At 42.8% G+C, this 576,716-nt stretch overlaps 1 protein-coding gene across 4 annotated transcripts; it reads left to right on the top strand.

Annotated features, from left to right (window-relative positions):
• The first annotated feature begins 110,118 nt into the window (after window positions 1–110,118).
• ZNF385A (zinc finger protein 385A) lies at window positions 110,119–426,792 on the top strand. 4 transcript variants are annotated; one of them, XM_073613634.1, is made up of 8 exons: window positions 110,119–110,774; window positions 267,731–267,873; window positions 324,319–324,429; window positions 381,464–381,626; window positions 414,522–414,800; window positions 417,162–417,340; window positions 420,945–421,040; window positions 423,082–426,792. In XM_073613634.1, the coding sequence occupies exons 1-8, from the start codon at window positions 110,765–110,767 to the stop codon at window positions 423,310–423,312; spliced, it is 1,212 nt and encodes a 403-aa protein (XP_073469735.1). In that variant the 5' UTR covers window positions 110,119–110,764; the 3' UTR covers window positions 423,313–426,792. The 4 variants fall into 4 exon arrangements, with proteins under 4 accessions (XP_073469735.1, XP_073469734.1, XP_073469733.1 ...); XM_073613633.1 differs by lacking the exon at window positions 110,119–110,774 and adding an exon at window positions 191,097–191,227; XM_073613632.1 differs by lacking the exon at window positions 110,119–110,774 and adding an exon at window positions 255,321–255,422.
• Window positions 426,793–576,716: the final 149,924 nt, after the last annotated feature.

The raw sequence follows: 576,716 nt of genomic DNA, 5'->3' as shown, positions 1-576,716 counted from the left end.
TTGCAGTGTTCATATCTAGTCAGTTGTTTACCTATGCTGAAGGATTGCTAACAATGTATGTCTTTTTTACTCCCAGGTCAGTTTATTCCAAAAAACCTCCAAAGAATTCACTAATAATTTTACCTGCCTGTTTTTGAAAAGATTTGAAAAGCATATACTGTGTGACCTTGCTACATGGCTGTTTTCCTATCACTATTTTGTGTCTCCAATGCTAAAAAACAGCCTCGAACCACCATTACTGGTAGCTTTTTTCTGAACAAAAAAATGAATATTGTTTACTGGTACCCAGTGCACTCCTCTATTCAATCAAAACAAATGAAAACACTTCAGAAAACCTCTTAAATTAGTCAGCAAATAGACAATGTTCATGAAAAAGCAATAGTTGCAATAAAAAAGTTAAAAAGGCCATTACTCCATGCCTACTACACCATGTGATGTTCACAGCTCTAAAGAATAACTACACCTCCTTTTCTTCTTTTCTGTGGTAATGGTAATCATTATGCAGCGCTACCCCTGAAGGGGGCGCTGTAGATTTAACAGGTTCTTTCCCAAAACCGTGCAGAGGCAGCCAGTCACATAGCAACAGTCCATTCACTCCTGCTCAGTATAACCAGAATCTAAGGGGTGTCTTTTTGGCATTTGTTGCTGAAGAAACTTGGAACAGGAGGAGAACAATGGGGAATGGGATACTTCAAAACACTTGAGCACAATTCTGCAGAGCACACTTCTCTCTCAGTAACAGCAGCACAGTCTAAAGCAGTCCTTAGATCACTCAATTTTCTTTCCTTCCACCTTTTGCTTTTCCTTCTGTCTGCGGAGAGGCACAGGGAGCTTTCCTGGCCAGCAGAATACAATGATTACTGCCAATGGCTATAGCCACTGGCAGTAATGGCATGTAGAAAAATCCAACAGGCTGGTTGTATCCAAGTCAATTGATGGATCAACTTGGGTACAATCAGTCTGCTCATACATGGATCGAATGTCGGCCGGTCCCTGTTGAACTGGCTCAATTTCGATCCTTGTATGGCTGGCTGAATTCTCACAGCTGGGGCCCATGAGGTAGTTTTTACCTCAAGTAGCTGCAGACTGTAACAGTCTGAATCATTACGGCTGGGGACCACAAGGTAGTTTGTGGCACAGGTAGTGGAAGACTGTAAAAGTCTGTATATTCACAGCTGGGGACCATGAATTAAATTACAGCACAAAATAGAGGCTCTGCTCACAAAATCCTGGAACAGGATCAGTCTATAGATGCAGCACTTTGGAGAGTAGTGCAGCATCCAGTCCAGAAGTGCCCTGGAGCAAACAGCCCCCTGAAGCTCACTGATCCATTCCCCCACAGGGGAAGACAAGTCTGCACAGACTCCAGCCTATTTACCACCTCTCTGACCACCTACTGGGCACACATCCCCAGGGAATATCCAAAGCATGGTAAAAATTCCGACTGGGCATTTGAATTTTCCACCCTATGCTATGGAATGTTTTATACAAAGGCAGGGGGAAACAATCAAATCCACAGCTTGTGGAACCATACACAGACCCAGACAATCAATCTCAGCTTCTCTGATTACAGAGCAGGTCAAATTAAATTTGCTAAGCATCTTATACTAGGAGGGTGCTACAATTATATAAACTATGGCTGAGTTGCATGACTCAGGAAGCACTATTCAATTGCTCCCTGTGCTGCCACAACAGTCTTTTTAAAATATTATTAGTAATTATTAGTAATTAATTTAAAAATATTAATGTTTTGAGCTTTTGGTATGTTCACATGTTTTCCCATCCTGTTTGCTTTTTGGTCTCAGTTATGAAGGTCCCTAGTTAGACACTCCTAGCCTCCCCGTGCACACTAGTTAGTTTTAATTTTAACCCCCATTGTGTTTAAATGTCCCTCTAGTGAGTCACAAAGCTATGATCCTAAAATGTTTTTTTTTTTTTATCTGAAAGAATTGCTCACCACTTGTAACCTGCCAGGCTGGATTAAACTACATTTAATTTCACTTTGAGTCTTCTTAGTGAGATGAAGCTACCTATGGATCTAGTTGAGTTAGAAAGTTGCCATGCTATTTGCATAGACTGGATCTCAGGAGTAGGGATGAGCTTTGAGTTTGAGTCGAACTCATATTCGACTGGAACATCGGCTGTTCGCCAGTTCGCCGAACAGCGAACAATTTGGGGTGTTCGCGGCAAACTCGAAAGCCGCGGAACACCCTTTAAAAATCGTAACGGGTGACCCCGCCCCCCTCTGACATCACAGGGAATGCCACAGGGAAGTCCCCGTCAAGTCCCCGTGCGTCAGAGGGGGGCGGGGTCACCGGGTGGCCCCACCCTCCGTTATTTAAGAACCGTCAGAAGATGAGAAGCGTCACACAGCGGGAGCCTCCTATCATGGATGCGGAGTGGCCCGAGGGAAAGAAGAAGCCGCGGAGGAAGATGCCGGACGAGAACACCGGAGGAAGAACCAGAAGAACCAGAAGAAGAAGAAGATGGAGGAAGAAACCGAAGGAAGATATAAGAAAGAAGATAGAAGATATAAGAAAGAAGAAGCATTTAAATAAAGGAATTGTCAAAAACTGTCTCTTGTCATTTTTAACATTTTTGACACTTTTTTTGTGAAATGGTAGGGGTACTTTTGTACCCCCTTACCATTTCACACAGGGGGGGGCGGGATCTGGGGGTCCCCTTGTTAAAGGGGGCTTCCAGATTCCGATAAGCCCCCCGCCCGCAGACCCCCACAACCACCGGGCAAGGGTTGTGGGGATGAGACCCTTGTCCCCATCAACATGGGGACAAGGTGCTTTGGGGGCTACCCCAAAGCACCCTCCCAATGTTGAGCGCATGTGGCCTGGTACGGTTCAGGAGGGAGGGGAGCTCTTTCGTCCCCCCCTCTTTTCCTGCGGCCTGCCAGGTTGCGTGCTTGGATAAGGGTCTGGTATGGATTTTTGGGGGGACCCCCACACCATTTTTTTTTTAATTTTGGTTCGGGGTTCCCCTGTGGGGAATTCCCATGCCGTTTTTATCAATGAACTTTTATGTGTATTGTCGGACCGGCAATTCATTAATAGCCGCGAGTAGTTTTAAATGACTTTTTTTCCTTTGAAATGTCATTTTGCTGTCAGACTGTTCTAAACACGGGAAACATGCGCCCCTTTACAGGCATACTATAGACACCCCCCAGGTATGAAATTTAAACAAATATTACACTTTTATTGTTTCACTTTAAGCATTATTAAAATCACTGCTCCCGAAAAAACTGCAGTTTTTAAAACTTTTTTTTGCATTGATCCATTTCCCCTGGGGCAGGACCCAGGTCCCCAAACACTTTTTATGACAATAACTTGCATATAAGGCTTTAAAATGAGCACTTTTGATTATTCATGTTCGTGTCCCATAGACTTTAACGGTGTTCGTGTGTTCTAACAAATTTTTTGCCTGTTCGCATGTTCTGGTGCGAACCGAAAAGGGGGCTGTTCGGCTCATCCCTACTCAGGAGGTATATCTTTTGCATAAAGAAACATTTGCAATAGATCACTATGAATGATACTAATGCCCTGTACACACGGTCGGACTTTGTTCGGACATTCCGACAACAAAATCCTAGGATTTTTTCCGACGGATGTTGGCTCAAACTTGTCTTGCATACACACGGTCACACAAAGTTGTCGGAAAATCCGATCATTCTGAACGCAGTGACATAAAACACGTACGTCGGGACTATAAACGGGGCAGTGGCCAATAGCTTTCATCTCTTTATTTATTCTGAGCATGCGTGGCACTTTGTCTGTCGGATTTGTGAACACACGATCGGAATTTCCGACAACGGATTTTGTTGTCGGAAAATTTTATAGCTTGCTCTCAAACTTTGTGTGTCGGAAAATCCGATGGAAAATGTATGATGGAGCCTACAAACGGTCGGAATTTCCGACAACAAGGTCCTATCACACATTTTCCATCGGAAAATCCGACCGTGTGTACGGGGCATAACAGATGCTCCTTTGCAAGTGGTTATAGTTAGGTGAATATTTACTAGTATTGGTCCAACCCTCACTGGTTTCCAACAGTCCTACCTCCTGTCAGTATATAATAGTCCTTGTTGTGTTTTATAAGGATGAAAACTAATTTGTGCGCATACTTACTTAGACACCACTGGTATTTCTTAGGCATACTAATGTCCCTCAGACCTCAAACACCACTCCAATTTATTACCGAAGTTTGCTTAGAAGTACAGAAATAGTGCATCTTTAGTTGCTGCTAAGAATTCTTAATTAAGAACTTCAGGCTAAAAGCGAATTGCACATTTCTAACAGTATATATGTGTTATGTTTTCTCCTATGCTGGTGGACAGGGAATGTGGCGGACTAGTGTAGCTTCACTTCTAGCAGTTCCCCTAAGGCAAGCGGGCATGAGGGTATTTTGTTGCCCCCAGGACTTATTACATGATACCCTATTCTCTGGCCAACTAACATAAAGAGGAAGAGCAAAAAGTAAAGAAGAAATGTATCTGTGTAACTGCCGGAGATAACACATATCTGCAGAGGATGGAGAAAATGAAGGCACCACAACAGGTGCATAGTCAATGGCAAGGTGTTAGCAGCTCATGGAGGTGATTCCAGCAGATAGGGGCTGATGGGTAGTAACAACATCGACTGAAGGCAAGAGGCAATGATAAGGCTAGGTAAACGGGCAAAGGACCTGTCCAGGTGGTTGGCCATGCTTCGCCAGAGTAACAGGCAAAGGGATACGTTCAGGTATTAAGCAAAGGTATAGTCAGTACAAAGTGCAAGGGGTCAGTCCAGGTGGCAGGCAAAGCATAGTCAGTAGATGGGTTGGTCCTGGGGCAGGAAAAGGCATAAATGGTACATAAACAGTGGTCAAAACGGGCGGCTAGCGAAGCAGTCAGGACAAATCACAAATCAAGTCAAGAAGCACCGAGAATCCAACAGGCAATCGTTTAAAGTCTGTGGAGAAACCTATCACAAGCCCAGGGTCATTGAGAGGTTTAAAACAGGTGCCTGTAGGGCAAGGTGCAGTGCAAAGCAAGGAGGAGGAGTGAGGGTTTCAGGCCAGGTTGCCAGAAAAACAAGATGCCGAGCAGCACAGAGCATGATAACCTGAAACATGGTTGACAGCAGGGTTGTCCCGGGAAGCAGGTTGGTCAGTGTGGGCAGCAGTGTGGCTAAAAAGTAGGCCGTTCAACGTGGGTACAAGAGGTAACAGGACACTGGCAGATGTAAGACGCAAGGCACCAGACTGGACAACCAGCATGGGTGACAGAGGGAGACATTACAATATGTCTATGAGTGCCCCCATAACAAACGGCTTGCGATGGGAGCACTCAGAAGTCAGGAGGAGCCAGGAGCGCTGGTGGGGGACCCCAGAAGAAGAAGATCAGGGCTCCTCTGTGCAAAACCATTACACAGAGCCTGTAAGTAAAACAAGTGTGTTATTTTAAAATGTTTGTTTTTGCAATTGCTTTAAATAACAAGACTTCACACGTGCACCAAATATTCTGCCTAAGATTTTCAGGGTATTTTCTGTGCATTTGCCATTTGGTGGGGGTTTGTTAAATTCCCCATACATCAGCCAATTTTACTGAACATCAATAGTATTTGCCTATTTGGAAAATATGAAAACATGTATATAAAACTAAATAAAATATACCAAAAGCCATGAAAGCCTGTTTTTGTTGCATTCAGTACTGCATTAGTGTGTTCAGGTCATTAATACACAGGCCTCCCCTAAGACACATTTCACACTATCAATGCAAAGAATGTACAGCTACATCACCAACTCAATCCAGATCATAGACTAGAAGCCAACCACATATAATACTTTAGAGTAGACAAACTTGAGATACTTAGAATCCCCTGTTATTTGAATGCATCTAATGAGCCCGACCGGACCCTCCTCAGCCTCGTTAATGGCATCTCTCAACACTTCATGGAGATTGGTTTTAATTGCATAGATCAGTGGTGGAATGAGAGCTATAAGGGACTTATCCCATGTTGGTATCATGTATAACAATAGCATATTTAGATGTGCTTTAAATGATGGTATGTGACTTCCTGATGTTTGCTGGCTCAGTAAATGGGATGTGTTGACAAGCATTAGTTCTGGCTCATTTTCCCAAACATCCGCTATTTGTAATGATAGGCCTGTGCACAAAGCGGGAAGTGATATCATAGAAGTCAGCAATCTGAACTCCATAGAGAAGACCCAAACGACTTTTTTTGCATGCTGTCTGTATCTTATATTGCAGTTCAATATATACATTATTATAGAAAGCCTGTCAGGACAACGTATTTACAACCAAAGCTGCTATCCAGCACTGATACTCATCTATTACTAACTCATAGGAACAGTTCTAGTTTCAGGGCAGGCACATCACTGTCCATAACCTTGCACAGGTGGGCTCTGCACTGGAACCAGCACCACCTCTCTCTATTGGACACTAAAGGTGTCTGGCAGGCTGTCAATCTCTTAAGCTCTTATTGGTATTTGCACAATAGAATACACCCTGTTTTGGCATTTGAGCTAAGAAAGAAATTATACTGCATATAGGCACCTGAAATGCCTGCTGGTCTGAACACTAATGCCGCGTACACACGATTGGATTTTCCGATGGGAAATGTTGTATGTGAGCTTGTTGGCGGTAAGACCGACCGTGTGTATGCTCCATCGGACACTTTTCAAGCTTTCTGCCAACAAATGTTGGCTAGCAGGTTCTCAAATTTTCCGCCAACAATTGTAGCGTTCGTAATGGAGATATCACGTACGTCTTGTATGTCACTATGTTCGTAATTGTTGGCCAACATTTGTGTGACCATGTGTATGCAAGACAAGTTGGAGCCAACATCCTTCGAACAAAAGTCCACGGTTTTGTTGTCGGAAAGTCCGATTGTGTATACGGGGCATTAGACTGGCCATACACGGAACAAATTTCTTTCCTGCAACCACGGGTTGCAGGAAAGAAATTTGCTTGATTCCCCCATCAACACAGACAGTGTTGTTGCAGGAATCACTCCTGTTGGGCCATTGTCTTCTCTCAGCAGGGTGGCGGGGAAGGGTAGGAAAAGCTGACCCTGCCGGGAGAAAACAGTGATTAATGCTAGTGGCTATAGCAGACGCTAGTGATAATCGTAGGTGTAGCATGGCCCCCTTGGGGACTGCTTGGATTTACCTGCTCATCTGCATCACCATGACCCTGTGAACATTCCAACCCAACTGACACTCTGTGTTCAGACATCCTTGCAACACCTTTGAGTAATAAGACAGCACTCAATATGTTTATACTCTGTTAACGTTTAATGGAATGCTTCAGATACATTCTGTCATTGCTACTTAAAGGGCCCTTATACCATCCTTCTTTAGCTTCATCTCTCATTAGGAAAAAGGTTGAACAGGCTGGCCTGGGTTTCTCTTTCTAGGAGTATTGTCAGAATCTATGCTTAGCTGTACAAGAGGGGTAATGGTTCAACTGAGCTTTGGATAACAGCACCAGCTTAGTAGAATGATTCCCCCAGTAAAACAGTTAAGACAGTTGGCAACAACAGGATACTATATATACATATGTACAATGGAATATCACTTGAACATAACCTGAAAGGATAAGCAAAATTAAGCAAAGATTCTGACAATACTTCTAGAAAGAGAAACCCAGGCCAGCCTGTTCATCCTTTTTCCTAATGAGAGATGAAGCTAAACAAGGATGGTATAAGGGCCCTTTAAGTAGCAATGGCAGAATGTCCCCATTGCAGATCTGATGGTCTTTGCCGGCAGTCAGAGCTCATTAACTGTATCCAATAAGGCGTAGTAACAGGGTGGTAGTATAACTTGTGCTTTCTACAGCTAAACATGCCTATGTACAGTGTTCGAATAGAAGTGCAGTGAAGTGTTCCCAAAGTAAAGCTGTCTGTACACAGTGTTCCAGTAAAACAATCAATGAAAGACTTGCAAAGGTGGGCAATTGCCCGCTCACCAATGACCAGGCCGATTAAGCGCCTTCCAGACAGCGACCCCCGAATAGATATCCTGACTGCGGACCCGCTTGTGATGATCACCTGAATCCGGGACATGAAGCGTGGGTTGCTATATGTTCAAGTTTGTGCTGGTCAAATGTCCTATGAACAGCAGGCAGCGCTGAACACCTTCTCAGTCGGGCAGGAATGTTGTACACCCGCGTGGTAGGCCGCGATCTCACTTTCCCTGCACGGAGGGATCCATCACACACGAGGCCTGGTAAGTAGAGAGTCTGGGGTGGGTCTCTGGTTTCTTTTAAAGACCTTCCCAGCAATCTCCCTGATGGTATCCCTGGGATATGTAGTCCTGGCGTATAGCCATGCAGGGGAATAGCCATCTGGTGGAACTACTAATCCCACAATCCCTTTGGTTGGGCTCACAAATATGATGTCAGTTTAGTAACACCGGGCACCAGAGGGATAATATATTATACAGATAGGGCAGGGAATAACTGTTCGTTGCAATTGTAGTCCATATTGCTACATCGTTAACACCTGGTATACCTAAGTTTATTGATTGATCAACTTGGTACATTCAGTCTGCCCATACATGGTTCGAATCTTGGCTGGTTCCAGCTGAACCATGTATGGCCTAAGGCAGGCCATAAATTATGCAATTTTTGGAAGGAAAATTGCTCGATTCCCCCATCAGCACAGTCAGCGTTGATGGGGGAATCTCTCCCACAGCGCTATTGTGTTCTGCCAGCAGGGAGCCTTCAGCCTACCCTGCTGGCAGAACACAACGATTAGTGTTGCCAGCTATAGCCAGGGGCACTAATCATTCGGAAAACACCGGACAAGCTGGTTGTACACATGTCAATCGATAGAGGGACTTGTGTACAACCTGTGTAACAATACATGGATAGAACTTCGGTCAGTCCCTGCTGAACCAGCCAAATATTAATCTAGGTATGGCCAGCTTTAATAAACATTCACTGAAGGAGGCACTTCCAGGCACCTGCAAGCAAGGTCAGCTTTGTCTCAGAGCACCCAGAAAGCCATATGCTGGCCATACATGTATAGATTTCTATCCCAGGCCTTACAGAAAGCTGCCCATAAATGTCTAGAATTTTGAACAGAAATTCTCGGGCAAAGAAGGTTTTAAGAAAGTTTGTTATTTTTTCTAACCATTATTGGGTCAAATTGACATTCATTTTCGACCAAAGTGACAAGAAAATTCGAAGGAGCAGGTTGCAAATTTTTTTTAAAACGAATGAATTTCTAACAGTGTAAATGGTTTTGATTTGGTAAAGTCCATTCATTCCAAAATCAAATGTTAAAAGCAAACAAAATCTTTCAAACGACAAGCAAGTGTTCTGAGAAGTTTCATACACATTCTTCTAATGCCGCGTACACACGATTGGAATTTCCATCAGAAAAAACTTGTGTAGCGCTGATAGATTTGCGATCTACCATATGTTAGTTAAATTTAGTAATTTGTTCGTTAGGAAGGTTAAATTTGCCTCTGTTCCAGCTTGGCTGACGTTGTGTGTGTTTCCATACTGATCGGTGGGTGACGCTGTTATCACTGGTCAGTGTTGGAAAGGCAACGTGTCGAAGCGTATGGATGCTCTTCTGTCCCGGAGACAACTCAGTGGAGGTGGTCCTCCGGGTTGCATTCTGGGCAAGGTTATTTATGGGACGGACGCCATATTGGGGGTTCGTTTTACAGCCACCTGCTGGCCCTCCTGGCCGACAGGTATGCGTTAGAAAGCAATCTCGTGGTCCTCCGTTCCGGAGGCCCACGCCGCTGCGGCGCAGGGGTGGACCCAGAAGCTTGTCTGGGGTTTACCACAGCAGCCGAAGAATGGTCCTGAGCTGTCTATCCAGAGTGAAGAAGCTGGACAACCGAGGAGATCCCAGGGGAGGACCCGTCATGGAAGGATCATGCAGCGTGCTGGTCTGGAGAGGGGCCTGGTGACTCGGTTGGAGGACGTATCCTAAAAGTAACTATACAGCATAGTGTTGCCGGGTTGGTTTAAAGGTTCAAGCACTGTGACTGACATTCATTGCAGAAAGACCAATACATCCTGTGGCAGAGGATCATACAGGTTGATCCCAAACAAGTCTGTGGCAGAGTCTTTTGTTCATGCTACGTTCTGGCTGCTAGGCAAGTGAAAGAGGCCTATCCAGGCGAGCAAAGAGTGTGTTCCACGAGGGGAGCGCATTCTATTGTAATATCCACATTCTACCAGGACATTTGTCAAGAATCTTACAAGAAGATATTCGAGTTTCTTCTGCAGTTTCCCTTCTGCCTCTTTCCTGCTACTTCCTTAGTAAATTGTTTAATAAAGCATTGAAAACGTATTCAAGTGTTGGTGCGTGTATCGTCCAGAGGTAAACTCAACGGAACCCTAGACCCGGTGCCAGTGAAACAGAGGGAAGGAGAGTGAAGGTAACAAGCCCGCTTAAACCAGCAGCTCCACCGAGAGTTATTACTACACTTGGATGGTTTTTCCGACGGAATTCCGCTCAAGCTTGCCTTGCATACACACGGTCACACAAACGTTCTCTGAACTTTCGATCGTCAAGAACGCGGTGACATACAACACTACGACGAGCCGAGAAAATTAAGTTCAATGCTTCCGAGCATGCGTCAAATTGTTTCCGAGCATGCGTGAGTTTTTGCACGTCGGAATTGCATACACACGAACGCATTTTCGGATAGGAACTTTTTCCGACCGAAAAAATTGAGAACCTGCTCTCAATCTTTTGCTGGCGGGAATTCCACCAGCAAAAGTCCGATGGAGCATACACACAGCCCCTTTTTCTAACCAAAAGCTCTCATCAGTCTTTTACTGGCTGAATTTCCGATCATGTGTACGCGGCATAAGACTTCTCCTAAGAATTTTCTTTTGAAGTTCTATCCATCTATAGCCAGCTTAACAGATTTCTTCATTCTCAATAACAGCGCTGATGGACCAATGCCCCCTGCAGCTTTTGTATTCTGACAGCCAGTGCCGCTGGGTGTTGGAATACCAAAAGTCCTTGCATCTGATTTAATGCAGGCTCTGTTTAGCCCAGACCTAAAAGGCCTGGTATGAATTCAGGGTGGGTGGGTGGCTGAGTGGGTGTTCACACTGTTTTTTTTTTCTTTTACACAATTCCTGCTGTTTGTTTACATTCACCTACCAGTCGGGAATCCCCAGCTGACAAAGGAAAGTGCCTGGCAGGGTGATTCATTGGTTGTTGGTGCCAGCTCCCTAACAACCAGGAAGAAGCTGTCACATTTAGCAGTGGTAATAATACCACTGCTAAATGCTTTGTTGGTCGAACACCTGTTTGTTTGGACATTTGCAAAAGACTCTCAAATGCCTGCACACAATGCAGAAGTCTCACTCATTCTCCAATGCTGGTCAAATGTTCTTAGCCTAATAACTCTTATGGTCGAATGTTCTTAAAGTGATTGTAAAGGCAGAAGGTTTTTTTTTATCTTAATGCATTTCAAACTACGGCCCTCCAGTTGTTCAGGAACTACAATTCCCATCATGCCTAGTCATTTCTGTGAATGTCTGAGTTTTACAATGCCTCATGGGATGTGTAGTTCCGCAACAGGTGGAGGGCCGTAGTTTGAGGATCCCTGCATTAAGATAAAAAGCCTTTCTTAGTGCACCATCCCCCTTCAGCCCCTCTAATACCTGAGCCCCATCGTGATTCAGCGATTTTGTAGGAGTGCCTGGAACTCCCTTTCTCATTGGCTGAGACAGCAGTGCGGTACCATTGGCCATTGTCAATCAATGTCAGTCAGCCAATGAGGAGAGAAAAGGGGCTTGGCGGGCCACGGCTCTGTGTCTGAATGGACACAGGGAGCTGTAACTTGGCTTGGGTGCCCCAATAGCAAGCTGCTTGCTGTGGGGGGCACTCAACAGGAGGGAGGGGCCAGGAGAGCCAAATAATAGGAGGATCGAGGCTGCTCTGTGCAAATCCACTGCACAGGGCAGGTAAGTATAACATGTATGTTATTTTTAACAAAAAAAGATGAGACTTTAGTATCACTTTAAGCAATTTTTTCGCTTGGGATCAAATATTTATCTCTTGTTACATTAATCTGGCAAAAGGCTACAAGAAAACTATTGGACAAACATTATGGGAATTATTTATTATGCTTGCATTAATGTTGAGACATTCGTAAAGTGTATTTTTTATAAATTGGCCCCATAGTGATTTATAATCATTTTAGGTATCAGCGAACAAGTGATTCATCAATGATTAAAATATTAAATGAAGCAGCACACGATATTGTTCTGCACTTTGCGATCGACTGAAAATATTGATTGAAAGTACAATCTAATAGTTATAAATGAAAACAAGCTATTAAAAATGCTCATTTAATCAATCTGAATTAGGAATGGAGCTTACAACAGCTTACTAAATCCAGGGAATGGAGGGTTTTAGATTTAAGATCTTTATTTAGTATGATCAGTTTATTTCCATTGAATGGTCATATGATAGATACTTGTGCGATCACCATAAGCCTAAAAAGACTGAGAAAAAGTATACATAGAAAGAATTGCAGCATTTTTTTACTTTCCTGATTGGATACTTTTTCCAGGTCAGTTACTCCAAAAGTAATCAAACCAATGGATAGGCAAATCAGTCAAGCAGCTAGCATATTGAGATAGCCTGGCTTCACGCCTTTCTCCTGCCAGGCTTAATTTAATAGGGATTTTGGTGCAAAAGGATTATGTATTTTTTACAGATGGCTGCTAGAGGGCACCAGTAGTCCTTTACTATGCATCGAGGAACGTACAGGTAGTAAATGTGGTTTGCTTGTGTAATTTGTTCTCTTTTTATACACTATTGTTAATACTTATAATAACAGCAATATAATAATAATAGTGCATTTTGCATCTACAGTCACTGCTAAAACAAAAAGGGGAATAGAGGAAATGCAGAACATCAACATTTTCCTGATGTCAACAATGATTGTGACGTTGTTATCAATGAACCTTAACACAAATAAACTGATCAGCAAGTTTCATCACTGCAATAAAACATATCAGTGGTACAGTGTTCAGTCCATTACACCAGCATGAGGTTCAAAGAAATATATATTTTAGAACAATGGCTGCCAGTCCAAGAAACAGAAAGTCTGATCTGATCATCCCTGGAAATTCTACAAGTGCTCAAATGTAACCTGGCATTTTAGATGTTCTGAGAAGAGTAATTTCACAATGATAATTGGGGATAAGTTCAGGGGCACCGATGATGCAATGTAAGAGGAAAAAGGACCGTGGAGTGAAAATTCAAACTATGCAACATTTCTGCCCCATTGTAAACATATTTTGTATACTGGTAACATGGCAGGTTAGTTCTCAACATGGGGCTCTCAGTGCTTAAAGTGTTACTAAACCCAGCACCCTGCATTCACTTTATCTGGTCTCCCACAGTATATAGAACATGGAAATGCAATTATTTTAGTCAATATAAACTGCTAAATACCTTTTCTCATCAGCAATACTGTAAATAGCAGTCTTGTGACTTCTATCAGTGTCTGGTTAAAGCTTGTAGGTAGAGTTTTCATTCTCCTCTGATTGTCCTATGAGACTGTAGGACCCTTGACCCTCTGTCTGGACAGTGCTGATTGGCCATGTGCTGATCTCTATGCACCCACCCAAAAAAATAAAAACTCTCTAGCAATACATACAAAACTAAGCATGTGCAGAGTGCCCCCAAGGCTCTGTTCTATCAGGAGATGGATTTAGGACAGTGGAAGAAGGAGATGATTAGAAAAGACAGAATCAAACAGCCTTTTTACACAATGTTGTGGGTTTAGTAACACTTTAAAGTAAAAATAACAAAAGATTTGCTAACCTACCCGAATTCATAACTTAATCCCTAACACAATATCACCCTTGAGGCCATATTCTCACTTTATTCGAAGCCTGCAAATGCAAACATCTTATAGTTTTGGATAGGGTGTGAAAGGGTTAGAAAGGTGTTAGAATATTATTCCAAATTCATAATTCGGCACTTATAGGTGTTATATTATATTCATGGCAAGCTTGCAAAACATATTTGGTTTTATGATTAATCATGATAAATAGAGTATGTGTGAATGACCTTGATCAATAGATTTGACATGATTCTTCTTCTAAAGCTGAGCATTGCTGGATTTTTCTGGTGTAGCCAATTTGAGTATGACATTTAAGGTATCTTGGGGTAGAATGTCATGAGAAGACGAAAATAGACACGTGTCCACATAGCTAAAGGAATATACATTGTGGATTATATCCTGTTAAGTTAAGTTAGTTTGTAGTTCCAGTCATATTAATAAGTACTAGTATATAGTTACTTAATGTAAAGTTGATAATATGTGTTCATATTATATAGATGTTTGGTTATATGACATTACATGATCAGCATATTACTTCAAATATGGAGTGTTACATGTGGGCTTGTCAATCATATGCCATATATGACTATGAGTGCATACTGAAGCTAGCAGAAATGAATATGTGCCATACAAGGTTCTAAGTTGGTGTGAGGTTATGACGTTCACACGTTCACATGTAACATATAAAGCCAATGCTTCCATATTGAAGGACACACAGACACAGACAGACACACACACACACTCACAGTCATTAGATGACATTGACATGTATACAAGACTTTGATAAGTTGGGACAGCTGAATTCTGCCAGAGGTCTAAGAACGTCATTTCCTGTTTCTTCTTTAACGACACACAAGACAGCATGGAGACAGGAGGGCAGCATCCATGAAGCATACATGCTTTCATAAGCTTATACAGCTTTATAACTTTTTATTCTATTTCATATATTTTTACCTACATTGAACTGAACTATTATATTTTTTACATTGTATTTATGATGCCAATTGTGTGACAATAAACTCACACTTTGTTTTAAGTCAATTTGGCTATCAATGCTATTTCATCCGGAAGCGCCTCTGAGATACAAGAATATTAGATATTAATAATATTCTTCATTTTGGCGAGCCAGACAACTGCCGTCATTTCTCAATTTTTACGGAAATCTCGATCCTTGCTGAGGGGGGAGAGATAAGCGCAGTTTTGCGAATATTCAAGTCTCGAGAAAAAGACGGTTCAGAACCTATCAACCAAGAGGCGTTTGTGTTGCATCAGATGTGGACAACAGTCCAGCAACAGACGGTTGAAGACGAGAAATTCTTCAAAATACGGTGAGTAAAAGTTATGGAATTTATTGATGAAATAGCTAGAGACAGCAAGCTAGAGTTTAAAGATGTGTCTTTATATCCAAATGACAGTCACTTGTGGAGATATATGTACAATGAATGCTTAAATGCCAATACACAGATTGATAAATCCAGGTTCACTGTACATAAATTACGTAAAAAGATAGCTAATATCTTAAGCTTAGTGAGAATATTTAACAAAATGATTATTAATGTTGATTTACCTGCTAAAAATGTGTGTGCATTACAGCAGACAGAATGTAACACTGTACAGAACACAGGGAAACATGAAAATTTGTCTCCAGATTCTCTTAATTGTCCAAACTGTGAGATTTTTTGTAATTATATAGAGAATCTTGAGGAGCAAATTGACTCCAAAACAAATCTTTTGGAAAAACTTCAGAATGACAGTAGATTGACACAGATTGCTGTAATAACTACAGATGACAAAAAGACTGAATCTAAATGTAAGCAACAATCCTCTTATATTCCGGAAAGTTCGGATATGGAGAATGTTGATGCTACTGATGAAAAAGAAATGAAACATAAAAACTTATTATGTAGAACTGCAAAAATAAAGTTACAAATACATGACCAACTTATGAAAGTTTTAAAAGATTTTCCTATTTATGACACTGAGGCAACTGTATTTTCCAATTGGGATTTATTTGAAATGTTTGCGGATCGTTTTAATCTGTCAAATGATCAACGCAATTACATATTTCAGTTGTGGGTTCCTGTTAATTTCGCTAAACGAATTAACACACCTGTTATTGATGACGAAGGTCAGGAAAAACAAAATGACGCGACAGATAGACTGCGACAATTATTACTATGTATGACCGGTGAGCAAATACCGACCATAGAAATGTTAGATCTTTTACAGACTACTGCAGAAGAAAATCCAATTGACTTTAGAATTAAATTTTGCAAAGTTTATCAAATGATATTTGGAGTAGATGATGACAATGACCCAGGTTTAAAAATAGCTTTCATAAAAAAATTTAAATACCTTGACCCAACTTCAGTAGCTATAGCACAGGAACGTCAAAATTTAAATGATATAGTAAGTTTTATTGATAAAATTAGGAGACAATTGAATCAAAGCAATCTCACACATGAGATAGCTATAATTCAATGTGACAAAAATAGTCAGGCTGCGGACATGTCAGAAACGACAGGTCTTAGCAGGAATGACAAGGACAGGTGCAGACAAGTGAGGCAAGGAGAGCCTATCACGTGTCTTTACTGTCATAGATCTGGCCATATGAGAAAACATTGCTGTAAATTTAAGAGAGACTCACAAATAAAAACTAAAGATATAGAGAATGAAAAATCAGCTTTTGTAAAACCTGTTTTTTCATGTCAAGATAACATTTTGACTGAATTGCCTTATGCCACTGAAGTCAAACAGATCAGTAATTTGACTGTTATCAGCAGTTCAGACAACGCTGTCACTGAAAGAGAGGGTTTATTGCCATTGCCAAAAATAGAATCACATCGGGATTCAATTTCTCTGCCATTACAATATGTAGCACCAATTATTTTGGATGAGAATGGTAGGCCATATATACAATGTTTGCTGAATGGTAAAAATATTAATTGTCTCATTGACAGTGGATCTGAGATTAGCCTTACCAAAGAAAACATACCTGTGAAACCAAATTCTCCTATGTGTAATATAGTGGGTTTTAATAATACAGGCAATTCCACTGCTAGACAGGTATCTAATGTAACATTTGAAGTACCTGGAATAGTGAAAACTAACATTAACATTTGGGTATGTCCCAAAGCAGAGAATATACTTGGCATTGATGTAATCAATGAACAAAAATGGGTGATTGATTTGGCTAATAAAAGTATTTGGAAAGATCCATCTAGGCCCAAATCAGTGCTTATTGATCCCTCTGTATACAGTAAAGTTGGTTCCATTACCAATATGTCTACAGAACAAAAATGGCCTGATGTTGATGGTAATTGTGCTTTAAAGGAAGTGGTACAACGTTTTCCAAGTTTGTGGTCAAAGTTCAAAAATGACATTGGAACTTTGAAAAATACTGAATTGAATATTGAGGGAAAAGATCCAGAACCTCTTAATCAGTATGAGTTACCACTAGAATCAATTGGTCCACTTTCTGCCATTATTCAAGAGTTTGTACAACTTGGAATAGTAAAGAAAGCTAAATCAGTGGTAAATAACTGTATTTGGCCTATAAAAAATACTGATAATTCATATTCTTTATCAGTTGACTTAAGGACATTGAATAAACATATCACAAATAACCCAGTTCTTCCTGATAAATCTAACTTAAAGTTAAATTTGAATGCTGAGGACAAAGTGTTCTCTGTATTAAAAATTATGAATAGCCATTTTTCCCTTTCTTTAGCGAATAGCAGCCAGTACAAATTCGCATTCACATTCAGAAAAGAGACTTATACATTCACTCGATTAATACCTGGCCTAGGTATTGGTGATGGTATAGTTCATGAAACTATAGCAAAAATACTTTCAAAATTTTCTAGGCCAGAATGCATTTCTCAGCATGTGGATACGATTTTGCTGAGTACTCAGAATATCGATGAACATATGGCTCTTTTGTCTGAGTTGTTTATGATGTTACAAGCTGAAGGTTTAAAATTAAACACGACAAAAGTTCAGCTGATGAAAAGTCAAGTGAAATACCTTCACATGCAAATTAGTCAAGGAAAGAGACAACTGTTGCAAGAAACAGTTAGAGATATCACTGCAATCCCAACTCCAACAACTCATAAGGCATTGCGTCAATTTTTGCATAAAATAAATCATTGCAAAGAGTTTTTACACTGTTTCGCAGAAAAAGTTAATCCACTATATAATCTTTTGAGAAATAAAGGTAATATAGTTGACCAATGGGGTCCAAATGAGAAAAATGCTTTTGAAATGTTGAAAAAAGATTTGCAGAATGCTCCAACATTAAGTACAATAGAGGTTTGTTCTGAAGCATCTTTTGTTTTGAAAACTCATGTATCTGAGAATGCCATCTCAGTAACGTTGTCTCAATTACAAGAAGGTAAGGAGAAAATAATTGCCTATTTCTCCAGAGTTTTATCATTTTTGGAAAAAACTTTTGAGTCAGGTGTAAAGCAACTGCTAAGTGTTTACTATGCAATTAAAGCTACAGAGAGCATAGTGAAATCAAAAAAAATCATTGTACAGACACCTGACTGCTCACTAAAAGGTATTTTTGAGGAAGATAGTTTTAAAGAATGTCGTAAAACATATCCTCTATGGTTCAGAGCTTTATCATCCAAACACATTCAGATAGATGTAAAAGGAAGACATCTTCAGGAATGTACACCAGCACATGTTTATACAGCTGTATCTGAGGAGTCTTTATCTCAGGTTTCCAGCATAAGAACAGAGAAGGACATAGAGCCAGTACTTGTTACTACAGAACAGTCTAACACTAGAATAAGAGCTTCAACACAGAATACAGTTACGCACATTTCTAATCTTTTAGAGATGAGAACAAAGGCATAGTCCATTGTCATCTCTGGGTGGTACAAAACTTTTATTTTGTTTGTGAAAACAGAGATTTGTATCATGACCAAAGGAGGTGTTGCGTCCTATCATACCTAAACTTCACAGTACATATGATTTATAGTTTAGGTTATCTTAGACAGGATAAGGACAGTACATTGTCATACAGAAGTTCTCTTTGAAGGAAAATATAGGATAGTGTTATTTTACATATAGTTTAACAAATTCACAAAGTTATTGTCTCATAATGTTTTAACATTTGTTGGAAAAAAGTTACAAGAATTTAATGAAAATATTTTATGCCTGATTAATGATACTGCATTTCTTTTACAGAAATGGCATCTAAAATCACATAAATATGGAAGATAACAAGCTCATATGAAGAGCAAAGAGAATATCAGGAAAATTCAAAGTTAAAGAAGGAACCCTCTAGGGAAGAATATTGGACAAAAGATTTATACTTTAGATTTATGACTGTTTTATCTTATTCAACAAGAATTTTCTAATCTAACAGAACTTGAAGAAGAAACTTTAAAGACATTTCATGAAGAAAAAAATTAATCAGAAGAAACTTTATCTACTATAGATAAACAATTTGGGACTCAAACATTTGTACATATACATTTTTTGATAATCCGATTATTCTGATATTAATGTTCATATTAAGTTAGGATTATCATTATTATTTTTATTTAGTTTTCCTTATTCATATATTGAATATTTTTAGGTAACAACTGCACACTCATTCTAGTTTATAGAACATCTTTTGTTCATAACTTAAGAAACATATCACTCTTAATAGAACTATGAAAAGTTATGACAAGTTTTAGAGTGTAAAGTATATTTCCAAAGAGCTAAAATATTATTTGAGCACAAATATGGAAATATATTATTGCATAATTTATTTATTTTAATAATAATAATAATAATAATAATTATTATTGTTATAATTATTAATAATAGCAATTATAGATATGAGTCATCATTATGTTATACATTTTTAAATTCTATATCATTATTTTAAGATTTTGAATAGATAGATATAAGAGAAGTTAAAGTAAAAAGAAAAGTGATTAGAAGGAGAGTTATTTCTAGCTGCTTCAGTTCTGAGGAATATTGTGTTCAATCATTTGATACAAGGATGTGTAAATGTGACACGAATGATGTTTCGAATGTATTAGAATATTTTGATATGATTAATCATAATTCAGGGGGGATTGTTAGAATATTATTCCAAATTCATAATTCGGCACTTATAGGTGTTATATTATATTCATGGCAAGCTTGCAAAACATATTTGGTTTTATGATTAATCATGATAAATAGAGTATGTGTGAATGACCTTGATCAATAGATTTGACATGATTCTTCTTCTAAAGCTGAGCATTGCTGGATTTTTCTGGTGTAGCCAATTTGAGTATGACATTTAAGGTATCTTGGGGTAGAATGTCATGAGAAGACGAAAATAGACACGTGTCCACATAGCTAAAGGAATATACATTGTGGATTATATCCTGTTAAGTTAAGTTAGTTTGTAGTTCCAGTCATATTAATAAGTACTAGTATATAGTTACTTAATGTAAAGTTGATAATATGTGTTCATATTATATAGATGTTTGGTTATATGACATTACATGATCAGCATATTACTTCAAATATGGAGTGTTACATGTGGGCTTGTCAATCATATGCCATATATGACTATGAGTGCATACTGAAGCTAGCAGAAATGAATATGTGCCATACAAGGTTCTAAGTTGGTGTGAGGTTATGACGTTCACACGTTCACATATAACATATAAAGCCAATGCTTCCATATTGAAGGACACACAGACACAGACAGACACACACACACACTCACAGTCATTAGATGACATTGACATGTATACAAGACTTTGATAAGTTGGGACAGCTGAATTCTGCCAGAGGTCTAAGAACGTCATTTCCTGTTTCTTCTTTAACGACACACAAGACAGCATGGAGACAGGAGGGCAGCATCCATGAAGCATACATGCTTTCATAAGCTTATACAGCTTTATAACTTTTTATTCTATTTCATATATTTTTACCTACATTGAACTGAACTATTATATTTTTTACATTGTATTTATGATGCCAATTGTGTGACAATAAACTCACACTTTGTTTTAAGTCAATTTGGCTATCAATGCTATTTCATCCGGAAGCGCCTCTGAGATACAAGAATATTAGATATTAATAATATTCTTCAAAAGGCTATTTTTGGTGACTGATGGGGAGGTTTACCCTTTATTTTTGTCTTAGTGGCTATTGTCAAAGGTACTAAAGTGAGGGAAAATCCAAAATATCACTGGACCAGGAGGGAAAATCATCTAATGCAGTGGTTCTCAACTCCTGTCCTCAGGACCCACCAACAGGCCAGATTTTAAGTATTACCTTGGGGAGATGTAGACTAGAATACTGCAATCACTGAGCAGCAAATGATATCACCTGTGATGTATTTCTGTTATCTTGCAAACCTGGTCTGTTAGTGGGTCCTGAGGACAGGAGTTGAGAACCACTGATCTAATGGGATTGGGAACACCTGTTCTGGTGATAAATGTCTAAAGCCGCATACACACGAGCAGAATGTCGGACAGAAAAAGTCAGACGGAAGCTTTTCATCGTATATTGCGATTGTGTGTGTGCCTCATTGGACTTTTTTTTTCAAAAATTCTGACAGACCTAGAAATGAAACATGTTCTAAATATTTCCGATGGAACCAATTCCTATCTGGAAAACCGCTCGTCTGTATGCTGTTCCAACGGACCAAAAACGACGCATGCTCTGAAGCAAGTACAAGACGGAAGCTATTGGATACTGGCTATTGCACTTCCTTTTTCTAGTCCCGTCGTATGTACTGTACGTTATCTCGTTCTGGACATTCAGACTTTGGTTTGACCGTGTGTAGGCAAGACCGCTTGAATGGAGTTCCATCGGAGTTCCGTCGGAGAAACCTTCGGAGTTTATTCCGACGGCAAAACCGGTCGTGTGTACGCGGCATTAGAGAGGATTTCCAACACTTTGCATAGATCTACTCCCAAGTTATGTTGGTTCTAACAGACAGATAGCAAAAGTAAATCTCCCTGGTGGGATATAGAAGGCAAAAAAAAAAAAATTCTAAGGGTTTCAATCCGACATGCCAAAACCTGTGTTTATGTACCTGGGAGGCACCCAGGACTGACAGGTGTATAGATCAATGACAGGCTGTGGCTGCACATGTTATCACCTCACATCCAAGAGTTTGCATGTATACACTGAGAGATAAGTGGTCCTGGACGCACACCTGGGGCACCTGTTTAAATGCAGCCTATAAATGGATCTTAACATAAAAAAAAGTTATATAATGCAGATTACAAGTCCTGTGGTGGCTGCACTACTTTTTTGCAGACTTTTTTTTTCTTTATATAAACCCGGCAATTATGCCAGTAAAACACTTTTTTTTGTCCCAGGGTGACAACATTCATGTATCTTTGGAGGAGCAGCGTTGTCACTTCTCTTATGAATAAGCTTTACCCCTCTCCATTACATAGAGAGTAGGTGCTCTGTTGTTCAGAGAAGTTAGCGGGTTCAGCAGACAACGTTGCTTGGCGTATCCATTTAGTACACAAGTACTTGATACTGAAATTCTGTCAAAATCAACAGGTAGCTGCAGAAAATGTACTTAGCCTAAAAAAAGAAAACTAGTTTAGCTACCACATGTAATGACTGATAAATAGTAATACAGTAAAACTTTAGTTTGAGAGTAACTTGGTTTGAGAGCGTTTTGCAAGGCACGCAAAATGTTTAAATAAATTTTGACTTCATATACAGTATCTTACAAAAGTGAGTACACCCCTCACATTTTTGTAAATATTTTATTATATCTTTTCATGTGACAACACTGAAGAAATGACACTTTGCTACGATGTAAAGTAGTGAGTGTACAGCTTGTATAACAGTGTAAATTTGCTGTCCCCTCAAAATAACTCAACATACAGCCATTAATGTCTAAACCGCTGGCAACAAAAGTGAGTACACCCCTAAGTGAAAATGTCCAAATTGGTTTCAAAGTGTCAATATTTTGTGTGGTCACCATTATTTTCCAGCACTGCCTTAACCCTCTTAGATATGGAGTTCACCAGAGCTTCACAGGTTGCCACTGGAGTCCTCTTCCACTTCTCCATGATGACATCACGGAGCTGGTGGATGTTAGAGACCTTGCGCTCCTCCACCTTTCGTTTGAGGATGGCCCACAGATGCTCAATAGGGTTTAGGTCTGGAGACAGGCTTGGCCAGTTCATCATCTTTACCCTCAGCTTCTTTAGCAAGGCAGTGGTCGTCTTGGAGGTGTGTTTGGGGTCATTATCATGTTGGAATATTGCCCTACGGCCCAGTATCTGAAGGGAGGTGATCATGCTCTGCTTCAGTATGTCACAGTAAATGTTGGCATTCATGGTTCCCTCAATGAACTGTAGCTCCCCAGTGTCGGCAGCACTCATGCAGCCCCTGACCATGACACTCCTACCACCATGCATGACTGTAGGCAAGACACACTTGTCTTTGTACTTCTCATCTGGTTGTTGCCACACACGCTTGACACCAACTGAACCAAATACATTTATTGTGGTCTCATCAGACCACAGGACATGGTTCCAGTACTCCATGTTCTTAGTCTGCTTGTCTTCAGCAAACTGTTTGCGGGCTTTCTTGTGAATCATCTTTAGAAGAGGCTTCCTTCTGGGACAACAGCCATGCAGACCAATTTAATGCAGTGTGCGGCATATGGTCTGAGCACTGACAGGCTGACCCCCCACCCCTTCAACTTCTGCAGCAATGCGGGCAGCACTCATACATCTATTTCCCAAAGACAACCTCTGGATACGACGCTGAGCATGTGCACTCAACTTCTTTGATCGACCATGGCGAGGCCTGTTCTGAGTAGAACCTGTCCTGTTAAATCACAACTCAGAGAGTTCTTTGCCATGAGGTGCCATGTTGAACTTCCAGTGACCAGTATGAGAGAGTGAGAGCAATAACACAAAATGTAACACACCTGCTCCATATTCACACCTGAGACCTTGTAACACTAACGATAACATCGGGAGGGAAAATGGCTAATTGGGCCCAATTTGGACATTTTCACTTAGGGGTGTACTCACTTTTGTTGCCAGAGGTTCAGACATTAATGGCTGTGCGTTGAGTTATTTTGAGGGGACAGAAAATGTACACTGTTATACAAGCTGTACACTCACTACTTTCCATTGTAGCAAAGTGTCATTCCTTCAGTGTTGTCACATAAAAAAGATATAATAAAATATTTACAAAAATGTGAGGGGTGTACTCACTTTTGTGAAATACTGTGCAAGCAATGTCTTGATATACAAGTAGCGTGATGTCAAAACTGAGTATAAAGAGGAGAGAGGCGCCTCTAATGCCACGTACACACGAGCGGACTTGCCAATGGGCTAAACTCCGTCAGCATTTCCGACAGAAAGATTTGGAACATATGAGTCCGTCGGAAATGCCGACAGAGAAAGTCCGATGGCAATATGGTTATATTTAATGAAGGTACAACAATTAGCAAAATATTGCTACACTTAGAAGCGCCTCTCTTCTCTTTTATACTCTGTAGCACCTGCCGGATTTTGCTTCTAATTCCCTTGTGGAGGCTTCCATTTGTGGATGGACGTTTTATGGTTACACAACCTGGTCACATTGCTATAATCTTTTTATATGGATTATAAACTGAAGGACCTATGAAAAAATGGTTGTGAAATGAATCATTTGAGTTTCCATTATTTCTTATGGGAAAATTCACTTTGATATACAAGTGCTTTGGATTACAAGCATGTTTCTGGAACGAATTATGCTCGCAATCCAAGGTTTTACTGTTTATTACATTTTCGATCTTGGGTTTAGATATCCTTTAAACATGGATTCAGTGATTGCTTAAAAAATTCCTAAACACTCTCCCTTCCTCTGGAACTCCCTACACCAATCTGTTTGGCTCCCTTTATTTTGTAAAGTGCTGTGCAAACCATTGGCACTAAATAAACTTTGTATAATAATAATAATAGTAATAATAATAAATATCAGATTTTTAATTGGGTTATAAGCTGTGTAAATGGACCTGTAAATAGCCAGTTAACAAAAAAATCTGTCTGGCTCTGATTATTTTGTAAAGTACTGTGCAGAGGGTTGGCACTATATAGATCCTGTATAATAAACCAAAAAAGAGAGCGGCACTCACGGGTCTCGAAAGGTGAACGCACAATGGCGATTTAATCCGACTAGGCACAAGCTCCTCCTCCTCAGGGTCCTGTGTAATAATGGTAATAATAATAATTAATAATCAAATCTTTATTGGAGGTATAACTTGTAAAAATGGACTTGTAAATGGCAAGCTGTTGGCACTATATCAATTCTGTATAATAATAATAACATTAATGATAATAATAATCATAATAATAATGATGATAATAAATAAAAATAATCAGATCTTTAATTGGGTTATAAGCTATAAAAACTGGACCTGTAAATGGCCAGTTAACAAAAAAAGTAATTTATAATTTGGAAACGTGCCATTTCCTCATGCCACCATCTGTATAATGCATTTTAATAGACAAAGACAATGCTGTATGTGTAAATCCATGGCAGGACTTTTAATTAGTTACCAGTGTGTTCTCTGTCAGTACTATATATATATATATATATATATATATATATATATATATATATATATATATAAATATACCCCCGACAGAAGGAAGATACAAACATGTAGGGGTGGTGTGCAGACATGCCTTATGATAACATCACAACACAATCCTGGTGTTCACAAAATATATTCATAATCCAGATGTATAAATAATTGATACTGTTCTTCAAAAGAGCTTAGACACTCTTACCTGTGGAATATGGCTGGATGACTATTTAAAAAAAAGATCTTAAAATCTCCTTTAATGTTTGTGTCTCAGTTCTGTCCGCTATATCATACATATTTAAACACACCAAGCCATTGTAAATAAAATAACATTGTCCCTGCTCTATGAATGTGCACAGAGTTCTTACTGTCTCAATTCTTGATTCAGCACAGATAAATGTGGATTCTATCAGGTCTCCTCACTCTGGTGACCTTCCACATCATCCAAAACTGTAAAAACCCATTCTGTGAATGAAGAAATCACATCTCATGGCTTCCAGAAAAAAGCTCCAGGATAATCTATTTATAGCTAAACTGCACTAAATAGCAAAATCTCTCTGCAGTTTATGAGAAACAACATTTTTTGGGGGTTTTGCATAAGTCACTGGGGTACAGAAAATTATAAAACATGCAGTATGTCTCTGTAGCCATTCCTCTTCCTCTGCAAAGATGTCTCAGTAAAGAAAAAATAGATAAAATAAGATAAATAAGTCAAATGGATGAAATAAGGCATCCCTTGGTTCCCTACCAATAAATCTCCTCTTCAACCACTAGATGGCGCTATGCATATAGTAAAAGATCAGCAACACTAATAAGAAAACACCACCTGATAGAGATACAGGGGAGTCAGAACATATATAACACCAATCCTTCATGTTCCCAGACAGCAGCCATAACTCATATACCAATAATTACCTGTTCTGTTTGTTGGACTTGACAGGGGAGCCTATTTGCATATTGAAAGCTTGGGAAGATCTCAGCACAATTTTTTTCCTACTTTCACTATATTTGCATGTAATTACAGCATGATCATGCAAATGTTGATTGCATTTGGTATAATCTGGAGTTTTGTGTAATAGTGTCAAAATACAATTCTGCCTTCACTATTTTTTTTTCGCACAGAGTTCCACCTGCTGGTTGGAAGTAGTAAATATTGCATAATTACATAGTTGGTAAGGTTGAATACAGACATAGTCCCTCCAGTTCAACCTGTGTGGGTGTGGATGTGTGTGTGTGTTTATGTCAATACCTTTTCCCATATCCCTGTATATTGTGTTTGCTAAGATGCCCATCTAAGATTTTTTTTGAAACTATTGCCACTTCCCTCTGACACCACTGATTGTGGAAGAAAGTTCCACAACCTTACTGCTTTGCTCAGCGGGAATAGACCCGCTGGTCCCCACTGAGCAGGCAGATGACAGGTCCGTTTCCGCTCACTGTGCTGAGATGGATATGTCAGAGTCCCGCTCTCCTCTAGGGGGAGATTGGTTGAAAAAGGACCGCCTGTCCATTTTCATCTGATCTGATCCGATTCGCCAGACGGGAGGAAAATAGGGCCACCATCCGTCTGGATTTCACAGACAGGATCGGACCGGATAGCAGCGGGTGTCAGCGGACATGTCACCGCTGACATCCGCCGCTCCATAGGGGAGACTGGAGGGTCCGATCAGGTCTGCCTGAAAAACTGATAGGCGGACCTTATCAGAAAGCCCGTGTAAAAGGGGCCTTAAGTGAGTAGTATTCATTAAGTAAGTAAATTATTAAGTAAAGTATTCATTAGACATGGATGCATCCGAATAAACGAAAGACTCTTTGATGAATGCGTACAAAAACAAATTGTCAGAAAGAACGAACATACAAAAGAACAAAAATCCGAAAGAACAAGAAACAATTCAACCTACGAGTTTAACGAATCTATTACATTCGGATAATTTCATTTTTTCGTATTCTTTTATTTCTGACTATTCGTTATCGCTGAATATAAAGAAATAATGAATGCATTCGTATTTCTTTTGGATTTATTCGGATTCATTTGATTTCTGGATGGGCAGTGTTAGTGTATTTTCTCTGGCGAATGAGCTTATGCCTTATTCCCTTTTGTGTTCTTCTGCATCAGACTGCATTCCAGGGAAATTCACTCCTGTAAGAGTTATCATGGGAAAAAGGAGTCTCCGCTGAAGCTTTATCACCAATCACCAATCCTTGTTTCCACAGCAACCCAACATTTTCCAAATCCAATTGTCACTGGGACAGAAAGTGAGGTGAAATCTTCGGAACAGGGGCACAGACAGCAAAACAAATGTTACAGGGGTGTTAACCCTTCCCTATGCTATCCAAAAATCTCCAGTGTAGCTCCAGCCAAAAAATAATTTTTTTGGCTGGAGCTACACTTAAAAAATGTACTTGTTCCGACTTACAAACAAATTCAATTTAAGAACAACCCTACAAACCCTATCTTGTTTGTAACCCGTGGACTGCCTGTAATCCGAAGTAACGAATGCTGATCATAACGAATGATCCGATAAACGGAAAAAAAAAAACTGAATGCAACGAAAACAAAATGGGGGGTGGGGGGTGTTAGAACCTCTATCAGGTTTTTTTTTGTTGTCTGTGTCCCTTTTGGGGTGGTCTTACCCACCCCAAATATAAGAAGGAATCCAAAATGTAATGCCCCGTACACACGGTCGGACATTGATCGAACATTCCGACAACAAAATCCATGGATTTTTTCCAACGTATGTTGGCTCAAACTTGTCTTGCATACACACGGTCACACAAAGTTGTCGGAAAATCCGATCATTCTGAACGTGGTGACGTAAAACACGTACGTTGGGACTATAAACGGAGCAGTAGCCAATAGCTTTAGTCTCTTAATTTATTATGAGCATGCGTGGCACTTTGTGCTTCGGATTTGTATACATACGATCGGAATTTCCGACAACGGATTTTGTTGTCGGAAAATTTTATAGCCTGCTCTCAAACTTTGTGTGTCGGAAATTCCGATGGAAAATGTGTGATGGAGCCTACACACGGTCGGAATTTCCGACAACAAGGTCCTATCACACATTTTCCAATCCGAAAATCCGACCGTGTGTACGGGGCATTAGAGTTGTCACTGTAACTGGAGTTGAGGAAGAATGTTCTAGTAAGGACAATTGCTCTGCTGACAGCTGTCAAGGGTGAAATGTTCCTGTGTCTCTAGAGGAAGTTCAAGTAAATCCCCCCAGTGGGGACATCAACTGCAACAAAAACTTGATGGAGGTTCTAACTCTGTCCAATATGCAATATAAAACAATTAGATCTGGAGTTACGCTAAAACAACCATAATAAATATGAACCCCAAACCATTATCATTTCTTGTTAGGGGCTGTATCCCTTTTGCCTTTGCACTAATTATATATATTTACAATTTTTACCATTTATAAATTAAAAGTAAAATACTAGTTTGACAATGACATGACCTCAACATACTGAACACAAGCGATGTTCTGTGATCTGCAATATGGAAATAGAATACAGATCTGTAAAGGTTGTAATGATTTTGGAATTGGAAATTAATTTATCCAATCACCATTGAGTTAACATATTATTTAGTAGATATTTTAATACATGTAAGGAGAAGCAGTGATATAAATCCATTAGGAAGGTCAGTGTGCTGGGAGTGAAGGAGCTTGAGACTAGGATCTGTCCTCTGCATGTGTCTTACCAGCTGGCGACTGTGGTTAGTAACAGGGATCCGGCACTCTTCTACTGTTACCTTCTTTCTCTTCTTTACATCCATTAAAGTCGGTACTGGTGCTGCTGACAATGGGGCAGGACAGCAAATTAGTAGAGAAGCTATTGAACACAACACTGACTCCTGTGAATTATTAATGACCTCAGTAGCTTAATGAGTAAGAGGAGATGCTGGGTAGCAAAATGATAGCCCAACAAGGTCATAGTACCCAATGTGAAGTCCTGCACTACCTCATCTTTCTGAGATATGTATTAATATAGGAACTAGCTCCCTCCACGGTTCCCAGGCTCACAGCACATCCTTAACATCCAATGGCGGAAGACTTTATTCTAACCTGAATTGTTAATATAATCCTGCAAATACAGTATCTACTTTCTGTTATATTAGGCAAAATAGATTGGACTAATATGAAGGATTAAGAGATAGACAGATATACTGTATAGATAACTATAAATTAGCTAGATAGTAAATGTGATGAGCTAGCTAATAAATAGGAAGATATTAGAGCAGGAGGAAGGAAGGAAGGAACAAAGGGTCCATTTGGAGGTATCAGAATCCTTTATATCTGTTGTAACAGACTAACAAGCGAGCAAATAAAGACAAGAGAGCAAGTCAAAGAAAAAAGTAAGTTGTTAGTATAAAGAATAACGTATAATGATATGAACTGTCATAATAGTTTGAAATTTCAAGATGGAATTATCTATTTAACTAGTCTTTAATATATGTTTATTACATTTCCATTATATCTCCATCTTAGCTATATCTATTAGAGATTAAAGCAATCTGTCACCCAGAAGATAGTTCTAAATTCTGCAGCTTTTTGGTTTTGCTCTCAATGTTAGTTCTTCTGCTGATTTCAGCCACAAGTTCAGCTGTTTTCAGAACTTCACTCTGTAAATCAACATTGACTATTTGTAATCCTTATGCTGCTAGCATTATTTAAATAGATAGGAAAGAATATCATCATATTTATTTGTTTTAATTTATTTTTTACATTTCTTTAGTTACTTCCTGGTGTCCATGCCTAATCATCACGAGAGAAGGAGGGGTTTTCTCAGCTAAGAACCCCCCCCCCCCGCCTCGATGCCTGGGTTCAGGGCAGATGGATTCCAGGAAGTAAATGTTATGTGATCTTGGTACCCAAGGATTGAACCAGTTAAAAAGAAAAATTGAACAATTATAGACATAGTTAAAAACAGTTGGTATAAAGGTACATACACTGTGCACATAGTACCATACACGGTAATGAAAACAAGTAATGGACACATAGGTCCTAATACAAGAAAACTTGGATGTATATCCTGACGGAGTCCTCTACATGTTTTGCGGTATCCACCGCTTCCCTTGGTACTTAGTGGTATCCACCCGATAAGGGGACTACCCCTTATCGGGTGCCTCTCTTGGTACTGCGTGGCGCCTCCAGAGCCGTCTTTGGTAAGCTACTTATAATTCTATAGATTCTCAAAGATTAATCTACTATGTATTGTTACCTAATTGTCCGTTACACTCAAACTACAAAATTTTGAAATTTGTAAACCAGTTCAATTATGAAACTTTATTCACTCTAATGTTTTTAGATGTTTTTGACTGACCCCTCCTGAAGAAGCAGTGGATACAGCGAAACATGTATAGGGGATGAGAAGGGGGAAATAAAGAGTTTCAGCAGAAATTCTTGTATTTTTCTTTGTGTTATTTCTGGTACAGGATATACTAATAGGCTTAATCATGTACCAAAAATTGAAATTCTAGAACATGCCAAAACTGCTAATTTTCCACTGAACAGTGACAAAACAAAATAAATGAGGATTGTAAGGGGAATTTCTATAAAAGCTCAGTCTACTCTAAAAAAATTTGATCTTGATTTATATAAGACAAATGTGGGTGCACTAAAGTATTTTAATCTACATGGTAAGTACTAGAAAAATTTGTACATTTCAAAAACTCACAATAACGCTATTGTCGACAATAACTATTGTCAATGTTTTATACATGGAGCACAGGAAATTGTGTATCACCTAAGCAGATTTTTACAATGTATTAAATAGGAATTGCACATGACTCAGGTATTTTAATAAATTCCATGGTTTGTACCGAGAAGTGCCCAATATTGCAGATATTTCCATACCCATTCTCTGAGCTTTGAAGCAATGCAAGGCTTTTGCTTTGTGTTCTGCTTTGTGTAGATGTCCTTGCTTCTTGAATGATCTTCTAAAGGAAAATAACTTGTATCAGAAAAATATCCAGTTGGTTAACAACTGTGTTAGACCCCTTTCACACTGAGACAGTTTTTAAGTGTTTTAGCGCTAGAAATAGCGCCTGTAAAGCGCCTGAAAACTGCCTCCCATTCCCTGCAATGGGTGCTTTCACACTCGGGTGGTGCGCTTGCGGGACGTTCAAAAAAGTCCTGCAAGCAGCACCTTTGGGGAGGGCTAGGAGCGCTGTATACAGAGCTCCTAAAATGCCCCTGCCCATTGCAATGAATGGGCAGCGCTTCCGAAGTGCCTGAAAAGCGCTTCCAAAGCGCTGCAACACTGGAGTTTTTCTTTGGGGTTAAAAGCGCCCTGCTAACTGCTGAAAAGCGGCACAGCGGTAAAGTGTCACTGAAACGAGCGGCGCTTTACCGCAAATGTGCCCGTAGCCCCAGTATGAAAGGGGTTTTATAAGAAACAAATAGTGTAGCTACTTCCTCAGCACATACAGTAGACCTTTATATCAACGGAACAAAAGTTTCTGTGAAACTCTCACATAGTCTATAGGTCAGCTACTGTAGAAGTGCTTCACTTAAGGTAACCCCTATACCTTTGCTCCAACTGTGCATACATGCATATTCTTCCCCACTCTATATAAACAAAGACCATAACTCCCTCTTCTGGCATGCTTTGCTTAATCCTGATCTGCAATAAAAAAATACAGGTTACTTGTTTGAGTGGCCACATTCTTTCCTGGTGATATGGATATTTCCTTTTGACCATCTATTGGCGTGGTTCTCACAGAGTCCTGAAGACTCTAGCAGTGGTGTGATGATGTCATTACACACGACAATGCAAGGTTGGTTGCAGGCCGAACTACAGAGGTAAATTACCAGTCCCCACTTGCAGTAGAAGCGCTATGGAGGGTTGCATGATGGTAGATTCAGGTGAATAAAAGAAAGTTTATTTGAGAGTTTTTTTAATTGTGAATGGGTGGGAGTAGAGTTGTCAGAAGGGATTTGGTGGGGAAGGAAACTACGTTTGGCCACTCGACTAAAAAAGAATTACAGTGGTTAGCACTTCTGCCTAGCAGAACTAGGGTCATTGGTTTGAAACCCAATCACAGCACTACCTGCACAGAATTTGCATGTTCTTCCTGTGCCTACGTGGGTTTCCGTCAACACTCCAAAGACATACTGGTAGGTTAATTGTCTCCTGTCTAAATTGGCCCTAGTATAGTATATGTATGAATGTGAGTTAGGAGCCTTAGATTGTAAGCTCCTTGAGGGCAGGGACTGTGTATGTACAATGTACAGTATCTCACAAAAGTGAGTACACCCCTCACATTTTTGAAAATATTTTATTATATCTTTTCATGTGACAACACTGAAGAAATTACACTTTGCTACAATGTAAAGTAGTGAGTGTACAGCTTGTATAACAGTGTAAATTTGCTGTCCCCTCAAAATAACTCAACACACAGCCATTATTGTCTAAACTGCTGGCAACAAAAGTGAGTACACCCCTAAGTGTAAATGTCCAAATTTGGCCCAATTAGCCATTTTCCCTCCCCCGGTGTCATGTGACTCGTTAGTGTTACAAGGTCTTAGGTGTGAATGGGGAGTAGGTGTGTTAAATTTGGTGTTATCGCTCTAACTCTCTCATATTGGTCACTGAAAGTTCAACATGGCACCTCATGGCAAAGAACTCTCCAAAGATCTGAAAAAAGAATTATTGCTCTACATGAAGATGACCTAGGCTAAAAGAAGATTGCCAAAACCCTGAAACTGAGCTGCAGCAAAGTGACCAAGACCATACAGCGGTTTAACAGGACAGGTTGCACTCAAAACAGTCCTCCCCGCGGTCCACCAAAGAAGTTGTGTGCACGTGCTCAGCGTCATGTTCAGAGGTTGTCTTTGGGAAATAGATGTATGAGTGCTGCCAGCATTGCTGCAGAGGTTGAAGGGGTGGGGGGTCAGCCTGTCAGTGCTCAGACCATATGCCGCACACTGCATCAAATTGTTGTGCATGCTGTCGTCCCAGAAGGACGCCCCTTCTAAAGATGATGAACAAGAAAGATAGCAAGCACTTTGCTGAATACAAGCAGACTAAGGACATGGATTACTGGAACTATGTCCTGTGGTCTTATGAGACCAAGATAAACGTATTAAGTTCAGATGGTGTCAAGCATGTGTGGCGGCAACCAGGTGAGGAGTACAAAGACAAATGTGTCTTGCCTACAGTCAAGCATGGTGGTGGGAGCTTCATGGTCACTGGGGAGCTACAGTTCATTGAGAGAACCATGAATGCCAACATGTACTGTGACATACTGAAGCAGGGCATGATCCCCTCCCTTCGGAGATTGGGCCGCAGGGCAGTATTCCAACATGATAACGACCCCAAACACACCTTCAAGACTACCACTGCCTTGCTAAAGAAGCTGAGGTTAAAGGTGATGGACTGGCCAAGCATGTCTCCAGACCTAAACCCTATTGAGCATATGTGGGGCATCCTCAAAGGGAAGGTGGGGGAGCACAAGGTTTCTAACATCCACCAGCTTCGTGATGTCATCATGGAGGAGTGGAGGAGGACTCCAGTGGCAACCTGTGAAGCTCTGGTGAACTCCATGCCCATGAGGGTTAAGGCAGTCCTGGAAAATAATGGTGGCCACACAAAATATTGACACTTTGGGCCCAATTTTGACATTTTCACTTAGAGGTGTACTCACATTTGCTGCCAGCAATTTAGACATTAATGGCTGTGTGTTGAGTTCTTTTGAGGGGACAGCAAATTTACACTGTTATACCAGCTGTACACTCACTACTTTACATTGTAGCAAAGTGTCATTTCTTCAGTGTTGTCACATGAAAAGATATAATAAAATATTTTCAAAAATGTGAGGGGTGTACTCACGTTTGTGAGATACTGTATATATGTAAAGCACTGTGTAAATTGACAGCACCAAATAAGTACCTGTAATGATAATAGGGCTATTGATGTGTGCTATTAGGCCTACATTTTTTGTTTGCCTTGTCTATAAGTAACATGAATATATGTGAACTATATTGTGTAAAATATACAGTATACTTACATTTGGAGAATGGTACCCTCATACCTGTAAAATACAGGTTTTATTTGCATAGCAATGGTATTTCTGGTGTCAAATGGAATGCTACGATTGCAAGCAAAAGTAAAATAGTACTTTGCTATGATTGCAAGTAAAAGTAAAATACATTTGGGTATTAGAATATGTGGATCATGGTCATCAGCCATTAGTTGATAACAATGCAGTTACATGGCTGTAATAACATGCATTTCTCAAAGAATAAATATTTATTTAAACAAGAAAAAAGGAAAGCCACTAACTACACTGTCAATCAGTCTGACATGATGCAAATCTATATGGGGCTGACAGATCTCTTGAAAACATTCAGCCTTCTGTTAAGGGCTAGCTCCTATACTGGCCCACATCAGATCAGTGGACAGCAGCTGTCTCTCTAAACAGATCCTAATTAATAGTAGTCTTTTGCTTTTCAAATGTTAAAAGAGTTCTGTTTTACAATCACATTAAAGCGGAGTTCCGCCTAAAAAGATAAAAATAAAAGTCAGCAGCTATAAATACTGCAGCTGCTGACTTTTAAGTTAAGGACACTTACCTGTCCAGGGCACCTGCGATGTCCTCACCCAAAGCTGACCCATCCCTCAGCTCCGGGTGGAGGTGCTGGCAACGCTAGTAAGGGAAGCTTCACAGCCTGGTTCCATACTGCGCATGCATGAGTCGCGCTGAGCGTTCTGAGTGGTCCTTGCTGTCTTCTGGGACCTGTGTGTCTCCCAGAAGACAGCGGGGGGGGGGGGGGGGGACAGAGAAGGGTACTGTGGTGATCTTTCACCAGAAGTGGGAGCAAATACCTGTATTAGACAGGTATCTGCTCCCCCCTGAAAGGTGCTAAATGTGACACCGGAGGGGGGGGGGAGGAATCTGGACAGCGGAAGTTCCGTTTTTGGGTGGAACTCCGCTTTAATGTGTTGTCAAATGTAAGTTACAAGATGAAAGGTCCACTAAAAGTGTGACAGACCTAGCCGGGAGAGAGACTTTTGGAGGGGACTGTATGCTAGCCTCTTGCCGATCGATCGGGGGCCCTTGCATTTGGGGGAACGGTGCTATTTGTGAGCTGTATGCCTGGGGACCCTTGAGGTGGTATTACTGTGGATTCGAGACACCAGTTGCAGAGGCAGGGGATTTGATAGACTTTTCTGCTGAGGAGGAACAACCTGGTGAGCCTCCAGCAGAAGAGGAGCTGTTATTAGGGCCAAACTTCACTATGCTCTGCCCAGCACCAACAGAAGTATCTGTGAAGTTACAAGGAACTTCCCCAGCTGAAGCGCTGGCAACTGGACAGAGGGTCCAAGATCTCTGCCCTACACCTGCGGTGGTTCCGGAGGCTCAGGGTGAGAAGGAGGTGGTCACTTCCCAGCAGCAGATCAGGATACAGGGGGAGAAGGGAGAGGAGGTGTTCGTCGTCCCTCCCCAACAGTTAGCCGGAGCAGATGGTGTGGGGTTTCCAGCAGAAGGGCTGGCAACAGGGCCGAGTACTGCTGGACTCTGCCCTCAACTAACAGAGGATGGATGTCCTGTGAAGGTGGATGGGACTTCAGTCTCCACCTGTATACCCCAGGGATGCTGGGCAGTCGGCCCAGATCCCCAACAGCATGACGGAGTGAGCCCAGACACCGTGTCTTCTCTCCAGCGTCAGAAAGGACTCCAGGGAGAAGGGCCAGTCCAGGCCTCTCCCCAGCAGCAGATATGTTCTCTGAGAGAGGCAGAGGTTGGCTGGGTGAGTAATACTTTGTTTGGAACAATTTGTTTGGGGTACTGTGTGGGTACAGGCATTAGAGGACTGGAACTACTGACTAACTTCGGAGTCAACCCGTCTGGGGTCTCCTCCTGTGTTAGTCTCCTGCCGAAAGGGGAGAAATGTGACAGACCTAGCCGGGAGAGAGACTTTTGGAGGGGACTGTATGCTAGCCTCTTGCCGATCGATCGGGGGCCCTTGCATTTGGGGGAACGGTGCTCTTTGTGAGCTGTATGCCTGGGGACCCTTGAGGTGGTATTACTGTGGATTCGGGTCCTGGTCCCCCAGGACACACAGACTCTGGGGACACTGGATTTGCCATATTGGAATAGTGGCTGATTCATAATGCTGGGACAGATACTGTTAGGAGATGCTGATGTAAATTCTGCTAAAATGTGTATTGTAAATTAGTCTCTAGTATGGGATCTAAGAGCCATTAGATCCCCATTTTTGTTTGTGTTAATTAACTCTGCTATTGTGTGAAGAAGAGTCTATGTTGATTGTGATAATGTTGATTGGATTTTCTGAACTACAAGATGGCCAGTCTGGCCTAAAGGTCATGTCTGAGTCATCTAGGCTGTCTAAAGGGATTAGTTATTTAGCTCGTGTTAATTAGGTTAATTAGGTTACAGCTGTATTGTTAGAGTATTATGAGCAGGAGGTCTGCACCTCCACTTTTAGTGTATAAAAGCCTGTATTTTGCAATAAAGAGAGATTCCTGGTTGAACTTACATACAGCCTGCCTGGTGTTTGTTCTGAGCTATCACAACTGGGTTGGAACGCACATAGCTGTGGTTCTAATCCCGGACCATTGGATGACCGAACCATCAGACATTGCAATCTGATTCAATAGCTGCAGAGGAGTGGAGAGAGGAGAGAGTGGAACCGAGCGAGCAAGGGGCTCGTTACAAAAAGAAACTGCACTTGCACCAAACCTCTGGCATCAGTGTTGGATACACTTTGTAAGCTTTCTAAAAATGTCTCATTCTTGTAAAATGCAAAGGATTCTAATGAACTGCACCTCAGCTATTTAAAGTGAATAAGAAAGTAAACTGCCATCTGGTTTTAAATACAAGCACCCAGAGGTGAAGAGGTGCACCTAGCTTTAGCGTCTTGCAGAGCATCCTGTAAACCCTGAAATGTAGGGTGCTCTAAATACACTTATACAGTATATTGGCCCACCTACCCACTTACACATTCCATGCACCACTGTTGGAAATGAGGTAGTCTATGACATTGAAATACCAACAATCGTGTTCTAAAACATGAGTGCTCAACATGTGGCCCTCCAGCTGTTGCAGAACTACAAGTCCCATGAGGCATTGCAAGGCTGACAGTTACAAGCATGACTTTAAAAGGCAGAGGCATGATGGGACTTGTAGTTCCGCAGCAGCTGGAGGGTCACAGGTTGAGCACTCATGATTTTGAACCTGATTGTTGGTATTTTAATGTGATAGACTACCTCATTTCCAACAGTGGTGCATTGAATGTGTGAGTGTGTAGGCCACAGGTTGAGCACCCATGTTCTAAATCAACAGCTTCTGAAATCAAATCATTATTTGCTTAGTAGAGCACCTCGAGGTTCACTTGTTTTCAGTTTGAAAAATGACCTTGCTCTTGATGACTTTATTTAACTCCTGATGACTGTTTATATTTTCTTCAATTTTTATAGCCAGCACAATGTACCCCATCAATACAGTGGCCCACTCACTTACACATTTCAGGCCCCAATGTTGGAACGTGAGGCAGCCTATCACATTAAAGGACCAACAGCTAGGCACCAAATCACCAGCTTCTTAAACCAGGTCTTTACTTGTTTAATAGAGCACTCTGATTTTTCATTGCTTCTGGGTGGCTATTGGATAATTAACTTTCTCTTGATGACTTTATTTAACACTTGATAACAGTTGACATTTTCTTTAGCCTTAGAACTGATACAGGTTATCTACTCCTCCTTTCAGTGATGGATCTGTATTTCATTTCAATATGTTTATTAATTTTGTCATAAAAAGACAAGAAGTCATGGGTATCAAAAGATGTCTACAAAACAGATGTGTAAAAGACTAACAAGTAATAAGCGAAACAAAAGTTAAAATATACAGTGTGGTGCAGGGCTGCTGTTAGAAACCACGAGGCCCCATACAGCCAACCTGACAGCCCCCCCCCCCAAATAAACACAGTTTACTATGCTTCAGTTATGAATGAACACAATGATCAGTACCGATCACTCATTGTGTTCACTCAGGAAAGGAAGGAATGGTAAATGTGACATATTTAGCGCACCCATTTCCTCACTCTCCGTCCTGAAGGATCCTATTGTGTTTTTGCAGCTGCCAGTGGGAAGAAGAGGAGGGAAGCTGGAAGCACTGCGGGATGGGGGTGGGTCAAAAAGGGGGGCCTGGGCAGCAGGGGGAAATGTATGGTGCACAGGGAGGGTGATTGTTGTAGTGGGGGGGCATTACTGTAACTGATCCTCTGTATGGCTCTCTCTCCAGCTGCTGAAAGCTGGGAGGAGGGAAGAGTGATGAAGCCAGCTTTCAGCTGCTGCAGAGAGAGCGATACAGTGGATCGGTTCCAGTAATGCTTATCCCCCCCGATGTCGATCACCCTTCCTGTGCACATCCGATTCACCCAGCTGCCTGGGCCCCGTACTGGAGGACCAGTGGTACCCCCTTATCAACGGCCCTGGTGTGGTGCCATCATTTGCCTGCTATTATAAATCGGAAATAGGAAGTGGAAACAATAGTATGATCCAAGCAAAGGGAAATTGCACCTGGTAACGTGGCATCCATACTAATTCCAAAGAACAGGTTAATAAGGAGAAGTAAAAACAAAGAAACAAAGAGGAGAAAGGAAAGAGGGACAGATGGGGGGTTAGAATGGGGGGGGGGTTGGGGGGAAATATTACGTTAGAAATATGCCATGATCATGTAGATTCTTCATAAAACAGTCAAGCTGTGGTGTACCTGTTTTTATAAGGCCACACACCGAGCACAAAAACAAGAAAAGTTCAGCGCACGTACAACACAGGTGTAAATGCTAATGAACAAAGGTGCGTTCATGTTCAGACAATGACCATGTTTTGTAAACAATGGCTATCATCCTCAGTGTATATGTGGCAATAAAGTGCCCTATGGTATGAGATAAAGGGGAAAGCAGGCAAATGATTCTTGATCGGTGATACATTGATATATTATGATACTTCCCCCCCAAAACAGCTCGATGATCACCTTGTCTATAAACACTTTAAGAAATCATTATATAATTGGCTCTTTACGCAAAGTATACCCTATGTTTTCCCGCACAAAGAACCTTGAAATTTAATTACCTCTATTCATCGGTTGTGCCATACATTGAGCAGCACTCCATGCTGCTCTGAAGGTATTTGGGCAGCAGGGACCTACAAAGAGTGCTGCACCTGAAGATAAGAGGAATGCTAGATTACACTTTCTGCAGGGCAGCTACCTATAGATAAAAGAACTGAAAATGTTTTCTTTTATAAAAACAAAGGAGTTTTATGAAAGGGACTCCTGAGATTTGACCTCTGACCTGCTGGTGCTGGGAAGAGAAGCTGAAGTGCTGCCCAGGGAGATGTTTCTTTTGGTAGAAATTATTGATTACTTGTTAAATCTGTTCTGAGAATAAATTGAGGTTTTGGCACAATAGCTCGTAGTCCGCTCTGCAGCATTTCACATATTAATTATGATATTAAATGCACAACTTGGCAGAGATAGGTGGGAATGGCAGGCTGTACTGTTTGCAAGGTACTTTTTTACTTTTATAGTCTACAAAAAAATCACCTAAATTGTAGAGATCTTCAGTAGTTTAGTGTTAGCTCATGCATGGCTAGCCATTATTCTGCAATTAACACTTTACCCCCAGCTGTTTGTTTGTTGATATTCAGCGTAGTGTACGTTTACCTTATTTAAATCTTATTGTCATCTTTTTTATCGTACACCTATGTTCATAAATAAACCTTACTAAAATGTAGATATTTTTTTAATATTTTTATAGTATTTGATTATTGTCACAGACCATGTGTGAGGCTGAGGTGCTGAGAGTACTCTACTTGCGGCTAAGTGCAGCACACCTCTGATGAGCTGATTACCGGAAGGTAGCTGGAACAGGCAGAATGCACTGTAGGACAGGTTTGTTTGGGTGGTACCAGGCAAACTTAGCAGTAGAGCAGACCGGAAACAGAACCAGGAGCCAGGCCAAGGGTCATACATGGTGGATCAGTCAATAACAGGTTCAGGTAGCAGAACTGGAACATGCTGGGGTCATATACGGTTAGACTGGTAGTAGCGGAGTCAGTGAGTCAAGCCGGCGTCAAACACAGAGCAGAGAGGAGCAGAGTCAGAAGTATAAGCCAGAGGTCAAACCAGGAGATCATGATAAGCAGGTCAAGGCAAGCCGTGTCGGTAGCAGGAGGTCAAGAATAAGGATACACAGGAGCACAGGGGACTCAGGGAAGCTGACGATAATCCAGCAATCTAGAGGTTTCAGCAGCAGGTTTATTTAGGCCACTGAGCACCAGTATGTGTCACATCGTGCCTGTTGGCACCATCGCGCATCTGCTTGTGCCACTGCGCACGGAAGTTCGCCAGATGCGGCCATGATAGGTGCTAGTAACAGTGCCAGTTCTTTGGCCATTTCCCTAACAATTGTTTTGTGGCCATCCAAGCTTTCTTATAACACAAGGAACAATGATCAAAGTGTACCTTGTAGCAACCAATTAATAATTACTTTTCATTGTATGAAAAGTCATTTACATGTATATGTAAAATGAGTGCAACCATAGATGGCAGATGTTTCCCCTTTTTCCTCTTAATCACAAGACGTTCTCCTATGTTCCTTTTAAAGACTTGCTTAGTTGACATTCCTTCTGGCTCCAGATCCTGCTTGCTGTTCTACTACGCTCATCACTGGCTCCCTGGCATTTTGGCTTGTATGAATCTCCCTTCCGGTTCCTGAACTCTGACTATGTTTTGATTACGTTTACTCTGTTTACCTTTTTTTAATTATCATTAAACCGGTGTAATTTAACTGTACTTCTGTCTCAGTCTGATTTATGGTTTCTGACAGCATCCGGACGATTGTCTTTTGTGTCATTTTCTCTGTTTTTGTCCACAGAGCATGCTTGTCATGCAGTGCATAAGTGGTTTTTAGGTGTACCCAGCCTGGGTGTTTTGCACTTTATTGGTTTTAATTGGTATGTTTTTGACCTAAATAAACAAACATTTCTTTGTAAAAGCTGTCCACACTTTTCTGTCATTATATTAGTCTACTAGGATCCTTACTTTAAGGAACATTTTTTTCTCTAAGAAACTACTTTGCATCCTATATTTTTCTGTGAAGAAGTCCATTTTATTACTATGTAAGGGATCGCAGTCCCCAACGAAACCCCTTTGGTTGAAATTAATCAACAACTCCTTACTATTGTATAAACTTACATTTGAGACTCGGAAAAGAACTAAAACATTTAATACAATTTGGGGCAGATGGTTAGCTAGCCGTTTGACCCTCACCACAGTTTAAATATGCTAGCCATATTATTCTTTGGCCGTGCTAACCACCCTATTGATTTCAATTACTATTTCCCTGATTCAAAACTCTGTTACCTATACAGTTCCTTGTAACTATATATTTAATAACCACAAGAGACATGTGTGATGATAATCGATTATTATTGTTTACTGTTTATTGCTTGGGGTTTGTCTTTAAAATCAATAAACATATCTTTAGAAAAAAGAGGTGAAATCATATGAAGCTTGTATTTTCTACTTTTCTGTAACTTTATTCTGGTTCTAGCATTCTGGTAGGAGATTTTTCATTACTTCCCATGTAGACAAGTGCTTAGCTACATGCTGACATTGTTGGGGGGCAAATAGAATGCTCCCTTGGTTGTAAAGCCAGAGAGACAGTTTTTTAAACTTTTTCCAGCTTTTAGCCCCCTGCAACATGGCTTAAAATCAGTAATGTCAGGTTTAAGACTAGCACTCACATGATATATTTGCATTAAACTTGCCATGCATCAGTAAAATTTTGTTTCAATGCTGGTACAAAAATTAAAAAAAAAAAATTTTCAGAGCATTTGATAGTTCCATTATGGACTCTGTATTGCATTACAATAAACATGATTTTTCTCTAACTAAAACTATATTCATGGTTCGATTTTTGTTTAATTGAGAAAACTAGGAAATTAACTGAATGTTCCAAACAAATGTTTTTTTAAAGAAATGGTCCAGGTGCGTGACCTTAGGCTCGACATTTTATTAAGCAAGTTCTGGTTAATTGCTTATAAGATTATAAGTTTTTTTTTTAATACATCATACTATATCAACAAAAGATATCAGCAAAAATGAGGTGCGTTGTATGGATTTTTGGCAGGTGTTGTAAGAACATTCCAGTGCATAGTAATTTGCTGCCCAATAACACAACACAATATTGCACAAGCTCCAGTCCAAGGTCACTCATCAGCCTTGCAGTAGAGGCCATTCTGAAAACAATTGATTCTGTGTATGCAGGCAAAAGCATATCAGATGACATAGCGATAATAAAATATGGCTCATGATATATAAAAATAAGGTTCTCAGGGTACTACTGTTCTTAACTGATAATCACTGTTTAATGTATACCAGATCTAAGAACTGTGTGGATAACTGGAAATTTTGGCATTGGCCATATACCACTTAAGGTAAAAACATCCAGTCTCCAACTGGGTTTAATCAGTGTTCAGTTTGTGACACTATCACCTCCCCTTGAAATCAGCATATAGCATTCAGATCAGCATGGTGCAATGGAGTATGAACACAATGCGGCTCTGTACATCCCTGCTTATCTGAGATGGGTGTCTTGGCAGGTGATGAACTCAGCATTTCACATCAGTGTGAACATAGATATAGATCAATTCTAAATAGCTAGAAGCGCAACCCGTTCAGCATTGATTTATTAGTGTTTGTGTACATTGTCATAAATCGCATGAGTTTAAAGTGGAACTCCAGCTTTTTATTACTTTGTGTATCCCCACTGAGGAGGTTTACCTTCATTTCCTTTTTTGCTCACCAAGAGAGCAAGTAAGGGAAACCCCTCTCAGTGGGAACACATACAGTAGAGCATACTCTAAAACTAAGAAACATTGGGGGTTGATTTACTTAAGGCAAATAGACTGTGCACTTTGGAAGTGCAGTTGCACTCAGCAAGGGCATTTGCTCTAGAGCTGAGTAAATAAGGGGAAACTCTAATGACTTACATCGTCCAATTATGTGCAAGCAAAAATGCTATTTTTTTTACTTGAATATGATTGAGTATTCTTTGTAAAGTGAAGCTTCACTGTATTTACTAAGCTCTGGACCAAATGATCTGTTTGCCTTTAGTAAATCAACCCCATAGTTCCAACTGGTGCTCTTCCTTAAAGTGAACTTATGATGGGTATATGCAGGGCAAAGAAGCAACTTGTACATACCTTCTTTGTTTTACTACAGCTCCAGTCACCCCTAGAGGTGAAAAGAAAGTGAGACCCGGAGGAGAAAATGGATGGAGGGGCTGCATGACTATGGGAGGAACAGGGTCAGGGAACGGTCAGCTAGGTCAGTGTTGTGGGTTGGGGAGGAGACCTTACCTGATTGGAGAGAGTTGTTGAAAGGGGCAGGGTCCAGAGGGGTGGGCCTTGCAGAGGGGTGTTTTCTTTAGCATTCCAAGGAGTCAGGAGAAGTGGCAACTTCGGTCGCCCCCCCCTGCAGGTAGATAGAGAAAATTAGTGATTTAGAAGCCTAGTTGGCACAGGTCAGGGTTGCAGCGGTGGATCGGGGCCCACAGTGGCTGCAGCAGCAGCTATCAGACGTGCTGGGGGGTCGGGAGTGGCTCCCTGACCTGCCTCTTCTCCGCCGGGCCGGAAATGGGCTAGGAAGATTCGCCCACCTGAGCGCCTCAGTCCATCCCCTGTTCCCCCGGTCCAGCGTCCACATAGGAGCCCCTGTCATAGGGACCCTCCAGGGCCTGCTACTGGGCTTCCTGCTTCCAGTCCCGGCAGGGGCCCTGGGAGGAATCTTTGTCACTGGCGGGACCTGAAGGGGGAGGAGGCATCCTGCTCTTACTCTCCCTCCTCCCTCTCTCATCAGATGCCGGAGCTTGCGGCTGCCCCCCCCGCTGAGGTGCCAAGGGGGGGGTGGCTCGGTGTGAGGGATGCTATGGAACATGCAGTGGGGGGTGTCTCACGGCCCCTCAGCTGCTCCCAGTGGGAGGTCTGCCTTAGATGTGTGGGACCACACTGAGAGAGTTCCGCTGTCTTCCCCTGCCCGTCCCCGCCACAGGGATCCGGAGCAGTTGGCTCGCTCTGTGGATGCAGCATAGAGAGGAGCTTGGCAAGGCCATAGCTCAGCCATGAGCAGCAAGAGGGTTGGGGCGCCCTCTGCTTGTTCCCAAGCGCCGCTGCACCCTGTTCCTCACAGTGGAGGTCGGCCAGTGACTCGGGTTGGGGGACCCGCCCCTTTAAAGAGACAGCACCTCCCTGCAGCGGCTGGGGGTTCTAAGGTACCGGGAGGAGGCGCCCTGCTTTGGCAGGCAGCAGCCTGGTAAGTCACTTTCTTTATCTATGTTTAATGTCAGGGTGGGGCGGTTAGTTCAGGGGTTTCACAGGGTTTTTTTTCGGAGGTGCCAGGACAGTTGGGGGTTTAGGAGCCCACAGAATTGCGGCTTGTTTTGGGATATAATGTCGGGGCCCCGGGCGCCGCACCAGGTTTGGCCACATTTTTTGCAGGTTTTCGAGAGTTATTGACCCATTGTGACCCGGCTGGGTCTTCTTCCCCATCCCAGGGGCCCACGGGGGCATGGGCCCCTGCTGCTTCTCCATCGGGTAGTGTGGGCTTAGTGGTTCCAACTCCGCCTCTCTTAGCGTGGTCGATTTCTGTGGGAGGGTCATCCACGGTTGAGCCTGATTTGCAGGGCTGCAGGGAGGCGGCCCCCGGGACTGGGGCGGTCGTGTCCTCCGTTGCCAGCGTGACGTCTCACAAGGCAAAGCAGTCCACTGAGAATAGGGTAAGGTTGGTGGACACAGCGAAGTGCGAGATTTACGTGTGCTTTGAGGGCTCGCTGGGGGTCCATCTTAAGCAGGATGTCAGGAAAAAGAAGGGAATATGTTGAAATATTCTCCCTTTTGTCATTGGAGAAATTTAATATAGATAGAGGTTAGGCAGACGAAAGCAAGAAAGAGGAGAAGGAGAAGCGTCGCTGGCAGCTTATCCCCTGCACCTTTTCTAATTGGATTCAGGCGTTTGCCATCTTGGCCAGCGTAATTGCCAAAAAAGCACCGGAGAATTGCTCCCCGCTTTTTTGTTATCTTGATGCCATTGTAGAAGTGTATAGAGTTTACGGGGGTACTGCTTGGCCGTGATACGACAAGCAGTTCCGCCAGCGCAAGGCCTTGCGGCCTGGCTTGCGATGGGATCATAAGGACATTGGGCTTTGGATGAAGCTCATGGCTCAGGTGAGGGCTCCGGGTCAGCACTTTCTTGGGGGACCAGCGGTTTGGGTGTTGCTGGACAGTCGGCCACCCATAAAAGAGGAGTTTGTTGGCAGTTCAATGAGGGGTCATGACATTTTGGCACGGCCTGTCGTTTCCGCCATGAGTGCTCCGGTTGCGGGGGCTTACGCCAAATGTTTTAAGAAAGGGAAGTCCCAACCTGGGCAGTCTGCTTCAAAAAGGGAGGACACCAGTAAGCCTTCCTGAGATGGTGACGTATCTAGGTAGATATCCACGGAGGGAGGCGGCGAGTTTCATGGCTGATGGTTTTGCACATGGTTTTCGTATTCCGTGTTCTGGGCTGGTGGCCCCATCTCCACAGCCTCAAAATCTGAAATCAACAATTTCCCCAGGTTGTTTCTGACAAGTTGGATAAAGCGGTGGAACTTGGGAGAATGGCTGGACCATTTGACCATCCGCCCATTCCGTCTTTGCATGTGTCTCCCTTGGGGGTTGTCCCCAAAAAGGAACCCAACTGTTTTCGGTTAATACAACATTTGTCATATCTGAAGGGTGCTTCAGTGAATGATGCCATTTCTCCAGACCTGGCTTCGGTGTCTTATACCTGCTTTGATGGGTGCAACGTTATCGCCAGGGTTCGTTGTTAGTGAAGACAGATATCGAATCTACCTTCCACCCGCTGCCGGTTCATCCAGAGAGCCAACATTTGCTGGGTTGTTTTTTCTTGACCGCTGTCTCCCGATGGGCTGTTCCATTTCCTGCGCATATTTTGAGGTCTTTAGCACCTTCATGGAATAAGTGGTACGGGAGGAGACGCAGTTGAGATCAGTGCTACACTATCTTGATGATTACCTTTGCATTGGCCCCCCGGATTCCTCAGTTTGTACTGTTACACACTTTGGAATCTATTGTGACATGGTTCAGGATTCCTCTGGCACCTGAAAAAACAGAAGGTCCTGCCACGGTCATACAATTCTTGGGTATTGTCATTGACACGCGTCTCATGGAATGTCGCTTGCCAATTGACATACTGGAACATCTGCGTCGGAGGGTTGCCGAGGTCAAGGCGGCAAAGATTAGGCTTAAACAATTGCAGTCTTTATTGGGTAAGCTTTATTTTGCCTGCTGCATCACGCCTATGGGACTCATCTTTAGTCATCGTCTCTGGGCAGCCACTTCATTAGTACTACTGCCGCATCACTTCATCCGGCTCTCGCGTGAGCTTAAGGCCAATCTGGGGGTTTGAGGTGAGTTTCTGGCATCCTATAATGGCAGGTCTTTATGGATGGCTTCGGTCGTGTCTACTTCCAAACTTGACCTTTACACTGATGCTACGGGCAGTTCTGGGTTTGGGGCTTTTTGTCAGGGGGCCTGGTGCCCTGTGGCATGGCCCAAGGAATGGCGAGTGGCTGGGTCCTTGCGTAACTTAGTGTTATTGGAGCTGTTTCCGATTTTGGTAGCCGTCGATATCTGGGGCTCTAAGTTTCAGGATTGTCGAATTTGTTTTCATTGCGACAATATGGGGGTGGTGGAGGTTGTGTCCAGTCTGTCTGCTTCTTCGCCACCAGTGGTGCTCTTACTGCGTCACCTTGTCTTGCGGTGTTTAAGTTTGAATTGTTTTGTGCAAACTGTTCATGTCCCAGGTGTTCTGAATTCCATTGCCGATTCCTTGTCTCGTTTTCAGTGGGAGAGGTTCTGAAGGCTGGCATCGGAGGCGGAGCAGCGGGGGGGTTCCTTGTCCCGAGCGACTGTGGAGACTGGCGTTGGAGTAGCAAGGGAGTTGTTATGTTGTTCTGTGAGTGTGAGAACCTGGGCTGCATATTCGTCAGTTTGGGGTAAGTGGTCCGCATTGGTAAGTTCGGTGAGGGGTTGTTTTTCCACTCAGGATCGCTTGGCTTTGCTGTTTTATTTCATTGGGACGGAATTTACCCGGGGCACATTAGTTTCAAAAATGGCCGCTTTAGCTTTTCTCTTCTGGATGCGTGACCTGAGTGATGTGACCAAAGACTTTAAGGTGCAATAGGCTATGAAGAGATTTCAATGAGATTTCGATGCGGGCGGGTGCAGCCAGATACCAGGCACCCGGTCTCGTTTGATTTGCGTCGGGATCTGGTGGAGAAGTTGCCGGGTGTTTTGCACCTCTGCAAAACCTGTTTACTGTGGCTTTTGCGCTGGCTTTTTTTGGGGCGTTGTAAATTGGGTAGTTGGTAAGCAAGAACAGGTGTGGTGTGGGTGGGCTACAAATCTCGGATGTGACAGTGGCTGGATTCATACTGGGAAATCAAAAACTGACCAGTTGGGAAAGGGGGTTACTGTGTCATGGTTTCAGGTGCTGCTGCACTCGGTTTGCCCAGTTTCTTCAGTTCAACGGTTTCTTGAGATGAGGGGGTTCGCACCTTGTTCTTTTTTGCTGCACAAGGATTGATCGTCCTTGTTGCGTTTTCAGTTTTTGTCTGTTTTCTGCTGTTGTTTGGCTGGGGCGGGCAGAGAGGTTTCCCAGTTCAACACTCATTCCTTTCATGTGGGGGCCACTACGGAGGCAGCCAGATGGGGTTTGGGCTCTCAGGTTGTGAGACCTATAGGGAAGTAGGAGTCAGATCATTTCAAAATTTATGTTCGCCCTTATTTGCTTTAAAGTTACATTGAGTGTTTTCGTGTGGTTCTGTTTTCTTTTTCTTTTCTCTTTCAGATCTTCCTCCTGGTCTGGTCTGGATCTTGGGGGATTCATATGTTTTTTTGTGGGCTGTGAGGGCTGACGCTCGGCCCTAGTGGAGGCAACTTGGCATTCCATAGAGTGAAGCTATTCTTAAATGACTGGGGATTCAGAGCTTGATGTGGGGCCTGGTTCTCCCCGAATTTCACTACTATTCTAGAGTTGACACGCCCCCAGATGTCTTAGTGCTGCAGGTTGGGGGTAATGATTTGGGGATTCGGGCCTCCAGGGACCTGGTGAGGGATGTCAAATTTGACATTTTGTGCTTGATGCGTGATTTTCCCGGATGCATCATTGCATGGTCAGATATAATGGCTAGAAAGGTTTGGTGTTTTGCTCGCTCCGCTGGTCGCCTAAACAAGGCAAGAATTAAGTTGAGCAGGGAGGTTGGCAGGTTTGTGGCCCTGCTCAGGGGCATAATGGTTCAACACTGGGACCTAGAGGATCAGTCTGTCTGCTATTGGAGGGACGATGGTGTTCACCTGAATGCGGTGGCACCGACATCTGGTCTTTGGGCCTTCAGAAGGGGTTGTTGAGGGCGCTGCAGGGGTCGAGGGATTCGCTTGAATGAGGTTTCAAGCTCATGTGGCGGGTCAAAGGGTCTTTGGGGTTCAGTGAGGAATTACATGGTTACAGGATTAGTGGGTCCAATCTAAGGTATGGCGCTTCCACTTGGTTAGCGGTGGTTCTCCCAGGAGCTAGGTCCCTTGGGAGAAGGGAATATGAAAGTATATGTGATGTCAGAACATTTTCGAGCTGGTGGGGGCGCGGCTGAGGACATGGACCATTCCAGTTAAAATTGTGCCTTAAAGACACTCAAAGACCTCTTGTTGTTGGGCATTACATTGTTGAATTTGCACTTACTGGTATGTTTTACGTGATGTTATTTTATTCTTTGGTAATACAAATTTGACTGCTGTGGCCATATAAAACCCATGTCACTCAGTCCGTGTCTTTATTTTAATTGTAAGGACCCAGGTTGACGAATCCTTTAGTTAAGTCCTGTGTAAGTCTCCTTAGTCAAAGCTTCATAGGGCTGAATATTCTCCCCTCCCCCATGTGGCAGCACTGGTAGCTGAGTGGTCCATTGCCAAGTAACAATGCTGTCAATTGGGAAGAAAGAGCGAGTCACATGCTCTCCTATATCGGCAAAGCACAGGTTTACCTGTTGGGGCACTCTGGAAAGAAACTAAACACAAATGCTGGCCTTGAGAACTGCCTGCTATTTGGTACAGCAAACAGCTTAAAGTGGGAGTAAACTCCCATCTATGACTTGTATCTATAGATAAGCCTATAATAAGGCTTACCTATGTACTGTAAATATCTCCTAAACTTGCACCATTTAGGAGATATTTACTGTATATGCAGCCGATGACATCACCAGCGCATGCGCTCTGAAGGAACAGCCACCCGGGCCATTCCTTCAGAGTCCTGTGTCATAAATGGCGGCTCCCCCGCACATGCGCGGGAGCGATGTTTTCGCGGCTTCGGTCAGTCACGCAGCCCCAGTCTGCGTACCCAGAAGGAAGGCCGAGTAAAGATGGAAGCGGCCTCCAGCGGTGCTAGCGCATCACTGAAATGCTTAGTTTTCAGGTAAGTTTCACATGCGATGCATACTAGTACATTATGACATTTCAGGTCAGAAAGAAAAAAAAATCACCCAGCGGTTTACCGCTTTAAAGTTGAACTCCAGGTATGATCTTAAACACATACTTACAATGGTTCAGCTTGGCACAATGTATTTATATCTCATACCTGAGGAGTCAATCTGGAAGTTGACACAGTCACTGTAGAAGTCAGCACTACTACATTAATAGCAGCAATCTCCTGGGTCCTGCTTGGGTTCTGCGTGAGTGGCTTTCCCTCTGCACACTGACTACCAGGAGTTGCTCACTTGGGGCCACTGTCATTCATATTTTTTCAATGAATACAAGGCGTTCTCCAGTTGAAAGAGGTGGAGATCGTGACATCAACACCCCACCGTAACCTCATCCAATCAGAGAAAGCCTTGTAATTAATTGAAAAAGGAATTCTGTGAATGACAATGGTGCCAAGCGAGTGACCCCCGGTGATCAGTATGAGGTGGGGCAGCTGCTTGGCACAGCACCCCCAGAAGATTGTGTCAATCACTGTAGTAGTGCTCTCTACTATACTGATTGTCATCCTTTACAGTGATTTCCCAGTCTGGACCAACGTAAGTTTGCAATTTAGATCATATCTGCAGTTCAGTTTTAAGCTGTCTGTTGCACCAGGTAGCAGGCAACTCTTAGCTTAGGTTCACATTATTGCTGTGTGGGAAACACATGTTCTGTGTGTGTTTCCCATGCCGCATTCCAATCGTGCTGCCCTTGCGATCCGCTGCGGGCATCAATACAAGTTAACGACACCCCAAACGCCACATCAGATTGCATTGTACAAAACGACCATGTGATCTGATTGCGGTGTGGCTCCAAAAACGGCGCATGCACGTCTTGGGTGCGATGCGGTGCGATCTGAGGCCATTCAAAATGCATGGGTTCAAATCACACCGCACTGAATTGCAGGTGAATTGCAGAGGAATGTGGTGCAGTTCCTGTTCAATTCACAGGCAGTTCATAGTGTGAATTGAGGCTCGGGGCTAGCATGCATGTTGAGTTTCTTTCCAGAGTGCCCCCACAGCCCTTAAGTAAACTTGTGCTTTGCCCATATGGGGGAGCACATGACTCACTGCCCTTTTTTTCACACTTGGCAAAATTGTTGCTTGGCAATTGGCATACCAAAGATTATGCGTAGAATTCAGCTTTAAATGCTGCCACAGGTACACTTTGAATTGGATTTTTTTCCTGTTTTGTAGCTTTAATTCCCACGCACTAAATAGTCACAGCTAAAACTTTTGTTGTGCTTGTAATGATATATTATATACATTTACTTGTTATGCAGTATCAACGTTCAAGCTGCAGATCCTAGCAGAGATTTTGAATAAACTGAGCTAGCGGTTAAATGGAACTTAATAGCTAACATCTATCAGGACGTCATGAATGACCCCCTCAGGTGACTGTTCTTACAATGATGCAGGCTAAATGAACATTCTTGCACCAGTTGTATTATCAAACCTCCTAATCCATCCAAACTTCTTCCTGTCATCATAAGCCTCCAGGGCTTATCTAATAGAAGATAACATAATGGGTGTACGGCATACCTTCTCACTGCTGCGACAATCTACTGCAATAGAGAAACAATGAATCCACAGGGGCTGTGACACCAGATTATAGTTGTTTGATAAGCAAATTAAGGACCTAGACATCAACTCACTTATATGTATGGGAGTTTAACTATATTTGTGATCTTATTTAATGATACATTGATCATGAAAAGATTCAGCTTACGTGCTTAGAGCCCATGCAAAGTATTGCATTGCAGCAACGCACATTATTTGCATAAGTGTATTCTGAATGAATGGCACCCCAATGCACCTTGCACCATGAGTAGCGATGCAGCTTGCTGCACTGCCAGAAATGGTAAATATACCCTTTTAAAGTGTTCTGGTGCGTTAGGCAGGCCATTTAAATGAACGGGCTGCCTTGGCATTACATATGTCAACACATAGCATTAAGCACGTCAATATGAATGCGATAATGTACCTCAAAAGTGTGAATGGGCCTTTAGAGTGCTTCGATTTGAGTGCTTCGAGAATTTTTTTTTTAAAACCCCAAAATAAAAATGGCATGTATTGCAGCATATCAGTCTTTACATGTGGAGGGTTTCTTAGTTTTCTTTCTCTTTTTCCTTTATTTTCACCTGGTGATCTTGCCAGCAACACACTTCCTACCTATGTATCTATGGAAGAGCAGCATCATCACCCAGGGTGCTCTACTGATTTGGACTACAAGCATCTTCCTCACGTTATCTCCATTACATGGGTTGTAGTTTATAGACAGTAGCTTGGAAGGAAGATAACGTTGTTTGAAATTTCTATTCAATTCACAGGATGCTACAAGAATACTGCATTTATAGTAAAGGCAGTTCTAGTTTGTTTATTTAGGTCATAAACTGGAATGGGATGGGAAATGGGAAGGCATTGGATGCCCAAAACTGTAGAACTTGAACAAACTCTTCAAGGACTTGTTAAAGTCTCTGGCTGCTAAGTACTAACTTCAAAGGTGCTGCCCACCTGTGGGATTGATGGCACAGCTAAAATAGCAACAAAGAATTCCAAATGAAGAATGCAAACGCTGATCCTTGCAGGCATGATAAAGCACCTGGCTGTTTCTGTCCCAAGCTAGAGATGTAGGGTATTAGAAAAAAAAGGGGGAAGAGAAAGTGGACCAAGGGACCGGATAGGATTCTTCAAAAAGGAACAAACTGGAAATAGCAAGAAATAAATAGTAATATTTATTGAAAACAATTCCACCAAAATATCATTCAAAAAAAGTAAGAAAAATACCTCCACCACATAATTATAAAATGGCCACAACAAACAAACAATTATTCATTCAACCCTTACGTGGTGGAGGTATACCAGCTGGTAATTAAATGAACCCCTAAAAGGAATTTCCCTCGTATATATAGAAGCAAAATGCTAGTTGATCATTACTAAGGAAATCTTTATGCTTTACAGCAATCTTCAGTTGGAGACACTAGTACTGTACTGTACTAGTACAGACAGTCCTAGATGGATAGGGGATGAAAACCACAGGCGGGGGGGGGGGGGGGGGGCTGGGCTTGCAATGTAATTCAGAGACTGCGACTTGTGCAGGCACTAAACTGTCCCTTGGTCATAGACAAGCAAAATATTGCACCTTGCTGTCATCTCTATACAGGCTTGGCGTAGGATGACGTGGAAGTTACTTCTCTCAGTCCCTTTTTGGTGAATCCTGACATTCAAGGATCTGCTGTACACCGGACGAATCTGGTCTGTCAGGATGGGTCCAGCTAAGCCTTCTCTCTTCCACCCTTTCTCTCCTTCTCCTGTGCTTCCTTCTGCCCAGGGGCAGAGCTCCTCAGCACAGGGGTCCCCTCCAGACAACTGGACCTTGGACTATGCACCCAGACTGCCAGGCTGTGGACTTTTTATGGAACCGCTCCCCCACCTACTGAGCCTTGCCTCCTTAGGGATTGGTGGGAACTTCATAAATATTCAGTCTGCAGTCTCTGTTCTTCCGCCTGTAAGTTTCAAAACTATCCAATACGTTTTAAAAGCCGGGGGGGGTAATAGAGCCACAGCCTTGAAACACTGCCCAGGTAAAAACAAATTAACCCCATACACCTCAGCCTACAGAGGAGCCAACTAAATTTGCCTCACCTAACTAGGAGGGTGCTACACATTTTTGTTCTTAGATGGGCAAAACACAGGTTTAATTTAAAGTGGAATAGTGGAAATCTTTGGACAATCATATAATTACATATTTCCATCAAGCAATACATGAGTTTTTAAGCAAACCTTTACTGATCTCTGTAGCTGCAGGCACTGTCGAGCGATGTATTTAACCATTTCCCGCAGAAACACTTTGATTTTTTAGCAGCTCAGCTCATTCTGCTTCCTCCTCTCAGCAGAGACTTGGCTCCTCGAATGTGTGTAAGCAGGAGGTTTAGGAAGCTACTACTATCCCTGAACAGCTATGGTGCTGCTCTGTCAGGCTAGCAGTGCTGAGGAGTGATGCCATGATCCTGTGATTGCTAAATCACTTCCTTCCTTACTATTGGTAGTAAACAAAGCAGAGGCATGACCACTGCTTATTACTAATGCTAGAGGGAACTCAGCATAGGACTAATATGACCTCTGCCATGGACTCTGGTTGCCATCTTGTGAGAGCATGAGTCTATATTTGACAGAGTTTTCTCAAGATTTTAGCTGCCATAAATAGCAAGATCTGAGTCACCAAGGGGCCATGACAATGGGGAAGTGTCAGATAGGGACATGACCCTGTTGATGAGGGAGAGATAGGACTCAACTGCTGCCTTATGCCTTAGTCAAAACAGTGGAGGCCAGATTGCCATGTACTTATAGAAAAGTGTGTGATCAGGTCAGTGTCCTGGATATTTCTTGTCATATCCTCTCTCTCTAGTTCCCTGGCTACAGGTTTGTAGAGATTTTTAAACTATCTATTCCTTTTGTAAATTTCTCATGTTTAATTATTTTTACTTTAGTTCATAATTGGTGTTTTGATTTAAGAATGGATAGTATGAAGAGCTATTTTTATCAATTATGAATGTAAAAATACATAAGTCTACATGATGGGACCAGTATAGAGTACTTATATATGTAAATATATTATGAAAGTGCTAGGCCCTGCCACAAGGTAAGTATAAAAAAATGCACACATGATTCACATAAAGGCAGAGTGCTAGGCTCCAGATCACTATTTTTTATTAGAGAAGACTGGCTTGTCAGTATTCTCCTGATTGGGGCCTAGAGCTTGAAGGTTTCAAAGTGTCTTGGGTGGGACGGAGCCTTCAGTTCTGTTTGGGTGATGCTATAGTATAGCAGGCCATGTGAATGCACAGGAGTGCATATTCTTTATAAGCCGGGAGCTGGCCATAGCTTGGATACTTTGTGTGAAGATAGGCTGAGGTTCTCCATCTAAGAGACTGCAGTCCATGTTGGGAGGATTCCTTGTCCATCGGACTGAGAGAGTTGAGGAAGCTATGTGAGTCTGGGTGACAAAGAGAGGGTCTGGGAGATTGAAAAGGGTGGGACAACTAGGCCTTGGGACTGAGGGAATCTAAGTCTCAGAGGAGTGAGAGAGCCCAAGTTGTCAGGAGAACCCCCTATCTAGAGGCCAGGCGTGGGCCAGTGCAGCGCAGTGCAGCAACTAAAAGTTGAGTGAGCCTGAAGAGCCCATGGTCTGGGAAACCAGAGATAAGAGCAGGCTTGCAAAAGAGCTAGGTGGCTTGGCATTTTTGCATAATCTGTGGGATGCTTAAGACTTGTACTGTTCATGTTACCGTACTGTCCTAAGAGGTTGTATATTTGGTTATTTGGATAAAGAACTGTTACTACCAGAGCCTGTCCATATTTTTTTGTGAGTCTATGTCTTCTTTGTAAAGCCGACAGTGGACTACAAGTATCTGCATTGCAGACCTACCTTTGCATTTTTACACCATTGCTGTGTTCCTCTAGTGTTCGGGGTGAGTAACTGACATCATTTCCCGCCCTGTGCCAAGTGAAGAGCATTGTAGGAACTGTAGTGTCCTAAACAGACATTCTGGGGCTATAGAACTATTCCTGGACCACATTTCCTATCAGGCCAACTGCTACCCAAGAAAGAATTCTGGGAAAGACTATAAAAGGGCCAGCAACCCGGCCCACGCTTTTTTCTTCCCGGGTGCCATGAGGTCAACACATCCCTGCTGCTGTGCGAGAGGACTATGGCCTACCACTCGGCCCAAGAAGTGACTCCAGCCCGGCCCAGGCAGGTCCACTGCTGCTTTCTTCTCAAGGGACATCACCGCAGAGTCGCTGTATGAGCCGGATCAGACTACGTACAGTTCCTGCAGTCAGTCAGTCATCTCCGATCATTCATTAAGGGGACCACTAGTCTGGAACCGCTCTTCAGGTGGATCCTATGCTGTTCTTCAGTTGGATGAGAGGGCTTCTGCCTAGTAAATACACACCCTGCCCTAATACATCACATACAAACACTGTATACCGACATCTTATTCCTGGAATTACTTTAATACATTGCATACGAACTCTATATACAGACATCTTACCCCATTGGAATCACTTTAAAGATTACTGCTCGTCAGATTGAGTTGTTCTTATCTGCCTACACATTACTTGCTATGTTCAGGATACCGTTAGCTTGAGCTCTAACTGCCGGAAAAGACAATTGCAGGCCTTGCACTCTGGACATTGTTGTTTACTACTATTTAAAGGGACCCACCCCCTGATACTTATTAAACTTGGTTTCCCATTAGGACTTAAGGTGAAATAGGCCAGCCTGGGATTGCCTATTAGTGGTATCATAAAAATACAGTAATTACTAGTCCACTTCAGTACTATTCCTGAATTTGATTGCTGTCAGTTTTTATGTAAACTGTTATTCTGCAACTGAGATTTCCAGCTGTAATTAAATTGCTTTCAAGGATCTCTTCACCTGAGCCTTGGCTGTTCAACCAGGACTCAGCTGACCTAAATCCTTTTATTTAACTCTCTTTCTGAACCAATAAAATCAGAGAGTCACTTATTCACAGTGTGTTGGTGTGTCATTTAACTGTGTAACCAAAATGTCTGAACCCAGAGTGTCAGGTGGGCTGGAAGGTTTGCAGGGCCATGGAGGCACAGATGAACAGGTAACTCAAAGCAACCCCCAAGGGGGCAGTGCTACATTTGCAATTACCACACACCACATGTGAACGCAAAGATGAACTACAGTGGGGACGGAAAGTATTCAGACCCCCTTAAATTTTTCACTCTTTGTTATGGGCGGCACAGTGATGTGGTGGTAGCACTCTCGCCTAGCAGTAAGAAGGGTCGCTGGTTCGAATCCCAACCACGACACTACCTGCCTGGAGTTTGCATGTTCTCCCTGTGCCTGCGTGGGTTTCCTCCGGGTACTCCGGTTTCCTCCCACACTCCAAAGACATGCTGGTAGGTTAATTGGATCCTGTCTAAATTGTCCCTAGTATGTATGAATGTGAGTTAGGGACCTTAGATTGTAAGCTCCTTGAGGGTAGGGACTGATGTGAATGTACAATGTATATGTAAAGCGCTGCGTTAATTGACGGCGCTATATAAGTACCTGAAATAAAATAAATAAAATAAAATAAATATTGCAGCCATTTGCTAAAATCATTTAAGTTCATTTTTTTCCTCATTAATGTACACACAGCACCCCATATTGACTGAAAAACACAGAATTGTTGACATTTTTTCACATTTATTAAAAAAGAAAAACTAAAATATCACATGGTCCTAAGTATTCAGACCCTTTGCTCAGTATTTAGTAGAAGCACTCCTTTGATCTAATACAGCCATGAGTCTTTTTGGGAAAGATGCAACAAGTTTTTCACACCTGGATTTGGGGATCCTCTGCCATTCCTCCTTGTAGATCCTCTCCAGTTCTGTCAGGTTGGATGGTAAACGTTGGTGGACAGCCATTTTTAGATCTCTCCAGAGATGCTCAATTGGGTTTAAGTCAGGGCTCTGGCTGGGCCATTCAAGAACAGTCACAGAGTTGTTGTGAAGCCACTCCTTCGTTATTTTAGCTGTGTGCTTAGGGTCATTGTCTTGTTGGAAGGTAAACCTTCGGCCCAGTCTGAGGTCCTGAGCACTCTGGAGAAGGTTTTCATCCAGGATATTCCTGTACTTGGCCGCATTCATCTTTCCCTCGATTGCAACCAGTCATCCTGTCCCTGCAGCTGAAAAACACCCCAACAGCATGATGCTGCCACCACCATGTTTCACTGTTAGGACTGTATTGGACAGGTGATGAGCAGAGCCTGGTTTTCTCCACACATACCGCTTAGAATTAAGGCCAAAAAGTTCTATCTTGGTCTCATCAGACCAGAGAATCTTATTTCTCACCATCTTGGAGTCCTTCGGGTGTTTATTAGCAAACTCCATGCAGGCGTTCATGTGTCTTGCACTGAGGAGAGGCTTCCGTCGGGCCACTCTGCCATAAAGCCCCGACTGGTGGAGGGCTGCAGTGATGGTTGACTTTCTACAACTTTCTCCCATCTGACAACTGCATCTCTGGAGCTCAGCCACAGTGATCTTTGGGTTCTTCTTTACCTCTCCCACCAAGGCTCTTCTCCCCCGATAGCTCAGTTTGGCCGGACGGCCAGCTCTAGGAAGGGTTCTAGTCGTCCCAAACGTTTTCCATTTAAGGATTGTGGAGGCCACTGTGCTCTTAGGAACCTTAAGTGCAGCAGAAATTTTTTTGTAACCTTGGCCAGATCTGTGCCTTGCCACAATTTTGTCTCTGAGCTCTTCAGGCAGTTCCTTTGACCTCATGATTCTCATTTGCTCTGACATGCATTGTGAGCTGTAAGGTCTTATATAGACAGATGTGTGGCTTTCCTAAGCAAGGCCAATCAGTATAATCAACACAGCTGGACTCAAATGAAGTTGTAGAACCATCTCAAGGATGATCAGAAGAAATGGACAGCACCTGAGTTAAATATATGAGTGTCACAGCAAAGGGTCTGAATACTTAGGACCATGTGCTATTTCAGTTTTTCTTTTTTAATAAATCTGCAAAAATGTCAACAATTCTGTGTTTTTCTGTCAATATGGGGTGCTGTGTGTACATTAATGAGGAAAAAAATTAACTTAAATGATTTTAGCAAATGGCTGCAATATAACAAAGAGTGAAAAATTTAAGGGGGTCTGAATACTTTCGGTCCCACTGTATGATTGGTTGCTGGGCTGTGCCGCCCCTGAGGTTAGTTGAGGTGGCTGTCTTAGTTGGCACTCATAAAGGCATTGTGGGGGATGACACTGAGTGCGGTACTGAGTGCTCATTGGTACTGAGTGTAGCTCAGTAACGCTGAACCTAGTAATACCAGAGGCTCAGTGTTACTGCTGTACCTGTCACACAGCCATTTGCAGTGAATCAGCCTCCTCAGTGAGGTAGCGTCTTTTAGGGATACTTTTACACTGAGGCGTTTTTTAGGTGTTAGCAGCCGAAAAGCGCAGCTAAAACGACGGTTTACCACTAACGGACCCACCGCCCCAGTGTGAAAGTATCCTAAAAATGCAGGTTCAGCATCAATGAGTACTGTACTGCTAGTCACTGCACCTGCCCATGTGACAGGTGCGATGACCGGGCAGGAAAACTCTGCTCAGTGATGCTGAGCCTGCACTTTTAATACAGTAGGCTCAGCATCACTGAGTTGCCTACCTTTGTGTGTGTGTTTGCAGTGCTACCCCCCCAGTAGGCCATCTTTGCCACGGAATGGCAAAAATGGCCGCCTTTGGCAGCATCTGCCCCCAAAACAGCCTTAATTGACTGCCAAAAGGTCAGTTCATACCACAATTCCACATGCAGTTTATTTTGCTCATAATAGGCTGAACAGAGAACTATTTAAGATAGCAAAATAAATAATAAAATATTGAAAATGGGTGAAATGTACATATCATGCAGTCTAGTGCTCTTTGTTGTAGATGAAAGGTTTTCTTAATTTTCCTCAGATGTAGCTACTCTGTGTAAGTGCACTTTAAAGATTTCTGCAAGTCTATGATGATTTCAGATTATAAAGCCTGTGTTTGCTCAGTGTATCACAGCAGGTAGTTTGAAAGAAAACATTACTGGTGTGAGTAATTGCAGTGAGTGATGCAGCTGACCGCAGTGAATGCAAAGTAACACCCAGTACTGGTCTAATTGTAATATTTGAGGTAACTCAAGGATATATGCTCAGCTGCGCATAATAGAAGAAGTACAGTATGCTGTAAATAATACGGTAATATTAATAATTTGAACATCAGTACTGTGTTCGTACTATATTTATATATTGTAAGTATAATATAGCTGTAACTATGTTTTATATATAGTAAGTATGCTAGTATACTATCCATAAGGTAAAGTGTGCGCTCTGTTTCAGGCAGGAACTGTAGGTAGAGGGGAAGGTGTCAGCACTGTAACCAACCATTTTATGGAAGATGAATGGATCATTCTCAATGGTCGAGAAGGATCTGGGTGTTCTAGTTATAGGGTATTGCTGGGGGCATGGCCTGGCAGGAGCCTAGACTGAGGTTGTCATTTTACCACTGAAAATACACATGGATGTGCGGCATCTGGGATTTCCTCCTTTCTCTAGTTGTAGGGTAGGCGGGTGGTACCTCCTCCATGTTTCCCTCCTTGTTGGGCGGAAGTTGGAGTGTTGGTTACATAGGAGGCCTTCCCCAGAGTGTTTTTTTTTGTTGGCTATGTTAGACCATTAGTTCAGGTGACTCTCCTCCACATGAACAGATGACTGAACTTTAGGTAACTCTCTCAATGTGAATATGCACTACTTCTGTCACTGTTGCATTTAGGAGGGACATACAGAGCTGATGCTCTCTCCACCTGTCCAGCATATCTCCGCTACCTCACTTTCAGTAATAGAATAGGGTCCCACCGTGCTCCTAGCGTGTACTCCATGCTTGCACTTCCTTAACTCCTCCTCTCTCAAACCTGTGCACAGGCTTAAGACCTCTGTGGTGCTGATCTGCTCCCGTTGCTCCCACTGCTGACAACAATACCTACTGCAGGGGCTGTCCCACCTGCCACATGTACGCACTGTACGACAGGCTGTTTTTAGAGACTTCCATTACTCTTTGTAACCTCTTGCTGTTTTCTGTACCGCATTAACTCTTGTACTGCTGTCTTCATACGCCAATGTGTTTCAACTGACCCAACTGTAAACTATATGTGCTGGTTACTTGCATTACACGTCTTTAGTAACTTCAGACCAGGCAAGGACAAAGTTTCAAAAGCTTTACTTACAAGAGAAGTATAGACTTATAAAAAAAAAAAAAAAAACATTTATACTCACCTAGGTGGATGCAGCATCGGTCCAATACTGCATCTGTCCCCCCGCTGGCTCTGAAGTGAGAACTGAGCGATCAAACACTGCCGATCACAAAGTTTGTGTGTGACTCTGCTCAGGGAAAGTACAAGTAGATGAACTTTAAAATGAACTGGTGCCCCTACAAATATAGTATCACTCATTTTTTTCATTTAACTATTTGATACCCAAGGGCAAGTTTTTTACACTAAAGGTAATTACACTGATCTAGAGGTGCACCCCACAGAGGGTGTAACACAGCAACACATTTCTATTATAGGTGTCACATTTTTTATCATCTTGCTTACTGGACATTTATTGGTCTAAATCATCTCCATTCTTAAAGGCAATTACCTTTTTTGGTGCCACACCTTGCAGAGGTTGTAACACACCAACAATAGCAAACCAAAAATTAAGCCATTAAATATTTGTCTATAGGGAATTTTTCCCTTAAAGTTATATCCATTTCAGTGCTACACTCTGCAGAGGGTGCAACACAAAAGCACTACCTTAATAGGTTCAAAAGGTATTCAGCATCTTTCATATATATATAAGTGTTTTCTAATTGGAACAGCGCCACACCTACACTCGTTTCAAACACTGCTGATCGCTCAGTTCTCTCCCTCCACTCTGAGCAGATAGCTGTGAATGTCATTCACCGAAAAGGTGGGCTTTGGAGTGGGCAGGAGGGGCTGGCTCAGGCTCCCAGCAGATTGCTGAGAGGCTGAACTAGGTGCTGATCCAGGCATCTGGGTGGATCCTGGCCGACAGTGGACTTTAGCCCGCTGTGGGCTAAAAACGGGTCACAGGAGTGCAGAATGAACCACACTCCTGTGACCTACAGAAGAAGTATAGCCAAAATAGCTTTGGCTATACTTCTTTAATTATCTTTAATTATCTAAGCATGACAATCAAACAAAGGCAACGGTCTTTCCCTAAACTAATCCCTAACTCAGGCTTTATAGCTGCCCCAGTGTACCTGCACAGGAAGAGTCCATAATGGCAGATCTCCAGAGCTGATATCTTCAGGTGGACTATAAATCCCACTGGTCCCTTACATTGTAGAAGGGTCTTTATCCGTAGGTGTTCCAGATTCAGCTTCTCGATCTCTTGATCAGACACCTTTCCTTTTTTATAATGCACAGTACTAGAGAATCGACCCAAGAAATCCCACTAAGAAAGACCCAGGAAACATGTTAACGCTTACCCTCCCAGCTGGGGCAGCATTAAACTAACCTGCTTACATGGTAGATCATGGACTTAAAGTGATTATAGAGGCATTTAAAAAAAAAAACAAACGTGTTATACTTACCTGCTCTGTGCAATGGTTTTGCACAGAGCAGGCCCTACTCTTCTGAGGTCTCCCACCAGTGCTCCTGGCTCCTCCTAACTCCTGAGTGCCCCCCTAGCAAGCTGCTTGCTTTGACACACATTTACACACAGAGAGGGTCTGGGCCCCACACCCTGCTCTTTATTTACTGGCTGTATTTGACAACAGCAGCCAATGGCTGCCTCTGCTGCCTCTCTGTCCAATGCACTTGTTTACTCCTTACTTCTCTTACCATGTGACCAGGTTGTGAGTCATCGTAACCCGGGTTTAGTTCCAATTGCTACTGAAAACTATCTGCTAGGGAGGGAGCCAGAACATCGACCCCCTTGCTACCATAGGAACTGCCACCTTTACCACGTACCATGCCTAATGGCTGGTTGTTTTGTGTCTTGAACTAGTGCTTGGTTACCCATAGCAACAACACTGCTTCTCCTACTTGACTTGCCAAGTAGACCTTTTGTAGCAGCTGAGCTTCAGACCCCACATGTGCTTTACAGACCCTGGTTCTTTTGATATGCCAGAACCAACATGCACCCCTTTTAATAACTTCAGACCAGGCTCAGAACAGTTAATGCAACTTTATTGAAAAGCTTCTTAGTATAATCCAATATGAACATTAATATCATCATGTCCCTAACTACCTCTATCTGGCTGCCCAGGCGTACCTCAGAAAGGTAGTAGTTCATCTTGCCGTTTTCCAGGTCTTAGGTGTTCTCTTGAACCCTGGTGCCTTTGACTGACTGTAAGACGCAGCAGTCCAAAGCAGCTACAGCATGTCATTTTCAATGTGGTCCATCTGAACTGGCGAGAGGACTCTGAACCCAGCCTTTTCCCATGTTTATATCACTTGCTTTTAAACTTTAGCAATTACTGTCTATTATGTTTATATTTTTCCTATATTCTTATTTTTTTGCTATCCTGATTGTCCAGCCTTGCATCCTAGTCCTTATACCAGGGCCATTTCCACATATGTGATCCCTGTGAGCACTTTCCTTTACTGCAGTTGCATTACCATCTCTCTCTCTTCCCCTCATTCCCATGGAGTTTGTCTTGGACTAGGGACACTACATCATTTGTCTCTGGGATGTATATCCCCCATACGGGGTTCATCCTATGCCGCGTACACACGAGCGGACTTTCTGGCATACTTGGTCCGGCGGACCAGAGTCCGCTGGACAATACGATCGTGTGTAGGCTTCGGCAGACTTTTTTTCCCCAAAAGTCCGCCGGACTTAGATTTGAAACATGTTTTAAAGCTTTCCGTCGGACTCAGTTCCTGACGGAAAGTCCGTTCGTCTGTATGCTGGTCCGACAGAAAGCCCACTCGTCTGTATGCTAGTCCGACGGACCAGATACGACGCAAGGGCAGGGTATTGCATCTCGCACTCGCTGCAATAGGAAAAACAAATGTTCCTATTGCGGTGAGCGCGGGGCATACCAGGCCCTTAGGTCTGGTATGGATTTTAAAGGGAACCCCCTAAGAGGGCCCCCAGATCCCGGCCCCCCACCCTATGTGAATGAGTATGGGGTACATGGTACCCATTTACCTAGGGAAAAAGTGTCAATAATAAAACACACTACACAGGTTTTTAAAATAATTAATTAGACAGCTCCGGGGGGGTCTTCCTCCGGCTTCTCCCGGCGTCCAGTTGCTTCTTCTCTGCTCTCTCTGGCCTCTTCTCCCGGTGTTCCAGTTCTTCTGCCGGCTCCTCCGCTGTCTTCATGCCGCTCTTTTGCCAGCGGAGGCCCGGACTTCTGGCTTCTTGTCTTCTTGGCTTCTTCCCTCTTCTCTTCTTCCGATGTTGACACGACGGTCTCTCCGGCTGGACTGCTCTCTGAGCGCTCCGCTGTGACTTATATAGGCGGAGACCCCGCCCCCTTATGCCGTCACAGTCCCTGGACATGCTGGGACTGTGACGTTTTAGGGGGCGTGGTCAACATCACCCGTGACCACGCCCCCTAAAACATCACAGTCCCAGCATGCCCAGGGACTGTGACGGCATAAGGGGGCGAGGTCTCCGCCTATATAAGTCGCAGCGGAGCGCTCAGAGAGCAGTCCAGCCGGAGAGACCGCCGTGTCAACATCGGAAGAAGAGACGAGGGAAGAAGCCAAGAAGACAAGAAGCCAGAAGTCCGGGCCTCCGCTGGCAAAAGAGCGGCATGAAGACAGCGGAGGAGTAGGCAGAAGAACTGGAACACCGGGAGAAGAGGCCAGAGAGAGCAGAGAAGAACCAACCGGACGCCGGGAGAAGAGGAACCGGAGGGACCCCCGAAGCCAGAAGAAGACCCCCGAAGCCGGAGGAAGACCCCTGAAGCCGGAGGAAGACCCCCCCCGGAGCTGTCTAATAAATTATTTTAAAAACCTGTGTAGTGTGTTTTATTATTGACACTTTTTCCCTAGGTAAATGGGTAGGGGTACCATGTACCCCATACTCATTCACATAGGGTGGGGGGCCGGGATCTGGGGGCCCTCTTATTATAGGGGGCTCCCGGATTCCGATAAGCCCCCCCGCCCGCAGACCCCGACAACCAACGGCCAGGATTGTCGGGAAGAGGCCCTTGTCCTCATCAACATGGGGACAAGGTGCTTTGGGGGAGGGGGTGCCCCCCTCCCCCAAAGCACCCACCCCCCCATGTTGAGGGCATGCGGCCTGGTAAGGTTCAGGAGGGGGGGGGCGCTCGCTCGTCCCCACCCCCTTTCCTGACTGGCCGGGCTGCATGCTCGGATCGGGGTCTGGTATGGATTTTAGTGGGGACCCCACGCCGTTTTTTCAGCGTAGGGGGTTCCCTTTATAATCCATACCAGGCTTAAGGGCCTGGTATGTCCCACGATGGGGCTCGCAAGGTGTGAATCTCGCCGATAAAAGCGGCGAGATTGACTTCCTTTTCTAGTCCCGTCGTACCCGAGTCACGTCCTAAATGAACGGACTTGTCCGTGTGTGGGCAAGTCCGTTCATTCTGAAAGTCCGCCCTAACTCCGGCGAAAGTTCGTTGGAAAGACGGGCGGACTTAGCCTGCCCGAAAGTCTGGTCGTGTGTAGGCAAGTCCGTCCGTTCAGGTAGTCCGCCGGAAAGTCCGGCGGAAAGACCGTCGGACCAAGATCTTCGCAATGGAACACAGATGGCGAAAAAAAACACTCCCTATAGTTCTACTTTAACTTTCAAATACAGAAAGACATCTTCACAATAAGAGCTGGAAACAAGTGGAATAGACTCTCTCAATAACTAGTTCTGACCAGCTCAGTAGATTGTTTTAAAAAAGGGTTGGATGTATTCCTAAATGAAAAAAATATAACTGGATATTAAAATGTATAGGTAATAACATCAGGGATTGTTGATTCAGGGAATATCCAATTGCCTTTGGGCAGAATATTTATACCACCACTGGAGCAAATTAGACCATCCTTTATTCTGGTGGCCTGCTTGCCTTCCTCTGGATCAACTGTGATTATAGGATTCTGTATTTGGAGGATTTCTATTTATTTGTTTTTCTATTGGTTGAACTAGATGGACTTGTGTCTTTTTTCAACCTGACTAAAGCAGGGTATACAGTACATGCAATGAAATTTGTCTGGTTTAGCAGGAACCAGCCAAACTTTGATGTGCATGTTCCCATCTCTGTTCTGTCAAACGGTCCTGCTGGAAAACCAGCATTCGATCACCGCATGTAGCCAGTAGCTGCAGCGCTGATCAGTGTATTCTAATGGAGGAGGAGTCCCCACTGTCAAAACACAATAATGCAGGAAGGGAGTTTCCTACATCCACATTACTGGATTTTACAGTTTTTACAGTTTTTTTTCATTCAGCCAACTGGTTGAACAAAAAAAAAAATATGTATACCCTACTTAACTATGTAATTATTCTGTTGATAGTGCGGAGTGCCTGCTGGTTTCCACAGACACTGTGGGGTTGATTTACTAAAGGCAAATAGACTATGCACTTTGCAAAGTGCATTTGCACTCTTAAGAGCAGTTGCTCCAGAGCTTATCAACCACTTCTCATCCCGCCCATAGTCATATGACGTCCGCAGAGGAGATCTCCCATCCCGGACGGACATCATATGACGTCCTCCACTTCCCACTGGCATAGGGGCTGCGCGCGCGAGCATGCCGCGTCACCAAGGAGCCGATGCGCATGCTCGGCGGCCACGATGTCCGGCACCTGCGACCGCTCGTGACAGAGCAGGAACGTGGATCTGTGTGTGTAAACTCTATGCAGATCATGTCCTGGCTGGAAATCAAACCAAGAACCCCCATGCTCCGTGCTGCTTAAATGTTTTTATAAATAATATTTCTCATTTTTATCTGCACAGGTGCTCTTATACAGCAACATAATATAGTAATAATTATGTAAATTGGCATAAGCAATAGCAAATAGGATAAGTAAAGTTACAAAAGAAAGTACTCCGGATAGAAAACAATCACAGTTCTATATCGCATTATGAAAGGCAGAACTAATGAAAGCAAGGTACAAGACTAGACAAGACTATTAATCATATAAAAGTTATCAAGGTTTATGCAATGTCAACCAAATGGCCCTTGTCTGACTTATTCCTTGCAAATCCCTTTTTGCCTCATTGCTTGGTTGTAGGGTCGTCCTGCTTTGTAGCTCCCTCAGCAGTGAAGGGATTAATAATACTGCAGTGGTAGGGTCACCTTGACTCATACAGAACAGCAAAACCACAGTCTCCAGTGAAGAAATACTGCAGATTTAACCCCTGCATTATACTAATATTCAATTAGGCAACCAAATATAGAATCTGCTTCCCTGAGCGGATCTTCAGCATAACACGTTCACACAAACCCTTTAGATGAAAGCATGATGATAGATATATATTTTTTTAATATTATTGACCCATTAGTAACAGTTATTTAAAATGCCAGAGAGAATTTTTAATTTCCACATTTTATAAATGGAGCAAAAAACAATTTGAGGGGTTGCTTGTAGCAACCAATTATTCTTTTGTTCCTGAAACTTTACTGGAAAATGACACTTTATACCTGGCTGTACACATCTGGAATTCTCTCACTTCTCACTTTCCCTATAAATACACAGTATTTATTTATTGTGGTACCGAACCAAAACATTTATTATATTGCAGCTTACCGGTATTTAAATATGATGGCTGCATTTGTTTTCTTTTTTTAGGCTCTCTTGCCTTTATTTTCATTTGGTGATCCAGTCAGTAAGTCTGTTACAACAGAACAAGCTGTTCTGTAGATTTAGCAGTTACAGGATTGAGACAAACCACTTACTACTGATGGAGTTGCTTACAATGACCAGTTTTTATTTATTTATTTATTTATGTACAACCTTTATCCTAAAAGGGGAAAAAATTGCTGTAACTGCTTAGAATGGGCATGTATACAGGCTGCAGTGGGAATCTCCACCTTCCTGAAATCTCAGCTTTACAGAAACTGTGTAGTTTATCACTGACCATGGTATACAGATCAGCCAAAAAGGTATATAGTGGCAATATTTTAATGTAAAAAGAAGATTTATAAGCTGTGTGTGTGTGTGTGGGGGGGGGGGGGGGCACAGATGGACCAGATTCTGAGTACACCAGTTGTAGTACATCCACCCCAAATTGTGTTACTGGCCAGATCACCAGGTGAAAACAGAGGGGGAAAAAAAAACGAAAAAAAGGAAACTAATGCAGCCACCACATCTAGAGATTAGTAAGCTGCAATATATTACATTTTTGGTTATTGGTTTAATACTGCTTTAAAGTATTGGAAACCTTTAATGATATACATTACATTTAGGTGTGCAGGCTTTTTTAGTGTGTATATCTGTTGTGGAATTTTGTTTTACCACACAGGAACAGAAGATAAATGCCAGGGTCTGAATACGTGAATGTGTACCTCTAGTGTCTTCACCTTAATAAGCTTCCTTCCACCTGCACTTTATAGCAAGTGGTCTGGGGCAGTGATCATTCATCAATGCGTGGTAGATATTTCAATGTTCTTGGAAAATGGAATACTCTCTAACAAAGCCTATCTGCCCAGTTTGGGATCACTGGCTTGTCTTCTAATGTAGGCAAAGATGGATAAAGCTCAGAACATACAGCAGCTGGCTGTGGCCTCATGTGTGATGTAGTTTAGCTGGAAGATACCCACTGCTAACTCAGGAAAAGCATCTGTTATGATCACAAGGTCTTGAAAGATTTACGTTCCATACTGTAAGAACAATGTTCAACTCTTTTTTCTGCCATTTTAATTTACACTGAAAGTATAATTCTTTTGATTGCTTTTTGAACATCTTACACCATGTAACAATATACAAATTCCCATAAGATCAGGCAAGGTAGGTCTGTCACAAACATGGGCAAGTCAAACTGAGCACAGGTTGAGAAACTGCAAACCTAGGTTTTATCTTCCATATGACAAGGTCGTCTGCAAAACTGGCCTTACATCACTACAATTGTGTTCAAAAGATTGTACGGAAATTCAGAAACATTTTTCCTCTAAGCACTTGATCTTGTTGTTATTGAGTCAACTAATTTCATTTAAAAGCCCTTAAAATGTGTCCAGATCTGCTACTTGAATGGCCCAGGCCTATTGAATTGGTTTCTTTTGTGTCTAGAACAGGTACAATTTTTCCCAGGCCAAAACTACATTCACAGTTAGAATTTCATTCATTGAAAAAAAACATTTCCATCATGTTTCTTTGAATTTTATTGGCACTATAGTCAAAAACTGTCTTGGCTTTGACCATTAGAAAATTAAATGAATGTTCCAAATATGAAAATTTTCTAACAAAATTTTACTGGTATGGCCAGCTTAGCTCCAGAGATATAGGCTTGTGGCAAGGCCACCTCACACTTGCACACGTTTGGGGGTACCTCTCTTCTTCTCTTGTGTGCGGTCTCATCAATGCCCAGGACAAGGCGGGGCCACATTCATGTGAAAGTCAACACTATGATGGAACCCCAGCTTAGAGATGAGCTTTATACCATGCGCAGTAATTTCACATACAGAGTTCCTCTGTGAAGTATTCTGTCCCATGCCACTGCACACCTTAGCTTGATGTACAGTATTTCACAAAAGTGAGTATACTCCTCACATTTTTGGAATTTTTTTTATATCTTTTCATGAGACAACACTGAAGAAATGACACTTTGCTACAATGTAAAGGAGTGAGTGTACAGCTTGTATAACAGTGTAAATTTGCTGTCCCCTCAAAATAACTCAACACACAGCCATTAATGTCTAAACCGCTGGTGGCAACAAAAGTGAGTACATCCCTAAGTGAAAATGTCCAAATTGGGCACAAAGTATCAATATTTTGCGTGGCCACCATTATTTTCCAGAACTGCCTTAACCCCCTTGGGCATGGAGTTCACCAGAGATTCACAGGTTGCCACTGGAGTCCTCTTCCACTCCTTCATGACGACATAGCGGAGCTGGTGGATGTTAGATGTCTTGCACTCTTCCAGCTTCCATTTGAGGATAACCATATAAGGTTATCTTGGTCTCATCAGACCACAGGACATGGTTCCAGTAATCCAGGTCCTTAGTCTGCTTGTCTTCAGCAAACTGTTTGCAGGCTTTCTTGTGCATCATCTTTAGAAGAGGCTTCCTTCTGGGATGACAGCCATGCAGACCAATTTGATGCAGTGCGCGGCGTATGGTCTGAACACTGACAGGCTGTCCCCCCCACCCCTTCAACCTCTGCAGCAATGCTGGCAGCACTCATGCATCTATTTCTCAAAGACAACCTCTGGATATGACGCTGAACACGTGCACTTAACTTCTTTGGTTGACCATCGCGAGGCCTGTTCTGAGTGGAACCTGTCCTGTTAAACCGCTGTATGGTCTTGGCCACAGTGCTGCAGCTCAGTTTCAGGGTCTTGGCAATCTTTCTATAGCCTAGGCCATCTTTATGTAGAGCAACGATTCTTTTTTTCAGAACCTCAGAGAATTCTTTGCCATTAGGTGCCATGTTGAACTTCCAGTGACCAGTATGAGAGAGTGAGGACGATAACACCAAATTTAACACACCTGCTCCCCATTCACACCTGAGACCTTGTAACAGTAACGAGTTACATGACACCCAGGAGGGAAAATGGCTAATTGGGCCCAATTTGGACATTTTCACTTAGGGGTGTACTAACTTTTGTTGCCAGTGGTTTAAACATTAATGGCTGTGTTTTGAGTTATTTTGAGGGGACAGCAAATTTACACTGTTATACAAGCTGTACACTCACTACTTTTCATTGTAGCAAAGTGTCATTTCTTCAGTGTTGTCACATGAAAAGATATAATAAAATATTTTCAAAAATGTGAGGGGTGTACTCACTTTTGTGAGATACTGTATATTGCATTTAGGAGAGACACTGCTGAGCCTTTGCTCTCTCCACCAGTCCAGCGTACCTCTGCCACCTCACTCCCAGTGACAGAATAGTTTCCCCTATGCACCTAGTGTGGACCTCATGTGTGCACTTACTTAACTCTTTCTGTTCTCCTGTACCATGTGGCTAGGTATATGGGGTCTCTGTACCGTGGGTTTGTTCCCAGTTACTCTGGGGGAACCGACTGCTAGGGAGGGAGACAGAACACCGACCCCGTCGCTACCTGTGGACTTGTCACCTATGCCAGGTACTACACTTTATGGCTGCAGTTCACTTCCCAACAGTTCTTGGTAACCCGTGGCATCTACTCTCCCATTCCAATGTTCCTGCCAAGTTAACCTTTTGTAGTAGCCTTGCTTTCGTACTCCATGTGTGCTTTACAGGTCCTGTTCCTTCCATATTCCCTTTACCACCATACACCCCTTTGAATGACTTCAGATTAGGCTTGCAACAGTTAACAAAGCTTTACTGAAACACTTGGGAACACCACAATGTAAAGTGCAACATAGTCCTCCTGATGAACTTGGGGGTGGCAGACGAAGGCTCCTCCAGACTACATACTTCTAGATGATACGGACCCTCCTGCTTTCCATGTGGTCCTGCTCTGATGCTCCTTGAGCCCATTTTATAAATAGACTGGGAAGGAAGACAGGACCCAAAAAGCCTGGGAAACTGACAATCTAGAACTTAAGCTTCCCTAATCTGGGCAGTCTAAGCTTTCTTGCTAACATAAAACATTCCCTTTTTAGGCACCTGCCTACAGGCAGCTGAGATAATAGTCCTATCTCAGTTTTTCCTGTAAAATTAGAGCTTGTCCACAATCTTTAGGAAGGTTTGTGCCAAATAACCTTCAGGCCCCTCTTACACTTGTGGCGAGGATGCAGTAAAACCACACAGTTGAGCAGTTCTACCAACCCCCAATCACTCTCCCTTGAGCTGCAAAGGCAGTGGACGGGGAGTACACATTCCATGGCCATGATGGATTTGCATTGCAAATTGCTTTGGCAAAAATTATCTCCATATTGGAGGAGAGTACAACCCATGCAAAAGAACAACTGCCTACAATATCTGTAGTTGCTGTGAGATGGTGTGTGTTTTTAGGGGTTAAAACCGGCAGTGAGGAGGTAAAATAACACCTCCTGACCGCCTGTCAAATGCTGTCTGAAAAGCAATCCAGTGCTGATAACTCTTTAGATGGCACTGCTAGAGTAAATGAGCTCTTACAACTACATATTTCTGTGTATCTTCTCAACATTCTGGTGTGATGTTCACTAAGGTAACTATTCTATTCAAATACTCAGTTTTAAATGCCCAGCTTTGTGACAGGTTTACCTAAACAACTTGGTAAAGCGTGGTTAAAATTTTTTTCAAGTTTCTTTCATTTTATTGTTCTAAGATTCAGCATTGCTGTGTGTCTTGGTATTATCAATAGTTTTTAGTGAATTGACGTTACATCCTCAGACAACAAAATGGCTGACTCCTCAATGCATAGAAACAGGTACATTTTTAATGTAAATGATTTACACAGCCAGCATTATTCTTTTGGATGCACATTAGCATTATATGAAACTAAATGAATTACTGTATTAAATGTGGCAACAGCTTAGCATTCAAAACACGTGCACTTTTTTTTCCAGAGTTACTTGGATACAGTTATCAAGAATGAGTCATTTTGCCAGGCAGCACCTAAAAAGTAATCTGTTTCTGTCATTATCAAATTACTTGTACCACGCCTAAGATGTTTTTGTGTTTGACTCACAAAGTTCTTATTACGGGAAAGATAGCAGAATTTTATCTTCCTATATCCACCCTAGATGACCCAAGGTGGCATGGACGCATGAATACTCCTCTTTTCATTTTAGTCTTTAAAAGAACCAGTCACCAATGTAGAATTTTGTATAGAATCCCAACAAATAATGCAATCATTTTTATGCCTACATGCCTATAATTATTGTTACAGCTGTGTGGCATCTGCCGTTGGGTTCTCATTCTAAAGAGGTAAAGTCCATTGTAAAGAGGTTGTTAGGTATGCGCAGGATGCTGCAATAGGCTGAGGAGGTGACCAAGGCATAGGCCAGCACATGCTACGAGTGCTGGATCCTTTGAGTGTTGTGGAGGTTTGTGAGTTGATGCTCTGTATGACTTAGGCAGGGCTTTTTATCTCAGAGAAGAGATACAGAAACTCCCCCTTTCTGAGTAACCCCTTGTTTACACTCACTACCCACCTCCAAGCACCGTTCCTTGGTTCCACCCCATACCCACCTCCCAGTACTGCCTCTTTTAGAGAATACAGAATCAAGTAACATTTGTGGTTCTAAGTAATTTGTATAAAATTTGTTAACGATAATAAGAAAAGCAGTAAAATAGATCCCCTGCAGCCAGCAACAATGGACCCCCACTTCCCCAGCAACAGTAGATCCCCCAGCAACAATGGACCACCCACAACAAAATACCCATCCAGCTACAATAGACTCCTGGCAGCAAAAACAAATCTACTGGAAACCAGCACCAATAGACCCCTTTCTCAACAGTAGAACTCTTCCGGCAACAACTGACCTCCTGACAACAATAGATTTCCCACCAGCAACAATACCTCTCCGCGAAAAAAGATCCCCTCCAGCAACAATAGATCTCCCGGCAGCCAGAATCAATTGACCCTGCAGCACACCCAGCACCCATTCATCCATTACATACATTCAGTGTCGGAGGTGCGTTTCCCTCACGTTCCCGCTGAAAAAAAAAGCCCTGGTCTTAGGTATTAAGAGATACAGCTTAAGTAAGTTTAGGTTTATCCCTTGTGTAACCTGTGGCAGTCCTCAATTGCTGTTATTAATGTTATCCTGCATTTAGTAATGTTTTATTGCATAGTATTGTCTATAAAGACAATTATGCCTAAGTAGTAGACTTGTCTGACCTGCCCTCCTCTGGTTAGAAATGCTCTTTACAGTATATCCGTCTTTTGCTACACCTGAACAATTGTCTTTAGAAATGTCTTCCTTAGAGCTGCAAATCAACCTGTTAAGGTGTCTTGATTGGGTACAGATGTTGCCACATGCAGGACCTGTACCCACCGAGACCTCGTAGACATTTCTTTCTTTGTTTAAGAACTATATTTTTCCCATTCTAATTTCTTATATATTCATGGATCTGCAATTTCCTCTTATTCTTGTGTTATGTGAGTAGGAATTTGGAAAACAATGCTGGATTTCATCTCTGCACTAGGTGTTCAGGCTGCTGTAGGCAGTATTGTTCATGGCTGGCATTTGTGTATTCATCCAACACTTGCAAACTGGAGATATAGGTCTCCACTTTGGGAGAATAAGTATTAGGTAATGACACTACAAGTCTGGCACCGATCTCCACTTTAAGAACTTTCCAACCCCTCTCCACCTTGGGAACACATGTCTTGTAAAGAGTCTTATTTGTTAAGAGTTAACTGTGCTACATGGCTAGCGAGAACTGTTAAATTAGTTGTAAAGGCTGAAGGTTTTTTTTATCCTAATGCATTCTATGCATTAAGGCAGTGGTCTCAAAACTGCGGCCAGGGGGCTGGAAGTGGCCCTTTGCCTATTTTTATCAGGCCCTTGGGGCACTTTTCCTCCCTCTGATAAAAGGCACTATTCTCTCCACTGACACCAACAGTGGGGCATAATTTCTGCCACAGACACCAACAATGGGTCATTATTCCTCCCACCGACACCAATAATAGGGCACTATTCTTTCCACTAACAGCAATGATGGGGCACTATTCCTCCAACTGACACCAACATTGGGGCACTATCCCTCCTCTAATACCAAAGATGGGGCATTGTTTACTCCCACTGACACCATTACATTCATTGTCCCCACTGGCCACAGTCCAGCCCCCCTAAAGCCTGAAGGACAGTAAACCGGCCCTTTGTTTAGAAAGTTTGGAAACCTCTGCATTAAAGTAAAAAAACCTTCTACCTGAGCCCACACTCGATCCAGCAATGTGCACAAGTGCACACCAATGAGGAGTGAGTGCACATGTCTCCCTCCTCATTGGCTCAGACACAGCAGCGGGAGCCATTGGCACTGCTGTCAATCACAGTCAGTGAGGAGGGAGTGGGGAGCAGACCTGAGCTGCGCTCTGTGTATCTATGGACACACAGAGTGGGCCTCGGTAGCGAACACGCATGAGTGTCCCCAGATCAATTGGCTTGGGGGAGGAGCCAGGAGCGTCGGGGGGGATGGGAAGTGCAAATTTTAGTTTTTCCGCATAAAACTGAAGCTTGCCCATACTGCCACCTTCCCTTCCAAGATTCCCTTATAGTCATTGAGGAAACTTATCACATTAAATGACCGATAGCAAAGCATGGAAGGTAGGAGATGGCAGGGCCAAGCTTGACTTTTACAGGAAAGCTGGTATATAAATTCAGTCGCCGATCCATCCATCTACTGATGGTTTTGACATACATTGCCAGTTAGGTAACCTCTGTTTTTTATGTTTTCATTATAGGCTTTGTTTAAGTCTGTGACCGGTTTATTTTAAACAATTTTCATGAGCATTTCTCTTTAATGTATTGTTCCTTCTTGAGAATACTGATTGTGGATATAAATATAGTAAATTTTATTTTTCTGCTATATGACAAGGCGATGACAAAATAAGTATTATAGAAAATTCAGAAGCAGTAATCTGCAATATTATCATATAGAAGTGAAAAATGCCAAACACATTGTCTACCAATGTTGTAGTGTATGAAAAATAAACATTCCCTCCTTCTGCAGTCATAGAACAAACAGGCCTTATCAACAATCTGCTTTGAGATCCAAGTTCTCCAGACAAAGGCCTTGGAAACTCATTTTCCAGATTCCATTCACAGCATACTACAGCTTGGCTCTTTAATCATTTTCACTACAATAAATGCAAGTAGAACACATATGAATATGAAATAATGTAATTCAATTGAAATGCAGGGATTTATGATCATATGGAGTGATGATCAGGGCCATATTTAAGTTTGACTTTTTAAGCTGGCCATACACATTACAATCCAGTTGTATAATAATATCTGTTCTTTAATGGTTTACCTAAACCATACATTCATTTTTATCAAAAGAGGTGGGCTTTCACACTACATTGATGCTAATAGATCTAAAGGAGACCCCACTGTGTCACCAACTAACAAACAAGACAGATGCTAGTAAGTTCCATGAACAAGACCCTCCTATTCCTTCTGTATTGAACTGTATTGTAATTGTACTGTCCCCCCTCTACATTGTAAAGCCCTGCGCAAACTGTTGGCTCTGTATAAAACCTGTATAATAATACTAATAGAATGGTGTAAGTTCTCAGACAGACTAGAGCAAACAAACAGAACAATAACTGACAATAGCAGAGATAAAAGGATGATGATCAGAGTACAAACACAGCTCCAACAATATGCAGGGCATTGACAGTCAGACATACCTGAATCCAGTTTCTTTTTGTTAAGTAGACAAGCTAACCCGAATCAGGCCCAAGCTCAATGTCTAGCAGTCTACATAAGCACTTTTGATTAGGGCAGGTGTGCGCTGCAGAAAACTGAGCTGCATTGCTGAGCAATGGCCAGCAGATAGCAAGAGTTTCAGCCTGATCTTCACAGAGATTGTGCTGTCAGATTGCAATTTGTTTTTGACTGCTTTAGATTTAAAAACAGTTCTATAATGTGAATGAATTTACAGTAGAGTGAATGGGTTTTACAGGTGGGCCCTGACAGTACATACATAGTTGTTAGCAAAGGGGAGATTGGCAAAAGAAGACTGCAACATCTCTAATTAGCTTTAGACCATATACAATCTGCCTTTCCATGTACCATAAAACATTGTGCTGGCTGACTTTCCAACTCATTCTTGCAAATGAGAGTACATATACATATAAAGGAAAGGAGAAACAGCATTAATTTCATGCTTGAGGTTAAAGATGTTTAGATAAATTTGTTGAGATGATGAAGCAAAAATCCAGCTTCGCTCCAGGAGTTTTGACATCTTACATCGATATAACTACTTAGATATGCTGTATAAGTCCTGCTCTAGTTACCCTACTTATGCGTAGAAAGTTCTAAGCTTCTGAGTTCAAGCTTATACTTAGAAGTTTATAGAAATGGAAACAATTGCAGAGCACATTCGGGGGGCTGCCAGAAAAAGATTTTCACCAGTGGCAGGGTGATTTATGCAGTAATATGTTCAGATCCATCAGACTAAATGAAAAAAAAAATGGGCTCTTTATGTTGCAGTACTTCAGCAAGGTTGCTAACTGCATTCCCTGATATAAAGCTACTGGAAGTAGTATGTACAAATCTGTACATAAATTACAGTAAAGAAAATAGGAAGCATATAAAATGCAAAAGTCTAATAGGCATGGTATCCGGAGTTTTTCATTATTTTAGACCTCTCATGCTGATTTTTGCTCATTTGCTCTTGAAGGAAGTGAGGGGGATTCTCACCAACAAACACATGCAGCAATAAAAATCAGACCTTTTTTTTAACCCTTCCCAGAAAAACCTGGCTTCAAATGCAGCTTAAAAAATCCCTGTAATCTTAAACTCTGTATACACGTACCACAATCTGGCCGGTACAGCAGGAACTGGCTGACTTTCAGTACATGTGTGCCACTGTCTGTTCAACAGAGGCCGATCTAATATTTGGCTTCTGTTGAACGGGCTTGCTAGAAAAACAGTGTTCGATTAGTGTATTCTGGGGGAGGGGGGGTGTCCCTGTCAGATGTTAGGGCGGCTCTGTGCGAACTCTGATGTAAGGGGGGCTCTGTGTGGACTCTGATTTAAGGGGGGCTCAGTGCTGACTCTGATGTAAGGTAAGGTCATGTAATGTACAGTGTGCAGGGGTCAGGATTGTGTAATGTACAGAGTGCAGAGATCAGGAGTATGTAATGTACAGGGTTCAGAAGTATGTAATGTATTGGGGTCAGGAGTATGTAATGTATAGGATTCAGGGGTCAGGAGTATGTAATGTACAGGGTGCATGGGTCAGGAGTATGTAATGTACAGGGTTCAGGGGTCAGAAATATGTAATGTATAGGGTTCAGGGGTTAGAAGTATGTAATTTACAGGGTGTAGGGGTCAGAAGTATGTAATGTACAGGGTGTAGGGGTCAGGAGTATGTAATGTACAGCGTGCAGTGGTCAGGGGTATGTAATGTACAGGGTGCAGGGGTCAAGACTATGTAGTGTACAGGGTTCAGGGGTCAGGAGTATGTAATGTACAGGGTGCAGGGGTCAGGAGGTGGGTCATGGACAGGGCCTGACAGGGGGCCCTTGCTTTTTTTGGTCCAGGGGCCCTGAGCATTGTCAGTTCGCCCCTGCTTGTGTTGATGTGGGATCTGTCAGGTTTTTTTGTTCAATCTGCAGATCCCGTATACCCAGCTTTAGATTTGTGTTTGAACTTTTATTTATCAAATGCAAGTTTTAGGCCTCATTTGCACAGGGCATATCAATGCATACCCTGTGTGAGGGCCGTGTTTACCTGTGTCTGTACAACCGCTGTGTCCCAATTGACATCAATGAGACTGCTTACCTGGGGAAGCACGGAACAACTGTATATCCCTGTGCAGATAAACATGGCCATTGCACGAGATATGCCTTGATACGTCCCGTGTGAACGAGGCCTTATACTTAATGTCGTTAAAGGTTTCCAGCTTCAGTCCTCAAGGGCTGCATTCTGGCTAGGATACTTAAAATGGGTGCGGATCCAAGGCCTCAAGGACTCAAGTTGGTGAACACTGATAAGGAGGACAACAAACAGTAACAGGTTGGAATTGCAATTAGACGATATCCATGTGCAGACAAGTTATTTTTTTTAAGAAACTCATTTCAATTTTAGTTATTAATGACAGTATTTATTCCAGAGGAAGTTTAATTCCCAGCCGAATCAATTAATTCTGCCTCCCCTAAAAAAGAGCACAAATGTTACTTTTAAGGTTTAACATGAACATACAGCTGAACCCACTAGTAACAGGTCATATTCTTGCTTGGCATTGCTAGTTTCTTATCAGACCCTTTGTGCCCTTGGAAAGTATTGCCTTCTAGCTGTTTTTCTGAAACAGTGAAAAATAATCAGATAAACTAACTTAAAGCTGAAATACAGGCAGATATACAAGTCATGAATTAAACTATAACTACAGGGCAAAACTTTTTTTCTTTGGATAGAGTGGGGATGGATTAGAACACCTGTCAGGTTTTTATTGCTGTCTTTCTATAGAAGTCAATCTGCACATTTTTTCAATGTTAGTGAAAATACTAGAGAAAATGAATACGTATGACAGCCAAGCAAGTAGCATTCTCTGGCCCAGATTAGAAAAGCAGACTCATATTTCACTAGTTTACTAGTTAAAGCTGAAGTCCAGGAATGGTCTGTACTGCATAATTACATTGGTTCAACTTGGTTCAGTATGCATATCTCCTGCTTGATGGACCGCTGGTGAAGTTGAAAATCACTGTAGTAGTCAGCACTACTACAGTGATAGCCATGAACTTCCAGGTGCTGCTTGGGTTCTGTTCGAGCTTCTTCCCCTCTGCACTGTGGATACAGTGGATTATTTGCTCAGTATCTCTGCCATTTATAGAATGCCTTGTATTTTCTTGCAATCAATCAAAGGTGTTCTCTGACTGGAAGAGGTGTGGAGGAAGGATGGTGATATCATGATCCCAATAAATGTGCACCACAGCAGAGCCTGACTGGCTGCTAATTCTGGAGCTCCTTCTCCCAGTCTGAGTGCCACTTTACAGGGTATTATAGGAGGCTGAAACCAAGATAAAATAAGGCACTTGCACCAGCGCGATTTCAAATATTTTTAATGAATTAATAAATGCATTAATTGATGTTAATTTGTGTTTTATTCCTGCCTAAATTTAAGTTTTAAGAACACATGCTGTAAAAACAAATTCAATTTAAATGTTCAATTTAAAGATGTTTTTAATATGAATCTATTACACATAAAACGGCTACCATTTCCAACTTTATTAGTGTCTGTTCTACACATTGTAACATATCATAAAATATGTCATTTTTATTTATTACATCATAAAGCATAAATGCATTAAACACATAGTGGCATGTTTTTTTGTACATCATTATACATACAGTATCTTGATGAAATAATACAATAAACCCAGAAATGACCCAGAAGGGATTATGTATATACAACTTTGTGCTTGATATGTCTATATATATTTCCCAAAACCGTATACACAAGGTGTTTTGAAAAATGTCTTCCTTAGGGGTGAGGGTGTACAATTTCTATAACAAAATCATAACATCTTTACCACATATTCATGTAAATTCATATAAACAAAAGAAAGTGACCAGTCGCATGAACTAAATATCAATGGCATGCTTCCATCCCGGGTTCATATATACAAGAAAAAAAGAGAGGGGCAAGTGGGACTTTAAATGAAGCATGTCAATTGAAAGTATAATAATGAATACATGTGAGTAGGTAAAATGATTGGATTTAATTAATAGTCAAGTCCATGATTTTGATGCATACAGTACCAATAAAGTAGTATAAATACAGACATAATCGCATAAATTGATATAAACGCATATTTAGCAGTAACAATATCGAAGAAACTCAGTAGTGTAAACAAATCAATGGACATACATATATGCAATTCATAACAGAAGTACATGAATTAAAATCGCCAATCAAAATCACAAAATCGCATGAAATGAGAAAACTCAATAAAAAATTGATAAATGTCAGGGATATGATTTAGGCTTGATAGGGCATCCTTAGTTTGCGAACCCGACGCGTTTCTTGGCTTCTTGCCAGTCATCAGGGGTGGGATGCATAATTTAAAAAAATAGCCCAAAAGTCAAAAGGGGTCAATTGACATGCTTCATTTAAAGTCCCACTTGCCCCTCTCTTTTTTTCTTGTATATATTCATGTAAATTCATTCATGTTTTACATACATGATCCCTTCTGGGTCATTTCTGTGTATACTTTATTATTGAATCAAGATGTGTGAAATGATGTATAAAGACATGTCAGCCATTATGTGTGTAACTCTACCCCAAAGTTGCTGCTTGGTAATTTGGGTTCTCTGTTCTGCACCTTGACTCCAAGAACAACCTCAGCCCCTCTGACACACCTGGTTGAATGAAAGTTACTGCAAGGAATTAAAAGAACATGAGTATAGATACCTTGAACGTGGCAGTAAATTAATTCCAGGAAATAGACCCTGGACCGTTTAGTAGTAAGTGAGCTCATTGTATTGGTATGGGTTAGAATAAATGGTGGTTTAAGCATAAATGAACACAGAAGGTGGGTTCAGAGACAGTCTGCTAGACCAGGGATCTCCAAATTCCGGCCTTCCAGCTGTTGCCAAACCACACGTTCCATGAGGCATTGAAAAAGGCATGATGGGAATTGTAGTTCCTGAACAACTGGAAGGCCATCGTTTGGAGACCCCTGCGCTAGACAGTCGAATCACTAGTTCAAGGTAACCTAGAAGGTAACCGGCTAGTGTTGGGGCCCAGTTGGTTCATATGAGAATAGCCACAGTCAAGATTGCAGGCAGCAATAAGGCTACTAGCTAGCTGTATGGTCGTTGCCTAAAGGGCTCAGTCTCTTTATCCAGCAGCAGATAGTAATTTCCCATGGAAAGAGCAAGCTGTGTTCTGTACAGCCTGAGAAAATGCAGCTCTTTTTCATCCTTCTGGCAATCTCCCTTTGGGAAATGCAGTTCCATGGTCAATAGAAGTCCACAGTCCCTTCCTGAATTTCATTTCCCACATTCCACTGTGGCCTGTATAGAACTCTATGGTATGCCTTGACTTCCCGCCTCCCCCTGCTGGCAGGAGGCAGACAGTAAGATGTATCGGCATATCAGTTCAGTGATAGTGTAAAGAGCTGCAAACTATCATAATTTATTCATCATAGCCATGCACCTTGCTACATGTAGTTTTAACCACTTGCCAACCAGCCACAATAAATATACTGCAGCAGGCCTGCTCTATTGCGCAAAACGACATACCTGTCCGCCGCAATGTACAGTCCCGCAAAAAATCGCAGATTGCTGCCATTATCAGTAAAAACATCCATAGTCCATAAATCTATCCCCTATTTTGTAGACGCTATAACTTTTGTGCAAACCAATCAATATACGCTTATTGCGTATTTTTTTTACCAAAAATATGTAGAAGAATACATATTGGCCTAAGCTGATGAATACATTTTTATATATATATTTTTTTGGATATGTATTATCGCAGAAAGTAATATAAAAATAAAAATATTGTTTTTTTTGTTCAAAATTGTCGGTCTTTTTTTGTTTATAACGCAAAAAATAAAACCCGCAGAGGTGATCAAGTACCACCAAAAGAAAGCTCTATTTGTTGGAAAAAAGGACATTAATTTTGTTTGGGTACACCGTCGCACAACCACACAATTGTCAGTTAAAGCTACGCAGTGCCATATCGCAAAAAATGGCCTGGTCATTAAGGGGGTAAATCTTTCCAGGGCTGAAGTGGTTAATGTATTTATGTTTTGTGATGTATTAAATAAAAATTACATATTTTATATGTTACAATGTATACGATAGCTACCTATAACGTTCCATTAGAAATGGTAGCAATTTTGTGTGTATTATAGTGGTTGGTGGAATATGTTTGGCTGTCCTTGGTACATTTTGCATTACATAAATATAAATAGTAATCACAAATAAACTGTATATGAGATAGCATAGTCAGAAGGACTGGTATTTTCTCTGCACAAGAGACAGTAATAAAACTGAAGTAATTAAAGTCACCCTCTCCTCAGCAAGAAATAGACAGTGACAGCAAATAGTGAAGTTCACTGGGTAAAACAGCTAGCGTAAAAAACAACGTAGACATCTCATTCTCCAGTTCTCTACCACTATCAAACTTGTGTAGATTTTTATTTTTAGGATTGCTGCTTTGTGTTGTTATGTTCTATACCAAAAATAAATTAAACATTTTTTAATATTTTTAAATATTTTTTTATATTTTATACTTGGAGCTGTAGGAATACAATCAGACTCATTCTTCTCTAAATCTTAGTTTTATTGGAAAATTATTGTACAAATAAACAAATATACATACATTAATGGCATAGTCATACCATCAAACATCTTACAGATACATTATACAGACTAACATAACAAACCCACCCCCCTCCCCCCCAAAAGAAAGACCAAAAAAGGGGGGAAATTATGGCAACACATAGACATCATATTTTGAAAACTTATTAGGTTGCATTAAGATTCTACTCAAGTTCCCATAAATCATCTTAATTTCCTGGTGATTCCCTAAAAGTCCTCCAGGAAGCTCATACCTGACGGCATTTTTAATATGTATCCAATTCATGTGCTAAAAGAGTCTCTATCCTCTCAATATAATCCATTTTCTTTATCCATTCCTTCACTGATGGGGATTGTATTGATTGCCAATGTCGCAGAATAACCAATCTCGCCCCTGTCAACCAGTGTCTGAGCAGACCCTTTTTAATATTTTTATAGGGGCCTGGTAGAATGCATAAAAAGGTAATTTGAGGTGTATTGGGGACTAGCTCCCCTGTAACTGTAGTGTGCATGATCCTGTCCCAAAAATTATGAATTTGGGGGCATTCCCACCATATGTGTATCAGTGAGCCCTTGGCAGAATGACACCGCCAACATATGTCAGATGCATCTGGGTATATACGCTGCAGGGATGTTGGGCATCGGTACCAACGAGAAACAAGCTTATAGCTTGTCTCTTGGGCTTTAGTTACCAATGACAAGCAATGTTTGAGGGTAAATGACTTCTCCCACTCTTCTGCTCCAATTTGAACATTAAGATCGCATGCCCATTTATTTTTGTAAATTCTGGGGCCTCAGGGTGTTTTTTTGCAATACGAATCTTATATATTGCTGATAGAACATGTTTTGGTTTAGTACTTTGTAACAAAATGGACTTAAACATATCTAGAGCTCTATTAAAAAGTTGGTTTAAGGGAGTAGAGGACAAGAATGACAATACTTGCTGATATTCCAACCATTACATAAATGAGGGCTGTTTTGTAGGATGTGGGTGGAAGTTTACCCTGACAAAGAATCTGGCTCACTCTGCGGTGAGACTCCTTATTCCACATAAGAAAATGTATCAGATCTACCGCAGGTTGAGGTAGTTGAGGATTACCAAATAGGGGTGTCATAGGTCCTACTTGTGAAGAAAGCCCTAGCCGCGAAATCATTTTATACCAGATGTTCAATAAATGAGACGTAAGAAAAGGTAGAGAAGGGGACATGTCTTGATGAGTACCACAGAAAGATAAGTTTAACCAAGGAAGTGCCTGGGGATCAAACTGATTCAACCCCTGTTCTTTTGATACCCATTGTTTGGTATCAGAATGGTGGAACCAGTTCACTAATCTAGTCAGGACTGCCGCAACATAGTAGTGATATAGATCCGGTACACCCACTCCTCCTTTCGTTTTAGGTAATGTTGATGTTTTCCTATTTAATCTAGATCTCTTGTGCCCCAATATAAACTTTGTAAAAGCATTTTGTAGAATAGAGAGAAAAGATCTAGGAATAGGAACAGGAATAGTTTGAAAAAGATACAGAAAGCGGGGTATTATGTTCATTTTCAATATGTTAATCCTCCCAAACCATGAATATAGATTAGAATCATATTTTTTAAGATCTTGGAGAGCATGTTGCATAAGAGGGATGTCATTTGTCAAACATAGATGGGTCAGATCTGAAGGAATATTAATTCCTAAATATTTTAGTGTAGAAGAGCAGAATCAAAACGAAAAATTATTCTTCAGCATCGTCGCTTCGTGGGGTGAAAGTGACACATTAAGAATTTCCGATTTTGATACATTTACCTTGAAATTACTCAAGGCTCCAAAACGCTGAAATTCGGGTAGAATAGAAGGCATAGAGATATTGTCACACTTACACGTACCTGACTGACGAACCCGGTATAGCAGGGGAGGCCTCCCGTACGTATCTGGTTCCCGGCCCCTGGTAGTGTAAACAGAAGGCACAGGAGCGCAGAGTGGTAAGAGAGCCTGGCGGGTGACTTGCGGAGGTAAGGCCCAGGATCCTGATGCGTATGGTCTGGAAGTCCTAGAAAGTAAGGGACTAAGCAGCTGGTGCAGAGCAGGAGCAGAAAGGGTAGGTCCGGTCTCAGGCAGAGTTGGCAGCAGACGGTCAGCAAGGTAGAGAGGAACAGGCAGGCTCAGAGTCTGGGTCACAGGCAGGGTTGGCAACAGGCGTGCAACGTGGTACAGAGGAGCAGGCAGAGACGTAGTCAAGGGAAGCCGTGGTCAGGTGCAGGCGGATAACAAGAGAAGTCCAGGACAAGCCGGGGTCACTAGGAGATCAGACAGGCAAACAGGAAGTGGACAGGAAACAGGAAGTCAGGCACTGGGAGCTGCAGATCGGACAGCACTAAGCAGAAGGTTCCAGCACATTAAATAGGGCGGTTGGCGCCAAGCGCCGTGCGCGCGCGCGCGTCGACGCGCCCAGGTGCAAACCGGCGCACACCGGAGCGCCCAATAGCCGATCTTCTTGGAGAGCTTCTCTGACAGTGCCCCCTCCTAAAGGGCAGCCTCCGGATGCCCATCTGGGCCAGTCTATCAGCGTGAGCAATCCAGAAGTCTCTTAAAAGTTCCTTAGTGTGCAGATTGCTTTCTGGTTCCCAGGAGTTATCTTCTGGTCCATACCCCCTCCATTTGATCAAATATTGGACTTGATCATGTCTCTTCCTGCAGTCCAGGATTGCTTCCACTTCAAATTCTGTCTCGTTATCCACAATTACAGGTTCAGGTGGGCCGGTATTACCACCCGAAAAGGAATTAGGGACAGCGGGTTTCAGCAAGGATACGTGGAAGACCGGATGAACTCTTAATGTATTGGGTAGATCCAGTTCATAGGTCACGTCATTAATTTTCCTTTTGATTGGAAAGGGACCCATGAATTTGGGACCCAACTTCTTTGAGGGACAGGCCAACTTTAAGTTGAGGGTGGACAGCCAAACCTGGTTGCCAGGTTCCAGAATGAGTTCTCCGCGCTTCTTCCTATCGAACATCCTTTTATTATATTCTTGGGATTTAGCCATGGTTTCGCGTAGGAATTTATTATTGGTGACGAAGAAATCCATTATTTTAGCAGCCGCAGGAATAGAGCACTCAGGTAAGGATTCAGGCAGGAATGACGGATGAAAACCATAATTGGCGAAGAATGGTGTCTGTTTAATAGCTGAGTGCACAGAGTTGTTGTATGAGAACTCAGCAATAGGCAGAAGAGGGACCTAATCGTTCTGTGAGAAGGTGGAAAAGCATCGGAAGTATTGCTCCAGGGTTTGGTTAGTCCTCTCTGTCTGCCTGTTTGTCTGGGGGTGATAGGCGGATGAGAACGCCAACTTAATTTCAAGTGACCCACAGAGAGCCTTCCAGAACCTGGAAGTGAACTGCACACCTCTATCGGAGACTATACTTGCTGGTACTCCATGTAATCTTACGATTTCTCTGACAAAAATTTTCACAGTTTCCACGGCAGAAGGTGTACCTTTCATGGGTAAAAAATGAGCCATCTTAGACAGCCTATCCACAATGACAAAAATGGTGGAAAAACCCTCTGCCAGAGGGAGTTCCACGATGAAGTCCATCGCAATCATCTTCCAGGGTCTTTCTGGAACGGGTAAAGGTTTTAGTAGACCCCAGGCCTTTGTCCGACTATTTTTGCTCCGAGCACAGGTGGTGCAGGATTCCACATAACTCTTACAATCCTTTACCAGTTGGGGCCACCAAAATGTACGTTGTACCAACTCTGTCGTCTTCAGTATGCCAAAATGCCCAGCTAACTTATGATCATGGCAGAGTTCCAGTACTGCAACTCTTAGATTCTCTGGGACCAAGATCTTGTCTTTGAACCGGAACAACCCATTTTGCAAGCATACGTCGACTCCCATAGGTGGGGACAGATTCCTGGAGACCTGTTTAATTTGGGATATGATATCCCCCTGTAGCAACAGAAAATTTCCAGCAGGAAGGATGGTGTCAGAAGGTAAAGGTTCCTCGGAATCCTGGAACATGCGGGATAATGCGTCCGACTTGGTGTTCTTGGAGCCAGGTCTGTACGTGATGTGAAACTGGAACCTAGAGAAGAACAAGCCCACCTTGCCTGCCGAGGTCTCAGTCTCTTGGCTGTTCTCAAGTACTCGAGATTCTTGTGGTCAGTATAGACCAAAATGGGATGTGCAGCACCCTCTAAGAGATAACGCCACTCTTCCAATGCGGCCTTAATAGCTAGAAGCTCTCTGTCTCCAACATCGTAGTTCCTTTCGGCAGTGGAGAGTTTCAGAGAAAAAAAAGCTACTGGATAAAGCAGGGACTTGTCACCTTGCCGCTGAGAGAGTACTGCCCCCACAGCAACTTCTGAAGCGTCCACTTCAAGGACGAAAGGTAAGGCAGGGTTTGGATGTTTCAGGATGGAGGCGGAGGTAAACAACTTTTTAAGTTTGTCAAAGGCAGATTGCGCCTCGGTGGACCAACAAAAACGGTTCCCTTGCTTGGTTAGTTCAGTAATTGGTGTAATAATTGCAGAGAAGCCTTTAATGAATTTGCGATAAAAGTTGGCGAAGCCAATGAAGCGTTGGACCCCTTTTTTATCGGAGGGAGCGGGCCAGTCGAGGATAGCTGCCACTTTTTGCGGATCCATCTTAATGCCGTCACTAGCAATGATTAGGCCGAGGAACTGGATACATTGGCGTTTAAATTCGCACTTTTCTAATTTGGCATAAAGTTCATGCTGCCTCAGCCGGGTTAGAACATTTCGGACATGCCTGCGATGTTCGATGACTGAGGAGGAGAAAATCAAGATGTCATCTAGATATACTATAACGTATAAGTCCAGGAGGTCACGGAAAATGTCGTTAATGAAGTGCTGAAACGTTTTCAGGGGCGTTGCACAGACCAAAGGGCATAACAAGATATTCAAAGTGCCCGAACCGGGTACGGAAGGCAGTTTTCCACTCATCTCCCTCTCTGATGCGGATTAGGTTATAGGCCCCACGGAGATCGAGTTTAGTGAAGATTGTTGCTGAACCTAGTCTTTGGAAGAGTTTGGGTACCAGAGGTAAGGGGTAGCAATTCTTGATGGTTATTTTGTTTAACTCTCTATAGTCGATATAAGGCCGAAGGGAGTGGTCCTTCTTCTCCACGAAGAAAATGCCGGCCCCGGCCAGTGACGTGGATGGACGGATGAATCCTCTCTTTAAGTTCTCATCATTATATGTCTTGAGAGTAGCCAGCTCCTGCTCGGTTAACGGGAAAATTCGTCCAAACGGAACTTCAGACCCAGGCAAAAGTTCTATCAGGCAATCATAAGGTCTGTGAGGAGGAAGGGTTTCCGCCCCCTTTTTACTGAAGACGTCAAGAAAATCCCGATACAGAGTGGGAATCGCTTGCTGCGATTCGGTGTCCACGTCCAGACACATGAGTTAAGAGGCATCTGTAGGGGTACTGGGCAAACAGTGTTGATGACAATAGCGGGAGCAGAACTTAATTTCTCCGGAAGCCCAATCAATACTAGGGTTATGGGCTTGTAGCCACGGCATTCCCAAAATAATCGGAAAAAGTGGAGAAGAAATCGCATCAAAACTAAGGAATTCTGGATGGTAAGTATCCATAATGGCCAATAGAGGAATAGTCTCCTGGGTGACGGGACCCGAGCTGAGGGTGGAGCCGTCAGCGAGATGGACCGCAAGTCCCTGTGATTTTGCTTGGAGAGGAAAGCGGTGGTTAGCGGAAAAGGTTAGGTCTATAAAGCAGCTACAAGCTCCGGAGTCAATTATGACCGAGACTGTAAGATCCTGTCCTGGAAGCTGTAGAACAATGGGAAGAGCAAGATGATTAGCAGGATTACATATGACAGGAGCACACTTAGTAGAGGCTGAAAGAGACTTACGTGTCTTGTTAGGGCAAGATCTCACGTAGTGGCCTGACTCCCCACAGTACATGCATAGGTTGTTGACCCGTCGACGCTGTCGCTCTTCAGGTGTGAGGGATGGTCAGAGAAGGCCAAGCTGCATTGGCTCAGGGGCATTAAGCACCAGAGTAGGCGGTACACGAAGGCTTGGGCCGACAGAGCTGGTGGCACTAGGGAACTTTGGGAGGACCCAGGTAGGACGGAACTGACTGGTGGTTCTTTCGGATCAGCGCTCTCTGAGGCGCCGGTCTATCTGAATGGACAGGTTGATGAGGTCCTCCAACGTCTGTGGTAATCCAATGCGCGCCAACTCGTTCTTAAGCGGATCGGAAAGACCCATGCGAAATTGGTAACGCAGGGCCGCGTTGTTCCAATCCGTGTCTGAACTCCAACGCCTGAATTCCAGGATGTAATCTTCGGCGGGTCTACGCCCTTGTTGTAGGGCGTGCAAGACGGACTCAGCAGTGGCTTTCAACTGGGGGTCCTCATACAATTGGGACATGGCAGCAAAGAATGCATCCAGGTTGTTTAGGGATGCTGATTTTTGTTCCAGGAGACGGTGGGCCCAGGTCTGTGGTTCGCCAGACAGGAGAGAAATTACAAAGCCCACCTTCGTTGCTTCCAAGGAGAAGGTTCGTGATAGCAGAGCAAAGTATAGTTCGCAGGCATTACGGAAGGATCGATACTTGCTACGTTCACCGGAAAATCTGTCGGGTGTAGGTACCCTTGGCTCAGGAGGAAGCATGACCACAGAGGGAGGAGATGAGAGTCTGGAAGCAGCAGCAGCTAAAGGGTTAGCAGGTGAGTAGAGCACCTGGACTCTCTCTTGCAGCCTAGTGTAGCCTTCCTGAAGGCTCTTTACAGCTTGAGTGAGACCCGCCAGGTGTCTATATAGCTCCTCCATGGGAGAGGATCCCTGCTCGGGCTCGGACATGGCTGTCCGATACTGTCAGACTTACACGTACCTGACTGACGAACCCGGTATAGCAGGGGAGGCCTCCCGTACGTATCTGGTTCCCGGCCCCTGGTAGTGTAAACAGAAGGCACAGGAGCGCAGAGTGGTAAGGGAGCCTGGCGGGTGACTTGCGGAGGTAAGGCCCAGGATCCTGATACTCAGGCCCAGGTCCTAGAAAGTAAGGGACAATGCAGCTGGTGCAGAGCAGGAGCAGAAAGGGCAGGTCCGGTCTCAGGCAGAGTGGCAGCAGACGGTCAGCAAGGTAGAGAGGAACAGGCAGGCTCGGAGTCCGGGTCACAGGCAGGGTTGGCAGCAGGCGGGCAACGTGGTACAGAGGAGCAGGCAGAAACGTAGTCAAGGGAAACCGTGGTCAGGTGCAGGCGGATAACAAGAGAAGTCCAGGACAAGTCGGGGTCATTAGGAGATCAGACAGGCAAACAGGAAGTGGACAGGAAACAGGAAGTCAGGCACTGGGAGCTGCAGATCGGACATCACTGAGCAGAAGGTTCCAGCACATTAAATAGGGCGGTTGGCGCCAAGCGCCATGCGCACGCCCGCGCCGATGCGCCCAGGCACGAACCGGCGCACACCGGAGCGCCCAATAGCCGATCTTCTTGGAGAGCTTCTCTGACAGATATGTGGATTGGTAACATAGAGTAACAGATCATCAGCAAACAAGGCAAATTTTCTTTCCTGTTGATCGATCCTTATGCCAATGATAGAGGGATTCTGTCTAATTGCTATTGCTAAATGCTCCATTACTAGAACATAAAGCAAAGGAGATAGAGGGCATCCCTGGCAAGTACCATTTTGTATAGGGAAACTTGTAGTCAATGATCCATTGATCCTTATTCAGACTCATTCTTAAAGCGGACCTTCAGTAATTTTTTCATCTTTCCATCTATTAAATTTTTTGCCCTTGTTGTTTTAACTTTGGATAGTATAACATTTTTTTCTGCCAGTAAATACCTTATACAGCCCACTTCCTGTTTCTTGTCTGGTCATTAGCCTAGGCTTATGACATCATGCGCATCTCTCTCTCACTCTTGTGAGAGTTTGCCAGGAAGGGAAGGGGGATGAGTTATAAGAGGGCCAATGAGAGCTACAGAGCTGGAGGTGTGCCTCTGTGTGTCTGTGTAAATTCAGGAAGAGAGTAGAGGCAGCATCAGCTGCCCACAGCTAACCACTTATGGACTGCCTGCCGCAGTTTTACATCGCTACTTTGAAGAGGAATATCGTTGTTATGGCAGCAGCTAGCTGTCATAACCCCAGTATCCTCTTCTTCAGTGGGCGGTCCGCTTCAAGATAAAAGTGGTCTCTGCGGCGGATACACCGCAAGATCACTTTTATCGGCGACAGGAGAGGGGCGCTCCGGTGCCCTCCACCGCTTACCAGATCCTTCGGTAGCGGCGGAGGCGATCGGGTCCGCTCTTCTGGCTTGGTATGGAGATGAGTGAGGGGAAGATGGCCCCCACCCATCTCCATATCATTGCAGGGCAGAAGCGACGTCAAAACGCCGCTTCCGCCCATAGCTTTTAAAGGGCCATTTTTTTTTTGGAATTTTTTTAAATGACATTTTTTTTTTAATTGCATTTTAGTGTAAATATGAGATCTGAGGTCTTTTTGACCCCAGATCTCATATTTAAGAGGTCCTGTAATGCTTTTTTTCTATTACAAGGGACGTTTACATACCTTGTAATAGGAATAAAAGTGACACAATTTTATTTTTTTAAAGAACAGTGTAAAAATAAAAAAAAAAAAGGTAAAATAAATAAGAATTTTTTTTTTTTTTTTTTAAATATGCCTCGTCCCCGCCGAGCTTGCGTGCAGAAGCGAATGCATACGTGAGTAGCTCCCGCATATGAAAACGGTGTTCAAACCACACATGTGAGGTATCGCAGCGATCGGTAGAGCGAGAGCGATAATTACAGCCCTAGACCTCCTCTATAACTTAAAACATGCAAAATTTTACTCAGCGTAACATTATCTTTCACAATATCAAAAAAATTTGGGCTACCTTTACTGTTGTCTTATTTTTTAATTAAAAAAAGTGCACTTGTAAGACCGCTGTGCAAATACGGTGTGACAGAAAGTATTGCAGCGACTGCCATTTTATTCTATAGGTTGTTAGAAAAAATATATATAATGTTTGGGGGTTCTAAGTAATTTTCTAGCAAAAAAAAAACTGTTTTTACGTTGTAAACAACAAATCTCAGAAAGAGGCTCGGTCCTTAAGTGGTTAAAATGGTTGCAGCCAGACTCAGTGGAGGGAGATTTCTGCAGCATATTTGACAAGTACAGAATCACAGTATATATAAAATAATATGCAAAGTGGTTGGAGGGAAGCTTCAGAATGGCAAAGCTGTTTTTATTACAAATTATGTGAGCAGACTGCAGTTCCTCTTTAAACTATATAACTTAAAACATTTGTACAAGCTAGGCCCCGAAACTTGCAATGGTGATTGCTGTAATCTGGCCAAAGCAATGAGGGCAAGTTGGTAGTGACAAATGAAAGATAGAAGTGACAGTGATGGAAGACTGTAACAGCAACTGCATGGAGAAGGTGACCTGGATTGGGCATACAGTGTTCAGACCCACCAGGGAACAGAGCAAATATAGTAGAAATAGAGACACATATGGGGCAATGACTAGAAAAAAAGGCACAGGACACAGAGGCCAAGAGCTGACGATTTCCAGAAATACAACTGGAGCAACCGAGGTCCAAGAACAGTGAAGGTTTCCTACACCAAACAATCCGGAATGGTACACTTCATAGGGACTTCTTCAGTGGTTGTCAATCCAGGTTTAGCTGACATAATTCTGTAGCAGTAGGATGAAGTAATGAGAAATATGGCGGCTGACTTTAATAAATTCGGTAAATGACTGGCTGTTAGGCTGATCTACTGGCTTTAAATTGTATGTATAGACAAAGCATATTTTCAGATTTGGATAGATTTTTGCTCTCTATGTACCACTGGTCAAAAGAAAAAAAAATCCTTCTTGTCCTGTCCAAATGATGCAAAAGAAAGTTAAAGGTAATCTCCCAAAGTGAGGAGAAATTCCTTCTAAAGCTAGCCATACAATAATACATGGGTACAATATTTCGGAGTGCATTGGATGACTTCACGAATGTCATTCAAAAGTACTTCAAAAATTTGTTTGCTTTTAAAATTCGATTTTTAAGTGAATGGACTTTTCTGAATGAAAACCACTTACATTGTTAGGAATTTGTTTGTTTGAGAAAAAAATGTCCACCCTTCTCCTTTACATTTTTTCATCACTGTGGTGGAAAATGAATGTTTGACCCCCATTAACACTTAGAAAATGGAACAAATGTCCATAAACAAAGATTTCAAGCAAACATTTTTATAGTCCCAGTTCACATCCATGCGCCTTCAAAGTGACGCGACTTTGACAGCTGACATCCTTCGTAACTTCACTGCGGCTTGCTTGCGACTTTATTAACAGAAGTCAATGCAAGTTGTGATGAAGTTGCCCCAAAGTGCTGTAGGCACCTTTTTCTAAGTCACTGCTACTTGAGTCTCACTGATTAGAACGGTTCCATTGCCATTAATGGGATGCGACTTGTCATGCGACTTGACAAATCGCAGCAGTGTGAACTGGTAGTGTAAAGCCAACTTCAAACAATTGTCACCAGTATAGGTGTCCCCACCTCCCCTTGCTCTAGGAACAGCTTTGAAATGTTGGATTCCCCCTCATTTTCTTTCTCGGTGACAATGGTCACCAGTACAAATAGTGGCATGGCCCTTCCCAGCCAGGCAGCTAGCATTTTTAGAAGAGGTCAGCAATGACACCCTTTATGTTTCTTCAATTGAATTTCTCTTTGCAGCTCCTATGAAGACAGCTACTTGTGAATTAGTAAAGTAATTCGTTGTGATGTAGACTCATTCCAGTAGTTATATTACTCTCAGGCATGCAAACACAACAGAAGCCATTCTGATCATATTTGGAAATCAGTCCGGAGCAATAAACAACAATTGGCGAAATCTGCAGTATTGCTAAAGTCTATGTCCTAATCAACTACTGACTGAAATACCTTATAACTGAAATTTATGGTCACAGATCACTGGGAAATAGATGAAATAAAAACACTTCTCTGGTAAGTGGTAACTGATATCCCACCACAAGTATCATTTTTCAATTTTTTCCATATTTTGGTATTTTTTTTCCAAGGGCTTTGCAGATCTGTTTTAAGGCAAACTCAACATCTTTGTTCTAATTTTGGATAGAGCAAGGAGGAATTAGAACACCTTTCTGGTTTTGCCCTGCTACTCAGGGCTCTGTAAGGGAGATTTACCTTCACTTCCTGTCCTACCCACAATGGTTTCACGAGACAGGAAGTGGGGGGAGGACCGTAACAGGAACACAGACAGAAATACAAATCTGACAAGGGTTCTAGTCTTTCCCTGCTCTGCTAAAGTAAATCATTTTACTGTCTGTCTATGTTGCTGTTGGATAGTTTCCCCTACTTCCTGTCTGGTAAAATGTTGTCAGCAGGACAGGAAGTGGAGGTAAACCTCTCAAATGGAGCCTTAAATATCATTAAAGTCCTAACCTATCCACATTTCATCCAAAACTAAGAAAAAACTTTTTAAATGAACATTTACTTTAAGCTACATTTTGATATCACAACTTGTTGGTTCTCTACAAATCAATACAAAATTGGCAAAATATTAGTACAATGAAAGGTGATGAATATGTTTCTTACAAATTTTGCTGAGGTTCCAGTCTCTATTTGTAATTGGGAAGTTTAGACCGACTGCGTGAATATTTTTAATAAATAGAATACAGTAAAACCTTGGATTGCGAGAATATTTTGTTCCAGAAACATGCTTGTGATCCAAAGCACTTGTATATCAAAGCAAATTCCCTATAAGACATAATGGAAACTCAAATGATTAGTTCCACAGCCATTTATTCATAAGTCCTTCAGTTTATAGTCCATATAAAAAGATTATACTAATGTGATAGGTCGGGTAACCATAAAATGTCCATCCACAAATGGCAGCCTCCACAAAGGGATTAGAAGCAAAATCCAGCAGGAGGTACAGAGTATAAAAGAGAAGAGAGGAGCCTCTAAGTGTAGCAATAAGTTGCTAAATGTTGTACCTTTATTAAATGTAATCATATTGCTACACTTAGAGGTGCCTCTCTTCTCTTTTATACCCAGTTGTGACATGACGCTACTTGTATATCAAGACATTGGCATGCAATGCCAAGCTGCTGCAAACAATGCAAACAGAATATTGGCATGCATTAAAAAGGGGATCAACTCCAGAGATAAAATGATAATTCTCCCACTCTACAAGAGTATGCTGTCCAGTTCTGGGCACCTGTCCTCAGGAAGGATGTACTGGAAATGGAGAGAGTACAAAGAAGGGCAACAAAGCTAATAAAGGGTCTGGAGGATATTAGTTATGAGGAAAGGTTGCGAGCACTGAACTTATTCTCTCTTGAGAAGAGACGCTTGAGAGGGGATATGATTTCAATATACAAATACCGTACTGGTGACCCTATAATAGAAATAAAACTTTTTCGCAGAAGAGAGTTTAACAAGACTCGCAGCCACTCATTAAAATTAGAAGAAAAGAAGTTTAACCTTAAACTACGTAGAGGGTTCTTTACTGTAAGAGCGGCAAGGATGTGGAATTCCCTTCCACAGGCGGTGGTCTCAGCGGGGAGCATTGATAGCTTCAAGAAACTATTAGATAATCACCTGAATGACCGCAACATACAGGGATATGTAATGTAATACTGACATATAATCACACACATAGGTTGGACTTGATGGACTTGTGTCTTTTTTCAACCTCACCTACTATGTAACTATGTAACATTGTTTGTATATCAAGTCAAAATTTATTTAAAAATTTTGCTTGTCTTGCAAAATACTTTTAAACCAAGTTACTCTTAAAGAAAGGTTTTACTGTATATAAAATGACTTTGAAGCCCGCCTTCAGCCAAAACTTTTTTAAGCTGCCTGGCTGTCTGTGACCCATTGTGGGATTTTTCACTTCCTGTCTTGGTGACAATTATGATGATGTCATAATAATAAAATAGTATTTTTTAATGCCATTGTGGCCCTGTAGACAGGGCCAAATGTACCCATCACCAAATGTACCCATCACTGTCTGTTAATTGCTTGACATGTTATACAGTACATACATAGAAATGTTAAAGTGGTTGTAAACCCTTACATATATCCAGTGATGTGACTGTCCTCAAGTCATATACAAGTCATATACAGAGATGAAGCAAATTCTCCTACATAAGTTGTACCTGTGTAACTGCAGACTTCTCTTCTCTACATCCATTCAACATCCAGAAAAAAGCTTTCTAAAGCTTGTCTGAACATTCAGAAAGGGGAGGGGGTGGAGAGCTGAAATTACACACTGCAGAGGTCAATGAGAACTCTGATTGCTGATTGGAGGGAAGGGACACCCCCCCTTCGCACAGCACACAGGAACAGAGATGAGGCTGTCAATCTCAGGGTGTGTGCTGGAAATCCCTCCAATGTCACCTTTTTTCTCTTGGTGTCAGAAAAACGTGTCACAAGTGGTTCATGCTGATAGAAGAGGAACAAAGCAGCAGGCAGAAATTAAGCTTAGTGCTCTGGATTGAGAAAAGTATACACTATAGAGGGATATGATTTGTCCATATTTCATGTCGGAGGTCTACAACCACTTTAAATGAGAAAAAGAAGAAGCACGTGTACACGTAAATAAATGCCAGCAACATTTCAAGTAGATTTCTTTAAATAAGACAAATGATGCTGCTTTGTACTCTTTAGTCTCCATAAATAACATGAAGTTGGCTTACTTAGTGACAGACACATTTTAATAGGTAACTCCACTTTCTACTATTATAGCATGGACAATTGCGGACAGTAAATCTGATGGACTTTAGATTTGGAACTTGCTTCAAATCTTTACGTCGTAACTCCGCCGGACCCAGAAATCCGCTCGTCTGTATGCTAGTCCAACGGACAAAAACCCACGCTAGGGCAACTATTGGCTACTGGTTATCAACATCCTTATTTTAGTCTGGTGTACGTCATCACGTTCGAATCCGTCGGACTTTGGTGTGATCGTGTGTAGGCAAGTCCGTTCGCTAGAAAGTCTGTCGGAAGTCCGTCAAACCGCTGGAAAGTCTGTCGGACCAGTCCGGTCGAAGAGTCCGCCCGTGTGTACGCGGCCTTAGTGTCAGATTTGTCAGCTGCAATACCGTAGTCCTGCTATAAATCGCTGATCACCTCTATTACTAGTAGAAACAATTGAAAAAATTAAAATTCCATAAATATATCCCATAGTTTGGTTTGTGCAAAAGTTATAGCATCTACAATCAGTATAACCTTATTGGGATTTTTTTTTTACCAAAAGTATGTAGCAGAATACATATTGGCCTGAATTTATGAAGAAATTAGATTTTTTTAAATTTTTATGGTATTGGATGTGTTGTATAGCAGAAGGTAAAAAATATTGTTTTTTTTTTTTCAAAATTATCGGTCTTTTTTTGTTGACTGTATAGGGCAAAAAAATAAAACAACACAGAGGTGATCAAATACCACTAAAAGAAAGCTCTATTTGTGGGGGGGAAAAAAGGACATAAATTATATTGGGGTACAGGGTCACATGACCGTGCAATTGTCAGTTAAAGCAACGCAGTGCTGTATCGCAAAAAATGACCTGGTCAGGAAGGGGGTAAATCTTCCGGAGGTCAAGTGGTTAATAAAAGAAAATCATTTTTAATGATTATATTTTGGTATGGGGTGGGGGGGGGGCCTTCTGGTAGGGGACCTGGAACAGTTGCCTCTTTTGCCCCCTTTTAAATCTGACACTACTGGTAGTAGTATTATAGAATCTTGTACTTTGTTGTACATTATTATTAGGAATTACACTATTATCACCTTGCTATTAAATTCTCGCTCTATTTTATTTAAATCCCCACCCACAGTTTCATCAGCAATTAGCACTTTCTATAAATAAGGTCTCAGTGGATCACCGGTGGTGTCGGGTCTGAAATGATATGACCAAGAAACTGAAGTGGTGTCAGAACTGTAATAACATTCGTGGAGCTCCCTTGCCGGTATCCTGGAGTGTGATGCTGACTAGGCAGAACTTGCAGTATAACCGTACCCTCCTTGTTAGATTTATGGACAGGTTTGCCACCATATTATTTATATTTTTATACCGTCCTTCAATAAGCCGTTAGTGCCTTTTCACACTGGGGTGGCTTCAAAGTCGCCCGACTCTCGTCCACCCCACGCAGCACGGCTTGCAAAACGACCTCTGTATAGAAGTCAATGCATGCCGCTCTGAAGTCGCCCCCAAGTAGTACAGGAACCTTTTTCTAAGTCGGAGCGACTTGAGTCGCATCTATTAGAACGGTTCCATTGTACTGAATAGAGAGCGACTTGTCAGGCTGGCAAGTCACCTGACAGGTCGCCCTTGTGTGAACCGGCACTTACATGCCTTGCTCTTACAAACAGGATAAATAGCAAGAATTTTATCCAGGAGACAGACATATACGCCACAGCAAAATAAACGTAGGTTTCATTTACACCACCGTAAAAATGCTACTGATGTTATTATATTACACGTGTGTTTTCTAGGAGAAAAGTTCCTGCGTAATGATCACTAAAATAGATGCATTTAAAAGCGTACAGACACGTATGCGTACATAATTTGTTTTTATGATACTTTATTTCCCCCCTTTGTTTAGACTTATTTTACACACTTATAATCGCATACACAGTACATGCATCGATATGCATAAACGTGTAAAACACATGTTCTTAGACGCAGTTTGTTGGATTCTGTGTTTTGGCTCTGAATGCAGTGCATGTTCACACTGATGCGAATTCTGTGCGGTTTCCGCACCGCATCCAAATCACAACAACGATATTCTCCTGATATCAAATACTACAGGAACATACTGGGAGTCACTGTGCTTCATGTGATAGCCTAATATTTGTGCAATTGGTAGGCTTGAGGATAGGGGAGGATATTTAAGCTTGGTTGCCATGCCGCGTCGGCCACCCCCGGTGACGAAGTCGGAGGTGACGAAACGTGCTGGACGTGGCTACACAGCAACTGTATGCTGAGGCTGGGAAGGCATCTGGTGAGCCTGTTTCTTAAAGGAGTCAAACTCCCATTTTTCACTGTTGTGGAGGAAAAGCACATGTGACCCTTGACTGATAATCAGGGTCTTACTTGGAGGTGAGCATCTATAAAGCACAGATGGTGTCTGCATACATCACGGGTGAATTTTAGTTGAAGAATTTTCAAGCACACGGATTGCACCGGTGGATGGATATTTTACTGAATATTTAGAGCCCTTTCACACTGGGGCGCGGTCCACATTAGCGGTAAAGCGCCGCTAGTTTTAGGGGCGCTATACCGCTGTTTTAGTGCTGCTTTTCAGCCACTAGGGTTAAAAGTGCCGCTGCCGAATCGTATTGCAGGTGCTTCGGCAGTGCTGCCCATTGATTCCAATGGGCAGGGGCGGTGGAGGAGCAGCGTATACATCGCTGCCGCACCGCCCCAAAGATGCGGCTTGCAGGATTTTTTTCCCTGTCCTGCAAGTGCACCGCCCCAGTGTGAAAGCACTCAGGCTTTTACACTGGGGTGGCTTGAGAGGCACTTTTCAGTCGCTTTACAGGCGCTATTTTTAGCGCAAAAATGCCTGAAAATCACCGCAGTGTGAAAGGGGTCTAAATTTTTTATGCTTTTGGATTCTTATGTTGGGGCGTTATTTGAAAAGTTGTGTTGAGGTATATAGGTTGCGCTACACCTCATATGTATATAACTAAGTATACTAAAGGCAACATTTTTGAGTCCTGAGGGGATAGAATCCCTGTCGGGTTTTTATTGCTGTCAGTGTCTCTGTTAGGAAGATTCGCTATCTCTAAGGCCCTTTTCACACTGGAGCGGTTTTCAGGCGGTATTGCGCTAAAAATACCGCCTGAAAACCGCCCCTAAACAGCCTCCGCTGTTTGTTCAGTGTGAAAGCCCGAGGGCTTTCACACTGAAGCGGTGCGCTCGCAGGACGGTAAAAAACGTCCTGCGAGCCACTTCTTTGGAGCGGGGAAGGAGCGGTGTATTCACCGCTCCTAAACCGCTCCTGCCCATTGAAATCAATGGGACAGCGCGGCTATACCACGGTAATACTGCGGCTATAGCCACGCTGTACGAGCGGATTTAACCCTTTTTCGGCCGCCAGCGGGGGTTAAAACCGAACCGCTAGCGGCCGAATACCGCTGCAAGAACGACGGTACAGCAGCGCTAAAAATAGCGCTGTTGTACCGCCGACGCCCCCACCGCCCCAGTGTGAAAGGGGCCTAACTGCCCTGATCACCAGTGTCACAGGAATGAAAGTGAGGGTAAATCCAAGAGTTTGACATGCCATTAGAACAGGAATAGAGCATACATCTTCCAATGGGGACACTTGTTCCAATGACAACTGTCCAAGAGGAGTTATCCCTGACATTGGAAATATATCCTCTCACTTCCTGTTGTGTCTACAGGACAGGAAGTGAAGAGAAATCCTCCTAATGAGATGTAATAAACTGGATTAAGATTTAACGTGTGCCTTCAGACCTTTAGTTTGGATAGCTCCCTGAAGACTAATATGTCCAAATGAGGGGAATTCCCCACACTGGAGAGAATTCCATTCCAGTGATCATTGTGAATAGGATTGGAACAGATTGGAAATCCCACCAATGGGGGCTTGGACAGCAATAGAAACCCAAGAGAAAGGGGTCTACACCCCATCTTTCTATCAAAAACACATTTCTTGTACTTTAAAGCGGTAGTAAACTGCTGGGTGTTTTTATTTTTAAACCTGAAAGGCAATGTCATAATGTGCTAGTATGCATCGCATGTACAGTAAATGTCTCTTAAACGGTGCATGTTTAGGAGATATTTACAGTACTTATAGGTAATCCTTATTATAGTAAATTTCATGCATGGGAGTTTACTCTCGCTTTAAAGGGAAATTATATTTTTTAATGAAGTAATGAAGTTTTAATGAAGTATATATTTAAAGCTGACCTTCCTTCATTTTTTTCAACTTTTCATCTATTAAATCTTCTGCCCTTATTGTTTTAACTTTGGATAGTAAAATATTTTTTTTCTGCCAGTAAATACCTTATAAAGCCCACTTCCTCTTTCTTGTCTGGTCATTAGCCTAGACTTATGACATCATCCACAGCTCTCTCTTTCACTCTCGTGAGAGTTTGCCAGGATGGGAGGGGGGATGAGTCATAAGAGGGCCAATGAGAGCTGCAGGGCTGCAGAGATGGAGGTGTGCCTCTGTGTGTCTGTGTAAATCCAGGAAGTGAACAGGCAGCAGCTTCAGCTGCCCACAGTTAAAATGGCTGCAGCCAGACTCAGTGGAGGGAGATTTCTGCAGCATATTTGGCAAGTACAGAATCACAGTCTATATAAAATAATATGCAAAGTGGTTGGAGGGAAGCTTCAGAATGGCAAAGATGTTTTTATTAGAAATTATGTGAGCAGACTGCAGTTCCTCTTTAGGTTATGGTTGCAGCATTAACACTACAATAATATATTATGCTAATTTCACATTTGGAAATGCTTGCTTTTCTATAATATTGTTGTATGAAATATAGAGATTTGATGTTGAGGTTTTTAGACACATAGGAGTGCGTTTATAGGTCTGTTTTTAGGAGTGCGTTTATAGGGAGTGCATTGTTTTTAAGAAGTCAGCCGACTTGTGTTAAGCTGGCCATACAAGGCTCGAATTTCGGCTTAGTGTGGCTGAAATTTGAAACATGGGTGGCCATACCGGCATCACCCAGCTTGACAAAAGTTGATTTATCACTGGCCGAATAGTGATGGCATTCTATCAGATGTAGGTATTCAATTCCTGAACAGTAGCTGACAGTGGAGTGGGAATCCATTGATTTTCCCATGCTCATCAAAAAAAATGAAACATGGCTAGCTTTACATTATGATAAGGAGCAGCAAACCATTGTATAGCACCGCAAAGCATTAAGCAGTACCTGCAAATGTAAAGGGGGGTTGAGTAGGGTTGCCACCCATCCAGGATTCACCTGGACAGTCCGGGTTTTGATTCATGCATGCAGAATTCAAACTCCCTGAAAACCGGACACATTATTCAGACTGGACTGTGGCCCCCCCCAACTTAGGCGTGTCTGGGCACACCCTAATCACCCACTGTAGTGCAGATTCCTTCTGCTGCCTGGGTTGCACACACCTACAATATGCTCCCCAACTAACCAAGTACCACAACCTCCAAGTGCATAGGCTGCCTTCCTCCCTTCTCTCTCCTGCCTCTGAGCAAGTGAGTGCACTATGGTAAGGGGGACTCAGGTGTAAGGGGGGCTCTGTGGACTCTGATGTAAGGGGGGCTTTGGGAACCATTATTTAAGGGGGAATGCTAACAATTCTGATGTACGTGGGGGCTTTTGTGAAACCCCCTTACATCAGAGTTCCACAGCGATCCCCCTTAAAAAACAATTAAAAAATGCCATGTGCCGCTAAAGTGTTCGGGTTTGGCTTGAAGAAAAGGTGGCAACCCTAGAGTAGGGGGGGGGGGGGGGTAGTTACTAGGTTTCACTTACCTTTTAAATGCTGCAAAATTCAGACTTGCCGCCCACCAAAGAGGTAAGTATACACAGTCTACTACTGTTGGGATTTTTTTGAGATCTTTAAAGAATTTAGTAGCCAACAGACAATTTCCAAGAACACCTTGAAGATAAAGCGGTGAACCTCACTCTCTCAATCAGCATTTACTATTTTTAAAGGACAGAGAAAAAGCGCCTCTAAGTGCAGTAGTTAAAAGATTTATTACAGGCACAATGGGATTCAAAACACTTACAAGAGAGTAAGAGGTCATAGGAATATAACGATTAGTGCTCATGCAGATCGCTGTAATCCTTGTCTGTCTGGGGGAGAGAGAGCCGTCCTGCAGCTGTCAGATTCCCTGGTGACGTAGATTAGCGAGGAGGGGAAGATGTGATGAGGCGGCCCGGGTCCCAGAACCAAGCTGGAACGCACACGGCCGATGTGACATCAGGTGAAGGCGCTGGGCGGTAAAGTGTTACGGAGCATGCGCGGCTCCTTCGTCAGACTTATGCCCATGTTTGCCCGCCGGGCTTATGGGGGGTAAGGGGGAGGAGTTGGTGTCTGCAGATAGGTTGTGGGAAAGAGGGGCGGAGTGTAGACCTGATGATGGAAAATGTTTAAACAAATAAACACTATATTCTAGAACTGAGATACGATATCCTCATACATACGTTAACATCCACTGCATTCCTTGCATTTGCCACACACACCTGGACAGATAAGGTACAACTCACAATACTGTGAACAATTCCATTCTTCACTCAGCATCAAAGGAATTTGCCATTTAACATCGAATGTGCTTAACATTTTCCATTCAACATTGAATGTACTCGACTTTTCCCATTCAACATTGAATGTACCAAACATTTTCTATTTAACATCGAATGTACTTGACAGTCCCACTCTCTATTCAGCATCGAACGTACTTGACATTCAGCACCAAATGTACTTAATATTGGCCATTCAACATCGAATATACTCAACATTTTACATCAAATGTACTTTACTCCCTCTATCACCATACACATTATGAACCAACAAAGTAACTTTGGTTATAATCTATCTCTCTATACAGTATCTCACAAAAGTGAGTACACCCCTCACATTTTTGTAAATATTTTATTATATCTTTTCATGTGACAACACTGAAGAAATGACACTTTGCTACAATGCGTGTAAATTACTGAGTGTACCTCTTGTATAACAGTGTAAATTTGTTGTCACCTCAAAATAACTCAACACACAGCCATTAATGTCTAAACCGCTGGCAACAAAAGTCAGTACACCCCTAAGTGAAAAGGTCCAAATTGGGGTCCAGTTAGCCATTTTCCCTCCCCGGTGTCATGTGACTTGTTAGTGTTACAAGGTCTCAGGTGTGAATGGGGAGCAGGTGTGTTAAATTTGGTGTTACCGCTCTCACCCTCTCATACTGGTCACTGGAAGTTCAACATGGCACCTCATGGCAAAGAACTCTCCGAGGATCTGAAAAAAAGAATTGTAGCTCTACATAAAGATGGCCTAGGCTATAAGAAGATTGCCAAGACCCTGAAACTGAGCTGCAGCACGGTGGCCAAGACCATACAGCAGTTTAACAGGACAGGTTCTTCTCAGAACAGTTCGCGCCATGGTCGACCAAAGAAGCTGAGTGCACGTGCTCAGCATCATATCCAGAGGTTGTCTTTGGGAAATAGATGTATGAGTGCTGCCAGCATTGCTGCAGAGGTTGAAGGGGTGGGGCTCAGCCTGCCAGTGTTTAGACCATACGCTGCACATTGCATCAAATTGGTCTGCATGGCTGTTGGTGGGCTTTGGTGAGATATCAGGGGTCTAAACAGACCCCTGACATCTCCCCTTTGAGACAGAGAAAGGGATTGAGGACAGAGATTCCCCAGTCCCTTTCTCAGCAGCTTCAGCACTGAAGATGAATGGACATGACACAGCGGCTCCCGTCCATTCATAAACTGAAGCAGAGTAAACACACAGTTTACTCTGCTCAGTTATTACAGGACACAGGAGCAATCGGTAGCGACAAGAACAGGTCAGCTATAATCCAATTCTCACTGGTCACCATCAGCACATTGGGGTAGGGGTGTCACGAATAAAAGTGGAAGTCCTTTATTTATGACATTAAAGCTCAACTCCGGACAAAACATTTTTTTAAATTCATTTTTCGATAGACTGGATAACAGTAAAATTGGATTTCTGTAAACCAGAAACCAAAGGATTGGGGGTCACTGGGACAGGAAGACACAATAAATACCTGACAGGTGAGCTTTTATTGCTGTTTTTATACTCATCAGAGAGCTATCCAATGACTTCCTGTCCTTGTTGTGACTCTACCCAATGATGATATTCAAGGCAATAAAAACCTGAAAGAGGTTCTAAACATTACCAATTATTTTAGTTGCCCATTATTCTGGATGCTATGGAACAGTCCCTTGATTTAGAACACTGCCCTGTAGTATCTATGTCCTGCAGACTTTCCCACAGCATTCAAGACCCAGACAGTTTGCTGCTAGGGGCTTCAGGAGTCAGATAACATCCTATTCCCACCACACAGGTGATGTGTTGATGCTATGTGTGCCCTGGCAGGCTTCCACTACTGCAGAGCACATTCTATGTAATAGGTGTCCTTTCCTGCTGCACCAGTAGGATGGATGCTACCCTGGAGTCCCCTTGTTTGCTACCCACATCCAGAGCTAGTAGTGAATATAATGAGGTTGATTTACTAAAGGCAAATAGACAGTTGCTCCAGAGCTTAGTCAATTAGGTAAAGCTTCACTTTGCAAAGAATACCCAATCACATGCAAGAAAAAACAAACAACAAAAAAAAACAGCATTTTTGCTTGCACATGATTGGCAGCAGAGCTTTTGCTCATTTACTAAGCCCTGGAGCAAAGTGCAGTCTTTTTCCCTTTAGTAAATCAACCCCAAGGGGGTTGATTTACTAAAGGCAAACCCACTTTGCATTACAAGTGCACTGCAAATGCACTTGAAAGTGCACTTGGAAGTGCAGTCGCTCTAGATCTGAGGGGAAGATCTGAAATCAGGGGAAGCTCTGCTGATTTTATCATCCAATCATGTGCAAGCTAAAATACTGTTTTTTATTTTCCTCGCATGTCCCCTTCAGATCTACAGTGGCTGCACTTCCAAGTGCACTTTCAGTGCAAAGTCGATTTGCCTTTAGTAAATAGCCCCCAATGCGTTAGAGCTGGGCTTTATAAAGGAGGTAAACTGCGGCGCAATCAATGCCGGAATTATAAGACGGCAAAGGGGGAAATCGTCCCGCCACCCTGCCAGAAGGGTCCCCCTCTATACAAAAATATATTAATATACAAAAATATATTAATATATTAATTATATTAATTAATAAATGAGCTTCTTTCATTCCTGCAAAAATCTGTAACTGTATGCACTATGCATACAGCACTTAAACCCTTAGGAAAGGTAGCGAACGAATGAGTGTGTACTTGCGCACTTGAACCCATAATCATGTTGCGTCACTGACTGGTTCAGAGTTCAGTTTTGTTGTGTAAAATGTTGAGTCAACCATTGTTATCTATGGAAACAAAGGCTGGTCATAGATCGATATATATATATATTTTTTTTATAAGAGCAAAAAAAACGAATGGATTTCCCCATCCACAGAAGCAAGGTGGATGGAGGAAAACTTCCTGCTGTGCTATTGAGTTCTGACAACAGAGACTTCTTCGCTGTTAGAATACACTGATCAACAGCTGTAGACGGCGGAGAAAGATTCTCCAACATTCCCATTCAAGAGAAGCCAATCATTAGATCGACTTCTCTTAAATGGGAATGGCCATAGATGGATTGAAATACGGCCCTGCTGAGCCGGGCGAACTTAGATTCATCTATCTATGGCCAGCTTAAGGAATACATTGCAGTGTAGCTATGTTCTTTGTAATTGGTCTTACCTAAAAATCTACTTGGAGTTTTGCTGGCATTTATTTACATGTGTTTACTATGTATAACTTGTCAATGCCAATGGCATGCAAAAAAAATGGACGTTGATATGTAATTTTGGTTATGTTTCTGTATATGAGGAGCCCACAAACGTAAAGTGCTCTGGGCCCCCCTCCAAGGTCTAAATCTGGTCCTAGTGTTGCATGAGAAAGGCTGGGGGGGGGGTGACGGTTAAGGACTATAGTGCTTTCTTGGCTGCAAGGGAAACACTGCCACAGCCCCCCTCATTTCTGTACAGCTACCATAATGCCACAACCTCTCATCCTCTGCCCCTATGCAGCTATAAAAAAGACAAATTGTGCATTCACACTGCAAGTTTTAACCAGGCACAGTTCCCATGGTCCACTTCATTTGTGTAGTGTGAGTGCTCCAAACCGTGGCCGGGAACAGTTGAGTGTATTGTGCCTACGTTGAAGATGTGGTCCTGGGCACAGTTCAATTACTGTCCGCAATGGTTCCCTTCAGTGTGTGTGCCACCATGTCAAAGCACAGACCTCTCCATTGATCACTGAGCAAAGAAGCAAGAATCACTGTGATATGGTTAGAAACAGAGTAGTGACAACAGAAAAAAAGATCAAGTGGTCCATCGAGTCTGCCCCATTTTATTTTATATATATATATATATATATATTTTTTTTTTTTGTCTGAATATAGATCTATGTTTGTCCCAAGCATGTTTGAATCCACTTAATGTTGACTGACTCAAAACCTCAAGCATCAACTACTCTTTCGCTAAAATAATACTTTCTAAGATTACATTTTAACTTTTACTCCTGCTACTTTGAGGTCATGTCTCTGTGTTGTTGATCTTGGCTTCATATTGAATATACTGCCCCTCTGAACCTTATTCACCCCCTTGATGTATTTAAAGAGTTCAATCATGTCTCCCCTTTCCTTTCTTTCCTCCAGACTGTACACATTAAAGTGGAACTTCACCCAACAAGGGGAAGTTCCACTCTTCCTCTTGGGGAGCGGGTACCTGATGTTGACAGATACCCTCTCCCTCACTCCTGATCACTGCGGAAATCTGAGCAGAAGTTTGCCCCCCTCCTTCCCCTGCAGCCTTATGGGACACATCACAGGACCCAGAAGACTGTGGGACCAATCACAATGTGCAGCACGGCTCGCACATGGGCAGTTGGAAGCTGGATGTAAAGCTGCAAGGTTTCTCTGAGTGATGAAGAATCGTCTCGGGTGAGGACATCGCTGTATCCAGAGGTGGCTGAGTGTCCTTATATTAAGTGTCAGCAGCTACAGTATTTGTAGCTGGTGACTTAAATTTTTTGGGGGAGACTGGAGCTCCTCTTTAGATTCCTGAAGTCTCTCCTGATGTTTTATTCCTCAGACTTTTCACCATTTTTGCTGCTCGTCTCTGGACTTGTTCTACCTTATCAATATCTTTTTGTAAGCCAGGTCTCTAGAACTGGACACAGCATTCTAAATGAGGTGATGATGTAAGTGTGCCCGAGAATACTTGCTTATAGCCCAGTGTGAGCGCAGACCAATGGGGGAGTGGGGGACAATTGAACTCGGACATGGTTCAATGTGTTTCAATATTTTTTATTGGAAGTTGTAAAGGTGTTCAAAAGGACAATTGACCAACCAGGGCATGGTTCAATTCAACCATGCCCAGCGTGAGTGCACCCTACAAAATTGGGTTGAGTTGGGGGTCTTTGATATCCAGGTCTCCAGACGTACAATGACAAAACTTTCCAGGGATAGCTCTTTACAATCTGAGGCTGTCCCTGGAACACGGAGGTAAGTGGAATATATGAAATGGAAGAACAAAAGAGTCAAGACAAAAACCTAAAGGAGAAGCTAAGCTCGGCAATGAGGAAGCACATACAGAGAAGGTGAGGTCAGAGCTGGCACGGCATAACTAGAATCAGTGATAGGCACTTCTCCCTCTGATGTCCCGCTCCCAAAGAGGTCCCGATGCTGCTGAGCATCCTTCTTGTACGTTTAATATTCTGGGCACTTGTCACTGACTCGCTTGGGGGAGGGGGAAATACTGCACTGACTGAATGGGAGGCTGGAAGAGCCATAGAGCCTGGGAAGGGATATACACACACAGCACACTAGGCAGGGAGGGGGGGACAGGCATGACAGCGGTCATGGGAGCTCCATGCCAGCACCCCAGAGGGTCAGATCATAACACAGGTGTGTGATGGAGCTGTGCGGGAGGGATAAAAGGACAGGAAGAGTTGCATGCAGAGAGGTGTTGAAGGTGGAATCCTAAACAGTGCAGAATGTGGGCGTACAGATGGACCGATGGAACAAAGTGGCAGGACTTCTATACAGATCCAGAATGATGAAACACTGCTAGAACAAGCAGACAGGCTTACAGAAGCAAGAATAGGCTGCAGACAGGGCTAGAGCAAGAACAAGGGAAAAGATTCTCAGAATAAAAGAAGCTTTTTTTAATGAGACTGGGGATATCCAGGAGCCTATTACAGCCAATCACAGGTTAGTTAAAGGCTGGATAATGCAGTTGCAGCAAATAAAGCTCATTTCTCATGGCGTACTATCAGCTGCAGAATGTCAAATATTTTGCCCTGTCATATTTATGTATCCCATCATAAAAGCATGTCAGAAAATGGCTTTAGATAGGAAGTGACAGGACAGCATCCTGATTAACTCTTCCACTGCCAGTCTGCCTTGTATGTGCTTAATGATAATATAGGCAAGATCTTATTAAAATGAATGCAGTATAGTAATTGTGATTTCACCAGGCCAGTGCAAGTTTTACATTTTTTCCATTTAATATTCCCAGAATTCTTTATAGACCCATAGAAATTAAAAGGCAGCAGGGATCTCTAGTGTCTAGTTAAATGACAATACCAGACTAGAAACTGCCCACATTTTCTTCAGTGAAATTATCTGTAATAAACAGATTTCTTACCACTAGAGAAGTCAAATTATGTAATGTAGAAATATTAAATTTCTTTTTTATAAATTAATAAATTTTATAATTATTCCGTAGGAAAGAAACAAATAGACAGGTGAGGATAAGTGTAGCTGGAATGATAACTTTACCAAATATTAGTTTTGATTTACTAAAACTGGAGAGTGCAAAATCTGGTGCAGCTCTGCATAGAAACCAATCAGCTTCCACGTTTTAGGGCCAGTTCACACCAGATGCAGTTCCGTTCAGTTCCGTGCGCTTCTTTTCTGCACTAAAAATGCATGCACCGTGTTTTCCATGTATTCCAATGGCTCTAGCTCACATCATGCAGTCAGTTTCTGGTCAGTTTCTGGTGCAAAAACTGACCGGAAACTGATTGTCAAAGCTTAATTGAACACGCAGATGTTAGAAGCTGATTGGCTATCGTGCACAGCTGCGCCAGATTTTGCACTCTCCAGTTTTAGTAAATCAACCCCAGTGTGTGGGACAAAATGTGGTTTATTTACTAAAGGCAAACAGACTCTGCACTTTGCAAGTGCAGTTGCACTCTGCAAGGGAATTTGTTCCAGAGCTTAGTAAATGAGGCTCTGCTGACTTCCATCATCCAATCATGTGCAAGCAAAAATACTGTTTTTTTTTTTGTCCTTGCATGTGATTGACTATTCTTTGTAAAGTAAAGCCTTACCTCATTTACTACGTTCTGGAGCAAATGCACTTGCAAAGTGCACTGTCTTTTTGCCTTTAATAAATCAACCCCATGTGTGTCTTCTTAATTTTGGTTTTGTCATTTTTTTATATAAGCTCATATCACAAAAGTAAATACAAGGATCTGATATCTTTATTTGACTTTACTTTTCACATCTCATAAGACTGAAAATAACTGTAGTTAAAAAATCCATATTCTGGAGTGGATTGAGCCTTATGTGATAATATAATAAGAACTTCTTTTCTATTTCTTCCCACTATTGATGCGTAGGAGTTCAAGAACCCAGAAGCAAAGGAAAGGAGTAGACAAAATAGTTAATTCTATAGCTTGCACTCTCCCCACCCTTACCTCCCTTTGGCAAAATAGGGCAGCCAATGGGAGGCCAGTCCAGGTGAGACTGAGGTCCGCCCCTCACCTGGCACAGTGCAGAACAGAAAGATCACAGAGGCGTTCTGCAGGGAGTGCATCTCATCAGACACTTTCCCTCGCCTGGGAGTTTTCCTTGTGTGTCCTGAATAAAGGCAGCTTACTAGGGTGAACCCTTCCTGGGATCCTGCCAGGATCATTCTCCTTGAGCAGAAAGGGATGAGGAGTTGCCTTCTACATGTGTCCAAAACTCTTTAATCTCTTAGTCCTTCAGCTGCCTCCTTAAATCTCCAGCCCAGTGTACAAATAGGAAAAAAACACAGGACTTTCTGGGATTTCTAAGCATCTCCAAGATTTTTTTTTTTTTTCTGTTCACACCATTGGACATTAGCCTGGCCTGTCAGCATTGTTTTTAGGGCATCATCGTCCTCTCCATCCCGTCAGCCTCCCTAGAAATCCGCAAGTCTCTTTCTTATGCTCCACACACCCCCCCCTAGGCTCGCCTGCTGCACAATCTGTCAAAGCCCTAACATTTCCTCTCCTCTCTCTGTGCTGGTAAAGGGCTTTTCCAATCGCTGCTGGAAGAAGAGAGGGGACAGAGTGCTTGAAAACTGACTGAAAGAAAAAGGGGGGCTGAGGAGCGAACAGCCCCCTCCTTACAAGATCTGAGGAATAGCGTCCTGTGTGTGCCAGACCCTGCAGGCTGAAGTCATGATTTTGGGTGAGTGAACATATTTTTCCACCCTTTTCATTTTATTTCATTTTTTTTTTCTTTCCCTGCAAGCTTTTTGCAATTGTGCGAAGCAGTAATGGAATCTATTGATTGTATGCCTCTGCATCACTTTACTAAGCTCTTTTGTCATGTCTTGCTATGTTATTTTTATCTTCCCATTCACAGAAATTCTCTGTCTTTGAAGCTTGCTGTTTCTTTCATTGCTGTTTGGTTCTTTTCATTTATTTTTACCCACCCCTGTTCTCACTTGGCCAGCTCTTCCTTTTATCTCTTCTTTTTCCCTTCTCCAACTGTGTCTCTGGATTGTAGGATTGGGGGAGATGGACTGGTGCTAACCCATCGCATCCCCAGCACTTGAACAGAATAAGTTCTGGTCCTACTGGAAGCAAGACTGGGAGCTCGCTGTTCCGCAAATCATGCTGAGGACAGTGGCCTTGCTGACCCCTTTTGACTCCTCATTAGGTTCCTCCAGTAGTTTATGCTTTGATTCGGCTTGGATGTCTTGCTGTGCTCTTTCAAAACTCATTGGTCTTGTAAACACTTGTCTGCATAGTAACAGTGACTAAGACTAACCGAGGCAGAGAAGCAAATACAAATCTGAACATTACTGTTAAGCTATCTGCAAGTCTAAGTAAAGTTTAACTTGGCTTGAGGAATTAACTTCTTATTTTTAGGATTTGTTATGGAAGTAATAAGGGTCTACTGTGCCTTTGTAGACCAAGCTAGCAAAAATATCAACTTTGTAAATACGCCTTTATAGCCTCTTGAAGTATCCATTGTGCCCGATGCAAAATGTTCACATGTCGGAACTGTACAAACCATGGAACGTTGTGCCTACATCAAGAATGGACAACCGTAGACAGACCACAATGGCAAATTGAAAAATGTGACCGTTTCCCACTGGACATTTTAAAGAACATAATGAATACTTCAAAAGCCTTTATGAGCGTTAGGAGATAGAGCAGGTACTGAACAGCTTGATCTTACTGCCCTGCCGTACAAACGCACATGGATTTTAATATACTTTTAGAGAGCTACCCATGCTGATATTTGGCTCCTGTACTATGGACTGGCAATGCACTATACAGTATGTTGTGTTTTATTAGCTGCCATATGTTGTGTGTTGGCTGGAAGTATATGCAGTCTGAATAGTAGAACTGGGCAATGTGCGCTGTGTGTAGGAAGTTGCTTTATGTAGCGTAACTGGGTTATATAGTTGATTAGCTGGAAGATAAATGTATAATGGTATTGACCGGGAGAAAAGACGATTCCAGCAGTTCTATAACAATCGCTTCAGAATCAGATTCTGTATTTTAAATGAAACATTTAAAATATGTATTATTTATACTTCTGAATGAGGAATTTCAAATATGTATTTTTTATACTTCCACCCACCAGAAAGAAAATCAATCAGCCGTGTTGATAGTGGCCAAACGGGGTTGGCAGTTATTTGGCCATCTAAAGGCTCTGATAAATACTGGCCGCCGGGGAGTAGAAGCATTTATTGTAATGGACACAGCTGCACGCGTCCCTCCTTACCTTGGCTCGCCACCAAGATCTACAGCAGCTGCGTCTCCGTATCTCCATTGTAATTATAAAGACACAAGGAGTCAGTGTACCTGTCTTCATTAGGACCTGGCTAATACCAGAGCCATATCCACGCAGTAAAAGGAACAAGGTGTTCATTCCTCAGAGCAGTAAGCCATAACAACCAATCACAATTCACTTTTCTGTACTTGATGGATTTTGATGGCTTGCCATGGGTTGTATACTTTAGAATTAGCTCTTTATTCCTTGTGCTCTTTACTGAATTTCTTGGCAGCGTTGCAACCCATCCAGAGCCTGGTTCATCTGAGTTTGTTTGATTAAGCAAATAGCAGTATGCAGGGTGCAGTAGCCCACAGCAAGCACATGGTAGTCATTTTTCATTCAATAGTTCTGAATTAATGGAAGGTGCAATCTGATTGGTGGATATGGGTCTGAGCACTTTGAGCAGTGTACCTGTCTTCATTAGGGCTTGGCCAATACCAGAGCCATATCCAAGCAGTACAAGGCGCATGGTGTTCATTCCTAAGAGCAGTAAGCCATAACAACCAATCACAATTCACTTTTCTGAAGTCAAACCTGTACTTGATGGATTTTAATAACTTGCCATGGGTTGTATACTTTAGAATGAGCTTTTTTTTTCTTGTGCTCTTTACTGAATTTCTTGGCAGCGTTGCAACCCATCCAGAGCCTGGTTCTCCTGAGTTTATATGATTAGGCAAATAGCAGTATGCAGGGTGCAGTAGCCCACAGCAAGCATGCAGGAGTCGTTTTTCATTCAATAGTTCTGAAATGATGGAAGGTGCAATCTGATTGGTGGATATGGGTCTGTGCACTTTGCTGTTTATACTGCCTTATTATTAAAGCGGTATTAAACTGAAAAGCAAACATTTAATATATTGCAACTTACAAATTCTTAGATGGGATGATTGCATTAGCTTCATTTTTTAGGCTTTCTTTCTTTCTTTTATTTTGCCTAGTGATCTGGCCAGCAAGTCTGTTGTTTTTCAAAAGAATAAACACTCTTGCAGATGTAGCAATTACAGGGATGAGAAAAACCATATAAAACTGACAGTGGTGCTTACAATGGTCAGCTTCTATTTGTTTATGTAAAAACTTTATCCCAAAAGAAAAAAAATGCTTCCAAAATATGAGCCTGGAGTTTGACTTAAATTTGTTTAGTGTACCTAAATCTGTTAGTCCATCTAACACTCCCCTCGGTCCCCCCTTTCCCACTCAGACTGACAATGCTGCTGTTAAAAGGCTCCCCCTGTTCATCCAGGGTGGAGGCAGGTGAAAACAAAGGGAAACAAGTCTAAAAGAAAGAAAACTAATGCAGCCACCACATCTAATGCTTGGCAAGCTGCAAAATATTACATTTTTGGTTTTAGATTTATTACCGTCTGAATGTCTGTTGTTTTTATTTACCATAGAAAAGAGCAGAGTATAATGTACAGTACCTCTAAGTAATGAATATAAATATAATTATATAAATATAAATTAATTTATTATAAGTATTTATATAGCACCAACAGTTTACGCAGCACTTTACACTCATATCAGTCCCTGCCCTCAAGGTGCTTACAGTCTAAGGTTCCTATCTCACATGCATACACACACATACTGGCCTGGAGAGGTTACAATTAAGTTACCAGTATGTCTTTGGAGCACAGGAGGAAACCTATCCTATATGAGCACAGGGAGAACATGCAAACTCCATAAAGGTTGTGTCCTGGTTGGGATTTGAACCAAGGACTCCAGTTCTACAAGGCAGAGGTGCTAACCACTAAGGCAGGCCCTACACAGTGCGGATTTCTTTTCTGCCACCACGAGTTGCAGGAAAGTAATTTGCACAATTCCCCCATCAACACAGACAGTGCTGACAGGGGAATCTCTCCTGCCAAGCTACTGTCTGCTCCTGGCAGGGGGTGGGGGGAAGCTGTCCCCGCCAGGAGAAGACAGTGATTATTAGTATAACAGCCGCTAGCGATAATCGTAAGAGAATCCGGCAGGTTGGTTGAACCCAAGTTGATTGATCGGTCAAGTTGACTAATCGATCAACTTGGTACATTAAGCCTGCCCATTAACAGTTCGAATCTCAAAGTCGAGATTCAAACCATGTATGGCCGGCCTTAGTCACCATGCTGCCCCCATTCATCTGTAGTTGTTCTAGCAACAGTAAAATTTAATCTGATTTGTCATTCTGGTTAATGCAGTTTGCACGCTTTATGCCGCATGCACACGGTCGGAACTCCCGACAACAAATTTTCAATGTGAGCTTGTTGTCAGGAATTTCTGACAGTGTGTAGGCTCCATCGGACATTTGTTTTTGGAGTTTCCAACAACAAAAGTTTGAGAGCTGGTTCTCGAATTTTCTGACAACAAAATCCGTTGTACACAATTCCAACGCACAAAATTCCAGAAAATTCCAACAGAAGAGCCGCACGGGCTATTGAACTTAATTTTTCTCGACTCGTCGTACGTGTTGTACGTCACCACGTTCTTGATGTTTGGAATTGCCGACAACATTTGTGCTACCGTGTGTATGCAAGTTTGAGCCAACATCCGTCGGAAATAAATCCAGGATTTTGTTGTCGGAATGTCCACATGTCCGATCGTGTGTACACGGCATTACTGTTATTTGTATGTTCAAATGGAAAGCGGAAAAGGTGTGGCGGTAGGGTTGTCACCTTTTCATCAGGGAAAAAGTAAAAACAGAAGGCGCTTCTAAGTGCAGTATTAAGGAGTATTTATTCATAAAAAACGGTTAAAAACACTTACAATGTAGTAGATCAATTGAGCATCTTAGTCAGCATAATAGGCATCCTGTAGAGTCCTTTGTCTCTAGGGGGAGGTAGGGCTGGCCCACAGCTGAGGCAGGAGAGGAAGAGGAAGCAAGGTAGGCGATGGACTTCCGGAACCACGCTGGAACGTATAGGCTGGAGCTGACTTCAAGGGGCGGTAACGCATTTCGGAGCATGACCAATGCGCTCCTTCATCAGACCTTTTCATCAAGCCAAACCTGAACACTTTAGTGGCGCACAGCAATTTTTTATTTTTTATAGTTTACACTATAGGATTGTAAAAGACCTGGGACACCTTTGGATGCCATAAGAAGAGTAGTATTGCAGTGCATGTAGTGTCCCATGAACAGTGGGTGTGGCCAAATTGTGTTAATAATGGGGGAAGCTTAAGGAGTGTAGGTAAATCAAACAAGGTCAGTCTGTCCCCCAGTACAGTCCCCCCCCCAGGTCCGTCTGTCCCCCAATATAATCCCCCAGGTCCGTCTGCCCCCCAGTATAATCCCTCAGGCCAGTCTGTCCCCCAGTACATCTCCCCAGGTCCGTCTGCCCCCCAGTATAATCCCTCAGGCCAGTCTGTCCCCCAGTACATCCCCCTAGGTCCGTCTGCCCCCCAGTATAATCCCTCAGGCCAGTCTGTCCCCCAGTACATCCCCCTAGGTTCGTCTGCCCCCCCCAGTATAATCCCTCAGGCCAGTCTGTCCCCCAGTACATCCCCCTAGGTCCGTCTGCCCCCCAGTATAATCCATCAGGCCAGTCTGTACTCCAGTTAAAGTGCCCCCCCCCACCAATTTGATTAAAAGCACTGGAAGCCAACAGGAGGGGGAAGGGGGATAGGAGGACTGGTGCTACAGGGATGCCACTGCTGTGTGGGGGCTTCAGGTGGACTGAAACCCGGACATAGGATCTAAAACCCAGACTGTCCGGGCAAATCCTGGAGAGGTGGCAACCCTATGTGGAAGTGGGAGCGCCCCATTGCTACCCTGCCTTGAGCTGCACGGCCTTCTTTGGTACAGTCCAGCCTGGTCTCAGCTTACCATTTCGGGCAAATATTTTTTTTAAATGGCTGCACTAATGATGCATTTATTATTACAGTGTAACCTAGGCACTGACAGACAAGAAGAAAGCAAAAAAAGTAAATTCCTAGCCAGGAATAAATACACAGGTATTAAAGGCAAATTACTGAAAAGTGAAAGTGATACCTTTAGTAGCAAACTGAAAAAAATCAAGCTTTCGGGATGCCAGTGTCCTTCTTCAGGTGTATTTTCATCAGTTAATATTATAAAATAAAGAGCCAAGCGTCCCAAAAGCTTTTAATATTTTTTGTTTGGGATTTACTTTCACAATACCCTTTGCCTTTTCTATCTGTGCCTTCTTCCTTGAAATTCCAGGGAGCAAGGTAAAATAATAGCGGATGCTTACTGAGATGCCATTCTTGTTAATACTTGTTCCTTCTGAGTCCGTACCATATATGTCTGCCTTCTATCTGTAGTCTTTTATATATAGCTTTAATTATCTTGTATTGATTATTTTCTGCATGCCGCGTTCTATCATGGACTATCATTATGTACACATTCAACAGAATTGAAAAGGATGTTTAAGGAAGAATACAAAAGCTTGGTGTACCCCAGAAAAATACATACTTTTAAGTGTATCTAAAGTATTTCTTTGCATTCTAAAGTAGAACAGGGCTACAACCCCTGACAGTTGTTTGCTGCTGCCTGTGATTATCACACTTTATTTGTCCCGATGACTGTCTCTGGGACTATGGGGTAAAAAAAAAAAAAAAAATCAGAGATGTCACTAGAACTGAAATAGAGCAGAAATCTTTCAATGAGGGCACTTGTTCTAGGGACAACTTTGTAAGTATGGATTTCCCTCACTTTGGATAGACCTCACCTCACTTCCTAGAGACCCTTGCTGAAGGAACATCTCCACAATGGGATATGAACAGCAAGGGGTTTATCTGTTCTGTACGTTCTCCATAATTAAAAAAAAACTATTTCAATCCAAAACTGTTGGAGGTAAAAACATTCTTATATGCATGGACCAAGATAAACAAATATGTATTTGTGGACAACCTTGACACTAATGTCTCTTAAAAGGCTGCAATGATACCCTATGTCAGTGATGGTAAACCTTGGAACCCCAGATGTTTTAGAACTACATTTCCCATGATGCTCATGCACTCTGCAGTGTAGGTGAGCATCATGGGAAATGTAGTTCCAAAACATCTGGGGTGCCAAGGTTCGCCATCACTGCTCTATGTAATGATCCATAACATGGAATTTTACACCACAAAGTGAAACAATTCAGGAGTCAGCTAAGATTTGATTGTTTTTCAGATTTTATGAACCTTAAACAACTATTTAGGGTCATCACACACTTCACACAAGTCTTATTACCCAATTAAATAAACCTGAATGTGTATTTAAGGTTATTTTCTTGCTTTATTGTATTAGTTATTGTCGTTCTATCAACTCTGTAACTCAAGCAACACTCCAGCCAGAACTGAAGAATAACTATTGAAATGCATAAAGGTTGCCTGTCTGCTGAGGGTTTCCGTTCATCACGCCGACCATTATAATAGATCACCAGATTCGTCCCCCTCGTTTTCGTCTGTGATCTGGTGAACTGGGAAGTGGAACTCCTCCTGCTTACTTACTTGAAATGCAGTAGGGTTATTCTCAAACACGCCCACTACTCTTCATGCGTTTTTTTTCCACATACTGTGAAACAGGGTTTTAAAACACACATGTTAAGGTAAATTGCGTCTACTTTCTGACTTTAGCACTATTGCAGCGTTTCCTGGATAGCATTATCGATTTAGTATTATGGTTCTCATATTGCCGACACTACCCTCTGCCATAAATCAGATCTCTTTACATATAATTATGTATAAATGCTATAAATGCTGGCACTTAATTGCCTGCGCATTTTTTTTTTTTTAAAGTGATGCCAAGCTGTCAACCTTCCCTGACCCTCCTGAAATTGCCTGCAGCGGTGAAGAATTCATAAATACAGGAGTAACAGTCGGTACAGGCTTACGGCAGTTTATAGAATATATTTTGAAAATGTTATTGTTACACAGTATCAAGTTGATGTCGTGGTTCAGTTCAAAGTTATTGACCGTTAAGGAAATGAATGTTCAAACTTTTATTTCATATTGGAAGTGGTAGTTTGATTATGAACTGCCACTTGCTCCACAGAGTTTGCACTCAGCCTTTGACTTTTTGCAAAGTGGATTTGAATCAATGAAACTTGGGCTGTTCTATGTTGCAACCAATGACTAGCTTAAAAGATTGCTGCCTTTAGCCACCTCCTCTGGCTGGTATGAGTTCCACTTGCTATATTAACCCCTTGGCGACGGCCATACACATATATAGGGCCTCTTGGCAGGCGAGCTTTGATGCTGAGTGGCCGCATATATGGGGCCCTGTGTTTTCAACTTACCACGTTGAGAGCGCGCTCCCTGAGCGTTCCCAGCATGGTTGCCAGCTGGGAACAGGTAAGCTCCTGGTGCATACTTGCACTGCGACAGCCAATCACAGCGGTCACATGACCCGAATGCCTGCCTCCTGGCTTTTGGAACTCTTAAACGGCCGGGAGGCAGTCGGCGGGAAGGAGTTAAAGTAGAACTAAAGTCTACAACACTTACCTTTCCTTCAGCAGTTGGCATCTTCTACCCATAGTCATCCTAACACAATCAGTGTATTCTAAGGAAGATTAAGAGCTGGCAGGTAAGTTTAGTTTATTGAGATATGTGACATTGGGGTTGATGTACTAAATCGGAGAGTGCAAAATCTGGTGCAGCTGTGCATGGTAGCCAATCAGCTTCTAGCTTCAGCTTGTTCAATTAAAGTGGAAGTCCATGCTAAAACTAAAATCCCTGCATCTATAGACACCCACATTCTAACACTAACCTATTTAGCCCAGTAAAGAAAAAATAGTATACATACCTTTTTGAAGCTGATTCAACCCGATCCGACCCGATCTCCAGCGGCGGAAGCTCTGCAGAGGACACAGCTGACAACAGGAAGTGACATCACCCATAGAGTTCCTATGGGACTTCCCTTGTCGGCTGCCTCCTCTGCACACACCTACACAGCGAAGCCGTGGCTGACAGCTCAGCATGGGACCAGGTCGGATCGGCTTCAGAAAAGGTATGTATACGGATTTCTTCTTTACAGGGCTAAATAGGTTAGTGTTAGAATGTGGGTGTCTGTAGATGCAGGGATTTTAGTTTTAGCATGGACTTCCACTTTAAGCTTTAAACAATCCTGGAAGCTGAGTAGTTTTTATGCAGAGCTGCACCAGATTTTGCATGTTTTAGTAAATCAATCCCATTGCATTTTTCTTCTGCAATAATGAGCCTGCCTGCTTGCTGTAAAGAGAACCTGTCGCCAGACCATTCATGTCAACAGAAATTCTCCAGAAATCCTCCAGAAGTGTATATGTACATTTAATGTATTTTATGCAAATTGTTTACCTGTAAAAGGATCCCTTTTATAGACATCCAAAAGCCCAGAGATGGCTTCTGTGCTCCACCATCCTGGATGTGATGTCAGCAGACTCAGAGCTGCCACTTAAATAACATTCTATAGTACTCCGTTTTTGCTCCTCCCCTCAGCAGCCACATAAAAGGTTCTATAGAGAAGTGAGGGGAGGGGAAGAGGAGCTGGGCCAGCAGAGAATAATTAGACACTCTCAGTAGAGGAGAGGGCTATGAAATGCAAGGAGATGGGGACTGTTCCAGGTAATTGACTCTCCTGGACTAGTCAAATTTTCTACAAAGTTGAAAGACACATTGTAAGTTAATAGAAAACTATCTATGGTAAGGAACAACCCTGCAACTATACATTTAAAATACCTAATATGATATGTCATGTACTTGCAATTTTTTTTAAGTTGCCCTTAAGAAAAAAAAAATTATATATATATTTTTATTGTGTTGGGACTTTACATAAGGCAATGGCCTTAAAAAGCCAAATGCCTCCATCCCTATTTAATGGCAAAGAGAAGGGGGAGGGACAAAAATTGGGACTTTAAATGAAGCTCGTGGCTGCAAAAGAGTACAACTGTAAAGAAATATATAAAAATATATAAAAATATATTTATATTTATTAATTGATAAACTTAGTAACATGGGTAAAAAGGTAATGCATCATGATAATAACTAGCACGGTGCAATTTGATAAGTGCAGTTGATACTAAGGGCCCTTTCAGAAATGCGGATCCATATCCAACCATCCGCTTGCTCAGCAGGGATCGCTCCATTGATCCCCGCTGAGCCGGCAGATGACAGGTCCGTCTCTGCACACTGTGCTCTCCTCTATGGGGGGATCGGATGATTACGGACCGCCTGTCTGTTTTCATCGGATCTGATCCACCAGACGGATGGAAAATAGGACATCCATCCGTCTGGATTTTGCGGAGTGGATCAGATCGGGGCGGATCGGATGTCAGAGGCATGTCACCGCTGACATCCGTTGCTCCATAGGGATGGGGGGATATTAAAGAAATCGGATAAATCAAGCTTTGTTAAGTTACTTACAATCGGTAGAGCAGTGTGTGGGAGGTGCACTGCCGGGGGGTACCCGGGAATATCTTCCAAGGGAACTGTGGGAATGTGATCCATGACCGCAATCCAGGGCATCGGAGATGTTCCTGGGTACCCCCCCGGCAGTGCACCTCCCACACACAGCTCTACCGATTGTAAGTAACTTAAAAGAGCTTGATTTATCCGATTTCTTTAATATTCCCCTGTTGGTCCATGGTCCTTAGGGCAATTTTATATCAATATATTACAGATCGCGTGCTCGCTCCTGATGAGTGTCAACCATCCAGCCACGTAACGCATCAAGCAACTAGTAGCCGCGCTCCAACTTTACTAATATATGTGTATCCAATCAGCCGTATTGATCAGACATCCTATGGCTTTAAGATCCATATACAATGTATTATGGGGTCCTGCCCCTCTGCAGGTTCTGTGGTGGAGCTAACTTGGAGACTATATGTCATTAACTATTTTCTATTCAATTATACCATCCCTATATGTACATAAATGTATATATATGAACTCTAACAATTTAATAGTCGTGTATTATTTTTTACTATTCTTGTATTTACACAATATTGTACCTCTTAGTATCAACTGTACTTATCAAATTGCACTGTGCTAGTTATTATCATGATGCAGTACCTTTTTACCCATGTTACTAAGTTTATCAATTAATAAATATAAATATATTTTTATATATTTTTATATATTTCTTTACAATCATTATACTCTTTTGCATTCACAAGCTTCATTTAAAGTCCCAATTTTTGTCCCTCCCTCCTTAAGTTGCCCTTAAACTAAATTCTAAAAGCCTAGTCATAATAACTTATCTAGGGCTTACTTATGGTCAACCAGATATTTACCCCTGCATGCTCATACAATGGGTGCTTGACCAGGCATAACAACCGGCTGGATTTTGTTTTCTGTTTAGTCAAGTAAAAACTTATTTATTAATTAGATTGTGAGATATGCAGAGCCTCACCTGTAACTTGAAACACACAGTGAGATACCAAGGTTGCCAGAGCTTACAATTCCATATGGAGTTACAGTCTTCAATGATCCGTGGACAGAAGAGCTGTCTTACCACTCCATTGGCTTGCTGCAATTACAAATCAATCCATGGGCCAGTCAACAAATATTGATCGGATGGGACCTGAAATCCAATAAAGCACTCAAGTCAACAAATTTTTGCTTTAAAATTTAATCTAAGAGCTTTTATCAATTTCATTAGACATGCATACAAATAGATTAAAAATTGAATTAAATAAAATGAATTTTGCATTTAAATAAGAGTACCGCCTTAAAGGGCCACTAAGCATGAATTATATATAGTATATTTACAGCTGTTTTAGGTAAAAGAGGTATTAATAACATTCTTTTCTGAATATTTAAAGGTTCTCGCAGGTTAATATAATGGAAGGGGCCTAAGATGCGGGTGGTATAGTGGGGAAGAGTATTTTCAAACACAGGCGACTTCTCGTCAATCACTCACATAGAAGTGTATTTTTGGCACATATTGCATAGAATGGCAGCCAACATAGAACAATAGGCTCTATAGTAAAGTTATAGGAGTTTTAAATAACTCTGTTTCTCCTACTATGTAACTAAATTTACTTTCAAATTTGTAAATGTTATCTGTAGTTATTTCACCTAAACCTGAATCCCAAGCATTCCGCTAAATAGACATCTGAATGACATAAATAGCATTTGTTTTACCATTTAAAGGATTATAAAATATGTTCAGCTAGTTTTGTGGTCCCAGAACTCTTGTTGGACAGCACATTCAGGTCCACTAGAGCAGGAGCACAACTTGGTCAGGAATCCACTGTCCACTGATGAGCCATCATGTCACTCAGTCCAATATTTCTTCTTATCAGTATAGGCACTACTGGAGGGTGCTATTAAAAGTGAACTTGGGAGAAATGTCAAAGCTACCCTTACAGACAGTCCTCCTCTGCACTGCAAGTGTTCCTTTTTGTCCAGGGTGCCATTAAAAAGCAGATTTATCTATCTTACCCTTGTTCCTGCAGGCTTCCTCCTCTCCATGTGACCGATCCCCTGAAGCCATTTCTCTTCAGAGCTCCATCCATCAGTCCCATTCTGATGGCATTATGCACAATGCAGGACCTGCAGTCCTGCATTGCAAGTGAGGACGTCTGGGGCCCATCCTTATTTTTTTCAGAGTTTTAATTTAAGGCAATTCAAGTACATTTGAAAATGCATATATATTTTTTCTATTGGTGTTTAATATATATGCCTGAATTTAAAATTGAATGTATAGTTTTCATTTTTGATCTACTTAAATTAGGCTTAACCTCTTGCCGCCCATGTAATGCATATGTGCAGCGGAAAGATGGGCGGGCTGTAACATCAACACACTTCATATATGTGTCCATGGGCTGTAGAGTTCTCTGTCCTGAGAGCGTGCTAACTGAATGCTCCCAGCACAGTGACTGACCTCTCAGTTTATATTAATGATTAGGAGTTGGCGGGACTGACTACTCATCATGTGACCACTGTGACAGCCACAGTGGTTACGTGATAGCTTGAGTTAAGGAACAAATTCACAAAAACCTATTAGTCCACACTTCCTAGCTCCGTGATCCAACCCAGAAACCCCCACTTAGATGCTTACTTCCCTCTCCATAACAGTGACAGCCTCCTCCAGTGTATACTCTCCTAGGCCTTCAATCTTCTCCAGTGCTGGCCGAGCCTGCATAGTGACTCCCCATAGACCTGAATATGCCAGTACCCCTAGCTTCTCTAGTGCAGCAATATAGCTCTCTTTGAGTCTATGGGGACTTACTGCATAGACGTAGCACTGGAGAAGATTACAGTCCAAGATGAATAGACACTGGAGCTGGTGCAGGTCGAGGATGGTAAACACTAGTTTAGATGTGGTTACATGCATTTACATGCGCCAAGCGTTTGTTCTGCCAAAACGCTGTTACTTCTGGACACGCTGGCAGTGGGGGGTTTTTTTTCTGCCTCTAAACACCTCTAAACGCCTATGTGTGCATGGACACATAGGCTAACATGCAGGGGCATTTAGAGGCAAAAAAAAAATGCCAGACACCCCTAAATGCAGCGTTAAAAACATCTGTGCAGGAGGCCTTAATGTAATGATCAGAACCCATTGTGTGTGAGCTTCTTTTGATGTTGCAAAGGAGTTTATTTACTAAAGCTGGAGAGTACAAAATCAGTCTCACTTCTGCAGAGAAACCGATCATCATCTAAGCTCAGCTTTTTCAATTAAGCTTTGGCAATAAAACTTGGAAGCTGACTGGTTTCTATACAGAAGTGAGACTGATTTTACACTCTTCAGCTTTAGTAAATTAGCCCCAAAGCCTCTTAAGTTCCAATCTCCTTGTGAAATGTATATATCATAATGATGTCATTTTATACCTATACCAACATTCAGTGCACCTAGGGTATAATAATAATTAGTAATGAATTTGACATGCATTACTAATTAGCATGTTGATCTTTTCAGAGATTGTATATATATTATATATTTTCTTATTATTATTATTATACAGGATTTATATAGCACCAACAGTTTGTGCAGCACTTTCCAATGTTAGAGCAAACTGTACAGTACAATATAATTCAACACAGGAGGAATCAGATAGCTTTAATAATCTATCAAAAAAACATAAAGTATTTGACTACTACATAGTGCACCTTTCCACTTTTGGAAAGATTTGGAAAGAGATGATAACTCTTCTAAAATTATAACTACTTCATCTCTGACATATATACCATCTTTCTGTCTACTGTTATCCTCTCATGTGCAGAACTGTGGCTTATAGATGGGACAGTCTAATGACTATATATATATATATATATATATATATATATATATATATATAAACACTATATTGCCAAAAGTATTGGGACGCCTGCCTTTACACGCACATGAAATTTAATGGCATCCCAGTCTTAGTCCGTAAGGTTCAATATTGAGTTGGTCCACCCTTTGCAGCTATAACAGCTTCAACTCTTCTGGGAAGGCTGTCCACAATGTTTAGGAGTGTGTCTATGGGAATGTTTGACCATTCTTCCAGAAGCGCATTTGTGAGGTCAGGCACCGATGTGGACGAGAAGGCCTGGCTCTCATTCTCTGCTCTAATTCTTCCCAAAGGTGTTCTATCGGGTTGAGGTCAGGACTCTGTGTAGGCCATTCAGTTCCTCCACCCCAAACTCGCTCATCCATGTCTTTATGGATCTTGCTTTGTGCACTGGTCCAAATCATTTGGTGGAGGTGGGATTATGATGTGGGGTTGTCTCTTAGGGGTTGGGCTTGGCCCTTTAGTTCCAGTGAAGAGAACTTCATGCTCCCAACTTTTTGGGAACAGTTTGGGGATGGCCCCTTCCTGTTCCAACATGACTGAGCGCCAGTGCACAAAGCAAGGTCCATAAAGACATGAATGAGCAAGTTTGGGGTGGAGGAACTTGACTGTCCTGACCTCAACCCGATAAAACACCTTTAGGATAAATTAGAGTGGAGAATGAGAGCCAGGCCTTCTTTTCCCAACATCAGTGCCTGACCTCACAAATGTGCTTCTGGAAGAATGGTCAAATATTCCCATAGACACACTCCTAAACCTTGTGGACAGACTTCCCAGAAGAGTTGAAGCTGTTATAGCTGCAGAGGGTGGGCCAACTCAATATTAAACCCTACGGACTAAGACTGGGATGCCATTAAAGTTCATGTGTTCATGTACGTGTAAAGGCAGGCGTTCAGATACACTTGAAAATATAGTGTGTATATATATTTATGGTCGGAGCCCTATGTCCGATATGGACATAGATAACACTTATAGTAAAGATAAGACTTACCATTGGAAATAGACCTGGAAGTGTGGACTTACCATATGAAATGGACCTGAAAGTGTGCCTTGGTCTAATGGCCGGTATGCCAAAATAAGGGGGCATACCCTGGTTTAAGAAATGATTATTCTGAAAGAGAAATGAATGAAATGAATAGTTGAGAAATGCTGTGAAATGGGGATGGGAGGGTGGGTATCGCGCACAGGAAACCGACAAGCACCACAGGTGAGCGGGCTGCTTAAATACCCCCCGGGCTCCTCCCATAAATTCAGGCCACCATACTGGCCTTCCTACTTATGGTCGGAGCCCTATGTCCGATATGGACATAGATAACACTTATAGTAAAGATAAGACTTACCATCGGAAATAGACCTGGAAGTGTGGACTTACCATATGAAATGGACCTGAAAGTGTGCCTTGGTCTAATGGCCGGTATGCCAAAATAAGGGGGCAAAAACATTCAGGTAGGGGTATGATATATTATTGGTTTTCAGGTATTCATTGAGCCAATTTGGAGAATGCCTGTGCCATCTCTACTTGAGGATTGGGTATATACCGGGCGAAGCAGGCTGATTTCCATCTGCCTAGTTTTTTGATGATGTGGTCTGGAACCCCCTGGTGGGTTGCTGCGGAGGCTGCTCCGATGCGGAAGGAGTGTCCGGAGTACTGACTGGGGTTAAGGTGAAGATTGCGGAGAAGTATCCTTATGTGTTTTACAAACTGACATGCGTTTAAGGGTTTAACTGGGAATGGTAGAAGAGGACTGGTGTCCGATTGTTCAGGCAGGAGTGAGAGGAGACGTTTAAGTACGGTGACTGGACACCAGCTGTTATTGGTTCTGTAGAGGTGAATGTCCACTCCAGAGCCTGTTTGCTGGGTTTTAGAAACCTCGAGGTGAAGGATGAAATGGTCTTGGTGGCGAAGCAAGTGCCGTCTGCATAAAACTTGGTCTGTGGGGTGGTTATAGGTGAATTCGCCAGGTCGCAAGAACCCGTAGTAAGCCAACTATATGGCTGCTTGTAGGCCGTGCTGGGCAGCAGACCGAATGGCGAAGTAGCCAGAATAGTCGACATATCCCTGAAGATGGGCCCCGTAATGGGTAAGCGCTTAGTACTGATCACTGGTTGTTGTTTCTGGATGCCCCTTAGGATGGCTCGTATAGCGTGTGATGAGAACAGTGAAGATTTTGTGGGGTCTTCCAGGGTCACGAAATGTCGTATGCCGGCTAGGTATAGCCGAATGGTATTGTAAGATAAGCCAGCTGAGTGTGGCAGTATGAAATGAAGGCCAGTACCTGTTTGACATCTATTGGTCCTTTACGGCAGGATGTGAGAAATTTATTGAACGCCTTCCAAGCTGTCTGGTAGGCTTTGAGTGTGTTATGAGAGAGTGAGGGATTGATGAGCTGCGTTGCTCCTTGTAATGTTGAACTAGTCCAGGGTCAGTTGTGACCAGGCAGGGATAGGGGCCGACACTGGATCGGCTCCGGGAACCTGTTTGAAAAAGGAGGTGTAGTTAAAACGTGACAGTGCGTCAGCAGCTAAATTGTATCTGCCTGGAATAATGCACAGTGTATGTTAAACTGATGCTGTAAGGACAGTTGTACCAATCTGCGCAGGAAGGACATGACTGCTAGGGCATTGGACCTGCCTTTGTTGATGATGTCTGCCGTGGCATGATTGTCGGTGGTGAAGATTACTGTTTGCCCTGTCCAATGGTGACCCCAGAGTTGTGCAGCTGCCACTATGGGATAGAGTTCGAAGAGGGAAGATGTTTGAATAAAGCCGGGTATCAACAGTATCTGTTGAGGCCAGGGTCCTGAAAACCAATGATGGCCAAAAATTGCCGCGAAACCTGTGGTGGCTGCAGCGTCTGTCACCCCTGGGGTGACAGGGCTGAAACCATGGGTATAATTAGGGATATACCATTCCGGGAGGACAGGAATTCGTCCCTCATAGATAGGTCCGCTATTGCTGCGGAGTCTAGATTTAAGATCTGATCGGGGTCTTGTGTTTCTGGCAGGAATCTTAGCAGGCGTGACACGAAGGTGCGGCCTTGTGGAATAATTCGCATGGCGAATTCAGCATTCCCAGGAGAGATTGCAACTACTTCTTGGTACGCCCCTTGGTGTGGGTGAATTTGTGAAGGACCGCCTTAATGCGGGTTAGTTTGTCGAGGGGCAGACTGGCTTGCATAGCGCAGGTGTCTAAGTTGACCCCGAGAAAGGTGATGTTATGTGCTGGGCCTTCTACTTTGTGCTCGGCGATGGGAAGATTGAGTTTTCCGAATATCGCTCTGAGTTTGTCGAGGTCTCCTGGGGGCTTGCTGGGAGGTTCTATTAGTAGGAAGTCGTCCAGGTAATGGATGACTTTTTGTCACTGAGCCTTGTGTAACCGTATCCAAGCAAGAGACTGAGCGAATGTGTCGAAGAGCCAAGGGCTACTGTTCGAACCGAACGTCAGTTTTGTGGCCAAATAATATGCCTCCTTCCATTTGATGCCATGCCAGCACCAAAGGGATGGGTGGATAGGCAGGAGCTTAAAGGCATCCGAGATGTCGGCTTTGGAAAGCCAGGCACCTGTACCTGTTTTGATGACTGCTTGTATCGGCATGTCTACGGAGGAATATTTTAGGGAGAATTCTTCGGAGGGAATCAGGGAATTGAGACTGGGGATGTGGGAAGAATGCGGCGCAGACAGGTCGTACACCAAACGTAATGTATTTGTGAATTTGCCCTTGACAAGCCCCAATAGGGCTGACTCTCCAAGTGCTGAAAGGGGGCTGAGTGAAAGGCCTATAACGTACTCTCGGTCTAGTTCTGTTTGTAAGAGCCGATCTATGGTTTGTTCGTCGATGGCTGCTGAACGAAGATTCCCACATTCGTATGTACTGTGGGGTAGTGAAATGAGGCCTGTGTGAAAGCCTACTGTGAAGCCCTGAATAAGGTAGGTGGCCAGAGAGGGGGTGGGATGTGAGGTGAGGTAGAGTCTTAGCCATAAGACGTTGATCCGGCTTAGTCATGCCCTCTTCTGTTGTTTGACTTCGCACAAGTTCCTTGGGTGCGCTCTTTGGCATAAGGTGCAGATGTGGAGTAGGCGACACTGACTGATGTTGCAGGACCCGCAATTGTAATTATTGCAGATGGCTGCCCCTCCCACGGTTCGGAGTGGGCGTCCGAATTTGTCCACCTGAGGCGTTTGTTCAGGGGCCGACTGACCCTGAAGTGCACCGGAGGTAGAGGGAAATTTCGAAAGGACGTTTGATAGTCGCATTGGCGCACCAGGTGGCAGTGTGGATGGAGGTCTGGCAAATCGCACCTAGGGGTGAGCGTAAGCCGGCAAAATGGCGGCAGAAGAGCTCTGTGTCCATGAGACTCCAATTTGTTGTTGTTTGGAACTGTGTGAGTCTGGCTGCAGCCTTTGCGGAAAAGGAACGGTGGTAATCGTAAAAGGAAATCCTCCATACTTGTAGCCCAAGTCTACTACCGTATGGAGGTACAATCCAGCTCTTCCCTTCTGCTGGGGGCGGCGGAGCATGGGACGTCTCTCAGCATGCCGAAGGGCAAGGTGAATTCTGGGACAGATAACTTGCGGTTCAGTCTGGGGTCTTTGGTTTTAAGGACCACCGATAGCCGCGGTCGGTCGAGCCTCCAGGAGTGCCACCCTGGTTTGTATGTCTGAGACCGAGGTAGACAGGGACGACACCATCGTGTGAAGTTGTGCGATGGCCGAAGATATTGACTGAAGGGATGCCTGTTGGGTACTGGGTCCTGCTGCTGGTGGGGGAAAAAGGAGCTTGAACAGCTCGCCTTTCCTCGCTGCGGCGGGGAAGAGCACACCTCTGCGTCTTAGCTCCGCCGTCAGTTTGGGGATAGTCCATCCCCTGAGGGACTGCACGCTGCCGCTCTCTGAGACCGGGGAAGGTGACAGAGGGGCCGTGAAGTCTTCGCTGCCGGCCTGTGACATGATTGATCTGATGAGAATATCCTGTCTTTGAGCTCGTATTTTTTGGTTGACTGTAACCTATTGGGGGTGACATGAATTTCAAGTTTTTCCTTTGATTCTCTAAGTCGTACTTACCCAACTTATTTCTTGCCATTTTTTTTGGTGATAATTCGTGAAGGGTTTGCTGACTTCCTTGAAGCAATGACTTGTATGGTACTTGCAATCTTGTGACAATGAAATGATTTTGAAATGTTTGCCTTGATAATGAAATGAGTGAACTCCATGACAGAGGTCCGGCTCGGTCGTGTCGTGATTGAGCCGACCGAAAACCGGGCTCTGGAGCATGTACTGAAATGAGGCAATTGAAAAACAGTGGTGCACACCGGGACGAATCGGTGCATGATTGATGCATCTGGATTCGAATCGGAGCGCAGTGTGAACGAAATGAGAGAAATGTATTTACCTTAACCGAGGCTCGCATTGGTTGTGCCGCATTTTGCGACTAGCAACTAACCGAGTTCTGGTATAGGTATGGATACGGCCGAATCAACTGCAGCATTCCGTGACGAATCGGTGCATGTCGGATGCGACTGTTTTCGAAACGGTGATGCGCTGTGGGAGTGAAATGGTAGCAATTCCCATGACAGAGATGCGGATCAGTCGCCCGATATCTGCGACTAGCTGTGATCCGGACTCTGGAGCATGTTTCTGAAATGAGGCCGAGCCCTGGGGCACGCCGTAACGAATCGGTGCATGGAGGATGCGACTGGATTCAAAGCGGAGCGCGGTAAGTGCAGGTGTAACATATTGTTTTGCCATGACAGAGGCGCGAATCGGTCGTGCTGCTGTAGCGACTGACTACGAATCGGACTCTGGAGCATGTACTGAAATGTGGCAAATACCTGGGGCACGCCGAGACGAATCGGTGCATTTCCATGCGACTAAATTCGTATCGGAGTGTGCTACGTGGCAATGAAATGATAACCATGACAGAGGTACGAATCGGTGAGTCGATATATATATATATATATATATATATATATATATATATATATATATATATTTTTTTTTTTATCGACTGCTTATGACGTGACTCTGGAGCATGTACTGAAATGAGGCCGTAACTACTGGGGCACACCGGAGCGAATCGGTGCATCTTTTAGGTGCGACTGGATTCGAATCGGAGCGTGGTATGTGACTGAAATGAGAAATGATTTTGAAATGGTTTGAAATGATAGAAATGTATCTAGAAATGTTCAGAAATGAGAAATGATTGGTATCAAACTGACGTGGTTCGATAAGATTGTGAACTGCGAATCGCTATGGCTGTCTGCTGACTCATGTTTTTAGCAGTTTAGACATGCCTGAAATGAAGCGACGCACGCGTCGCGGTGGTTTCCTTAAATAACACGAAATGGTTACATAACGATAGTGCGAGTGATATACATTGCGGTAACGTACGTAAAAGTTGCGGGAGCTTCGTAAGTTTGATATCACGGTTTAGTGACATGATATCTAACAATGCGTAAAAAACAAAAGTCCGACGGGACCCTACCTGCGACAGCCAAGCCAGACGCGTGGTACGAACGATACGAATCGGTAAACACTGACACTCGAGCACGAAAATAGCAATGCGGGAACTTCACGAGACAACAACTTGCGGACGTTGGTATTCGAATAGTCGGCCTAGTGACGTAACATATCGCGCACAGGAAACCGACAAGCACCACAGGTGAGCGGGCTGCTTAAATACCCCCCGGGCTCCTCCCATAAATTCAGGCCACCATACTGGCCTTCCTATATATATATATATATATATATATATATAGTCGTTCTTTAATCCTATAATAATGTTTAGATATTACCACTCAACCACCATATATATATATATAAGCACCCTTGTTAGAAATACTTTAGTAGTAGTATGTCAATTTCTCTTGAAACACTACTAGTAGTATTTTCCCGGGTAATTACTATATTTATTCTGGGTATATTTACATTGCCCGTCAAACTTTCCAACATGATTCTTCCTGCTACCCACTACATGCCATATTTTTACTTTAAACCCTCTTCCTAAATCATATGGTTCAAATGGCATCTCCATTCGAAAATACTACACAATCCCAACACGTTTAACCACATTAGCGGCTTCTTCAGGGGTATACTATGTAAAAAATGAAAGTGCTCTGGTGCATGTGATAAAGTACCAAAAATACGTATAATGGTAACTGCATGATGGTTTAATTAAGCTATAAGAAAAATACAGCAAATGGTCATTGACACACTTAGCATTCTAGTTAGTCATTGCCTATATCAGAACATCTGCTGACCTCTGTCTCGAAGTCTGTTCATCTGGGCTGTTATTTCAGAGGAGGAGGGTACATAGCATTATAATGAGCTGACAGGTGATAATGAGTTCTTATGTGCTATGAGATGGATCTCTATACCAACTAGTAAATAAAAATGACATGTTTTTGTGTGCAGTGCCTCTCATATTAATCTAGGTGATACAGATAATAAAGTGTGATGCAATTCAAGCTGGTATTATGCAGTACTTTGCACAGCAGGAGAAGGATTTGTTTTTTCAGTCAGGCCAGATACATATGGTGTTTTAAGATAGATTAACAAACAATACAAATGCTGCTGGTGAAACAGATCTAGCTGGTATGGTGCACAGTGACAACAGAGGATCTTACAATACCAGTCATAGGGGTTCTCAGAGGGTAGCCGATCTGCTACACTGGTGTCATGCTGTATGTCTCTACAGACAGTAATTACCATCTTGCTTCTCTTAGAGAAATTGCAACTTTGACGCAGCATATTGGTTTTCTGCTCCTAAAAATTGGCTTGGTTGTTTTTAGTGCAGGAGTATCAACATCAAAACTTGAATCTCATCATTTTTTCAGCACCAGAAAAAATGAGTTTTTCTACATACGGTAATTGGATTCTTATACAGGATGTGATATTTCAGCACACATTTACTGTATGTACCCAAAAAATGAAACGAGAACAAAGTTGTTGTTTCCAGTGGCAACCTATCAGGATTAATCTTTCATTTATGAAAAATAAATACAAATGTTAATTGGTACACCTGTTTTGTGCTCACTGTAAAGTTCAAATGACGACTTTGACGATGCTTTTCATAGCAAATTATCCCCGCACTCGCATTTAGCGGTCAGTACTCCCTGCTGAACATGACCCATTGATCTGAATAGGGTTGCTCCGCAACTGACCCACAACCACGTGCAATGCACTTGGCTGCTGCGTGGTGGTGGGGGCTTTTAGGGGATGAAACTGGTGACAGAATGTCTCTGAACCACCTGTCTAAGACCTTTGAAAATTAATCCACCAAGGATTAGACATGTGCATTCATTTTCGTCCGAATGCATTTTCGTCCGAATTTCGGGTATTTTCATTATCGTTTTAACAAACGATAACTAACGCTCAGAATCCGAAAAAAGAAAGATCCGACATAAACAAATGCTTTATTTTCGTTGCGACAACAGTTCGATATAGATAGGAGGTTCGACATGACACTGACAATAGTGATCTGTGTCCATCGAACCTGTGGTCCAATGTCCCTAACCTTAGCTCTATTAGTCCAAGATTATTCTACATAGAGAGAAAAGATTCAACATTATAGAGACAATAGCAAAAAAGGTCGAATGTGCCTAACCTAACTCTATTAGTCCAAGATTATTCGACACAGAGAGAAAAGATTCGACATGAAGATTCGACGAAGCAGTCACCGTGAGCGGACATTTATGGTCAAATGCTCCATCCATAGGCTATAGAAGAATTCTAATGTTGGTTGACTAGTAATAATAATTAATAAATATAATTATTAGTAGTGTCATACAACATTAGAATTCTACTATAGCTTGTAGGCGGAGCATTGGACCGGAAATGTATGATTGCGGCGTCATACAGTTTAGCTGCTCCGTCTAATCTTCTTAGAACATTCGACAGACACCATAAGCCTTCAATAACAGATTCGACCTTAATTATTTCAGATTTTCGGATAAATGCATTTTCTAACGAAACAAAATAAATAAAAACGAATTTCGGGAGTAACGAAATAAATTTATTTTTCGGAAAAAAACGAAATTCCGAAACGAAATATTTCAGTGTGCACATGTCTACCAAGGATTGCTCTTCAGAGGGCAAAGCTTGTGTAGGTGAGCCCATGGAAAGTATCTAACTGGGAATTAAACTATTGCATACAGCATCTGCTATCTTTTATCTCAGTGTAGATTTCTGGGAAAAGCAGTGAGTCAATCACCCAATCAGGAATGAGATCTGGGGGCCTTCTGTACATTGACATTGTATAGAAAGCTTGCAGATTGAACACTGATATTTTTTACAAATTTAGAACATTATATACAAGGTATACTGACATATAATCACACACACATAGGTTGGACTTGATGGACTTTTTTTGCCCTCACCTGCTATGTAACTATGTAACTATATCAAGTGCAGAATGAAGGAGAAGAGTTTTTTATATTGGGAAAATCCATAATTTTTTTTCTAAATCCCCAACTCTATAGCAAACATCTGCATAAAGTTGTTGATCCTGTCCTGTGAATGGATTTTAGACATATTAATTCACAATGGTGGCATACACACTGAATTTAGTACTGTATTTTATTTGTCAAACTCTGCAGAAATATTTCCCTTGATCAAATCCATGAATTGCTGCAAGTCCTTTGTGGCAGATTAATCTAAAAATTCACAGAAAGTGTAAGAAAAACCACACTGGCTAGAGCCTATAATTCAGGTGAACCTAAAATTGACAATGATTGCTATGGGCTCTCAAAGATGGTACCTATGCGAGCCTGAATTCCGTGGAGTTAAGTATGTTGAGAACAGTAAAGTCAGTCCTAGATGAATGGCAGATCACATAGGAACTCTCTAAATAACAGACTGCTGCAGTCTTAAAAGCAAAGATAAAAAAAAAACAAAAAAACAAAAAAAAAAACACATGTACGTTGCACCTGCAGGCTGCACATTTAAAATTGGATGTTCAACTATAGGACAAAACAAAGGGTTCAAGTGCATAGATGTAATTATAGGACAGATATGTAATTAAATGCTTGAAAATGACAGACACATGAATGACTCACAGTCTTTGTTCCCTTTAATGGGACAGGCAAATGAGCAATGGAAACTTTTTTTTTTAATAATGGGGATGGGCCATTAAACACATTAAAGGAGGACACAAAGATAACGTGTAACATAAAAAATATTAATCTGTCTATCTATAGAGGCAAAAAATATCCCACCTGGCCAATCAGCCTTTCCAGTGTTTTATCTTGATAATTCAGTTATCCAGCAGCATGACCATCCATCTGAGTTGAAGAAAATTTGCCATTGAAGTGGAGTTGCAACAATGATCAGGAAGAAGAGACTGTTTAGTGGCAGTCTGATTGTTTTTTTCTGTAATAGGTATAAGTGAAATCTAGAGTTTTTCATTTAGCAAAGTTATGTCGTTTTGGCAAAATGTATTGCAGTCAATAGGGAAAGAAGAATTCCAGGAATGAATATCTAGTTCAGCCAATAAAAGGGAAAAAAATTACAATCCCATATACACAATCCTATACCCACAGCTGATCCAAAGGAAGGCAAAGAAAAAACCCCAGCAAAGCATTATCCAATTTTGCTCCAGCAGGGAAAAAAATTATTCCTGATCTCCTGAGAGGCATTTGGATATTCCCTGGATCAACTTTGAAGTTGAGAATGCGAGTTCGAATGTGAACGGAGCCCACCCAGGTGTGTTACAACAGGGAATTAATATTCGCTGTTGTAACACTGATCCTCCTCCCGGGCCAATCGGGAAGCGGGTTTTGAGACCCGTTACCCGATCAGGTGAAAGGACAGGTGATCCTATTGGACGCCTAGGAGGAGGCCATCGTAATGGAGGAGGGGACACGGAGCCACAGCCTGCTACCCGCCACCCGCTGGCTGCTCAGGGGCTCGGGGGGGAGGGGGGGCTGGTTGTTTGCCACCCCCGCCAAAAGAAAACACCAGCCGCCACTGGAGTCTAGTCTGGATTGGCTCCAGCTTGGACCAATGTAACTATGCATATACCATGCCTGGCTAGTGCCTCTGGAAGCTGGAAATTACTGATGTAAACACCACTATTCCAGTGTTCTCCACATGCTTCGGAGTTCCTTGCAGGGTTGCTAACTGTCAGTAAATATACAAACAGTTCGTAAAATCCATCATTTTTGCATCTGTCTGTGAATGTCCATTATGGACATGCAGACTGCATGGAATGCATGGACATTCATGCACAGATGCAAAAATTACAGATTTTACAAACTGTTTGTAAATTTACAACCCTGGTCCTGTCCCGAGTGGCTGCCCTGATGCATTCCAAACACAGAAGGTCAACCACTTGGCATGAGGGCCATTTATGCAGTAACAGTATACAAATAATGATTAGATACACACAAGAAAGGAAAATGTACAACTACATGGAATTCAACTACCCTAAATATGCCCTTCTTAAATAAAAATAATAATAATAATAATAATTCAGGTAAGCAGCTCAGTGATCAAAGTTTAGTTTGCACATTGACAACATTTCATAAATCAATTTTGCCCAAATCACAGCAGCGCAACACAAGCACAGTGACATAGTGGTTAGCACTTCTCTCTTGCAGCAACTGAATCCCATCCAGAACACTATCTGAATGGAGTTTGTATACTCTCCCTGTGCTTGTGTGGGTTTCCTACCACACTCCAAAGATTTGCTGATAGGATTACTAGCTCCTGTTCAAACTTTGCCTACATCCCCGTTAACACAGGCTAAATACCAGCCGAACCTCTGCCTTCTGTCAAAGGGGCATACCCAAAAAAATTTGCCGATCGGCATCCAGTCTCAGCCAATGGTTGCAAGCGCTGACCTGTGTATTCTAGCGGGGATGGGGGGGTTAGTTCCCCTGTCAGAACACAATAACTCAGTAGGGAGATCCCTGTACTAACACTGGATAGTTAGTGCAGCAAGTGCCTCTCAAGCTCCTCATTTTTTCTTTTGTTCAGCCCACTGGGTTGAACAAAAAAAAACCTGATAATATGTACCAGGCATTAGTGTGCGTGTTTAAATGCGTGTGAGATAAGGACCTTAGATTGTACACTCCTTGAGGGCAGGCAAGGACTGATGTGAATGTAAAGTGCTGAAAATTGTCAGCGATATACTGTATAAACACCTGTAATAAAAAAATCACTACCCTGTCATAATGAGCAAAATAAACCAATAGAAGTGCTAGTGAAGTGTCTTGCAGCTGCTGTCTATGTGTGCATGTGTCGGTTGCTTTCACTTCTATTCACCTGACTCTTAATATCCTGTTTTTATGAATTATTAATTTAAAGAAAGGAAACATGTAACAAGAGAAATATGAAGGATTATTTGCTGAATTCCTGAAAATGTAAGTTGCCTGGCTTTCTCTGATTTCAGTACATCTGAGGCTCTGACCCAGAACAAACATGGAGATCATGGAGTCAGAGTGCTGGATCTGTATGCTTGTTCTTGGTCAGTGTTTGAGAAAGTACAGAGACAAAACATGAACATGACAGCCCGGGATCAAGTATTCTAACAAACTTGACAAACAGCTAAATGCTGCATATTCCTCTCTTATTTCAGACAGCCTTTAAATGAAAAGGCAGTTGCTAGCCCTCGATCTGGGTCATATATGATATATATAGTTTTAATGACAATCTCTATTTGTCCTGGAACTGATTATTTTACACAGGTGCAGTATGTGGGCACGTTGGAGGTTCATGCTGTCAATACAAGCCTATAGACAAAAGAACATTTCTATATGGTACTTTCTAGTAATAAACCTCCCACATATCTTCTAATAATGGGTAGAATGATGGCTTAGTGAAAAGAGCTGTTTCTTTACAACTCTTGAGTTTTTTTGTTAGGTTCTCACTGGGGTTTTCTCAGGCTGGATTCTGTTATGTTCTCACCGTTTGTGTTGTTTCCTTCAATAATTGGAAAAAGCCGGTGCTACTAGTGTTATATTTTAGGAAGTGTTGAGATTCCTTTTCCTTGCAATAGATAGAGGCTGGTGTTTGAAACTATAACCATAAGAATTTATAAAAACCTATGGTGGACCACATGCTGTCCATCACTGTGTCTCGGTACCCTTGTCAACAGCGCAGAGCATGGGAATGAAGGGCACGCTCAGGGTTTAATGGGTTAGAAGTAACTTGCAGATCAGAGTTGGAACCCAAGTTTCACCTCTGGCCAGAAAGGAGAACGGAGTAATGAGCCGCAGTCAAGTGTAGAGGAAGCATTCAGCTTGAGCCACACCTTAAAGTAAGTTAATAAAAGCTTTTCTCTGCAATTTGTAATTTGAGAAAGTGCTTAACAGTCTATATGGTGAACTACCTAAGGCCATAACCTTGACTAATCCTGGAACAGTTATAAATGGTTGGAGAATAAGGTGTCTTCTTTATCTCTTTGAAATAATATACGTACTCCTGGAAAAATGCAAAAGGGCGTTGTGCTTTAATTAAATGAACTCTGGGCCCCTTGCTTATTGACTGGGGAAGAAAAGAGGAAACTGGTAAGATTCCAGGCGTCCTTTCATTTTCGTTCAGACTGCAAAATAAGGACACACAGTGGACTGATTGCTATCTCTGCAGCAACGCTTTTGCTATTTGGTGAAAGTACATGCCGGGTATACTCCCAGTTTCCAACAACATGAAGAAGCAGTTTCTAGCTGGACTGACAGTGTCTGTAGAGAAGGAGCAGAATGCGGCCTGGTCGTCTAGCACCCAATCGGGGAGTTGTCCAGAAAAGATGCGGCTCTTCACTTTCCCTCCTCATCAGGAACCTTTCCCTAGAGTTAGCATCGTCCCTCACAGGTGGGGTTGCTGCGCTACCAACTCGCCAAAATGTGCCAAATCTGGGAGCTAGGGTTACCAGGTTCACAAGGGGCAGCAAAATCCAATCAGGTCACTTCCCCAGTGACCCAGAAAACCATAGAGGAACCATGCTCTTCCTGACTTCCTTCCCAACTGCAGTTCCTCTGCAGACAGCACCATCTGCAAGGGAGAGAGTAGACTGCACCTGCCTACATGCAGTTCTCTGATATCTGTGTTTATTCCCCCCTATCAACTACTATATTGCAGCAACTGGAAGACAAAACAAAGGAGCTAGTGGAATAGATCAGTGATCTCCTATTACCTGTCAGAGTTCAACAACCCAGTTCAAAGAGCAGTACAGTAACTTACATCACCAACCTAAAATCTGTACTCCGGCAAACAGCTAAATAAACCTTTGAAAGTATGTTATTGGTATCATCAACATTTTTATTAAAAATGAAAAAGAAGATACTAACACAGTATATGTAGCTTATATTTTGCAATCCAAGCAGAAAGTATGTTATTGTTTAACCTACCAAAGCATGTTACAATCATTTATATAGTGCCAACATTTTACACTGGGCTTTGGCATATTGAACATTCAAATCAATCCGAGCCCTAAAAGAGTTTACAATCTCGGGTCCCTATCACACACAATTCACCTAACAGCTTGTCACTGAAATGTGGGAGGAAACCCATACAAATACATGGAGAACATGAAATCTCCATACAGATAGTGGTCCAAGGGGGACCCTAGCGCTACAAGGTAGACATGCTAACCACTAAGGTGCTGTGATATGCAATTTTATGCAACTGAGCTTACAGTCTTGATACCTTTCATCATACTGCATAGCTAGATCCATGACCTCACTTGTCTATTCTGCTAATAAAGTGATACTAAAGATATTTTTTTTGTGTGTTAAAATAAAAAAGATGTTATATTTACCTGCTCTGTGGAACGATATTGCACAGAGAGGTCCCTTACTTCCTCTTTGGCGCTTCCCGATCGTCATTGTCCACCCCTTCTTCCTTTGAGTGTCCTGTTAGCAAACTGTGTGCTATAAGTTCATCATGTGCCCGTGCTCCCGATCTCGGCTGTGTACGTCCATAGACACAGACAGCGCTGGTAAGCCATGTCTCTGCTCCCTCTTCACTGGAGTTTGACAGCATGAGGAGCCTTTTTTCTCTCGCTAACCTCCTGTGAGACCAGGAAGAGAGGAGAGCAGTGCTGTAGCCAAGCACAGTGCTGGAAGAGCGAGAGGAGTCAGATAAGTCTTTAGGGATGGGGGGTTAGGATAGGTAGTGAGGAGTTTTTTCACAATACTGCAGAGAATACAATAAGGTCAAAAGGTATTTTGACTTTAGAACCACTTTAAAGCTCTCCATAGACGGTTAAGCAGGAACCGGCTGAGATTCGAACCATGTATGGGCAGGCTGAATGTACCCAAGTTGATCAATTGACCAACTTGGGTACAGCCAGCTTTCTGGATTTAAATGCGATTATTGCTAGCAACTCTCAAAGACTGTCAATAATCATTGTGTTCTCGTAAACTCAATTGCTCTGCACCCATGGTTGCAGGAGAGAAATTCAATCTGTCTATGGCTGGCCTAAGCAGTACAGCTTTGTTGCCAATCTGCATCTTCAGATTGTTGAATGACAGCACTGATCAAAGCAACAGAGACTTGATTGTCTTGGGGTGCTGAGGTCTCTCACCCAATGTGAGTGCTGCTATGCAGGTGGCCGAGATCGGGAAATGTTCAGGTATTTATAGTAGCCCTATAAATACTTTTATTTTTTTTTTGTATTAATATATATAACTGGATTCACTGATGATTTGATATCTACTCAAAGCTTTACCTTAATACTTAGATGCATAAACATGGCTTAACAGCCCACTGACACTTCATGAGTGATGGTATTTAAGTGCTAGGTGTGTTTCCACATGGTTTTGTAGCTAGGTTTTGTTTCGGAACATGTAGACCCATCAGCCATAGCGTCATGGCTCATAATAACTTGGATGTCAGCACCTAATGACTATGCCTGTTTACACTAGGTAATTTGGATAACATAATTTAGCATTCAGTAGTCACTTACTTAATTGAATCCCAATGCTTGCAATCCAAACTTTCTAGATCAGTTTACAATTTGATTTAGAAAAAAAAAAAAAGAAGTTTGATAGAACTTTAGAATGTTAACATAAAAATTCAAACTGAAAATTTTAAACAGAAATCAATATTAAATATAAAATACATTCATCCAATGGGTTATAGAATAAATCAACTGATGGAGCAAATTATGTGGCAAAATTTTTTTTTCTATAGTTAGGCCCTTTGTGGTGCTTTATGATGAAATTTTTAAGGGGCAGTAATGTTTTTTATTTATTTTTTTAGTGGTCCTTCATAAAGTGTAGTTGCCTTAAAACTGCAAGGATTGTATTCAGTGCCATTGGCACTATGTTGGTATGCTCAGCTTTGATATAACATCATTTTATCAGTCTAGTCCCTCAAGGACTTTTCCAGGGATTGCAGGCCACGTAACGCTTCTTGTTCTGACATAATTCTTTTAATAGGGTCCAGCCCACGAGCATGTCATTATAGACTCACTCATACATCAAATAAATGGCCATTTTCACTTTTATTTATATTTTGAAGACAAGATGTGCAGTGATTCTAAAAGAAAAAAAACATGACTTTGTATGTGGGTAGAAACAAAAGATTTAATAGTCTCCCTGATTAAAGCCTTGGATATTGAAAGGGAGGAGATCACGATTCAGGATCGCAATGCATCCATTTAGAAAAACCCTAAATATACACTGGCAGAAGTGTATATGATTCTGTGAACATACACCTTTAAAGCAAAAACATAACATGATGGCTAATAAAATAAGTTTATGAAAAATGTATTCATGGACAGGTGTGGTCATATTGTGGCTACCTTTTCTATGCATTAGCAGTAATACAAAAAAAGGCACACATCCGTGCAATCCTCCTGTTTCTTTAGTGAACTTTATTGGGCTGTATGTTACATCCATTATATATTGTACATATATATATATATATATATATATATGTACAATACATGTACACAATAATTACACATGGATCATGTTTGTAAAGCAATACAAGGTTCCTTTTCACAATATCCATAAAGTAACAACATTGCTTTTTTAACAAGTTGGTCCATTTTTTATGCCATGAATTCAAAATCCATCCAGGCTTTGTAAGAAATATGGTACGTTCTTACCTGTTAAAAAAAGACATATGGTACTTCACAAGCTGTTTTCACCCATGAGACATTGGGCTTGATTTACTTAAGGCAAATACCTTTCAAACTTTGTTCTTTGCAAGCAAATTTTCCTCAGAGCATTGTAACTGAGGTGAAGCTCCGATGACTTCTATCATCCAATCATGTGCAGGTAAAAATGCAGGGTTTTTTTTTTCTTTTCACGTGATTGGGTATTCTTTGCAAAGTAAAATTTCACCACATTCACTAAACTGTCAGACTGTATGAAATAGCAGTGGGGATGATTTACTAAAGGTAAATAAACTGTTTACTTTGCAAAGTGAAATTTCACCACATTCACTAAGCTTTAGTGCAATATCCCTTGCAAGGTGCAACTTCCCTTGCAAAGTGAACCGTGTATGTGCCTTTATTATATCAGCCCCAGCGTGTCTGTCTTAGCATATAAAAATGGCCAAAAAATGGTTCTTAACTAATCGTAACTAAGCTATCATCAAGAGGGAGCATACTCCAAATAAAGCCTATCACACTGAATGCACTAACAATGTTGTCTGCTGCATAATCAGCATTGTTGATGATGTCTGACCATAGTATGGTGGCTTCACACGAAGCCTGTACACACGACCGGCTTTGCCGTCGGAATAAACTCCGAAGGTTTCTCCGACGGAACTCAGACGGAATTCCATTCAAGCGGTCTCGCCTACACACGGTCAAACCAAAGTCCGACCGTCCAGAACACAGTGACGTACAATACGTATGACGGGACTAGAAAAAGGAAGTTCAAAATCCAGTAGCCAATAACTTCCATCTCGTACTTGCTTCAGAGCATGCGTCATTTTTGGTCCGTCGGAACAGCATACAGACGAGCGGTTTTCCTGATAGGAATTAGTTCTGTCGGAAATATTTAGAACATGTTCCATTTCTAGGTCCGTCATAATTTTTGAAAAAAAGTCCGATGAGGCATAAACACGATCGGAACAGACAATGAAAAGCTTCTGTCGGACTTTTTCTGTTGGACATTCCGCTCGTGTGTACGCGGCTTTAGGCTATATTCACATGACGGTCTGTGTGTGGAGAGTTTTCCGCATTCAGAAAAAATCACCTCTGGACTAGCTACGATTAGCTGCGTCCAGTTTGTGTGTGGCCGAAATTTCCGCAGAAATGCCGACATTGGATACATAGGGGATTAACTAAAACTGGAGAGTGCAAAATCTGGTGCAGCTCTGCATAGAAACCAATCAGTTTTCAGGTTTTAATGTCAAAGGTTAATTGAATAAGCTTAAATTAGAAGCTGACTGGCTACTATGCACAGCTGCATCAAATTCTGAGTGCTCCAGTTTTAATAAATCTCCCCGATACTGTCCGTGTCCAGGGTTGATGGTTACATGTGAACAGCTGCAGTGGCTGCCATTGATACATATAATATTAGAGTACAAATCTGACAGTTGCTGCTGATTAATGCCAGCGACCATGCCATGCCTCATACAGACCGTGTAAATGTACAGGGCCACCGGTAGGGAGGTATCTGTAGGGGGGCCCGGGCACACAGGGGGCCCTGGACAGCAGGGGGATCAGTGCTGATGGACAGGAGGACAATTAAAGAATGATGCACTGTGTCTCTCCCTTAAGCAGCTGAAAGCCGGTTTCTCCCCTTCTCCCTCCCACCAGCTTTCAGCTGCTGGAGGGAAAGACACAGTGCATCGTTCTTTAATTGTCCTCCTGTCCTGCTGCACTGACCCCCCTTCCTGTGCTGCCCACATCTGATTCCCCCTGTGTGCCCAGGTCACCCCCCCTCCCCGGGCAGCCGGATTTCCTCTCCCTTAGGCTGCTGCGGGTACACAGATGGATGGTGAATGGGGAAAGGGGATGGTAAATATGTCATTTTCCGGCCCCTTCCTTTTCTGAATTGGACACAGTGAGTGATAAGTACTGATTGCTCCTGTGTTCATTGATAACTGAGCATAGTAAATTGTGTTTACTATGCTTCCGTTTATGAATAGAGAGGAGCCTCTGTCTCCTTTTCATTCATCTTCAGTGCAGCTGAGGCTACAGAGAAAGGTATTGAAAAATCTGTTTCCTCAATTCCTTTCTTTGTCTCAAAGGTGAGATATCACGTGTCTGATTAGACCCCTGATATTTTATCCAAGCCCGCCCCCCTCAACAGCGTTGTAAAAATAAAAAATGTAAAAAATCCTTTTTAAATTTGTAAAACAAATATTTTTAAACATTGGAAAAATTATTTAAAATGTTTTAAATTTTTGTAATTTGGGGGGGTTGTGAAGTAGACTGCTCAGTGCCCCGTTAATTCTAATGGCAGCCCTGTGGATATACACACCCCATGAAGAAGACATGAGGATCTTGTTCCTATACTCTGTATGGTTACATAATACTTGTTCTTAAAGCGGTTGTATACCCGCACAAATTATTATTTTTTTTTTTAAAACCTGTAAGGCAAAGGCATAATGAGCTAGTAGCTGAGCTGCATCGCATACTAGCTCATTATGAAATACTCACCTTAGAACGAGGCATCAGCAGCTGTTCCCTGTCCACGCCGAGAGAGCTGACATTTCCCCTCGGCGTGTCTTCTGGGTTTGCGGCTCCGGCGCTGTGAGTGGCCGGAGCCGCGATGTCGTCACTCCCGCGCATGCGTGCGGGAGACTTCTTTCCGGCAAGGTCCGGCAGCGTCTGCCGGACCTTCAGCCGGACCTTCACAGCACATACGCCTGCATACAAAGTGAATATCTCCTGAACCGTACAGGTTTAGGAGATATTCATTTTACCTACAGGCACGCCTTTTTATAGGTTTACCTGTAGGTAAAAATACAAAAAAGGGTATACAACCGCTTTAAAGAGGAACTGCACTCTGCTCACATAATTTGTGATAAAAACATCTTTGCCAGTCTGAAACTTCCCTCCAACCACTTTGCATATTATTTTATATATAAAATGTTTTATACTTGCCAAAAATGCTGCAGAAATCTCCATCCACTGAGTCTGGCTGCAACCATTTTAACTGTGGGCAGCTGAAGCTGCTGCCTGTTCACTTCCTGGATTTACACAGAGGCACACCTCTAGCTCTGCAGCTCTCATTGGCCCTCTTATGACTCATCCCCCTCTCTTCCTGGCAAACTCTGAATAGAGTTAGAGAGAGAGCTGTGCATGATGTCATTAGCCTAGGCTTATTACCAGACAAGAAACAGGAAGTGGGCTGTATAAGGTATTTACTGGCAGAAAAAACATTTTTACTATCCAAAGTTAAAACAAGGGCAGAAGATTTAATAGATGGAAAGATGAACAAATGACTGAAGTTCAGCTTTAATAAGGAAGCCTAAATCATTTTTCATTTGCTGCGCTGCTAGAGAAGGTCAGATTAGTTATGCGCAGTGTATATGTTTATAATAAAGTATAACATTGCAAAATAGTCTAATAATACGCTTCATGTCACCGTATAGCAGGAGACCCTCCCTGTCTTACATACTTCACCTCACTCACCCGCCCTGGGTTGCCTGTGCAGCTAATTAAAAACCATGGATAGTGCACCAGCATTTACATACAGCAATGTGATATAGGTTGACATTTTGGAATGAGTAAATAATTACTGTTTACATAACATCCTTATGAGCGAGCGTGCTGGTAAACCAACTGCAGGGACCCAGGGGCCCAGAGCCATTCAGCAGGCAGAGGTCATGGTGCGTTTTGGTTTGTGGAGGTCTGTAGAGTGACAGATGTGTCCCTCTGGGAAGTGTGATGACCGCACTAATGTCTCTTCTTTCTGCTTATCATGCTTAGCTCTCTATTTGAAGCACTGTAATAGTGTACAGACTCACTTTGTTAAAGGGGCCCTGGTTCTTAAAAGGTCACCTTTGAATCTACAATCAGCTTATAAAAATATTAACACAGCTCCTCTTAGCTCCTTTCATTACCCTGCAAATTAATTTCTCCATATTGCTGGGCTGGAAAGTGCATATCAATGACCACACTTGATCATAGGAGCCTCTGTTAAGACACAAAATCAAAGTACATTTAGATAGAGACTGTGTGCATTAATGTTAATGGATGTGACGGCGCTATAGGCGGACCAGATTCAAATTTGTTTAAAGGAAAATTCAGTTATTAGAAAAACAAATGAAAGAAAATTATTACAAATTGGAACTGTTGTAGCAACCAATCAGGCTTTACTTTCATTTTATGAATATTAAACAAGAATTATGATTGGTCACTTTGGGTAACAGCTTCACTTGTATTCACCGCTTTGACCTCAGTGAAGGAGAATATTTACTTTTTAAAGTTCACATTAAATAACCAATTATGAACGCAGCTAACCAAAAGAATATTCATTTTACTAAAGACTAGTCTATACCATGTCCATGGAAATGTGTTTTTTCTGCACACCCTCACACATGTATGGTGTCAACAGGGCATGTAGAATTGTTTTTGCCCCCAGTTCACACCATATATGTGCAGAGTGGCGGCTGGTGCTCAATTTTCTTGGGGGGGTGGGGGGTGCCCCACGCCCCCCCCCCCAGCCAACCGCTTCCTCGCTGTCGCTCAATCGCCGCATCACTCACCTGTCACCCGCCAGGCCCCCCCCCGCCAGCCCGGCACTTACCCCATCCAGGTCGTGGCTTCGGCGGCTTCCCCCCCTGTGTCTCCTCCCGAGTCCTGGTGGTCGCTTCTCCTCCCAGCCAATCAGGACTTAGGACTCGTGGCCAATCGGGTCTTAGGACTCCCGGCCAGTCGGGTCTCAGGACCCACTTCCTAATTGGTGGGGAGGAGAAACAGGAAGACATTAGCGAATATTAATGTGCTAATGTCAGACAACTGGGTGAGCTATGAGCGCAGTGTTCTGCACCTGGAGCTCACCCTTTCTGAAGCCAAATAGAGCCTCAGGCACTAATTGTGCTTCAAAAAAAAAACAATTGGAATCCCTGCAGATCAGGGGCCGGGCGCATGAAGTAGGGGGGGTGGTGCCCCTGCGCCCTCCAAGAGCGGCTGCCACTGGTGCAGTGTTTTGCAGAAAAATGCAGGTCATCGGACATGGTGTGCCCAAGCTCTAAAACTCACCTTACACCTGTACTCTTTAGTTAGAAAATTAGCATTTTCAGAAATTTTGTTCAATTATCTAAAAGTTAAAGGAAACTATTCAACAATTCCTTTTAACTGGAGCTAGCAAGCAAAAAAAAAAAAAAATCGGGACAAGAATGGAAATTTTTTGTTGAATCTAATGGGAACAAAGGAATTTCTAATCATTAATTTTGCTCCCAGATAAGAAAAGTCATAACTAGCCTTATGGGCATGCACTTGTCAAAGTTAATCCAGAAATAGAATGTTCATTCTATAAAAACCAAGACATTAACATGAGTCCATGAAGTCATCATCGAATACTTTCCCATCTGAACGTTCAAATTAAATTCTACTGGTGTAAGGCCAGCATAAAATGGATGTCTGAAGAGGACACAGTGACAAATCTATTCCTTTAAGCTGACAATACATGGATCAAAATTTGGCCGGCTCAGCAATTTGGATCCATTTATGGGAAACTGTAGTTATGCAGAAGTCAATCTAAAGATCGACTTCTGTACAACCGCCCTGCCAGATTTTCCCAGCTTGATCAGAGCTGCAGGCTATAGACTACAGCACTGATCAGTGACCGCGGAAAAGTCTCCCCACTGTCAGAATAGGCTAGCTCAGCAGGAAGATTCCCCCATCAGCCTTGAATGTGTAGATGGGGGAATCGGGCGATTTTTTTTTTTCAACCTGTTGATTGAATGAGAAATTTAAGTAATGTATGGGCTGCCTTAGTAAGGGTAACATGCATCCATTGTTTAATTTTGTCTTCAGTAGCCCTGGTTATAAAGCACCTTAAATATGTGCAGTAGGATTTGGAGTAGGAGTAGGACACTTATCAGAGCCCATAGCTTCCTCCATCCATGAACAGATCAGTTCAGTGTGGTGTCTGCCTACTATTTTTGTTTGTTTGTTTGTTTAAAGAGCATCAGCTGAACATATATTTCCTACTAACATTTTTTTTTTATTGTGATTTACCTTCACATATTATATATTTTATATATATATTGTGGCAGAGCAAGGCTCTGTCACTATGAAAATGGGGTTAAAGTGGACACAGAGTCTGCATATTGTCTGAGTGCAGAGCTACAGAGTGTAGGTTTGAGGTGGAGAGAACTGCTCTGGCAGTTTTCTCCAGGTTTTGCTAGTTCCTTATGGGGCTCTGTAGTTTGGAGATCCTTCAGAGTCTTGGGTGGGACGGGATCTCCAACCCTGTGTCCGGGTCTTGTGGACAGCCAGCAGGGTGTGTGCCCAGGTGCACACAGCCCATATAACGAGGGACTGGTGAGAGCAGAAAGGGTGGAGGAAGGTGAAGTTGGAGCAGTGGCTGCTAGTAACTGTCTCTGTGTGAGAACAGATGCTGTGTGCGTTGAAGGGCTTCAAAGCTATGTGCGTCCAAGGAGCCAGATGCTGTGTGCGTTGAAGGGCTTCAAAGCTGTGTGCGTCCAGGGAGCCAGAAGCTGTGTGCATTGAAGGGCTGTAAAGCTGTGTGCGTCAAAGGAGCCAGAAGCTGTGTGCATTGAAGCTCTTGAAACTGTGTGTGACCAAGGAGCCTAAGACTGTGTGCATCCAAGCAGCTTGTTTGAGGGGCCTGTTCCCTATAGCAGCAATACTGCTGAAGAGTAGCCAGGTGGGCTAGCATTTTCATTTGGATTTTCTATTGTATTTACTTGCTGAAGCTTGGACCCCTGCGTGGGATTCCTGGATGGACTTTTGTTGTTTTTTCCTTTAATAAACGTGGGCTACCAGGCCCTTAACTATAAATGCCTCTCTGATGTGGACTCACTGCACTAAAACGCATCTATCCACTTGAGCTGAACAATCCCCAATGTCACAAGTGGTGGAGAATGCGGGCATGTAGACGGTTGAATCTAGGTCCTTGCTCCATGGTGAGTCGCATCAGGAACTACTGCTAGCTGTGTGTGGCAGCCAGGCGAACAGCATTGCACAGAAGTTTGATGGACTGTGTTGCATGCAGGTTGTGTACCTGTGAAAGGAGAATCGCATATTTTTTCTCTCCGTGTTGCATGCAGGTTGTGTACCTGTGAAAGGAGAATCACATATTTTTTTTCTCTCTGCTGTGAAGTGTGTTGCAAGTTGCTGTGTGTAAGACAGCAAGCATGGGGCGTTCAAAACAGAAAAAGGAAGCAATCCTTGCTGAAGCAAGGGAAAGGGTTCTATGGCTAGAGGGTATTTCACCACATGCCCCAGCCACGCCAGAGAATTTTTCCAAGTGTGAAATTTCTGTGACCTGGGGTAAATTAATCATGTCATCCCCAGTTAAAAAGGAAGTGAAAGAAGTTTCCCCTGGCAACAGGAAGCCAGGTGGACAACAGCGTGTGAAAAAGAGGAATATGGTCATCTGTGGAAGCAATGTCCAGGCCAACAGGGATGTCAGGGATCCAAGGAGTCTGTCTGCTGATGGTCATGACCAGTGGTATCCTGTGGCAACAGAGAGCCAGTCATTAAGGAGATTCCAAGAAAGTAAAGTTCAGCTACCAGTACCATGCTTGGAATGTGGTCAAGTGGGGCATGGAATTTTTACTTGCCCAAGGTTCTGGAACAACGCTGAAGAGTCTGGAAAGGCTGCAGTGTCGTCCTGTGGCCACACAGAGGAAGTAGCTGGTATGGATGCAGCTGAGAGACAGCGCACTCAAGTGAAGGGTATGATGTCAGCCACTGAAAATGGTAAGACTGTTTCAGTTTGTGGGACTGAACCTAGTGACATGGGAGTGTGTCCAGCAGGAAGATCCGCAGTGCAAATGGACATAGACTTGCTGCAGTGTGCTACCCGGAGCAGTGGGGAGGCACTTGGTGAGGACCAGCTGACAGCAAGGTTAAAGACTCAAATGAACATGGGAACTATGCATGTGCCTGCTATAATCCAGCAGAGTGCTGGAGAGGTTAAACTAGGGGTGACCAAAACTGTTATTGTGCCATGTTCCCTAGTGACAGGTGCTGCAGAGTTGCCCAGGGAAACTTCAGAGGAGCTTGCAGTGACGGAGCAGAGAGTTTCCCAGGCCAGCTATGGAGCTGCCCAAGGAGGAAAGAGTTCCCCTTTAAAGATAGAGGGTGATGTGAGGAGAGGCTCACAGGCTGTGGTTGGTAATAGACAATCCACAAAAGTAGCAGTTATGTCTATACGTAATGAAAATTATGATGGTTATGCTGACAAATATGTTACTGTTGGCAAATGTGATGGTATTGGTGATAATGACATTGAAAAATGTGTTCCCTTTAATGTCATGTCTGAAAATGTTGGAAATGTGTTCACTGCCAATGATGGGAGTAGGATATCTCCCATGACAACCAGAAGCGCAGGCTTGTCCATGGGAGTCTCGTGGGGTCTCCATGTGTTGGAGCCAGAGGTTTTCCAGGATGGCTGTGGTGCTACTCTGGTGAAACAAAGGAAGACTGAGTCACACAGTGAGAGTGTGCGGGCGCAGCCCCACAACCCTAAGTGTAACCCTGGTGTCAAGGGGTTAATTCAGCCAGCAAAAGCTGAAAGTGCAGAGCTGTGTGTGTCAGTAGCGCCCCCAGAGCAGGTAGGGCAAAAGCATGTATTACAGCCTGCCTTGTCAGATGATGTGTGCACCCAAAGGGATATGTATAGAAATGACACAGGTGATGTTTTGGCTAGTGAATCCCAGGTTCCTGTGGGGCCTTCTAGAGTAGGTGATGGAACCACAATAGACTGGGATAATTGGTATGAGAATGCAATCGCAATATTAAATAATGTGGTGGACATAACACCTGCTATGCCCAATGGAGGGATCGCAGATCGGCTGGTGCTCAAGGACACGTTTGTCCCTGCGAAGGTTAATGCCCTCCAGTCTGAAGGAACTGTTCAGGGTGCTGGCAAAGCAGATGTGTTGTCCACAGCCCCACAGCTCAAGTGTGAAGGTGACAATGTGACTTATAATGACCTGCAGTGGCTCACTGACACTGGTACAGAAGGGAAAAGTGTGAGACATGTGTCTGACAGCGCTCCAGGGGAGCAACAGGCTGTGATGAGGGGTACCTCCAAGGAGTTGGAGGTCTCTTCAAATGTCTCAACCTCACAAGCTGCAGTGGATGAGCCCCTCCATGTCTTGGACAGGGAAAAAGACCTTAGAAAGGTCTGGTATTTAGACATTGGATGTTTAGAGATGACAAAAACCTTACTTGAAATGCTGGAGTTGGTAAAAACGCACTCACTGTACACTTGGGTGTCTCCACCACAGTCGGACCAGGTGGTGCTGCGTAGTACCCATGGGTGGAGCCAGGTGGTACAGGCTGTGCTGGGAAGCCTTGATCGAGAATGGTATTGGTGGGACCAATGCTTATTAACAGTGTGGCAGATAGTCTTGAGGTTCTCTGAGAGGGTGCTCCCAGTTACTGAGTGGTATGGAAGGTGCCCAGGAGAACTGTTGGAGACATCAAAGGTCTCTCCGGCTGGTGTAGTGACTATAAACATCTCTGCTGGTGTGGTCCGAGGTGCGGCTGAGCAGTGGTCAATAGAGGGCGTGGATACTGTTTCACCCGCTAAACCTCATGAGAAGGTAGGGCCCAAAATAGACGCAGCACTAGCAGAGATGCTTTCTATCACTCAGAAAGAGGTACAACTTAAAGTACCCGGAGACACTGTAAAGGAAAGTGCTAATGTTGGTTGCTGCAACAATGTAATGTGTACATCAGAAAGGAGTAGTTTGTGCTTGGATCAGTGTCATTTGTTAGATCAGTTACCCATGGAGTGTTGGACAACAGGTGAGGTGAAGCTGTGCTATGGACCCGTGGGGTGTAATCACTTGCCTGTGTTTTGTCCCTCCTCAGGTCTGGTCCTAACAACAAGTACTGAGATAGATGGCACTGATTGTGTTCGACAGGATGTCATTGAAATGTATGATCTGCTAATGTTTGGTGCTGTTAAAAGTGACGTGGTTGCCGTGGGTAACCAGAGAGAGGTTTTTGAACCTGAAAGACCTGTGGTGAAAGATAAAACTGACGTCTGTAAGCTGAAAGGTAGGATCAGGGAAGGCAGAGTTCCCCCAAGAGAGGAGAGTATGCTCAGGAACCCCAAGAGAAGAGAGGGAAGGCAGAGTATACGGAATTATAGGACCCTGTTAAGATCCAAGGTGGGACGTACCTGGAAGCACACCCGAAAAAAGGGTTGGGCCTACGTGGCTGATGGCCAGCACAGAAGTGTCCCAACTGCTATGGTGGGTGCAGGTGTTTCTCCCTCCGGATCGAAACAAGAGGGGGGGGTATGTGGCAGAGCAAGGCTCTGTCACTATGAAAATGGGGTTAAAGTGGACACAGAGTCTGCATATTGTCTGAGTGCAGAGCTACAGAGTGTAGGTTTGAGGTGGAGAGAACTGCTCTGGCAGTTTTCTCCAGGTTTTGCTAGTTCCTTATGGGGCTCTGTAGTTTGGAGATCCTTCAGAGTCTTGGGTGGGACGGGATCTCCAACCCTGTGTCCGGGTCTTGTGGACAGCCAGCAGGGTGTGTGCCCAGGTGCACACAGCCCATATAACGAGGGACTGGTGAGAGCAGAAAGGGTGGAGGAAGGTGAAGTTGGAGCAGTGGCTGCTAGTAACTGTCTCTGTGTGAGAACAGATGCTGTGTGCGTTGAAGGGCTTCAAAGCTATGTGCGTCCAAGGAGCCAGATGCTGTGTGCGTTGAAGGGCTTCAAAGCTGTGTGCGTCCAGGGAGCCAGAAGCTGTGTGCATTGAAGGGCTGTAAAGCTGTGTGCGTCAAAGGAGCCAGAAGCTGTGTGCATTGAAGCTCTTGAAACTGTGTGTGACCAAGGAGCCTAAGACTGTGTGCATCCAAGCAGCTTGTTTGAGGGGCCTGTTCCCTATAGCAGCAATACTGCTGAAGAGTAGCCAGGTGGGCTAGCATTTTCATTTGGATTTTCTATTGTATTTACTTGCTGAAGCTTGGACCCCTGCGTGGGATTCCTGGATGGACTTTTGTTGTTTTTTCCTTTAATAAACGTGGGCTACCAGGCCCTTAACTATAAATGCCTCTCTGATGTGGACTCACTGCACTAAAACGCATCTATCCACTTGAGCTGAACAATCCCCAATGTCACAATATATATATATATATATATATATATATATATATACACACAGCCAGAAATAATATTTATAATTATAATTACAAGCTGCTTTATGTATTAGTACAGATTTGGTAACTGATGTTGCGTGATATATTAGTATATAGTTGATCACTGAACACAATGAGACACATAGCTGATCTCATTCAATATAGAAAACAGTTTCTTATGCCGCGTACACACGATCGGAAATTCCGCCAACAAAATTCCGATGAGAGCTTTTTGTCAGAAAATGCGACCGTGTGTATGCTCCATCAGTCTTTTGCTGGCGGAATTCCAGCCAGCAAAGATTGAGAGCAGGTTCTCTATTTTTCGGTCGGGGAAAAGTTCCTATCCGAAAATGAGATCGTCTGTACAAATTCCGACGCACAAAATTCCTACGCATGCTCGGAAACAATTTGACACATGTTCGGAAGCATTGAACTTAATTTTCTCGGCTCGTCGTAGTGTTGTACGTCACCGCGTTCTTGACGGTCGAAAGTTCAGAGAACTTTTGTGTGACCGTGTGTATGCAAGGCAAGCTTGAGCAGAATTCCATTGGAAAAACCATCCCAGTTTTTTCCGACGGAAAATCTGCTCGTGTGTACGGGGCATTAAGTGCAAGTCCTTGAATACGGACAATTAGAATTCACCTTGTACTCCCTTTACCACAGTGGATTCTGATTGGTTGCTGTATATCTCACTGTACACACATGTGCAAGCACTCATTATTGAATAGGACGATGCATGATAAAAGGAATTAAGTATCAAATATTTCAGTTACATCATCACTCTATAAAATTAAAGTGTTACTGAACCCAGGACCCTGCATTCAGTATATCTGGTCTCCCACAGTACACAGAACATAGAAATGCAATAATTTTACTAAATTTAAACTGCCAAATACCTTTTCTCACCTGCAGTATATAGCAGTTTAATGACTTCTATCAGTGTCTGGCCGAGCAATGGTTAAAGCTTGTAGGAGGAGTTTTCATTCTCCTCTGACTGTCCCATGAGGCTGCATGAATCCTGACCCTCTGTCTGAACAGTGCTGATTGGCCCTTCCCAAGAAAAAAAAAAAAAAAACCTTTCTAGCAATACACACCAAACTGAGTATGTGCAGACTGTCTCCAAGGCTCTGTATCATCAGGAGATGGATTGGTGACAGTGGAAGAAGGGAAGGATCAGAAAAGACAAGATCAAACAGTATTTTTACACAATACAGAGGATTAACCCCCTAGGTTCCACAGTGAGTATAACAAGCGTGCTTTACTTCATATACAGATTGATTTTACTGTTGAGGGTTTCGTAACACTTTATGAGTATTACATCACTGCATGCTTAAATACTGTATAGCCAATGTCATTTTTTTTACTTCCACAGTCAAGCACAGTTATGAAAATAAAATACCGTCTAAATGAATTGGATATACCATTACATTTTTATAGTCCAGGTTGCATGTTATGTAAAGGTTTGTTTATTAAACAATTTTTGATTAACAATATTTCATAAAACTTGTCACCTTGCAGGCCACATCATCATTCCCTTCCTCTAGCGCAGTCAGGACAGTGCAAAATGGATGTTGTCATAGACTTATCTTCTAGAGCCATAGACATATGGATATCTCTCTGGAACCAGTCTTGCCTGATTAAATTTCCCCCAACACTCATTTACCATTTAATTAAAGAATACAAAAAGCTGGCTAGTCCCTGCACCGCAAAAATGAAAAATAAAGCAGCTCAGGAAAGAATGAATGAGATGCCAAGTTAAACTCATTTTCTTTCAGGGACACTTGATCAAGTATAGAAGAATTCCAGCCCACCCTTCCCACACACTCATCTCCAGCACACGACAGGCAGCCGCCGTAGACCTTGTAAACTCAGCAGAGTGTATTATGTGTCTATACTGAACTCTACTTATAGGAAGATGAAGAAGTAGAACATGTGTGTTGTCATCTATGTCTGCTACATAGATATCCAAGGTTTTTGAGGGAATTGTTGCATGACATGTAGGAGCCTATTTATAACAGACTTCAAAGCAAGGTATTTTCCCAACCGCAGACAGCCTAAAATCCCGAAGTCACTATATAACCCTACCTAAAATGTCTTTCAAAGTTTACATCTTCTTAAGCTGGACATATAAAATTTTTTTTTTTTCGCTCAGCCAGCACACAAGCGAGGTGGATGCAGAAATCTTCCCTCCTGCGCTATTGTATTCTGACAGCAGAATCACTGATCCATGCTGCAGCCCATTGGCTGGGAAAAGTTGATCAATAGATCGCCTCCTCTCATGGTTGGTTTGAAATTTTGCCTGCCTCTGCTGAACCAGACGAATTTTGATTCATCCAAGGCTAGCTAAAAGCCTAGTAAACATGGGCCGAATGTCGGCCGGCAATAAGAGATTGGCCAACATTTAGCCCGTGTGTACCGCAGCCAGTCTGACAGAAGCCAGCCGTTTGGCAGGCTTCTGTCAAAGGCTCATGACCGAAAAAGGTCTGCCGACTAATTAGTAGTGTGTATGAGGCTTTAGGCTAGGCTTCACAAAAATGCATGCGTTATTGGACATAACTTATTCAGGGTTTAAGCCCCCATTCACACTTAAATATGCAATGTTTTCAAGTGATTTTGAAAATGTTCTTGGTCTCTTTTTTTTTGCACTTGAGCACATGTTTTTGAAGCATTTTTAAGCTTTAGGCAATTTTGTTTTGGCCAATGGAAAACAGTATTATGTTTGACATTATATGTCATTGTTGTCCTTGGATCGGCCTGCTGGTTTTTCCGTGTGGCGTTGTGTTTCGTACTATTGGAGCTTTTAAGCCATGTCTGCTATGCCAATTTCTTCCCAGAGCCTTTGCTGCTTTCCACAGTTTTTGTAATGAGAATCACTTGGATGATAGAAGTTCTTTTGGGCCCTCACCAGGCGAATGAATGTCTCTACATCTAGATATTTTTGAATCCTCCATTGTGTTCACAAGTCTAAGGTTGCTATGAGGAGGAGACCAGTTTTTAGGTGCAAAAATGTGCTAAAACTCTTGTGCCACAAATATTTAAATGCTTTAACTGATGTCTTTGGGGCCAAAAAGTGTGTTCTGCCTAAAAGAAAAAAAAGCTTATGTACTTTTTTCACGAGACAAACATCAGCACGATGCTCAGGTGTGAATGGCACCATTGAATATAACATGAATCTTTATGTTGAGTGTTGTTGAGCTATGGGAAATGCACGATAAATTGCTCAGGTGTGAATGGGAACTAATTGAGTTGACTTACCTTGCAAAATGCAGACGAAGAAACATTTTTTTTTAACACATTAGAGTGAACAGGTGCTATTAAAAATAATATATCATTTGCTTACACAGGGCAAAGTAAAAGAGTACGGTAACTTAACCTCTCCCCTCCTTAGTGCATATAAACACCTTTCCTTCACCCTCCTGAGCCCCCAAGAGCAAAGTGAAATATCCTTCACTTACAGGTATTGGTGAGCATTTCCATTAATTCATTTATATAGTGCTTTTCTCCTGGAGGAATCAATTCATCATTTCTTCTGTTAGGGCAGATGATGAGGCAGACATTTTGGGGATGCTCAGTAGAACATCAGGGCCGATTTTAGACAGAAGCCAATTAATCTACCAGAGGGTCTTTGGAGTATAGTAGGAAACCAGAGTACCCCACACAAGCACAGAGGGAACACGCAAACTCAATAAAGAGTGTTATGACCAGGAATTGAACCAAGGACCCAAGTGCAGCAAGGCAGCTGGGCCAACCACTAAGCTATGCTGACCAGTGTGACAACACTGACACTTGAAGGTTTGATATGTTATATGGAACATACAGAAACGTTAATTATGCCTAACAATTACCCTGAAAAAGGTACAATTTGTCTTTCATTACTCCAGGAAAATATCAGTGCACTTCCTGGTAGGTGAGGGTACCTAGGCATAGGTGATTTATTTCTGCAATGGGACATCTAAGTCATTTCTGCTTCTGACTGCTAGTCTCGCAAGATATTGGAGTGAAATTTGGTAATGGCAATGTTGTGCTGTTCATTATTCTCCTTCTTGACGGTGCTCTGACATGAGGAAGTAAAGCCCTGCCTCTACCAAGATGGCTGCCTTCACACAGAGACAGTGCAGAACAAGACAGGGTAAGTCAGCGATGGGGAAAAAATTAGCCACAGGGAGACCACAGGCAACACTAGCGATTGGTCCTTTGCCTGCCTTTGTTGGCACAGCTTTAAGAGTTCAGTTCTTCTTTTGCCTAAAAGGGATTATATTAAACTCAAATTAAAGGCAAAAACAGTGGACATTTTGGGTTTACAGTTATAGTTATAGTGTTTCCTGAACAGTATTGACAGATTACAGTATGATTTTGCTGCCTGGGGCTGCTCTTTAATATATTGTTAGGTGTTTACAGCAGGTTTACTTAAAGTCCATAAAAGGTTAACATTTGCTTGGCACAACTGTCTTCAATCATTTTTCTCACAAAAATGTATTTATAAAATATTTACGGTGGTCGACTCCCTGAGGACCATGTAATGGATGTATGTGTAGTATTTTGATGCAAGCTGCTCTAGATGTTAGCGTTTACATGTGCTAGGTAAAAGGCAGGTCAGGGCAGATACAAAGTGCTGTTGGAAACTTCATACGACCCTGCGTTCTAACCAGACATGAAAGGTAAATGTGTAGGTCACATGGAGTTAGAAGGAACCCATATGAGGACTTTTTTGAGATGCACAGTTGACAAAACGTTCAACATTTTTTGAATTGCACAGTTGACAGAACTTTCAACATTTCCAGGGACATTTTGCTGCTCATCTGGAGTAGCTGAAAAATTCAAATCTGAAATCCAGGCATAGATTTTATAACGTTGTTACATTGGTCTGGCTTAGTCTAACATATACATACGCCATACCTGTGTGATCCTTGTGGTAGTTGGATATCCCTGTAGTAGACTTTGCTGCTACAATGATTGCTGCTGTCTTCTGGGTCTCACCGTGTGGCTTCCTTGCTGCATAGTGAACTCAAGGGGGTCACTTGATCAACATGGGCAATATTCACTGAACACCTTGCAGTTTTCTCAATGAACACATGGCATTCTTTGATTGCAGTAGATGGAGTTTATGACATCGTCTCCCTGCCTCTCCACCTTGTACAAACTGAGAACCCTTTGCATTCCTTGAAAAAGAATGCAAAGAATTCTCTTGATAGTTCCCTTGCCGACTTCATTGGGTTCACTATGCCTCATAGGAACTGCTCAACACATGACCCACAAGACAGCAGTGATCAATGTAGTAGCAGTGACTACAGTGATTTCCAGCTTCCACAGAGATCCCACAGGTACGGCATATTTATACTTACATTGTTCCAAGCTGGACCAATGTACCTATGCTTTAACTCTATGCTGACTGCCCCATGCAGATATACTGTTCCAGGGCGGCCGCTCTCTGCGCTGGATCACGTATCTGATCAGCTGCTGCTGCCGCGGCTGTGCTGTGATTTGGTACAGCACAAGCCGATAAGTGGGTCCCAGCCAACACAGAGCTCCGAACACGGACAGGCGATCTCCCTCCCTCCCTCCAAAGCAAGGAAATAAACAGCAAGATCGCTTAGTAAAAACAGCACATAACACACACAGTAAACATTGTTAGGCACACATTTAACTGCTTGATTGCCCCTATATGTTAACTCATTCCCAGCCACTGTCATTAGTACAGTGACAGTGTATAGTATTAGCACTAATCACTGTCACTATTGATGTCAGTGTCAGTTAGTCAGTTAGTGTACCCCCAGCCAGCGTCAGCTAGTGTCAGATTTCCCGCCACACTATTACAGTCCCACTATAAGTCGCTGATCACTGCCATTACTAGTATAAAAAATAAATAAATACAAATCCCAGTATCTATATCAGACGCTATAACTTTCACGTAACCCAAATAATATACACTTATTGGGATTTTGTTTTTACCAAAGACATGTAGCAGAATACATTTTGGCCTAAATTCATGAAGATATTTGATTCTTTACATTTTTTTATTGGATATGTGATATAGAGGAAAGTTAGAAATATTAGTTTTTTTGTTTTTTGTTCAAAAATGTTCTGTCTTTTTCCGTTTATATTGGAAAAAAAAAAACACGGTTTTAAATCTGAAGCCTAAAGTAAGCCACTAATTTTGCACTGTTGTATTCGATATTAGTTTTATGCAACAAAATGCGAACCATACGTCGTACGATAATCGGAACGTGTGTACGAGGCATTAGAGTATTCCTTAAACTTCAAACTTTCTGTATTAATCAATGACTAACATGGAACACCACTCACGAAGACACGTGACCCTGTGTCGAACACACGTAGGGGAGGAGCCAGGACGGAGCACGGAGCCTTTCACTCCACTGAGATGCGATGCACAGCTTATCCCTCCTGACAGGCAAACTTTGAGGCAAACTTTGGAGACTGTTATCAGATTGGTGCACTCATGCACCTTGCAAATGTGAGTACCCTAATGTAGGGAGTTTTTATTCCAATAAACATTTCTAAACGATATCACTTTATCCAGTTTTTCTTTTCCTTTATTCCTAACTGTGGAGTTGCTGCTGAAAACTGTGTATCTGGATTCCATCACTGAGCCGTGGGATGGCTCATAAGCGTGTTTAGATTCAGTCTCACAGCTGAGTCGCACGCTCTGAGGTGAGCGGCTGTCCCCGGGGGGTCACTGGATGGCACTTGAGCATGGAATTCTGAGCACTAAGCAGTAAGAGTAATGCACGCACGTTGGATTTTTTATGAACTGTTTTTATAGACTTTATGTGCATTTCTTTCATAAATTGGACTTTAATAACCACGTATCTTGGATTTGATATTCACACTCATTGTGTGGCACTTGGCACTTTGTTGTATTTTTTGCACTTATCACTGTGATATTATTTATATATTTTTTACACAGTAAATTTCAGATTATATAAATAATTTTTCATTCATTATATATACAGTTAGTAGTTTAATCATCGCTACTCTTATTCTAATGGTATACATCTAGTATATTATTTACACATTGCACCTTATAATCACTTAAATTTTTTTTTTTTTTTATACATTTATCCTTTGTGTCTTACTGTGGCTGGATAAGCCGCTTATGCGGTATTTTCAGTATACCTCATATGCATTAATGATCTCCAGATTGACATTTTCACCTTAGCGCAGCGTATCTTTTGTATACATGGAACACCACTCTACTACCAATTTTATATACCTGTTGCATACCTCCCAACTTTTTGAGATAGGAACGAGGGACACCCCCTTAAAGGAGAATCATACAAAAAAATGTAGTTAAACTCCCAAGGGCTTTTTTTTTTTACCACTACTATTCCTTTACTTTTTCCTTTTACTGGCTTTTAACATTTACAAATGCAGACATTTAGATAATGGATGAAAGGTTTAGCGTTGGAAAACACTTTTTAAAAGATAAAAAGGGCATTTTATATACAACTATATAGATCAGACCAAAAAAAGAGGGACAGATGGACTTTGTTCCAAATCAGGACCAGTCCCTCAAAATTAAGGTCAGTTGGGAGCTATCCTATTGATCCTGTCCATGGATCAGCAACAGTGGCAGTTACATTAAGTCCCAGCTGGTAAATGATCTATGCAGGCCATCTAAAGAAGTGCCAATACACGGGCATGATCCACAGTTGTCACCATCAGGCAATCCGCCCTGCAGCCATCGCTGGAATGCATGCATATAAACAGGAAGTGGCTGCAAAGAGTTTTTAGAAGATCAGCAGCACTGAGATGCAACAAATGTTAAAAAAATAGGGAAAGTAAATATTTAAACATCTGCTATGTTTTACAGTTATCAGCCAGCAGTGATGTTTAAGGACGCTTGGCCAAACAAAGAGAGTGTCATTTTTATTCATTTTGCTGCTCATTTAATTATTTCGATTCTGTTAGATAGTGGGGTATTTTAGAATACTAATAGATTGTAGAACATTATTATATGAAAGAAGGTAATGAATTCAGCTAATTAAATTTTAGGTTATGCTGCATTGTGCCCTACATAGAATTTTAGCATGGCGGGTGATAAAACAACGTTGTGCTTGAAACTGCACTTTGCCTTAAATATACCATCACAGTTCTCCGGCATGCAGAGACAAGCTTAAGGGGTCAAATGGCTTATACAAAGGAGAGGATAACGGGAAGATTTAATGGTGGGGTGATGCCCTTGGTCAGAATTAGGGAACTCTTCTAGAAGTGTGCAAGAGATGGGACAAGAGAATTATTTTTAGGACATACACCAAGCTACACCTATTACAAAGATATCAAGTATAGGAAAGGGACTGAGGCAGTTCACATTCCCATATTAGTTCTTTATTCATTGCTTTGTCTTCCATACATTATACATACAAGCCACCCATGGGAACGGACTGTGCAGAGTCACCGCCTTACCTTTATCTGGGTGGTGGAACTCCACCTATGTTGTGTAGCAGACAAATGAGGTTTAGAGGTTACTTTGTACTGGAACTGATACATTTCAAGAACTTTTTTTCAGCTTTTATTTATTTAAAGGGTGTATTCTGGCTGAACTTTGTTCACTGTATATTTCATTTTTCTTTGAATATTTTATCCAATATGGGACATGGCAAAGGTGTTTTTTTTTTCCAGAAATCACAAGCAATGTGCTCTTTAATGTAAGAGGGCTGAATGATTTAGTAACTCATTAATTTCTAAGCCATAACTATAATTTTCCTCTTAGTCATGATAATAAGTGACATGACAGAATATTAATTTGAAACTCAACATGTTTCTTAATATTAAATTCTCTCTCTCACACACACACACAATCTAACATCAGTTATCTGCTTTGCAAATAAAAACTGCAAAGCAATAATGTGAGATCTGTGAAATTTAACCTTTAGGCCTGGTTCACACTATGAGTTGCACAGGGATGAGCTTCACATTCCTGTTCGACTCACATGTGATTCAGTGCGGTGCAGTTTGCACCCATTTATTTTGAATAGGCTCAAATCGCACTGCATCGCAAACAAAAGTATGCACTGCACTGCGACTGGATCGCATGCTACTATTGTGCCATGCGATCCGGTGCAGGCAAACACACTGCATATGGGGTGTTGTTAACTTAACATTGACACCTGCTGCAGATTGCAACTGCAGCATGCTTTAAAGGTTGTGCAGGAAACGCGCATGGTATGCAGGTTTTCTGTACCGCCTTCTAGTGTGAACCTAGCCTTAAGGATCTGCTGTAAATGAGATGCATTTTGTCTGATTTCTACAGTCTGAACACCTAAAAATGTTACTAAACCCAGGAGCCTGCATTCACTATATCTGGTCTCCCACAGTACACAGAACATGGAAATGCAGTTATTTTAGTGAATATATAAACTGGTAAATACCTTTTCTCATCAGCAGTATATAGCAGTCTTGTGACTTCTATCAGTGTCCCGCCAGCACTGGTTAAAGCTTGTAGAAGGAGTTTTCATTCTCCCCTGATTATCCTATGAGGCTGGCTGCTGATTGGCCCACAATTTTAAACTAAATGTTCTGGAGGAGGGTATTTATATACTTATTTCATATTGTATGTATATGTCTTTCCATTGTTGTAGATATTTAATAAAGATGTTTAGTCCCAAAAAAAACATGAATCTTCTTTGAAGAATACCTTTGGAAAACTCTTTCCCGTTTTTTGTGTATATGCTTTGGTTATTCAGAGGATCACTATCCTGGAGCTTTAAATTTATTATTTCCAGGTGATGGGTACCAATCAATATCTTTTCACAGGTCGCAACATTCAGCGATGAGTGTATTACTTAACACACATCCCTGAGACCTATTTTTTTAGGACTTTTTTGGATGAGCTTTGGTTTCCTTCCTTTCCTTTTTTTCTGCTGATTGGCCCAGTGCTGATCACATGCACCCTCCCAAAAAAACAAACTAAAAAAAACTCTAGCAATACACACCAAACTGAGCATGTGCAGAGTGTCACCAAGGCTCTCTACTATCAGCAGATGGATTGGGGACAGTAAAAGAAAGGATAGATCAGAGAAGACAGGATCAAACAGCCTTTTTACACAATGCAGAGATTAACCCCTTAGGTTCCACAGCGAGTATAACAAGCATGCTTTACTGCATATTCAGACTGATTTTTACTGTTGTGGGATTAGTAACACTTTAGGTAATATGTATGAAATACAAGAAGAGTCCTTGGAAACCATCTTATGGCAAAAATTACACTCTCCAGGTTAACATTTTTTTTTTATCGGATGCTCTATTGTTCTTCTTGTCAAAAGTACTGTGCTATCACTGGTAAGGGAGTATGTAAACTAGTAGAATTCAAGCTTGTACAGCTATATAATTGCCATACAAAGTAACTTTTCTACTAAAACTGACCATACACAGAGCAAATTTAGCCTGGTTTCTGATGTACTGGACAAAATTCGATCCATGGGTGGCCCCATCGGCCCCCTTCCACTTAACATTTTTGATCTAAAAATTGAAGGTGTCAGGCAGAAGATCTTCAGCCAAACAGTGGCTGCACTCAATCAAATGAAGTCACTGCGTGGTATGCTGACATATCTAGAGCGATTCTGGTTGGTCAAAGAGGTCACATGCCAATACTGACCAACCAGAATTACTGTGATCCATCTCAGAAGCCCTACAGAAAAAAGGGGAAAAAGAGAGTGGATTTAATTTACCTGGACCGTTACAACAGCTGACTGGGGATTGACAACTCATCACCCGCAGAGATACATATAGGTGGGTACAGGGGGTTGTGGGAGTGAGGAGGGTGTAGAGTGTTAGTTCCCTTTTGTATTCTTTCTGAAAAGGTGAACTAACCCTATAAGTATAGTAGGGGAGGTTAGAACCCCTGTCAGCTTTTTGTATTTTTTCTTTGTCCCTGTTGCATATTTTCTTCACTTTCAGTCTGGCGAAACTGTTGTCAGCAGGGCAGGAAAGATCTCTAACAGAGCCCCCGGATAGCAGGACAAACCCATCAGAAGCTTTAATCCTTTCCCACTCTATTCATAGTTACATAGTTAGTAAGGTTGAATAAAGACACCAGTCCATACAGTTTAGCCTGAGTGTGTGTGTTTGTGTTACTACCATTTTCAATATCCCTGCGCATTGTGTTCACTAAAAAACACATCCAAAACCTTTTTGAATTTATATACATTGACACCCCACTGACACCACCAACTGTGGAAGGGACAGCCACATTGTGTGGCTATGTGTCTTCTTTAGAGACCTTATGTTAAATACCGTAGTTTCCTTCCAATGTCCTCATTTAAAGATGTGTATATTGTAATCATATCTCCTCTTAAGCATCTCTTCTACAGGGAAATTACATTTTTGTAGCTGTACCTCATAACTAAGGTCCTTCAGACCCTTATTAGCTTTTTGACCTTCTCTGGACTCGCTCCAGTTCCAGCACATTCTTCTTGAGGATTGGTGACCAGAACTGGAAGACATACTCAAGATATGGCCGGACCAGGGTTTTGTAAAGTGGCAAAAGTATAGTTTTATCTCTTAAGTAAACGCCATTTTTAATACATGTTTTTAGTCTGCTGGCCTTGCTTGCTGCAGCTTGGCATTGTATGTTATTGTTGAGTCTATCATTTACTAGGACCTCTAGATCCATTTTCATCCTTGATTCCCCCAGAGGTTCTCACCCTAGCGTGTACCTTGCATGTATATTTGTAGCTCCCAAGAGCATTACATTTTTCAATATTAAACCTCATTTGCCATATAGTTGCTCGCCCCTCTATTTTAACTAGGTATTGGTGTAAAGTTGCTTGTATTAAAAAAAAAAAAAAAAAAAACATTTTTGGTGCACGCTTTAATGTCCTCCTCAAATTGCTAATTGCCTGGCTGTTTCTCTTGTTCTGAGACACTGACATGGAAAAAGCATGCAGATCAGGGAAGACATAGGTAAAGTACTGATGCCAATAGATAAATAAGAAGGCGGGGAACTAGTATTTTCAGAAATTGTTTGGCAATAGCATCTTCTATATTTCTTCAGCTCAGGTTTTATTTATTATGGTAGTAAAATAAGGCATTCATTTTATGGAATGGGATGGGTGCCAGTCTGGTAAATAGGGAGGAGGTAGAAGAATGGAATATGTAAAAGTTCATGAAAGGAAAGATGACACGGATGTTGAAAACTGGCTCACTTCTATACCCGATGCAAAGAGTTGATGGACAGGCATGAGGCACATAGCATTCCGCATAAGGCCCCCTATTCATGTTACTTTGACAGGCTGTCTGACAAAGTGAGGAGACTTTAGCTTTGTTCTTGCCAGTGACAGGGAGGGAAACCTTCCACAACATAGCAAGGTGGCCTCATGTTATTTTAACAATGGACTTTTCATGAATACAGTTTATGCATGCAAGATATGCTAATGTGAAGCGTTATAGTATGAGGGAAAGGAGGCTCTTGAAAATTTGTAACATAAAAAATGTAAAATAAAGCAAAAATTAAAATTGGATGTTGATTGATTTCTAACATTTAGAATTTTCCTATGTGTCTTTTTTATTTTATTTTTTTTGGGTAACAAAAATGTCTCAACACCATGGGAAATTGTTACTGTCACACGATCGCGCATTTGTGTAGTCTAATTGTACAGGTATTAGTCCCTGAATACCCCATCTGAAGATAATGTTACAGTTAGCACTGCTGAGTTATTTGGAGAACAGGGAGATTTTCAGATCTTTCTTATTAGATGAAAAGTTAGCCTTTATATGAGCACAATCAGTCTTGAAAATAAAATTTATGGGACTTTATATGTCCTGAATGGACTTCACTAATATTCCAGAAAAAACTCCAATTGCTTTGATTGCATTTAAGCAAATTTCTGTTTTCTTTTGAACAGAATTCAACCAATTTGTATCCCAAAATCACAGTGTACAAGGGCAGTGTATGGAGGAAACAGTCCAGTTATACAGGGAAACCAATCATTTATTTATTACAGGTATTTATATATTTACATATATATATATATATATATATATATATATATATATATATATATATATATATATATATATATATATAAATTTATACCCCCTGAATTTTTCCACATTTTGTCAACAACCAAAAACATAAATGTATTTTATTGGGAATTTGTGAGATAGACCAACACAAAGTGGCACATAATTGTGAAGTGGAAGGAAAATGATAAATGGTTTTTAACATTTTTTTAAAATAAATATGTATAAAATGTGGAGTGCATTTGTATTCAGCCCCCTTTACTCTGATAGCCCTAACTAAAATCTAGTGGAACCAATTGCCTTCAGAAGTAACCTAGTTAGTAAATGGAGTCCACCTGTGTATTATTTAATTTAATCTTAGTAAGAATACAGCTGCTCTGTGAAGCCCTCAGAGGTTTGTTAGAGAACCTTTGTGAACAAACAGCATCATGAAGGCCAAGGAACACACCAGACAGGTCAGGGATAAAGTTGTGGAGAAATTTAAAGCAGGGTTAGGTTATAAAAAAATATCCCAAGCTTTGAAAATCTCACAGAGCACTGTTCAATCCATCATCCGAAAAATAGAGAGAGCAACTGCATAAATACTAAGACATGGCCGTCCACCTATACTGACAGGCCGAGCAAGGAGAGCATTAATCAGAGAAGAAGCCAAGAGGCCCATGGTAACTCTGGAGGAGCTGCAGAGATCCACAGCTCAGGTGGGAGAATCTGTCCACAGGACAACTATTAGTCGTGCACTCCACAAATCTGGCCTTTATGGAAGAGTGGCAAGAAGAAAGCCATTGTTGAAAGAAAGCCATAAGAAGTCCCATTTGCCATTTGCGAGAAGCCATGTGGGGGACACAACAAACGTGGAAGAAGGTGCTCTGGTCAGATGAGACCAAAATTTTACTTTTTGGCCTAAAAGCAAAACGCTATGTGTGGCAGAAAACTAACACTGCACATTACACTGAACACACCATACCCACCGTGAAACATGGTGGTGACAGCATCATGTTGTGGGGATGCATTTCTTAAGCAGGGACAGGGAAGCTTGTCAGAGTTGATGGGAAGATGAATGGAGCCAAATACAGTGAAATCTTCGGAAGGTTCACCTTCTAGCAGGACAACGGCCCTAAACATACAGCCAGAGTTACAATGGAATGGTTTAGATTAAGGCATATTCATGTGTTAGAATGTTCCAGCCAAAGTTCAGACCTAAATCCAATTGAGAATCTGTGGCAAGACTTGAAAATTGCTGTTCACAGACACTCTCCATCCAATCTGACAGAGCTTGAGCTATTTTGCAAAGAAGGATGAGCAAAAATGTCACTCTCTAGATGTGCAAAGCTGGTAGAGACATACCTAAAAAAACTTGTTTAAGAGCCCTTTCACACCAAGCCGCTTTACCGTCGTTTTAGCGAAGTTATTTGGCCGATAGCGGGGCGGTTTTAACCCCCGAAAAGGGCTTAAATCCGCCCGCAAAACGCCATCGGTGCGGTGTTTTGCCGGCGCTATCGCATCGCTGCCCCATTACAGGCGCTATTTTTAGCGCTGTGGCACCTGAAAAATGCTGGCAGTGTGAAAGGGGTCTTAAGGCTGTAATTGCAGTGAAAGGTGGTTCTACAAAGTATTGACTCGGGGGGGCTGAATGCTTATTTATTTGTAAAAAAATTTTGAAAACCATTTATAATTTCTCTTCCACTTCACAATTATGTGCCACTTTGTGTTGGTCTATCACATAAAATTCCAATAAAATACATTTCCATTTTTGGTTGTAACATTAAAAAATTTAAAGAATACATTTTCAACGCACTGTATATATATATATATATATATATATATATATATATATATATATATATATATTTATGTCGTTCACATCAATCCCTGCCCTCACGGAGCTTACAATATAAGGTCCCTAACCTCATATTCATGCATACTCTAATGCCCCGTACACACGGTCGGACATTGATCGGACATTCTGAGAACAAAATCCATGGATTTTTTCTGACGGATGTTGGCTCAAACTTGTCTTGCATACACACGGTCACACAAAGTTGTCGGAAAATCCGATCGTTCTAAACGCCGTGACATAAAACACGTACGTCGGGACTGTAAATGGGGAAGTAGCCAATAGCTTTAGTCTCTTAATTTATTCTGAGCATGCGTGGCACTTTGTGCATCGGATTTGTGTACACACGATCGGAACTTCCGACAACGGATTTTGTTGTCGGAAAATTTTATAGCCTGCTCTCAAACTTTGTGTGTCAGAAATTCCGATGGAAAATGTGTGATGGAGCCTACACACGGTCAGAATTTCCGACAACAAGGTCCTATCACACATTTTCCGTCGGAAAATCCGACTGTGTGTACAGGGCATTCGTTTTTGGAGTGTGGGAGAAAACTGAAGTACCTGGAAGAAACCCAAGCAGGCACAGGGAGAACATAAAAATTCCATGTCATGGTTGGGATTTAAACCAAAGACCCTAGTGCTGCTAGGCAGAAGTGCTAACCACTTAGGCACTGTGCTGCCCAACTCATTGGTTTAAGCCTATCTATGCTAAGCAGCTCTAATTTTAAAAAAAAGTGAATAAGTGAGCGCTAAATACAAATACAAAGCTGCTAGCGAAAATATAGTGATTATACACCTTTTAATTAACTACCAAAACAAATGAAGTGCAGCGCTACATAAAAAGTGATAATAGACCACTACAGGTCTTACGTAAAAAAATTTAAAAAATAAAGATAAATATTGAAAAGTCCCAATTCAATGGTTAAAATGACAGTCCTAAATGAGGGATGAGTCTCCGCCAGGTGTACAAATAAACAATCAGTGAACCGTTGATATTCACCTATGCACTCCCAGAAGTTTGTCCAATATTAACATTATCAACAAGTGGTCTACCAGGTGTGATGTAACCAGATCAACACTCGTGAGCCTCCACCAGCATATACACTCACCAGAAACATGATGAAAATACGCCTTAATAATATTCTTTAGAATGGGGTCCCTCCCGAGTTCTAAACTCTAATTTTGACCCTGTGGTTCAAGAATGTTTATTTTTAGAACAGGCTGTTTGCCTCTCCAAGGGCTTCTTTGTGAAGTTCTTAGAGAGGGATGCTGCATTTATTGATTTTCTGGATTTGCTCTTTAAAACAAAACAAAATAATAGAAAACCCATAAGCTAATGGTTAGGTTATGTTATATTTTGTATTTAAAGAGGAACTGCAGTCTGCTCACATAATTTGTAATAAAAACAGCTTTGCCATTCTGAAGCTTCCCTCCAACCACTTTGCATATTATTTTATATATACTGTGATTCTGTACTTGCCAAATATGCTGCAGAAATCTCCCTCCACTAAGCCTGGCTGCATCCATTTTAACTGTGGGCAGCTGAAGGTGTTGCCTGTTCACTTCCTGGATTTACACAGACACACAGAGGCACACCTCCAGCTCTGCAGCCCTGCAGCTCTCATTGGCTCTTGTATGATTTATCCCCCCTCCCTTCCTGGCAAACTCTCACTAGAGTGAGAGAGAGTGCTGTGCATGATATCATAAGCCTAGGCTAATGACCAGACAAGAAACAGGAAGTGGGCTGTATAAGGTATTTACTGGCAGAAAAAATAAATGTTTTACTATCCAAGATTTAATAAATGGAAAAGATGAAAAAATGACTGAAGGTCCGCTTTAAGTACATTCATTTTAAACTTCCTTTTTTTGTGAATGCTGCTTTTTTCTTTGTCACCCCCATGAAGACTCAGTGAAAAAATGACTACCTTTGTCTATTTCTGATGTCACCTGTTGACCATATGGGATTGGTGTCATCGTAATATCATGGATTCTTCTGTGAAAAGTAATTTTCTTCAAGCATCCAATTCGCTGTTCAAAATGTGAGAATGTGTACGAAGTAGCAGCCAGCTTCTACTGATCTCAGTAGAGTCACATAGTCCACATTTATTAAATGGATTGATGATGTCTCTGAAACATATTTACAGAGATCATATTTTCAGCATAGACTGTGTAGCAGAATTATGTCTGTGTCGCTAGAATACAGTCGTTTTATAGCATCACAGAGAAGTTAGCCACTCTAATATTGCACTACAATTAAGGCAGAAAGACATCTGCTTTGACATATTGCTCTGGTATGAATGCAGATTAAATCCATGGCATGCATTCTGTCTAGAACATCTTGTACGTCACACATGGCCTATATTTGGGCAATAAACAGAATAGTACTCTTCTAAATGTGATTTGGAGTTTAGCTTTCTTACTTTACAGAATAACATTTGGCCATAGATATTGCACTGGTGTTTTCTGTATGCTTCAGCTTAACTGTATTAATCTTGTGGTGCTTTACCAAATGTTACAAACATTTGTTTATTTGAGTAAGTGTTCTCATACACAGGGATAGTTGAATGGCACGAGCGCTTTTCTGACAATATTTCCATAATCTTAGTGTATGGAACACAATAAATGAAAAAAAAATGTGGTTTGCCAGTGAAGTCACAAAATATATAAGATATATAAACCCAAGAACATCACCCCTGATGATGGCATAATACATACATGTGGTATCACAGAAGTGGGCTTTCTTCCGTGGTGCCGCCAATTCAAAAGGTGGTTTTGCACCAATCATTCAGGTATAGTTTCCTTTGATCCCTTTCAAATCCTTATTCCATGTATCTAAGCCCTGAAAGGGGGAAGCTTTGAACAATAAACGGCACTTTGGACTCTTTCACTTTGTGGTTTGGCGCTCATTTGTGTGCTTTAAGTGCAAGTGTCGGGTGTTTAGGTAGAAATTTTAAAAAACACACAAAAAAAAGGGAAATATGGGCATACGTAACAAAGGAAGAGTGCTCAATTCATCCATCAACAAAGTCAGTGTTGATGGGGGAATAAGTCTTGTAGAGCTATTGTGTTCTGCCATCAAGTAGCATGGGGAGCCTTCCTTGCTGGCAGAACACAACAATTAGTGTTGCCGGCTATAGCTGGAGGCACTAAACCCTGTACACATGAGTGGAATTTCTGTCGGAAAAAGTGTGATGGGAGCTTTTGGTCGGATATTCCGACTGTGTGTATGCTCCATCCAACTGTTTCTGCCTGAATTTCCACCAGCAAAAGATTGAGAGCTGGTTCTCTATTTTTCCGACGGAAATTCCGTTCGTCTGTATGCAATTCGGACGCGCAAAAAAACACGCATGCTCGGAAGCATTTAACTTCATTTTCTCGGCTCGTTGTAGTGTTGTACGTCACCGCGTTCTTGACGGTCGAAAGTTCAGAGAACTTTTGTGTGACCGTGTGTGCAAGCTAAGCTTGAGCGGAATTCCGTCGCCATTCAAGATTTTTCCGACGGAAATTCCGCTTGTGTGTATGGGGCATAATAGTTCAGAAAAAACCTGACGGGCTGGTTGTACACAAGTCATTCGTTAGATAATATACAACCAGGCTGCTCACACATGGATCGAAATTTGATTGATCCCTGCTGATCCAGACCAATTTTCGATCCATTTATGGCCAGCTTAAGGTATCCTCATTCATGTCAGGAGTAGAAGAATATATTTTTTTATTTATTTTGGTGGTGGTTCGTGGTTATGGCTTAAAAATATACATCTAATTCATTTAAAAATGTTTTTTAATGTTTTGGGACAAATGCTCTTTGATAATGAAAAAAATAGGGAGACATTCTTTAAAGTGGTTGTAAAGGCAGAAGGTTTTTATTTTATCTTAATGCATTCTTTTCATTAAGATAAAAAGCCTTCTGCAGAAGCCCACCTAATACTTACCTGAGCCCCATCTCGATCTAGCGATGTCCATGAGTGTCTTGGCCATCTGGGACTCTCCCTCTTGATTGGCTGAGACACAGTCAGCTAGCCAAAGAAGAGAGAGAGGGGGCGGGGCCAAACAGCGGCTCTGTGTCTGAATGGACACACAGAGCTGTGGCTTGGCTTGGGTGCCCCCATAGCAAGCTTCATACCGTGGGGGCACTCAACAGGAGGGAGGGGCCAGAAGTGCCGAAGAGGGACCCGAGAAAAAGAGGATCTGGGCTGCTCTGTGTAAAACCACTGCACGGGGCAGGTAAGTATAACATGTTTGTTATTTTTATAGAAAAAAAAGGAGACTTTAGTATCATTTTAACATTTACCACCAAATAAAGGCTCAATTTGTCCGGAAAGAAAAACAAGCTACATTTTAGCTGGGGTGCTTCTAGATTTTTGATATTTTTAAAGGTTGCAAACATTGGGGGGGGGGGGTTTCTGTATTCTCTTCTTATTTAGTAGTCTAATTTAGAAACACATTTTGTGATTCTTCTCTTAAAATTGTTATGGCTGCTGACAATTGGATGTCCTTGGCCACACAGCACACGTGTAATTTCATTTACTTTTGAATAACTTTCAACACAAAATGTTGATTGGTCTAATCCTTTGTTTGTGTAAGGCAATCTGTATATTGCTGTAACTGACAGACCGATAAAATGGGAATAATCTGTTCTTTTTAGGTATGTTTATATGGCAAATAGTCAATGTGGAGAAATGAATTTTAGGCCATAAGTACTTTTCACAGGTGACCTATTTTAAAACATTGCCATGGCCTCTTCAGAGATTTAATTAACAGTTCTGTAAACAATACTTGAACGGTTAAGGTAATTTAACTAAGCTCTCCTATATTCCACTCTGAGCCCTCAATGTTGTTCTTCGCTGCTACAAATTTGCTGAGCATTGACCTAAATCCCTTCAGACCTAAACAGAAAGAGACAGGATGGGCGAGAGATTATGGGAGGATGGGAAGATGAAGCTCTGGATCTTGTACCTTCCTCAGAAAGCTCAGATCTCTTCTGGCTTTGCTCTCGGTCTTCAGTACAATATGGGTGTACCAGTCAGTGCATTATGACAACAATACAAATGATAAAAGAATGCATAATAGCCATTATGTGTGTTTCCTGGCCTTAAAGGCCAGGAAACACACCTTACACACTAATAAATTGTAAAGTGCACTTAATAATATTAATATGTAAGGGCTTGTTCACACCAGAACACGGTGCCAGAAAGGGGCAATTTCGTTTTCCACACAGCATAGGAATGAGCTGCCCTTGCTAGACATGCACAGGTGTCATTCATTCTTAATAGCACCCCAAATGCATCTAGCAAACACAAATTTGCGACCACCAAACCACGTGGTACTGCAGTAGCATGTGTTTTGGTGTGGTGCGATTTTTAAAAGTCGCGCCTGCTTTACCTTTTGCACATTCCTGTCATAAACAGAATGTGCAGAAATGTGCACAAATACACACGCTCAAAGGCACACCCAAGCGCTCACCATGTTTCCTTGGGGCATGTCACCTGGCCCGGCAGTCTCACCACAGTGTTTCTCCAATTCCCTGGGCCTCGTCACCTGTCCCCGCTTGGCGGCCCAAGTAGGTGCTTTGGCCACCCTGTCGGTCGGGGCCGACGGTCTTTTGAGGTGTGCTCTCTGCCTCAACCCCGGGGGAGATTTAGTGGACCCGGACCAACATCGCACCATAATGTATGGGTTATCATTTACCTATGCATCATCTGCAGCTACACTGCATCAGACTCCTGACGATTGGTTTCAAGCCAAGAAACGCGTAGAGTTAACATCTATTGATGCATACATTCATTCACTGTACTATGTACCATGTATTGCACTATTTTACTATGTACTTTCTCCTGTACATGTACAATTATTATTCGAATCATGTCTGTAAACATACTTATGTTAACATGCTTTATGGTGGCCTAAATGTGTTCCTTTTATTATGTATTTGGTTTTATGATCTTTGGCATTAATCTGTATACCATCTTTTTCTTGCAACATATTTTGTGGGTATCATCACTCGATACAGGATCCACTTCAGACATTTTACCATATTACTTCTTGTAATGCGGACACATTCACCAAAATGCCTCACACAAAGTCCCGCCTCCATCCTTCATTTTTTCTGTACCCATTGGGATGGAAGCATGTTGGTGCATTTACACAAAAGCAAGTGGACAGGTCACAACCCCATTTTTGCTCAAAGGCACATGTTCCGGGGTGTACAGGCCATAAAGCTCCGTTTACATCTGCATATCCCAGGAATGATTTCCACATGCAATCCTGGAATTTGTGGTGTGCTTTAGGTGCCAATGTTTTGTTAATGGCACCCCAAACACAGCAAGCAAATCGCACAGTAAAAACTGCGTGAACCTGGAATGCAGAAAAAGGCTTCATTTTCTTTCACTTTGCTGCATTTGACACACATGGGGCAACCCATTGAAATCAATAGGCTGCCTTATGTGTGTTGTGTTAAAAATGCGCAGAAAAAAAATTAAAAAGTGCGGAAAAATAACAAGATTAACCACTTAAGCCCTGGACCATTTGGCTGGCCAAAGACCAGAGCACTTTTTGTGATTTGGCGCTGCGTAGGTTTAACTGACAATTGCGCGGTCGTGCGACATGGCTCCCAAACAAAATTGATGTCCTTTTTTCCCCACAAATAGAGCTTTCTTTTGGTGGTATTTGATCACCTCTGCGGTTTTTATTTTTTGCGCTATAAACAAAAAAAAGAGTGACAATTTTGAACAAAAAAGCAATATTTTTTACTTTTTGCTATAATAAATATCCCCCCAAAAATATATATAAAAATATTTTTTTCCTCAGTTTAGGCCAATACGTATTCTTCTACATGTTTTTGGTAAAAAAAAATCGCAAAAGGCGTTTATTGATTGGTTTACGCATAAGTTATAGCGTCAAAATAGGGGATAGTTTTATGGTATTTTTTTCAATTTTTTTTTTTTACTAGTAATAGCAGCGATCAGCGATTTTTATTGTGACTGTGACATTATGGCGGACAGATTGGACACTTTTGGGACCATTCACATTTATACAGCGATCAGTGCGATTAAAGATGTATTGATTACTGTGTAAATGTGACTTGCAGTGAAGTAGTTAACCAGGAGGGGACGCTGCAGGGGTTAAGTGTGTCCCAGGGATGTGTTCTAACTATGGGGGGAGGGCTATGTGTGACACGACACAGATCACCGCTCCCGATTACAGGGAGCGGTGATTAGTGTCAGTGTCACTAGGCAGAACAGGGAAATGCTTGTTTACATCAGCATTTCCCCGTTCTTCCACTCCGTGAGACGATCGCAGGTATCCCCGCGGACAATGAGTTCGCGGGACCCACAATCAAACTCATGGAGCTCACGGCAGGGTCATGCACGCGACCACAAGGCAGAAAATTTAAAGGGACGTACCTGTATGCCCATTTACCTGTCCATGCCATTCTGTCGACACATATGTACATGTGGCAGTCGGCAAGTGGTTAAAATCACTAGGTGTGAATGGGGCCTAAGGATTTCAGGAGTTTATTAGAACCATGGGTGCTTCAGCTGTCTGAATACAATAGCTGGTGGGGAAGATTCCTCCATCCATGCTTTTTAGTGTGAATGGAGGAATGGATTGGTTTCTCTCCTTCAGCCTGCAGGCCTGAAGGAGAAAAGTCTGAATGTGTAGCTTTACACCCATATTCACATTACTTACAATATGTTTACCTTCCTAAATAAATGGTGATATATTTAAGTACAAAGACCTCCATGATGTTACTTTGATAGGCCACATGACTGGACTGTACTGTTGGATATTTAGTTTTTTATGCAGAAATGTCATTCAGTTCTGTTGCAATATGCTAGCTTCAGAGTCTACACATTTAGAACACACACCAATTTGCTTTATAAATGTGCAGTGTGGTTATACTGCTGCTTTTTAAATGAGTCTCATAACATATCATAGCACATTATACCCACAACAACCAATATTTCTATTTTAACTGATCACATGTACAGCACCACTGCAGTTGTAAATCAAACATAGGTTAGGTTGGTCGCTTCCTTGACCGAAAAGGTTAGAAGGGTTTAGTTCCGCTTTAAACTGGTTGCTAGGATGCTGGTGACTGGGCTGCACATTGGTTGTCCACCTGTATAATAACAATTGGTGATGCTGTACGGTCCAGCCGCCTGCCTCCTAGCAACCACACAGGACAGAGTCATTAGTTTCTAGGATGCTGGCAGCCAGGCCACAACCTCATTGATTGCTGTGCCAGCATTCTAGCAGGCGAGTGGGGGTGTCATCCAGAAAGGAGGCTTGGAGGGGGAGTTGTGGTGGTGGTAACATGACAGGAAGCAACCATGGCTGCCTCAGGCGGCAATTAATCAAAACAAAATCCTGGTATAGTCATTATATAACATTGACTTAGTGATAATTTGTTTAGATTGTTTTGCATTCAGTATTTATTTATCACAGACAAATTATACATTATTTTTCATATTACAATGAAGCTTTTATCCCTACCCATGAAGTACATTAGCTTACAATGTATTTTTTTTTACTGCGGTCATACAAGCATTTTGGGGAGAACATACAAACTCCATGCAGTCAATTGGCCTGGTTTACTAAAGGAATTGAGAATCTTCACATAAAAACATTGTGATTATTTCCTTCAATAATCCAATCATGCCTAGATAAAATACCTAAACAGATATTTGCTTTTGACACGATTTGATGCTTGAAGTAAATATTTTCATCATTTATTGTATAAAAATTCACCCTTACTTAGTATATCTGCCTTCGTGTCTTTGGAAGGGCCAAAGCATTGCAAACCAAGAGTGCTAACAATGTAAAGGAATGTATCGCCAGCAAGGAACCTATACTAAATGTAGCTTTGCAAGTTAATGTTTTCACCAGAATAGTGCAGCTGTGTATCCGTTCCTTGGAATCACAGTATCCTGAGAGTAAGGAAATCTTTGGGGCTGTCCTGAATTACTGCCAAAGCAATCTGACTTCATCATTGCAGTCCGGGATGCACAGCTGTGCCCTTCAGAATTGCTGACTGGTCAGAGCTACAAAGTTCCTCTAATTAACAGGCAGTGAATCCATTAAGTTTTTTTCTACATTCTATGTAGTAGGCTTAAGTAATTAGATGAAAGTCTGGTCTGTTTGTGACAACGGTACATGTGTGTTTTATGTAACTCCTGGCTTTTATGAAAGCATATGCAAGCTTCATCTTGGTTTGTTCAATTTAGGCTTATGTACTCATTTCAAAATCAAATGAGGAAACTAGGGTAACCCAAAGCAGTCTTGTGTCAGTTGTTTTTCAGAATTTTGGTTGCTTCAAAGTGAAATTATAATATTCTTTAATAATATTTTTTAAACATATATATTTTGATACAAATGTTTTAATCCTTTTTTGACTATTTATAGCAAATCTGTCTTGTACAAATGAACATTTAACAAAGGTTGCACCTAGGATTCCGGATTTACAGAGCACTGTAAATTTGTGACAGAAGCTGTTTGCTTTCAGGCCTTCTCTTTCTCATTGTAACTTCAATTGGAGTTGACTGTACACAGAGAGGGAGGAGTCCATTTTTCACTCATCAAGGCCTATTTTACATGGGCTTAGGGATGCGGCAAAGTAACAAAAACTCAGCTGTAGCATTAACCTGCGTTTAAGACACATTTCACATATGATATCTGTGTACTAGTTGTTGGTCTCAGAATACATTCTTTTTATTTTGATTATTTATTATTACTGTATGCTGCTATGTGGAAGACAGTGACTTTAAACTAAAATGTTGCTGTGTTTTAACACATCAATCAATAGGGTATCTTATCTTAAATAAACAGAGGAATAAAAAAATACAACAAAACCAGTATACATTAGGTCTCATTCACATGAGCGCTGAGGCATCTTGACCATGAATAAGCCATGTCACCCCATATGAAGCCATAGATGAGAAATCTATACTTCCTATTCAGGATCAAACTCTTTTTACCTGCTGGCACTTATTAGTCTCAGTATATTCTCAATATTGACTGAGAAAGTATGGACTTTAAAGCTGAACTCTAGAATAAGCAAATATTATCTAAATACAGGAGGCATGTGTAGTTTTACTTAAATTTTTATTTTATTTCAGGTACTTATATAGTGCTGTCAATTTACGCAGCGCTTTATATATACATTGTACATTCACATCAGTCCCTACCCTCAAGGAGCTTACAATCTAAGGTCCCTAACTCACATTCATACATACTAGGGACACTTTAGACAGGATCCAATTAACCTACCAGCATGTCTTTGGAGTGTGGGAGGAAACCAGAGTAGCCAGAGGAAACCCACGCAGACACAGGGAGAACATGCAAACTCCAGGCAGGTAGTGTTGTGGTTGGGATTCGAACCAGCGACCCTTCTTACTGCTAGGCAAGAGTACTTCCCACTGTGTCACCCAAATCTTGGTGTACTTTGTGTATTCGAGATCTGTGCAGTAATCCAGTGTGGCAATTTGCCTCTGTGCAGGAGTGTCCTGTAATAAAGACCAGTCACTGCTACTTTCTCTTTTTGTACAGGGTCACTGGTCTTGTATCCACCCACTCCTGTAGTTTTCTGCAGGCAGCCTGTAGTGGGTGGGTCTGCTGGCCCCTCCCACAGCTCTTCCCTCTGCACATGACAGGTTCAGCCCAGTAGTGATGTCACTGATACTTTTAAAAAGTAATAACTGGGTCTAAAAAGCCATTTGATGCTCACAAAGTGTACTTATATCCTTTGTAGCTGGAAGATAGTTACATTTGTTTTTGTGCCTGGAGTTTAGCTTTAAGATTATCTAATGTTGGCCATACATTATACGAAAAATCGGTCAAACCCATTTTTGAAAAAGCGAACATTCGCCAGTGAGAGCAAATGATAGTGCCATCATGTAATGACTGATAAATCGTTCAATGGACATATATGAATCAGTTTTTTTGTTCGTTTTTTCACATATACCTAGTGCAAACAGTTTGGACGGGAAACACATTAACCTTTCAATTTATCGTTCGTTCGGCAGAAATTTCCAAACTTGTCCTTCGTTTTTTTCAGCTCTGAAACGTCCCAAGCGATTACCAATTTGTGCACATTAAGTGGCCAAAAAAACGGACGAACTGTCTAAATGACCAAATTTTGGCCGATTTTTTGAAAAGTGTATGGCCAGCAAAAGTCTCAGAAAGTTTTAAAGCAGTTGGAATTAGCACTTACTTAAACAATATCAGCCTAAATATTGTAGGTAGTCACTACTTTAATATTCTGGTGTCTCCTAACAGATCATTAATAATTGCACCACTTTTTTTTTTTAGCTATTACACCACAGTTTTCCAGAGTCAAGTGCTGTCAATTTATATGCCAGACAAACCCAGCTTTAAAAACAAGTTGCTTTTTCCTACAGTATGAATTATTAATACCTGTTAAAAACACACGGCTTTCATCAATTAAATGAATCACCCCAGGTAGCTGGGAAAGCAAAATAAGGGTGAGGTCTAATGAGAGTTGTTGCAACGATTAAAAACTATTATGTGCAAACTCCACACCGAGCTGCATCAGCTAATGGAGGTCATTGACACCTTCTGACGGAGGATATTCTCCCAGAAGCTGCTGTCTATAAGCGTGAAGCAGTCAGGGTAGCATTTGTCATCAAATTAACTTTATTTATACCAGTTGAAGAAAAGTTATACTCAAATATCAACGTAGACATTGGGTCAGTTTTCAGAAAATGATAATACAGCGGCTGCCAGGCATTCAGGAGGCTGCCCGCTAGACGTGCACTACGGAAAAATGTGTTTTGTTTTAGTTTCATTCATTTTTTTAACGCTTATCAGATCGTTCATCATGATAGGCATTCGTTACTTTGGATCTTTCGTAACTTCAGATGCATGCGTATTCATTACATTCCATTTGTTTCGATGCGGCATTCGTTACTTCGAATAATTCGTAACTTCGGATGCATTCGTATTCATTACGTTCCATTCATTTAGATACGGCATTCGTTACTTCAGGCTCAGGCCCTTCTTGCATTCGGACATTGGTGGTTGTAGTCATAATCAGCCCACCACACCCTGTCTGGACTCTAGATAGAATGCAGACTGACACAGAAAAACACACAAGGGAATAAGGAACAAGCTCATTATCCAGAGATAACACACTAATGCCCCGTACACGGTCAGATTTTCCGACCAAAAATGTTCGATGGGAGCTTGTTGTCAGAAATTCCGACCGTGTGTAGGCTCCATCGGACATTTTCCATCGGAATTTCCGTCACACAATATTTGAGATCTGTATCTCAAATTTTCCGACAACAAAATCCGTTGTCGTAGATTCCGATTGTGTCAACACAATTCCGACGCACAAAGTTTCACAATGCTCGGAATCAAGCAGAAGAGCCGCACTGACTATTGAACTTCATTTCTCTCGGCTCGTCGTACGTGTTGTACGTCACCGCGTTCTTGACATTCGGAATTTCCAACAAGATTTGTGTGACCGAGTGTATGCAAAACAAGTTTGAGCCAACATCCGTCGGAAAAAATCCATGGATTTTGTTGTCGGAATGTCCGATCGTGTGTACAGGGCATAACACTGCCCATTCGAAAATCAAATGAGTATTTACAAAAGAAAAACAAATGCATTCATCAATTATTTCTTTATAATGAGCGATAATGAATAGTCGGAAAGAACGAAAATACAAAAAACTAAATTATCCTAATGTAATCAATTTGTTAAACTCGTAGGTTGAATAGTTTTTCGTTCTTTCGAATTTTAGTTCTTTCAGATTTTTTTCGTTCTTTTGGGTTTTCATTCCTTCAGATTTTCGTTCTTCCTGACAATTCGTTTTCATACGCATTCGTCAAGAGTCTTTCGTTCATTCAGATGCTCGCGAATGAACAAATATGCCAAATATCCTCTGAAAACGAATGCAGGGATTTTCTATGTAGATACTGTGCCACAACCACATGCCAAGCATTTGGCTTGTGATTGCAGCACAGTTCCATTCATTTGAATGGGTCACTTTTGCTAACAGTTCTACCCACTGAACGTGATATGGTGTATAAAATGTGTGGCAGCAACCAACCAAAGCCTCACGGCCATGGCATGTATAAGGTTCTGGGCAGATGCACTTTATCTTTTAGGTGGCCAGTATAACCACAGCTCAAACAACTGTTTATAAATAAAAGAACATCAACTGTAATAATATAAAATAATAGAATGGCTGAAATACTAACCCTTCCTTAAGGCTTGATCACACTGTCATGACCTGCGGTGCGACTTTGCCAGTCAACTTCCTGGCAACTTGAGTACTACTTTAATAGAAGTATAGAATAGAAGAGAATAGAAGTCACCTGGAAATAGTACAGGAACCTTTTCTGAAGTCGGAACGACTTCAGTAGTGCTAATTAAGACCGCTCTCATTGACTAACATGGGATTTCACATGTCACACGACTTGGGGGCTCACAAGTCGCATCCCAAGATGCGGCAGTGTGAACCGAACCTAAGACAGAACTCTACTTACCTCCACTCTAGTGCTGTGGTGTCCTGGATCTCCCTCACTAGACTGACATCTTTGGCTGGTCTTCTTCTGGGTTTCTGATCTTTGGCAGATGGTGAAATTTTACACTTAGCTGCATGTGCATTTTTTTTTTAATAATTAAAGCTCCACTTTAAGAAAACACTTTTCGGAACCCTCCCCCCCTCTGGTGTCACATTTGGCACCTTTCAGGGGGGAGGGGGGTGCAGATACCTGTCTAAGACAGGTATTTGCACCCACGTCTATGCCTCTTCCTGTCCCTCCGTGCTTCTCCTGGGAAACACACAGGTCCCAGGAGATAGCGGGGACCAGTTACGACGCGCAGCGCGACTTGCGCATGCGCAGTAGGGAACCGGGAAGTGAAGCCGCAACGCTTCACTTCCTGATTCCCTCACATAGGATGGCGGCGGCAGCTGCCGAGAATCGAGCGGGTTATCGGCGTCGGCTGCCGACATCGCTGGACCCTGGGACAGGTAAGTGGCCATTTATTAAAAGTCAGCAGCTGCAGTATTTGTAGCTGCTGGCTTTTAATATTTTTTTTTAGGTGGACTCCCTCTTTAAGCCTTTCATAATGGGCTAGTATGCAGTGCATACTTGCACATTATGCCTTTACCTTGCAGGGAAATTTTTGGTTTTCTTCCTAGTTTCAAAGTCTACTACCACTTTAATAGGAGTAGGCTAGAAATAATTGAAAGAGAATGTGGAGATGAATATATGATTTTTCAATTTGAATAAAGATAGACTTTAACAATTTGACAAAAATCACAAAGTACAATCCCTTTAATAAAAAATCTGTGTAGGCAGTTGATGTTGGATTCCTGGAAGCATTGGTTCTGTAATATCTAAACTTGTGAGTGCAATATTAGCAGGATCCTCACATTCCCATTATTGGTATTTTCTGACCTACCATTTATTATCATTGTAAGGTTGACTCAGTTCCCAACCTGAAAGATAATATAGCTCTTCATCGTGTCTAACTCAGACAAGTCTCAGCAGGCAGACTCCCACTTTTCACAGGTCCATCATTATTATCTCCTGAATCGCTCTGCATAGTATTATCTTACTCTGAACTTCTACTACCTGCATCTGCCTTACTCTCATTTAGACATAACCTTCAACCACCAAGAGGGAGAGTGGTTAGTAAATGTTATTTACTTCTATTCTATTCTGTTCTAACCTCCCATACCAAACTTTATAGGTATAGTCTTCATCTGGCCATACACAGCTAGATTTTCGATTGAACAGTCACACAGAAATATTGAAAAATTGTTCATCTGACATTGTTTCTTGACATTAGGCATGTTTAGATCCTAGTCTGAACTCACCTGAGCTATCCCGCCAGGAAGCTGTCACTGCACAAAGCCAATCACCAGTGGTCGAGGCATTCTCCACCCCGCAGCCACATAAAGAAAAGGGTTGTGTATTCATGCCCCTGCAGTGTGGGCAATGCCTCTGTTGCTTATGATTGACTTTGTGCAGTGACAGCTTCCTGGTGGGATAGTTCAGGTGGATGTGGACTAGGATCTACCTAAACTCATCCTTGCTTGCCATCACTTGAATGGAATCCCAGATGTATTTAACATGTTTTATTAACAAAATGTAGGATTTTTCTGAAAGAAAATCACATATACAGTTAGACTTTTGTTATTCGTTTTTCTAAAAAAGAAAAAAATGTCCATACTGCTCCTTATGATTGAAAACGAGTGACCATTTGACCTCGGTAAACCATTAGAAAATCGAGCCAAAGCTCTGAAAATGAAAATTTGGAATAAAGTTATACTGATGTATGGCCAGCTTTAGTCCAAATTCCTCCACCGATAATATCTCTTCTCACTAGACTGAGATAGCAAGGGGAGATCCTCACAATATGAGACTGTGGAATAGGGCAAGGAGTTAAAGTATATGTAAATTCTAAGAATGTTCTTATTTTTCCTTTTTTTTGGTCTGTTAAATATACCATTGAAAGTAATCTGTTGTATCTGTTCAATCAGGGAAAAAAAAAAATGGTTGTAATCTCCCGAAATCTAATGATGAGATAAATTCCTGAGTTATCTTTGTTACCGGGTGTCTCTGTGGACTGCAAAAGCATGCAATACTGTACATTACACATTTGTTCTTGGGTTTAGAAACTTTAATGTGACCCTAGATTATAATAATGGAATGCAGTATAGTGAAGGATCTGATTTTTTTTAAATTCTATATACTATTCTGTTATATTAGAGTTTTCACTATGACATGTTTATGGGTTATGGATGTATTTATTTGCTGAAATTGATGAATAATAATTGCTATGTAGCAGAAAAAAAGGGCGAGGGCCCTCAGCAATCTTGAAACAAGACGCCTAGGTGTGCCTCGGCAGTGTTTACAGAGACAATTGCTGCTAATTATTCTGTGAAATTATGTTTATATTCAGTTGGCACAAAAACAAGAAATTCTATATAACTCAAGAATGAAAGAAATCTTCTCAGAGCATAGAAGAACCTAGAGGAACATAAAAGACCTGGCTTTATAGAGTACACATTTATGTGCTTAAAATGGTTCTATATTCTCTAAACCAGGGGTTTCCAAACTGCCGCTCCAGGGCCAGATGTGGCCCCTTGCTAGCCTTTTATTTGGCCCTTGGGGCACTATTCCTTCTAATAATATGAGGCACTATCCCTCTCACTGACACAAGCAATGGGGCACTATTCCTCTCACTGACACCAGAAACGGGGCACTATTCCTCTCACTGACACCAGCAATGGGGCACTATTCCTCCCACTGACACCAGCAACGGGGCACTATTCCTCTCACTGACACCAGCAATGGGGCACTATTTCTTCCACTGACACCAGCAATGGGGCACTATTCCTCTCACTGACACCAGCAATGGGGCACTATTTCTTCCACTGACACCAGCAATGGGGCACTATTCCTCTCACTGACACCAGAACAGGGCACTATTTCTTCCACTGACACCAGCAATGGGGCACTATCCCTCCCACTGACACCAATGGTGGGACAGTAGACTGGCCCTTTGTTTGAAAAGGTTTACCATACCTAAACAATATTCCGAAAGGGACACACTTAGAGAAAATTTCATGTTACTTCTGGGTTAAATTATCTTTTAAATAAATATGTCTTAACTGCATTTGAAAAAGAGAGTCCTCATAAATATCAGATGGCCATCATTCTATACCTGTAGTTTTTAAGTTTGGATTACAGTTGAACCGAATATGATCTTGATAACCTTGGGAAATATGCCACTGGAGCAAAGGTGAATGAGTGTCTCCTAGGCAATTGTCTAGGGTGAGCCCTGTAATGAATTATTATAGCTATTTAATGCATATAACACTGCTTTACATATATTGCTTGTTCACATCACTCCCTCAAGGAGCTTACAATCTAAGGATACACATTCTTTTGCCAATTTACACAGACAGGAGCCTATTAACTTACCAATTTGTTCTTGAGTGTGGGGAAGCCCAGAGAAAACCCACACAAGCACAAGAAGTCATTGCAACAGTGGCGACTAGTTAGTGGTATATTTTTGGGGGGGCGGCAAACAATCCACCCACCGCCACCCAAACCCCGGTCGGGTCACAAGCAACCCCCCCCGGTTGGTCGGTCACTAGCCCCGCATCTACCCCATCTAGGTCACGGCAGAGCTACCTCTGGGCGGCAGGCGGCGTCTCCTCCTCCTGGTACTTCAAGGCGGCTTGCCCCGCGTCTCCTCCCTCCTCCTCCTTGGCGGCCAATAGGATCGCCCCGAGCCCACCCTTTTTTGGAGCCTATTAGAGCCTCTGGCTCTAATCACGTGCTTTAAAAAACAAAGCAAAAAAACATTGGAATCCATGCATCCAGTGCCCCGCATGTAGATTAGGGGGCCGGATGTATTGATTTGGGGGGCAGCGCCCCTGTGCCCCGTTTGGATGGGCCGCCACTGAATTGCAAACTAAATGGAGGTAAGGTCATGGTTGGGAATTAAACAGACGACCATAGTGCTGTAAGGCATAAGTGCTAACCACTAATCCACTGTGCTGCCCAGTCAGTGCTTCTGATATAACTGAACAAAAAGGTCAGCATGCAGGGCTGTTGCAAGGATTTTTGACACCCTAGGCGAAACCTAATTTTGCCATCCCCATTGGCTCCAACCCTGACTCCACCCCCTTTGCACTGCCTATGTGACAGAAGGCGCCACTGTACAGGAAGCATCGGCTCTGCTTCCTCTAGCGCTGTCTCCAGTGTTGCGCCTCTAATTACACTACCGGTCAGACTGAGTTAGTCTAAGTTAGACTGAGTTACGTGCTGCAGCCTACAGAACATGTAGACGCGGAGGGAAACCAGCGGCCGGGCGTCCCTAGGCAGCAGTGCGCCCTAGGTGGCTGCCTATTTTGCCTAGTGGTAGCACCGGGCCCTGTCAGCATGACAATTAGCAATTTCAAAAGGACATCCGTGGTTAAGTATTTACATATATATATCTATATATAGATATATATATATATTTTGCATTCACACCGTCGAGGAACTTACAAGCAAAGGTCCCTATCTCACGTGCATACCAGCATATCTTTAGAGTGTGGAAAGACACCAGGATAACTGGAAGAAACCCACACAAAATCTATACAGGTAGCACAATGGTTGGGGTGTGAACTAAATACCCTAATTCTACACGACAGCAGTGCCAACCACTAAGCCACTATGCTGGCAGCATGTGTGTTAAGATCAGTATAGGTCCTCCTTAACAAACATGCAGAGTGCAACACAGGGGCGACCTGTCAGGTGACTTGTCAGGCTGACAAGTTGCGCTCCATTCAGTGCAATGGAACCATTCTAATAGGAGCGACTCAAGTCGATCCGACTTAGAAAAAGGTTCCTGTACTACTTTGGGGATAGTTCGGATCGGCTTGCAATGACCTCTATTAAGGAAGTCGTTTGCAAGTCGCGCTGAGGTCGCGCTGTGCAGGGCGGCTTTAGAGTCCGACGACTTTGAAGCCGCCCCTGTGTGAACCGGCACTTAGGGTGATATCGTTTTACTTCCTACCCTAATAAAATAACAGGTAGTGAGAGAGAATCCTTCCAAAGTGAGGGAAATCTCCTCTTAGACAGTTGTCTTTGGAAGAAACTTCCCCATTGGAAATTTCCCCCTTGCCTCTTGTCTCGGTGGTAACTGTAAAATCATGGAGTTCTTCTAACTTTCTGCCCCAGTGACAGTGGTCACCAGGATAATCAGATAGGAAACAAAAACATCTTTAAAAATGTGCCAAAGGTTCTAACCCTTCCATATTCCCTATCCAAAACCAATTAAAAGTTCTGGCCAGAGATACATTTTAAGGAACCGGATTTGTAGAGCAGCAGCACCTGTCCAAAACCTAAGCAGCAGGATTTTAGAGGGGCAGAAAAAAAAATTCCTTGCTCTGTCATTTGGTTCACACAATTTTTACGTATGTCTAGAGATGGTAAAATGTCAGAAAGTAAAAAATTTATGAAAATTAATCATGAATATATGGTAATCTATATAGTATATGCATATCCCCATGATTTCCAAAACATAACCCTGGTTGAGCCATATGTCAGGGTTTTAATGTAGTTTATTGCGAATTTAGCCCCTTCCCCCGTGCCCCAATGTTCCTGTAAAAAGTTCTGAACGCCTGGAGGCAGGAAGGATCTGCCATAGTTGTGATTGGCTGTGACAGTGATCCCATGATCGGGAACTGGTCCCACTGTCTACCGATAATTAGTCTGGACCGAGAGCTGTCTTTGTGCTAAGAGTGCACTTACTGTATTGGCTACCCAGCGACGCATATGTGCAGCATGTGGGCGTTAAAGTCCCCTTTTTTGCCACCACACATATATATTATGCGAGTGGCAATAGGTTAATGTGCTAAGTTTTAATAAAACTTGTCTCCTATGCTGGCCATACACCAATAAATGTATTTCATTCAGCATGTGGGCTGAACAAAAGAAATCTAGCATATTCCTCCATGTACGCTAAACAGACCAGATGGACAAATTTTCCACTTTGGCTACTGTATTTTGACTGTCAGTGGCCAAAATACCCCAACAGTGGGCAATTGATGCCAACCAGAATGGTGCCAACTGGTCCATTAGGGTTGCCATCTCATCCCTTTAAACCCAAACACGTATTATTACACAGGTTCTATGGCTGATTAAGGTGGTTATTAAACTCACTTAGTGCCTTATCTGCATTAAATTAGCCTCAGAACCTGTGTAATTTATATGTGTTCAGGTTTAAAGAAATGAGGTGGCAACCCTAAGGTCCACCCACTTATCGAATTTTGTCCAGTTCATTAAGAGTGGCTGAAATTCACTCAGTGTATGGTCAGCTTTAACACAACTTGTATGTCAGTGATCCTAAAGAAACTTCACGTTGCTGGTGTCCACTTAATCATCTTTTTCTTTTGGATGCAGATTACTATATGGGAAAATCCAAGAGCTGGCCCACCTTCATTTCAGTGATACCGAGTGGTAGCGGGGTTTGGTCCTTCTTCCAAAGGAGAAAATGTAATTTCTCTTCTGCTGTATTGACATGGCTGCCTTGGCTCGTTATACTCTCTATTCAGTTAAAGGCTGTAGTAATTATTAGAAGGCACTACTAAAAATCCATATATAATGTAGATCATGCGGTAAGACTGGAAGTCAGCAGCCAGTATTGTGGGCCGGCAGGCAAAGGGTTAAAGGAAGGCTCTGTCTGTGAACAAGAAATCCCTTTTTACTGAAAGGATAATCAGACTATTATTATATCTGCATGGCTGAACAAACATCATTTGGGGTTGACAAGGCATTTCATTAAAATGTGGATTTTCACACGCTTCTAGCTTGGGATACAGCGTTTGGATTGGACCCAGGAAATGATTTTTTAAAACATGTACAATTTCTTTTTTTCTTTTAAGAAACAGCAGCCCCTGACATTGTGCGCTCTTACGTTGCTGTAGTATTGCATTAAACATTCTTTATTATTTTTGGCATGAATAGAGAATCATCAGACCTTTGCGCTGCAGTTTTATTGTGCTAAAATCTCTTATTGTGTGCTCAGCGTACATATGTCATCCTCAGTGACACAAAGTAGGTGGCTACTTTATATTGTCGTCTTTTGTCTTTAGAATTTTGTCACCTGCACGGGTTACACTCTCCACTTATGCACTGATTTTGGAGTTGGTCCATCATTTTTGGCAGGTAATTGTGATTTAAAATATATATAAATCCAAAACTGTTTTTCATTTTGAATAGAGTAGGCAATTGTTAAGATATAACCAATGGCATTTTTTTTTTGGGATTAGAACAATGTCAGGTTTTTAATGCCGTCTCTCTATTAGTTCTGTTTACCATTATCACCAAAAGTAAAAGTGAAAGAAATTCACAATTTTTGGGGTTATTACCATAACAGGAAAAGAGGGGAAATCTTGTAATGGGGACACTCGTTCTGGTGATCCTGGTAACAACCAAGGATTCCCTTACTTTGGAGGGAACCCCTCCAAATGCCTGTTTTGGCTTTGGGACAGAACATGATGGGAAATCTTCCAACTGGGACACAGATGGCAAAAAAAAAACAGACAGGGGTTATTATCCTGTTATTACTCTATCCAAAATAAATGATAACATTTTGTCTTTAGTTCCAGTTTAAAACTCATGTCAAATTTGTTTGTCATTTTGAGACATTTTGGGGGATTTCACTTCCTATTCCATTTCACTTCCGGTTCTATTTTCTTTTCACTTCTCTTCCATTTCCTCTTACATAGTTGTCAACAGAGCAAGTGTTCCTCTGGGAAGAGTTCACCTTTATTCCTGTTCTGGTTACAGCTCAAAACATTTGGTTTTCACTAACTTCCAGTCCCGTTGACCATGGTCACTAGGATAACTTTTTTTCATTTTATATTTATTTGATATTGCAAAGAAAGCAGCAGAAGGAGTGTAATTCCTAGATGGCACAAGGCAGTGTCAGGAGATCTGAGATGTCATTGCCGAAAAACCTAATAGAGATTCTAGTGGGCAAAAATCCTGTCAGTGGCCATATATACCTGAAATATCTGGTCTGCCCTCTAAAAAAAGGACTGTTTATGCTATATAGGCAGAATGGACATATAGTGCAAAGTTCTGATTTCATCCTGATTTGTACTGTACAGGATTATAAAAAGGCTCATCTGTGGATAGTGATCCAAAGAGAACATGATGGCAACCATTAGTGCTGTTAGGAGGGCCTTCCGTTACCTATTATCTTATAGGGTTTTCAAAGTGGGCAGCACCTTATAATGTACAGTACACAGGACCATTCAGAGCAGACCCGTACCTGAAGCAGCTTACCAAATAATGCACCTACCTTAGTCATACAATCACACTAAAGCCAATTGCGGAAGCAAGTTAGTCCTGGACAGGGCTTTTTTTCAGCGGAAACGCGGGGGAACTCAGTTCCGGCACCTCCAGCACTGAAAGTATGTACTGGAAAGGGGTTCTGGAGCGTCTATTGATGCTGGCTGCTGGGGTATCTATTGTTGCTGGTGGGGATCTGTTTTGGGGTGGGGGTCTATTGTTGCTGGGTAAGTCTACTGTTGTGTGGGGGGTCCATTGTTGCTGGGGGGAAAGTATTTTGTGTGGATCTATTGTTTCTGGGGCGGAGTCTATTGTTTCTGGGGTGGAGTCTATTGTTGCTGGGGTCTATTGTTGCTTATTGCAAGGAATTTGTTTTTTTTACTATCTTTCTTGTTTTCATTAACAAATTTCATATAAATTACTGAGTAGCACAAAATACTTGGTTTTGTGTTCTGTGAAAGGTGCTGTACTGGGAGGTGGGTTGGGGGTGGAACTAAGGGATGTGCTCAGACGGGTAGGGGGCATAGATGAAGTGTGACTCGAAAGGGGGGAGTTCCTGCACCTATTCCCTGAGAAAAAAAGCCCTGGTCCTGGAGAACTTATAAACTCCATGTAGATGTAGATGTTGTTCTTGGTGGGTAGTCCAGCACCTTATTACTGCATTGCCATAGTGCTAAACTCTAATGAATCTAACCAGTTAGTGTACTAGTGGTAGTAAACATAAATGAAGCTGACGTAGAGTTCACAAGCAAAACATTGTCAAGATCCTAACTACAGCAAAATTATTGGGAAGATGGTCAATAATATTTCAATTATAGCTCAGAAAATTTGGGGTAAATTTATAAAAAAGATTAATAGTGTCTTTGTGGTCTATAACTTATTGGGTGTATCTTGAGTTTCTAGCGCAAGACAAAAAAAATAACATCTGGAATCTGATTGGTTGCTCTGAGCAGCACATACATATTTTGTTCCTCTCGTTTTTATAAATCAGAGCTTATAGTACTAAAAACTGTACTGTTCTACTAAAAAAATGCACTTATTAAACATTCTGTGTGTACATATGTACGTTTTACCTCCAGACTAAAAACTGTTCCAGTGCAATTGATTTCATGTTTCCCATATAATATATAATCACATTTTTACAGCTCTCTGAAAGAGCTTAGTAGAAAATTACAAGCTACCTCACTAGCTCCAGACCCACAATAACAAATGTTGTCATTATTTTATATATATATATATATATATATATATATATATATATATTTATTTGATATATATACGATTGCAGTGATGGATGTATTAAAAAGCCAAGGGATGAAAAAGGATATTTTCTTAGGAAGCCTAGCCCAAGTTACAAACCTGGGTGTAGCTATTTTTTAACTTCCACTTCTTCGTCAGTAAAGGGATTATCCATATTCCCAGCTGCGTTTCCATGTTTTTAGGGTGCTTTGTTAACAGCCATTAATGGGATTGGCCAGTTCAAGCATAAATCACTAGGAGCAGGGGATGAACTGTCATGGATGACAGCCCAGCTATCTTGCCATCAGTCTGTCTGTGAATTCACAGTTCACCTGCAGGCATGTACGTTCGCTTGTGTGCCTGTCAGAGCCTGCCCATGCTTCTTCTATAACTATCTCCTTTGTGTATGTGTCTGCTCATACATGTTGCTTTTTACTCTTTATTGTCTACAGCCAAAGGCTGGTTTTGTTCCTCTCCTTCCATAACCTCGACACCCCCCCCCCTTCTCCTATCCGGAGGATTAGGGACTCTAGCAAAGGCATGCAGAGTGCAGCACCTGAGCCAGGTGGTGGGGGGACAGGCAGACAAGGTGGGTGTACAAAACGACTGCAACTATCTTCTTTGTTTTTTGTTATTCAGTATATTGTAGTAATTACACAGTATTTTCATGTTTTTTTAAATGTTAGAATGCATAAGCTCACCCAAGACCTGAAACCAGAATTAATACTTGCAACCTATGTAAACATGACAGTTTGGCCTTTTCTCTTTCCTTTTCTGAAAAAAATGACAGTTTGAAAAGTCCCTCATTCCCAAAAAAGATAATAAAAACATTATAATAACACCTAATCTACCTGTACTCTTCAGCTATAGACAAGTAACGTATACATTCACTATATTCAAAAATGTTTCCTAAAGCATGAGTTTTTAAACAGTTGGTAGAGGCGCAAGACATAAAATATCAGCATCATGCAAATTTGTGCTCTTTCTAAACAGCACTTGCCAAATTGCAGAGTTTAGATCCAGTACCACGAAGTTCTTCTGTTCACCTTGGTATGGACGTACCCATTATATCAGCCTTTCTCTACCCTTTCACCATTGAGGAGCTCTTAAAATAGTTTTCATGTGTCAAGGAATCCAAACCTAAATAGATCTATAGCTCTTAGTACATTAGTGTGATCAGTAGTTTGTATATAGGTTTAAATAGAAAAATAAATAGGATTTTCTTAATAATCATAAAATCTAATTTTATCAGAGATTAGATCCAGTACCATGAAGTTCTTCTGTTCACCTTGGTATGGACGTACCCATTATACCAGCCTTTCTCTACCCTTTCATCATTGAGGAGCTCTTAAAATAGTTTTCATGTGTCAAGGAATCCAAACCTTAATAGGTCTACAGCTCTTAGTACATCAGTGTGATCAGTAGGTTGTATATAGGTTTAAATAGAAAAATAAATAGTATTTTCTTAATAATCATAAAAGCAAATGACTTATAATAATGCCCAGAAAAGAAACACAACGAAAAATGCAGTGCCCCCTTATGTTGATGGTCAGTGTAAGCAGAAGTTCAATCTGTCACAGCTGTCTTCTCTAGGAACCCCCAGCAGCAACTTCTGAATGAACCCTGAGTTCCATGGAACCCTGGTTGAGGAAGGCAGCAAAATAGAGAGTGAGTATAGCTTGTGGAATCAGAAGGAGTGGCTAAGAGAAGAAACTATAGAAGGGATTTCAGGAGAAATGTGCTGTCCTGTGTATAAAAAGCCATGTGATCCAGTTTATTGGATTATTTTTTAGCGTGTAACATCAAAGCGCTTTGCTTTAGCTGACATAGACACTTGTGAGTTTTGTTGCAGTGCTCTAAAAGAAATCCTGCTTGTTGCATCTTTGGTAAGGTTTGAAGAAAAACGTTACCATCGTAGGAGAAATTAGTAATGCATATAAACATATGTAAAACCCTTCAAAAATTTGGAATAATGAGCAGGTTCCGATATTTTTCCACTATTTTACATCTATTTTTGTTATTGTCATTACTCATTATTACTCATTATTATGGCTACTGGTGTGCAAGGCAGCAAGAAAGGTCTTCCATCTCTGCTTATCTTTGGCTTATTTTTTTGACTGTGCTTCATGTGTCTTAGCTGGCTAAAATGTTGTGGTCGTGATAGGGCTTTTCTTGTCATGTAGACCAACATGTTGTGTTGATTGAAAAAACACGTTCAGTTCCTATGTTCCAGGCTTTCAAATCCTCACCTGGCAGGTGCAGAAATTAGGGTCAGAGGACCTGTAGCATTTTGCATGCCTAGACATTGCTGATAACATTCAGGCACCTTCAAGTGAATGTTTTGTTTGGCCTTGATTTGAACTGGGCTTCTTAATATATCCTGCTAGGGCACTTGGGGCATCAGAAACATGTACCCCTTTATGGATTCATTTTACATGGGCATTTGCGTATTTTCTGCAGGAATGTAGGTTCTTGATGGCAGAGCTAGCCGAAATCATTGCATAAAATGCATGCCCAAAGTGTTTTTGTTTAGTCACGTACAATTCTTCCAATGTGCATACATGTGTAAAATCTACAGATATGTACTGCCTTGGACACCACTGTGGCCTACTTTTTTGTACACTGCTAAGCGCAGTGCACAGTTTTGTTTGTAGACATAACTGTGTGTATGGCCCCACTGATTCTTAAAGTGCCTTGTTTAGATGCATACAAAACTATATTATTACTATTTTTGTTAGGATTTATATAGCGCCAACAGTTTGTGCAGCGCTTTACAACATGAGGGAAGACACTACAGTTACAATAAAATTCAATACAGTAGGAATCAGAGGGCCCTGATCATTAGAGCTTACAATCTAAAAGTAAAAACTACAGTATATGCTGTGCGCAGCGTTTTAGATGCTCGTGTGAATGAGCCCTATTACACCTGTTATAATAAAAGCTAAAAGTAAATGTTTGGAGTTTCTATCACAGATAGAAGCTGCAAAAAAAATGTTTTAGAACAAGTAGGGAAAATCTTTTATATATATATATATATATATATATATATATATATATATATATATATATATATATATATATATATTAAGCATGAGGCACTCCAAGTCATGCAATCATCTATAGGTATTTTCCTGTCTTAGTTATTTTTATTTAAAGACTAAGTTCCAATTTTGAATAAAACTGGCTATGCAGTCACGTGGCCCCAGTAGGTTAAAATACACCGTGTAGACATTTTGCCTAAATCTAGGAATTTCATCAGTTTAAAAAATCTGCTGGCTTATATCTGGTTAAGTCCAATGAAGTGTATGCCACCTTGTGAAATTTTCTCTTTTGTTTAAATTTTTACTGAGCGCCGGGAATATAGCCATAGCTATACTCCCGGCACTCTGACAGGAGAGCAGCAGCAGCTGCAGCTGCTGTGTGATTGGCCACCCCACCCCTCTGCTGTCCATTCACAAAATACTTCTTAATTTAGAAATGGATTAAAATAGTAAAAAGTCTTCTGTGATTGAGCAAGAGGAAAGGAGGAGTAATCAGAATGGCTGCATGCAAGTCTTTAGCCTCTGTATCTGAGACCTGAAGGTCTAGCATTGGAGCATGGGAAGTATAGAAATGGCTATACTCTCTACAATGGCGACCCTAGGGGGGGGCCAGAGGGGGCCCTGACCCCCCCCCCCCAACATTATGCTGTGCCCCACCATGTGCCCCCCCCCCCCAAAAAAAAAATTTTTTTTTTTTTTTTTTTTTACAAAAAATCAATGTCTAAGAGGGAGAGAGTCCCCAGTCAGCTCCTGCGGGTGATTCCTCCCCCCTCCCCTGCTCGCTGACACTGCATAATGCGAGCGTTCACACAACCACGGCCGCCTGATCTGCTCCTTCACCTGCATCCTCATTGGCAGGGAGAAGAGCGAGTTGCAGGAAGGACTCCACCAGGACTTTCAGTTACTGAAAAAACAGACTGATTTCTCCCGTCCTTAGGACAGGAGGACCAGCCTGTAAATTCCAAGAGATGCCAGACCAGAGCTGTCAATAGCAGGGGCAGGACAGCAAGAGGAGGCTGGGGAACCCCACAGTGGCAGAACACCAGGGCCCGGAGGCAAGACAACCTTTGCAACCCTGATAGTTCTCCCATTGCTTTGGATCCTTATATTTTCTTGATATGCTGGTGACATATATCTCTTGTTTTCTGCCACCCTGGGGGACCCCAATACAGTAGGAAGGGAGCTCACTGCAGAACATGTGAAAGGGCCCGTTGTGGGGTCGTAGTAAAGGGCCCCAGGATATATATATATATATATATATATATATATATATATATATATGCATTTTATAGTTGCCCCCCTACTTTTGAAAGCTGGAGACGCCACTGACTCTCTACACTCAGTAAAAATGTCAATCGTAAATAAAAGAGATAAGTCCACAAGGTGGCATACACCTTGTTCGACTTAACTCCTATGAGCCAGAAGATTTTTTTTTAAACTGTTGTAATTCCTGCATTCACACTTTTAGACCATTCCTGGTGCCCTCAAAGCCTGGCAGAGCCCACAATATTTGCATTGGCTTGGCTAGATGCTAGTATCCAGCAAACATTGAGCACTCACCCCCAGCATCACAGGAGTGAGCCTTCTCCCTATTTTAAAAGCTGTAGAGCAGTAAGCTGTACCTCGCAGCGACGCGGATTGTGGTGAAACGTGAAGTTCATTGCACATGTACAACTTTTACATTAAAGAGGAACTGCAGCCGCTCGCGTAATTTGTAATAAAACCATCTTTGCCATTCTGAAGCTTTCCTCCAACCACTTTGCATATTATTTTATATAGACTGTGATTCTGTACTTGCTAAATATGCTGCGGAAAACTCCCTCCACTAAGTCTGGCTGCAGCATTTTAACTGTGGGCAGCTGAAGCTGCTGCCTGTTCACTTCCTGGATTTACACAGACACACAGAGGCACAATTCTAGCTCTGGAGCCCTGCAGCTCTCATTGGCCCTCTTATGACTCACTCCCCCTCCCTTCCTGGCAAACTCTTGCAAGAGTAAGAGAGAGAGAGAGCTGTGCATGATATCATAAACCTAGGCTAATGGCAAGACAAGAAACAGGAAGTGGGTTGTATAAGGTATTTACTGGCAGAAAACAATGTTTTACTATCCAAAGTTAAAACAGCAAGGGCAGAATATTTAATAGATGAAAAGTTGAAAAAAATGACTGAAAGTTCACTTTAAGCAATAGTTGTAAAATTGGATGGTAAAGTATAACTAATAACAAATTTTTTTTTTAGTTTTGGATTAATTGGAGAGGGATTTGAAAACCTGTCAGGTTTTTATTACTGTCAATGCGATTATTAGAGAGATACACCTTCTTTGTTTGACATGCTCACCATTATCACCAAAAGGGAAGGTGAAAGAAAATCCCAAATTTTGGGTTGTCATGAGAACAAGATTAGAGGGAACACTAGCACTGGTTACAATGAATATATTTGCCAGCACACCACGGATGGTGTGCTGTGCTGACAAATATATTCATTGTGGCTTTCATGATCCAGTCTCCAGCTGGTGGTTGCTACAGCACCCAGTATCTTAGAGCTTTCCCAAGGAACATGTGCGATGGGAATATGGACTATTACTAGTACTGGTCACCCTGGTGATAATCAGGTGTTTACTCACTTTAAAAAGATTTCCTCTCACTTCCTGTTTTGACAATGGGAGAAGATATAAGGGGACATCTCCCCAATGGGACACAGATGGCAAAATAGCTGAAAAGGGTTAACCCTCCCCTACTCTACCAAAATGAAAAAAAAAAGTAAAAAAAATTTTAGGTCTTTTTTTGTTTATTTCAAGTGCACAAAGTGCTGTAGTGCTCCGTGTCCCATCAGTGTCAATACATCCACCTCCTGGTGATTGTAATAGGGCCGCACTCACCAGATAGGTTGGACTCCTTGCCTTATAGCTAAAGGAGTCAGCCGTGCTTGTAGGTCACTTTGGGGGACCTGTCCCAATACGATCTCCTCCAAGTGTGGCTTCTGTGATAGGTAACCTCCAAAGATGTCCCCCGAACCCCAAGTGTGGACAGGGTATAGCAGATGATAATAAAAAGAAAAAGTTTCTCATAGAATAAAATCCTTAGGTTTATTGAAAGGTTTAACTTACAGAAATTGATTAAAAAAACTGTCAAAATGCTGTCAAAAGAGCTGGCGTCTTCGTTAGCATTGGCCTTGCTTGTATAGGAGATAAGATGCTGTTTAGCACACAGCGTACGTTCCAATCTCCAGGCCGGAAGAGACGTATGAGAGGGTCGGGTTATTTTTATTATTGCCTGCTGTACACTGTCCACACTTGGAGTTCATGGGACAACTTTGGAGGTTACCCATCAATCACAGAAGCCACACTTGGAGGAGATCGTATTGGGACAGGTCCCCCAAAGTTACCTACAAGCATGGCTGACTCCTTCAACTATAAGGCAAGGGAGTTCAACCTATCTGGTGAGTGCAGACCTATTACAATATCCCCAGGCAGAGGGTCAGGGGTCCTGCAGCCTCATATGACAATCATGGGAGAATGAAAACTCCTCCTATAAGCTTTAACCAGTGCTCGGCTGGACACTGATAGAAGTCACAAGACGGCTATATAATGGTGATGAGAAAAGGTATTTACCAGTTTATATTTACTAAAATAATTGCATTTCCATGTTCTGTGTACTGTGGGAGGCCAGATATAGTGAATGCAGGGTCCTGGGTTTAGTAACACTTTAAGGGATAGATTTAAACAGCAAATGGTTTTCCAATTTAATTTTATTAACAATGACATGATGGGATTTTAGAGTTGTGCAGTCCTCACAATGATAATGAAGTTGCTAGTCTATCTCATCTTCAGCAAAGTAGTCCTACAAATCATTTTCAGAAGTTGGGAATGTGAAAAGTGTTTTCATTCCGATTTGAAATTTTAGTGAACAATAATCTTTCTGAATAAGGCAATCTTTGTTTCTCCCTTGTTCAAGCAGAAGAGGCATGTCAGCTTATTGTTTCAGTTAGAAAGCTGTGCAGTGTTTGTTGTCAGAGCCTCTCCTGCAGTTTGCATAGAATAAAACACCTGTTGTAGTACAATGGGCAGTTTTCCCATTGAACTTCATTGGAGGGACAATAGTTCTCCCTTTGTGTTTTCATGCTTTAAAACTGTTTAAACACCCACCCACATCTTCAATCGAATGCAATATATTTCATCATCATCCTGCAAAATCACACATAGGAAATCAGGTTTGAAGGTTAACAATTTGTTTGTCAGATTCTGACTCAGTAAGGCCTCATGCACATAGACAGAAAAATGGCCGCTTTGAAAGTGATTTTTAATGGCTCTGAACGCAGCTCTGTTTGAAAAAAATGCATCCATGTACATTGTGGGGTTAAGATTAGAGAAGTGATCAGGGGCATAAAATTTGCCCCAAATCTGCATTTGGAGAAGAGCTCACTGCCACGGTCTATGTACATACGCACGTATTTGTGTATAAACACACCTGAATGCACGTAAATTCATTCTAGGCAATAGAATGAGTTTACATACATACGTCTCTAAAGGCCACATGTGCATAAACAAAGGAAAACAAGCTGATTTTTCTGCCTGTTCCCAGCAGAAATATCCAGCGTAAATGGGAGTATTTTGATACGCCTTGTACATGCAGCCTAAATATCGAATTCCTTCGGCAAACTTGTTTATTTGCACATATACATACAGTAGTACCTTGGATTATAAACATAATCTGTTCCAGAAGCATGCTTGTAATCCAAAGCACTCGTATATCAAAGCAAGTTTCCACATAGGAATCAATGGAAACTCAGATAATTTGTTCCACAGTGACTGCTGGTGTATGCAGTACTGTATGTGGACAGAGGTGCGGGGGCGCTGGTGTATGCAGTACTGCATGTGGCCAGAGGTGCAGGGTCGCCGGAGACACTCGGGAATGGAGTGTCTCTGAGTGTCCCTGAGTGTCTCTGAGCATCACCAGCGCCCCCGTACCTCTGGCCAAATGCGGTACTGCACAACCCAGCGGCTTGCATCCTGCTCGTCTTGCGAGACAACACTCGCAAATCAAGTCAGGATTTTTCTTTTTAAATAGCTTGTATCTCACTGTATGTAATAATTCATGAACAGTCTGTTTTCACTTATGGTGGCTGCCATTGATGACTTTAAACATGCAGGTTCTGGGGCTGTCATTGTGGTCTACACTTCCAAGATACCTGGAACAAACATATAGAATGGGGGTTCAAACTATTCAGACTTCATTGGCTGCATGCTTGTTCCAAGTCAGACACTTACTAGGTATTGAAACCACAATTAGGATGACTGTCTTGGAGGCTCTGTCTTTAAAAGATAAATGAGCACTAAGCATATCTGTTATTACTCTCCTTATAGGTTCACTTTAGAGTGATGATGATCGCTTCTGTATCCAAAATCCACTGAATATGGAACAGTATGCATGCCAATAGCCTATGGATAAATGAAGCATGAGTTCAGATTCTTTCAGCTAAAATTGGAGATACATATAAGGTGCTTTTGAGTTGCTTCTGAGCTCCTTCTGAGCTGCTTCAAGCTGCCTTATCCTGCCTGTTGACTTATATGAAGGGTAAAAACAATTTGCTGTGTGCACAATCCCTATCTATGCTTGATGAAAAGGCAACATTTGTTTTTCCTATGGCAATTTTGCCATTGATCTGATCAACATCTGTAGTCAATGATCGGTATTCAACTCTTGTGTTGAACATCAGCTTTATAGACATGCACATAGTGCCATAAAATGTTTAAAGAGATTTTCAGAGTTTATAGTGGACATATTGACCTAAGTGAGAAGAGAATGATGTGTGTATAGGGGAGGGAGAAGATTTGTGAATTTTGGCATATTCTGGGATCCTTCACAAGGGGCCATTGGGTAGGAAAACTCTGGTACCTTGGTATGGACTGGTGGCTAAATGGGTAGCACTGCATGGTTTTTCCTATAGTTTATAAACCTTTTTGCAGTTCAATCAACTTCTACCTAAATTGGCCATAAAGTGTGTGTGCCTGCATGATAATGGTAGAAGATTGGTTTTTAGTGCCTTCTAAGGCAAGGATTTAAGTTATTGGTTCTGCATTCCATGTAAAGCACTGTGGAATATAGACATGATGAATAAATCTGGGAATTCAAACATCTTGAGTTTAAAAATGTTGCCTTTTAAGGAAGGTTGTATGTGATTCATAGAAAGAAAGGTAGCACTATAGTACCTAAATAAATAACTTTAACCCTGGCACCTTCTTATTAAGTACTTCTCCCAGCATGCAGCTGCTAAATCAATGAAACCCTATTGATGTCCTCCCATAATGCTAAATCAAACAGTATTTGTATGCTTTATAATACAGCAAGGAAGCGTGAGAGCCTATATGCCAGTGGTTATAAAAGCGGAATTTATTAGATACAATGCATACGCTAAAACAAAAAGCTAGTGAAATTCATCTAAGCCAAGGCATGCAGTTTTTCATTGTGGTCCCAGAGATTTAAAGGTACTTTGTAGCCAACAGATTTATTTTAATGAAAACGTGGGTTAAGAAATGTCTGTTGTTAACTTAATTAGAGCTTTGGTCTGCCAGCTGTAAACACTATTGCCTCTGCTTCACTGCCACCTAGACTGGCACAGGTCAAAATGAATAAAAGGTAACATTTTTTATGTCGTTAATAAATTGTTGTTCTATTTTTACAACAAACACACACATACAGCTTAGATCCCTAAAACATGCGTTTGAAAAAAAACCATGCCTCCCAACAGTCTTAGGGTAAGTTCACACTGGCATTAAAAGCAGGCGTTTGAGGGGTATTAAAAACACATCTTAAATGCTTGTGCAACTGATACAATGGACAGCACATAGTGCTGTTCACATTATCAAAACATTAAGCGTTAGTATGGCGTTGCGTTACTTCGCTTCAATATTGAAGCCTCATGTCGAGACAGGAGGTGGTCGAAGCCTTTCAACGCCTCCCATTTAGGTCTCGCTTCGGAAAAATGCTCTGGCAGGTGTTTGCGGTGCAGTTGTGGGGCGTTAAAATTTGTTTATTTCCTGTAATGTCACTTTACATTGTGGAGCAGTTTTAACGCACCTTAATCTTAAAACTTTAAAAGACATTGAGGTTGATATACTAAAACTGGAGAGTGCAAAATCTGGTGCAGCTGTGCATTGTAGCCAATCAGCTTCTAACTTCAGCATGTTCAGTTAAGCTTTGACAATAAAACCTGGAAGCTGATTGGTTTCTATGCAGAGCTGCACCAGATTTTGTACACTCCAGTTTTAGTAAATCAACCCCATTGCGGCCGTGCTCATTTAGGACAAAAGGAAAGTGTCTGTGTAAAGCACCCCACTGAGACCACTTACCTTTCCAGTACTCCCACAATGCTCCTTCCTTTGCTACAGCCTCCACCAAAATACCAGGCTTAGTGTTTGACCACTAGGCCCTAGAACAGCATCATGGGAGAAGGTTACATGCTCCTCAACACCTAGATGCACCAAGTATCTTACATATCCTGGTTAAACAAAAAGATACAATTCCAGTAAGTGCAACCAATCTTGCAGTGGCACCACCGAAGAAGGAGCAGCAGGGAATGGGGGGGGGGTTCTTGGCGGGTTGCTTAAGAGTATCAATGGGTCAGTGGTGGGCTTTGTCACTTTAACAGTGTCTCTTTAAAGTGAACATGTTTTATGCCAATGTAGGTCAAAGTAACAAGTTTGCTTTAGTACCACCTCCGGCAACTGTTTACACTCACATTCACTTTATCCCCAACACTCTGTTGAAGGAAAGCCCTCTGTAAGTTTCAAGTCATATTTAGTTCCTACATATATTGTATATGTACACAAGATACCAAATGCCTGCTAAATCATTTGAACATGATAAATGTGTGCTGACAAAATGATCACAGTGAGTAAATCCAGGAAACTATTGTTAAAAGAAAAATAATGTGACGGATTTGTACATCTTTTGTCCAACTCCTCTTTGTTTTCTAACCTGGAATGTTAATGAAGAGCTTGTCACGTACAGGATTCATGGTTGCAGAAAACATATATTATCCCATCTTGCACAATGAAACTTTGAACAGTGGACCACAAAACCAAGTTGATGAATTCCCTAACTGTTATGCCCTGTACACACAACCGGTTTTGCCGTCGGAATAAACTCTGAAGGTTTTTCAGACGGAGTTCCAATGGAATTCCACTCAAGCTGTCTTGCATACACACGGTCACACCAAATTCCAACTGTCCAGAACGCGGTGATGTACAACACGTACGACGGGACTAGAAAACGGAGGTTCAATAGTCAGTAACCAATAGCTTCCGTCTCCTACTTGCTTCAGAGCATATGTCGTTTTTGGTGCGTCGGAACAGCATACAGACCATTGTTTTTTCCGATAGTAATTAGTTCCGCCGGAAAAATATAGAACATGTTCTCTATCTAAGTCTGTCTGAATTTTCGACGGAAAAAGTCCGATGGGGCATACACACGATCGGAATATATGATGAAAAGCTCCCATCAGACTCTTTCTGTCGAAAATTCCGCTTGTGTGTACGCGGCATTAGCATACCCAAGTAACATGCTGTAAAGATTTAGCTAGATTAGTAAAATATTGATGTACAGTGATGACAATTTCATGCACTAGCTTTGAGCTTTAGTTGAATAGGACTATGGCTTCGTACAGTTCCACGCTGCTTGATTAAAGAGGAACTTCAGTCTTTTTCAAATACTGTAGCTGCTGACTTTTAAAAATCAGATACTCACTAACATCTGGAATCCAATACTTACTTCCTGCAGTTTGTTCTTCTTGCCACAGCGGGTCTCCAGTGCAACCATCTTGGATATGAGAGCCAACTGTGACTCCCTGAGGAATAACAGCTGGCTCCCCACTGCACATGTGCAAGATTGCATGGCACTGTGGGACTGGTCCTGCAGCCTTCTGGGATATGTAATATGTTCCAAGAGGCTGTTGGCAGGGGAGCGTGGGCAGGGGGCAGACTTAAGCGCATATAATTTTTCATTTGAGGAAATGGGAACACATACCTGTCAAAAAATGTCTAAAATGTTAGAGGTGGGGGTGGGGAGGAGGAATAGTGGTATTTTCATGTGGTCATGCATGACCTGATGAATTTAATCAGTGTTCCCAAGGTAAGCATCTTTTGCAAAAATTAGGCAAATGTTGGACTGTGTAGGTTTGCCCTAGAGGGCATTAGGAAAGGCTTCTGACTATTGGAAGTGCTTATTACAGAGGTCTAACTCACAGTAAAATCGCTATGCTAGCGGATGCTGATCCTTCACTTTTCTATACAAAAGATTGCACAGTATCCACATTTGCCAAGTCAGAGGCAGAGTCTGAATGGGTATGGTAGACATCTTACCAGTCTAGAAAAAAATAGCCTCAGTTATTAGTTTATCTCCAAATTTAATAGAAGGAACACGGATGTATTAACGGTTAAACAATCCAGTTAGAATACTGTAGTTGGATTTTTCTCCCTAAAAAAATGTAACTAAAACGTTTTTCTAGGATATACCTAATAAATTCAGAATGTATCAGTTAAAATTAAAGTTAAACATTAAAAATGTGCAATCTCTTCCTTTTCAAAAATAGTAGAGATTACTGAGGGGAAGCGTCACTCCCTCTTACCACATGGTCATGGACACCACCTGGCCTTACTTGCCAGCTATGCCTCTATCAGTTTCTACTTGTGGAGTGGATGGGGCATTACATTGTATTTATAATATACAGATTATTCATGATGCTTTGAAGAGCTAACTTTGTTTCGCAAAATGCAGAGAGAAGACTATTATTGACAGCCAACACCTACCTAATGAAGATAAAAAAAGATATGTAACATCTGGGATAAAATATGAGTATCTACTCATTTCTAGCAGATGATATACTGTATTACTGTATATGGATGTGATATAATGCCGTGTACACACGAGTGGATTTCTCGTCGAAAAAAGATATGACGGCTTTTCCGACAAGATTCCGCTCAAGTTTGCCTTGCTTACAGAAGGTTACGCAAAAGTTTGCTGAAATTAGGACCACCAAGAACGCGGTGACGTACAACACTACGACGAGCCGAGAAAATGAAGTTCAATGCTTCCGAGCATGCGTCAAATTGTTTCCGAGCATGCGTAGGGATTTTGCGTGTCGTAATTGCCACAGACGATCGCATTTTTGGATAGGAACTTTTCCCGACCGAAAAATTGAGAACATGCTCTCAATCTTTTGCTGGCTGGAATTTGGCCAGCAAAAGTCAGATGGAGCATACACGCGGTCGCATTTTCCGATGAAAAACTCTCATCTGTCTTTTGTGGGCCAAAATTCCGATCGTGCGTGCGCGGCATAACGCAAAAGGCAATGACTTCTACATATATGGTTTTTATGAATTGCCATTTTTTCCTCCAATTAAAAAAGTGCTGATTTTGAAATACTGATTTCAATGTAACTGTGAAAAGATTATACATTTGTAACTTTATAGTAGATTTACCCTAAACAATGCCTTTTCCTATTTCTTGCGCTGGTGATGACCAGGAGCAGTGAATGGCACAAGAAATCTACTTTATTTACAGACTATGAATATAACAGCTTACTCCAATACTTTATCAAGGGCTAGGCATCAATAGCGAGGCGTGGCTCAAACACTATATAATTATCCACAGGTCATTTACTTCTAGGGAGGGGAACTATCCATTCATAAACATACATTTAATAATGTTTTAATCATTGACAGGCAGAAACAATTTTTTACCGCAAATCATATTTTACAACATGCTGGGAACAGGAAACAAAGGATTTCACGTGGGTAATAAAAGTAAGTGTTTGTTTTACAAAGCCTTGTGTGTTCAATAGGGGAATGTACTCCATCATATATTCACTTACTATAAAGGTATCATCGTCCATGTAATATGGCTACTGGGTAGCCCCCCCCTTCCCAACAATAACACCGTCCTTTTGAGCAGAAATTTGATAGGTGTCCTCACTAGTCAATGGGCAGGTGTAAGCAGCAGCAAGGAGCATTTATTGATCTATGGTGACCAAGCAATCTATGGTTGTAGATTGTTGTATAAGGCACCTCCGTATTAAATGCTACTGGAGTGTGTGACAAAGAACCCAAAATTGCATTCAGCAACCTGAAGTTGCCTGTAGTTTAAGACTTTTATCCTCATTGGAAGTCTATGGTACTGCAAAAGCAGCTTAAAACAGTTCAAATACAGGTCAGAAAGATGGCACCTGCAGATAAAATGCACCTGCAATGAATTTTAAAGGATCTCAGAATCCGCTTAAATGGACATCAAAATCACGCAGCCCATGACCCATCGACACAAGCCCTAACAGTGTTACGCCACCCATAGGTTTGCGGTAACAAGAATGCAGATATCACAGCTCACTCACTGGATGAAAGGGCTCAATAAGAATGTACTGAAATTCAAATCTATATGTGTTGAGGCAAATACACCCATTAGGTAACACTAAATTATAGGGCGATTTATATAATGTTCCAAGACAAGATCAAAAGGGACAACCTAGAAAAGAAAGGTGAGGAAGGAATTATGAACTCAACTAAACCAGTGCATAGAGTAGAGCCTTCTTAGAACACAAGGTATTTACATGTCTCATTCCATCACATATCCTAGAAAACAGGGTGGGTATTTCCTATTTCAGGATAATGAATGAAAATATGCCATTTAAATATTTTGGCAGTGATTTCTGAGCACTAATCCTTTAAAAATAGCTTTCGCCTAAAATAGCAGTTAACCTCGACCAGGGATATGCAATTAGCGGACCTCCAGCTGTTGCAAAACTACAAGTCCCATCATGCCTCTGCCTCTGGGTGTCATGCTTGTGGCTGTCAATCTTGCTATGCCTCATGGGACTTGTAGTTCTGCAACAGCTGAAGGTCCGCTAATTGCATATCCCTGACCTAGAGAATTTCAAAACATTAATAAATACAAGGAAACAAACTGATCATTTAGTTTTCTTATGTACAAAAGTACCTTCTGTACCCGTCTTTAAATGTTTTGTAGAAATAAGTGAAGAATAGGAGGAGCTTGACTACCTTATTTAAAGTGGTTGTAAACCCTTTCATATACCCAGTGAAGTGACTGGACTGAAACAAATCCTCCTACATAAGTTGTACTGATTTAGCCGCAGCTTTCTCTTCTCTACAGCTGTTCAGAGTGCAGATATTATACAGCTTGTCAGAGAAATCAAGGAGTGGGGAGCTGAAGTTACACTCGTCGGATCCCGATAAGAGCTGCTGAAAGTAAGGGACACACCTCCCTTAACACAGCACACAGGAACGGAACTGAGGCTGTTAATCACAGGCTGTGTGCTGGAGCTCCCTCCCGTGTCACCTTTTTACTTCTTGGTGTCAGAAAAATGTCTCTAATAGCAGAGGAAGGCGACAGCAGAGAGTAATGGCACTTAGTGCTCTGGATTGAGACAAGTACACACTATAGAGGGATATGCTTTGTTAATATTTCATGTCTGAGATTTACAACTGATTTAAAGAAAATAAAATAATAATAATAGCGGCAGTAAAGGTAAAATCAGAAGAAATTGTGCTTGGATCTTGGCCGTTGCATCTTCTGTGATAGCTATCGCATATGTTATGTCAGTTTAGTGATATTGTTGTCATATGGGTAATAAATAAGGGATGCAGTGGGGGTTATTTACGAAAGGCAAATTCACTTTGCACTACAAGTGCACTTGGAAATGCAGTTGCTTTAAATCTGAGGGGAAGATCTGAAATGAGGGGAAGCTCTGCTGATTTTATTTTATTCAATCATTTGCAAGCTAAAATGCTGTTTTTTATTTTCCTTGCATGTCCCCCACAGATCTACAACAACTGTACTGTCAAGTGCACTTGTAGTGCAAAGTGGATTTGCCTTTAGTAAATAACCCCCAAGGTTTATATAACTAACAGAAACATTGCTTTACCTTTAGATTCATTTTAAATATTGTATTATTAAATACTTCTCTATAGGAAGAGTGACAGGTGAGATTTTGGCAACTGTGAGAGGGTTAACTGAACCTTGTAGGAACTTCGTTTAACCTTGCTTGGAATGCACTAGGAGAATGAGATGTGATTCCCTGCTGAATAGAATCCTTTATGTCTCCCTTCCTGGCAGCAGTCTGGCCTCAGGGGAATGGTTCAGTTAACACTGAGGAGGGGCTCTCATAGAAACATTGTATCACAAGAGAAGATATTTATACTTTGTTCAATATTGGCGTCCCACCACTGTCGCCAGCCACCTGGGCAGAAAGCATTTCTTGCTAAACTGTTTTACTTATTGGGCCTTTCTTTTTGTATCTATCCCTTATGCTTTAGACTGTAAGCTCTTTTAGGTAGACAATCAACCCTACAGACTTAAAGTGGTACTAAGCCCAAACACAATAATGTAAAAACATTTCAACTTACCAATGCAGTGGCCACATTAGTGTTCTTATTTTGTCTTTTTTTTCTCTTATTTTTGCTTACTGATCACACCAGTAACACAATTCCTACCTAATGCCCTGTACACAAGATAGGATTTTCCAATGGAAAATGTGTGATAGGACCTTGTTGTTGGAAATTCCGACCGTGTGTAGGCTCCATCACACATTTTCCATAGGAATTTCCGTCGCACAAAATTTGAGATCTGGTTCTCAAATTTTCCAACAACAAAATCCGTTGTCGGAAATTCCAATCGTGTGTACACAATTCCGACGCACAAAGTGCCACGCATGCTCGGAATCAAGCAGAAGAGCAGCACTGGCTATTGAACTTCATTTTTCTCGGCTCATCGTACGTGTTATACGTTCTTGACATTCAGAATTTCCGACCAACTTTGTGTGACCGTGTGTATGCAAGACAAGTTTGAGCTAACATCTGTCGGAAAAAATGCCATGGATTTTGTTGGCGGAAAATCCTATCGTGTGTACAGGGCATTAGGGTGGCTCTACTCTATGGAGAAATAACAGAGCCATTCTTGGACAGCAGCATTGTCAAACTGGGGAGAGGATAGTGTTAGATATAGTAGCAGATTTAGATGGATGTGAGTAACAAACTAAAGCTGAACTGTAGGTAACACTTTTTAAACAGTTACAGCAACAGTTTTTTTTTTCCTTTTGGGATAAAGATTTTACATATACGAATAAAAGCTGACTATTAACGATGCACCAATACCTGTTTTTTAAGAGTGAGTACAAGTACCGATACTTGTCCTCAAGTACCCGCCGATACCAATTTCTGATACCGTCCAGTGCGGTGCGATTTGAGACCATACAAAATGAATGGGCTAAAATCGGACTGCAAATAATTGCATGGAATTTCAATAGGAATTTGGTGCGATTCCTATCTGAATCACATGCGGTGATTCACTTGACAAGCCTGGGTTCACACAGGAGAGGTGCGGCACACCGCATATTATTTGGACAGAAATCTCACAGCATTCCTGTTCAAATCATATGTGATTTTTTTTTTGCAGTGCGATTTGAGCCCATTCATTTTGTATGGGCTCAAATTGCACCACAACATAGGTGTGCGCAGCCTATTGCATTTGTGCATCTCAAAGCTCCAACACATATGCGTTTGTGACATATTAACCGGCCTCTTCCCTGAAACAATGGGGGGGGGGAGCACACAGGGGGGAGTGGGCAGCAGAAAGAAGAGGAACAGGCATAGCTTCCAACTGTCCCTGATTTCGAGGGACTCTCCATGATTTGGAGTAATGTCCCTCTGTCCCTCATTCCTCCTGATTTGTCCCTCATTTTGGTCTGATCTATATAGATGTATATGAAATGCACTTTTTATCTTTCAAAAGTGTGTTTTCCAGAGCTAAACCTTTCATCTGATCTCTAAATTGCTGCATTTGTAAATTCCGAAAGCCAATATAAAGGAATAGTAGTGGTAAAAAAACACTTGTGGGTTTAACCAATCTTGTTTTTTTTTTGTACATTTCTCCTTTAAGGAGGTGTGGCAGGGGGCGTGTCCTATGCCTGCTTACTTTTGCTGATAGGTGTCCCTCATTCCCTTCTCAAAAAGTTGGGAGGTGTGGAACAGGCACAAGAGGGGTATATATTGGTACCGATCTCCTGTATTTTCCTCCTGTGGCAGCTGAATGTCAGCGAGAGGGAGAGGAGGAAAAGCCTACTTTCAGCTGCTGCAAAAGAAAATACAGATCGGTTCCACTAATTTCCACCCCCCCACCACCTATCCTGTCCAGGGTCTGGGGGTCTGCAAGTAATGATCGCGGCTTACCTGTCACCTGCCCACGATTGATGAATTGCCAACTCCAGGATTAGGGTGTGCCCAGGCACACCTGGCATACCCCTTGCGCACGCCTATGCACCACAAAGGTATCAGTTTTAGATATTGGAGCATTTGCACACAAGTACTCATTCAAATGCTTAGTATCAGCACTGATACCGGTATCATTGTAACCCTACTGACCATTGTAGGCACCCCTCTCAGTTTTAAATGGTTTGTTTCTAACTGCCACATTTCCTGGACAGCTTGGTCTGTTAAAGGAAGTTAAAAAAAAACACAGACTTACTGGCCAGATTGCTTTTGAGTTTAGTATAATAGATCAAGGTAAGAAGCTCTACATGGCGAGTACAGTATCCTTATATGTGAAAGTGCAGTGCTAAAAATAAAATATACCTATCATAAATAATGTAAAGATAAGATTAGTCAAAGTGTATATAGAAAAACAAACACCATTAAGTGTAAAACAGAAGGTGAACAATCCCAAAATTCCAAAAGAAACTGTGTCTATGCGCAGTTTTCCAATAAATATGAGTACAGTATCCTTAACAGCCAATCAAAACTCATGTTGCACTGGTCTTCAGTAAGGTGGATTATGATAGGTTGCAAAGGGTTACTGGACTTTTCAAAGTTTATTGACAAAGCCTTCAAGTTTGTCATGTGTTTGTGTATTATAATGTTATTTTATACAGTATGCTCATCTTAACCTAAATCCATACTTTGTATAAAAGCAATCATTTTTTTAATGAGTAACCTGTTTCAGATTTTGTTCTACTACTTTGTTCTAAGTATATTTACTCGTATTATTCAATGGGGGCCTGGATGACAAAGAAGGATAATACTGGACTCCTTGTTTCCTGTTGATCAGTATGTCTCTTGCTAGGGATGCCGCCATCAATTTAGGAAGCTGAAAGCTCAGAAACATTACAAAAGAACAGTTAACACTGGCAGGGCTCTTTCAGACAGGCAGTGAAGTCTAGAGCAGCCTTAAAGCATATTAACGCACCTATAGCCTTAATGAGTGTTTTGGATGTGTTGTACAGACATTCATGTTGTGTCAGGCAGCACTCCTCAAATGCTCTGTGAGATGTTTTTTTTTAATTTTGTACAAGGTTAAAATGGGAAATAATCACTTTTGACACTTTGCAACCGTACCTTAAAAGCGATGTAAATGCCACATGAGTGCTTACAGTGCATTTACGGCGCGCTTGTGTCGCGTTTCAATAGAAGTGGCTGGAGGTAGTTGCAAAGCATCAACACCTGCCAAACACTGCAGGCAGTTTTATATTTGCCTCACCGCAAGGCGAAGCAACACTAACGCTGCAGTGTGAACACCTCCATCCGCCCCCTATTCAAACAATTTTAAGTGGCACTGATAGGAGTTCAGGAAGCATTAAAAATGCAACCCAATCGCCTATTTTCAATGCCTGTGTGAAAGAGCCCACAGTGTCAAAGAAGTGAGGCTGCTGGTACCATTGTTCAGTAAGTTAACTGACATGGCAGGGACTGGAAACAAAGAGCCACCTAAGAAATAGCTCATATAATGCAAACTCCCTCTAAGCTTGTAACAGCAAAGGGCATTGGCCAGGAAGTACCAGGTTGGCATTAGGGTGGCACACAAATGAGGCAATGATGATAGCTGTTCAAGGAGCCCATCTGCGTTATTTCAGAAGAGTCTGTTTCAGTCTAAGTCATCAAATGTATTTCAGGGGAATACGGCTATTTATTTTAAGAGATAATATGCAGTACTCTGCTATTTTCATGTCTTAATGCTTGATTAGCAAACAGTGTTCAGGGCCAGTATGGCAGCTTTATGCTTGAATGGTAAGTCTAGCCATATGGCATAGAAATCAGGTGCTCCTCACCTAGTAAATTATGTCAAAACTGTACATAGTGTATTTTGGGTTATACTAAAAAACATGCTGTGTTTAAAAGCTTCTGCAAATTTGCATGTAATTACTCAGTTCCAATAGAGAAATTCACAGGAAGAAGGTAAATATAGTACACTGGGCTGATTTATTTTTTAAAATGGAAGAATAGAAGTACTGCTTTTGGAAATGAACAAGCCTTAGCTTTCACTGTCTAAGCTATACTGGGAAGGAGTGTTTAAACAACTATTTAAAGAGCAGCTTTGTGTTAAAGTGACATCACACTCATGTGGTAGTTCCTTATTGACCTTTTTTACAACCAAGCCATACTAAACTAGAAAAGCTCTTGCACTACCAGGCTGTGAGAGCTTTTCCATCTACTCCTGTCTCTCATATATTCCTATTGGCCAGTTGTAGTTGGGAGCAGACAGGCAGCGAAACAACCCAGAGAAACCAGAGACTTTTCCATTTAAAATGGCCCAGCATTAAGGCATAGCAGAGGACAATTAAAGCTGCTGAAGGTACGGTACGTGCAGGCACCTAGAGAGGTACACATGGCCAACTGAGCATACAAAGTATGTCCTACTACCCCAATCACAACCAATCAAAGTTTGTTTCAATTTTTTGGGGCTATTTTCTTTTCTCCTGTTTGAATTAATTGACTTATTAGTGGCATCAGAAACAAAAGGTTGCAACCTATAAGATAAAAAAGTTACCTTCACAGTACAATGATATGCAAGACAGCAGCCTGAACATTGACTTTCTTGGTTTTTTTCCCAACCATGCCCATATTTGGTAAAATCATGTCCATTTTACTTTTCTCGTCCCCATTTCTAGGTGTCAGTTTGGCAGAGAGTAGAATGGACTTTTAAAGTTTAGATGAAAAGAGATATAAATCCCATACCATCCCTGACTATTCATACCTATTCTGAATTAGGAGTCTGGTTCAGAAAAAAATCCCAGACTTAAAGCGGGGGTCCACCTATCTATCGTTTTTTTTTTTTTTTAGTTCATTCACAAACTTTTCTTCTCAGCAATACATACTCACATATTGTGTGTAATATGTCCGCCTGTGTCAGATTTCGTCGGAAAGAATAACTTATATTATTCACTGCAGGCGGTTTCCATCTTCATTGTGGGCATTTGAAGCCCACAAGCATTTATATCCTGGATGCTGTGCTCCCAGCATTCACTGCTCATTCCCGCACATGCTCAGTGGCATCCTGGGAAGCCTGAGACTAGCTCCCAGGAGTCTAGGAGAGGCTAGAAACACGCCTACTCCCACGGGAGGAGAACCAGCAAGTGCAAAGAAGAATAGAAAAATAAAAGGTAATTACTGCGATTTAATTTTTTTTAAACGGCATGTCAGCATCTAGGCAAGGAAGAGAATACATACAGATATTGTTCAAAATTTGGGTGGAACCCCGCTTTAATGCAAACAAATGTCCCACTCACTGACTCAGTAACTCCTGGGACCTGTCACCAGTTCTACCTCTGCCTCCTACCTTGGCATGACACAGTGCTTGAGATCAAGGCATTTTACTTTTCACTTACTCCCACTAGGAGGAAGACGTGATGCCAGTTTGGGACATGCTTCGTGTCTCATTAGTGACTGCTGCATGGTTATAAATATGAATTAGAGGTTCAAATGAAATCTGCATTGTTCTAAAATGAAGCTTGGAAGAACTGTGAAACTGCTGTTCAATGAAACATTTGAAACTTTAGACTGTGTAGGATTTATAAAATTTATGTCAGGTTCTGTCCTGGATTCAGGCATCTTAGGCTGTTGTCATTGTAACTGCATGGGGCAGCCTTTTTACAACAAAACAACATGATCTGATTTTAAGTGCATTGCTAAACAATAATTAAAATTAAGCAGTGTGCTGCTGATGTAAACACTGCAACTGTACAAAGTCACAGAATCCGCTAAATACAATCTAATGCAGCAAAATTAAACAGATTTCTTACATATATATATATGTTAACATTGCCTCTGCGCTGTGCAACCTTCCCGTCATGGGAGCTTAACCTGGTTTAACCCTTTCATGATTAAGCCTATTTTTGACATTTGGTGTTTACAAGCTAAAATCCGTATTTTTTGCTAGAAAATTACTTACAGCCCACAAACATTATATATATATATATATATATATAAATATATATATATATATATAGCAGAGAATCTAGAGAATAAAATGGTGTTTGTTGCAATATTTTATGTCACACGATATTTGTGCAGCGGTGTTTTAAACGCAGCTTTTTGGGAAAAGGGACACTTTCATGAATTTTAAAAAAACGAAACAGTAAAGTTAGCCGAATTTTTTTGTATAATGTGAAAGATGATGTTACGCCGAGTAAATAGATACCAAACATGTCATGCTTTAGAACTGCATGCACTCGTGGAATGGCTACAAACTACGGTACCTAAAAATCTCCGCGAGGCGACGCTTTAAATTTTTTTTACGGTTACCAGGTTAGAAATACAGAGGAGGTCTAGTGCTATAATTATTGCTCTCGCTCTGAAGATCGCGGCGATACCTCACATGTATGATTTTAACACCGTTTACATATGCGGGTGCAATTTCCGTATGCGTTTTCTTTGCTGTGCAAGCTTGTGGTGACGGGGGCGCTTTTAAAAAAAAAATTTTCTTATTTATTTTAATATTAATAAATTGTTTAAAAAAAAAAAAAAATTTGATCACTTTTATTGCTGTCACAAGGAATGTAAACATCCCTTGTGACAGTAATAGGTGGTGACAGGTACTCATTATGGAGGGATCGGGGGTCTCTCCTTTGCACTTTAAAGTATTCAGATCGCTGTTTTCGTCTATTCTGAATACTGTATATTTTTTAGAAACCGGAGCCATTGGCAGCCAAATAAATGGGAAGTGACGTCATGACGTCGCTTCCGTGTTTACAATTAGGAGGCTGGAACAAAGCCACTTATGGCTTAGTTCCAGGCTGTCACCAGCCGCCAGAGGCGGCGGATTTTTGATTGGGCCTCCCGGTGGAATTGGAGGCCCAGTAAGGGCGGCGGGAGGCGGTGGGAGGGGGGGTCACCCCCCCGCTCCTCCGGTATAACAGCCGAGCGGCTTTTAGCCGCATCAGTTGTTATCGCTGGAAAGCCGATTGCCGGCTCTAAAAAACAGTACCGGGATGATGCATGCAGCTGCGGGCCTCATCCTGGGATAAGCTCCGAAAGCCAAGTACGCACATCGGCAAGGGGTTAAAGTGATTGTAAAGTATTTTTTTTTAAATAACAAACGTCTATACTTACCTGCTCTTTGCAATGGAATTGCACAGGGTGGCCCTGAACTTTCTCTTCTCGGGTCCCCTGCTGGCGCTCCTGGCTCCTCCTCTCTGTCCAGTGCCCCCACGGGAAGCTTCCCATGGTGTACTCATGCATGCTCACTTCCGAGCCCTGCTGCTGTGTCCATTGACACAGACAACGGGACTCCGCCATGCCCCCATTCCATCATCACTGGCTTTGATTAACAGCAGTGGGACATGGAAGTGATGGGAGAGAAGAGCTGCAGACGTTCACAGCATTGGATTGAATGAGGAAGTGGTGCTGTAGCAATACTGTTGGTTTAAAACAGCAATGTGACACCTCTCGATAAAATTCTGAATGATGATAAAAAGATATAGGCTGCTAAATGTATATGCAGATCTTGACTTTTCCTGTACTTGTTGAGCTTCTCCCCATCCTCTTTCACTTCCCAAGTCTTCCAAGTCAGTGGGGCTGCCTGTCAAATCAAAGTATGAACAGGAAGGCTTTGTCAGGATATTCTTTAAACTTCATTTAGTTTTCATGCAGTTTTGCTGACAGTAACTGAAAGGTTTACTTCAACACACTATTGGGGTAAGTAACCAGCTATACTCTGAAGAAGAGGATTTGTCCCTTGAAAAGTGTTAGCCGGGGAATTTGACTGATGCCAGGGTCGTGGTGAGGCTCATCTTCACCAGGACTACCCTCACACTTGGATCATGTTTATATCGCTATTTTAACCTTTGGCTATTGAGAGTATGCACTCATTGATCTTCTTTTATTAATAAATTTACATTTGGTAATGCACAAAATCAAAAGTTGAATGTGTGTGTTCTGGATAGAAATTGCATCGTTGGGTGTCGCCATCAGATATCCCCATCACAGCACCACCTTTTGGCTCTTTTTCAGTGACAGCTGCAGATGGGACTATCCTGTAAATACAAGTTGGAGTAAATCACTGCTCTTCTCCAACTCCTATTCCGAAATCCGGTGCAGATACTCCCACTGTCAGCTTGATGAAAAGATTGTATACTAAGGATGGTGGAAATTTAATTAAAGAATAGACCGTCATAAGTTCTTGGTTTGTGTAGTTCAACAACTAGACAATCTAGCTGGACTTAATTTTATTAATATTACCAAAATAGCAAAAAGAAATCTCAGTGACGACTTCCATTTAACCCCTGAACTCAACCAATGCTTTTTAGCTACTACACAGAAAACTGACTGTCCTTGGATAAAACTAATTTTCCAAGCCCACCGTAGGGTGGTTGGACATTTAGGCTGGGTTCACACTGTCTTCACATGTGGCTCACGGCAGGGCCTGGTGCGTCCCTGTTCTCTTTTTCAGGGATGAATCAGGCCCGAATTTTTGCCTCAATTCAGACCTGAAACGGAGCAAAAGAAGCACAGGACTCCTGTGCAATCCACTCTGCAGCCGCCACGGAGATGTGTGAACTGGCTCCATTGAGAGCCGGTCACAATCTCCTGTCATCCAAATTGGAATGCGACGAAACCTGCGTCCAATTCGCACTAGTCTGAACCCAGCCTTGGGCCCCTTTCACACTACCGCGTCTTCAAAGTTGCACCATATTGAGCCCGCGATTGTGATGCGATTTTTGGTGCGATTTCAGGGATTGCCTGTGTAACTCGCATCAAAGTTGGGACCAGTGCAGGGACTACTTTGAAGTCGGCACGACTTGAAGTCATACTAATATGAATAGTTGTCATTGGAAATCATGGGGAACAACTTGCAATGTGGTCACCTTCAATCTACAAAAAATTTTTAAAAATGTAGTCTCTAGAACCCTCTGCCTTTCTGACACTTGAGGGTTCTGCTCAAAGGGAGAAATTAGGCTAGGCTGGCTCCTAGATTACTATTATATAGTAAAGGGGGTGGAAACAGACATATTTTGCTAAAAATCAATGAATCACTATTTAAAAACAGCAATTGTTTTGAAGTGACCGAAAAGAGAGGTTGTAACTTTTACCGTATTATTACCACAAAGAATAGTCATGGATTTACTTTGAAAAATAGGACAAGCAGCAATATATGCAATCCTATCTGGCAGATGTGCAATCAAATGCAAATGATGCATGCATTTTATAAATGTGTAAAATCTTCCAAAAGCCAAACATTAGGGAATTTATTTTTCACTATTTATTAAATATTAACCATTAACATCTCTTTTTAGAACAGTATCTGTCCTTTTCTATTAGACTAGAGTTCTTTCTTTCATCTAATAAGCTTGTGTTTGTCTATTGTTTTGGCCTGTTGTTGGTTTTTCAAGTGATTGCCCCATTTTTTTTTCAGATTCCTTTGGGCAGCCTCCCTAATTTTCCAATTGTGCCTTTCACCCTCTTCCTATTCTGATTATTTCCCCTTATTCCCCCCCGCCCGCCCCATTCTGGCTCCTCTACTTCCCTTGTATACTGTGTCCTCCTTTCACATTCTTTTCTGCATTGCTGAAGAAGTGTCCTAGTTTGTCAGATATGATAAAAGTAACTTCCACCTCATTACGCCAAGCAGCAGGATCCAGAGAGGGGGGTGAGGGGGACGAGGAGGCTGGAAGGGGAGGGGGATAGATACGCTGTCTATATTAGCGCAGATCACTGCATGTGGATCTATGTATAGAAGTGCATGCCTCTGAATGTTTTGTTTGCTACAATTTACCATAAAACTGCTGTGGCTGCACACAAGATGGAATTTAGTATTTGTCTCCTTGTTTTCTTCTGTTTTTTCCATCTGCACAGCTTTTTTTTTTTTTAATCCAGCGGATTAAATATAAAGCAGTCCACTAAAATGTGCATTTGTGTCTGGTCTTAAAGAAATATTCAAGGTTTATCACTAGCAAAAGTTCCTGTTGCACAGGGATAACGAAAATGTCTCTATATTGTGACATTAAATGTATGCTGTAGTCAAACAAGAGGATAATGTCCATTCGTCTTTCCTTTTCTTTGGTTTCTTCTGTGTAATGTTTCATTTTCCTCCTATTGTAAAAATAATATTAATAATAATATAAAAAAAAAACTAGTAGGGTAACTGGCATCTAAACTTCCTAGTCTGAATGTCTTTCTTCACAAGTTCCAAGTCTATTCCTCAGAAAAGAAGACGTTGAGCAAAAGCTGGCACCATAAAATAAATAACAAGTAGTAGAGGGACAAACATTTCTAATTGCCTCATAGACAGACACTGGAAAATGGCCTACCCACATTGGTTCTTCTATTCCTTCCTGGAATTAATTCTGCCATCTGACCTCTCCTTTGTAAATCCTATGCCCCATACACACGATTGGACTTTCTGACAACAAAGCCATGGATTTTTGTTGGAAGGTTGTTGGCTCCAACTTGTCTTGCATACACACAGTCACACAAATGTTGTCCAACAATTATGAACGTGGGAACATGGTGACGTACAAGACGTACGACGAGCCGAGAAAAAGGAAGTTGAATAGCCAGTGTGGCTCCTTCTGCTTGATTCCGAGCATGCGTGAACTTTTGTGCGTCGGACTTGTGTACACATGATCGGAAATTCCAACAACAAAGTTTTGTTGGCAGAAAATTTGAGAACCTGCTAGCCAACATTTGTTGGTGGAAAGTCCGACAACAAATGTTCAATGGAGCATACACATGGTCGGACTTTCAGCCAACAAGCTCACATCCAACATTTGTTGTCGGAAAATCCGATCGTGTGTACGGGGCATACAGCGACTGCACTTCCAAGTGCACGGGATCTACAGCGACTGCACTTCCAAGTGCACTTGTAGTGCAAAGTGGATTTGCCTTTAGTAAATAAACCCCCCAGGCTCACATGCAGGGGAGTTTAGAGGCCGCAAAATAAATGCCTGACACCCCTAGGGGCAGCTGCAAAAGTGTCCAGTGTGCATGACATGCACACTGCTGTTTCTAAACTCACATTTCGGAGCTTTTGGCATTTTTTCTCTTTTGGCAAAGTGCAGTTGCCCCCTGCAAGTGCAGTTGCTCCAGAGCTTAGTAAATTAGGTTAAGCTTCACTTTGCAAAGAATACCCAATCACAAAAATATAAGGAAATAAGAACATTGTTGCTTGCACATGAGTGGATGAAGGAAGTCAACAGAGCTTCTGCTCATTTACTAAGCCCTGGAGCAACTGCACTTTGCAAAGTGCACAGTCTGTTTGCCTTTAGCAAATCAACCCCTATGTGCCTATGCACACATTGGGGTTGATTTACTAAAGGCAAATATACTGTGCACTTTGCAAAGTGCAGTTGTACTCTGCAAGAGCAGTTGCTCCAGAGACTAGTAAATAAGGTAAAGCTCTGCTTGCTTTCATCATCCAATCATGTGCAAGCAAAAATTCTGTTTTTTTTAATCTTTCTTTGCACGTGATTGGGTATTCTTTAATTTTTTAAGTTCCGGAGCAACTGCACTTACAAAGTGCACAGTCTAGGGGTAAATGAGGGAGAGCTCTGCTGACTACCATCATCCAATCATGTGCAATCAAAAATGCTGTTTTTTTTTTCATTTTCCTTGCATGTGATTGGCGGTTTTTGGGTAAAGCGAAGCTCTACCTCATTTACTAAGCTCTGGAGCAACTGCACTTGCAAATTGCAACTTCACTTTCTATTTGCCTTTAGTAAATCAACCCCTATTTGCCTTAAGTAAATCAAACCCATAGACTTTTACTAGAGTTTAGGAGCAGCAGAGTTTACAGGCAGTCAAAGCTCCTCTCCTGAACGTAGAAGAATTGCATTCAGGAGAGGAGCTTTTGGGCATAAAAAGTGCCAAATGCGCCTAAACGCTCCAAGCATTTAGGTACATTTAGGCGCATTTGCCGTTTTTTTATGCCCAAAAGCTCTTCAGCGTTTATTAATTTCAATGGCCAGAATAAATAAAAATTCTGGCCAATGAAATAAATAAACTCCCAAACACTAAATGCTGCCAAACTCTGCAAAACTCACCTAAACTGGTTTGAAAAAATGCAGCTTTGGTGAGTTTTTAATGCTTATTTTCTCCTGTCAGGAGAAAAAGTGCTTACAATAAACCAGTGTGCATGAAACCTATAGTTAACTTGGTAACTGGTCTCCTTGAACTATCTGTTCCCAACTTCACCCATCTGAAAACATAGAGGGAGCAAATCTCTTATGCTCCATTCACACCTAGATGATTTGAATCGCGGGTGGAATCGCTGCGATTCTGCCTGTGATTCCAGAATCACGACAAAACGCAGGGCGCGTTTACGATGCCATTACTTGTTATTGGCATCCCAATCGCAGTGCGATTTTGCCGCAGTTGTTGCGCAATAAATCACACTGCGGCAAAATTGCAAGCTTGTCGCTCAAAAAGTAGCTTCTTCTGGGCAACAGCGTCGCGAGTTGTGATTTTGCTGTGATTTATCGCACAAAAACTGTGGCAAAATTGGCAAAATTGCACTGCAATTGGGGTGCCATTAAAAGTAATGGCATTGCAAACGCGCCCCGTGTTTTGCCGCGATTCTGGGTTTGCGGGCATAATTGCAGTGATTGCGCACATGATTCAAATCACATAGGTGTAAATGGAGCCTCAATATACACACCGAGCCTTAATTTCAATGAGGAAGGTCACACATTACAGAATGATTGACGAGAAGCTGCAGTCCTACTTAGTGGACTGTTAACATTGGGGGTTCTTTCTTTTCTTCTTTTAAAGATCTTTTCAGTAGAAAAAGCTTGACCAAAGCAATCACGAGGGACCATGTTGCATTTTCATTTCATGAGTTCCTCTCACTACCAGGGCCATCTTAATGCACATGCACACCTGGCTCAGGGGCCCCAGGTGCATGGAGGCCCCATGATACTCTTGCATTACACCATAATGGCCAACTGTCCCAGATTTGCCAGGACAGTCACGCTTTTTGTTAAGCTGTCCCAGGATGGACATGTCCTGAGTAGGATCCCAGAATCTCGGCTGCAGGGACAGCAGCAGCTTGTCATTGGGCTAAATCTACAATTGGAATGACATCTTACCCTGCTACTTGTTTAATTAATAAATATATGTTTAATTATATTAACTTGTTTTACATTCATTCTTGAAAGTAGGTCGGTCAATTGGGGCAGGCCGGTAGGGGCCCCAGTGCATTACTTTGCCCAGGGGCCCATGATGCTATTAAGAGGGCCCTGCTCACTACTGCCTTGATTATCTGAGACCTTATTTAGTGGTCATTGTGGGGTTGGTTTACTAATGGCAAACAGGCTATTCACCATGCAAGGGACATTGCACTTTGCAAAGGAATTTGCGGCAGAGCTTAAAGTGGTTGTAAACTCTCCCTGACGACTTTGTCCCATGTAAATCAGCATAAAAAACCCTAATGAACACTGCTTGTAGATATCTCCTTACTTGCTTAGTATTGTTGTAATCCTTTTTGTTCTTTAGAATGACTTCACTGAGCATGCGCAGATCTCCCCTGATTTACGGCACACTCTGTATACTTATCTGTCTATTATCAGATCTTCCTACAGCACAACTCTGAAATCTCACGAGACTGCATAATCACTCAGAGCTTCCTACTACACCCCATGTGACCATGTGACATCACATGCAGTGTAAACTTGGGCATCGAACAGGATTACTGCAGACTTATCAGCTGAAGCTGATAAGACTGACACAGGCAAACACTAGATAATCGGCACAAGTAAATACTATGAAATAAAACAAGTCAGCTATGAGCAGTTAAACAGGGTAGCCATAGAAACGTTGGATTGAGAAGCGGGCTTGGTTAACCGTACAGGAAGTGCTCAATGTAAGGGTGGAAATACACTCTACTGTGGACTCAGAAAACAATACTTAAGATGGTGCTGATCCGTAACCCCTGGAAACAAGTTTTTTAAAGTTTCTTTAAACAGTAAGTAATATGCGATTTGGGCTGGATTACAGTGGCTATAGTTTGATAATTACTTATTATAATGGACTAAATGAAAAGCAGCATCAGAGTGGGAGAGTTTACTTCCTCTTTAATGAATGTGGTGAAATGTAATTTTGAAAAAAAAAAAAAAAACCCAGTAATGTTCATGTAAAATGTAAAAAACAGCATTTTACTTGCACATGATTGGATGATGGAAGTCTCATTCACAAAACTGTGGGGCAAATTGCCTTGCAAAAAGCAACTTCCCTTGCAAAGTGAACAGCCTAATCATCCTTAGTAAATCAACCACTGTGCCTCCAAAAAGTACAATCTCATTCACTACAAAGAAAACGTGTCTCTTTCACACACTCATCTACATATTCCTCCAGGGAATGACAAAGATAGAAATGATCAAATGGCCCAGCGTGCAGTGACAAATTATGAAGTTGATGATCGTGAGCGCTATGGAGAACCAAGGAGCTGTTAGAAGCCCATAGCACAGATCATCCAGCTATTCTAAAATAAAATTGGCTGCAGAGGATGGTTGTTAACTATCAATGACATGAAAAAAAAAATCCCCTTATAGTCGTGGTATCACTGCTAATTAAAACATTAATAAATATTAGACAGTATTTAATTTTATTTTGTTATTTAACTGAAACATTGTAAAATGTATAAATGTAGAATAAGCCCCACTTATATGTGGCATAAAACCTATATAACCTTTTATAAATATACCTGGTCATGCCCCTTCTAAATCAGCCACCTACGATACAAAGGCCATGTGCTAGAACAATTTCAAGCATTGTTGTGGGACTGCAAGGCATACACACTGGCCAAACCAATTATCTGTTGAAATTTCCGGGCATATGCCCACAATTGCGCTCTTTGTTACACAGTAAGAACCAAGGTCTTCTGTGAATAGGCAGGGTATTTGTGGAGCACTCTCCAATCAGAGGTGCTGAAAGTTAATCCAGTACAGTAAAGGAATTCACAATGACTTGCTGCATTGCACAGAACCTAATCTTGCAGCATTCAGAAATATGAAACTGTAGATTGGGAGTCTAGAGTTTCCGTTCACGCTCCGGGACAGAAAGGGGCAGGTTACGATAAGTAAGGATAAATCAGCAGCAGGATAAGTGTCAGATGTAAATATCTATTTGTTCTTTTCACTATATCGTGTTGGTATTCTGTAAATAATAATAAAGACATGCGGACATTGAGATGAATGTAGCTGACTGAATAAATAAACACAGCCAAATTGGGAATCAGAATGATAATTGGAAATATGCAGCATCATTATAAACTGCACATAAATTGACAACTTTACATATTAATGTAAATGAGCTGAGCAACACAAGGCAAAACGGATTTAAAGGAGAACTCCAGTCACTCCAATGACATAAGAAAATTGGCAAAGTGAATAGCTACTTATGCAAATCCCTCTTTTGTTTTTGGAAAGTCTGTCTTTAAGAAAAAAACATGTTCTACAAAGGGATTGGCCTGTAGCAGGAAAGTGAAACAGTTTTAGACAAGGCTCAGTTGTCTGTGGGCTCCATATGACACAGCAGACATTAAACACAATGCAGAGCAATCCAACAATCAATTCTGCCTCATCTACTTTAGGGTCTATGCAGATTAGGGGCAGAAAAAATGCCAGAACCTCTGGCAGAAAAAATTCACATAGTGGCTTGTATTGCACAAGAGTTTATGAGCGTCTATGGGCATTTGCTATTACAAGCGTTTTTTTCTAAAACGTTTTTCAATGTTTACTTGAGAACATGAACGCTCCTAAACGCACTCTTTGTGTGCATTTGTGAGAGTTAAGCTATTTTTCTGCCCCAAAAGTACCTCTCAAAAACTCGATTCTGAAAGATTTTTTTCCTGCCTTTAAACGCTGCTCTAAAAATATGACTGTAAACTCTCTAATGTTAATGAACACATGGGGGTTGATTTACTAAAACTGGAGCATGCAAAATCTGATGCAGCTCTGCATAGAATAGAGACCAATCAACTTCCAGGCTTTTTTTTTTGTCCAAGTATAATTGAACATGCTGAAGTTAGAAGCTGATTGGATACCATGCACAGCTGTACCAGATTTTGCACTCTGCAGTTTTAGTAAATGAACCCTATAGGCTAACATAGAGCTACTTCTACAGGACGAATAATAAAATGTCTGTATAAGCAGCATTTTATATGCCCAGTATGCATGGACCCTTAAGGAGGCTGCTTCACCCGCTGTAAAGCCACTACTCTGGCCTTCTTTATTTTCCCTTCCACTTACTAAGCTAAAGGGTCAGTCTACCAAAAAGTCATATTTCAGTTATAAGTAGAATGTGTTACGCAGCTTTTGGATTTTAAAGATCGCCCCACCATAATTACCAGCATTGTTATCCTTTACCTTGGCTTCTTTGTGCTCCAAGTTGGTGTTTTCAAAATGTCCTCACTTCTTGGAATAAAAGATTACAAAGAAACATAAGATTTGTTACAAAATCCAGGCATACATAGAAAATGTGCATTTGCTTTGCATGTGGAAACCTTTTACCTCAGGCCCACATCAATATATATGTGCTTGTTTGCACATTTCGTTTTCCACTTTTTTACTGTATAATCTATATTGTGCTCTATTAAGGTATTGTGAGAATATTTATACATTTGTATATAAGAATAGAAGTGGTATACCGCGCTAATTACAACAAAAACTGTGAGAAAAAAACTGAGACTGAATAAGCAGCTACACAAAAACATGAGATATAATCATGCAAACAAAATTATTAAAAACAATAAAGTCGCGCTATTCCAATGAATGTGAATGAACCAAAAATTGAAAACTGACCAAAATAGAACATAAGAACCACAATAAGTGAATATATAAAAATATCTTAACACATGAGAATATGAAGGAGTATTGATAAAAAAAGAAAAAGTCTCTGAAAGATAAGAAGTGAAGCAAGTTCTGCAATGAAAGAGTTCCAACAGGATAGAAATTTTCGGGGCTTTCACGACCACCAAGGGAAAAAAATGGAGATCTCCGTGTGGCAGTCACTTAAAGAAGTGGGGACTCTTACCGGAAGGAGTGGACCTCCTATAGCAGCAAGGTCACACACACCTGCAGATATAGCCCTCTGTGGGGGCTTGGACGGATCCTGGCTCAGGGAAACATGTCGCCACGCGCTTACGTCATCATGCCCCACATGACAAACACGTTGCCACGCGCTTACGTCATCATGCCCCACGTGACCCCGGAAGTGCGGGTGTTTGAATTTTAATTGCCGGGAAGTACTTTTATGATGTATGTATATCCAACCGAAGATTTAGCTATAAACAAAGTCTTAAATTTAACGCACTATTGGAGCCTTTATTCCTCTATACGCTCTGTACTATCTCGGAAGATTGGGATCTCGAGGAAGGGAGTCGGACGGTAGCTGTATGCTGGGAAGGACGCCATGAGACTGCCAGTATATCCCTGAGCCAGGATCCATCCCAGCCCCCGCAGAGGGCTATATCTGCAGGTGTGTGTGACCTCATTGCTACACTCCACTCCTTCCGGTAAGAGTCCCCACTTCTTTAAGTGATTGCCACACAGAGATCTCCATTTTTCCCCTTGGTGGTAGTGAAAGCCTTGAAAATTTCCATCCTGTTGGATCTCTTTTATTGCAGAACTTGTTTCATTCCTTATCTTTCAGAGACTTTTTCTTTTTTTATCAATACTACTTCACATTTTTATGCGTTAGTGATATTTTTATTTATTCCTTTATTGTGGTTCATATGTTCTGTTTTGGTCATTTTTCAATTTTTGGTTCATTCACATTTATTGGAATAGCCAGACTTTATTGTTTTTAATACTTTAAGACTTGTTTTTAATACTTTTAAATAATATACTGTATGCCACTTGCACTTGCCATTGAAGATTTCCACGGATTTATCAATTCAATGTGAGATCATTGTGGGTATATTTACATTTTTGTTTATTTTGAGTGTCACTTGCACCTGCACTTTATATTGAAGACTTTTATATCACCAGTCATCCTACAGTGCAGCACCATCACCTTTACTATTTCTATTGGCCACGGATTAGCGAAACGGTGCCTGCCACAGTTGGGTGTTTATACATTCAATCAGTCTCAGCAGACAGCACGAGAGTACCATTTATCCATCCAGTATGTATATGGCTTTGTTAAAATTTAGCAGGTGTCACCATTGTAACCACAAACAAGGACCAAAAGTGAAGGAGGCATCTGCTGCACATATTGGTTTGATTCAATAAGGTTATTTACTTTGCAAGATAATTTTCCTTGGGCTTAATGAATGTGGTGAAAATTCACTTTGCAAAGAATACCCAATCATATGCAAGAAAAAACGAAATACAGTATTTTTGCTTGCACATGGTTGGATGATGAAAGTCAACAGAGCTTCACCTCATTCACTAAGCTCTGAGCGAAATTCCCTGGTAGAATTGAAAAGCTTTTTTGACTTTAGTAAATCCAAACCAATGCGTTCACTGCCAGGAGCCGTAGATGGTTATTTCTACTTTAAATGCAATTATTGGTGATTGCAAACTGCTAGATGAAGGCAGCCCCTGCATGAGTTTAGGTAATCCCTGCCAGTATCCACCAACCCATGCAATTTTGGGTGGTCAATTTGGAAGGCAGAATGCACATTTAAAAGGATCCCTCATGTCTTCCTTGTTTTCAGTCCTGGTCTAGGGACATATGCTTTCTACACTGTAGCTTTATTTGCAGGGGTTGCCTGTTTGTAACAGCTTGTAGCCTCCCCTAACTGCACTGGTAACAATCCTTGTTTAGTTGTATTTGTCTTGGATTTATTTTCTGCTAATTTGTGCATAAAGGGGTGTTTTGTTAACTGGCCTTAGAGGCTTCCCATGCACTTGTTTATGCTTGACTGACTCTACAATATATAGGGGGTTATTTACGAAAGGCAAATCCACTTTGCACTACAAGTGCACTTTCAAGTGCAGTCGCTGTAGATCTGAGGGAGACATACAAGGAAAATAAAAAAACAGCATTTTAGCTTGCACATGATTGGATGATAAAATCAGCAGAGCTTCCCCTCATTTCAGATCTTCCCCTCAGATCTACAGCGACTGCACTTCCAAGTGCATTTGTAGTGCAAAATGGATTTGCCTTTTGTAAATAACCCCCTAGTACTTTAATGGAGGTAACCCCGGACCCAGTTTACAAGCTGATTCCAAGTGAATGTGTCAGTGTTGCATTAAATCAGTCAAATGCTAGTTCTTATACTTGACTTCACAAATAGAAAATAACATAAAGTTACAGCCCAGTTGAACATGAAAATTTTGCATTTACACTCCTTCAGTGAACACATCCTTCTATTCCTGATTGATTCTAATTATCATTCTGAATAGTGTCTTCTGAAATTAACTTTCTCGTTCAAAAGTGGGTGCTAATATCTTTGTAATCCTAATGCTCTTAAGTACGGCTTATTAAAAAGAAAGCAAGGTGTTCCCAAATTCCAAGAACCTCCCTCCAAAGTTCTCAGAGAAGGGAATGTATAGAGTCAAGTGATAAAGTGATACTACTAAATTTCAGGTACTTTTTAAACATACTCAACCAATGACCTACTGCTGATGTCCTATCACATAATGGCGGCTGCACACCAACATTTTTGGAGTTGTCCAGAGTGTCCTGGGCATCCTGTTGTCTGCAATTCTTTTGTTATTTTATACTCAGTTTTCGACCTGATTTAGACTTGCCTGTTAGAAGGTGCCTTGGGGCTGTGATGAGATGGAAGTGTTGACGTACACCTTTTTTTGTAGAATGATATGTGAAGTCTTGGAATGTAGGTGAACAAAGTGGAGTCATGTAACATGTCTTTTCAGGACAGAACAGTTCTCTTAGTCATTTTCTATGTCTTTTATTCTATAACAAAAGTTGTCTCCTGGAGTTTATATCCGTTGTTACCCCTCTGCCAGTTTGACACTTTTTGGGCCACACTTAGAATCAAAAAAATTATGACCGCAATCAGTACAGTAAAGTGGACGTAAACCCACTCTCATCATTTCTAAATTACTTCCATGGTGCTGATCTATAGCTGTTTTAGCTGATATAGCTGTTTGGAGCCCTGCAATACTCCAGATTCTGTGGCCAGGTCTGTTGTCCAGGGCTCGGTGGGTGGAGTTCTGATGTCAGTAGACTCCTGCCCACCTCTACACTCCCCTTGGCCAGGCATCGATATTTCTTACACTGAACTTCTGCTGGTCTGGTGGATTATGCCCTATGCTCACTAACATCCAGTCAAAACCCAGAAAAGTCACCACATGACTTCAGCATGCCCAATCATGCAGAGGTGTGGAGCAGCCAATCCTGGGAGATCTGGAGAATAAGGGAGGAGGGATGTGAAGTACACAGAATGCCTCTCTCACACTGGTGCATGAGATAAGAAAATGACCTGTCACTCACAGCAAGGGGGAAGAAACAGAAACCTATTTCTCTGTGTGTCTGTTTTTATCTTACTGAAGAAAGATAAGAAGATTGCTCTGAGCTGAATTAACTCTTTGTGGCAAGACTGGGCACAGATGAAATTACATCCTCTGCTGTAACAGATATGATTCTTAACTAAAAACATTTTCTGGGGGTTTACATCCACTTTAAGGCTGCCTTTACATCTGTGTGTTGAAGTAATGATCAGTAAAACGTGTGTTTTACTGTGTGTTACTTCAGTGTATTATTGGCGCTGTATGTGGGAAATAGCAAGAAATCTCAAGGGACTGTTTTTTTGGAAATAGTTCTCCTGTGATAATCTCCATTGTGATAATGGAGTGACTCTCAGATCACAAGATTTCTCACAAAAGGGACTTTGGTGGACTGGTGCAGTACTGAAGACCAAAGTAATCAGCAGGTAGACTGTTCATCTTGTCCAGTTCCAGTTTCCAAAAATACAAGCCCACCCCCACCCTCACCCTTGAAGCCTCTTACAGCATTTAGTTTTTAAAATGTTTGTGCATGCATACCTTGTTTTCTGGGATCATCTAGCTGGTCAAGGAAGGTCAAGGGTTCTCTACTTTGCCCTCTGGTGGTGGACAGCCCTGAATGATACAGAGAACAGCACTCAAGTAATGGGATGAGCACCATTCTCTACAGCATCCTCCTTGCTGATTCCCAGTTCCTCACTGCACAGAACAAAATACCTGCATGTGACAAAATTTTGGACTATAAGTGCACATAGACATCTTTTTAGGCTGATTGCCTAAATACTGCTGTTCCTGGCCTAATGCCAGAACAGCAGTTATCTCCAGGAAAATCCAGGGCAATCTATTCCACCCTGAGATCGGTCAGCCAGGGGTATCTGCTGGAGGTACAGAGTGCACCTAGACATAAGTTTATTTCCTGACCTGTCCTCAATCAAAATGTGTAACAATTATGTCATGTTTATAGTCACATTAATCCAAGTCCCAACTAATGTAACCATATGAGATAAGCCCAGACCACATTCCAGGGGATTATCTGAATTTTCAAGAGATTCATTTATTTGTCCCAAAGCAAAACAGCTGTCCACATGGAATGTGTCCAGGCAGAAGAGTGAAGGTCAGGAAGGGACATGCCTGGACAGTAACAGAGGGCTCTTTGATTTATATATATTATTTTTAGCTAATATACAGCAATAGATGCATTGTAGTAGGGTTCATGCTTGCTGGGTATTCTATGGTGCAGTTGAATAAAGTAATAAAACACTGGAAAACACCAGGACCTCTGGGGTTAAAACATCTTTATTGTGACAGATTATAATAATGTCATAGTTACAGCCTGATGTATTTTGGATCACTAACTAAAAATCTGTTCATAAATCCTCTGACACGCATTGGGTTTTAAATGTGCATTTTCAACATACGCAGTAATGGCTTCAGGCAGTCTGGAAGTGCCTGCTGTTGGTTGGTGTGCCAGTTATTGAGTTGTTGGACTGTTACACCTGCAGTAGAACTAAAGCTACCTTGGCCTTGGAGGGCTAGTTTGCATGAAGGGAATTAAAGGATATCTCAAGTTAAAAATGTTTTTTGTCAGGTGTTTTTGCTATCTGTGTCCCATCCAAGAGATTTTGGAGCTCTGCCAACAGAACAATTGTCTCCTTTGTAAGATTTCCCATCTATTCCTGTTCTTGTGACAATTCAAAGTTTTGGATTTTCTAACACTTTCAGTCACAGTGACTATGATCATCTGGGCAAAAAGAGAGATTAAATCTCTCTACTTGGACAATCATAAAACCTGACAGGGGTTTTAACATCTTAATACTATCCAAACCAAAAAAATGGCTTTAGATGCACTGTAAATGGTGCTAGCTACCTGAACAGGGTATGTAAAATATGTCCAGAAACCTGTGCATTTGATATAGGGCTGATCATAGACTTTGGATGACTACCAACAAACACTGGGTTCCACTTTAATTCTTACCTGAACCTTGAGAACTGCACAAACCTTCAACTGTTCCTTTTTCATTTTCCTGCACAGAATAATGAAGGATCAGGACCAACTTGCATAGACATTTTACAACAGACTGGGAAGCTTCCATGGGCAATCCCCCATTGTCCTCAATCCCCCATTGCCCACTATGGACAATGGAAATGGACTGATAATTAAATAGGATACTCAAAATTGGAAGTATTGCTTGCCTGTGGTCTGCCTAAGAGCCTTATTTATTGATGTGTGACGTAAGCCTGTGTTCACTTCAAACATTCAATCACATGTAGTAGGATTTATTAGTTTCTATTTCACATGGCCCACTTCACCTCACTTTATACCTTTGTAAATCTCTCCATAAATTTGCTTTTTCAAATGATATGATCTTTTTCAGTATATATCATATGAGCTATATTATTATCAAAAACCTCAAACTGATATTCTGAGTTTAATGTAACCACTGAAGTCCACACAAAGCTATCAGGCATAGCTCCAAGTCTGCACATACCCCATTTCATGATGGATCATTATTTTATATCTAAGCCTAGGCCCGTGTTACAATGCTGATTTTGCTGCTGGTGACACCACGCCAAGAATTACAAATGTCCAACTCTGCTTTATCTAATGGACATCATTCCCTCACTGGTCAAAACTCTACACAATCTAAACCGCTAATGATAGAACAAGGATAGAGCAACATCCTTCTGGTTCAGTGAGTCAGCAACACCATAGGAGAAAGTCAGTGGACACTTATGCCCTGTACACATGAGCGGACTTTCCGGCAACAAAGGTCCGACAGTCTTTCAGACAGACTTTTGACAGACTTTTGAATGAACGGACTTGCCTACACACGATCACACCAAAGTCCAACGGATTCCTACGTGATGATGTACGACCGGACTAAAATGAGGACGTTGATAGCCAGTAGCCAATAGCTGCCCTAGCGTCGGTTTTGGTCTGTCGGACTAGCATAGAGACGAGCGGATTTTTCGACCAAACTCTAGTCCGTCAGACAAATTTGAAACATGTTCCAAATCTAAAGTCCGTCAGATTTTCACACGAAAAAGTCCGCTGCAGGTCCGATGGAGCCCACACACGGTCGGATTGTCCGCCGGATTTGGTCCGTCGGACCAGTCCGGTCGAAAAGTACGCTCGTGTGTATGCGGCATTAGTGATTGTTGAATTGCTAGTGTGATATGGGTCTTATTTAGTTAGAAATGGAACAATACATCATGTTGTAACACATAGCAACCAATCAGAATTCATTTCAGATTTGACATGGATTTTAAATCGACATCTGGTTGGTTGCGTCTTTTTTATATCACCTTTCCCTTTCAGGGCTTTACTGAAAAAAGCCTGCTTGTATATGTGATATTTATTCTCCTAGCTCATGTGCATTATTTGCCAAAAAAGTAATAAACCTTGTTAAAAAAGTAATCCTTTATGCCATGCTGATTTTTCATTGCCTAAAACTGATGGGAAGCATTCTATAAAAAAATAGCACAGGAGCAGGATGCTCAGAAATATGGCCTAATAAAAGAATGAATGCATCAGAGGAGTGCAAACAGTCAGTACTTGAGTGCTATGCATGTTGAGATGGAGAAGAACACAGAGCCAGCAGCTAAAGGCTTAGCGGTGTTAAATGATGTATTGAGCACTTTTCTAGTCTCCTGTGACGTTATATAACCATTGCTTCTGTTAACCCATTATTTGCCAGCAGCATCAGGTTTCTTTTCAGTTCTGAAACTCACTGGGTCAGGTCAATGAAAGCTGATTTTTAAATCAAAATCTGGCAGACGCTGTCCTGTGGACTGCTGATGGTATACAATCACTGTCACCTGTGCTGTCTGCACATTATAATTTGTTTATTGCAATAGGGACAAATGACATAGGAACCCCTCTTGCACAGTTATCAGCGTATGCAAAGCATTAGCAGCTGCTCGTATTATTAATTATTAGTCAATCCTGGGTCATGGGTTGCCATTGATGTCTATGAAATGCTACTTTCCAGATAGAGTTACACAAAAGGTTCTGGGTATTATTGTTCAAAACTCTATTTTAATGTTTATATCATGAGCACAGCTAAATACACATTTGATATACAGCGGGTAAAATAAGTATTGAACACGTCACCATTTTTCTAGGTAAATATATTTCTAAAGGTATTATTAACATGAAATTTTCACCACATGTCAGTAACAACCCATGCAATCCATACATACAAAGAAACCAAAACAAATAAGTTAAAAAATGAAGTTATGTGTAATAAAATGGAATGACGCAAGGAAAAATAATTGAACACGCTAACTGAAGTGTATTTAATACTTGGTACAAAATCCTTTGTTGGTAATGACAGCTTCAAGATGCCTCCTGTATGGAGAAACTAGTCGCATGCTTTGCTCAGGTGTGATTTTGGCCAATTCTTCCACACAGTCTTCAAATCTTGAGGGTTCTGTGGGCCTCTTCTATGCACTCCAATCTTTAGTTATTTCCATAGATTTTCTATTGGATTCAAGTCAGGTTATTGAATGGGCCATTCTAGCAGCTTTATTTTCTTTCTTTGAAACCAATTGAGAGTTTTCTTGGCTCTGTGTTTGGGATCATTGTCTTGCTGAAATGTCCATCATTGTTACATCTTCATCATCCTGGTAGATGGTAGCATATTTTTATCAAGAATGTCTTAGTATATTTTTCCATTCATCCTTCCTTTAATCACATGAAATTTGCCAGTATCGTATCCTGAAAAACAGCCCCACACCATGATGTTCCCACCTCTAAACTATACTATTGGTATAGGGGTGTTTTTGGGGTGATGTGCAGTGCCATTTGACCTCCAAACATGGTGTGTATTATGGCATCCATAGAGTTCAATTTTGGTCTCATCTGACCAGACTATATTCTCCCAGTATTTCACAAGCATGTCTAAATGTTGTCCAGAAAACTTTAAAAGAGATTCAACATGCTTTTTCTTCAGCAATGAAGTCTTGTGTAGTGAGCGTACATTCAGGCCCAGGCGGTTGAATGCATTACTTATTGTTTTCTTTGAAACAATTGTACCTGCTAATTCCAAGTGGTCCTTGGCTCTTGGACAACTCTTCTGTTATTTTCACTCCTCTGACAGAAATTTTGCGAGGATTGGCCGCTTTATGGTGAAGTTATGTTCTTTCCACTTCCAGATTATGGCCCCTTCAATGCTCATTGGAACATTTAGAAGTTTAGAAATCCTTCGGTAACCAATGCCATCAGTATGTTTTGCAACAATAAGTTTGCAAAGGTCCTGAGAGAGTTCTTTGCTTTTACCCATCATGTACTGTTTCTTGTGTGACACCTTGGTAATGAGACACCTTTTTATAGGCCATCACCAGCTGATATTAATTTGCACTGACAAGGGGCAGGATTGCTTTTTAACTACTGATAGATTTTAGCTGGTGTCTTGGCTTTCTGTGCCTTTTTGCACCTCCCTTTCTTCATGTGTTCAATACCTTTTCACTGTGTCATTTCATTTTATAACACATAACTTAAAGGGGTTGTAAAGGTAAACATTTTTTCACCTTAATGCATTCTATGCATTAAGGTGAAAAAACTTCTGACAATACCGCCGCCCCCAGCCCCCCCGTTTTACTTACCTGACCCCTCGAAAAACAGCTGCTCGCTCCCGACATCTATTCCTCCGCTCAGGCTGGCCGCTGATTGGCTACAGTGGATGGATTGGAAGCAGCGCAGCCATTGGCTCGCGCTGCTGTCAATCACATCCAATGACGCGGCGCGCTGGGCGGCGGGGCAGAGTAATACAGTGAGCGGCTATAGCCGCCGGCTGTATCACGGGAGCGCGCCCGCAATAACTAACCACCATGCGAGGGAGCTCGCATTAAGGTGGTTAACTCTTGCGGGGAGGAGCTGAAACAACCGCCGAGGGACCCCAGAAGACCAGGTTCGGGGCCACTCTGTGCAGAACGAGCTGCACAGTGAAGGTAAGTATAACATGTTTGTTATTTTTTTTTTTTTTTAATTTACCTTTACAACCCCTTTAATTTCTGACATTTTTTGTTTTGGTTTCTTTATATGTATAGATTGCATGGGTTGTTATCCACATGGTATAGGTATGAGCTGGACCAATCTTACTATGTTAAACTGCCATATCTGGAATACAACTTCAATGCATGAAACAATAACATACAGCCTGGCACTAGATCCTGGCCTGTTTAGGAAGTTAGTGTTGATCTCAGCAGAAGATCTGACCCTGCTTTGATTAATTTCTTCATTTTTATTATTTGTAATCTTCACATAAAGAATCCACACAGGATCCCACTCACAATGTGCAGTGCCCTGGTTGAACTAGTATTAAGTTGAATGGAACCCTAAATGACTAAGCCCAAACCAAACAAATTTGCTGCCCACACTTAGGGTTGCCACCTGCCCAGGATTCACCCAGACAGTTTCGGTTTGGAATCATGTATCCGGGTTTCAGACTGCCTGAAACCTGGACACATTATTCAGATTGGACTATGGCTTCCCAACAGGTTTGCTGGCTGCAGTTGTCTAAGCTGAGAGTGTCTGTTACACTCTCTTTCATGCTGCCCAAAGTCAGCACTATCAATCCCCCCCCAAACACACACAGATGGGAGAGGAGAAAGGGCTCAATCTGCACCTCTTACTCCCATCCCTACCCCTCTGTGTCTGCCCACACTCCTTAGAAAATGAAAGTTCAGGCTGTAAATTTGAAGTCCAACAGCCTCAGATACATCTGGGTGAGAGGTGCTGACTGCCAAGAGGTGAGTGAGCTCACCATCCATCTCTCTCTGACTGAAGTCTCCCCCCTTCTCTCTCCTGCCTCTGAGTGAGTACACTAAGATAAATCAGGGTTCTCAGAGCACCCCTTACATCAGAGTTCCCCTTTACACTAGAGGCCACAGTGTTCCCCCTTCAATCAGAGTCCTCTCCGTACATCAGAGTTCTGTGTTCCCCCTTAAATCAGGGTTCGCAGAGTATCCCTTATGTTAGAGTCCCCAGAGTTCTCCCTTACATCAGAGTCTGCTGAGTTCTCCCCCTTATAGTGAAAGGGAACTCTGCGTTTTCAGATGTAAAAGGGGAACTCTGTGGACTCTGATGTAAAGGGGACTCTTTTTTTTAACTTCATATGATTAGAAATGTTATTTAATAGCAAAATACATGTATAGTTTATACTACAAAAAAAATTGCTGTGCGCCGCTAAAGTGTTTCGGGTTTGACTTGAAGAAAAGGTGGCAACCCTACCCACACCAAGTCATTTGATTTTTCTTTACTGCTTGGATAGTTTACTGATTCAGTGTTCTTATCTTTCCTAATAGAAGAGTGATGGTCTCTATATAAACATTAAGTTCTACTCTTTATTATTATTATTATAATACAGGATTTATATGGCGCCAACAGGTTACACAGCGCTTTACAATATAAAAGGAAGACAATATCATTTTTAATACAATAAAATACAAGAGGATCAAGGGGGCCCTGTTCAGAAGAGCTTACAATCTAATAGGGTGGGGCAGGTGGTACAAAAGGTAGCAAGAATAGGGGATAGTCGGACAGGTGGAGGTAGCGAGTTCCAGAGGATGGGAGAGGCTCTGGAGAAATCCTGGAGACGAGCATGAGAGGAGGAGACGAGAGAGCTTGAGAGTAGGAGGTCTTGAGAAGAGTGGAGAGGACGATTTGGGTGATATTTGGAGACAAGATTGGTGATGTAGCTCGGGACAGAGTTGTGAATGGCTTTGTATGTTGTGGTTAGTATTTTGAATTTCATTCACTGGGTGATTGGGAGCCGGTGTAGGGATTGGAGGAGAGGGTTGGCAGACACTGAGTGGTTGGTAAGGTGTTTAAGTCTGGCAGCAGCATTCATGATAGACTGAAGACATTTTAGACATTTTAGACATTTAAAGAGGTTGTAAAGGTAAACATTTTTTCACCTTAATGCATTCTATGCATTAAGGTGAAAAAACTTCTGACAATACCGCCGCCCCCAGCCCCCCGTTTTACTTACCTGACCCCTCGAAAAACAGCTGCTCGCTCCCGACATCTATTCCTCCGCTCAGGCTGGCCGCTGATTGGCTACAGTGGATGGATTGGAAGCAGCGCATCCATTGGCTCGCGCTGCTGTCAATCACATCCAATGACACGGCGCGCTGGGCGGCGGGGCAGAGTGATACAGTGAGCGGCTATAGCCGCCGCCTGTATCACGGGAGCGCGCCCGCAATAACTAACCACCATGCGAGGGAGCTCGCATTAAGGTGGTTAGTTCTTGCGGGGAGGAGCTGAAACAGCCGCCGAGGGACCCCAGAAGACCAGGTTCGGGGCCACTCTGTGCAGAACGAGCTGCACAGTGAAGGTAAGTATAACATGTTTGTTATTTAAAAAAAAAAAAAAATTACCTTTACAACCCCTTTAATAATGTTATTAAAGTCACTGAAAAAGTTGCATTTGCCATAATGACAGCCCAGCAGCTTTCTGAATCTTCCTCATCATTTTCACAAGTTAAATTCATATGTCTTTCCAAATTACAAGGCAATGTTTATACTCTTTTTTTTCTGTACTGTCCTCTGGCTTTCTTCTGTCTAATTAAATTCATTTAATGTTCAGCTGATCATTCTGATCCTTTGTACTTCCCCAGATAAGGTGCTAATTACTGCTCTTTCCTTTATGTACACATACTGCTTATTAAGAATGAAAAGTTGTCACATTATGAACATTAAAGGCTACTGATAAACATAGACATAGACATAGGAGAGCATACTTATCAGTATAAAAGCTATACTGTTTGGAACTACAAAAGAGTGGTCATATCCTGCTCAGCAGCCCTCACAGTGCTACAATTAGAGACTTATGGGACAAACATGAAAATGTTTCTCATATGACACAGGAAAAATGATTTTCATTTAATCAGTTCAGTATTTGAAAAAAATTTAGTGACCAAGACCACGCATGCTTGGAAACAAAAGAGTACATGACAATACAATACAAAACATGATATCACTTCCGAAGTTGTATTTTGTCGTGCGAGAATTTTCGTAACTTTAGTAACCTCTTAATTTTCGATATAAGACTAGCATGCAAAAAAAAAACAAAAAACGGACAATCGTTCATCCGATATTTTGTATATATGAAAGTGCTGCACTAAAATCAAATATATATAAAAAGTGTTGTATTAACAACAGAAAATAGTGATACATTTCATTAAAAAAAAATTAAAAAATCAATAGAAATAATAAATACTGTAGTCTACAAAAAAGTCCCAATGCTCAAATCAAGTGAATCCGTGTTAAAGTGCTCCTTTAAATAAATTCAACACCAACAGCCACCATCACCAGGTGTGTGAGGAGGTGCCTGCTTACCAAATAGACATAATCCCCTTTCTCAAGGGAAGTCATGTACTGCATATATGGTGACTCCAAGGTTGTCACTATATATCTCCAATGCTCCCTGATCACCTGGAGTCTGTCACTGAACGTGCCAACCAAGACTCAATGGTTAAAATAAACATACACATGTACAAATATCACAAACCGGCAGAGATTCCTGGTTCCAAGAATGCCTTGGCCCATGAAAGACATCCTTTGATTTTGATGACGAAATGTGTCGGGCGGAGCCTCATGGCAGTGTCACTGTGTTTTTGGAACCAGGAATCACTGCCGGTTTGTGACACTTGTACATGCGCATGTTTATTTTAACCACTGTGAAGTGTATCTCTATCTATTAAATGGGCAGCACAGTGGTGTAGTGGGTAGCACTCTCGCCTAGCAGTAAGAAGGGTCGCTGGTTCGAATCCCAACCATGACACTACCTGCCTGGAGTTTGCATGTTCTCCCTGTGCCTGCGTGGGTTTCCTCCGGGTACTCCGGTTTCCTCCCACACTCCAAAGACATGCTGGTAGGTTAATTGGATCCTGTCTAAAATTGTCCCTAGTATGTGTGAATGCGAGTTAGGAACCTTAGATTGTAAGCTCCTTGAGGGTAGGGACTGATGTGAATGTACAATGTATATGTAAAGCACTACGTAAATTGACGGCGCTATATAAGTACCTGAAATAAATAAATAAATTAATTAAATAAATAAGGTATCGGTCTTTTATTACACTATGCAGAGGCGTATTTTTTCTTTCTTCACATGGTTACCCTTATCTTCAGTCTGTTCAATGTTTTTTTTAAATGTATTTTGGCCTCAATGCAACACTCTGATTTTAGAGCAGGACTTTTTTATATACATGTTTATTGGGAGGGATACTATCGCATATGTGTTTACATAGGAAAAATAAAGAAAAACTGCGCTATAAACCAAGTGAACAATTGATCATTGAAAAGCTGCAATCCCGACAATAAACATCAATTGTGGAGTAAACATAAGAAAAATAAGGAATTGCGCTAATGCATGTGCAAAATGACATAAAAATCTTCAGTGAAAAAAATTTTTTTGATAATAAGTGTAAACCAAGATAAGTATAGATAACAGTTGATTGTGATCCACCCAAATGTCCCGTCAAGTGAAAACTCAATATAATATATTGGTAACTCCAAATCACCCGCAAAAAATACAAAAAAGAGTCCAAGTGATAATTGTAATTAATCCGTGACAGCAAAGGAGGGTCCACCACCAAGAATAGAAGGGGTTACACCTTACCAGATGGCCATGACCCCCCACTACAGAGGATCACAGCAAGCAGACAACCTTGTAAGACAGAAAATGGAAACTTCTATCGGCATCCACCAGAGGTCATAAAGCTAGTCTACTCAAAACATACTGAACATGCTCACATTCATCTGGGAAAGACACGCTGGCAGATGTAAAGCAGCAAAGTGCGGTCTGTAGAACTTGAAGCTGAGGCAATGGGACGTGCCACCGGGCAGTGTAGTCTTCAACAATCTCACAGAACCGGCGGCAGTATTCCCGGCAGCGGTGCTCGCCCACTTCTATCCCCCTCAGCTCCTCTTCTACTATGGCTTCCAGCTCTTCCACCAGCCTCTCCGACTCCTGATCACTCAGTGATCAGGAGTCGGATACAGCTTCAAATACATTTAATTTCAAATTTATAGCACAATTGTGAATTTTTTTTTGTTTTTGTTTATTCATCCAATATTCTCATCGTGTGTACGAGGCTTTAGGCTTGCCATACATGATTCATTTTTTTTCACTCTAACAGCAGGTTGCATGAACGAAATGCGCCAATTCTCCCGTCTACACATTCAAGGTGGATGGAGGAATCCTTTCCGCTGTGGTATCGTATTCTGACAGTGGGCAGCCTTCCCCACTGTCAGAATACTATGATCAGTGTTGCAGACTACTGCTGGTGGCACTGATCATTCGGGAAAAACCTGACAGGCTGAATATATACAAGTCAATCAATTGGTCATTGGGACCAAGCACTACACTGTGGGAGTTAGTAACGTGCCCCATACCTAGAAATGACTGGTATAACTGAAAACTTTAATGGCGGAGCCTAATAGAAGTAAATGCAAACACTTTATGGTGCTTGCTATGCAATGACAAGCTTAGGTTGTTGGTTTATTTCCTTTAAGTGGAAAACTGTTCAATAGGAATTTTATTACAGATCCTTGAGAAAGTATAAACATACAGATTATGATGAGGTAAGCTAAAGGAATCAAAAAGCCCTTCGCTATCTTAAAATGAGAGATAATCCTCTTATTTCTTGGATTTGTGATAGAAGTGAGACGTGTAGAGGCCTTCTCTTTTAAGAAGACATCACTGTGCTTTGCACTGGGTTAGTACAGGGTTTTTTTCATTATTTTAAAGCACATGTAAATCCAAAATCTATTTTTTCAGTGTGTTTGACATCACTGTATACAGTTTTCTTAAAGCGGTTCTATTATGCCCTGTACACGATCGGATTTTCCGACAACAAAACCGTGGATTTTTTTCCGAAGGATGTTGGCTCCAACTTGTCTTGCATACACACGGTCACACAAATGTTGTCGGAAATTCCGAACGTCAAGAACGCGGTGATATACAACACGTACGATGAGCCGAGAAAAATGAAGTTCAATAGCCAGTGCGGCTCTTCTGCTTGATTCCGAGCATGCGTGGACTTTTGTGCGTTGGAATTGTGTACACACGCTCGGAATTTTCGACAAGTTTTGTTGTCGGAAAATTTGAGAACCTGCTCTCAAACATTTGTTGGCAGAAATTCCGACAACAAATGTTCTATGGATCCTCCACACGGTCGGACTTTCTGACAACACCTCACATCCAACATTTGTTGTCGGAAAATCCTATCGTGTGTACACTGCATTAAGGTGGTTCTAAAGGCTCAAGGTTTTTTACCTTCACCACTTGCAGTTGCTTGAGCAGCATTTTTACTGCCCCCCAACACCCTCCTCCCAGCAGAGTACATATGCCGTTGCCACAATACTTTGCATCATGCCATGGAAAGAATTATTCCTGCTGTGGCATTTGCTGGGCAGTACTGCCCTTCCAATGTGACCCATTTAACAGAATAGGGAATGATCCTCAACAACCAGGTGTGCTGGTGCAGGGTTTAAGGGGATAAAACAGGCAGTGATGAGGTGATATGATGCCTCCTCACTGCCTTTTAAATGGGCCTCAGTAGATATTAAAGATCTGTGCAGTTTTTACCTGTAAGAAAAAAAAAATCGGTGAAGTTTTGCAAAATGATCATAAATTGTATTGTTTTACCTGTAGGCCATTTAGGTCTCCTCGGAAGCATGGCTAAAAAACTCCTAGTTAGCAACCCCCACATCCTGTCTCATTGATACCAGTAGGACGTGAAAAGCCTGTGTTCTGCAAAGCTAAAAGTGAGCATTAAATGGTTTTCACATCTTAGCAACAAGTCAGGATTTGAGGTGGAGTTTTTTTACCCAGGGTTCTGAGGGAACCCAAATGGCCTACAGGTAGAACAATAAAAGTAATGATCATTTTACAAAGCTGCACAGATTTTTAATATCTACCGAGGCCCCTTGTCTGCAATGGCTATTTTCTGGAAAGAGTGAACTTAGCCTTTAAAGTGAACTTTGCATACAAAATGTAAGGTCCACTTATCTGGGTACCATGGGATATGTAGTCCTTAGAAATAGAAAGTGAACAGCAGAGAAGAAGCTGCAAGGCATGCAGGGAATCCAGGTAGTTGTGGAAAGAGATGGCGAGCAGACAGGCAACACTCACAACATGAAAGAAGATTTTTAAAGTAAGCTTATATTGCATTGTCAAAAATAATTATTGTATGCATTGCTATAACAATGCTGATGTTATAAAACGAGCGTATATGCTGTGATCATAATCTTTTTATGGACATTTCTGATGTTATGTCTGTACATGATAGAAGCGGTTCTTGATTGTACTATGACCACACATGACAACATGTACAATCATTTCTGTTGTTTCCCACGTAATTCATGTTGAGTGACCGTCAGCTAGATATACAGATGGGGCAGATTTGCTAATGTATGTGAATGCAAGCCACGCATCCAAACACAAGACAGATAGCCTAATCTTTACATATATATAGTTGCACTGGGTACATTGAAAATGCCTTATAAAACTCTTGGCAGAGTCCATCTTATTTATGACACTCACATGAGCATTTGTGATGTAGACTCCCCAACCGTATATGCAAAAGCATATGATTGCCTACTTGTATAGGTATCAATAATTCATGGGCTCAGTTTTACATGTGTTCACCCTAGGATGAGTACAAGTGGATAAATCCTCAGTGGGAATAAGGCAGTCTGAGTGTTGTATGCTACGTATGTCATTGAGATGTCTGTGTCTGTAGTTTACTTGTATGGAGATGCAAAACGCACACAGTCCCTTCTGACTGTGAAAGGATGTTAATGAGTAAGGGTATCAACAAAATGTAAAAATAAATAAATAAATAAAAAAAAGAAAAATTGTGTTTAATAATGAACTTGCTGATTAGGAATATGAAAAGGGCCCCTTTGTTCCTAGGTCCAATGTTTAACCACGGCTCACATTTTTTGCTTCTAGTACCACCTGCCAGTGAAATCTGGTATTGCAGTTCGCTGCAAAAAAAAAAAAAAAAGTCTTGCGGGACAGCACTAAAATAAAATAGGATTCACTGCTGAATTACCATGTCATACAAAAGTTTGATTGTGTCAGATAGTACAGTCAGCTTTTCCCATAATGATATTATATCCATAGTAACATATATAATTAATTTTATCACATGCCTTTTATTGCATTGTGGAAAAAAAGTTTACACTTCACATAAACAATGATCAGCTTCAGAAACCACCATAGGTAAGCCATCATGTAAGATAGGAAAAGTTTTTACATCCCCTCAAAAATATTTTTATATTTAAGTCTTATTGTCACTTTCACATTAATTAGTATATTGAGAATCAGAACACAATTAGTAGGTCCCATGATAGGACAACTGTTGTGCTGTTATTTAAAGCTATGTGTGTGTAGAGAAAACTATAAGGGGCCTGTTCACACCAGAACACGGTCCTGGAAACCCGCATTCTGTGCATGTTTCCCGTACTGCGTTTAAAACGCACAGTGGGATCTGCAGCGGGTGTTAGTGTTAGCTTAACGACACCCCAAATGCAGGTTGCAAACACAGTTGGGTTGATTTACTAAAAGGCAAATAGATTGTGTACTTTGTAAGAACTGTTGCTCCAGAGCTTAGTAAATGAGCAGAAGCTCTGCTGACTTCCATCATCCAATCATGTGCAAACAAAAATGCATTTTTTTAAAATTTTCCTTGCATGTGATTGGCTATTCTTTTTAAAGTGAAATTTTAACTCATTTACTAAGCTCTGGAGCATTTACACTTGCAGTGCACAGTCTATTTGTCTTTAGTAAATCAACCCCAGTGTGTTTATCTGCACCGGATCTCATGGTACAAAAGTACCTCGTGAGTACCTCATGGTACAAAAGTACCTGTGTGTTTTATAAAATTGTGCATGCATTAGTGTTGGTGCGGTCTGACACGATTTCAGCCCATTGAAATGAGAAGGCTGAAATCGCATTGCACCCAGGTCCCATGTGAATAGCACATTCCTGTGCGATTCATGGTGTGAACCAGCTCTTAGGGCCTGGTAGTGCGGTGACTGGCTTTTGAGAATGTTGGATGAACGCAAGTCACCAGTAGGGCACATTGAAAACAATTATTTTCTATGTGCCCTGTTCACAACGCAATGCAGCCTGGTGGTGTGATACAGTGAGCTGTGATAAAATGCAGACATGCTGCATTTTATCGCAGCTCGAAGGAAGGCACCACACAGCAGTGCAACACACCGTCACTTTGTGCACTTCAAATAAAGTTGACAAAAATAAAAAAGGAACTGTATTATGGAATAAAAAGCACATCGCAGCACTCCCTGTATTGTCTCACTGCAGCCCAAAACTGGTGCCTGCCTGCATGCTAAAACCAAGCGTTTACCATGCAGGCAGTGTGAGTAGGCCCTTACATGTGTCTCGTTCCTTTACTGCTACCAAAAAAATAAGTGTCCAGCCTGCATTTGTAGAACATCTTTAGTATATACAGTACATACAATATCTTGCAGGGTGTTTGAATGATATGCTTTTAAATGTGTTTAATTTTATATAGCTAGTAAACAGACTTATATTTGTTTTTTTAAAGAGTGCAGTTTTAGTATAAATTTGTTTGAATGTATTGTGATTGTTTTTATGTTCTGCTCTTTATAGAAGTGGCAGGGTCTGTAAAAGGTTATTATTTTGTGATAGCAAAATACCATTTGTCAGATTTTGTTATGTTTAGCTGGGAGACAAATGTCCAGCCCTTAATTAGTTTTGGGTTACATCATATTACAAAGCTGTAATTGCTAAAAGCAGGCTTATCTAAAGTGATTTGCGTATTCACAAAACCACTGGCTTTAAAAATTAAAGCACTTATTCACAAGGACGATGCCCTCACCCGCTAGCAACTGGGGAAAAATATAATTGAAAACACTACACATCATGAGCCCCAAGTGGAAATCTACAGATAACCAACAGCTCCGTGGTGACTGGTGGGACCTGTTTCCTTTTTAAAAGATTTTTCCTTTAACAAATATATTGCTCACTAAGAAGCCCGGGTATTAGACAGCTAAATAGCTAATGGCCTTGCAGCTCCATAGTGTCCTTCAAGGGACACTATCTGCAGGGCCGCTGATAAGGCAGTACAACTAATCCTGTTGTACTGGGCCCAGGCCTCATCAGCTAAACAGGGGGGCCTGGGGCAGCTTTATTGTTCATTTCTGCCTAAAAGAATACATTGATTTTACTAGACCACATCCCTGCTCCTACTTGCTTACCAGGAATGAAATTACAGTTCACTGGGCCCCATCACATCAACAGAGGGGCCCAGGAGGTGGGAGCAGAGAAGGTATTTTTTTTTTTCATTTTCAGGGTGCAGGTAGATAAAGTTCAGTGGCACTGCTCCTCGGGGGGGCATAAGGAAGGCTGTACGGGGGGCCCATCATTTCTAACAGCAGTCCTGACTATCTGCACTGGGGTTGTATATTTTCCCTTTGTTTTTGTGGTTTTCATTATACAAACCAAAAGCATACTTGTAGAACAAGAGATGTCTGGCCATGCCAACCCTAAAATGTGTGCGAGATTGTATGATTGTAATGTGTGTGAGCTTACTACTAACATAGCCCTTATGCAATTGAAAAAAAAAAAAAGCTTATTTATGGGGGCTCGATGTCTGTAGAGTTCAGACAAATGTAGGAACATCGGCAGTTTGCCATAATCGAACAGTTCTAACTCGGGAAAACTCCACACCTTCTATGATACAATAGGCACTTAGCCTATTTTTTTATCTGTATAAACTGTGCTGTCAGTCATTATAAAGTTGGGGTGTCTGGCATCACCAAAATGTATTTAAAGCTTTTTTCCCCCATTTTTTAATAGATTGGGGAAGAATGAAAAGATTTATCATGTTTTATTCCTGTACACGGCTCCATACATGAAATGAGGGGTGCATTTGTCATTGGGAAAGTAAGGCACAGACTGCAATAAAAAGTCAGAACTTTCATTAGTATTAGAATGTATTGAAGTAACTGGATCAGTCAGGCAAAAAGCATTCTCAAAAGGAACAGGTCAATGGTGGCACATTTGTGATAACATTGCCTTAGTAATTTTAGTAAAAGTAAGCCATATAAAAAGATTGTAGCAATGTGATAGGTTGTATAACCATAAAATGTCCATCCACAAATGGCAGCCTCCACAAAGGGATTAGAGGCAAAATCCAGCAGGAGCTACAGAGTATAAAAGAGAAGAGAGGCGCCTCTAAGTGTAGCAATATGGTTACATTTAATGGTACAACATTTAGCAACTCAAATGGTTGATGATTAAAAGAGGCACATCTAAGCATGCAGGCTTCCGGGGGAAAGCTGTCCACATAGACCATCCTCTGCACCGCCAGTTCTCACTAATGTCAGTCTGCAATCGTGACTGGGAAGACTACCCTGCAGTAGAGTGATCTGAAATCGAGGCTTCAACCGCTTGTGGAGCACAGCTTGGAAGAGATGATGCCGATGGCGTTGAGGAGGATGGTCTATGTGGACAGCTTTACCCCGGATGCCTGGATACTTAGATGTGCCTCTTTTAATCATCAACCATGTGAGTTTCCAAATGTGGTACCTTCATTAAATGTAACCATATTAATTGACTAAGAGGCGCCTCTCTTCTCTTTTATACTCAGTTGTGACATGGCGCTACTCTTATATCAAGACATCGCTTGTTTATTAAGTCAGAATTTATTAAAAAAAAAATGTGCTTGGCTTGCAAAACACTCTCAGACTCTCAGTTACTCTCAATCCAAGGTTTTACTGTATTGCCAGTAATTCATTATGTGCCCCCCCCCCCCCCCCCCCCCAATGTTACAGCACCATTGCCTAAACACGGGGTCACGTAAGATTTGAGTGGAGCATTGTGGGAAACCATAAGGTATGTTTCTTGGTCCATTATACCTGGAAGTGCTTAGATGGCAGAGAAACAGGACTAAAGGACAGTTCAGGCAATGAGGACAGTTCAGGCAATGAGGACAGTTCAGGCAATGAGGACAGTTCAGGCAATGGGATCAGCCTAGCACAAGGTTTTCTTTTTTTTTCACAGCAAGTTCGTCATAGTATTTTCCCACATTAATGGAAGGTGGACATTGGTTGATTCAACATGCAACCCATCTTGACTGGTATGTAGATCACCCAATGTACAGACCATACCGACTTTGTAAGACCATGCCTAATAAATGAGCCACCTCCTCTATATTTTTACTATAGAAGTGGCAACCTTACCCTTAAATCACACATAAGATCCTTTCTTACCAGTGATTTCATTACAGATGGTTCTACATGTATAACAAGGTGAGAGTGATTCTCACTCACCTCCACATTAAGGGAGTCCACAGATTCCATGTGGAATTTTTACGAGGTGGTTCTCCTCTAAAAAAAGAAGCTTTGGCTAGAAAAAAATCCCATGCTCATCTCACAGACTGCTTTAAATTGATGGATTATTTTAGCTTCCCTGAAATAATTACAAGTATCTTATGAAATCCAAGGCATGTCATCACTGGCCATGTGTGAGTCCTGCCAAGCAGGGAAGATAGACTCGGTGCATCTCAGAGAGAACGTTTACGACCGAGTACCCTTTGCAGCCCTCAGGGGTTCTCTGCAGGACAGGATCTGCTTATAATGCTGCATCAGCAAAGGTGGGCTAGTCAGCAGCTTAATTGTTTGGAATAACCAGCGAGAAAGAAAGGATTGCTTTCCCAGCGGAATCCTCCAAATTTAGGTCACCCTGTAAGTGTGCGCAGTACAGTAACATTTGCTAAAGTCATATAGCAAAGGAATTCAGATCAACTTTTCTACTATTTCACATGTTTTTTTTTACACTAACGAGAAAGCACATGAAATTCACCAACTTATTAAAGGGAAGGTATGCTTTTCACTTATTTTATAGCTATAGGTATGTACAGTATATGTAAAAGTTTAATGCAAATAATCTCATTCGTGTGTGATAATCTAAAAAAACAAATAAACCTTCTTTCTCTGTCTGGTTTGTCATTTTATCCACACATGGTGGAAGCCATATTTGCTCATTACATATGCAGACTGTGCTTCCTGCTTTGCGTAGTTGTGCTTTACTGCTCTTGTTCACAATGCAACTGATTGGAAACAATGCACCCCTTGCGTGGTGGATATCTTATCTTTTTAGTTGGTAAAGCCCATCTCAGGCTAAATTTGAATATTTAAAAAATGTCCCCCAGATGTTATAAAAAAGGAGCTCAGGCTGAAATTCTAACCTTCAGGGCTTAGTCACACCAGGACTGCACTGGAACTGGGTTTCTGTGCATGTAAACAGGTGCAGTCTATTTTCTCCACTGCAGGTGGCGTTTGACCACAGCGGCATAGCAGTTGGAGGGGAGGTCAAGAGGAACATGGTTCCTCTATGGTTTCCTGGGTCACAGGGGAAGCTATTTGATTAAATGCTGCTGCCCCATGTGACTGGCAGCCATCTTGGGTCAGGCAGAGCCTATTTAAGGCCCTGGTTTCCAGGCTTGACGTGCATTCCACGTGTGGGTAGTGTGGGGACAAGTCAGCCATCTGGTAGTGGTAGGGAGAGGTTCCTGATGAGTAGGGAAAGAGCAGGGACAAACTATCCTTTCTGGAAGCCTCTCCCAGGTTGGGCGAAGACCAGCCAGGCCGCATTCCATCCTTCAAGACAGATGCTGTCAGAGCATCCAAGACCTGCTGCTACCCTGCTTTCTGAAGCAACCTGTGAGTGCTCCCGGTCGGGTTCTCTCCCTACCGGGTAGTTGTGTTTCTTGGACATTGACTACAATACATGTTACTGCATCTGGTTTACTGCTGCCATACTTCCATGCAGTCTAATTTTGCAGCTCATAAATTTGAATGGGCTGCAAATCACACCGGAACACAGAAAAAGTTCCACAGTAAATCACATGGTACTGTGGTACCACACAATTTGGTCATCTGTAATATAATGCTTTTTTTTGGGGGGGGGGGGGATTTAACACCCCATTAAGCAGCTGGAACTAAAACCTAATTTACTCTGCCTCTAGTGGTTATTCTGTAATTCTCTACTTAAAAAAAAAGAAATATTGAATAACAAACAAAAACATAAAATGTCACATAAAACTAAGGTAAAATCTCCAATAATACCTTCAAATAAGTTCACACTGAAGGCACATTATATTGTATCCCCTTAAAGCAACATTAAACCCAAAAGCAAACATTTGTTATAGTGCAGCTTACCAGTTCTTAGATGTGATGGCTGCATTTGATTTATTTTGTTAGGCTGTCTTTCTTCTATTTTCATCTGGTGACCTTGCCAGGAAGCCTGTTTTTTTCAAAAGAAACTAGCTTTATTCCATATGTATCAGTTTACATTGATGAGACAAACCATTTAACACTGACAGGGGTGCTTTACAATGATCAGCTTTTGTTTATGTAAATCCTTTATCCCAAAAGGAAGAAAAAAAAAGTTTGCTGTAACTGATTATAAAGTGTGAGCTAGTACATTTAACATTACCCCCCCCCCCCCCCCCCAGACTGACAGCGCTACTGTCTGCTGTGCTCCTTCATCCAGAGTGGAGGCACTCTAATAGAAGAGGTGTGCTACTGGCCAGATCACCAGGTGAAAACAGAGGGGGAATAAAGTCTAAAAAAGAATACTAATGCAGCCACCACATCTAATGATTGATAAGCTGCAATATATTACATTTTTGGTTTTGGGTTTAATGGCACTTTAAGGTAAAGGTTTGATACACACATAAACAATCAGAGTGGCTTCTTTTAAGGAATCTTTGGACATGGAGCATATCTGATTCAGCTGATATCGAATTTACATGTAATATAAAACCTGGCTGAAGGTGCAGGTTACAGGATCAGCTTCTCATTATATTACTGACTTTGTCACAGTGATTATAAAACCTTTTATTTGAAAGTAATGTAGTAGCCAGACAGTGCTGGGTTTTTTTGTGTGAAGTACCAGCATGCTTTGCAAACTGATTGCCATTATGACGTGCTGTTATAAATGTTAATTGAAACATATAATATATTATTTAGAAGTATACAATACATAAACTTGTAATATCAGTTGTAATAAATTGGACCAGAGGGTTAAGCTTTGATCTGCAAAGCAGGATATTATTTTAAAATGAAGAACCCCAATAATCACAGCATTCAGCTCATTAACCCTTCAATTTTCGCTGTACCTGTTTCTACTACACCTGGCCAAGTGACACCACATCTTAGAAAAACAAAGCATACATTGCATTCATTAGAGCTGCATTTTCTCCTGCTTCAGACCAGCTCAGCTACATCTTATTGCAGAAGTGAACTTTTCATTTTTTTTTTTTTTATGATGGTAATATACTTAGAAATATAAGTCCAAGAAATATTGGCTATTTTGTAAACTAAACTGTAAGGTCCATCAAATAAAAGGTTGTGTTGGGGCCATACCAGTGGCGCCTGGTGCTCAATTTTATTGGGGGGGGGGGTGGCCCATGACCCCCTCCAGCCGGCCTCATCACTCACCCATCGTCCACCAGGGCCCCGCCAGCCCCGCACTTACCCCATCCAGGTCGCGGCTTCGGCGGCATCCCCCCTGCATCTCCTCCCGAGTCTCTGTGGTTGCTTCTCCTCCCGGCCATTTAGGACTTAGGACTCATGGCCAATAGGGTCTTAGGACTCCTGGCCAATCGGATCTCAGGATCTGCTTCCTGATTGGCTGGGAGGAGAAACAGGAAGACAATAGAGAATATTAATTTGCTAATATCATACAACTGGGTGGGCTCCGAGCGCCCTGCATGTAGATCAGGGGCATGGATTAGGGGGGCGGCGCCCTTGCGCCCTGCATGAGCAGCTGCCACTGGGCCATACATCAGTAGTCCACTACAACGGCCTGCCATAAGAATTCCAATTTATAATCCTCACAATGAGGTTGATTTACTAAAACTGTTGAGTGCAAAATCTGGTGCAGCTGTGCATGGTAGCCAAACAGCTTCTAACATCAGCCAGTTCAATTAAAGGAGAAGTCCAGCCAAAGCTCGTTTGGCTGGGCTTCTCCTGTGGATAACAGGAGTGCAGTTCGTTTTGCACTCCTGTGACCCGTTATAAGCAGAGAGCAGGCTGAAGTCCGCTTTCTGCTGACGTCACGGATATCAATCCAGGCACCACGTCATCCCGACAATAAAGACTGGATACGCTAAGTGCCTGGACTGACGCTCCGTTCAGCCTCTGAGAGCCTGAGACGGCTGCTCCCCGCCCCTCCACAGCTCAGCGCTCCAATGAGCGAGGAGGGGGCAGAACAGAGAGCTATGACTGACAGTCTATAGCTCTCTGCTCACGGAGCTCTGAAAAGCGAGCGATCGGAGATGTTCGATCACTCGGTTCTCAGTGCAGAGGTGTCGGGGGACAGATGCATCATCGGACTAATGCTGCATGCACCTAGGTAAGTATGAATCTGAAAAAAAAAATCCTTTACTTCTCTTTTAAATTTTGACATAAATCCTGGAAGCTGATCAGTTTCTATGCAGAGCTGCACCAGATTTTGAACTCTCTAGTAAATCAACCCCAATACGTCTTCAACACAAAAACATAATTTCAAGACTCTTACCCGGTGTAAACCTTGACTATTAGGTTATGAGGTTTACTTTTTCTATGATCGAGGTAAGGGATGTAAATTTTTAATTTAAAATACTTCTATATAGGTTCTCTTGAAGACTATGAGGGACCTAACTAATCCTCAGAGCGAAGTGCAAACCAACTGACAGCTCTCTCGAGTGCTTGAAACCAGTTTGTGCAAGGCACTGGGTAAAATGCTGATTCATTATCCAATGGTAAACACAACCAGTAATGCAATGCTGATATACTGTATGAGCTGTACAATAACCTGATAGATTAAGTATCATGAATGTCTGTTAATATTAAATTAACCTCCCTGGCGGTATGATTACTTCAGATTTTAGGTGCTGAAAGCGGTACAATTATTTTGCACAGAAATTTGTCATTTTATAGTATAGGCCTGTAATTCTTAGGAATAATTCACTTAAATCTGTCCAAACAAGAGTCTAGTAGACATCCCGGGTATGATAAAGTTTGAAAAACGAAATAAAAAATTATAATATAATAAATAACTATAAATAATTATACCAAATAATAATATAATAATAATAAAAATTATAAAATAATGTAATCAAATCAAAAACAATGAAATTTGCTGAGTTGCAGAATTGTCGCTGTCTTTACTTTTAGTGTTTGATGACGGATTTCCCCACAAATCACTATCGCCCAATTCTGCAAGTGATTCTAAGTTATTATCGCTGTTTTCTAGCTGGTCTAAAGCCACTTTTGATGTAAAGGGACGGTTTTGGTTGCTATGAACAATCTCCAGTTTCCAGGCAGAAAGAACAGTTTTTATAATATAAAACTGCATGCAGGACACTGGGCAGACCACTAGGGGTAAAGGGGATGTGTAATTATTTGATACAGTACTGTAATCTGTAAGATTACAGTATACTGTATCTGTACTGTGTGTTTCACTTTTTGAATTTGGCGCCGAACTCCGTCCCCGTGCGTCGCAACGCTCGCAGGGGACGGAGCTCAGCACTGTGATTCGAGCGAAACACGGCAGCTCACCGATCACAGCGGGGAGATATTGCAGGATCCAGGGGACAAGGTAAGTATCCTCTACATGGATCCTGCGATGCGATCATGAGTCTGGCTCGGGGATACTGCTTTTAGTATTGAAAGTCCACCCCGAGCCAGATTGCTCTCTTGATGGATGTTTACTCCGTGCTTTGCATGTTAAAAAAATATATACACATTAGATACTGTATACCATAAATCTTAAAGTATACATAAACCCTCACCTTGTAAATCTACCCATTCAGTTTAAAATAGAAATGAAAGGCAAAACATTTGTGTATACATATAAAAAACATTATAAATACCCTTTTCCCCCATTTTTTAAGTGATCACATACCCTCTGTTCTCAGCTGTATAAGAGCTAGGGGAGGAGAAACAGCAGTACACTGATCTTCCCAGTGAATGGCTCTGCAGGGGGGTTGTGTCAGGACAAGTCTGATCATTGGAGGAGAGCAGGTCTTGAGAACTGACCATGGTGTGCTCCCATGCCTAGTGTGTTCTGTTTTTGATAGGAAAGCTGAGGGACTGGCAGGATCACCAGGGATTTCACACAAAGGAAGCGATAAACAGAGAACAGGATACTTTTTCATACAACTACATGGTACAGCAGGTACATGTCAGGAATATGAAATGTTGAATTTACATTTTCTTTAACCACTTCAGCCCTGGAAGAATTTACCCCCTTCTTGACCAGAGCACTTTTTGCAATTCGGCACTGCGTCACTTTAACTGACAATTGTGCGAAACAAACAAAATTGATGTCCCCACAAATAGAGCTTTCTTTTGGAGGTATTCGATCACCTCTGTGGTTTTTATTTTGTGCTTCAAACAAAAAAGGAGTGACAATTTTGAAAAAAACGCATTATTTTTTACTTTTTGCTATTATAAAAATCCCCCAAAAATATATAAAAAAACTATTTTTTTCCTCAGTTTAGGGCGATATATATTCTTCTACATATTTTTGGTAAAAAAAACGCAATAAGCGTATATTGATTGATTTGCGCAAAAGTTGTAGCGTCTACAAAATAGGGAATAGATTTATAGCATTTTTATTATTATTTATTTTTTTACTAGTAATGGCGGCGATCTGCGATTTTTATTGTGACTGTGACATTATGGCGGACACATCAGACAATTTTGACACATTTTTGGGACCATTGGCAGTAATACAGCGATCAATGCTGAAAATTGCATTGATTACTGTAAAAATGTTACTGGCAGTGAAGGGGTTAACACTAGGGGGCGCTCAAGGGGTTAACTATGTTCCCTGGGAGGTGACTCTAACTGAAAAGGAAGTGACGGATCGTGGTTCCTAGCTAATAGGAACACACGATCTGTCACTCCTGTCAGAACAGTACAGGAAAGTGTGTGTTTACACGCGCACGCGCCTGCTATCCCGACCCCACGAGCCATAGCTACGACGACTCGCGCGAGGGAGCCAACCTGCCGCAGTATAACTGCGGCGGTTGGTTGGGAAGTGGTTAAGAGATTAGAAATAATTTAAAGGGTAGCTATTAGAAATAAGAAATTAGAAAAGTTGTTGTACAGGTTGAAGGGTTTTTACTCCCCCAACCCTTACCTGAGCTCCCCCGATCCAGCGATGTTCACGATAACCTCGGCTGTCCTGGGACTCTCTCTCCTCATTTGTTGAGACAGCAGAGGGAGCCCAATAGCTCCCCCTGCTGTCAATCACAGCCAGTGAGCCAATGAGTAGAGAGTGTGGAGGGGGCAAGCTGCGGCTCTATGTGTCTTATGGACACATGGAGCAGCGGCTCGAGGGGGAGGAGCCAGGAGCACCAGCGGGAGACCCGAAAAGAAGAGGAGTATAACATGTTTTGTTATTTTAAAAAAATGAAACTTAAATTCCACTTTCAAGGGTATCTATTTACTATAACAAAAAAGAAATGATATAGTAAAGGTTTTTTAGTGTTTGCCCATTTTACAGTTTTGTGCATTTTTATTTTTTGAGAAAATTGGTGCATTGGTACCGAAATTAGTTTGACTATTTGAAGTACAAAATGAGAAGCAGGCTACGGTCATAAAGACATAAATCTGTAAGTTAAAACTATGCAAAAAGTCATGTTTTATAGCATGCATCATAAGGTGTCTGCTCTTAACTTGACATCAATTTCTGCCCTCTGAACCCCCATAGGTGCCACCCATAAAATTGCAGCTGAAAACTTTCTCCATGGTCCTGGTTTACTTTAAAAGCAAGACTATTTCCCTCTTTAGAACTAAAAAAAGTATTCATCTAGAATGTGTGTGGTTTATTCTGTGTGTTCAAATGGAGTTCAAGGATAAGGTTAAAGGATAGCAGTGTCCAGTTAGTAGAAGAACTGTGAGCACTCCTAGAATAAACTCATAAGTGACAATGATAATTCTTGTGACCCAAATCAGTTCCAGAAGCAGCCAATGCTTCTATATAATCCTAACAATACGTGACCTAAATCTGCACAGACGCTTCCTAAAAAGAATGAGAATAGATCCAATTTTATTATCTTCCACATAAACAGTGACAAATATAAGCTAAGTAGACATTGTCAGTAGCTAAATCAGCAGAAAGTAGAGTGAAGCCTTTCTTTTACATTGAAGGAGCGCTCTGATGTGTAGAAAGACATGGCCCATCACCTCTGGCCACTTCACTGCAAGATGACAAAGTGACTGCGCTAAAGGAATCTATGGTCCGCTGATTCTGTCCACTTTGCTGATGGTGTCAGTCTTACAGCTTATTGCAGTGACAGCTCGTAAGCGTTGTGGGTTTAAAATAAATCCCAGGTGGAGATCACGTCTTTAGTTTTACAAAACAATTTTATCACTTGAACAATAGATATCTATCAGGAAAGGTTAACGGCCCTGCCACATAATTAACAATACCTAAGGTAACCTGTTAGGATAGGGAAGTGGAAGCAACCTTTTCTGACTTGATTTTGAAGGTGCATGGCTATCATCCTTATCAATGGTGCACCATTTAGGGAGTCGCTAATCCCTTAACAAGAAAATGAATATTAGGTGTCCTAACATGCTTGTCCTAGGTTAGTGGCTCACCATCGCTAACCCTTAACAAGCAAATGAATATTAGGTGTCCTAACATGCTTGTCCTAGGTTAGTGGCTCACCATCGCTAACCCTTAACAAGCAAATGAATATTAGGTGTCCTAACATGCTTGTCCCAGGTTAGTGGCTCAACATCGCTAGCCCTTAACAAGCAAATGAATATTAGGTGTCCTAACATGCTTGTCCCAGGTTAGTGGCTCAACATCGCTAGCCCTTAACAAGCAAATGAATATTAGGTGTCCTAATATGCTTGTCCCAGGTTAGTGGCTCACCAAGAAATTAAGGGTAAGTATGACAGATCTGGAACTTGGCAATAGCAACTCAGCAGTATCAGTGCTCATTTTTCTTTCTCTTCAAATTTCTTTTAGGTGCCAATATACGGTCTAAGTATTGACCATGGCCATTTAAGGTTGTTTTGGACTCTTTCTTTTGATAACTGTTCTGTTTATGGGTTATTCAGACTTTTGAGAATGAAAGATGCTGCTGCTTCTTCAGTGCCTGTATGCAGTTGACATAATACTGTTTTGTTTTTTTGTTATATTACACAATATGTGCTTGAATGATGAACTCTTATGAAGGCCAGGTGGCAAAATTGGTTGCAGATTCGCCTACCTACAATCTAGAGCAAAATTTCTGGAGGATCCCCTTTGTCTGTATATACGTAGCATAAAAAACCATGGCTGTGTTCTACAATCCATCAAATGTGAACAGCTAAAAGGAAAGCAGCAATGGTCATAAATGATTATGTAGGTAATTATTGCAGATATCTGTGGTCCATGGGTCATGTTACGAAACCCATGACCAGTTGTGTTTGCTCAGGTGATTTTTAGTTTTGAGATGTTAAAAGTATGTACTTGCTTTGAAAAGTGGATCTACAGTAAAAAAATAAAAGGCTTGCTTAGTATGTGGCAGCATGCAAACTTGTATGTACTTCAGTAGGAATATGCACAATCATAAAGAGTGTGCGTTGGTGTGGTTCCAGGTTCAGACCTGCTCAGTTCTGGCATACTGAGAAGGAGCAATGAACACATAAGACCAATTTATATATATTCTTTAGGTTACAGGATTAGTGCACTTTTTCATAAAGAATAGATTCTAAACACCTAGTAGTCTCTGCAGCCAAAATCTGAATGCTACACTTAATTTGTGTAATCAATGCTATGGCATTTTAAAAGTGTAGAATAATGCTGGCACAACTCACAGTACAATTGTCTAGCAATTGCAATCACCTTTCACTAGCCTCCAATTGCAAAAATGATTAAATAAGTCAAAAAATGTGTCATTTTATATTTTTAGATCTATATGGCAGTGATGGAAGTAGGTTGTCTTATTAGAAAATGGACGTGTGCCTGGCCAACAAAAGGCTTCTTCTTTGTCTGAACCTACATCTTGGTAATACTATGCAACTAGTTTTGGTGATAACTGTGTTTAAGAATGTACTGTATGCTAAAGTGAACAATTCTATTCCCCATGTATATACATATTGTGTTGCCTTCATAATCCATCAGCTGTTTCAAATGCGCTCCTTTTTTCCCAAAATTTTCAGTTTAAATAGACTGAGAATGGTAATACAGATATTAAAATGTTAACTTCATGTCAGAAGTCAATAGCCAAACCCTCATCTCCATCCTGCTGGCCAGTGTCATTGTCTACTGCATTACAGACAACCATGACACAGGACAGTCATATGAAGGACACAGGTGTTTTTGATGTACGGGCTGTGATGGGCAGTGTGGCATTTCCTTTTCTGTAGTACATAATGGGCATGATAGTGGTGTCTATGGCAGAATGGCAGACTCAAAGAATATGTTACCCCAACATTTCATATCCCTGACATGGGTCTGTTGTACTATGTACTTATGTTAAAAATGTAAGTCATACGAAGGACACAGATGTTTTTGATGTATGGGTTGGGATGGGCAGTGTAGCATCTCCTTCTCTGTAGTATATAAGGGGCAAGATAGTGGTGTCCAATGGCAGAATGGCAAACTCAAAGAGTATTTCACCCCAACATTTGATATTCCTGACACGGGTCTGTTGTACTCATGATAAAAAGTATCCTGTTCTCTTTGTATTGCTTCCTTTGTGATCTTGCCAGTTCCCCTGCTTTCCCATTTCAAACTGACCACACTAGACATAGAAGCACATCCATCCCAACATGATCAGTTTTCTAGCTGAGTTGGGAGCACAGCCTGCATGTCCTCCAATGGCCAAGACTTGTGCTCATGCAAAGCTATTTGTTGGAAAGATCAGTGCACTACCGTTTCTCCACCCTTGGCTCTCCAAGCCCCTTTATGCAGATGAGAACAGAGATTATGTGATCTCTCATAAAAAAGAAATAAAAATGTTATTTATATATTTTTGTATATACTTACAAAAGTTTTGCCTTTCATTTCTGTTTTACACTAAATGTGTGTGAACTAAGTGAGGGTTCACATATACTTTTGGAGTTTACTGATTATATGCCAGTAGTTTTTTTTTAATAACCTGAATAGTTAGCTGATAGCAGCAGCTATCTTTGCAATAGCAGCATTCTTTGCAAGCATTAGTAAAGGAAAGGGTTACTTTATAAATTGTTAGAACTTAACGCAGGATTGAACTGTGAGCATTTGAAAGATGATTTTTTTTGTTAAACACAGTAAAGTGGGTCATGACAAATGAACATCGTTTTCTGATGATTGTGTTTGGAAACAAAGAGATGTACAGCGGAAAGGAAGCTGCTGCTAATTACACTAGACAAACACTAAATTCACCCTAAAGAAGGCAGTCAGATGTTAACGGTAAGGCTGAACAGATGTAGCGGAACCATTGAAAATATCAAACATCATAGTACTAATTCTAAAAGGGATTCACACTTTCTGCCATACTAAGTGTAATGTTCAAGCTAAACTCTAGAAAACATTGTAGTGTCCTCTTCTTCCCCAGTCTTGTATCCTAATATTAAGAGTTTGGTAAATGAATGCCCCATATTATTTACCTGTATATATATATATATATATATATATATATATATATATATATATATATTTTTTTTTTTTTTTTTTTATTATATTCATCACGCTCAACCCAACCATACAAAAGTGCATAGGCTCCTGCAAGCCAACAATTGAATCCAATATTACAAAGCCGGCACACACTCTCTGGATGACCAAAGTATTTTATTGAGACACAGGGTATGAAATACAGATAGTGTCTAAGCGCTTACGCGTTTCAGCAAAAAACATGGCCTTACTTATAGTTGACTCAGCTATGAGTAAGGCCCTGTTTGGGCTAAAACACGTAATCACTTAGATATCCACAATCACATGCAAGGAAACAAAAAAAAATTGTACCTAGTTGGATGATTGAAGTCAGCAGAGCTTCACCTCATTCTCTAAGCTCCAGTGCGCCTGGCCCCTAATATACATGCAGGGCGCCAGACGCATGGATTCCAATGGAGTTTTTTTTTTTTTTTTTTTTTTTTAGAAGCACATGATTAGAGCCAGAGGCTTTAATTGGCTTCAAAAAAGGGTGGGCTCGGGCCCAGGGCACTGCGCCCTAAGCCCACCCAGCTGTGTGACAATAGCGAATTAATATTCGCTATTGTCTTCCTGATTCTCCTCCCTGCCAATCAGGAATTCAGTCCTGAGACCCAATTGGCCAGGAGGAGAAGCGCTCATATTGGAGGAGAAGAGGTAGAGGAGGAGGAGACGCAGGGGAAGCCACCGTGAAGGAGATGCCCGGTGAAGCCTCCTCCCACCACCTGGAGGAAGTGCTGCCCGTGACCTAGATGGAGTAAGTGCGGCGCTGGTGACCGACAGACCAACGGGGGAGCTGCGGGTGATCTGACCCACATGGTGGGTGGATTGTTTGCCCCCCCCCCCAAATTATAGCACCAGTTGCCACTGCTAAGCTCTTAGGAAATTCCTTGCAAAGTACAATATCCATTGCAAAGTGAACATCCTATTTTTCTTTAGTAAATCAACCCCAGTACAATATGTCTCTTCTGCAATACAAATCCTTCTGCAAGTTTATAAAATCAGGGCTAAGTTCCGCTTTAAGTGCATAACCAAGAGCCTAAAGTATGAAATGTATACTGATGGGGCCATTTCTCCTCTTCTTTTGAACAACCAATTAGGATGCTTGATCCATTTTTACCTTGGATTGTACAAGTGACAGTTGCCACTTGTTTGGGCTTTTTGGATATGTGTCCATAGCACACTTTTTAAATACCAGCCAAGGTTTGAGTGAAGCAGATTCATGACAACAAATCTGACTAAGGCTGACCATAAACTATACAAAATAATTGAAAAAGTATAGCGCTGCATTTTTTTAATTATTATTTTGTATGATAGGGTGTGAATCACTTTTTTAGTGCTAGCAAGCTATCTATAATAGTTTTCCATTTTTTTGTGTTCATTTTCAACCTTGGTTGCACATACAGTTTTTTTGCACTTGTGAGCATACACTGATTTTATAATCCCCATTAGATCTACCATCAGCTGTGTAGTATAAACACTTGCCTGATTTGATACTAGTTAAAATGATTGTTTGGGTTTGTCTTCACATGACACCGTTTTGGTAAAACTAAAAGAGAATTGTACAATCAGATTGTATAGTGTATTGCCAGCTTTACTTACTAGCCCTAGCCAGTGAATCCAGCTGTGGACAATTGTGTATTGCAGTGTCAAACAGTTAGGATAAAACCTTTTTTTCCTCATGTTTGATTCCAGCAACTAAGACATAAGAACTGCAAACAAAGTCTGTTAATGCTTATGAGCTGGAGTTGTAATTGCACGGTATTCTGCTCAAACAAGCAGCTCATTTAGCAGATGTCAAGCCGAAGTGCTCATTATAGTTTATTTGCGGACAGCTCTCTGGTGCTCTCTGCTGTCCAACACAAAGTAATGGGGAATTCATTCAACTTGTACCTAAGTAAAGAAGCAGTGGCTAGCAACAGTTGAGACTACACAAATTCAATCATTTACTAAATACACAACACTTATGTAATGATTTAAGTGTATCTAAGGCCTAGTTCTCAGGGGGGCTTAAACATGTTGTCTGTGATTGGGCCATGTCTTGCTGCGTGCAAGCAGCTTATTTGTGTCTATGGGAACGCAGCACCTGCACGGACACAGACAGTCTTCCCCAATCTGACAGGCATGAAAGTGTGGGTGAATGGTCCTGAATGCACAGGGGTTGATTTATTAAAACTGGAGAGTGCAAAATCCGGTACAGCTGTGCATGGTAGCCAATCAGCTTCTAACTTCAGCTTGTTCAATTACGCTTTGACAAAAAAAACCTGGAAATGGATTGGTTACTGTGCAGAGCTTTGCCAGATTTTGCACTCTCTAGTTTTATTAAATCAACTCCCCTGTGTCTGCCTGCAGACAGCATCTGGTGGTCTAAAGACACAGCCCATTCACAGACTACTGATATTTTGCACTTGTGTCAATAAAACCTAAAGACAAAACATTGGATAGAGTAATAATAGTTTAGAAACCCTGTTCATATTTTATTGCTGTATGTATCCCGATTAGAGAGCTTTAGGTTTGAATTTACTAAAGACAAACAGGTGGTGCGTTTTGTAAAGTGCAGTTGCTCCAGAGCTTAGTAAATGAGCAGAAGCACTGCCGACTTCCATCATCCAATCATGTGCAAGCAAAATGCTTTTTTTTTTTTCCCTTGAACGTGAATGGGTATTCTTTGCAAAATGAAGCTTCACCTCATTTACTAAGCTCTGGAGCAATTGCACTTGCAAATTGCACAGTCTGTTTGCCTTTAGTAAATAAACCCCTTAGTCTTTCTATTTATCCTTCTATCCAATGGCACTGAAAATTTTTGAGCTGTAAGTAGAACAGGAATAGAGGGAAAATCTTCCATTTGGGACACTTGTTCTGAAAAAAACTACTCTCCCTCCAATTGGACAAAGATGTTTAAAAAAATGGACAGAGGTTTAACCATTACCTACCCTATCCAAAATTTTACAACGGTTCCAGATTTAGATATACTTTAAAGCCCATGTTTACGGTCTGTACTCATATTTATAATGAGACGTCTCCCTTGTGCTGGTGCCAGTTGTCATATTTGAATGCCGTACTCCCCCCCCCCGCATACCCCACAGCCATAATCTTCCAGAGTGGCACAAGGAGGGTTTTCTGGTACACCAATTTACTAGTGGGCATCCACTGCTGTTTGGCCTTAGAACTATAACATTTAAAAGTTTAAATAGTTGACAGGTTCTGTCAGAACTGCAGTCTGCTCACATCATTTGTAATAAAACATCTTTGAATTCTGAAGCTTCCCTCCAACCACTTTGCATATTATTGTACATATACTGTGATTCTGTACCAAATATGCTGCAGAAATCTCCCTCCACTGAGTCTGGCTGCAATCATTTTAACTGTGGGCAGCTGAAGCTGCTGCCTGTTCACTTCCTGGATTTACACAGACACACCTCCAGCTCTGCAGCTCTCATTGACCCTCTTATGACTCACCCCCATCCCTTCCTGGCAAACTCTCACGAAAGTGAGATAGAGAGCTGTGGATGATGTCATAAGCCCCTAGGCTTTTTTTCCAGACAAGAAACAGGAAGTGAGCTGTATAAGGTATTTACTGGCAGAAAAAAATGTTTTACTATCCAAAGTGAAAACAACAAGGGCAGAAGATTTAATAGACGGAAAGATGAAAAAATTACTGAAGTTCCGCTTTAACTACTGGTGCCTCATATATTTTACTTTGTAATGCTTATTTTTTATGTTTTTTGCCTACCTATAAATAATGTTCTAATCTTTTTTTTTTAACATTGATTAACTCATCCAAAGTTAATTAAAGTATCATGGGGAAAAGTTAATGATATAATTTCCCAGCTGATTACTTTATTCCCCAAAGGAAAACTTTGTTCTGATTCCTATATATTATGTACTGTGATTTATTATTAGTATTTTGCTTGATTGACTGACTAATTGATTTATCTCATTTAAGTTTCATAGAATCATGTTAATGGAATTTAAAATAACAAGTGTGAGGGATCATTCAGATTTCGGTTCTTTGCTTTAAAAACATGTCAAAGTAATATTTAAAATACTAAAAAGTATTTTTGGAGCATAGTTATTGCTGCAACTTATGAAAAGCGCATTCAAACAGCTGCGAACAGGGGTTTAAGACACAGCGTCAGATGTACCACAGAGTTCAAGGCACAACTCCAAATGAACCACAGCACCACTGCCGGGATGTGAGCAGCCCCGGAGCCAAACAGGGATGATACTTTAAACTGTATCTCCATCCAAAACTTTAAGTGGAGAAGGGTTAAAACCCATTAATATCTGTGCTAGGTGTTTACTGGTGTCCAAGGCTCCACTGGGTAGATTTCCTCTTCACTTCCTGTCCTAGTGGCCTCAGAGTGAGGTCAGCCTGGTGCTTACTGGTGTCCAAGGCTCAACTGGGTAGATTTCCTCTTCACTTCCTGTCCTAGTGGCCTCAGAGTGAGGTCAGCCTGGTGCTTACTGGTGTCCAAGGCTCCACTGGGTAGATTTCCTCTTCACTTCCTGTCCTAGTGGCCTCAGAGTGAGGTCAGCCTGGTGCTTACTGGTGTCCAAGGCTCCACTGGGTAGATTTCCTCTTCACTTCCTGTCCTAGTGGCCTCAGAGTGAGGTCAGCCTGGTGCTTACTGGTGTCCAAGGCTCCACTGGGTAGACTTCCTCTTCACTTCCTGCCCTGGTGACCTCAGAGTGCGGTCAGCCTGATGCTTTGAAGGCCACAGTTTTTAAATAAAATTAGTAATATTCAAAATAAAAGCATAATTGCATATTGAACGTACCCCACCTCTAGTCCTTTCCGCTCCCATCCCTGCTTTCCTCTCAACACCTAATTTTCAAAAACTTTTGAAAATTGTTACATATCTCAGTTTTAGGCGCCTCCTATGCAGTCATGTGATAAGCTCTTCTTCTTCTTCAGTGTCAGGCAGCATGCAGTCTTCAATGCTGCATTTGCTTTGTGTGTGTGTTGTGATGATGCTATATCATGGGGTTGTGCTATTGCCAGCCTGGGCTCACAGAAAGGAGTTGGGTTATGCTTGATGTCATTCATCACCAAAGTTGAGCAGGGACCAAGGACAGAGAAGGCCATGAAGGACGTGAATGTGGAGAGGGTGAAATGTGCATTAGTGCTGGCAAACTCAAGGATGGAAAATTTCAAAAGAAAAAGGTGATAACATCATACATACATTAACATACTATGAATTATAGCGAAATATAAGAGGTCAACATTTTAGAGAGATGAAATTTCATAACAGAGGTAAAAAGGTGATAAGGTGTGAGGTGATCAAGAGGGAGTGAAAGGGCCACTTTATAAGAAATTATGCAACACTGAGAGCTGCTGGAAGGAGCATTAGATGTTGTCACAAAGAGGAAATGGCAGGGTAGGGTGGAAGGCATGTAGATGAGCACTGTAGTTAGCTAGGGTCAGATATTAGAGGAGGGGAGGTATGGGGGAAGGGGGAGATTTTGGAATGAGATAGGTATGGAGGGGAGACAGGAGGAAGGAAAAGAAAGTGGTAGAGGAAAAAGGGAAGGGGCATGAGAGTCCAGGGATGGTTAGCCTTGTGGCCATAAAGATATGAGTAATTAAAGATCTCTTCGCTCTGAAGATACCAAGTTTCGTTGAGAAGACCTTCTAAGCGATTCTCAAACAGGTTATTATTAGTAAGGGAGCAGATGAGGTTGTATTCCCTTATGCACATTATATTGACTTTGAAGAAGGTCTGCCAAATGTGTGCCATTTTGCCTGGTTCAGGACAACACCTGAAACATGTTGAAAGATAAGTAAGAATGTATTTAGCCAAGTGGGCAGAGTGGAATGCCATCTGTAAATTACATTATGGGAGTTTTCTAATGCCAGGACATTCCTGGAACTTTTAACATTTGCAACCTGAATCTGCTGCCAGTCCTCAGGCAGAAGTGTTGTACTCAGCCCAGTCTTACAGAAAAGAAAGCATTTTATTAAAAAAATACATTCTTAGGTTATGCAATGTAAAATGTACAGTTTTCAAGATCAGCAAAAAAAATTGTTCTGAAAAATGGCAGATATGTCCCAAACCACAGATAAAACCCATAAAGGTCCAGCCCCAACAATTGACTTTCATTAGCCCTTCCTAGGAAGTAAGGCTACTCTGAGACACATCTTTTATGCACTACATACCTTTTTATTATTTCATATCATAAGGAAGAATTTTCATTTATATGTATTTTCTTTAAAAAAAAAAAATTAAAGCAGTGTCAAAGCATTTCCCGTTATTTCGCTTTCCGTCTCCAGCAGGCTGATGTTGTCGCAGCTTCTGATTCATCCTAATGAGTAGAAGCATTTTTATACATGCAGTGATGTGTTTTACGCTAGGAAAGCCGCAGTGGTCCTTTGTTCCATATACCCGAAAGACCTGTGAAGTTTTAAAAGCTCCACGCATGGCTCAGCATCAAAGGACTCTTTTGTAGGCCATATAAATGGCAACACAATTATCAGATTCACTCTTGTGGTGAGATAACAACCTGTATTCGAATGTGATATAGAACTTTACAATGTGAACTGAACACACAGGGGTCACTAATAAAATGTCAATATTCAATACAGCTTTTCTATGCAATCTGAAAATCAGGTCTGACGTTAGAACTATAGAGGGATTGAAAAAATTACCTGCCTTAGTTGTTCAGTGCAATGTTATTTTGCCAAGGGTTATGATGTGCGTTCAAACCCATTCAACACATATGGGTGGTCAGAATGCACAAAACAAACATACTAGTAAATTACAGTAATTAACATTATTGCTTTTGGTGCTAAAACAGTGACAATTGTCCAAATGGTTCCTGCTTTAAAAGTAATAGTTCTAGATGTTGTGCTTTCCATCCAAGAATAGTGCTGAATAGAATGTACACATGTATTGTCAGTTATTAAGGTAAAGTACAGCTGATTCTTAATAGGAAAGTGTTCTTAAAGTCCCCTTTTCTTATTTGTTGTTTCTAAGTAGCCTTCTGTAGAGTGTGCTGAGTAGTTTTACAAACTTGCTTTGAGATAATATTGAAAAGGACTCCAGACAGTGGCTTGTGACCCATATGTATCTCACAGCTATGTTTGGCATTGCTTGTGGCATTAAAAATACAGGTGTGCTGTTTTATTAAAGAACTGTTTTGCTGTGATATGTGATACACTTTGCAGTGATAAGATGTGACTTAACCAGCTGATATAAAATACAGGGAGTGGTCATTTTCATTTTCATTTTGGAAGTGTGAGCAAGTATTTTTGCATACATGTATTTTTTGGATTTGTTTTAAGATTGGCCCCTAACACCGCCAGGGGTTGCACGTAATATTCAGTGAATGTAAAGCTTCATAAAGCTGGCAGACACTGTAGACATGCAACAAAAGGCATTAAGGAACTTCAGGAATACTACAATAGATAGGCAGAGACTACAGGCATGAAACAAGAGATGGTCAGAGACTACAGGCATGCTACAAGAGATAGTCAGAGATTACAGGCATGCTACTGGAGATGGTCAGAGATTACAGGCATGTTACAAGAGATGGTCAGAGATGACAGGCATGCTACAAGAGATGGTCAGAGATTACAGGCATGTTACAAGAGATGTGAAACTGTTGCACTATAAATCCCATCCAGACACCTATTATAGATGTCAAAAATTATATCTATTGATAAATACCGATTGTGAATAAGGCATCAAATCCAAAATCGTATATATAAACCATTAATGCCATCAATAAGGGTTACTTAATTAATACAAACAATAAATGAGTAAATAAAACTTCAAACCAAACTAGCATGTGCAAATGACACCAAATGTGAAAACTATAGAAGTCCATTCAAAAATGTCCTTGTGTTCACCCATGATTCCCTTCACCTTGTCACACACAGAGAATCACGGTTGAACACACAGACATTTTTGAATGAACTTCTATAGTTTAGATTTCGGGTTTAATATCACTTTACGGCTATAGTACCGAGTGTCTATTTATAACCTTTTATCCACAATAAGCAAGTTCAGCCCCCCTCCTTGCCCCCCAGTCTTCTGTGACACATCACAGGTCCCAGAAGATGAAGGACCATTCACAAAATGCATGCACAGTTGGAAGTCAGTTGTGAAGCTGCAAGGCTTCACCGCTGGTTTCCCTTAGTCAAGATGCCGGCACCTACACCTGAAGCCAATTGAAGAATCGGCTCCAGTGGGGACATTGCTGGATCCCTGGACAGGTAAGTGTCCTTATATTAAAAGTCAGAAGTTACAGCATTTGTAGCAGCTGACTTTAAATTTTTGGGAGGGAGCCTGGAGCTCCTCTTTAAAATATTTCCTGTAGTGCTAAGCTGAAAATCTAAGAAGAATCTATGTAAGAAAAAGTAGCTTTTATTATCTGGGGAACAAGTGGGGCCTCGTTCAGTTTAAATTCTTAAACTGTCCAGGGATTCAAAGATAGATCAAGAGAGCTATGTAAGGCCTAAAAATACCAGCTTGCTATTGCTTCTGTACAGTAAAAGGGTCTTACTGTCCATCTTTTTCTGTCCTAGTTCCCATATCAGTCATTCTCAAACTTTTTACCCTGGAGAAACCCTTGCAATAATTCCCAGGTCTTAGGGAACATCTGCTAAAAATTAATTCATCTGCTAAAATGTATTATATCTCTCGTGGTGCAATAGCATGATTATTAAGTTGCAGAAAGTTTTAAAAAAAGAATAATGAATGTGATGTACCCCTCCTATTCTATATGACAATAATAACCTGAATATTAAACAAATAATAACAATGGACATAAAAGACACAGACTGCCTATTTACGCTAGTGGTCTGTGCAGAAGTGTCCCCATACAGTTGTAGTGAGTGGAGAATTTCACCATTATTTTTAGGGACAGTGTAGTGTCCCCATACATTGTTGGCAAGTGGAAAAAGCACCTTTACACTGGCAATTAGTAAAGAAGTAACCCCTTATATTGTATGTCAGTGGAACATGATTCCACTGACCTAGTCTTTGTAGGTGCTAGATCAATCTGCTACTGCTCAAGGAACCCTTAGCAATCTCAAGAGGAACCCTACAGTTTCATAGGAGTTGAGAAACCCATATTATGCTACATTGCATTGAATGGGATGCCCCTTGTCCCCCTCCTATCTGGGTATGAGGGCAGAACAGCATAGCTTTCTTATGGTGCCCAGTACAGCTACCTGTTATCAGCAGTATTTAGCGTTACACGATTCTACCTCCAGGGGTTGTGGATGTAATCGAAAGCTGACCACAGATAGACAGATGTTCTATCTACTCATAATGTCTGGGACCTGCAAATTATTGACAAGCAACTTACAAACTGCATATTAAATCTTGCCTTGATGTTATTTTATCAAAGGCCAAGGGATAACAGAATGAATGCACTCTCAGTAGCAGACGTTATTCATCATGCTGGAAAATGCAATGCCTTTGACTCAGGCTACCGGCTTTGATCCATTGCTTTGGTGAAAACATAATTTTTTTATTAACAGCCTCAATTTTTAAACAGTCCATATACAATAGGTATTTTCTATCCACAATGCACACCTGTCACCACGTAGGATAACATCTTTACACTATTTTAATCGTTACTGGTCCACTTACTTGTCGATGCTTGTCCTCACCATCTGCCCATGCTTAGAGCTACTGCAATGGGAGAGAGCTTATCAATAGGAGAGAGTGCTTACTCCTGTGATAAATAGAAATTTTTAAATAAAGGTGAACTAACTCTTTAACTGCATGGTTTTAAAAGAAATGATATTACTATAACATGTAATTATTTGGTGACAGCGTCCGTTAAACCCTGCACTCTCAGGTATCTCATGTTTATAGAAAATATTGCTTGGCCACCTTGAACATTGTCAATTATCAATATTCAGAAATGATACATTGTTTGTAAGCTTTGCCATCTATTTATGTTAAAAGGGTCATACTTATTACCTAAGTTTTTGGTGTAACAGCTTGAAAATCAGTTACATAGTAGTTTGCTTGCTTCTAATGCAAACCTTTTCCAGGCAGTCACATGTATGGTAGATGTGTATGGACTTTAGTAGAATGATGTAACCTGATTGCATTCAATGTAGCCTAACAGGAACAAGAGTAGCAAGGCCACCCCCTGCATTTGAAATTATAGTATCCTTCGTACTTACTGCCTTTGGGGCCAAAGTAGCAGCGCCACAAGCCACCATCAGGGTCAAAGTAGCCTTGCCACACACTCTTTCACCTAGTATTTCAGAGTTTCTATAGATGCAGCATGCCCTGTTAGGGTGCATTTGAACTGCAGATAAAAGGCAGCCTTTTTCATGTAAAATATTACATTTTCCATTAAAACACAGCTGCATGTATTTGAATGGAGAACGCAGTGTTTAGCTAGAACACCCATCAACATGAACCCCAATCCTGCCACATTACCTTCAGTGCCAGAGTATCCTTATCATGCACCGTCTTTAGGGTCAGAGTAACCCTGCCAATTGCCTTCAGGGTCAGAGTAACCCTGCCACATTTTGCATTCTGGTTCATAGTAGCCCTGCCACCCAAAAAAAGACAAGTATAGCTCACCTGACCTTAAATGTAGCATGGAGCGCCTTTATAATGTCTATTATGGCAATTACTGAAGAATATTGTGTGAATGTATGAAGGAAAAGGTAGATTTTTTTATTTAACAAATCTCATATTTACTTTGCAGGAAGTATTAACAGAGGTGGAAGCCTGCCTGCCATCCTTCGCCCTCCACCAGCCATGGTTCAGCGTCATCTAGATCTTAAGCCTTTTCTCTCTTTTCCTATGGAACCGCAGCCAGCCTTAGGATTCTTCCCCAGGTTTAGCACGGTAAGAGTGACAAGATTATTACATTTTCTATGCCTTGTTTTCTAGTTTTACATTTTGCAGGTGTAGCAGTACCCCCGCAGGAGCCGCTGGTATTTTGTTTCTATTTCCACTTTTAGAACACACACAGCCAGCATTTCTGGCTCAAAAATCAGTCTAGGGGTTACTTTTAATGTTTTTTTATAAGAACAGGAACTTGGATAGGGATGGGGAGCATGGAATTCCTCCAAAACTGTACAACTTGAGGAAGGTTTTACTTGTGGCTGCTATGCACAAACTTCAGTCTGTATAACCATTTACAAATTTACAGTTTGAGCCTCTGACCTGGAATAATAATATATGCATATAAGCACTTATGACTTTCCTCTGGCTTTTCTGATCTGCATACTTTTAACAGGCCAGTATAATTTCTCGGCAGCCAATTGTTTTCAGAAATGACAACCCTCATTTACTTTAAAGCTTACATAAAAAAAGTCATACAATAATGCAAAAATCAGTCTACTTTCCCCAAGATTTTTACCACTTTGGGTGCTCGCTTGCGAAGCCTTACAGCAAATCTAGACCAGCTGTCAGCATTTACCTTCTTTTTCAGACTCACCATGGAGACTGATGGGGCTACACAAGATCCATGGGAGCTGTAATTGCTGACTTGGATTTGAACATGCTGTCCTTCTAGTGTCACTACGTGGTGGGTCTCTGACCTGGAACAAATATGCAGCTAGGGAAGCCTGATAATCCTAGATGTCTATCCTGGGTGCTTGTTTCAAGTCAATCCCTCACTAACTAGTGCATCCAGTATAAGAATGAGAGCCCTGCATCCTACACAGTTGAAGTATAAACTGAGCAAAACGTTTTTGTTTAGTTTGAGTGGAGTGGGATAACAGCACCTGTCTGTTCCTTCTTCGGTGATTCATCCTCTCTATTTGTCCTGGTGACCTTTATCAGTGAAAGTGAAAGAAAATCCCACATTTTGAGTGGTCACCAAAAAGGGAAAGGAGGGGAAATCTTCCATTGGTGACTATCAGGGATAGCCCTCATTTTGGAGGGATTGTCTTTCGCTTGCTGTTGTGGCCATAGGACAGGAAGTGAAGGTAAATCTTCCCAATGGGACACAGATGGCAAAAAACCCAAAGAAAACTAACAGCCTCCTGTGTTCAAGGTGGATGCTCCAGCATAGGTGGACCTTAGATGTTCAACAGCTTGAAGTATGACCTTGCAGCCCCCTAAAGGAGTGGGGAATCCCGAAAGAAACACTGGAAAAACACCCTCTGTTTATGTTTTTTCCAGTTTTCCTTTCGGGCAAAAAAAAAAAAAGTTTTGCCTTTAGTTCTTCTATAATAACACACCAATTGCAGCTTCCATATTTCTTTCTTCAAATGATCCCTTTAATGCAACTGTGTTACAGTACTCATGCCCCAATAAATATCTGAAAACTCAGACTAGAGAAGTTTTAATCCAAACCTCAAACCAGCTTGTCGATATACTGTATGGGTAAAAGTACTCCCATCTATGAGGGGCACTTTAAACTGGCACCAAATGACACCCTTATTCTCCAAAAGTAAACCAAACACATCAAATACTTAAAGCAAAGTTCCACCCCCCCCCCCTTCCAAAAATTGAAAGTCAGCAGCTACAAATACTGTAGCTGCTGACTTTTACTATTTGGGCACTTGGGATCCATCGGTGTCCTCACCCGGGTGCTGGTGCCACCATCTCGACTAAGAGAAACTGGCAGTGAAGCCTTGCCCGATTTCCTACTGCGCTTGCTCAAATCGCTCTGTGAATGTGTCGGCTGCGCTGGGAAAGAGGGGGCCGAACTTCCGGAAATGGGAACGGGCACCTGCCAAAACTAGGTACCCGCTCCCCCACCCCCCCCCCTAAAGGTGCCAAATGTGGCAGCTAAGGGGGGGGGGAGGCAGACAAGCGGAACTTCACACTTTGGGTGGAGATCCGCTTTAATGGTCATGTAATCTATTTTTCATCAATTGTTTGTGTGTTTCTGCTTCCTTGTAACCTCTCCTTTTCACCCTCACTTCCATTTTTCTGGAACTAGCAATGCATGTTAGTGGTGGTCAATGCACACTACACATCCCATAGTGCCTAGCCCATCTCTGGAGCAAGAGAGGGTGGCTACGTTCCTACTTACTGTGGGACCATGGAGAATAAACATAGCCACCCCATCCTCTAACAGAAAATCAGATTACAGCAGCAAAAAAAGGAATTTAGTGATTTGGAAGAGGCTGAGAAAGTGAAAGAAACAAGAACAATTGAAGGTAGTTGTTTAAGCTCAGATTACATACTTGAATAGAATGTTTTTCTTAACCAGAATTTAGTGTCTCTTTAAGAACCTCCACCAAAAGTGCAGTATAGAAATATTATCAGATCCATGAACTGCACTGTACATATATACTGAACTCACTATAAACATTGTACAATGATACTGTCTTCTCAGTGGATCTATGGGTAATTTGGGCCCTGTGCCTAAACCTAGCCTGGTGTCCTCAACCAAGAGATAGAGAAGCCCAGAGCCCTAAATTTTTTTAGGGAAAAAAATCAGTTCAAGTTTTGGATAACTCGGCACATGTTCCCATTTTATGATACCGTGTTATACAGCTCCACACAAAAGACTGTTGCCATGCCAAGCAGGCCTTAAATGAAATGATTATAGATGTACCAAGGCTGCTGTCAGATCTTTTGGTGCATCTGACGTAAGATCTTCCTTTGTTTGGTTTACCTTGCGCCAACAGGAAGGGTGAAAAAGAAAAACACTCTAAAGAGAGCAAGCTCTTCCCCAAAATAATGAGTACAATCATTTAGCTCAATTACAGACTATGGTACCATCATTAATGTAAAGGTGTGGAGGGTGATCTCAGCTGAAGCGTAAAGCCCGTATAGTAAAGTCTATTATTACAAGTGACACATAAAGTTAATTGGGCCTTTGATACAAAAAGACGCCTGAATTAAGCAAATATCCGGAAAAGAATTTTAAAATCAGTAGACAATGGTTTTACACTAATGATGCCAAGGCCTAGCCTTCTGGGTTAGTAGAAGCGTTTTCTGTGCTGCAGCTTTCTGGCTGCTTTGGATCTGATAATACATAAAACATTTGTAGGAAAAGAAGAGTAAAGATGATGTTTTAGCAGTCAGTCATATTCAGGGCCGGATTTTCCACTGTCCCAGGACCAACATGGCGAATGGAGGAAAGGGAGAAGAGCGGACACACGTTCGTTCTCCTTCCCTTCTTGTTGGTGACCTGGAAAGCAAAGTGTATGCCTGTCACTGTCACTTTCCCTGGCTAGCATAGCCGGGAAGGGATGTATTGCAATGCGATGTGCATTGCAATACATTCAGTGGAGCCCAGAGGAGACATTGGGGGTCTTTTAGACCCTGCATGTCTCATTAAAGAGAACCTGTCACCTAAAAATCATCACAAACTGGACTTTTTGTCCCCTATGTGATGAAGAAAAAAGTTAAGCAAAAATAAATATAAAAATAAATAAAGTTACACCAAAGCACATAAAATCACAAATTTTGAGGCCCCTCACCTATATGCACATAGGAACATAAACGCACGCGTCGGGGGCACCTACACATGTTACATATACCAACCTACTCGTTCTCTTCGTTCCTCTCAAGACCTCCTGCTCTCTAGCTCCCTCATCACCTCCTCCCATGCTCGCCTCCAGGACTTTTCCAAAGCCTCTCCAATCCTATGGCATGCCTTACCCCAATCTGTCTGCTTATCTCTACTCTATTAGCTTTTAGACTATCCCTGAAAACCCTTCTCTTCAGAGAATCCTACCTTACCCACACCTAAAAACTGTTTTTTTTTTTTTTAATTTTCTCCATCACCTCACCCCCTACAGTTTTTTACCTTTTGTTTCCACTTGACCCTCCCTTCTAGATTGTAAGCTCTAACAAGCAGGGCCCTCTGATCCCTCCTGTATTGATTTGTATTGTAACTGAACTGTCTGCCCTCATGTTGTAAAGCGCTGCACAAATTATTGGCGCTATATAAACCCTGTATAATAATAATAATAATAATACATATTGCCGTGCACACCTAAGTGAGAGCAATAATCCTAGCACAAGACCTCCTCCGTAACACGAAATTGATGACCTATAGAGAATATAGGGTACTGAAGTATGTCGCGGGTGTACACAAATTTAAGGTTTGACGTGTTGGGTATCTATTCACTTGGTGCAACCTCATTCTTTTTATTTTACCAAGAAATTGGGTAGTTTATTGCCCTAAAATTCACTTTAGTGTGTTTTTTACAGAAATTTTGCATTAATTTATCAAGAAAAGAAAAAGTCACTCTTATGCCCCGTACACACAGTCGGATTTTCTGACGGAAAATGTTCGATGGGAAATTCCGACCGTTTGTAGGCTCCATCGAACATTTTCCATCAGAATTTCTGTCGCACAAAATTTGAGAGCTGGTTCTCAAATTTTCCGACAACAAAATCCGTTTGCGTAAATTCCAATTGTGTGTACACAATTCCGGAGAACAAAGTTCCACGCATACTCGGAATCAAGCAGAAGAGCCGCACTGGCTATTGAACTTCATTTTTCTTGGCTCGTCGTACATGTTGTACGTCATCGTGTTCTTGACGTTCGGAATTTCCGACAAGATTTGTGTGACCGTGTGTATGCAAGACAAGTTTGAGCCAACATCTCTTGGAAAAAATCCATGGATTTTGTTGTCGGAATGTCCGATCGTGTGTACAGGGCATTGCTGTCCTGCTGTCCCGAGATGTAAATCCAGCCCTGGTCATATTTCCTGTCACCTTTTGCCATGGGTTAAAAAAGAAAGAAGATATCTGATTCCTAAGGGCAGTACTTCTACTTCATATTTAAAGGTTCCCTTCAGTAAAAATGGAAAATGTAAGCTTGAAATGCACACGGGGAAACCAAAACTTTGACCTGTCACTAGTAACACAGGGAAAATCCTCTAATAGGGACATTAAAAGCAGCATCTTTCTAAGAGGGCATTTTCCTCACTTTGGAAAGGTTTCCCCTCATTTCCTGTTGTATCCATGAGAAAGGAAGTAAAGAAAAATCTTCCCAATGGGACAATCACCCCAACCTATAACTAGTCTTTGCAGTAAGATGAACATGGAAGGGAAATGCACATTATAAACAAATAAAAGATTTCCCAGCACACTTACCGGCCATCCTGCAAAACAACCAAATTGAACCTGTCTAACAATTCACATTAAAAAAAGAGGGTTTTGTTTGCACACATTTACAAATATATGGGTAAGCTGCAGTGCCCACGTCAAGACTCCTCTGAAAAACTGCAGTCCTAACTTTATCATTTTCAGTGTCCCCTGAATAGGAGCACATGTAGCAGTGGACAGAATAAGTGCAGGTTTGCCTGGAGGGAGCCCACCCCTCCTTAAAAGCACAGCGACACACGTGACGCCCATCAATAGCAGAATGACAGCAAAGGCGTCCAATGCATCCCTGCACCCAATTCAACAATATGAACAATATAGTGGCAACCACCCCAATCTATAACTAGCCTAGATGCTTGAATTGACAGTAGTTTTACCTAGGGATGCACTGATACCAGTATCGGTGCCGATACCGAGTATTTCACGAGTACTTGTGAAAATGCTTCCAATGCCAAAACTAATATTTTGCGGTGTAATTTGCATCCATACAAAATAAATGGGCGCAAATCACACTGCGAAGAATCCCATACAATTTGAAAAGGAATGCAGTGTGATTCCTGTCCAAATCGCATGCAGTTTCCCGCACTGCTCCTGTGTGAACCCAGGCTGAAATCACTGGGTTCACACAAGAGCGGAGGGAAAAACAGATGTAATTTGGAAGGAATTGCACTGCATTTGATTCTTTGCAGTGTGATTTGCGCCCATTACATTTGTATGAACGCAGATCGCACTGCAAAGTATCGGTACTCAGTATCGGCGAGTACTTGACCGAAAGTATTGGTACTCGTACTCGCCGATAAAAAAATTATATCGGTGCATCCCTAGTTTTAAATCTTTTTTTTCTAACAAAAAAAAAGGAAATAAATTGGCTTTAGACATACTTTATTTGCAATATACAGTACATAAAGCAGTGAATATGACTTTAACAAACATTCACTGCTGCTGAATCAATCACTGTCTTTTGAAACACATCTTCTTGGATGTCTCAACTGCAGTGAATGTTTGTTTAACGTCAAATTCACTGCTTTATTTTAGCAGCATACAGGCATTTATTGCAGTTAGAGACTGTACGCTGCACCTCTGGCTCTGACCTTACGCCAGCTATTTCCGCTCCATGCACGCTGTATGCCCTCTTGCAAACATGTGCATAAAGCTTTTATTCATTAAACGGGTATCCAAAACCAAGAACAAAAATGTAATATATTGTAGCTTACCTGTCCTTAAATGTGGAGGCTGCATTAGTTTTATTTTCTCAGGTTATTTTCTCATGGTGATCTGGCCAGTAACACTCTAGACCAGTGATGGTGAACCTTGGCACCCCCAGATGTTTTGGAACTACATTTCCCATGATGCTCACCTACACTGCAGAGTGCATGAGCATCATGAGAAATGTAGTTCCAAAACATCTGAAGTGCCAAGGTTTGCCATCACTGCTCTAGGACTACATTACACCTCTCATTATCTTCATCTCCGTAACAGCAGGAGGTGTTCTGTAGTCCAAATATAGTTTCTGATAAAAGTGCACAGGACAGCCCTGGATTTCTGGCAGGTTCAGCAAGTATTATCACTTATTAAACAGATATAACAAAACACTTTAAATGGTACATATGAAAAAAACAGAAGCAAAAGGGAGTAAATAAGAGACGTTTATTGTTAGGGCTTACATACACTTTAGGGCCAGGTTCACACTGGTACGACATGGAATTCGGACGACTTCCCTAAGACTTCATGTCCGACTTCAATAAACGGGATCTGACTTTGATCTGACAATACCTGGCATAAATCTAGAAGGGGGACCCCACGCCAAAATAAAAAAACGGTGTGGGGCCCCCCCCACTATCCATACCAGACCCTTATCCGAGCATGCAGCCCGGCAGGTCAGGAAAGGGGAGGGGACGAGCAAGCTTGCCATACTAGGCTACATACCCTCAACATGGGGGGGTGCTTGGGGGCAGGGGGGCTCTGCTCCCCCCAAACAAAAGTACCTTGTCCCCATGTTGATGGGAACAGGGGCCCCTTGCTGACAACCATGGGCTGTGGTTGTCGGGGTCTGCGGGCGCAGGGCTTATCGGAATCTGACACTTTTTTTGGGTGAATGGGTAGGGGTACAATGTACCCCATACTCATTCACATAGGGCAGGGAGCCAGGATCTGGGGGCCTCCTTGTTAAAGGGGTCTTCCAGACTCCAATAATCCCCCCGCCCGCAGACCCCAACAACCACAGCCCAGAGTTGTCGGGAAGAGACCCTTGTCCCCATCAACATGGGGACAAGGTGCTTTGGGGTTGGGCACTTTGATCCAACTTCAGTGATATTGAATGGGCTGAAGTCGGACCAAAGTAACCTTTTTCAAAGTCAGACCGACTTGTGTGGGACCAGTTAAGACAGACATAGGGAACCATTGATTTATACACATCATGCGACATGTGTTTCCAAAGTTGGAGCATATGTTGCACCAGTGTGAACCGGGCCTAATGCCCGGTACACACAATCTGAAAATCGGACGACAGATCGTCCGAATTTCTTTGCTTACTAGTCGCAAGTAGAAATTGAATAAGTTACTAAAGTCACAAAAATTCTCATATGACAGAAAAAAAAAAAATGACTTGTCCAGGGATCCAGCGCCATCTTCTCCCGTGCTAGTTCTTCACTAGCCTTCAGGTTCCCGGTGCTGGAATCTTAACTTTGGGCAGCCGGTTGTGCTGCTTGTGGCTTCACAGCTGGCTGCCCACTGCGCATGCGTGAGCCACGCTTCCCATTGTGAATGGTCCCACAATCTTCTGGGACCTGTGAAGTGTCCCAGAAGACTGCAGGGAGGGAGGGGGAGAGGAGGATGTCCCCTGGGATTGCTTAGGCAACGTTAGAGAGAATACCTGTCAAAACTAGGTACCTGCTTCTCCCACCAAAAAATTACAAGCAAAATTAGGTAGAGGAGGGGGGCAGGAGGACCTAAAATGTTACTAAATCCAGGAGCCTGCATTCACTATATCTTGTCTCCCACAATACACAGAACATGGAAATGTAATTATATTAGTAAAGATAAACTGCTAAATACTCTTTCTCATCCGTATATAGCAGTTTTGTAACTTCTATCAGTGTCCGGCTGAGCACTGGTTAAAACTTAAAGGAGGATTTTTTATTCTCCTCTGACCCTCCTATGAGGCTGCAGGACTCCTGACTCTCTGTCTGGACAGTGCTGATTGGCCCTGTGCTGAACACATGCACCCTCCCAACAACAACAAAAACAACTCTCCAGCAATACACACCAAACGGAGCATGTGCAGAGTGCCCCCAAAGCTCTGTACTATCAGCAGATGGATTGGGGACAGTAAAAGAAAGGAAGGATCAGAGAAGAAAGGATCAAGCAGCCTTTTTACACAATGCAGAGGATTAACCCCTTGGGTTTCACAGTGAGTATAACAAGCATGCTTTACTGCATATTCAGATTGATTTTACTGCTGTGGGTTTAGTAACACTTTAAAGAGGAACTTCCCATTTTGGGTGAAGCTCCGCTTTAATAGGTGAGTTAGATGGACAACGTTCTTTGTCACACTCTGCACCTGAGATACAAAATGTCACAGCTGCAAAGCGAACCATCGGGGCTGTGCCATGTGTACAGCCCTGTCCGGCTGTATTGTTATAAATTAGGTGGGCAGATAGGGGGCGATAAAATTGTGGCTCTGCCACCTGTTTTTTCTGTCCCCCTGGTCACTCGTGTGAAAGAACCCTTTGCAAGTATTATAAACTTGGGGAATATTCTTATACAGAATGAGTAACTATTATAAATAAATGTAACTTTAGATTTGGGTTTACATGTCCGGTAAGTCTAACGGAACACACAGTGGAGGTTCAGTAAGCGGTTTGACCCAAAGGCCCAAAAATGTGACCTTGTACATTGCAGTTCTTGTATCATCTATTCTTTTATCTCTTGTGTAGAGCGATGTATTCCGTCACACATACCAGCAACATTTTTTAAACATCACAAGGTCTTGCGGATCAGGTAGCAGAGCAGCGGCATTCTTGGTCTTTATATCTGAGAATTGCGCTACATCTTCCAGAGTTTGCCACACTGCATCTCTTGTAACTTTCACAAGGTTATTGAACAATAAAATTGATCTCGACATCTCCAGACTTCATATCCAGGAATAGGAGGTAATAAATATTCTCTCTTAGTGGACTTTCCACTTGGGACCTTGGGTTGCGGACTGTGAGCTATTTGTTACAATGTAATTATATTGCTGCATTTAGCAACAGATTCTGCCTGCTATAGGTCATCCAGTGTCATCTTTAAAAACAGACATATTTGCCAAGAGAAATGTTTGGATTTATATTCTGCTCACTGATCCATGAATGATGCTTTCGTTTGCCTGACATTTAAAGTGAACCTAAACTCAAATGTTAACGTAAAACTATGTTAACAGACTTGCTGGGGTGGAAAAGTGAGGAGCAGCGCCAGGGCCGTCTTTAATATTGATTGGACCCTGGGCAAAACTTTTCTTGGGGCCCACCCCATGCAATTTCACTCTCCACCTGCTCTGAGACATACAATAAATAGCAGCTAGACTTAAAATCAGTTTACTGTATCAGATCAGGCAGCAATTGCGATTGGTTGCCAGTGGTTACAGCATATCATTACTTCTTACTGACTGGTTGCTAGAGGTTACAGCACACATTACGGCTCACTGATTAGTTGCTAGAGGATACAGCAAATGATTTCTGCATGTTAATTGGTTGCTAGAGATTACTGTACAGTAATACTGCTCACTGATTGGTTGCTAGAGGTTACAGCACATCATCTCCTTAATGCAGGGGAGCACGATATACATATGAATGCCGACTTTATTTACATATCAATGCCGCTGGTCGCAGCTATTTACTTATGAATGCCGGTTGTTTACATGTGCACACAGGGTCTGCAGGTGAGTCATCTGTACACAACAATAGGGCAGAGCTGGGCAGCATTAGTACCAGCACTTCACACTTAGATATCGGGACACAGCACGGGACTAAAACTTCAAGGCACAAGGGAATTTAAACTGGGATAGTTGGCAAGTATGAGGCAGATGCTTTGGGCCCCACAACAATGACAGGGCCCAGGGCAGCTGCCCTTTTTACCCTGCCTTAAAGAAGGCCCTGAGCAGTGCAATGGCTGAAGTAACTTTCCTGTCCTGATCAATGCTGAACATGTCACATGACAACAAGTCATGTGATCAGGAGTCTCGGCTGTTGGCCATGTTGCTAGCACTGAAGGGATCCCAGGGCAGCACTTTCTCTAGAAAGGTACTTCTGATACATTAATCAAGTGAACAGCTCTTATCTATATACAGTGGAACCTTGGTTTACAAGTAACGCGGTTAATGAGCATTTTGAAAGATGAGCAACTTTTTTTTTTAAATTCTGACTCGGTTTGCAAGTGTTGTCTTGCAAAAGGAGCAGAATTCAAGCTAATGGACGGTACAGTACCGCATTTGGCCAGAGGTGCGGGGACACTCAGAACGGTTCGGAGGTGCGGGGGCGCAGGGGACACTCGGAACGGTTCGGAGCCGTTCGGAAATACTCGGAATGACTCAGAGATACTCGGGAACACTCAGAAATACTCCATTTCCGAGTGTTTCTGAGACTTTCTGAGCTGTCCCCAAGTATTTCCGAGGCTCTCCGTCGCCCCCCCCACCTCTGGCCACTTGCGGTATTGCATGTAATAGAAGTCAATGCGGAACAAATTATTTTGATAATTTGTTCCGCATTTTGATTTTAATTATTGCTTTGATATGCGAGTGCTTTGGATTACAAGCATTCTCCTGGAGCGGATTATGCTCGTAATCCAAGGTTCCACTGTATGTCATGAAGATTTTTCTGTAGCCTAAATTTCTCTTTTAAGCAAAAGTTTGGTTTTCCTTGATTTCTTTGTACACCTTTCCCCTTATAAGATTATGCAACTACAATAAAATTTTAAAATAATATTTAGCAAATTTTTATTTATTTTTTGTTAAAAAAATCAAGGGTTCTGGGAGCCAACATGGGCTCTGGGGAGCAGCATCTTACACCATAGGGGTTAGTTCCTCCAGATGCATGCGGCTCAATAGAATAGAATTTGTTTTCCATTAAGCCCTGGTTCACATTGATGCAGTTTGGCATGCGATTTGACATGTCAAATCGCATGCCAAATCGGCGGCTTTTGCCCGCAATGGAACCGTCCGAATCAATGCGACGCCGCACTGATTCCCAAAAGTAGTCTCTGTACTACTTTTGGAGATTTCAGGTGTGATTTCAATAGATATCTGTGCAGGAAACCGCACAGATGTCTCTGAAAACGTCAGACTGACGTGCGGGAATGAAATTGTGCGAATTCAGCTGAACTCGCACGATTTCAATCCCACCTCAATGTGAATCAGGGGTAAATGAATAATTCAACAGTACAGCATATCTCCCAACTGTCTCTGATTTCGAGGGACTGTTCCTAATTTGGAACAATGTCCCTCTGTCCCTTTTTTCTCCTCATGTGTGCCTCATTTTGGTCTGATCTATATAGCTGTATATAAAATGCACTATTTATCTTTCAAAAAGTGTTTCCCAGTGCTAAACCTATAAAGGAACAGTAGTGGTTAAAAAAAAAAAACACTTGTGGGCTTAACTAACCTTTTTTTTGTATAACTCTCCTGTAAGGGGCGTCGCAGGGGTGTCTCCTATGCCTGCATACTTTTGCTAATAGGTGTCCCTCATTCCCATCTTAAAAAGTTGGGAGGTATGGTACAGGCCAAGCTAAAACAAATTCTTCAGTTCCCAATAACATACATTCCCTTTCTGGTTCTCATGGGGTGTAGTATTTACTTCTCACCTGCAGGGGTTGCTGTTGCAATTGCACTCCACAGACATCCTGCAGTGGGAAGGCAGAGCTCTTTGAATTGCTGAACACAGTGACAGCTATGAAGTGTAAACTGGTATTCAAAAAAGTGCGTCATTTTTTGAAGTCTGTATTTTACCAGCATAATAGATGTGTGTCTCATCTAAGAGCAACAGGAGCACTGTACCCTTAGTACCTTATGTTCTTTCCTCCCAACAACACACTGTACATCCAGATCCCCAACCTCTGCTTCATGTTTGTTTAATTAATAAGACCTACCTATACAACTACCCACGAGACAATGCAAAGGAACATGTTCCAGCTCATACATGATTTGCAAAAGGTACAAATTCACACACCCATCAGAAAATAAGAGGTATTTAAAAATACATTATAACGTTAAAGGGTAACTCTACTTTCGTGGAAAAAAAAATAGCAAAAATATATATAGCATATACAATTACGACACAAGTCACAATGTAATTAAATGTTATTAAAAATTACCTTTCCTTTTAATCTGCATCTCTGTAATTTTCTGTAAAATGTAATATGACTACCCAGAGGTGTTCTGTACACAGAAACACCATTTCCTGCTTGTGTGATTGGCTCACTGATTTTTCAAGAAGTCTGCACTAAGATACAGGTCAGATTCCAAGCATCCCCTGCAACAAAAATGTCATTTTTGGTGAGATACTTCCAATAGGAAATCACGTCTAAAAGGATGCAGGCCCAGCAATTTTCCTCATTAGAGCCATGCGGGTGCAGCAGCTGGTTGATAATTAAGAAACCACCCCCACTCACATGGGCACAGAGAAACACACAGGAATTTCTTCAGAATAACAAAAGGTAGAAATCTGCAGCAAAGTTTGTCAAAATCATTGTAATGTACATAGATCAGCCAGAGGAGAATGTTTTTTTCCTCAACCAAAGTGGAGTTACTCTTTAATCATACTTGTGCTTGTTTAATAAGTAGTTATTCTGCCCATGGTGTCTAATGAGTTGAGAAAATAAAAAAAATCACTGCTAGCATCTAATATACAAAAACTACTCCCCCCATCTCTCTCCCCCTCTCTCTCCCCCTCCCCCTCTCTCTCTCCCCCCTCTCTCTCTCCCTCAACCCCTCTCTCTCTCCCTCACCCCCCTCTCTCTCTCTCTCCCCCTCTCTCTCTTTCTCCCCTCTCTCTCCCCCTCTCTCTCCCTTTCTTCCCCTCTCCCCCTCCCCCCTGTCTCTCTCCCCCTCTCCCCTCTCCCCCCTCTATCTCTTTCTTCCCCTCTCTCTCCCCCTCTCTCTCTTTCTCCCCTCTCTCTCCCCCTCTCTCTCCCTTTCTTCCCCTCTCCCCCTCCCCCCTGTCTCTCTCCCCCTCTCCCCTCTCCCCCCTCTATCTCTTTCTTCCCCTCTCTCTCCCCCTCTCTCTCTTTCTCTCTCTCTCCCCCTCTCTCTCTCTCCCCCCTCTCTCTCTTTCTTCCCCTCTCTCCCCCCTCTCTCTCTTTCTCTCTCTCTCCCCCTCTCCCCTCCCACTCTCTCTCCCCCTCTCTCTCCCCCTCCCCCTCTCTCTCTCCCCCCTCTCTCTCTCCCTCAACCCCTCTCTCTCTCCCTCACCCCCCTCTCTCTCTCTCTCCCCCTCTCTCTCTTTCTCCCCTCTCTCTCCCCCTCTCTCTCCCTTTCTTCCCCTCTCCCCCTCCCCCCTGTCTCTCTCCCCCTCTCCCCTCTCCCCCCTCTATCTCTTTCTTCCCCTCTCTCTCCCCCTCTCTCTCTTTCTCCCCTCTCTCTCCCCCTCTCTCTCCCTTTCTTCCCCTCTCCCCCTCCCCCCTGTCTCTCTCCCCCTCTCCCCTCTCCCCCCTCTATCTCTTTCTTCCCCTCTCTCTCCCCCCCTCTCTCTTTCTCTCTCTCTCCCCCTCTCTCTCTCTCCCCCCTCTCTCTCTTTCTTCCCCTCTCTCCCCCCTCTCTCTCTTCCCCTCTCTCTCCCCCCCTCTCTCTTTCTCTCCCTCTCCCCCCTCTCTCTCTCTCCCCTCTTTCTCTCCCTCTCCCTATATATAGTAAAACTGGATCACTCAGAATTTGATACAGCTGTGCATTGTAGCCATTCAGCTTCTAACTTCAGCTTGTTCAATAAAGCTTTGACAATAAAACCTGGAAGCTGATTGGTTTCTGCGCAGATTTGGTACCAGATTTTGCACTCTCCAGTTTTAGTAATTCCCCCATTGTGTGTATATATACGCTGATCAGCTATAACTGATTGGTTACTGATGACCACCCACCAAATATATTGAGTAGGTCCCCCTTTTGTTGCCAAAACAGCCCTGACCCATGGAGGCATGGACTCCACTAGCCCTCTGAACGTTTGCTGTGGTATCTGGCACCAAGTCATCATTAGCAGATCCTTTAAGTCCTATAAAATGTGAGGTGGGGCCTCCATGAATCAGACTTGTTTTTTCCAGAACTTCCCACAGATGCTAGATTGGATTGAGATCTGGAGAATTTAGAGGCCAAGTCAACTCCTCAAACTCGATGTTGTAATACTCAAACAATTTGAACCATTTTTTGCAGTGTAGGAGGGCATATTATCCTGCTGAAAGAGGCCACTGCAATCAGGGAAGATCATTTCCATGAAGGGGTGTTCTTGGTCAGCAAAAATGTTTAAGTAGGTGATATGTGTCAAGTAGCATCCACATGAATGGCAGGACCCAAGGTTTCTCTGCAGAACTTTGCCCAATGCCTCCACGGGATTGCGTTCTTCCCATATTGCATCCTGGTGCCATCTCTTCCCCAGATTAATGATGCATGTGCATCTGGCAATCCACATGGTGCAAAAGAAAACATGATTCATCAGACCAGGCCACCTTCTTCTATTGCTCCATGGTCCAGTTCTGATGTTCTCTTTGTAGGCTCTTTTTGGACACGGGTCAGCGAGGCCACCCTGACCGGTCTGTGGCTATGCAGCCCCATACACAAACTGCAATGTTCTTTCTTTCTAATTTCAACACATCAACTTCAGGGACAACATGTTCACTTTCTGCCGAATATATTCCACTGACTTTCAGATGCCACTGTAATAAGGTAATCAATGCTATTCACGTAACCTTTCAAAGGTAGTAAAGTTATGGCTGACCAGTGTATACAGTGTATATATACAGTAAATATATATAGACATATATGTTAATGTTAACAATCATTTACTATATTATGTACTAATCTAACTTCCTATCTACACTTACACTACCCCCCTGCATTTGTTTTATTTAAACACAGGGAGATCTGAGAAGTAAAATAAACTTCCCAGATCATATACATTTACATACATGCAGAGTATCTAACCTGCCTCTGGACATACAGATTTCTATTGTCTCTACATACAAGTAACCTGAATGTACCCAAACACAGGTAAATGCACCACGTGAATTATAATTATTTAAAATCATTACATGCATTTATCAGCGTTTAGAACTATACTTTAAAGGCTGCGAGCGCTGACCAGTGTATTCTGGCGGGAGTGTGTGTGTTTCAGTCCCCCTGTGAGAACACAATAGCACAGCAGGGAAGATCGCTGTACTAACACTGGATAGTTAGTACAGAGACCACCTCAGTTTTTTTCGTTCAGCCTGCGCTTTATGTAATAATGACTAAGCCCCTCCCCTTCGTGACATTGTTAAAAGGGGGTGGAGCATGGGTGAACTTAAAATTAGTCCCCCCCCCCCGAAAAAATTTCTGCAGACGCATATGTGTTCAAAATTATATATTTTTTTTAAATGATATATTTTCTCTCTCTTTGCACCTGATATCTTTCTCAGGTTTGGATTGGAGTCTGTTGTCACCTGCAACTGTATTTTGTATTAAATAGGTCCTATGTTGCTTGTAGTTCATTCTTATGTAAATAAACAAAAATTACTATAATAGTTAATTATATTATCTAATAACATATCATATAATAATAATAATATAATGAATAATGATGATTAACACTCGACTACTGCAACTCCCTCACGATTGGCTAACCTTTAAATAGGTTATACCTTTCAGTCCACCAACCAAATCCTTCTCTTCGTTCCTCTCAAGACCTCCTGCTCTCTAGCTCCCTTGTTGCCTCTTTCCATACTCGCCTCCAGGACTTCTCCAGAGCCTCTCCCGTCCTTTGGAACTCCTTACCCCAAATCTGTCCGACTGTCTCCAACTCTATACACTTTTAGGCGTTCCCTGAAAACGTTTCTCTTCAGAGAAGCCTATCCTGCCCACACCTAACAACTGTACTTTTATTTTCTTCATCAGCTCATCCACCACAGATATTACCTTTTGTATCACTTGATCATCTAACTAGCAGGGCCCTCTGATTCCTCCTGTATTGATTTGTATTGTAAAGCTACCCATACATGTTCAATGATCTTGTACAATTTTCCTATAGATTTACCTTAAACTATGTAGTGCAAGGGCCTGCTAATTGGATGCAAATTGAAAGTTGTTTAGTTTTCACCTCCTATTATATGGTTTTTGGTAAAACATAAAGGAAAATTGTACAAGGAGATTGAACATGTATGGCCAGCTTTACTGTACTGTCTGCCCTAACGTTGTAATGTACTGCACAACCTGTTGGCGCTATATAAATCCTATATAATAATAATACAATAATCTATAATAATATGAATTATTATAATACATTATATATATAATAATTATACTAATAATACTAATAATAATGAATGTAATAATAATTAATTATAATAAATGTAATAATTAATTATAATAAATATAATAATAATATATAATAATAACATAACTAATTATAATATGATTTATAATAATTATTAATAATAATCATAATAATAGATTAATAATAATAACAATATAAATATTAATTAACCACTTCCGGACCGCCGCACAACTATATACGTCCTCAGTTTGAGGACAGATATTGTTGTTATGGCAGCAGCTAGCTGCCATAACCCCAGTATCGCCGTGTTCAGACGGTGGTCCGGGATGAAATAAAAGTGGTCTCTGCGGCGGAATTGCCGCAAGATCACTTTTATCGGTGGTGGGAGAGGGGCCCCCCCTCCCGCCGCGATCCGGTGCCCTCCGCCGCTTACCAGAGCCGTCGGCAGCGGCGGAGGCGATCGGATCCTTCCCGTGGCTGTGCATGGAGACGAGTGAGGGGAAGATGGCCCCCACCCTTCTCCAAGACACTGCAGGGTGGAAGCGACGTCAAAACGTCACTTCTGCCCATAGCTCTTAAAGGGCCTTTTTTTTTTTTCATTTTCTTAAATGACAATTTTTTTTATTATTATTGCATTTTAGTGTAAATATGAGATCTGAGGTCTTTTTGACCCCAGATCTCATATTTAAGAGGTCCTGTCATGCTTTTTTTCTATTACAAGGGATGTTTACATTCCTTGCAATAGGAATAAAAGTGACACTTTTTTTTATTAAAACAGTGTAAAAATATAAAATACAAAGTAAAATAAATAAGAACAAAAAAAATGTTAAACGTGCCCCGTCCCGCCGAGCTCGCGTGCAGAAGTGAACGCATACGTGAGTAGCGCCCGCATATGAAAACGGTGTTCAAACCACACATGTGAGGTATTGCTGCGATTGGTAGAGCGAGAGCAATAATTCTAGCCCTAGACCTCCTCTGTAACTCAAAACATGCAACCTGTAAAATGTTTTAAATGTCGCCTATGGAGATTTTTAAGGGTAAAAGTTTGTCGCCATTCCACGAGCGGGTGCAATTTTGAAGCATGACATGTTGGGTATCAATTTACTCGGCGTAACATTATCTTTCACAATATAAAAAAAAATGGGCTAACTTTACTGTTGTCTTATTTTTTAATTAAAAAAAAGTGTACTTTTTAAAAAAAAAGTGCGCTTGTAAGACCACTGCGCAAATACGGTTTGACAGAAAGTATTGCAACGACCGCCATTTTATTCTCTATAGGGTGCTAGAAAAAAAATGTATGTTTGGGGAAAAAGTAACTTTCTAGCAAAAAAACTGTAAACAAATCTAAAAAAGAGGCTCGGTCCTTAAGTGGTTAAAAAGAGGTTAAAAATAACGAATAACAATAACAACGAATGAATGGACGGAACATAGAAATCCCGAATAATAATAATAATAATAATAATAAACTTTCTCCTGCATGCCTGAGCGAAGAGATAGATGCAGTCCATGGGACACGCCTCCCTGTATAGATGGCGCTGTGAATGGCTAAAGCTGTGACAAGGCCCCTCCCCTGAGCCCGCAGCGCTCCCCGTGTAACCCTGTCCTCCCCAGTCACCTGCTGATCACCTCCGGCCGGGATGGCGATGACAGTACAAGTGCGGAGTACAGAGCAGCGATAGGAGGACCCCCCATCCCCGGACAATGAGAGGCAGTGTGTGCGGGGAGAGGAACGATCCCACCGATCCGGGGATGAGAGCCATGGAGGAGGTGGGTAGAGTTGCATGGTGTGTGATCGCACCGATCGGACATTGGGGGGGCGGGGGGGTCATGTTGTGTATCGGGCTCCCCACACACAGAACAATCTCTGAATAGTATGCAATGTGATCAGATATTGTAGGCGATTATAGAGCTGTACCGGATCTAATGCTGCCCATACACAATACACACGTCTTCTTCCATTTACCATCCATTCCTTCTCCATAGGATGATCCATCCATAGTCTACAACCCGATCGATCGATATGATACACACATAGGGAAAAGAATCAATAGTTGGGACATATGATTGTAAGTTACTCATCACATCTCTGTTCTCCCTGTACAATCTCATCATCTGATCGATTGGCATACATCTGTATCTATAAATATGGTATATAAGTGCTGCCCATCCATAGACCCCACCGCAGATCATATTCCAATCTGACCGATCCACTCCGTGGGATTTAATCCCATCCAAATGGATCAGGAGTTATGGCTATTCAGTGGTTTGTCAGTGTGATCATCTTGATTGATTGATTGATAATAATAAAATCGATTGGATAATAATATGGAAGCGTGTATGGCTACCGTGAAGTTAATTGTACATAAATTGTATGGTCAGATTGTAGAATGTATGGTGATCCTTAAGCTGGCCATAGCTGGGTAGAATATCGAAGAATAATTCTTAGGAAAACTCATATGAAAATTCTCAGAACATTGTCATTTGATTTTGGAAAGAATGGACTTTATTGAATGAAAACCACATACACTGTTAGAAATTCATTCCTGAAAGGTTTTCCATCCTGCTCCTCTGAATTTTCTTATCACTGTGATGGAAAACGAATGTCGATTTGACCCAGTAACGATTAGAAAGACACACAACACTTTCATAGAACATTCTTTACTTTTCATTGAATATTCTCCCCATCTGTGAGCAGCTGAGAACTCCTGGCTGTGCCTCCTCTAGAGGAGTACAAAGTATCCAACCAGGACAACCATGGATCTGTGCAATTCACCAACACGATCCTCGATGTCACCATCACCACTTCCCCCCGAGATCTGAGCCTGTTCACCCATTGGATACACCCCATACACACATGGGAAACATCTAGCAATTCTCCTTCATGCTGTGATTGCTCACACTGGCAGGGAAGGGTTAAGGAGGATGAAGATGACACTTGTGCAGGAGTGCTCCCTGGCAGGTGCAGGGGTTGAAGGTGACACACATTGCTTCTGGGCAATGAAGGGTTAATGAGGGTGAAGGTGACACTTGAGCACAGCGCTCCCTGGCAGTGAAGGGTTGATGGGGATGAAGATGACACTGATCAGGACATGCAGATTGCACATTGCTCTCTGGCAGTGAGGGGTTGCAGAAAAAAGGAAAGAGGGGGGTAAGGGGGTTGTTGGGACTTTACATGAGGCAATGAATGGGTAGATTCATCCACCTCCATCCCTATTGTTTGACAACATCAATAGAAGGAAAGGGAGGGGTTATTAAGGATGAAGATGATACCAGTGCATAGTGTAATGAAGGGTTGATGAGGATGATGATAACACTTGTACAGAGTGCTCCCCAGCATTGAGGTGCTAATGAGGATGACAATGACACTTGAGAAAAGTGCTCCTTTGGAGTTAAGGGTTGGTAAGGATAAAGATGACACCTGTGCACAGTGCGGTGAAAAGTTGATGAGGATGAAGATGACTCTTGTGTAGTGGGGGGGTTAATGAGGATGAAGATGACCCTTGTGTAGTGGGGGTTTAATGAGGATGAAGATGACACTTATGCAAATTGAGGTAAAGGGTCAATGAGGATGAAGACGACACCTGCACAGTGAAGGGTTAATGAGAACAAAGATAACGCTTGTGCACAGTGCAGTGAAGGGCTGATTAGGATGAAAATGACACTTGTGCACAGCACTGTGAAGGGTTGATGAGGATGAAGATGACACTCAGGCACAATAAAGAGTTGATGAGGATAAAGATGACATTGTACACAGTGAAGAGTTGATGAGGAGGATGATGACACTTGTGCACAGTAAAGGGTTAACGAGGATGAAGATGACAATTGTGCACATTGAAGGGTTGATGAGGATGAAGATGACACTCTTTCACAGTGAAGAGTTGATGAGGATGACACTTGTGCACAGTGAAGGTTTGATGAGGATGAAGATGACACTTGTGCACAGTGAAGACTTAATGAGGATGAAGATGACACTTGTGCACAGTGAAGTGTTGATGAGGATGAAGATGACACTTGTGCACAGTGAAGTGTTGATGAGGATGAAGATGACACTTGTGCACAGTGAAGTGTTGATGAGGATGAAGATGACACTTGTGCACAGTGAAGTGTTGATGAGGATGAAGATGACACTTGTGCACAGTGAAGAGTTGATGAGGATGAAGATGACACTTGTGCACAGTGAAGTGTTGATGAGGATGAAGATGACACTTGTGCACAGTGAAGAGTTGATGAGGATGAAGATGACACTTGTGTACAGTGAAGTGTTGATGAGGATGAAGATGACACTTGTGCACAGTGAAGAGTTGATGAGGATGAAGATGACACGTGTGCACAGTGAAGTGTTGATGAGGATGAAGATGACACTTGTGCACAGTGAAGAGTTGATGAGGATGAAGATGACACTTGTGCACAGTGAAGAGTTGATGAGGATGAAGATGACACTTGTGTACAGTGAAGAGTTGATGAGGATGAAGATGACACTTGTGCACAGTGAAGAGTTGATGAGGATGAAGATGACACTTGTGCACAGTGAAGAGTTGATGAGGATGAAGATGACACTTGTGCACAGTGAAGAGTTGATGAGGATGAAGATGACACTTGTGCACAGTGAAGAGTTGATGAAGATGACACTTGTGCACAGTGAAGTGTTGATGAGGATGAAGATGACACTTGTGCACAGTGAAGAGTTGATGAAGATGACACTTGTGCACAGTAAAGGGTTGATGAGGATGAAGATGACACTTGTGCACAGTGAAGTGTTGATGGGATGAAGATGACACTTGTGCACAGTGAAGGGTTGATGAGGATGAAGATGACACTTGTGCACAGTGAAGTGTTGATGAGGATGAAGATGACACTTGTGCACAGTGAAGGGTTGATGAGGATGAAGATGACACTTGTGCACAGTGAAGGGTTGATGAGGATGAAGATGACACTTGTGCACAGTGAAGTGTTGATGAGGATGAAGATGACACTTGTGCACAGTGAAGGGTTGATGAGGATGAAGATGACACTTGTGCACAGTGAAGGGTTGATGAGGATGAAGATGACACTTGTGCACAGTGAAGGGTTGATGAGGATGAAGATGACACTTGTGCACAGTGAAGAGTTGATGAGGATGAAGATGACACTTGTGTACAGTGAAGTGTTGATGAGGATGAAGATGACACTTGTGCACAGTGAAGTGTTGATGAGGATGAAGATGACACTTGTGCACAGTGAAGGGGTGCTCAGATCACTCAGTGTGTGGGACACGGGATGTCATGTAAGGAGGATTGGAGGGTAAGGCTGTGTGTCCCCCCATCCCTCTTCCCGGCAGATCCCCGTCTCTTCCTCTCCTCCACCCCTCGTTCTCCTCCTCCATCTGCTCACACCGCCTCTGTGTCTCCTCACCTTCTGCTGCCTTTTAGTGTGTGTCTGCCTCCACTTCTCCTCGCAGTGTATCTCCTCCTCATGAGGAATCTGCTCTCTAATCTGTGGGGAAACATTCCTCTTGTTTTCTGTACAGTTGTGTTTGTCGTCTGTACAGGAAATTGTTTCTACATACTTGTCTGTGTGTGTTTATTCATTTACAGCTCGGGATCATTAACCAGTTTGTGGCCCCATTGTACGGTAATTTATTTCTGGATATAAGATGGTGTGTACCTGATGTCAGGACGGAGGAGGTCAGGCTCAGCCACTGCCCATATTCCAGATGTTGGTATACACCTGGACCAGGGATCACCCCAGGGACGGGTTTACTGGGCATTCCTGGCTCTGCTGTCACATTCAGGCTTACCGGATAATCCCTTTATTGGCCACACATCTACCAGGGCTTATCTATGGATAGGAGATGGTAATTACTGCCAAACCATTGCAGTTACGAAATAAACATGCGCGGCTGTTTGTTTAGTCAGTGAACAGATACGCTTGGCACTTAGTACAAGGCTACAATAGCAATAAGCTGGGAAAAAAAAAAAGTCAGTTTTTTTACAGTCTGTTAAGATCAACCAAAGTCAGACTGTAGAGGTCACTGAATGCCAAAATAAATTCCTGATCTAACCGTTATCAGCCAGATAGGGCTACCATCATCTCATGTCATCTCATGTACATGGAGGACATTCTACCAGGCTTCTGGTAAGCCGGGTGTAGTCAGTATTTTATTTAGGTTTATGAAACACCTTTCCAAAAGGTAGGCAAGTCACCCCAAGCAGATGATGTATAATCAGAGGTCACCTTCATTAAAACCTACACATCAAGATAGGTCTAGAGCAGTGATTCTCAAACTGTGTGCCGCGGGAGAATTGCAGGTGTGCCGTGGGATATTTCTGGGAGCTGTCAGCAAAGATGGGATATTTTGGGGAGCCGTCAGTAAAGATGGCAGTTTGCAAGTCTGCAATGGTTGGATCCATATTGTCAGGATCCTCCCATCTGCCTGATTGACAGCTGGCCCTGCCTCTCAGTGCACAACTGAGATCTAAGGCCAGCTGCAGCCACCCCCTTCTCCAGCCCAGGGAGCACTGGAGGAGCAGAGCAGAGAGCAGGGACTGACAGCATTGGTATTGCATTGGTAATCCATGTTTGCTGTAGGACTTTCTGGGGGTGTACATAGTGTATATACAGTAAATAGTAGGTTTGCAGAAGGTGCATTTTGGAGATAAGTCATACCAGAGTATGAGGGAGCGCCGTTTGCCAGGGTAAGGATCAGGTAAGTAAAAGTGCTCTTACTGTCACTTAGACCAGGGGTTTTCAAGCTGCGGCCCGTGGACTGGATATGGCCCTTTGCATGCCTTTATCCGGCCCTTGGGGCACTATTCCTCCCACTGACACCAACAATGAGGTACTCTTCCTCCCACTGACACCAACAGTGGGGTACTCTTCCTCCCACTGACACCAACAATGGTGTACTCTTCCTCCCACTGACACCAACAATGGTGTACTCTTCCTCCCACTGACACCAACAATGAGGTACTCTTCCTCCCACTGACACCAACAGTGGGGTACTCTTCCTCCCACTGACACCAACAATGGTGTACTCTTCCTTCCACTGACACCAACAATGAGGTACTCTTCCTCCCACTGACACCAACAGTGGGGTACTCTTCCTCCCACTGACACCAACAGTGGGGTACTCTTCCTCCCACTGACACCAACAATGGTGTACTCTTCCTTCCACTGATACCAACAATGAGGTACTCTTCCTCCCACTGACACCAACAATGGTGTACTCTTCCTCCCACTGACACCAACAATGAGGTACTCTTCTTCCCACTGACACCAACAATGGGGTACTCTTCCTCCCACTGACACCAACAATGGTGTACTCTTCCTCCCACTGACACCAACAATGAGGTACTCTTCCTCCCACTGACACCAACAGTGGGGTACTCTTCCTCCCACTGACACCAACAATGGTGTTCTCTTCCTTCCACTGATACCAACAATGAGGTACTCTTCCTCCCACTGACACCAACAGTGGGGTACTCTTCCTCCCACTGACACCAACAATGGTGTACTCTTCCTTCCACTGATACCAACAATGAGGTACTCTTCCTCCCACTGACACCAACAATGGTGTACTCTTCCTTCCACTGATACCAACAATGAGGTACTCTTCCTCCCACTGACACCAACAGTGGGGTACTCTTCCTCCCACTGACACCAACAATGGTGTACTCTTCCTTCCACTGATACCAACAATGAGGTACTCTTCCTCCCACTGACACCAACAGTGGGGTACTCTTCCTCCCACTGACACCAACAATGGTGTACTCTTCCTTCCACTGATACCAACAATGAGGTACTCTTCCTCCCACTGACACCAACAATGAGGTACTCTTCCTCCCACTGACACCAACAGTGGGGTACTCTTCCTCCCACTGACACCAACAATGAGGTACTCTTCTTCCCACTGACACCAACAATGGGGTACTCTTCCTCCCACTGACACCAACAATGGTGTACTCTTCCTCCCACTGACACCAACAATGAGGTACTCTTCCTCCCACTGACACCAACAGTGGGGTACTCTTCCTCCCACTGACACCAACAATGGTGTTCTCTTCCTTCCACTGATACCAACAATGAGGTACTCTTCCTCCCACTGACACCAACAGTGGGGTACTCTTCCTCCCACTGACACCAACAATGGTGTACTCTTCCTTCCACTGATACCAACAATGAGGTACTCTTCCTCCCACTGACACCAACAATGGTGTACTCTTCCTTCCACTGATACCAACAATGAGGTACTCTTCCTCCCACTGACACCAACAGTGGGGTACTCTTCCTCCCACTGACACCAACAATGGTGTACTCTTCCTTCCACTGATACCAACAATGAGGTACTCTTCCTCCCACTGACACCAACAGTGGGGTACTCTTCCTCCCACTGACACCAACAATGGTGTACTCTTCCTTCCACTGATACCAACAATGAGGTACTCTTCCTCCCACTGACACCAACAATGAGGTACTCTTCCTCCCACTGACACCAACAGTGGGGTACTCTTCCTCCCACTGACACCAACAATGGTGTACTCTTCCTTCCACTGATACCAACAATGAGGTACTCTTCCTCCCACTGACACCAACAGTGGAGTACTCTTCCTCCCACTGACACCAACAATGGTGTACTCTTCCTTCCACTGATACCAACAATGAGGTACTCTTCCTCCCACTGACACCAACAATGGTGTACTCTTCCTTCCACTGATACCAACAATGAGGTACTCTTCCTCCCACTGACACCAACAGTGGAGTACTCTTCCTCCCACTGACACCAACAATGGGGAACTCTTCCTCCCACTGACACCAACAATGGGGTACTCTTCCTCCCACTGACACCAACAATTGGAAATTATTACTCCCACTGACACCAACAATGGGGCACTATTCCTTCCACTGACACCAACAATGAGGTACTCTTCCTCCCACTGACACCCACAATTGGTAATTATCCCTCCCACTGACACCAACAATGGGGCACTATTAATTCCACTGACACCAACAGAGGGGTACTCTTCCTCCCACTGACACCAACGATGGAGTACTGTTCCTCCCACTGACACCAACAATGGTGCACTAACAAGGAAGCTATATACAGCAGCGCTAAACAGAGAAAGCATGATCCTGACTGAAAAGTTCCTTGTCAATACTAAGAGACATCTACAGTTGTGCTCATAAGTTTACATACCCTGGCAGAATTTATGATTTCTTGGCCATTTTTCAGAGAATAACACAAAAACTTTTCTTTCACTCATGGTTAGTGTTTAGCTGAAGCCATTTATTATCAATCAACTGTGTTTACTCTTTTTAAATCACAACAGAAACTAAACAAATGACCCTGATCAAAAGTTTACACACCCCAGTTCTTAATGGTTCTTTGTGGTATTTGTGGATGAGGCTCTTTATCTTCTCAGATAATAAAGCTGCCCAATCCTCTTGGCAAAATGCCTCCAGTTCCTGTAAATTCTTGAGCTGTCTTGCATGAACTGCATGTTTGAGATCTCTCCAGGGTGGTTCAATGATATTGAGGTATTCAGACTGAGATGGCCACTCCAGAACCTTCACTTTATTCTGCTGTAGCCAATGACAGGTCGACTTGGCCTTGTGTTTTGGATCATTGCATAGCTCCCAACTGTCCCTGATTTTGAGGGACTGTCCCTGATTTGGAGCAATGTTCCTCTGTCCCTCTTTCCCCCTCATTGTCCCTCATTTTGGTCTGATCTATATAGTTGTATATAAAATGCACTTTTTATCTTTCAAAAAGTGTTTCCCAGTGCTAAACCTTTCATCCAATTTCTAAATTGCTGCATTTGTACATTTTAAAAGCCAATATAAAGGAATAGTAGTGGTAAAAAAAAGCCCTTGTGGATTTAATTAACCTTTTTTGGTTAATTCTACTTTAAGTAGGTGTGGCAGGAGGTGTGTCCTATGCCTACATACGTTTGCTGGTAGGTGTCCCTCATTCCCATCCCAAAATGTTGGGAGGTATGTCATGTTGGAATGTCCAAGTACGTCCCATGCGCAGCTTCCTGGCTGATGAATGCAAATTTTCCTCCAGTATTTTTTGATAACATACTGTGTTCATCTTTTCACAATTTCCTGTGCCTTTGTAGCTCACTCATCCCCAAAACATCAGCGATCCACCTCCGTACCTTTCATCATAGGCCTTATTGACTCCTCTCCAAATGTAGCGTTTATGGTTGTGGCTCAAAAGCTCAAAATTTTTGGTCTCATCACTCCAAATGACTTTGTGCCAGAAGGTTTGAGACTTGTCTCTGTGCTGTTTGGCATATTATAAGCGGGATACTTTGTGGCATTTGCATAGTAATGGATTCATTCTGGCGACTTGACCATGCAGCCCATCTTTCTTCAAGTGCCTCTTTATTGTGCATCTTCAAACAGCCACATCACATGTTTTCAGAGAGTCCTGTATTTCACCTGAAGTTATTTGTGGGTTTTTCTTTGCATCCCGAACAATTTTCTTGGCAGTTGTGGCTGAAATTTTAGTTGGTCTACCTGACCATGGTTTGGTTTCAAAAGGACCCCTCATTTTTCACTTCTTGATTAGAGTTTGAACACTGCTGATTGGCATTCTCAATTCCTTGGATATCTTTTTATATCCTTTTCCTGTTTTATACAGTTCAACTACCTTTTCCCACAGATCCTTTGACAATTCTTTTGCTTTCCTCATGACTCAGAATCCAGAAACGTCAGTGCAGCACTGGATGGAAGATGCAAGGGTCTGTCAGGAGTCCAGAAACTCATTGACCTTTTATACACACACACTAATTACAAGCAAACAGATCACAGGTGAGGATGGTTACCTTTAATAGCCATTCAGACCCCTTTGTGTCAACTTGTGTGCATGTTATCAGGCCAAAATCACCAGGGTATGTAAACTTTTGATCGGGGTCATTTGGGTAGTTTCTGTTGCCATTATGATTTAAAAAGAGTAAACACAGTTGATTGATAATAAATGGCTTCAGCCAAACACTAACTGTGAGTGAAAGAAAAGTTTTTGTGTTATCATTCATATTCTCTGAAAAATGGCCAAGAAATTATAAATTCTGCCAGGCTATGTAAACTTATGAGCACAAATGTAAACAAGGCTCTGAAGAAGAGGGAAACCTTGACATGCGTTAACCGTTGTGACTACAAGTGTTGTGGATTTTTGCATATGGATTTAGGAGGATGATTTTACGATAATCCTATGACACAAGTACTGGTTTGTGAGTATATTCACCTCCATTTTTATTAAATAAAACACGTATTGAGGATAATGTGCTAGACCTATGTGCCATCTGTGTTCTTCTATGCTTTCAGTTCATTTGGGGTGCATTATCCACATATACTAACATGTCAAGATAAAAATCTGATAACACGTTGGGACTTACCACACAGCGCAGGAGAGTGTACATTTTGATATGCTCTGCACTATTCCTCCACCAATAATGGGTTACTATTCCTCCCACTGACACCAACAATGGGGCATTATTCCTCCCACTGACACCAACAATGGGGTACTCTTCCTCCTACTGACACCAACACTAGGGTACTCTTCCTCCTACTAACACCAACAGAGGGGCACTATTCCTCCCACTGATACCAACAATGGGGCACTATTCCTCCCACTGACACCAACAATGGGGCATTATTCCTCCCACTGACACCAATAATGGGTTACTATTACTCCCATTGACGCCTATGATATAATATTTTTACTCCCACTGACCTCCAAGCCTATGGCATTGTTTACCCCCACCGATGCCGTTGCATTTTCCACTCCCACTGGCCATAGTGCGGCCCCCTAAAGTTTGAAGGGTAGTAATCTGGCCCTTTGTTGTGAAAATTTGCAGACCCCTGCCATAGACGAAATGACGAGTTATCCCTTGCTGTGCGGGTGCAGCCCCACTTTCTCAGAGTTGGGCTTTAAGCAGTTTAAATGATCTTGAGTCTGTTCATTGCTCGCTGTCCCAGGAAAAGCAGCACCACCAGCATCTGCTTGCACCTCCCATGACCTCCCCATCTCCTATCCACTGAATAGAAATAGAACTAACATGACACTCAGCTGTGCTAAGCTATCATGTTTGTATACTCACTAGGCGGTGTAGGTGCTTCCGAGCCTGAGAGTGGTCAGGCCATATGTGCTTCTCCTGGGCACTGTAAAGCCTTTGTAGTCCATAAACTGAAGTCATTCTAGTGACTGCGATATTTTTAACTTTAATTGCATCCCAGATAGCTAATAGGTGAAACAGTTACCTTCCAAAGAGATCACAGTATTTCTGACAATGCCTTCATCTGCCGCTCCCCAAAGTAGGCCGGCTCCAACTTTAACTAGACATCATTTTGGGGTCAGAATTTACTTCTAGATTACGATGCTGGCCCAGGGATGATAGGGATGATAGTCGTGTAAATTCAGATGCATGCTTGATAGTCTCTATGTTCTTGTGTATATACAGTATGTGATGTCTCACACAGATCAACCTCTTGCTGCTTTCTACATCTGTGACTTTCCAGATAGATACATTGTACAGTGGGAGTGATAGATAACTGGGGAAGGTAAGACTAAGAAAATGCTTCCTCCTGTCTGCAGCAGACCCTTAATGTCATTCTCTAAACGATGAGTAGGCAACCTTGGCATTCCAGCTGTGCTGTATGTACAAATCCCACTAGGCCAGCGGTTCTCAACTCCTGTCCTCAGGACCCATTAACAGGCCAGATTTTAAGTATTACCTTGGGAAGATGCAGACTAGATTAACTTGCAAACTTGGCCTGTTAGTGGGTCCTGAGGAAAGGAGTTGAGAACCACTGCACTAGGCATTGCAAGACTCTGACAGCCATAGGTGTGACTCCTAGAGTCAGGGGCATGTTGGGATTTGTTTTACTACAGCTGCACTGATACATTTCCCCACTTCTGCTTTAAACACTAAAAGGAAAGTATAATAATTCTTAAACATCTTTAAGATCCTTTTGTACTATTCGTTAAAACTGAACTGTGGGCAAATTTTTTCTTTTTACCATGCAGTGGGGCTGTGCCCGCACTGCATGGGTTGACTGCTTTTTTTTGTCTAGGGGTTTGTAAAGCCGAGATTTACTCACGTAATCCTCTGATCCTTCCGGCACAAGACCGATCCCTATTGCTGCTGCACCCCCCACCCCCTGCAGACCAGCGGTCTTGTGTGGTGGACTATCCCTGACGTCATCATGTCCATAGACCGGCTCTGGACATGAAGAGGTCAGGAACATTCCACTGCTGGATGTGGGGAAGCGCTGTTTTCTGGAAAATCAAAGGTTTAGGGGAGTATAGGCCCTGTGTTTACCCCTAGAGAAAACAATCAGTTAACCTATGCAGTGCATGCACACCTATATGACTGCAGCATCGGTCCAATGCTGCAGCTGTTTCCTGCCGAGAACTGAGCTGTCACATGACCTCTGATAACTCAGTTTTCGGGTCCGCTCTGAGCAGAGATGGTGACTCTGTGCTCTACCACTCCAGCCCCCAGTGGAGTACCGGGCTGGGGAAGGAGCAGGAGCGACTAACTTAGGCTCATAGAGGTCAGGCTTTTATGTGGATCCCAACATTATTGTCGGGATAATCTAGAGACTGGAGCAGCTCTGGGATGTCAGCCGACAGTGAACTTTAGCCCGCTGTCGGCTGATTCTTGGTCAGAAGAATGCAAAAGTAAGGGCACTCCTGTGACCCACAAGAGAAACATGACCAAAAGAGCTTTGTCAATTGTTGATGATTTTATTGGGAATTCCCTATTTACTGAACCAGCTCACTCTGCTGGTAAATTCAGGTATTGCAGCACATTATATTCTATTTTAATAGAATTGGGACCATAAAGCCCTTCACACGAGAACAGGATTAGGTCCTACTTAGAGCTTACATGTAGGTGAACAAAATGGGTGGGGGAGAAGGAAAGGTAAATATTAATTTGTACTAAACACAGGTTTACTTTAAGCCTTTTCCCATAACATCTTCCCTACCTGTCTGCACACAGTGCTGACACCCCTGGTGTATGTCCCCCATGGCGGTATCTATGTTGGGTACTCCCACACTCACAAAAGTGAGAAAAGAGGTGTCTTAGCAGGTGAGGCTTACAAGAGTTAATAGAGGGTTATAAATATATCATGATGCAGCAGTATGCTTCATTACTCATTCATTGCTAGGAAAGCCATTCGTCTGGGAAGTAAGCAACAAAAAAACCCCTTTCATTAGTATTCATTAGGGAGGTAAAAACTGTAGGTGCGTCAGTGACCAGGTCATTGCTGGATATAAGTCATTGTGGCTAAGTGCTTGACACTCCTGCCTTGCAGCACTTGGGTCCACAGTTCAAATCTCAAACAGGATACTATCTGCATGGAGTTTGTATGTACTTCTTGTGCTTGTGTGGATTTCCTCTGGTTTCTTCCCACACTCCAAAGACATGCTGGTAGGTAAATTGGCCCTACTATGTATGCATGGGATAGGGACCTTAAATTGTAAGCTCATTGGGTGCAAGGACTGATGTGAATGCATGGTATGTAAAGGGCTGCCTATGTAGTCAGCATTATATAAATACATGAAATAAAGTGAAGGGAAGCTAGTTTCTGGGCAGTGATGCTAAACCTGTAATACACTGAGGGAAAAAAGTATTTGATCCCCTGCTGATTTTGTATGTTTTCCCACTGACAACGAAATGATCAGTCTATAATTTTAACGGTAGGTTTATTTTAACAGTGAGAGACAGAATAACAACAACAAAAATAGAAACAAGCATTTAAAAAAAGTTATAAATTGATTAGCATTTTAACCACTTCCAGACCAGCCGTCACTGTTTTACTGCGGCAGGTTGGCTCGGCTGGGCAAATCAATGTTGCCTTGCATCGCTTTTCCTTTTGGCCACTAGGGGCACGCACTCACAATGTGTGCCCGGAGCCGATGCGATGACCGTCGGGCACCCGCGATCGCTCGTGACAGAGCGAGAACCAGGATGTGTGTGTGTAAACACACAAATCACGGTTCTTTCAGAGGAGTAGAGACAGATCGTGTGTTCATACCAAGTATGAACACCGATCTCTCTCTCTCCTCCTAGACAGTCCCATCCCCCCTACAGTTAGAACACAGTGAGGAAACATATTTAACCCCTTGATCGCCGCCTAGTGTTAACCCCTTCCCTGCCAGTGACATTTATACAGTAATAGTGCATTTTTATAGCACTGATTGCTGTATAATTGTCAATGGTCCCAAAAATGTGTCCAATTTGTCCGCCGCAATATCACAGTCCTGATAAAAATCGCAGATCGTCGCCATTACTAGTAAAAAAAAAAAATAATAATAAAAATGCCATAAATATATCCTCTATTTTGTAGACGCTATAACTTTTGCGCAAACCAATCAATATGTAGAAGAATACATATCGGCCTAAACTGAGGGAAAAAAATTGTTTTTTGAAAAAAAATGTGGGATATTTATTATAGCAAAAAGTAAAAGATATTGTGTTTTTTTCAAAATTGTCGCTCTTCTTTGTTTATAGTGCAAAAAATAAAAAACGCAGAGGTGATCAAATACCATCAAAAGAAATCTCTATTTGTGGGGAAAAAAAGGACTTCAATTTTGTTTGGGTACAGCATCGCACGGCTGTGTAATTTTCAGTTAAAGCGACGCAGTGCCATATCGCAAAAAAAAAAAATGGCCTGGTCATTGAGCAGCCAAATCGTCCGGGGCTGAAGTGGTTAGTGAAATAAATAAATATTTGACCCCTTCGCAAAACATGACTTAGTACTTAGTGGCAAAACCCTTGTTGACAATCACAGAGGTCAGACGTTTCTTGTAGTTGGCCACCAGATTTGCAAACATCTCAGGAGGGGTTTTGTCCCACTCCTCTTTGGAGATCCTCTCCAAGTCATTAAGGTTTTGAGGTTGACACTTGGTAACTCGAACCTTTAGCTCCCTCCACATATTTTCTATAGGATTAAGGTCTGGAGACTGGCTAGGCCACTCCAGGACCTTAATGTGCTTCTCCTTGAGCCACTCCTTTGCTGCCTTGGCCGTGTGTTTTGGGTCATTGTCATGCTGGAATACCCATCCACGACCCATTTTCAATGCCCTGGCTGAGGGAAGGAGGGAAGCTTCAGGATGGCAAAGATCTTTTTATTACAAATTATGTGATCAGACTGCAGTTCCTCTTTAAAGAACCAAGCCTGAAAGTATCGGTTTCAGGCATCAGAGCATTTGCACGACTACCGATACTTGTGCAAATGCTTGTGCAACCCTACTGCCAATGAATCAACCTGAGTCTTTTCATATATTCATGCTGGGGATTCCACTTCTGAGCCCCTCTGCAGAGAAATTAACTTTCTTCCTGTTGGATTCTCCATAATGGAAATGTATTTATTAAATGGACAAAATTCAGTAAGCTGAATTGCAAATGCTGTTACTTATAGAAACTAAATAGGCTTTAGTTTCCTGAAGAGGGATGACTGAGATTCCTGAAGAGGGATGACTGAATTGAGGTTTTTTTTATTGTTTTTTAAGATTTCTGCATATTTATTTTTGCCTTAATCAATAATTTGATAGAGTGAGAAATCCTCACTTTGGTCTTACTGGATGGTAAGGGATGGCAACTCCAGCAATGCACTTCGCCTAAATACAAAAGCCGTGTATATTCTTACTAGACTCTTGGTGAGCTTTGTGTATCTATTCCAGACCTGTGTACTAATTCACAGTGGCACATTGCCTCTGTCCAGAACTTCCTGTAATAAAGACCGGTCATTGCTGCTCTCTCTCCTTGTGCAGGGTGACTGGTCTTGTCTCCGCCCCTCCTATAGATTTCTGCAGGCAGCACATAATAAGTGGACCTTTTGGGTTCCTCCCACAGCTCTATTGTCTGCACAGCCTATGTACAGTAAAGTGGTGATGTCATCACTACTTTTACAAGGTAATAAATTGGTTTGCAAATGTATTTAATGTACACATTTTTTATATCTTTAGTGGCTGTATTTAAATGAATGTTTTTGTGCTCAGAGTTTAACTTTAAGGTCCTGTGAAATACAAAAAAGTCACATGGTGATTCAAACTACCACTATCCATCTAAGTCCTAGTGTAAGGAATACCACCAGCCATAGAAGTAAGTGACTGTACACCCCTGTTCATGTGTAAATACTGATGCTTCTGTGGATCAGTGTTCACTCACACATACACAAACAATGTATTTTCCCAAATGTGGAAGCGACAATCTGGGGCACGATTCTCTTGGAGTCCAGTAGAGTTTGCTGCAGTGTGAGTGCAAACCTTGCCCGAGCACGGAACTCTCATAGACTAGTGAGCACTCATGGAGCATGGAATCAGGGATCACAGTGGCCTGGATGGCAGAGGTGGTGAAACGTTCTCAGAGCCATCACAATGTGAGCGCCAATCAGTGCAAGAATGAGAGTGGGAATAATTGTATTTGGGCATGGTACTGATTATCCATGGGGTGAGTACACCCTAAGATGTCCATAGATATTATATTACAGTCTGAGATCAGATAGAGCTCTAATGTCTATGAGGCTCATAAAGTCACCACTGGCTGAACCTTATCCAGAGCATAGTTGGTTTAGAAAGCCTTCTCTGTTGGCCTGTCTTGTCCCTATAGGTCAGGACTTGAGTGATTGACCGGTTTAACCGTTTGTGTGTAGGGAAATACTCACTGGTAAAGCTGCCTGTGGGCAGTTAGATCAGCTGATGTCTATGTCCAGCTTAAAGTGGTTCTAAAGGCTCAAGGTTTTTTTCTTTCAAAGTTTTTTTATTATTATTTCAACAATGCGAAAACAAGAACAGACATTGCGTAGAGACATAAAATGATGCGTCAATACCTAACATTTCAAAGGATTCCTCTAGTAGGCATGAAAGGAGCACATGAAATGACTGAGGAGTATGGCACCTCCAGAATTATTAAGACTCAAGGTTTTTTTTACCTTAATGTATTCTCTGCATTAAGGTAAAAAAACCTTCTATGTGCAGCACCCCCTTGGCCCCCCAATACTTACCTGAGCCTCCTCTAAAGCAAGCGACATGCTCTCCCAGGTCTCTCTCTCCTCATTGGCTCACACAGCAGCAAGAGCCATTGGCTCCTGATACTGTCAATCACACCAAGTGAGCCAATGAACAGAGAGCAAGGGTGGGGCCAAGCCATGCTCTGTATGTGAATAGACACACAGAGTGCGGCTCAGGAGTAAGCCTGCTCAAGTGCCCTCATAGCAAGAGGCTTGCTTTCTCCTGCAGGAAATCGTAGGTTGAAACCAACTGCATGTGTGAAGTGTGAGCTCAAAACATGTGTCAGCTCCTCAGGCTGGAAATCTAAAATTTTACAACAATTTATACTGCTCATGTGTCAGGAGGATAAGAACTGTATCTTATACATAGGATCCTCAGAGCCAGTATTGTGTCATGCTTGATGAGAAATTCTAACGTGTTTCAAAAGCTTCCATTTTCCATCTGCTAAGTTAGCCAATGATTGCTATCACTTTATTTCCAAACTTGCAGTATTTATCAGCGACTAGCACCGAATAGTACTGCTTTTATGTGAAAATGAAAAGCTGTACGGAGGGTGGAAACTGTGCTTTATTTTTGGATAAAACAAATGAACAGCAGGGTAAGGTTGGTGTAAGGCACTAATCCTGCGCTCCTGAATAGCGGAGTCATAATTGTATTTCAGTGGCATTAACATGTGTTTGATGAATTGAACGGGCCATGGCAGGAGGCAGTGCAGGCTGGCAGTAGATGGAGCACAATTCACCTCTGCCTTCTTTTCCACACGCACGTGAAATTGTGTCAGCGCTTGCGAAATAGAGTGTTGTAGCCTTGAAAGATTTTTTAACATATCTGAAAAACAAGTTGGTTTTAATATCGTTTGGAGATAGAGGATGAGGTGTGCAGTCCAAGGTAAAATGACAATGTCATAAACAGAAAACTCATAGAGATTTTTTTCTTTAGCCCCCCGGTTATAGAAGGCCCCGGTGATATGCCTTGTTTACCCTTGTGCAGAGCAAGCTGCATTATATGAGTTGAGCAAATTTCCAGCCTGTCATTTTACTGACAGCCAGTGATATCGCTGTGTCATCAGAACAAAACGTATGTCACACATGACAAGGTGAAGATTTTCACATCTCTATTTCTAGTGCACATTTGAAAAATATAAAAGGGAGCATCTGCCATGGTCTTATACATAAGGTTCAATTCACAAAGAATAAGGATCCTTATTTTCAGTCATGGGATTGTAATTTTCAAAAATCTGATTGAACTGTTTGGGATTGTTGTCTCTACAAAGCAATTTATGGTGGATCATAGTTTAGAGGGCAGTTGACAGTGATGACAAGCATGACAGAGGGCATGATTTTTGCCACGCTATGCAATTTACAATATAAATACAAAATATATAGTGTGCTCCGTTATATACAGTGCCTTGAAAAAGTATTCACACCCCTTGACATTTTCCACATTTTGTCATGTTACAACCAAAAACTTAAGTGTTTTTTATTGGGATTTTATGTGATAGACCAACATAAAGTGGCACATAATTGTGAAGTGGAAGGAAAATGTTAAATGGTTTTCAATTTTTTTTCTACAAATAAATATGTGGCAAGTGTGGCATGCATTTGTATTCAGCCCCCTGAGTCAATACTTTGTAGAACCAACTGGCACTGCAATTATAGCTGAAAGTCTTTTGGGGTATGTCTCTACCAGCTTTAAACAGCTAGAGGATGACATTTTTGCCTATTCTTCTTTGAAAAATGTTTTAAGCTCTGTCAGATTGGATGAAGAGTGTCTGTGAACAGCAATTTTCCAGTCTTGCCACAGATTCTCAATGGGATTTAGGTCTGGATCTTGACTGAGCCATTCTAACACATGAATATGCTTTGATCTAATTTTAAACCATTCCATAGTAGCTCTTACTGTATGTTTAGGGTCGTTTTCCTGCTGGAGGGTGAACCCCCACCCCAGTCTCAGGTTTTCTTCTAAGATTGCCCTGTATTTGGCTCCATCCATCTTCCAATCAACTCTGACAAGCTTCACTGTCCCTGATGCTGCCACCACCATGTTTCATGGTGGGTATGGTGTGTTCAGAGTGATGTGCAGTGTTAGTTTTCCGCCACACATAGCGTTTTGCTTTTAGGCCAAAAAGTTCAATTTTGGTCTCATCTGACCAGAGCACCTTCTTCCACATGTTTGCTGTGTCCCCAACATGGTTTCTTGCAAACTGCAAACAGGACTTCTTATGGCTTTCTTTGAACAATGGCTTTCTTCTTGCCACTCTTCCATAAAGGTCAGATTTGTGGAGAGCACGACTAATATTTGTCCTGTGGACAGATTCTCCCACCTGAGCTGTGGATCTCTGCAGCTCCTCCAGTTACCATGGGCCTCTTGGCTGCTTCTCTGATTAATGCTCTCCTTGCCCGGCCTGTCAGTTTAGGTGGACGGCCATGTCTTGGTAGGTTTGCAGTTGTGCCATACTCTTTTCATTTTCGGATGATGGATTGAACAGTGCTCCATGAGATGTTCAAAGCTTGGAATATTTTTTTATAACCTAACTGTCACAGGAATTTAGTAGACCAGACTGTGTGGACTGCCAAGAAGGAACCAGAAACACAGGTAAGTGAAAAATAATGGTGTTTATTAAATGGGTGACAAATAAACGAAATATAACAGTGCAAAACATCCATAGACCCACAAACAAATGATATATACAAATGGATGGGAAATACCGTAATCATAACAAAAGCCAGGCCGAGGTCATACACAAGGAGGCCAGTCAGATGGGTAAGGACGGAGAACCAACAGGACAGGGAGAGGATGGATGATAGGCTGCAGGGCAGGGATCAGGGAAATCAGGAAACCGGAGGGACAGGTCCAGGATGGGCTCAGGATAGGGATTGGATCAGGTCAGGACAGATGCAGGCTCAAGGTCAAGATAACAGGCAGCAAGATCAGGGCACAGGGAGAGAGACACCAAGGCAAGGATGTGAGGGCTTGCCGGTTATTTATCAGACTGCAGTGATTTGACCTCACGTTACACCTGAGCGCAGAGGGTGCTGTCTGCTCCACACTGCCGGAATACCCCCGCTGATGGACACCGGTACTGCGGCCCAAGGATGCAACAGTGCCACCAGTAGGTGAGTCCTCTTATTACAGGTCTTAGGTATTGGAAGACACCCGCTGGTGGACACTGGTACTGCGATCCAGGAGACCAATAGCGCCATCAACGGGTGAACCTGTTCATGACACTAACCCTGCTTTAAACTTCTCCACAACTTTATCCCTGACCTGTCTGGTGTGTTCGTTGGCCTTCATGATGCTGTTTTTTCACAAATGTTCTCTAACAGTCCTCCAAGGACTTCACAGAACAGCTGCATTTATACTGAGATTAAATTACACGCAGGTGGACTCTAGTTACTAATTAGGTGACTTCTGAAGGCAATTGGTTCTGCTAGATTTTAGGTAGGGGTATCAGAGTAAATGGGGCTGAATACAAATGCACGCCACGCTTTTCACATATTTATTTGTAAAAAATGTTGAAAACAAATTATCATCTTCCTTCCACTTCACAATTATGTGCCACTTTGTGTTGATCACATAAAATACCAATAAAATACATTTATGTTTTGGTTGTAACATGACAAAATGTGGAAAATATCAAGGGGTATGACTACTTTTTCAAGGCACTGTGCATATGAAAAGATTAGGACAAAAATGTAAAAAACAAGTCCAGAGAATGTGTAACTGAGTAGAAGAAAATATGTGTAACCAAGTCCAAAGAAATCAGGAATATCCAAATATCCTTGTGTTATGTACCACAAATTGTACCTTCTATGTGTGTGCACCTCCAGCAACTCCTCTCAGGTGTTCTCTCACCTTGATTGGTGACCCTCGCTATGAAGGTCAAAATAAGAATTCTAGGACAATGCAAAGACAAATGGAGGTAGACAGCATCAAACATCTCACCAAAAGAATTCCTAAAAATGGATGGCTGAGCTTAGTTTTCATCAATAGGCACATATCCCAATACAGCCTCTCTTGAGCAAATGTAGCTCCAAAAAGACAGAGAAGGTGCATAGTGCTAACTGCCTTAACTTTATTCATAACAGCTAGTAAAAATGTATACACTATGTTACCAAAAGTATTAAGAGGCCTGCCTTTACACGCACATGAACTTTAATGGCATCCCAGTCTTAGTCTATAGGGTTCAATATTGAGTTGGCTCACCCTTTGTAGCTATAACAGCTTCAACTCTTCTGAGGAGGCTGTCCACAAGGTTTAGGAGTGTGTCTATGGAAATGTTTGACCATTCTTCCAGAAGCACATTTGTGAGGTCAGGCACTGATGTGGACGAGAAGGCCTGGCTCACAGTCTCCATTCATCCCAAAGGTGTTCTATCAGGTTGAGGTCAGGGCTCTGTGCAGGCCAGTCAAGTTCTTCCACCCCATACTCACTCATCCATGTCTGTATGGACCTTTTTAATGCACTGGTGCGCAGTCATGTTGGAACAGGAAGGGGCCATCCCCAAACTGTTCCCACAATGTTGGGAGCATGAAACTGTCCAAAGCCATAAAAAACTAGCCCAGCCCCTGAAAAACACCCCCACACCATAATCCCTCCCACCAAATGATTTGTACCAGTGTACAAAGCAAGGTCCATAAAGACATGTATAAGCAAGTTTGGGGTGGAGGAACTTGACTGGCCTGCACCTCAACCTGATACTTTTGGTGATATAGTGTATATACACTCACAATGGTAATCACCCAATATTAAGGAGCTGGCCTAGAGCCACGCCGCAGTACCTATCTGTGTCTCACCATTCACTACTAAGTTTACTGCCACCACACTCTAGCCAATTCCACTCTGTTTGCTCCAAGATTGCAAACTCCGTCCAGCACGTTTTGTCACTGTGAGGTCATCAGTGGCACGGCGTATTGCAGTCATAGGAGCAACATGAATCCATTCACATTTCAACTGCCCTAGATATCCTCCAGTGGGATAAAAATAATAGCCCTGATGAAACTGTAAAGCGCCATCAGCAAAGGCAGCCAAAATACAAAGTAAAAAGTAAAAAATGGCGATGATGCCAAGATGGGAGGCAGCAGTTGAGGACTGATCAATGTAAGAGCTCATGATGTGTATACACTGCAGAGAAAAAAATTAAAGTATTAGGATTTACATAATTGTATCATCTATTGGTCAATATCTTAGTCCAGGAAGTACAGTAGCGCTGACCCTCAGTGATGCCTGAACAAAAATGGTAATAAAAAGAGGTGCCGGAGCAACAAATTTCATTGAACAGAATCACCAGCCCTTCCCAGTTGTTGTGAATCTGTATGTATCGGTATGTATGTGTGACATTTGATGGCAGGGTGTGCTGGGCCCCGTAGTTCCACAGCTTGGGTAAGGCTACCTTGAAGGAAAGAACACAATTTTTCGAATTCAGTAAAGCTGTCCGTTCACATATAGATTTGTTTCCTTTATCCTGTGGCATAAACAAAATAAATCTAACAGATTCCTCCATTCATACTAAACATGGATGGATTGACATATTCTTTTCGGCATACCCCAACTACATCTAGTTGGATGCAGGCACTGTTTGCCCCATTATTTTTCATTTAAATTAAACAATTGACTTTTGTTGAGCCGAGTGGGGCCAACAAGGGCCTCAAGTTTCGGCAGATTCAGCAGAAACAAGCAGACAATTTTCGAGGCGTGCATGGCAGCCTGTACAATTTTTTTTAATATAATGGTGGAAGAAGCTGTAGCCTGTGATTCCTAATTGTTTTCATTACAGCAATTGCAATACTTTCTCTTGTTGCCTACTTTTGTCAGATCCATGAAAGATCATTTCTGACTGGTTGCTGTAGAGCAGCCTTTCTCAACCAGGTTTTCGTGGAACCCAAGGGTTCCTCCCGAGTTTGCTAGGGGTTCCTTGAGCTGTGGATGATTGACCTACCATCTGATGGTGACTGCATAATTCCGTAGGCAACGCCAATTGGCAGAGCCAGCATCATGATACTAATGATCTTTTTAGATGTCTGTAAGGGTTGCATTCTGACAACCACTATAAGGAGGGAGCATTTTTCCCACTGACCTCCAAGTAATCTAATTACAGAACATTATTTTAAGGGTTCCCCCAAGGGTATAAAGGTTCAGAAAGGCTGCTGTAGAGTATTGTCCTATGCTTATCGTCTTTGCACTACCATTTGATTAGGTTTTCTTTAGTTCAGCATAATGCAAATGCTCTGTTGTAGAGGAAGTATACTTTAGATGGGAGGCGAAATGGTTAATGTTGTTTGTAACAAACATTTCTATGTTTACTGTCTCTTGATTTCTGCTTAGTGTCCCTGCTGTGGTTTGGTAAAGCAATTGCCTATTTAGCAGTGGCTTTTTTCTGTGCAGTCTTGCATGCAGAGAAAGCATATGGCTGCTGTTATTGCACATAATTATTTTACTAGTTACATTTGTGGTGACTTTGTTGGTTACAAAATTAATAATCAGTTGCTGAATTTTGGGGGTGAATATTTAAATGAGAACAGATTGTTTTCAGTTCAGAGGGAGTTAAATTGCTGTATGCACAGAACAATAATCTGACAGATTAGCTGTTTTGGATCTCTTGACTTCCAATAATAGGTTGAGAATAAAGCACAAAAGATCGTTCTGGCCAGTATCTGCTGAGACATCAAAAAGGCTGGATGGAGAAAGCAGGTCACTTCAATTGTTCCCCCGCTCATGAGCCAATCACAGATGTGACTTAAAGTCATCAGGGTCCTCATAAATCACGTAAAAACTTTCATTGGTACTATTTTTTAAACACCATTATGTTGCTTTTCCCCAAATACAATAAACAGTCTTTGGGAAGTACACAGGCAAACCGTTTATTGGCTAAAGATGAGCATTATCAAACATCTGTTGCAGCATTAATTCTGGTTAGGCCATTCTGTGATGCCTGGAGCAGTAGACACCCACATGCATGCTGCCTGTCCTAGATCAGCATCAAGAGCTGCCATGGTACAGACTAGGGATGAGCCGAACACCCCCCGGTTAGTTTCGCACCAGAACTTGCGAACAGACCAAAACTTCGCACGAACGTTAGAACCCCATTGAAGTCTATGGGACTCGAACGTTCGAAATCAAAAGTGCTCATTTTAAAGGCTAATTTGCATGGTATTGTCCTAAAAAGTGTTTGGGGACCCGGGTCCTGCCCCAAGGGACATGTATCAATGCAAAAAAAAAGTTTTAAAAGCGGCCGTTTTTTCGGGAGCAGTGATTTCAATAATGCTTAAAGTCAAACAATAAAAGTGTAATGTTCCTTTAAATTTCATACCTGGGGGTGTCTATAGTTTGCCTGTAAAGGGGCGCATGTTTCCCGTGTTTAGAACAGTCTGACAGCAAAATGACATTTCAAAGGAAGAAAAGTAATTTAAAACTACTCGCGGCTATTAATGAATTGCCGGTCCGACAATACACATGAAAGTTCATTGATAAAAACTGCATGGGATTTCCCCACAGTGGAACCCCGAACCAAAATAAAAAAAAACTGGTGTGGGGGTCCCCCTAAATTCCATACCAGGCCCTTCTGGTCTGGTATGGATATTAAGGGGAACCCCGCGCCAAAATTTAAAAAAAAAATGACGTAGGAGTCCCCCTCAAAATTCATACCAGACCCTTCAGGTCTGGTATGGATTTTAAGGGGAACCCTGCGCCAAAATTAAAAAAAAAATTGGCGTGGGGTCCCCCCAAAAATCCATACCAGACCTTTATCCGAGCACGCAACCTGGCAGGCCGCAGGAAAAGAGGGGGGGACTAGAGAGCGCCCTCCCTCCTGAACCGTACCAGGCCACATGCCCTCAACATTGGGAGGGTGCTTTGGGGTAGCCCCCCAAAACACCTTGTCCCCATGTTGATGAGGACAAGGGCCTCATCCCCACAACCCTTGGCCGGTGGTTGTGGGGGTCTGCGGGCGGGGGGCTTATCGGAATCTGGAAGCCCCCTTTAACAAGGGGACCCCCAGATCCCGGCCCCCCCGTGTGAAATGGTAAGGGGGTACAAAGGTACCCCTACCATTTCACAAAAAACTGGCAAAAATGTTAAAAATGACAAGAGACAGTTTTTGACAATTCCTTTATTTAAATGCTTCTTCTTTCTTCTATCTTCTATCTTCTTTCTTCTATCTTCTATCTTCCTTCGGTTTCTTCCTCCATCTTCTTCTTCCTTCGATCCTCTGCTTCTTTCTCCGGTGTTCTCGTCTGGCATCTCCCTCCGTGGCATCTTCTTATCTTCATCTTCTTATCTTCATCTTCTTCTCTTTATCTTCTTTTCGGGCCGCTCCGCATCCATGATTGGATGGGAGGCTCCCGCTGTGTGACGCTTCTCTCTTCATCCTTTTCTCTTCATCTTTTTCTCTTCATCTTCTTGTCTTCATCTTCTTTTCGGGCCGCTCCGCATCCATGATGGCATGGAGGGAGGCTCCCGTTGTGTGATGCTTCTCCCCTTCTGATGGTTCTTAAATAACAAGGGGGCCCCCTCTGACGCACGGGGACTTGACGGCAACTTCCCTGTGGCATTCCCCTTGACGTCAGAGGGGGGCGGGGTCTGAAGACAAGAAGATGAAGAGAAAAAGATGAAGAGAGAAGCGTCACACAGCGGGAGCCTATAATCCAATCATGGATGCGGAGCGGCCCGAAAAGAAGATGAAGAGAAGAAGATGCCGCGGAGGGAGATGCCGGATGAGAACACCGGAGAAAGAAGCAGAGGATCGGAGGAAGAAGAAGATGGAGGAAGAAACCGAAGGAAGATAGAAGAAAGAAGATAGATGGAAAAAAAAGACTTTAAATAAAGGAAATGTCAAAAACTGTCTCTTGTCATTTTTAACATTTTTGACAGTTTTTTTGTGAAATGGTAGGGGTACCAATTCACACAGGGGGTTGGGGCGGGATCTGGGGGTCCCCTTGTTAAAGGGGGCTTCCAGATTCCGATAAGCCCCCCGCCCGCAGACCCCCACAACCACCGGCTAAGGGTTGTGGGGATGAGGCCCTTGTCCTCATCAACATGGGGACAAGGTGCTTTGGTGGGCTACCCCAAAGCACCCTCCCAATGTTAAGGACATGTGGCCTGGTACGGTTCAGGAGGGGGGGGCGCTCTGTCATCCCCCCCTCTTTTCCTGCGGCCTGTCAGGTTGCGTGCTTGGATAAGGGTCTGGTATGGATTTTTGGGGGGACCCCACGCCATTTTTTAAAAAATTTTGGCGCGGGGTTCCTGAGGGGGACCCCTACGTCATTTTTTTTTTATTATTTTGGCGCGGGGTTCCCCTTAATATCCATACCAGACCTAAAGGGCCTGATATAGAATTTAGGGGGACCCCCACGCCAGTTTTTTTTAATTTTGGTTCGGGGTTCCCCTGTGGGGAAATCCCATGCAGTTTTTATCAATGAACTTTTATGTGTATTGTCGGAACCGGCAATTCATTAATAGCCGCGAGTAGTTTTAAATTACTTTTTTTCCTTTGAAATGTCATTTTGCTGTCAGACTGTTCTAAACACGGGAAACATGCGCCCCTTTATAGACATACTATAGACACCCCCCAGGTACGAAATTTAAAGGAATATTACACTTTTATTGTTTGACTTCTGCTCCCGAAAAAACGTCAGTTTTTAAAACTTTTTTTTGCATTGATACATATCCCCTGGGGCAGGACCCAGGTCCCCAAACACTTTTTATGACAATACCATATATATAAGCCTTTAAAATTAGCACTTTTGATTTCTCCCATAGACTTTTAAAGGGTGTTCCGCGGCTTTCGAATTTGCCGCGAACACCCCAAATTGTTCGCTGTTCGGCGAACAGCCGATGTTCGAGTCGAACATGAGTTTGACTCGAACTCGAAGCTCACCCCTAGTACAGACAGGCCAGTCACCAACACCATACGAATAAAGCTGTCAATTAAAACTGCCCTGAGAAAACTGAGAGTCATTTTTTGTTTTGGTGCCCCCCTGTTCTATAGCAATTCATGATCCAGGGTAAACTGGATGCCCATGCTCATGGACTCACAGGGGAACCCAAATGGCACCACAGTTGAGAAGCACTGATCTATTATATGGCAGACTACATATCCCAGGCATATGGATGAGAAGAATGGACCCATAGTGTGACCCTGGGTACCACAGGCTGGGAAATTCTAAACAGGCATTTATGATGCAACAGATATTAAATGAGAAGTACAGCCAAAGCTCATTTTGCTGTACTTCTCTTGTGGATCACAGGAGTGCAGTCCATTCTGCACTTTTGTGACCCGTTTTCAGCAGACAGCGGGCTGAAGCTTGCAGTCGGCTGACATCACAGAGCCGGTCCAGGCTCGGGAAAGATCACGATCACATGGTCAGGATACACCCACATGCCTGGACCGGCACCTGGCTCAGCCTCTCTGCGGGCCACTAAGAGCCTGAGATGGCCGCTCCCGCCCCCTTCACAGCCCAGTGCATGCGCGCAGGTGTGGGGGGCAGAGCAGAGAGCCAGTGACTGACAGTCACCGGCTCTCTGCTCAGGGAGCTCTGAGAACTGAGCAATTGCCGGTGCTGGAACCGATGCTGCATCCAACTAGGTACAGTGGGGCAAAAAAGTATTTAGTCAGCCACCAATTGTGCAAGTTCTCCCACTTAAAAAGATGAGAGAGGCCTGTAATTGTCATCATAGCTATACCTCAACTATGAGAGACAAAATGTAGAAACAAATCCAGACAATCACATTGTCTGATTTTTGAAAGAATTTATTTTTCAAATTATGGTGGAAAATAAGTATTTTGTCAATATCAAAAGTTAATCTCAATATTTTGTTATATATCCTTTGTTGGCAATGACAGAGGTCAAATGTTTTCTGTAAGTCTTCACAAGGTTGTCACACACTGTTGTGGTATGTTGGCCCATTCCTCCATGCAGATCTCCTCTAGAGCAGTGATGTTTTGGGGCTGTCGCTGGGCAACATGGACTTTCAACTCCCTCCAAAGGTTTTCTATGGGGTTGAGATCTGGAGGCCACTCCAGGACCTTGAAATGCTTCTTACGAAGCCACTCCTTTGTTGCCCGGGCAGTGTGTTTGGGATCATTGTCATGCTGAAAGACCCAGCCACGTTTCATCTTCAATGCCCTTGCTGATGGGAGGAGGTTTGCATTCAAAATCTCACGATATACATGGCCCCATTCATTCTTTTATGTACACGGATCAGTCGTCCTGTTCCCTTTACAGAGAAACAGCCCCAAAGCATGATGTTGCCACCCCCATGCTTCACAGTAGGTATGGTGTTCTTTGGTTGCAACTCAGCATTCTCTCTCCTCCAAACACAACGCGTTTCTACCAAACGGTTCTACTTTGGTTTCATCTGACCATATGACATTCTCCCAATCCTCTTTCGTTCTCCCAGTCCGCTCCCCATTCTTGTGATGATTTTGACCCCACGGGGTGAGATCTTGCGTGGAGCCCCAGATCAAGGGAGATTATCAGTAGTCTTGTATGTCTTCCATTTTCTAATTATTGCTCCCACAGTTGATTTCTTCACACCAAGCTGCTTGCCTATTGCAGATTAAGGCTTCCCAGCCTGGTGTAGGTCTACAATTTTGTTTCTGGTGTCCTTCAACAGCTCTTTGGTCTTCACCATAGTGGAGTTTGGAGTGTGACTCTTTGAGGTTGTGGACAGGTGTCTTTTATACTGAAAACATTTTCAAACAGGTGCCATTAATACAGGTAATGAGTGGAGGACAGAGGAGTATCTTAAAGAAGAAGATACAGGTCTGTGAGAGCCAGAAATCTTGCTTGTTTGTAGGTGACCAAATACTTATGTTCCACCATAATTTGCAAATAAATTCTTTCAAAAATCAGACAATGTGATTGTCTGGATTTGTTTCCACATTTTGTCTCTCATAGTTGAGGTATACCTATGATGACAATTACAGGCCTCTATCATCTTTTTAAGTGGGAGAACTTGCACAATTGGTGGCTGACTAAATACTTTTTTGCCCCACTTTAAGTATAATAAAAAAAAAAAAAAAACATCCCCATACTTCTCTTTTAAGTTTCTCCCTAAGCCTAGTACACATGATGAGAAAATCAGACAAAAAATACCGCTTTCAGAGCAGTTGCCAAATAATATGATTGTTAATACACAGCTTTCCGATCACGACAGTTCATGCAAAATTATCCAGAGGGACAAGCACAAAGATTTTTCTCATACGATAACAGAATGAATGATTTTTGTTTAATCAATACAGTATTTATCCTTTAAAAATCGAGCGAACAAGACCGCACATGCTTAGAAATGAAAGAATACATTACAATACAATACATTACATCATCGCAGGAAGTTGTATTCTGTCTTCCAAGAATTTTCGTAACTCTAGTAAATTATTAGTTTTCGTTATGAGACTAGTATGCAAAAAAAAATAATTCATTCAATATTCTCATCGTGTGTACGAGGCATGAACCTAGGGCTACATGAGCAATTTTTAATCTCAGAGACTGAAAAAAAATCGAGAGAATAAATCGCTATTTTGTGCTACCGGAGAAGATTGGTAATCTCATGAGATTAATTGCCCCAAGATTTTCCTAAATAAACAATTCTTCTGTAAAAAATGTACTACACCTATTGAAGTCTTTGAGGAAGTAGACAGTAGATAATCACCAATAATTTCTGCTCTATAATTAAATTGCATCATTCTGCAATTGTGGGGGATCAATCGCTCAGTCATGCTACTAAAAAATCTTTTGTAGTAGTAGCTGACATTAAAATGAATATGATACAAAGGGATCAATCTCATAATATTTTAATAATTGTCCTAAGTAGCCCTAGCTGAAGCCAATAAGTAGTGTATAAAACTGGCCATACGCTGCTAAAATTTTGGCCAGTTTCTGGTGAATCAACCAAAGTTCAAGCTTTGGGTGGCCCTATCAAGGCCACCTGGCTCAACACAAGTAAATTTTTGACTTTTGTTGAAGAAGTCGCGTGGAATATCATTGGTTGAATAGTTACTGCATCCAGTCACATGGAGTCACTGTTCGGGTATTCAGCAGCCACAGGTCTCACCTGAATAATGCTGAATACAATTGCAGGGGAATTTTCACTTTATTATTATTATTGCTTTTAGTGTGGGTGGAGAAATCTATTTGATTTCTCTTGTTCAGCCCATGGGCTGAATAAGAGGAATCTTTGCGAGTATGACTAGCTTAATGCATTTTTTAAACTAGTGAAAAAAAAAATCAGCGTGATTAAAAACAACTTATTTAAAAACTGAGACCAGTTCAAGAATTTTTTTTTTTGATCGAGATTGTCTTGTTGAATGCGGTGTGTAAGACTTATTATTCAAATGAGAAATTGCCTTCAGTTCAGCTCTATCTTGCATTGGCAGTTCCTTGTAGGATGAATTAAATAATACAATTCGGTCCTCCATCTTCATGCCAGGTATCTAAACTGCATCTCTAAGATTCCTTTATCAGTACTGCTTTGGTCTGCCCAGAGCTGTTATCTCTCTCTTGGGACTTGGGAAAGATTAGTGTAATGGACATCGCTGCTGGATGTGGATTAACCACATGGAATAATCCAACTTTCAGAATTAATCCCCTAAACCAGCTTTGACCTTTCATTGAAATCACTTGTTTGCGGCAGATTCATGCAGAAGCCATGTTGTGATGACAATATTGCACTTCTCAATGGGTGCCCTCCAGGGTGCCCCATATTAATTAACTTTTTTGGATTACAGTACAGAAACTGTTTAATTTGCCGGCATCACAGTGGAACACCTGTAGGATTTATAATGCATGTGGATGTTAATATTCATGTTATAAATTTAAGTAGTTGAGAAACCAATCAAACGAAATGGCTAAAAGCTGAACTGGTATTATTATTATTATTATTATTATATTATACAGGATTTATATAGCGCCAAAAGTTTACGCAGTGCTTTACAATATAAAAGGGAGACAATACAGTTATAATACAATAAAATACAGAAGGATTAAGAGAGCCCTGCTCAGAAGAGCTTACAATCTAATAGGGGGGGGAGGGGGCAGGTGGTACAAAAGGTTGTAACTGTGGGGAATGAGCTGATGGAAGTGGTAAAAAATTAGTTGGAGACATGATAGGCTTTCCTGAAGAGATGAGTTTTCAGGGATCACCTGAAAGTAGCAAGAGTAGGGGATAGCTGGACAGGTTGAGGTAGCGAGTTCTAGTGGATGGGAGAGGCTCTGGAGAAATCCTGGAGACGAGCATGGGAGGAGGAGACGAGAGGGCTTGAGAGTAGAAGGTCTTGAGAAGAGCGGAGTGGACGATTTGGGTGATATTTGGACACAATATTGGTGATGTAGCTCGGGACAGAGTTGTGAATGGCTTTGTATGTTGTGGTTAGTATTTTGAATTTAATTCGCTGGGTGATTGGGAGCCAGTGTAGGGATTGGAGGAGAGGGTTGGCAGACACTGAGCAGTTGGTAAGGTGGATAAGTCTGGCAGCAGCATTCATGATAGACTGAAGAGGGGATAGCCTATAGAGAGGTAAGCCAATGGGAAGGGAGTTGCAATAGTCAAGGAGAGAGTTAACAAGGGAGTGAATGAGGAGCTTGGTGGTTTCATTTGTTAAAAAGGGGAGAATTTTAGAAATGTTACGGAGGTGAATTCTACAAACTTTTGACAACGATTGGACTTGAGGCTGAAAGGACAAGTCAGAGTCTAGGATTACACCTAGTACCCTGGCCTGAGGGGAGGGACTGATAGTTGCATTGTTGATTTTGATGGAAAAGTCATGAAGGAGGGCATTAGGTGTTAGGGCATTATTATATGTAACACATTTTTTCCTAGGGTTTTGTAGACTGAAAATAGCTTGAATTTCTCTATATACCATAGCTTGGGTGCATGCATATGGGGTTAATTTAAAAAAGGCAAATAGGTTACTAATTTTGCTAGGAAAATTGTACTAGCTTAGTGAATGAGTTGAAGCTCGGCTGACTTCCATTATCCAATCATGTGCAAGTATAAAAGCTTTTTATTTTCCTTGCATGTGATTGGGTTTTGTTTGCAAAGTGAAACTTCACCACATTCACTAAGCTTTTGGGAAAATTCCCTTGCAAAGCGCAACGTCCTCTGCAAAGTTACCAGCCTATTTGACTCCTGTAGATTATCCGCTATGAATATTATACCTAGAAGAAGAGGTAAGCAATTCAGAAAATTTAAAGCCAAACTCTGGGCAAACAGCTAAATATAGAGTTGAAATATAAATAATTTAACTTATATACCAGTCAATTAATTTAAAATCTGTTTGACTAGTCTTGTGATCTAAGTATGTGATTAAACAATGGAAGAGCATCAACAACTTATGAGTTCATCCCCCTAGGCCATCCATGTACCTTGGTCATATTTTTTTGTTATGATTACATTTTTTCCTATTATTACTTGGGTAACCATAATGAGCTCTAACTTTTAATTTCCCTTCTCTCCTTTGCTAGATTTTTTAACAATTTATTTGCAAAGGTTTTTTTTTCATAAGGCCTATACAGTATGTTAAAAAAATCTTTATTTCACTTATGAAGGTTTTCACTATGCTTTGCTCCAAAAACATAATTTCAGTGTTATAATTAACAGGATAATACACAAACAAAATGTTTGTTTTTAGTGTATAGTACTACAAGTTGTTTTAAAACTAGTACTTGCCAAAAAAAAAAAAAAAAAAACGTATTTATCTTTTGGGGGGTTTTTTGCCTTTAGAATATATTAAGAAATGTAATTTTCGAACACAAAAGGTTTACCAAACGCACATCAACTTTAATGGCATCCCAGTCTTAGTCCGTAAACTTCAATATTGAGTTGGCCCACCCTATGCAGCTATAACAGCTTCAACTCTTCTGGGAAGGCTGTCCACAAGGTTTAGGAGTGTGTCTATGGGAATGTTTGACCATTCTTCCAGAAGCGCATTTGTGTGGTCAGGCACTGATATGGACCAGAAGGCCTGGCTCACAGTCTCCGCTCTAATTCATCCCAAAGGTGTTCTGTCGGGTTGAGGTCGGGACTCTGTGCAGGCCAGTCAAGTTCCTCCATCCCAACCTCACTCATTTATGTCTTGCTTTGTGCACTGGTCCAAATCATTTGGTGGAGGGGGGATTATGGTGTGGGGTTGTTTTTCAGGGGTTGGACTTGGCCCCTTAGTTCCAGTAAAGGAAACTCTTAAGGTGTCAGCATACCAAGACATTTTGGACAATTTCATGCTCCCAACTTTGTGGGAACAGTTTGGGGATGGCCCCTTCCTGTTCCAACATGACTGCGCACCAGTGTACAAAGCAAGGTCCATAAAGACATGGATGAGCAAGTTTGGGGTGGAGGAACTTGACTGGCCTGCACAAAGTCCCCCGATAAAACACCTTTAGGATGAATTCGAGCGGAGACTGCGAGCCAGGCCTTCTCGTCCACATCAGTGCCTGGCCTCACAAATGCGCTTCTGGAAGAATGGTCAAACATTCCCATAGACACACTCCTAAACCTTGTGGACAGCCTTCTCAGAAGAGTTGAAGCTGTTATAGCTGCAAAGGGTGGGCCAACTCAGTATTGAATCCTACGGACTAAGACTGGAATGCCATTAAAGTTCATGTGCGTGTAAAGGCATGCGTCCAATACTTTTGGTAATATAGTGTATATCACTTTGTATCATATGACAAAGTTGTTGCCAAATAAATAGACCCATAGCCGAAAAGGTAAGGTGAACTGTAGAAATTCTGGCCCACAGAGGGTATTTAGGAACTGGAGCTTGAGTGGTTAATGTGTTTTATTTATTGAAGGCATATAGATTAAATTATATTTATGTAATGTCAGCTGAGAGTTGAGCTTTAATAAACATTTGGTTTAGATGAGGTGCATCTGAAAGATGGGAGTAAAGTTTTGTATGATTGCCACGTTGCTGTGCTTTGTTTTGTAAAAGTTTGGTTTAGGGATATGAGCCAAGTGCTTTAAAGAGTGGGAGACATCCGAAGGAAACATTTAATTGGTGGCAGGGGTTTCATTTATGGATTTACTGGAGATTCTTTTTAGTTCATGTTGGAAGGATTCCCCAGTCCCATTGCCTGTGAACTTGGAGCTGGCTTATGTGAACATCCAGTAGATATTTGTATAGCTGTTCCCACCACACACAGTCATATTGTCACATAGTTACACCGGAATTAGGATCCTTGCAATGTATGAAAACCATTACCATTGCCACTACTGTAACTGCTGTACGGTCCACACCAGTTATTTCCATCTGGCCTTGTCTTCTGCCACGTCAACATTCTGCTTAACATCATGGCTGCCTGTTATTTCCTGGATGTCATCCATCCACTATGTTCTTCTGCCTTTCTTTACCTTGCTTTCCTCCACAATCTTGCATAGCTCCACTTCCACTTCCATTTATTGCAATATGACCAAAAAATTTTCATTTTCTCTTCAATAGTCCTTCCAACAGAAGCGGTTTTGCTTCATTGACTCATCATCAATGCTTGTGAACTTGGAGCTGGCTTATGTGAACATCCAGAATATATCTTTTATAGCTGTTTCCACCACACACAGTCATACTATCAAAAACAGTAGTTACACCAGAATTGGGATCCTCACAATGTAAGAAAGCCATTACCATTGCCACTACCGTAACTGCTTGTGGGTCACCAGTTCTTTCCATCTGGCCTTGTCTTTTGCCATGTTGATGTTCTGCTTAAGATTGTGGCTGCTTGTTATTTCCTAGATATTATCCATCTACTGTGTTCTTCTTTTGCCTTTCTTTACCTTGCTCTCTTCCACAATCTTACATATCTTCGCTACAGTTTATTGCAATATGACCAAACAATTGTAATTTTCTCTTCAACAGTCCTTCCAACAGATGTGGTTTTGCTTTATTGACTCATTGCAGCACCTCTTCATTCATGACCATGTTCGTCCAGATGATATTCAAGATCCTCCTGTAGCATCACAGTTCAAAACTTGTGATCTTTTAAAGACTTTGTTAGGAATTAATAAAAAAATGGCTGAGACAAACTTTGTCTTTCAGCTGGAGCGCAGTCAAACGGCTCCTAAATTTTCATTTTCTAAACTGTATGGGGAAAAAAAAGAAGTTGATTGGTTGCTTTTGGCAATGTAATCAGTTGAGATAGCACTTGTCTCAGACACTTTTCATTAATTCCCCCCCATTGTGAGGAAAAACGCCATATCCAAGAAGGAAGCAGACTTGTGTTTGTAGCATTCTTTTCTTTGTACTTAGGGGGAGATAGTTCCTTATCAGCTCTTTGTGTCTCCAAAAACTTTGCTTGGCCCCGTCGATTCCAAATCTAATGTCAGCATTTTTCTTCACGTTTAATTGATCCACATTGCATTTAGAAGGAATTTTGTATGTAAGCGCATTTGCAAATGAAGTAGAACTGTAGTCAGGTGATGAACAATATTTACAAGTCTTCACTGCCTTCTGTAAAGGAAGATACTATGGAGAAATTAATCTTCAAAATTCACAAAAGAAGTACTGAAATTGTTCAAGGTGGATCTCATCACTGCCTGTTCCCAGACATCCTGTGCTCCCTTTCTGTGCTTACACGAGAAATTAGAAGGCTGGCAAACGCCTATTTCAGGCTGAGTGCTGCTGTGCAGACGATGCCAGGAACCTGACAAGTTTAGGTATTTACACTACTTACATAAAAGGAATTGCAATGAGAAAACTGCATTTTCTTGTGTTTTTATATCTGCTTGTAGTTCATCCTTAAAGGAGAAGTGTGGGAATAATAAAAAAATAAACATACCTACTTAACTACCTGCTGTAGCATTGGTGCTGATGCTGCAGCTGTCCCTGGCTGGGTCTAAGCCCAAGAACTGAGCGATCACACGACCGCTGATCGCTTAGTTCCCGAGTCCGCTCTGAGCAGAGTGTGGTGACTATCAGTCACCTCACTCTGCTCTGCCCCCCAGCACTGGGCAGGAGAGGGGGCGGGAGTGGCTGGCTCAGTTTCTCAGCGGCATGTAAGACATTTGGGTGGATCCTAACATTATTGTCGGGATCCCTTCAGATTCTAGAGCTGCTCTGTGACGTCAGCCAACAGCAGGCTTAGCCCTCTGTAGGCTGATCCTGGGTCACAGGACTGCACAAGTAAGTGCACTCTTGTAACCCACAAAAGAAGTATGACCAAAAGAGCTTTGGCCATACTTCTCTTTTAATATTGTATAATCGCTTATAAACATGTTATTTTGTTTGGCTGTTTTTGGGAATATCAGTGAAGGAACAGGAAGCAGGGGAAGAGTTAACATTCTTTGGCCATTGCAAGAAGCTCTTGTCTCTATGTCTAGCTGCTAGAGGAGCTGGTTTTGTGATCTAGCATGCAGTGATATCTGGAGAAAGCAGAAGCATTGATATTTCCCTGCTGGACCACACTGTCCCAAGTCATCATCAATGCATAAGCAGAGGCTGTCTGTGATCTGCTTTGAAAGTAATGAATGTTCCACACCAAAGCAAACTTTGAAATATCTTACAGCTGTAAGTTTGCTGTGATTTCCTTTAAAGGCGTAGCAGCAGGTGAAATGAGAAGGCTTCATCATGAAAATGAAAATCCCAAAGCCATTTGGTTATTAATAACATCATAAGTGTGAAAATATCAGGTGACTGAAGCGATTTGCTCTTTTTTAATGTGTTTTATAGTATCCTCATGTAAAGGATAACGATGTCTATGCTAAAGCCAAAATTATTTTTGTTTCTTAAATTGTGCCAACAGTATGTGAGCTGATAAACAACCGATTAATTAATTACCGGCCTCAATTTAAACTTTATCTTGTTGTCTCCTAGGGCAGGTACCCTCTTGTGGCCATAATATCATTGCCCTGCTTCCAGAATTAACTCGTATCTGCTGGACTACAGAACACCTCCGCCTCTGCTCGTCTCCATAGCATACGGGGAGGTGTTCCGTAGTTCAGTTTAGGAGAACTCAGGCAGGGCTGGCAATGCTGCTTGGGATTTTAGCACAACGGTCAGTATTGTGAGCTCCCGACAGAAAGTTGCTCACTGGATTTCTGGCAGAATCAACAAGTATTTTTTTGTACTTGAATTATTTCAAAAAAATATTAAACAATGCAGCATGTATTGCACAGATGTACAAAATATGTGTGTGTGTGCTTTTTTTTTTTTTTGCAGAGATGTACACAATAATTAAAAACAGAAGTCCACTTGTCAAATGCTAGTATTGCTGTATTACTAGTTGCCTGGTTAGCTCTGTATTGTGTCAGTGGACACATAATGCACAGCAGGTTTATTACAGCATGTGAGTGTCATAGAGTTGATGGGGTAATTTAAGACCCCTTTCACACTGGGGCAGTGCGGGCGTCAGTGGTAAAGCACCACTAGTTTTAGCTGCGTTTTAACACTGTTATAGCGTTGCTTTTTGGCCGCTAGCAGGGTGCTTTTAACCCATGCTAGCGGCCGAAGAAAGGGTTAATAGTGCCCGTGTTGCGGCGCTGCCGGGGCACTTTGCACTTTGCACTCTGCTTTGGCAGTGCTGCACATGCATTTCAATTGTCAGGGGTGTATACACCGCTCCCACACCGCCCCAAAGATGCTGCTTGCAGGACCTTTTGTCCCCTCCTGCAAGCGCACCGCACCAGTGTGAAAACACTCAGGCTTTCACACTGGGGTGGCTTAAGAGGAGCTTTACAGGCACTATTTTTAGCACGCCTGAAAAGCGCCCCAGTGTGAAAGGGGTCTAAAGGCAAACAGGCTGAGCACTTTCCAAGGGAATTTTCCCTAGAACTTAATGAATGGTGAAGCTGACTTTCATCATCCAAGCTGTGCAAGCAAAAACTTTTTTTTTTCTTGTACGTGGTTGAATATTTTTTGCAAAGTCAAATTTCATCTAACCCCTAATATCCTTAGAAATTTAACTTTGGCTTTAGTGAATGAACCCTCAATAATCATGAGTCAATGAAGATATTGTTTATCGCAGAGGGTTATGAGCCCCAAAATAGACCAGACTTGGGTATGTGACCCTTATCTACAGGAGGACTATTAGACCCCTTTCACACCGGGGGCGCTCTTCAGGCGTTTTAGCACTAAAAAATAGCACCTGAAAAGCACCTGAAAAGTGCCTCTCAAGTCACCGCAGTGTGAATGCCCGAGTGCTTTCACACTGGGGCGGTGCGCTTGCAAGACCCACATCCAAATTGCAATAGTGTGAACCCAGCCTGAAATTTGGCTGGTCCCTGCTGAACTGGTCAAATTTCAATCCATTAGTGGCCTGTTTTACCTTGCAGCCTTTGGCCACAAATCGCCTGCGTGTGTCTGTGGTGGTCCGCACAAAGTGGTTATCGTCTCAGCTTTATGATTTAGCCTTGGTATAAACAGTTTACAGAATGAGACAGTTCAGTTTCTGGCTTATCTCTGCCTTTCGCTCTCAGTTGAGTGTATGAGCGATCAGGGTGGATTCCCCTTGGGGAAGGGTGGGATAATCAAACATTTACTGCACACAGCTAACTAAAGCATTCTTCTTGTAGTAACTTTCCTCAGAACATCCTCAGCAGCTCGAGTCATTGAATAGCAGTGTGGAAGACTGTAGTTCAGGCTGCATCTGTCCTTCACGTCTATAACCTTAACAAGCACCTGTATTTACATTAGCTTCCTGGGAAGAGCATCACTCATGTTCTTGCTCTCTGGCAGCGGGAGACAAATGAATGTGTGGAAAACGGCGCCTGCGGCTCTAGCTGTGTTTTTTTTTTTTTTAACTGCTACAATTTACTTAGTGGTGCCTGTGACTGAGTAGTGCTTGTGCTGTGTCTACACAGATGGACCCCATCCACAAACCCATGATGAACCCTAACTTTGGAGTTCCACTTATCAAGGTGAAACGACCGGTCATTTCCTGCAATGTGTGTCAGATCCGCTTCAACTCAGAGGTAAGTGATTCCGCTCACTCCTAGAAAGTGCTGAGCTCCAGAACTGGATTATATTAAGAATTTATTTATCCAGGGAGCTATTTCCACAGATGTTCTTGGACAGAGCCTTTCCGTGCAGCTTTCTTTATTTCTTGCCATACTTTTCTTTTAATATAGGGATTTGGGAATGGTATTTTTGATGCTGTGCCTTAAGGGGCTTTCGCTTCCAATGCCTGAATAGTTAATATTCAAGTTAACAGAATTCAGTCCCCCAATATCATCATGAATTGTGTCTCTCTGTCACTGTCTTCACTTTGAAACTGATTGACAGCTCATGCTGGGAGCAAGGCAAGTGACAGTGGTATATGGGCACAATCAAAACTGACATATATAATGCAGGCTGTCACTAGCATTCATATGGCAGTTTTTGTTTTTCTGAGTCCCCACTATATTATAGTTTTATCTGTTGATACTGGTAATAGATTCTTTATTTTTTTGTTTTCGGTGGTATGACATTGCTGGGTATTCTGAGGAACATTGGCATCCTGTGGGCAGGGTAGTCTTATGCCGTGTACACACGATCGGACTTTACGGCAGACTTTGTCCAGCGTACTTTTCGACGGACTTTACGACGGACTTTCCGAATGAACGGACTTGCCTACACACAATCAACCAAAGTCCGACGGATTCGTACGTGATGACGTACGACCGGACTAAAACAAGGACGTTCATAGCCAGTAGCCAATAGCTGCCCTAGCGTTGGTTTTTGTCCATTGGACTAGCATACAGACGAGTGGACTTTTCGACCGGACTCCAGTTCGTCGGACAGATTTGAAACATGTTTCAAATCTAAGTCCAAACTTTTGAGAAAACAAAGTCCGCTGGAGCCCACACACGATGGAATTGTCCGACGAAATCCAGTACGCCGGACCAAGTATGCCGTAAAGTCCGATTGTGTGTACGCGGCATTAGAGGCTTAGAGGTAGTTTCAAATTTAATTTATGTAAGAAAAAAAATCGGAACTTAAAGCAGTGTCAAACTCCACTTTTTTATTTTTTCCTACAGGTAAACTAATAATAAAGCTTACCTGTGGGATACATGAATATCTCCTAAACGTGCACCATTTAGGAGTTATACTAGCGAGCAGAGACATCACCAGCGCATGCGCTCTGAAGGAACGGCATACCCGTGCCATTCCTTCAGAGCTGTGTGCCGGTGCCAAGACTCCAGCGTGCATGCGCGAGAGTGACATCATCTTGGCTCGGCCATTCAAGTGGCCATAGCCTGCAAACCCGGAAGGAAGACCGGGTGAAGATGGAAGCCTCTGCGGCACTTACAGCAAGCCACTGGAGGGCTTAGTTTCAAGTAAGTATTTCATAATGTGCTAGTATGCGGTACATGTTGTACATTGCTGTGCAGGAGGAAACATTTTTTTTCATTTTCAAGAGTTTACTACCACTTTAAGTTCACTGTACCTTCCTCCCCTCCAGTGATGCGATCGCCCTTGACAGCACCTACATCTGCACCCGGTCTTGTTTGGGATTAGGCATCTTCATCCATCTTGATTGACCTGCCCAGGATGGCCTAACTACCATGCATGCACACAAGAGGTGATTCGTCCCAGCACCAAAACATACTGAGAATATACACTAAGTTGCATATGTTTGTGGGCAGAAGTGGAGCTTTTATTATAGGAAAGACATACAGGGGGAGATATACTAAAACTGGTCACTCAGAATCTGGTGCAGCTGTGCATAGTAACCAAGCCAGCTTCTAACTTCAGCTTGTTCAATTAAGCTTTGACAATAAAACGTGGAAGCTGATTGGTTACTATGCAGAGCCAACCAGTTTTAGTAAATACCCCCCCCCCCGAGTCACTTTTGCAATAAAAGCCTTGCTTTAGTTCTTGTTTAAAGTGAACCTGTGTCCAGACTATGCACACTAAATTATTTACAAATTCTGAACAAACGGGAAAAGTGCTTTAGACAAGCCCTTACTTACCTCTGTAGCTAGAGGCATTGTGAAGAAATTTGTCTTCAAATTTAAAGTGGTTTAAAACCCAAAAACAACAATTTACTATATTGCAGCTTAAGGCTGGGTTCACACTTGTGCGATCACAGATATTGCATGTGATTTGCACCGCACTGCTGTGCAGATCACATGCAAAGTCTGTGCGATGCAAATTCAGCCATACAAAACGCATCGCATTCGCACCAAAATGGTGCAGGACTCGTTATTTGGTCCGCACTGGAATCGGATCGCATGGGTGTTCACACCTATGCAATCCGATTCCTGCACCCTTTGACAGTTCGCACTGCGATCTGCGAACCGATCTGGGGGTGTCATTAACTTTATATTGACACCCCCAGCAGTTCACAGATGTCAGTGTGAACCAGTGAGTGATTTAGGTGAACCGGGACAAAATGTGGTGGCTAAATTTGTTTTCTTTTATTAGGTTTTCCCTTTATTGTCACCTGGTGATCTGGCTGGTCCTGTCTTAGGGTGGCTCCACCCTGGATGGAGAAGCAACAGAGACAACCTTGTACAGCCACATTGCCAATCTGACAGGGTAGTGTTAGACGCACTAGGTTTAGTTGAACAAAACTCCAGCTAACACTTTTTTAAGCAGTTACAGGAACAGTTTTTTTTTTTTTCCATTTGGGATAAAGGATTTACATAAATGAATAATAGCTGATCATTCAAGTCCAGCGTAAAATGCTTTGGGGTCAATTTACTAAAAAACATGCGTTATTTACAGAATGAGTTAAATATTTATGTTTTGCGATATTTATAACTTAAGTTTAGCGTAATTTTTGACAATTTTTTTTTTTCATGCTAACACTGCACCAGAGGAAGATAGTTCTGTAAATAAATGCATACACAAATATTAAACTAAAAATATTCTAGCATGCAAAATTCACAGAACAATCCCCCTCTGGTGACATATTACAATATATTTCGATTCCTGAGATTAGGGCAGAACCTTTCCACACTGATACATTGTATAAAGAGTTCTCCACATTGCTATTTTGTACTTTGCTAAAATACTGGCTGCCTACTGCCAGGTGGTAAATAATGAATGTGTGTGTTCTTTAGTATATTGACTATAATGAGTTGTCTAATTCTTATTTTTTTCCCCCGGTATTTACCTCTCATTCAATATTTTATTCATCTTTGATGAACTGACCCTTTTATTATTTATATGCAATATTCCTGAAAAATTAGTCACGTGACCTTCATATCACATGCAGAATCCTTTAGAGCCCTTTCACACTGCCATCGCCCAGGTGTTGGCGGTAAAGTGACGCTAGTTTTAGCGGTGCATTTCGGGCGCTAGCAGGGCACTTTTGACCTCCCGCTAGTGGCCAAATAAAGGGTTAAAAGCCCCCTCAAAGTGCCACTGCTGAGGCGCTTTTCAGATGCTTCGGCAGCGATACCCATTGACTTCAATGGGCAGGGGCACTTTAGGAGCGGTGTATACACCGCTCCTAAAGCACGTCAAAGAAGCCGCTTGACGGCCTTTTTTTTACATCCTGCTAGCGCAGCGCCCCAGTGTGAAAACACTCGGGCTTTCACACTGGGATTGCAGATGAGGCATATTTTAGGTGCTTTACAGGTGCTAGTTTTAGTGCTAAAGTGCCTGAAAAATGCCTCCAGTGTGAAAGGGGTCTTAGTGAATTGACACCCCATGTCTCAACAGCCGCTTTTGCTGGACTGCATGGTTCGGTAAAGGAAGTAAAAAAAAAAACAAACTTGGTGAAAATAATAATAATAAAAAAAAAAGAAAGAAAATGAATGCAGCCACAACATCCAAGAATTGGTAAGCTGCAATATATTACATTTTTGTTTTTGGGTTTAATACCCCTTTAACAATAGAGCCACAGAAATCTTTTTATTGCTCTTACTTTCTGTTGCAGCAGAATCTTGGCAGGCTGCTGGCTTTCCAAAATAAACACAAAGTGGATGTTTCAAAGCTTTTGGAGGATCTTTGAGGATATTCGAGAATTAATTACCTCACATTACAAGCAGCTAGAAAGGTCAGGGAGCTCTTTTACTGCTGGTTAAGAATATGTAAATAATTGAATGACCATAGTGTGAGCATAGGTGCACTTTAACCACTTGCTGATTGAGTCATAGTCGAATGATGGCTACAGCGCGGACGGCTTATTCCCGCGCATCCAGGAATGTCTGTGACCGTTGCATCCTCTGGACCGCATCACAGATCAGGGTAGAGGGGGCAATGATAGCGGCCCTTTACCATGTGATCACTCCGTCCAATGACAGAACGATCACTTGTCAACAAACCGGTGGTTGTCCCGTTCAGCTCTCTCCTCTCCTCGCCCGCTGTACACACCGATCAGTACAGCGTGCGAGGAGCGGAGGGAGACTGCAGTAGTACTCACCCATGCCTCATCCATGCCTCATCTGTGCCACATCCATGCCTATCTGTGCCTTATCCATGCCCATCTGTGCCTCATTCACGCCCATATGTGCCTCAGTTATGCCCATCTGTGCCTCATCCATACCTCATGTGTGCCTCATTCATGCCCAACAGTGCCTCATCCGCACCTCTTTCATGCCTATCTGTGCTTCATCCATGCCTCATTCATGCCCGTCTGTGCCTCATCCATGCCCATCTGTGCTTCATCCATGCCTCATCTGTGCCACATTCATGCCCCTCTGTGCCTCATTTATGCCCATATGTGCCTCATTCATGCCTATCTGTGCTTCATCCATGCCTCATTCATGCCCGTCTGTGCCCCCCCATCCCCATCTGTGCTTCATCCATGCCTCATCTGTGCCTCATCCATGCCCATCTGTGTCTTATCCATGCCCATCTGTGCCTCATTCATGCCCATATGTGCCTCAATTATGCCCATCTGGGCCTCATCCATACCTCATCTGTGCCTCATTCATGCCCATCAGTGCCTCATCTGTGCTTCATTCGTGCCTATCTGTGCCTCATCCATGCCTCATCTGTGCCTCATTCATGCCCATCTGTGCCTCATCCATGCCCATCCATGCCTCATCCATGTCCATCTGTACCTCATCCGTGCCTCATTCATGCCTATCTGTGCCTCATCTGTGCCTCATTCATGCCCATCTGTCCCTCATCCATGCCCAAACAACCCAGTGGTTATTAAATACCACCAAAAGAAAGCTCTATTTGTGTGAAAAAAAGGACAAAAATGTCATATGGGTACAGTGTCGCATGACTGAGTAATTGTCATTTAAAATAGTAGAGTGCTGAAAGCTAAAAATTAGCCTGGTTAGGAAGGGGGTATAAGTGCTTAGTGGGCAAATGGTTAAAAAAGAAGTATGGGTTTATTTTTTTTTTTTTTTAGAATCATACTTATCTAGGTGGATGCTGCATCTGTCCCCCCACGCCTCTGTACTGAGAACCAAGCGATCGAACATCGTCGATGCTGCACATGTGATCAGTTAAAGCGTTTGTTAACCCAAACAAAAAAATATTGATCCCGTTTCTTTTAAAGTTTCTTTAAAATGGTATACAGCACAGTATTTGTGCTGTGTGATTTGGCCCCCTGTAACACTTGTAATACCTGGTTGATCCTGCCAGTTTCTACCCTCCCCTATGTAAACTGACCACAGTTTATCATGGCTGCTGAGCCCTGACATTGTGATCAGTTTACGTGCCTCCGTCATCTGCAGCCTGCTATCTGCAGCTCTCCTCTCTGCTCTTGTGTCCTCCTCCCCCCTCCCTTCTCTGCCTGTCAGCTCTGTGTGTGAGCCACGCCTCCCCTTCTATCACCGTTCTGAGCAGCTTGCACATTACTTCTCCCAATCACTGCCAGCCCCTCTGCTAGGATTACATGATGTATATACTATATGCCATTTGCTAAAATTCTTCTTATAAATACAGTTAGTTTTTTTTTTTATCCCTGATCAGCGGTCATGTGACCGCCCGTCACTGTCTTTCTCTGCTGTATGTATTACAGAGGGAGGTCACGTGACCCCCGGCAGATGTCAGAGAGAGAGCTCAGCACCTCCCTCTGTAATACATACAGCGGAGAAAGACAGCGCCAGGCAGTCACATGACCGCTGATCGGGGATAAGAAAAACAGTATTTAAAGGAGGATTTTACAAAATGACATATAGTATAAACATCATGTAATCCTAGCAGAGGGGCTGGCAGTGGCTGTGTGCACTGCCTTAACAACCCCTTTAAGACCCCAGCTATTTGATAGCTTGACAGTTTATTTGGCAGCACAAAGAGCAATAATAGTTATCATTGATGGCATGCCTTGAATGTATCTGTTCTGGGAAACAGGTAAATCAATAGGTTTGGTTCCACTTTGACTGCCACTTTTGCTGGACAGTTTGGTCTGTATGTACAGGTGGAGTAAAAAATATGAAAAAAGAGATGTGAAATAGAAAAGAAATCATATACTGAATGCTATTATTGCAAGTATTAACCCCATATAGACACCAGAATACAATATTTTTTATTATTATGATGCTTTAAAGCAGAACTAAAGTCCAAAATACTTACCTCCTATCCAGTGGTCCAATGCCCATGAGGTCCCATATGTGTTTATCTGCCCTCATTGTCAAGCACAGGATGATGTAACTCCCACACACACAGGAGTTCGGTCATCCCAGCACACCAGCACCATGTAAACTGACTGAGCTTGCGCAGTCAAGCAGCTCAGTTTACATTCTACAGAACAGTGCAAGCAGGCAGGTAACTTTATTTTATTGCTCAAAAGACATAGCATGTCTCTTCTACGGTAAATAGCCTGCCTGCTCATGAGCTTTGAGTTTAGTTCCACTTTAAGGCAATAATATCTTGTTTACTGGTTGAGGAACAGTTATGACCTAATGAAGATGGATTGGCATTGCATGGGGACAAGTGTTTAAATTTTTTTCTTCTGTGTCAGGCAGAATGATTTTTTTAGGAGGAGCCCCAATTTGAAAAAGAATTCCAAGTATAGCTTTAATATACATACTTGATTACATTGGTCCAGCTTGCCTGACTTTACACGCACATGAACTTTAAAGGCATCCCAATCTTAGTCTGTAGAGTTCACTATTGAGTTGGCCCACCCTTTGCAGCTATAACTGCTTCAACTCTTCTAGGAAGGCTGTCCACAAGGTTTAGGAGCGTGTCTATGGGAAAGTTTGACCATTTTCCAGAAGCATCCTCCACCCCAAACTTGCTTATCTATGTCCTTATGGACCTTGCTTTGTGCACTGGAGCGCAGTCATGTTGGAACAGGAAGGGGCCATCCCCAAACTGTTCCCACAAAGTTGGGAGCATGAAATTGTCCAAAATGTCTTGGTATGCTGGCGCCTTAAGAGTTCCCTTCACTGGAACTAAGGGGCCAAACCCAACCCCTGAAAAACAACCCTACACCATAATCACCCCTCCACCAAATGATTTGGACCAGTGCACAAGCAAGGTCCATAAAGACATGGATGAGCAAATTTGGGGTGGAGGAACTTGACTGGCCTGCACAGAGTCCTAACCTCAACCCGATAGAACACCTTTGGTATAAATTAAAGCGGAGACTGCGAGCCAGGCCTTTTCGTCCAACATCTGTGCCTGACCTCATAAATGTGCTTCTGGAAGAATGGTCAAACATTCCCATAAACACACTCCTAAACCTTGTGGACAGCCTTTCCAGAAGAGTTGAAGCTGTTATAGGTGTAAAGGGTGGGCCAACGCAATATTGAACCCTACGGACTAAGACTGGGATACCATTAAAGTTCACGTGCGTGTAAAGGCAGGTGTCCCAATACTTTTGACAATATAATATATATATATATATATAGATATATATCTATATCTATAGATATAGATCTATAGATATAGATATATATCTATATATAGTATAGATATAGATATATATATCTATATCTATATATCTATAGATCTATAGATATATAGATCTATAGATATATAGATATAGATATATATCTATATATCTATAGATCTATATATCTATAGATATATAGATATATATCTATATATCTATAGATATATAGATATATCTATATATCTATATATCTATATATATATATATATATAGCTATATATATATCTATATATATATATACCCTACCTGTCCAATGTCCCTGGAATTCGTTGAAGCAGACACCACTAATTCAGTGATCTTTACTTGCTTCCAGGTTCTATACTGAGTGTTTTCCCTGTTGCACTGGGAACACAAGAGGTTGACCACTCAACACGGACACCATTAAGAGAATTCTTTGTATTTTCTGAATGACTATAAAGAGTAAAGAGTTCTCTGATTGGATGATGTGGAGAGGCAGAGAAGTGACATCATACTCTGCACCTTGTCCAATCAGAGAACGATTTGCATTCATTCAGGAATTTCAACATAATCTGTGAATGGCACCTGTGCTGAGCAGCCAACCTCCTGTGTTCAGAGTGCAGCAGGGCATCCGCTTGGCACAGGATCCAGAAGCAAGTGGAGATCACTGAAGTAGTGGTGTCTACATCAGTGGTTTCCATCGTTCGGGGGATTGGCCAGGTATGGTATATGCATAGTTACATTGGTCCAAGCTGCATCAATATAACCACACATATAATAAAGCCATACCTGGAATTCTTCTTTAAATTGGGTAACCTTCTAAAACCATCATTCTACCTGACACAGAGGAAGAAATTTTAATATTTGCCCCCATGCAATGCCAATCCATCTTTACTAGGTCTGAACTGTTCTTGAACCAGTAAACAAGAGAATTTTGCCTTAAAGTGGAACTAAAGTCAACGCTCATGAGCAGGCAGGCTATTTACTGCAGAAGAGACATGCCTGCTTGCACTGTTCTGTAGAATGTAAACTGAGCTGATAACTATAACCATTGGTACTTTAACCTGCTTTCACCTCAATGGGAGAACACGTTGTACAAATCCAGTTCCTTACACCCTCAGAAACTATGTTCTTCCTCCGTTTCCTAAATCTCATATCTAATGAAGGATCAAAGCAGAGAAAGTTCCAGGTGCACCACAGAAAATTCGTTTTATTCCTTTTTTCAAACCTTGTATTTGACATTCTGTGGAGGAGCACAGATAGTGCTCAGCGGAGCTGTTCTTTAATCCAGTGATTTTTTTTATTTTAATTTTTGCTAGCGTGCTTTCCTTCATTGAAAACAGATTTAATTACATGTAAGCGGTGATTTAGACTTGTGTGCCTGCCAAGAATTGTATGTGTGCCCTGCTTAGAAATAGCCTGTACGTACAATGCAAATTAATTGTGGCAGACCCGTATCTCTGCCGGACTGATTCACATCTAATCCGCCTTTGCTAGCTCTAGTTAACTGTCCTGCTTTTGGAACAGCTGTCTTAACAGCTGGGCTGCTTCAAATGATATTTCAGCTCCCCGCACCCAGCTAGAGAGGGGGGGAAGTAAAATGGGAGGAGGGACCCCTGAGAGAGCTTTTGTTTGTTTCTCATCCGCAGCTGCATACTCCGAACAAGGACAAAAATCCCAAGGAGTTTGTACCAATATTTATGCCCAGCAGTAAGTATGTGATTTTATGAAGGAAGGAGACTGGCACAGGTGATTCCTTGGATCGATTTGCAGTAGATAAATTTAGCTGCATACATTGTGAAGGTCTGCTTGTCACTTTTCTCTGCAGTTATACTAGGGAACATTGCAAAGGTCTCATAGCCCAAGTACGAGAGATCCTAACTACTGTAGGTATGAGGAAATAGAGCTGGATAGATTGAGATTTAATCCTGATCTGTCAATCTCTTCTACATGTCATTCGGCATTTCCCAACCCATCAACATTCTCTACAAGAAATCTCATTGTAAGGGGAACAGGCTCAACTGATGACAGCAGTAATCCAAGACAAGGCTTAGACACCCCGGAACGGTCCAAGCAGCACTTTCATTTTGCAAGGCAGCAAATAAATATAGTTTAATGCAGTTTAATGCACATGTACCTTTTTAGTGTTCTGTTAGCAGTCAACCTTTTCACCACAACAGAGAGGAGCCCTAAGCATCAGTCAGGTCATACATGTTTAACCACTTAAGCCCCAGACCATTTGGCGGGCCAAAGACCAGAGCACTTTTTGTGATTCGGCACTGCTTCACTTTAACTGAATTGCGCGGTCGTGCGACGTGGCTCCCAAATAAAATTTACTTCCTTTTTTCCCCACAAATATAGCTTTTTTTTGGTGGTATTTGATCACCTCTGCGGTTTTTTTTTTTGCGCTATAAACAAAAAAAGAGTGACAATTTTGAAAAAAACGCAATATTTTTTACTTTTTGCTATAATAAATATCCCCAAAAAATATATAAAAAAACATTTGTTTTCCTCAGTTTAGGCCGATACATATTCTTCTACATATTTTTGGTAAAAAAAATGCAGTAAGCGTTTATTGACTGGTTTGCGCAAAAGTTATAGCGTCTACAAAATAGGGGATAGTTTTATGGCATTTTTATTAATATTTTTTTTTACTAGTAATGGCGGCGTTCAGCAATTTTTATTGTGACTCCGACATTATGGATGAGAGAGTCGGACACTTTTGGCGCTATTTTGGGACTATTTGCATTCATACAGCGATCAGTGTGATTAAAAATGCATTGATTACTGTATAAATGTGACTGGCAGTGAAGGAGTTAACCAGGAGGGGGCGCTCGAGGGGCTAAGTGTGTCCTAGGGATGTGTTCTAACTGCAGGGGGGATGGGCTACGTGTGTCTCGACACTGATCACCGCTCCCGATCACAGGGAGCTGTGATCAGTGTCCAGTCACTAGGAAGAATGGAGAAATGCTTGTTTACATACATTGTTTACCCGTGATCACACTGACGGAGCTCGTGGCGCACCCACGATGCAGCGTCTTAAAGGGCAACGTACAGGTAAGGTACGTTAATATACCTGTCCGTGCCATTCTGCCGACGTATATCGGCGTGAGCCAGTCGGCAAGTGGTTAAAGGTCTGACTAATAGGGATGGGCGAACGATTCTTAGCTTATGTTCGGGCCAAACTTTGGTTGTTCGGATGTTCTGCGAACACCGAACAATATGCGGTGTTCGGGGCAAGTTCGAAAGCGGCCGGAACACCATTAAAGTCTATGGGACATTAACATGAAAAATTAAAAGTGCTAATTTTAAAGGCTTATATGCAAGTTATTGTCATAAAAAGTGTCTGGGGACCCGGATCCTGCCACAGGGGACATGTATCAATGAAAAAAATGTTTTTAAAAACGGCCATTTTTTCGGGAGCAGTGATTTTTTTAATGCTTAGTGTGAAACAATAAAAATGAAATATTCCTTTAAGTATTGTGCCTGGGGGAAGTCTATAGTATGCCTGTAAAGTGGTGCATTTTTCCCGTGTTTAGAACAGTACCACAGCTAAATGACATTTCTAAAGGAAAAATTGTCATTTAATGGAAAAAAAAAGAGCATGAGGTTCCCCCCAGTCCATTACCAGGCCCTTTGGGTCTGGTATGAATATTAAGGGGAACCCCGAACCAAAATTTAAAAACAAAAATTGCGTGGGGGTCCCCCTAAAATCGATACCAGGCCCTTTGAGTCTGATATGAAAATTAAGGGGAACCCTGCACCAAATTTTTTTTAAAAATGGCGTAGGGGTCAACCCCCAAAATCCATACTAGACCCTTCAGGTCTGGTATGGATTTTAAGGGGAACCCTGTGCCAAAATTTAAAAAAAAATGGCGTAAGGGTCCCCCTCAAAATCTATACCAGACCCTTATCCGAGCACACAACCTGGCAGGCCGCAGGAGAGGGGAACGAGAGAGCGTCCCCCTCCTGAACCGTACCAGGCCACATGCCCTCAACATGGGGAGGGTGCTCATCCCCACAACCCTTGCCCGGTGGTTGTGGGGGTCTGCGGGTAGGGGACTTATTGGAATCTGGAAGCCCCCTTTAACGAGGGGACCCCCAGATCCCGGTCTCCCCCCTGTGTGAAATGGTAATGGGGTACAAATGTACCCCTACCATTTCACAAAAAAGTGTAAAAATGTTAAAAATGACAAGACACAGCTTGGGGACAAGCCCTTTATTTAAAAAAAAAAATGTCCCACGATGTCCATTCATCTTCTTTTATCTCCCCGCGATGGACCGAAAAAGAAAAAAAAAATTTGCCTCAATGGGAGGAACCCACCGTGTGACACTTCAGCGCCTTTGACAGTTCTTATATAACTGAGGGCGGGACCACCCGGTGACGTTCCCGGGTGACCCCGCCCCCTCTGACACCATGGGGACTTTCCCACGGCCTCCCTGTGGCATCAAAGGGGGGCGGGGCCACTCGGTTACATACTTTTTTTGTCCTCAAGCTGTGCCTTGTCATTTTTAACATTTTGATACTTTTTTTGTGAAATGATAGGGGTATATTTGTACCCACCCTTCACACAGGGGAGGAGGCTGGGATCTGGGGGTCCCCTTGTTAAAAGGGGGCTGCCAGATTCCGATAAGCCCCCTGCCCGCAGACCTCCACAACCCCCGGGCAAGGGTTGTGGGGATGAGGCCCTTGTCCTCATCAACATGGGGACAAGGTGCTTTGGGGGGCTACCCCAAAGCACCCTCCCCATGTTGAGGGCATGTGGCCTGATACGGTTCAGGAGGGGGGGTGCTCTCTCGTCCCCCCCTCTTTTTCCTGCGATCTGCCAGGTTGAGTGCTCGGATAAAGGTCTGGTATGGATTTTGGGGGGACCCCTACGACATTTTTTTTGTTAAATTTGGCACAGGGTTCCTCTTTCCATATCAGACCCGAAGTGCCTGGTATGGATTTTAGGGGGCCCCCACGCAATTTTATTTTTTACATTTTGGTTCAGGGTCCCCCTTAATATTCATATCAGACCCAAAGGGCCTGGTAATGGACTGGGGGGGGGGACCCCATGCTCTTTTTTTTCAATGAGTTTTATCCATATTGCTGAGACCCGACAATTCATTACAGCCGCGATCAGCTTTAAATGACAATTTTTCCTTTAGAAATGTCATTTTGCTGTGGTACTGTTCTAAACACGGGAAAAATGCGCCACTTTACAGGCATACTTTGGACACTCCCCAGGCACGATATTTAAAGGAATATTTCATTTTTTATTGTTTCACTTCATGCATTAAAAAAATCACTGCTACTGAAAAAATTGACGTTTTTAAATTTTTTTGCATTGATACATGTCCTGTAGGGCAGGACCCGGGTCCCCAAACACTTTTCATGACAATAACTTGCATATAAGCCTCTTAAATTAGCACTTTGGATTATTCATGATTGTGTCCCATATACTTTAATGGTGTTCGGGTGTTTTGCCAAATTTTTTGCCTGCTCGGTATGTTCTGGTGCGAATCGAACCGGGGGGTGTTAGGCTCATCCCTACTGACTAATAATGAGGCCTAGCTAGAAGGTAAAAAGTGGCCTAGTATCAAAGTAGAAAAGTGCAGCGCTAGTCTATATGTGAAAATAAACAAATAAACAAATATGTGACTCTATATGGCAAAAGTCAAGTGATAAAGGCACAAAAAACAATGACATAGCAGGAATGTGCAAGTTAGTGTCTCAGGAAAGAATGACAATCCCAAAAGTCTATAAATAATTAAACCGGAAGATCCTCTCCCAGGCAGGGGAGTGACAGTGTCTTGGAGGGGCTGTGGACACTTGTAAGGAGGCGACCACAAGTTGCAATGACACTCCAATCTTCAAGAAAAAAGGTGGGTACTCTTACCAGATCAGTAGGACGCATCTACCATATAGCAGTGCGTCAGTAAGGCAAAAAGGGGATGGTCATCCAGGATATCCAACCAGGTAGTGTCTTCCGGGTCCCGACCACCAATGGAGGGGTGGTGTCCTAGGCAGGCTGTGGATCTCCAATGCACCCGATCTCCGATACCGGAATTGAGCGATCACAAGCAAATGGTTCTATCTGTAGTTTGCCTTGGTCTTTTAGGTCAGTGGTCATAAACCCTATCCTCAGGGCCCACTGACAGGGTGCATTGGAGATCCACAGCCTGCCTAGGACACCACCCCTCCATTGGTGGTCGGGACCCGGAAAACACTACCTGGTTGGATATCCTGGATGACCATCCCCTTTTTGCCTTACTGACGCACTGCTATATGGTAGATGCGTCCTACTGATCCGGTAAGAGTACCCACCTTTTTTCTTGAAGATTGGAGTGTCATTGCAACTTGTGGTCGCCTCCTTGGTGTCCACAGCCCCTCCAAGACACTGTCACTCCCCTGCTTGGGAGAGGATCTTCTGGTTTAATTATTTATAGACTTTTGGGATTGACATTCTTTCCTGAGACACTAACTTGCACATTCCTGCTATGTCATTGTTTTTTGTGCCTTTATCACTTGACTTTTGCCATATAGAGTCACATATTTGTTTATTTGTTTATTTTCACATATAGACTAGCGCTGCACTTTTCTTCTTTGATATTATTTGTGACTTGGTTTGTTGTGTGCCAGCAGCTGTAGTTGGTTTTAGTTTTAGTTTGGTTCACTTGATAGCGCAGCTTTTTCTTTTTCACTAACCCCAAAAAGTGGCCTAGGGCTTTATACTCACCCCAAGCTCTGCTAAGCTCCAGGACCCAGAAAGGAATTATTAAATCGGAGGTCCACCCTAAAAAAAAAAATTACATAAAAATGCTCCTAAAAATCGGAAAAAAAATTGAAATTGAAATGATTCCATCGGACCTTTTCTGCCGGAAAGTCCGGCCATGTGTACGCAGCATAACACTATGTTCTATAGTCCCCTTTCACCTTTTCACCTTGCATGCCATAGTCATCTCCTGTTTTGGAGGGTCCAGTTACCATCTGTACTAAAACCAAGTTAATAAAATAGGAGTGTATAGACTCATATACAGGGACTCAACACTAGCCAAACACAAAGATCAGGTCACTGTTTCACCATGTATAACTTGGTGGGGTCCTTTAAAGCTAATCCACACAAAATGAACTAAACCCATCTGTGCTAACCCAGAATTTCTGCCCCTTTCTTCTGCGGACTGCTGACATTATATTCAAAATGGCGGCACCCAGCAGCAGTCTCAGGGCTTTTGTATGTTTACACAAAGGAGGCTTTTACAGGTAAATAACATGCATAAAATAACTTGAATGCACATATAATCTTATGATAAGTTTTTTGTTAAAATGAATGGTGGAGCTAGTGGTTCTCTTTAAGGATGGAGTACACCTACAACTTACCTTGCCTTTAGATCAGCTTCAGTCATTTTTGAAATGTTTTCTTATCAGCCCTGAAATTTGTGTATTGGAATGTTGCAATGGATTGCTGGTTGGTGACTAAGCTGTTTTGCTTAACTGCAGCCCTGAAAAGTGAGGTCAGCGACATGCTTGCATATGCAGATTCAGCTATATGCTCAGTTCCATGTAATTTTTAAAATTTCTTCCTCCACCCCCATCTAAGTTACCAAATCACTACTCAGCCTCTCTAGCCTTCAGGGCTCCCTTACGTGTCCGCCCTTGACACTCAGAACTGGTCCTCTTCAAGGTTACATGATGGGTACAGTCATTTAACCAGTTCCATGCTGGAACTGACACACACACCAATGGGGCATCAGCCTCTGCTCACAATGTAACACTCCATAGATGAGCATCATACCTTAAGAGCCCTTGCACACTGGGGCGGTTTGCAGGCGCTATTGCGCTAATAATAGCGCCTGCAAACCGCCCCGAAAGTGCCGCTGCTTTCATTCCAGTGTGCAAGCCCCGAGGGCTTGCACACTGGAGCGATGTGCTGGCAGGACAGTAAAAAAAGTCCTGCCAGCAGCATCTTCGGAGCGGTGAAGGAGCGGTGTGTATACCGCTCCCTTACCGCTCCTGCCCATTGAAATCAATGGGACGGCGTGGCTATACCGCCGGCAAAGCGCCTCTGCAGAGGCGCTTTGCGGTGGTATTTAACCCTTTCTCGGCCGCTAGCGGGGGGTAAAACCGCCCCCGCTAGCGGCCGCATACCGACGGTAAAACGCCGCTAATAATAGCGGCGTTTTACCGCCGACGCCGCCCCCCGCCCCAGTGTGCAAGGGCTCTTAGTGTCGGATTTCACATGCCACATTAAAACGTGAGTGCCAGGCTATACAGCAGAGAATCGTCTACCGGTGGTGATGGAGATAAACTCCAGCCCTCCTGGATTTGATTTCTGGAATAAAGGTATGTATCCTGGAAGGTACCGGTGGTGACCTCACATCCAAAGAAGGGCTGTGGACCCTGCTCTGGTCTTGATGACGTCAGAACATTAGAACACTAATGCGTGGGGGTGTGGGGGCGCAAAAGCTGCGAGGACCTGTCTAGCTGTAGAGAGGAGCAGGTAAGTACATTTCCTTTTATTGTTCCCCTAGAGCAATTAACCCTGCAGAGGATCATTTTTATTTGCCTGGAGTTGGGCTTTAGCTTTGCAGATATTACATTTTATATTCTACTTTTTCCAATATGCAAACTGAGCTAGAGGCAATTTGAAAGTATTTTAGGTTTGGATCGGATGGGTCCCACTCTGAACATAAATGTGAAAATTCAATTACCCCTGATCCTCATTGTGCTTCATATTTGCCAGTAGGAAACATAAACGGAGTTTGGGCTGAGCTCTTGCTTCCTGTATCTTCCTATTCTAGAAAGTAAATTGGAAGAACTGAATCTCTGGGGATTGAACTGTTTCTCACAAATTGTTTGTTTTGCAACTTGCTCACTTGGACTGGATGCTTGTTAACTAACAATAAAGAAGCGTGCACAGCTTTGGTCTATGAAGTTTGTGTCTTTTGTACAGATAAGGAATTATTCCCCACTGAGCCAGTCATTCTGACTTCAGAACATCAATTCCCAAATATCTTCATCTGATTCATTCACAGGCATCCAGAAATTATTCCTGCTAGATTTCCAAATTTAGCAATAAATGTTTGCTGCAAATGTTCACGTAGCTGTAGTTTCGTATTCCTTCTCTCACTTCTTCTGTGTCCTCCCAACATATGGACTGGGCTCACTTGGCAGTCAGCCCTGTCATCAGTATTCAGATAAGCAGAAAAGACAGACCTTCTACCTTCATTATAAAGAACATGTCTGCAGGTGTGACATCTATTGGCTGGACCTCCTGTGCTTTCTGGATCAGGAGATTTTGGGCAGTTTAGAGCATCCAGACCAAAATATACAAAAATATATTTTAAATGATAAGTATTGTCTGCCCAGAGCCTTCATTCACCACTAGACACATTGCACCTACAGAGCTGGAGCCTGTACCAGGACAGTGGCAGCCTGTCCATAAGGAGCGCCCCCCCTCCAATCCATGTACCCAGCTCTAATCTACATACAGGGTGCTGGACGCATGGATTTCAATGTTTTTTTTTTTTGGAAGCTAATGATTACAGCCTGAGGCTCTAATTGGCTTCAAAAAAGGGTGGGCTCGAGGCGAAGAGCACTGCACGCTGAGCCCACCCAGTTGTGTGACAATAGCGAATTTATATTTGCTTTTGTATTCCTGATTCTTCTCCTGGCCAATCAGGAAGCAGGTCTTAAGGCCTGATTGGGCAAGAGGAGAAGCAACCATATTGGCCACCGAGGAGGAACCCGCCGAGGAGGATGAGATGCAGGTGAAGCCGATGAGGAGGAGGAGATGCAGGAAGGAGATGAAACTGCCCGCAACCTAGATGGGGTAAGTGCGGGGCTGGTGGGTGGACAAGCGATGGGGGGGATCACCCGGCTAATTGATGGGGGGGGTGGTGGGGTCATTGACCAGCCGAACGAACTGTGTAAGGGGGTGTTTGTTTGCTGGCCCCCCCCCCCTAAAAATTGAGCACCAGCCACCACTGCACCAGCATAATGACAGGGAATCACTATAGACAAAGAAAATGGCAGATGAAGACTGCTGTTATTTCTATGATCATTCCTGTCACCATTTGCCTTTTGTGATGGGAATTATAGAGTGGAGATCAGGGTAGAGGAAGCACAATGAAAATTTTATGTTGTACAATAAAGCAAAAACCTGTGCTAAGAGAAATATGATTAATGCCACTGCTTACCTCCTTTTGAAAATGCTATTTGTCTGGCTGTTCCTGGGCTCAGTACTTTCTGAATAGTGTGTTGGATCAAGCAGGTCAGTAAGGCATAGCTCCCGACTTTTTGAAATGATGAAGAGGGACACCTTTTAGCACACTTTTGTTGATTTACTAAAAAAGGAGAGTGCAAAATCTGGTGCAGCCCTGCAGAGAAACCAATCAGCTTCCAGCTTTTTTTCAAAGTTTAATTGAACAAACTGAAGTTAGAAGCGGATTGGCTATCCATGCACAGCTGCACCACATTCTGCACTCTCCGGTTCTAGTAAATCAGCTCCAGTATGCAGGTAATAGACACGTTTCTGCCACAGCCTTGGTTACATGGACCACAAAGACCTAATATGCAGAAAATAATTGGCTGTTAATAATTGGCTGTCTCAACTGCTGTTGAGACCTGTCCCTTCAAATGAGGGAGAGTTGGGAGCTATGGTAAAGTCCAAGGGAAGTCAAAGCTTCTAATATGGTGTTAGATCAGTAAAGAAGGATTCTCACCATAAAGTTAAAAAGACTTGTTAAATTCCCCAGTGGACCCCATGCACATATGATGTGTACGCGTTCAAATCTGTGATGTGTTTTTTTTATTCCTGTTAGTGCTGGCTGTAGCTTCAAGCAGATGCCCAAATTATGGGCGCAACTATATAGTTGGCACAGGTAGCACTGAAGCCACAGCCCACTCTCAAGTCTGCAGCCTTTCTTATCATGATTCCCTGTGCCTCACCTACTCTGTGTGTGCATCTTTCTGCCTCTTCTGCTCCATTTGTGCTGTGAGGGGTTGCAGCTGCAACCCCACACAGCCCCTCTCCCTTCTGCAGCCATGCCTACTCCGCTACTGTCAAAAGACTGAGTCCACAATCTCCCATAGCTGCCAGCTAATACAGAGGACATTACTACAGTAGTTGCTGGTGGCTTGTGCTGTTGCTTTTTGTTTTTGTGAATGACTGGTGCCACTCCCCAGCCACTGTCATTCACACAACTCAAGCCACCAGCTACTACTGTAGTAATCCCTTCGGAACTAGTTGGCAGTTACGGGAGATTACAGGCTCAGCCTTTTATCTATACAGATGTAGAAGTGGAGGCACAGGGATGCATGGCAAGGGGGCTCGAAAGCCTTATTCACTTCTGGGGGAACTTCAAGTTTTAAAAAAGTGACCATATAGTTAATAAGCTAAAAATAAAGCTAAATTGTAGGCATTACATGGTGCCATAACTTGCTTGCAGCATTGGAGAAATGCTTGAAGGCATATCTAAAACCTCTTTAAAACACCAAGCAATTGCTGACCTTTAGGAAGTCAATATTTGCATGAGCTCTTCAAGGGGTTCCAGCAACAGAGATAGTGGGCTTTGGGAATTGACCCTGTGGTATATATATTTGAATGTATAAAGAATGACTTCAAGGGATCTTAGAGTAGGAAACATTACTGCCAGTTGAGTTATGTAATGCATAGACTCAGTGCAGAATAAAACAAACTGGCGTGGATGTACATAGATGTCTTTGCATTTTCTTTGCATTAGATATGCAATAGCCACATGACTTGACTATTTACATCACATATAGTTCCTAGGGGAGTGAAGCATTGACCTTTTTTCTGCCTTTCCAACATTTCCAAGTAGATCTGTTACACCCATAATAATGCACATAATAATATGTAATATTCAAAAATATATAGTTTAGCCTTGCAAGACATCATTTGAGAAGCCCCAGACACCGTTGTGAAGGTTTTCATGGGAGTCACTGAAAATATGTTAGGAATTTATTTTTCAGGCCAAAACCCATTAAACATCTTATACAGTGGAGTTTGCATGGATTCTCAAGGATTTTAGAATGCAGTATGTGTTATACCAGAGGCCTGTGGGAGAGCCCCAGTTTAAGCCATGGTACTAGATCTCCTAATCTGATGACTTGACTGGAAAATCACTTGCACATGTAAAGTACAAAAACTGCTTTTGTGGCTTAGTGATGGTGCTATGGTCTTTGGCTGGATGTACAAAACATGAAGTAATTAAGATGCTAAAATTATATATAAACACATCGCCTCTCTCCCATGTAAGTTACTCATCATCCTTATTTGCTAAGTGAATTTTCCATTCAATTATTGCTTATGAAAAACACCATCATTCCATCATGGAAAACACACTTATCCCAAATCTGTGCTGTATTTTAGATTCTCAATAGAAAAGTTCTTTCTCAGTGCAGACACCACAAAATGCCCTTAACTACGGTATCTATATTTGTGACTGAGCTCCCCAAATTCCATCCTCCTGTCTAATGACAGTGCTCTTACAGACAGCGGGGACCCTCTCATTGGACGGAAGAATGGCGGGTAGTTGGCAAAAAAACAAACTGAAGCTAAATCATAGAGAGCACAGAAAAGACTTCCTCTATAAAGTGCTATCCAGTATCTTGCAGATCCTGCTCCTAGTTAGGACTTTAGCTTAAAAAGTTTTAGGTTGAAGTGGTATTAACCACCTCAATACAGGGCACTTTCACCCCCTTCCTGCCCAGGCCATTTTTCAGCTTTCAATGCTGTCGCACTTTGAATGACAATTGCGCGGTCATGCAACACTGTACCCAAATACAATTTTGATCATTTACTTCACACAAATAGAGCTTTCTTTTGGTGGAATTTAGTCACTGCTGGGTTTTTTTATTTTTTACTAAAGAAAAAAGACTGACAATTTTGAAAAAAATATGTTTTTCTTAGTTTCTGTCAGTACATTTTGTAAATAAGTAATTTTTCTCCTTCACTGATGGGCACTGATGAGGTGGCACTTATGGGCACTGATTAGGTGGCAGTGATGAGGAGGCTCTATTGTGCCACACTGATGGCCACTGATATGTGACACCGATGAGCACTGATAGGCGGCACTGATGGGCACTGATAGGTGGTATTGGTGGGCACTGGTGGACACTGATAGTTGGCACTGCTGGGCACTGATAGGCAGCATGGATAGGCAGCACTGATGGGCAGCACTGATGAGCAGCACTGATGGGCATTGATGGGCAGCATTGATGAGCAGGCACTGATGGGCACTAAAAGGCAGCCCTGACTGGCACCAGTAATGGGCATTGATTTGTTTCACTGATTTGTCACTGATGGGCACTGATTGATGGCACTCATGGGCACTGATTGGTGACACTCATGGTCACTGATTGGTGGCACTGCTGGAGCTTTACTGTAATCAGGGCACTGATGATCAGTGCCCTGATTACCTTCCCTGTTCTCCCCTGCGAGGAGATGATACTGATCGGCTCTCCTCGCCACACACTCAGGATGAGGAGAGGAGAGCCGATTTACGGCACTTCTGCATTTACATGTGACTGGCTGTGATTGTAAGCAGCCGATCACACGGTTAAAGGGCCGCATTAGCGGCTCTTTAAAAATATCTGGGTCACGTTGTGTCCTAACAGCGCAGCCGCGATCGCGTGCTGCGCGCCCCTGCGGAGGCGTGAGAGTGGGCGTTCTGGTGCCCTGACGTCAAACCCAGAAAGAGAGCCACACTGTCCCTCCATCATTTGACGGTGGGCGGGTGGCAACTGGTTAAACTCAGAACCAAAAATGTATTATATTGCAGCTCACCAATCATTAGATGTGGGGGCAGCATTCGTTTTAATTTTGTAAGTGGAAATAAACTTCACTTTTGAACTTGTACCTACAGGTAAGCCTATAATAAGGCTTACTTGTAGGCACAGTGAATATCTCCTAAACTTGCACTATTTAGTACATAGTACATAGTAGGTGAGGTTGAAAAAAGACACAAGTCCATCAAGTCCAACCTGTGTGTGCGCTTTTATGTTAATATTACATTGTGTATCCCTGTATGTTGTGGTTGTTCAGGTGTTTATCTAATAGTTTTTTGAAATTATCGATGCTCCCCGCTAAAACCACCGCCTGTGGAAGAGAATTCCATATCCTTACTGCTCTTAGGCTCGGTTCACACAGGGGCAACCTGACTTACAACGTGACTTTGCAAGGCGATTTGGAGGCGACTTCAGCGTGACTTTGCGCAACTTACAACGCAACTTAAAGTTGCCTCCAGGACAGGCGGCTTTGGCTGTGGCCAATCACAGAATAATCAGCTCTGTGGGAGGGAGGGGGTTGCCTGGGTAAACATGGGAAGTACCTGTGTAAATGATTTTCTTTTTCCTGTAAAGTTGCTTCAGAATAGATGGAGAACCAACTTGGAGACAACTTCCATTGAAATCTATGGGTACAAGTTGCCTAGAAGTCGCCTTGAAGTAGTACAGGAACCTTTTTTGAAGTCGGAGCAACTTCAGTAGTGTACATTAAGACGGTTCTCATTCACTTCAATAGAATTTGTTATGTCCAGCGACTTGGGGCAACTTGAGGTCTGACAAGTCGGATCCCAAGTCATTGTAGCGTGAACCGGCACTTACAGTAAAGAACCCTCTACGCAGTTTAAGGTTAAACCGCTTCTCTTCTAGTTTTAGTGAATGACCATGTGTCCTTTTAAATTCACTTTCGCTGAAAAGTTTTATTCCTATTGTGGGGTCACCAGTATGGTATTTGTACATTGAAATCATATCCCCTCTCAAGTGTCTCTTCTCCAGAGAGAATAAGTTCAGTGCTCGCAACCTTTCCTCATAACTAAGGTCCTCCAGACCCTTTATTAGCTTTGTTGCGCTTCTTTGTACTCGCTCCATTTCCAGTACATCCTTCCTGAGGACTGGTGCACAGAACTGGACGGCATACTCCAGGTACGTGCGGACCAGTGTCTTGTAGAGCGGGAGAATTATTGTTTTATCTCTGGAATTAATCCCCTTTTTAATGCATGCCAATATTCTGTTTGCTTTGTTAGCAGCAGCTTGGCATTGCATGCCATTGCTGAGCCTATCATCTACTAGGACCCCCAGGTCCTTTTCCATCCTAGATTCCCCCAGAGGTTCTCCCCCCAGTGTATAGATTGCATTCATATTTTTGCCACCCAAATGTATTATTTTATATTTTTCTACATAAAACCTCATTTGCCATGTAGTAGCCCACCACATTAATTTGTTCAAATCTTATTGACATGTTTCCACATCCTACGGAGAAATTATTGTAGATATTCACATAACATGCAACCAGTGATGTCACCGATGCATGTGCTCTGAAGGGACAGCATACTGTGCTGGACCTTCAGATCTCCGTGCAGGAGCCGAGGGCTCTTGCGCACATGTGCAGGAGTGATGCCATTTCAGCCCCGGCCACTCACACAGCTGGAGCCCGCAAAACCGGAAGGAAGACCGGGTAAAGATGGCAGCATCGGGGAACCGTGACAGTGCTGTGCTGGAGGGCTCCGTGTACAGGTTTGTCAGTCTGTCATAATGTGCTAGTATGCTGTGCATACTAGCACATTATAACTTAATCCTGCAGGGGGGCCCATTCCTTTTTATTTTTCTGATGGTTTACTACTGCTTTAAACAGGCTATCTAAAAACTCCATCTAATACTTTATAAGCAGTTGAAGCAAACTATGTTTTTCCTTTTGAGAGAAGGTTTTACATAGATAAATAAAAGATGATCATTGTACGCACCCCTGCTAGTGATAAATGGTTTGTCTCACCTCTGCAACTGATATATTCTGCTGGAGAGCTTGTTCTTAAAAAAAAAAACCATCTTGTTGGGTGGATCAGCAGATACAAATAGAAGAAAGAAAGCCTAAAACAGTAAATGAGTGTAGCCATCACATCTAAGAATTAGTAAGCTGCAATATAATAAATGTTTGCTTTGGTTTTAATACCACTTGGAGGACTTTCATCAAAAAGTGCCAGTGTGTAGTAGACCACCCCCCCCCCCCCCCCCCCCCCCAATGTAAAAATGATGAAAAAACAAAACATTGGGAGAAAACGTTATATCACACCCCTCACCTAGGGGTTGAAGATCTTGCAAGAATTCGCTCCTGCACTTTTTATTTTGACTATTTTTTAATGGGGGGGGGGGGGGTAGAGGACTATTATATAACAGCACTTTGCACTCTGATGCAGGGTTTGCTTTGTGGAATTCCATGTATATAGGCTGAAGGAGCAGAATAATTGTACATGTGAATTATAATTTATTAAGTGGTATGTTTCATAGTTTTACTGTATGTTTTAGTTAGTATCGTTTGAAAGCTGCACGGTATACTGTATTTTGTCCCTTCACAGATTTCAAGCTGTAGGGAAGCCCGAGACCCCATGATGTTGTAATACAATGATACAAATAATAATAATAATAATGCAATGATTAGATGTAAGTAACACATTGATGTAGTACTCAGTACTGTACTGTAGCTGTATTATTGGATGAAATGCAGTTGCTTTGCCTCCAGAGAGGGGCCAGGTAACTAGCAAGTTGAACTACCACCCACTCAGCAGGCATACTGCAGTCAGCAAGTCTGCTAACAAGGATATATTCTTGTAGTGAGTCAAAATAAGAATTCAAGAAAAGTTGCCTTACTCGTGGCCTGTACTGTTTGTCACAGCAGGAAAGAAGTACGTTTTGCTTTCTGGTCATCGATTGCCAAACTTAGTATAGTGATAAATATATGCCCCAATTTACAGAACTTGTTTCTTTGATACCCAGGGAGTACGTGGATAGGTAGCAGAGCCATTCTAAAAGACACAATTTAGCAAATATTGCCCCTAAAGCTAAAATAATAACCGGCTGGAATATAGATCTATTCATTTTTGTTCTTTCCTGTCCAGTAGTTTTTATGCATTATCTGATTGTCACTACCCATTTGTATATGACAAAAATGCAGAAACTGTTTATTGAATGTCACAGGTCAGTAAATCACTCCCTGCTATTGCAATAGACGACACCAGGTGTTGATGGCATAGATCTTTACTGCCACTTGCTTCTTAACACCTTGCATCACACAAGCAGGAAACATCGCTTAGGTATACAAGCTTCACAAGAAATGGCAGGTACACAGTGATCCAGACCAGGGTTTCTCAACCAGGCTTCCTCCAGAGGTTACTAGGGGTTCCTTGAGCAATGAGCAATTTCTGCTTCTCAGATAAGTTCCCTCTGACACTATTGATCAATTTAGCTATCTGTAAAGGGGTACAAATGATCACAAATGTAAGGAGCCTTCTTTCCACTGACCATCACACTAATGTTTAATGAGTTCTAGATATAGTAACTTTTAGCAGGACCGTAAAGTTATTTCAAGGATTTCTCCATGTTGAAAAGGTTGAGAAAGGCTGATCCAGACAATTGCATTAGTGTGAGCATCCCAAAACAGCTTAATATACAAATTTTAATTAGGATCTTTTCGGTGCTTTAACTGTATGTTGGGTGGTCTAGACCCTCTGATTCAAACAAATCCAAATAACAGGGTAGGAAATTTTACCTCCACATGCAATACAGTTTTATATAATAATAGCTGAAGAGATACAAAGCTTCTTGCTTCAGGCTCTAAGTGGTTGGTAGCCCCAAGACTTTTCAGGAATCAGGTGAGGTAGGAAAACCTCCACCAATCAAGCTGTGTATGTGAAGACTCAGTGGAAATCAGTGGAAATGTTAAAGATTTAGTTTGGATGCATAGAGGAAGGATTCAATCCTTCTTCAGGTATTAAGGTCTTCATCTTTATAAACCTTTTTCCAACCCTCAACATATGTAATATGTATGTGGAACCATTGTCAAGCCTGTGCAGGGTCCTTTTCAGCTCTTCAGCCCAGCTTACAATGTTAGACGATGAACAAATTCTTTATATTTTCCTAGAGAGAATGCACTAAGGTTGAGGAACATAAAAATACTTTAATGCTCATCTGATTGATGAGAGTTGAGAGTGAATTTAACATTAGCATCACTCACAAATTATTTATTGACACAAAAAGGATTATATAGAGATACTTTCATTTCTAGACAGTTTCTTACATGCACAGAAAATATAAAATTGAACAAAAGTGGATCTTCAGCCAAAACATTTTTAATAATGTTTTAATAGGGTGGTGAGTGGTTAGAGACTCTCATGAGGATTTTTTTAGTCTTTGTTCCCCATTGAGATTTTCTGCCTTGCAGCTCATGTAATTGGGGCAGAAAGTAAAGGAAAATCTCTACGATGGGAATACAATAAAACTAAAAATGTGTTTTAGTAGAGAGAGGAAAGGGTTATAAGGCTGCACATCAAAGTGATAGACAGTAGTTAAGCATATTAAGCAGGTGGGGCTGGACAAGTCTCATCCGGGTAAGCTATATATTAAAACTCACTTATTTGAGCTATTCCTTTTGAGACTAGGTTTGGGTTGATAATTCTAATTGTATCCCATATGAAGATAAGTGATTTATGGAGGCATACCCAACAAGGCTGGAAGCCCATTCTAGTGAATTATCACATCAAAAAATGACTATGGAAGTTAAGTCCATCTCAGCAGGGGTCAGGGGCTCTCCTAGCTCATTTTACTGTAATTAATACCTACAGTTAACTACATACCTACAAATGAATATCAATTTTGCTTTAAAGAAGAACTGCATCCAAAGATAACAAGATAAAAATGAGTAGACCATTAAAAGGTAAAACACAAAACTTGCTTTTGTTGCTTATTTACCTTCAATCCAGAGATTTTCTCTGCATTACTTTAATTCTGTCCCTAGATGTCCTCAGTCTGACAGTAAGCATCATTCAATCCACTTTCCCAAGCCCATGTTGTCCTGGACCTGCACCAGCCTTGACTGGAAGGTGAAAGGAAAAGCAGCACAGTAATGAGCTCATCTGTCTGTCACTCTGCCTTCTCTTCCCATCACTACGTTGTTTGTCAGCACATAAACCTATTGGTTTCTTGTACTGCTTCTTCCTCTTACACTCCAGATCTGATGGGTAGAGACTGCAAAAGGCTGATACCAGGTCAAATTCCAGTAATTACACTGCGTGTATATAAAAATATTTTTTTTACAGATGTATTGATTAATACAGAGCTACACTAATGCTGCGTACACATGGTCGGATTTTCCGACGGGAAATGTTTGATGGGAGCTTGTTGTCGGAAATTCCGTCAGGGTGTAGGCTCCATCGGACATGCTCAGAATCAAGCAGAAGAGCCGCACTGAACTTCATTTTTCTCGGCTTGTCGTACGTGTTGTACGTCACCACGTTCTTGACGTTCGAAATTTCCGACAAGATTTGTGTGACTGTGTGTATGCAAGACAAGTATGAGCCAACATCCGTCGGAAAAAAAAACATGGATTTTGTTGTCGGAATGTGCGATCGTGTGTACGCGACATAACTGTGTTTTTATAGCTGAATAGTTTTTAGCTATATATATTCTTCTGTTTCAGGTGCATCTTATTATATCAGAAAAGATAGTAAAATTAAAAGATGGTATCAGATCATATTGCCTGATTTCATACAAACCACTTTGCTGACTTTGACAGTTGCTGAATATGTATCAGCTGTTGAGCTCCTAGAACAAACCTTGGTTATGATAAATATACTGTACCTGTCCTGACTCCGGCCTCATCAGCATTCCTGCAGAATAATCTATACTGAATTACGTAAATTAATAGACAGAGACATAAAACTATACTAACACATTTGTTTGACAAAAAGCAGTCCGGAAATATGTGCCTTACACATCCTGACATTCAAACCATCTGGAGAGATAAAGATGGGAGGAAAATAGATGCTTAGATTAACGTTTAGTCTGAAATATGCATACCATATTTTATGAAAATCTAGGGCATGTCTTTTATACTTGTAGTCCCGATATACAGTACTTTTGCATGTGCGGCATTTCTTGTTAAGTCCATCCAAAACTGATACCAGCCTTGGCCTGATACAAAGAGGAAGAGACCACCTGCTCAGTACTTGAGTATTTCATGCAGACATTGGTTGTAATTTGGGAACCCCTGCTTGTGATGCAGGACAGTTATTTCCAAACACACCCACTGTGGGCACCTTACTGTCTCTCACATACAGAAAGCCTGATATAAAATAAAAAATCAGTATTAATAATATGGTACAGCCACCAACCAGATTTAAATATGCCTTGGGAGCCTGAATGTGATAAGGGATAAAGGTCTTCCTGCTCTTCCTGAAATAACAAAAGAAAAAAATGTTTGCAAAGCAAACTCACTCTCCATTTTCCAGCACTTTTGCCACTCGTTGTTCTCTATGGTCAAGTATTGGTCATCTTCCATTTTAATAGTGTCCAGCTTCCTATGGGCTGAGGGCATCAAGATACTCTTCCTGAAGGTATGTCATCAAATCCCCCTGGTTTAACGGGAAAATGCTACAGAGAAATTTGACATCTAATTACCTGGTGCAATTATCTGCAGCATTCAGAACCTGCTCACTGCTGGAGGAGAGGAAGGACCCATGATGTATATATACTAAAAACTTTTAATAATCACATGGGAGGAGGTGGGGAGTAGGGTGGTGTAGAGCTGGACTTTCTTTTAGCACTAAGAGTAAAAACTTTACCCCCCCCCCCCCCCACACTCACACAATTTAAAAAATTAGCACTTAAAGTGATTGTAAAGTCTCATTTTTTCCTATAAAAATAACAAATATGTTATACTTACCTGCTCTGTTGCAGTGGATTTGCATGGGGCAGCTCAGATCCTCCTCTTCTTAGGTCCCTCTTCTGTGCTTATGGCCCCTCCCTCCTGTCCAGTGCCCCCACAGCAAGCAGCGAGCCGAGTCACATGACACGGAGCCCCAACCCGACCCGCCCCATCTCTCCCCTAATCGGCTAGCTGACTTTAATTGACAGCAGTGGCAGCCAATGGCACCACTGCTGTGTCTCAGCCAATCAGGAAGGAGAAGCTCGGATGGCTGATACACTCCTGGATATCGCTGGACAGAGAGGGATCAAGTAAGTATTAGGCGGGCTTCTGCACACAGAAGGCTTTTTATCTTAATGCATGGAATGCATTGAGATAAAAAATACTCCTTTAACCTGACCCTAACACCTAATCCTTAGATCGTAAGATAACCATAAATTAAAGTGGATGTAAACCCTCTCCTATACCCAGTGAAGTGAACAGCCTCAGATGATACACAGGGATTAAACAAATCTCCCTATATAAGCTTTACATGTATATCTTCTGTCTTTAGCTTTCTTCACCCTTTAGAAAGTGCAGATCGTGTTGGAAATCTTTCTTCCTGTTTAGGCAGAGGAATGAAGAAACTTGCACAGCTGCAGTCTGAATAGACAAGCTATCTGCTTATCTATCTGTAAGTTCCCTCCCTGGCACAAATTCCCAGCTGCTTTTATCTCCTGTGTTGGAGAACTTGTCAAAAGTTTTAATGCTGATAACAGAAGAACGGAGCAGCAGAAAGACATGGGACTCAGAGCTTTGGAGAGAGATAAGTAAACACTACAGATATATGTGCCCAGGTCAGATTTCATGAATCGGGTTTACAACCACTTTAACCTCCTAATTTTTTTCTCCCTTTCTAACAATATACCTCAACCTTTAACCACTTGCTGACCGCTGGATGCCGATATACGTTGGCATAATGGCAGTGGTGGGCAAATGGGCGTACCTGTACGTCCCCTTTAATTGGCAGGGCTAGTGGGTGCACCCGCGCCACTGCGTACGGCGTAACCGTGCCCGTGGGTCCCACGGACTCAATGTCCACCGGTGTCCTGCGATCATGTCACGGAGTCGCAGAACGGGTAGATGCCTATGTAAACAAGGCATTTCCCCATTCTGCCTGGTGACATGACAGGGAGCTACTGCTCCCTGTCATCGGGAGCAGTGATTGCTGTCATGTCAGTGGTAGCCCATCCCCCCACAGTTAGAATCACTCCCAAGAACACACTTAACCCCTTGATCTCCCCCTAGTGTTTAACCCCGTCGCTGCCAGTGTCATTTACACAGTAATCAGTGCATTTTTATAGCACTGATCGCCATAAAAAATGACAATGGTCCCAAAATAGTGTAAAAAGTGTCCTATGTGTCTGCCATAATGTCGCAGTCACGATAAAAATCGCAGATCGCCGCCATTACTAATAAAAAAATAATTATAATAAAAATGCCATAAATCTATCCCCTATTTTGTAGATGCTATAACTTTTGTGCAAACCAATCAATATACGTTTATTGCAATTTTTTTTTACCAAAAATATTTAAAATACATATCGGCCTAAACTGAGGAAAAAAAATTTTATATATATATGTATATTTTTTTGGGGATATTTATTATAGCAAAAAGTAAAAAATATTACTTTTTTTTCAAAATTGTCGCTCTTTTTTTGTTTATAGCGCAAAAAAAACGTAGCGGTGATCAAATACCACCAAAAGAAAGCTCTATTTGTGGGAAAAAAAGGTTGTCAATTTTGTTTTGGTGTAACGTCGCACGGCCGCGCAATTGTGAGTTAAAGCGACACAGTGCCGAATAGCAAAAAGTGCTCTGGTCCAGAAGGGGGTAAAATCTTCCAGGGCTGAAGTCGTTAAACCAACCTTACATCGTAATGTTACTTAGACACCTGATCCAATCCTCCTTCTAATCCTGACTGCTAATTTACTGTACTTTGAATTAAAGAATTGTATCCATGCTGAATTTTTTTTAAATCGTCTTTTGGGTGTGTACTTGGGTTGTGTAATATAGAATGCACAATGTGCTGACTTCTTCACAAATGTTTATGGTTGAAATTGGAGATGAAAAAATTCCTTCAAGAATGCCTTGATCAAAACATTCACTAAGAACAAAACATACAAACTGTACTGTGCAGAAGGATTTTTAAGAGTGATTCAATGTGAACTAGCACAATTATTCTAAATATATGTAGAATTTTCATTCTACCAAAAACTGATATTTCCAATATGAGTACTTGTATTTGTCCAGAATAACCCCCAGTGGGTAAGACCTCTGAAAACATTTGAGCAGCAAGACCCTTTGTCTCTTGCGGAAGAGATGTCTTTTTTCGTAATTGTTCTGTTTTGGGGACATTACTGATATTTGTAGGAGTCAAACCACCCCCTCATATTGTTATTCTTTGAGTCATTGTAATTCAAGTCACGTATCTGTACTTTTAACACAAGCACCAATTAGAATATGTATGTGCTTGCAATTATCTTCCAAACAGCCAGCCAGACATTACATTAGGCTTGCCTACTTGAAGAAAAAAAATGGAAATCATCAATTGCTTTGGTGTAGTTAGCAATGTATACTAATTCTGTAACTGATTGCAATGTCACTTAAAGTATAACTAAAGGCAAAACACTTTTTCTCTTAGTTTTGGATAGAGTAGAGATAGATGGGAATATTATTTTTTGCTATCTCTGACCCCATTTGGGAGATTCACTGTATGTATTTGTCCTGTTTACCATTATCATCTAAAGTGAAAGTAAAAGAAAATCCCACATTTTGGGTTGTCCCCAGAACAGTAATAGAGGGGAAATCTTCCAGTGAAGACACTAGTTCTGGTGACTGGGGATTCTCTTAATTTGCAAGGATTTCCTTTCATTTCCTGGTTTGCCATGGGACAGGAAGTGAAGGTAAATTTCCCCAATGGGACAGAAATGCCAAAAAAAAAAAAACCTGGCAGGGGTTATTATTATTATTATTTAAGGTACTTATATAGCGACGTCAATTTTACGCAGCTCTTTAGATACATTGTACATTCACATCGGTCCCTACCCTCAAGGAGCTTACAATCTAAGGTCCCTAACTCACATTCGTATACTAGGGACAATTTAGACAGAAGCCAATTAACCTACCAGCATGTCTTTGGAGTGTGGGAGGAAACCGGAGTACCTGGAGGAAACCCAAGCAGGCACAGGGAGAACATGCAAACTCCAGGCAGGTAGTATCATGGTTGGGATTCGAACCAGCGACCCTTCTTACTGCTAGGCAAGAGTGCTACCCACTACACCACCGTGCCACCCAATACACACTATAATAGGATCTGTTTTGTTAATTTTTCATTTCAGAGGTAAGGTAAGAGTGATTTCTTGATAAGGGAGAAGAGATCCATCACCATTAGGTCACTAAGACCCACAGAGTGGGGTACAGTTATAGGGGGATGCCCAGGGAGCATGTCCTCCAAAGCTTTGCCAGTGTCCAATCTTTGGAGTGTGGGAGAAAACCCACGCAGGCACAGGGAGAACGTGCAAACTCCAGGCAGGTAGTGTCGTGGTTGGGATTTGAACCAGCAACCCTTTTTACTGCTAGGTGAGAGAGCTACCCACTATACCACTGTGCTGCCCTAACCCTTTCTTACTCTATCCAAAAAAAAAAAAAAAGTTGTGCCTATAGTTCTACTTTAATTGAGTTTAAATCTGAACTCCAGACAGCTTAATACACATATGTGAAATGTCCTATCTTCCAACAGCATTAATATATACTGTATACTATGTACAGTATATATATATATATATATTTATAAAATTGGTCATACTCAATATACCAATTGGTCTTTTTGTGCCATCACTGTTTCTAGGTTTCTATCTGCTTTACATAGGATCACTGGAACATTCTCCATTTGTTGAATGGGGGGATCAAATGGTTTGCCAGTCTGGTGGTGGGATGCTGCCATCATATTCTAGTACTAAACATATTAGTATTTTTTATGAATGACCTCATTTTTTTCTTACTCCTTTTTCTTGTACAGCCTACTTAACTGTATGATTGGCCTCACAGCAAAATCATTTTATGGGAAATCTAAACTTAAACTGGATTGGAATAAGAACACTGAAGTGCCCTATAGGAAGAGACAGAGCCACCACTATTTTGTTGAGAAGGCTAAGGTCTTTTAACATCTGCCGGACTATGCTGAAAATGTTTTATGTGTCTGTGGTGGGCAGTGCTCTCCTGCGTGCAGTGGCACATTGGGGAAGCAGGCTAAGGGTGGCCGACACCAACACACTCAATAAGCAGATCTCCAAGGCCAGTGATGTTTCTGGATTGGAGTTGGATTCTGTCCAAGGTACATTCAATCATGGACAACTGCTCCCACCTACTACACAATATTTTAGCCTGTGGCCATCTAATTACATATATGTATATAATTCCTCTCTGTGAGTGTTTGATGCAGGGATTTTAATCTGAACTTATGATCCAGATTTTTATGTTGTTTTTATTTTATGTGGGTGTCCGGTTAATTTATGTGTAAGAATTTTTAGAATTTTTTTGCATTTTTCTAGTTTGACTCTTATGCTATTTGTTAAACCTGTGTTATTTATTCAATGTAGTGTATTAATAGGATGGTATGTTTATTACAATACAGTATTTAATTGGTTTTATTTCAATTCACGGTTATCATATATATTTAATTGGTGTTATTGGTGACTCCTATTTTGTTTGTTATTGTGATTTTGCTTTGTCTTTGTTGGGTATAACTGCTGTTTCTCTTTGGGATAAATAAAGTATTCTGAATCTGAAAATGGATGCTCTTACTGTATTAAAGGAGTGTACACTCATTTAAAATCAGGCTTTATATAGTGTTTTTCTAAATTTCCTGTCTGGATGAATTATACTAACCATCAGCTCTAGACCCTGTATCCCCATATGTACGATGTACATCCTCCTGCAGTATGCCATTGAGATAGATAGATAGATAGATAGATAGATAGATAGATAGATAGATAGATAGATAGATAGATAGATAGATAGATAGATAGATAGATAGATAGATAGATAGATACACACACATGATATGATATTTATTAGGGGAAGTTCCCCGCTTGTTTCAGTTGAGTAAGCTCTTGGAAAAACGAGTTTCCAACATCTAATCACTGCACTTAGCACCTAGCTCATTTCTAGAGTCCTACGGAGTTGCTTAGATTAATTGAAAGACACCATGTATCAGAGCTAAATCCTATTTTTGTTCTGCAGCTAAACTTATCTTTTTTCGCAACTCCCTTTTACTTAACAAAATAATTAGGACTTTCTATTTATACACTCAGCCCCTGTTTGCGTGCTTCTGCGTGAAAGCTGTAAAACTTGGTTTAATTACCTCCCACATCAACTTTCCTGTTTTGCACTACAGTAAATGAGCTGCTGAGTATCCCCAAAAGTGCCTTCATTTCTTTTCTCCTTATAATGAACAATCCTGTGCCTCTCCTTCTTAACATTGGTGACATTGTGACTTCACCAGTGTTCTACTATAGAATGACATTGCTCTCAAGGATCTCTGATAAGCGTATAGTCTTAATTAAGTGATTTTGTCACGCATAAACAGATTCTGAGCGACTTACTAATCACTGTAGCTACAGAAAGGCTTAATTGTATGACAGCGATTTGGCACACTAAAGGTGGTGGATATAATTGAAACTCTTTGACAACATGTCTGAGGATGTCTCTGTTACTAACATAGGTCATTTTTTGAAGTAAGCTTGTTATAGCTAACCATGTTCAGTCAACTAATATAAACATTTAAATATTTTTCTACCAATATTCTGAAGAATGAATGCTGTTAATCGACTAGGAAGTGGTTTTCCTGGAAATAGTTGTTATTGTGCCACATGCTTTTTACATCTCAGTTGTTCCTGTTTCTGTCAATATCACAATTTTGATTCTCGAATTTGACTAATAAAGCAGGCTTTATTGGGACAAAAGGATTTTCACAGCTGGGGCATTATGCATGAGGAATTTAATAAGCGTGTTGCAGTCACGAACTGGAAGCAAGCCCTAATTCTTAGCAAGACCAGAAAGGCCAAGGGCAGCAGAATTTCACAACGTCTAGTATGGGAAAAGTACAACTTCCCTTTAGAGTGGTTGTTAAGACACTATAATCTATTCATCCCATCCCCTCTGTTATATAACAAAATGTGTCCCAGTGTCTGATCTATATAAAAAAGATGCTGATTTGTACCTTATATCAGAGCGTCTCCCGGCGCTCATGTGACTCCTCGGCTCTCTCCTCTCCCCGGTTGACAGCTACAGTGGGAGGGACTGAGAACACCCGCTGACAACAGCTGGAGAGGAGGGGAAGAGAGAGAGCCACATGGTCATATAAATGCCGGGAGATGCTCTGATGTAAGGTACAAATCTTTTTTATATAGATAAGAAACTGGGACACATATTGTTATATAACAGAGGGGATGGGATGAATAGGTTATAGTTTTTATAGCAGCAGGCGGGAAGGGGTTGGCAGTGTCTCAAGCTGACAGCAGGGAGGGAGGGATGGGAGGGGGGAGAGGGGGACAGAGCAGAGCTTCGGATGACGGAGGCACGTAAACTGACCACGGTGTCAGGGCTTAGCAGCTATGATAAACCGTGGTCAGTTTACAGGGGGAGGGCAGAACCAGGCAGGATCAGCCAGGTTTTTAAGGATATACAGATGGCCAAATGACACAGCCCAAGCACTGTGCTGTATAACATGCTTTTAGGGAATAGGATCTTTTTTTTTTTTTTTTTTTTTTTTTTTAGGGTAACAAACACTTTAAATGCACATTTGTAGTAGAAAAAGATTATTCATCAACTATTCTATATTTTTCTTTGTCAATTAAACATTTTTAAGAAAAAAATATTGTGAGATAGAGTAACTAATGGAGCATATGGAAGCTTCCAAAAAAAATTGCCAGTCCGAACTGCTCTGTCTCTCATGGCTACAGCATGGCAGTTCCGGCTCTAACTATTGTAAGGTAACTAATATTTCAGGGGTTTGTGAAGTAGTGCTTAGTTGCTGAGTAATGCCTAAAGACTGCGTTGCGAAACATGTCTGAATTTATCTGTGGTTCATCAATAAAAGTTCACTAAACAGCAGGAATGATTGTGTGTGGCATTCATCATATACTGTACAGGGTTTAAAAAACATTCCTCATTGTTTTAAACTGACCTTTGAGTTTCATTGCTGGCATGGCCTTGTGAAACACTGCTCGAAAAGGCTTTTAAAAAGAGCAGAGTCTTACAATAAAGTGAGTTTAAAAATACATGATGGTCATTATGGAAAATATGGTTAAAAGTGACGTTTTCTTCTAATGATAATGTTCTCTTTGGGTTACGCTGCTAAGTGTTTGACTGGAGTTCAGATTTTTTCTCGTAGTTTATATTAGGTCACAGCAAAAGTACAGAATAAAAAATAGAATCTCAGGTGAAAGAAAATCAAATATTTTCTTAAAAATATCTTTAATGTTCACATTTAAAATGGTAGTACACTCTTACATAAAACGTATGCCTTCAAGTAAGCTTATAATAAGGCTTACCTGTAGGTACAGAGAATATCTCCTAAACATGCACTGGTTAGGAGGTCTTCTCCAGCTGAGGCTGACTTTGCATGTGCAGTGTGCTCTGCATACTGTGCTGCGATTGTGGCACATATGCAGGAGTGACACCATCATGGCCCGGGCCATTAAGAGGGACAGCAAGTGCAAACCCGAAAGGAAGACTGGGCAAAGAAGGAAGCGCCAGGATCGATGACAACTCAGCACTGGAGGGCTTCATTTGAAAAGTGTTTAATCTAGGGGTATTATTCACCCTATTCCTGACTTTGTGCTGTCTTCAAGCTCTGGGCCATTGGCTGTTCCTGGATGTCACTATGTATAGTGCAGGGCTATTAACCCTGCATTAAATGGCTATTAACCCTGCATCGTATGTGAGGTGGTGAGCATGCAACTGCAGTCTGAAGCTCCTTAGAGAGGTGGCAGCGCTCGACCGGCCACATGAATTGAGGAAGCCTGCTTAAGGTACCGTATATACTCGAATATAAGCCGAAGCACCTAATTTTACCACAAAAAAATGGGAAAAGGTATTGTCTCGAATATAAGCCTAGGGTGGGAAATGCAGCAGCTACTGGTAAACAATGCCCATCTGCAGCCTCACTGTGCCCATCTGCAGCCCCACTGTGCCCATCTGCAGCCTCACTGTGCCCATCTGCAGCCTCACTGTGCCCATCTGCAGCCTCACTGTGCCCATCTGCAGCCTCACTGTGCCCACCTGTATCATCAGTGCCTATCTGCAGCCTCACTGTGCCCATTTGCAGCCTCACTGTGCCCATCTGTAGCCTCACTGTGCCCATTTGCAGCCTCACTGTGCCCACCAGCAGCCTCACTGTGCCCACCTGTATCCTTAGTGCCCATCTGCAGCCTCACTGTGCCCATCTGCAGCCTCATTGTGCCCATCTGCAGATTCATTGTGCCCATATGCAGCCTCACTGTGCCCATTTGCAGCCTCACTGTGCCCATTTGCAGCCCCACTGTGCCCATCTGTAGCCTCACTGTGCCCATCTGCAGCCTCACTGTGCCCACCTGTACCTTTGATTACAAACAGTGGGTGTCTCCCGCTGTGTCATGCAACTGCAGTCTTAGTTCGGTGGCCGTCCACTGTAACAAAGCCTCGCCTCCTCCTCATCCGTTATAGACGGAACACTGATTCAGTTTCCCAGCATTGTATCAGTGTTCTGTCTATCACGGATGAAGAGGAGGAGACGGGGCTTTGTTACAGTGGACGGCCGCCGAACAGTTAAGACTGCATGACACAGCGGGAGACCCTCACTCCAGTATAAGCCCTGGGAGGCTTTTTCAGCATAAAAAATGTGCTGAAAAAGTCAGCTTATACTCGAGTATATATGGTAAGTAATACTGCTTATTCCTACACCCCTAGAATAAAAGAGCATTTAATCCTTGTAGTGCTAGGGGCCCCACTGCAAGGGTAGATTTTGTCTCATTGTAGGATTCAGCAGTTTTTTTTTAAAGCAGTGTAAGTACTTGAACTTTACTTGGTATCAGCTTTTTTGCATTCACTATACACCAGAGCTGAGACTGGAGGAGGATGAAGCAGCACAAGGAGCCCATAAGCTGAGCTGTAGTGCTCATGTGACGACAAGAAGCGTGCTGACTGGAGAAGAGAGCAGAGTGATACTCTCTTTCACTGTCCTTTCAGTTGTTGGGGATGGGCAGAAGACCTGTAACTGCTGCAGAGAAAAATCAGGTCTCTTCGCTTTCTTGTCCAAGGATCCAGCATGTTCATGTCCCAGAAGGCTGCAGGCAAAGGGGGGGGGGGGGGGGCAAACTTGGCAAAATGGCACACTGCAAAAGGCAAAAAAATATAACAAGTACAGAAGCTTCGCATAATATGATCCAGCCATTAGCTAACCCTGCATGCAAGAATCAGTAAGGACTGCAGAAGTATAAGAACATGTAAATTGCACTTATATCACAAATAGGCAACAGCTGTTTGTGTGGTAATCCAGCAATTAATGGAGACTGCATTGTGCCTTATTGTGGATTTTGGGTTGAATAGAGTTCAGACCACAAATGGCTGAGTTTATATAATATGTATTAAGTAATCACATTTTACAGTGATGTTACCAAGTTAACCATCTTGTTGCATTTGTGCCATGTTGTCCCTTGTTGCCCCTTTCCTTTGGCTATGAAACATTCATACAGAAGAATATCTTATTTTAAAAATCACCCTGGTGGCCCCATGTCCATCACATAATTAACAAAGTAGTCACAGTCCATGCTCCTTTCAGTTTGGCACAGTGTAAAGCAGAATTCTTGCCATTGATATTTGTGTGTTCAATTCTTTAGAGCATGAGGTGTCAGCTGTCAGAAGGTTTCAGAAACACATACCAAGAACTGCTTTTTAAACCCTGTGTGTACAACTCTAATGTGGTTTGTGTGTTTTCAGTCCTACAGACCCCTTGTTCCAGTAGGACGTGAAATGGAAACTGTCTAGGAGAGACCAACCTTTTTGATGAATCAGAATAATTTTTAAACATGGGCAACCATGATGCCCATTCAGCCTGTGTTTGAGATCATAAAATTACAGGCTAAGTGCATTTCACGATAGTGAAGAACAGACAAATGTATATTTTGATGCAGCATTACAATCCATAACTTTTCAGTGGTTAAAGTGTAACTAAAGGCAAAACTTGTTTTGTTTTGGATAGATTGGAGGGGGATTAGAACACTTGTCAGTTTGTATTGCTGTTTGTGTCCCCCGATAAGGAGATTCCCCCTCTCTATTTGTCCTGTTTACCATTATCATTGAAAGTGAACGTAAAAGAAAATCCGAAATTTTGGGGTTGTCCCCAGAAAAGTAATAGAGGGGAAATCCTCAAAGGGGGACACTAGCTCTGGTGACCTGGGGGCCCCAAGGAGTTCCCTTAATTTGCAGGGAATTTCTCTCACTTCCTGTTTGGCTATTGGACAGGAAATTAAGGTAAATATTTGCAATGGGCCACAGATGGCGAAAAAAATCTGACAGGGGTTATAACCCTCCCTTGCTCTATCCAAAATGGAAAAAAATGTTTTGCCTATAGTTCTACTTTAATGGTTCTGCTTATGTCAAAGGACATGATGTGGCTGTTTACCTGAATGTGTATGCAAATGAAATAATGAGAGCCAGGGCAGCAAGAGAGTATTTGAGACAGGCGTGCCTAGGACAGTATCAAAAAGCCCTCGTAAACTTATGCAGAGAAGGACTTGCTGAGCAACAAGGATGGGCTTAGAGAGATTGTCTGAACCATTTTCCTGCCAGGGCCTGCTATGACTTCCACTGCAACACTGTAGGGGTTATTTACGAAAGGCAAATCTACTTTGCACTGCAAGTGCACTTGAAAGTGCAGTCTAAGGGATAAATCTGAAATGAGTGGAAGCTCTGCTGATTTTAACATCCAATCATGTGCAAGCTAAAATGCTGTTTTTTATTTTCCTTGCATGTCCCTCTCGGATCTACAGCGACTTTACTTCCAAGTGCACTTGCAGTGCAAACTGGATTTTCCATTAGTAAATAACCTCCAGTGTTTTCTTTAAGGCTCCATTCACACTGGTGCAATTTCAGATGCGATTTGAGTCACACATGATCACACGACAGTGGAAATCAACCCAGAACAGCACAATCTTGGAAAAGATTTCTGTACTAATTTGGTGCGATTCCAGCACAATTTTGGCCCAATAGAATCTGCAGACTACAGTGCATCCGGAAAGTATTCACAGTGCTTCACTTTTTCCATATTTTGTTATGTTACAGAATTTTTCCAAAATGGATTAAATTCATTATTTTCCACTTTCCACTGATCATCCGTGAGATGTTTCTACAACTTGATTGGAGTCCACCTGTGGTAAATTCAGTGGATTGGACATGATTTGGAAAGGCACACACCTGTGTATATAAGGTCCCACAGTTAATGGTGCATGTCAGAGTACAAACCAAGCCATGAAGTCCAAGGAATTGTCTGTAGACCTCCAAAACAGGATTGTATCGAGGCACAGATCTAGGGAAAGGTACAGACAAATTTCTGCGCCAATGAAGGTCCCAGTGAGCACAGTGGCCTCCATCATTTGTAAATAGAAAAAGTTTGGAACCACTAGGACTCTTCCTAGAGTGGGCCGCCCGGCCAAACTGAGCGATCGGGGGAGAAGGGCCTTAGTCAGGGAAGTGACCAAGAACCCAATGGTCACTCTGACAGAGATCCAGCATTTCTCTGTGGAGAGAGGTGAACCATCCAGAAGAACAACCATCTCTGCAGCACTCCACCAATCAGGCCTGTATGGTAGAGTGGCCAGACGGAAGCCACTCCTCAGTAAAAAGCACATGACAGCCCACCTGGAGTTTGCCAAAAGGCACCTGAAGGACTCTCAGACCATGAGGAACAAAATTTTTCAGGCCAAAGATTGAACTCTTTGGCCTGAATGGCAAGCATCATGTCTGGAGAAAACCAGGCACTGCTCATCACCTGGCTAATACCATCACTACAGTGAAGCATGGTGGTGGCAGTATCATGCTGTGAAAATGTTTTTCAGCGGCAGTAACTGGGAGACTAGTCAGGATAGAGGGAAAGATGAATGCAGCAATGTCCAGAGATATCCTTGATAAAAACCTGCTCTAGAGTGCTCTGGACCTCAGACTGGGGCATAGGTTCATTTTCCAACAGGACAATGACCCTATGCACACAGCCAAGATAACAAAGAAGTGGCTATGGGACAACTCTGAGTAGCCCAGCCAGAGCCCAGACTTGAACCCGATTGAACATCTCTGGAGAGATCTGAAAATGGCTGTGCACCGATGCTCCCCATCCAACCTGATGGAGCTTGAGAGATCCTGCAAAAAATAATGGGAGAAACTGCCCAAAAATAGGTGTGCCAAGCTTGTAGCATCATACTCAAAAAGACTTGAGGCTGTAATTGGTGCCAAAGGTGCTTCAACAAAGTTTTGAGCAAAGGCTGTGAATACTTACAGTTGTCATAAGTTTACATACCCTGGCAGAATTTATGATTTCTTGGGCATTTTTCAGAGAATATGAATGATAACACAAAAACTTTTCTTTCACTCATGGTTAGTGTTTGGCTGAAGCCATTTATTATCAACCAACTGTGTTTACTCTTTTTAAATCATAATGGCAACAGAAACTACCCAAATTATCCTGATCAAAAGTTTACATACCCAAGTTCTTAATACAGTGTATTGCCCCCTTTAACATCAATGACAGCTTGAAGTCTTTTGTGGTATTTGTGGACGAGGCTCTATATCTTCTCAGATGGTAAAGCTGCCCATTCCTCTTGACAAAAAGCCTCCAGTTCCTGTACATTCTTGGACTGTCCTGCATGAACTGCACGTTTGAGATCTCCCCAGAGTGGCTCAATGATATTGAGGTCAGGAGACTGAGATCTGAGGCCACTCCAGAACCTTCACTTTATTCTGCTTTAGCCAATGACAGGTCGACTTGGCCTTGTGTTTTGGATCATTGTCATGTTGGAATGACCAAGTACGTCCCATGCACGGCTTCTTGGCTGATGAATGCAAATGTTCCTCCAGTATTTTTTGATAACATACTGCATTGATCTTGCCATCAATTTTGACCAAATTTCCTGTGCCTTTGTAGCTCACACATCCCACAAAAACATTACCGATCCACCTCCGTGTTTCACAGTAGGAATGGTGTAACTTTCATCATAGGCCTTGTTGACTCCTCTCCAAATGTAGTGTTTATGGTTGTGGCCAAAAAGCTAAATTTTGGTCTCATCACTCCAAATTTCTTTGTGCCAGAAGGTTTGAGACTTTTCTCTGTGCTGTTTGGCATATTATAAGTGGGATACTTTGTGGCATTTGCATAGTAATGGCTTGCGTCTGGCAACTCGACCATGCAGCCCATCTTTCTTTAAGTGCCTCCTTATTGTGCATCTTGAAACAGCCACACCACATGTTTTCAGAGAGTCCTGTATTTCACCTGAATTTATTTGTGGGTTTTTCTTTGCATCCCGAACAATTTTCCTGGCAGTTGTGGCTGACATTTTAGTTGGTCTACCTGACTGTGGTTTGGTTTCAACAGAACCCCTCATTTTCCACTTCTTGATTAGAGTTTGAACACTGCTGATTGGCATTCTCAATTCCTTGGATATCTTTTAATATCCCTTTCCTGTTTTATACAGTTCAACTACCTTTTCCTGCAGATCCTTTGAAAATTCTTTTGCTTTCTCCATGACTCAGAATCCAGAAACGTCAGTGCAGCACTGGATGGAAGATGCAAGGGTCTGTCAGGAGTCCAGAAACTCATTGACCTTTTATACACACACACACACTCTGTTGCCATTATGATTTAAAAAGAGTAAACACAGTTGATTGATAATAAATGGCTTCAGCCAAACACTAACCATGAGTGAAAGAAATGTTTTTATGTTACCATTCATATTCTCTGAAAAATGGCCAAGAAATCAAAAATTATGTAAACTTATGAGCACAACTGTATGTACATGTGATTTTTTTTTTTTTAGTTTTTCATTTTTAATATTTGCAAAGATTTCAAACAAACATCTTTCATGTCATGATGGGGTATTATTTGTAGAACTTTTGCGGAAAATAATGAATTTAATCCATTTTGGAATAAGGCTGTAACATAACAAAATGTGGAAAAAGTGAAGCGATGTGAATACTTTCCAGATGTACTGTACATCTAAGTTGCTTCCAAGTTACACTACATAATCATATTGAAAATTAGATCAAAATCGGATCACGGCACTATGAACTTAGCCTTAGTTTGTTCCACAGAATCCTCCAACTAGACCAGAACAGATAATAGCACCAACAGACAGCAATTTTTCGGAGATGTACATTCTAAATGGTGTTAATCAAGTTACCTCAGGGAACCTGGTGATGTGTCACATTTACTACAAAAAATATGGATATAATTTAATACAGATGAAGTGCGCCTTAATTGCAGTGAAACGTTCATCATTCCCCATGACCCCACCACATGAGTTCTTCAGTTCTACACAATGAATTAGCTCATGGTTACAAAATATTTTATCGCTGTTTCTGATTGTGGCTCAAACCACTGTTTAATTACACTGGTTAAAACACATTTTTCATATGGAGTTTATAAAGCTTAATTATCATTTTGATTAAAAAGTCAACAAGCAGAGATCCTCCTCATTTTCCTTCTTTCTGGCTAGCCCCATAGTACTAAAAATCTATCCTAACTGGCAGAGAGGGGGCTGACAGATTCCTCTCTGCCCCAAGAGGTTGCTGCTGTGTTGTGGCGAAGTCCAGCCAAGATTTTTTTTATCAGAGGCGACTTCCTGTTAATCCCCAGTTATCCAAACACTGAACTAAGGCAGCGTGGGGGGATATTAAGCGTATGTCAAATCAATGGCAGCCAAAAGGGAAAACTGCTCTCTCCTTCTGCTCTTCAGCTGCTTTATTCTGCTTTTTATTCCCACGATCTTTTCTGTTTTTTTACTTTTCTTACAATCTGCTGTCTTCTAGCCTTTATCACTTCTTACATGTGTTGTTTGTCGTTGTCCTCTGCTTATTACACAATCAGTTTGTTGCGTTACATGCTTTCCCATTTACAAAATGAGGCACTCCATTCACACTTGCTCTGAATTCTTCATATTATTAGTCTGTTGATAATGCATTTTGCCTGTCATAGTAGATAGCAATAGAAGTGATAAAGTAATGTGACATTCAATTTAAACTCCTTAAAAACTTTTACAGTACTTTAAACCAGTAAATGTAAAACAAATTTACTTTGTGAAATAGCTTCTAACATTTGTAATTACGTATGTGGAATTTTCTGGATCTGCATAGAAAATTGGATATTTGACGTTTTTGTAATCTTGTTATTTTATTGTAAAAGGTATGCTTAAATAAGAACATTGCAGAGTTATAAAAACGTCATTATTGCAGTTATGTTTTCAGCACAATTTAGTGTTATATAAACAATCAGCCTCCAGTAATCCTCTACACCAGTGGTCTCCAAACTGTGGCCCGGGGGGCGGGCGGATATGACCCTTTGCTTGCTTTTATCTGGACCTTGGGGCACTATTCCTCCCACTGATACCAACAATTGGGCACGTCTTCTCCTATTGACACGAACAATTGGGCATATGTTCTTCCAATGGCACCAATAAAGGGGAACAATTTCTCCCAATGACACCAACAATGGGGCCCAATTCTTCCCACTAACACCAACGACGGGGCTCTATTCCTTCCACTGACACCAACAGTTGGGCATATGACCTCCCACTGACACCAATGAAGGGATGCAATTTCTCCTAATGACACCAACGATGGGGCACTATTCCTACCACTGACACCAATGATGAGGCATTGCTTATTCCCACTGACACCAGGACATTTTCTACTCCTACTGGCCCCAGTCCAGCCCCCACAGAGTCTGAAGGACAGTGTACTGGTCCTTTGTTTAGGGCTTTGATGCAATGCACATGTAATAACAGGAGAAGAAAGCAGAATAAGCAGAGAGATGACCTCATCAGTGTGCATTGTCCAATTAGCAGGGCCGTGGTATGTTTTTGAACAAACTTTGTTGGATTTTAGGCTATAGCGGGTAAGATAGCTCCCAGTATGTTTTAAACTGTATATTTAGCTGTTTGCCTGGAGTTCAGCTATAAGCCTTGTTCATACAGGGCCTATCAATGCGTACCCTGTGTGAGGTCTGTGTTTACCCACACGGGGATGCACAGGTGTTCAGTGTATCCCCATACAGGAAGTACCAATGATTTCAATTGGGATGTAGCAGCTGTACAGACAATGTTCCAAATCTGACATTCATGCGAGTGTGGGTGCATGGCCCCGAATGCAACCAGTGTGCGTTCGGGGCCATGCACCTGCACTAATGTCAGATTGGAAGCAACATCTTTGTCCCCATGTGGTGCATTGATACGCCCTGTGTGAACGAGGCCTTATGTGCAAAATTGCATTGGATGCTCAGTCTATGTTGACACTAGTAGGAGTCATACAAATGCATGAGAATTAATGTATTGATCTAGACAGACATTGCAGTAAGTTAATTGTATTGTAAAGCAGTATGTTGAGTTGAGTTACCACTAGGGACATCATCCTTATGATGTTTGAATATTCCTGTAATGTTTGCATGAGTTTCTAGGTGATACTGTAATGTCTTCCCACCGATCAAAAGCACGATGTCCCTGATGTGTCTGTATGCCGGTAGGGTCATAAGGACATTAGACTGTATAGGCTGCACATGCTTCAAGTATGATTACATGTACAGGAAGTATACTTAAAGTAGAACTATAGGCAAAAGTTTTTTTCCCATTTTGGATAGAGTAAGGGAGAGTTATAATCCCTGTCAGTTTATGTTTTGCTGTCTGTGTCCCATTGCAGAGATTTCCCTTCACTTCCTGTCCCATAGCCAAACAGGAAGTGAGAGGAAAGCTCTGCAAATTATGGAAATTCCTTGGGGACCCCCAGGTGACCAGAACTACTGTCCCCATTGGAAGATTGATGACATATTCTCTCTACTCACTCTGCTTCTCCTATCAGCGTGTACCTTGTTAGCTTATATAGATGCAACACACCTCTGTACAGGACAATTAAAGAGGCTAATTTCATGTACAGGTACTTAAAGTGACACTAAAATTAAAAAAAAAAAATGTAATAAAAAAGAAGTAGCACTTATCTGCTCTAGGCATCGATAATGCTCAGAAATGTCGATTTCCTCCTCCTCTCACAGTCCTCTGCCATCGCTGTGGTCTCTTCCCCTCCTTCGGGTGCCTCCTATAGCAAGCTGAGTAACAGTGGTGGCGGCAAACAGTGCACCCCCCCCCCCGGTCCAGTCGGTCGGGTCATCAGCAGCAACGGAGCAATTACCCCATCTCTATGGTGGGCAGTGCTTCACCCGGGCAACGGCTTCACATTCCCCTGCTCTCCTCCTCGGCATCACAGGCGGCTTCTCCTGCTCTCTTTCTCGGCATCACGGGCGGCTTCCTCTTTCCCTGCTATCCTCCGCAGGTATCACATTGGCTTCTTGGCGGCCAATTGGAACACTTCTCCTTTTGGCCAATCGGGGAACGGGTCTCAGACCCTCTTCCTGATTGGCTTGGAGGAGAACCAGTGTGAAAATAGTGAATATTCATTCACTATTATTATACAGGATTTATATAGCGCCAACAGTTTACGCAGCACTTTACAATATAAAAGGGAGACAATGCATTTATAATACAATAAAATACAAGAGGATTAAGAGTGCCCTGCTCAGAAGAGCTTACAATCTAATAGGGTGGGGCAGGTGGTACAAAAGGTTGTAGCTGTGGGGAATGAGCTGATAGAAGAGGTAAAAGATTAGTTGGAGACGTGATAATCTTCCCTGAAGAAATGAGTTTTCAGGGATCGCATGAAGGTAGCAAGAGTAAGGGATAGCCGGACAGGTTGAGGTAGCGAGTTCCAGAGGATGGGAGAGAAATCCTGGAGACGAGCATGGGTGGAGGAGACAAGAGGGCTTGGGAGTAGGAGGTCTTGAGAAGAGCGGAGAGGATGGTTTGGGTGATTGTCACACAACTGGGTGGGCTCAGAACGCAGTGCTCCCCCCGGGCGCCCCCCGAGCCCCCCCTTTTTTGAAGCCTATTAGAGCCTCTGGCTCTAATCACATGCTTCAAAAACAAAAAACCCCGCCCGTGTGCCCCTCATGAACAGGCTGCCAATGTTGAGTACTAAGGAGACATTTGTGTGTGTGAGCTCCCGTCGGGTCCTGTGCCGAGCTGTGTGCATCCATAGACCCACAATGGCGGAAAGCAATGCTCCCACTCCCTATTCAGAGATGTTTGTATGACATCAGTAGGAGCCTAGGGCTCTGCTGCCCTGAGGGGACTTACACTGAAGCTGGAAACAACGATGGAGGGGTGACATGAAGTCGGGTAAGTGTTTAGTGACAGAGGAGGGGGGTATTTTGTTACCTAAATGCAGAGAAGCCATTGAGGAAAAACATTTAGATGTTAGTACTACTTTAAAGCAGACTTCCACCCATAAATGGAGCTTCCCCTTTAAGGGAAGGTGACCACCTGACATACCACATTTGGCATGTCATTTGTTTTGGGGGGGGGAGCAGAAACCCACTTTTTAGAGGGTTCCAGCTCCCACTTCCTCCCGTCGGAAGGGAGATCACCTCTCCCCCCTTACTCTCGCTAATCATCTGTGACACGTTACAGGTCCCAGATGATTGCCCGGCCAGTCACAGCGTGCAGCACGGCTCGCGCATGCGCAGTGCGTGCCCGGCTGTGAAGCCATAGCCGGGCGCCCACAGTGACAATGCCAGCGCCACAAAGAGGAGGGGGAGACGAGCGGGGCTTCGTTCACCCGCATCGCTGGACCCTGGAACAGGTAAGTGTAAGATTATTAAAAGTCAGCAGCTGCAGTATTTGTAGCTGCTGACTTTTAATTTTTTTTTTTTTTTTATATTGGAACTCTGCTTTAAGTTAGCTACATTTAAAAATACACCTTTAGGCTGGGTTCACACTGGTCCGACAAACGCTCCGACATTGGGAGCTCATGTCGCATGACGTGTGAAATTTAATGTTTCCCTATGGGAGCCGTCCTAACTGGTCCGACACAAGTCGTTCCGACTTTAGAAATGCTCCCTGTACTACTTTGGTCCGACTTTGATCCTACTTCAGCCTATTGACTATCATTGAAGTCGGATCAAAGTCGGATTGCCGTCTCGCATGATCCGACTTCGGCACGCGACTTGTGCTCAGATGATCTTGAGGGGGAACTCCGCGCCAAATTTTAGATAAAAATCCGGCATGGGTTCCCCCTCCAAGAGCATACCAGGCCCTTGGGTCTGGTATGGAACTTGAGGGGAACCCCCTACGCCGAAAAGGCGGCGTGGGGGGTCCCCCCAATCCATACCAGACCCTTATCCGAGCACGCAGCCCGGCCGGACAGGAATGGGGGTGGGGACGAGCGAGCGCCCCCCCCTCCTGAGCCGTACCAGGCCGCATGCCCTCAACATGGGGGGTTGTTGCCTTGGGGGAGGGGGGCGCGCTGCGGCCCCCCCACCCCAAAGCACCTTGTCCCCATGTTGATGAGGACAAGGGCCTCTTCCCGACAACCCTGGCCGTTGGTTGTCGGGGTCTGCGGGCGGGGGGCTTATCGGAATCCGGGAGCCCCCTTTAATAAGGGAGCCCCCAGATCCCGGCCCCCCACCCTATGTGAATGAGTATGGGGTACAGCGTACCCCTACCCATTCACCTAGGAAAAAAGTGTCAATTTAATAAAAAACACTACACAGATTTTTAAAACATTTTATTAGACAGCTCCGGGGGTCTTCTTCCGACTTCGGGGGTCTCTCCGGTTCTTCTCCACGCTCTCCGGATCTTCTGCCGGGCTCCTCCGCTCTCTTCTGCTCTTTTGCCGCTCTTTTGCTAAAGCGGAGGAGCCTGGTCTTCAATCTTCTGCCTTCTGCCTTCTGCCTTCTGCCCTCTTCTCCTGATGTTGACACGACGCTCTCTGGGGCTAGAATGCTCTCTGTGCGCTCTGCTCTGACTTATATAGGCGGTGACCCCGCCCCCTTATGCCGTCACAGTCCCAGCATGCCCAGGGACTGTGACGGCATAAGGGGGCGGGGTCACCGCCTATATAAGTCAGAGCAGAGCGCACAGAGAGCATTCTAGCCCCAGAGAGCGTCGTGTCAACATCAGGAGAAGAGGGCAGAAGGCAGAAGGCAGAAGATTGAAGACCAGGCTCCTCCGCTTTAGCAAAAGAGCGGCAAAAGAGCAGAAGAGAGCGGAGGAGCCCGGCAGAAGATCCGGAGAGCGTGGAGAAGAACCGGAGAGACCCCCGAAGTCGGAAGAAGACCCCCGGAGCTGTCTAATAAAATGCTTTAAAAATCTGTGTAGTGTTTTTTATTAAATTGACACTTTTTTCCTAGGTGAATGGGTAGGGGTACGCTGTACCCCATACTCATTCACATAGGGTGGGGGGCCGGGATCTGGGGGCTCCCTTATTAAAGGGGGCTCCCGGATTCCGATAAGCCCCCCGCCCGCAGACCCCGACAACCAACGGCCAGGGTTGTCGGGAAGAGGCCCTTGTCCTCATCAACATGGGGACAAGGTGCTTTGGGGTGGGGGGGGCGCAGCGCGCCCCCCTCCCCCAAGGCAACAACCCCCCATGTTGAGGGCATGCGGCCTGGTACGGTTCAGGAGGGGGGGGGCGCTCGCTCGTCCCCACCCCCATTCCTGTCCGGCCGGGCTGCGTGCTCGGATAAGGGTCTGGTATGGATTGGGGGCGACCCCCCACGCCGTTTTTTCGGCGTAGGGGGTTCCCCTCAAGGTCCATACCAGACCCAAGGGCCTGGTATGCCTCTGGAGGGGGAACCCATGCCGGTTTTTTATTTAAAATTTGGCGCGGAGTTCCCCCCTAAAGATTCATACCAAACACAGTGCCGGCATTGGCGGGGATCCAAGTCGGATCCCCGTTCATTGAAAGTCGGACACATGCCGGCTTCATGTCGCAGGGCAAAGTCGGATCCAAAGTAGGACGGCTGTCGTGTCGCACCAGTGTGAACCCAGCCTCACTGATTTATAAATGCATACATAATTACATTAGGATCAGCTTTAAAGCTGAACTCTGGAATAAGCCACTATTATCTTAATAGGCATATGAATTTTGTGTGCTTTGTGTATTTCTTCCATATTTGTGCAGCAATCCAGTGTGAAACTTTGCCTCTAAGCAGAAGCACTCCTGTAATAAAGACCGATCATTGCCGCTCTCTGTCCTTGTGCAGGGTGACTAGTCTTATATCCGCCCCTCCTGTAGTTTTCTGCAGGCAGCTTGTAGTGGGTGGAGCTGCTGGGTCCCTCCCACAGCCCTATTGTTGGCACAGTGCATAACTGTGGCAATGTCATGACTGTTTTTAAACTTTAATAAGTTGGTTTGCAAAGGCATTTTGTGCATATAAAGTAGATTTACATCCTTTGTGACTTTTGAGGAATGCATTTAAAATAAAGTTTTGTTCTTGGAGTTCAGCTTTATTCATAGACATTTTTGGTTGGAGCCACATTGCACTGGTATGAATAGTGCAATATTCCTTTCAAGAACACTTAACAGTAATATGCTGGTGTTTTGTACATTATAAATAAAATTACATTTGGTTTCTACCTAATGTGATGAACACACTACATGAGTGTGGTAAGGATACTAGATCGTAAGCTCCACTGATGAGGCTTGTGTAAATGGTTTTATGGTATAGGGTGGCACAGTGGTGTAGTGGTTAGCACTCTCGCCGAGCAGTAAAAAGGGTTGCTGGTTCGAATCCCAACCACAACACTACCTGCCTGGAGTTTGCATGTTCTCCCTGTGCCTGTGTGGGTTTCCTCCGGGTGCTCTAGTTTCCTCCCACACTCCAAAGACATGCTGGTAGGTTAATTGGCTACTGTCCAAAATTGGCCCTAGTATATGAATGGGGACCTTGGATTGAGGGTAGGGACTGATGTGAGTGTGCGATGTACAGGGTTAGGGACAAGGGTCAGGGTTGTAGACACACACTCACTCAGGATGGACTGGTATCTTTATTTAACCTTACTAACCATATAACTATGTGTTCGGCAATGCATAGTGCAGTACTGTCACTATATAAGCACATTTAAAAAATAAATTAAACTGTCACAAGCACAGCCAGCAAATTGAAACCATAAGGTCATGTGTCTAGTTTTTAAGACAACATCGATGAAAAGTTGATCTGAGATGAATGGTGCTCATGGTGTTTTGGAACTTTGTTATCGGTTCTGTAATGAATGAGAGAATTCTCCAGGAATGCAGTTATTTTAAACATCAGAGTCTTGCTAGAGGGGTAAGTCCAAAGCCAAAGATGACATAAAGTCTAATCTTGGCCTGTCTTGTGATCTCTCTCATCACCTTAATCACAGCCAAAAACAACCATTCGCATGTATGTGAAGCCCAACCATGAGAGATGTGTGAGGGGCCAGGCCATTGTAGGATAGGCTCAAGAAGTATGCTCTGTGTAAATTCTTTTTTTTTTTTATATATATATATACTTTGAATTGCTTGTATATACAAACCTATACAAAGCAAAAGACAGTTTTGTAAACTATTACTGATCACACAACTGCAAAAGTGTGGAAGTGTGGACACTGATCATTGACCCAAGGTTAAAAATGATCAAAACAGTTTATATAATGTTCCCCAGTTGTATATATAATGTTGTTATGCTTGACTTGTTATTCTCAGCTGGCTTTCTCACACATGCTAACGTCCATTACATGAGGAGCCACCCCCCCCCAACTTATCACCAAATCATTTCACTTATGGAGTGTCCGTCAGATGTCTCCGCTCTTTCTGCTGCTCGTAGATCCCACTTCAGTACATTTGGAAGCAATAGATATTATTAATCAACAGACAACATTCCACTGAGACAGCCAGGGCTGCAAGAGTCTTAATGTGAAGTCACAGGGGATAGAGAAACATGTCAGAATGTTGACCTGCGGCCATGCTCCTTCCAAGCCATCCAATAGGCGTATTCATTTGTCTGAACATTTTATTGCATAACTGGAAAGTACGAGTCAAAATAAGCAAGATAAATTTACTGAATAAAGTGTCTCACACCAAAGGTGTCTTTAAACCTCCAGCAATTCCGAGATCTCTCCAATAACTAGGATTTTGTTCTGGTCCTGAGGCTAAATTCCTGGGTGTCATCACAGACTGGATATATAACAGAACACACAATTTGATTATATTCAGTGGAGTGTTATCACTGTTACTCAATAGATTTCAAATGTCAGTGCAATTTAACCTAACCTGGTTTACATCCTGGTAAATACAATGGTTAAAATCTTGATTGTCCAGGTTACCATCTCCCAATTTTAGGCTTTGCAGAGCAGACAGTTTTGTTAGGCAGCAATTGTCAGAGGGTAGAAAATCATGTTACTTTCATCATCTCACTGTCACAATTAGGGCTAAAAACGTCGAACGTTATGTATGTTTAAGATCACTTTTACAGAATAACATTTTTAGCAAAAGGGTTCATAAAAGTCTTGATCATGAATGTTTTTTTTTTTTTGTTTTTTTTTTATGAGAGCATGGCTGGTGGCTATAAACTAGTTACTTTATTTTTTGTTGTTGTTCATATAGTTGATAATGGAAATGCATCTTCTGTTTATGTAGCTATTCCCCAGATGAATGGTTTAGTAAAATAAAATGTTGGAACATTTCAGAGTCTGAGACAGATTGAAGATGGTTATACATAATGCATCATAACTGAATGGCTTAAAGTGGTGTGAAGATAATGGTGATGGATAAAGAATGACTTAAAAGTGATAAACTGTGAAAAGGCATTACTGAGCTGTCACTTGTGTTCATTTTGGATAGTTTGCGGTCAGTACAGGAAGGCTGTAATGTAGTGCACTGTGTAACAGCACTAGTGTATAACATTGGAGTTATGGATATGGTATGTTGCCCGCAGCAACCAGCGAGCAGTTACATTCGATTTTCTGAGCTGCAATAGAAAATGACAGCTGGCAGATGGCTTGCCATAGGCACATGTTCCACTTTCCCATTATGGGACTCACATTGTCCATAGCAATCAGATTCCTCTTTTCTATTGGGAAAAAAAACGACAGCTGGATTCTTATTGGTTGTTGCTTGCCACACCTCTACTTTCCCTCATTCTCATTTATTAATTATATCCAAAGTGCATTTCCTTAAATAATACAGTTAGCTTGGTTGAATTGTGTTATTGAAAAAAGTTTTAATTCTCATTATAATAAACAACAAATATTTAACACATATTAAAAAGAGGTGAAGCTTAAAGCGGACCCTCATTCACAATTACCCCATAGCTTCCTTTTAAGCCTTCTCCTTTCCCTGTTAACCATTTTCTGTTAATCATGCATTTCAGGATGCAGGCTTGATATTCCTTTGCCTTGGGTTATAGGCTGGTACCTTCAGGTGATTGGACACTGGCAAAGCTTTGGAGGACATGCTCCCTGGGCATCCCCCTATAACTGTACCCCACTCTGTGGGTCTTAGTGACCTAATGGTGATGGATCTCTTCTCCCTTATCAAGAAATCACTCTTACCTTACCTCTGAAATGAAAAATTAACAAAACAGATCCTATTATAGTGTGTATTGGGTGGCACGGTGGTGTAGTGGGTAGCACTCTTGCCTAGCAGTAAGAAGGGTCGCTGGTTGGAATCCCAACCATGATACTACCTGCCTGGAGTTTGCATGTTCTCCCTGTGCCTGCGTGGGTTTCCTCCAGGTACTCCGGTTTGCTCCCACACTCCAAAGACATGCTGGTAGGTTAATTGGCTTCTGTTTAAATTGGCCCTAGTATATGAATGTGAGTTAGGGACCTTAGATTGTAAGCTCCTTGAGGGTAGGGACTGATGTGAATGTACAATGTATATGTAAAGCGCTGTGTAAATTGAAAGTGCTATACACACTTCTGACAGTTTATGCAGCGTTGTATCTTGGCCTAGGGCGGCACTTTGCAAGGGGAGCGGCTTTTTTGTGCACAAAAAAAAACAGTCTCCTTCCGGTTCCCGCGCGAAAAGAGTCCCTGCTGGCTTGCGCTACACTTTTAGTGTAGCACCAGACTTAAGGGGGGACTGGGCCGGGGGGCAGGGTCCCGGAGGCAGATCAGTCTGGCGCCTCCATAAAGCCGCCCATAAGGCAGCACTGATATGCTGCACTGATGGGCACTGATATGCTGCACTGATGGGCACTAATACGCTGCTGCACTGATGGCCACTGATGAGGCTGCACTGATGGCTACTGATGAGGCGGCAATGATGGGTAATGATAAACTGCACTGATAGGCACTAATAAGGGTGCACTGATATTGTGCACTGATGGGCACTGATGAGTCTGCACTGTTGAGGCTGCACTGATGGCCATGAGGCGGCATTTATAAGCTGCACTGATGGGCTCTAATAGGATGCACTGATGGGCACTAATAGGCTGCACTGGAGGCCACTGATGAGGTGGCACTGATAAGCTGCACTAATGGGGGCTGCGCTGATGAGGTAGCACTGATGGGCTCTAATAGGCTGCACTGATGGGCATTAATAGGCTGCAATGGTGGCCACTGATGAGGTGGCACTGATAAGATGCACTAACAGGGCTGCACTGATAAGGCTCTGCTCCTGATTATTATTGTTTGTTTCATGTGTATTCTTTTGCTGTATCTGATTGGTGACAGACTTCTTTTACCCTCTAATTATGTTAAGCACCTAGTAGGTCCTAGTAGCTATAATCATGTGATTTTTGCCTAAGCTTTAGGTCACATAAAGGAAGCAACAGCTTTTTTTATAGCAAAGTGGAACTTTTTTACATTAAAGCGGGGGTCCACCTATCTATCTTTTTTTTTTTTTTTTAGTTCATTCACAAACTTTTCTTCTCAGCATTACATACTCACATATTGTGTGTAATATGTCCGCCTGTGTCAGATTTCGTCGGAAAGAATAACATATTATTCACTGCAGGCGGTTTCCATATTCATTGTGGGCATTTGAAGCCCACAAGCATTTATTTCCTGGATGTGGTGAATGCTGTGCTCCCAGCATTCACCGCTCGTTCCCGCACATGCTCAGTGGCATCCTGGGAAGCCTGAGACTAGCTCCCAGGAGTCTGGGAGAGGCTAGAAACACGCCTACTCCCACGGGAGGAGAACCAGGAAGTGCAAAGAGGAATAGAAAAATAAAAGGTAATTACGGCGATTTAAATTTTTTTAAACGGCATGTCAGCATCTAGGCAAGGAAGAGAATACATACAGATATTGTTCAAAATTTGGGTGGAACCCCGCTTTAAATAAAAAAGTAACTGTATAGTGGGAAGAAGGGGCACCTTTTGATTCCCGAAGTGATGGGTGTGCTCCCGTGACATTTCACATAAAGCATGTACTGCCAAAGGATTGTCAGCTAGTACTGCTTTCTCAAGGTCAATAATATTCTAGAATGGATTTTTTTAAAGCATTTTTTTATCTGTAGAATTCCTTCTCCCAAATCAGTATGCTTTACCTTTTACAGCAGTGGTCTCCAAACTGTGGCCCGGGGGCCAGATGTGGCCCTTTGCTTGCCTTTATCCAGCCCTTGGGGTACCTTTCCTTCCACTCATACAAGACACTATTCCTTCCACTGACACCAACAATGGAGCATGTTTCCTGGTGGTGACATCAACAACAGGGCACTATTTCTCCCATTGACACAAACAATGGGCCACTATTCCTCAAACTGGCACCAACGACAGGGATCTATTCCACCCACTGACACCAACAATAGGGCACTATATCTCCCACTGACACTAACAAAGGGGCACTATTCCTCCCACTGACACCAACAATGGGGTGCTATTGCTCCCTAGTACAAAAGATGCATTGTTTACTTCCACTGACACCAGGACAATTTCTACTTCCAACGGCCACAGCATGTTTGAAGGACAGTAAACTGGCCCTTTGTTTAGAAAGTTTGGAGACCCCTTTTTTACAGTATCACTCTGCAGTGTTCCTAAATATCAGGTTCTAGATCTCATTCATGATCTGGGTTACAGTTTTAGCAGGCTTTAGCCATGGCATGACATTAAAATGATAGTGATTGGGCTACTTCTGCTGCTACCATGGTTCAGAATGAGGTAGAACCCTCCAGTGGTATCAGCAAATTTCCTTCCAGTGTCACATGACTACATTATAACCAACTAGCTCTTGCAGCAATTCTTTCTCCTAGGCTACATTTTATGGAACAGAAAGAAGGACAGTGTGATCATGTGACCTTATTTTAGCTGTTTTTTTTTTTTAATAGATGGCGGTTTCTCATCTGTGACCTTGCTTGCTTGCTGACCTATGACTTTTGTTTGTAACAAAAATAAAAAGCTGCTGACATGTATAAAGTGCAGGAACCTAGAGTGGACTACATTTACCTGCAATATAGTTAATTGTTCATAAACAAAATAAAATCGCTAGTTTGCCCTCCATCCAGATGTCCCTTCACCAATTCAAGTGGGGTCCAAGATCCATGTGACCCATGCATGCTCACATGTGGATATTCATAAGAATAAAGAGCATACTGCCGTCAAGGTACACAATTTGATCTGTTTTTAACCAATAAAATAAAGCCTTGAAATTTTTCACTGACTTTTCTTAAATGGACTGGCAAAGCACATGGAGCATCATTTTTTTTGCATGACTGCTAACCTGTTCCTGTTATATTATTAAAAGAACAGGCTGGTGAGAGTACTATCAGGTGATGATCTGATGAATGGTAATCATATGTCTCTGCACAGATAGATTCTTACCATCCAGTTGATGGTGCCAGTTACTTGAATTGTCTTCACTTATTGGTTGAACTGGTAAGAACAGGGACATACTGTACAACTGTAGCTAAGCTGAATCTGTTCTAAGTAACTTGTTGCAGAGAACTTCTGGATGTGTAGATGTTTGATACAAGTATATTAAGTGTCATAAAAACAGGGCTAAGCTTCAATTATCCAGCACTTGGTTTTCCAGCAGCAGACTGGGGAGTCTTGAGCTTTCCAATCATCCAAATAATCCCTTCTGCTGTCACCAAATGGCCCTGTCATAGGGAGAGACACACATGATTTTACAGAAAGGGACCGTTTGGAATTATGCGGCAGTGCACATGGCATCTGAAGATTGATAGGTGTACATTAGACAATGATGGAGGTTCATTCTCATGCTTTAGAGGTTCCTTTCTCTGTAATGTATTTAAAACCAGCAAACAGTGGATTTCAAGTAAGAGTGGCCTGTGCTGCCTTTCTTGCTTCCAGATTACAAAATGCAATGAAAAATGACAACTGGCAAATGAAAGTTTGAACGCGATTGGCTGAAATAGTACAAAGCAGACAGTTCTTTGTTGTTTCGTATTTTGATAAGTGAGGTCTGTTCTGACAGTATGGAAAATTCTGTTTAGTAACTGCTTATCTTGTTTCTTTACAGAGTCAGGCTGAGGCTCATTATAAAGGAAACCGGCATGCTCGGAGAGTGAAGGGAATCGAGAATGCAAAGACTCGACAGAAAGAGGGAACGCAAGATGGAGACAGGAACACCCCTCTAATTAGCCCCGTGCCCAGTGCCAGTGAGAGTGACACCGACAGCAAAGGTGACTGAGAGAGATGTAACTTTAGATTTTCTTTCTTTGCTCATCTATGTCAAAAGAAATGTTGTTGTACTTACCCGCCAGCATAATATGCACATGCTTCAAGTAATGTCATTACCTTTCATTGTCAAAAGGTTTATTCAGTTTACTGGTGAGATGTTTAGACAGCCTCCTCAGGTGTCCAAATGATGGATTATCTGACATGGTAAACTGTCTACTCCTTACAGGTGCCAAAATTGAATATACAAACATAAAATTGATTTCTGTTTTTTACAATGGATTACAGATCATATCTACAGTGTGCACTATCCAAATTCTGTTGGATCACACTAATAATTTATAGTCCAGTGCTTCTGTAATGCTACCCCAGCATGAGGGCTCTTTTCCCAGTAATTGCCCCACAGCCAGACACGTCAGACTCATTAACTAGTCTAGGGGTATGCTTTTTTGATGCTTTCATGGAAACTTGACCGGGGATAGGTACAGGGTAGTTGTACGATAATCCAGTAACTCCTAGCAACAAACTTGAGGACACTAATGGTGCATTCCCTTTAGGTAGAGCTGATTCTATTACAAGAGATTTAGCAGCTGCAGTAATGTGAGCGAAAGTCCTCATGCAAGCAGTTAGTGGACTGAACTCTTCAGAACACCACAGACTACGTCCCCTTTGAATAACAATGTCTCTAAACAAGAGGAATGGCAGCAGCACAGAGTCTCAATGATCTCTCACACCAGCCTGTACTCACTACTGTTGGTTGCCTCCTTCCAATATCTTCCAGACACCTTTCCAGTGACACCAGACTAGATTTCCAGACAAAAGTCAGTCAGCTTCAGCAAACTTTCAGTAGAATAGGCCACAGGTAGCCTAGCTGGGTCTCCGATAAATCACAGACACATGGCAAGCTTGCCTAGGTGGCAAACAGCCCCCTCAAGCTGTGATCTTCCTCCTCAGGGAAAATAAACCTTCCGTTCTAGGTCTCAGAGTATTTATACACACTCCCAGCCACCATCTCGGCACCTCTCCAGGAATTGGCCAGGGCTGCATAAATATTCAGCTGCTGATTAGACTCTCCCAGCCCTCTACCTTTCAGAACATTTCCAGACAGACAGGGGGAGGCAGTCAACCCTGCAGCCAATGAAACACAGAACAGACCTAACTAAACACTGATTACAGTGAACCAGAACTCAACTTACCCAACAATAAAATGCAGCTCAACTTAATACAGTGAGACTGAACTAAGTTTACCTAACCTAGCACCTATCTAGAAGGGTGCTACACTAGGCATATCCTTTTAAAGGAAAGCCGTGTTGGCTGGGACTGTGTCAGTTGACCTATAACTGTACAGGGCTAATGCAAACAAGGGGATATACTTGGCCTTATTTTTCATGGAGGGAGAAAGTAGAACTATAGGCAAAACTTTTTTTTTCATTTTTGGATAGAGAAAGGGAGGGTTATAACCCCTGTAAGTTTTATTTTTTGCCATCTTTGGTCCCATTGGGGAGATTCACCTTCACTTCCTGTCGAATAGCCAAAACAGGAAGTGAGACGAAATCCCTGCAAATTAAGGGATACTCTTGAGGGCCCCCACGTCACCAGAGCTTTCCCCTCTTACTTTTCTGGGGACAACCCAATATTTGGGCTTTTCTTTTACTTTCACTTTCAACGATAATGGTAAACAGGACAAATGGAGAGGATGAATCCTCGTAGTTGGGGACGCAGACAGCAATAAAAACTGTTAGGTGTTCTAATTCATCTCTCCTCTACCAAAAAATAAGAAAAAAAAAATAAAAAACTGCCTTTAGTTATACTTTAATCAAAAGCAGTTAGCTAAGAAATAATGTGTATTGGTTAAAGCAAACGTACTGATCAACTGATACCTTCTTAACGTAATTAGAAATGCTTTATAGTACAAGGCTTGCCCAGTGTTGCCAACCGTCAGTATTTTTACTGGCAGCCAGTAAAAAAACAGGCACTTTTCTCCTGCCAGTAAATGCCAGTAAGAGGAAAAGTTCGCCAGTAAAAAATATGGCTGTGACGCTTGGCTCGGAACTGGGCATGCGCAGCTCGGGTCCGGAGCTGGACAGGACCATCCAAACGCATGCTACAGTGTGTTCAGGTGGTACCGGCGGGGGTCGGGTCTGGCGGAGATGATGCCTGAGCATGTTGTGTGATGTCATGGTGCAAGGGAGCCGAGAGGAGTGGCCAGAGACTCGAGTGCAGGTCTATGGGACAGGAGTAGGGAAAGCCAGGTGTCTGTCAGTGCTGTTTGGACTGGAGTGGACTGAGGGGACCACCTGGCATGGATAGAGACTGTCACTGTGACTCAGGATGGGACATGTCAGTGATCTGTGCTGCTGCACACTGCTGTCAGTGTCACTGTGAAAGTCAATTTCATGTGCGTGTGTTGCCCATTCTAATGTCCTGCCCCTGAGTCCTGTCCCTGAGCCACTTACTTACTATATTGAGAATAAAATAAGAAATATGCTTTTTGCCTTAATATCTACTTTAAATTATATTACTAATTGCATATTGTACTTATTTGTAGCATAAATTCTGAAATTTGCACTTACAACTGTAATTTTGCAACTTTTGGAAATGCCAGTAAAAACATGGCTGTGCCAGTAAATTTTGGGTGTCGTATCAGTAAATTTCAATCTGGTAGGTTGGCAACACACACTTACCCCTAAATCAAGTTTGGTCTCCACTAAGAAAGTGGCTGCATCAATCACCTTACAGGTGGACAGACAGACAGGGAGAATGCAGCTCAACTAAAACCAGGATGCTGGAACCAGCAGCTATCATGGAGCAGGAGCGCTACATGCACTTGACAGGGCTTTACACATAGCACCCAATTGTCCCTCATTTGGAGGATCATTTGGGACCAAGTCCCTCAGCCCCCCTTTCCTTCTTAGTGGTCCCTCATTTGGCCTGATGTATAGACCTCTATAAAAAATGTAAATAAATAAACCTTTCACCCAACCTCTAAATTATTGCAGTTGTTATTAGGAAAAGCCATTATAAAGGAAAAGTAGTGGTGGAATCTGTTTAACCAAACTTTTAATGCATAATAATTCTTAATGATCCATGTACAGTATCTCACAAAAGTGAGTACACCCCTCACATTTTTGTAAATATTTGATTATATCTTTTCATGTGACAACACTGAAGAAATGACACTTTGCTACAATGTAAAGTAGTGAGTGTACAGCTTGTATAACAGTGTACATTTGCTGTCCCCTCAAAATACTGTACTCAACACGCAGCCATTATTGTCTAAACCGCTGGCAACAAAAGTGAGTACCCCCTAAGTGAAAATGTCCGAATTGGGCCCAATTTGCTCCCCGGTGTCATGTGACTTGTTATGCCCTGTACACACCGTCAGATTTTCTGATGGAAAAAGTGCGATCGGATTGTGTTGTTGGAAATTCCGATCGTGTGTGGGCTCCATCAGACTTTTTCCGTCGGAATTTCCGACACACAAAGTTTGAGAGCAGGCTATAAAGTTTTCCGACAACAAAATCCGATCGGTTAAATTCCAATCGTGTGTACACAAATCTGGCGCACAAAGTGCCACTCATGCTCAGAATAAATTAAGAGACGAAAGCTATTGGCTACTGACCCGTTTATAGTCCCGACGTACGTGTTTTACGTCACCGTGTTCAGACCGATCGGATTTTCTGACAACTTTATGCGACCGTGTGTATGCAAGACAAGTTTGAGCCAACATCCGTCAGAAAAAGTCCATTGATTTTGTAGTCGGAATATCCGATTAATGTCCGATCGTGTGTACAGGGCATTAGTGTTACAAGGTCTCAGGTGTGTTAAATTTGGTGTTATCGCTCTTACTCTGTCATACTGGTCACTGGAAGTTCAACATGGCACTTCATGGCAAAGAACTCTCTGAGGATCTGAAAAGAAGAATTGTTTCTCTACATAAAGATGGCCTAGACTATGAGAAGATTGCCAAGACCCTGAAACTGAGCTGCAGACCATACAGAGGTTTAAAAGGACAGGTTACGCTCAGAACAGGCCTCACCATGATTGACCAAAAAAGTTGAGTGCACATGCTCAGCGTCATATCCAGAGGTCTTCTTTGTGAAAGAGACATATGAGTTCTGACATTATTGCTGCAGAGGTTGAAGGGGTGGGGGGTCAGCCTGTCAATGCTCAGACCATACGCTACACACTGCATCAAATTGCTCTGCATGGCTGTTATCCCAGAAGGAAGCCTCTTCTAAAGGTGATGCACAAGAAAGCCCGCAAACAGTTTGCTGAAGGCAAGCAGACTAAGGACATGGATTACTGGAACCATGTCCTGATGAGACCAAGATAAACTTATCTGGTTCAGATGGTATCAAGCGTGTGTGGCGGCAACCAGGTGAGGAGTACAAAGACAAGTGTGTCTTGCCTATAGTCAACCATGGTGGTGGGAGTGTCATGGTCTGGGGCTGCATGAGTGCTGCCGGCACTGGGGAGCTACAGTTCATTGAGGGAACCATGAATGCCAACATGTACTGTGACATACTGAAGCAGAGCATTACCCCCCCCTTTGGAGACTGGGTCGCAGGGCAGTATTTCAACATGATAACGACCCCAAACACACCTCCAAGACGAACACTGCCTTGCTAAAGAAGCTGAGGGTTAAAGTGATGGACTGGCCAAGCATGTCTCCAGACCTAAACCCTATTGAGCATCTGTGGGGCATCCTCAAATGGAGGGTGGAGGAGCGCAAGGTCTCTAACATCCACCAGCTCCGTGGAAGAGGACTCCAGTGGCAACCTGTGAAACTCTGGTGAACTCTATGTCCATGAGGGTTAAGGCAATACTGGAAAATAATGATGGCCACACAAAATATTGACACTTTGGGCCCCCCTTTTTTACTTAGGAGTGTACTCACTTTTGTTTTCAGTGGTTTAGACATTAATGGCTGTGTGTTGAGTTATTTTAAGGGGATAGCAAATTTACACTGTTATACAAGTTATATACTCACTACTTTACATTGTAGCAAAGTGTCATTTCTTCAGTGTTGTCACGTAAAAAGTTATAATAAAATATTTACAAAAATGTGAGGGGTGTACTCACTTTTGTGAGATACTGTAACTGGGCATGTGGTATGGGGTGTGGCGTTTACCTACATACTAAGTGCTACATTGTGTCCCTCTTTCCAATCTCAGAAAGTTGGCAGTATGCTTTACATACTGTATATTCAAGCAAAACTAGCATCAGAATACTTACCTCCTCTCCAACGTTCCAACATCTGCAAGGGGTCCTTCGCTGTCTTCTTCCAGGTGCTGGTCTTTGGCCACCTTGATTGCCCGGTGCGGGATGATGTAGCTCCTCCACATGTGCAGAAGTCAGTCATCCCGGTACACAGGATCCATGGCAGCGACATAAACTGAGATGTACTTGCATAGTTCAGTGTACATGCCACAGAAGACTGCGAGCAGGCAGGTAGAATAAAAATGTAATGTAATTTTGGTTTTTGGTCCCAGACCTCAAGGAACTTATAATCTGAGGTCCCTACTTCACGTGCATACATCTATGCACACACATACTAGGGCTAATTTAGACAGAAGCAAACAAAACCTACCAGCAGGTGTTTACAGTGTGGGAGGCACAGGCAAACACCAAGCAAATGTCTTGACTGAGATGCAAACTGAAGACTCAAATGATGCTGCAAATGATTAATGGGATGAACTAGACCATCAATCGCAAAGGCAGTTCTTCTCATCCAACATCAATACCCGACCTAACAAATGCCCTTCAACACCCATGTAAACATTGCAAACTCTTGTAGTAGGCCTTTGTAGGAGAGTAGAGGTTATTTCTGTGGTAAGGTGTTTGTGTGAGTGGTGGGAAAGGGGGACGTGTCACAACCTTTGACCATATAGTATGCTTTGCAACCATTTGACAGGCAGGTAGTGATGAGCAGCATCAGAAACAGATATATACTGGATGTTTAATCCTGTTATATGGAAGCTCTTCTCATATACAGCTAATTTTACTGATTCATCCCAATGACAGTGTTGATGATCGTTTTCCACCTATCTCTTGGTAAGCTGACACAGTCTTAATGTATGTCTAAATTATCAGGTATGTCAGTATCATTCAGGAAGTATAATTTAGGATAATTTGTGGTAAATGGGCAATCACACCCCAGACTCCTAATTTAAAGGGTGTGTAATACTTGGTTGAAACGCTTAAAGAGGAGCTCCAGGTTCCCCCCCAACAAATTAAAACTCTGCAGCTACAAATTCTGTAGCTGTTGATATTTAGTTTAACCCTTTCATGACTAAGCCTATTTCTGACATTTGGTGTTTACAAGTTAAAATCCGTATTTTTTGCTAGAAAATTACTTAGAGCCACCAAACATTATATATATATATATATATATATTTTAGCAGAGAATCTAGAGAATAAAATGGCGATTGTTGCAATATTTTATGTCACACGGTATTTGTGCAGCAGTGTTTTAAACGCAACTTTTTGGGAAAAGGGACACTTTCATGAATTTAAAAAAAACGAAACAGTAAAGCTAGACCAATTTTTTTGTATTATGTGAAAGATGATGTTACGCCAAGTAAATAGATACCAAACAGGTCACACTTTATAATTGCACGCACTCATGGAATGGCGACAAACTACGGTACCTTAAAATCTCCATAGGCGACACTTTAATTTTTTTATGGTTACCAGGTTAGAGTTACAGAGGAGGTCTAGTGCTAGAATTATTGCTCTCACTCTGACGAGCGCGGCAATACCTCACATGTGTGATTTGAACACCGTTTACATATGCGGGCGCAACTTCCGTATGCCTTTTCTTTGCTGCGCGAGTTAGCGGGGATGGGGGCTTCTTAAAAAAAAATGTTTTCTTATTATTTATTTTTTTATTTTTGTATTATTAAATTGTGTTTAAAAAAAAAGTTTTGATTACTTTTATTGCTGTCACAAGGAATGTTAAACATCCCTTGTGACAGTAATAGGTGGTGATAGGTACTCTTTATGGAGGGATCGGGGGTCTAAAAGACCTCCAATCCTTCCTTTGCACTTCAAAGTATTCAGATCGCCGTTTTCGGTGATTCTGAATGCTGTATATTTTTTAAAATCCGGCGCAATTGGCAGCCGAGTAAACAGGAAGTGACGTTGTGACGTTGTTTCCGTGTTTACAATCAGGGGACTGGAACAAAGTCGTTTCCGGCTTCGTGCCAGTCTGTCCCTAGCTGCTGGAAGTGGCGGATCGTGGATCAGTTCTCGCGGTGAGACGGGAGGCCCGATCAGAGCGGCGGGAGGGGGGGACATCACCTCCCGCTCCTCCAGGATAACAATCGAGTGGCTTTTAGCTGCATCGGTTGTTATCCCTGGAAAGCCGATCGCCGCTCTAAGAAACGGTACTGGGATGATGCCTGCAGCTGCGGGCATCATACTGGTATAACCCCCGAAAGCTGAGGCCGCACATCTGCGTATGCTCAGCGGGAAGGGGATGAGGACACAGCTGTCCAGGGATCCAGCAATGTCCTTACCCGACCTGATTCTTCAACATCAGCATCTGAAGTAAGGGAAACAAGTGAAGCCTTGCGACTTCTCAGCTGGTTTCCTACTGCACATGTGCGAGTCGCTCTGCACAGGTAAAATAAGTATTGAACACATCACCATTCTTCTAGGTAAATATATAACTAAAGGTGTTATTGACATGAAATGTTCACCACATGTCGATAACAACTCATGCAATCAATACATACAGTACAGAGAATCCCAAACAAATAAGTTCAGACATTAAGTTATGTGTAATAAAGTGGAATGACACAGGGAAAAAACATTGAACACGCTAACTGAAATTCATTTAATACTTCATACAAAACCCTTTGTTGGTAATGACAGCTTCAAGACGCATCCTGTATGGAGAAACTAGACGCACGCATTGCATGGGTGTGATTTTGGCCCATTCTTCCACACAGTCTTCAAATCTTGAAGGTTCCGTGGGCCTCTTCTATGATTTTTGATTTTTAGTTATTTCCATAGATTTTCTATTGGATTAAAGTCAGGTTATTGGATGGGCCATTCTAGCAGCTTTATTTTCTTTCTTTGAAACCAATTGAGAGTTTCCTTGGCTTTGTCTTTGGGATCATTGTCTTGCTGAAATGTCCCTGGTAGACGGCAGCAGATTTTTATCAAAACTGTCCTAGTACATTTTTCCATTTATACTTCCTTCAATGACATGAAATTTGCCAGTACCGTATCCTGAAAAACAGCCGCACACTATGATGTTCCCACCTCCAAACTTCACTGTTGGTATGGTATTTTTGGGGTGATGTGCAGTGCCATTTGACCTCCAAACATGGTGTATATTATGGCATCCATAGAGTTCAATTTTAGTCTCATCTGACCAGACTATATTCTCCCAGTATTTCATAGGCTTGTCTAAATGTTGTGCAGAAAACTTTAAACAAGCTTCAACATGCTTTTTCTTTAGCAATGGAGTCTTGTGTGGTGAGCGTACATTCAGGCCCTGGCGGTTGAGTGCATTACTTATTGTTTTCTTTGAAACTATTGTACCTGCTAATTCCAGGTCTTTCTGAAGCTCTCCAAGTGGTCCTTGGCTCTTGGACAACTCTTCTGATAATTCTTTTCACTCCTCTGTTAGAAATCTTGTGAGGAGCACCTGTTTGTGGCTGGTTTATGGTGAAATGATGTTCTTTCCACTTTTGGGTTATGGCACCAACAGTGCTCAATCCTTCTGTAACCAATGCCATCAGTATGTTTTGCAACAACAAGGTTGCGAAGGTCTTGAGAGAGCTCTTTGCTTTTACCCATCATGAGATGTTTTCTTGTGTGACACCTTGGTAATGAGACATCTTTTTATAGGCCATCAGTTGAGACTGAACCAGCTGTTATTAATTTGCACTGACAAGGGGCAGGATTGCTTTCTAATTACTGATAGATTTCAGCTGGTGTCTTGGCTCTCCATGCCTTTTTGCACCTCCCTTTCTTCATGTGTTCATTACTTTTTCCATGTGTCATTCCATTTTATTAGAGCTAAATTAATTTCTGAACTTGTTCGTTTTGGTTTTCTTTGTATGTATGAATCGCATGGTTTGTTACTGTAATGTGGTGAAAATTTCATGTCTATAGCACCTTTAGAAATATATTTACCTAGAAAAATGGTGACGTGTTTGATACTTATTTTACCAGCTGTGTAAATATATATAAAGATAAATAAATAGATATGTATGTATGTATATATCTGCCATTGTGGGTATCTTGGCAGCTAGAAATATATAAATGGCCCAGCTCCAGTGTAGTGAGACAGTAGACAGCTCTCTCTGCTATAGGGATAGCCTGTTCGGTTAACCGTTGAATTGAAATATGACCACTAATTCAACATCAGATCTGTCAGGGCATATAAAAGATGATATATTAGCTTGGAGGTAATGTCTGCCATCATCTACTCCTACCGTAGCAGGAAGTTATTTCATTTACTCTCATCACAGAGCAGGGGGATCCATCATTCTGGCACCTGCATAGATAGGATTTTTTCCATCACTGTGTATTTCCCACCACCTGAGAAATACACACCTCAGTCTGTGTTCTGTTATTTATCTTTGTGACAGGTCCTCCTGTACTCAGTGTTTTACATGGTCATATTCTCCTGTAATCACTGCATCAAAGTGGCATGTGGTCTGTGGGACCCATCCTTTGTTTAGAAGAGAGTTCTCTTGTCACTGTGACACGTTACTGAGACTTCAGCCTGACAATCTGCCATTATTAGTATATAAGTCTCAAAAAATACAGAAATCCACCAAAAAACTCTAAAAGACTAGTATTACTGAGTGAACTTTTTATTTGCCAAGTTTGCTGTGTGAAGTCTCTTGATGGGGGAGACACCAATCCAGTCAGTGTAAAGAGAAATGGCGAGATATAAACTTTTGTAGGATGCATCTGTGTTCAGATTCCATAAACATTGTTTTAGCAGGTTTGGTGTAAAGAAACTCAAGTGGTCTGTTAGGTCCCTTTTTTCATGGGACGTTTTGATCTACAGGGGATCTATCCGCTGATTCCCTGGTGATCAGAGCAGAGCAGGGGGTGACATCCGTATCTACACACTTTCTGCAGAGCGGACACGGACAGAGCCCGCTCTCTGCTTAATGGGCGACCGGGTGTAAACAGACTTCACTTTCCGTTTACACACGACCACTTGTAGTTCAGTCCATTTACATGGAAATTAATGTATCCCCTTACGTTTGTTTTTAGTGGACCGGAACAAACCGGAGGTAGGCGGGTGTACGTGGACACAAGTCCGTTTACACCCATTGCTCACTAGGGATGAATGAACCTTCCAGTCAGGTCTGCCTGATAAACTGACAGGCAGACCTGATCGGAACGGTCCTGTGAAAGGGGCCTAAGGGTCTCTGACCTCAACTCCAATCAACACCTTTAGTATGAATTGAAGCAAAGACTGCAAGCCAGGTCTTCTCATCCAACATCAGTCTGTGACCTTACAAATGCTCTTTTTGCTAAATGGGCACAATTTCCCACGGATTTATTTTAAAATCTTGTGGAAAGCTTTTCCAGAGGGGTAAAGCCTGTTAGCCCCCTGAGATGATGGGATCAACTTCACAATAATTTCCATGGTTTTGGAACAGGATATCTAACAAGCTCTTATGGGTGCAATGGGCAGGTTTCCTCAAACGTTTGGCCAGACATTATAAAGCTTGTCTGAGCTGTCAAAAAAATGGGGTGGGAAGCTGAAGTTACACACTGCAGAGCTCAGTGGAGAGCTCAGACAACTGATTAGAGGGAAGGGACACACCTTCCTTGACACAGCACACAGGAATAGAGCTGAGGATGTCAATTAGCAGAAGGTCCCACCCCTGTCACCATTCATTCTGATAGCAGAGGAACGAAGCAGCAGATAGAAATTACACTGAGTGCTCTTAGTAAACGCTATAGAGGGATATGTTTTGTTCATATTTCATGTCTGAGGTTTATAATCACTTTTACAAAAAAGGAGAACACCAGGTGCATGTAAACTGATACTATATAGATTTACTGATGTCATTTGTATCCTGATTGCAATTCTAGTTTTTATTCAGAAGAACAGGAAGGGCGTATCACTGACCTTTAAGGGTTAATTGCTCTTCCAGCTGTGGCCACTTATCAGATGTTGGATTGGTTCCCTGAGAAAAAGATCTACTGAAAGTCTTGCAAAGTCTGTTTCCCAGTGTAGTATCCTCTAAATTAGAGGAACATTTTATAGTGTGCCTTTGTTTCTACCTTATGAAGAATGTGCGTCTGATTACATCTGATTGTCTATAATGGGGTCTGTCTACCTGTACATGAAGGACTTTCTATTCTCCAGTCCAATTAGCAATCATTTATGCTGAACAATGACTTTCACACATCCGACAGCAGTTCTACGCATGTGCACCCTTAGCTATAGCTGCATTACGAAATCAGTGATATTTTTAGCCATGGCATATGGCTGTTATAAGTAATAAATAGGTACTTTGCCAAAAACTGTCTCCGAACCAAAAGCGTACATGTGCGAAAACTGCGTGCCTTCATTCGTACGCAGCCGAGCCCGTGACTTGTCCAAACACTTTTAAGGCATTAACTCTTTAAATGGCTATGTGGCCTGCCAAGCTCTGTAGACACATTGCCCGATGCTCCTTCTGGCAGACAACAAGTTAAAAAGCATAAAACATTTTATAGCAAAAGGATCATTCTTCCATTTCAGCCTAAAAGAAATGATTCCAGAATGTTTCTGCATGCCAAGATTGCATGCTGGTGTATTATTCTGCTTCCACAGCTTGTGTATAGTTTGAGAATGAATTAAAATGCTGGTCCAAGTAAAAGTGATAACTCAGTTTTGGCTGGATGCTGGTCCATTCAGTCCTTTAGTGGATTTTCAGGACATTTGGGGACCCCAGCTGTGAAATCTTGCCCAAATGTTTTATTTCTGGCCCCTGCCTCGTTCTGGATTTTACTATACACAGAGCAATGTTAAACTCAACATCTCATCATTTTTAAAAATTATATTTAAAGTTTTCAACTGTGATTTTTTGGTGTGAATTCCAAGATCCAGTTACATAGGAAATAATTGGAACCTTACCTTCATGTGCAACAGGATCATAGAACTGTATATGTCCAGTATGGCATTGCAGCTATCTTGCTTTTACACTGAATGTAGCGACGTAACTGACAGCATGCTGGCGAATGTACTTGTATCAATTGTAACCTCTTACATTACTGTTAAGGGCCCTTTCACGCTGATAGCAAATGCATTTTTGTTCCTTTTTTGGTACATTTTCTGGTTGCCTGACACCCTGCATGCACGTGTGAAACATGGACATGGGACTCAAAAAGCCACCAAAAACAATTTTTTTAGGCTTTTCCCATTCATTTCAACCAAGATGTGTTTTTTGTGCACTTTTTAACCCCTTGGCGTCAGCTGCCGCCGGCGTCTTAAGGGGTTTGTTGTGCCTGGAGGCGGGGTGTGGCTTATGGCCACGTGGCCGCCATGATTGGCTGTCACAGTGGTCACATGATCTGAAAAGTCCCGATTGCAAGCAGCAGTCGGGGACTTTCCATGTGCCGCGGGGAGCATGCAAAGCACGCGCTCTTGGCACAACACTGTTGGCGCTATTGCACGCAAATTTTGTGCCCGCTGTACGCCAAGGGCCGGCTGCGAGAGGCCACATATTTGCGTGCGTTCGGCGACAACTAGTTAAACATGAACCAAAAATGCAGCATGCAGGACTTTTAAAAACGCACTGCACCAGCAGCGCAGTAGTGTGAAGAGTTCCATAGGCTTTACTATTTTTCTTTGCGGTAGAGACAGGGGTGTTGTAGACAACCTTTTAGGACCCTATCACAGTTACCTGCCATGACACACACAGAAAACAGTAGTTTTCTGTGTGTCATGTTCAGACCAGAACACAGTGTTTCTCTGCGTTCCAGAGCAGTGCAATATTTTGCAACGTGTTTGCATAGTATTGTACCACTATGCATGGTTCCACATGTCACCGCACAGCAAGAGCAGTGCACTTTGCTGCTGTGCAGTGACATAAATGGTGTGTCACTTTGTAAACTTCTAATAAAGTAAAAAAAAAGGGAGCTGTGTGATGCTATAAAACTTCCCCTTCCTCCCAATATAAATCCCCTCTCCCACCATAAATCTTAGCTCCCCTCATCCCCCCTCTCAGCTCAAATGCCCCCCCCATTCCCCGCTCCTAGCACAAACCCCCCCCCCCCCAAAAAAAAAGAAACCCACCCTCCTAGCACAAATTCTCTCCCCCCCAAATCTCCCCTCTTAGTACAAATCCCCACCCTTTGAAGCACAAATCCTCCCCCCGGGCAAATCACCCTCCTAGCACAATTCCCCCACCCCTTGCCCCCTTTTAGCAAAAATCCTTTCCCCTCCCGCTCTGCTTCCTAGCACAAACCCCCCCAATTCTTTGCTCCCCATATCACTCCTCCTAGCACAACCCCCCTCCAAGCACAAATCCCCCCCCCCTCCAAATTACCCTTCCTATCACGATTCATCTCCCCCCCCCTCTACCCAAGCACAAATCCCCTCCACCCCCCTTGTAACACAAATCCTCTTCCTCAGATGCTAAAGCAGCAGGAACTCACTTCAGGGGTAGTAACAGCAGCAGAGAGGAGGAGGACGCCAGGAGGAGGTGATCTCCCCCCTCCAGCTTCTCCCTCCTTTAGGTATACAGGAGTTGATATAGGAACTCTGTCAGATCAGGACTGTGCAGGGTTTGATTACCTTCAAACCCTTGCAGATGAAAGGGATACCCCATTCTTGCACAGCCAGGCACACCAAGTCTTCACAAGCACCCAGAGTCAGAGAACAGCCCGTGGCTTTTTTTTTGTTATTTATTAGAGGGTTAATAACTTGGATAGGGATGGGAAGTTATGGGATGTCCATGTGACTTCAACAAACTTCAGGGACAACTTCCTATATACAGTCTATATACAGTCCCTTCTCCTCTTTCCTCCTGCACAGCTCCAGCTAAATCACTCTTGAGATGATCTGACAGGCTCCCAGTCAGATTTAGCAACAGCTCATTACAGGCAGGAATTTGCAGCCCCTTTATGTGTAGCTCAGATATAGTGAAACAGCATGTAACTTCTCTTCTGTGGCCACTGATCCCTGCACCATCTCTTCAGGCACTGCCAACTTACCTGGCTGCAGCTGCCCCTTTCACTAGACCTCCTGGCTGCCTCTTTACACCAGTCCACCCGACTGACTCTTCACCAGCCCACCCGGCTGGCTCTTCCCCAGCCCACCAGGCAGACTCTCAGGAGACCTCTCAGGGAAAGGACTGAAGACTTAAGCACTCCGCTGTCTTCAAGGGAGACTGGCTACATGTGACAGTCTCTTCCCCCCTTTGTTAGTCTCAGGGCCGTCTTTAAGGCAGGGCAAAAGGGCCAACTGCCCTGGCCCTGTCATTGTTGTGGGGCCCAAAGCAGCTGCCTCATGCTTGCCAACTATCCTGGTTTAAATTCCCTTGTCCCATGAACTTTAGTCCTGTGATGTGTCCAATATCTCAGCGTGAAGTGAATGCTGCCCAGATCTGCCCTATTGTTGTGTACAGATGACTCACCTGCAGACCCTGTGTTTACATGTAAATAACCGGCATTGATATGTAAATAGCGGCGGCATTCATATGCACATATCGGCGGCATTGATATATAAATAAAGGCGGCATTTATATGTATATCTTGACCCCCTGAGGTCATATCCACGATCACCTATACTGACTGCTGCCCACTGGGGAGGTAAAGGGGCATGCCTGAAAGTCCTACCTGCAACTGCGTCAATCCTAACATCAGCCTGTTCTGCAAAGGCTTGGTGTAGAATCCTTTCATTCACACTAGTGGCCAGTGTGAATGTTCGCCTTACATTAGTGGTCAGTGTAAATCCCTCCTTACATTGGTGGTTACTCTGAATGCTTCTATTACATTAATGGTCAGTGTAAACCCCTATTACATTAGTGGTCAGTGTAAACCCCTATTACATTGGTGGCCAGTGTTGAAACTCCTCTCTATATTGAAAGTCGGTAAAAAAAAATCAGCATTGCCACTGATTACTCCCTACCCTCCACCCCAGCACTGCCACTGATCCCAGGAGTTCTAGGATCTCTAGGAGTGTCCATGGTGTGCAGGCAGTGAGGAAATTATGTGCTGTAACCTCTAGCAACTAATCAGTGAGCCGTAATATGTGCTGTAACCTCTAGCAACCAGTCAGTAAGTGGTAATGATATGCTGTAACCTCTGGCAACCAATCGCAATCACTGTCTGATCTGATACAGTAAACCGATTTTGAGTCGGCTTATTGTCTCAGAGCAGGTGGAGAGCAAAATTGCATGAAAGAGGAGGCCCAAGAATTTTTTTCGCCCAGGGTCCAATCAATATTAAAGATGGCCCTGGTTAGTCACAGTGCTGCACTACTCACTCTGTCCTCGCTTGCTCCCGTGCCTCCAGGAAGACTTCCTCCTCTGTGTTTTAGCAGGATCCTTCCAGCACCTGAGCTTCTGCCTGAGCCTCAGCCCAAGGCAGGACATCCCCCCAAGACTAGGGGGCACCCTTGAGTCCACTGACAGCCTCCTCAACACTTTATCTCCATCATCCACCCGACTGCCCATGCTATCATGGCCCATGCCTATTCATGAAGTTATCTTAGCTCCCTGCCAGCCCACTGCTGAGGATTGGCCAAGGCTCCATAAATATTCAAGGTAGCTCCTCCTAACCCCCGCCGTCTAATTCTATAAGATTCCCCAGCCTTCTAGACCAGGGAGAGGCGCCAGAGAGCTGCCAGGATAAGTCATCCAGCCCTGAACTCTAATAAACCCTGACCCAATTAAGACTCTCACCAGCTTAACTGTGAGTCAGAGTATGGTTTGCCTACACTTACTTCTAGCACACACTAGACTGGGTGCTACACAGGGATTATAATCTTCCTTTACTCGAAAATGGAATAAAAAAGTTTGCCTTTAGTTCTACTTGAATGTGTCGGAAGTAAAAAGGTTGTTTTTTTTTATCTCACAAGAATAAAATTATAGAACATTGTATGTTCCTTAGTAAAAGCTCTAGCAAAAAATGTTCAATCCCATTGTTTAAAAAGAAAATAGAACTCCCTTTATGTAATTTACAAGGATGGCTGGAACAGAACTAGCTGGAATGTCCTCCAGTTGATACTTCAGTAACCAAGGGATTAGAGCACATTGCCAGCAGGGACTGAAGCCATGCGCAGCCAATGTGGCTTTGTCTTTGGTTTCATTAGCCATTAAAGTTTTACAAGGTTATGGAGGCATATGAGGTTTCTCATCATCCAGTGCTGGATCACAATTCATGCTCTAGTGCAGTTCTATGCACTGTTGTTGGTACATATGAGTGTCGGTAGGCTGGAGCCAGTGTTTTCTGGAAGAGATTTTAGACAGCTGTCATAAGCCCCTGGGAAGGTTTGTTATTACATTTATTGCTGTGTCATCTGTGCCAAATGTATGCTCTAATGTTTAGAATAAAACAAATAGCACTAAGAAACGGATTTCCATCGTCATAATTGTATGCATTTGTACTCGAATACTTTAAGGACACAAATCATCTAACCACCTTAGTAAAAGCTTTTTTAACTGAAGAATAAATACAGGTAAATCCATCTACATTAACAGTAATATTGTTGATCGAAAAAGAAAACTGTAGTTTAATTTGTGCTCTGTTTAATAACCTCTAACCAATCTTTCTATTAAATTCCTATCTGTTTTCATGTGGGAGCCCAGCCAATACATGTGTTGTTTTGGACAGAGAAGGGGGAGATTTAAAGTGGTTGCAAAAGTGAAGTGGCTGGCATCAGATGATACACAAAGAAAAAACAAATCTTCATACAGAAGTTGTACCTGTTTATCTGCAGCCCTCTCTTATCCAGAGCTGTTTAAAGTGCAGAATTTATACAGCTTATCTGAGCTTTCAGAAAGCAGGGGTGGGGAGCTGAAGTTATACTCTGCAGAGTTCAGTGAGTGCTGATTGAAAGGAAGGGACATGCCCCCTTCACACAGCACACAGGAACCGAGCTAAGGCTGTCACTCACAGGCTGTGTCCTGGAGATCCCTCCCCTGTTACCTTTTTAGCTCTTGATGTCAGGAAAATTTGTCAGAAGTGGCTCATGCAGATAGCAGAGGAACAAGTCAGCAGGCAGAAATCACACTAAGCCTGGGTTCACACTAGATGCGGCGCAAGTTCACAGCGAATACTTGTGGACGCCCATGCGATCCGATTCTGGTGTGGACAAAAAAAGGGTCCTGCATCAGTTTGGTGCGAATGTGGTGCGATTTAATCCATGGCTCAAATCGCACCCCAGAGACAACGCATGTAATTTGCACAGGAATGTGCTGCAATTCCTGTGTGAATTACATGCGGTGTCTCGGACAGCAGCAGTGTGAATCCAGGCTTAGTGCTTTGGATTGAGACCAGTTTAGAAGTATATGCTTTGTTCATATTTCATGTCCACTTTAAGCCTTCCATACAATGTCTGGATTGCATTCAGTTCCTGATGAACCCGCAAAAAATTCCTCTTCATGGGTGGCCCTGTTGACTTCCTCCTACCCAATAACATTCTATTGAAAAGTTGATAGAGAAGGGCTGCATCAAGTTAGATGCAGCTGCCATTTGGGTATTTCTAGGCAGGAGCCTAGGCCTAGTGGATGTCAAGGGGACCCAGCTACATCCTTCATTCTCCTGCAGTACACTAGAAGAATATCACAATTAGTCAAAGCTGTGCACCCTCTCACTTCACAAGCTAGGATGCACTTGTGGGCACTTGGTTTCAGATGGGACATGACAGTACAGACAATTGTAAATAAATATATGTGTATGCGGTAAAGGCTATAAATACGTGAACAAAGAATATAATAAATCTATACAATATTAAAAATTATTATAAATTATAAACAGTGTCACACACCTGTGAAGAAAGTGACTATAATTCCACAATTGAATATATGAAAAATGGTAACATGCACCATGCAAAAAAATGTGAGAAAAAAAAAAAAAAAAAATCCTTTAAATGATTAAAAAAAATATATAAGTGCTACTTGATAAATAAAGTGTCCGAAACCAATTCATACAAATGAATATATCTCAGTCCAAGCCATTCATAAGAGTATATAAATCAAAGTGCACAATAGCACTATTGTGCACTTTGATTTATATACTCTTATGAATGGCTTGGACTGAGATATATTCATTTGTATGAATTGGTTTCGGACACTTTATTTATCAAGTAGCACTTATATATATTTTTTTAATCATTTAAAGGATTTTTTTTTTCTCACATTTTTTTGCATGGTGCATGTTACCATTTTTCATATATTCAATTGTGGATTATAGTCACTTTCTTCACAGGTGTGTGACACTGTTTATAATTTATAATAATTTTTAATATTGTATAGATTTATTATATTCTTTGTTCACGTATTTATAGCCTTTAGCGCATACACATATATTTATTTATTTTTGGCATATACACGGTATGGAACGTGGTTAGTGTGTGCAGCTGAATTAGGTTCATTTATTCACACTGAAGGCATTAACCCATTTGTGGCTCACAAGATTTTAGCACTATTTTTGAGTACAGACAATTGGGTTGATTTGCTAAAACTGGAGAGTGCAAACCTCTCCGAACCTGGTGCAGCTCTGCATAGAAACCAATCATCTTCCAATTTTTTGTCAAAGCTTAAAGTGGTTGTAAACCCTCACATATACCCAGTGAAGTGAACAGCCTCAGATGATACATAGAGATTAAACAAATCCTCCTACGTAGGTTTTACTTGCAGTCTTTTCTTCCCTACACTTCTTCAAAAGGGCAGATCATGTTAAAAATATTTCTTCATCTGTCAGGAGCACAGAGGAGGGGGCGGAGAGGCTGCAGTTACAGTGTGTGAGAGCTGATTGGAGGAAAGGAACACGCCCCCCTCCACACAGCAGAAGAACTGTTTTCCAAATAGACAAGCTCCGTTCTGAGCTCTCCCTCCCGACACAATTTTATTTATTTTTTTTCTTGTTCAAACAGTTTGTTTATTTGCAGAAATGGACAAGATACAGTAAAACATGTCACAGGTAGACACAAATTTATCTCATGTGTTAGTAAAACTTGTCAGAAGAGACTCATGCTGATAACAGAGGAATGAAGCACCAGAGAGAAATTACACTTAAAGCTTTGGAGAGAGATAAGTAAACACTACAGATATATGTGCTTTGCTCAGATTACAAGACTGAGGGTTACAACCACTTTAATTGAACAAGCTAAAGTTAGAAGCTGATTGGCAACCATGCTGCACCAGATTTTGCACTCTCCAGTTTTAGTAAATCAACCCCAATGTATCTTGGGACCATCACAGTACAGACAATGCAATCGGGGTGGCCTCTACATGCTGTTTCCACCCTTATCAATGTCAATTAAATGGATGGGTTGTTCAAAGTCCCTAGCTTACCTAGGATCCCATTCTGCCTTATTCCATGCCTGAGAGTATGAATGGTTAAACCACTGTAAGGGTTTTTTTTTCTGTCGGTGTCCTATTGGGAAATTTTCCCATCACTTCCTGTTTCAGAAGACATGACAGGTAGTGGGTGGAAATTTCCCAAACTGCCACAGTTATCACCAAAACGAGTGTTCCCATTGGAAAACTGAACATTTCTTCTCAACTCCTGTTTTGGTGACCGCCATAAATTGTGAGATTTCTCATCACTTTTTGTCCCTATGACACTAGGAAAAATTGACCAATTAGGGAGACAGACAACAGTAAAATCCTTAAAGGGAACCTAGCTACTCCCTAAACCATCTCCCTTCACAGTGTTTAGTCCACAAAATGAGTGCATTCACTGTCCATTAATCATGGAACAACAGTTCCTGAGCATTTCACATGAATTATGTTTTGTACTGCTGAAGGCAACTTCCTGCCAAAATCTCCAAACCGAATGTCTCCACTTCTATATTATGAACATTGTGTAGACTTCCTATCTCTCTTCAGGGAAAAGCTATGTTAGGTCAGCTCAGGGGGAGGTGAAGCTTTGCTTCGGCACATATGGGTGGTGTGGCAGGCCAGAAGATTTGTAGTCAGTGTTTTTGCAGAAGCATCTGATTTCTAGTTTATTTGTTAGTGTTCTGCATTCTTTCTTCCTCTCTCTCAGCCAGGCTAAGCAGCTCATTCTGCTTCATATCAAATCCTGTGACTCGGAGATACCACACCATGGTGGCCTTAACCCACCAGCACCCAACTCGAGCTCTGGTTTTCTGAGCCTAGTGCTGACACTGCAGATGAACTTTTGCGGTGGTAAAAAGAAAACCTCTCCATTTCAGCCATGCTTATCATTCCAGCCCAGGAAATCACCTCCTTTTTTTTTCTCTACACTGAATTCTTTCAGCCATTACTCACTAGTAGGGATGAGCTGAACACCCCCCTGTTTGGTTCGCACTAGAACATGCGAACAGGAAAAAAGTTTGTTCGAACACGCGAACATCGTTAAAGTCTATGGGACACGAACATGAATAATCAAAAGTGCTAATTTTAAAGGCTTATATGCAAGTTATATGCAAGACCCTTCAGGTCTGGTATGGATTTTAAGGGGAACCCCGTGCCAAAAAAAAAAAAAAAACAGCGTGGGGTCCCCCCAAAAATCCGTACCAGACCCTTATCCAAGCACGCAACCTGGCAGGCCGCAGGAAAAGAGGGGGGACGAGAGAGCGCCCCCCCCTCTTGAACTGTACCAGGCCACATGCCCTCAACATTGGGAGGGTGTTTTGGGGTAGCCCCCCAAAACACCTTGTCCCCATGTTGATGAGGACAAGGGCCTCATCCCCACAACCCTGGCCGGTGGTTGTGGGGGTCTGCGGGTGGGGGGCTTATCGGAATCTGGAAGCCCCCTTTAACAAGGGGACCCCCAGATCCTGGCCCCCCCATGTGAAATGGTAAGGGGCTACAAAAGTACCCCTACCATTTCACTAAAAAACTGTCAAGAATGTTAAAAATGACAAGAGACAGTTTTTGACAATTCCTTTATTTAAATGCTTCTTCTTTCTTCTTTCTTCTATCTACCTTCATCTTCTTCTTCTTCTTCTGGTTCTTCTGGCTCTTCTGGTTCTTCCTCCGGCGTTCTCGTCCAGCATCTCCTCCGCGGCGTCTTCTATCTTCTTCTCCTCAGGCCGCTCTGCACCCATGGCATGGGGGGAGGCTCCTGCTCTTCTCTTCATCTTCTTCTTCATCTTCTTCTCTGCTTTCTCTTCTTCTCGTCTTCATTTTTTTCTCCGGGCCGCTCCGCATCCATGCTGGCATGGAGGGAGGCTCCCGCTGTGTGACAGCGTCTCCTCGTCTGACGGTTCTTAAATAATGGGGGCGGGGCCACCCGGTGACCCCGCCCCCCTCTGACGCACGGGGACTTGACGGGACTTCCCTGTGACGTCACGGGGAATGCCACAGGGAATGTCCCGTGCGTCAGAAGGGGGCGGGGTCACCGGGTGGCCTCGCCCCCCGTTATTTAAGAACCGTCAGACAAGGAGACGCCGTCACACAGCAGCAGCCTCCCTCCATGCCAGCATGGATGCGGAGCGGCCCGGAGAAGAAGATGAAGAAGAGAGAAAAGAAGAAGATGAAGAAGAAGATGAAGAAGAGAAGAAGATGAAGAGAAGAGCGGTAGCCTCCCCCCATGCCATGGGTGCGGAGCGGCCCGAGGAGAAGAAGATAGAAGACGCCGCGGAGGAGATGCTGGACGAGAACGCCGGAGGAAGAACCAGAAGAGCCAGAAGAACCAGAAGAAGAAGAAGATGAAGGAAGATAGAAGAAAGAAGAAAGAAGAAGCATTTAAATAAAGGAATTGTCAAAAACTGTCTCTTGTCATTTTTAACATTTTTGACAGTTTTTTAGTGAAATGATAGGGGTACTTTTGTACTCCCTTACCATTTCACACAGGGGGGGGCGGGATCTGGGGGTCCCCTTGTTAAAGGTGGCTTCCAGATTCCGATAAGCCCCCCACCGGCAGACCCCCACAACCACCGGCCAGGGTTGTGGGGATGAGGCCCTTGTCCTCATCAACATGGGGACAAGGTGTTTTGGGGGGCTACCCCAAAGCACCCTCCCAATGTTGAGGGCATGTGGCCTTGTACGGTTCAGGAGGGGGGGCGCTCTCTCGTCCCCCTCTCTTTTCCTGCGGCCTGCCAGGTTGCGTGCTCGGATAAGGGTCTGGTATGGATATTTGGCGGGACCCCACGCCATTTTTCTTTTTTTTTTTTGGCGTGGGGTTCCCCTTAAAATCCATACCAGACCTGAAGGGTCTGGTATGGAATTTAGGGGGACCCCCACGTCATTTTTTTTTTTTATTTTGGCCGGGGTTCCCCTTAATATCCATACCAGACCTGAAGGGCCTGGTATGGAATTTAGGGGGACCCCCACGTCATTTTTTTTTTAAATTTTGGTTTGGGGTTCCACAGGGGAACTCCCAGGCCATTTTTATCAATGAACTTTTATGTGTATTGTCGGACTGGCAATGCAATAGCCGCGAGTACTTTTAAATGGCTTTTTTCCTTCGAAATGTCATTTTGCTGTCAGACTGTTCTAAACACAGGAAACATGCGCCCCTTTACAGGCATACTATAGACACCCCCCAGCTATGAAATTTAAAGGGATATTACACTTTTATTGTTTGACTTTAAGCATTATTAAAATCACTGTTCCTGAAAAAACTGCCGTTTTTAAAACTTTTTTTTGCATTGATCCATGTCCCCTGGGGCAGGACCTGGGTCCTCAAACAATTTTTATGACAATAACTTGCATATAAGCCTTTAAAATTAGCACTTTTGATTTCTCCCATAGACTTTTAAAGGGTGTTCCGCGGCATTCGAATTTGCCGCGAACACCCCAAATTGTTCGCTGTTCGGCGAACTTGCGAACAGCCAATGTTCGAGTCGAACATGAGTTCGTCTCGAACTCGAAGCTCATCCCTACTCACTAGTATGGCATTGTGTTTTCTGTCTGGCACAACATCCACAAATATTCTCTATATAAACACCCGTAACTATTCACTTTCCTTAATATCTTATGCCCTGTACACACGATAGGATTGTCGGACATTCCAAACGTCAAGAACACGGTGATGTACAACACGTACGATGAGCCGAGAAAAATGAAGTTCAATAGCCAGTGCGGCTCTTCTGCTTGATTCCGAGCATGCGTGGAGCTTTGTGTGTCGGAATTGGGTACACACAATTGGAATTTCCGACAACGAATTTTGTTGTCGGAAAATTTGAGAACCAGCTCTCAAATTTTGTGTGACGGAAATTCCAATGGAAAATGTCCGATGGAGTGTACACATGGTCGGAATTTCCGACAACAAGCTCCCATAGAACATTTTCCGTCGGAAAATCCTATCGTGTGTACGGGGCAATAGGCTGTAAGCTCTAAGCTCTGATTCCTACTGTATTAAAGTGTATTGTATTTGTACTGTCTACCCTCAAGTTGTAAAGCACTGCGTAAACTGTTGGCGCTTTATAAATCCTGTATAATAATAATAATAACCCTCCATCAGCCTTTGCTTTATCGCTTGAATTAAAATTGCTCAGCTAACTTTCTGTTAAGGGAAGAAAAGTGTATATTGCTCGGCGTTAATATAGAAATATAACAGCAGCTCTACTTCAAGGTGTATGACGCCACACACTCCATGGAAAAAATGACACATACCTGGAACAAAAAGCACACGGAGAGAAGAAACATTAGGAACAGAGTCCTTGCTCTGAAGAGCTTTTAGTCTAAACAGGAAATTGTATTTTACACCTACAAATAGAAATGAAGTACACTATAAAGTTTGTAAAGCAAGCTCAATAGTGTTCACAGTAGTAGCTAATAGGTGTCCTCAAAGAAGAGCTGCGCTAAGATTTGTATGTAAATTATCACATAACATTACCCCATTATCACTGTAGAAAAACTACAACCTTTTACTCTGAACAATCTTACTTAAACTTATTTATTTATTTAACAAACATGTTATTTTTACCTGCTCTCAGCAGTGGTTTTGCATAAAGCAGCCCCAATCCTCCTCTTTTCAAGTCTGCTGGTGCTCCTGGCTCTTTCCTTCTGGCCCCCATAGCAAGTCACTTGCTATAGGTGTGTGCAGGGGGGGTGCCAGGTGATCACTCTGTGCGGTGCTGACTCCTCCTTCTGACCGGGCTTTCCCCCATGTTGCACCCCCCCCCCCCCCACAGTGTTGCTGGCTTCCCTCTTCCTCCCCCAGCTGCTGCAGGGGATGTTTCAGGATGGAGAGTGAAGGAAAAGACTAGTCAATATGTCATTTATTGGCCCCTTCCTTTTCCAAATGAACACAGTGAATACGCTCACTCACTGTGTTCATTAATAACTGAAGCATAGTAAACTGTATTTATTATGCTTCAGTTTGTGCATGAACAGGAAGCTGCTCAGCACAGAGCACTTCCCATTTATTCACTGTCCAGTGAAGCTGAGACTGCAGAGAAAGGCATGTGTGTTTGAGCTTTGGGGTGCACAACCTAAAGCAATAGGTTGCGCACACCTATGCTGCTTAATATGGGGGCACTCGTGCATGCTTGCTCCCAAGCCCTTCCCCGCTCCCTCCTCACTGGCTATGATTGAACCCGCTGCTGTGTCTGAACCAATGAGGATGGAGAAAGCCTCTGCTCTCATTCACATTGCTGGATGGAAATCAGGCTCAGGTAAGGGGAGCTGGGGGAGGAGCTGCATCCTGAAGGTTTTTTTTTTACCTTAAGGCAGAGAATGCTTTAAGGTAAAAAACTTTGTACCTTTATAACCACTTTACCTGCTCTATGCACATGGTTATTTATTTATTTTTTTCCCTCAGGCACTAATCTTTCATAAAAGTGTCCCAAGCAACAGATTCACCACTGGGTCACCTTTAGAAGCAGCGGGAAAGGTCACCCCCCCCCCCCCATGCTGCTTTCTGGTGGTTTTCGGGCTTACCAGGCGGATGTGGAAGACCGAAAACCGATCCAGCGCTGAGGAGAGATGAGAGAAGGAAAGATTGCCTCCGTTCATCTCTATGCCCTAGGAGGACTGGAGTGACGTCATGATGTCACTTTCGGTTCCGGCTACATGTAAACAAGGCCATTTTTTTTTTAACGCAAAAGATCTTTTTATTTTGGATCTTTTGCTTTTAAGGGTAGAGGAGAGATTTGGGGTCTTATAGACCCCAGATCTCTCTATAAAGAGGACCTTTTATGCTGTATTTATCGCAAGGAATGTTTACTTTCCTTGCGATAACAAGAAAAGTGATCAAAACATTTTTTTTAAAGGCACAATGTAAAAATTCAAAAAATGTAAGTAAAGAACACTATTTTTTGAAAGCATCCCCGTGCACTCGCACGCAGTGGTACATAGGTACATAGTCACACCCACATATGTAAATGGTGTTCACACCACACATGTGAGGTATCGCCACAAACATCTGAACGAGAACAATAATTCTAGCACTAGACCTCCTCTGCAACTCCAAACTGGTAACCTGTAGCAATTTTTAAAGCATCGCCTATGGAGATTTTTAAGTATCGTAGTTTGGCGTCCTTCCACGAGCGCATGCAATTTTAAAGCATGACATGTTAGATATCTATTCACTCAACATAACATCAGTTTCATATTATACAAAAAACTGGGGTATATATTATGTCTTTTTGAAATTCATTAGAGTGTATTTCTTCCAAAAAAATTGCGTTCGAAAAACCGCTGAGCAAAAACCATGTGACATAAAAAATTGCAACAACTGCCATTGTATTCTCTAGGGTCTCTGCTAAAACAATATAATTTTCTAGCAAAAAATACAAATTTTTACTTGTAAACAACAAGTGTCAGAAAAAGACTTGGTCAGCATATGGTTTGGTTTGTGGTGCTCAGATGCAGTGCAGAGTTGTTTTTTCCGCCTGTAGTTTATCAAAATAGTTTTATAAGCAAAATAAGAAATGAGGACATTTTATAATAAAGGTTAATGAAATCAGCTTGTTTCCTAAACTCTGTAGTGTATTCCTGCTTCAATTATTACTAAAAATGTTTATTCATACAAATAATCTGTTCCAGGCAGTGTGGGAATCAGAATGGAGGTCCCATAGAAAGAACCTGCATGCAATTTTATAGCGCATTCAAACTAGAGCCTCAGAACTGCGTGAGATGAAAGACACACACTGAGCCACTATGCTGAACGTTGATATGCATTCACTGTCCTGCCAAGGCACAGCACATGCTTCATTTCTTTGCCCCTCTCCAACAAGGCCACCTTAGGCTTATAGAGAGATTTCCTCTATGGGTAAAGTGTTTTGTCAGCCTCCCATCTCTGCACAACTCAGGAGCATACTAGTCTCTTCAGGAAACTTTTACTAGAGGTTAAGTTATGCGTTAATACTGGGCTGATTACTTGTGCCATTTCCTTTTGACATATTGAATGGAAGGTGACACAAGGCAGAAGTGGCGGAGCCATTAGTTGGGTGCATGCCCTATATAAATGTCAGAGTGGAGGCTATGAGCTCAGGGAGAGGCACCTCGCAGTGTTTGCTTTGGCCAAGTCTCAGGTCTTGGAATCCCTTTCAGGTCACAGCACGCTCTTCTCATTTCCCGCATACACCCATGTAAAGGGCTCATTGAAGCCTCCCTGCGTGATATGAATTCAGAATCAGCCTTTGTGTCCCAACACACACTGGGAACCTATATATCAAATGCCTGAAATTCTGAGTAAAAATAGCACTAGATACATCACACAATAAAAGTGCTTTGAAAGCAATGTTTCTTTTTTTGCTTTTGAGATGTTGCTATTTTTACCAGAGGCTGGAAAGTTTCTGTGGAGCCAGAGACAGGCCCGTTCCCCTTAGCACTGGGATAGATCAGTTCTGTTCGCTTGTTATTTTTTCTAGCACACGGATTAATATGTTGGCGTTTGACTTGTAAATGATAATAAGTTTTAGAGTGTGTCTTGGCCTTGTGTTCACCCACATGGTTCCACTTATCAGGCCCTCGGTTTTCCCTTTTCTCATGTGGTGTGTGCTCTGACAGACCATACCAGTTTATCAGCTCATTATAAAGTGCAGTTACCTCTGTAAGGAATGTTCATACAGCTGCTAAGCTATTGTTATTAGGCAGCAATCAGAAGGCCATTAACATATTTTGGTTATATTACTATAATGGAAGAAATAATGGTCTGGACACTTTCTACAACATGTGTCAAACACAAGGCCCATGGGTTGAATCCGAACCACCAGGCTATATCACGTGGCCCTCACACCCAGGGTTTTTTTTCCAGCTGGAACATGGTGGAACTCCGGTCTCTTCCTGCTAAACACAGAAGCCGCCTTCAGGGAGGAACTAGAGCTGGGCCGGATATTTTTTTAAAAGATGAGATGCGAGGAAGCTTTTTGGGGAGATGAAGGCTGTGTGTGCGGAGGTGAGGAATGGGGGAGAGTGGTGCAGAGGTCAGAGCTGAGGAGGGGTGGAAGTGAGATGTGGGCAGCCTGTGAAAGAGAGGTAAACCTTGCACATAAACCCTTCACTCTGTACACAGCGCGCTCTTGAACCCTGCATTCTGTACGTACTGCACCCCTAAAACTGCACTCTGTACATAGTGCACCCATGAACCCTGCACTTTGTATGTAGTGCTCCCCTGAACTTTGCAGTTGTATGTAACGGTCCCCTGAACTTTGTTGTATGTATATAGTGTACCCGTGAATGTTGCACTCTGTGCATAGGGCACCCCTGAAACTGCACTCTGTACATAGCGCACCCCTAAGCTCTGCATTCTGTACGTAGTGCACAACTAAAAATGCACTCTGTACATAGTGCACCCCTGAACCCTACACTATGTATGTAGAGCTCCCCTAAACTTTGCAGTATGTATGTAGCACTCCCCTGAACTTTGCTGTATGTATGTAGCATACCCATGAACTCTGCACTCTATGCATAGAGCACCCCTGAAATTGCACTCTGTACATAGCGCACCCCTGAGCTCTGCATTCTGCCACCTACACTGCAGGGAGGTACTAGAGCCGGGCCAGGTATTTTTTAAAAAGATGAGATGCGAGGAAGCTTTGGGGGGAGACAAGGGCGGTGAAGGGAGGTGTGTGCGGAGGTGAGGAATGGGGGAGGGTGGTGCAGAGGTCAGAGCTGAGGAGGAGTGGAAGTGAGATGTGGGCCGCTGTGAAAGAGAGGTAAACCTTGCACATAAACCCTAAACCCTTCACTCTGTACAAAGCGCACTCCTGAACCCTGCATTCTGTACGTAGTGCACCCCTAAAACTGCACTGTGCACCCCTGAACCCTGCAGTATGTATGTAGCGCTCCCCTAAACTTTGCAATATGTATGTAGCACTCCCCTGAACTTTGCTCTATGTATGTAGCATACTTGTGAACTCTGCACTCTGTGCATAGGGCCCCCCTGAAACTGCACTCTGTACATAGCGCACCCCTGAGCTTTGCCTTTTGTACATAGTGCACCCCTAAAACTGCACTTTGTACATAGTGCTCCCCTGAACTTTGCAGTATGTATGTAGCGCACTCATAAACTCTGCACTCTGTGTATAGGGCACCCCTGAAACTTCACGTTGTACATAGCACACCCCTGAGCTCTGCATACTCTACATACTGCATCCCTGAACTCCACACGTAAATGCATTCCTGGTATTTATTGCCCCTTTAAGATCCCCCCACTGTTCAATGCCATGGACCGGTGCACGCTGGGTCAGTAACATCACAGGGGGTGGTGCCACTCACTGATGTCGCCAGGTGGCCCCATCCCCTAGCTATTTAGGAACTATCAGACAGCAGAGCGGGCAGACGGCGACGGCCAGCATCTGCTTTTTTTTTCTGGTCAGTGGCGGCATTCATCGTGGTTGACGGTGGATCTACACTGGGGGACATTGTTTTTGTTTTTTTAAATAAAGGTATTGTCAAAAATTGTCTCTTTGTTTATTCATTTTTGACACTTTTTTTGGTGAATGGGTAGGGGGGCAATGTACCCCCTACTCATTCACATGGGGGGGAACCAGGATCTGGGGGCTCCCTTGTTAAAGGGGGCTTCCAGATTTCAATAAGCCCCCTGCCCGCATACCCCCTCAACCACTGGTCAGGGTTGGGGGGAAGAGGCCCTTGTCCCCATCAGCACCCTACCATGTTAAGGTCATGTGGCCTGGTATGGTTCATAAAGGGACGGGCGCTCACTTACCATGAGTGAAAGAAAAGTTTTTGTGTCATCATTCATGTTCTCTGAAAAATGGCCAAGAAATTATAAATTCTGCCAGGGTATGTAAACTTATGAGCACAACTGTATAACTAAAATATCTGTTTAGCTTGTTAGAAATTGTCTGCAAAGGGAAGCTCCATACATAAGTCAGGCAGTTGGGGAGATTGCAACAGAGCCTAGCGGCAAATCTCTAAGCATTGTTCTTTCTCTATGCGTGTTTTTGTATGTATGGCCACCCAAAGAACTGTGTTTCTGTATATTCTGAGTTCTCTCGTACACTTGCTCTTTGGCTCAGCCTCTCTCCAGTGCCTTGCTTACTTGATCCACAAGTGTCGGCCAGGCCTCTGCCAAGAGCTCAGCATCTATGACATAAAGTAAAAACACACCTTGCATCCCGGCCAAGAGACTTTGCACAGAATATTTAGTCACATAGCAACAATAATAAACAGTATTTCTCTGACAAGACCAGCCACATAGCATGAAGCTAATGAATGGCCGCCCCAATGCTTCTCTCAGCTACAAAAATCTATAGGGAAATTATATATGATTATAGCCTGTGGGGAGATTCCTTCCTCAGTCTCATTCATCATTTTAGTCTCCTGCTTTACCAAGAAAATGTTACCTTTACCGGCTATAAAGGGTTTACTCTGCGGATAATAAAGCTAGTGTGAACGGGCCCTAAAAGAACAGTTGTTATTTCTTCGATAATGTTTGATACGTGAAGCCTAGGTGCTGTGTGTTTACCTAAAGCTGACACTAAAATTCTACTCAAGTATGTATCTTAAATCAAAAAGTACCTTTCATTGCTCTCAGCCTCCTCCATATCCCCAATATTCTATGTTTGTTTGCTGCTGTGATTGGGCTCCCTGTTAGAGGGTGGCTACGTTCGTTCTTCATGGTCACTGTATGTAGAAATATAGTCACCCGCTCTTGCTCTCTCCCACGATGGATTAAGAGCCCTTGCACACTGGGGCGGGGGGCGGCGTCGGCGGTAAAACGCCGCTATTATTAGCGGCGTTTTACCGTCGGTATGCGGCCGCTAGCGGGGCGGTTTTACCCCCCGCTAGCGGCCGAGAAAGGGTTAAATACCACCGCAAAGCGCCTCTGCAGAGGCGCTTTGCCGGCGGTATAGCCGCGCCGTCCCATTGATTTCAATGGGCAGGAGCGATAAAGGAGCGGTATACACACCGCTCCTTCACCCGCTCCGAAGATGCTGCTAGCAGGACTTTTTTTAGAGCCCTTGCACACTGGGGTGGTTTGCAGGCGCTATTGCGCTAATAATAGCGCCTGCAAACCGCCCCGAAAGTGCCGCTGCTTTCATTCCAGTGTGCAAGCCCCGAGGGCTTGCACACTGGAGCGATGCGCTGGCAGGACGGTAAGAAAAGTCCTGCTAGCAGCATCTTCGGAGCGGTGAAGGAGCGGTGTGTATACCGCTCCTTTACCTCTCCTGCCCATTGAAATCAATGGGACGGCGCGGCTATACCGCCGGCAAAGCGCCTCTGCAGAGGCGCTTTGCGGTGGTATTTAACCCTTTCTCGGCCGCTAGCGGGGGGTAAAACTGCCCCGCTAGCGGCCGCATACCGACGGTAAAACGCCGCTAATAATAGCGGCGTTTTACCGCCGACGCCGCCCCCCGCCCCAGTGTGCAAGGGCTCTTACCGTCCTGCCAGCGCATCGCTCCAGTGTGCAAGCCCTCGGGGCTTGCACACTGGAATGAAAGTAGCGGCACTTTCGGGGCGGTTTGCAGGCGCTATTATTAGCGCAATAGCGCCTGCAAACCGCCCCAGTGTGCAAGGGCTCTTAGGATTATGAGATTTCTCATCTCATAAAAGTACCTTCTCTTGCTCTCAGCCTCCTCCACATTTCTTTTTTTTTATTTTTGTTGCTGTGAATAAACTTCCTTTTAGAGGGTGGCTACATTCTTTCTCTATGGTCCCATTTTATGCAGGAGTCACCCTCTCTTACTTGCTGTTGAGATGGACTAGGAGCAATGGACTATGGCAGTGGTCTCCAAACTGCGGCCTGGGGGCCAGATGTGGCCCTTTGTTTGCTTTTATCTGGCCCTTTTGGCATTATTTTCATCCACTAAACCAACGATGGCACATAATAACCCCCCCCCCCCACTGGTACCAATACAGGGGCACAATTTCTCCCAATGACATCAAAGATGGGGCACAATTCCTCCCAGTGACACCAACAATGGGACACAATACCTCCCAATGACATTGATAGGGTACTTTTCCTCCCACTGACACCAAAGATGGGGCTTTGTTTATTCCCACTGATGTCTGGACCTTTCCTACTCCCAATGTCCACAGTACAGCCCCCCTTAAGTTTGAAGGACAACAAACTGGCCCTTTGTTCAGAAAGTTTGAAGACCGCTGGACTATGGGATGTGTAGTGTGCATAGAGCAGTGCACATGACCACAACTAATGTGCACTGCTCATTACAAACTAATTGAGTGGAGGGGTAAAAGATGTTACAAAGAGGCTGGAAAAACATACTAAGAAATTATTTTAAGAAAATAGATTACAGGCCTATTAAGTAGTGGATGTGTATGGATTGTTTTTGGAGAATAAGGATAAGGATTGTTTAGTGTCACTTTAACTTTGGGCTTTAAACAAAACCATGAGCATTCTGTAGCTCTCATTACCCTGCAAACATATGTATGTCCCTGCAATGTCCTCCTGATGCCCTACAGAGCTCTTATGTGACCAACTTCTATAATTGTTGTCTCTGGCCAACATCCTGTACTTATCTGTTCTTTAAGAAGGTTGCCCATTTAAGAAGTGTGCCACTAGTTAGGCACGGGATGGGTGGGCCAGGGCAAGCTACTGCGGAAACTGGCCACCATTTTCTTAGCAGAACGCCCCAGTTTTATGGAGTCTAGGGTAGTGCTCTGCAGGATATCTGTGATGGCATGCTGACATAAGGTGATGCCTGCTATTTGTTAAGAGTTAAATTCTAACGAGCACGGTCCTCTGATTCCTCCCGTATTGAATTGTATTGTAACTGTACTGTTTGCCCTAACGTTAAAAAGCGCTGTGCAAACTGTTGGCGCTATATAAATCCTGTATAATAATAATAGTAATCCTGTTTCCTATCCACAATTTCACTCTGATGTGCACAGCAACAGATCATTCCTGGTCTGGCTTTACATTCAATGTAATTAAATGCAGTACACCCATTTTTACAAATACAATATATTTGCCTATAATGTTGTGTTTTGTGATACTCATGCATGTCATTTTTACTTTTTATGTAGAAAGATGTTTTGTATAGCTTTTATTATTTAAATATTTTTACAAAGAATATATTTGTAGATGCAGTGATGCTGAGCAAGGAAAAATGAAATATATAAGTCACTCCTCTGATTCATTCTTATATGTAATTTGAGCTTTGTATTTGAGCAGACTTTTTTCAGTAAAGCAGTTAATGTTAGGCTGGTAATCATGTGAAAAGGTGTCAAGTGCTCCACCTGCTGACTAAAAAAAAAGTAATGTAAATCTTAGCTGTTCATCTTCAAAACTTCCTATTTACCTACCACAAACAAAAAACATTGAAAACAGTTGTAGTCCTTTAATATGATAAATACATTTGCACTCCCTTTATGAACATGTTGAATGTTCTTTCTTTCTGACAGATCATCAGGGAAGTGAGAGCACAGACATGTGCTCATCTGAGAGTCCAGAGACCATGATCACAAATGAAACTACTGTCGCTGTTGTGTCTGGATGCCCTGAGTCCACATCTGAGGGAATCGGAGAAGAAGCAAAACCTCTTTCCTTTACTGATCCTGCCAGCAGTGGAACAAGCACATCAACTACAGAGAGTGACGATGACAGAGCAAAGAAATTACTGTACTGTGCCCTCTGCAAAGTGTCTGTAAACTCACTGTCACAACTGGAGGCCCACAATAAAGGTAAGGCCAGGAGTGTGAGAAACCATGACTATCCTTCTCAGCTCAGTGCACATACAGTATAGAAAGAGCTGATAACATACTTACTGAACATCTACCATGGGAAGGAGAAAAATAGAAACATCCTATGTAACGTGTGACCAAGGTAGAGTTTTCCAACAGGTATGCAATGTAAGGATCTACTTAAATGTACCTTTAAGATTGAACTGTACAATAAATAAAAACAAAATTGCTAGTGGGGCGGCTTTTTATTGCAAAAGAGACAAACTACGTCCCATCTGCAATAAAGGCTTCTTATCTTCCTGCTAGCACACTGAGCTGGGCATGCCTTGGTACCAGGATGAATGAAATCCAGTGTGCATATGTGCAAGTTACTCACCCAGGGCCTGCAAACCAGGATGACCAAAGATTGCAGACATAAGTACTGATTTATCTTCATTTTAGTCAGATAGGCCCTTACACTACATTGCTGTGCCTGTACAGACTGTAACATGCCTTGCCATCTTGAACTTTCCACTGGTCACACTTTACACCTCATAGATAGCCAGGCAAGGAAGATCCATACTTTCAGATAGCCAGGCAAGGGAGATTTGTACTTCTAGATAGCCAGGCAAGGAAGATCCATACTTCCAGATAGCCAGGCAAAGAAGATCCATTTGTTTAGATAGCCAGGCAAGGAAGACCAATACTTTCAGATAGCCACACAAGGAAGATCCATACTTTTAGATAGCCAGGCAGGGGAGATTTGTACTTCTAGATAGCCAGGCAAGGAAGATCCATACTTCCAGATAGCCAGGCGAAGAAGATCCATTTGTTTAGATAGCCAGGCAAGGAAGACCAATACTTTCAGATAGCCACACAAGGAAGATCCATACTTTTAGATAGCCAGGCAAGGAAGATTCATACTTCTAGTTAGTCAGGCAAGGAAGATCTATAATTTCAGATAGCCAGACAAGGAAGATCCATACGTTCAGATAGCCAGGCAAGGAAGATCCATACTTTCAAATAGCCAGAGAAGGAAGATCCATGCTTTCAGATAGCCAGAGAAGGAAGATCCATAATTTCAGATAGCCAGGGAAGGAAAATCAATTCTTTCAGATAGCCAGGCAAGGAAAATTCATACTTCTAGATAGTCAGGCAAGGAAGATCCATACTTTCAGATAGCCAGAAAAGGAAAATCCATACTTTCAGATAGTCAGGCAAAGAAGATCCATATGTTCAGATAGCCAGGCAAGAAAGATTAGTACTTCTAGATAGCCAGGCAAGAAAGATCCATACTTTCAAATAGCCAGGCAAAGAAGATCCATACGTTCAGATAGCCAGGCAAGGAAGATCAATACTTTCAAATAGCCAGGCAAGAAAAATTAGTACTTCTAGATAGCCAAGCAAGGAAGATTCGTACTTCCATATTGCAAGGCAAAGAAGATCCATACGTTCAGATAGCCAGGCAAGAACGATCTGTACTCATTAGTGTATATTACATATTTGTGTATATTAACTGGCACCCACAGTGGTATTTTAGAGAAATAACCTCAATTTTGAAAAAATAAAACTCATGCCTCCAGTAGATGGAGTATTGGACCTCTGCAGAGACACCAGTGCTTTCACACAGAAGGCAAAGGTCCCACTTTGTAGGAGACGGGTTTTGCTGCTTAGGTTGTGGCTGCTATCTAAGGGCTCATTCACACTGGCAGCAGGCCTTGTCACCCCCTAGGAAAAGCGATCTGTGTTGAACTGTTTTTCAGAGGGTGACAGAGCAGCATCTGCCAGGCATACAAGAGGCAATGATGCTGCCTTCTTAATGCTCTTTTTTCTGACAGCTGAAAGGACATTTTATATGAAAATACAGCATGCAACTGCTAGACAAGCGTTTGGCTCACGCTTGGAGTACGGCCCCATTCACTTGAGTGGGTAATATTTGGTAGCAGTGCCGTGAGCTGAGTGAATAATGTTGCTGCAATGCTTTGCATGTGTACAGCCCTGAGTGGTTGCACGTTTTAGTTAGGTAGGCAGTCAGGGGTGGTAAAACTGAGACTCAACCAACTGTGATTAATGCCCCCCTCTGCCCACCAGTGTGAACGAGACCTAGAGAAAATTAAATATAAAAAGAGTAATAGATTAAGAACATTTTATTATTAGATACTATGTGATTGGCTCAGACAGTATACATCATTTGATATTTCCAGACAGTCACCTGCAGTGATTAACATAATAAGCATCTGAGAGTCATGTTCAGCTTCTTAGCCACTGATTGACATCCACTGGTATAAACAGTTATCTATTTGTCATCTGACCTCCAGCAGTTTTCTAGATTGCAGGGAAGCTTGACATCATTTCATTTTGGCAATTTTTCATTTAATAAAGGCACTAAGCACAAAACTATCCTTGAAGCGCGAAGTGGTCTAGGCCCAATAAAGGCTTATCCTCGACTTGGAGGGTTAAACAGCGGGTTAACAGGAACGGTGGATTCCAACAACCAAGAGAGGACTTTTCACTGTGAGATCTGTAATGTCAGAGTCACCTCAGAAGGCCAGCTTAAGCAGGTATACAGTCTGCATTTATTACTATTTCTGTATTCCTTCCTGTATGCTATGATGATTCTCTCTCCATTTACCCTAAAGAACATTGGGGACTTTGGGGAACTATTGGGTTTGCAATAGTTATTTCATATAGAATGGTAAATAAATTGTGCTACACAGCAGTGTGTTATGTTTCAATGATAAACCCACTTCTGCTATCCTGTATGGCTGCATAGGATGAGAAGGATAACAACACTTTTAAGAGATCACAGTTCTGCTGACTCAGTGTCACTGCCCTGACTCCTGCTTCTGTCCAGAGGACCCATGAGCATCCCCACACAGGTGGTTCTCACCCTAAGGTCTACTACTCGAGCCTAAAACAGTACCTTTAATACCAACCATCAGCTTACAGAATGTACAACCTCAGTTCAATCCTAATTTAAACTTTTAGTTAAAATTAAGGCGAATTAACATTTCCCCCACCCCCAGCAACCCTTCAAAGCCATAGACAGTTTAAACCATTTATGGGCAGGCTGAAGTTACCAAGTTGATCGATCAGCTTGGGTACGACCAGCCTGACGGATTTTACACGCAATTATAGCTAGTGGCTGGTATAGGTGCAAGCAATAATAACAGTGTGCTCCGGGTGGGGGCGGCTCCTCCCACCTCTCCCCGGGAGAATGCAATGGCTCGGCGGGAGGGATTCCCCTGTCAACACTAACTGTGTTAATGGGGGAATCGAGTAAAATACACTTTGTGTATGGCCTGCCTAACAGGGTCTTTATGTCTGGTGGGCAGGAAGGGCTGCCCGATCACATGACCACTGTGATTGGCTTTCACAGCCTTCTCCCAATAATCACTAGAGACAGGGAGCACACAGTGATCTGGCTGTTTGCACAGAAACCTCGGGCGCCCATGGACACATATGTGCAACAAGTGGATGTTAAAGCCCACCCTCTTTGGTGCTGCACATATGCATTACATGGATGGCAAGAGGTTAGAAAGTTTCAGCATATTGCAACTGACTAAGTAAGGAATATTGCATACAGTGCCTTGAAAAAGTTTTCATACCCCTTGACATTTTGTCATGTTTGTCATGTTACAAGCAAAAACCTAAATGTATTTTATTGGGATGTTATGTGATAGACCAACACAAAGTGGCACACAATTGTGAAGTGGAAGGAAAATGATAAATGGTTTTCAAAATGTTTTACAAATAAATATGTTAAAAGTGTGGCTTGCATTTGTTTAATCTGATACCCCTAACTAAAATCTAGTGCAACCAGTTGCCTTCAGAAGTCACCTAGTTAGTAAATAGAGTCCACCTGTGTGTAATTTAATCTCAGTATAAATGAAGCCTCCAGAGGTTTGTTAGAGAACCTTAGTGAACAAACAACATCAAGAAGGCCAAGGAACATACCAGACAGGTCAGGGATAAAGTTGTGGAGAAGTTTAAAGCAGGGTTAGGGTATAAAAAATCCTAAGCTTTGAACATTTCACAGAGCACTGTTCAATCCACCATCAGAAAATTGAAAGAATATGGTGCAACTGCAAACCTACCAAGACATGTTCGTCCACCCAAAATGACAGACCGGGCAAGGAGAGCATTAATCAGAGACGCAGCCAAGAGGTCCATGGTAACTCTAGAGGAGCTGCAGAGATCCACAGCTCAGGTGGGAGAATCTGTCTACAGGACAACTGTATTTCACAAATCTTGCCTTGATGGAAGAGCAGCAAGAGGAAAGCCATTGTTAAAAGAAAGACATAAGAAGTCCCGTATGAAGTTTGCGAGAAGCCATGTGGGTGATGCAGCAAACATGTGGAAGAAGGTGCTCTGTTTAGATGAGACCAAAATTGAAATTTATGGCCTAAAAGCAAAACACTATGTGTGGCGGAAAACTAACACTGCACATCACCCTGAACAGACCATCCCCACTGTGAAACATGGTGGTGGCAGCATCATGTTGTGGAGATGCTTTTCTTCAGCAGGGACAGGGAAGCTGGTCAGAGTTGATGGAAAGATGGATGGAGCCAAATACAGGACAATCTTCGAAGAAAACGTGTTATGCCGCGTACACACGGTCGGACTTTTCGTCTACAAAAGTCCAACGGACGCTGACGGACTAAAGCTGGCTGGTAATCCGATCGTGTGTGGGCTTCTCCGGACTTTCAACTGACTTTTTCAGCCTCAAATCCGACGGACTTTAGATTTGAAACATGCTTCAAATCTTTCCGACGGACTCGAGTCCGGTCGAAAAATCCGCTCGTCTGTATGCTAGTCCGACGGACAAAAACCCACGCTAGGGCAGCTATTGGCTACTGGCTATCAACTTCCTTATTTTAGTCCGGTGTACGTCATCACGTAAGAATTCGACGGACTTTTGTGTGATCGTGTGTAGGCAAGTCTGTTCGTTAGAAAGTCCGCCGCAAGTCCGTCGAAAGTCTGTCGGACAGGCTGTCGGACTTTTGTAGCTGAAAAGTCCGACCGTGTGTACGCCCCATAAGAGTCTGCAAAAGACTTGAGACTGGGGTGGAGGTTCACCTTCCAGCAGGACAATGACACTAAACAGCCACAGCTACAATGTAATGGTTTAGAGCATATTCATGTGTTAGAATGGCACAGTCAAAGTCCAGACCTAAATCCAATTGAGAATCAGTGGCAAGACTTGAAAATTGCTGTTCACAGACACTCTCCATCCAATCTGACAGAGCTTAATCTATTTTGCAAGGAAGAATGGGCAAAAATGTCACTATCCAGATGTGCAAAGCTGGTAGAGACATACCCAAGAAGACTTGCAGCTGTAATTAGAGTGAAAGGTGGTTCTACAAAGTATTGACTCAGAGGGGCTGACTACAAATGCACGCCACACTTTTCACATATTTATTTGTAAAAAAAGTTTGAAAACCATTTATCATTATCCTTCCACTGCTCAATTATGTGCCACCCTGTGTTTGTGTATCACATAAAACCCCAATAAAATACATTTACATTTTTGGTTGTAACATGACAAAATGTGGAAAATTTCAAATATATATATATATATATATATATATATATATATATATATATATATATATATATATATATATACCGGTATATATATAGTATATATTTGAAACATACAGATGTTTTCCTAGAAAAGTCTCACTGTTATCTCTTTTCTCTTTTGATTAAATCCATTGATAGTTATTTAAAACACTGGATAGTTTCCAGTTCTGAATGTTCAGTGTTATAAAAATGATCCTTTAAAGAATCTTTGCTTTCCAGAAGGAGATAACGACCCTATTCCATATGTTTTATTTAGTATTTGGCTAGGGAACACTAGAACGTGACTGTAAGAGAATCACCAGTTTTTGATTACAGATCGGTGTGATGTACAGATAAAGACACATGTCAAAAATGTAATAATTGTGTTTTATAAATTGCATGATCCTTTGCAGGCTCAATAAATCTTATAACCTATGTCTAACTAGTCGTGTAAAATTAGAGACTATCAGAAAGAATTGATGTGACAAACCTGCAGACGATTTGTCCTAGTTTGCATGTTTCAGCAGGTTAAATAAAAGGTTTACGATTTGTGCAGGATGTATATATAAACTTCATAATACGTTTGTGTTTCTGTATCAGCACATCTCAAGCCGCAGACATCGTGATGGAGTATCAGGGAAACCCAACCCGCTACTAAGTCGGCACAAGAAACAGCAAACCCTTCAGGAACTTACGGTTGGTATCCTGGAGACTTCTTTTAACCTTCTGGCACTCTGTTGAGGAAGTCACCCCCATTATCCTAATCTAACCCCCATGTTTTACCCTTCTTACCATGGCCTCAAATAGATCAGCAGCCAGTGGAAGTATCACCTATAGCCCTTCCCTTGCTTTTTAGCAGTTAAAAAGCATTTAAGAGCATCTGAGGCTCATTCTGAAAGCTCAAAAAATCTTCATAAAGGGTTATTACATCAAACATAGGGGGTTATTTACTAAAGGAAAATCCACTTTGCACTGCAAGTGCACTTGGAAGTAAAGCCGCTGTAGATCTGAGGGGCACATGCAAGGAAAATAAAAAACAGCATTTTAGCTTGCACATGATTGGATGATAAAATCAGCAGAGCTTCTACTTATTTAAGATCTACCCCTTAGATTTAGAGCGACTGAACTTCCAAGTACGCTTACAGTGCACTTTCAAGTGCACTTGCAGTGCAAAGTGGATTTGCCTTTCGTAAATAACCCCCACAGTGATGAAATGCATTTTATTACTTGGAAAGCACATGCTAACCGCTTAGTGTTCACACTCCATGGGGGTTATTTACTAAAGGAAAATCCACTTTGCACTGCAAGTGCACTTGGAAGTAAAGTCGCTGTAGATCCGAGAGGGACATGCAAGGAAAATAAAAAACAGAATTTTAGCTTGCACATGATTGTATGATAAAATCAGCAGAGCTTCCACTCTTTTCAGATCTACCCCTTAGATTTAGAGCGACTGCACTTCCAAGTGCACTTGCAGTGCAAAGTGGATTTGCCTTTCGTAAATAACCCCCATATCTCCAGTGGAGATGTTTGTTGTGAGTGCAGGCAGTTAGGAATGGCTGACAATCACATAGCACAGCAGCAGGTGCCACATTCAGCATCTTGAAAATATCCACTTGTCAGCTTTTTGGTTGTGTACTGTCCAAAGAATCTGTAATTCTATAGGGCTGTAGATGTGACCAAATCAGTTAAACTTGTTTACAGAGAAAGCAAATAATTAAGAGAAAGAAAAGTGCTACCTACATACATTACATAATATACTCAATATATGCGATGTAAGAAAATCTAGGCATCATTCTACAAAATAAACATTACTTAATTTATGTTTAAAAACAAAAAAAAGATTTGTATGCTATATTCAAAACCTAAGTACCCAGAAAAGTTTTTAAAACATTAAATATACATATATGAAATCAGTTTTACCTGCTAAAACGATTTTGTTTTTGTCCACCAAGTCCTCATATTTGCACATCTTTGACACACAGCACATTCTGGCCTTTCAGGGCAGGGGATCTGATTTTTTTTTTAGCTGCAGTTTCACTTTCACTTGCTGGTTTCTTCCTTACTCTGTGACTGAACAGTGAAAGGAAAAGCAGCTGCCTGATGGGCTCATCACCGTGTCACTCTGCTCTCCCCCCTCCCCTTATTTGCATGTCTTTCACACTGCAACACTCTCCTAATCTGGAACTCTCCATTCAGGGCCTGAAAGAGGCTGATAAGAAGTTAAATTCAGGTACTTAGGCCAGCCATACAGGGTTCAAAAGTTCCTGCTGAACCGGCCAAGATTCGAACTGTTAATGGGCAGGCTGAATGTACCAAGTTGGTACATCGATCAACTTGGGTACAACCAGCCTGCCAGATTATCTTACAATGCTGGATTATTTAACAATTGTCAGCTGCTATAGCCGCTAGCAATAATCACGGTCTTCTCACAGCGGGGGCCTCCTCCCCCTCCCCCTCCTCCCCCTCCCCCTCCTCCTCCTCCCCCTCCTCCTCCTCCCCCTCCTCCCCCTCCCTGCTTGCATTAAAAAAAAGACATTTAACACTCCCAAGAGACATATAATGTCTTAAATACACTTTGAAGATTACAATGGAGTTTACTTATGCTACTCACTGTTATATTTTACTAACTGGTGGAGGGCATTGTTTTATATTTTTATCTGAACTCTCCTTAGAGAGAACTTTCTATATCATTCAGATGTTTTTGCTTACACTAATAATTGCTCTCATTTTTTGACAGGCAAGTCTGGTGTTTCAGAAGGACCTTCCAAAAACCCTTTCAGCAGGGCTTCTTCCCAGTCCACTTGCAGTGGCGATGGCAGCTGCTGCTGCTGTCTCTTCTCCACTAAGTTTACGTCCAGCTGGAACTCCTTCTCTTCTTCAAGGTCCACCCCTGACACACCATATGCTTCGACCAGCTCCAGGGCCCATCAGAACTGCACATGGCACTATACTTTTCTCCCCTTACTGAGGAGGTTCCTCTCCTATCACATTGTCTCACTACTCCACTGGAACCTGAACCTGCACTTAGACAACCAGGCCAGTACTTGACCAGCTGCCTCCGGCTCATCCCACACTCTACCCTAGGAAATATATAGTAACTGGAATACTTTGGCAACCCATGAACCCCGATTTTCCCAGGACACAAGCAGCAAAAGAGCCATGTGTGGATTTCTGAAGGTTCTGACAGATCAGGCTTTTGCCCAAATGATGGACACTTTGGCCAGTGGAATGAGAACATTGTCTCAGGGTCTGCTTCAAGCAATGGATAACCTTGTGGCATTTTAGATTCTTATTGGATTAAACAGCTCAATAAACTGTGACTCTGAAATAACCAGAAGACATGCTGGATAGAGTGCTGGAGGGGTGTTTGTGCTGCTGTTTAAATAAGCCACCTCTTTCACATCAAGGAGGATGAAAGTCAGCATCTTCTGATTGGCTCTTCTGCTCTATAGCATTCTCTACCCCAACCTTGGCTTATATGATGTTTCGATTTGTTTCTGTTCTGGACGAAAAAATTGCTTTTTTTTTTTAAACAAAACAATAACTTCAGGGAAACAGCATATGTTTTTGATTTACAGTTACTAAATCTTCTTATTCATATTGTAATCACTGCGCTACAAAAAGAAAAATGTCTTGTACTGGACTGTTTAATGACTGGGAAAAAAATGAGCACTTGTGTATACTTTAAATGTACGATAGTAGTGAAAACTTCCTATGCAGTTCCTACTTGGACCACAGGGTGTCAACACTGAACCATTTAGCCATAGATATGTTTTGTCCCACTTAGACATTCTCTGTGGTACAAACTCAACAAACCGGTAGCAGGTGGCTTGTGGTGCTCCAGCAGCTCTCAGCATGCCCTAGCAGTCAATTATTAGCAGGACATGCTGGTAATTGTGCTATTACAACAACTGGAGAGTCATGGCTTACATAAACCTACTATAGACTGTAGATTGTTATAGTTTGTTTTAATGTGCCCTCCAACCGTGGAGGAGAAGTACTGTAGCTAGTGCAATTAATATCTATATAATATATCACTTGTTTCTGCAAGCCACAATAGGCCACATAACATAATCATGAAAATTAAACATGGGAACCGTCACAGAATGGCAATAGAGAGTAATAACCTACACAATCTATATATATTACAGTATGTGGCCAGTGATACATTGGGTAACTTGCAATCAAAGTGATGGTTTCTGTGTAGACAGATCCCTGTCTACTGTCTTCCCATATAGTATGCCAGACCCATACAAGTCTATGTAGAAATTCCAAGCTGCAGATTGGCATGGTAGGTGTAACTGATATGCTATATTTTTCTCTGTCTGATCCCTTGATTTGCTTTTTGTGGAATACCTTTCTAAGAATCATGGGATACCAAGTACAATGGCGCAGTCACAGAAACCTCAGCTATGCTGGAAAATTCAGTTCAGTAAAACACAGAACCTTTGGAAATATCCTTTGGAGAACCACTTGAGTCAGGAGTAGAACTCATGGCTACAGCAAAGATAGTTCTTGGATTTCTGTTTGTACCTAACATTAGATATACCTACCTATGTCAAGTTTGATTAAACTGGTCACCACCGTGGCCAATACAGGCTGAGTATATGATGAAATAATACAAATGGGTAACCTACAGTACCATCAGTATAACTGCATGTCAGAACAATCTCTTACGCAGAGATACTGGCAGCTGAAGCTATATATATTTATTTTGCAGTAAAAGTGAAGCCAACTCCTGGCCCTTCCACCTACTAAACCTCCTATCGGTCACTGATTCTGTCCATTACTAGGGTGAGCAATAAGGAGGCTTAGGATAAAGGAAGGGATGGGGGTGACATTTACAGGAAAAGTTCCAATTTGCTTATAATTTCAATTGCTTATATCTGAAACTACTGATTGTTGTGGCATTCAGTTATGCAATTTCATCACATGCTTAGACTGAAGTATCCACATTTTTTACAGGTCTTAGATTAATGTGATACCTTGGTGCAAAGAGTGATGATTTAGAATAGGCCATGGTAAACAATCTGAATATCTCTTTCATCACATTAAAGCACCTCTGTGGTACAGTATTGGCATTAGCTATTATTGGATTCTTGATGTGATTGTGGTGGGTATCCCTACAAAGCACTGAAACTTCCAAGCAGTGCGAACTGCAATACTGCCCAAACCAGATTGCATTCTTGGCCAGGCCATAATGAGAGCCAGGGGTCTAGTAACAATTTACCCGGCCAGTCCAAGAATAACAAAAAACTTATCACCATTATATTTAAGGATGATGAGTTCTTAATTTAATTTAAAGTATATATTTTTAATGAAAATATACTATTTGCTTGTGGTCCATCATGTAGAAACAGGGCTGGGTCTCCCCTCCTACAGCTGCATGGTTTTATATGTAAAATACTCTATGCTGAACAGTCTGAAATAATGATATTCCATGAATGTATTATTTCAGAGTTGGATAGATGCAAGCCCTATGAGCACTGAATGGAGGAAAGTCCTCTAAAGGTTGTAAACAATAGTAACTTTTAATTGGTTACTAAAGTTTTTTGTCTTTTTGAAAAACACATTTTGGGATCCCCAAAAAAGGCAAAAATGGACAGTTGTGAGTCCTATAAAATAGTAAACTGACATTTAGCTCCATATGTTTTAAGCACTTCTGATCCGTTAGCAGTCCTTGTACAGTGTTGCTGATTGAGATAATCTGATTAGCAAATAGGTGAAATGTATAAAACAGAGAGCAGGAAACACTTTCCCATAGTCTGGAGTGCACTGAAAGATAACTCATTTTACCTTGCCTATGTCCAACACACACCCATCTACCCCATCCCATTCCCTGCCTGTTTAGCCAAGCTAGTCCTGCCTTATGCTATTAATGTCAGTAGAGGGCCTGAAATATGTTGTCTCTGCTGAGGTCACATGATTCTAGAATGAGGTACGTTAACCACTTTAGAAACTACTTGCACAAATTATTTGTCGTCTGCAGAAGAGGCTTGTGTATTTTGACAATCGTTTTATTTATTTGAGAGTTGATTTTTTCCTGAAGACTATGCAATTCTTCCTGTGACACTTATGTATTTCTTTGTCTCCATAACTGACATTTATGTGCCGGTACATCACTTCCCAGCTGTCATAGAGGCTTGTGTCAGAGGATATAAGCTGAGGTAGGGCTGGAATTGTGGCATTACCACTAAATGTATGAAAAGTAAATAATGTGTACTTAACATGTACTGAGTCTGCCAGCTGCTATAAAAAACTAATTGTAGTCATTAGACTGACATGTAGCAATAAGTTAGGGACAAGATGAAGCCATTGTATGACCACTGTCAAAAAGCCCTTTAATAGCCAAAGAGCTCATAGTTCCAAACCTGATGTGATATTATGAATCAGTGCACACTCACCAGTTTCCCTCTGTAAAAAAAATAAATAAAACCAATAAAGTAGATGTCTTATATCAGTTTACTTGTGTTCCGATACTGAGCGCTCTCATTGTATGTGACATGTCTGTTGTTATTTCCACTTTATTCAGTCATAGATTGCAAAGTTATTAGGTTGCTCATGTGCACCACAAGTGCCTTGTTGGTGCTGGCATTACTAGTGCACTGCAGATTTTTCTTGCTGTTCTTCTCATTCTGCAATAGCAATGCCTAGCAGCCTTAAAGTGCAAATTGTGAGGAAAACTCCCCAACAAGAACAATGTACGAAACACCTGAGAGGGTCCCCATTGTACTAAAAATTTATTTTGAATTCAAACATTTTGTTAGAGAATGTAAGCGCCAACACAAGCAATTGAAAAGGTACCACGCACATTGAAAAGGTAATATAGATAGCTCCACACAGGCATCAAGACAAAATAGAACACTGTTGACAGTACAGAACAAGACACTAGCCCTTCTTCAAAGGGTGGACATTGTTGCAACTGAGAGAATCCGACAGGCGATGGCTGTTCGCGCCTTTTAATCACTGTTAGAGAAAGCAAAGAGAACCATCACTTGGATGGTCCACCCCAGCCATAGCCTGGTGGGGTAGCAAGGACCAGGCAGTGTTGAGAACGTATGCAGTTGATATCCTGTATATAAGGAGAAAGGTAGAGATTACAGAATTGAAGGGGGAGAGGGGAGAAGGGGGAGTGGTTCTGGTTCTGGAGTCTGTGTCGCTGGTGGTCCCAAGAGCTCAAACTGATGGCGAAGTAATGGATTTGGTTAGGGCTCCAAAAGAGCAGCATCGAAATTCAATTAAAAAATATTTTTAATGTTGTCTATATCTCCACTGAAGATGTATCCTGTGCCAATGGCCACACAGGCAATCTCCCCAGTGCGGACACAGGCAATCACAGAGGCTTGAACACTTTCCCACTCTGTTGAAAACTAAAAAAATGCTTTACTTAGTGATCCAATTTAAAATAATGTAGTATATCTATGGGCCTATACAAGCAATCACAATCAGTCTTTCGCTTATCTAATTTCAAGACAAATCAAATTGATTGGTTGTCCTGAGTTGTTCAATATTGCATATTATGCACTTTGTTCTAATTGAATAATAAGTGTAATAGCAACCTTATATTAAACTTTTAAAGGGTCAGTCCACTCAAAAATCATACTTGAGCATTGGGTTTATGCTGATGAGCATACATGATGAAAAAAAAATGAAATTATCCTTATGCCGTGTCACAGTGATCAGTAAACCCAGAGATATAGTCAGCTCAGTGTACACCCTTATCCATCCTGTGGAAGCTAAGCCAAGCTTGTTCCCACCCTTACTACTTTTTCCAAGCCTACTTGGTGGTCCTTAAATGTGATAATTGTTTTTTTAACTAGTTATAGAAAGTGCAGAAGTGCAGGGTCAAGATTGTGTTTTAGAGCTGCCTCTCTGGATCTATAAATCGTAAACATGCTAGGTTTCTTGCCCATATCAAATGATCAAAATCAGTGAAAACAAGATGGTTTTAAATGTCCTTTTTTTTAGATTCTTTTGCAAAAGCCACCTGTACATATTCTTCTCTGGCCACAAATCTCAGGTTCTAACTCAGATAAAGCCAAGGTACAGATGATTCAAAAACCCTTTTCGATCATTCATGCTGGAGATGTTGGTACGTGAACACAATATGCAGGCTTATTGTATAATGGCCGGACAGCAGTTGTCTGCATCCCATGTGCTCTGAAATGAACCGGAAGCTGAAATGGAGGGAAATGGTTGCAGTGGGAAAGGTGACAGAACACATCTCAGAAAAAACTGCCGTAGAGTGCTGAATTATCAGATCGGGTTGTAATTCATTCTAGAAGGGAAAGGGAGGGTAACAATCACAGTTTTCTGAATGAAGAAAGTTGGCTTATACCTTGGGGCACATTCAATTTTTTATGGGCAAATTTTCCTTGAAAAAAATGAGGCACAATACTGTATACATATGTTTGCAATGGCTTTCTCTTTTTTTAATCTCTTTGTTCTTCCTGGTACAAGGGTCCGGAAATTATTCAGAATTATTGATCTCATGGGGTAATTTAGAGTTCTGGGTGTTGTACAGGACTACAGTGTCTTGGACTGCTACCATAATTGGCCTTCAAGTTTAGAGCCATGTCACACCCAGAAACTTTGTAGCAGAGATTTGCATGAACTACAATTGTTTGTGATTACGTTCTATGGCAGTTTGCAGCTGGCTGTAGATTAATTGCTGTAGTACAATACTTTGTTGTGCTGTTACAAATCTCTGGTGTGACATGATGATCAGCAGCTGCACTGGATAACATGTAGCTAGCTCCATATGGCTCCAAAGAGTAGCTCAGAAAGCTAACTACAAATTCTTGCAAACTGACATTTTATTGACAGCAATTGGAGAGGAAAAAAACATTTTTTTATACATTTTTTTTTTCATTGCACTACCTTGCAACTCTTTGTACAAGTAAGTGAGCTTCAGGAGCATTTTCACAAATATATAAAGCTTGAAGAAGCGATCGAAGTTATCCCGAAAGCTTAGCCAATAAAGGGTGTCAACTCATTTACAAATCTTCTGCATTGACAGCAATTCAAATTTTCTTAGAGGTAAAAAAATGATGAGCGATTCTGAAGCTGCTACGCATCACTACACCAAAATTGGTTATATGCCATGGGATTTTTAAAATTTATTTATTTTATCATTTATTTATAAATGATATTAAAGGTTCATTTAAAAAAAAAATAATAATAAGCATGTCATAATTACCTGCTCTGCGCAATGGTTTTGCACAGAGCAGCCTTGAAGGCCTGTGGCCTGTGGGTGTGGTGTATCTGGATTTTGCAAAAGTATTTGACACAGTTCCCCATAAATGTTTACTGTACAAAATAAGGCATGGACCATATGGTGAGTACATGGATTGAAAACTGCCTACAAGGGCGAGTTTAGAGGGTGGTGATAAATGGGGAGTACTCAGAATGGTCAGAGGTGGGTAGTGGTGTCCCCCAGGGTTCTGTGCTGGGACTAATCCTATTTCATTTGTTCATAAACGACCTGAAGGATGGGGTAAACAGTTCAATCTCTGTATTTGTGGACGATACTAAGCTAAGCAGGGCAATAACTTCTCCGCAGGATGTGGAAACCTTGCAAAAAGATCTGAACAAATTAATGGGATGGGCGACTACATGGCAAATGAGGTTCAATGTAGAGAAATGTAAAGTAATGCATTTTGGTGGCAAAAATATGAATGCAATCTATACACTGGGGGGAGAACCTCTGGGGGAATCTAGGATGGAAAAGGACCTGGGGGTCATAGTAGATGATATGCTCAGCAATGGCATGCAATGCCAATCTGCTGCTAACAAAGCAAACAGAATATTGGCATGCATTAAAAAGGGGATCAACTCCAGAGATAAACCGATAATTCTCCCACTCTACAAGACTCTGGTCCAGCCACACCTAGAGTATGCTGTCCAGTTCTGGGCACCAGTCCCCAGGAAGGATGTACTGGAAATGGAGCGAGTTCAAAGAAGAGCAACAAAGCTAAAAAAGGGTCTGGAGGATATTAGTTATGAGGAAAGGTTGCAAGCACTGAACTTATTCTCTCTGGAGAAGAGACGCTTGAGAGGGGATATAATTTCAATATACAAATACCATACTGGTTGACCCCATAGTAGGGATAAAACTTTTTCGCAGAAGGGAGTTTAACAAGACTCATGGCCATTCATTAAAATTAGAAGAAAAGAGGTTTAACCTTAAACTACGTAGAGGGATCTTTACTGTAAGAGCGGCAAGGATGTGGAATTCCCTTCCACAGGCGGTGGTCTCAGCGGGGGGCATTGATAGTTTCAAGAAACTATTAGATAAGCACCTGAACGACTGCAACATACAGGGATATACAATGTAATACTGACATATAATCACACACATAGGTTGGACTCGATGGACTTGTGTATTTTTTCAAACTCACCTACTATGTAACTATGTAAAAAAAAAACTTTAGCCTTTACAACCACTTTAAGCATGACAATGCCTTCATCTAATTTTCCTTCCAGAAGTATAGCACCGTCTTTGTTCAGGCACTATCCAAGATCAGTTTAAAGTGAGGTAATCCTTATGTGCTACCACTTGTGAATAATAATAAAAAAAAGAATATTATAAATTTTAGGTTTCAGCAGCTGCTCACATCGACACAATGTGTCCCCACATGTATGCACAGGATTATAATAATAAATGATGTGGCGTTTTGCTTACAGTGTGGAATTCCCCAAAAATGTTTTAAAGTGTCTAAATATTACAAAGAGATTATTGGATATATGTATATCTTCCAAACAAACAATTCCCAACAGTATGTACTCAACGCGAATATATACACAAAAGTGCTTCCAATATATAAAAGTGCTCTCTGTGCTAAATAATAAATTAAATAAAGATAAAGTGCATCTAAGTTCATACATGTAATGTCATACACTGTATATACAGGTGATATAGTGCATCTGGACATAGATAATTCTTAAAGTGTTTATAGTGCACAAAACTCATATAACCATCTGTTTGGTGAAAACCCAACAGTTTTTGAAGGTGTGTAAAGAAGTGTTAAATATCCAATTGGTTGAACCACTCTGATTTTATCTATATAGTCCCAAAGGCAGTCCTTAACACAATCAAAAATTCTTCAAGTGTTATTTTTCTTTTTCTCTCCCATTAAAATCCTATCCTTTTTTTTTTTTTTTTCTCTTTTATCCGCTCCCCTCTCCACTCTCTCCCCTCCTGCCTTTGTTGGGCCCTTGTTTATGTCATATATTTCCATAGTGTACAAAGTCTGCGTTTGAGGCTCTTCAGTTCTCTACTTCATGTTTGTACCTACAGTATTTGGTCATTGTGAAAACTCAATAAATATAAAAAAATTTTAAAAATCCAATACTAGCAATATCCACCACATGTTTCAAATGTGAGGGTGGCAGCTCACCGTTGGAATTCCACACTGTAAGCAAAATGACACATCATTTATTATTATTATCCAAGATCCGTGTCTACTTCCTAGAATGGGCTGCCAGCTCAGAGATGACACAATCATGAAAATTGTAGTACCTGTGCAGCTCTTAGCTGTGTTCACAAATGTCTTCTACAGATCAGAAAATTCTACCTCCTGTATGCAGTAGACAGGTACCATCGCCTCAGCCTAGGCAAAGTAACTGACTGGTGTTCAAGACTGTTTTTATGAATAAAAAAACCCAGCTCGTATGGAAAAATGATACTGGTACTTTATATTTTCAGGAAGAAGATTTGTAATCCTTACCTAACTACAGCAGGTAAAAATTAGGTCTTCCGCAATGCCAGACAGGGGTCTGCGTCAGAAGAACTATAAATCTCAGGTGTGGATGAAAAGAATTTTGAATCATTTGACAGATAAACCAAGCTTCCTTATATTTCTTTTACTTGTGTATTTAGATGTTTTCCTGGAGTTAAGCTTTAAAGTAAATAGTTCAGAAGAGCAAACCAAAGTAGACCAGTTCATTGCTATGATGGCTCTAAATACTTGCATCCAAGCTGCACTCATGGCTACCCTTTAGTATTGCACTGTGAGCTTATAGTATCTCCAGCATTGTACTGGAAAAAAAATGAGTAAAATATATCGTCCCATTTTTAAATAAATCTTGTGGGTTTTCTTTAATTCTTACAGTCACTGGGGCAGCTGTTGTAGTTTCTTTAATAATGTACAGCATGTGTATGTATTTGGTTGCCATGGCGGACACCTTATTCCATCAGCCAAGTATATAATTCCGAAAGTCCCCACAGAGGGAATGCAAGGCAGAAAGAGTGTGGAAAAGGGTCCAATGGTATTAAACTTTTATGGCCTGTGAGGTCACCTCTTCCTCTGCCTGTAATCCACAGCCTCACGCAGTAATACGTTTTTATTTGGTTTATTTGTGTGGGAAATGTGTAGTAATTAGATGGAGTCTTACAGTTTTTCTAAATACAAATCAAGTCAAGTTGAGATTACAGTTTTCAGGCTTCACTGTCAGAATGATCCCAGTACACGCCTTCCTATTGTGCTATTTGCAGCCAAATATACAAAGTGATCTTTCTAGACAAAATCCAGAGCATTGGGTGTATCTGTCAAGTCTTAGATGGAAGAAAACAAGTACATTTTAATTTTCCTTGCATGTAGAATTGCACGGAAAATAGTGTTTTGGTAAAACTGTCAACCTCCTAAAGGGCAAGTCAGCTTTGTACCCTTAATATACTGAGGAACTGCATGTTACTGCACATGTTCTACTGACAGCAAACTATTTCTTCAACAGTATACTACACAATCGGGGGCAGGAAGTGCAGATGAACACGGCAAATATTAATATGATTTGATACATTTTAAAATGTTAAAGGAAGTATTAGACCCCTTTCACACGGGGCGGATCTGCTCAGTGGAGTCTGCCAGCTCAGCGGGAGTTTGCTCCATTGATCTCCACTGAGCCGGCAGATGACAGGTCCGTCTCTGCTCACTGAGCGAGGAGGGACCTGTCAGAGCCCCACTGATCTTTATAGGGAGATCGGACGAAAACGGACAGCATGTCCATTTTCATCAGATCTCATCCGATCCGCCAAGACGGATGGCAGAGGTATCGCCATATGTCTGTCTTGAGTGGATCGCATGGCAGACGGGTGTCAGCGAACACATCTTCGCTGACATCCGCCTGCCCATAGGAGTCAATGGATGGCCCACTCGGAATCGCCTGAAAAACAGACAGGCAGATCCGAGCAGGCTTATTGTGTGAAAGGGGCCTAAAACCCAAAAGCAGACATTTATTACATTGCAGTTTACCAGTTCTGAGATGTGATGACTGTATTTGTTTCCTTTTTAGGCTTTCTTCTATTTTGATCCAGTAATCTAGCCAGCAAGTCGTTGTTTTTCACAACACCAGCTCTCCAGCAGAATGTATCAGTTTACATGGATGAGACAAACTACTTAAAGGGGTTGTAAACTGCTGAACTTTTTTTTTTGACCCTGCATGGTAATGTCATAATGTGCTAGTATGCATCGCATACTAGCACATTATGTTAAACTACCTTAAAACGAAGGCCTCCCATGCTGAGATATCTGAGCTGCAGCGCTCCCATCTTCACCCGTCTTGCTTCAGCGCATAGGCGTGGGAGCCGACATTCATGGCACAGGGCTCTGAAGGAACGGCACGAGTGGCTGTTCTTTCAGAACACATGCGCCAGTGATGTCACTGGCTCCATGGACAGTAAATATCTCCTAAACGGTGCATGTTTAGGATATATTTACACCACCTATAGGTAAGCCTTAATATAGGCTTACCTATAGGTAAAAGCCTGAGATGGAAGTTTACTTCCACTTTAACACTGGCAGGAGTGATTTCAATTATCTGCTTTTATTTATCAATGGCAAAAGGAAAAAAACAGCTGTAACTGATTATAAAGTGTGAACTGGAGTTTGGCTGGAATTTGTTAGTGGCTCTAAATCTGCTAATACATTTAGCACTCCACCCCCCCAGACCAACAATGCTCCTGCCTGCTGTGCCCCCTCTGCTCATTCCTCCAGAGTTGTGTCTCACTAAAACACAAGGTTTGTTACTGGCCAGATTGCCAGATGAAAACAGAGGGGAAAAAAAGCCAAAGAAAAGAAATGCAGCCACCGCATCTAATAATTAGTAAGCTGTAATATATTACATTATTGGTTTGGGATTTAATACCACTTTAACATTGCTTGAACTGGGCACCTAGATGTGTGTACCTTGTTCCTTTAATTTCAAGTCTGTGAAATCCCAAAAAGTTTTGGGTCATGTCACCCACTTAAAAGGTAATTTTTGACTTTGCCATCAATGATGATCTGCCAGACTAAAGGCAAGTGTAGCTTCCCTTGGTTCCAGGAATCAGGCTGGGTGGTAGCCAGAAAGTCACTGGATATCAGCTGCTCAACAGACAGAAAATCACCTGGGACAGACTGGAAAGAAAATTGGGATAGACAATTAGGAAAAGGAGTTAGGCTGGGCAGCAGACAAGATCTCCCCAGTTGCTGGGAAATTAGTGCTCATGGTCTTGGTAGATGGTGGCTAGGTAGTGGGCAGGCACTTGGCAAAGGTTGGCCGGGCAACAGACAGGATCTTATTGGAGGCACGATTGGACACTACAGTCAGGTTACAGCACAGATTTGGTATTAATCCAAAAATGGTCATTGTAGTTCTCCATATTTGGACTAAGCCCAAATAAGGGCTGGGATATCACAATGAAATCCTGGAATACACCTCCTTAGGGTTCTCTGCAGCATATAAATTCATCTGACTCCAAGCGAGAATATTAGCCTCACATCTCAACTGATGGCTGAAAAGTTAATGGGAAGAAGCTGTTTTATTTTTTTTTCTTTAGAATCTGGATAGTATTATTTAAATTAGAAGCATTATTTTTTTTTACAATGTGTTGCAATTTGATTTATTTACATTTCCATACCCAAAGGAACACTAAACTGGTTAGGGGTCTGAGAGACACAACAAGAAGTTAGTGAAAATCCTGCCTATGACAGTTATCACCAGAACATGTGTCCCTAATGGAAGATTTCCCCTAAAAATCTTGTTCCAGTGACATCTGTAACATTTCAGATTGTGCCCTATTTTGTCTCAGGGGGAAACGTCATTAAAATATAAGAGGAGACAAAAAAAAGTATAAGGGAAGACCATCTCCCCAACAGGGACAATAAAAAAATAAAAAAAGACGACAGAGGTCTTAACTGGAACTCTTTTCATCTGACATGAGGCTCCAGGAGAACTGGAAATATCTCATGGTATAGCAGAAAAAATCTTGAATGCAAGAAAAACCTTGGTATAAAATACTGGTAATAATTATAGACCCATAATCACATGAGCTATGCAAAGTGGATAGTAACAGGTTTGTTATCTCTGCTATGTACCAGTTTTGCTAATAGGGTACAAAAAAAACTGTGCAAATGAGACTTTTCCATCTGTCTGTATGTGACTCAAATGTAAAAATTGCATTCATTATTTAAATCAATTAAAAATGCATGCGGGCTGAAAGCTTAGGCAAGATGTGACATTCCATATCATCACCGAAACCTTTGCTGCTTGTATTGAAAATTTTCAATATAATATGGTTAGTAGCTTTCAAAAATAACTTTTCACTCAAACTTATTAGCTTTGTTCTTTAAGTAAATATCCCTGCCTTTGCTGACCTCTGCTCCTGAAAATGCTTGCTGTCTGACTGTTATGCTGTTTCAGTAGCTTCAATACCTTCTGATGGGGTGACCTGAACAATTATATATATCAGGATGTGGATAAAAGAAGAAAAATCTTGGGATTTTACTTGAGGCATGCAACGCGAATGATGATATATATATATATATATATATATATATAAACAGTATTGAGATACATATGGTCTACTTTAATTTATTTAGGTGTCACAATCACGTGAAAAAAAACGGATGGACATATAACAAATTGATTCGTACTGATACTGATAATTATAATATTGATAAACATAATACTAATAATAATAATAGAAGTAATAATAATAATATAATAATAATGATATAATTTTAATGTTTATTTAATAATTAATTGACATAACAATTGATAATCATAAAATATTTGATACAAGTAATCAGTAAACATAATTGATAATCGAAATAGCCATAATCATGATTGATGGATTAAATGCAGAAGGATAATATACATCCAATACAAATTGATACATGATACTGGAAATTTAAAATTCAAAAAATTTTCAAGATTCATCATAAAAACCGGCTTGTCTTGGCACCCTTTATCGGGGACTCTACGCATTTCATGGCCTATAGCCAATCATCAGGAGTGAAAGATGCAAGACTATACTGAAAGATGAAAATAAATGTATAACTATTAATGTATGGTTCCCTCTAGAAAGAGGGAACATACAGACAAACAGCAGATAGCTGGTCAGTCACTTACGAATCAACTCAGAGGCTGTATCCAGCTTCTGAATGGGGATACGGTGGGTCAGAGCAGTGTGTCTCACCCGGGTTGAGACGGGGGACCCTCCACTCCTCCCCCCTCCCTCCAGAGGAAGAGGGGCCAGGAAAAACAGCCAAGAGGTGTACCAGACCACCACAGCACAATCCCTGTGTATGTGTTACGTGCATTCAGCATATTGTCAATACCTAAAAAATAAAATGTGTAAAACGAAACATCACTAAAAATATATAAAAGTAAGTGCAAATAAAAAGGATGAAGCTGTGGTAGGCGTATGAAATAAATAGATCACCTGTGTATCCACACAGGAATAGTTTGGTGAATGTGTGAGAGTGTAGGGCGTGTGTGAGTGTGCCTGTGAGAAAGGACTATATGGAATGAGACAATGATGGCAGTTAATTAAAAATTGAATAAATGAGTAAGATAAATATAAGATGAATGAATCAAGCACTCCAGTAGAAGTGCATAATGGAAAACCACAATGTGTTTGTGTTTATATATAAATAGATTCATGAGAAGGAAGACCCTGTGCAATAGGACAATATTGTGATTGAAAGATTGTGAATAAATAAGCTAAACACACTCCTGTAGGAGTGCATGGTGAACAAACACAATGTGTTTGCATGTGGATTGCCGTGAGTGGTGTCTTGTCCTGGTGGTGGGAACATGAGCTGTGATGTGCTGGCTGGCCCCGGCTGTTATAACCCCAGGTGGAGAGTGGGTCTCCGCCAACGTCATACCCGAACGCCAATGCAGTGCCGAGGAGGCGAGGGATCCAGTATTGACGGAAAAACGTCCGCGGTGGATCCCCGCCCATCTCAGCTGCGGCATCAGATGGAGAAGAGCGTTCCCGCATAACAGCTTCACTGGGCACCGCGAGCAGGCTGATCTGTATGACATTGAGACGTCGAGAGGACACCACTCACGGCACTCTCACACCACCAGGTAATTGAGGAAAACACGTGCAAAACACATCGTTGAACAGGGGTGTGGGAGGAGAGAGAACTGAACACCTTGCAACCCCGGAAGTGTCAGACATTGGAATCCGAACCCCACCCCATATGCTGGGCTGACTAATGGAAATAGGAAGTGACATGAAGGGGCCAAGATGTCCAAAGTAAAAATGGGGGCCACAAGTGTGGAAAAGAGCAAAATTATTATAAATAAAGATAAAAATAAATTTATCTAAGGATGTATGATGATAACTATATAAATTAATGGATCAATAAAGTGTGTGGCAGGTCACTCAAAGAATGGGTGTCTTCCACCCAGAAATGTATGAAAACTTGAGAACAATATGGTGTGCCAGGTCACAATTGTTCTCAAGTTTTCATATATATATATATATATATATATATATATATATATATATATATATATATATATATATATATACATCAGGAGTTCTGACTTTTAAAACCGCTTGTTGTTTCTGGATCAGTGACTCAGAGTGTAATAAAGCCAGAGATAACCAGGAAAATCAATTTCTTGGAGTACAGTATGGGACATAGTATATTTAGTCTTTACCAGATGTTATATACAGCTACTTTCAGTTGCTTGGACACTGGCATAAAAAGGCTGCTGAGACATCCTCTAAATAACCTTTCCTACTCTCAACTAACATTAGTTGTACAGTATGGGACACAGAATCTTTAGTCTTTATAAAGGGGCGCCCAAAAATAGTCCAACTGTGGGGTGGGTAGGTTCCAGGAAAACCTTGTCCTTGTGTAACATTAGAAAATTCTTCTTACAACAACAAAGGCCACCTTGCGAGTAACATCAGATAAGGGAAAACCCCTAGTAGGCTCAAAGAGCAGCTTCTAAAGAAATGAAAGAACCCAGTTAAGGTCCCAGGGAGACACATGAGATGGAGTTTCCTGGGGTGATATATGTGCAACACCTTGCAGAAAGGCATTAACTAACATGAGGCCAATAGTCCCAGAAATTAAATGGCCAAGGCTGAGATTTGACCCCTGATCCTGACCCAGATCAGACTGGAGACAGGACAGAATGCATCCTATGAAATACTTTCTAGGATGAAATCTGCTTGTCTCTAACAAAGCAAAATAGGCCTTCCAAGTGTGAAGGTGGACATTCTAGGAAGTCGACTAGTTTACAAGAGGGTAAAAATGACTGAATCTGACAGGCCACACATCATCATCATCAGAGTATCAACTTCAAAGGCCCGAGTGTTGGAGGACCTGGCAACAAACCTGTCCAGATTGTTGTTGAATCTGGATGCCAGAACATTCATGTTCATATACCTGGCAACAAACTTGTTAAGTTTGATGTTTTATTGGAATTCACTTCAAGTGTTCCCTATTTGTGGCAAATGGCTTGAAAGACCTCCAAATGGAGAGCCAATTCCTCTAGATCCACCTGCCAATTTTCCATGTGTGGGATGTGGACAGCTGATAGAGCTGGAACATGCAGTTGTGCCCAAATTGTTAAAGTCTTCTTTGTTTTGAGCATTGGGACTTCTGGTACCCCTTTAATGTAGGCTACTGGTGTGGCATTCCCTGACTGTATTCTCACAGATGGTCCTCACAATTCTAGCATTAAGGAGACAACTGAGTCACCCTTAATACTAAGATGCTGATGAGAACACAGGCTTTCTGTAAAGACTACGTCCCCTGTACCGACGGGGCATTCCGGACTCCACCCCAGCCGAATAGATTAGCACTCGTTGTGAGAACCTTCCTCGTCTTTGGAGGAAAAGGCTTCCCTAACAGCAGTCAGCAGTGCCAGGGAGTGTCTGGCCTTATAGATCAGACACCTAGGACAATCTAAGGGTCAGGTCTGTTTGTCCCATGCTGCCAGAATGTTGTGTTGCAATGGTCTGAAGTGAAACCAGATGTATGGTACAGCCTCAAAGCAAACAACCTTTAGATCCAAAACCCTAATGCAGACATAAAGCAAGGGTCTTCTCTGGGCCCTGTGGGCTTAAGCATGAGAGCAGAGGAGCAGAAGTTTGAACAAGGATAGGAAGATCTTGGAGAGGGCTATGTCTAATCTCAGGCCCAAGTGAAACATCTGAGGGTTGAGGATCCAACCCAACCACTGCAGAATATACAGTGTCCGCTGGACATTGGTTGACAGGGCTATGGGAGTCTCCTGGAAGGGGGGAGGCAAGGACTGATCTGGTGGTTTGCATGCAGAACTTCTGAACCTGTAGTAACATGCTAAGAGTCAAAGTCTTGTAAGTGTTCCTCTTTTGGCACAGGAGTAATTACTGGCTGAGCTAGAAGCTACTGAATAGTAACAAAGAGAGCTGCCTGTCTTTGTGGGGAAAGAGGCAAGTTTGAAAGCATGAAGTGAGGAGAAGGCAGAGTTCAAAGATTTCCTGGGACCAGATAAACATTTCCCCACTCTGACAAATGGAGGTGCCCTATCACTGAGATGAGGGCTCGGAACCATCCATAGTTGTGTAGCATCCTCCTAGATAGGTGCAATAATCAGTGCTGCTGCATGTGATTTGTTAGGTCTGCTCATTATTTCAGCTGCTGCTGGTTTGTCTGCTTCCTCTGCTTTCCAGATAGCAGAGGAATCCTCCAGAATGTAGGTGTGAGCAATGCAAATAGCAGTGTGAATATATTTACAGCCCTGGCCAATCCTAGAGAGGGTGGATGTGAAGGCTGCTGGGAGTCGGTATAAATACTCTGGGGCACAAAGCTTTTGGGTCTTTATCTTCAGGAGAGGAACACAGTCTGCAGGACACCCCAACAGCCCCCTCCCCTCTCCCCTGAAGCTTTTGGCTGGGTCTAAGCTAGAGAGGCCATTCAACCCCTTTTCTTTGCACTCTGGATTTGTCATGTGTGGTGCAAAATATCCCCAGAAGGAGTACTTTCAACCTGCTGCTTTAGAGATGGAGGGGAAGGCCTTTTGTGGCAAGCACTGAAAACTGCTGTATACAGGTAGTATTGTTAATCACTCTGCCGTGCCAGATATAGTGGACTGGGAATTGCTGCCACAGTGAAGGTGCATCCAGAGGAGAAAGAAGGCAGCGTGTACAGGCTCAGTATCGGGATCTTAGCATGAGGCTGCACAGGCGCATATTTACCTATATGGCTGTGCAGGTGAAGGGATAGTGCCCCAGAGAGTCTCTGCAGGCACAGTTGTGCTGCAGCCCTGTGCTTGTAGAGGAGAAATGGTGCCAAATAAAAAATTTTCACTAGTGCTTCTGGACCCCAGCACAACTACCACCTGTTGTCGTAGCAATGCTTCTTTCTCCGCAAAGGCATAGAGCTAGGCACCTTAGGCAGAGACTGTTTAAAGAGGCTTCTGCCTTTCCCTTTTCACTAGCAGATGTCTTGCATGTAGGCCAAAATAAAAAATGTCAGACCCATTCTAGCTTCACCCTTCATTGTGGGCATACCCATTAAGGGGTCTTCAGGGACAGTGCTCCACCACTGGAAGACAACAGCATTGGACCTGTTTAGCACCCTGCAGCTAAACCAATGCAATGTACTACATGCCAAGATGAGTACCCAAGCAGGATTCAGCACCCTCAAAAACAATCCAGGCCAGTCGTGCATCTTCAATCCAGCAGAATATGGATACTGTCCCTCAAGGAACAACTCAGTGGTTTTATGTGCACACAAATATTTCGTTTAAGAATTTAGTTTTCGTCCGAAAAAAAAATTTATTTAGTTACTCCCGAAATTCGTTTTTATTTATTTCGTTTTTCGTTAAAAATTGCATTTGTCCGAAAATCCAAATGAATTATGGTCGAATCTGTCATTGAAGCCTTATGGTGTCTGTCGAATGTTTCGCTGCTTTGTCGAATCTTCGTCGTTCATGTTGAATGTATATAGTTCAAACAGAAAATGGACTGGTGATAGGGTATATAGAATCTATATAGTATCTCAATCTATAATATAGAATCTATAATAATAAATTCCCCCCCCCCACAACACGGGCAGCCTCTGAGGCTATCACAACACTAGCAACACTAGTATCACTATCAAGTTCACAACACTAACGCAATAGCAGCAGATTATTATGAAAAAGTTAAGTTGAACTGTAGCTTGCTTCACTATTGTTCTGCTGCTGTGCTTATGCTTAATTGCTAAATAATTCAGGTTCTCTGACAAACGGACCAGCTAAGATTGACTGTCTTCTGAAATGATTCAGTGTGTGTGTCTCTCTCTGCTAGCAAATCGTAAGTGAAAGTAAGTTGGCTGTACGTGTGTACTTAGTTAGTTCTAGCTATTTTACTGCTCCTCCTCTTTGGTTACAATCAGCCAATAACATTCATCATTATCATTATTTTTATTTTACTTCCCCCACCCAATTCCAGCAACGATCGAATCTTTTCTTTCTATGTCGAATCTTTTCTCTCTATGTAGAATAATCTTGGACTAATAGAGCTAAGGTTAGGCACATTCAACCACAGGTTCGATGGACACAAATTGTTATTGTTAGCATCATGTCGAATCTCCTATCTATATCGAACTGTTGTCACAACGAAAATGAAAATAACGCATTTGTTTATGTTGGATCTTTCGTTTTTCGGATTCTGCACTCTCATTATCGTGAAATCCCCCCCGCAGCAGTTCTACTCAAGCTGATGTTCATCGAAGTCCCGGCTGTGGCAGAGATGGAAGGCCTATACCTGAAAGTATCTCTGACACATTGAGACTTCACCTAAATGATCACTAGATGGTATCTGGAGGAAGCTGAATGGGCACAGCTGCTCCCCTGGCCTTGTGAGTACTGACTTTATTACAAAATTCTGGTGACTGTGTGCTATTCGAATAACTAGGCCAAGTGGTTTCTCTAGCCTTCCCTAGTCGCTCATGAGGGAGAACACTCATCATTATCTGTGCTGCAAACTATCAAACAGTTTTCACCGTAATTCACTGTAATGCTGCGTACACACGGCCCAACTTCCCGACAGAAAAAGTCCAATGGGGGCTTTTGGTCGGACAATCTGACCGTGTGTATGCCCCATCGGACTTTTTCTGTCGGCATTTCCGACGGACTTAGATATAGCACATGTTTTAAATCTTTCCGTCGGAAATGCCGACGGAGTTTAGCCCATTGGCAAGTCCGGCCGTGTGTACGCCGCATAAGACTACAGACTGTTCCAGTCCACTACTTGCTCCACATACTGCTTCATGGCCCCAGACATGAACCTATAGACTTGCCAGTTGCAGAGAACAGAACTTATATTAAAGTTCAGCAATTCACAACAAGCCCAGCAGGAAGGCGCCTAACCAGGGACACTCATAGAATGCAACAGCAATGTGTAACAGAGCGGGTCTCGGGTGTGCCGACAGCATCTATCTTGAGGGACGGAATGTGGCCTGGCCATTCCATGTCCAAATGGGGAAGGATGGCACCTCCCTAAGCTTTCCCTACTCACCTGGAACCTCTCCCTGCTGCTAATCACTGTCCCTATCAGAAGGGTGACCTGTCCCTATGCTACCCGGATGCAAAATGCGTGCCAAGCCTGGGAGCCAGGGCCTCAAATAGGCTCTGCCTGATCCAAGATGGCTGCCAGAATCACAAGGGGCGGCAGCTTCCAATTAAATAGCTTACCCTGTGACCCAGGAAGCTATAGAGGAACAATGTTCCTCTTGACTTCAACTGCGATGTCCATGTGGTTGAGCGCCACCTACAGTGCAGAAAATAGACTGCACCTGTCACAGACTGTTCCAGGTTACCTGCACTAGTGCTACTGTTATTGAGTAAAAAGTGTCCTCTGCAGACTATGATTAACCCTCTGGAGAATTCCATACCACTCCATACACTCTCCTGTTTCTACAGGCTCATAAACTCTAAAAATACATTCCCTAGACTATTCAATGAGTCAGGGTGGATGGAAAGTTGCTGTGTGTCTGACTGCCTCTGCACTGTGTGGGGGAATAACCTGATACATGCACCAGCTCCTACTGGGGGTAGTGCTACAATTAATACATTATTAAATGTGTTTTTTTTTTTTAAATGCACGCAGTTTAAGTATCTGCATTTGATCTGGTATCAGCCTCTTGCAGCCCTGTAAAGCAGAAATGGAATGTGAGAGGAAGAATACAAGGAACTAATTAATTCAAGAGCTGACAAAAAGCATGGTGACTGGAGGAGAAGGTAGAGTGACAGAGAGATGAGCTCATCACTATGCTACTTTCCTGTGGGGAAATCTCTGCATTAAAACTGAATATTGCAAAATCTGGGTTTGGTATTTATTGTCTTAGACCCCTTTCACACTGAGGCGCTTTACAGGTGCCACAGCACTAAAAATAGCGCCTGCATAGCACCTGTAAAGCGCCTCTCCTATCTCTCCAGTGTGAAAGCTGGAGGGCTTTCACACTGGAGCGGTGCACTGACAGAACGGTAGAAAAAGTCCTGCAAGCAGCATCTTTGGAGCGGTGAAGGAGAAGTGTATACACCACTCCTTCACTGCTCCTGCCCATTGAACTGAATGGGCACCGCTGCAGAACCGCCAGCAAAGCGCCGCTGCAGTGGTGCTTTGTGGGTCGTTTTAACTCTTTTTTCGGCCAAAAACCCCCGCAAAAACGATGGTAAAGCGCCACTAAAAATAGCAGCGCTTTACTGCCGACGGCCCCGACGCCCTAGTGTTTAAGGGCTCTTAATGTGTTACTCACTATTATCTTGTTATGTTTGGCTGGAGTTTTGCTTTAACATGACAAAATAATGGTGTTCTCTCAGGCTAGTCTCATCTTTTAGCAAAATCAGGCCAGCCTTGCACTTTATCATGCTTTGGGTTAAATTAGTCATCAGACAAGAAGTTGTTGCTTTCACAGCTCAATCTATGAGATCAATCTGTTCTATAATTATGTTCTGCTTATACCAGAATTCTGCACAAAACTAGGACAATGACTATTACTGTTTCTATTATGCTAAATAATAAACAACACAAACAAAAATTAACAAACCAAACTCCTCAAACGTCTGGTCTACAACCGACTGAGCGTCTACCTTGCTGATAATAGCCTTCTTGATCCCCTTCAGTCTGGATTTCGTCCTCAACACTCCACAGAAACTGCTCTCCTAAAACTAACAAACGATCTACTAACGGCCAAAACCAATCGACACTATTCTGTACTCCTACTCGTGGACCTCTCTGCTGCCTTTGATACGGTTGACCACCCCCTCCTCCTCAAAAAACTCCATGCCTTTGGTCTCCGTGACTGTACTCTTCGCTGGTTCTCTTCCTACTTATTCAACTGCACCTTTAGCGTTTCTTACAACAAAAATTAACAAACCAAACTCCTCAAACGTCTGGTCTACAACCGACTGAGCGTCTACCTTGCTGATAATAGCCTTCTTGATCCCCTTCAGTCTGGATTTCGTCCTCAACACTCCACAGAAACTGCTCTCCTAAAACTAACAAACGATCTACTAACGGCCAAAACCAATCGACACTATTCTGTACTCCTACTCGTGGACCTCTCTGCTGCCTTTGATACGGTTGACCACCCCCTCCTCCTCAAAAAACTCCATGCCTTTGGTCTCCGTGACTGTACTCTTCGCTGGTTCTCTTCCTACTTATTCAACTGCACCTTTAGCGTTTCTTACAACTCTACTTCCTCCTCTCCTCTTCCTTTCTCGGTTGGGGTCCCCCAAGGTTTTGTTCTTGGACCTCTCATATTTTCAATCTACACCTCCTCCCATGGCTTCCAATATCACCTCTACGCTGACGACACCCAAATCTATTTCTCTACCCCTCAGCTCACTCCCTCTGTCTCCTCACGTATCACTAATTTACTATCAGGTATATCAGTCTGGATGTCACACCACTTCCTCAAACTTAATCTATCCAAAACCAAACTTATAATTTTTCCTCCTACATATGCCCCTTCCCCTGATCTCTCTGTCAAAATCGATGGCACAACTATAAGCCCATCCCACATGTCAAGGTTCTAGGTGTAGTCCTGGACTCTGAACTCTCCTTTAAGCAACACGTCCAATCACTGTCCAAATCCTGCCGCCTCAAGCTCCGCAACATCTCCAAAATATGCTCCCTTCTAACCAAGGACACAACAAAGCTCTTAATTCACTCACTGGTCATCTCTCGCCTTGACTACTGCAACTCCCTTCTCATTGGCTTACCTCTACATAGTCTATCACCTCTTCAATCCATCATGAATGCTGCTGCCAGACTCATCCACCTTACCAATCGCTCTGTGTCTACTACTCCTCTCTGTCAATCCCTCCACTGGCTTCAGGGCCATCTATAATATCGATTGGACCCTGGGCAAACATTTTCTTTGGGCCCCCCATGCAATTTTGCTCTCCACCTGCTTTGAAACATACAGTAAATAGCAGCTAAACTCCAAATCGGTTTAGTGCAGCAGATCAGGCGGCAATTGTAATTGGTTGCCAGAGGTTAAAGGATAACATTACTTCTCACTTATTAGTTGCTAGAGGTTACAGCACATAATTTCTGCTTGCTGATTGGTTTTGGTTGCTAGAGGTTACTGCACATCATTAGTGCTCACCCATTGGTTGCTAGGGCTAGGGGTGGTGTGAGCATGTGGTGGTGGTGAGGGGTGGAATGGTATCAGTGGCAGTGGGGGGAGATTGGAGGGTGTGATCAGTAGAAGTGCTGGGGGGTTGATGGGATCAGTGGCAGTGCTGGGGTGGGTGGAATTAGTGTCAGTGCGGGGGGGGGGGTGGTGGGATGGTGCTTTGGGGGGAGAAGGGGGATAGGGTCAGTGGCAGTGCTTGGGGGGGAGAGAATCAGTGGCGGTGCTTGAGGTGGATGTGATCAGTGGTTTTGTCTTTCAGAGGGAGCGGGTGAGTGAAAGAGAGAGGGGGTGAGCGAGAGAGAGGTTGGGTGACATAGGAGGGGTTGAGGATAAGAGAGAGAGAGAGAGGATTGGGGATGAGAGAGAGAGAGGGGATTGGGGATGAGAGAGGGAGGTTGGGGATGAGAGAGAGGGGGAATTGGGGATGAGAGAGAGAGGGGGATTGGGGATGAGAGAGAGGGGATTGGGAATGAGAGAGGGAGGTTGGGGATGAGGGGGAGGGGGAATTGGGGATGAGAGAGGGAGGTTGGGGATGAGAGAGAGGGGATTGGGAATGAGAGGGGGAGGTTGGGGAGGTTGGGGATGAGAGAGAGGGGGAATTGGGGATGAGAGAGGGAGGTTGGGGATGAGAGAGAGGGGGAATTGGGGATGAGAGAGGGGGGATTGGGGATGAGAGAGGGGATTGGGGATGAGAGAGGGGGGAATTGGGGATGAGAGAGAGAGGGGACTGGGGATGAGAGAGGGGGGTTGGGATGAGAGAGGGGGATTGGGTATGAGAGAGAAAGAGAGGGGATTGGGGATGAGAGAGGGGGTAAGGGATGAGAGAGAGGGGGGTTGGGGATGAGAGAGGAGGATTGGGATGAGAGAGAAAGAGAGGGGACAGGAAGATGAGAGAGGGGGTTGAGGATGAGAGAGAGGGGGGTTGAGGATGAGAGAGGTGGATTGGGGATGAGAGAGAGGGGGAATTGGGGATGAGAGAGAAAGAGAGGGGATTGGGGATGAGAGAGAAAGAGAGGGGATTGGGGATAAGAGAGAGAGGGGGGCTTGGGGATGAAAGAGGGGGGTTGAGCATGAGAGAGGGGGGTTGGGGATGAGAGAGAGAGAGGGGATTGGGGATGAAAGAGGGGGGTTGGGGATGAGAGAGAAAGAGAGGGGATTGGGGATGAGAGAGGGGGATTGGGGATGAGAGAGAAAGAGAGGGGATTGGGGATGAGAGAGAAAGAGAGGGGATTGGGGATGAGAGAGAGAGGGGATCGGGGATGAGAGAGATGGGATTGGGGATGAGAGAGAGGGGATTGGGGATGAGAGAGAAAGAGAGGGGATTGGGGATGAGAGAGAGAGAGAGAGGGGATTGGGGATGAGAGAGAGAGAGAGGGGATTGGGGATGAGAGAGGGGGGTTGGGGATGAGAGAGGGGGGTTGGGGATGAGAGAGGGGGGTTGAGGATGAGAGAGAGAGGGGGGATTGAGAATGAGAGAGGGGGGTTGGGGATGAGAGAGGGGAGGATGAGAGAGAGGAGCACTTAGCCCTGGTTGCAGTCCCTTCTGTGCACCCCCTGTCCCAGTCTGTTTATTGGTGTGTATGATTCATGGTACCTCCTTCCATAGGATGTTCACGCTTGCCAGCAGCGGGCAGGGCCCTTCTCCTTTTGGGTCATGAGGATGGGGGTGCTTTGCTCCTTCCAGCGGATCCTTCTTAGACTGTGGACTGCCCCAGGTAGCAGTCCCTGGCTGCGTGCACGCCCTGCCACTTCTCGGGGGGGCCCGATCCACCTGTCTTCCTTCCTGCTGTTGGAGCTTGGAGTGGAGAGCAGGGTGGCAGTCTCTGGCTATGTGAACCCCCCGCCGGTCCTTGGGGGCCCCCGATCCGCCTGTCACTGGGCCGATGTCAGAGCTTGGAGAGGGGGTTGGAGGAATCCAGCCTCTGAGTGGTGCCGCCGCATCGGAGTTGCACCTGCCGCTCCTCAGCTCTCTGGTAGTCAGGGAGTTCTTTCCCCTCCTCGGCTCTCACTTCTCATTGCTCCCGCTGCCACTGGTCCAGGACTTCCCATGACAAGGGGCTCAAGGAGCAGCTGCTTGTTCCCCTCAACAATGACAGGGCCCTGGGCAGCTGCCCCGCATTAAAGGCGGCCCTGACTGGCTTCCGCTTGGCCAAAGAATTAAATTCAAAATACTAATAACTACATTAATATTATTATTATTATTATACAGGATTTATATAGCGCCGACAGTTTACGCAGCGCTTTACAACAACATTAGGGCAGACAGTACAAGTACAATACAATTCAATACAGGAGGAATCAGAGGGCCCTGCTCATACAAAACCATCCACAATTTCGCCCCCAGCTACATCACTCACCTAGTCTCTAAATACCAACCTACTCGTTCTCTTCTTTCCTCTCACGACCTCCTGCTCTCTAGCTCCCTAGTCACCTTCTACCATGCTCGCCTCGAGGACTTTTCCAAAGCCTCTCCAATCCTATGGAATGTCTTACCCCAATCTGTCCACTTATCTCCTACTTTATTATCTTTTAGATGATCCCTGAAAACTCTTCTCTTCAGAGAAGCCTACCCTACCCACACCTAACAACTGTATTTTCATTTTCTCCATCAGCTCATCCCCCACAGTTATTACCTTTTGTTTCTACTTGACCCTCCCTTCTAGATTGTAAGCTCTAACGAGCAGGGCCCTCTGATCCCTCCTGTATTGATTTGTATTGTAAGTGTACTGTCTGCCCTCATGTTGTAAAGCGCTGCGCAAACTGTTGGCGATATATAAATCTTGTATAATAATAATGATATTTCTGATTTAACTTTACTTAACTTTGCTAGTCCAAAAATATAGGCCCCGTTCAAACTTCAAAGCAAGATTTTGAATTGCAGAACGAATCATCGCAAATTTGCCCTTGATTCCAAATCGTGCGGCAATCACTGCAAACATGCAACACACATTTGGGTGCCATTCATTCTAAATAGCACCTCAAATGCAGTGTGATTTTGCAGCTACTGTCGCACGGCAGGATCACGTGGCAATCGCGGCAAAGCGTGCCTTTAAAAATTGCTTGTAGCTTGTTGACCAAAAAAGGAGCAGGGGCTTCTTTTGGGCAACAAACATGCACAGAACAGCTCATTCAGTGAGATGTGGACAGCCTGTTAAAGAGAACTGAACTCTGTACAATAGGCATAGCACACGCCTAGACCCTGCACTCTGTATGTAGAGCACTCCTCAGCCCTGCACTCTGTACACAGCACACCCCTGAACTCTGCACTCAATACATAGCACACCCCTAAACTCTGCACTCTGTGCATAGGGCATCCCTGAAGCTGCACTCTGTACAAAGAGCACCCCTGAACTCCATACATAATGCACTCTTGGTATTTATTTCCCCTTTAAGATCCTCCCACTGTTTGTGCAATTGGCCACATCCACTGTTTGATGCGGTTCAGCGGTGGGCATGGTTAACTTCTAGCACCTTTTCTCTGAGAGAAAAAAGCCTTGGATAAATATATATAGTCTTACAGATACAACTGGCCCTTTGAGGGCAACCATAATACAGCCCACAATGAAATTGAGTTTGACACCCCAGTCCTAGTGTATGAGTTGAGCGCAAATTGAATGTGATGTGAGCATAAATTGAAGGTGCTATATAAATATCTATAAGAGCCCTTGCACACTCGGGCGGGGGCGGCGTCGGCGGTAAAACGCCGCTATTATTAAAGAAAGGGTTAAATACCACCGCAAAGCGCCTCTGTAGAGGCGCTTTGCCGGCGGTATAGCTGCGCCGTCCCATTGATTTCAATGGCCAGGAGCGGTAAAGGAGCGGTATACACTCCGCTCCTTCACCGCTCCGAAGATGCTGCTGGCAGGACTTTTTTTACCGTCCTGCCAGCGCACCGCTCCAGTGTGAAAGCCCTTGGGGCTTTCATACTGGATACACAGCAGCGGCACTTTCAGGTCGGTTTGCAGGCGCTATTATTAGCGCAATAGCGCCTGCAAACCGCCCCAGTGTGCAAGGGCTCTAATAAATAATGTGTGTTTAACATATTTTATGCATGTTTTTACCCGTAAAAGTCTCTCTTATGTAGATATCAAAGAGGCCAGAGACTTCTGCTGGACGCCACTATCGTGCAATGTAAGCCACCCTAACAGGCTGGAGCTGGGCTTTAACATTGTATGCACAGGATAAGATACAGTTGTGCTCATAAGTTTACATACCTTGGCAGAATTTATAATTTCTTGGCCATTTTTTAGAGAATATGAATGATAACACAAATACATTTTTTTCACTCATGGTTAGTGTTTGGCTAAAAGCCATTTATTATCAATCAACTGTGTTTACTCTTTTTAAATCATAATGACAACAGAAACTACCCAAATGACCCTGATCAAAAGTTTACATACCCTGGTGATTTTGGCCTGATAACATGCAACAAGGGATTTGAATGGCTATTAAAGGTAACCATCCTCGCCTGTGATCTGTTTGCTTGTAATTAGTGTGTGTGTATAAAAGGTCAATGAGTTTCTGGACTCTTGAAAGACCCTTGCATCTTTCATCCAGTGCTGCACTGACGTTTCTGGATTCTGAGTCATGGGGAAAAGCAAAATAATTGTCAAAGGATCCGGGGAAAAAGGTAGTTGAACTGTATAAAACAGGAAAGGGATATAAAAACATATCCAAGGAATTGAGAATGCCAATCAGCAGTGTTCAAACCCTAATCAAGAAGTGGAAAATGAGGGGTTCTGTTGAAACTAAACCATGGTCAGGTAGACCAACTACAATTTCAGCCACAACTGCCAGGAAAATTGTTTGGGATGCAAAGGAAAACCCACAAATAACTTCAGGTGAAATACAGGACTCTCTGAAAATATGTGGTGTGGCTGTTTCCAGATGCACAATAAGGGGCATTTGAAGAAATATGGGCTGCATGGTCGAGTCGCCAGAAGAAAGCCATTACTACACAAATGCCACAAAGTATCCAGCTTACAATACGCCAAACAGCACAGAGACAATCCTCAAGCCTGTGATGAGACCAAAATTGAGCTTTTTGGCCACAACCATAAACACTACATTTGGAGAGGAGTCAACAAGGCCTATGATGAAAGGTACACCATTCCTACTGTGAAACACGGAGGTGGATCGCTGATGTTTTGGGGATGTGTGAGCTACAAAAGGTACTGGAAATTTGGTCAAATTTGATAGCAAGATGAATGCAGTAGGTTATCAAAAATTACTCGAGTAACATTTGCATTCGTCAGCCAGGAAGCTGCGCATGGGACGTATTTGGACATTCCAACATGACAATGATCCAAAACACAAGGCCAAATGGACCTGTCATTGGCTACAGGCTAGACTAAAGTGAAGGTCTCTATAGTGGTCACCTCAGTCTCCTGACCTCAATATCATTGAGCCACTCTGGGGAGATCTCAAACGTGCAGTTCATGCAAGACAGCCCAAGAATTTACAGGAACTGAAGGCTTTTTGACAAGAGGAATGGGCAGCTTTACCATCTGAGAAGATAAAGAGCCTCATCCACAAATACCACAAATGACTTCAAGCTTTCATTGATGTTAAAGGGGGCAATACACGGTATTAAGAACTGGGGTATGTAAACTTTTGGTCCGGGTCATTTGGGTAGTTTTTGTTGTCATTATGATTTATAAAGGGTAAACACAGTTAATAATAAATGGCTTCAGCCAAACACTAACCACGAGTGAAAGAAAAGGTTTTGTGTTATTATTCATAATCTCCGAAAAATGGCCAAGAAATCGTCAATTCTGCCAGGGTATGTAAACTTAAGAGCACAACTGTATTAGCTATGTCTTAGCTACATAGAGAGTTTGATGTTTTCAAATAATTCACTGACTTATGGAATTTTTAAACAATGTTGTGAAATGTTTAACATCATTTTTTAATATTAGCATAAAATCCTAATTTTACGACTAAATTATTAATGCAGGATGCATCCATGGCTCATGGCTCATTTATTATATTCATCAATAGCAAGAAAAAATATATAAATCCACTTTGTGGTCATGTCTTTGTCTAACACAGATATAATCTTGTTAAATGGGCAGTGATGTCATCACTTTGCTGTACATAGCCTGTGCTGAGAGCAGAGCTGTGGAAGGCTCCACCCACTACAGGTTGCCTGTAGAAAACTACAGAAGGGGGTGGAGACAAGACCAGTCACTCCGCATAAGAAAAAAAGGAACAGTGATTTCTCTTCTTCCTGCACTAGGGCAAATTTTCACACTTGTTTACTGCACAGATTTGGAAGAAATATATAAGCCACAACAAAATTAAAGCAAGAATACACATGCCTCTTGTATTTAGACAGAATTTGCTTATCCCGGCATTCAGCTTTAATGATGTGCAGGTTAAGCCAGATGGTTCCATCTCTGCCAACAGAGAAGTAAAGGTTGTGTCTTCGGTTTCTAAAGGCTTATATAGACAGGCTTAAAGCTGAACTTCAGCTGAGCAGACATCAAAATAGAGACAGACATCTAAATGTACCACTGAAATGCATATATGGGGGCTGTTTTACTTGACAATGGATCTATCCATCCAGTCCATCCAGTATTGTGATTTACACAACTCTGCAAGGCTGTACTATCAACCTGGTGACCTGATTTTCTATACACTGCTAGTTCACATCCCTAGACTTTGACTGGACAAAAAAGAAGTAGCAGACATGCTCTTCCCCCCTCAGCATGCCCTTCCTCTAGAAAAGTGCAATGAAGAAGAACTACAGTATATGCAAAAACTTTTTTTTTCATTTTGGAAAGAGTATGGGAGGGCTATAACCCCTGTCAGTTTTTTTTTGCCATCTTTGTCCGATTTACCATCTTTATTCTATTTACCTTCATTTCCTGTCTCATAGCTTAACCCTTTCATGACTAAGCCTATTTCTGACATTTGTTGCTTGCAAGTTAAACTCCGTATTTTTTGCTAGAAAATTACTTAGAACCCCCAAACATTATATATATATATATATATATATATATATATATATATATATATATATTTATTTTAGCAGAGAATCTACAGAATAAAATGGCAATTGTTGCAATATTTTATGTCACACTGTATTTGCGCAGCAGTCTTTCAAATGCAATTTTTTAGGAAAAAAGACAATTTCATGAATTAAAAAAAAAACTAAACAGTAAAGTTAACCCAATTTTTTTGTATAAAGTGAAAGATAATGTTACGCCGAATAAATAGATACCCAACATGTCATGCTTTGAAATTACGCACACTTGTGGAATGGCAACAAACTACGGTACCTAAAAATCTCCCTAGGCGGCGCTTTAAAAAAAATAACGGTTACCAGATTAGAGTTACAGAGGCGGTCTAGTGCTAGAATTGCTCCCGCTCTGACGATCGCGATGCTACCTCACATGTGTGATTTGAACACCGTTTACATATGCGTCGCGACTTACGTGTGCATGTTCTTTGCAGCGCGAGCTTGCGGGGACGGGGACGCTTTAAAATTTTTTTTTTTCATTAATTTTTTTACATTGTTACTTTAAAAAAAAATGATCATTTTTATTGCTGTCACAAGGGATGTAAACATCCCTTGTGACAGTAATAGGTGGTGACAGGTACTCTTTATGGAGGGATCGGGGGTCTAAAAAACCCCAAATCTCTCCTTTACACTTCAAAGTATTCAGATCGCCCAAAAAAGCAATTCTGAATACTGTCATTTTTAAAAAAACTGCGCTATTGGCAGTCGAGTAAACCGGAAGTGACATTGCGACGTTGCATCCGTGTTTACAGAAAGACTGGAACAAAGCCATTTCCGCCTTCGTTCCAGTCTTACTCTAGCCGGCGGAAGTGCCAGATCGTGTCTCGGGTCTCCCGGTGGGACAGGAGGCCCGGAAAGAGCGGCGGGAGGGAGGATGTCCCCTCTCGCTCCAGCGATGTAACAGCCGAGCGGCTTTTAGCCGCATTGGTTGTTATCCCTGAAGAGCCAACCGCCCGCTTTACAAAACGGTGATACCTGCAGCTGCATGCATCATCCCCGGTATAACCCCTTAAAGCCGAGGCCGCATATGTGCTTACGCTCAGCGGGTAAGAGTTAAACAGGAAGTGAAAGGAAATCCCTGCAAATCAAAGGAATATAATGGGACCCCCAGGTCACCAGAAGTAGTGTCCCCAGTGGAGAATTTCCCCTCTATTTTTTTCTGGGAACAACCCAAAATTTGGCATGTGGGACAAATGTAGAGTATGAATCTCTCTAATGGGGGCAAAGAGAGCAATAAAAACCAGACAGGTGTTCTAGCCCCTCTCCACTCTATGCAAGACCTAAAAAAAAGTTGTGCCTTTAGTTATACTTTCATGTTTGCAGTACATGTTAAATGTAGGTGCAAAACTCCCCCAATGAAATCCCCCACAGTTCCTATACCAAAATAGCTTAAAAGTGGTAACAGGAATGTTAATGGAAAGACGGTTTTGTATATGACTAATTAGTAGAATCTGTAACTACAAATAACTTCAATTATAAAAGTGTTACATCAATGTCATTACTCAATATCACACATTTACCAAATCCCTGAAGGAATTTTTTTTTTTGCAACAGGTCCCAGTAAGCAAATTAGAGGCGGGTTGTCATTAAAGCACATCTGTCACTTAAAATGTTCAACTGGGGTATATGACTTGAATGCAGAATTACAAACACACTGCAATTGCAAGACATTGATGTGAACCAGCCACATAGGAAAGAATCGGGGTTGTACTTGACATACATTTTCCTGCAGTAAAACTGGATTTGAACTTACCTGTAAAATCCATTTCTTGCAATACATCATGGGACACAGAGCCACCACATTATTCCTTACTCATAGGATTATGCACCACCTACAGGTGATTGGACACTGACAAAAAAAGACGGGAAGTCCTCCCCTAAAAAACCCTCCCATACAGGAAGTACCTCAATTTTGTAGCAAGCAACAAACCGCCACACATAGGGGAGGGATCTCTGTGTCCCATGATGTACACCAAAGAAATTGCTTTTACAGGTAAGTGTAAAAAATGCCGTTTACTTTATCATACATCACGGGACACAGAGCTACCATATTACTGCTTACTCATAGGGATGTGAGTGATAAGACAAAGCATTCTCTACATCCACCTGATAAGATCCTGTAAAGATCCTATAAAGGTTTGAACTGTAGGCCAGCTTTAACATTTCAGGTAGAATACGCCGTCACCAAAAAGGGTTTGCAATCACGTTAAATAGAATTTTGGTTTTTAAACCAAAGTTTAGTGTCACTTTAGTTTGCTTGATAAGTAGTTAAAGGGAAACTTTTGCATCAATACAGAAGTGTGATTTATGGAAAATAAACTCTGTTTCTTCTGCAATGGAAGCATTTTACCTGTCTGCTACTGTAGCAAGTTTCCTAAAATTGTACACTGAGCTGTACATGCACAATTCAGTATGCAGTTTCAGCATTCCTTGATGCCAGGATGCATTAACTCATGTGCTCATCCCTGGCTGGGGACACCTTTCCATCTCTGACTCTCAACTTATGGAGAATTTATACTTACAGATGGGACTTTTTGTCAGATGACCAGCTCAAAGATTGAAGGACTTCTTATCACTAACATGACTGATAAGTACATTTCTGTTTCATTTATCTGTGACTGTTGAAGCACTTCATGGAGCTGTCATATACAATCCTGTACTTACATCATCTGGCTTAGGGATGGCCCTACACAACATATATGAATAAGCCTGCATCATACATCCATTATCATACTGCATCCGCCTATGGTGTGAGGGAGGTTTTCCTAGTTATAGTTCTTGATTTATACCATTCCAATTTCCAAGAGCCAATTACTTTTACTGGGAACATACTTGTACCTCCTCTGGACCACCATCAATCTTGGCATTATGTGTCTAAGCTATTGCTGTTCTGTACATTGGATATTACAGCCGGAACTACCCCTTTAGTACAACACATTTTGTGGATGCTTGGGGACATTGACCCCGGATACAGTCACTAGTGTATTTCATTCTTGATTGACACCAATGCTGGTCCCCGGCAAGTCTAATCTATGACCATATTTTTTCAATCCCATCTACTGATTTTGTTTCTCCTCATTTTTATTGGATCACTAAAGACAGTTTTTCTCTCATTCAATACCCAAACTTTGTGGGCTTACACAACACTGATACTGATCAGACGTGGAGTCTTGAGGTGGATTGGGTTTTAGTGCGTGTAGTTTGTCTAGTATGGTACCATTGTATATGTTGCATATGTTCTATAATTTTTGATACTAATAGATACTGTTTTAATTGATCCAGCAAGTTATCACCTTTTTCACAGAAAAGGTTGAGTTATATTTAGGTTTTTTATTTTAGTTTTTGCATATGTCCTTTTTCCTACAGCTCCCATTCCTTCTACTCTGTCCCCTTGACATAGACAGTTTGGGTATTTAATTATCAGTCACATGGATACAGGTGTTAGTGTCTGGGGGACCCAACCCCCCCCCCTCGGCTGGCCAATCAAGATGAGAAAAAATGTCATACCTGGTAGAAGACCAGGCAAAAATGTCAGTAGTTTTTTTGCGGATGTTGCAGCACCGGAGTGCGCGTAAGCAAAGGTATACTTTAAAGTTCAACTACCCTTTGAAATCCTGACATCACAGTGAACATCATTGACATCCAGTTAAAGAAAGTAGTAAAAATTAATGGATCTACTGGCATGACCAGCGGCTATTCAAAAACCCAAAACTGCTGTTTCAGCCCCGGTTCACATTGATGCGATTTGACATGTCAAATCGCATGCCAAATTGCCGGCAATGGCACCGTCCTAATCGGTGCGACGCCGCATTTGCGGTGCCACATCGATTCCTAAAAGTAGTTTCTGTACTACTTTTGGTGATTTGGGGGTGCGATTTCCATTGACATCTGTGAAGCAACCTGCACAGATGCCTCTGAAATTGCCCCCAAAGCGGGGACTGACATGCGGGAATGAAATTGTGCGCGTTCAGCTGAACGCGCACAATTTCATTCCTGCCGTCAGTGTGAACCAGGGCTTAAAGCTAGTAACATGAAGCAGAATACTGTATACAGTATGTCATTGTTCATTTTGCCCCTCGTTCTACTTTAGCATCTTGCAAGTAGAGCTCCAGCAGCTCTTGCTTTATTAGGCTAATTTGAATAGGAAGCATGCCATAAAGTTACAAGAATAACTGATGTACCAAAAAGTATAAAAAAGCAATGAGCTCTAGAGATCTACAGTATATATGAGCATACCACTCCAGGTGGTATAGCAGTTATGCTAAAATATCCCTTAATTACAAATTGGGAGCAATTAGAGGCACTGGTTATGGTCCCATTCCCAGCCTAGAAACATAAACAGAAAATATACAGCACACACCGACTATAATGTTACTAACAGTATTATTTCCCAGAAGTAACATTCTATGGAAGAAATGCAATATATGCTAGACTTACACAATTACTGCGGATTATAGGAGGGTCCAGTGTCTGCATTTATACATTATGGATAGAGTCACACTAAACTGTGCTTGATGTGGAACTCCAGACAAACCCTTTTTTTTTTTAAAGTTGAGGATAAAAAGAGAAAGGGTTATAACCTTTGCTAGGTTATACCTGATGTCTGTGTGCCTTCAACATTGCTACTTTATGTGTGGTCCCTGGGACAGGAAGAGAGGAATCTTTTCAATGACAGCACTGATAGTACGTTTGTTCAGCAGAGTGTATAGGTTACAAAAGCTGTCAGGTTTTTACTGCTCACAGTCCAAATTCCAAAAGGGTGGCGGCATTCTTGGACGTGCGACCGGGAGTCGCGGGGTCCTTTTTCATTCATCAAGACGGTACATTCCTTTCAAAATTCCAATTTGTGTCGGTGTTTAAAAAAATGTGTGTCTATTGGGGGGTATGACCCGGGCAGTTTTTCTTCTCACTCCTTTCGTATAGGGGCGGCCACAGAGGCGGCTAAGGCTGGTCTGAGTCAGGAGGCAATCAGGTGTATTGGTCATTGGGATTCAGACAGATTTAAGTTATATGTTCGCCCACAAATGATTTAATCCCAGGTTTCATATTGTTGGTATGGTTGATGGCACTGATGTATTTAATTTATGTGTTTTGTGTTGTTGTCTTCTTGTCCACAGGTTATGACAGGGGACTAGTGTGGATTCTCGGCCACTCCTACGTTTTTTGGGGGGCTAAGAGAGCTGATGTGAGGCCGAACGGCAGGCAGCTTCGCATTCCCAGACAGGAGGCTCAAATCAGGTGGACTGGGGTTCCGGGTATGCGGTGGAACAGGGTGTTGGGTGAGGTGTACAGGTTTTCCCGCCTGGACAAGGCACCAGATGTGCTGCTGTTACATGTGAGAGGGAATGCTATGGGGATAAGATCTATGAGGGACCTTATCAGGGATGTAAAATGCGATTTTTTACATCTATGCACGGCCTATCCTGGGATGGTAATAGTGTGGTCAGATATGGTGGGTAGGTTGTCCTGGCAATGGGCTTGGTCGGCCAAGAAGGTGGATAGGGCTAGAATAAAGGTCAACAAAGAATTTAGCAGGTTTGTGATAAAAAATGAGGGATTAGCCATTCGCCACAGGGAGCTCGAGGTGGATACTTGGAGGTATCTGCAGAGTGATGGAGTTCATCTTAACGAGGTGGGGACGGATTTGTGGTTCTTGGGTCTACAAGATGGGATACAACGAGGGCTGCGGGTGTGAAGGTGCTCGCAAGGGTAAGGGGTTACCCCTTTCGTGCTGTGGCAGTGTTGGGTTGCTGGAATAATTAAGCAATTATTAGGTGCAGGTATGGAAAAGGTGGTACCCATCCATTGGATGGGGGTTATTTGATGGTACCCATCCATGAGATGGGGGTTGTTTGATGGTACCCATCCATGGGATGGGAGTTGTGTGTACCCATCCATGGAAGGATGGAGGTTGATTTATGTACTTCTAGATCACGAGGGGTTAAACTGGAAGGGGTTAAAAGGTATAGGTCATTGCGAATGTGGGGGTACCGCCTCCGAGTCAGGGGGTTCAGACTGGAGGCCTTTATTATAATACCTCAAAAAGTTTATAAAGAGTTTATGGTTATTTATAATGTTTTATGTCATTTATAAGTTGATAATAAATAGGCCGTAAAGGCCATTTACTCCAACTGGGTCGAGTGGTTTTTGTGAGTTAGGAGGGAAAACTGTTGGGGTAAAAATGAGGGTCTATAAGATAATGGGCTTAAGTCCTACAAATGTCATGGAAACTGTGACGGGAGGGCCCGTGGAACTCAGAATCCCTTGGAAAGTAGGGGATGTCCTTGTTTCAGCTCCCCATATACCTCTTATGTCTAAGTCACCCTGTGCTATCCTGGCACAGGGTGGGTGAGAAAATATATCTTGGACTACTTAAAATGGGACAGTAATATTTGTCCACAATATCTCCCAGGATGTATGTTGAGACTATTATTGGTTTGTTTGATTCTGAACTCAACCTGTTAATTGAGTGAGCTGATCACATTTGCCTCCAGGACTGGCTAGGAGACGAACTGTTGATGACTAGGCTGAGGAGGGGGGGAGATTGTTGTTTGTATTGTTAACTGTAATTAGCTCCTGCTATTGTGTTTATACTACTGTGTGAAGCTCGGTGCCCACAAGTCTGTGTCCTACAGGTCATGTCTCTGAGTCATCTGGTCTGGGTACATTTTTTAGTAAATTAGCTCAGGTTAATTAGGTTAGCTTTGAGTCAGCCTGCTGTATAAATTTGTGTGAGATCTCAAATAAAGAGTTAGTCCTGATGTACTCCAAGACTGGTGTTGTCTAGTTCTTGGGGGTCCCTATAGCCAGATCCATTGGACTCGTGTTCCAGAACTTAGGAAGCGGTATACTGACGGAAGCACTCAATTGGAGTGAGGGATGTTCCGTGACATTGGTGGCAAGCAGCGGGAAGCTTCTGGCAGTCTGGGAAATCTAAACCTCCACCTGGATCCAAGATCAGGATAGCAGGCTTCAGTCACCCCAGCAGAGATATGGACCTGGCATCAGAGTTCCCGGGGCTGCTGCGGATCATCCTTTCAACATACACCAGGACTGTGTCTGAGGATGAATACCTGGAGCTTAGGCAGCAAATTCGCGTGGAGCTCTGGATTGGAGCCCTCCAGCTCGCTGGTATAAAACAGGGCAAGTGCTTTCCAACCCAAGAGCAACGGGCCAGTGACCAACGGGCATTGCGTATGGCATTCCTGGGAGAGCGGCCCCAGGAGCAATGGGTGACTGAGTTGGACAGGCTGGTCCAGCAGGAGATAGAGCTGGGCAATCATTATCAGGCTCTGCAATGGCACGCAGAGGAGGGATATTTAGGGGAGACAACAGAATGCTCTCCGGAGGGATATGACTTTGGAGGCCCTGGATTGCTGTGGGAGAGCCTTACAGATCATTTTATGTTTGGCGATGAAGGGAAGCCTGACCTTGAGGACCTGCGAGAATATAGAGAGGCTATGCTCGGTCTTGCAGGGGTCTCAGAGCTCAAACCTGATCTGGACCATTTGCTAAGGAAGGAACAGCATCTGGAAAGGGCATAAGGAAACTGCTAGAACACGTTCAGCAGCATGCCAGAGAATCGGCAGTGGAAAATCTGAAGATTGCCGTCCCCAAACCTGAAGTGCTGACCACTGGGCAGAGCTCTGCTAACCTCTGTCCAGCACTGATAACATCTTCTGGGTTCCATGGACAGGAGATGGCGAACCTCTATCCCCAGACACCAGTTATAGAGATAGGGGATTTAATAGACTTTTCTGCTGAGGAAGAACAACCTGATGAGCCTCCAGCAGAAGAGCTGGTATTAGGGCCAAACTTCACTGTGCTCTGCCCAGCACCAACAGCAGTATCTGTGGAGTTACAACAAACTTCTCCAGCTGAAGATCTGGTAACTGAACAGAGGGTCCAAGAACTCTGCCCCACACTTTTAGCAATTCCAGAGACTGGGGATTTAATAGACGTTTCTGTAGAGGAGGAACCACCTAGCAAAGAAGTGCTGGCAACTGGACAGAGGGTCCAAGACCTCTACCCCACACCTGTGGCAGTTTCGGAGGCCCAGGGTGAGAAGGTGGCAATCACTTTCCAGCAGCAGATACAGGGGAAGAAGGGAGAGGAGGTGTGTGTTGTCCCTCCCCAACAGTTGGCCAGGGTGGAGGAAGCGGCCTTCCCTCCCCAGCAAAGATCCGTGCACCTGGGAGACAGTACCATAGACATGTCGTCCAAGCAACCAGATGAGGGAATGGAAAAGGAAGCAGCTGGCTCACCTCCCCAATGGCAGCTACACAGTTTGGGAGTGGAGGAAGCCAGCCTCCTGCCCCAACGGTTAGCCGGAGCGGAGGATGCGGAGTCCCCAGCAGAAGTGCTGGCAACAGGGCAGAGTGTTACCAACCTCTGCCCAGCACCGGCAACAACTACAGAGATCCAGGGAGGCGGGGCAGTCGGCCTCCCTCCCCAACAGTTAACCGGAGCAGATGGTGTGGGGTTTCCAGCAGAAGGGCTGGCAACAGGGCCAAGGACTGCTGGACTCTGCCCTCAACTAACAGAGGATGGATTTCCTGTGAAGGTGGATGGGACTTCAGTCCCCACCTGTATACCCCAGGGATGCTGGGCAGTTGGCCCAGATCCCCAAGAGCATGACAGAGTGAGCCCAGTCACCCTGTCTTCTCTCCAACGGCAGAAAGGACTTCAGGGAGAAGGGCCAGTCCAGGCCTCTCCCCAGCGGCAGATATGTTCTCTGAGAGAGGCAGAGGTTGGCTGGGTGAGTAATGCTTTGTTTGGAACAATTTATTTGGGGTACTGTGGTGTGGGTACAGGCATTAGAGGACTGGAACTACTTACTAACTTTGGAGTCAACCTGTCTGGGGTCTCCTCCTGTGTTAGTCTTCTGCCGAAAGGGGAGAGATGTGACGGGAGGGCCCGTGGAATTTAGAATCCCTTGGAAAGTAGGGGATGTCCTTGTTTCAGCTCCCCATATACCTCTTATGTCTAAGTCACCCTGTGCTATCCTAACACAGGGTGAGTGAGAAAATATATCTTGGACTACTTAAAATGGGACAGTAATATTTGTCCACAATATCTCCCAGGATGTATGTCGAGACTATTATTGGTTTGTTTGATTCTGAACTCAACCTGTTAATTGAGTGAGCTGATCACATTTGCCTCCAGGACTGGCTAGGAGACGAACTGTTGATGACTAGGCTGAGGAGGGGGGGAGATTGTTGTTTGTATTGTTAATTGTAATTAGCTCCTGCTATTGTGTTTATACTACTGTGTGAAGCTCGGTGCCCACAAGTCTGTGTCCTACAGGTCATGTCTCTGAGTCATCTGGTCTGGGTAAATTTTTTAGTAAATTAGCTCATGTTAATTAGGTTAGCTTTGAGTCAGCCTGCTGTATAAATTTGTGTGAGATCTCAAATAAAGAGTTAGTCCTGATGAACTCCAAGACTGGTGTTGTCTAGTTCTTGGGGGTCCCTATAGCCAGATCCATTGGACTCGTGTTCCAGAACTTAGGAAGCGGTATACTGACGGAAGCACTCAAGTGGAGTGAGGGACGTTCCGTGACAGAAACTCAGATGATTCGTTCCACAAAAAAGAAAAAAGTGTCAATAGGGAATGCATAAAGCAGAATCCAGCAGGAGCTATAGAGTATAAAAGAGAACAGAGGCACCTCTAAGTGTAGTAATATGGTTACATTTAATGAAAGTACAAGATTTAGCAACTCACGTGGTTGATGATTAAAAAAGACCCATCTAAGTATGCAGGCATAGACTGCCCTCTGCACCGCCACCAACGTTATCCCTTCCACGCTGCGCTCCACAAGCGCTTCAAGCCTCGCTTTCAGATCGCTCTACCGCAGGGTAGTCTTCCCGGTCACGATTGCAGAGGATGGTCTGTATGTGGACAGTTTACCCCGGATGCTTGCATACTTAGATGTTCCTGTTTTAATCATCAACCATGTAAGTTGTTAAGTATTGTACCTTCATTAAATGTAATCATAGTGCTACACTTAGAGGCGCCTCTCCTTCTCGAGTCTGAAAGAAGTTAAATACATATCAAATTGTTATAAATCTCACTGAAGTAGTGGTTGAAGTCGGGCTTTAAATTGCATTACTTTAAATCATACCCGGTGTGACCACAGGCTTCTATTACGAATAGTTGCTATTTCGTATTGCAAGATATCACTCATTTATCAAGTTAACATTTTTCTTTTAAATTTTGCTCGTCTTGTAAAAACACTCGCAGACCAAGTAACTCGCAATCCAAGGTTTTACTGTACGTTGGAAAGGGACAATAGCAGTTGAACACTTCTAAAAAATGAATTAATGTAAAATGCGCATCTTTAAAAGTTGGCTGGGAAACACAATGATGTGTATCATGGCAAACAGACTTAAATATTAACCAGTTGCTGACCAGACCTTTTTAGGAAATTTTTGTTTAAATTTGTTTAAATTAGTACTTTTTGCTAGAAAATGACTTGAAGCCCCCAAACATTATATATTTTTTTAGCAGAGACCCTAGAGAATAAAATAGTAATCAGTCCAATATTTTATGTCCCACTGTATTTGCGGAGCGGTCTTTCAAACAGTTTTTTTTTCAAAAATGCACTTTAAAGAATTAAAAAAAGTAAAAGTAAAACACAATAGTTACCCCATTTTTTTTGCATAAAGTAAAAGATGATGTTATGCCGTGTAAACAGATACCTACTACTAACTACTGTACTTAAAAGTCTCCATAGGCAACGCTCTAAACATTTTTACAGGTAACTTGTTTAGAGCTACAGAGGAGGGCTGGACTTTTAAAAAAAACTTCAGGAAGAGAAAAGGTTAAACTGCAGGACTTTATTTCCGAATGCGTAGACGGCGGGCGCCAGTGAAGGCCCGGGAGCTACGTGACCAGAAGAACAAGTGGGAGGAGCCTACCCTACTTGTATGTTTGGCGCCAGAGGAGAGGAAAGGCCTCGTGATCGTGCTGAGAAGATCAGAGTGTGGCCATGTCTTTTCTGGCGATGCAGCCAATCATGGGACCGAGAATGTTCCCTGCAAGCACCGTGATGAATACTGTGCTATCTGGAACTCTGCTTACAGATACTGGAGTTCGTTTGAAGCGGCAGGGGAGGTTTGTCCTGTACACCTCAGGAGATGTTGAGGGACTGGGTATGATCTGCCACCGATGTGAAGGATTGGCCGTACATCTCTGTCCATTTGGCCGATGTCCGCAATGTGGAGAGTGCTTGTTTGTGGTGGAGCAACCTGCCACATCGCCTCGTGCTTATCGGATGGATTGGGCAACGGGTATCGCCGCAGTGGAAGCTGCTACCGCTACGGAGAGAGAACGACAGGCCACCACTTTGCCTGTTGTTGCTGATAATGTTCCGGAAAGAGACACTGCTGTCATCTCATCGGTGGGACATTACTTTGATTTCTGCATCCACTACACCTACTCCTGTTGTACCTACTCAAAAGAAGGTAGGATATGTGAAGGCTTCCCGCGGCCGTGGTCGAGGCCTACCCCAGAGGTTACCTGAACCGGAGCTACCAGAGTCCACGTCAGGAACGGGTAAGCCACTGATGGGGAATGTATCTGGGACTGTAAGTAAATATCTACCAGCAGAAGAGTTGGGAGACTCGGAATTAGAATCCATGTCGGATCTTTCCGGGGATGATGACCTATTTGAGACTATGTCACAAGTGCTGTTATGGTCACAAGGTGAAGATGTTGCCTCTGCTATGACTTTCCCTGAATGGACAGCCCTGAGTTCTGGGAAGATGTCACCTTGTGTGGAGCCACACAGTACTGTTACCGGGACTTTGCCAAAAGTTGCTAGTTCACTACAGACACCGGCTGGGTCTATGGTGAGCAAGTCATTGGATTCTTGTGTGCCGCCTGGTATGGGGTGAGACAGATCTTTGCCCAAACTTGCACGTTTGCAGAGGATGTTGAGCAAGCGTGTCGCTGCCGAGTATGGTTTGGAGTTCCCCTATGTGCCCCAGGATATAATGCAGGTGATTGAAACTAATCGGGAACTTTGGTACAGTGAAGCTGTTTGGGACTATTTGTCTGTGCCTAAGCCTTTCCGAAATACTAGATGTTCTGCTAAGATGAATGAACGTTTTAGTGGATGTCTCATGCACTGGAACTTCGGTCGGCACATCTATGCTGACACAGTGGTTATCTGCAGGCCCAGAAAAGATGATGTTGTCTATTTCATTAGCACTGTGGATAAAACGGGAAAACCACTGACATTGCCAGATCCCCAGTTTTATTGGTAATTCTGGACAAAAGAACTTTGCAAGTAGTTAGCTAGTTAGTGGCAGTGTAAAGAAATCTGCATGGTCAAGATTTACATATTCTGCTCAGTGTTTTAAATCCAAGGACTTCTTTTTGCTAGCCGGATTTAATTTTTTTCTTTTATTTGAAGAGAACATAGTACAGGGATGGACTCCTTAAGTTTATTCTGATATGGATAAAAGGAAGAGAGGCTCATTTTCTCTAAAAATGAGGCTTTGCTCCTAATATTGTACAGTATATATATATGCGTGTGTGTTTAATAAGTTTTCCTTTTCAGGAATTATAGGATCTCCTATCAAGCTGGGAGGCTTTTCAGCTAAGATAGATAGTGAGGTTATGCACAATCGTAGGATGGTTTTGTTTGCGGATGTGAACATAATGTTTTATAGATGTAAGTCTCATAGTGTCTTTCCACTGTCTTTTCCTCTCTCTTTGTCTATCCAAGTTATAAGAAACTCAAATACTTACTCCCAGGCTTGGGAGTTACTGTTACTGTTTTTGGACAGACGTTGGGGACAACGTCTACTGTAGTGGGGGGAGTATGTAGTGCTGGTAGATTTGCGATCTACCATATGTTAGGTAAATTTAGTAACTTGTTCGTTAAATAGGTTAAGTTTGCCTCTGTTCCAGCTTGGCTGACGTTGTGTGTGTTTCCAGACTGACCGGTGGGTGTCGCTGTTATTACTGGTCAGTGTTGGAAAGGTAACGTGTCGAAGCGTATGGATACTTTTCTGTCCCGGAGACAATTCGGTGGAGGTGGTCCTCTGAGTTGAATTCTGGGCAAGGGTATTTATGGGACAGACGCCATATTGTGGGGTTCGTTTTACAGCCACCTGCTGGCCCTCCTGGCCGACAGGTATGCGTTAGAGAGCAATCTCGTGGTCCTCTGTTCCGGAGGCCCACACCACTGCGGCGCAGGGGTAGGCCCAGAAGCATGTCTGGGGCCTACCGCAGCAGCCGAGGAATGGTCCTGAGCTGTCTATCCAGAAGGGAAGAAGCTGGACAACCGAGGAGATCCCAGGGGAGGACCCGTCATGGAAGGATCACACAGCGTGCTGGTCTGGAGAGGGGCCTGGTGACTCGGTTGGAGGACGTATCCTAAAAGTAACTATACAGCATAGTGTTGCCGGGTTGGCTTAAAGGTTCAAGCACTGTGACTGAAGTTCATTGCAGAAAACTGATACATCCTGTGGCAGAGGAACATACAGGTTTATCCCAAACAAGTCTGTGGCAGAGACTTTTGTTCGTGCTACGTACTGGCTGCTGGCAAGTGAGAGAGGCCTATCCAAAGAGTGTGTCCCACGAGGGGAGCGCATTCTATTGTAATATCCAAATCCTACCAGGACATTTGTCAAGAACCTTACAAGAAGTTGTTTGAGTTTCTTCTGCAGTTTCCCTTCTGCCTCTTTCCTGCTACTTCCTTAGTAAATCGTTTAATAAAGCATTGAAAACGTATTCTGTTGGTGCGTGTGTCGTCCAGAGGTGGACTCAACGGAACCCTAGACCCAGTGCCAGTAAAACAGAGGGAAGGAGAGTGAAGGTAACAAGCCCGCTTAAACCAGCAGCTCCACCGAGAGTTAGTGCTACACATGTTACTGCAATCCCTATTCTCCATGGGCATTTTCTTCTCTCTGAATACCAAACTCCTGGCTCTGCCCACAAGTCAGCTAATGCCAGTTCATAGTTTGTTCTTGATCATTTTCCCTTAAGCCCAGCCAGGCTATTTGCTCTCTCCAATAACATGTGAAGGAGCAGAGTTCTGCTTAAAGTTTGGAGCATATATGACTTTAACCTTCTCTCCCATGGACTGTAATAAAACTACTCTTTATTTCATCTAAAGTGAGATTAAAAGGGAAGGTAAAAACCATGCTCAGAGAATATAATGTACACCTCCAAGGCCTGGTGTCACTGGGGTTGGCCGGCCAGCATGGGAGAGACCTGTTATCCGCACTGCCCATCACCTCACTTCATAGTGCGCAACCCGGCTCAGCCTCACATTAGCCCTCCCACTTCATGCAGTGATGTGAGAAGGAGAAGAAAAATACAGAGGAGAATAAGTGAAATAATAAAAGAGGTGAGTGAGGAGTTTATTTTCAGTTAACACATTTTCATACAAAAAGACGTTTATACTTACAGTGGAATGTTTTTACTTATGTTTTTTTTTTTACGCAATTGCGTATAGTTTATATACTGTTTTTGTGCATGTTTGCAAAATTAAAGTGGGCTGGTCTGGATGAAGTCCAGGGCCAAATTCTTGTCCCAGTCTAGCCCTGGGAGCAAGGGAAGAGGTGGAATCCTTATCTGTAGAGTTACAAAGGGAGGAACCAAGGAGGAAGTAATGCCAGCCTGAGGGAGGAGGGGGAGACGGACCTCCTATCACAGTTTGGAATGGTGGCAAGGATGAAAAGCCAATGTAGCACCAATCTTTAAAAAAGGACCAAGATATATCCCTGGGGACTACAGACCAAATAGCCTAATATCAATAGTATGCAAGCTCTTTGAAGGGATGATAAGGGACTACATACAAGATTTTAGTAATGAAAACTGTATCATTAGCAGTAATCAGCTTGGATTCATGAAAAATCATCCTTGCCAAACAAATCTACTGATCTTCTAAGAGGAGGTGAGCTACCATCTAGATGAAGGAAGGCCCGTAGATGTAGTGTATCTGGATTTTACAAAGGCATTTGATACAGTTCCCCACAAACGTTTACTATACAAGCTAAGGTCTGTTGGCATGGACCTAAGGGTGAGTACCTGGATTGAAAACTGGCTACAGGCGCGAGTTCAGAAGGTAGTGATAAATGGGGAGTACTCAGAATGGTCCAATGTGGAAAGTGGGGTCCCTCAGGGTTCTGTCCTGGGACCAACCCTATTTAATTTATTCATAAATGACCTGGAGGATGGAATAAACAGCTCAATCTCAGTATTTGCAGACAATACTAAGCTAATCAGGCCAATCATTTCTCCGCAGGATGTGGAAACCTTGCAAGAAGATCTGAACAAATTAATAGGGTGGGCAACTACATGGGAAATGAGGTTTAATGTGGAAAAATGTAAAATAATGCACTTAGGTGGCAAAAACAAGAATGCAATCTATTCACTAGGAGGAGTACCTATGGGGGAATCTAGGATGGAAAAGGACCTGGGGGTCCTAGTAGATGACAGGCTCAGCAATAGCATGCAATGCCAAGCTGCTGCAAGCAAAGCCATTAGAATATTGGTATGCATTAAAAAGGGAATTAACTCCAGAGATAAAACAATAATTCTCCCACTCTACAAGTGGGTCTGGCCGCACATGGAGTATGCCGTCCAATTCTGGGCTCCAGTCCTCAGGAAGGATGTGCTGGAAATGGGGAGAGTACAGAGAAGGGCAACAAAGCTAGTAAAGGGACTGGAGGATCTTAGTTATGAGGAAAGATTACAAGCACTGAACTAATTCTCTCTGGAGAAGAGAGGCTTGAGCATGGATATGATTTCAATGTACAAATACCATACTGGTGACACCACAACAGGGATAAAACGTTTCCACAAAAGGGCATTTAAAAAGACTCTCGGCCATTCACTAAAATTAGAGGAAAAACGATTTAACAGGAAACAGCGTAGAGGGTTCTTTACAGTGAGAATGTGGAATTCTCTTCCACAAGCTGTGGTTTCAGCAGGGAGCATAGATAATTTTAAAAAACTATTAGATAGGCACCTAAACGACCACAGAGAGAAAAATTTTTTTCAGGGGAAAGGGTCCCACTGAGAAGAGACACAGGCGGACCATGCTGCTTAATAAGGGATACATATTATTAGAAAAATATATTTAATACAAAAGGGGCCAAGACCAGGTACCCACCACCAACACCAAGATCATATTAAAAATAGACAACGTTGTCTAAACGACCACAACATACAGGGATATACAATGTAATATTGACATAAAAGCGCACACACACACAGGTTGGACTTGATGGACTTGTGTCTTTTTTCAAACTTACCAACTATGTAACTATTTAATAAATAGGGTGACACTCTTCATCTACAGGTGTCTCAAACAGAGTTCTGATCCACAAAACAGAAGGCACTGCAGGAGAATCATTGCTGTTTATCTGAGAGCGGCCTTCCACATTGATGTCTGTAGCACATTCGGAGTCTGTCTACTTCAAGTGGAACCTCTCCATTCAAACTGTGACGGGTTGATTTCCATGCCATCCATCCATCCGATACAGCTGGTTATTGTTGAGGTATTACCTCATGAATGCTCGCTTGACTCAATACTTATCTGTATGTGAGTCCACATCCTCTGGTAAGCATGCCAATTTCATTATAGTCAGGTTGAAAAAAGACACAAGTTAATCCAGTTCAACCTTTAAAACAATAAATAAATCAAATAAAAAATATCTTACAATCCAATATACCCAATTTTATACCCTCAGTTGATCCAGAGGAAGGCAAAAAACCCCAGCAGAGTATGCTCCAATTTGCTACAGCAGGGGGAAAAATTCCTTCCTGATCCCCCAAGAGGCAATCGGATTTTCCGTGGATCAACTTTACCTATAAATGTTAATATCCAGTTATATTATGTACATTTAGGAAAGTATCCAGGCCTTTCTTAAAGCAATCTACTGAGCTGGCCAGAACCACCCCTGGAGGGAATCTATTCCACGTTTTCAAAGCTCTTACTGTGAAGAAACCTTTGCATATTTGGAGATGAAATCTCTTTTCCTCTAGAGTTAAAGATTGCCCCCGTGTCCTCTGGGTTGACAGTAAAGAGAATAACTCAACACCAAGTTCACAATATGGACCCCTTATATATTTGAACATGTTGATGATATCCCCCCTTATTCTCCTCTTCTCAACAGTGAATAAATTCAGTTCCTCTAATCTTTCCTCATTGCTGAGCTCCTCCATGCCTCTTATCAGTTTGGTTGCCCTTCTCTGCACTTTCTCCAGTTCCCCGATATCCTTTTGAGAACTGGTGCCCAAAACTGAACTGCATATTCAAGATGAGGTCTTACTAATGATTTGAACAGGGGCAAAATTATATCTCTCTCTCTGGAGTCCATACCTCTCTTAATACAAGAAAGGACTTTGCTCGCTTTGGAAACCGCAGCTTGGCATGGCATGCTATTATTGAGCGTATGATCTACCAAAACCCCCAGATCCTTTTCCACCACAGATTCCCCCTAGTATGTATGATGCATGCATATTCTTAGCCCCCAAGTGCATTACTTTACATTTCTCAACATTAAACCTCATCTGCCACATAGTCGCCCAATTAGACAGTGCATTGAGGTCGGCTTGTAAATTAGAGACATTATATGGTGGTGGACCGCACAACTCAAGGGGAAGTTTTAATTCTACTGTGCCCTCATACGGGTTTCTTTTCTTCTACCTCAGGGACTCCTTTTACATGGTGGACAATTTTGAATGATCATGCATCTATGGGTTGAGTTTTATTGACTATAGCATGTTTTTTTAATTATTTATTTCATCCATTTTTGGGTGATGGACTTCATGTTTTGACTTTTCTCACTGGCTCAATTGCCATTTTGTTTATTTAATTGTTTGTTCTACTATGCATTTCATTTTCCATATATACACATAGCATTGAGCACTGCGCTATTATTTATTTATTTCATCTAAAGAGACTGATGCCCAATTCTTTACAGAACCCCCAACACTAGCCATGGATCTAGCTCTTAGGTGAATGTCAGTTCTCATTGACACTGGGGGTACTCCACCTGCCCCTGGTGGTCAAGGGGGTGCAACAAAAACATTATGGAGGTTCTAATTGTTTCTTCTCATAAACTAAAAAGAAAGGTCTGAGCTTGAGTTCCACTCTAACTTAGCCCAACAAAGGTTTTTTTGAAGTAGAAAAGTTTTTTTCTAACCTTAATCAGTACAGTGTACAATACCTGGGCTGGTCATATACTGTCAGATCTGTCACTAAAAATGGTCCAGAAGGGTGCCCATTAATGCCGAATACCATTAAACCCACCTTGGCATTTCTCCCAAATTCCACTGACTTAAGCATAACTGCAGTACACTTGAGGTGAGACCATTGTTCATTTTTCATACGTGGCTGTTAAGTCTCATGGTCACATGTGAGGTTATAGTTTCATGACATGTCTTGTGATTCATTATGACTAGGGCTTTGTTATTGTGTCTTTCTCATTTCATTGACTTTACTGTGCATGCCTAGAGCACACTTGACTTTCTTTAGTGCAGGAGCAGGGAACGGTAAGTGTAAGCACTAAGCCCAGATTTGATTTAGGTCCACTGAAGGGTACACTAAAGCCAGAAATATGGGCAGAGTTACAGTTAGAGACAGGGATATGGGCAGGATTACCACTAGAGGCAGGTTTATGGGCAGAGTTACCACTGGAACCAGGGATATGGGTGGACTTACAACTAGAGCCACAGATATGGGCAGAGTTACCATTAGAGGCAAGGATATAGGCAGGATTACCACTAGAGACAGGTTTATGGGCAGAGTTACCACTGGAGCCAGGGATATGAGTAAAATGACAACTAGAGTCACAGATATGGGCAGAGTTACCATTAGAGACAGGGATATAGGCAGAGTTATTATTAGAACCAGTGATATGGGCAGAGCTATTATTAGAGCAAGTGATAGGGGCAGAGTTATCAATAGAGCCAGGAATATGGACAGAGATACCACTATAGCCAGGGACAGTAGCACAATTACCCATATACAGTAGCTACAGTCAGGGGTATTAGTATATTACCACTGAGATATGGGTACAATCACCAATATAGCCAGGGACGTAGAGAGCAATAAATATAAGATCCATGGTTATTTGCACAGCTACTTTGGAACCAGAGATATGGGGTACTGTTACCAAAAGAGGCAATGATGTTCAACATGGAATTAATTTGCCTGCCGAAAGACATGCAAAGTATTGTATATGCTCTTGGGATCCACTCACCCTGCTCTGTTTAATGGCTTCATTGCATTTGGAGGGGAACAGCACTTTTAAGAGGTCAGTAATCTGTAAGTGTGCAGCTCCTGCTCTGTCTGTCTCCTGACAGCTTTTTTTGGGATACATGTGAATATTGACACACCGGTGAGATCACCCTAAACATCCTACCTTCTATAAGCTCATCTAAATACTGTACCTTCCCATCCACAATCAGCTCACAGTGCAGGCACTTGCATTGTAAGCCAAAATCAACCAACTGGCCTGGCAACCTAGATCGACTTTAGCCAAACTGAATATTTATTTCATGAATTGTGAAGGAATGTAAAAGTGTAGAATGTCCTATAGATCTTTTTTAATTCACCAAAGTCAAGCCTGTATTAGTTCATTGGGCAATGTATACGTTAGTGAAGAATACAGCTACACAGCTGCAGCATGTCAATCAGCCAATAGTAGTATAAAATAGTGAAGTAATCTGGTGACGCTGCTTTCTAGGAAGTGTTTAGTTTTGCCAATACTTTTCATGCCAAGCAGTAGACAACAAAAATAAGTCTGATACTAAGATTGGCAGGCCTCTGGTGCTTTGCAGCCAACTGCAAGGCTGGAAGTTAGATTGGACCAGGTCAATTTTAAATATATACTTGAATGTTGGAGAAGAGTCGAAATCAGAATTCAGGAAGCTCTGGAGTTTGGAGCTTTTCTTCCTGGAGGTGATTTAAAAAAAAGTCATTCAGTCTACCTCAAATGAACATTTGAATGCACCTCAAAGAAAAACATTCTAAGTTAAAACTAGCAAAGGAATTTAGTGGCTGTTGTTTAAAGGGTAACTGTACTTTCAGATAACCTAATCTTAACTGACACCGTCCCCTCTCAATGCTAACTTTACCCCCTGTACTTACCTTCAGCGTGTGACCTGGTCCTGGAGCTGCAGCTTGCAGAAAGGTGTCATTTCCATTAGGGACCATGGGAAATACTACATGGTTCTGCTGGCTAGAAAGGCGACCATAACACTGGCAGCTGTCATAAAATGTATTTCAGTTTTCAAAGCTGAAAGGGCAACTAATATGTAAGTTAGAAGAAATATTAAACAATCAGAATAATTTGTTGCTTTTGAACATGTGGGGAAATTTGAATGTCTAGTTTATATTCCTGAACAGGATTTTTACAGAAAAGGATACCCAGTGCAGGCCAGGTGATGGCTGAAGATCACCATATTATTATTATTTTTTATTTCAGATAGTGTGTGGAAGGGTTATAACCACCAGGTAAATATTGCTGCCTGTAACTTTGTTATTTTCCTTTAGGCCCCTTTCACACGGGCGGACCGTTCAGGTCCACCTGTCACTTTTTTAGGCGGACCTGAACGGACGCTCCATACAGGTCTATGGAGTGACGGATGTCAGCGGTGACATGTCCGCTGACCTCCGACCCGCTCCGATCCGCTAAAGTGTGTCAGATGGAAACCCTTTTTTCCATCCGATCAACCATAGAGGAGAGCGGCGCTCTGACAGGTCGGTCTCTGCACAGTGTGCAGAGACCGACCTGTCACCTGCCTGCTCAGCGGGGATCAACGAAGCGATCCCTGCTGAGCAAAGCGGAGCCCGTACACGGACATGTCCGTGTGAAAGGGCCCTTACTCTCTATCTTAGTATTGGTGGTCACTGTGCTAGAAAGCACATTTGGTTTGAGAAATACAGGCAGATACTTATCCATCATGCCATACCATCAGGGAGGCGTGTGATTGGCCCCAAATTTATTCTACAACAGGATAACGAACCCAAACATACAACCAATGTCATTAAGAACTATCTTCAGTGTAAAGCAGAACAAGGAGTCCTGGAAGTGATGGTTTGGCCTCCATAAAAGCCCTGATCTCAACATCATGGAGTCTGTCTGGGATTACATGAAGAGACAGAAGGATTTGAGGCAGCCTACATCCACAGAAGATCCGTGGGTTAGTTCTCCAAGATGTTTGGAACAACCTACCTGCCGAGTTCCTTCAAAAACTATATGCAAGTGTACCTAAAAGAATTGAAGAATTGATGCTGTGTCAGGGAACCAACAGCAAGAAAAGGGCTCTAGGACCCAGCATCTCTACCAGCATTTATGGCAGAAGAAGGACTTTAGGACGCAGCATCTCTACCAGAACTTATGGCAGGAGAAGGACTTTAGGACCCAACATCTCTTCCAGCAGGTCACATGGGGTTATATAAGGAAGTCTGCTAGTGGCTTTAGTTGCTGGTTGATCTTCGGCTCCTCCAGTGTGTTATCTCTGTGACATTCCTGTTCCTGTGTCTCCTGTTACCGACCCAGCTTGTCCTTGACCTGTCTCCTGTTTGCTTCCTGTGTTCGATCCTGGCTATCCACCCGACCACGTCTGCTCTTCTATCCACCCGGCTCATGACCTAGGCTTCCTTCTGACCACGCTCCAGTCTCAGCATTATTGGAATCCTGCAACACCTCATGGGCGCCACCTGTCTGCTGATTCTACGCCAGCACACAGCTGTACTCTGGAACCTCCTGCATACAGTCCAGCAGGCGACCCGTGCTACTTTGAGCCTGACCTCTCCTGTTTCCACCCTCAGGGGGGTCTGGAACTTAGTTGCAAGAGAACCCTCTCTCTCTCCATTGGATTCTAGGACCAGGTACGTGATAGTATCAACCAGCCAAAATGTCTGAGGCCGAGAGAGGTGCTTCCGGAGGCCCTATGTCAACAGATGACGGCTCATACACAAGCAGTCCAGAGCTTACAAGATAGTTACTTTCAGCTGGAAGGACGCCTTCACTCCCTCACTACCTTCATGACTCCTGTGGATCCTAACCAAGCTACTAGCTCCACTGTCTCTGCTCCAATGGCCAGTTCTCCTGCTACAACCACACCTGCTGTGGGATTACCCCCTCCGGAGCCCAGAGTCCCCACTCCTGAGCGCTTTTCAGGTGACCAACGGAAATTCAGGGCCTTCAAATATGCTTGTGAACTTTACTTTGCCCTGCAACCAAGGACTTTTTCGATTGAGACGTCAAGGTGGGTTTCATTATCTCACTCTTATCAGATGAGCCACAGTCCTGGGCTCATAACCTCCTTGAGCAAAAGAACTTAGTACTGGATTCAGTTGCCACCTTCTTTGAAGCTCTGGCTACCCTATATCATGATCCACAGCGGACTGCTACCGCAGAGTCTGCCCTTCATAGTCTAGTACAAGGCAGACGACCGGTGGAGGATTATATTGTGGAGTTTTGCAAGTGGTCATTTGATACCGGGTGGAATGATGCCGCCCTGAAATACCAGTTCCGATAAGGCTTATCTGAGACTTTCAAAGATGAGATAGCTAGGATCGAGGCTCCTGCGTCATTAGAGAATCTCATCCAAGTCCCTATCCAACTAGACGGACTTCTGCGGGAGCGACGGCCTGAACGCACTCAGAGCTTCTGGCCCACATGGGTAATGCCAAAGGTTCCAGGACCAACAATCCTTGGTGAACCTCTGGGGGAATCTAGGATGGAAAAGGACCTGGGGTCCTAGTAGACGATAGGCTAAGCAATGGCATGCAATGCCAAGCTGCTGCTAACAAAGCAAACAGAATATTGGCATGCATTAAAAAGGGGATGTACTTGAAATGGAGCGAGTACAAAGAAGGGCAACAAAGCTAATAAAGGGTCTGGAGGATATTAGTTATGAAGAAAGGTTGCGAGCACTGAACTTATTCTCTCTGGAGAACAGACGCTTAAGAGGGGATATGATTTCAACTTACAAATACCATACTGGTGACCCCACAATAGGGATAAAACTTTATTGCGGAAGGGAGTTTAATAAGACACGTGGCCACTCACTAAAATTTGCCCCTCTATGTTTTCAGATGGGCGGAGTTGGGAACTTCTCTGAATTTCTGTGAGCTTGGAAACAGGTAGATCAAGGAGACCAGTTACCAAGTTAACTATAGGTTTCATGCACACTGGTTTATTGTAAGCGCTGTTTCTCCTGACAGGAGAAAGTCAGCGTTAAAAACTCACCAAAGCTGCATTATTTCAAACCAGTTTAGGTGAGTTTTGCAGAGTTTAGCAGCATTTGGTGTTTGGGATTATTAGGAAATCATTTTATAAAAAGTGGATTACAGGGCCATCAAGCAGTGGTTGTGTATGGGTTATTTATGAAGAATAAGGATATTGTTTAGTCTCACTTTAAGAAAAACATCTCAACAAGTAAACACTAGGGTACCCCAGTTGAAGTCTGTTTAGACGAAACGCGCAGGGTTAATACGCCGGCCCTGGCCACTCTTTACTGCACTCTCTTTTTATCTACCTGTATGATTGCTCTTATTTGAACATAGATTATTTGGATATCCGATTTACCGGTATATACTTTTCACATTGCTACCAACAAATCCTGCACGGATTCACACTATCTGGAGACTCTTGTTTTCCCTTTCATGTGTGTAATATCCTTTGTCTGAATCTGGAAGCTAGTCGACATTTATCGTGGTGGATGCTGCTATCTCCAACCCATCCTTACACCTGGAGTTCTTGATGGTCACCCACCCACCAAAGCGGTTGCCGTGCAGCTTCTTTGAGAGTTCGGTTTTGGATGTTCTGAATATGTCTGACTGATCCATCACCGTATGGTGTGTTGGGTCCACCTCTTCCGGTAAGGACATCTCCTGTCTCCCTGTGTCCCTTCGATGGTGACGGCACTCTTGGGTGCATCTTTACCACCGAACATATCCTCCCTAGAGACTGTTTAACATTTGCTGAAATTATCTGCAATTCCTTGGACTCATATATCTCATAAGATCCCTCTTTGGATCTCTTTATATGCTATATTGCTCAATTGTTCAAACTATTGCATTTACAATGTTTTCTGCCACATTTTATTACCATTTGTGACATTGCATAGTGTGTATACTCACATCACATTATACCGATGTTTTTTTCATTTTTTATCACTACTTTTCATTTTCCTTTACAGTTTTTTGACCTTTGAACCCATAGTGTTTTTTGACAAACAGCTTAGCACTGGGATACCCTATAGCCTTTTAGTGTGTGCACTCACATCATATGACACTGATGTTGGGTACTTTCCAATATCATTTTATTATATTTATTTTCTGTATACAGTCATGCTTGGAAACACACTTTTGTCTATATATATCATTCTTGATGAGTGATACCTCTCTTTGATAGTCCCATATCTTATAACTTTCTAGCGCCACACTTTATACTTTCACTCTAACCACAATCAGTCATATTGTTGTGTTGGCGGCTCACTTCTTAAGGTTGGCGCAGTATTTCACTTATTTATATTTTAATAATAGGACACTTAACTGTCCTGGAGTCCAGCGATGTCAGCACCACAGCTGATGTTTCCATCAGCTGTCGGGTGCTGCCGCCGCCATTGTGAGTAAGGGAACCCAGCAGTGAAGCCTTACGGCTTCCTGCTGGGAACCCCACTGCGCATTCGCGAGGCTCTGCTCCTCTCTCCTACCGGCCCGGTGGCTGGGGAGGGAGGAGGAGGGAGCCCAGGCGGTGACGTCAATACCCGCGGCCTTAGGCTCCCGGAAGTGGGAACAGGATACCTGTATTAGGCAGGTATCCTGTCCCCTCCCCCCCCCAAAAAAAAAGGTGCCAAATGTGGCACTGGAGGGGGGGAGGAGTACAACGAGCGGAAGCTCCACTTTTGGGTGGAACTGCGCTTTAAGCTGGCCATTCATTATACAATTTTCTTGTTGATCCTTTAGATTTATCTTCAACTATGTACTGTAGTGCAAGGGCCTGCTAGACTGTATAAAAAGTGAAAGTGTTTAGGTATGACCTCATATTATATGTTTTTTTGGTAACTCTAGAGGAAAATTGTATACTGTATTGCTAGCCTTAGACAGTTGTCATTAGAACAGGTATCAGAATTGTAAGATCTTCCTTCACCTCTTGGTCTGGGGACAACGCTAAAGTGTTGGATCCCTCCCCCCATTTGTTTAGAAATAGAGGGACAAATCTCCCCAGTGGGAATACAGACAGCTATAAAAACATTACAAAGGGTCTAACTCTTCCCCAATCTATCCAGAACTCCAAAACTAAAAAAAAAAATCTGCCTAGAGATAGACTTTAAGCAGGCGTGTGGAAATCCAAATGTGAAAGTGCATTTCATTTATGTTTAATCATAATTTTATACAATCCATTGCAGTCAGTACCTTAAACTTTGTTCAGTGCTGTTTAATACATTATTCTCTCTCTCTCTGAGAGGTAGAGAAGCTGGCACTTAGAGCTAGAGCACACTTGTCTGCATGTCTATAATTGAAGGCAATTCAGTAAAAAATGATACCAGGTGCTGAGCCTTGTAGACTTTTCAAGGTTATATTATGCATATGGTACATTTTCAAAGTATTATTAAGGATGCATATTTTAGATTAGAAATTTTTCTTGACTGGACTGTGCAACCGTGGACTTTGTCAGGTATGAAAGGGGGCTTTAAAGGCTGGGGTTAGTAGTAAGTAACACAGAATTTAGTTACTCAGGCTGGGTGATTGATTGCTCCTGCCTGTTTATGGGAAGAGCTTCCAGAAAACTGAGCAGGGAGGGTCAATCACTCAGTTATGGATATTTATCAGACCTTGGTCAGTCCCTGGGAGGGGGTACCCAGAAGGTGGCTGAGGAAGGTGATAAATATATGGGAGACCTTTCCAGGGTGTTCTTTCCTCTGCTAGGAGTGTCCCCCCCCCCCGGGTGGCAGCCATTGTAAAACAGGAATTGCAGTTTGGACCTCAGCTGGTGCCAGGCTGAGGGCCTGGAGAAGATTGCTAAAGTAATCTGCTGGAGAACATTACTTTGTGAGTGCTGGTCTAGAGAAGGATTATTTTTGTCTCCCTCACTGAAGAGTGTCATAAGGAAGCTAGGTGCATAGTTGCCAACATTGTAAAAAAATTTATAGGGACACTTCCTTGTCTGTAGGCGGAGTCTTATTATAATTAGGGGGTGGGGCATTCATTTTAAGGCGTGGTGTAGAAGGAGAAGGAAAATTCGTCAAAAATGGGTGTGGTTTAAACAAAATAGTGGGAGTGGCTTAAAGGGGTGTGGCTCAAGGGGGTGTGGTCCGAGTCTGAGATGAACGAGGGATGGAGGGAGAAAAGAAAGAAAGAGATAGGAGAGGAAGGAGAGAGAAGGAAAAAAAGAAAGAGGGATGGATGGACAGCAGGCCCAGATCCTACACCACAATAGAAATATGTGTATACCAGAAAGATTAACAATCAGCAGATAAAAATATTCCAAACACCTGGTGTTACCGCTTCAATCATCCTGGCACCATGGTTGTTATGGTGTCAGGATGATTGAAGTGCATTATTTCTATTATTATATTGTAATATAGTATGAAATCATTCAACTCACCATAATGCCAAATCAGTGGGATCCCTGAGCGTGTCACCTGCCACGTTGCCTGCCACCAGCAGAGTCCGTCCTTGCATCAGGTGCCCCCAGCAGAGTCCGTCCTTGCATCAGGTGCCCCAGCAGAGTCCGTCCTTGCATCAGGTGCCCCCAGCAGAGTCCGTGCTTGCATCAGGTGCCCCCAGCAGAGTCCGTCCTTGCATCAGGTGCCCCCAGCAGAGTCCGTCCTTGCATCAGGTGCCCCAGCAGAGTCCGTCCTTGCATCAGGTGCCCCAGCAGAGTCCGTCATTGCATCAGGTGCCCCCAGCAGAGTCCGTCCTTGCATCAGGTGCCCCCAGCAGAGTCTGTACTTGCATCAGGTGTCCCCAGTAGAGTCCCTCTTTACATCAGGTGTCCCCAGTAGAGTCTCTCCTTATGAGAATGAGAAAGGGTGGAGTCCCTCTTTACATCAGGTGCCCCCAGCTGAGTCTCTCCTTACATCAGGTGTCCCCAGCGGAGTCCCTCCTTACATCAGGTGTCCCCAGCAGAGTCCCTCCTTGCATCAGGTGCCCCCAGCAGAGTCCCTCCTTGCATCAGGTGCCCCCAGCAGAGTCAGTCCTTACACCAGTGTTCCCAGCCTCAGTCCTTACATCAGTGTCCCAGGCAGAGCCATAGTTACCCCCCTGTATATAATTACCCCCTCCCCCTGTACATAGTTACCCTTCTCCCCCTAGTTACCCCCCTTGTACATTGTTACCTCCCTGTGCATAGTTACCCCCTGTACATAGTAACCCCCCGTGCATTGTTACCCCCCGTACATAGTATCCCCCCGTGCATAGTTTCCCCCCTGTGCATAGTTACCCCCTCTGTGCATAGTTACCCCCCGTGCATAGTTACCCCCCCTGTACATAGTAACCCCCCCGTGCATAGTTACCCCACCTGTACATAGTAACTCCCCTGTACATAGTTAACCCCCCCTCCTGTACATAGTTAACCCCCCTCCTGTACATAGTTAACCACCCCTCCTGTACATAGTTAACAACCCAGTTTGTACATAGTTAACCCCCACCTGTACATAGTTACCCCCCCACCTGTACATAATTAACCCCCCTGGCTGTACATAGTTAACCCCCCCTCCTGTACATAGTTACCCCCCTCCTGTACATTACAGTTACATCACTGCCTTGGCTTTTAAACTGAGAGAGACAAGAGAGAGCAGAAGAAACTCCATGAGCGGCCGGCGCTGTGTGTTCAGTGGAGAGAGGGGAGGGGTGATCCGTGCAGCTAACCCCGCCTTCAGTATTGTGAAGAGAGAAGCCGATTCATTGGCTGCACGGATTGAGCCCCCTCCCCTCTCCACTGAACACAAGGGGAATGATCTAGCGGCGGCGCCGGCGTCCATTTTGTTGGAGCCAGCTGCTGCAAAAGCAAACATTCCCAATTTCCCTGGACAAAAAAGGCAAAATCCCGAATTGGGATGATCTCCGTTCGGGACGAGGGTCCCAAAATCGGCATTGTCCCGGGAAAATCATGTCCTTGCACAGACAGGTACTTCAGTTCGCGCAGGAGAGCCGACCTGCCGCAGTAAATCTGCGTGAGCTGGTCGGCAAGTGGTTAATGGTTCCAATGGTACAACAAGAGATCCTAGCTGCTCGTGCAGCAACTTTTTCTTGGCACCTGAAAAGGGTGCTAGAGAGCTACCCCGCCCAATCAAAGACTCTGAGGGTGTTGTAGGTGTGCTGGAGTGTTTTATAATGCCCAGCAGACACCCCATTAATGGCAACTTATCTAGGTTACATCTATATTTCTATATGTCAAGGTTATAGAATTTTGCAAACCAGCATATCATTTAGCAGAATGAAATGGTGATTTGTTAAAAATCAAATATGACAAATCTATGATGTGTCTTTCTCCTAGGAGGCCTAATGTGTCTTAACAGCTCCACTGATAGTATTACTGCTATCAAATAATTCTGCAGGGCTCACAGCTTTATGGAGGGAGACTGAACTGTTACTTTAAATTATATAGCGAGAACAAAATGGCTTTGTCATAATAGCTGACAATATAAGATACACTGCTGAAAATATTAATTATTGTGGTAAATAACACATGCATTATAGTTTCGTTTGCTCTTCTTTTAGAAGATCACTCCTAAAATTGCATGCAGATTTAATAATTTATATCAGAAAAGCTTACAATCCCACTTATATAAAAAAGAATAAACTTCATTTTTTGCTTCTATTATTATTATTTTTTTTGTTTCTTTTAAATAATAGTAAAAAATGAAAACATTTAGATGCTAAACGAATGTTCATAAATAGTAGCTTATGAAATATTCTACTGTGCCTCATTGCAATACCACCACCTAGTGAGCACTAATGGAAACGCATCCCGTTAATAGATCCAGTAGATATGTTGTGCAAATGTCTATAAACTTATTGAATGGAAGGTTATGACACATTAAAAGGTAGCCATTGCTTTAATTTCTAACATTTTCATTGTTCTCTTAATTAAATGAAAAACTCCGTACAGGCATACCCCACGTTTAAGTACACAATGGGGTTTATTTACTAAAGCTGGAATGTGCAAAATCAGGCTCACTTCTGCATAGAAACCAATGAGTTTCCAGGTTTTATTACCAAAGCTTAATTGAACAAGCTGGGATTAGAAGCTCATTGGTTTCTATGCAAAAGTGAGCCTGATTTTGCACTTTCCAGCTTTAATAAATAAACCCCATTGTGTACTTAAAAGTGGGGTATGCCTGTATAGGATACAATGTTTGATTAAAACTAAAAATCTATTTTGGGGTTAATATTTTTTGTTTAACCACTTCAATACCAAGCACTTAGACACCTTCCTGCCCAGGCCAATTTTCATCTTTCAGCGCTGTCGCAATTTGAATGACAATTGTGCGGTCATGCAACACTGTACCCAAACAATTTTTTTTATCATTTTGTTCCCACAAATAGAGCTTTCTTTTGGTGGTATTTGATCACCCAAAATTTTGAAAAGAAACAAGTTTTTCTTTGTTTCTGTTAAAATTTTTTATAAATAAGTACGTTTTCTTCTTCAATGACGGGCACTGATATGGCTGCACTGAGGGGCATTGATAAGGCGGCACTGATGGGCACTGATGAGGTGGCACCAATGAGGTAGCACTAATGAGGTGGCACTGACGGGCACCGATGATAGGCACTGATAGGCAGCACCGATGGGCACTGATAGATGGCACTGGTATGCTGCACTGATAGGCACTCATAGGAGGCACTGATGGGCACTCATAGGCAGCACTGATGGGCACTTGTAGGTGGCATTGATGGGTACTTATGGGTGGCACTGATGGGTACTTATGGGTGGCACTGATAGGTGGGCACTGATGGGCAATGACAGGTGGCACCGATGGACACTGATGGGTGGCACTGATGACACTGATTGGTAGCACTGATGACACTAATGGGTGGCATTGCTGGGCATCACTGATATATAATGGTGCCAGTCAGTGCCCATTTGTAGGCACTGATTGGCACAGATCTGGCATAATTTGCACATGTGGATGGCCATGGGGTACATACCTGGTCATCCACATGTTGCCCCCTTCCCCAGTGGTCCTGGCGGCTTCCCTGGTGGTCTAGTGTGGGCATCCGAAGGGGGGGCTGCACTGATAAACAATCAGCGCAGACCCCCCCCCTGTCAGGAGAGCCACCAATCGGCTCTCCTCTACTCGCGTCTGTCAGATGAGAGTGAGGAAAAGCCGATCAATGGCTTTTCCTATTGACATTGTGAGCAGCCGTGATTGGACACGGCTGATCACGTGGTAAAGAGTCTCCGCCGGAGGCTCTTTACCAAGATCGGTGGAGCGGTGTGTCATACTGACACACCGCTCCACTGATCGCCGCGATGCGCGCCCCCACGGGCGCGCGGCGGCATGTTATCCTGCTGGATGTCATATGACGCCCAGTCAGGATAACTGAACCACTGCCCGGCCGTCAATCTGCTATAGGCCGGGCGGGAAGTGGTTAAGGCTGCATATGCCTGAGTATTCTGTGGGGAGGAGAGGGGTCACTGCTGGATTAAATTGCATTTTCAATTGAAATAACTGTTTTGTGAATATTAGGGCCAGCAGGGCCGGACTGGCCTACCGGGATACCGGGAGATTTCCCGGTAGGCCGCCTGAGTTGCGGCTGCAGTGCTCCCCTCCTGCTCCTGTGTGTCACGGAGCTGGCTGGGTCTGTGTTCGGCGGCCGCGCTGTAACACGGTCCCGCCCCCCTAGACCGGCTTGTGTGATAGTGGATAGAATCAGTGTTCCGCCTATCACACGAGCCGGTCTAGGGGGGCGGGACCATGTTACAGCGCGGCCGCCGAACACAGACCCAGCCAGCTCCGTGACACACAGGAGCAGGAGAGAGGGATCCAGTAGATGCCCGTCCGTACAGTCCGCCCTGTGTGCCTGTATAGGAGGATCGGCGGGGGGCCGCATATAGAGGAAATTAGCTTTCTATACTCCTCCATGCAGCCGCTGAATACTTGCAGGAGGGAGAGGAGGAGAATCAAGTATTCAGCGGCTGCATGGAGGAGTATAGAAAGCTAATTTCCTCTATATGCGGCCCCCCGCCGAAACTTCTTTTACTGGCCCCCCCAGTTCTCCTTGTGCTCCCTGGCTCCCCCCCATGCTCTCCTCCCCTCACCACACTCTCCAGCCCCCCCCCTCACAGTTCTCTCCACCCCTGTTTTTTCTGCCCCCCCTGCTCTCCAGCTCTCCCCATCCTACTCTAGCCACCATCCCAGTGCTCTTCACTGCCCCAGTGCTCTCCACCCATGTTCTTTCTCCCCCCCAGTGCTCTTCAGCTCTCCCCATCACTCTCCAGCCCCCACCCCAGTGCTCTCCGCCCCCCACAGTGCTCTCCAGCCCCCCATTCTCCGCACCCCTGTTTTCGGTCCCCCCGGTGCTCTCAAGCTCCACCCATCGCTCTCCAGCCCCCCCCCCGTGCTCTTTGCCCCCCGTGCTCTTTGCCCCCCGTGCTCTCCACCCCTGTTTTTTTTTGGCTCCCCCTCCAGTGCTCTCAAGCTTCCCCCCAGCACTCTCCGCTCCCCACCCCTATACTCTCCACTCCCCCCTGCATTTTGCCCCCACCCATGTGCTCTCCAACCCCCGCCAGTGCTCTCCAGTCCCCCGTGCTTTCCACCCCTGTTCTTTCTGGCCCCCACTGGTGCTTTCAAGCTCCCCCCATTGCTCTCCACTCCCCCCTGCTCTTTGTACCCCCCTGTGCTCTCCACCCCTGTTTTTCTGCCCCTCCCCCATTGCTCTCCACTCCCCCCTGCTCTTTGTACCCCCCAGTGCTCTCCACCCCTGTTTTTCTGCCCCTCCCCCACTGGTGCTTTCAAGCTCCCCCCATTGCTCTCCACTCCCCCCTGCTCTTTGTACCCCCCAGTGCTCACCACCCCTGTTTTTCTGCCCCTCCCCCAGTGCTCTTCGCCACCCCACACTCTTAGCCCCCACAGTGCTCTCCACCTCTGTTCTTTTTGGACCCCCAGTGCTCTCAAGTCCCCCCCAGCGCTCTCCGCTCCCCATCCCTGTGATCTCCACTCCCCCCTGCTCTTTGCCCCCACCCATGTGCTCTCCAACCCCGCCAGTACTCTCTGCTCCCCCTTCTTTCCAGCTCCCACCCAGTGCTCTCCACTTCCCCAGGACCAGAGGACAGGCTGACTGGGGCCGGAAAATGAGGATGGCTGAAGGTGCAGGTGGCCAGGGACCACTCCATCTCACAGCAAACAGATCCTCTGGAAGGAGCACTGTCCCCATCCAAAACGAGAACAGACCCTGCCTGCTGTTGGCCATCATGGATATCCTGCTGGCATGCAAGGTACCGTACCGAGCATCAACAACACACCTTCCCACAGACAGGGACTGCTGACTGGGCCATGGGGCACAAAAGGGGCTGCAATGATGGGCACAGTGAAGCTGCATTCCTGGGCACAGTGAGACTGCATTCACGGGCACAGTGAGACTGCATTTGATGGGCACAGTGAGACTGCATTTGATGGGCACAGTGAGGCTGCAATGATGGGCACAGTGAGGCTGCAATGATGGGCACAGTGAGGCTGCAATGATGGGCACAGTGAGGCTGCAATGGTGGGCACAGTGAGGCCGCATTCATGGGCACAGTGAGACTGCATTCACGGGCAGAGTAAAGCTGCATTTGATGAGCACAGTGAGGCTGCATTTGATGAGCACAGTGAGGCTGCATTTGATGAGCACAGTGAGGCTGCATTGATGGGCACAGTGAGGCTGCATTTGATTGGTACTGATGAGGCTGCATTTGATTGGCTCTGGTGAGGCTGCATTTGATGGGCACTGGTGAGGCTGCATTGAGCTCCTGTATCATGTCTGCAGTCTCTGACCATCTCCTGTATCATGTCTGCAGTCTCTGTGGGAGTCTGCAGAGGAGTCAAGAGTGGGAGCACCGCCGGGATGGGGGTCATGGGAGAAGTCAGACAAGTGTGGACTGTGGAGAGGAGACTATAGGATAAAACCAGAGCCACCGAGCTGGAGCCGACTGACTGAGCCCTACACGGTGCACCTGAGTGGAGGTCAGTGACAGCACCCCTAGGCCAGTCTGAAGGGGGGGTCACTGATGTAAGGGGGGAGTGAATACGATAATGTAAGGGGGCACCAATATAAAGCACAGCCTTATATCAGTAACCCACCCCCCCCTTACCTTAGTGTATTCTTTCTGCGGAAGGTGTTTCCCCCCCCCTCCCACGTTCTGAGTTCCTGGGGTCCCCCTTGATGATTGATCACTTACCACTTTTAACTGGAATTTGCTTATATATATATATATATATATATATATATATATATAAAGCCCTATGTGATTTCATATCTGTCTTATCTATATATAATACACTCTTCAAATGTGCATTTTATGGGTTTTCCCTTTCATGAACAAGAAATCAATGACGTTATGCTGTTGCGGTGGTATAATAATGCTGTGGGGCTGGTATGAAATTTTTTCCAGGGCTGGATGTTATTCCCAGTCCGGCCCTGAGGGCCAGTTCACACCACATGCAGTCCAGTGTGTTTTTTTTCTGCATCAAAAACGCATGGAAAATAGCTTATATGGTTTTCAATGGCATAGTTCACAGCAGTACTTGCAGTTCCAGTGCATTCCAGAAAAAAAAGTAGAACATGCTGCATTTTTCCTGCACTGGACTGTACTGGAACGCTGTAAAACGCATCAAAAACACACTGGAATGTACCTAAACGCACCAAAATTGCACTGGAACACACATGTCCTTAATTAAGGATAAGAAAAAAGAGGGGAAAAAATATTGCACTGGACTGCATCAAAAACACGTCAAAAACGCATATGCAGAAAAGCATCTGGAACGCATCCAGACTGTGTTTCTATGGTGTGAACTGGCCCTACAAAAAAAATTAAAAATTAATAAAGTTTTTTCCAAGGATGAACTACACAGATTAAATGTATCAAGAATTCATTCATTTTTGTGTGTAGCATAAAGTGCAATTAAAGTTATTTGAAAAGGGTGGGAAAATTGACAATTTGTTGTAGTTAACAGTAATGCTTGTCCATAGCCAGCTAAGCCTGAAAAAAGGTTGGCAATGTCAACCAAAACAGAATAGTTTACATTTGTGCTTATGAAGAAACATTTGGTGAACCCACTGCAGACATTCTGTTCATATTCTATTCTATTCACATGAAAGCACCTAATGTAGGGGAGCACTGCATCTGGTGCACAGAGCATGGGGCTTTGAAAAGGTTCATAAAAATCTTTAAAATTTCATTAAAAAAGAAGTAATGGCATTTATGAACATAGAACATGAATATACAATGCATCCGGAAAGTATTCACAGCTCTTCACTTTTTCCACATTTTGTAATATTACAGCCTTATTGCAAAATTGATTACATTCATTATTTCCATCAAAATTCTACAAACAATACTCCATAATGACAATGTGAAAGAAGTTTATTTGAAATCTTTGCAAATTTATTAAAAATAAAAAACGGAAAAATCCCATGTACATTGGTATTCACATCCTTTGCCATGACACTCAAAATTGAGCTCAGGTGCATCCTGTTTCCACTGATCATCCTTGAGATGTTTCTACAACTTGATTGGAGTCCATCTGTGGTAAATTCAGTTGATTGGACATGATTTGGAAAGGCACACACCTGTCTATATAAGGTTCCACAGTTAACAGTGCATGTCAGAGCACAAACCAAGCCAGGAAGAGCTCTGTCTGTAGAGCTCTGAGACAGGAGTGTATCGAGGCACAGATCTGGGGAAGGGTACAGAAAAATTTCTTGGAACCACCAGGACTCTTCCTAGAGTGGGCCACCCGGGCAAACTGAGCAATCGAGGGGAGAAGGGCCTTAGTCAGGGAGGTGACCAAGAACCCAATGGTCACTCTGACAGAGCTCCAATGTTTCTCTGTGGAGAGAAGAGAACCTTTCAGAAGAACAACCATCTCTGCAGCACTCCACCAATCATGCCTGTAAGGTAGAGTGGCCAGACGGAAGCCACTCCTCAATAAAAGGCACATGACAGCCCTCCTGGAATTCGCCCAAGGGCACCTGAAGAACTCTCAGACCATGAGAAACAAAATTCTCTGGTCTGATGAAACAAAGATCTTTGGCCTGAATGGCAAATGTCATGTCTGGAGGAAACCAGGCAGCGCTCATCACCTAGCCAATACCATCCCTACAATGAAGCATGGTGGTGGCAGTATCATACTGTGGGAATATTTTTCAGCGGCAGGAACTGGGAGACTAGTCAGGATCGAGGGAAAAAATGAATGCAGCAATGTACAGAGACATCCTTGATGAAAACCTATCATTATGGGGTATTGTTTGTAGCATTTTGAAGAAAATAATGAGTTAAAGTGGAGTTCCACCCTAAAAAAAAAATTTCATTAAAAGACTCCTTTTAACCTAGAAAAAATCATTTGGAGGAATTTTTTTTTATATATACTTACCAGAAAGGCCCTGTTGCTATGTAGTCCTCGTAATCTGCCGCTTCCTGGTCCGCGGAGCTCCTGGTGACTTCCTCCCTCGCCAGTGCTCCTGGGAAATGATGACACATCATTTTCCAGGAGTCTGTGGGCAGTACTGTGCTCGGTGCTACGGCCACCGTTGAATGGCGCATGCGCGAGAGTGAATGGTGCATTCTGGTTACCCAGCATGCACCTCTCCCAAGCTATTCCAGGAAGTAATCTCGATTGGGCTTCACATGCCCACATTCAGGATGGCAATGGCTACAAACAGAGGAAAAAAATATAACAGTAAGAACTTCAATTTTTTAACAAGCAATCATGATCATTGTATTGTCTTTTTGAAATCTTATTAGTAATAATGCTAGGATGCAAAAAAAAAATTGTTTTCGCCGGAACTCCGCTTTAATTTCACTTTGGAATAAGGCTGTAACATAACAAAATGTGGAGTGAAGCGCTGTGAATCTTTTCCAGATGCACTGTACAAGGAAATTTTATTTTGTAGTTGAAGGCTTAATGCTGCTTTAAATGTCCCCCATGGCCGTACCCAATTCCCCATGCCCTTTTTTGACAATAGTTTGCCTGAAAATGACAAGAATTTCATATCAGGATTTGTTCTCTATAGATTTTAATAGAGTTCTCAGCTAAATTCAAGTTTTGGGGATTTTAAAAATAAGATTCGACAAACCACCGTAAATCAAAACTAAGGACAGGTTCACTCACCCTTAGTGCCAAGGTCTTAGAAAAAAGTGAGACCACTACCTAAAGTGGTCCCTGTACTTTGCCCATAAAGTAAAAAACAATACGTTCATTTGTTAGCCCATGCCCTTACCTTCCTCGCAATGCTGGGACAGGGTCATCCAGCGCCCAGGGCAAAAATGCCAAACTGTGCTCCCCTCCCCCATTCATGATGTGCAAGGTTAGGGGATCCTACATCCAGCAGTCACTTACTAGTTAAAAATCACTGCCGTAGTCACTACTGCTGTCACCTTTAGAACAGAAGAAAGGCACCCCCATCCCTATAGTAAACCATTGCGCCCAGGGCAACCGACCTCCCCACCCACCCCTTGTCCTGGTCCTGATTCCTCGCATATATGGCCAATCACTAAGTGTTCAGTCACATGGGGGTCCAAAATCCTGTGTAATCTGAAGCCCACGCAGGGAGTGTAGAGAGTTATAAGTAAATGAGGAAAGGTAGTGAGTGGAAGGTAAGTCTCAACAGTAAAGAGAGCAGGCTGTGCAGGAAACCTATCACTTTGCCCCAAATAAGCAGAGTACAGGATCACCTAAAGCTTGACACAGAAAGGACACAGCAGCCAGAAGGAGGAACCACTGCACTCAGTAGAGGAAAAGGTATCTTACACAACTGAACAGGAGGTATAGGCACTAAGTAAACTAATGGTGGCTATACATGCTTTGATTTTATTATCTGCTCAATGTGCTATTTTATCAAAGCGATAAAACCAGAAACCAATTGATTAGTCGTAACTTCCTTTCCGATTGTTTTAGATTCAGCTTAGATCAAACTGATTCGATTGGCTGGGAGGAAAATTATCGATTGATTTCCATCAATCAGCAGAGTTATGAAGTTTACAGTAAATAAAAATGCCGCGCTGGAAAAAATACACCAAAAAATAAAGCAGCAGTAAACAGTGCGACAACACAAAAAATCAATAATAAATTATAAACAGCGCTAGACATTCAATAAGTTACTTTGATGAATATCCTGAAATAAATTCAAATCAAAAAGTCCAAATTATTCTTCAAGCGGAAGCACTCCGGATCACCAAAATGCTTCAATGTACACAGAATTGATTAACAGTCCAACTGAAGAACCCAAACACCATAGTAATAAGTTGCCCTTACCAGAACAGCAAACAATGTGGGCGGATGGCTTAAACCCAGCCAGGGCCTTTATGGTAGAGAGTAATCCGCTCTGTCCTGGCTCAGGTTACCATTCCCTCAGTTTAATACCGGTGCCACCTGACATGACCAATAGAATACCATCAATCGAATTTCACTTTCCTGTATGTGGCGTATCTATCGATTATGTTTAAAATATACTGAAGACCGATCGGGAGATCTCCTATCGGGAAAGAATTATTGTAAAAGGAATCGATCACTTAGACTAGTGTGTATGGCCATCATAAGCAATTAGTAATAACCGTACAGACGTTTTTACTACACATCGGTACTCGCAAAAGTTTTCCATTTCCTTTTTTTTGGGTTCTGAATTTCAAGGTAAAACTGACTGTCATTTTCAGGTTTATTTAGGTAAACAAAGCAGTATAATCCCTTTACGTGTGAATCTAATGTGCGAGTCACGAAAATTTAGGATAATTCCTTAAAGTGTTTGAAACATCTATTCATGTTTAGTAACTTGTGTGCTCACTGACTCAAGTCACGCCATTCTAATTTTCTTTTCATGTGATGAAGTTCTTTGTGAGCCACACTCTTTAAAAGGGGTGTGCACAAGGTACAAATAGCTACGCAAATGAAATATATTTTTGGAAACAAATGTGTGTTAGTTTAGATCAGAGGAAATGGAAAGTCACATTATTATTTTTTGCTGCTGTTGAAGATCTGGAAGAAACATTGAGAAGTGGTGTTAATGGAAATATATTACTTTGTATAAAGTTTTTGTGTCATGCTACACGTATAACATGTATACAGGTAAGGAGAAGTATGTCCAAAGCTCTTTTGGCCCTACTTCTCCTGCGGGTCACAGGAGTGCATTTCATTCTGCCCTCTTGTGACCCGTATTCAGCCAACAGTGGGTTAAAGCCTGCTGTCGGCTGACGTCACTTAGTCCAGTCTCTGACTTTAATGTAGATATCCAGCCAGATGCCTGACCAGCAGCTGGCTCAGCCTCCCAGTTGATCCCACCCCCTGCACAGCTCAGCTCTCCAGTGAGCACTGGAGGGGCAAAGCAGAGAGCCGGTGACTGACAATCACTGGCTCTCTGCTCACTGAAGAATGAGAACTGAGCAGTCAGCGGTCTTTGATTACTTAGTTCTCGGTCTTAGAGGCGGAGGGGGACAGATGCAGCATCAGATCGATGGTACATCCACCTAGGTGAGTATATATATATTTTTTTTTATTTCCCAAACTTCTCTTTTAAATTTTGGAGTCCTGTCAGTGAAATTGGGCCTGTTATAATTTAATAAACTGAAACAAAACAGAAAACTTTTTTCATTCATGCCTAACATTTATCCGTGTACAGTTCTTCTAATGACTCTATGCATGAATGCGTATATGCATTTACACACATTTACGCGCATTTACACACATTGACGTGCTTAATGGCTGCAGATATGTACAGCCCCAGGCATAGTTGTCTCTTAGTTTTGTTTGTGTGACGCTAAAGGCAGTGCCAATTTTCATTTGTAGATACAGCTGTGTGTATGGCCCCATTGATTTATATAGTGCTGCACTTGGACGTGTATAAAACAATGGGGGTTATTTACGAAAGGCAAATCCACTTTGCACTACAAGTGCAAACTACAAGTGCAAAGTGCACTTGAAATTGCACTGAAAGTGCACTTGGAAGTGCAGTCGCTGTAGATCCAAGGGGGACATGCAAGGAAAATAAAAAACAGCATTTTAGCTTGCACATGATTGGATGATAAAATCAGTAGAGCTTCCCCTGATTTCAGATCTACCCCTCAGATTTACAGCAACTTTCAGTGCAATTTCAAGTGCACTTTGCACTTGTAGTTTGCACTTGTAGTGCAAAGTGGATTTGCCTTTCGTAAATAACTCCCTTTGTGTGTTTGTGAAGGAATTAGTAATGTAACTTGTTAAAACAACTAAGGGGGGGGGGGTTATTTACGAATGTAGAATGTATTATCAAGTCCCTGCTTATAGGGACATATGTTCAGAGAAGACATGAGTGAAGCTGGCAACTGTACAAGTAGGGATGACATGGTTCTTTTTATCTCCTAGAAATAAAGAATGAATTAGGATGGTAGTAGGGGTCTAGGGAAGGGGTTTGCGGAGGTGAATATTCTTCATAGTAATGAAACTGTGGAAGAGGGAGGGGAGTTTTCCAACCATCTGGATTGAATGAGGATTGCATACTTGTCATCAATCCTAATAATAGTTTGGGAAATTATAGTATGTCTGTGAATATCTCATGACCTTTCCAAACATCAGAAGGTCAACTGATCTCAGGGAAAATATCAATAGACATATTGATATAAACTCTTGTTTCTAACCAGGTAACACTAGTAACGAAGTGTCTGCATGAAGCATTAACACACATGGTTGCCATGTATGAGCATGCATGTTTATGGAGCAATTATTTTTCAGAACATTCTGTGGTGAAATCTTCCATCCACCATCTTACCTCCCTGGGTATCTTTAAGTTTGCAAACACAATTTAGACATGACCTACCAAGGCAATATTTAATATTGAAACCACTTAAATCCTTATTTGTCAACATGTTATTAGTAAGGTCAGTCATCTGTCAATCAGATTGAAAGCTACACTGAAAGTTAAAGTAACAACTAAGGTTGCCACCTGTCCAGAATTCACCCGGACAGTTCAGGTTTTGAATCATGTGTCCGGATTTCAGTCCACCTGAACCCCAGACACATTATTCAGACCAGGCTGTGGCTCCCCAAGTAACCGAGATAGTCATACACAAATCTGTTGCCGCTGCTGGCGGCTGTTTGGGGGCAGGTCTGGCATCACGGAAGGGTGGGGTGATAATGTCAGCAAGAGCAATTTGTCCATACCCACTGGCGCACCCTGTGCGCTACATTACTACTCTCCTTGGGGCACCCAAATGTGTCCCAGGTCTTTTATAATCCTATAGTGTTTACAGCAAAAAAAATAAAAAATTGCCATGTGCCGCAAAAGTGTTCGGGTTTGGCTTGAAGAAAAGGTGGCAACCCTAGTAACAACCCCAATATTCAGTAAAAACCTGTCAATGCACGAAGCACATAGAGAATGCACCAAATAGTTATATCTGTTATTATGTCTTAATAGAGAGAGTAGGTGGGCTGCTAAATGTAGCTATAGAATAATTTATTCATGAATTTAGCCCTGCAGGCTTAAATGGCAAGAAAACCTGAAATGCACCGAGATGCTGGAACTTGCCTAGGAATTTGGGAACACATCCTATTAAGTTCTCTGTCTGGTATCATATACTTACTAAATTATATAAAAACAAGTCTTAGCCAGAGGGGTAATGTATTATTGGTTATTATTGGCTTATTTGCTTCAAGATGTTCTATATTTATGAAGACGGCATAATATTTCCTTTCCTCTTTTTCATTATATAGCTCTGTGATTACATATAGTTTACTACACAGTGCCTTGAAAAAGTATTCGTACCCCTTGAAATTTTCCACATTTTGTCATGTTTTGTCATTTTGTCATGTTACAACCAAAAATGTAAATGTATTTTATTGGGATTTTATGTGATAGACCAACATAAAGTGGCACATAATTGTGAAGTAGAAGGAAAATGATAAAGTTTTCCAAAGTTTTTACAAATAAATATCTGAAAAGTGTGGCGTGCATTTGTATTCAGCCCCCTTTACTCTGATACCCCTAACAAAAATCTAGTGGAACTAATTGCCTTCAGAAGTCACCTAATTAGTAAATAGAGTCCAAATATGTGCAATTTAATCTCACTATAAATACAGGCATACCCCATGTTTAAGTACACAATGGGGTTTATTTACTAAAGCTGGAATGTGCAAAATCAGGCTCACTGGGTGCCGTGACGTGGCTCTGTGGCTCACGCATGCGTTTGCAAATGCGTGCGGACTAAACCCCTTTTTTAACGCTTACTGTTAGATAGGTCAATTTGGTTGTCTGCAAGCTGGTGGTAAGTAGACTTTGGCTTTTTCCTGGGCATTCCCCAGACACTTGTTGGTACCTTTTTTAGCCTCCCAATGCTGCTTACTGCGATAGCCAGCTATAAATGAGAGTGGTGGCAAGCTTTTGTTATCACGTGAGTGTTTGTATTGGTCCAGTAGTGCACCAACACCTTTGCAGCCATTGTGCTATTGCTGGGTGCTTGGTGTGCTCCTGTACCTTTAAAGAGGGGTGGGCTCCCCTCCAGCCACCTGCTCTCATTTATCCATTAAATGCATGTGCCTCCACTGTGGGGACACTTATACTTTAGTGTTAGGACCACAGATACAAGGCTGCCGTGACGTGGCTCTGTGGCTCACGCATGCGTTTGCAAATGCGTGCGGACTAAACCCCTTTTTTAACGCTTACTGTTAGGTCAATTTGGTTGTCTGCAAGCTGGTGGTAAGTAGACTTTGGCTTTTTCCTGGGCATTCCCCAGACACTTGTTGGTCACTTCTGCATAGAAACCAATGAGCTTCCAGGTTTTATTACCAAAGCTTAATTGAACAAGCTGGGGTTAGAAGCTCATTGGTTTCTATGCAGAAGTGAGCCTGATTTTGCACTTTTCCAGCTTTAGTAAATAAACCCCATTGTGTACTTAAAAGTGGGGTATGCCTGTACAGCTGTTCTGTGAAGTCCTCAGAGGTTTGTTAGAGAACCTTAGTGAATGAACAGCATCATGAAGGCCAATGAACACACCAGACAGGTCAGGGATAAAGTTGTGGAGAAGTTTAAAGCAGGGTTAGATGGCAAAAAAAATATCTCAGGCTTTGAACATCTCATGGAACACTGTTTAATCCATAATCTGAAAATGGAAAGAGTATGGCACAACTGCAAACTTACCAAGACATGGCTGTCCACCTAAACTGACAGGCCGGGCAAGGAGAGCATTAATTAGAGAAGTAGCCAAGAGGTAGCCATGGTAACTCTGGAGGAGCTGCAGAGATCCACAGCTCAGGTGGGAGAATCTGTCCACAGGACAACTACTAGTTGTGCTCTCCACAAATCTGGTCTTTATGGAAGAGTGACAAGAAGAAAGCCATGGACGTAGCATAAGGGGTTGCAGGGGTCACAATCGCAACCCCGCCCCTAGCTCCAGGGGGCCCCTGCAGCCTCCCTGTCATATTATCATATCCTTCACAAAATTCAGCTCCGATCTGCCCTAGGGCCCCACAGCCACGCTCCAGTACTGGGCTTCTACTTTGCCTTACACAATCCACATTCCCCTGTTCCCATTGGCTGGGGAGAAGCTGTGCGCCATTTCCTGAATGGAGAGGAGCATGGGGTGAGAACAGCTCAGGATGGGGAAGTGTCTGTGCTGTGTGTTCGCAAAATGGAATGGTAACCGAGCTCAGCGAGGCAAGAGGAGGAGAGTGCCGTCCTGTAGCCACGATGGGACCGCTGTCACTGGTGAGGTCTGACACTGCTCAGTGTCTCCTAGTAACCAGCTGGGATTCTCTGTACCCCCCACACGGGGATGTCTACTTACCCCACTTCCCTGACAACTGGGGAAAAGACACACCCCTGTGAGGTGACCTTCCCCCAACACCTGCCAACACTGACAGAGAAACCTTTAGAAATTGCTAAAACAAATCCTTTAACACCCCCTCGGGGGGGGGGCCCCTGAAGGGCTGCAGGCTCCAGATTTTGTGTCACATGGCTTTGCCCTCCCAGATGTAAGTTGCCCTCCCAAAGCCCCCTGACCACCCCCTCCACCCAGCATGCCATGCCCGCCTGCTGAGCTCCTTTCCCATTACAGCACTCTATACTGTTCCTCCTCCGCAGGGCTGAAATCACATTCCTTTACAACACAGCCAGTTAGCCACAATCTGCACATGGAGTATCTGCCTACTGCAACTACACTCCCGTTCCGACCAGAGAATTTCACAGGTCTGAAGGGAAACATAAAAGCCAGATACACTCTGTGAAGGCTGACAGATTGTGTGTAAAGCAGGCATGTCCAAAGTCCGGCCCGCGGGCCATTTGCGGCCCGCGTTCAGGTTTGATGTGGCCCCCACTTGGAATTTACATATACATCCATCTGTGGCCCCCCCAAGCTCGAGCGTGTTATTTTTTTTTGCTGTGAATATATCTTCTTTAGCTGAACAAATCCCCGAGCGCCGAGCTCATTGTTGATGAGCCGGGGAGGGTGTGGCTGGGCGTGTTCAGAAATCAATGTGCCCGAGCCGCTATGAAGCTGACAGTGCGCAGAGCCAATCACAAGCACTGTGACTATTCCCGATCTCTGTATCTGCTGTCCGCAGATCGGGGAAATATCACAGTGCCTGTGATTGGCGGTGGCGCTGCGCGCTGTCAGCTTTCTTCCGTGCAGGCTCGGGCACATCGCTTTAAACAATGAGTGCGGCGCTCGGGGATTTGTTCAGCTAAAGAAGATAGGTATATTCACAGCAAAAAAAACATAACACGCTTGAGCTTGGGGGCCACAGATGGATATACTTGGGGGGGCACAGATGGATATATATGTAAATTCCAAGTGGGGGCCACATCAAACCGGAACGTGGTTCCTTTCAGTCAGTGAGAGGCACTGGTGGATTAGGCTGGCTAAAAAAAAGATTATTATTTAAAAAAATAATAAACGCTCAAGCTCATCCTTACCCCGAGAGGTGCTTGGGGATTGGTCAGAGGCTAAAGAAGAGATATATATAATTTTTTTTTTTAAACATGACACGCCTGAGCTCATTGTTACCCTGAGAAGAGACGATATATATATTATATATCATCATATATTGTCATCAATTTTACGACATGAATAGTATTCCATTTGCAATAAACTTTGCATAAAATATTTCATTTGCATTTAATTTTAATGGTTCAAAAAAAGTCAGGCAAAATGGTTGACCCTCACGCTTGTTCACTTCATGAAATCTGGCCCTCTTTGAAAAAAGTTTGGACACCCCTGGTGTAAAGGAATGTGATTTCAGGCCTCTGTAGTGTGTGCGTGTGGGGGGATCTGTATACAGTGCTGGGATGGGAAAGGAGCTCTGCCAAGTGACCTGCCAGGGGTCCCTGTCCTCTGATTCTCCAGCAGTGATCCCTGTCCTCTGATGTAAAGAGGAACTCTGGAAACTCAAAACTTTTAAGCCACTTTGGCGTGCAGTGGATGTATCTGCAAGCACGTTGGAAAATAGTGGGGGGGGGCCCAGGTCAACTTTTGCATCGAGGCCCACAAGCTTCAAGCTACGCCTCTGAAGAAAGCCATTGTTAAAAAAAAGCTTTAACAAGTCCCATTTGCAGTTTGCGAGAAGCCATGTGGGGGACACAACATGTAGAAGAAGCTGTTCTGGTCAGATGAGACCAAAATGTAACTTTTTTTGATAATCACCCTGTGGCCCTCTTGCTCTCATTGGTTCCCTTTTTAGCCAGCAAGATCACCCATCAGTCCTTGCTACCAATAGGTAGCCCGGTGCCAGACAATGGGTGGGACACTGAGAAACCTGTAATAAATCTGGTCTATTTACAATGCCCAGTGATATTTAATAAGACAGGGTGCTGTGAAAAGGAACAAACTGTTCATATACAGTCGTATGCAAAAGTTTAGGAACCCCTGACAATTTCCATGATTGTCATTTATAAATATTTGGGTGTTTGGATCAGCAATTTCATTTTGATCTATCAAATAACTGAAGGACACAGTAATATTCAGTAGTGAAATGAGGTTTATTGGATTAACAGAAAATGTGCAATATGCATCAAAACTAAATTAGCCAGGTGCATAAATTTGGGCACCTTTGTCATTTTGTTGATTTGAATACCTGTAACTACTTAGCACTGATTAATTGGAACACACAATTGGTTTGGTGAGCTCATTAAGCCTTGAACTTCATAGACAGGTGCATCCAATCATGAGAAAAAGTATTTAAGGTGGCCAATTGCCAGTTGTTTTTCTCTTTGACTCTCCTCTGAGGAGTGGCAACATGGGGGCCTCAAAACAACTCTCAAATGACCTGAAAACAAAGATTGTTCTTCATTATGGTTTAGGGGAAGGCTACAAAAAGTTATCGCAGAGATATAAGCTGTCAGTGTCCACTGTGAGGAACATAGAGAGGAAATGAAAGACCACAGGCACAGTTCTTGTTAAGACCAGAAGTGGCAGGCCACATAAAATATTGGAGAGGCGAAGGATGGTGAGAACAGTCAAAAAACAGCCCACAGACCACCTCCAAAGACCTACAACATCAACTTGCTGCAGATGGTGTCATTGTGCATCCTTCAACAATTCAGCGCACTTTGCACAGTGAGAAGCTGTATGGGAGAGTGATGCGAAAGAAGCCTTTTCTGCACACACGCAACAAACGGAGTTTCTTGAGGTATGCAAACACACATTTGGACAAAAGAGTCTATAAGAGCGGCGCTAAAATGGATGATGTTAAAATAGTGAGTCCGAGGAAAATGGAGGAATGTTCCAGTCACCGGTAGAAGTGCATAGATGTAGAAGCACTCAACACCACGTGGTAAAGTAATCTGCTTACCAGAAGGCAGAGAAAGCTAGGCGTGTAATTTAATCCAGGGCTCATCCAGCATGTCGGCCTCCACAATACACCCTCAAGGATTGGAACAGCAATGTCCAGATAACATTCACACCCGATATAATTTCTCTAGGGATTCACATCAAAAGTACAGGCTCTCAGCAAACCGATCAGCAATGTTGATCCGGAGGGCAGTGGTGGAGTTCCCGGTGTGTGCTCTCAGTGGGGCCAGGAAGAGGATTCTCATAGCTGTCAGTCCGGCTGTGAGCTGTCACTGTCCCCTGTCTGTGTTCCACGTCTCTATCAGTGTCTGGAGCTGTGACATCTGCAGAGTACACATGAACAGATGAACACATGAACAAGAACACAGCATTCCAAGAAAAACACTTGCTACCCACAGTAAAATTTGATGGAGGTTCCATCATGCTGTGGGGTTGTGTGGCTAGTGTCGGTACTGGGAATCTGGTTAAAGTTGAGCGTCGCATGGATTCCACTCAATATCAGCAGATTCTTGAGAATAATGTTGAGGAGTCAGTCACAAAGTTGAAGTTACAGCGGGGCTGGATATTTCAACAAGACAACGACCCAAAACACTGCTCAAAATCTACTCGGGAGAGCAGAGGAACAAGTACAATGTTCTGGAATGGCCATCCCAATCCCCAGACCTGAATATCATTGAACAACTGTGGGGTGATTTGAAGTGGGCTGTCCATGCTCGGCAACCATCAAACCTAACTGAACTGGAGATGTTTTGTAAGGAGGAATGGTTCAAAATACATTTATCCAGAATCTCATTACAGGCTATAGGAAGCGTCTAGAGGCTGTTATTTTTGCTAAAGGAGGCTCTACTAAATATTGATGTGATTTTTCTGTTGGGGTGCCCAAATTTATGCATCTGTCTAATTTCGTTTTGATGCATATTGCACATTTTCTGTTAATTCAATAAACCTAATTTCACTACTGAAATACTGAAATATCACTGTGTCCTTCAGTTATTTGATAGATCAAAATGAAATTGCTGACCCAAACATACAAATACACACAAATATTTATAAATGACAATCATGGAAATTGTCAGGGGTTCCTAAACTTTTGCATATGACTGTAAGCAACAGGATGTGCTATACTAGTCTTCTGCTGTGCTCAGAAAAATACAGGGCTTCCATTGCTGACCTTTTCAAAATGCTAGTTACCGGACATATATATGCAAATCCTTTAACAATACTTCTTGGATAAAGATGCAGAACAAGCATTTTTTGCGTTAGGTGTCCTGACCTATAAAGGTTTGTTTCAGGGCATAAATTTACCAAATAGTGAAAAAGTATAGAATAGTGGATGGCAGGAAAGAATGGCAGCCTTGGAACATGCACTTTCAAAAACAGTCAACGATGGCATCTCTTAAAATTTTCAGTTCTGCATAGAAACCAGCTTACAGGTTTTTTTTTTTTTTGTCAAAGCTTAACCACTTCAGCCCCGGAAGGATTTACCCAGTTCCTGACCAGGCCATTTTTTGCGATATGGCACTGCGTTGCTTTAACTGACAATTGTGCAGTCGTGCGATGCTGTACCCAAACTAAATTGATATGTCGTTTTTTCCCCACAAATAGAGCTTTCTTTTGGTGCTATTTGATCACCTCTGCGGTTTTTATTTTTTGCGCTATAAACAGAAAAAAGCGACAATTTTGAAAAAAAAAAAACAATATGTTTTTACTATTTGCTATAATAAATATCCCCCAAAAAATAAAAAACTACATTTCTTTATCAGTTTAGGCCAATATGTATTCTTCTACATATTTTTGGGAAAAAATTGCAATAAGCGTATATTGATTGGTTTGCGCAAAAGTTATAGTGTCTACAAAATAGGGGATATATACATTTTTATTATTATTATTTTTAGCGGGACTGCGACATTGTGGCAGACAGATCGGACACTTTTGACACTTTTTTGGGACCATTGACATTTATACAGCAATCAGAGCTAAAAATAGCCACTGATTACTGTATAAATGTCACTGGCAGGGAAGGGGTTATCACTAGGGGGCGATCGAGGGGTTAAATGTTCCCCAGGGAGGTGTTTCTCACTGTGACTGGGTGTAGAGAGAGATTGCTCTTCCTGATCACTAGGAACAGAAGATCTCTCTCTACTTCCCTGACAGAACGGGGATCTGTCTGTTTACATTGACAGATCCCTGCTCTCTCTCTCTGAGGAGTGATTGTGGGTTGCAGGCGGACATCGTGGCCACCGGCCATGCGCATCAGCTCCGCCATCTCGCTGTGGGCATGAGCGCACCCCGCATAGCTTTTAAAGCGGCCGACGTACACCTAAGGCGATTCGCACTGCCGTGCCAACCTGCCGCTAGTATAATGACGGCGGCTGGTCGGCAAGCAGTTAAAGTGATTGTAAAGTCTTGTTTTTTTTCTATTAAAATAACAAATGTTATATTTACCTGCTCTGTGCAGTGGATTTGCACAGAGCAGCGCAAATCCTCCTCTTCTCGGGTCCCTCTTCAGTGCTCCTCACCCCTCCCTCCTGTCGAATGCCACCAAAGCAAACAACTTGCTATGGGGGCACCCAAAGAATGCAAAGAATGCATTAAGATAAAAAAACCTTCAAACTGGGTTCACATTGCAGCTTGAAGCAGGGGTCCGGTGCATCCCTGTTCTGCGTTTCAGGCAGTGGCGTTGCTATGGGGGTGCGGGGGGGTGCGGCCCGCACCCGGGTGACACCCGTCAGAGGGTGACACCCGGCCCAGACTGGCACCGGCGCCGCTTTGAGAGGGGCGCCGCCGCCTCGGCTCCCTCCTTCCCTTCCGGGATCTCCTCCCCTCCTCTGCTCTATGCGATCTGCGGGGAGAGTGGGGGAGGAGGGAGTGAGGCAGAGATAGACTGGCTGCCCAGGATCCGACCGTCCCTACACACACACCTCCACAGGGCACGGCCGCGGCTGCACTCACTGCAGCTTCCTCCTTGGCTGAGTTGACTCTGACGTGGTGTACACAGGCAGGGAGGAAGACCCGAGGATGTGGATGCACACCATCCATGCTACAGCACCTACCCTGAGGTATGCAACAGGAGTGTTGCAGAGGAGGGGGACATAGTGGTTGGGGACATTGGCAGGTAACAATTATGCTGCCAGGAGTGATTTTAGGGGGGTTAGAGAATAGGTGCTAGGGGGTGCTCCTTGTTTTGGGTTGGAGAGGACTTGTACTAGAAGTAGGAGAGGGCAGATTTGAAGTTTGACCCCCCTCCCCCCAGCGCAATTCCTCTCCCCTCCCAAAGCACCCCCTAGCACATATCCTTTCACCCCCCCAAATCAAAGATCCTATCTCGGATCCATCCACCCCCAAATCCCATTCTGGCTCCATCCACCCCCCAATCCCATCCAGCTCCACCCACCTACCGATCCCATACCTGCTCATCCATCCCCCTGATCCCATACCCACTCATCCACCCCCCCCTGATCCCATCCCGGCTCCATCCATCCCCCCTGATCTTATACCCGCTCATCCACCCCCCCCCTGATCTTATACCCGCTCATCCACCCCCCCCTGATCCCATACCCGCTCATCCACCCCCCCTGATCCCATATCCACTCATCCATCCCCTCTGATCCCATCCCGGCTCCATCCATCCCCCAATCCCATTCTGGCTTCATCCATCACCCCTCTATCCATCCCCCTGTTCCCATTCCGGCTTCATCCATCCCCCTGATCCCATACCTGCTCCATCCATCCCCCCGATCCCATTCCCAATCCCATCCCAGCTCCATCTATTCCCGCGATCCCATCCCCGCTCTATCCATTCCCCCGATCACATCCTGGCTCCATTCATTCCCCCCATCCCTTCCCAGCTCCACCCAGCCCCCGATCCCATACCCGCTCCAGCCATTCCCCTGATCCTGATCCCATCCCGGCTCCATCCATCTCCTCAATCCCATCCTGGCTCCATACATCCCCCGCCTGATCCCATACCCACGTCATCCACCCCCCTGATCCCATCCCCGCGCCATCCATCCCCCCCCCATCCAATTCCGGCTCCATCCATCACCCCAATCACATCCCAGCTCCATCTACTGTGGTAGATTAAGGGGTGGAAACCACACCAACCCACTAGCCTGCTTAATGCCGGGGGGTGGGGGGGTGGGGGTGACACCATGTATTACCGCACCAGGTGACACCAACCCTAGTGACGCCACTGGTTTCAGGGATGAATCAGGGCTGAATTTTTGCCTGAATTTGGCCCTGAAACGAACCAGAAGACACACAGGACTCCTGATATCGAATAATATCAGATGAACGGTCGTGATCGGCTGTCGAAAGTAGTGTACACACGATCCGAATTTCGTACGATCCTTCCTCGGATGACTGTGTTCGTACGATATTCGGATTGTGTGTATGGGCCATTAGACTTTACAATCACTTTAATTGAACAAGATGAAGTTAGAAGCTGATTGACTAACATGCACAGCTGCACCAGATTTTGCACTCTCCAGACAGCTGTCGAAAGAGTCTCCCGCTGTTCTTGTGACCAAGGGGTGTGGTTAATTGCTCACAGGTGCCTATTTAACTGGTTGTAGGACTCAGTCTGAGCGTGCTCAGTTTGAAGCTGTGGAGCTTGGTGTAAGTGGAGCTGGATTAAGTGGGAGTTAAACACAAGAGTTAGAGTATACAAGTCTTGGTGTTTGTTTGCTGCTGTCTGTTGCTGTCTGTTGCTGTCTGTTGCTGTTTGCTGGGGTGCTTTTTGGGGGCTTTTCCTTTGACTTTTGCTGTCACTTTTTAAATAGCTCTTTTTTTTTTTTTTCCTGGTTTCATCAGTCTATCAATTAAGGGGTGTGGTTAATTGCTCACAGGTGCCTATTTAACTGGTTGTAGGACTCAGTCTGAGCGTGCTCAGTTTGAAGCTGTGGAGCTTGGTGTAAGTGGAGCTGGATTAAGTGGGAGTTAAACACAAGAGTTAGAGTATACAAGTCTTAGTGTTTGTTTGCTGCTGTCTGCTGTCTGTTGCTGTCTGTTGCTGTCTGTTGCTGTTTGCTGGGGTGCTTTTTGGGGGCTTTTCCTTTGACTTTTGCTGTCACTTTTTAAATAGCTCTTTTTTTTTTTTCCTGGTTTCATCAGTCTATCAATTAAGGGGTGTGGTTAATTGCTCACAGGTGCCTATTTAACTGGTTGTAGGACTCAGTCTGAGCGTGCTCAGTTTGAAGCTGTGGAGCTTGGTGTAAGTGGAGCTGGATTAAGTGGGAGTTAAACACAAGAGTTAGAGTATACAAGTCTTGGTGTTTGTTTGCTGCTGTCTGTTGCTGTCTGTTGCTGTCTGTTGCTGTTTGCTGGGGTGCTTTTTGGGGGCTTTTCCTTTGACTTTTGCTGTCACTTTTTAAATAGCTCTTTTTTTTTTTTTTCCTGGTTTCATCAGTCTATCAATTAAGGGGTGTGGTTAATTGCTCACAGGTGCCTATTTAACTGGTTGTAGGACTCAGTCTGAGCGTGCTCAGTTTGAAGCTGTGGAGCTTGGTGTAAGTGGAGCTGGATTAAGTGGGAGTTAAACACAAGAGTTAGAGTATACAAGTCTTAGTGTTTGTTTGCTGCTGTCTGCTGTCTGTTGCTGTCTGTTGCTGTCTGTTGCTGTTTGCTGGGGTGCTTTTTGGGGGCTTTTCCTTTGACTTTTGCTGTCACTTTTTAAATAGCTCTTTTTTTTTTCCTGGTTTCATCAGTCTATCAATTAAGGGGTGTGGTTAATTGCTCACAGGTGCCTATTTAACTGGTTGTAGGACTCAGTCTGAGCGTGCTCAGTTTGAAGCTGTGGAGCTTGGTGTAAGTGGAGCTGGATTAAGTGGGAGTTAAACACAAGAGTTAGAGTATACAAGTCTTGGTGTTTGTTTGCTGCTGTCTGTTGCTGTCTGTTGCTGTCTGTTGCTGTTTGCTGGGGTGCTTTTTGGGGGCTTTTCCTTTGACTTTTGCTGTCACTTTTTAAATAGCTCTTTTTTTTTTTTCCTGGTTTCATCAGTCTATCAATTAAGGGGTGTGGTTAATTGCTCACAGGTGCCTATTTAACTGGTTGTAGGACTCAGTCTGAGCGTGCTCAGTTTGAAGCTGTGGAGCTTGGTGTAAGTGGAGCTGGATTAAGTGGGAGTTAAACACAAGAGTTAGAGTATACAAGTCTTGGTGTTTGTTTGCTGCTGTCTGTTGCTGTCTGTTGCTGTCTGTTGCTGTTTGCTGGGGTGCTTTTTGGGGGCTTTTCCTTTGACTTTTGCTGTCACTTTTTAAATAGCTCTTTTTTTTTTTTTTCCTGGTTTCATCAGTCTATCAATTAAGGGGTGTGGTTAATTGCTCACAGGTGCCTATTTAACTGGTTGTAGGACTCAGTCTGAGCGTGCTCAGTTTGAAGCTGTGGAGCTTGGTGTAAGTGGAGCTGGATTAAGTGGGAGTTAAACACAAGAGTTAGAGTATACAAGTCTTAGTGTTTGTTTGCTGCTGTCTGCTGTCTGTTGCTGTCTGTTGCTGTCTGTTGCTGTTTGCTGGGGTGCTTTTTGGGGGCTTTTCCTTTGACTTTTGCTGTCACTTTTTAAATAGCTCTTTTTTTTTTCCTGGTTTCATCAGTCTATCAATTAAGGGGTGTGGTTAATTGCTCACAGGTGCCTATTTAACTGGTTGTAGGACTCAGTCTGAGCGTGCTCAGTTTGAAGCTGTGGAGCTTGGTGTAAGTGGAGCTGGATTAAGTGGGAGTTAAACACAAGAGTTTAAAACAGGAGGTTATAACAGGGGTCATAGTACCTGTGTAGTGTGAGTATCTGAGTGTTGTCTGAGTAGTGTGTGTGGATCGTTAGTACTGTGTATTGTCGTGTACCTGTGTATTGTCTTGTTGTGTACCTGTGTATTGTCTTGTGTACCTGTGTATTGTCTTGTGTACCTGTGTATTGTCTTGAGTATTAGTGCCAGGAAGCTAGCTGTTAGGTAATTTGGACAGGGTAAAATCCCCAAATCCTCACTAAATTTAACAGGTACGATGCCCGGCGGGTGTGGAGAGGCGACTCTTTGTACATCTTGCCGCATGTATGCGTTCCTCGATCATCCGATCGAGGGCGAATACTGCTGTGCAAAATGTAAGCACATTGTTTCCCTGGAAGCCCAGGTTCTGAATCTGGGGAAGCAACTGTCAGCACTGAGAAGTCCCTCCATACTAAAGGTGAGCCAGGAACGTACATGGCAGGTGCCGGCAGGGGCCAGCACAGAGGCGGGTGGAGACAAAGAGGTGCAGGCACTAGCAAAGAGTAGATGGGTGACAGTCAGGAGGGGTAGAGGGGGAAGTGCCAGAGAGGCCGTTCCAGGACTGGAGCATCCCAATAAGTACGCTCCATTGAGTGACATTGGTGTAACCAGTCAGGGACCAGCACTGCTGGAGATGAGGGACTCTCCTAGCTGCCAGGGGAAGAACTCCTCCAGTGAGAGTGGGGGGGCAGCAAAAGGGAAAGGAAAGACAGATTCTGGTGGTAGGGGACTCAATTCTTAGAAGGACAGAGAGGGCAATCTGTAACCAAGACCTGAAGCGTCGAACAGTATGTTGTCTACCGGGCGCTCGGGTTCGGCACATCACGGATCTTGTGGACAGATTACTGGGAGGGGCTGGGGAAGACCCGGCTGTCATGGTGCACGTTGGCACCAATGACAAAGTCAGAGGCAGATGGAGTGTCCTAAAGAACGATTTTAAGGACTTAGGAGCTAAATTGAGGAAAAGGACCTCCAAGGTAGTGTTCTCAGGAATACTACCGGTACATCGAGCCACACCAGAAAGGCAGAGGGAGATTAGGGAGATTAGGGAAGTAAACAAGTGGCTGAAGAGCTGGTGTAGTAAGGAGGGGTTTGGGTTCCTGGAGGACTGGGCCGACTTCTCAGTCGGTAACCGGTAGTATAGAAGGGACGGACTGCACCTAAATGAGGAGGGTGCAGATCTGCTGGGAATGAAGAAGGCCAAAAAGTTAGTTGGTTTTTAAACTAGGCGATGGGGGGGAGGGTCCAGAGACAGTGATAGCCAGCGCGGAAGATATTCCAGAGGGTAGTATTGGGGGCATTAGTGGTAGGTTAACCAAAGCACAAAAACACAAGGTGAGTATAGTAGCAAGTCCTAGTTGCAATCTTGAAACACCCAATACGAGGACAATATGCGACCAGTCTAAACTATGTGGCATGTTCACCAATGCCAGGAGCATGGCGGACAAGATGGGTGAACTAGAGATACTGTTGTACAAGGCGGATTTGGATTTTGTGGGAATTTCAGAGACCTGGTTCAACAGCTCTCATGATTGGCTGGCAAACATTCAAGGGTATACCCTATACCGCAAGGATAGAGAAGGTAAAAAAGGGGGAGGGGTATGCCTATATATCAAGAATAATGTACAAGTGAGTGTGAGAGATGACATCACTGAGGGGGCTAGGGAGGAGGTGGAATCTTTATGGGTAGAGCTCCAAAGGGATGAAGCTAAGGGGAAAATAATACTGGGAGTATGCTATAGGCCCCCAAACCTGAGGGAGGAAGTGGAGATGGATCTCCTATCACAAATTGGATTAGCAGCAAGGATGGGAAGTGTTATCATAATGGGGGATTTTAATTATCCAGACATAGACTGGGCGGAGGGAACCGCGCATTCATTTAAGGCTCGCCAGTTCCTTAGTGTCTTGCAGGACAATTTTATGGGTCAGATGGTAGACGCACCAACTAGAAATAAAACATTACTAGATCTACTGATTACCAACAATACAGACCTGATAACAGATGTGGAAATACGGGGCAATTTAGGTAACTGCGATCACAGGTCAATTAGTTTCAGTATAAATCACACAAATAGGAAACATGAAGGGAACACAAAGACACTGAATTTCAAAAGAGCCAACTTCCCTAAACTACAAACCTTGCTAAAAGGCATAAATTGGGATAAAATATTAGGAACAAAGAATACGGAGGAGAGATGGGTTTGCTTTAAGAGCATATTAAATAAGGGCATTAGCCAATGTATCCCATTGGGTAATAAATTTAAAAGAGCGAACAAACATCCTGGATGGCTTAACTCCGATGTAAAAATGCATATAAAAGCAAAGGAGAAGGCCTTCAAAAAATACAAGGTTGAGGGATCATCCTCAGCATTCAGAATTTATAAAGAATGCAATAAGAAATGTAAGGGTGCAATTAGGATGGCTAAGATAGAACATGAAAGACACATAGCGGAGGAGAGCAAAAAAAATCCCAAGAAATTCTTTAAGTATGTAAACAGTAAAAAAGGGAGGACAGACCATATTGGCCCCATAAAGAATGAGGAAGGACATCTGGTTACAAAGGATGGGGAGATGGCAAAGGTATTGAATTTATTCTTCTCCTCAGTCTTCACAAGTGAATCGGGGGGCTTCAGTAACCAAAACTGCAGTGTTTATCCTCATGACACAACACAGGAAGCACCTACATGGTTAACAGAGGACGGAATTAAAAATAGACTTGAGAAACTTAACATTAATAAATCACCGGGACCAGATGGCGTGCATCCGAGGGTACTTAGGGAACTCAGTCAGGTGATTGCCAGACCGTTGTTCCTAATTTTTACAGACAGTCTATTGACTGGAATGGTACCAGCTGATTGGAGAAAAGCCAATGTAGCACCAATATTTAAAAAGGGCCCAAAAAACATCCCTGGGAATTACAGACCAGTTAGCCTAACATCAATAGTATGTAAACTCTTGGAGGGGATGATAAGGGACTATATACAAGATTTTAGTAATAAGCATGATCTCATTAGCAGTAATCAGCATGGATTCATGAAGAATCGTTCTTGCCAAACCAATCTATTAACCTTCTATGAGGAGGTGAGTTGCCATCTAGATAAAGGAAGGCCCGTAGACGTGGTGTATCTGGATTTTGCAAAAGCATTTGACACAGTTCCCCATAAACGTTTACTGTACAATATAAGGTGCGTTGGCATGGACCATAGGGTGAGTACATGGATTGAAAACTGGCTACAAGGGCGTGTTCAGAGGGTGGTGATAAATGGGGAGTACTCAGAATGGTCAGGGGTGGGTAGTGGGGTTACCCAGGGTTCTGTGCTGGGACCAATCCTATTTAATTTGTTCATAAACGACCTGGAGGATGGGATAAAGAGTTCAATCTCTGTATTTGCAGACGATACTAAGCTAAGCAGGGCAATAACTTCTCTGCAGGATGTGGAAATCTTGCAAAAAGACCTGAACAAATTAATGGGGTGGGCGACTACATGGCAAATGAGGTTCAATGTAGAAAAATGTAAAATAATGCATTTGGGTGGCAAAAATATGAATGCAATCTATACACTGGGGGGAGAACCTCTGGGGGAATCTAGGATGGAAAAGGACCTGGGGGTCCTAGTGGATGATAGGCTCAGCAATGGCATGCAATGCCAAGCTGCTGCTAATAAAGCAAACAGAATATTGGCATGCATCAAAAGGGGGATCAACTGCAGAGATAAAACAATAATTCTCCCGCTCTACAAGACTCTGGTCCGGCCGCACCTGGAGTATGCTGTCCAGTTCTGGGCACCAGTCCTCAGGAGGGACGTACTGGAAATGGAGCGAGTACAAAGAAGGGCAACAAAGCTAATAAAGGGTCTGGAGGATCTTCGTTATGAGGAAAGGTTGCGAGCACTGAACTTATTCTCTCTGGAGAAGAGACGCTTGAGAGGGGATATGATTTCAATTTACAAATACTGTACTGGTGACCCCACAATAGGGATAAAACTTTTTCGCAGAAGAGAGTTTAATAAGACTCGTGGCCACTCATTACAATTAGAAGAAAAGAGGTTTAACCTTAAACTACGTAGAGGGTTCTTTACTGTAAGAGCGGTAAGGATGTGGAATTCCCTTCCACAGGCGGTGGTCTCAGCGGGGAGCATTGATAGCTTCAAGAAACTATTAGATAATCACCTGAATGACCGCAATATACAGGGATATGTAATGTAATACTGACACATAATCACACACATAGGTTGGACTTGATGGACTTGTGTCTTTTTTCAACCTCACCTACTATGTAACTATGTAATAACTGATGGCGGGGCCACACTGTGATGTTCCCGGGTGACCCCGCCCCCCCTCTGACGCACGGGTGACCCCGCCCTCAGTTATATAAGAGCTGTCACAAGAACAGAAGCGTCACACAACGGGAGACTCCTATTGAGGCGGATTGTCTGGAGGACGAAGCGAGGAAGAAGAAGCTGGAGGAAGATGCCGGAGGAGAAGACCGGAGGAAGATGCCGGAGGAGAAGACCAGAGAATAAAGCAGAGGAAGATAGAGGAAGAAGCAGGGGAAGAACAAGATGGAGGAAGAAAAAGAAAACGGAAGGAAGACCAGAAGAAGATGGAAGAAGAAGCGAAAGAAGAAAGAAGAAGACATTAATAAAGGAATTGTCAAAAACCGGCTATTGTCTAACATTTTTGACACTTTTTTTGTGAAATGGTAGGGGTACATTTGTACCCCATTACCAATTCACACAGGGGGGCCAGGATCTGGGGGTCCCCTTGTTAAAGGGGGCTTCCAGATTTCGATAAGCCCCCGCCCGCAGACCCCCACAACCACCGGGCAGGGGTTGTGGGGATGAGGCCCTTTTCCCCATCAACATGGGAACAAGGTGCTTTGGGAGGCTACTCCAAAGCACCCTCCCCATGTTGAGGGCATGTGGCCTGGTACGGTTCAGGAGGGGGGGCGCTCTCTCGTCCCCCCTCTTTTCCTGCGGCCTGCCAGTTTGCATGCTCGGATAAGGGTCTGGTATGGATTTTTGGGGGGACCCCCACGCCATTTTTAAAAAAATTTTGGCACGGGGTTCCCCTTAAAATCCATACCAGACCTGAATGGTCAGGTATGGATTTTGAGGGGGACCCCCACGCCATTTTTAAAAAAATTTTGGCGTGGGGTTCCCCTTAATATCCATGCCAGACCTGAAGGGCCTGCTATGGAGTTTGGGGGGACCCCCATGCAATTTTTTTTTTTATTTTGGTTCGGGGTTTCCCTTAATATTCATACCAGACCCAAAGGGCCTGGTAATGGACTGTGGGGGAATCCCATGCCATTTTTTTCAATGACTTTTATGTGTATTGCTGGGACCGACAATTCATATAGCTGCGAGTACTTTTAAATTACTTTTTTTCCTTTAGAAATGTCATTTTGCTCTCGTACTGTTCGAAGCACGGGAAACATGCGCTACTTTACAGGCATACTATAGACACGCCCCAGGTACAAGATTTAAAGGAACATTTCACTTTTATTGTTTCACTTTAAACATTATTAATATCACTGCTCCCAAAAAAAGTCTGTTTTTAAAACTTTATTTGCATTGATACATGTCCCCTGGGGCAGGACCCGGGTCCCCAAACACTTTTTATGACAATACCATGCATATAAGCCTTTAAAATTAGCACTTTTGATTTCTCCCATAGACAATTCATATAGCCGCGAGTATTTTTAAATGATTTGTGCAGGGACTGTTCTAAACACGGGAAACATGCGCTACTTTACAGACATGCTATAGACACCCCCCAGGTACGAAATTTAAAGGAATATTTCACTTTTATTGTGTCACTTTAAGCATTATTAAAATCACTGCTCCCGAAAAAACAGCCGTTTTGAAACTTTTTTTTGCATTGATACATGTCCCCTGAGGTAGGACCCAAGTCCCCAAAAAGTTTTTATGACAATAACTTGCATATTAACCTTTCAAATTAGCACTTTTGATTTCTCCCATAGACTTTTAAAGGGTGTTCCGCGGCTTTCGAATTTGCCGCGAACACCCCAAATTGTTCGCTATTCAGCGAACGGGTGAACAGCCAGTGTTCGAGTCGAACTCATGTTCGACCCGAACATAAAGCTCATCCCTACTTCCGAGCATGCGTATTTGTACTTTAGACTTTTGTCTGATGGACTTGTGTGCACACGCTCGAAAAATCCGACAACACACATTTGTTCGCGGAAAATTTTAAAACCTGCTAGCCAATATTTGTCCATGGAAAATCCGACAACAATTGTCCGATGGAGCATACACACGGTCGGATTGCAGATATGCCGCTCGGCTGTTATCCCAGAGGAGCGAGAGGGGGCCGCTCTTCCCAGGCCTCCCGTCCCACCGGGAGACCCGAAACATGATCCTGCACTTCCGTCGGCTAGAGTAAGACTGGAACGAAGCAGGATACGTCTTCGTTCCAGTCTTCCTTCTGTAAACACGGAAGCGATGTCACAACGTCACTTCCGGTTTACTCAGCTGCCAATAGCGATGTTTTTAAAAAAAAATTACAGTATTCAGAATCTACGTTTTTGGCGATCTGAATACTTTGAAGTGCATAGGAGGGATTTGGGGTCTTTTAGACTCCCGATCCCTCCATAAAGAGTACCTGTCACCACCTATTACTGTCAAAAGGGATGTTTACATTCCTTCTGACAGCAATAAAAGTGATCAAATATTTTTTAAAGTGACAATGTAAAAAAAGAAAAATAAATAAGGTTTTTTTTTTTTTTTGTTAAAGTACCCCCCCTCCCCGCGAGTTTGCTCAGCAAAGAAAACACACATGTAAGTCGTGCCCGCATATGTAAACGGTGTTTAAATCACACATGTGAGGTATTGCCGCGATCGTCAGAGCCAGGGAAATAATTCTAGCACTAGACCTCCTCTGTAACTCAAACCTGATAACCGTTATGTTTTTTTAAGTATGCCGCCTATGAAGATTTTTAGGTACCGTAGTTTGTCGCTATTCCACTAGTGTGTGCAATTTCAAAGCATGACATGTTGGGTATCTATTTACTTGGCGTAACATCATCTTTCACATTATACAAAAAAATTGGGCTAACTTTACTATTTAGTTTTTTTTAAATTCATGAAAGTGTCTTTTTTCCTAAAAAACTGCATTTGAAAGACCGCTGCACAAATACAGTGTGACATAAAATATTGCAACAATCGCCATTTTATTCTTTAGATTCTCTGCTAAAAAAAATATATATTTTTTGGGGGCTCTAAGTAATTTTCTGGCAAAAAATACAGGTTTTAACTTGCAAGCAACAAATGTCAGAAATAGGCTTAGTCATGAAAGGGTTAACATAGTTTCCTATGAAACACGTTCTGTAGTGCAAATCTGCAAAAAGCACTAAAGATGCATAGGTGTGAATCAGGCCTAAAAGGAAAGGAACAGAAAAGCGCAACCTGGCACATTCCCAAAGCAAAGTTTTCATATCTAGTAGAAAACATTCATTAGCCCAGATTTCTATGTATACAGTTGACACTGAGGTAAGGTCATTGGTAATATTTGGCTGTGTTGTGGGAACACTAGAACTTCTGGAGAAGTCTTGTTTCCATGTGAAATTTCCCAACACAAATTAGGTTTAGCCATAAACAGATCATTATTTATCAGGGGTGCATGTTATTCTGGGATCAGTTATGATAGATTGTAAGGGGGTTACCTTCCAACTAATATAATTGGCATTTGCAAGCTTTAGAAGTGTTCATACTTTTTACAATATGCAGACAAAACTTGTATGATTGATCTTTATACAAAAGCATTAGCACCTTCATTATGTATTCTGTACCTTCATTTATGTATTAGATCACCGGTAACATTGAAAGTTGCAGCAAGCCAAGCCATTGAGCTTTAAGGCCTGATTCACACCTATGCATTTTCATAGTTGCCAACATTGTAAACAAATTTTTAGGGCACTTTTTTGGCTGTAGGCGGAGTCTTATTATAATTAGGGGGAGGGAATGCATTTGTAGGTGTGGCACAGGGGAAAAGTAAAACTGCAGCGCGTGGAGCGTGCCGTGGCAAAAAGTGGGTGTGGTTTACGCAAAATAGTGGGTGTGTCTTAAATGGGCGTGGCTCAAAGGGGGTGTGGTTAGCGTCTGAAATGAAGGAGGGATGGAGGGAGAGGGAGGAAGGGATGGAGGGACAGCAGCCCCAGATCCTACACAACAATAGAAATATGGAAAATATCAAAAGTGACAAAAACTTTGTTAAAGCGCAAAAGTATTAACAGCGCTTATGATGAATGCTCATTCATACTAATGATTTATCATTAAGTGCTATGCCCATCCTATGTTCAATATAACAATCATATGTTAACAGTCCTCCTAGAAGTTGTGACAAAATTCAGTGCAAAATGCTAGTTTATATATATGTTAAGTGTCAAAACGATGCATGGATGAATTACATATGAGTTAAAAATCAAACAAAATTCCAAAAGGTTGGTAAGTAGTTCCAGGTGTTCAAGATCAAAAAAAGTGCAACGTGCTAGATAAGCATCAGAAAGTGATAAGTCCCCCAATTTGGTGAAATGACGGTAGCAGGAGAAGGCTTCTGTATTGAGTCTTAGGTGCTGTCCTTAGGTTGATATAAAATGATGTACCTCCACCTTATCACCTCGTGGTCAGCCCCTTATGTATAAATGCTTACCAGAAGGATGGATATAATGCAGCCTGTTATCTCCTTTATTACAATGATCCGCTTAGGAACAACTGATGATCGCACTTCGTCTTACTCCGGAACATCACTTAGCACCGTGGTATCATGTAAAACAATAGGGGAGACTCTCCATAGTGTAATAATGTTTATTTAAGAAAGTGTCCCCCCAATAAAAGTTATGCTTACGGTATTCCAAGTTAAAAACAGCCTGTCGCATCATTTGCGTCTGCTCACCGCTGGTCGGAGTGCTGGCGTACCACCCACCTCGATGAGTCCCGGGAGACCTCGATGAGTCCCGGGATGACGCTTGGTGTGGGAAGCTGTAGGGTCGCGGACCTCTAGAGGCGGTGGCGTAAAATTGTGGAAAAACCGGATATCTCAGGACATTTTCCGGGAAGCAATAAATTGGGGAAATAGTCTAAATATCCCAGGAGATTCTGGACAGTTGGTAAGTATGAGAGAGGAAAGGGGGGGCAGCTGACAGATCGGAGGGGGGGCAGCTGACAGAGAGGAGGGGGGGCAGCTGACAGAGAGGAGGAGGGGGAGTTGGCTGACAGAGAGGAGAGGGGGGGCGGCTGACAGAGAGGAGAGGGGGGGCGGCTGACAGAGAGGAGAGGGGGGGCGGCTGACAGAGAGGAGTGGGGGCATCTGACAGAGAGGAGGGGGGCGGCTGGAGGAGGGGCGGCTGACAGAGAGGAGGGGGGGCGGCTGACATGGAGGAGAGGGGGGTGGCTGACAGAGAGGAGAGGGGGGTGGCTGACAGAGAGGAGAGGGGGGTGGCTGACAGAGAGGAGAGGGGGGTGGCTGACAGAGAGGAGAGGGGGGTGGCTGACAGAGAGGAGAGGGGGGTGGCTGACAGAGAGGAGGGGGCTGCTGGAGGGGGGGGCAGCTGACGGAGAGGAGGGGGGTCTGACAGAGAAGAGGAGGGGGGTCTGACAGAGAGGAGAGGGGGGCGGCTGACAGAGAGGAGGGGGGGTCTGACAGAGAGGAGGAGGGGGCGTCTGACAGAGAGGAGAGGGGGGGCAGCTGACAGATCGGAGGGGGGGCAGCTGACAGATCGGAGGGGGGGCAGCTGACAGAGAGGAGAAGGGGGGCGGCTGACAGAGAGGAGAGGGGGGGCGGCTGACAGAGAGGAGTGGGGGCATCTGACAGAGAGGAGGGGGCGGCTGGAGGGGGGGCGGCTGACAGAGAGGAGGGGGGGTGGCTGACAGAGAGGAGAGGGGGGTGGCTGACAGAGAGGAGAGGGGCGTGGCTGACAGAGAGGAGGGGGCTGCTGGAGGGGGGGGCAGCTGACAGAGAGGAGGGGGGTCTGACAGAGAGGAGAGGGGGCGGCTAACAGAGAGGAGAGGGGGGGCAGCTGACAGAGAGGAGAGGGGGGGCGGCTGACAGAGAGGAGAGGGGGGCGGCTGACAGAGAGGAGGGGGCAGCTGGAGGGGGGGGGCGGCTGACAGAGAGGAGAGGGGGGTGGCTGACAGAGAGGAGAGGGGGCGCGGCTGACAGAGAGGAGAGGGGGCGTGGCTGACAGAGAGGAGGGGGGAAGCTGACAGAGAGGAGAGGGGGGGCGGCTGACAGAGAGGAGAGGGGGGGCAGCTGACAGAGAGGAGAGGGGGGGCAGCTGACAGAGAGGAGAGGGGGGCGGCTGGAGGGGGGGGCGGCTGACAGAGAGGAGGGGGGGTCTGACAGAGAGAAGGGGGGTCTGACAGAGAGGAGGAGGGGTCTGACAGCGAGGAGGAGGGGTGTCTGACAGAGAGGAGAGAGGGGACGGCTGACAGAGAGGAGGGGGGTGGCTGACAGAGAGGAGGGGGGTCTGACAGAGAGGAGAGGGGGGGCGGCTGACAGAGAGGAGAGGGGGGCAGCTGACAGAGAGGAGAGGGGCGGCTGGAGGGGGAGGCGGCTGACAGAGAGGAGGGGGGGCGCGGCTGACAAAGAGGAGGGGGGCGGCTGGAGGGGGAGGCGGCTGACAGAGAGGAGAGGGGGGTGGCTGACAGAGAGGAGAAGGGGGGCAGCTGACAGAGAGGAGAGGGGGGCGGCTGACAGAGAGGAGAGGGGGGGCGGCTGACAGAGAGGAGAGGGGGGTGGCTGACAGAGAGGAGAGGGGGGGCAGCTGACAGAGAGGAGAGGGGGGGCGGCTGACAGAGAGGAGAGGGGGGGCGGCTGACAGAGAGGAGAGGGGGGGCGGCTGACAGAGAGGAGAGGGGGGGCGGCTGACAGAGAGGAGGAGGGGTGTCTGACAGAGGAGAGGGGGGGACGGCTGACAGAGAGGAGGGGGAGGGCTGACAGAGAGGAGGGGGGTGGCTGACAGAGAGGAGGGGGGTGGCTGACAGAGAGGAGGGGGGTGGCTGACAGAGAGGAGGGGGGTGGCTGACAGAGAGGAGGGGGGTGGCTGACAGAGAGGAGGGGGGTCTGACAGAGAGGAGAGGGGGGCAGCTGACAGAGAGGAGAGGGGGGGCAGCTGACAGAGAGGAGAGGGGGGGCAGCTGACAGAGAGGAGAGGGGGGGTGGCTGACAGAGAGGAGAGGGGGGGCGGCTGACAGAGAGGAGGAGGGGTGTCTGACAGAGAGGAGGGGGACGGCTGACAGAGAGGAGGGGGACGGCTGACAGAGAGGAGGAGGGTGGCTGACAGAGAGGAGAGGGGGGGTGGCTGACAGAGAGGAGAGGGGGGGCGGCTGACAGAGAGGAGGAGGGGTGTCTGACAGAGGAGAGGGGGGGACGGCTGACAGAGAGGAGGGGGACGGCTGACAGAGAGGAGGGGGGTGGCTGACAGAGAGGAGAGGGGGGGCGGCTGACAGAGAGGAGGAGGGGTGTCTGACAGAGGAGAGGGGGGGACGGCTGACAGAGAGGAGGGGGACGGCTGACAGAGAGGAGGGGGGTGGCTGACAGAGAGGAGAGGGGGGCAGCTGACAGAGAGGAGAGGGGGGGCAGCTGACAGAGAGGAGAGGGGGGGCGGCTGACAGAGAGGAGAGGGGGGGCGGCTGACAGAGAGGAGAGGGGGGGCGGCTGACAGAGAGGAGAGGGGGGGCGGCTGACAGAGAGGAGAGGGGGGGCGGCTGGAGGGGGGGGCGCCTAACAGAGCAGATGAGAGACACACAGCGCTAGTATAGGACATGCAGGGCTGGAGCGATTACTCACAGACACAGTCCAGCCCTGCATCCACATGTGACCCGCTCCTCCAGGCGAATCATGTCCTCCTCTGTCCTGCACATGACCTGCTTGGCCAATCACAGGACACCCACCGCTGCCCATTGCTAAGCTCAGCTCAAACACAGAGCACAGCGGCATGGATGTTCTGGTCTTCTGGAAAATGGCGGCCAGAGGGGGCCGGCCGCGGACCTCTACAAAAAAAAAAAAATTGTGAAAAAAGGGATTTCCCGGGACATTTGCAGGGAAACACTAAAATCGGGAAAAGGGTCTAAATCCTGTGAATGTCCCGGGACTATTGGCAACTATGCATTTTTAGTACTTTTTGCATTTTGTAGATTTGCACTACAGAATGTGTTCCATAGCAATCCATGTTACATGGACTGTAGTGCAAATCTGCAAAATGCAAAAAGCACTAAAACTGCATAGGTGTGAATCAGGCCTGAGGCCTCATGCACACTGGATGTTTTTGGACGTTTTACAGCTGCTGTTTTTGGCTTCAGACTTTTTTTGTACAGTCAATAAAATTTCCAGCATGTTATCCTATGTGTCCATGCACATATAGGCTGTTATCAACTGTTTTTGGCTGGGGCGTTTTTTGGCTGTAAAAAGAACCCCAAAACTAGTGGGTTCTGAGAAGAGTTTTTCAGCTGTGAACGGAAAAAAACGCAGATAAACGCTTAAAAATGCAGCTCAGTAGCGTTTAACGTTTTTGATCCCATTAAAAAAAAAGAAAAAAAACACTCAAAAACACTAACGCTGAAAAATGGTGAAAAAAGCTAAAAAAGGATGAAAAACTTTGAAAAACTCACTGCAAAGCTACTGGCATTTTTATAACGCTATTAGAACGTCCAGTGTGCATGAGACCTAAGGGCTATTGACATTATGTGCACTATTCAATATATATATCCAATATACAGTGTGTGTGTGTGTGTGTGTGTATGTGTGTGAGCAGGTCTCAAGCACTGTACTCAAGCAGGTGGCTTAATGGACAAATTACTGAAGTTTGAAGTTATAACTTCATACCAGAAATTTCACAGTATATAGATATACTGTATAATGAATTATTATATTATAACATATAGCATAATAATATGTGATTTAGCTTGATTAAAAAAGTACCTTTTCAGCAGCAGCAGCAGCAGATTCTCCCTTCTAACTGTGTGAGAAAAACATGGGATTATGGGTAAATCTTATACCCATAAACCCATGTTGTTTCCTTCTAGTTAAAGCGGAGGTCCGGCCCTTTAAAAAAAAAAAAGTCAGCAACTACAAACACTGTAGCTGCTGACTTTTAAAAAGGGCACTTACCTGTCCAGCGAGGCCACCCCGAGGCCGATCCGTTCATCGGATCAGGTGTCGGCGCCGCTATCCTAACTAAGGGAAACAGGCAGTGGAGCCTTGCGGCTTCACTGCCCGTTTCCTACTGTGCATGCGCGAGGAATGGCCCTGTGGCTTTGGGAATGGCCCTGTGGTTTTCTGGGACACACAAATGTCCCAGAAGACAACGGGGCAGCTCACCGAAGAGGAGGAAGTGAAGGAGCAGCGCCGCAGAATAGGAAGAGGCAGATTAGGAAGACTACCTAGCAACAGGCATTTCTGGTAAGTAAAAAAAAAAATTTTTTTTCAAATTTTTTTTGTAGAATATTAATGTAATTTTTAATTTTAGGGTGGACCTCCGCTTTAAGAGGGCTGGGCTGGAATGGAGCATGTGTCTTTTAGACACATGCCCCCTTCTATGACGCTGCAGTGAGAGAAGAGCCTTTTTTATTGGACAGCTTGGGCCAATTGTGCTTTGCCATTGGTCCAAGGCTCCAAGCTGTCCATTGAGCTCAGTGCCTCTGACAAGAAGTCAGAGGCACAGTGAGCTCATCCTCAGTCTGCTGCAAATAAGAGTTTGCCCCCTTGTATTTAAACTGCCTGCACTGTATGTAGCTTCTGCCAGGCTGCACAAGAAGCTCCGTATTTCCGGAACCATAGGTCCTAGGATCTCCAAATTTTGACCAAAATTGTCTCTGGGACCCCAGGTCGCCGAGCTATGACCCTCAACGCTCGATTGTTTTTTTTTATGTTCATGGCTTTGCCTCGCCTGACTGCACATGCCTGTTCTGTGCATATATGTGTATATACTGTATATGCATGTGCATATATGTGTTGGGTACAGACAGAGATGTGCTGGGGGTTGGAGGTGCACATCAAGTCAGTACAGAGCAGAGATGTGTAAGGCCCCTTTCACACTGGCAGACCAATCGGGTCCACCTGTCTATTTTTTAGGCGGACCCAATGGGTTAATTCATTGCTTTCTATGGAGCGGCGGGCGTCAGCGGACATGTGTCCACTGACACCCGCTGCCATTAGATCTGATCCTGTCCGCTAAAAACAGACGGATAGGGATCCATTCCCCATCCATTCAGCAGATCAGACCAGATGACAGTCGGATGGAAATGAACAGGCAGTCAATTTCCACCCGACAGCCCCATAGAGAGCAGTGGGCTGTGTATGTGTCCACTGCATTGATGGAGCAGACACAGACCTGTCATCTGTTTGCTCAGCGGGGATCAGCAGAGAGATCCCCTGCTGAACAAGTGGTTCCCACTGACGGGTCTGCCCCATGTAAAAGGGGCCTTGGGGGTGTGCAGGGTGCCAAGGTGCAGATCTGCGGGGTGCAGAAACGTGCGGCAGAGTACATATGTTTTGAGGTGTTGACATGGGCATCCGCAGGTAGGGGCAAGGGGGGTCAAGTGCCCCCCCGATGTCAGGGATCGGATCGGCACATTCAGCACAGTGGCATCGCTATGGGCGCCACGCTGCCCAGTGTCACCAGAGAGAGCGGCACGCTGCCCAGTGTCACCTGAGAGAGCGCCACGCTGCCCAGCACCACCAGAGAGAGCTCCACGCTACCCAGCACCACCAGAGAGAGCGCCACACTACCCAGCACCACCAGAGAGAGCCACACTACCCAGCGCCACCAGAGAAAAAAGCCACACTACCCAGCGCCACCAGAGAGAGCCACGCTACCCAGTGCCACCAGAGAGAGCCACGCTACCCAGCGCCACCAGAGAGAGCCACGCTACCCAGCGCCACCAGAGAGAACCACGCTACCCAGCGCCACCAGAGAGAGCCACGCTACCCAGCGCCACCAGAGAGAGCCACGCTACCCAGTGCCACCAGAGAGAGAGCTACGCTACCCAGTGCCGCCAGAGAGAGAGCCACGCTACCCAGTGCCACCAGAGAGAGAGCTACGCTACCCGGCACCAGAGAGAGAGCCACGCTATCCAGCGCTACCAGAGAGAGAAAGACCGAGCCACTGCCAGGGTACAGACATGCTACACTACTGACCAGAATCGCCCCCAGGGAACCCAGAGTGAGCGATCGTCCAGCCGGAAGGATCACTGCTGTAGTTTCGCTGGGTCTGGTAAGAGGGTGTTGATCATTATCCATTAATGATAAAGAAAAAACTGTAAGCGCAAACACTTGTGTATATGTAAAAATACAACAGGCAGTATGTGAGCAATAAAAGCTCATAAGTCCATAGCAATAGTTCTTAGAATGGGATGACAGGCGGCAGCTGTCCTCAGAGAAAAGCCAGCACTGTAAACAGATTTGAGAAGGGGGAGACACAGGAAGCACCACACTGTATCAAATACAATTTATTGGCAAGGTAACTAATGCACTGAAAAGAAATAAGTTAAAAACAGGCTCATCTGTATAGAGTGGTGTTGCAGGTGTAGTCCGGCATCCAAAACGAGTGTCCACGGGTATGGCAGATGAATAGGGGAGCCGCAATCCATCCAGTGGCCAGCAGGAAGTAGGCCTGGGCCGCCGTGGAACGCAAGGAGATGATGTCACCGGGAGCAGAGAAACACCAAGGAAAGAACAGCTGGGTAAACAAGGCTACACGCACGGAGCATCAGCTCCTTCTACATACTACACTCAGGCGGCGCTTCCTGTGTCTCCTCCTTCTCAAAGCCATTATCCATTGCTTAACCTAGGGACTGTAGTACGCCTGCAGTCTCTGACCATGACAATGTGATAATGACATTGTTGAAAAGGGGCGGCGCATGGGTGACCCTAAAAAAGTTCTGTGGATGCCCATGTGATGAGGTGTGCTGGGGAGTGCAGAGGAGACATACTCATGGGATAAAGTGGATTCTAGGACGTACAGAGCTGTGCTGGGGGGGGGGGGGGGTACAGAGGATGCTGGGAGGTGCAGAGGTGTACACAGGAGGTGCAGTGATGTACAAAGGGGTACAGAACTGTGCTGGGGGGTACAGAGGTGTGCTAGGGGTACAGGGGTTATTTGGGAGGTACAGAGATGTGCAGGGGGTACGGAGGCATTCTGAGGGGTGTAGAAATGTATCACAGTCAAACAAAATCTCCTGCGCTCAACAGTGGTGCGATGGCAGTGGAAATGCACAGGCCTTGCTGCCCTCCAGGAGTCAGGGGACACCCAATGGAAACACCGTAAAAGAACGAAAAGAGGGCACACCAACCTTGCACATTACCTAAGTGATATTTATTGAAATAAAAAGGAAGGAAACATACTCACAAACAAGTGGATAATAAAAGCATATCAGAGTCCACAATGGACACAGAGCAACCAGATCTCCAGGACCGTGTCCAGCACGCCGAAGGACCTTCCAGATGGCTGGCGCGTTTGGAGGGAAGATCCCCTCTTCCTCAGAGGGACCTCCTCTTGGGCTCTGAGGAAGAGGGGATCTCAGCTGGAAATGCGTCAGCCATCTGGAAGGTCCTCCGGCGTGCTGGACATGGTCCTGGTGACCTGGATGCTCTGTGTCCATTGTGGACTCTTATATGCTTTTATTATCCACTTGTTTGTGTATGTTTCCTTCCTTTTGATTTCAATAAATACCACTTGGGTAATGCGCAAGGTTGGTGCGCCCTCTTTTTGTTCTTTTACAGGGTGTCGAAATGTGTATGGCATTACATGGTTCTTGTAGAACCATGCCCATCTTAAATGGCCCACCCCTAATTAAGATACGTTCCCTGCCTACAATTGCTGGCGGAACACATAGAAAAAGAGGTGTCCCTGATTTTTTTTTGGAAAGGTTGGCAACTATGCAGGAAGGGGTCCCGCTGCAGAACACATGATAGGGTCCTGCCGTGGGAACAAAATAAAGGGCCCTGCGATAGGAGTAAAAGGCCCTGGATCAGTGCAAGGGCCCTGGGATGGGGTCTGGGGGCCCTTCATGGTTTCTTGCTCCGGGGCCCTGAAGGTTCTAGTTACGTCTCTGGGCTGCTCACCCGCTGCTCATTGTACATTACTGCTGACAGGCAGAAAGAAGCATTTATGAGAGAGAAGATGCCTAGGATCTATTCTATCATAAAATCCCTGCCTGTCACTTTAATTTAATTGTTGGAAGCCGCAGCACAGAGAATTACTCCACCTGCTCCTTTAAAATGGGTAAATAGTCCCTAAATGGGACCTGTTGCGGAACTGATGGGGCTCGGAGAGCTTTTATTTATTCGCTGAGAGCCTCAGCTCCTTGAATTACTGTGCATGCAGCCAAAGGTATTTGAGGAGTCACCTCTCTGCCACACACTAGTAGCAATTTCAAGATGGTGGCAGTGACCATTTGCTGGGTGCTTATTCCTTCTGGCGACAAACATACAAGCGATCTTTGGGACAGAAACTCACTGCTCACAGGACCTGAGGCACTAAAGAAAAAAAGAGGGGCACATCATGCACCAGGTGCCCAGTGCTAGGAATGCCACTACCTTACAAGTATGCAAGGCAAACCATCATGAAAGGGTCACTACTACCGGACAATTTCTTATATCTATGGGGGACTTTACTGGTGAAAAGGTGTATAAGCTCCCAAATACAATCAAAGATGTAAACTATGACAGGGAGCTCTTACAGGGTGGACTGACCCTTTAGCTTTTATTACTATACAGTTTCAACATTTTGGTAAATTAATTAGGAAAAAAAAGAAAAAAGATAGTTTTGTACAACTGTCATCCACCTTTGAACCATTTTTGTCATCATCTTAAACTGGATGTAAAGCAGAAGGTTTTTTACTTAAGACCCCCTTCACACTGGGACAGTGCGGACGTTAGCGGTAAAGCGCCCCTAGTTTTAGCGGCGCTTTACCTCTGTTATAGCGGCACTTTCAGGCCGCTGGTGGGGCGCTTTTAGCCCCCGCTATCGGCCGAAGAAAGGGTTAATAGCGCTCGTGTTGTGGTGCTGCCGAAGTGCTTTGCAGGCGATTCGGCAGCGCTGCCCATTCATTTCAATTTCATTTCAGTCTTGCTGCCTTGGGGAGGGAATGGAGTCTCAGGGGAATGATGTTCCTCTACAGCTTCTGAAGGTGTCACCAGGGAGAGCAGCTGTCCGTTTGGACACTGCAACTTTCAGTGACCTTCTGCAACCATCTTGGTTGGGGCAGTACTAATACATAGCAGTGCCCTGCTTGGTTTTGGTGCCCATTTGCAAGTGGACAGTGTAGGGAGAGAAACCTCGTCTGGCAGGGACAAAGAGCTAGGATTGTGGAGAGGTTCCAGTGCGAGGTCAGAGTAGGGGGACACCACTGCATGCTCCATGTAGCACTGGTCTCCAGAGCCGCTACCTGTGTCAGCCACCTCTCCAGCAGATACCCCAGTACGTTAGATCTTGTCTGTGCTGTGACCTACTGTGCCTGAGGATATACAGCTTTATCTTCATAAAAGGCTACAAAATCCCAGTATCAGCTGGTCTAGTTGTACTGCTCTATCACTGCTTTACCTTAGGCCTCATGACTACTAGGCTCTTCTGGATGCTTTTCTCCTGACAGGAGAAAAGCAGCGTTACAAGTGTGCTTAAAATTGCATTTTTAAAACATGTTTAGGCATATTTAGGCATGTCAAGCCTTTGGGCATTTATTAATTTAATTAGGCAGAATATTAATTTATTCTAGCCAGTAAAATGAAAAAACGTTCAAGCGTTAGTGTTTAGGCACATTTAGACGTGTTCAGGAGCATCGGGCGTATTTTCTGCTCAACTGTTCCTCTCCTAAACGCGATAATGGGGCATTCAGCTTTCTGCCCCTAAACAACCCTAAAAGCCTATCGATGCATGGACACATATGCTAACATGAAGGGGTGTTTAGGGGCAGAAAAAAAGTCAAATGCCTGTAAAATGGGCGTTTGATAGCTGCAGTGTGCATGAGACCTTAAGGACTGTCATAGCATTCAGCTAAGACTTGCTGCTATGTCACTAAAAGTGTTACTGAGCCTGTTGCTGCAAGAGATATTGCACCTGTTATCATAAGTGTCCTGTATATGTGTTGACCAGTGTTCTGCACCTGTGCAAAGTAATACTACTAGTACATCTGCGTTTTACAGACAATATTGTTCTTCAATTTGCACTCAACTAAATACAATAATGGTAAACCACCTTGGACTCTGAGTGTGCTGCTTCCTTAAATTTGGTACCCTACAGCTGTCCCCACCCACATGCCCTAATAGGGGACTGTTAGGGGATTGTCATTTACTATGTTGTATTTACCATACTTATGGATCTGGACTGATCCAACTGTTGTGGACTGTGTGCACTTACTTTGAATAAAAAATTTGAATGCAGCAAGCACTCTCCATGTGGTTGTGTTGCGTTTGATATAAATATATGAATGGTTTTTCCATCAGACTGTTTTTTGGGAACAATCTGTTTAGATAGAAACAGAAATCAGGTTACTTTTGAGATGGTTTGAGGATACTTGGCAAACAAATGCCTTGGTAACAATTACACAGGCTGTCCTCAAACAATGGGAATTTAGATACCACTGTTTCAGTTGGATCAGTCTATTGTTTTGTAACAGTGGTTAGCAATAGCTTAACAGCCTGAAACTTCCCAAATAAAAGCCAATAACAGAGACTGAAAGACAGGACTCCATAATGACTTGACACCAAGGAAGGTCTGTACCAGCCAGAAGAAACTATACCTGAAAACGCTTTTGCCTAATCTCCAGCAACTGCTTTTAGAACCCTGGGGTCCTCATTGTCAACGGAGATCATGAACCCACTCTAACCTGAGTTAAGTAACTTTTCAGCGTATTTCTACTGTTTACAGACCATAGTTTCTGCTTATTTGCTAGTCATTTTGCTTGTTATAGGTATATCTGCCAGTCTTGTATTGTATTCCTAATATTGTAATAATTTGTATTTACAGCCTTTTTTGTGTAGTAAAAGCACATTTACGCACTGCAGAGGTCTGAGCTTCCTTGCTCTTACCACAAAGTAACCTTACTAGAGAGACCAAAGCAAAACAGTGGTGTGATGTATAGTAAGTGACTGAAAGCATGAATCTGAATGCACAGCCAATACCTGGGGAATGGAGCATCCTTGAGTACTAGTGCCAACCTAATCAGCTTGGAGCTGGTGGTTGTTAGGGAAAGCATTCTCCCTCCAGGAGGTTAGGGAGGGCACATCACACATCAGGTGATCTGGCCCACTAGGTTTCATTGAGCCCAGGTGTTCGGCTGGACTTCCAGAGCCCTAAATTGAACAACATTGCAATTGCAGAGCCCTGAGTGATGCGTGTTCCAGGTGTTTGTGGGTTGTTGTTGATTTGGATCAGGGGATGGAGTGTAAAGGTCTCAAACTGCCATTGATGCACATTTTACAGAATACAGAATATGGCCTGGATAGCTTTAATGATAGTGCCCTGGCTACAAAGTTTGGCCATGTATAGTAGCATGGGGCCAATATGTTAGCACAACCAGCTGCCTCCCTCTAAACTAGAGTAACCACCTGTACAGGATTGAATCAGACAGTCCAGGTTTTGACACTTTGACACAACATACCTCCAGTTCCAGCCATTAGGTAAATCTGTACTGGGGAATGAGCCAGTGCCGGTCCAATGAGGACTGTCGGCAGCACGGTGACTGTCTGTGCTTTCTGTCTTCTCCCCCTCAATGATCTCCCTTGAAGAAATTGGTTGCTAGAACCACCTGTGTCCTAGCAACCAATGACATGCTTTTGTCGCTGTGCACACATGCATAGTGGGAGGAAAACAGCAGCTCCACCCCTAACTCTGGCTCCCAGTGCTTTTCCTAGCTTGCAGCAGCTGTGACTCCTGAGTCTAGCCAGTAAGGCAATCAGATCTAATGAAGGACTTAAAGTGGGCAGGGGGTGCTGATATAAGGGTGGTCTGTCTCATCTAATGGAGGTCTCTAAGGAAGGGGGGGGCACTGATATAAGGGGACTATAGGCTAATGGGAGTCTCCAATGGGTGCTGACTGCTGATCTAATGGTTGGTGACCTCCCATTAGATCAGAGTCTCTTTATATCTGCACCTCCACCCCTCCTTCCCCTACAGACCCCCATTAGATCAGAGTCCCTTTATATTAGCACCCCCCTTAAAGACCCCCAATTATATCAGAGTCCCCTTATATCAGCCACCCAACTTAGAGGCCAAAGGACCCTAATCTAAGAAAAACTCAGTAAATATACTCACTGCTGGGTTGCTGCTAGCACTGATTTGCGTTCCCACACCTCAAAAAACTAAAAAATTTGTTGGATATTAGCATAACACATTTTGGGACACGGACAGTGAGGGGACCAGTGCCCAAGAAGAAAACAGGCAGGGAGAAATGTCTGGTCACCAGAGCAGGAAATTAAATTGGCTCATATAAAAAATTGTGACCTTGATCCATTACACTGCAGGATTACCGAAGAGGTGTTTGGAATCAAGACTGAGGAGTAAGGTAACTGATGCACATGCAAAAAGTGGTTCTAAAGTCTACAGGTTTTTTAACATTAATGCATTCTATGCATCAGGGTAAAAAATCTTTTGTGTCTTAGGATTCCCCCCTCATCCCCCTTATACTTACCTGCTCCCAATCTCAATCAAGAGCATGAGAGCTGTGGCTCTCTCCCTCCTCACAGGGCAGATTGATAGCAGCAGGAGCCATCAGCTCCTGCTGCTGTCAATAAAATTCTGAAAAGGGAGTGGGGGGCGGGGCCAAGCCTTGCTATCTGTGTCAATAGATGCAGACAGGGTGGCTTGGGAGCAAGCTTGTACGAGTGACCCCATAGAAAGCAGAAGCCAGGAGACCTCAGAAGAGGAGGATTGGTGGTTGATCTGTGCAAAACCATTACACAGAGCACATAATAATAACATGTTTGTTATTTTATTTGTAAAGCTTTATTTATTTTTTAATCACTTTAAATGTCATTCGTGCCTGGAGTTTGGCTGTACCATCCTGCGCATCCTCCAAAGTACTACCTTTTTGTATCTGAACAGGGAGTCACAGTGCTTTTTTACTCTTGCAGGATGTGACTGGTGCTCTTTAAGCTTTAAAAAAGATGTTTCATTTAATGCAGTAGTTAGGAAATTAGGGAAGCAGGAACTGGCAGATGTCATAGCAGCATCTCCATTACATATTGCTATAATTGAAAACAAGGAGCTGGGCATTGGATATAAATATAACCTCTCCTGTCCTTGACTGTATTAGAATTTTCTATACAGTTACTATTTTTAATTCAAGCTGTAAAGTCTTGAACTATTACAAGCAATAATTTTATCCTTCAGGGTTCATTGCTTAATGTGCATATGAAATAAAGATGAATTAGTGGTGGAATAACTTATTCCAATTTTCACAGTGATTTACTTTAGAAATAAAACATAAGGATGAGTACACATAGGAGTTAAGGAAAGGGTGTATACACATAGATGTGTAGAATGACACCTGGGGCTATATGAGGCATTAACACTTTACACTGTATAAAGCTTCCTGCCACAAAGACACTTAGGGCACTTTCACACTGGGACGGGGTGGCATTAGTGGTAAAGCTAATAATAGTGGTGCTTTTTGGCCGCTAGCGGGTCACTTTTAACTCCCGCTAACGGCTGAATAAAGGGTTAAAAGACCCGTATACACCGCTCCTTCACTGCCTGAAAGATGCTGCTTTGCGGGCGCTTTTAACCCTTTTACGCTCGCTAGCAGGGTTAAAAGCGCCCCTTACAGCTGAAAAGAGCCGTTAAAACGACGGCAAAGTGCCGCCCCCGACTCCCCAGTGTGAAAGTGCCCTTAACGTCCTGCTAGCGCAGTGCCCCAATGTGAAAGCACTCGGGCTTTCACACTGGGGCTACAAGGGAGGCATTTTTCAGGTGCTTTACAGGCGCTATTTTTAACCCAAAAGCGCCTGAAAAACTCCCCAGTGTGAAAGGGGTCTAAAAGAGGATCTTCACCCCTTGAAAAAAACATTAAGTCAGCAGCTACAAATACTGTTGCTGCTGACTTTTAATAAAAGGACACTTGCCTGTCCATGGGTCCAGCGCTGTCCTCACCTGGGCAGGTTCTTCACTGGACTTCAAGACTGGTATCTTTAGTGTGGAAAGGTGGCTGTGATTTCTTGCAGCTTTACAGCCGGCTTCCCTCAGATCACCTTGATGATATGCGTGGAAGTGGGAGCAGGTACCTATCAAAACTAGGTACCCACTCCCCCCAAAAAATGTAATATGCCAACATTTGTAGAGGAGGGGGAAGGAGGAAGAAAAGCAGAACATAGTGGGTGTTCTGCTTTAGCCAAATAATGTGTCCAAGTTGCATTTAAAAATTTGAAAAAGCATTCATGGGTATTGGCATTGTCACCACTACACTAGCCTAATGGGTTTTGGTAAGCCCTTTTCAGGTCAGTAGGTGTCCTACAGCATTAAACAGTTGTTAACCTGCCAATGGGTGGTGTTACCTTGCTATTTTACCTAGCAGTGCTATGTCTGGGACAAGTTAAAATGCAGCACAGAAAAACAGGCAAAATATACCCTCTGACAGGCTATAATAGGCAACACAACAGTTTCAAAAAATAATAAGAGAACATTGGTCTTTGTTACTCAAGGATAGAGAGCTGAAAAGTGTTCTACCAGGTCAACCCCAGTTTATTTACACTAAACCACCAACACTTATGTTAAAGTTGGCACATAATGTCATAAACCTCCCAAAAAAGTAATTTACTTTCCTAGACCAAATAGTTTTTTTCAGTTGTGGTAAATGCGTGATTTGTAGAACTTCTAGGCATAGGATTAGGAAAACAACCCATTTTAAGTCTTACTCTCGGGGGAAATCCTTTGAGATTAAGAAGTTTATTACGTGTGGGACCACACATGTTACCTACCTTCTGTCCTATCCTTGTGGTCTCCAGTATGTGGGGAGGACCACAAGGAAGATGGGGATTAGGCTAAGGGAGCATGTCAACAGAATCAAAAAAGGTTTTAAGCACCACAGTCTGTCCAATCATTTCAGATTGTTCCACAACAGAGATCCTAGCGGTTTAACATTTTTTGTAATAGATAAAGTGGAGGGGCATTGGAGAGGATCCAATCTCAAGAAATCTGTCGCACAGAACGACACCCAATGGATCCATAGGCCTGATACTATGAGTCCCTTTGGCCTAAATATAGAATTAGATTTGAATTGTTTTTTGTCTAACCGGTGATTTATTTTTATTTTTACTTTTATTTTTATTTTATTTATTTTATTTTTCATATTTATTTTTATTTTTTATTTTATTTTTATTTTTATTAAATTTTCACATTCATTTTTATTTATTTTTTATTTTACATTTAACATTTATCAATTAATATTTTTTATCTGAATTTCATTAAATTATTGAATCATGATGAATATATAATTTTTCCAGGAGCTATTGTTCATATTTTAAGATATACATATATTTAATTTAAGGAATATTCTGATTTTAAACAAGTGTATTAAATTAATTGAAAGGAAGTGATGTATAAAGGATTTGGTTGCTTCCTATTGGACAATGCAAGAGGAGGTATTCGCTCCTCGGATATAAATTCCATCACCCGAAACCGGAAGTGATGTCCTTGATGACGGCCTGGAGGAGGGGCGAAACACATTGACACATTTGCGGTTTCGTTAACCACTGACGCAACTTCCGCCCACTGTGGAACAGACACCGATCAGTGGTGGAACTGGATGCTTACACGGATGCCTATTTTTTTAGCTGTCTTGTAAGTGGCGCCTAGTTTGCGCAACTTTTCAGTTTATTGGTATTTCACTATGAGCTCCTTTTCTGTTTCCCATTTATCGAGCTTGGTCGATCTTTATTGATATAAGAACATCTTTCTGGAGAAGCCTCTGAGTTCCCATTCCTTACACACCAGATCATTTGATCACAACCTCTTTGACCCTAGACTGCAAAGCTGAGGGTCCATTAATTTTGGTGAGTGGGGTCACAAGAGGGGAGTGTGGCACATGATACCTTCAATGAAAATAATTTGTTGGAGCACTGATGCACTATATTTTTTAGGAGCACCTAGCACTTTATAGACTGTGTGGATTTATTTACATATGTCTTTTGAAAAAATGTTTGTATATCACAGTATATGATGTCATGTATTTGTGATGCAAATTTGGAGCACTAATACACTTTATCTTTAGATTGTGTCCTTTTATATTTGATTATCACTTCATATGATGTCACGTCATTATTATTTGTGTTGTTCTCTTTGCAAGCGCCGTTTATATATTTATTTAAATTTTGAGGTTGAAGCACCTTTGCAACAGCAGCTGCATTGGTTTATTCACTATTTCACCTAGCGCAAGTTTTATACAGTTTATTTATTTTTCAATTGTGGTTCAATATTCTGCAAGCGCTGTTAAATTCTTCCATCCAAAGTATACCCTCAGGAACATGCAAATCACTTTTTATGTTTTCCACATCTATCCTTTTTATGTGTCTCAACAAGCTGAATATTTAGAATCTCAGCCCCTCTGACACGCCAGGTTGAGTGTACAAACATACAATATCACAGGAATTCACTGAAAGAAATACTTAGTACCCAATAGTAGCGCTTTATTAAAGAAAACGAGCACCAAACCAGGTAGTAAAGGCAAACTTAAAACAGTAGTAAACGGAAAAACCACAAAAATCATTGACAGGGTTTCTATAACAAGAGACCCTAGAGGCCTCTTTTGCCATAAATGTCCCCCCTGCTTGCCAGCAGGTAATGTGATCAGAACTGCACATGCGTAGCTCAGACCACATTTGCGGCCTGCTCTGTGTGCCATGCTGGTGTGACTCCCGTACGCATTTGCGGGAGTCGCATCACCTCAGCCCGACCATTAAAGTGACCAAAGATAAAAAAAACCCAGAAAGGAGACTTGCCCTGTTTGGAGGAAGAAAAAGCTGACTATGACCTTAAGAACACCATCCCTACAGTCAAGCACAGAGGTGGAAAAAAGATGCTTTGGGGCTGTTTCTCTGCATTGAGGGGGCCAATGGACAGGGCCATGTATTGTAAAATCTTGGATGAGAACCTTCTTCCCTCAGCCAGAACACTTAAGATGGGTCGTGGATGGATCTTTCAGCATGCCAATGACCCAAAACATACTGCCAACGCAATAAAGGAGTGGCTCAAGAAGAAGCATATTAATGTAATTGAGTGGCCTAGTCAGTCTCCAGACCTTAATTCTATAGAAAATTTATGGAGGGAGCTAAAACTTCGATTTGAAAAGAGACAGCCAAGAAACCATAAGGATTTAAAGAAGATCTGTAAAGAAGAGTGGGCCAAAATCCCTCTTGAGATGTGTGCAAACCCGGTAACCGACTACAAGAAACGTCTTACCTCTGTGCTTGCCAACAAGGGTTTCTCCACCAAGTACTAAGTCATGTTTTGCTTGGGGATCAAATACTTATTTTACTCAGTGAACTGCAACTTAATTTATAGCATTTGAACACAAGGCAAGTTGGGGTGATTGGCGCTACCTTACTAGCTGTTATGTGGGAGTGGATAACCCAGGTTTGTATAAACAAATATGACTAACTATAAATCAAGAAAGTTATCCCCAGTGGTGTAAACAGCGTGCAGTCATAACAATATAAGTTACAGAAAGAGAGGCAACCAATGGTATTGAAACCTAGTGGCCCTATAAGTGTGCAAAAAAAAAATTTATGCTGCTAACCGGCGAGCCCTACACACCATTTATCACTGGAATACATCCTTGTTTATGGACAGATGTGCTCCCCCCGATGGGTCCCCACTCACCAGCTCCCTATAACCCTACAGGGGTAATAGGCATGCAGGGTAGCTTTAAATGGTGTCCCTTGGTGGCTCCACCACCAAGGGTTTCACCGGTCACTTGTTCCAAAAAGGCTTGTCAGGGGTGGGTCCTCATAGAGAAAGATAAGGTTCCCATAGTGTAGTATAAATTACTTTTTATTTAAAATAAAGTTTAAAAACAAAGATAAAAACTGTCCATAAACAAGGATGTATTCCAGTGATAAATGGTGTGTAGGGCTCGCCGGTTAGCAGCGTGCGTGTCAGCTGCATTCCAGCCCCCTACTCCCGTGACAGAGATGACGTAAGAGCATAGCCCCGTCTTACGCGTTTCGTCATCGGACATTATCAAAGGCGGCGCTCCTGGAGACGGGCCACGAGTGGAGCCACCAAGGGACACCATTTAAAGCTACCCTGCATGCCTTTCACTCCTGTAGGGGTATAGGGAGCTGGTGAGTCGGGACCCATCGGGGGGAGCACATGAGTCACCCGCTTTCTGCTGAACACAAAAGTCACTTGAATGATTTTGGACATCTGGCCATTTTGGAGCTTCACATATAAACTTTTTTGCACTACTATACTTCTTTTTTATTTATTTTTACTACAGTATTTTATGGTTTTCCAAATTTGGGACTTTTTGCTACTTTTGGGACTTGTGGTTTTTTGTTTTTTATTTACAATATATTTTTTGTGTGCATTGTATATCATTTTTTAGAATTTTTTAGATTGTCTATATGAAAGTTTTTGAGGATTTCAGGTTTATATTGTGAACAATATCACTTTGATTATACTTCATCAATTCACCTATATTTTCTTTTTGCACACTTATAGGGCCACTAGGTTTCAATACCATTGGTTGCCTCTCTTTCAGTCACTTATATTGTTATGACTGCATGCTGTTTACACAACTGGGGATAACTTTCTTGATTTATAGGTAATCACATTTGTTTATACAAACCTGGGTTATCCACTCCCACATAACAGCTAGTAAGGTAGCGCCAATCACCCCAACTTGCCTTGTGTTCATTTTCTGTAAGTTCCTGCTGGGAACTGAATAGGGGAGGCTGCAACCTTATACTATGCTGAGCGCGGAGATTATCTTTAATTTGTTTAATTTATAGCATTTGCTTTATCTGTTTTTTTGGATTTTTGGTTGATATTCTGTCTCTATCATTTAAAATACATCTATGATAAAAATTATAGACCCTTCATGTCTTTGTAAGTGGCAAACTTACAAAATCTGCAGGGGATCAAATAATTATTTTCCCCACTGTACGCTATTTGTGCGCATATTGTTTGCATGGTCTTCAGCTGTGCATCTACAGACTATACTAGTCAAACCATCCTTGTGCTACTGCCACTGATAAAGAAATGCCCTCTGCAAGTTGTGCTTGGCATTTGGAGTATCCCACACCCCTCTGCCCTCTACTGTTACAAGTTCTTCAAGAAGTAAACCTTTAGAAAGGTATCCCTAGACTGTTGAATGAACTGTTGCTGTTTGCCTGGCTGTCTTTCTGTTTTGGGAAAGAACCTGTTACACCCAACAGCTCCTATGGGGGTAGCGCTACATTTTTATGGCTGTCAGCGTCCCTACGAGGGATATTTTAACTCTCTGTGTATCCTGATGTCCAAGGCCAGGATGAGGGAGGGAACAGGAGTGGCAACTGCCCCGGGCACAGTGTTTTCATATGGTGGTGGCGAGGGGGGGCAGTGTGCTGGCAGAATTAGGGACAGCAGCTAGCTGTGAGCTAGGTCATAGCAAGTGGTGAACCAACAGTGGAGAGGAGGAGAGAGCTGGGAGGAGGTTCAGGCTGTCCCCTCTATCCTCTTCTACCTTCTTCTTTCTGGCCAAAACACCCATGTACCCAATCTCTTTCCAGTCCCTTCCCTGGGTGTTGCTTCAATGTCTACCTTGGACAGGTCCCTCCCTGATATTACTTCCTTTCAACACAGCAAAAAGAAGCCTAACTTCCCTGAGCAGCTAAGCCTCATTGCTTTAGCTGCAGCCAGTCTTCATGACAGAACGACAGCCAGGGCGGCAATCAGCAGTGAATAAGCGTCAATGTCTCTGTGTGACAATGGATGACTGTTGAGTGTGTGGGATTAAGTGATAAGTGGTCCAGGTTGACAAGCTATGTCTGACTGACATGAGGAGGAGCTCTGTGTGTGCCAAACGATTATAGGGGGTGGGGACATGGCTCTGGTATACAGTTGTGCTCATAAGTTTACATATCCTGGCAGAATTTATGATTTTTTGGCCATTTTTCAGAGAATATGAATGATAACACAAAAATGTTTCTTTCACTCATGGCGAGTGTTTGGCTGAAGCCATTTATTATCAATCAACTGTGTTTACTCTTTTTAAATCATAATCACAACAGAAACTACCCAAATGACCCTGATCAAAAGTTTAAATACCCTGGTGATTTGAAAGGCTATTAAAGGTAACCAGCCTCACGTGTGATCTGTTTGCTTGTAATTAGTGTGTGTGAATAAAAGGTCAATGAGTTTCTGGACTCCTGACAGACCCTTTCATCTTTTATCCAGTGCTGCACTGACGTTTCTGGATTCTGAGTCATGGGCAAAGCAAAAGAATTGTCAAAGGATCTGTGGGAAAAGGTAGTTGAACTGTATAAAACAGGAAAAGGATTTAAAAAGATATCCACGGAATTGAGAATGCCAATCAGCAGTGTTCAAACTCTAATCAAGAAGTGGAAAATGAAAGGTTCTGTTGAAACCAAACCACGGTCAGGTAGACCAACTATAGTTTCAGCCACAACTGCCAGGAAAATTGTTCGTGATGCAAAGAAAAACCCACAAATAACTTCAGGTTAAATACAGGACTCTCTGAAAACATGTGGTGTGGCTGTTTCAAGATGCACAATAAGGAGGCATTTAAAGAAAGATGGGCTGCATGGTCAGGTCGCCATAAGAAAGCCATTACTATGCAAATGTCATAAAGTATCCCGCTTAAAATACGCCAAACAGCACAGAGACAAGCCTTAAACCTGCTGGCACTAAGTCATTTGGAGTGATGAGATCAAAATTTAGCTTTTTGGCCACAACCATAAATGCTACATTTGGAGAAGAGTCAACAAGGCCTATGATGAAAGGTACACCATTTCTACTGTGAAACACAGAGGTGGATCGCTGATGTTTTGGGGATGTGTGAGCTACAAAGGCACAGGAAATTTGGTCAAAATTGATGGCAAGATGAATGCAGTATGTTATCAAAAAATACTGGAGGAACATTTGCATTCATCAGCCAGGAAGCTGCACATGGGACGTAATACGATATGAGAACCTCTGCGCTACTAACAAGTGAAGGTGACTGGGCGCTGCAAAATCTAGTGGTGTTGACAAATCAACCAGTGATAACAAGTGCATATACAAAGTGATTTTGCGCAAAGTCATAAAAATTAATGAAATAACTACAGTATTAATCAAGAGTGAGTGTATCAAAACATAAACAAATTCAAATAAAATAGTGAAGGTCCAATATAGTCCTAATACTGAATGGTTGTGTGTAAACTCTTGAAAAAATTATCCAAAAGACAACGTGATGGAAATGAAAAGTCCAGTGGGCAAAATGACAATAATAATCTGTCGTGACTGTAACAAAAAATGGTGCAAAATATATATCTAAATCATGGTGAATGGTGAAAAATATATTAAATAAGTCCACAAAATGGTGAAAAAGCCATTCAGGAGTCTTCTCAGTGGATGTAGCAAATTAAGAGGGTGACAGCTGGAATATGTGCTCATAGAGCCCTTACCTTAACAGGCATGGGTAAATGCCTTGAAGATCATAGTGAGTAGATGGTGGTTTGAGATCAGCAGGTTCTTCCGGAAGGTAGATGGTGGATATAGGGCCAGCTCAGGCTCACATCAGAATCCGGATGAATATAGAAAGAAAAACAAAAAAAGGAGCCTCCAATCGAGTAGTACCATAGAGCAATATTTAATAAATAAAAAGCTGTGCGGGGCAATGAAAAAATAGCGTACAGCTAACAGGACGGCGTGCCGCCGTTACCTAGTACATCACTTCATGTCCGCAACAAAAACAACCGGGTCAAAGGTGTTTAACTTCCGGTTGCGTCTAGTGCGTCAATCCTACGCGTTGCGTCACGTACCTCGTGACTTCCTCAGGATTCCTCACCATTTTGTGGACTTATTTAATATATTTCTCACCATTCACCATGATTTAGATATATATTTTGCACCATTTTTTATGTTACAGTCACGACAGATTATTATTGTCATTTTGCCCACCGGACCTTTCATTTCCATCACGTTGTCTTTTGGATAATTTTTTCAAGAGTTTACACACAGCCATTCAGTAATAGGACTATATTGGACCTTCACTATTTTATTTGAATTTGTTTATGTTTTGATACACTCACTCTTGATTAATACTGTAGTTATTTCATTAATTTTTATGACTTTGCGCAAAATTACTTTGTATATGCACTTGCACATGGGACGTACTTGGACATTACTATATGACAATGATCCAAAACTCAAGGCCAAGTCGACCTGTCATTGGCTACAGCAGAATTAATTGAAGGTTCTGGAGTGGTCATCTCAATCTCAAACGTGCAGTTCATGCAAGACAGCCCAAAAATTTACAGGAACTGGAGGCTTTTTGCCAAGGGGAATGGGCAGCTTTACCATCTGAGAAGATAAAGAGCCTCATTCACAAATGCCACAAAAGACTTCAAGCTGTCATTGATGTTAAAGGGGGCAATATAAGGTATTAAGAGCTGGGGTATGTAAACTTTTGATCTGGGCCATTTGGCTAGTTTCTGTTGTCATTATGATTTAAAAAGAGTAAACACAGTTGATTGATAATAAATGGCTATAGCCAAACACTAACCATGAGTGAAAGAAAAGTTTTCGTGTTATCATTCATATTCTCTGAAAAATGGCCAAGAAATCATAAATTCTGCCAGGGTATATAAACTTATGAGCACAACCGTATATGGCAGATAAAACATATAGATGTCCCCTACAGCTGGGTGTACAGAATGTGTATTACTTATGGTAAAGGCAGTGGTGGCTGGTGAAGTTTTAGGATGGGGGGGCAAAGGGGGGGCAAACCCCGACCTTCCTTTTTGACCCCTCCCACTTGGTGAAAATGGGCGTGGTTTCAGCAAAATAGTGGGCGTGGCTCTAAGGTGGTGTGGTTAGCTGAGATGAACGAGGGATGGAGAGAGAGGGAGAGAGGGATGGAGGGACAGCAGGCCCAGATCCTACACAACAATAGAAATGTGTATTCTAGAAAGTTTAACAATCAGCAGACAAAAATACTCCAAACACCTGGTGTTAGCACTTCAATCATCCCGGCACCATGGTTGTTATGGTGTCAGGATGAATGAAGCGCATTATTTCTATTATTACATTGTAATATAAAATGAAATCATTCAACTCACCATAATGCAGAATCAGTGGGAGCCCTGAGCGTGTCACTAGCCACGTTGCCTGCCACCAGATGCCATAAGGTATCCCCAGCGGAGTCCGTCCTTACATCAGGTGCCCTCAGTGGAGTCCCTCCTTAGATGCAGCATGTGTCCCATCAAATGCAGCCTGTGTCACATCAAATGCAGCCTGTGTCCCATCAAATGCAGCCTGTGTCACATCAAATGCAGCCTGTGTCCCACCAAACGCAGCCTGCGTCACATAAAATGCAGCCTCTGTCCCATGAAATGCAGCCTGTGTCTGATCAAATGCAGCCTGTGTCCCACCAAATGCAGCCTGTGTCCAAATGCATCCTGTGTCCAAATGCAGCGTGTGTCCCATTAAATGCATCCTGTGTCCAAATGCAGCGTGTGTCCCATTAAATGCATCCTGTGTCCAAATGCAGCGTGTGTCCCATTAAATGCATTCTGTGTCCAAATGCATCCTGTGTCCAAATGCAGCGTGTGTCCCTTTAAATGCATTCTGTGTCCAAATGCAGCCTTTATCCAAATGCAGTGTGTGTCCTATTAAATGCATCCTGTGTCCAAATGCATCCTGTGTCCCATTAAATGCAGCGTGTGTCCCATTAAATGCAGCCTGTCTCCAAATGCAGTGTGTGTCTCATTAAATGCATTCTGTGTCCAAATGCATCCTGTGTCCAAATGCAGCGTGTGTCCCTTTAAATGCATTCTGTGTCCAAATGCAGCCTTTATCCAAATGCAATGTGTGTCCTATTAAATGCATCCTGTGTCCAAATGCATCCTGTGTCCCATTAAATACATCCTGTGTCCAAATGCATCCTGTGTCTAAATGCAGAGTGTGTCCCATTAAATGCATCCTGTGTCCAAATGCAGCCTGTGTCCAAATGCAGCGTGTGTCCTATTAAATGCATCCTGTGTCCAAATGTAGAGTGTGTCCCATTAAATACAGCGTGTGTCCCATTAAATGCAGCCTGTGTCTAAATGCAGTGTGTGTCCAAATGCAGCGTGTGTCCAAATGCAGCCTATGTCCCATTAAATGCAGCACGTGTCCAAATGCAGCCTGTGTCCAAATGCAGCTGGTGTCCCATTAAATGCAGCCTGTGTCCAAATGCAGCGTGTGTCTAAATGCAGCCTGTGTCCCATTAAATGAATCCTGTGTCCAAATGCAGAATGTGTCCCATTAAATGCAGCACGTGTCCAAATGCAGCGTGTGTCCAAATGCAGCTGGTGTCCCATTAAATGCAGCCTGTGTCCAAATGCAGCGTGTGTCCAAATGCAGCGTGTGTCCAAATGCAGCCTGTGTCCCATTAAATGCATCCTGTGTCCAAATGCAGAGTGTGTCCCATTAAATGCAGCCTGTGTCCCATTAAATTCATCCTGTGTCCAAATGCAGAGTGTGTCCCATTAAATGCAGCCTGTGTCCCATTAAATGCATCCTGTGTCCAAATGCAGCGCATGTCCAAATGCAGCCTATGTGTCAGGAGAATTAGTAGACCAGACTGTGTGGAATGCACAGAGATAACCCAAAACGCATGTAAAGTGAATAATGATATTTATTAAGATAGATGATAAATAAGAAAATACAAAACAGAATGCAGAATGTGTCCCATTAAATGCAGCCTGTGTCCAAATGCAGCGTGCAGTTCTCCCACATAGAGGAGTTCAGCTCCCATGGTTGAGACAAAGGATCTTCCATTCTAATACTAGAGTAGGACCCACTAATTCGGGGTACTTTGTCGCAGTAAGTGGGCTTAGCACTATATGAGCATATAGTGTGACCAAACCCCCGTATTTTTTGAATATGTTCAGGTGTTTTTAACTAGCCCTGCAGGAAATGTCATTCTTGTATGTGTGCGCTGTAAAATATTTTGTACCAAATGCAGCGTGTGTCCCATTAAATGCATCCTGTGTCCAAATGTAGAGTGTGTCCCATTAAATGCATCCTGTGTCCAAATGCAGCCTGTGTCCAAATGCCGCGTGTGTGCCATTAAATGCATCCTGTGTCCAAATGCAGCCTGTGTCCAAATGCAGCCTGTGTCCCATTAAATGCATCCTGTGTCCAAATGTAGAGTGTGTCCCATTAAATGCAGCGTGTGTCCCATTAAATGCAGCCTGTGTCCAAATGCAGCGTGTGTCCAAATGCAGCGTGGGTCCAAATGCAGCGTGTGTCCAAATGCAGCCTGTGTCCCATTAAATGCAGCACGTGTCCAAATGCAGCCTGTGTCCAAATGCAGCTGGTGTCCCATTAAATGCAGCCTGTGTCCAAATGCAGCGTGTGTCCAAATGCAGCCTGTGTCCCATTAAATGAATCCTGTGTCCAAATGCAGAATGTGTCCCATTAAATGCAGCACGTGTCCAAATGCAGCGTGTGTCCAAATGCAGCTGGTGTCCCATTAAATGCAGCCTGTGTCCAAATGCAGCGTGTGTCCAAATGCAGCGTGTGTCCAAATGCAGCCTGTGTCCCATTAAATGCATCCTGTGTCCAAATGCAGAGTGTGTCCCATTAAATGCAGCCTGTGTCCCATTAAATGCATCCTGTGTCCAAATGCAGCGCATGTCCAAATGCAGCCTATGTGTCAGGAGAATTAGTAGACCAGACTGTGTGGAATGCACAGAGATAACCCAAAACGCATGTAAAGTGAATAATGATATTTATTAAGATAGATGATAAATAAGAAAATACAAAACAGAATGCAGAATGTGTCCCATTAAATGCAGCCTGTGTCCAAATGCAGCGTGCAGTTCTCCCACATAGAGGAGTTCAGCTCCCATGGTTGAGACAAAGGATCTTCCATTCTAATACTAGAGTAGGACCCACTAATTCGGGTTACTTTGTCGCAGTAAGTGGGCTTAGCACTATTTGACCATATAGTGTGACCAAACCCCCGTATTTTTTGAATATGTTCAGGTGTTTTTAACTAGCCCTGCAGGAAATGTCATTCTTGTATGTGTGCGCTGTAAAATATTTTGTACCAAATGCAGCGTGTGTCCCATTAAATGCATCCTGTGTCCAAATGTAGAGTGTGTCCCATTAAATGCATCCTGTGTCCAAATGCAGCCTGTGTCCAAATGCCGCGTGTGTCCCATTAAATGCATCCTGTGTCCAAATGTAGAGTGTGTCCCATTAAATGCAGCGTGTGTCCCATTAAATGCAGCCTGTGTCCAAATGCAGTGTGTGTCCAAATGCAGCCTGTGTCCCATTAAATGAATCCTGTGTCCAAATGCAGAATGTGTCCCATTAAATGCAGCCTGTGTCCAAATGCAGTGTGTGTCCAAATGCAGCCTGTGTCCAAATGCAGCGTGTGTCCAAATGCAGCGTGTGTCCCATTAAATGCATCCTGTGTCCAAATGCAAAGTGTGTCCCATTAACCACTTCAGCCCCGGAAGGATTTACCCCCTTCCTGACCAGAGCACTTTTTACAATTTGGCACTGCGTCGCTTTAACTGCTAATTGCGCGGTCATGCAATGCTGTACCCAAACGAAATTTGTGTCCTTTTCTTCCCACAAATAGAGCTTTCTTTTGATGGTATTTGATCACCTCTGCCATTTTTTTTTTGCGCTATAAACAGAAAAAGACCGAAAATTTTGAAAAAAAATGATATTTTCTACTTTTTGTTATAAAAAAAATCCAATAAACTCAATTTTAGTCATACCTTTAGGCCAAAATGTATTCGGCCACATGTCTTTGGTAAAAAAAAATGTCAATAAGTGTATATTTATTGGTTTGCGCAAAAGTTATAGCGCCTACAAACTAGGGTACATTTTCTGGAATTTACACAGCCTTTAATTTATGACTGCCTATGTCATTTCTTGAGGTGCTAAAATGGCAGGGCAGTACAAACCCCCCCAAATGACCCCATTTTGGAAAGTAGACACCCCAAGGAAATTGCTGAGAGACATGTTGAGCCCATTGAATATTCATTTTTTTTGTCCCAAGTGATTGAATAATGACAAAAAAAAAAAAAAAATTACAAAAAGTTGTCACTAAATGATATATTGCTCACACAGGCCATGGGCATATGTGGAATTGCACCCCAAAATACATTCAGCTGTTTTTCCTGAGTATGGGGATAACACATGTGTGGGACTTTTTGGGAGCCTAGCTGCGTACGGGGCCCCGAAAACCAATCACCACCTTCAGGATTTCTAAGGGCGTAAATTTTTGATTTCACTCCTCACTACCTATCACAGTTTTGAAGGCCATAAAATGCCCAGATGGCACAACCCCCCCCCCAAATGACCCCATTGTGGAAAGTAGACACCCCAAGCTATTTGCTGAGAGGCATGTTGAGTCCATGGAATATTTTATATTTTGACACAAGTTGCGGGAAAGTGAAATTTTTTTTTTGCACAAAGTTGTCACTAAATGATATATTGTTCACACAGGCCATGGGCATATGTGGAATTGTACCCCAAAATACATTTAGCTGCTTCTCCTGAGTATGGGGATACCACATGTGTGGGACTTTTTGGGAGCCTAGCCGCGTACGGGGCTCCGAAAACCAATCACCGCCTTCAGGATTTCTAAGGGCGTAAATTTTTGATTTCACTCTTCACTGCCTATCACAGTTTTGGAGGCCATGGAATGCCCAGATGGCACAACCCCCGCCCCCCAAATGACCCCATTTTGGAAAGTAGATACCCCAAGGTATTTGCTGAGAAGCATAGTGAGTATTTTGCAGCTTTCATTTGTTTTTGAAAATGAAGAAAGACAACAAAAAAAATTTTTTTTTTTCTTTTTTCAAATTTCAAAACTTTGTTACAAAAAGTGAGGTCTGCAAAATACTCACTATACCTCTCAGCAAATAGCTTGGGGTGTCTACTTTCTAAAATAGGGTCATTTGGGGGGGTTTTGTGCCACCTGGGCATTCCATAGCTTCCGAAACTGTGATAGGCAGTGAAGAGTGAAATCAAAAATTTACGCCCTTAGAAAGCCTGAAGGCGGTGCTTGGTTTTCGGGGTCCCGTACGCGGCTAGGCTCCCAAAAAGTCTCACACATGTGGTATCCCCGTACTCAGGAGAAGCAACAGAATGTATTTTGGGGTGTAATTTCACATATTCCCATGGCATGTTTGAGCAATATATCTTTTAGTGACTTTGTGCAAAAAAAAAAAAAAAGTGTCTTTTTCCCTCAACTTGTGTCACAATATAAAATATTCCATGGACTCGACATGCCTCTCAGCAAATAGCTTGGGGTGTCTACTTTCCAAAATGAGGTTATTTGGGGGGGTTTTGAACTGTCCTGGCATTTTATGCACAACATTTAGAAGCTCATGTCCCACATCACCCACTCTTCTAACCACTTGAAGACAAAGCCCTTTCTGACACTTTTTGTTTACATGAAAAAATTATTTTTTTTTGCATGAAAATTACTTTGAACCCCCAAACATAATATATATTTTTTAAAGCAAATGCCCTACAGATTAAAATGGTGGGTGTTTCATTTTTTTTTTCACACAGTATTTGCGCAGCGATTTTTCAAACGCATTTTTTGGGGAAAAAACACACTTTTTAAAATTTTAATGCACTAAAACACACTATATTGCCCAAATGTTTGATGAAATAAAAAAGATGATCTTAGGCCGAGTACATGGATACCAAACATGACATGCTTTAAAATTGTGCACAAACATGTAGTAGCGACAAACTAAATACATTTTTAAAAGCCTTTAAAAGCCTTTACAGGTTACCACTTTAGATTTACAGAGGAGGTCTACTGCTAAAATTACTGCCCTCGATCTGACGTTCGCGGTGACACCTCACATGCATGGTGCAATTGCTGTTTACATTTGACGCCAGACCGATGCTTGCGTTCACCTTTGCGCAAGAGCAGGGGGGGACAGGGGTGCTTTTTTTTTTTTTTTTTTTTTAAACTGTTCCTTTCATTTTAATCATTTTTATTGTTATCTCAGGGAATGTAAATATCCCCTATGATAGCAAAGGGTAGTGAAAGGTACTCTTTTTTGAAAAAATTGGGGTCTATTAGACCCTAGATCTCTGGTCTCTGATCAGCTCTATGGTCAGCTGGTGGAATCACCAGCTGCATTCTCAGGTTCCCTGTTGGGACAGGAGAGCCAGAGAAAAACATGGAAGACGGTGGGGGGGCATTCCCTCCCACTGCTTGTAAAAGCAGTCTAGAGGCTAATTAGCCACTAGGATTGCTTTTACATGAAAGCCGACCGCTGGCTGAAAAGAATGATACCAAGATGATACCTAAACCTGCAGGCATCATTCTGGTATAACCACTCAAAGTCCAGCAACATACCAGTACGTTGCTGGTCCTTGTTGGGCATATATTGTAATCTTTTTTTTCATGCAGCCTGTGGGCTGAACGAAAAAAAGAGATTGATTGGTGGGTATGCCCACCATTAGAATACCTCCCTTCATCCACCCACTTCTAATGATGGGCATACATGCACCGTTTATATATGCTGAAGCATGGGTGGGAGCAAATCGCTCCTCCGCCCCTGCTGCCCCCATGCTTCGGGGCATATATCACCTCGGATAGCGCTGGAGTCAAGGCTTTATATATCGTGGGAGCAAACGCTGTTGCTGTCAAGATAAATAAATCTGCGCTGCAGCTGAATGGCGTACCTGAAGACAAAAAATGGTTAACAATAAAACACAGTAAACAGTAAAGTATAAAAAATTGCATACCTGAAAAGCAAACATGATAAAACATATTAACAATAAAACATTGCATAATAGAATACAGTAAAAAAGAGCAGAACAATAGAGAGAGAATAGAGAGAGAGAGAGAACAATAAAACGACAACTATTTTTTTTTTTTATTTTATATATTTTTTTGTGTTTTTTTTTTAATTTTTTTTACACTTTTTTTTGTAACTGTAACATTTGTAACTGTAACCGGTTCCAGGTTCGGGTCTCTCAAAATGCAATGGCATCTTGGGAGACCCTGTGAAAGTGTGCCTAGTCTGTGCAATGCTGTACCCTACGCTAATACTCAACTAGTGTGTGGTAGCGTTCAAAACATTCACCAATGCAAAGACCAGGATTGTCAGGACAGGAGGGACAATAATAGCGGGTGTCACGCCTATTTCCGTGCTTGCTGCAGACACGACATCTTTTTTTGGGGGGGTTCGTTGGGTAGGGGTACTCGGGAGGACATAAAGTAAATGCCTCTCATGCAGCCGACTGCATTTGGTTAGGGATGTGAATGGGGAAAGTACGGGTGCTGCAGAAGTGGTGGGTTCCCAATTAGGATTGGCGAATGCAGCAGGAAGGGCATTATGGGCACACTGCATTTTTAGGAACCCTAAACTGCTGGGGACGCTAGTATAGATCTGATCGGATCAGATATTGATCCGTTCAGATACTATACCACTAAGGGAGATGTACGGTGCGTGCATGGGTGTTAGCGCTATTGGCACTAACCTGACGCTGCCTGGGGCTGGTGCTTGCCAGTTCACCAAAACGCTACCAAAAAAACTGTTAGCGATCGCAGGGATCAGGCCTGACTCTGTGAACGCTGCAGTTATGTGTTTAGTGTTTTGTAAGTGACAGTGATTGATCGATACTGCACTTGGGTGGGCTGGGGTGGGCCGGGCGGAGGGGCAAAACGCAGGTGCTAGCAGGTATCTGGGCTGATCCCGCTAACACTGCGTTTTGGGAACCCTAAACTGCTGGGGACGCTAGTATAGATCTGATCGGATCAGATATTGATCCGTTCAGATACTATACCACTAAGGGAGGTGTATGCTGCGTGCGTGGGTGTTAGCGCTACTGCCACTAACCTGACGCTGCCTGGGGCGACGCAGACCCTATCTGACCCTAAAACCTAACTTATATCACCGCCGGGCGATCAGGGGGCTAAACCTTTATTCGGTAATAAATGGCGGGTGCCCTGACACATTAAAAAATAAACTAACTAACCAGCGTCACCCGTAACAGTTATACGGTGATCACCGGTGAAAGGCTTAACTAGGGGGCAATCAAGGGGTTAAAACCTTTATTAGGTAGTATATGGGGGTCCCTGACGCTATAAAACGCTGACGGCGAACCTATATATTTACCTCCCTAACTAGTGTCACCAGTGACACTAATACAGCGATCAGAAAAACAATCGCTTAGTGACACTGGCGTCTGGGGGTGATCAAGGGGTTAAAACTTTATTAGGGGGGTTAGGGGGGTACCCTAGACCTAAAGGGGGCTAACACTAACTGCCCTACCACACTAACTGTCACAAACTGACACCAATGCAGTAATCAGAAAAAAAAAACTGCTTGGTGTCACTGTGATGGGGGGGTGATTAGGGGGTGATCGGGGGTGATCGGGGGGTGATGGGGGGTGTACAGTATGCCTGGCGTGTTCTACCGTGTGTGTGTGTGTTGTGCACTCACATCAATGTCTTCTCTCCTCAGCGCCATAACGGAAAATACCGAGTTGAGGAGAGATGACATCACTTCCTCCGCTTCTGTTTACATTACAGAAGCCGAGGAAGCATTTCATTCGCCAGGAGCGATCGCGAGGGGGGGGCCACAAATGAGTGGCCTCCCCCTCACCTTTGATCGTCCCTGATGAGAATCCGACCGCCGCAGGCACCTGGGGGGGTCCAATCGGACCCCCCGCCTGCGGGCAGGCAAGGACGTACAGGTAAGTCCTTATGCCTGCCCGTGCCATTGTGCCGACGTACATCGTCGTGCGGCGGTCGGCAAGTGGTTAAATGCAGCCTGTGTCCCATTAAATGCATCCTGTGTCCCAATGCAGTGTGTGTCCAAATGCAGCGTGTGTCCCATTAAATGCAGCCTGTGTGTCAGGAGAATTAGTAGACCAGACTGTGTGGACTGCACAGAGATAACCCAAAACGCATGTAAAGTGAATAATGATATTTATTAAGATAGATGATAAATAAGAAAATACAAAAGTGTACAACCAACCCAACAAACCCACCAACAATAACAATATATACAGAAAGGGGCAGTACCAGAATCACAGATGTCAGCCAGGTCAGGGTCATAAATGGCAGGTCAGCAGAAGAACAAGGGATGTTCCAGAAGCATAAATATTAGCCAGGCCAAAGTCATACACAGGAAGATCAGTAAATGAGAGACAGGGAACCAACAGAACAAAGAGGGGATGGATCGGGCTGAAGGGTACAGGAACACAGAAGGGACTGAGGATAAGCTTGGGAACAAGGTCGGATGCAGGCTCAGGATCGGTTAACAGGCGAACAAGGTCAGGGCTCAAGGAGAGAGATACCAAGGCAAGCATGTGAGGGCTTGCCGGGTATTTATAAGGCTGACAATAATTGACCCCACGTAACGCCTGAGCGCAGAAGGTGCTATCTGCTCCACAATGCTGGAATTCACCTGCTGGTGGACACCGGTACTACGGCCCAAGGATCCAACAGTGCCACCAGCAGGTGAGTCCTCTTATTACAGGTCTTATGTGTTGGAAGACACCCGCTGGTGGACACTGGTACTGCGATCCAAGAGACTGACAGCGCCACCAACGGGTGAACCTTTTCATGACACTGTGTCCAAATGCAGTGTGTGTCGCATTACACCCCTCTTCTTGTACTTACCTTTCTGTGTTGTCCTCACCTGCGGGTGTCTCCTTCACACGGGCACTGGCAGCGGCGATGGAGGAGTCCGCTCCCATACTTCCGGTTTTCTCTCTCCCGGGCGCAATGGGAGAGAGAAAACAGGAAGTGACATCTAACTCAGATGTCAATCAAACCGCCCGGCCATAGTAATAGATACTATGAGCGCGGGGTGGAAGCTACTCGGCGCCGCAAGGCGTGACAAAAGCCTGCAAATGAAGCGCCGCGTCTGCAATCTCGTGATTGCATAGACGTGGCGCTTCTCATAGTGCACTGTGTCCGCGTCGCAATGTGTCCGGCGTTCGAACACAGTGCACTTAAGGACCTTTTTTTGTATTTTTGTTTTTTAAAAGGGCCAGTTTAAAATTTATTTTTATTTTACATTTTTTTTTTGTGACTGCCGGGGGGGGGGGGTTGGGCGGCGCCCGTGCCCCCCCCTATAGACAGGCCGCCACTGGGTAAAGGACTTGGAGGTGCAGTTTGATTATGTCTGACGCATGCTTCGAGTTAACTGGTAGTAATCTGGTGTAAGACTGGGCACATTTTAGGATACAAGTACTTAGTGCTGCTCTGGGTTACTGTACTTTCATCCTCAACATCAGATCAGATGTAGAGATTTTACCACTACTTTTTCATTTGAAAAGGAGAACACTTCTTTTCACTGTGGAGGTGCAGCATGGTTATGTAAGTAAAGTTTGACTTAAGCCGCGTACACACGAGCGGAATGTCCGACAGAAAAAGTCAGATGGAAGCTTTTCTTTGTATATACCAATCGTGTGTATGCCTCATCGGACTTTTTTTTCGAAAATTCTGATGGACCTACAAATGGAACATGTTCTAAATATTTCCGACGGAATCAATTCCTATCGGGAAAACCGATCGTCTGTATGCTGTTCCGACAGACCAAAAGCGACGTATGCTCTGAAGCAAGTACGAGACGGAAGCTATTGGCTACTGGCTATTAAACGTCCTTTTTCTAGTCCCGTCGTAAGTGTTGTAAGTCACCGCGTTCTGGACGGTTGGACTTTGGTCGGACTTTGGGTTGACCGTGTGTAGGCAAGACTGCTTGAATGGAATTCCGTCGGAGTTCTGTTGGAGAAACCTTTGGAGTTTATTCCGACGGCAAAACCGGTCGTGTGTACGCGGCATTAGGTAGGTTTTACATCTATTTGTACTTGTTTGCAATGCACTGTTTATGTGTATAGCTAATAATTCAAAATGTTAAATGCACATGTACAGTGTAAACAAATGTACCTGCCCTTCAGCGCACCATTTGCCACTGACTTTTATATTTCTACTGAGTAGACCATTGCCCCTTTTTGCACTGTGCGTCAGGTAAACATCAATAGAGCTTGTTTGGACCAGGGAAAAGAAACGTACTGTGTTAAAGGAAGGGCTAGAAAGGGAGGGTGGAGGCAGAATCAGATGAGCTGGAGACAGCAGAGCTGTGAGATTGAGCACAGGCTGAGCTGGAGCTGGAGGATTATATCACTATGTACTTCCAGGTCCTCGCTCTCTTGGGATACAGGATTCAGAGCTGAAAGAGGCTGTCACTCTGGGTTCTGTTGACGGGCACCACGGCCTGGGCAGAGCTGGGACCTCTCCCCCTGAGAGCTGTATTGCTGGGCACAGGGTGGCTGTGGCTGTCACCGAATTGCTGATCGGGTCCTCATACACTGCACACCCACGCAGTCATCGATGGATTTTCAGGGCCTATGGGTTGCCAGCACAGGACCTATGTATTGGCCGGATTGGTGAGCGGGCAGAAGCCCATCTTATCTCTGACGCTTTACCTAAAAACACTGCATGCAGACAAATTTACACCTGACCAGTTGGAGGGTCATTACCAGGGAAAATAAAAAAAGGGGGGGTACCATCCAATTATGTCACAAAGTTGCCGCCATCCCTGACGTAAGGAGAAAAGAAAATAACCCCTCATGGAATAGTGGGACTTTAAAGGCAACTAAGTAGGTATAAAAACAATTTTAATGGTACAAATATACAAAAATATACATAAAAAGAATATACATATAACGAAAAATCTACTACAATCATATGAAATGATCACTTTAACAATAAAATCAAGAGTATACTGGTGAGCAAACCAAATGTGTATTCATGTAGTCTTCCACCTGAGCCTACGCGTTTCGGGACTGCAGGAGTCCCTTCATCAAGGGCAAATTGTAGGAGGATTTTACACTACATAACAAAACATGGAATATCGTAATTAGAAACAAATGCATTGAACATGTTTCCTGCATCTAACATCATTGCATAAAAAAAAAAAAAAAAAAACATACCCAAGTATAATCAGGAAGGCTGACTGTCGGCAGTCAGCCTTCCTGATTATACTTGGGTATGTTTTTTTTTTTTTTTTATGCAATGATGTTAGATGCAGGAAACATGTTCAATGCATTTGTTTCTAATTACGATATTCCATGTTTTGTTATGTAGTGTAAAATCCTCCTACAATTTGCCCTTGATGAAGGGACTCCTGCAGTCCCGAAACGCGTAGGCTCAGGTGGAAGACTACATGAATACACATTTGGTTTGCTCACCAGTATACTCTTGATTTTATTGTTAAAGTGATCATTTCATATGATTGTAGTAGATTTTTCGTTATATGTATATTCTTTTTATGTATATTTTTGTATATTTGTACCATTAAAATTGTTTTTATACCTACTTAGTTGCCTTTAAAGTCCCACTATTCCATGAGGGGTTATTTTCTTTTCTCCTTACCAGGGAAAATACAACATCTATTACAGTCTCATTGGCCCGATACTGCACAGTAACATCTCTGAGCCCCATCAAGGATACCCATACTCCAAGGACTTTATTTCATCAAAAGAGACTTTGCTCATAGAACCTGTGGCAGAATACAACCTCCTTATAGATATACAACCGTTTATTAGAGGGAGTGCACTGACTAAAAGTCTCCTCTTCCCCCTCTTGCTTCTGGGGTCATAATCTGTTTCAGCCTGTTTATGCTAGCCATTTGACTTCTAGCTATTATTTCATTGTGTGTTCTTGTGATCTTATTTTACTGCAATACCAACCAAATTGGGTCATACCTCTAACCGCTATAGTCTGGTTGACTTAACCTTTCAGCAAAGTGTTGACTTGCAAATATTACTAATTATTGGTGTCTGCATTTTACGTTTGCATAAAATATGTCAGAACCCAGAGTGTCAAAAGTGTCAGGAGGCTTGTAAGGCCAGGGCAACCAATGGGGACAAGCAACTTCCAGCGTCCCTTGCAGGGGTAGCGCTGCATTTGTGTATAGATATAAAAATCATTATAAATACCTTTTTTTCTCCTTTTTCATAAGTGAGCACATACTCTCTGTTCTGAGCTGCATAAGGAGCTCAGAGAGCTGGGGGAGGAGAAACAGAAGTGTACTGGTCTTCCAAGTGAATGGCTGTGTAGGTGTGTGTGTGGGGGGGGGGGTTGTCGGGGTGTCAGGACAAGTCTGTTCATTGGAGGAGAGCAGGCTAAGTTCACTTCACAGCTAAATAACTGACCAAGTTGTGTCCTCATGCCTAGGGTGCTCAGCTTTTGATAGAAAAGCAGAGAGTCTGGTATGAAAACCAGGTATTTCACACAAAGGAAGCAATACAAAGAGAGCAGGATACTTTTTCATACGTGGTAAAATGTTGGGTTTAAATATTTGTAATCATTTATTTTTTCTTTCAACCCGCTTCCCCACTATCAGAAAACACTGATCAGTGTTGCCAGCTATATAGCCAGCTGCACTGATCATTTGAGAGAAACCCAATAGGTTGATCAGTAGATCAACTTCTGTACAACCAGCCTGCCCACACATCAGCAGTCCCCACAAAACCAGCCAAATTGTGGCCACCTTTAGAAGGGATTTTGCTTGTGTTGGAGATGATAAAATTGATATCTATGCAACTTTGATATTGAGATAACATATATGCTCCTGAAAATACCAGGAGCTTTGTGTTAATGATGAAGAAAATCATATGTTCTATAAAAGGCTTGCTGAGCAGTAACACTGAATAATTTTCTGATGAATGAATGCCTGAGGATAATTATTGCATTAACCACTATAACCCGGGGGGGGGGGGGTTATTCTTGTGGATACAGCTGTTAATGGAGCCAGCTGGAAGCTGGAGTACAGTTTTCTCTATCTCAGCCTTTTTCTACCACCTTTGGAGCTAAGAGGTCACACAAGTCTTCATTAAACCTGCAATCCTGGATGCGATTTAGCTGGGGCCCAATGATTGGAGGTGTTCCAAGAATGGATAGAGGACTTTTTGTGTGTGTGTGTTCGTGATAATGAGAATGCTAGTCTGAAGAGAAGACCCACTCTCCAACCTCCATCTCCATGCCCCCTAAAATCATCACCTTGATTGTTTCCATATTTGTAACTAGAATTTATGTATATCCCCATTTGTAAATACACCAAACCCTTATTTTAAGATCCACTTGTCCTTGATTAAAATCAAGGCACCCCCAAATAGCACATTCTACATTTGGAGAGATTACCTCTTCCTTCCAGTGGAAGGCTATTCTACACAATGGTACATGCTCTAGATGGCAGGGATTTTAACCATTGCCTACTCTATCCAATATGATGTCAGTCATTACCATAAGATTAATGTGTATTTAAACCCTTGAAATGTATTGCAGCCTACTGGTATTTAAATGTAGTGGCTGTGTTAGTTTTGTGTTCTATGTATATTTTTAATTAATAATGCTGTGAATAAAACACGTATGGTATATTTCCTTTGTGTCCCGACTCACTTCTCCATAGTATACATGAAAAGAGCCACAGCTGTCACAAAGACTGGACTTCATACATGTCTGCCTTTGTTGATTTCTCTGACATGACATGTGGGTTCAATTAGACTGGTAGGTTAAAAAAGAGAGATAATATTGTTTATGCTGTCTTTTCAGTTCACAGGAAGTAGTAAGACCACTGAAGTTCTGACAAAACCAACAGGTATTTTAAGTATTTGCTAGTCTAGAGACTCTGCCATAAGCTGGAGTGTCCTTATGTTTTACATAGTTACATAGTAGGTGAGGTTGAAAAAAGACACAAGTCCGTCAAGTCCAACCTATGTGTGATTATGTGTCAGTATTACATTGTATATCCCTGTATGTTGCGGTCATTCAGGTGCTTATCTAATAGTTTCTTGAAGCTATTGATGCTCCCCGCTGAGACCACCGCCTGTGGAAGGGAATGCCACATCCTTGCGGCTCTTACAGTAAAGAACCCTCTACGTAGTTTAAGGTTAAACCTCTTTTCTTTTAATTTTAATGAGTGGCCTCGAGTCTTGTTAAACTCTCTTCTGCGAAAAAGTTTTATTTCTATTGTAGGGTCACCAGTACAGTATTTGTATATTGAAATCATATCCCCTCTCAAGCGTCTATTCTCCAGAGAGAATAAGTTCAGTGCTCGCAACCTTTCCTCATAACTAAGATCCTCCAGACCCTTTATTAGCTTTGTTGCCCTTCTTTGTACTCGCTCCATTTCCAGTACATCCTTCCTGAGGACTGGTGCCCAGAACTGGACAGCATACTCTAGGTGTGGCCAGACCAGAGTCTTGTAGAGTGGGAGAATTATCGTTTTATTTCTGGAGTTGATCCCCTTTTTAATGCATGCCAATATTCTGTTTGCTTTGTTAGCAGAAGTTTGCATGCCATTGCTGAGCCTATCATCTACTAGGACTCCCAGGTCCTTTTCCATCCTAGATTCCCCCAGAGGTTCTCCCCCAGTATATAGATTGCATTCATATTTTTGCCACCCAAGTGCATTATTTTACATTTTTCTACATTGAACCTCATTTGCCATGTAGTCGCCCACCCCATTAATTTGTTCAGATCTTTTTGCAAGGTTTCCCCTTCCTGCGGAGAATTTATTGCCCTGCTTAGCTTAGTATCATCTGCAAATACAGAGATTGAACTGTTTATCCCATCCTCCAGGTCGTTTATGAACAAATTAAATAGGATTGGTCCCAGCACAGAACCCTGGGGAACCCCACTACCCACCCCTGACCATTCCGAGCACTCCCCATTTATCACCACCCTCTGAACTTGCCCTTGTAGCCAGTTTTCAATCCATGTACTCACCCTATGGTTCATGCCAACGGACCTTATTTTGTACAGTAAACGTTTATGGGGAACTGTGTCAAATGCTTTTGCAAAATCCAGATGCACCACGTCTTCCTTTATCTAGATGGCAACTCACCTCCTCATAGAAGGTTAGTAGATTGGTTTGGCAAGAACGATTCTTCATGAATCCATGCTGATTATTGCTAATGATACCGTTCTCATTACTAAAACCTTGTATATAGTCCCTTATCATCCCCTCCAAGAGTTTACATACTATTGATGTTATGCTAACTGGTCTGTAATTCCCAGGGATGTATTTTGGGCCCATTTTTAAATATTGGTGCTACATTGGCTTTTTTCCAATCAGCTGGTACCATTCCAGTCAGTAGACTGTCTGTAAAAATTAGGAACAGTCTGGCAATCACTTGACTGAGTTCCATAAGTACCCTCGGATGCAAGCCATCTGGTCCCGGTGATTTATTAATGTTAAGTTTCTCAAGTCTAATTTTAATTCTGTCGTCTGTTAACCATGGAGGTGCTTCCTGAGTTTTGTCATGAGGATAAACACTGCAGTTTTGGTTACTGAAGCCCCCCGATTCACTCGTGAAGACTGAGAAGAAGAATAAATTCAATACCTTCGCCATCTCCCCATCCTTTGTAACCAGATGTCCTTCCTCATCCTTTATGGGGCCAATATGGTCTGTCCTCCCTTTTTTACTGTTTACATACTTAAAGAATTTCTTGGGATTTTTTTTGCTCTCCTCCGCTATGTGTCTTTCATGTTCTATCTTAGCCGTCCTAATTGCACCCTTACATTTCTTGTTGCATTCTTTATAAAGTCTTAATCCTGAGGATGATCCCTCAACCTTGTATTTTTTGAAGGCCTTCTTGTTTGCTTTTATATGCATTTTTACATTGGAGTTAAGCCATCCAGGACTTTTGTTTGCTCTTTTAAATTTATTACTCATTGTATTACTCATTGTAATCTGGGTTTGTTGAGTTTTCCCCAAGCCCAGGGCATTGTTTCCTTCTGCCTGCTATCGGGGAGTGTTCTCTATGAGAGAGTGGATAGAGTGGCAGCATACAATGTTGTAGGTTATGAATTATTTTTCCCTGGCCAATTACTAGAAGGTTTATGCCAGTGGGATAAATATTTGGGCACACTTTCTAAAAGGATCTGCCTTGCCTGGATGTGTGTAAGGGATCAAGCCACTGCCTCCAAGGTTGGCTGCCTGGCAGGGCCAGATTAAGAGCAACATGGGCCTGGTGCTAAGGATTTTGGTGGGCCTTTTTATGAAAATGCAAACAATTTTTTGTTGAATTAAATTAAAGAGAGAGAGGGGTGTGAGAGAGTGGTTGAGAGAGAGGGGGGGGGGGGGGTGATAGCGAGATAGGGGGCTGAAAGAGAGGGGATGAGAGGGAGGGGAAAAGAGAGAGAAAGGTGTTGAATGAGAGAGATGGGGACGAGAGAGAGGAGGTGAGAAAAAGGGGAATAGAGAGAGGGTGAAAGAGAGAGAGGGTGGTAGGAAAGAGGGGGTTGAAGGGGGAGAGAGAGAGAGAGAGAGAGAGAGAGAGAGAGAGAGAGAATGAGGGATGAAGGGGGTGAGAGAGAGAGGGGGTGAAAGAGAGAGAGAGAGGGGGGGTGAGAGTGAGGGGGTGAGTCTGTGGGGGGCACGGCATAGTATATTACACCGGGGGGGAATAGCACAGTACATTACATAGTTGGCACTACACATTATATGGTGGATACATGGATACAGCACATTTAATGGTGGGCGAAGCACAGCACATTACATGGCGGGCACAGCACATTACACTGTTGGCACTGCCCAACACAGCACATTACAAGGGAGGCACAGTACATTATATGGTGGTCACAGCACATTGCATGGTTAGTACTGCACAACACAGCACATTGCATGGTGGGCACAACACAGCACATGCACACGGCGGGCACAGGACCTTATATGGTGGGCACAGCACATGACATGGCAGGCACAGCTGAGCACATTACATGGTGGGCACAGCACATTATATGGTGGGCACTGCACAGCACATTATATGGTGGGCACAGCATATTATATGGTGGGTACTGCACAGCACATGACAAGGTGGGCACTGCATGACACCACATGATATCGTGGGCATTGCATGACACAGCACAGCACATTACATTGTGAGCACAGCACATTAATTGGTGGACACTGCACATGACATGGTGAGCCCTGCATAGCGCATTCCATTGTGGGTACTGCACGGCACATGCCATGGTGGACAATGTACAGCACATTACATGCTGGGTACAGCACATTACATGGTAAGCACTGCATGGCGCAGCACATGACATGGTGGGCACGACAGGGAGGGCACTGCACAGTAATTTACATGGTGGGCACTGCACATGACACGGTTGGCACTGCATGGCACAGCACATTACATGGTGGGTACAGCGCATTACATGGTGGGCACTGCATGGCACAGCACATGACGTGGTGGGCACAGCGCATTACATGGTGGGCACTGCATGGCACAACACATTACATGGTGGGCACTGCATGGCATAGCACATTTCATGGTGAGCAATGCAACTGCACATTACATGTTAGGAACTGCACATGACATGGTGGGCACTGCTGAACAGCCCAGCACATTGCACAGTGGGCACAACACACTACATGCTGGGCACAACACATGGCAGGGTGGGCACAGCACATGACATGGTGGGAACTGCACATGACATGCTGGGCACTACATGGCACATCACATTACATGGTGGGCACTGTACATTACTTGGTGGGATCACTGCATGGCACAGCACATTACATGGTGGGCACTGCACATTACATGGTGGGCACTGCAATGCACAGCACATGACATGGAGGGCACTGCAATGCACAGCACATGACATAGTGGGCACAGCACATTACATGGGGGCACTGTAATGCACAGCACATGACATAATGGGCACAGCAATGCACAGCACATGACATAGTGGGCACAGCACATTACATGGTGGGCACTGCAATGTACACATGACATGGTGGGCACTGCAATGTACAGCACATTACATGGTGGGCACTGCAATGTACAGCACATTACATGGTGGGCACTGCACATTACATAGTGAGCACTGCAATGCACAGCAAATTACATACTGGGCACAGCACATTACATGGGGGGCACTGCAATGCCCAGCACATGACATAGTTGGCACAGCACATTACATGGGGGGCACTGCAATGCACAGCACATGACATGGAGGGCACTGCAATGCACAGCACATGACATAGTGGGCACATTACATGGGGGGCACTGCAATGCACATGACATGACATGGTGGGCACAGCACATTGCATGGGGGCACTGCAATGCACATGACATGACATGGTGGGCACAGCACATTGCATGGGGGCACTGCAATGCACAGCAAATGACATGGTGGGCACAGCACATTACATGGGGGCACTGCAATGCACAGCACATGACATGGTGGGCACAGCACATTACATGGGGGCACTGCAATGCACATGACATGGTGGGCACTGGGCACAAGACAGCACATTACATGAGGGGAAGCAGCAGTCTTTCCCCTAGCACAATAAAACACCTCCCTAACAAATGTACTAACCTTATTCAACAACAGCATGGGAGATGTCCTTCCTCCCGGGCTCCTGCTGGTTAGAACATCAGCGCCCCTCCCCCAGACAGCTACCAGACACTGAGGATCTGTGTGAGTGGAACAGATCCTGTGATAGGAGTCAGGCATCGACAGAGACAGGACTCAGCTGCACTGACTAACACTTGTCTCCTCCATGTGTGCACGGAGGGCTCCTCTTCCTTCAGGAAGGCACACAGGTATTCATAAGCCACTGCCATGGGCCTATATTGAGGGAGGGGCCTGGAGCTGCAGCTCCACCAGCCCCTATGTTAATCCGGCCCTGCTGCCTGGGGAGGGTGATAAGAATCCAGACTATCTTTGCCTCCTAGACTTGTTACCTGGGGGATACAGCTCCAGAGCCAAGGGCAAAGAATGGACGTTGGCCTAAATTAGGGCATATAATTACAAGAATGTGGTTACTGAGGGGGGAGCACCTTCAGAAGAATTCTGCTCAGTCCATTGTAGGTTTTGGATTAAGGGTCTGCTCTGTCCATTGAAGGTCTCGGATTAAAGGTCTGCTCAGTTCATTAAAGGTCTCAGATTAAAGGTCTGCTTAGTCCTATGAAGGTCTCGGATTGAAGGTCTGCTCAGTCCATTGTAGGTCTTGGACTAAAGGTCCATTATTACAGATTGCTGTAATACTAGCTTATACAAAAGACTGAGGATATTTCATTGGGTCTATGGCACAGGCATAGGTACCACATGAGCGAAGGAATTTTTGCTGCTGCTTTTGATATTCTTTACCCCCTCCATCTCTCTGTACACTGAGTCATTACATTTTTCCAAGAAAGATCATTTGAGTGAATTTCTTTCTTTCAATTGCTGCTGTAGGCCAGATCACCGGTAGAAAGCTTAGGAGGGCCCAGCATCTCCTTTGGAGGTGCTACACTCAAAATGTTCTTAGCCTTAAAAAAGGAAATGAATGCAAGCACCACATCAAAAGACTGGTATGCTGCAATATATTACAGTTTTGTTTTTAGGTTTTATTTTAAGGTGGCTTACAGGGACTATAGGATGAGCTGGAGGTTTAGTGAAGTGTAAAAGTAGCCTTTTCTTACACTTGCTTCTGTTACTGACAAGAGTGGCAGGTGACATGCAGCAGGGAAGGGAACCTTCTGCACAGAGCACAAGAAAAACAAATCATATATTGTATTTACAGCATGGTAACATCCAGTACTGTGTTACATAAAATACCGTAATGTCAAGTCACATGACAGAGCTAAACTTAAAACTGATCTTCCTAAAACATGAAAAAACCCCAGTAAAGAGGAAGGACACTTTTAGATACTGTATATGTAGCAATATATTTCACAATGTTAACATGTGCACAGTGTACGTCAGCATGCTGATCTTGTGGTATACCAGGATATGAGCACTCCCAAATGGTAAGCCATAGGAGAAATCATCAGAAGGTTATCATTACCATTGAAGAATAATGTGTTAGTGAAGGAAATGATTAATATACCGTATCTGAAAGTGACAAAAGACATACAAGCAAAACAGTAATCCTGAAATATGTCATTATACCTACACAGTTAGGGCACTTAAAAGTAAACATGCCAGTGTAACACGGCCCCCTTGGGGACTGCATGGATTTACCTGCTCATCTGTATCGCCATGACCCTGTGAACATTCCAACCCACCTGACACTTTGGGTTCAGACATCATTGCAACACCTTTAAATAATAAGACAACACTCAATACGTTTATATTCTGTTAACGTTTACTGGAATATTTCAGTTAAGATATGGTTGCACAAAGGAGGGAATGGTTCAACTGAGCTTGGGATAACAGCACAAACCCAGTTGAGTGACTCGTCAATAAAAAGACAGTTAAGACAGATTATTATATACACATATGTACAATGGAGTACCACTTGAACATAACCTGAAAGGATAAGCAGAGATTAAGTATCAATTCTGACAATACTTCTAGAAAAAGAAACCCAGGCCTGCCTGTTTAACCTTTGATCCTAATGAGAGATGGAGCTAAACATGGATGATATAGGGCCCTTTAAGTAGCAATGACAGAATGTCCCGGTTGCAGATCTGATGGTCTTCACCGGCAGTCAGAGCTCATTAATTGTATCCAATAAGGTATAGGAACAGAGTGGTAGTATATCTGGTGATGACTGTAGCTAAAGATGCTTATGTACAGTGTTCAAATAAAGGTGCAGTGAAGTGTTCCCAAAGTAAAGTTGTCTGTGCAGTGTCCCAGTAAAACAGCAAAGGAAAGGTTTGCAAAGATGGGAAGTGGCCCTTTCACCAATGACCAGACCAATTTGATGCCTTCCAGTTAGCGAATCCCAGATGGATGTCCTGACTGCAGACCCACTTGTGACGGTCACCCGTTGCAGAGCACGAAGCGTGGGATGCTGCACTGTAGAGGTATTGCTGATCAGATGTCCGTTGAACAGCAGGCAACGCTGGACCCCTTCTCAGTCAGGTCGGATGACTGTAGACCGCGTGGTAGGCTGCGACCTCACTCCCCTTTCACAGAGAGATCCTTCACACACGAGGCTCGGGAGGAAAAGAGCGTGGGGCAGATCTCTGGTCTCTTTTATAGCTCTTCCCAGCAATCTCTTTGGTGATAGCAAAGACCCCTGGGATATGTAGTCCAGGTGTATATTCATGCAGGCGAACAGCTATCTGATGGAAATTCTAATCCCACAATCCCTTTGGTTGGGCTCACAAATATAATATCAGTCTACCAATGCTGGGCACGAGAGGGACAATATTATATACAGACAGGGCAGGGAATAGCTGTTCGTTGCAACTGTAATCCATATTGCTACATCAGAAAAAAAAAACAAAGGTTGCCATTACTCACCTTTCCTTCTGAAAACTCTGGCTACCTAGCTGTCATGCTAATTAAATGCTTAAAAATTTAAATCATGAATTCTAATTTTTCTTTGTCCTTTTGTTACATGGTTCTCCTGGGTTTTTGACTTAGAAATGCTGACGCCAGATACAGCCAAAGGAGGGTCAGCAATAGCTACGCCCAAATTCTTCTTCTAGTTTGTGCACTTTATAGGATAATGGCAGAATTGCTAGAATTAGTATTAGAATTACTTCTTTTTTTTTTTTGTTTTGGATATGTATTATAGCAGAAAGTAAAAAATATATATATTTTTTTTAATTGTTGATCTTTTTTGTTTATAGCACAAAAAATAAAAAACGCACACGTGATCAAATACCACCAAAAGAAAGCTCTATTTGTGGCAATATAAGGACATCAATTTTGTTTGGGTACAGCATTGCACGACCGTGCAATTGTCAGTTAAAGTGACATAGTGCCGTATCGAAAAAATGGCCTGGTCATTAAGGGGATAAAACCTTCCGGGGCTGAAGTGGTTAAGTAAGGTTCATTGATATAATTACGGTAATTATTAAGGATATACAAAGCCACTATATATTTCCTTTGCAATGCCCATAAAATACTGAATAACTAATAGTACAGCTTACACTTGCCATGGAGCAAGTTTCTCATTAATATATATATATATATACCTTGTAGAATGAACTAATGAGCGAAGACACTTGTATCATTTCTATTATATACACATATAAACTTGATGAACCAGGCAGTAAAAAAAAAATTTCTATGTCTTATCTCAATGGTATGGCGAAACAGGAATTATCATCAATATACAATCAGTGTTTCAGACGCACTGCTGCTTGTATATAGCGATTTGTTAATGTATGATACTACTGGTCAGTCTGGGATGAGTTGCATATGGTATGTGAAGTTACAGGTACGCCAACTGTGATTCTAGCAATATTGACATAAGGGGTTAGGCAGATTACTCAGATTTCTTTGCCTTATTTATGCAGCAGAATTAAGCAATGCAGTCTCCCTGAATTTATATCTGTCTTTGCCTCTCTGTCCTATCAGGTAAAAAGGTGGAGATATAGGAAGATATTTTAAATGAAACTCAACTTATGTTACAAAAAAAATATTATAGCATATCAAATTGCCACACAAGCTGGGGGAAAGGGGGCTTCTTTCAGTTAGGTACTTGTTTCTGCCCCTCAATCTTTCTCAGCTGTGTGTGTGTCCCTCTCCTGGCTCCTGGCCTACCCCCAGATAAAGCAGGAACCCTGGGATTATGTACAGTATCCATTCAAACCAGACCATGTCCAGAGGAACATACAATCTGATGATTCTGACACTCTAGGGGTGCCCTTTCTTGGGGTTCTGTGGAACCCTAGTGCTCCTCTAGTAGTTGCTTGGGGTTCCTTGACCAATAAGCAGTTTTTTCCACTCCAATAAAAACCACAGACATTACTGATCTTAATAGCTATCTGTAAGGGGGCATTCTTTCCATGGATAACCAATATAAGAAGTCTCTACACAACTGATCACCAATACACATGTTCTCCTTTTATCAGCTATACATCCATATATGTAGGTCCTTCACTAAATTTCCTTCTCCTATTACCACCAATGTAAGGGTGCACATCACTGATCACAATTGTAAGGGGGCATTTTTCCACTGAGCAGGCGTTTCTTCACTGGTTACCATAAGAGAGAGTATTACAGTTTCTGTATTTATTTTCTGGCTAGTATTATTATTAGTTTCATTATTATTACTAAAAAAAAAATTGTGGTATAGATCAGCCTGAATGTCAGAAAATTCTTTAAATTTGTTATTCTTCTTTGTATTTCAATATCTGCAACTTATGCCGCGTACACACGAGTGGACTTTTCGAACGGACTGGTCCGACGGACCGAGTCCAGCGGACAATTTGAGCATGTGTGGGCTTCATTGGATCTGCAGCGGACTTTTCTGGTCGAAAATCTGACGGACTTTAGATTTGGAACATGTTTCAAATCTTTACGTCGGAACTCCGCCTGACCCAGTTCCTATTGAAAAGTCCGCTTGTTTGTATGCTAGTCTGACGGACAAAAACCGACACTAGGACAGCTATTGGCTACTGGATATCAACTTCCTTATTTTAGTCCAGTCGTACGTCATCACATACGAATCTGTCAGACTTTGGTGTGATCGTGTGTAGGCAAGTCCGTTCGGAAAGTCCGTTGGAAGTCCGCCGAAAGTCCGTCGGATAGACCGTCGGACCAGTCCGGTCGAAAAGTCCGCTCGTGTGTATGCGGCATTACTGTTTATGCTAATGTACTGTGAGTTATAAAAAAAATTAAATATTACCAGAGGGTCCCTGAGGCCTGAAATTTTTTTAAGGGCTGCTTCATGTTAAAGCAGAAATAAAGTGAGGAATGCTCACCTTTACTTTAATGGTCTCTGCCTCCTTGTCGGCACTGGCATTTTGTTCTGTGTGCTGGTTTTCGGCCATCATCATTGGCCAGTATGGGATGATGTCCATACTGCACATGCGCAGGAGCTAGTAAAAGGGATCGGGCCAGCCACTGTAAGCTGAGTGGCGCATGCGCTGCTCAGTTTACATGCTGGGGATTGCTGTGAGCAGTTAGGTAGGTGTGTTTTATTGCAGAAGAGACACTGCAATAAAAAGCCTGTCTGTTCATAGTGAATAACAGTGGAACATGAGTTTGACTTTAATATTAAGGATTAGAATGGCTGCTCTAGGGCCATACTGGGCATAAGCCAATTACTGCACTGACATGTTTTTGGAAGAAAACTAGAATGTTGACACACATAATTATAGGGAAAATATGTAACCCCATGCAAATAAAGCCCCTTCTGTAAATTAAACAAAGGGATGCAAGGCTACAGTGCTAACCACTAAGCCACTAAAACATTCCCATTAAGAGGTGTTGATAAAATGTCATAATCTATTCCAAAAGAAAACACCACATTCACATAAGATTCTCCTGAGATTTGCCTCTTTAATGTACTCCATAAAAACACCACTGTTGGACATATTCCACAACTTTCTGTCTCTCTGCAAAAGAAACTGGGGTCATCCATTAAAACCTTTGGCAAACATGCACACTCTGCGATTGTCCAATTTGGCTGGAAAATAAACAAACTGTCTCAGACCCTCCTGTATGGCACCAAATAATTCTATAAAGTTGAGTCTTTTATGTTTTATAGTTTATAATGCAATATTTGTTATGATTTTTAGTGCTGGATCTCTTATCTTGTGGCTAAAGGAAAACAAATTTAAATACTACTGGTCAAAGCAGACCTTTTACTGACTGATGAAAAAGCATGTGTCTTATGGGAACACTAGGATTTGTAAGAAGAATTGTTATGAAGGTTGACCCTCTCATTCAAGAAGCCGACTAAAAAAAGGTCATGGTGAAACAAACAACTATTTGGCTTCATGCATGCAGGGCATTAACCACTTGCCACCCATGCACCACACTTTAACTGCTACAGGGCGGCAGCTCCAAGCTGAACGACTTACGGGTATGTCGCTTTCCACAGGAGTACTGGCGTGCCCCCTGGGGTGCACAGCAGCTCACTGTGCCCCTGTGAGTGGCTGGGGTATCATGTGATCTCTATGGTCAATCATGGTGATCATATGATTAAATGTAATCAAAACTGTCATGAATGGCTTCCATTCATGACAGCTTGCTAACTATTTTGATGCTGTGATTGGCTCACAATTGTCACATGGTACCTGGGCCTATCACAACACCCTGTACCATGTGATTAGCTGTAGCCAATCACAGCATCTCAATAGTAAGCAAGCTGTCATGAATGAAAGCCATTGATGACAGTTAAAACTGTTGTTTATAACGGTGATCAACACTTAATAGTAATACCAGTGTAAAAAACTTAACTACTCTGATGACTGAAAAAAAAAAAAATCTTAAAAAAAGTTAATAAAAAATTATTTTATTACATTTTTTTTGTATGCTGTCAGCAGTCAGTATATCTAATCACATGATGATGCTGTACTGCATTGGTGATAGTATGAAAAAAAAATTATGAAAACCCCCAAATTTAATTTTCTTAATTTTTCCAAAAAATTGTGACAGAAATTACAACCTCAAAAAACTTACCATGCTTCCTACTAAATACCTTGGAATATCCAATTTACAAAAAAGGGTCATTTGGAGGGTATTTGTACTGTCCTGGCCTTTTAGGGCCTCAAAATAAGAAAGGCCATCAGTACATCAGGATTGATCAATTTTTAAATATATATACCATAGTTTGTAGACTCTATATCTTTTACACAGACTAAATAATATACACTGAACTGGGCTTTTTACCAAAGTGATGTAACAGGCTACATTTTGGCCTAAATTTATGAAGAAAGATTGTTTGCAAAATTTTTTAACAGAAACAAAGAAAAACTTGTTTTCTCTAAACTTTCAATTTTTTTTTATTTATATGGCAAAAAATAAAAAACCCAGTGGGGAATAAATACCACCAAAAGAAGGCTCTAGTTGTGTATTACAGACAGACACCACAGCAGTTGTGTCATACTTTAGCATCTTTAGACCACAGAAACCACCCTTGAATGATATATAATTTCTCTGGAGCCTCTGCAAGAAATGTGTTTCTTATCTCTAAATACAAGTCCTTAATCACTTCAATACTGGGCACTTTCATCTCCCTCCTTCCCAGACCAAGTTTCAGATTTCAGCGCTGTCAAACTTTGAATACGAATTGCGCAGTTATGTAACACTGTACCCAAATGACATTTTTATCATTTTTTTCACACAAATAGAGCTTTCTTTTGGTAGTGGGGTTTTTATTTTTTACGCTACAAATAAAAAAATATCGAAAATTTTCCAAAAAAATGAATTTTTCTTAGTTTCTGTAAAAAAAAATGGCAAATAAGTAATTTCTCTTGATAAATTTTGATTAAAAATTATGCTGCTACATTTCTTTGGTAAAAATAACCCAAATCAGTGTTTATTTGATGTTGGTAGTGATGGGGACAGACAGATGTTTTATGGGGACACTGACATGTGTATAGGGACATGGCTATCAGTAGTGCTTGGTATACTGTTTGTGGGCTGATCGGTAAAAGCTCTCTGTATAAAATCATCCTCACACAGAATGGTGTCACAGATCTGCAGATCCCCCCCACCGGGGAGAACTGTCACAGAGACACGCGTCTCTGTTTGCATTGTGACGGCTGTGATTGGACACATCGGTCATATGATCGGGAGGGCCAAAGCTCTCATGCAACACTGCTGGATTGAGATAGATCTCAGGCAAGAATAATGGGAGCTGAGGGGGGCTGCTGCACACTGAAGGTTTTTTATCTGCATGCATTAACCACTTGCCAACCTGCCCGCCGTCGATTGACAGTAGCAGAATGGCACTCCTGCGCAAATCGCCCTAGCTGTATGGCGGATGCTTTGGGGAGTATAGGGGGCGCGCACCCGTCGCGTCCCTAAGGAGCCGACGTGCGTGCCTGGCGGCCGTGATATCCGCCGGCCACCCGCGATCACTCCTGACAGAGCGAGAAGGGGGATCTGTGTGTGTAAACACACAAATCCACATCTTGTCAGGGAGAGGAGACAGATTGCGTGTTCCTAGTATATAGGAACAACAATCGGTCTCCTCCCCAAGTCAGTCTCATCCCCCCCGCAGTTAGAGCACACGTTGACAGAACAAATTTAACCCCTTGATTGCCCCCTAGGGTTAACGCCTTCCCTGCCAGTGACATTTATACAGTAATCAGTGCAGTTTTATAGCACTGATCGATGTATAAATGTCAATGGTCCCAAAATGTGTCAAAAGTGTCCGATCTGTCCGCCGCAATGTTGCAGTCCCAATAAAAATCGCAGATCGCCGCCCTTACTAGTAATAAAAAAAAATAATAATAAAAATACCATAAATCTATCCCCTATTTTGTAGACACTATAATTTTTGAGCAAACCAATCAATATATGCTTATTGCGATTTTTTTTACCAAAAATATGTAGAAGAATATATATCGGCCTAAACTGATGACATTTTTTTTGGGATATTTATTATAGCGAAAAGTAAAAAATATTGTGTTTTTTTCAAAATTGTCGCTCTTCTTTTGTTTATAGCGCAAAAAATAAAAAACGCAGAGGTGATCAAATACCACCAAAAGAAAGCTCTATTTGTGGGAAAAAAAGGACATACATTTTTTTTTAGTACAATGTCGCATGATCGCGCAATTGTCAGTTAAAGCAAAGCAGTGCCATATTGCAAAAAATGGCTTGGTCAGGAAGGGGGTAAATCCTTCCGGGGCTGAAGTGGTTAAGATAAAAAACCTTCTGCTTTTAGAACCACTTTAACCACTTGACAACTGGGCACTTAAACCCCCTTCCTAACCAGACCAATTTTCAGCTTTCGGTGCTCTCACATTTTGAATGACAATTACTCAGTCATGCAACACTGTACCTATATGAAATTTTTGTCCTTTTTTTCACACAAATAGAGCTTTCTTTTGGTGGTATTTAATTACCGCTGGGTTCTTTATTTTTTGCGCTATAAAAGAAAAAAGACCGAAAAATCTGTAAAAAAATGCATTTTTCTTAATTTCTGTTATAAAATTTTGCAAATTAGTCATTTTTCTTCATATATTTTGGCCAAAATTTATACCACTACATATCTTTGGAAAAAATAACCCAAATCGGTGGATATTATTTGGTCTTTGTGAAAGTTATAGAGTCCAAAAGCTATGGTGCCAATATCTGAAAATTAATCACACCTGAAGTACTGACGGCCTATCTAATTTCTTGAGGCCCTAACATGCCAGAAAAGTACAAATACCCCCCAAATGACATCTTTCTGGAAAGAAGGCATTCCAAGGTATTTAGAAAGATGCATGGTGAGTTTTTTGAAGTTGTCATTTTTTCCCACAATTCTTTGCAAAATCAAGTTTTTTTTTTTACTTTTTTTTTTTTCACAAAATTGTCATATTAGCAGGTTATTTCTCACACACAGCATATGCATACCACAAATTACACCCCAAAACACATTCTGCTATTACTCCCGAGGATGGCGATACCACATGTGTGAGACTTTTACACAGCGTGGCCACATACAGAGGCCCAACATGCAGGGGAGCACCTTCAGGCGTTCTGGAGCTCCCAGGCCAATTCTGACATTTCTCTCCTACATGTAAAAATCATCATTTATTAGCTAGAAAATTACATAGAATCCCAAAACATTATATATGTTTTTTTAGCGAAGACCCTAGAGAATACAATGGTGGTCATTGCAACTTTTTATCTCGCACGGTATTTGCGCAGCAATTTTTTTAACACTTTTTTTTGTAAAAAAAACAGTTTTGTGCTTTAAAAAAAAATCAAAACAGTAAAGTTAGCCCAATGTTTTTACATAATGTGAAAGATGAAGTTACGCCGAGTAAATAGATACCCAACATGTCACCTTTCAAAATTGCACGCGCTTGTGGAATGGCGCCAAACTTCGCTACTCAAAAATCCCCATAGGCGACGCTTTAAAATTTTTTACTGGTTACATGTTTTGAGTTACAGAGGAGGTCTAGGGCCAAAATTATTGCTCTCGCTCTACCGATCGCAGCGATACCTCACATGTGTGGTTTGAACACCGTTTTCATATGTGGGCGGGACTTACGTATGTGTTCGCTTCTGCATGCGAGCACACGGGGACAGGGGCGCTTTAAAAATTTTTTTTTTTTTAGTTTGATGCTTTTTTCCAAAAAAAAATTTTTTTGACCACTTTTATTCCTATTACAAAGAATGTAAACATCCCTTGTAATAGGAATATGGCATGACAGGTCCTCTTTACAGTGAGATGTGGGGTCAATAAGACCCCACATCTCACCTCTAGGCTGGGAAGCCTGAAATAAAAAAAAAAAAAAAAAAGATCCTGGCTTCGATCGTAGCGGTGAGTCGGTAGAAGCACCGGAGGGCGGCGGGAGGGGGGACATCCCCTCTCACCTCCCGTAAGAACGATCAAGCAGTGGAACAGCCGCTATGATCATTCTTATGGTGTAGGGAATCGCCGGCTGAAAAAGCTAATATCTGAATGATGCCTGTAGCTGCACCCATCATTTAGATATCCCTGCACAAAGTCAAGGACGTTGTATGACAGCCGGCGGGCGGGAAGTGGTTAAAACGCATTTTTTTTCTTTTAACACAAAGTTATTTCTAACACATAGCATGTACATACCAAAAATGACATCCCAAAATAGATTCTCCTACTCCCCCTGAGTAAGGCGATACCACATGTGTGAGACTTCCACAGCCTGGCCACATACAGAGGCCGAGTATAGCCGAGTATGGCTGAGCATGGCAGAGCATGGCTCGGTATGGCTGAGTATGGCTGGGTATGGCTGGGTATGGCTGGGTATGGCTGAGTATGGCTTGGTATGGCAGGGTATGGCTGGGTATGGCTGGGTATGTCTGAGTATGGCTGAGTATGGCTGAGTATGGCGGGGTATTGCAGGGTATGGCTGAGTATGGTGGGGTATTGCAGGGTATTGCAGAGTATTGCGGGGTATTGCAGAGTACTGCGGGGTATTGCAGAGTATTGCAGGGTATTGCAGAGTACTGCTGGGTATTGCAGTGTACTGCGGGGTATTGCAGAATACTGCAGGGTATTGCAGAGTACTGCGGGGTATTGGAGAGTATTGCGGGGTATTGCAGAGTATTGTGGGGTATTGCAGAGTATTGCAGGGTATTGCGGGGTATTGCAGAGTACTGCAGGGTATTGCAGAGTACTGCGGGGTATTGCAGGGTATTGCGGGGTATTGCAGTGTACTGCGGGGTATTGCAGAGTACTGCGGGGTATTGCAGAGTATTGCAGGGTATTGCAGAGTATTGCGGGGTATTGCAGAGTATTGCGGGGTATTGCAGTGTACTGCGGGGTATTGGAGAGTATTGCGGGGTATTGCAGGGTATTGCAGAGTATTGCAGAGTACTGCGGGGTATTGCAGAGTACTGCGGGGTATTGCAGGGTATTGCGGGGTATTGCAGTGTACTGCGGGGTATTGCAGAGTATTGCGGGGTATTGCAGAGTACTGCGGGGTATTGCAGAGTATTGTGGGGGTATTGCAGAGTATTGTGGGAGTATTGCAGAGTATTGTGGGGCATTGCAGAGTATTGTGGGGCATTGCAGAGTAGTGCAGGGCATTGCAGAGTATTGCACAGCATTGCAGAGCATTATGGATGGCTGAGTATGGATGGATGGATGGCTGTATGTCACTGGTTAGCGCTGTGGGCACTACACATCCAGCCCACAGCGCTGCAGCCATCCATCCATCCCCCTCTCCGCTCACAGTGTACCGATCGGTACACAGGAGGGGAGGAGAGGAACCGGCGTCATCAGATGACGCCGGTCTGTTTACATGTGATCGCTCCGTCATTTGACAAAGCGATCACATCGTAAACGGCCGTGACCAGCGGCCATTTACCAGGATCCGTGATGCGCCGGGTCCTCTGGACCTGGCAGTCACGGATGTGTTCGGGTGCGCGCCCCAGGGGGCGCGCGAGAGAGGAATTCTGGGAGGGCGTCATAGTACGCCCTCCCAGAGTTAAGCAACCGCCCTGCAGCCGTCATTCAGCTATGGGGCCGGTTGATAAGTGGTTAAAAGAGGTAACAAAAAGCTGCTTTGAATTGGTATACAATTTTTTTTAGACTCTAGTATATGCTCAAAATGAGATTGAAAATTGCAAGTGCTCATACAGTGTGTGTGTGTATATAATATTATATATATATATATATATATATATATATATATATATATATATATATATATATATATATATATATATACAGTGGGGCAAAAAAGTATTTAGTCAGCCACCAATTGTGCAAGTTCTCCCACTTAAAAAGATGAGCGGGGCCTGTAATTGTCATCATAGGTATACCTCAACTATGAGAGACAAAATGTGGAAACAAATCCAGACAATCACATTGTCTGATTTTTGAAAGAATTTATTTGCAAATTATGGTGGGAAATAGGTATTTGGTCAATATCAAAAGTTCATCTCAATACTTTGTTACTAGGGATGAGCTTCGTGTTTGAGTCGAACCCATGTTCAACTCGAACATCATCTGATCGCCCGTTCGCCGAATTGCGAACGATATGGGCCGTTCGCGCCAAATTCATGTGGCGCGTCACGGCCCATAATTCACTGCGGCATCGCAGTGCATTGCTGGCTGAAGTTTGGCCAAGCATGCACTATGACCCGCATGCTTGGCCAATCACAGCGCCGTCAGTAGAGAGAGCTGTAATTGGCCAAAGCCAGGGTGGCTTTGGCCAATTATGGCTCAGGGGGTTTAGAACATGCCCCACACTATATAAGGCCGCCTGCATGGCGTGCTTAGAGAGAGAGAGAGAGACAGTGTAATTTAATTTGAGTTAGCTAGATTAGGCAGGACAGTCAGTGAGTTAGCTGCACTTACAGTGTATTGTGTATATATACGCATCCCAGGTGTTGTGTATATATATATATATATATATATATATATATATACACGGTATTCAGTTTAGCTAGATCCGTTCCGGTTATCTTCCTACTGACAGGCAGGCTTGTATTGTTACAGTATTTGCAGCTACCTGAAGAAAATTGCTGGTGTTCTTTTGATTCTATTAGTACCACATTCAGACAGCTAGACTATTTACAGTTGGTGTAGTGATGTCCTCCTCACAGTGTTCAGTTAAAGCTACAAGTTAGTTTAGTGTGACCTCTGCACAGTGTTCAGCTAAAACTACAAGTTAGTGTAGTGCGTCCTCCTCACAGTGTTCAGCTAAAGCTACAAGTTAGTTTAGTGTGACCTCTGCACAGTGTTCAGCTAAAGCTACAAGTTAGTGTAGTGCGTCCTCCTCACAGTGTTCAGCTAAAGCTACAAGTTAGTGTAGTGCATCCTCCTCACAGTGTTCAGCTAAAACTACAAGTTAGTGTAGTGCGACCTCTGCACAGTGTTCAGCTAAAGCTACAAGTTAGTGTAGTGCATCCTCTGAACAGTGTTCAGCTAAAACCACAAGTTAGTGTAGTGCGACCTCTGCACAGTGTTCAGCTAAAGCTACAAGTTAGTGTAATGCGTCCTCTGAACAGTGTTTAGCTAAAACTACAAGTTAGTGTAGTGCGACCTCTGCACAGTGTTCAGCTAAAGCTACAAGTTAGTGTAGTGCGTCCTCCTCACAGTGTTCAGCTAAAACTACAAGTTAGTGTAGTGCGACCTCTGCACAGTGTTCAGCTAAAGCTACAAGTTAGTGTAGTGCATCCTCTGAACAGTGTTCAGCTAAAACCACAAGTTAGTGTAGTGCGACCTCTGCACAGTGTTCAGCTAAAGCTACAAGTTAGTGTAGTGCGACCTCTGCACAGTGTTCAGCTAAAGCTACAAGTTAGTGTAGTGCGTCCTCCTCACAGTGTTCAGCTAAAGCTACAAGTTAGTTTAGTTTGACCTCTGCACAGTGTTCAGCTAAAGCTACAAGTTAGGGTAGTGCGTCCTCCTCACAGTGTTCAGCTAAAGCTACAAGTTAGTGTAGTGCGTCCTCCTCACAGTGTTCAGCTAAAACTACAAGTTAGTGTAGTGCGACCTCTGCACAGTGTTCAGCTAAAGCTACAAGTTAGTGTAGTGCGTCCTCCTCACAGTGTTCAGCTAAAACTACAAGTTAGTGTAGTGCGACCTCTGCACAGTGTTCAGCTAAAGCTACAAGTTAGTGTAGTGCGACCTCTGCACAGTGTTCAGCTAAAGCTACAAGTTAGGGTAGTGCGTCCTCCTCACAGTGTTCAGCTAAAGCTACAAGTTAGTGTAGTGCGTCCTCCTCACAGTGTTCAGCTAAAACTACAAGTTAGTGTAGTGCGACCTCTGCACAGTGTTCAGCTAAAGCTACAAGTTAGTGTAGTGCGTCCTCCTCACAGTGTTCAGCTAAAACTACAAGTTAGTGTAGTGCGACCTCTGCACAGTGTTCAGCTAAAGCTACAAGTTAGTGTAGTGCGTCCTCTGAACAGTGTTCAGCTAAAACTACAAGTTAGTGTACAGCGACCTCTGCACAGTGTTCAGCTAAAGCTACAAGTTAGTGTAGTGCGTCCTGTGAACAGTGTTTAGCTAAAACTACAAGTTAGTTTTTTACGAGCTCTGCACAGTGTTCAGCTAAAGCTACCTGTAGAAGGTTGGTGGTGTTTTCCTGATCCTATCACTACCGCAGGCAGCTAAATAAGCTACAAGTTAGTTTTTTTGCGAGCTCTGCACAGTGTTCAGCTAAAGCTATCTGTAGAAGGTTGGTGGTGTTTTCCTGATCCTATCACTACCGCAGGCAGCTAAATAAGCTACAAGTTAGTTTTTTGCAAGCTCTGCAGTGTTCAGCTAAAACTACAAGTCAGTGTAGTGCGAGCTCTGCACAGTGTTCAGCTAAAGCTACCTGTAGAAGGTTGGTGGTGTTTTCCTGATCCTATCACTACCGCAGGCAGCTAAATAAGCTACAAGTTAGTTTTTTGCAAGCTCTGCAGTGTTCAGCTAAAACTACAAGTTAGTGTAGTGCGAGCTCTGCACAGTGTTCAGCTAAAGCTACCTGTAGAAGGTTGGTGATGTTTTCCTGATCCTATCACTACCGCAGGCAGCTAAATAAGCTACAAGTTAGTTTTTTGCAAGCTCTGCACAGTGTTCACCTAAAGCTACCTGTAGAAGGTTGGTGTTGTTTTCCTGATCCTATCACTACCGCAGGCAGCTAAATAAGCTACAAGTTAGCTTTTTGCGAGCTCTGCACAGTGTTCACCTAAAGCTACTTGTAGAAGGTTGGTGATGTTTTCCTGATCCTATCACTACTGCAGGCAGCTAAATAAGCTACAAGTTAGTTTTTTGCAAGCTCTGCACAGTGTTCAGCTAAAACTACAAGTTAGTGTAGTGCAAGCTCTGCACAGTGTTCAGCTAAAGCTACCTGTAGAAGGTTGGTGGTGTTTTCCTGATCCTATCACTACCGCAGGCAGCTAAATAAGCTACAAGTTAGTTTTTTGCGAGCTCTGCACAGTGTTCACCTAAAGCTACCTGTAGAAGGTTGGTGGTGTTTTCCTGATCCTATCACTACCGCAGGCAGTTAAATAAGCTACAAGTTAGTTTTTTGCGAGCTCTGCACAGTGTTCAGCTAAAGCTACAAGTTAGGGTAGTGCGTCCTCCTCACAGTGTTCAGCTAAAGCTACAAGTTAGTGTAGTGCGTCCTCCTCACAGTGTTCAGCTAAAACTACAAGTTAGTGTAGTGCGACCTCTGCACAGTGTTCAGCTAAAGCTACAAGTTAGTGTAGTGCATCCTCTGAACAGTGTTCAGCTAAAACCACAAGTTAGTGTAGTGCGACCTCTGCACAGTGTTCAGCTAAAGCTACAAGTTAGTGTAATGCGTCCTCTGAACAGTGTTCAGCTAAAACTACAAGTTAGTGTAGTGCGACCCCTGCACAGTGTTCAGCTAAAGCTACAAGTTAGTGTAGTGCGTCCTCTGAACATTGTTCAGCTAAAACTACAAGTTAGTGTAGTGCGACCTCTGCACAGTGTTCAGCTAAAGCTACAAGTTAGTGTAGTGCGTCCTCCTCACAGTGTTCAGCTAAAGCTACAAGTTAGTTTAGTTTGACCTCTGCACAGTGTTCAGCTAAAGCTACAAGTTAGGGTAGTGCGTCCTCCTCACAGTGTTCAGCTAAAGCTACAAGTTAGTGTAGTGCGTCCTCCTCACAGTGTTCAGCTAAAACTACAAGTTAGTGTAGTGCGACCTCTGCACAGTGTTCAGCTAAAGCTACAAGTTAGTGTAGTGCGTCCTCCTCACAGTGTTCAGCTAAAACTACAAGTTAGTGTAGTGCGACCTCTGCACAGTGTTCAGCTAAAGCTACAAGTTAGTGTAGTGCGTCCTCCTCACAGTGTTCAGCTAAAACTACAAGTTAGTGTAGTGCGACCTCTGCACAGTGTTCAGCTAAAGCTACAAGTTAGTGTAGTGCGTCCTCTGAACAGTGTTTAGCTAAAACTACAAGTTAGTTTTTTACGAGCTCTGCACAGTGTTCAGCTAAAGCTACCTGTAGAAGGTTGGTGGTGTTTTCCTGATCCTATCACTACCGCAGGCAGCTAAATAAGCTACAAGTTAGTTTTTTTGCGAGCTCTGCACAGTGTTCAGCTAAAGCTATCTGTAGAAGGTTGGTGGTGTTTTCCTGATCCTATCACTACCGCAGGCAGCTAAATAAGCTACAAGTTAGTTTTTTGCAAGCTCTGCAGTGTTCAGCTAAAACTACAAGTCAGTGTAGTGCGAGCTCTGCACAGTGTTCAGCTAAAGCTACCTGTAGAAGGTTGGTGGTGTTTTCCTGATCCTATCACTACCGCAGGCAGCTAAATAAGCTACAAGTTAGTTTTTTGCAAGCTCTGCAGTGTTCAGCTAAAACTACAAGTTAGTGTAGTGCGAGCTCTGCACAGTGTTCAGCTAAAGCTACCTGTAGAAGGTTGGTGGTGTTTTCCTGATCCTATCACTACCGCAGGCAGCTAAATAAGCTACAAGTTAGTTTTTTGCGAGCTCTGCACAGTGTTCACCTAAAGCTACCTGTAGAAGGTTGGTGTTGTTTTCCTGATCCTATCACTACCGCAGGCAGCTAAATAAGCTACAAGTTAGCTTTTTGCGAGCTCTGCACAGTGTTCACCTAAAGCTACTTGTAGAAGGTTGGTGGTGTTTTCCTGATCCTATCACTACTGCAGGCAGCTAAATAAGCTACAAGTTAGTTTTTTGCAAGCTCTGCACAGTGTTCAGCTAAAACTACAAGTTAGTGTAGTGCAAGCTCTGCACAGTGTTCAGCTAAAGCTACCTGTAGAAGGTTGGTGGTGTTTTCCTGATCCTATCACTCCCGCAGGCAGCTAAATAAGCTACAAGTTAGTTTTTTGCGAGCTCTGCACAGTGTTCACCTAAAGCTACCTGTAGAAGGTTGGTGGTGTTTTCCTGATCCTATCACTACAGCAGGCAGCTAAATAAGCTACAAGTTAGTTTTTTGCGAGCTCTGCACAGTGTTCACCTAAAGCTACCTGTGGAAGGTTGGTGGTGTTTTCCTGATCCTATCACTACCGCAGACAGCTAAATAAGCTACAAGTTAGTTTTTTGCAAGCTCTGTACAGTGTTCAGCTAAAACTACAAGTTAGTGTAGTGCGAGCTCTGCACAGTGTTCAGCTAAAGCTACCTGTAGAAGGTTGGTGGTGTTTTCCTAATCCTATCACTACCGCAGGCAGCTAAATAAGCTACAAGTTAGTTTTTTGCGAGCTCTGCACAGTGTTCAGCTAAAACTACAAGTTAGTGTAGTGCGAGCTCTGCACAGTTTCCAGCTAAAGCTACCTGTAGAAGGTTGGTGGTGTTTTCCTGATCCTATCACTACCGCAGGCAGCTAAATAAGCTACAAGTTAGTTTTTTGCGAGCTCTGCACAGTGTTCACCTAAAGCTACCTGTAGAAGGTTGGTGGTGTTTTCCTGATCCTATCACTACCGCAGGCAGCTAAATAAGCTACAAGTTCGTTTTTTGCGAGCTCTGCACAGTGTTCAGCTAAAACTACAAGTTAGTGTAGTGCGAGCCCTGCACAGTGTTCAGCTAAAACTACCTGTAGAAGGTTGGTGGTGTTTTCCTGATCCTATCACTACCACAGGCAGCTAAATAAGCTACAAGTTAGTTTTTTGCGAGCTCTGCACAGTGTTCACCTAAAGCTACCTGTAGAAGGTTGGTGGTGTTTTCCTGATCCTGTCACTACCGCAGGCAGCTAAATAAGCCACAAGTTAGTTTTTTGCAAGCTCTCCACAGTGTTCACCTAAAGCTACCTGTAGAAGGTTGGTGGTGTTTTCCTGATCCTATCACTACCGCAGGCAGCTAAATAAGCTACAAGTTAGTTTTTTGCGAGCTCTGCACAGTGTTCAGCTAAAACTACAAGTTAGTGTAGTGCGAGCCCTGCACAGTGTTCAGCTAAAGCTACCTGTAGAAGGTTGGTGGTATTTTCCTGATCCTATCACTACCACAGGCAGCTAAATAAGCTACAAGTTAGTTTTTTGCGAGCTCTGCACAGTGTTCAGCTAAAACTACAAGTTAGTGTAGTGCGAGCTCTGCACAGTTTCCAGCTAAAGCTACCTGTAGAAGGTTGGTGGTGTTTTCCTGATCCTATCACTACCGCAGGCAGCTAAATAAGCTACAAGTTAGTTTTTTGCGAGCTCTGCACAGTGTTCACCTAAAGCTACCTGTAGAAGGTTGGTGGTGTTTTCCTGATCCTATCACTATCGCAGGCAGCTAAATAAGCTACAAGTTAGTTTTTTGCGAGCTCTGCACAGTGTTCACCTAAAGCTACCTGTAGA

This window comes from Aquarana catesbeiana, linkage group LG02, assembly GCF_042186555.1.
Source record: "Aquarana catesbeiana isolate 2022-GZ linkage group LG02, ASM4218655v1, whole genome shotgun sequence".
Taxonomy (NCBI): Eukaryota; Metazoa; Chordata; class Amphibia; order Anura; family Ranidae; genus Aquarana; species Aquarana catesbeiana.
This window is presented reverse-complemented; position numbering and strand designations above follow the sequence as displayed.

What these genes read in the sequence shown, in the direction of transcription:
- ZNF385A (XM_073613632.1), top strand. Translation starts at nt 255,368, where the DNA reads ATGGACGTGTGCCTGGCCAACAAAAGGCTTCTTCTTTGTCTGAACCTA. An exon ending in TCTTCCCCAGGTTTAGCACG is followed by an intron (nt 267,874 to 324,318) that starts GTAAGAGTGACA and finishes GTGTCTACACAG; the next exon opens with ATGGACCCCATCCACAAACC. An exon ending in AAACCCTTCAGGAACTTACG is followed by an intron (nt 421,041 to 423,081) that starts GTTGGTATCCTG and finishes ATTTTTTGACAG; the next exon opens with GCAAGTCTGGTGTTTCAGAA.